This window comes from Miniopterus natalensis, chromosome 4 (assembly GCF_054644295.1).
Source record: "Miniopterus natalensis isolate mMinNat1 chromosome 4, mMinNat1.hap1, whole genome shotgun sequence".
Lineage (NCBI taxonomy): Eukaryota > Metazoa > Chordata > Mammalia > Chiroptera > Miniopteridae > Miniopterus > Miniopterus natalensis.
Window position 1 is genome coordinate 16,571,440 of NC_142084.1, and position 427,666 is coordinate 16,999,105.

Genomic DNA, 427,666 nt, shown 5'->3' on the forward strand with positions numbered 1-427,666 from the left:
TCAGGTTGGGCCAGTTCTTCCAGGCTGCAAAGATGCTCCCTCTCCGCTGGAGCAAGCGCCTGGAAGGCAGGGCCCGTGTCCTTAGGGCCCGGCTCAGCACGTGGCACGCAGGGTCAGCTGCGCCTCCTCGCATCTTCTCCGTGTAGACGGGACTGAGGCTGATTCCTGGGTAGTGCTCTCTGGCAACCTCACAGCAGTAGTGCAGCCTTTGCTGGAGAATGTAATCAGACTTCATTCATTCAGTAGAGGGGAGAGGGACTGGAGCCCAGGCCCAGCCCTCCTGTCCTGAAGGCCTCCTATTCCAACAGAAAGAGAAATCACTGGAACACTCCCAGAGCAAAGTCTGGGACGGGCCTGCAAGTCCTCGATGAAAAGAGTTTGCTTTTCATTTTAGAAATTGATTTTGCCTTCCAATTCCTCCCCTTGCTTGCTATGATCATATGCCTACACCTCTACACTAATTTGAAAAGATATCTGCACCATGTTCTTTGCAGCATTATTTACAGTAGCCAAGATATGGAAACAACCAAATGTCCACTGGTAGATGACTGGATAAAGAAGAAGTGGTGCATATATACAATGGAATGCTACTCTGTGACTTTTCAGTCTCTGCACATAAACCATTCGCTTCAAAATAAAAATTTAACACCCCATAGAGGTCCCAATTTGAGAGCCACTGCTTATCTCATCTCTTCTCCTTTTCCTGAGTTTTATTTATATTTTACTATTCTACACCCTGCACTGCTATGGTGGTTTCATGTAAGTCATCCTTCCCTCTCAGACTATGGGATTTTTAGACCAAAAAGTTATTTATAATTAACTTCTAGTGAGAACCTTTTGGTGCCTGGCAATGGGCAATGTCGGGATGATTGACGCATGGTCCTTGGAGATCATGAGTTTATGGGAAGTGCGTCTCATACCCAAGTACCACCTGTCCTGTTTATTATTTACTTATTAGTTTTATTTAAGTGACACTTTTTTACTTTTATATATTAAAAGAAACTAGTGTATAAAGGGGGTTGGGGAAGACAGTTGTAAACGGCAGAGAAGAATCAGCTCCAGCCAGAAAGAGTTGTACCAATAGGGGAGACGAGTTTGAAAATGTGAGCCTGGGGCCCTGGGGGCAAAGAGGAGTGGTCAGGAAGGAGGTGAGAGCAGGACGGGCAGCTGGACCTGGGGTGTTTGGCAGATCTGAGGAGGGGAATTCCAACTGGATTTCTACTTTATAGTATCATTTGGAGGATTAACTGAGATAATGAATATGAAACTGAGCCTGGTGCTTGGCACATAGAAAGTGCTCCAAACTGTTAGTTTTTTATTAGGAGTAGTTTATTGAGGGCTGGGAAGAAGAGGGTAGATTCAATATGAAAACTGTAGGGGACCCCTGAAGCTCTCCCAAGTGGGAAATGGGATGCAGTATTTTGTGAAGAAGTCTTTGGTAGCAGAATTCAGGCTGGTCAGAAGGGGAAGTAGGGCCATGGCAAAGGGGTGGCCCCAAAGAGTGGAGAAGGGCTGACAACGGGCTAGAAAGAGCCCCTCCTGAAAAGGAGGAAGCCGGCCCCGCTCCTCACGCACGTGCGGAAATCAAAGCCTGGCATGAGGTGGTGCTCAATAACCCTTTCAATGAACATCTCTAATGCTGCACAAGTTGAACACCTTTTTGAAGGTCACAGGCTCAATGATGAACACTAGTGGAGTTCCTCTGAGTCGAGTACAGTGAGTTTTAAAGTACTGGAGAAGCCCACTAATTCCGAGCCTCTGGCTTATTTCAACGTGTTTCCCCACCCTGCCCCCCATGGAAGCAAAAAAAAATTTTTAAAATAAATGAACACATGTCAAAGGAAAGCCAGTGAACGTGGCCATCACATGCACAAAACCCAGAAAAGAATGACCAGGTTCTTTTTTCATGTCAGGGTATCGAAGAAAGGAGAAAACCATTAGACTTCTTCTACTGTTTCTAATTCCATTAGAATATACTGCACTCTAATGGAATTTGAGGTTCATGGGAAGGAGAAAGAGGCAAAGTCATAGGTTTGCTTCTGGCCATGGTTCAAGGTTTGGTTTTTACTTGAGCAATGGCTCTCACAGTTTTGTGCCTCTTTTTCTGGGCTACATTTTCAAATTCCCATTTGCTAGTCAGGAATGTCTCCATTGCTAGTAACTAAAATGCTATTCAAATTGGTTTAAGAAAGAGGAAGAGAGAATTTATTGGTTTGTGAAACCAAAAATCCGGAGGTGAACCTGAACTTCAGGCAAAGCTGGATCCAGGCACTGAGACACTGGCACCAGGCAGCTCCGGGCTTGCTCTCTCTCTCAGCTCTCTTTCCCCTGCATTCCCAGGCGGTCCCTCTGAGGGTATCAGAATTACATTTGCACAGCGAGAAGTCCGAGCAGACAAAAGCTTTCTTTTTCCCAACAGTACTAAGGAAAACTCCAGACTGGAGTCTTAGTGTTTGCATTGGTTTTGGGTAACTTGCTTTTCTCTGAATGTGTGGCTGCAGCCAAGTGATATGACACTTTGGCTAGGGGGGACTCCTCTGGAGCTGGGGTAAGGTTATATCCCCCATATCTCACATTTGAAAGTGTGGAAGGAATGGCTTTCCCATGGAAGTTAAGTTTAGTTACCAGAACTAGGAGGAATGGATGCTGAGCTAACAAAAAACACAGCTGAGCCCTGGCCAGTTTGGCTCAGTGGTGAGGGCATCAACCAGTGAATCAAAGGGTGTCGGTTTGATTTCCATCAAGAGCATGTGTCTCTGTTGCAGGCTGAATCCCTGGCCCCAGTTGGGGTACCTGCGGGAGGCAGCCAATCGATGTGTCTCTCTCACGTCGATGTTTTTTTCTCTCTCTCTCCCACTCTAAACAGCAATGGGAAAATATATTCTTGGGTAAGGATTTAAAAAAAACAAAAAAGCTCAGCTGGTGTGGATCAGTGGTTGAGCACTGACCTATGATCCAGGAGATCACAGTTTGATTCCCGGTCAGAGCACATGCCTGGGTTGCGGGTTCGATCACCAGTACGGGGTGTGCAGGAGGCAGCCAACCAATGACTCTTCATTGATGCTTCTGTCTCTCTCTCTCCCTCTCCCTCTCTCTGAAATCAATAAAAATATGTTAAAAAACCAAAACAAAAACACAGCTGACCCCTACAGGCCACGGATATCAAGACCACAGCCTACGGAAGGTTCCTGTAGGCACATGTAATATATTAGTCCAATAGGCTAACCTTGAATCCACTTAGGAGTCAATTCACCTTCTCCTGTATTTCCAGGACAGTTGCATCCAATGGGGAGCAAACTCCCGGCACTTGGAGGGTGAGCCTTGTGGAGATGGTGGCATAGAATCTGCCATTGGTTTGACCTAAGCACACTCTCTTCTCTTGGAAATATTACTTCTGAGGAATGTGCTCCGGAGAACACGGATGCATTGGATGTGTGAATAGCACCTTGAATTGTAAGAGTCATCACACAAATGCATGTGTTTATAACAGTGACTTTTTGAAGCATCGATTCCTGAAGTGGCCTGGCATTTGGATAATGATCTTAAAAACCCAGCCCTGGAGGAGAATATGTTTTCTCCAAGGCTGTGACTCAACTGAGCAGGGCAATGAAGTTCCCATCAACTCGGAAGAATCTCCCTGCTTTTTAATATTTTGAAAGAATAAAAAAAAAAAATTAACGTGTGAATTAAAAATAATCAGCCTGGAAGTCCATTTGCATTTATATTTATAAAATGAACCAAACATAGTTTAGTACATAACATATGAAGTATAAGAACTCAGGAAAGCATTGAATTCACATATTCATTCAGCGCGGTCACCAAGTGCCCACTGTGCGACAGGGACTGTACCAGGCTCCGAGGATGCATGAATGAGCAAAACAGGTTTTAAAAATCCTTCTTACATGAAGCTCACATTCCAGCAGGAGTGTCTCTCTGTATGCCATCTTTGGGTCTCCTCTGTCGTAGACAGAAATAGTCAGTACATCAATAAACACACAGGGCAGATCCTCAGAGAGCGCGTCCTCTAGGCTCGGCTTTCTGTCAGTGCTCTGCCTCTTCATGCTCCTCTTCCTGGGGATTAAAAACAGGTTTCAGAGAGATGCAGACACCTGTTCAAAGAGCAGCAGGAAATAAGTGGTGAAATCAAGGCTGAAACTCACACCTCCATATCTGCCTTTTAACTTGTACCCTCTCAGGGTGTGGACGGGGGAGTATGGGGAGGGGTGGGGACTGTGGCAAACTAGAGAACAAACTGCAAAAGGAGCCACAATTATTCAGCTCCAGCCACTTGTCAAAGGGAATGTGGCCCAGTGTGTGGCCAAGTTTTCTGATTTTTCAAGAGAAACTAGCAAACAGGATTTTGATGTAAAAAACAATTTTTAAAACTCTGTGAAAGCCCAAAATAATCCAACTGGGCATAATTCCGGCCACAGGTCTGTCCCTCTGTTGGAGGTCACACTGTGCCCAGGAAGGGCCCTGGCAGGTAGGATTCTAGAGAACAACCCTGAAACTAAATATGGGTAAAAAACACACAAATAGAGCCGTGGTCCTTGCACAGAGTATTTACTTCTCAGGTTGATTTTACAAGGCTAAGGTAGAAAAATGGTGCCCTTGTTTACCAAAAAAGCAAAGTCCTTAATGAAAGCTAGCAGCGAGGGAGCAGCTGGAGCGCTCCAGCCCCCTCCTGTGGGGGAGGTCGGCAGAGAACCAGCCCAGGCTGGCTTGACAGGCCATGCTTATCTGAAAGGAAAATTTCACTTCGGGGCGGCCGCTGTGTTACATCTGAGGCCTAATAGCGATCATTAAACTGTCAGTGCACAAGACACGGTTCAAAATAATTCTCCTAAAAGTCACATTCTACTCGCTTCCTGGCCCTTCCTTGCCTCCTCCACCCATGGCCTCCCCCCTCAGTAAGCCTTCCTCTCCCCTCCCCTCCCCCCAATTTGCCAAGGGATGGCAGCCGCAGGACATAGGAAATCTTATCACTGGGAGGTCTTATCACTGGGGTGGTCTGCGATTGAAATGGAGTTGGCCTCCTGGGGGTGGCAGTGCCTCCGCCAGGCCTTTGGAGGGAGGGAGGGAGGGAGGGAGGGAGGGAGGGAGCTCTGAAGAGCTTCATGTTTAAGAAAACATTTGCATCATCGATAGACTGAAACTGTAAGACAATAGCTTTCTTTAAAAAGCGTAAAGGACTTCCCATCCTTCCGATCTTGACAAGATCAGAAAACCTCTGTTTACTACAGGATTATTTCAGAAAGGGAAGTAAAACCAGGCACATGAAAAATCCCATTTCTACCTGCTCTCAAGATAGTAACTTTGCAGCGACATGTCATGTGTGTTTCATCAGAGCAAAACAGTACTGTAGTGCTCTGGGGACAGATTTGCTGCTGCTGCTGCCGCCGTCGCCACCTCCACTGACTCTTTCTGTTGCCTGGATAAAGCTGAGGCACGTGGCCTTGCTGTGAGATTCTTAGAAATGCTCTTACCTGGGACCCTACAACATGAGGCTCTAAAATCCCAGCTCCTCTGGGCCCGGGGAGACTTTTCTGTGGAAAACATACATAGTAAGGGCTTAGATCTGAATAGACATTTTTCCAAAAAAGGTACAACTGGCCAACTGGTACACGAAAAGATGCTCAACATCACTAATCAGCAGGGAAATGCAAATGAAAACCACAACGAGATACCACCTCACACCTGTTAGAATGGTTGTTATCAAAAAGACAAATGACAAATGTTGGCGAGGATGGTGGAGAAAAGGAGACCCTTGTGCACTGTTGGTGGGAATGTAAATTAGTGCAGCCACTATAAAAAACAGTAAAAAGGTTCCTCAAAAAATTAAATCTAGAACTATCACATGACCCAGTAATTTCACTTCTGGGTATTTATCCAAAGAAAACAAAAACACTAAATTGAAAAGATACCTGCAGCTCCATGTTCACTGCAGCATTATTTACAATAGCCAAGACATGGAAACATCTTAAGTGTCCATGGGCAGATGACTGGATAAAGAAGTGGTACATATACTGTATACAATGGAATATTACTCAGCCATAAAAAACAACAAAATTTTATCATTTGCAACAACATGGATGGAACTCGAAGGTATTATGTTAAGTAAAATAAGTCAGAGAAAGACAAATACCGTAGAATCTTACTTATATGTAGAATTTTTAAAAACTAAGCAAACCCAAACTCATTGACACAGTAAACAGATTAGTGGTTGCCAGAGGTGGGGGGGAGGGTAGTGAAATGAGTGAAGGGGAATCAAAAGGTACGAAATTCCAGTTATTGGTAAGTTATGGGATGTAACGCACAGCATGTTGATTATAGTTAATGATACTGTATTGCATATTTGAAAGTTGCTATGAGAGTGAATCTTTAAAGTCCTCATCACCAGGAAAAAAATTTTGTAATTGCACAATGACGAATGTTAACTAGACTTGCTATTGTGGCGATCATTTCACAATATATACAAAGGTCAAACCAGTATATCGTATATCTGAAACTAATATGCTGTTATAAGTCAATTATACCTCAATAAAAAGGGTCATTTATGGCCCTCTGGTACCAGAAACTCTGCAGATCTTTTCCTTAACTGGTTCCTGCTTAATTGGACCACCAGTCCCCAGGGGAGCCAGGCCTTCAAGCCAGAAAAAACCTGCAAATCCCCAGATTCAGGATAGTCCCGACCACCTCTTAGCAGTCAGGCCCTTCTCACTGCCCACCTGCCCCTGTCAGGCCTTCCCCATTATCTCACATCAGAACCAGTGGTCTTGGGCTCCACTTGTCAGTCCGGAGGTCTTGATCTAAAATGTAAAGCTGGCCCTAATACTCCCTGACTTAAAATTCCTTAGGGGTTTGCCCTACCCTGCAGGATCTGTCCCAGGAGGCATTCCAAAGCCTCTCTCCCCGCCTCAGATCTCCTGCTACTTCCCCTCCTACAAGGAAAACTCCAGCTAGACTTATACAGGGTGGGGCAAAAGTAGGTTTACAGTTGTTCATATGGAAAATAAGACAATAATTAATAAATAATAATCCAATAAACTCTGTTTCTTGTCCTCACAACTGTAAACCTTTTGCCACACCCTGTATTACACTCTGCCGAAATGTCACCTCCTCTGGGAAGCCTTCCCAGATGTTCCCAGGTAGTGCTGACTACTCCCTCCTATATCCCGGTACACTTCCCACATATATCGCCCATGACCCCATATTGCCTTTATTTCCTTATGGTGTTTCTGCCCCACTAGTCCAGGAGGGATTTTTATTAATTTTTATTTTATTAATTTCAAATTCCAAAGAGTTATCAGGGCTGATAAGGTCTCGCATGATCTGGCTCCTGCCAGCCTCTCCACCCTGTCACCACACTCTGCCCCACCCGCATCACCCAGTCACGCTGCCCTTCGGACTGTTCCCAAGATCATCAGACTCCTTCCTCATTCTGGGTCTTTGTTCCTGCGGTTACTTTTTCCTGGAATGGTGCCCTCCCCTCGATCTTTCTATGGCTGGTTCCCTCTTGACATTCAGGTCTCTGCTCAAATGTTGAAGTAGTCTTCTCTATCATTCTTTCTTTAATACAATATTTTCTCCCCTTTGCAGCACTTATCACAAGCTATAGCTAATTCCCTTTTAAAAGCAGCCTTACTGAGACATAGTTGCGTACAATAAAAGGCATCCATTTAAGGTATACAGTAAGATGAGTTCTGACAAATACCCATGTATCCACCACTCTACTCAAGATACAGAATATTTTCATATCCTGTTCAATTTTCCTGATTCCTACCTGCCCAATGGCCAGCCCCAGTCAATCACTGCTCTTTCTGTTCTACAACTTTGCTTGTTCTAGAACTTCATTTAAATGTAACTTTACAGTATACACTCTTCTGTCTGGCTTCTTCCACTCAGCATGCTTTGGAGAATCATTCATGTTGTAGCATTTATCAGAATCTGTATCTTTTTTTTTTAATATATCTTTATTGATTTCAGAGAGAGGAAGGGAGAGGGAGAGAGAGAGATAGAAACATCAATGATGAGAGGGTCATTGATCGGCTGCAGCCCGCAACCCGGGCATGTGCCCTGACCGGGAATCGAACCCTGATCGCCTGGATCCTAGGTCGATGTTTAACCACTGAGCCACGCCCGGCCGGGCAGAATCGGTATCTTTTTATTACTGAGTAGTAAGCTGCTGTATGAATATACCACAATTTATCTGTTCCCCTGCTGATGGGCATCTGGGCCATTTCCAGTTTTTTGACTGTTGTGAATAAAGCTGCTTTGGCAATTCAGGTACAAGTCTTTTTGTGGACATACATTTTCATTTCTTTCAGATAAATACCTATAATGGAGCTTGCTGGGCACATGGTATATTTAACTTTATAAGATACTGCCAAACTTTTTTCCAAAGTGATTTTCCATTTCACACTCCTGCCAGCAATGTTGTTGCACAATCTTGCCAACACTTATTACCAGTCTTTTCAATTTTGGCCATTCTAATGGTGTATGGTGTTATCTCATTGTGGTTTTAATTTGCATTCCCCTAATGGCTAATGATGTTGAACAATGTCCTGTGTGCATATAGATAGTTGTATATCTTCTTTTTAAAGTATTTGTTAAAATCTTTTGCCCATATTTTAATTTGGTTGTCTGTCTTCTTATTACTGAGTTAAAATACTTATTTATATGTTGTAGATACAACTTATTTTTCAAAAATGTGTATTGCAAAACTTTCTTCTAGTCTGTCTGACCTTTTGTCTTTTCCCTCTTTTATAACTAGCTCTTTATGTAATCCAAGAAATCTCTGCCTATCTCAAGGTCATATAGATTTTTGCCTATGCTTTCTTTTAGGAGTTTTATAGTTTTCTTTTTTAAAAATTTAGTTCTTCGATCCATATCAAGTATATTGTAAAGTAGGGGCCGAAATTCATTGTTTTCCATGTGGATAATCTATTATTTCAGCACCATTTGTTGAAAAGTCTGTCCCTTCACCTATAGTTACTTAAATTTTGTTTCCTTTTACCTAATTATTATTTGTCTCTCCTACTAGACTACAAGCTCCATACATTTGCTCTCATTTAATCTGGGCTCTTTTCCATCCCAGCTACCTCCTTGCAGGTACAGAAGGGGCTTGCTTGCAAGTTAATTCCAGACACAATCCCAGGGGACAGAAGTAGGGGCTGGGGAGAGTGAAATAGGAAGGGAAGCCAGGACAGTGGTGTGCCATGGAGCTGGTCACCACTGTGAGCAACTAGGGCTTGAGAGGCTGGACCTGCTGAGGAGCAGTGTAGAGTGAACCTCAGAACTGTCCACTGGGGATCAGAGAAGGGCACATATCTAGCAACTCCAGCCCCACTGGCCAGGGGCTGCCCCCGCAGGGTTAACTTCCCCAGACTGCCAGGCCGCAGAGCTTGAGTCCAGACAGGAGCCCTGGGCACAGGCAAGAGCTACCGGTAGCAGGTAAGCCAGGGGGCTTCCACCTGCTCCAAGCTGGTTGCTGTGGCGACGGCTGAGTGACACGTGGGCCAGGAGGATGAGAAGAGGGTCACAAGAGGTTCCCAATACACATTCAATCAACAAATATTTACTGAGTCCTCCTGTGTGCAGATCACGGTGTTAAGCATTGGAGATAGTCACCAATTAGCCAATCCCTGTCCTTAGGGGGGGTGGGGGGGCAGACGGTAAACAGTTCAGTAACTGATACACATTTTATTAAGCAGGGATAAGTGCTACGAAGATAAATAAAACAGGGTAAGAGAACTGTAAAGATGGGTGCAGGGATGGGGCTTATTTTGACCATGAGGAAGGCTTTGAGCAGCTGACATTAGACCCTGGATAAACGAAGTGAGAAATGGAGCCATCTGAATACCCGAGAACATTCCAGGTGGGAGGACCCGCAAGTGAAAATCCTGTGGGGAGGAACAAGTTCAGGACGTTAGAAAAACAACACCGAGGCCACTGTGGCTGGGGCAGAATGAGAGGCAGTCGAAAGGGGTCAGGAGAGGGGCCTGGCAGACTTCGGGAGGGAAGGTGAACTTCGGGAAGCCACCGGGGAGTTTTCAGAAGAGTTACAATTTGGTCTCATCTACGGTTTAAGAGTTAGGTGGGGCTCCATTACCATATGTATTAGGATGGTTAAATTAAAAAAAAAAAAAAAAAATTAATACCCAGTGCTGGCAGGGATGCAGAGTAACTGTAACTCTCATACACAGCTGGTGGGGCGCCAAATGGCACAGCCAGTCTGCAAAAGAGCTTGGCCATTTCATAGAAAGATAAACTGACGCCACACAACTCAGCAATCCCACTCCTAGGTATTTACCCAAGTGAAATGAAGCTTATGTTCACATACAAATCTGTACACAAATGTTCACAGTCACTTTTTTTTACAATCACCCCAAACTGGAAACGATTCAAATATCCTTTGACTGGTACATAGCTAAACTGCAGTACAGCCACATAAGAATACTACTTAGCAGTAAAAAGGAATGAACTATTGATAATGCACACAACGAGCTGGAGGGACCTCAGGAATATTGTGCTTAGTGAAAAAAATTCAATCTCAAAAGGTTATATATTGTATGATTTAATTTACATAACATTCTCAAAATGACTAAACGATAGAGATGGAGTACAGATCAGTGGCTGCCAGTGGCTGGGGACGGAGGGACTGTGATCACTACAGAATAAGGGAAATTCTGGGGGGTGATTGTGGTGGTGGTTATATAACTGTGTTTGTCAAAACTCATAAAGCTGTACATTAAAAAAGGTGAATTTTAATGTAAATTATACCTTTAAAAAAGCAGAGGAAAATATTGGGTGTAGAAGAACCATTAAAAAACCAAGCCACACAAGGACAAAGAGCTTATCTGTCTTAGATTTGTTCGTGTGCTTTTAACACACTTGGCATCTAGTAAGCACCGAATAAATATTAGCTAGTACGTGAGGCCCCCCTGCCCCTCACCCTGCAATAAACCCCTGTGTTCCTGGGACCGTGGGCTGTGCAGTGCCACATAGTGCAGCCTGGGCAGAGCAGCTGCCCTGCTCCATGGCTCTTTGTGGAACGGGTCATTTGGCCTTGTCTTACTCACATGGGTTTGACGTTTTTTCTGCGGCATCATCTGAAACAGTGAGGTCCTTTGGTGTCCCTTATCCTGGTGCTTTAGGCTGGCGGGAGCTCTGAGGGCTGTCTTAGGGACCAGCAACAGCGCCAGGAAGTGGCACATGGCTGCTCCAACAGAGGCCCAGGTAAAGGCATTTACCTTTCTCCTGAGACTTGTAAATCAAAATCAAACTTCTGTCACCATGCTGCAAAGACCAGTTCATTGTAAAAAGAAGGAAAAAGTTAGAAATTCCCTTTGCAAACATAAAAATGCTAAATAGACATGACACTTTGTTTTCTGATGCAAGAATAACTGCTATTCGGCTTTCTCAGTGCCCGATCCCTTTACAGGAGTCCTGATATCCTCACAGCACTTGAATATGGTGGCTCTGGTTAGTTGTCCCACATTGTACAGGTGAGATAGCTGAGGCTCAGAGAGGTGAAGTGACCTGCCTTTGGCCATATCTCGGGGTGCTCTCACAGCTGACCCTGTACTTACCTGCTCTACCACATGACCTTTCACAGAGCCACCCCCCACCCCATTCGGCCACTAGCCCTACCCCACCTGGGGGCAGCGTTTATGTAGAGTTACTGTGGGTACCGCAGCACCATGTGGGCCACGGAAGTCTCTTCCTCTGGCACAGAAGAGATATTCTCTCTGTAGTAGGGTGAGTGGCCCCATTTAGGTCAAATATAGAAAGGAAGGGGAGGGGTGGGGGTGGAAGGAGGAAGGGGAGGGGGAACCTGCAGAAAACACCAGATGCTCTTTCTAGCGTAAGAAAACCACAGGCATCAGGGAAGAGATTTTTATCAGTCTGTTAGGAGGAAGAAGGAGAGGGCGAAGAGCAGGATGGGGAGGAAGAAAACGCTTCTACCCAAGACCTCAGAATTGGATCTAGGGTCCAATGATAAAGACAGAGATGGCGACTAGGACAAGAGTCACAGGCACTGTGCAGCAGGTGCCGAGCTAAGCACTCCATGACTTATCTCAGGCAACTCTCAGTAACTTCTCAGACTTAACTATTATTATTTTCATTCCCATTTTAGATTAGGTAACTGAGGCCCAGAGAGTACATACAAGAAGTCACGTATTTTCATTTGTACAGACTAATATATAAATACCTCGAGTGAGGTCAGGAAGGACACACTTGAAAGTCACAGTAGTGTTTACCTGGGGGCGGGGCGTGATAAAGGCGGGGAGCTTTACCTTTTTATTGCAGTGTAATTTTTTTTTTTTTTACAATGGGAATGGGTAATCACGTGTGTGTACTTGAAGAAATAAAAAAAAAAGTGGGTGGTGCTAAAGACTTTAAGGATCCTGTAACTAATTTGGAGCCGGATCTCAGGCTGCAGCTGCCGGTCCGTAACCACTACGCGGCACTGCCTTTCGAAGAAAGGAGGAAACGACTTCTGAGAGGCGCGGGCCCCTTGGCCCCGGCCTTCCCTGGGCTTCCCCGGGGACTGGGCCAGCCGCGCGTCTCCCCCGGGAGCCGGTCGCGCGGGGGCAGCTCCGGCCCGCCCACCGCCGCCAGCGGACTCCGGGCCAATCAGAGGCGGGGGATGCCGCGCGGGGAGATGAGAGGGGCAGGAAATCAAGGTCAAGGCCCCGGACACAATGGGGCGATTGTCCGTCTCCAGTCAGTTGACTTACAAGCAGCGGCTCCCCGTCCACCCTCGCTCCTTCTCCCCACGCCCGCCCCCTGCCTGGAAGTCACTGAAACCCGCCGCCTGGGCTCCGGCCTCCGCCCGAAGGCGGCGGCGTCCGCGGAGCCCGCGCGACCCTGGCAAGGCTGGGCCGCCGCGTGCGGTCGGCTCCGTCCACCAGGTGGCAGCAGAGGACCGCCCTGCAGCTCGGGAGCGCGGCGGGCGGGCGGCTCCCGCGCCGATCGGGGCGTGCGCGGACCCTGCCCTTTCTGTTTTCTCCCAAACACCCAGTCAGGTTATTCTTTTCCGCACCCTTTACTCTGAGGTCACCGCGATGTGGAATCTCAAGGGCACCTCCCTCAGCAAACGGCAAAATGGCCGTGGACTACGGCACTTTTCCTTGATGGAGAGGAAAACCCAGGGGAACCTCTTTACTCCTCAAATCGCAGCAGGTGGCACCAGATCGCCTCTCTCGTCTGGATTAATAATTTGATTGACTGGTTATGTTAGAATATAAATGCCACCTCTGAAAGCCCCCCACCCCCACCCCGTCTAAATTATGACCTCCCGCTCGCCCTCAGAACCAGCTGCAGCTTTCCTTCTTGGCGTGGATTGCCATTTGTAATTGGACACATTTATTTTCCACTAGAAAATATGCTCCGTGAGAGCAGGGACTGGTCTGTTTTGTTCACCAACGCATCCTTAGTGCCTAGTACGAGATCTGGCACATAGTAGGTGTTTGATAAATACTTGTCAACATAATAAATGACCCAGTGCGCTATTGAGGAGGAACAGGGCTTCAGGTTTCTGACAACTCAGCATGTGTGGATCCAGGTAGAGTCTGGGCCCTCTGGACAGGCTGCACCTGCCCGGGACTATGAGACGGGCATGTGCTGGAGGCAGAAGAGCTTTGAGGCTTCTGGTTCTGGGCTCTGGCCACCTGGCTTCACAATCTTACCTTCAGCCTGCATCTGCTGGGCAACTTTGCATGCATCGCTTTGTTCTTCTGTTTCAGTTATCTCATCTGTGAAATGGGGATTAAAATGACACCTATCCCCCAGGGCCATTTTGAGGGTTCTGAGAGAGAATGGGAGGAAGGTGCTTGGCACAGGGCCAGGGACACAGTAAGCGCTCGGTGAATATTATTATTGCTGTTGCTGTTGTTTCACAGAGGCGGAAGCTTGAGTGCTTAAGGCAGGTGCGAGCTGAGGTGAGGGGTCTGGGGCTGAGACGGCAGTTCCACTGAGGCCTGTCCCTTGTCAGTTCTCCTGGTTTGGTTTCTTCTGTGGACTGTTTCAGGAAGTTGAGGCTGGTGGAGTCCCATCCCTTTCCCTGGGTGGCAGGTCTTATCCTCTGGTCAGGGTCAGACCTGCCTTTGCTGCAATTACCTCTGGGGACATTCTCCCATTGCTTCAGCTTCTCTGGGACACCATGGCCCAGGCAAGACCTTGTTTAATGTGCACGTGTCAGGTGGGTGTCAGGTCCTGGAAGGGTGGACCAGGAGCTGGGGCAGAACTGGGTTCAAGGAGGAAGAGGTATGATGGGCTGCAGGGTGTAGAAGATGCTGCCCTGTAGGCCTTGGGTTTTGGGGTGAGCTGGCATGATGGGGGAAAGGGCAGTGTCAGCTCTGTAGGCTCTGGAGTCAGACAGACCAAGTTTCAGTCCTGACACTGTCACTTATAACTGTGACTTTGGGAAGCCACTTTTCTGAGCCTCAGTTGGTGCATCTGTAAAATGGGGTTAATTAAACTTTCATGAGACTTGTGGGGACTTAAAAAGATAATGAATGAAAAATGCACAAGCACAGTATAGATATCCAGCAAGCCCTCAATACATGATTTCCTCCTCTGTTGCTGTGGCAGACGAGGCCACGGGCAAAACTGCACAGAGTTTGCCCAGCTCCAGAGGGAGGTCAGCCAGGTCACCTGGGGGAAGCTTCCTCCCTGTCTGGTCCTACTGATAATGACACCAGGTCCTTGGGCAGAAGTTCTGAAGGGGAGAGTCACCCTCCCCCAGCTCACCCCCAGCACCCCACACCCACTTACCAGAATGTGGTGTCCCTGCCAGCCTGTGAGATGGGATGGGGACCCCTTAGCCTAAGGCAGCCTGATTTCCCTTCTTTCCTCTCATTGCTTTTCTGTCTTTAACCTTAGCCAACGCCAGAGACTTGCTTCCTTGAGACAAGGAGAGAGAGGAGGAGGAGGAGGGAGCTGGGGGCGAAGCAAGGAGAAAGAGGAGGTTCCCCAATGTTTAAAGAGGAAAGCGGCCATCTCCGTCTTTTAATCTCAAGCTAAAGTTGGTGTCATTAGGTAGTGTATTTAAGACATCTGTCCCCACCCCTTTAGGAAAAGAGCTGCCCCCAAAAGCATGATGCTATTTGCATAATGAAAGAATGGAGGCTTTAACAAAGAAATTAAATTATTAAAGAACATTAGTCTGCAGTCCAGTTGGCCATTCGACACCCCATTTCCAGGGTTGGGGCTGCTGCTTCCATATCCTAGCGTGTGTCTTCCCCTTCTGCTGAGAGCAGGCTGGGGATGGGCCTGGTGGAGGGTGACAGTGAAGGCTTGGGCTCAGGTTGCAGCTGAAATCCTGCACTTCAGCCCTTTCCAGAAACAATCAGCCTGAGCGGGGGTCCTTGAGAACCGGGATCTCTTCGAAGTCAGGTTCTTCAGGCAGGATCTTCCCGCTCCTCCAGCAGGTGGGGCCTCTGGCTCCATTCCCATTCTCCTCCACTCCTCCGTACCCAGTTCCCCCAGAATCTCGAGTTCCCCCTGGGCTTCGTTTTCTGAGGGTCTGGAGAAATCCCTGAGCACCTGGAATCCTCCGTACCCAGTTCCCCCAGAATCTCGAGTTCCCCCTGGGCTTCGTTTTCTGAGGGTCTGGAGAAATCCCTGAGCACCTGGAATCCTCCATACCCAGTTCCCCTAGAATCTCGAGTTCCCCCTGGGCTTCGTTTTCTGAGGGTCTGGAGAAATCCCTGAGCACCTGGAATCCTCCGTACCCAGTTCCCCCAGAATCTCGAGTTCCCCCTGGGCTTCGTTTTCTGAGGGTCTGGAGAAATCCCTGAGCACCTGGAATCCTCCGTACCCAGTTCCCCCAGAATCTCGAGTTCCCCCTGGGCTTCGTTTTCTGAGGGTCTGGAGAAATCCCTGAGCACCTGGAATCCTCCGTACCCAGTTCCCCTAGAATCTCGAGTTCCCCCTGGGCTTCGTTTTCTGAGGGTCTGGAGAAATCCCTGAGCACCTGGAATCCTCCGTACCCAGTTCCCCCAGAATCTCGAGTTCCCCCTGGGCTTCGTTTTCTGAGGGTCTGGAGAAATCCCTGAGCACCTGGAATCCTCCGTACCCAGTTCCCCCAGAATCTCGAGTTCCCCCTGGGCTTCGTTTTCTGAGGGTCTGGAGAAATCCCTGAGCACCTGGAATCCTCCGTACCCAGTTCCCCCAGAATCTCGAGTTCCCCCTGGGCTTCGTTTTCTGAGGGTCTGGAGAAATCCCTGAGCACCTGGAATCCTCCGTACCCAGTTCCCCCAGAATCTCGAGTTCCCCCTGGGCTTCGTTTTCTGAGGGTCTGGAGAAATCCCTGAGCACCTGGAAGCCCCACTCCAGCCTCGCCCAGACAGCAGGCAAGCTCTCGGTGGAGGTCAACCCAGCATGAAGCCTTGGCGCTCCGCTCTGGGACTGAGCTTCGATTACACTGGAATGCTCCCGGTCTGGTTCTTAGTGCGGTCCGCAGGGAGATGGTGTGAGGGTGTCCAGTTGTTCCAGGTTCCTCAGGCTTAGAAACTCACAGACCCTGCCTTTAGGGCCTGTGATTTCTTGCCCACAAAGCCCTCTCCTCCTGCCTCTACCAACCTCACCCCCCTCCATTTCTCAGCAGCCCTCAAAAAGCTTAGGCTTCCTGAACCCTGCTCCTAGGGTCTGCTCTACTCCTACTACCTGTCATCCCTTTTGTCTCTATAATTAACTTCTATTCTTTAGGACACCCTCCCAGGAAGCCAAGCTGACCCCTCCCTGACAGGCTAGGCTGGCTGTCCGTCCATGTCTCTGTCTCTAGAGTACTAAGCTTCTGGGTCCTCTCACCACTGCAACCTCCAGAGGACAAGGACAGTGCCACTGCTGGGCCCTGGTACACACACGGGACCTGCATGTGGAAGGTGCTCAACTGGAATTGATCAATGAGTGGTGCTCAACCTTGTGGCTTTAAGAGTCCAGAGTTTATGGTAAATGTGGGGCATTGGGGATAGGAAGGGGTGACTCCTTTCCTCAAATGCTTTTCCCACACCTGAGGGTGCCTCTCCCTACTCTAGGTCCTGGATTTTAGGCCCCCTTTCACTTCTGCTCATACCCACGCCCCCTGCCCCAACCTGATAAGGGCTGTGAAGGTGGTGTAGCAGAGGAGTTTACACGGGGCCACCTGCCAGCTGAAGGACCTTGACCTGTTTCCTCTTCCATAAAATGAATATTTACAGCACCTTCTTACGGTGGCTCTAAGGAGTAAATGTAATAATCCCCATAGAGAGCCCCTTCCTTCCCCCTGGCTACCTTGGACAAAGAGCCACTTTTTCCTGAAGGTCCGTGATCACCTCTGGAGAGGGCAGCTTTGGGTTCTGGCTTGGCACCCTATTTGCAGTAGTTCTGTACCCCTCATCCCCACCCCATTCCCTCCTTAGGGCCATACATACCTTCCCACAATGCAGAAACCAGGAGGACAGCTCTAGGACAAGTGGCAGTTGTGTCCTGGGAAGCTCCTGGGCACACAGGACAAATGAGTGGCTTCAGTGGCAGGTTCTCTGATCCCATGTTTGCTTGGCTTTTGATTTAGGGGGCACCTCTGGCTTTATGGGCATGCCCTCAATCTTATGACTGACTGTTTGCAAGGTGCCAGAGCCTGGGAAATCACTACATAGGTCCAAGGTGGGGAGCAGGGTCAGCCCAGGCATCTGAGTTGCTTAGCCGTCAGAAACATGGAATCTTTGAGCAGGCCAGCTGCTGCCTCCCTGCCCTGACATCTGGAGGCTTCACTGCCCACCTGCCCCCCCACCCCAAGACCAGAAAAACAATCTATGTGAAGATGGGATAAACTTGGCCAAGGGCCAAGGTAGGCATGGCACTCACCCCTTCTCTGCAGCGCCCCTCCCCCCACCCCACCAGCGCAGCACCTGGGGGTGGTATATAGGAAGCATGGAAGACATGAACCCTGGAGGCAGACAGGTCTGTTTTAATCCTAACTAGCTGTGTGTGACCTTGGGCAAGTGACCTCATTTCTCCAAGCCTCAGTTTCCTAAGCTATAAAATGGGGATAAGCCCAGCAGGTCTCCCTTAGAAAGTTATAAAGATTAAATAATAAAATTCATATAATGCACTGAACTCAAGAGCACACCCATAAAGTGCATAATAACTGGTAGTATTGCTATAATTATTATCTGTCCCTTACTGTGTTCCCAGCACCTACTTTAATGCTGTCCAACCTAACAGTCTGAATGTGTTGAACATTTATAATACCTTAAAGAAGAGCTCAGTTAACTTAAATGAGAGGAGAGAGAAGCCCCCCAGGTTCTAAGGAAGGGGCTGCTATCCTTTCTACCCCCACCCCACACTGGGGTCCCATGTAGTTCTGCTGCCGTTCTTACCTCTTCATGTCCAAAAGCTCAGGGAGGTCTTCCTGCATCTTCCCCATGTGGAAAACTCAGCAGGCGGTAGCCCCACCACCTGAGAACCAAGTACCCTGGCCTAAAGGCCACCAGCCTCTCCAGCTGCTTGAGAGTGGGGTGAGTGCATGCCTGGCCAAAAAAGTGTGACAAGGGTCACACCTTTGCTCAGTGCCATCCTCCTGGCTGTCCAATGAGGATTCTCAAACTTTCCTCTCCATAGAGAGATGACTCATGGGCAATAATACCAGCAGCAGAAGTGGACCCTTTCTCTATGCTGGGGGGTCTCAGGGGCAACCAAATCCAGCTACAAAGCTTTGTAGCCACTGTGAATGTGGACTCACTGGAAGAGGGAGAAGGGAAGAGGCTAAGAGACCCACATCCCCAAAGGCCTGGGCCATGGAGAAAAGCAGGTATGCAAAGCACTCCCCTAGGTCCCAGGTGCTGTTCTCACTATGTGGAGTCATGGAAGGAGTAACCCCCCTCCCTCCCCTCACACACACACACACACACACACACACACACACACACACACACACACACACACAATATCATCTCAGCCACACCTGTAAAGACAAAAGGAAGCAAAATGCAGACTACTGCTGCTGGAGGGGAGGGTCTAGGCTCCTTTATCTACTATAGGCTGCTGCTGGTTAACCTGTGCCAGCAATATGGGCACTTGTGTGTCAGCTGAGGGACTCTGGTATTCCCAGGCAGACCACCCTGGAGTTCTTTCCAGATGAGACCAAGAACAAAGACTGAGGCCAGTTGGTGGCCCTGGCCACACTGTTGGTCCTTAAAGCTGAGGCCTGAGTCAAGCTCTCCAGTGCATAGCACTCTCCCCATGCCAGCCACCAGCAGGTGTTGGCACTGTGGTGAGGAACTGGCCCTGTTGAGGGGCCCTGCACCCCTATTCAGAGGGGGCATAGGGATCCTCGGCTTCCTCTGAGCCATGGGTGTGGGGGGGTAGGCCATGGAGGGGCTGCCTCCTGCCTTGGTACTCGTGTTCCCAGGTGAGGCCCCCTGGCTATCTGGCCAGTACAGGTCTTACCTGGAAGCAGGGCAGCCATCCCACCCAGACCCAGGCCAGAAAGTGGTGTGGGAGAGAAGCCAAAGCCAAGTGAATCCAGGCGTCTGAGGTGGCTGTTGTGTTGGATGAGTCCCAGGCTGGGGGCCTTGCTGTCCCTCTCCTGAGGGATGGGGTTGGTGACTAATCCTGGTCATGTCTGTGTAATGAGAAGCCAGAGAATGAGCGGAGTGTTGGGGGTAAGGGGTGAGGGGTGTGAATGTCACATCTCTCCTAGGGGTTCTTTTATTAAATGGCCCAATCTCAAATTCTCCCATGGAGCTCAGGAGGTTGGGCCAAAGTGGGCCCCACAACCTGAAACCCCATCCTTTGGCTGGCACGGAAACTTCAGTCAGTGACCACGTGGGGTACTTCAAAGTCCTGCCACCAATCTGACAGGCAGCAAGGAAAGGCGCCTGGCATCCTCAGAGAGGGCCATGGGGAGGGGCTGGTGGATTTCTTGGGTGGGGGGTGAGGGATAGGGGAGGGGAATTCTCAAGCTCCAACGTGATGTTTCAGGAGGAAGACAAGTATCTTATCAGGTTCTGCCAGAAATGTGACCCAGTTAGTCCCCCTCTTTCTGCCCCTCCCACTCAGACTGGCTCCTGCTCTCCACACCCTCCCCTAAACATACTCAAAGCATCCTGCGATTATCTTTATTATGGCTTATAATTCTTTAAAAAAAATTTTTTTTTTATTGATTTCAGAGAGAGGAAGGGAGAGGGAGAGAGATAGAAACATTAATGATGAGAGTCATTGATCGGTTGTCTCCTGCACACCCCTTACTGGGGATCGAGCTCGCTATCAGGGCATGTGCCCTGATAGGGAATCAAACTGGTGACCTCTTGGATCATGAGTCGATGCTCAACCACTCAGCCACACTGGCTGGGCTATAATTCTTTACTTGCCAGATAATGCATCTCCCTTACGGGCTGTGAGTCTGCAGGGTGGTACTAGTAGGATGGCAGGGGCTATCCTTACCTTCGTCACTGTCTCCCCAGCACTTGGCACAGGGCCTATCACACAGTGGGTGCTTAATACGCGTTTGGTGAATGAATGAGTTAAAGAAAAAATTCCTCGCGCAGCCGGGCGTGGCTCAGCGGTTGAGCATCGACCTAGGATACAGGCGGTCAGGGTACGATTCCCGGTCAGGGCACATGCCCGGGTTGTGGGCTGCAGCCGATTAATGGTTCTCACCGTTGATGTTTCTATCTCTCTCTCTCCCTCTCCCCTTCCTCTCTCTGAAATCAATAAAGATATATTAAAAAAAAAAAAAAAGAATAAATTCCTCCATCAGATACCATGAGCTCTCCAAGGGCAGGGAGTACTTGTTTATTTTTGTATCCCCCACCCCTGGCATGGTGCCTGGCACAAAGTAGGTACCCACTAAATTGTGTGGGATGGAAGATTCACTGGGTGTAACTGTGGGCGACCAGAAGCCTTGGTAGATGTGTTCAAGAGACTCATGTCTCTATCCCTTCTCACCCCTCACACAGCGAGGACACGGCCTTCTTTAGGTAGCTCTCCTGGGAACAAACGGATCCCCAGCGGGCTGAGAAGGGAGAAGGGTAATGCTGACTCTAGAAGAAGGTGGAAGGTGAGGCCTCTGGTGGGCTGACCTGCGGGTGCTCTGCCGGGCTGCATTCAGGTGAATCGGGAAGCTCTGTGGCAGCGATGCCCGTTAGGCACTCACCTCTGGGGAAGCTCAAACATGCACGGCTGGCAGCCACAGCGCCACGATTTAGACAGAAGGGTTTTGTGGTCACGCGGGGCTCTGCACTTCAGCCCACGACATGCCGTCACAGAGCTAGGAAGTCTCAGAGACACAGAGAACGGAACGACAGAGGGCACGGGTGTGGGATCGCGTGCTGGGCTTGGAGTGGGTCCCCCTGCTGTCAGCGGGCAGAGCGGTAGCTACTGCTGTGTCCTAGCAGGTGAGGCTCCCTCCCGGCCGCAGTCACCCGGGCTCGCCGCGGACCCCAGGATCAATTTCGGGGACCATCTTCGATGCCTAGATGAACTGAGAAGGAGGCACTCTCTCCTGGGACCCAGGTCTGGGTTTGAAGTCTGGAGTTTGCAGCCCAACCCCGTATCTCAGAGCTCGAAAGACACTCAGGCCACTAGTGATGGCCCCTCTCAGCGGACAAACGGGTCTGGCCTTGTTGACTCCCGGTCGGCAGCGGATCGCGCGAATTAAGGAACCTCTCCTCCCGGGGTTTATCTGAGCATCTATCCCAACAGCGTGAATCAGAATAAAGACGGACACAGATATCAGCTCTGGCGCTCCTGCCGTGGAAACTCGGGCGAAACGGCAGGGTTTGAAACCAGAGCCTGAGACCTAACCTTTAGCTCTCGTTTTGAGGATTGCGACATCTCCCGAACCCAGCTCAGCCAAACCAAAACGAAACGCCGGAGACCGCGCGGCGGGCGGACCGTGGCGGGCAATTTCAAAAGGCTCCCCTTGAAACGAAATATTATCTTGATTATTTTGTTTTCGTTGTTTAACCCTCGCCCGAGGATATTTTTCCATCGATTTTTACAGTGGAAGGGAGAGAGGGAAACACGAAACGGGAACATCAGTGTGGGAGAGACGCACCGATCGGCCGCCTCCCGCTCGCGGGATCGGACCCGCCGCCGGGTACCTGCCCTCGATCGCGGATCGGAAATCGAACCCGCTATCCTCGCGTGCGCGGGCAACAAGCAAACCACTGAGCCACCGGCCAGGGCAGACCCCGACTTCTCATTCGATGGCATAAACACTTGCCTTCTCAGCGGTATAGACAGAGCCCCGGCCCGCGCACCGAAGGGCAGCGAGTTCGATTTCCGATCCGCGATCGCGGGCAGGTACCCGGCGGCGGGTCCGATCCCGCGAGCGGGAGGCGGCCGATCGGTGTCTCTCTCCTACATCGATTCCCACAATGGAAACACTGATGTTTCCATTTCATATTTCTCTCTCTCTCCCCCCCACCCCCAACCTTCCTCCCACTCTCTCTAAAAAAAATCAATGGAAAAATATCCTCGGGTGAGCATTAAAAACAACAAAACAAAAAAATAAAGAAAAGAAAGAAAGGTTCATCACTAACCCTGGCAGTTCCCACATGTTTTGAAAAAGGCTGACATGGGTTCCAAAGGGACGTGCTATTTTTCTATGGAAACAGCATCTCATCAAGGAGAAAAATCCCCTGCAGCGCCCAGGGGTGGGGGCGGGGAGATGGTGCGGGAACGGGGCCGCGGAGGGGGAGCCTGAGACTTACGGACAAATGGTCCTCACCAGGAGCTGACCAAAAGAGGAGCCGAGGGGCACAATTATAAACCCGTTTTTATTCGTTGTTTTCCTAACGCCCAATGTGGCTCCTTCAGGAGGGGACTGCAACCCGGGTGGTGCGCAGCGTTCGCGGAGGCCGCGCCGCTCGGCGCAGCAGAGGCCCTCGGATGGGTGCCTCCCTGGCCTCTTGCCGGGGGCTCTCCGCGGGCACCTGACGGAGGGGGGGAGGGGGGAGGGGGGCAGGGGGGGAGGGGCAGGGCGCGGGGACCTGCCCGCGCGCCGCCCGCCGCCAGCGGCTTTCGCGAGCCGGGGAGATGGCGGGAGCTGAGTCGCATCCTCTCTGGCCCTCTCCTTAAATTCCGGCGTCCTCCATTTGCGGCGCCCTGGGGTGCGGCCTACTCAGTCACCAGCCCTAAAATCCCAGCGGCCGTGAGAGCCGAGCTGGGGCTGCCGAGAAGGCTGCAGAGCGGCGGGAGGGGAGAGCGGCGAACCCGCGAGCGGCGCCCGGACGCGCCGAGCGGGTGCCGGAGGCCGCGCTCGCGCCGAGGCCTAGGGCGCCGGAGCCGCGGCCGAGGGGCCTGAGGGCGGGGCTGGAAACAGTGCCAGCGGCTCTGCCGGGGCGTCTTCCCCGGCTCGGGCTCTCCGAAACACGGCGCTGGCCGGCGCGCCGGCGGCCCCGGAGCCGGAGGGCACCCCCCCATTCGCCCCCTGGTGGCGCCGGGGGCCCGCCACTAAATCCACCGCGGCAGAATGAGCTGTCCACAGCAGCACTGGCCACCACCCCAGGTCACGCAAAAATCGGTCCCGGCGCTGCGAGCCTGGAGGCAGGCCGCCCTTGGGAGGAATGGAAGGACGATGGAAAGGGGCAACTGTGAAATTTAGGGGTTCCCCTGGATCCACGCGCCCTCCATATCCCACGTGGGCTTCTCCACCAGCATGATGACTGACACCCAGGGACCTCATCCTAGACTGGTCCTCCCTCCTCACACCTAATCTCCCTGGAAATAAAAGCCGCCTCATTCTCACCCATTCTGGGAAATGTCTCCATACCTTCGTATCTTCCTTCCTTCTGCGGTGACCTAACAATAGTACTCTTGGCTGGCCCAGCCACACCAGGACCTGCCACTCCCCAGACATTGGGAAGAGAGCTCTGAGGCAGTGCTAGGTTATTAGGAGAGGATCAGCATGCAGCAAGTCCTGAGTGCCCACTGGAAGCCTATCAGGGCCCTAGGATTTGTGGGAGGTAAAAGTCCTTGCCCTCTGAGCGCTTCCAATCTCAGAAGACAAGCACACTAAGACTATTGGCGCAGAAAGTGACCTGAAAGCAGGAGCCTCGGGGGAGGGGATGGTGGAGATGGGCTGGAGTGTGAACATTGGAGGCATTAGAACTTGCCAAGCGGACAGGATTTGGAAGTGGGGGTTGAGGGGGAAGGAGGGATGGAGGGGGACGGGGGGAGAGAGAGAGAAAATATTCCTGGTCCAATCTGGAATGGAGTGTAGGGCTGGTGTGGGAGGCTGGGGGGTTGGGGCTGTCAAACTCAGAGGCCCAGTAAAAGTTGGCTCTGCAATGGGAGAGACAGAGGGAGAAGGAAAAGCTGGAGGCTGGAAATCCCTCTGGGAAGCAGCAATAGTCTGCTCTGAGGTGCTGGCTGAAACAGGCAGCCACTTGCACAATTCTGAAGGGCATAGATGCAGGTGGGAAATCTGGGCTTCTTCAAGGGGTTGGGTCACATGCTACCAAAAAAAAAAAAAAGCTCGGGTTAGATTCAAGAGGTTTTTGTCAGGAAGGAGGAAGCCCAGGTTATGGAAGGAAGAGGGAGGCCCAAAGGTAACAGATTAAAAAGAATGTGGTGTGTATGGCGGCGTCATGGTGAGGTAGCTTCTGGGACCAGAGGTAAGGACCAAGCGGCCTCCAGGGCAGGAGGCAGCCAAAGGGCGGGAACCTGTCTGAGATGCCGGCAGGGGGAGTAGGAGCCTTAGAACCTCAGGTTCACCAGAGCTGGCTGTAGTTAACAGTTTGGCTGTGCCAGTTTCTGCCCCATTCCCATTTCATTTTCCTTACCCAAGTCATCTCAGGTAATAGAGAGACCCCTTCCTACCCAGCCTCTGGCTCTGTACAGGTGTAGCAAACCAAGAATGAAACTTCTGGGCTTCAGTGTGCCCTCCTGCCCAAATCTGTCCAGGTCTTAAGGCTGCTGGTATCTTGCCTCCGTCTTTGACTTTAAAAAAGCCATTTTTCCGGCAGCTGAAGACAGACTATTGGGTCCTGTCTCAGTAGCATGTCTTCCCACTTACAGAATGGCCTGTCCATGACTTACAGAATGGCCTGTCCATGCCTGGGGCTGGGCTGGTTCATGGTAACCTCCCAACCTGACTCTGGACAGGCTCTGATGGGGCCATGGGGTCAAGCCTGGCAGACAGAGACTGAAGAGCCCAGACGCCCAGGCATTGGCTATGCTGGCACTGCCATGGGAGTACTGAGGCTGCCCAGATGATGAGCCCAGAGAGTCAGGGGCTGGCTGTCCAGAGCTAACAACAGCCAAGAGAACTTTGGGCAGCGGGACTCTCCTGCAGCCCAGCAGTCATGTCTGACTGCTGTCAGACAGTCTGTGAGATGCTTGCCAAGCATGGCAGCCGCAGAGGGAGAGGGAAAACACTGTCACCAAATCACAGTAATGGCTTCGTCAGGGCACTCCACAGAAGAGGGCCCAAGGAAGCACCATTTAGAAGGGCTGGGTCAAAAGTCTTCTGGTATAAGAGTGGGGTGGGGTTGTACTATGTGTAGGGACAGAGGTGAGAGAAATAGGGGAGGGGTCCTGGCCTAGGAGAGACCACATAGGCCAGTGCTCCTTTGCCCAGGCCAGGTTTCCTTCCCTTTGCAACAAAATAACAACAGGAGAGCCTGCATTTACTCATGGTCTGCTTGAATTCCTCCAGAGTCAACAACTGTCACTTTCTCCCTCTTCTACAAGGGGCCTGATGAAAATTGGGAGAAGCATGCCTCATTTCTTCTGTGAGTGTGCCTGAGGGTCTGTGTCCCCCGCAGCATCTGCTAACCACTACCCTTCTCTCCCTTGAAACATGCTCCAGAGGGAAACACTGACTCCCAGCCACCTTTCCCTGCCACCCCTTTTATTTTTTTGTTAATTCTCACCCAAGGATACTTTTTCCATTGATTTTTAGAGAGCACGGAAGGGAGGGGGGAGAGAGAGAGAGGGAGAGAGAAACAGCCATGTAAGAAAGACACATCCACCAACTGCCCCCCACCCCCACCCCTGGCACTTGCCCCGACAGGGCCAGGGATCAAACCTGCAACCCAGGCATGTGCCTTTGACTGGGAATTGAACCCACAACCCCTCAGTGCGCAGGCTGACTCTCTAACCACACTGGCCAGGGCACAGCTATCAATTTTTAAGTCCCTAATACGTGCCAGGAACTGTGGTAAGCATGTTAGGTGCATGACCTCGTTTGCTCCTCACAGTAGCTCGGAGACCCATCATCCCTACTTTTTGACTGGTTCCAGTTCCCAATCCCAGCCAGGCACAAGGGGTTGAAGTCTGTTTCCTAAGCTGATATAGAGGACACAGTCCACTCTTGGCGTCACTCACTGTGTAGTGGCTCAGTAAATATTAATTAACTCTGAGGACAAGCTGCACTTTGACTCACCTCCGGCTAATTAAATAAACCTGCCATGTAAATCAGCAGAGGGGACAGAGAGACAGTAGGCTGTGCTGAAAAGAAACTGGGCTGAGGGACAATAGGACCACTGACCTTCAAGAAGAAATCTACCCTGACCTGCTCTTAACTCTCTTCGTATTCTTGGAAGCTAGGGCCAGAGTGGTGGGGATGAAGAATAACCCACCTCGCAGATAAAGTCTCACCCCTTGAAGTCTTGGAGAACTGGGAGGAGGGAAGCAGGGTTCTCATGTCAACTGGGTCCTGCACGTTCACAGGGCATGATAATTCTTTAAAGAACCAAGGAAGAACTCCCCTTCCCTCCTACTCCATCGCTATCCCTGAGGCATCATGTCCCAGTGGCCCTGGGTCAGCTGTGGGAGATCTGGGGCCCAGGAAAGGCATAGTGGGAAAGCCCCTTCCAATGGTGCCTAGAAGTTTTGGACTGTTGGGGCTGGCAGGAACCTCACTGGGCATTGCTTTCTTTTACTCCTTCCTGAAGAAAATGAGCCATGGTAATGTCTCAAGCCCCCTGGAGATCTGGCTCCCCCTCTGACCAACTGGGAGACCTGGGGCAAGCCACTTGATCTCACTAGGCCTTGCCCCTACTCTGTCATATAGGGAAATAGCACTGACAGCTTCACAAGGGAGCTGTGCACAAAGCAAGGGCTCAGTAAGTGCTAACTGTTCTATGATGGTGATCCTCACCATCCGGTGATAATAACCATCAAAGTTGGTTGCTGGTGTTCCTAACAACCAACTTTATTCCCCAATACAGTTGTCTTGAGACATAGTTGAAGTAGCTACTATGTTTGATCCCCAAGCTGTCACTTTGAAGGTAGCTATTCTCTATATGGAAAAAGAGAGATCATCATTGCAAAATGTCATTAAGTTAACATATAAGAATAAAATGAGATCAGGGTGAAGGCAAGGGCAGAGTGAGTTGCTGAGAAAGGATGTAACTGTGGCAGGATGCCTGTGCCCCTTCCTCTCCCATGTAAGCCCCACTCTGCAGCTACCTGGGATCCCTCATTCCTCAGGGCCCTCATCCCTTCTTCTCTCCTGGGCTCGTGTCCTGAGCATGGCTCAGAAGGTTCAGGCCAGCTCTTGGGGCCTATAGCTTATAGCAGGTAGTTCTCCACTCTCTCCTTTCCTAGGGGAAGTCACACATGTCACCATAGTGGGCTAAAGGAATCCTGCAGAGTCTCCTAGAGCCTTCAAACAGGCACAAGACAAGCATTTAGATTCAACACATTGGAACAGATCAAATGTGGTTCTCAAAAAGCTTAGACTTGCAAGCTTTGGAGAAGGCCCAGGTTTGGCTCCTTTTAACTCCCAAACAAATTCTTGTGGGATGTTGCAATTACTTGTGACAATTCCTCTCCCTGTCTGGGACTTTGATTTCAGATTTAGACATGCAACACTGGGTGGCTGGCTGAGCCTTGAGCAACTTGGGGTAGGGGTTGGCCGGGGAAAATTCTCTGCAGCATATTGTATTTAGAAGAGAGATCTCGAGGAATCAGACTCTAGCTCTGTTTGTGTTACCAGAACTTTGCAACCACTGTGGCAGATTTCCTGTCCCTGAAATTGGTTCACTATGCTGAAGTGGCTCATTCTGTCCTTTGAAACGCAAATGTCTAGGAATCATTTTCTGTAATAGTCTTATGTTAGAGTAACTTTCCAATCACTGTAATAAATTCCACAGTCCTTACCCTAAAATCTTAAAATCAAAGCAGCAGGTGAAGTTTTGTCAAGGCTACAGGGAATATTTTAGTGGCAACTCAGGCTGACGGGGCCCCAGAGGAGCCTAGAAGCAGGAGGTGAGACAGGGAGAGCCAAGTAGATACAGAAACAGGAGAGGAACATGGCTGGGCAAAGCATGTTTGGGTGGTAGGATTCTGTGGCCTTTCTTAGTACCTGGTGTATATGCAAATGCTCTGGGCAAACTGCTACTCCCTCGAATACCCTGTGAGCCTATGTCTTTGCATTGTTACTGTACCTGGCCTTAAAGCGCATTCAGCTATTCTCCAGATGAGGTGGGGACCTGGACCCAGGGCCATGCTACTGTTTTCCTCTTTTCTGGCTACCACACTGGTCTGAAAGCCCACACAACCCTAGTTCTGGCCCTTATGACTTTCACACTGGCAAAAAACAGGTAGATACTGCTGTTTCTGAAAGAGATTTGAACAGAAGGGCTAGGGCCTTCTTGCTTCACCTCTAGCCCCCCCCTCCCCCCCCAAATATATCTTTATTGATTTCAGAGAGAGGAATGGAGAGGGAGAAACATCAATGATGAGAGAGTCATCAATCGACTGCCTTCTGCACACCCCCTGCTGGGGATCAAGCCCAAAACCTGGGCATGTGCCCTGACCACGAATTGAACCACGATCTCCTGGATCATAGGTCAATGCTCAACAGCTGAACCATGCTGGTCAGGCTCACCTCTAGGTCTTTGACAGCCTTTTGAGAGAAATTAGGGATCAAAAGTGGCTACGAATTCCTAGATTCTCTGTGGAGTTTAGGCTAGTGAGCAGAGTCACAGGATGGTACCTGCTGGCAAATCTGGAATAATAAGCTCATGCCTTTAGTGTGGGCAACTGGCATAGAATCACTAACACTGCTATTCCCTTGAATACCCTGTGAGCTCTCCACTCCTTCCAAGGTATCATCTTGTCTGGATGAAGCTTAGACATTACATGGAACAAAGTAAAAAGAGAGAAGGTTAGAATGAGGGGTTGTGCTTCAAGCCAACCAGTTTCTCAGGGAGGTCCAGACTAAAGAAAACATTAAGCTGTCCTACATTAGATTAGAAATGTTGAAATTCCTGAGGGAGCAAGATGAGAAGGGATATTCTGGGAATGGGATATAAAGGCAGGGGTAAAGAGATGGGACAACCTCCCTGGTGTTTTTCTGGGTCTTGGAAAGATAAAGCTCAGAATTCCTGAGGAAAAGCAAGTGCTCAACTGTTTCATCCACCTCTGAATGGGAAAAGGAAATGATTAAACTAGAATCACAGGACATAGCAATACAAGGATCTGGTGGCTTGGGGCCACCAGATGTTGAGGGACTGCAGGGATCAGGAGAAGAGAGCAGATCTCTCTCAGAGGCCTTTAAATCAAAACATACTCAAAAGCTACAACAATTAAAATGGTGTGTACAAGGAATATAAAAAAGTTCAATGCAACAGAATAGAGAATTCAGAAACAAGTATTTATGGAAATCTGATATGAGAAGAGTAGTATTTCAACTAATTGGGGAGAAGATGGCCTATAGAATAAATAATTCTGGGCAGCATGTTACCCTCTGCAAAAAAAAAACACAAAAAACGATCCCCTAACTCACACCGTATATGAAAATAAATTCCAGATGGATTAAAGAACTAACACAGAAACACAACTATAAAAGAAATACTCCTCCCCCGCAAAAACCCAAGAAAACATGGGAGAATATATTTATTCTGGGGGTAGGGAAATCTTCTTTAAAAACCATAAAATACAAAGCCATAAAAGAGAGGATCTATACATTTGATAAAAATAAAAAGCCTCTGTATAGCCCAAGGAACCTTTGATAAGGTTAAAAGGACCAGTTGGCCTGGACTGAGGGGTGGCTTGTTCTGACTGGGAGCAGAGTGGGAGATCAGATGGCCTTGAAGGCCTGTCTTTTCCTCCACAATTTCTTCATAGAAGTCTGGGTTCAGGAGGAAGCAAATAAGCACCAGAGGGTGACTACTCCCCATTGTTCATCTTCCCCAGAATCCTACAATCAAGAGATAATTCAAGTCATAGTTATTAAGAACCAGCTCAAAACGGTTGGATTAAGTGGAACAGGATGCATGAGAGGAGACTTAAAGCAAGATGGAAGAAGTAAAAAACAGTTTTGCTGGCCCTGGGTGAGGAGTGGGAGGAAGGGTTGCCTCTCTGTCATGGTCTCCAGTCCTTAGGCCCATCTTTCACAGAGTGGATATGGCTCAGGCAGCTTCTCCTAAGACCTCATTTTCCCGATATAGAGAGCTTTTTGGAGGAGCATGCACAGAAATGTCACCTTGTGTGGGCCTTAAGACCCCTCAGCTCTATGTGAATCAGGACAGTCCTGGGATGATGGCAGAACCCCCAGTAGCAGTGTCAATGGATGTGCCTATGTTCTTGGTGGTCTGGGTGGCCTTTTATGGTCTGATGGTTCCAAGTCAGAGGCCTATGTCTTAGAGACTTGACTGATTCATGTCTGGAAAACATTCTGACCCAAGGCCCGCAAAGCAAAGTGAAACTTCTGTCCCATGGCGCCTTTAACCAATTCATCTTATGGGGATCAGGTTCTGCTCTTGGGGGAGCCCAGGGAACCACTGTACTCAGCTATTCTCAGCCCATACTTCCCACTTGTGAGCTGGCTCTGAGCACAGGGCATGTTAGCTTGGTTTAGGCAGGACAGCCATGTCTTAGGGAACCTCTGCAGCATATAATGCGGCATTCCAGTGAGCAGGGTTGAGAACATGGACTTGGGGTTTGAGAGGAGGGGGAAATACTCAGCAGGCAGATCAATGCCATTTTCTGACTTGAACAAGAAGTTGCAACAAGGAGTGATGGGTATTAAGAAAAGCAGGAGACAGTGCCAGGACTGCCCAGAACTGGGGTGTAAGCCTCAACGATAAAATCACATTCCAAGAAGTATCAATCTCACAGGTCCCAGCCAAGTTGGCTTTCAGAGATATTTTTCAGGATTTGTAGGGTGAGGAGTAAGGAATATATAAGCACAACTGGGGATAAGACCAAGGCACCTGACGCCTCATGAAAGGATGCTACAGGGGAAAGGAGAAGCCACTGGCCCCTGGGATATTAAAAAATAGACTGGAACTTAGATTCATGTCTCCAAAAGGAAAAGAAACAAATCTACATCAGTGCATAAACTGTGGCTAAGTACCAACTATGTACCAAGCATTCAAATGAGGGCAACACAGAGAGACCCCTGCGCCTCCACCATTACTACCACCAATACACACCCAATGCTGCTTCCTACCTCTGAGATGACACCAAACCAGTCCTCCATCTGGCACAAAATATGGCAGTTTTCAGAACCTTGTAATATTGCAACCAAATTTCTGGGAAAATAGGAGATATTTAGCTAGCTTAAAAGCCCCAATTTCCCAAATGGGTGTGGCAGGATCCAACCAGCTAACACAGGTCCAACAAGGAGAGTAACTCTTTTTCCTCAAAGCCTAAGTAACTAATAGTCCTGCTGATCAGCCAAGCTGAAGAATGCAGCCCCTTAGAGACCCCCTAGAAGAGGGTTCTATTTCTACTCTCAGATCAGGACCAGTGATTCTGAACCTATTTGGGTTGTGACTTCCCTTGAGAATTTTGAAGAAAACTGTGCATCCTTTCTCAGAAAAATGTACGCTGCACATACAGGTAATCTTGCGTAAAACTAGGAGCTTTATAGACCCCAAAAAGCCCAGGCTTAAGAATTCCTGCCATAGGCAAATCACTTTTCTTCCACAAGAGCTTTTTCCTGTGGCTGATTAACTGCTATCTTAGATGTCCAACAGGTGAATTAATATTCAGCATTGACCTCTAGTCATCCCACACCCTTGGCAGATGGTAGAGTCTATGCTGCTGCCTGTAGCCAGAAGGAAGCAAAGTCCCTAGACTGAGAGACATTTTGTTTTCAAAAGAGCACTCTCTTCCATCACCAGAAAACCTCAGATACCCCAGGCCTGGAACAAAGACACTAAGTGATGAACCAAAAATAAACTTGGTCCAGTATACAACTAGGCCTGTGAAGAGAGCCACAGACTGAATCCTCCTTGGGTTGGCAGGAGAAAGGTATGAGAGTAGGCCAAAAGCTGAATGGGAAGGGGTCAGAATGGGTCCCTCTCCCTTCAGCTAACTGCAGACTAATTAATCTTTCTACAGAGGCATGTGCTGTTTTCATAGTTTCTCCACTGGGAATACAGAGGCTACTGTAGGTAGTGCTCCTATGGACTACTCAGGTTCCACATTTGTCTCCCCTTTTTCCAACAAGAAGGGTAATGATGATGATAGCATATACTGAACATTATTCTGTGCTAAGAACTGCGCTATAAGCTCTTGACAAAAATTATTTCATTTAATATTCCCAACAATCAAATGAGGTAGGCACTCATATCATTTACAGATGAGGAAACTGAGACTAGGAGAGGTTAGGTAGAGATGTTTCAGGCCACAGACCTAGTGAGTGACAGAGCCTGGACTTGCATCTAGGCCTGATTTGAAACTTAATACTTTTATTTAATCTCCACCTCCAAGCTCCTTCCCAAAAAACTAGGATTCAAAGACCTTGGAAATCCTCCAGAGTGATGATCTGATCTCCTGGTTCTCCCTCTGCCCACCATGCAGCAGCCTGGTTCTCATCAAGGACTCAGTTTATGGAGAATTGTTTGGAAACTGTCAAACTCTATCTCCTATCTCTGTATGACCTTTTTATTGGAGTCCATACTCCATAATCCTAAATTTATCCTGGAACCTAAATTTATTTTAAACTCAGCTGAGCTCAGGAGCATCATTTCCTCCTCAGGTTTAGAATCAAGGAAGAAGACTCTTTTTCACTTCCCTGGAAAGTTGTTGCTCGGAGGGCCAAGAACAGAGAGTAGAAGAGCTAGGATGTGGTGAAATGTCACCAGTGATGTTGGTTACTCTATGGAGGCCATACTTCTCTAGACATCTCCTGCCCTTCAGCATTTGGAAATAGGGCATAGTCTCCTCCCTTCCCTCAACTAGTGGATTCCAGGAACAGTGAGTGCCCAGCTTATCAAGGGAAAACCCTAAAAGAACACTGCCCCTCATATGCTTAGTGGCCAAGAGTCCCTTCCCCCCAAGTGTGTGCTGAATGGCTAGAGCTCCAATCAACTGTGCTTTGGGGGGTAGTTGGGGACAGAGTGGGCATTAAGCTATCTTTTGAGTCCAGGGTTATTACTGTTCTTTCTCCAGAGCATCATCTGGAGATGAAATAGCTACAGAAAGGAGATGCTGAGGCCCATACAGAGGTGGGAGATACAGGAAGCCAAGGAGAGTTGGCAGCAGGCAGAGAAAATCATCTCATATTCAGGGTCCCAGTCTTATCCCACCTGTAGACAAGAGGTAAGATAAAACAGAATGACAGTACTTGCATTCAAAGTGGATGAGGAAGCTAGCCCAGAGGCACACCTGGCTCCCAGAAATGGCCTGGACTCACTGGAGTCCAGTCACTTAGCCAACAGATGTTTACTGAGTATCTGCTGTGTGCCAGACTAGCCTGGGCACTGGGGATGTCTTAATAAGTCCACCCTCACAGCATTAGCCCATCAACAGAAAAAGCCAGAAAAGACCATTTTCAACAGTGGTAAGCGCTAGGAAGAAAACAATCAGAGCAGTGAGGGAGCGTGACTGGAGGGGCCACTTTAGTTTGGGTTGTGAGAAGAGGCTTCCTTGAAGCAAGAACATGAAAGCTGAGGCCTGCTTACGTAAAAGGACCAGCCATGCAGGGATCTGGAGGGAAGTATGTTCCAGGCAGAAGAGCAAAGCCAAAGACTCTTGGGTGGCAATGGGCTCTGTGCATTCGACATACAGAAACATGTCCAGTATGGTTTAAGAGAAATGAGTAAGGAGGTGAAAGGAAGGAGAGAATACTGGAGAATTAGGCAGGGGCCAGATCATAAGAGCCTTGTAACTACATTTACAAGCTAGCTGCTGTGTGGAGAATGGATTGCAGGGGACAAGCATGGCAGTAAGGAGACCAGTGAGGAGGCTGTTATGTGAGAAAATGGGTGACCGTATAATTTGTCATCCAAACCAGGATACTTGTGCAAGTGAAAGAGGATGCTACAATTAATCAGGGACAACAGGCATAACTTGGACTTGCCATTGACTAAGCTCTAGCTGCAGCCAACATTCCCTAGCCAGGACTGTCACAGGAAGTTCAGCAGGTTTTAGCAGCTCTGCTCTGACACAGAGCTCCCAGCTCCAGGAGAAGGAATCCCTTTTCTATTTGGTCCTAGGCTCCTGGCCTGGTGCCCCATTCCTGAGCACTTGGTTTTTGTCTCAATGTCATGGGCTACAGTTATAGAACATACAGGGAGCAGCAAGCCTTTTTCTCTGTGCTGCCTGGTGCATGGGCTGCCCACTCTCAGTGACAACCAACAGTACACAGATGAAAAAACAAATGTGGCCACACCTTCTTGAAGTCGTGTTGAGAGGGTGAAAGCCACAGAGGCATGAACAGCTCTTGAGTTCCAGAGCAGGGATTCTTAATTTGGACCTCAGTATGTCTGTGAAGCAGGTGATGAAGCCCCAAGCTTTCATCAGATTCCCAAACCTAAGACTCCAAAGCAGATAAACTTTGCTTTGGAGAGCAGTGGTTCTCACACTTCAATGTGCATCACAAATCACCTGGAGGGCTTGTTACAATGAGGATTGCTGGGCTCTAGCAGGTTCTAATTCAGTTCAGTCTGGAGTGAGGCCCAAGAATTTACATTTCTCATAATTTCTAAGCGGATATTAATGCTCTTGGTCCTGGGGCCACCCTTTGAGACACTGTGTTAGAGGATACAAAAAACATGAGGGATTCCAGTTTAAATTATAATATTCCCTTTTTGGACAAGAGTTCTTATAAATGCCACAGCCCTCTAAACCACCCCTAAGTCCTAAGGAATTTCATATTTTATTTTTGGAAGAAGCCCCTGGAGATTGACAGACTATGGAACTCCTCTTGGAGGTCAGGAAGCATCTGGAAAATAGCATTTTAGAGGACATAAGAAAATGCCTTCAGAAATGTAAAAGCCCAAGCAAAACTCTGAGCTGGAAACTACAGGACTGGTCCTGGCAGATCTGGGCAGACCCAGATCTTCTAAAGACTGCCTCCTGATCCTTTTTGAACCTCTAACTGAAACTAAATGGCTCAAAATAGGAAGTCTGTTGTAAGGAAGGTAGGGTATATGCGGGGGAGGGGGGGTTGTATAATCTGGGAAAAAGAAAGAAATCAACAACTCCACTAGACAGAATTCAAGAGCTTCATTCACAGAGCCCTTTGATCAGGTCATTGTGGGGAGGGAGGGAAGAGGCAGGAATAGTACTCAGGGCCATGCTTACTTTAAGCAAAAGCAGTGGAGAGGCTGGGAGGGCCATTTGCCAGCTTTCTTCAGACCTGCTCTAAGTCATTCCCTCATGAAAGGGAAGGGGAAAAATGAAAATGTAGATTCATTCATGAATCAACCTTCAAAACAGGAATTGTGGCTTTTGAGCTATACAGAGAAATTCTCATTTGCTACAGAGAATACTGGTTTTGCCATTCAGCTAAATACATCCTGAGGTGAGGCAACATCAAAGTCAGAGAAACCTACAAGTTAGGGGAAGAGGAGGCAGAACCTCACAGGGAAGGCAATACACTAGAGTGATGGAGACCAAGGACGCGCTTTGGTATCAGCTTGCCAGAACTGGTAACATGAATTCTGTGTGACCCTGGGCAAGTTAGTCAATTTCTCTGTACCTTAGTTTCCTCTTCTGTATGATGGGGATAATAACAGTGTCTATCTCATAGGGTTGCAGTAAGAATTACAAGAAATAACCTTGACAAAACACTTAGCTTGGCACCTTGCATAACTTAGCACTCAACATTAGTTTAAAAAAATAAAAAGTGAGCTTGGAAAAATTTAGGATAGTGACAGTACAGATTCACCCTGGTGTCACAGCCAGAGATAGACAGAAAGCAAAGCTAGGTTGAAGCTACTGCCAATCTCCCCAGGACAGAGAAACTCTTGCTCCCTGAGGAAGGTCTGAGTTATGAGTTGGGCATACAGGGTTAGTCAGAGTTCTTAGGATGGTGGGGTTAACCCTGTAGGTTATAAGGTGGGGATATCCTGCTCTTTTAAACATTGCAACATTCAGTGAGTGTTTTGTGATGTTTTCTCACTGCCAACCTAAGTGCTAAATGGCCTGATTTGAAAAAATCAAGATGAATGAAAATCAACGTTGGTAGGAAAACTGGAATGACATTATTGGAAATGCTCTGGAGAGTTGCAATATTAAGGTAGAAGCCCCATTTTCAGAGGGAAAAAATGGCTCCTCCTCCTCAAGTTCTAGAAGTGTGGGGGATAATGCTTCGGTGACAGCAGTGGTGACATGTGCTGGCCTTGAGGTTAGGAAGCAGTCAAAGCCTGAAAAAGATCTCTCTTTACTCTGATCCTGAATGAACAGAATAGCATCCAAAACCCAGTTCCCCAAGTCAGAAAGTCCTGTCTGCTTAGAAAGAAGTTGTTACTGGAAGTAGGAACAAATAAATTTCTAAAAACTATACAGAACAGCCAAAGTAAATGACACACCACATGCTTAAATAAAAGTTAACAGCATGAGGTGGAGGTGGGTAAAGATTGTCAATAACATCACTAGAAACGAAAAGAGCTAAATAAAAATGACAAATAGTTCTGTTGAACATGCTGGGTTCCTTACTTAAGGGGTTCCTACAAGCTTCTCTCTATAGTGCAAACCTATTTAAGTCTGGGATGTTCCCCTGTAGCCCTGTATTTGGAGTCTTTTTTAAAAGATTAAAAAAAATAATAATATGGCCACAGGACAGTTAGGAAGGGGCCTGGCTTCTGGCTTTTCACTTTCTATACTTACTGCAAATCATGGCCAGAGTTTCTACTATGAGCTCCTGTACCTGAAAGCCCTCCTCTTGGACAGAGACCCAGGAGTTGGTCTGATTCCTCTTTAGGAGAAAGGGGAACCTAGTCTCCTCTTCAAGAAGTACCCACTTGCCTGGCCAGCGTGGTTCAGTGGTTGAGCACTGACCTATGATCCAGGAGATCATGGTTCAATTTCCAGTCAGGGCACATGCCTGAGTTTCGGGTTCAGTCCCTGGTGGGGGGCCATGCAGGAGGCAGCCAATCAATCTCATCATTGATGTTTCTCATCATTGATGTTTCTATTTCTCTCTCTCTCTTTCTCTCTCCCTGAAACAAAGACGTATTTAAAAAAAAAAGAAAAAGAAGTACCCACTTGTCTTGTGTGCCCCCCCTCAAATCAGAGGCACTGTAAAACATAGGGAAAACTGGAGTTTCTTAACACCTCACCTAGCTTCCCAAGCAGTAAGGTTTTATACAGTAAAGTTTCTGCATTATTTTTAAAAATTTTTTATTGGACTTAGCGGTTGTCAGATGTAGAAGCTAGTCCAACAGCTAGTCTGCTGTTCTCTATAAAGAAGGGACATTTTAGTAGGAAAAACAAAACAAAACAATAACAACAGTTTTTTGGGATTCACCCAGGGAAGCCTGGAACTGTGATACTATAAACTTGAGATACTTCAATGGCCATCCACCAGTTTTTAGAATATAATCACTGTCATACACATTTATTTGTGGGGTTTTCTTATTCTTTTCAATCCTCACCCGAAGATATTTTTTCCATTGCTTTTGAGAGAGAGTGGAATTGGGGGGGGGGGGGAACATGGATGTGAGAGAGAGATATCAACTGGTTGTCTCCTGCATACGCCCAGACTGGGGCTGGGGATCGAGCCTGCAACTGAGGTACATGCCCTTGGCTGGAATCGAACCTGGGACCCTTCAGTCCACAGGCCAATGCTCTAACCACTGAGCAAAACTGGCCAGGGCTGTCATACACATTTAAATAACATTGAATTTTTTTCTGTAGTGTGATTTCTGTAAGACCCCTGTTTCTGCAATTACTTGTTTCAAGACTCCCATATCCAGTCAGAAGGTAACTGAAAGCACCAAAAAAGATAAAATGAGGAGAATGCTACAAATAAAACTTCCAACTCCATTTCTAAAGATGAAGGAATATCACACCCCTGAGGCCTCCACTGATTTTTTGAGTTAGGGGCCAAAACTGGGACGCTCTTCTTGACCAGATAATCTAATCTTCTATGAAAAGGTCCCATTAAAATTATTCTGAAGGATCACTCCTGTGCCACATTTTTATTGGTAACTCCACTCACTAGAAAAGCTGTTTTAAAAGATCTCGTTTTCAAGCACTTCTATTTTCTGCAGAAGATTTTCTTCATCTTTTGTCATATACTCTTTTGTAACCCTTCCACTACCCCAAACCAACTCCAAATTTAAAACAACAGAAAACAAAAACCTTCCATGGGAGAGGCATAATCTATGAGAAAGGTTTTTTTCTTCAACTCTGACAGCTAGGTTAACAGTCATACCATCACAAAATTTTAGAAATTTACTCAAGAAGCAAGATAGGGAAGCCATTCATGTTGTCAACAAAAAACCAAAAAAACAAACCCATACAAAAAGCAACAAAAACAAATTTGTTTTAAAAAATAGTTTTCCAGTGTGAGAGAGTACACTTAATGCTTGTAGCCAATTAATGATAAGGCAAGTGTACCTGCCACTGAGTCCTAAAAATGGTTTCCATCTATCAAATATTTAAAAAAAACCCAAGAGCAACCAGACCCTCCCCAAAGGCACTGAAACAAAAGACTGATCTGTTTATATAGTCACATGAAAAATAAACATCTTTATTTTTTGCCTACTTTATTTCATTTTTTCAAATAAAATTTAAATCTGTACAAAGTATACTGTTACAGTATATATTTTGTAAGAATCAATGCCTAAAAGAATCACAATACTTCAATAAGCAGTACAGCAGACCTCGCTAGTTTCAGCTTTGATATTGAACAAACTCAAGCCAGCTGATGCACAACACATTTGCTTGGTTTCCACATGGTGAGTTCCCAGCACTGAGATGGGAGAACATGACAGCAAGTATGGTTTATATTACAGCCTGACACACTGTGCTTCTTCATATGATAATAACTGCACATATTTAATACAAAATGCTCAAATTTACTTTTTAAATTGCATTTGCTTACTTCTTAGTTGGCAAAATTCAGTATTCTTAATGGGGTCCCCAAACAGTGCAAATTAATGATATTCTACTGTATAATTGGCACATCTCCAATAAGGATTAACTTGTAAACTCAAAGAATATCACAACTTTGTCCTAAATTTTAACTAATATACATCTGGTCCATTTAACCAAAGTCATTTTGGAAAGATATTAAAGAACAATTCTATTTCTGAAAGGATATAATTTTGACCATTCTTTAGAGAAGATAAATTTTTAAATTGTCATTAAAATGTTTTACTATAAAAATTTTACAAACTTGATTAGAAATTTCAAGATGATTCACAGCAGACAAATACAAACTGTTTATATTCCAACAATACCTACTTTTAGCCTTTCGAACAGAGCACAACCATGTCAGCTGTGTTAACTAAAATTCTGAACAATGTACTAAATTTATAAGTGGTGCTGGGTCTAGCAAGTGTAAATACACAGTATATTTTAATGAAAAGAATTGTCTTCTTTATACTTTATTTGTTTTCCCATAAGGAAACATTAATGTTTACATTCTTTAATAAAGTTAATCTTACATCAGAATATAACTTAATACTGTCAGCAACAGGAACCACACACAGTAAATAAGAAGCACATTTAAAATAAGTCTGAATTCACATAGATTAACATTTGTTGGTTAATAAAATATTGACAGTATTACAATCTTACAATATTTACAGTAAGAAAAATCTAGAGTAATATATACCTTTCACAGCAGGATTCCTTTTTTTTTTTTTTTTTTAAATTTCTTCCAGTTTGGGATTGTGATTACACAAAAAGCTCAAATAAAGCAACTCTGTAATATAATCTTAAAATAATGGCTACTGGGGGAAATTCTATCACAACCATTGAAAATAATGGTGACTTTTCACGGAGTCTGTGGCATCTGAGAATCCACTTAATTAACCAAAGTCTTGCTCAAACCAGCCTCAGTTACCCAGATTAAAGCTGCAGAACTCCGGCCTTCCCTGACTACTGAAAACCCAACAGATTTTCTCAAAATGCTATAAGAAAAGAGGGAAAACAGGTTTCAGCTCACACCTTCATGGCTAGAAGCCTCTGGCCAATGTACATTTTCCAACTTACACTAAAAGAGGGCCAATTTCATCCCCAAAGCATTACAAGAGTTTACCCTCCAACTACAGGGCACTCTGACACTGAGCTCACTCAATCCTTAACTCTTGTGCAATTAGGATAAGACATCATCACTTGGCCCATATAATACACACCAGCATCGTAGATAACTTGGGACTGGGGCAAAGAAACAGACTAGGTCGGTTTGCATTGAGACCAACAGGGAAAATGGAAAGCAATGCACATTTCCAATTAGAATGGCAAGAAGACCCACATCCCTAAACTGGAATTTTGACAGGGCATCAGAGTTAGCACCCCCTCTCTGAGTACCACAAGCAATTAGGATGTGTGCTCTGGGCCTCCTCCAAGAGAGAGCAACTACAGTAAGTAACACCATGTGGGACATTATTTCAGTGATGACTCCCAAGAAAGCAGATACAATTCTTGAAATGGGCTGTCCACAGCACTTGATGGCACTCATCTGAGCTGTGGCTTGTCCCAACCCTGCTTACTTTAAAAGATCTGATGGGCATAGAGCACTCAGGGATACAGCTGCTGGCTAGTCTGGACTCTAGATCTTACAGGTAATCAACAGGTATCTGAGATTGAATTAGCAAACTGTACCATAGCTCCTTAAACAGACACTGTCAGGTTTGAAATTATGTGAAGTACAAATCTTCACTGTCAGGTCAGAAATCAAAGTGGGAGCCTTCCCACATCAGCCAAGGTTATTTTGTCAAAACCTTAGAGGAGAGTTGGACAGTTTTCCATGTTGCAAGTGATTAGTTTGTCAGTCAAGCTGGATTGGCAAAGCAGACTGATCTATTTAGTTAGCTTTGTTTTTTGTTTTTTTATTCTTAATGTATGTGTAAACCCAAAGTTGTTGTATTTGGGCTAAATACACTGACAGAGAAAATTCAAACAACAAAAGTTTTCAGCAAACTTCTGTGGCATTTTCATTTTGGAAGTCAATGCAAGATCTAAAGGTATTTCTACCCAACAAAATCTGTTTAAGTGTTTAATGTTATTTCCTTTTTGGTCCTATACAGAATGCTATGACTTCTATATAGGGCTGAATGTTGCTCCATGTAGATTCCTTCTGTATATCTAAAAATATATACTTCTCAGTAGTTCAATACATGGTTAATCTTCCCACAGAGGAAGATTTTTGTAATCACATGTTGCAAAGTAGAAAAACATCTCCTTTCTAAGAAAGGAAATATACTTTCCTATTGTACACTTTTGAATAAGCCCCAAGGCATGCACCAAAAATCATTATTAAAACTAATACATGCACTAAAATGGTGTAGAATTAGACTTAAAGTGCTGCTTCTCAATTTTTAAATTTGGAGAAGACATCTTGTCAGTTGTTGACTCAAAGATCTCCACCCCCCCATCCCATTCCATGGCATCAAGAGAGAAAAGTAAAAAGTATGCATAAAATTTTAAACTATTCTTTACATGGGGGAAAGGACAGATATACCAACTATTCTATTTATAAACTGGATTCCCAGTTTTAAATAAACCCAATATTTACTGGTAAAAATTGTCAAAGCTAATACATCCAAAGAAATGTTACTAGTAAATAATGTTCTACATAGAGAATAATTTACTTTGGTTTTATGCACCTTCTCAAAAATAATACTGGTGTCCCATATATCACCAAACTGATGTGTTCCAGCAAAGTTGTAAGGCAAATCTTTTATTCCCCCTAGTGACATCTTGTTTCCCAATGGACAAAACTAAAATCTTTTGGTGAGGAAGGGGTTAAGATAATGGCTAACCCCTTGGCATCCTGAGCATTGTGGTTTATCAAACTCTACCCTGCTAGAAACTGTCAGGCACCCTGACCCCTGCCTTGAACCAAAAATGGCTCCCATGTCTAGAGATGCCCTGACTCCTTATAAATAGCTCTCAGAACTTTGCTTCTTTTTTCCTTCTGTCTGGATGTTACAATGTCTAACAAAACTGGTTGCAATGTCACATTTTGCTAGTAGGGGCCACCATCTAACAGCAATTTCAATCTGAAATGTTTTAGGCCAATAGTTAGTTCCTAATTTTATCAATTAATTGAATTAAAATTTTCTCTATAGAGTTTACCTAGAGCAGAGATCCTTAACTTGGGTTTCAGAAGATGTGTGATGCCCCTGAGGTTAATTGCAAAATTATCTATGTGCATTTTTTTCTGGGGAGAGGGTCCATCACTTTCATTAGATTATCAAAGGTATCTGTGACCCCAAAAAGGGGTTACAGGTACTTAGAGGGATACCCGTAATTCATTTTATACCAGGATTGGGAAATAGGGGCAGAAAACTAAAAATGGCCTAAAAGGGGGGGGGGGATTGCTGATCTATTCCCATTATTCACATTTGGGAAATAGTGCTTCAAACTAGGAAAAATAATTAAGCTGATTAAACTCCATCAAAAAATAATCAAAGTCACTTTCTAAAATTTTTTTCATTTTCCATATATGATAGATAAATTTAGTCTCCAAGAAAAAGTTTGGAAACTGAATTTTTCTCTATTCCCAAAGGAAATTCATAGATATAATGCTGATCATCACCCACATCTAAAGATTTGACAACATAAAACTTAAGACAACTCTAATGCTGTAAGCCTTTAATTTACGATTTGAGTAAAGGATTATCTGGAATCAGATACACATCTGTCAGCCTTCATTTCCCCAAATTGGTCCATATTTAGACAACTACCGGGCACAATTCCACTACGTAAGCCTAAAATCTGAACAATGAAAATTTAACTTTCGATCCAAATTAAAAACAATGCTACAAGGTTCCAGTCACAAACATTCACACTATGTCATAGAGGAGTTTCTCTTTTCAAATATATTACTGAATTTTCAACACAATTTGCCATCAATAAGATCCAGAACGACTAGCAAAACATGATGAAAAGAGCACGTCAAGAATTAAAACACTACTCCCTGTTCCCCCAATCCAGAAACACACTCAGGCATTCCAAAAATAAATCAGATCTGAAGAGAGGCCTCTTACTTGTTGGTTTTAAGTATGAAATGCCTAAAAGGCTATGGGAAAGGGAATATAAAATGAAATAACTAAATAACTTACAAAAATAATTTTAGCCAAAACACATTTCTGTTCTATTGACAAAACTATGAACTTTTTTTTTTTTTTTTTTCAATTCTGACCTAACTGTTGCACAATTTCACTAAGACAAAAAATATGTTCACAGGTACACTTTTTGTTCTATTCTTTCTAGAGCACATCTTGAGGTTATAAGAATGCCTCTAGTTAAAATAAAGTCTCTTATCCCTTCTACACCCCCCTCGAAAAGTGAGTCAACCTTGAATTCCAAAAGGGAATATTCATTTAATATAATTATTTCAATACCAGTTACATCACACAAACCATGAGAAAACACTGAGCATTATGGAAAACTACATGAAAGAGGGAGCTGCCACTTGCCACCTACTTCACTTCCAGATTTTTAAGCCAATACCCAGTTAGACTCAAATCTTATTGACTTCAGTGAAAACAAATCACTCCAAAACACCAGGCCATCTCAGGCTGGAAGTTGGATCACAAAGACATCACCATATATATACATATATATATATGTATGTATATATATGTATGTATATATATATATATATATATTCTAAGCTTTCACTTTGTCTATTCAAATACCTTAATAAAGCTCACATTTACAAAGGATTTTATTGGCAAATAAAGGCTCATATTAAAAATTTCATCAAAACAATTTTTTTCTACATAGCTAACACTAAGAAATATTTGCTTGGATTTATAAAGCATATTTAATTGCATGTAAGCGTGCTTTGGGTGGGATATTGAAAACATAACTCTAAGATACCAGAAAAGACTAGAAACAAAAGTGAAAGTGACTACTCTTAACTTTCAAAAAATCAAGTGCAAAGGTAAATAGTGCAAATAATGAAAACTAGAAAATTTATAGGCAATTTTACATAGTTTTACCTGCTTTTGCACTTTTACATAGTGACAACTTTATAAACCCTAACAACTATGCAGCATGGAAATGGGCTATCATTTATCTCCATTGACTAGACTCAAGGAAACCTTTCAAAAACATTTAAATCACTGATTCTTGACACAGGTTTGGGAATTCACTTCTTTTAAAACATTCTAAGGGCGGGGGTTATTAAAGAAGGCTCTGGACTGACTTTAACTATTAAATTTCAAATATGACACACAATGAATTGTGAAAATCATACTGATAATTCTACAAAATAAGTTATAAAATCAATTCTGCTGTTGTTAATGAACTTGACAAAAATTACCTTCCAAATACAAAATCAACACCTTTCTTTTAGCTGTCTTTAAAGAGATTTTATCATTAATGTATACAGATTTGGGTAAAAGGAAACTTGAAAGTAATCTGTCAAAATCACTGAGAATAAGTCCATACTAAACTAGAAAACAAGAGTTAATCCAAACACACCTGAATTATGTAACTTTAAAAACAAATATTATAGCAATTCTTTATCTTAAATAATTTAAAACACTTCTGGGATATTGGGAACAGAAATCTAAACATGATCAACTCACTCTGTACAAAGGGCATAAGAACTTCCAAGATGTACTAAATTATATTATTAACATCTTCTACCACTGAACTCTTGTGAATTCTACAATTTTAAAGTAACAGGGACAGTGGGAAAACAAACAGAAACTTGAGTTTGGGGGCGGGGGGGCATATGTTGTCTAATTTCATATATATAGTATTCTGAGGGTCTCATAAGGTTCACAATGTTAAATGGTTGTTAGGATTGCAAATGTAGAAGAAATAGAAAAGATACCTAATATTGCAATTTAGTGTTTTTATCTGGTTTACTACCTTCTTCCAAGAAATTTATGTAGACCAAAGGCTCAAGATTCTATAAAAGCAAGGTATAATATAGATCTCTGTGGACTGCAAAATCAAGTGATTTTGATCTAAGGACCATCTTGAAAAGTAAAGGTAAGTTATATTATAACATGAGCCCAGGAGAACAGAGAGTACATATGATACATATTCCTGATAGTTTAGTAATTATAACTGTGAAAAAGTTCTCAAAATAATAAGTCCCCGTACCAACTTGCCTTGACCAGAAAAGTTGCCATTCCACAATTGTTCTATTTAATTTGTCCAGAAAAGCAAAAATCCTGCATCTGAAGACAGATCTGTATAATGCATCATCATCATAACAACTAGCTACAGACCAACAGTTTTCTCATAACCAACAAGGGACCCATTTTCTCTGGCTTTATTGAAACTTCCTTAGCAAAGATCAACTTCATTGTTCTTAGTAAACAACTCTCATTTAGGACTCCACCTTAGGATCTTTTCCTAACTCCAATAAAAATTTCTCCCACTTTACCTCCAAACCATTCCCTGATATACCTTTTACACTCCCATACATGAACACATTAAACAGCTCTCCCCTTTCTGCTCTCAGATTTTCAAACCAGTAAGTCTCAGCCCCCAGTAACTTACCTAAAATACACATACTTCTTACTCTCTTCAATTCACAAATTTCTTAACACACAATTTTGATGTCCTTCAAACTACCAACTTAAGACTATGGGGAAAACAGCAGTAAGGAAAACTGCCTGATTACCTCATAATACAAAAATCTTTCTGGGGTCAGTTTGCTATATTCTAAGGCAGGAGTCAGCAATTTATTTACTTCCTTCTCAAGGGGGCAAGCTTGAGTGCCACTGGCAGGCCTATGGCAAGAAGAAGAATAAAGGAGGAGAGACAAACAAGGAAAAAGGAAGATAGGTGAAAGAAAATGCCAGATGTATAAGGTAGGGAGGGAGGTCAAATGCCACCAACAACTACCTGCACTGGAAACTGTCAATCCACTTCAGATGAATGGGAGTTTTACTCAATCCCAACATGTGTCTAATAATTCATGAGCTGATGGCCATCATTGTTTGACTCAGTCAAGGTGAATACATAAGTCACCTGTCTCATTAGTTTGACTGCCAGTTTACAATAAGGACATCTTTTCTTAAGTCCTTTTAGGATCCTTCTGCATTAATCCAGTTTAGACCAAAACACATTAACAAGAATATTTCCATGTTTCTCAAGATTCTCGAGCATAAAGGTTTGGTCCTTGAAGTTGGAGGCCTCTTGAATTATTAAAGTGCATCCTAAATCAAGAAAATTAAACTCTTTAGCTTAATATTTTCCCATGAAATGCTACAAAAATTTACTAAGCAAATTACTAATAATCATTGAAACAAAGTATGCATTCACAAAATGCAAAAATCTTGTGATTCCAAAATGAGTGAAATATTTCTGATCTGTAAGAAGTAATTTTATTTTATGTAGAGTATCACCACCATGTTTCCATCTATCAAACAATACAATTTTCCACAAAAGCAAAGCACATCAGGAAAAAGGAAAAAAAATGAATACCAAATGTAATATGGGGACAAAATAAAAATAAATGAGTAGCTACAAAATTCTTTTTAAGAAAAATGTTAACACATGACTTTTGCCACACTCAACTTCCCTAAAGGCATAAATTGCCTAGACCATTCAACATCAAAACTTGGTAGTCAGTTTAGCAGCTGAAAGATGACAAAGATGACAAACTATTGGCTTGAAACCAATCATCTTTCACTTTTCATCTGATTGTTCTTGAATCAAGAAATTCTACCTGACTCATGCTAATGCTAGTTTAGATGATCTTCCTTTAGCCCATAATAATTAAATTTATGTTCAAAAAGAGTCTGTCAAATGGCCTAGGCCTTGAATTTAGGTTTTGTTTTAGGATCAATAATTTTTCAAATATTAAAATCAGCTGTTCTTAAAAATATATATTGTAAATTCCCTATAGTAATTAATGCTGCTGGGTGAAAACAGTAATTTTAATAGCAGTGGTCACTTTAGTTTTATAGTGTACTTCATTATGAATGGCCTATATTCAGTTAAGTTGCAATGAAAAAAAAAACCCAAAATATTAAAATGTCTTATTTAAAAACAAACTTTAACAGAGAACTTTGCGCAAATAATTTCAGTGAATGTATAGACTTAAGCAATTCCAATAAATTTTCTTTCCTATTCTTTCTACTCTCATGGGGAGATATATATATATATATATAGATATTAAATTATTAAGATATTAAAATTTAGGGATAATCAACTATGTTATACTCAGAGTTATCACCAATGTTCCAAACCTAAGTTGCTAAAGATCTCCTTATTTTAGCATCCTTTTACTTAGAAAGGATCTTGTTCTGATATTGAAAAGACTCTGAAAAGGGGAAAAAAGTCATTAGATTTGGTATCTCATGTTTCAGGGGGGAAAATCTTAAAAATATATGTTCACATGTATAATAAAATGAATTGTGGAGCTATGAAAGCCACCAGAGCAACAATTTCGGAAATCCCCATTCTAAAATCATCTGGAGTGTGTGTGTGTGCATGTAAGTAATATTAAAAAATGAGTGCAAGCTGGCTGGTGTGGCTCAGTGGCTGAGCGCCCACCCAGGAACCTGGGGGTCATGGGTTGATTCCAGGTCAGGGCATATGCCTGGGTTGCAGGCTCAATTCCCAGGAGGGGACATGTAGGAGGCAGCTAATCAATGTTTCTCTCTCATCGATGTTCCTATCACTCTCTCTTCCTCTCTTTCTAAAACTCAGTAAAAACATATTTAAAAACATATTTTAAAAAAATGAGTGCAAATATGAAGAGAGGGGGGTCACCATGGTTGGCAGATAATCCAAATGTCATAAATGAAAAATGTGTTCAGAAAGTTTCAACAGTGCACATGCAAAATGTTAAAGCACAGAAACAGTGAATGAAATAACCCCCACAAACATCAATTTCCCATAAAAAAAAAACAGGAACAAAAAACTGACATAGGCATCTTTTTTAACATACCAAATCTTAACTGACTTAAAGATTATGTAAAATGTTTGGGCCAATAGTACCCACCCAGATTCTCATTATCAATGAGCTTATCTTTTCCCCTCCCTTCCACCCAAATTTAGTTCAGTTTTCCTCCAGAAAAGTACAGCATTCCTATATTAATAATAAGAAATGAAAACAGTGAGTACAACTGATATAGATCCATTGACTTTTATTACAAATGTACTTGATCACTTGGCTTCAAAAAGTTTAAAATCAATACCCTATTTTCTGTGTGCCAGTACAAAGCAAACTGTTTTACAAATTAAATACCTAAAAATTTGACAAAAATATTAAAATTTGATGAAAAACAATTATAAAAATCCTTAATCTCTCTCTTCAAAAAAGGAGGCAGTCTTCCCAGTCCTATTTCACAATATTAATAATATTCACCATTTTTAGGTAGCTAAATTATATTTTTCTGTTAGCATACAAAACTCTTTAGACTAATAGATTTTATTTGTATATGCTCCAGTTAAGTTTGTGAATGCCATCTGATTGTGATTTAATCAACTATCTTTAATTGAGACCTAATTTACACTTGTTTAATAATTTGCATAGTTTAAAAGGGATAAAGGTTATTCTATGACTAATTATCATAGGCTATTACAGTGCTATTTTCAAGGCAATACGTATTTGCTCCCAAATGAAATTATCTGTCTTCTTTAGGTAGGGGTTAAAATTACTAGCAGCTTTCTCCATTACCTGAAAAATCAAATTGGAATAGTTATCCATCTCTAGATGTGGAGACCTAAAAATCACATTGATATATTTTCCACTTTGAGTCAAATTTCAACCCCTGCATGGGAAAGCTAGAAAGTGATATTTTCAAGGTTTTTTTTAAATTTTCCCTGTTGGTTTTAGTTTCTACTCTCCATGGCTTTTGAGAAGCTGGAAAAGTCTGTCTTTCCTGATTCGCATTGTTGTTTTTTCCATTTGGCAAATATTCATCTACCTCCAATCTGTATCTAGTGGAGGAAAAGCCGACATGGCTTTTCTTATAAACTTCCTTTGTTGTCAAAGGCATGTATAATGATTTCTACAGTTCTGCTTAGTTAACTTTAGCTCCCTCTGTGGCTGGATGACTGCTGCTTCTAACATCAGCATGACAAATAGGAGGCACAAATAAAAAGTAGCTTAAAAAAGATTTGGTGATTTAAAAGAAAAAAAAAAAAAAAGACACCAAACACACACATATATATGGGCATTTCAAATCTGGTGGCTGATCTCTAGATTAAATTACTTGACAGTGTCTCTCATTTTAAAGAACGTCAATATTGCAATGCATTTCAAGTTTTCTTTTATACTTAGGCAAATAATAGTTTAACCAAGCTCTTGGACCTTAATTGCAAGACAAAGCAGATCATTAAAAATAAGGCATACTTGTCAAGAAGTAAGTTTTGTTTGCTTGTTTTTGGCACATTTGATCATACTGTCTTCTATGAATAACACATATGGTCAAATATACCAACCATTTCCTTTTTTGTTTCAGCACAAACAGGGTGTACCAACTAGTAAAATAAAAACAAGGAAAAACTCCAACATAAAACACTGAGATATAGACCTTGGTAAAGTACCGAGCACCTGGGGGGAAGGGTAGGGGAAAGGATGAAACAGGAGAGAGGAGGAGAAGGGAAGGTTTGGGAGGGTACTTGGGGAGGTAAAATGAGATGCAAAAAAGAGCATCTTTACAGTCACTTAGTCTTTTCTATGATCATCTCTTAAGTCTTACAAGATCTGCAAAAGAATTTCTTTTTAAACCCACGGACCATAAATCAGACAATGTTTCAAAATCTTAGTAAGATTGTGTTTAACTGTTATAGTGTAAAGACAACTGCACAATATGTGTGCTTCTTAATCCGGTAGGATTCCAAGCAGAATCTGAAGTCTATAGTTAAGAAAGGCTTCGCTTTAGGTAACTCTGACCCTAAAGAAAACCTCATGAAAGAACTCGCATCTCAAAGAAAGGACACTTTGCCTAAGTTTGCTGTGTTTTTGTTGACTTGCACTACTTATTGCTGGCTACTATAAAACACTGATCTAGGAGTACTCCAACAACCTGTAGTACAAGGCTTAACTTTAAGAAGCTATAGTAAACAAGAGACAAAATCAAAGCAATTCTCTTTCCTAACTAGTAACAGCACAGAGAATGCAGTCTTTTCCATATCACAGTTAAAGTACAGTGAACAAAACAGCTCAACAAACCGTAAGACAAAAAAGTGCAGGTTATTAATGTTTACATGCAGTTGATAAGCATTCCAAATGTCACATTATGCACTGTAAAAGCTCAACTTTACTATATGGAAATAAGAAAAATGCACCTTGGGGAAAGGGGAAAAGCAATTTAATCATTTCCAGTGATTTTTGTAAGTAAAGAAACTCCTAACTATTGTACGGTCACCTCATATTTAACATTGTATGAATATTAAAAGCAAACAATTTAATGGGAAAATGCACAGTACAATGGAAATAGCTTGTTATTCAACACATACAGTAGATCTCAAAAACAAAGACAACACACTCAACCAGGGAGCTTAAAAATATCAAATCAAACCCAAAGAACCAGCAGAAAAAAAATCCTTCAAAAAGACAACTGTTTCACCTTCCTAGGCCAATGCTTTACAATACGAGAAGCACTGACACCTTCCAGCTCCTACAGGTGATGTCTCCTACATACAGCAGTTAGATCTAAATGTCTGGATTTGCCAAGAAACAATTCCATCCCCAGAACTCTCTCTGTCAAACAGGTCCATTTTACAAAAACCAAAAAACAAAACAGAAACAAAAAAGCTTTCTACAGAACTCCAAACCAAAATGTACTGTTTAAGGCATCTTTTTTTTTTTATAACATTTTCTCTTCACTCAAAGATGATAGTCATGCAGCAGTTTAATGATAAAAATATATTAATATTTTACTATACAGCAGCAAGAAGTTAGTTGTCAATTAAAAGCACACAAACATCTTTAAATGAAAACCTGTAAAAAGACTATCGTTACAAACAATTTCAGTTTGGAGGACACCAAATTAGTAAAGTGCTCTCCTAAGCTTTCCATTTTCATACCCTACACCTCGAATATATGAATTATAGAACATACTTTTGATAGAAGGCTTGTACACTTGGGGAACACAAATACACTTAGCATATAATGTAGCCAGTAATAACTAGCACCACAGCTACATGGAAATCCTTTACATATACCAACTTAACTTGGCTTTCTCTTTTAAAATGAAACTCAGAATCCATGGCTCAGTAGGATAACTGTAATTGTGTTGCTCTGCTTTTTAACAGGTCTACATAAGTTAATAGCACTGGCAAAAACCAAAGGATAGCTTCAGACCTCTTACAAGTTTAGGAGACAGTGCTAGTGACCACAAATAGACTCACTACCTGATGTCCAAGTACAGGTTCACTGGAAATTGCTGCACGTTAGTTTTTAAAATCTTTCTACACATAATAAAAAAAATATATTATGAACGATACAAGTACATCTCATATACACAATAATGACAAAACACCTACTTGGTCAAAGCAAACAGATGCAGAAAAATATTATGGGAGATTTCCTTTTTCTCTCTTTCTCTTTTTCCTTTTGCTATCTGAATAACTTTGGTTCCAACCGTAAAAATCACAACTTAGCAAATTTCATTTAAATGCCTTTTTTAATAATTTCTTCATGTTCACAGAAGTTTCACTGACCATTTTTATATGTTTAAGGTCCAGATGCAATGCATATTGTATAAAAGAGAGCACTTATTGTTTACCTTGCATGAATTAAACCTACGTACCTTTAACTCTACAAACTTCTGCATAACATTTAGACAAAGCTCAGACACACAGCATGCCTAGCCCTCATATATATACACATCTCTAATCACAGGTATATAGGGTGTCAAATATACTATAATAACCTCCATGTAAGGTTTGAAATTTGGTAACAAAATGAGAAAAACTAAAAATATTATTTTACGTGTTCTAAAATATCTCTTTTTTGTGCTAAAGTCAAATGTTAGCTCAACATGAAAAGGACTTTTATATAATTCAGCAATATTATAATCTTGACCATTTTGCAAACACTTTTAATAATAATAGCTTAAACGTGTACAAAAGTTCTTGGTTAATTAGGGAAATAAACACTCAGTTCTTTATATTTTTAATCAAGTAGGAAACACAGTTCATATAATGTTATTACTTTTTGTATTTTTTTTTTTGTTTTAGCAGCTGCTTACTGTTTTATATGGTGGATAAAGTGGACAACATCCAGCGATGGGTGGCAAGTCAAGAAGAGAAACTGTCAGTTGGTGGAGGTTCTGTGGGTGGTGCTCCCTTGGAGTTAAGTTGGTTTTTTTTTTCTTTTTTACTTTTTCTTTTTTCCTCTTTCTTTACAGTATATTTTCTCTGTGTGCGGCTGTGTGTGTGTGTGTGTGTGTGTGTGTGTGTGTGTATGCACGTGTATGGGTTTTTTTTCCATTCAGTTTGATCAATCTTCTTCCCCTTCTTCCTCACCCTGCAGTAGCAGGGTGGCAGCGGCGGTCTCCTCCTGCTGCTGCTGCTGCTGCTGGTGGAGTTGCTCACAGGCAGCTCGCTTCTCCCTCTGCTTCTCTTGAATCTTCTTCATCTCCTCCGAGTATTTGCAGAAGGTGTGTCCGAACTTGGCCCACACCTTGTAGGGCACGGTGATGGAGTTGCGGTAGGTGGGCTTCACCTCGCTCACTCGCATAAACACACCGTACTTGTTGGAGCCCACATCAAAGAAGAAGCGCTTGTTGTCCACAGTCAAGGAGGTGCCCTCGGGCAGCTCTGCCGGCTCCTCCTCCACTCCGTAGTCGTCGATGAGCTTGGCCAGAGCATCACGGAACTCGATGAGCCCTTGTGCGGGCAGCGCAATGGTCTGGCCCTGCGTGGAGCCCAGGCCGGGCCCCCGATTGACCGTCTGGCGGATGCGCAGGAAGCGGCCGCGCTGGTTCTCCTTGAGATCCATGTAGTACTTGCGGTTCTCGCGCACCAGGAACTCACTCTTGAGCGCCCGGCGCGGCTCGTCCAGTGCCTGGGCCAGGTCGGGTGGCTGGCTGGGGCCCAGCTGCGCGTAGTGCTCGATGAAGTCGCCCAGGTAGTCGCGGAACTCCACAGCCACTGACATGGAGAGAGTGAGGCGGCTCTTGTTGCCGCCCGCGCCCACCTCAGCGATCTTCAGGAAGCGGCCCTTGGCGTTCTGCTTCACGTCCAGGTAGAAGCGCTTGTTCTGGATGTCCACCCGCTTGGAGGCCAGCTCCTGCGTCTCGTGCTGTAGCCCCCCCGGGGCCCCGCCGCCGCCACTGCCGCCGCCACTGCCGCCGCCGCCCCCGCCGCCACCACCGCCCCCGCCGGAGCCCGAGCCTGAGCCCGGGTGCCCCAGGGAGCCGCCCGAGCCCAGCGCCGCACCACCCTGCTCGCTGCCGCTGTCTCGGTCCGCCATGATGCTGCGCTCCGCCGCCTGGCCGCCGCCGCCTGCCGCTCCGCCCGCCGCCGCCTCAGTCGCCTCAGCCGCCGCTGCTTTCCCTCCCCGGCTCCGCCTGCTGCCGCCGCAACCCCCACAGCCAGTCAGCCACTCTCGCGAGATCTGCGGGAGAGACGAGACAGACGAGACCCGGTAACAGGGCACTGACTCCCCAGTACAGTAGCAGGGCGCCCTACTGTACGCGCCCACCCGCCCGCGGGGCACGTGACCTGCGCCCCCTCCCCACTGCCGCCCCCCCCCATCCGCCTGCCCGCCAGGCGGCGCCCACCCCTGGCCCTCACCCTACACCCCTGGCTGGGAAGGGGGGGGCAGGACGCGCCGCGTCGCAGCTGCTGCCGCCACCACTGTGGCTGTCGCTGTTGGCCAGACCCTGGGCGGCCTTGGCCCGGGGAGTTGGGGGACTAGGGGTGAGAAGAGGGCTACCATACTAAGCATAGGGTACAGGCCTGAGCTCTGCTTTCCAGTGACCCCAAAGAGATGTGGGAGCAGGGGCCTGCGCAGCGCAGCTGAGCCCGCTGCAGAGAGGTACACCGAGTCACGGCCACCCCATCCCCTGCGGGCCCCAACAAGACCCAAACCCAAACCCAGAACGGCCCACACGCCGCCAGGCTGGGCTGTCTCCTACCGCAGAGCCCTGGCCGCAGAGGCGGGTGAGGAAGAGAGGTGGTGCGGCAGTAACCCTTAGCTGCAGAAGGGGCTGCCGGGGATGAGGTCGGGGCGCCGGCAACAGTGGCGCGGAGCAGCAGACACCTAGCCGGTCCCTCCCCTCGCTCCCGCCGCTCCCCCTCCCAGCGCAGCGGCTCTGGCCTCAGATGATCCCGCTCCCCCCTCCCCCCAACCGCAGCCCCGCACAGTCGGGCGGGCGCACTCACCGACGGGGGGGAGCTGAGCACAGGGCAGCAGCCGCACCAGGGCCGGGGTGCCCGCAACGCCTGTTCCCGTTGGCTCTGCCCTTCTCCCCAATCAACAATCAAAAACAAACCCCACACTCACCCAAAAACCTTCCACCAGCCCCCTTTGGGACCAAGGCTGCCTGCCTGCCTCCCCCTCCTCCTTCCGAGATTTGGGGAAGGGGGGCAACTCTGCTTAGGGCTGAGCCCAGCCTGGGTTGCCGGCCAGCTCTGCGGATGAACCAGGCCCTGAGAGCCTTCAGCCCCTAGCCCACTCTTCTACCTCTCTGAAAGGACCCAGAATGGAGAAGAAAACCAAGCAGGCTTTAGGATATTCACGGGCTAAAAATGCCAGGAATTTCCTGGGAAACGCAGTTTCTTACGGGATTCATTAACACAGGTTCACTCATCAATTTTACCCCTCCCAGAAACTCCTGAGTGTCAAGGAGAGCCCCCACCTCTCAAAAAGTAAAACATTAAATGATCGCTGTTTTTTAGACAGACAGCTAGGTTACCGACCATTAGTTAACCAATGAGTCTTTGGACAGTGACAGCTAAAGGGGTTGTCTCTGGTCTCAGAAATCATTGATTTTTCTCTTCCTAGATTTGAGACATAATCTAGGGCCTATTTTCCTTTTCCCAGATATGTAGCGAATGTTCATAACTACCTCACTGCAGTCTGCAGTCCTAGCGGCTGTGGGGAAGCTAAGGCCTATCTCCAGAGGACCTCCTGTCAATGCCCCTACACTCTACCCATCATCTTCTACAGGGGGCTCAGAAGACACAGACCTCACAGCCCCATTCCTGACTTTCTCAAGCATGGACTGCTGCCTCCATCCTAAGAATATGCTTATCCCATCTGTGGGTTCTATTCCCATTGAACATCCTGCTACCCCAAAGTAAGGAGACTTGCCTCCCTCGCTCTTAGCCCCGGAAACAGCTGAGCACATGGTTGCCCAAGCTTCCTGGGAAAGAGAGAGGTAAAAAGAGGACTAATGATCAAGAAACCCAGACCAGTCCAAGGCATAAGCCTTGTCAATACTTGAGCCTTCAAAGTCCGCTAATACTTCCCTTCACATCCTAGGCAAACCTGCCTGCTAAGTATTCATGGCTTCCTTTTTCTCTTAGCAAGGGCCCCATTCTATCCAGCATTAGTTACTTCAGCTCTGGACTGACGTTTGCTACTCCCGTTTAAGAGAGAAAAACAGGACAAAGCACCCTGGCTACTGGGGGTAGTCCTGTGAGCCAGCTCTAGAATCACCCACCTGTCCAGTGGTCCTCGAAATGACTCCCTAATGGAGAAGCCCACTAAGAGAGAGAAATCTAGGCTTTGGGCACCATAAAGAACTTTCCCTTAGTTTGGGGGGCATCCTTCAGTATTATATAGTCCCCTTTCAGTGCTGATATTTCTGCACTCCCTCTCCTGTCGGGAAGGGGACATAGGAACTGTTAGCGCACTTTGCGCCACACACACAAAACTGTGTGAAGAAGCGGAAGCTCTCACAGTAGCGATCAGGACCCTGGATAGACCCCAGCCCAAAACAGGGATGCAAGGACTAGGTGGCAGGGTCTTTGCACAGAACACTGCAGGGTATTACGGTCCCACTAGTAAGCTGAGGCTAGGATCTGATGAAGTCCGAGCTAGAAGAGTCGCTGTTCTTCCTCAAGGGTTTATCTTGCGCTGTACCAAGCCCTTGCCCCCTCAGGAGAGCTCAAAGCAGCAACAAGGCCAATGGGATTACGATGAGGGGGCACGAGCCCGCCAGTCCCGGCCATTCTTCTGTGCTAATGATCGCTTCCCCCAGGACAGAAAACTAAGGCTTTAAACTGCCAGCCTTCTTCGACCACCTTTGGAGTCTAAATTTCTTGCCCTGTCCCAAACGATTATGTCCAGGGGTTCTGAAGCGGTTTTAGTTTGGGAATGTTCTCACTTTCTAAAAAAGTGTCACCAGGACAGAAGCAACTGATGAAGTTTCTAGACAAAACACAAATTAAATATCATTTGTATCCTTAAACTGAGAATTTTAAGCTCAAATCATCAAGCGACTGAAATCAGGATCTCTCCGCATAAATATGTACTTACTTATTTTCGCTAATTATTACATATGTATACAATTTCTGCTATTATAGACCAGCCTCTCACCTACTTTTTAAATGTATCTAAATAGCAAAAAGCAAACAAGAGCAATAATGCCTTTTTCAAAATAATTAAATGATAAATTGGATATTTAGTACATTTTTTCACTACTCAAACAAGAGTTAATTTCGGGATAAGCCTGTAAATCTGGGCTTTTGGTCAGCCTGGGAGGGGACTGATGAAAGGTAGCTGTCCTTAGGCTATAGAATACAGTAGCCTTAAAAAGGCAGTCTGAGAAGAATGAATATTGACTCAGAGAAAGTCTTAAAACAAAAAGTTTAGAACCTTAAACAGAATTTCAAAGTTAGATTTGCGCCCTAACATTGAAAATCCATTGGAAAATTTGTGGATTTAAAATGACTTCTAAAAAAATAAAGTAAAATGACTTCTAACCATTTGTTATCTACCTAAACAATATACTAAATTGGTAAATGAAAAGCCAGTTTTAGTGTCTAGCTGTTTGAATATGTAATTTTGAAACAAATAGTTGTAAAATTAAATTTACAATTTCAATACAATGTAGGAAAGACAAAGGGAAAACGAAATATATTAATGTGCAACAAAATATCCGTGGTAATGAAAAAATCATAAAAGATTCCCGTTCTCAAAGTTTGCTTACATTTTAAAAAATGATGTCTCTATATTTCCTGTGCTTTTACGAACACTACACACATTTTGAAGAGAAGAGATTGCTTTATTTTTAATCCCATTATCTGTCTTTAACAAACCCTTACCAACAAAAAATTGTTTGCAAGTGAAACAGACATTAGGCAGAACAAGAAGGAAAAAAGCCTCAATTTTCCTCAGCCTGAACTATGGGTGATTCTGAAATAACCTAATTCAGCTTTGGTTTTTAAAAGTAAAAATTAACACACATTTATAAAATAAACTTGGAGAGAAGGAATCTACTTCTGGGTAATAAATCCTTTTGATTATAGTTTCCAACAGAAACAATATGCTGATTAATATTTCACAAAATCACAGATTTCCAAAATAAAAGAGAACAAGAATATTAAAACTTATGTTTTCAAGTACTGCTTAGGTTAAATGCCTGTCTTAAACCAGACAATTATCCTCAATACCCAAATCATTAAAACTAACTGGAATGTTGTACTGCGAGTGTTCAAAGTGGAGGAATTACCCATTTCTCATGGTTATCTACCAGAAAAATTATGGTTAACTCTCAAGTAGATCTTAACATTTAATGACAACAACAAGGACTAATAGTAATAGTATTTCAACAATCATTTTTTAAAATGCATATCCCCTTTCTATAGCTCACCTGAACTTTAAAATTATGCCTCTTCAATGCTATTTTAATGTTTAGGATTAAAGATATGAATTAAACATTTAAAATCTGAAGAGAACAATCCACGTGATAGAATCCTCGCATTTCACAAAAGATTTTCATTTTAAGCATTTACAGAAGAGTTAAATGCACCACACATTCTAATTTCCACAAAAATTTTCAGAAAACCCGACATTTTATGTATCCCAAAGATCCAAACAGAACCAATGCAAATGTCAACAGCTCTCTCTCTTCCGGCTGCTACTTAAATGGTTTTACTAGCACCCAAAGGAATGAAATCGGCAACTCTCTCCACACACTAGCCAACACTCCAATTTTCAAAGCCGCAATTTGAAAACGTCAGTTTGGGAGGGGAACAGTGGGGGATCTTGAAGTAATAAAAAAAAATTCCTTTTCTTCCCTGACAGTCTACCAAAAGATGTCAAACCGAATTCAGCCTATTGCAAAGCACTGGGACCTCCTTCCAGGGACGGGGGACACAAACATAAACACCGCTTCAAAAAGCTGCCCCAAAGCGCCTGGTGCGACAGAAACCTAAGGGGCCCTGATAAGAACGAATTAGAACCTTCAAGAGGGTCCGCAGAGACAGCAAAATGAAGGTAGCATTTACTCAGGGGTAGACAACAACGAACCAAAGAAAGTTGCCCCAGTCGGACTCTTGGGCCTCCCTCTATCCAAGTTCAGGCTCAAGGCAGATACATATTTGTGTGTGTGTGTGTGGGGGGGGTCCCTTCCCTACGTACATCTCAGCAGCCTCTGCAGCCCACTGTCGCTCAAAGGGAAGCCCCTCCGGCTTCACAACCGTTCCTTCCGCCCCGACAAAGGCAGAGGAGGCTGTTGAACTGACCTAGCGGCAGCAAAAATGCCTTGCCTGGGCCACCCATCCTTGGGCCTGGCTTCATCTTCGATGTCAGCATCGATGTATTATTTTTTATTTTTACAACGCATCCTGGGCGAGTATATGTATTGCGCGCGGGGGGTGGGTGGGTGGTTTGAACACGAGAGAGGAGGAGTTGGTAGTGGAACCTAGAACCCTCCTTCCTTTCCCCTCCTGCCAGGGTTGCTGTGCGGGGAGTGTCCGCCACGTTTGGCGCACTGTCCCAGGCCCCCGGCGAAGGCGGCAAGGGAAAATGGGGCTTAGGGACTGCTAAGCAAACCGCACCACTGGTGGTCTCCAGCGCCTGTGGAGGTAGGATTGTTTTCTTTCCTTTAAGGGGCGTGTGATTTTGTTCTTTTTTGGAGGTGTTCGTTCGTGCGCTGGGTGGGTGGGTGGGGGGGTGTTGCTGCACTGCCTGGGTCCCGGGAGGGAGGGTGCGGGGATGTCTACAACCGTACAGTAATTATTCATGGGGTATAAGAGGGCGATTAGAGGGATGGGGTGGGCGGCACCTCGAGTTGTGGCAGTGGCAGCAGGAGAGGTCGCGAGGGGCTTACCCGGGCGGGCGGGCGCTGTCCTGCCGCAGGTGAGGGAGGGTGCGCGCCAGGCAGGCGCAAGCAAGGGGGGAGAGGAGGAGGGCGCGCGCGCGCACACCTGTCCTGGACAGCGGCGCGAGCCGAGCTGCGCCTCACTTGAGCTCTGCTGGCTCCGGAGGGAGGAGGGCGGGCTGGCAGGCGGGGGCGGGACGCCAAAGGGAGGAGGAGGAGGCGACTCGGACTGCTGGCTCGGTCTCGCTCGTTCTCGCTCCCGCGGGCAAGCCCCGCTCACACCCTGCTTCTCCCGCTCACTCACAGCCCCCTTGGCTCTCCCTCCTCCTCCTCCTTCCCCTGCGGGATCCGCTCGCCGCCGCCGCCGCTGCAGACGGCAAGTCGTGGCAGCCAGACGTCGGCGCGTAACCCGGCGCTCCGTGCGTGACTCCCGGCGACGTCAGCGCGCGCCCCGCGCTACTCACCATTTCTCCCCCCCCCCTCCCCCCCGTGGCTCGCGCCCTCCGCCCTCGCGTTCCTCCGTTTCAGTTGCCGCGGCGGCGACCGCGGAGCGCGCTCCCTCCGCCCCCATCTTGCGCGTGCGCGCGCCCTCGCCGCCGTTGGCGCGTCAACAGTCTGCGGCCCAGGCCTTAAGGCGCGTCCGAGGAGGGGGCTGTCTGCGGCCTCTTCGCCCGCACTTCCTCCGTCCGCCGCCAGTAGCGGCCCCTGGAGGACTTATCCCTTCTTGGGCTTTGAAGGCCGAAGCCAGACTCAAGCAGGCTTAGAGCCCTGTAAGGCCTGCGTCAGCTCCAACTTAGGGCCCTCAGCGCCGTAGTTGGTGCTGCTACCACCGCGTCATCTTCCCCCCCTTCCCCCCTCCGGCCCTCGTTCCGCCCTCATTTCTCTGGAGGCAGTGGGCCTTTTATCTCCCCGGAGGGTCTCACCTTGGCCTTCAGACGCCCGCCGGGAGGGGCCAGAAGGGCAGAATTAGCATAGAGGAAAGTGGCTAGACCTGGTTCAGGCTCTAGCCCCAGGAATCCTTGACAGGAAGCGTGGGGCTGCTGCCCAGCCTCCCACGCAGTGTAGGTGAAACTGGGCCCCTTTGAGGGACTGTGACTAAGGACAAAACTCCGATAAATATTATTTATGCGTCCTTGGGCCAAGAGGGAGAAAGTAAAAGGGGCGAGTTAATTTTAATAAATTGCTATGCAGAAATTGAAACGCAGCACTATAAAATGCCCTTTAAGAGCTGTCTTGAAATCTTACCAAGTTTAACAAGATTTTTGGTGCGTGGCAACTTTTCCCCTCGCTTTGTATGCTGTCACATCTCCATTCCGCAACGCTGCGCACACGGAAGGTGGATCAGTAAAAAATTATCGGCTGCAAAATAAATAGAAAACTGCTCTCACCAACTTTATCATGATTTTAATTTCAGAGAAATCAATCTGTGATTTAGGAAAACGTAGTCACTGTGCTAACTTGCTTAACTGGGTGTATTTTATTTGTAAGTTACTTTGCAATACACCGTAAGATACACTTTTCATTAGGCAATAGTTGACTTTTAAACTCACTTATTATAGGACTTTTTCCAAGAAGCTTATCTAGTTAACCAGCGAGACAAGTAGGAGCAAAGTTGAAATTAACCCCATTTTATAGATGAGAAAATTGAGTTACAGAAATATAAGTGTTCACAGCTGCAAGGAGCCTGTCACTGATAGGGGGAAACACCGTAGGTCTATAATCACCAGCCTTATCCACTAAACCGGAAATCCCTCAAATGCTTACTTCCAGGTATCTTTTAATGCCCCCCCTTACCTCCCCTGTGTGGTAGGCTGTGCCTAATGTCTAAAGGAAACAACTTTGGGAGGTATTCCTGGAGACCCCAAATCATAGAGGATTCTAAAAGATTTGAAATTTGAGCTTGAAATCTTCTGCCACAGAAAATTGCAGCTCAGCACTAAGTTATGGTGAAACAGTTCGACTTCCGTAATAACCAAATGTTTATTAATGCCTAGTTAGAGGTGAGAAAATGTTCAAGACAGGTTTAAGAATAATGGGTCATTTCCTCTGAACTGATTCTTTATTCACCTCATCTTTAGGTGGCAGCACTACTATATAAATATCTTTTAAACGGCAGCCTTCTGCAACTTGATATCCTAAAGAGTGTTTTGTCCTCAGTGCTTCCGACTATATTGTCAAGATTAGAAGCCAGTGAAAATAGGAAATCATAGCTGAGAACTGGAATACTAAGAAGGTTCTAGAAGAGGAAAAATAGAAAGGCTTTCAGAGAAATTATTAAAATACATGGAGGTACTCTGGGAAAAGATTAGAAACTTTCCCCCCAAAACCTCCCCCCCTTTTTTTTAGCTATATGAGGAGCAAACATCTTTACTGTGAACCCGATCTCTTATTGAAACATAGTGTGAGCTAACCTTCCAAAGCAAGCCATAGTTTCTCAATACGGCATATTTATCAAACATTTACAGCTTTGAAGTTGCTAGTTGTATAGTTGCCATTTTCTAACTACAATTTTAACATTTAGGTGCAGTTTTCCTCATTAAATTGCATCAAGTTTATGAAGATCCCAAATAGGACCTAATTGTTGAACCTTTTAAAAGAGAAGAACTCCTCTTGGCTTCTTTTCTCACTTCCTAAATTGTTCAGATACAAAATAAATGATCACTCAAATTCAGAAAAATGAGAAAACAAGCTAAACCAAATGTAAAATAATATCAATTTACAGATATTCTATATCTTAATTTTTCTCACATTTTTTAGGGTAATGAGTTGTGCTATATGGGGGTTATTTGGCGCAAATGTTTTCTAAGTAGCTTTGTAATTTAGTAATTTAGTTCTCCCTGTACCCCTTTATCCGAGCAACCAAACAAAATTGAATTTACATGCATTGCAAAATAGACTGCATTAGGTTTATGGCATAAACATAACCATCAAGGAATATAGAGGTATGACCATCACAAGCGAGAAATCAAGTTATTTCTGGATAGAGGTTAAGTCTTAATAAAGTCTTTCTTGACGGCAGTTTTCATCTTTCTCAAGTCAAATTTGGGAAAGGAATCTCAAACAAATTGGTAGAACTCAAACTCAGCAGTATTATGTTAAGATTTTTGAGCTCTCTGGTGCCAGCAGATCATGCAGCCTGGAGGCCTTGGCTCCAAACTTCTGCCAACTCCATTTTGGCAGTAAAGTGTTCTGTTGAACAAAGTTTGCACGTGTTTGGGGTGTGAAGTGGTTCCTCAGGCATTTATCTGGTTTTATTCCAGTTTTGGGACTTGAGGAACTGAGGGTCAAAAACATGAGACTTGTGTGGTTCACATGTGCCCCAACACAGGCTATGCTAGCGATCTTGAATTTTCATTTAAACAAGGGCAGCTTTTTCTTTGTTGGTGTAAGAGTTATTGAAGTGGGCCCTTTGGTTTACATTAGGCACAGCCTACCTTAAGTGCTAGCATGATATTGAACCGGGTCTCGGAAGCAGGTAAGCAGGACCTCCTCTGCTGAGGGTGTAGAGCAGTGGAAATCCACTCCTCATCCTTCTATCCACAATACCACCTAAATGATGAAACTCACTAAATATGTGGCTTGAGAGCAAAGGGGCCAGGAATTAGTAAAACATGATCTCATTGTCAGGTTATAACTATGAGCCTCTGATCTTTTGGCATATGAGCTGTCTGGCTTCATCTCCCTGAAGTCATTGGTTAAGAAACAACACCTGGCCCAGATGTGTGTGCTAACTTGTCTTATTCCAGGAAAGGGAACCTATACAGTCTCAATTTCCTTTTTTTCTTCTTCAAGTAATGCTAATAGCAAATCCTTGCATAATCTGGGGTAACACAGTTTGAAAGCCATTAAGGTGCTATTAGAACATTCTTTTATTTTTGTTTTTGGGGTTGTTTCTTTTTCCTGCTTTAAGAGTTTGGCTCAGTGGTTAGAGCATCAGACCAAGGACTGAAAGGTTGGGGGTTTGATTCCGGCCAAAGGCACGTACCTCGTGGTTGCAGGACTGATCCCCCGGCCCTGTCGGGTCTCACGTGGGAGGCAACCAATCCATGTGTCTCTCTCACATTGATGTTTCTATCTCTTTCTCCCTCTCCCTTGCACTCTCTGAAATCAATAAAAACATATTAAAAAAAAAAAAAGTAATGGAAAGAAAAAAGTGCAAAAGTAAAAGTAACATGTTGAAATGGTATTATCTTACCTTTAACCATGATCAATGGAATGCCAATTTATTGGATACAAGTATGGTAACTTGAAAATGGTAGTTATTTTTTATACTTTTGCCAAGAGTGTGGCCTAAATTCTTATTTGCACCTTTCCCTTCTCTTCTCTTTAAAAGTAATTCCCAAGTCACAACTAATATGTAGATGAGGTTAGAGATGGAGAGGAAAGTTGGACCTTTCCAAGAGTTGCTCTGTCTGGACTGGAAGGCACTGTTGAACATTGTTGCACATTTTATGATGACTCCCAAACTCCTTTGCTTGCTTACTTTAGAATATCAATATGTTGCCATTTTACTACCTGAAGCAAGACTAAATACATATATACATAAGTAGCTTTGTACCTACAACTAGATACCACTGTTCTCTGAAGCTAACTTAGGCCATTTTTACAACTGAATGTAGTAGTACTTTGCAATTAGATGATCATTTGAGTTTCTTTTTATGGTGAGTAAAATGTGTGTGTATGGGGGTAATACAAAGTAAATTTCATAATGTTTTGTGCTATAGTCTTTTTTTCTTTTAAGTATACCTTTTCTTCTTATTTACTTACTCAAAATTAATTATTAAATATAAATGCAGTGTAAATGTAATGATTAGTTTTTACTTCCTAGAGAGTAAATCAATATTTACTTGATAAGTATGTGTATAAAGGAATGTTTTTTAATTACTATTTTGAAATCCCATTAATATACATTTGCATAAACATATTATAGCTGATATTTTGATGACTTTTTTTTTTTGCCTTGAATTTCCTTTTTTTTTTAAAAAGAAATATATCTTTATTGATTTCAGAGAGAGGAAAGGAGAGGGAGAGAGGGATAGAAACATCAACGTCAAGAGAGTCAGTGATCAGCTGCAGCCCGCAACCCGGGCATGTGCCCTGACCGGGAATCAAACCCTGATCACCTGGATCCTAGGTCGATGCTCAACCGCTGAGCCATGCCCGGCTGGGCTTGAATTTCCTTTTTAAAGCAGGTATTACATGCTATATCAGGACTGGTTCTTGGGACCCACTGCTGTTTATGTCAGCCTTATTTTCTTTCTTTTTAAAAAAAATTTTTATTTTTTAATTTTAATCCTCCCCAGAGGTTATTTTTTCCATTACTTTTCAGAGATAGTGGGAGAGAGAGAGAGACGCCAATTGGTTGCTTCTGACACAAGCCCGGACCAAGGACAGGGATCGAGCCTGAAACCCACCTACGTGCCCTTGGCCAGAATCGAACCCAGGAGCCTTCAGTCCATGGGCTGACACTCTAGCCACCAAGCCAAACCGGCCAGCACACCCTTATTTATTGAATAGCATCTGTCAAATGCCCATTTGCCAGACATGGTTCCAAGTGCTTGAATAAAGCAAATTCCTGCTCTCATAGCTTGCCAGTCTAGTAAGACAAACAAACACACATGTAATATAATGCTGGGTAGTGATAAGTTCTAAAAAGAGAAACCCAGAAAGGAAGGGGGGTTTTCTGTGTGACTGCATGGGATTGTGTGTGCGCATGCCTCCCACCTGACCTTTTAAATAGTATGGTCAAGGAAGCCTCTTTGAAGAGGGGTGACATTTGAGCAGACCCAAAGTAGTCAGTCATGGGAATATCTGGGGAGACGCTTCAGGTGTTGTGAACAATTTGTAACACATAAAATCACCAAGTATAATCCAGGTAACATCCCATGTGATAACTACATATACATCTTTTTCCTTTAAGAGAAAAAAGATCTCATTAGATTTTTCTGGGTATTCATTAGATTTTCAGAAAAAAAATTTCATTTAATATCACTGTTGCTATATATTTCCCATGATTATTTCATTATTTAAATACAATAAAATGTATGGCTCTACAGACAAAGCTTCACAATAATGTATCTGAAATTCCAAAATCCAAAAAAATTTTTCTTAATTTGTTTGGTGGCAAAAACTGGAATTGACATGACTCTAAAGTCTTCATTTATTCCATTTGGTGTGACTACTGGTGTCCATTGTGGAAATACGTGTTTGGTTAAGGGCTTCTGCCCAGGATGATACATGTTAAGTAAAATGTAGACAGCATAATGTTAAATTCCTAAAATATTTTTAAAAGATTTAATTTAGAAACTCGTCTGGCCCCAAGGACTTGGGATACAATATTGCAAACCTGTATCAGATTTCTTCTTGATTCTCTAACTAAATATCACCATTGATGTTGATCTTTAGATATCTTTTATTCAAAAATGGAATGTTTATATAATGCTCTTATTATAAACGTGGTACTGTGTAAACACTATATATATTAGCTCATGAAGTCCTCACAGCAACCTTATAAGTAAGTTCTATTTTCCTCATTTTACAGATGAGAAACCTGAAGGCACAGAGAGATTAAGAAAACCTGCCAAAATCACACAGCTACCAAGTGGCAGAGCTAGGAATTGAATCTGGACAGTTTTCTTTCCTAGCTTGCACTTTGCCATTGAACTAACTCTCCCTCCCTCCCATCCCTCCACTTTGGAGAAGTTTAGAATATTAACCCTGTCTAAGAGTGTGGTTTTTACCTCTACTCTGGAATATCAGACATCAAAACTTTACATTTCTTTATAAACAAGTATCTTCCACCAATTTTTAAATCTTTATTATATTTGGTCCTGCTATAATTTGAGTCGTTTCTATTTCCAATTGACATCGGAGACTTACTTACCCTCATTCTTAGTCTGATAAATTTTCATGTTAACCTTGGCTTTCACCGGTGGTCCTTTTCCTTTCCTCTGAATATTCTTGGATAATAATGAGGCACCTCCCTTATTATTTTGGCCCTGTCAGATGTCAGATCACATGAAAGATTTGGGTCTAGTTTAGTGAGCAGTAGCATCTGCTACATAAAGCTCTGCCCCTGCTTTGAGGGCTTCCCTCACTCAATGAATCGCATAGCTTGCCTCAGATCACTTTAGTCCAGGCACATTAAATTAGCGTACTTGAGCTGGGATTGATTTTGTTTTCATGAGTTTGTCCTCAGGTAAGAGTTCTTCCAAAAGCTATTAGGAACTGAAATAATTTCTGCTCCTATTTATTTGTTTATTTATACAAACAAGGCTGACTGAGCATATATCGTGAGGTTGGGCAAAGACTCTATTATGTACAACTGCGTAACATAGGTAAGGTCAGCCTGAGCATGTGTAATATATTGAACTTTCCAAGTATCTATTCTTTTTTTTTTTTAATATATCTTTATTGATTTCAGAGAGAGGAAGGGAGAGGGAGAGAGAGAGAGAGACATCAATGATGAGAGAGTCATTGATTGGCTGCAGCCCGCAGCCCGGGCATGGGCCCTGACCGGGAATCGAACCCCTGATCTCCTGGATCCTAGGTTGATGCTCAAACACTGAGCCACGCCCGGCTAGGCCCAAGTATCTATTCTTGATTGTCCCCGAGATTCACTGTGAGACATTAAACAAATCGCTTCAGTCATTCTCTGTGAAAATTAACGTGTTATCCTTGAATACAAATATGAAGGTTCTGACACACACTTAGTAAAGCATTATTTTTTGTAATGTTGATACACTTGTTTTGAGCTAAACACAATTTCTCTGGGGTCATTCAACAGCTCATGTTTGCTAAGTTTAGGGGTACAGATCATGGTCACCACGCTGAAAATGAATTAAAACCATCAATTTTATATCATTAGCATACCATTGAATCAAATGATCCTAACAAGCCAGTTATTAAGTTGCTGAGGACGAAATTAAAAAGAGACTAAATAAATATGTACATACACTGAGACTGACTATAAAGTTCATCAGTTTATTGTATGAGAAACTGAGGGCTTTGCCAGGGCTTACCTTGAGTAACTTTCTGTCTCCATATCCTAAAGGATCAAAAAGATGAGATTTTCTCCTAAGATCGTGATTCTGGAGACACAGCTTTTCTCCACTAGTTTCTCTGCAGTATTCTACATACTCAGCATCCAGTACAAAACTTTTGAGGCACACCATTAATACTTACCAAGGTGTGCCTTGGCCAGTGTGGCTCAGTTGGTTGAGTATTGTCCCATGAACCGAGAGGTTGCCAGTTCGATCAGGGGTCAGGCTCGGGGATTCAGGCTTGATCCCCAGTAGAGGGCCTGCAGGAGGTGGCCAGAGGGTGTTTCTATTTCCCTCTCCCTTCCTCTCACTCTAAAATCAATAAAAACATACTTAAAAAATAATTACCAAGGTGTAACAAGGTCTGGGGATACAAATTTAATATTTACAATTTACCTCACCTGTATATAAACAGACTTTAATGAATTTATGTGATGAAAAACTTTTCCTAGCTCTTCTGTTTTCCCAACTTTTATTTAAGAAATCCCTCTCATGGGGTAAGTCAAGAACTGAGCTGGGAATTCCAGTCTTCTAAGTTCAAAACCCTGCTTCCAGATGTCTGTGTGACTTCGGGCAAATTACTTAACCTCTATAGGCCCCAGTTTCCTCATTTATCAAATAAGGATAGATAATACCAACTTTCACATAGGTTTACTATGAGGGTTAAATTAGTTAATTCATAAAAAGCATTTAGAAGAGGATCTGGCACGTGGCAAGCCCTCCATAAATGTCAACTCCCACCTGCTGTGGCGCTAACTTTTCCTGCCTTTGGCGCAAGGCCCAAGCCACAGTCTCTTTCTTTCTCTTTTTTCATTCAGATTTCAGGCTCCACAGCTTTGGCCTGAGATTAAAACTGTCCTTTTTCTCACTAGATTCATCAGCTGCATTGTTTTGAAAACCTCCAAGTATTCTTTTCTCAGTGTTGGGCCATTTTACTCTCTGTTGAACACCTTTCTTATTGGTTCTTTATAGTGAGTCTTCCATTTACACATTGAAAGGTTTCTCTGTGATTATTCGAGTATGAGTTCCTTGACGCTTGAGGGCAGGGACTGGGTCTTAATTATCTCTGTTTACTCCCATCCCTTTTCTCCTCCCTGCTGCAAGTCTGTGATAAAGAAAGGTTTGTTTAACAAATGAAATAATTTATTTAACCTTTGTGTCTTTTGCTCATTTTATGCTGGGTTTTCTGTTCTGAACCTCCAGTTTGCCTGAAAATTCTCTTCCCCCTTTTATCTCTGGAAATTTTAGCTTCACCTGGTGATGCTGAGATCTCATCCTGGATCATCACAATTTCTTGGCAGGTAGGAGGTTCAGTTTACTACATACTCCATTCATATGTAAGGAAAAAAAAATCCCATTTCATTCACCTGGGTTTAATTTTACTTATATTCTCTTGATTTAAGATAGACTGATTATTCTCTTTAAAATCTATTGGTAGCTTTGAGAGGGCTTCTATTTTACATAACTCTATTTTGTCTCATTCTTTATTTGAAGATAAAGCCATGCCACCCTCAGTTTCTTTAGATGCAGAATAAAAATCAGCTCTTGCTCACTTGGAGGAAGTGAGGATGAGTTACAGCAATATTTTAAAAGTTTTCTTTTTAACATATACAAAACATAAGTGTAATACATAAGCTTACTCATATAATGAAATGCCCAATTCAAGAGCTAGAACATTTCCCAGTAATTTGTATCTACTTTTGTGTTTCTCCTCTCTCTCTTCCTCCTGCCCTCAGAGGTAACCAGAATTCTACATTTTGTGTTTATCACTCCATTGATGTTTTCTTTTTTAAAATTTAGGTTTATGACAAATGTATATATGCTAAACAATATGTTGTTTAATTTGTGTGTTTTTGAACTTTATAAAAATGCTATTATCCAATATATAGTGTTTTTTATTTATTTACCCTATTAACATTATATTTCCAAGATTCATTTATGTTGTTGTATAGAAGGATTGTTCAGTTTCAATACTATATAACATTCCATTGTGTGAATATACTACAATTTATTCCCCTGTTGACACATCGTTGGGTTGTTTCTAGCCTTATAAAAATTTATAAACATTGCTGCATTAAACTTTTTTATGCCTGCCCCCTGGTCACATACGCAAGTGCTTCTCTTGGTTATATACCTAGGAGTAGGGTTGCTAGTTTGTGGAGTTTGCAAATATTCAGTTTTGTGAGATAATGAATGCCAAATCTTTTCTCACTTTCCCACCGTTTCTAAGAATTCTACTTATTCCTCAATATTTGGTATTTTTACACTTAATTTTTGCGAGTCTAGTGGGGATAAAAGGTATATATCTTTTTATTTTTTTATTTTTATGGGATGAAAGAGTCATCTTTACCTAAAGCCTTTTAAACTTCTTCTTCCTTTCTATATTAAGAGTTTGCAGCCTGATTTGACATTACTGTGCTTGGGATTCCATTGAGAGAAAGCCATTTATTTGTGTGATAGTTTCTGTTAAGGGTATAGAAGTTGAGATGGGGTGGAGGCTGCTAACTGGGTTGTTTAAATGTTGCTTTTAAGTTGATCTTACATAAATACCAAACTATTCACGGTCTAAAATTTCTTGTTAATACTCTACAGAAATGGAAATGTGTTAAATTATATTCTTTGCTATTGGCCCATCACAAATTAATCTGGTCTTGAGTTTATACCTATCTGTAAAATGATTTTAAATAAAGTCTTCTTCAATTTGTTGATCTGGAATATTTCCGCTGAATCAAGTTTAGTAAAGCTATCTTTATATATCTCCTTGTATTTTAATTGTACCAAAGAGATTCAACTTACCCTCTTTCGACATGGTTATGTGATCCGACACAAATTAGTCTTTCAAAGAAATTTCATAACTCCAAATGTTCATCTTACTACTATTATCCACTGAATTGACACGCACATTAACCAGGAAAATAAGCCCAAACAGATGGTACCGCTACATTGTGCCCTAAAATGTGTTTTTTTTTAAAATTAAAAATCCATTTTGTATATAACAGTTTTCGTCAATAACTAAAAACACATGGTGATGGAAAAGAGAATCCAAGATAAATGGCAATATATGTATATTTTAAAGAAAAACTTTAATAGTGCCTTGTGTTTATTGTCTTTAAAAAACAAATACCAGTACATCATTTGTCTATTTCTTCTTGCCTTTGAATGAAAGATTTTTGAAGGAAGGGGCCGGGCATTTGTTTTATGTTTCTTTATTATATTGTTAAATATAGTGTCCTTTCCCAAAGGGAAATTCAGAGAATATGAATTGAGTGCAAAAGTCCCCTCTTTACCATCAATATTTGTCAACTGACAAAATGACCCAGTGAATATTTATGACCAAACCATAAAAAAGCTGCAGTTTACTTGCTTCTATATGGTCTGTAGCTATTATTGGAAATAATCATTCACCAGGGTAAATACATGTATACCAGGTGAGTGTTTTTCAACTTCACTTATATAGCTAAAACTGTGTTGAGTAAGATTGCTATCAGTGTTTGGTTTCTTTCTATGTTTTCTTTTCAAGCCAAGTGCTAACCCTCATTTCCTCATTCCCATAATGCCAGATATTCACCATACTGATCAAGGAGCTGCTGAAGGAAGACTGACTCCTGCCCAGCTCCCTTCAAGTGGGGGCTTTTCCTTTCTCTCATGCAGGGTAAGTGAGCTTTTTGTTTGCTTGCTTTTGTTATTTGTAAGTGGTAATCTATAAAATGGGGCCAAGCCACAGGTTAAGCCTTTACTTCTCACGTGGACTGCAACATGACAACATCTTCACCGTAGTGGGCAGCCTCCAAAAAGGTCCTCAGTGATTCCTGCCTTCTGGTATTCACACCCTTTTATAGTGCTCTCCCATGTCTGGATGACCAACAGAATGTGGCAGAAGTAGTGGTATATCACTTGCAAGATTAGATTATGAAAGACTACAAGGACACAAGGACCACAGGCCAAATTGGAACCTCAACTCTTTCTAAAGGGAACTGTTTCTGAGGTTGGAAAGTGCTAACCCAAATTCCAAGCCAAAAAGGTCCAGATCTATCTTGGATCTAGAAACAGTGAGAGAGAGAAAAACCTAGATATGTAAATAGAAATAAGTAGGAATTTCACTAAAAGGGAAAAAGAGAGCACCTTATAAAAGAAATGAAATACTGATACATGCTATAACATAATTGCCTTAAAAACATGCTAAGTGAACGAAGCCAGTCACAAAAGACAGGTTATTGTATAACTCCATTTATATGTAATGATCATAATTAGCAAATCTATAGAGACAGAAAGTAGCTTGATAGTTGCCTAGGGCTGGAGGGTTGGGGGTGAGTTGGGGGTTTGGGGTATCATGGCTTAGTTCAGGATTTCTTTGGAAGTAATAAACATGTTCTAAAACTGATTGTGGTGATGGTTGCAAAACTCTGAAAATATACTAAAGCCATTGAATTGTATATTTTGAATGGGTGAATTATATGGTTTATAAATTATATCTCAATCAGGCTGTTTAAAAAGAGACTGTGGCTTCCATCTTGGGCTTTCTCTCTCTTCTATCTCTTGTTCTGAAGGAAGTCAGCTGCCATGTATTGAGGACACTCAGACAACCTAACTATGGAAAGACTTACGTGCCGAGGAACTGAGGTTTCCAGCCAAGAGTCAACGACGAGGAACTGAAGCCTGCCAAATAACCTTGTCAGTGTACTTTGCTAATCCTATAGGTGGAAAGCGGTGTCTTATTGAAGTTTAATTTGCACTCTCCTGTTTTGAGTGATAATAGGCATATTTAATAAGTTTAAAGGCCTTTGTAAGAGAACAAGAAATAAAAACACAAATGCTGTATTCAATGATGTGAGGAAACAGACTTTTTTTAAAATCCTCACCTGAGGATATTTTTTCCATTGCTTTCCAGAGAGAGTAGAAGGCAGACAGAGAGAGAGAGAGATAACCATTGATGTGAAAGAGACATATCGATTGGTTGCCTCCTGCATGCGCCCCGACTAGAGCCAGGGATCTAGCCTGCAACCGAGGCACACGCCCTTGGCCAGAATGGAACTGGGAGTGGGCCAACACTGTCACCAACCACTGAGCCAAACCGGCTAGGGCGAGGAAACATCCCAAGGCATCAAATATGAAAGTTAAAAGTGGATGGAGAAATGACAAATGACTTAATTTAGAGAAAGGCAAAAGCTAGGTACTGCAGAGGAGGAAGACACCAGCAACAAGCACATAGACTTGTCCCATGGGACCTCAGGGAGCCAGAGGAATTGGAGGGGTAAAGAATGTGTGCAGGGAGGGAAGAGGCTGTGAAGGGGGTAGATTATTTAAAAGTTTGTATAAGGATCAGGTAGAACCCAGGTCCTCACCCTCCACTGCCACCCCAAGCAGTCAGATGCTTTCTTCTCCTTCACCATACAAGAGGGAGAAGGTATTTTCTCTGGAGAAGTTGAACTACAGAACATTTGGACTTGGTTACATCAGGCTCTGAGGAATGAGTATGAAAACAAATGTGTGGACCCTGGCCGGTGTGGCTCAGTTGGTTGGAGCATCCTCCCGTCCAAAAAGTCATGAGTTCAGGTTCAATTCCCAGTCAGGGCACATACCAGATGGTGGATTTGATCCAAGGTTGGAGCTCATGTGGGAGGCAAGTGATTGATGTTTTACTTTGACATCGATGTTTCTCTTTCTCTCCCTCTCCCTCTCGCCAAAATTAATAAAAGCATGCCTTGCCCGGCCAGGCGTGGCTCAGTGGTTGAGCGTAGACCTAGGATCCAGGCGATCGGGGTTCAATTCCCAGTCAGTGCACACGCCCCGGTTGCGGGCTAGAAAGCTGATCAATGTCTCCCTCATCATTGATGTTTCTATCTCTCTCTCCCCCTCTCTTTCCTCTCTCTGAAATCAATAAAGATATATTTAAAAATAAATAAATAAATAAAATAAATAAAAGCATGCCTTCAGGTGGGGATTAAAAAAATAAAAATCCTTGTGTAACTTTAAAAAAATGAAAGAAAACAAATGTATGGGATAAAAACATGAAAGTCTATATTTTAAACAGGAGACTCTGATCTTTTCCCTACCCAGCTTCAGAAAGCTAGCAACCAGATTGTTGCTATCTTCAGGCAAGAAGTAATTGAGGATCTTTCTTTGGAAAACTGAACTGATACAGAGAAAATATAATTTTCTCTACTTTAATTTTTAAAAAAGAGCCAGCTTCATAGTATAACGGAATTCATAACATATCCAGAATATAACCACCTCTCCATACCTACACTTACCACCATTCTGGTCCTAGCCACCATCATTCCTTGCTTGGACTATTGTAGCATTTTCCTATCTGGTCACCTGGTTTTCTAACCTTTATCCTTGGAGCTAATTCTCAACTTAGCAGTCAGAAGAATTTTTTTATAATGGATGTCAGATCATGTCATTTTTCTACTCGAAACCTTCTAGTGATTATAGGTTTCAATCAGAATAAAAACCAAAGTCCTTACCATAGCCCACATGGGCATACATGGTCTGTCCTCTCTGTCATCTGCCTCTCTAAACTTGTGTTCTTCTAGACTCCACTTTGCTCACTCTACTCCAGCCATATTGGCATTCTTGAAAATGCTAGGCTCTCTGCCACTTCTGGGCCTTTGGATTTGCTGTTCTCTCTACCTGGAACCCTCTTTCCTAGATATTCCCTTGCCTAATGCCCTCACTTTCCTTACATCTTGCTCAAATGTAATCTTAACAGAGAGGCCTTCCCTGGTCATCCTATATTAAATAGCATCATTACAATTATTGTCTCCCTTTTTTTTTTTTAAATATACCTTTATTAATTTCAGAGAGAGGAAAGGAGAGAGAGAGCTAGAAACATCAATGATGAGAGAGTCATTGATTGAGCCCACAAACTGGGCATGTGCCCTGACTGGGAATCGAACCCTGATTGCCTGGATCCTAGGTCGATGCTCAACCGCTGAGCCATGCCCTGTCGGGCTATTGTCTCCCTTTAATTTTTTCATAGCATATAATTCCAGATATTATATATTTATTTGCTTAATTATTATACAGGATGTCCCAAAAATGCATACACATATTTTGAATAATTATAATGGCAATGTCTATTAAAATAGATTACATTTAAATTTAACAGCTATCAGCTGTTAAAGTGTATATACTTTTTTGGGGGGGACACCTTGTATATCAAACTTGACTAAAATGTAAGCTTTCCAGGGCAAAGACTTTTTCCATTTTTGTTGACTGCTATATCCCCAGAACCTAGCAAAGCATAAATTTTTTGGCTGAAGAAATCAATCAATAAATCACTGAAAAGGGATGATCTTATATTTTTTCTCTTTTGATTTTTTAAATGGTTATCGCAATAAACTTTCTGATATTGAACTATCCTTGTATTCCTGATGTGATTCCACTTAGTTTGGTGTTTAATTCTTTCAAGATGCTGTTGAATTTTATTTGCTAGTATTTTAGTTAATGTTTCCTCAGCTTTTCTTTAATTGTGGTACCTTTACTGGATTTTGTTCTTATATCTGCTTTATATTGAAACAGAGAAGCATCTGTTTTTTGCATGTGATTTTTTTTTGTTTTTTCTCCCCCTCACGGCAGCCTAATTTTATCTTGCTTAGCAGAAGAGAGAAGAATCTGATCTAATTTATTTATTATTTATTCATTTATTTGATAATCCTCACCTGAAGATATTTTTCCCATTGATTTTTTTATTTATATGTTTTTACTGATTTCAGAGAGGAAAGGAGAGGGAGAGAGAGATAGAAACATCAATGATGAGAGAAAGTCATTGATTGGCTGCCTCCTGCATGCCCCCTACTGGGGATCCAGCCCAAAACCCAGGCATGTGCCCTGACTGGGAATCGAACCCTGATCTCCTGGTTCATGGGTCAACAGTTGATGCTCAGCCACCAAGCCATGCTGGCTGGGCCTCCATTGACTTTTTCAGAAAGAGTGGAAGGGAGCGGGGAGAGAAGAGAGAGAGAAATATCAATGTGAGAGAAACACATTGATTGGTTGCCTCCTGCACAGGTCCCAACCAGGGCTGGGGATGGAGCCTACAACCTAAGTTACATGCCCTTGACCGGGAATCAAACCCAACAACCTTCAGTCCATGGGCCCACGCCCTAACCACTGAGCAAAACTGGCTAGGGCTTGCTCTGATTTAAAGAATTGGGATTATTTCAGCTCATATTTTTCTCTAATGCCTGAGGCTGAGGTTCCTCTCAACTCAAGTCCCACTTACTGATCAAAGATAGTGAAAAATTCTCTGAAAACATGTTTATCTCCTTCAGAGGATCCTGACCTTCCCACTTGCTTGGTTAGAAACAGTCTTTCTAACCTGGCCAGTATGGCTCAGTTTGTTGGAGCATCATCCTGTACACGGAAAGGTTGCTAGTTGGATTCCTGGTCAGGGCACACACCTAGGTTGTGGGTTCGATCCCTGGTTGGGGCACCTATGGAAGGCAACCAATCAATGTTCTCTCACAGTGATTCATTCTCTCTCTCTCCTTCTCTCTTCCCCTCTGTCTCAAATTAATAAGCATATCCTCAGGCAAGGATTTTAAAAAAAGAAATAGTCTTTCTAGGATCCTTAAGCTTCTCTTTATTATGCCCTTTCTCTGGGATGAAGTTTCTGGGAAAGGGACCTCTGGTCTGAATTTTGACCCTCTCTTAAAGAGAGTGTTGTCCATAATTTAACTTTTAATTGATGACTGAGGATAATTATTAGGAACACCAGCTACATGTACTGTAACAATGATATCCTCACTGGTTGTTCCAGTAGGGGTGTGTGTTTTCCATTACCTTAAAGAGACTTGTGCATTTTGTTATTTTTTCAGCGTTCTCAGTTTTGCTATTCCTTCCTTAACCTTCCTCATAGAAATAAACATTTTTATTTGTTCCCTTTCATTTCCCATGGCTTTAAAAAACAGCAACACACTTGTTAAAATTGTTCCTAAGATAAAAATCAATAGGTCTTGAGCCTGAGAGAATTGCATATGACAAAACGGAAGACATTAAAAACTTTTGACATCTTGTTTGGCTGTTCAGAGTTCTTCTTTTCTGTTTATTATTCTTGTCTAGGTTACCTACCACACTATTAGATAATTAGAGAAGCAGTATAGAACTGCCTAGGTTCAAATCATGGCTAGTTCTGGGCTTTTGGACAAGAATCATAACTTTTCTGTGCCTCAGCAAAATGAGGATAATAATTATATTTACCTCGTAGGGTTGTTGTGAGGCATAAATGGGTTAATACATGTGAAACATTTAGAATGATGCCTAGAACATATTAATGCTATATTCCTAGAGTAGCTTTCCTCGATGTTCTTTTTTGAAGAGTTGGAAACAGAAATATTTATTAGAGGTTTTATGTCTGTGTGTCATGTGTGTGCTTCTCTCTTCTTTTTTTAAATTAAATTTATTGGGGTGATATTGGTTAATAGGATCATATAGGTTTCAAATGTACATTTCTATGATACAAGATTTGTATATTGTACTGTGTGCCCACCACCCAAAGTCAAACCATTTTCTGTCACCATACATTAGGCCCCTTCCGCACACCGCCGACCCACCACACTGTTGTCTGTGTCCATGACTTTCAATTTTATATCCCACATATGAGTGAAATCATATGGTTCTTAGCTTTTTCTGATCGACTTATTTCGCTTATTATATTCTCAAGGTCCATCCATGTTGTCACAAATGGCAGTGTTTCATCCTTTCTTATGGCTGAGTAGTGTTCCACTGTCTACATGTATCACATCTTCTTTATCCAGTCCCCTGTAGAAAGACACTTTGGTTGTCTCCATGTCTTGGCCACTGTGAATAATGCTGTAGTGAACATAAGGGTGCATATATCTTTTTGAATACATGTTTTTGAATTTTTCAGGTAAATAGCCAAGAGAGGGATTGCTGGGTCATATGGTAACTCTATCTTTAATTTTTTGAAAAACTACCAGACTGTTTTCCTTAGCAGTTGTATCAATTTGCATTCCCACCAGCAGTGAATGAGGGTTCCCTTTTCTCCACAACATCTCCAACACTTGTTATTACTTAATGTATATCAAGAATCATATAATATCAATAACTAATCTGTGAGAAAAGTTCCAAAGGGTTGTGTCTTACTCATGGTTTCCTTAACAGTTTTATATGGTTGAGTAAATCACTTTCCTTCTCTGTGACTCAATTTTCCTACTTAAAAGATAGGAAAATGATAAAAATGAACATAAGATACAAGGAGATTTAAATATATCAGAAACATTTCCTGGCACAAAGTACTGACCTTTGAGTAGCTCCAAGCTTACAGCATTCTTACTATTAGTAATTTCAGAATAAAAGACCACGTGGCTCTCTAAGTAAAAGTTTATTGCATCTTATTTTCCATTCCTGAACCATCTCTGAAACTTGTGGAATATGATGATGACTTATCAGGTTTGAGTCACATACTCACTCATGGACTGTGACCAGAGTCAACTCTAGCCAAAGTTCACCTAGTCAGAGAAGAGGGAGAGGGTAGTTTGTAAGAGGAAATTAGGATCTTATTACCATGACAAGGTTAAAAAGATGCAGAGCAGCAAAAACAATTGTCCTCTATAAGATTTCCTAACTTATTTGTTGCTATACTCCCCTCTATTAATCTCTGTTTAGCTAGGCCAACGTCCTTATTTCTCCTAGTATATCGTTTTATTATTTTATTTTTTAATCCTCACCAGAGAATATTTTTTCCATTGATTTTTAGATAGAGTGGAAGGGGGTGGGGAGAGAGAAACACTGATGTGAGAGAGACACAGCCATTGGTTGCCTCCTGCACAAACCCAGACCAGGACTGGGGATTGAGCCTGCAATCCAGGTACATGCCCTTGGCTAGAATCGAACCTGGGACCCTTCAGTCTGCGGGCCAAAGCTCTAACCACCATGAGCCAGCCAGCCAGCTAGGGCTCCTAGTATATCTTGTACATTCTTGTCTTTGCCACATATTTAGTTTATCTCTAAATACTACCATTCTTTGAATTTTTCATGGAGTCTCCCCTAGATACATCAAACTTTCCCTCTTGAGAATTCATTCGCTAAACCACTCAAGTAGTAGATCAGGGTGCAAATAAGTGAGAATGATGCTATCATGATAATAATCTTCAATCCTGTATGTGAAATAAGTGCAAACTCTAATACCTTAACTAGTATGGATACACATTACTGTGGCATGCTATGCAATTGATAATGACATACCGTTGAACTGAGGCACCGTGGTGGAGAATTGCTAATCTAGACTACTCACCTGGTCCTTGCCTTAGGTCAGACCTCTTGTGCTGTTGACTTATACTATATTATTCTTATTCTAATGTATTAACTTTATGAAATTTTCTACATCACAAAATTGGAAAATGTTACTAAAAATGTCACAGCTATATTACTTTTTAGCTTTTTATATGTCATAACTCAATCACAAGCAGATTAGAAATGCCTTTGTCCCTTTGTCTGCATTAGGTAGGCAATTAATAAATATTTGTAAATGAATGAATTAAAAGATAAACTGGTGATGGAGAAATACTGTAAAGTATTTTTAGATAATTATAGTGGCAATTTAACAGATCTATTAAAGAAAAAAAGGAGTCTTTTTATTAAAGTTGCTGCACTGTGGTGTTCTCACAGTGTGTTATTCACACTTTTATTATTGTACTTACAATGTTGGATTATAATTTATCTTTTCAAATAAATGTCTCCTCTTCTAAGCAGTGAGCAATTAGAGCACAGTTTCTGAATCTTATTTCTTCTTATAATACTGGGTCATATAGTAGCTGTCCAGTTAATGTTTGTAGAAAGAATAAATGACATTTGATTTTGAGATCAAAATACTATTTTTACTCCCTGCTAAAAAGGATATATCTCCTTACTCTTTTGATCTTTAATTTATTTTAACTAAATTTTTTTCTAATCCGTCTATAGAAGCTATGGGTATGCTGGCTAATTATTTTAGGTTAAGAGGCACAGATGACTGTGGTTTGGTACAATGACTATGCTCTGTGGTCTAGGAACCAATAATACTTTAGACAGTAGTAACCTGACCCACTCTTGAGAAAGGAAATAACATGATGGTAGTAAAGAAATATTACTCTGTCACTTACAGGCAAGATGATCAGAAAGCTATTGCATTAATCTGAGTACGAGGCATAAGAACCTGATGAAAGGCTAGAGAGGTATAGAGAAGAAAAGAGAAAACACATTGCATATATACATTTTTTATTAATTTGATTCTTTCTGATTTAAAAGTACTATTTGAACCCTGGCTGGTGTGGCTCAGTTGGTTGAAAGTCATCCCATGCACCAAAAGTTCGTCTGTTCAATTCCCGGTACGTTGTAGGAATGTAAGGGGACGCAGCCCACTGTGGAAAACTGTTTAGTGGTTCCTCAAGAAGTTACATACAGAATTACATATGATCTGGTAACTCCACTCCTGGATATACTTCCAAAAGAATTGAAAACAGATGTTTAAACAAAAACTTGTACACAATTTTCATAGCAGCCAAACAATAGAAACAACTCAAATAACCGCCAACAGATGAATGGATAAACAAAATGTGGTACATCTATACAACAGAATGTTATTCAGTCGTAAAAAGAAATGAAGTCCTAGTACATGCTATAACATGGATGAAGCTTGAGGACATTATGCTAAGTAAAAGAAACCAAGCCTAAAAGCCCAAGTGTTGTATGATTCTATTTATATGAAATATCTAGAAAAGGCAAGCTGGATATTGAGTGAAGTCAGTCTCTGCAGCCTGAGTCAGAAAGCAGACTAATGGTTGCCAGGGGGAAGGGGAAGAGGGGCAGGAAATGACTGCTTAATGGGTGCAAGGTTTTTGTTTGGGATGATGAAACACTTCAGAGACTAGATGGTGGTGATGGCCCCACAACACTGTAAAAAGTACTTACCGCCATTGAATTGTACACTTTAAAAGGTTAAAATGGTAAATTACACAGTGGTACCTCGGTTTTCTAATGTAATCCGTTCCAGGAGACCGGGCGAGTTCTGAAACGTTGGAAAACTGAGGGATCCCAGCCGACAGCTGGGCCTCAGGATCTTGCCCTCAGCGGAAGCCTGTGGCCTGTTCCACTTCCGAGGCGGGTTCGAAAACCGAAGCATTGACTTCTGGGTTTACGGCATTGGTGGCCAGAAATGTTCGTCAATGGAGACGTTGGAAAACCGAGGTACCGCTGTATGTTATACAGAGTGGGGAAAAGTAGGTTTACAGTTCATATGGAAAATAATACAATAATTAATAAATAATACAAGAGTAAACTCTGTTTCAAATACTACAACTGTAAAACCTTCGTTTGCCCTACTCTGTATGTATTTTACTACAATAAAAAAAATACCTTATACTTTGACCCAGAAATTTCAATTTTAGGAATTCACCCAGAGGAAATAATGGGATGGGTGCCAAAAAGATGCTCACGGATTGGTTATTTAATAATGCTTTAAAAAATACTTTTATTGATTTTTAGAGAGAGAAGTAGGGAGAGAGAGAGAAGCATCAATGATGAGAGAACCATGGATCAGCTGCCTTCTGCACGCCCCTCCATTGGGGACTGAGCCCCAAACCTGGGCATGTGCCCTGACTGGCAATTGAACCGTGACCTCCAGGTTCATAGGTCAATGCTCAACCACTGAGCCTCACACTGGCCGGACATAATCATCTTTAACAAGAAAATAATCTACTGTAAAAGGACCAGAAGGATATTCACTAAAAGGTTAACAACAATGGTTATCTTTGTATACTGAAGTTATAGGTGAATTTTGATAGTGTTCCTTTAATTTTATGTGTATTTTCTAAGTTTTCTACTTTGACAATGAATTATTTTTGTAACTTGAAAAGAATAAACAATGAGTGCTATTTATAGAAAGAAAAACTATCCCAGGATCATTATAAAATCTAGAAAAATAATTTTTAAAGTAGAAAATAAAAATCATCTAGTATCCCACTACTTCATGAAAAATACCATAATTGTTGGACATATTTTCTTTTACATGAATTAGTGCTTACTCTTTCACTCACTTGGTGTGTGTTTATAATATATGTGAATTAATAAATCCACATAAATATAGAGTATATTAATTACTTTAGTTATTATATACCAATCACTATAATCTTTAATGTAAAAGGGCTACATGACCATTGTAAAAATTTAAATGGCTACAGAAGTACTTTATAAAAGTTTACTGTTCCCCCAATCTTTCCGCAATCCCATTCTAAACAAGTAACTACTAATATTGATATTGTTTCAGAAAATTTTTATCATAAACATCCATAACACCCACACATACTGTATACATATATATATTTAATTTTACCTAAGTTGGATCATACTATTTATACCGTTCTGAAATGTAGGTTATTTTATGATCTTGGAAATATTTGCATATTATTATTTCATAATCTTGGAAATACTTGCATATTTTATTTTTTAATTTTTAAAATTTATCTTTATTGTTGAAAGTATTACAGATATCTCCCTTTTTTTCCCCATTGATCCCCTCCACCCCACATCTACCCCCGCCCCAGGCCTTCACTACACTATTGCCTGTGTCCATGGGATATGCATATATGCATATAAGTTCTTTGATTAATCTCTCCCCACCCACTCCCCCACCCCTGCCTTCCCACTGAGATTCATCAGTCTGTTCTATGCTTCTGTGTCTCTGGATCTATTTTATTCCTCAGTCTATTTTGTTTATTAGATTCCACATATGAGTGAGATCATGTAAAACTGAATCAGGAAGAATCAGAAAACCTGAATAGGCTAATAACAACTAATGAAATCAAAGCTGTAATAAAAAGTAAAAAAACACTGCCAGCAAACAAAAGCCCTAGTCTGGACGGCTTCACAAGGGAGCTTTCAAATTCTTTAAGTTGTAGGGTTAGATAGTTTACTAAAAAATTTTTCTTGCTTTTTGAGATAGGCTTGTGGTGCTATGAACTTCCCTCTGAGGACTGCTTTTGCTATGTCCCATAGATTTTGGGTTGTGTGTTCATTTCTTTTCAGGAAGTTTTTTATTTCTTTCTTGAACTTATTAGTAACCCATTCATAGTTTAATAACATGCTATTTAGTTCCATGTGTTTGAATGTTTTTATTGTAGTTTATTTCTAATTTCATGCCATTGTGATTTGAGCTGCTTGATATGATTTCGATCTTCTTGAACTTGTAGACACTTGTTTTGTGTCCTAACATGTGGTCTGTCTTTGAGCATGACTCATGTGCACTTGAGAGAAATGTATATTCTGCAGCTTTGGGGTGAAATGTTCTGTAACTATCAATTAAATCCATCTGATCTAGCCCAGCTGGGTGTGGCTCAGCGGTTGAGCGTCGACCTGGGATCCAGGCGATCAAGGTTCAATTCCCGGTCAGGGCACATGCGCGGGTTGCAGGCTTGATCAATGACTCTCTCATCATTGATGTTTCTATCTCTCTCTCTCCTTCTCCTTTCCCTTCTCTGAAGTCAATAAAGATATATTAAAAAAAGAAAAAAAGAAAAAAATCCATCTTATCTAGTGTGCCATTTAGAATCACTGTTTCTGTGTTGACTTTTTGTCTGGAAAATCTATCCAGTGAAGTCAGTGGGGTGTTAAAGTCCCCAACTATGACCGTATTGCTGTTGATCTCTCCCTTGAAGTCCTTAAGATTATTATTGATAGGTCCTTATTTATCGCCATTTTAATTCTTTTATATATATATGTCTTTATTGATTTCAGAGAGAGGAAGGGAGAGGGAGAGAGAGAGATAGAAACAACAATGATGAGTGAGTCATTGATCTGCTGCATCCTGCATGGTCCCTACTGGGGATAGAGCCCAAAATCTAGGCATGTGTCCTGACTGAGAATTGAACCTCGATCTCCTGGATCATAGGTCAATGCTCAACTGCCAAGCCATGCCTGGCCAGGCTGCCACTTTAACTCTTTATGCCTATGTTTCTCTCTCTATTTCTTATTATTACAGGAGTTCCTTTAACATTTCTTGCAATGCTTCTATTTCTACTTCTATTTACAGCAGTCCCTTTAACATTTCCTGCAATGCTGATTTAGTGGTGATAAATTTCTTTAACCTTTTTTTTTGTCTGGGAAGCTCTTTATTTCACCATCTATTTTGAATGATAGCCTTGCTGGATAGAGTAGTCTTGGTTTCAGATCCTTGTTTTGCATTACTCTGAATACTTCATGCCATTCCCCTCTGGCCTGTAGACTTTCTGATGAGAAATCAGCTCACAACCTTATGGGAGCTCCTTTGTAGGTAACATTGGTTTTCTCTTGCTGCCTTTAATATTCTTTCTTTGTCTTGAATTTTTGGCATTTTAGTTATGATGTGCCTGGGCATGGGCCTCTTTGGGTTCTTCTTGTTTGGGACTCTCTGTGCCTCCTGAATTTGAGTGACTTTTTCCTTGACCAGGTTAGGGAAGTTTTCTGCCATTATTTTTTCAAACAGGTTCTCTAACCCTTGCTTACTTTCAACCTCCTCTGGCACTCCTATGATGCAAATATTGTTACATTTCACATTGTCTCACAGCTCCCTTAAACTGTTCTGTTTTTTAATTGCTTTTTCTTTTTGGATCTCTGATTGAGTGATTTTTTATGCCCTGTCTTCTAATTCACTGATCCGATCCTCAGCTTCCTCTAATCTGCTGTTTATTCCTTCCAATGTATTCTTTATTTCTGCTATGTTGTACTTCATTCCTGACTGGTCATTTTTCATAGTTTTCATATCTTTTTTCATGCTGTTGAGTATCCTTATAATCAGTATTCTGAACTCTATCTGATAGATTGCTTATCTCCATTTAGCTGTTTTTCTGGAGACTTTTCTTTCATTTGGGGCTTTTTTTTTGTCTCCCCATTTTGGCTGCCTATTTGTGTTTGTTTCTATGTATTAGGTAGGCCTGCTAGGACTCTCAGTCTTTTTGGAAGGTCTCTGGTGCAGGCCAATGTCAGATGCTGTTTGTGACTGGCCTTGAGTACCCTGTGTGGAGCTATCAATAACCCATGGCTTGAAGTCCCCTCTGTTGGGGCTGGGTGCATTTGGACAGGACCAAAATGCACACCAAAGTCTGCTTTTCCAAGGCCCAGGTCCTGAAGCAGATCAGGCAGAGACTCAAAGCACTCTGAGGTCTGCCTCTGCCTCTGCCTCTGCCTGGAGGCTGATTAATCTGATTCTCTTAATGAGCCTCAGGCTGTAGAAACTCCAGGGCTAGGGTAAGAGGTCTTCCAGCAGGGTGGGGCAATTGCTTCCCCCTCAGGCAAAAGCTGCTTGGAAGGTAAATGTCTGTCTGTGAAAGATGCCCTCTGCCCCATCAGGGAATGACTTGGACTAGGAATCCAGAGGAGTGCCCTCCGAGCTCTATCGCCAGAGCCCACAATCCAAGATTCTCCTCACACAGCTCCATTCTACTCTGCCCTCCCCTTGCTGGAGCCCAAGGTGAGTGGCTGCACATGAAACTTTGTGTGTTGGCTCTTTAAGAGGGTGCCTGCATTTCCAGCCATCTCTTCCTGACAGACAGAAACCCCTCTGCTTTTCACAGCCAGACGTTATGTGGGCACTTTTCTCAGTTCTGGTGCTCTGGCTGGGAAGCCCAGCCTGAGGTTTAGGCCCCAGAGTCCTCAGTGGGAACCCCCACAGCTGAGATCACCCTCCGGACCTTCAGCTGCTGCCTGTGGGAGCCCAGCCAGCCCTCTCACACCTCCACACTTCCTGCCAGTCTCTATGCCATCTCCATGTTTCCTCCTTGGTTATGAGGGTGCTCCCCAGCTCGTCTTCAGTTGCAGTTGATTATTCAGGATGGTTTTTCTATATTTTAGTTGTAATTCCAGTTGGTCCCGGGAGAGTGTCAGTATCGCTTCCATTCAATCTGCCGCCATCTTTAATCTCCTCTATCTTATTCTTTTAAAAATATTTTTATTGATTTTAGAGGGGGGGGGAGAAAGAAAGCCATAAATGTGAAGAGAAGCATTAATTGGTTGCCTCCCATATGCACTCCTATTGGGGATTGAACCTGAAACCTGGTCATGTGCCCTGACTGGGAATCGAACCAGTGACCTTCCAGTACATGGGACAACGCTCAACCAACGGAGCCACATGGGCCAGGACTCTTATTCTTTTTAATAGTATTAGAGTTTTACATAGTATGAATTTACCATAATATATTTAACCAGTCTCCTAACGATGAACATTAAGTTACTTCCAAGATTTTTTTGGTGGCTGTTAGAGCAGTGGTAAGGGAGCCCCTCTGTCTATATATCTCTGCATGCTTGTCATAGTATTTCTCTAGATGTGTATGGCATTTTAAAGGAAGAAATTATAAGGCTTGGTGACCAGTTGATCAGAAGCTTGATTTTTATCAGTTCCGTGAAGAGTTGAAATGGGCATCAATTCATACAAAGCTCTGAATTATAAACAAGGATGTCAATTCATTAAATTATAGTTAGTAAGAGGTGTGTGTTCGGGAACAGAAATCCATTTTCCAGAGCACCCCTTTTCTTCGTTACAAATTATCTGACAACCAGAAAGTTGATTCAAGAACAGGGTATTTTTAAATAAGGAGGTTAAATGCACTAAAGGGATTTTTTTCAAGCTGTGAAGGATTGAGTCATCCTTCGCTGAACCATCTACCTGTCACACAGATTGCAAGGCTCACACCCTCTGGTTCTCCTCGTGCTGGAGGCATGTTGACATATTCTTACTTATATGTTCTACTCTTTAAAACAACTCTATAATGAACTTGCCCTTGCTATTTGAGATATCAGTTTCCATTATTTTGGGTTACGTCTCATTTTGGACCAGTAGTCTATTGTCTGCTGTTTGTTTCTTTAGATGAAATTCTGTGCAGTGTTCATACCAGACTAGTCCTTCCCTTCCCTTAGTTCTTTCAGCTCCCAACAGGGCTGAGGGAAGATGAGGAGCTACACTCCTTCCTTTGTTCCCTTTTAATCGGGTCTTCATTCATTTCACCTCAAATGGAGAAATCAGTTAACCAGAACCATCAGACTTCCCACCCTCTAAGTGGTGGCCCAGAGGAGGAAAAGAGGGCCAGCTTCAGCTTTTAGGGGCTCTTGGCTCAAATTTCTATGAGAATGGCAGAGGAAGGGGTGGCTGTTTCAGTCATGAATGATTTTGTTCTCCAAGGCTAAACCTATAAATATTAAATGCCAATTTTTGTGGTGGTAAATGCCACCAAATTGGATTGCCTTTAAAACTACACATAACCCTGGCAAATATAATTTCAGCTCTTTTCTCACACTGCGGTATCCTTTTACTTACGCCATACTTTGACAGAAAAAGAATGGAACAAGCTTCATTTTGATTCATGAATGTTGTTTTTATTCTAAATGCCCCATGTGAGGGGAATGCAAATGGACACAAGATATATGCAAATTCACTTGCATACCCAGAGAAGGCAAATGAGGCTTAGTTCTTAGATTTCTTGATCAGGCTCCCTGGGTGAAAAGGCTAAGGAAAGAGGTGTCTGTAACTGAATTACAGAGAACGTCATGTTTGAGAAGGGAGAGGAGAGATGTTGGCTGCCATACAGCTCCCAGCATTCCAGAACCTGCATATAAAAGTGAGTGCAGCTGCCAAGGCAAGTGAAGGAGCTCAATGAAAGAAGGGCCTTCACTGGCATGAGGGTGCCCAGGGCACAGAATGCATAGAGCAGGATGAAATGGAATCTCCAACTTTTCTGCTTTAAGCCTTGACCCCAAATCCCTGCATGTAAGTCTTTAAGCCACTGACTATCTAGATATTTCCTGCCTCCTCTCCTCTCTTACAGCCCAGGCCAGGACTAGGGTACAGTGAGTGAGGCATAAAACTTAAAGGAAGCCCCAAAACTCAGTAATCAAGATAATGTTTTAACATAATATATATTTTTAAATTCAAATTTAGTTCAAAAATATCCATGATGAAAAAAGTAAAAATTTTAAATAAAGACAGAATTCTGTCCTGTAACTTGTACAACCCTGCCTTAGTCACTGCACCCTAAACCTGACCCTGACTCCAATAAAACTTTATTTGCAAAGCAGGAGGCTGGCTATTATTTTCCAGTTTGAGTTTTTAAAAAACTACTGTATTAAAACATTATTGCCTGGCTGGGCATGGCTCAGCCATTGAGCATCGACCTAGGATCCAGGCAATTGGTATTCGATTCCTGGTCAGGGCACATGCCCGGATTGTGGGCTCCGTCAATGACTCTCTCATCATTGATGTTTCTGTCTCTCTCTCTCCCTCTCCTTTCCTCTCTCTGAAATCAATAAAGATATATTAAAAAAATAATAAAAAATAAAATATTATTAATCTTGATTACTGAGGTGTTTTGATTTTTTTGGCACCTATTAAATTTGGTACCCAAGGGGAGTGTGTTACTCACCTTACCCCAGTTCTGGCCCTGTTTAAATCTTTTTTTTTTTTCCTTTTTTTAACCTTATTATGATTCTGTTTGTGAACAAGCTCTCTCCTGAACTTGGATTAATATAACGAGAACAGGGAATATGCAGGACATACTGGTTTTTGCAGAGAGCTTTCCTCATTCCACCTTCTTTCTTTGACATCTTTCTTTGAAATCAGTTCCCTGGAAGAGCACTCTTAGTTGTCCTTTCCTGTCCTCTTGTTGCTTTTCTTTTCTTTTTCCAAGCAGCATCACCTAAACTTCTTGAGCCCAGCTAGCCAAGATGTGTCATCTGTCATCTCAAAAAGCCCCTCAATCCCTGTACTGACTTTAGACAAGTAGTAGAAAAGAGCAATTTTCTCCACTTGTGAAGGAGGTTCTTATGCCTTAATCATGCCCACTCCTCGGGCAGGGTAAGATGGCTTGCCTAGGAGAATGGACGTGTGTGCACGCCGTGACAGAGACATGTCAAAATATCCCTCAGGTGCCTGTGCCTGTGCTGTGTTTATAAAAGAGCATTTATGGACGGTCTTTACTTTGGGTTGCCTTAAGGTTTCTGTTCTCTTCTAGGTTTGCATTACAGTGTAGTAACATCAGAAGTATTTTTAAACTATATATATTCAACTATACACAATAGTTGGGAGGGAGGGCGGAAGGAGAGGAAGAAAGGAGAGAGGATCTAAACTTTGAAGGTAAAGCTGAGCCATTCCCCAAAATGAAACAGATATTCCAGAGCATGAGAAGTAAGGTATGAATCTGTTGTTTCCTTACAAAGCTATCTCTATAGAACTGTACTTTATGAAAAGTTTTAAGGACTTTTAGAGTAATTTGCCCGTGGTTAGTTTTTTCCTTAAGTGTTGATTTCGGGCCCTCCTGCCCCCAGTCAGTGCTATTCCACTGGATAGTGCTGAATGATTGTTGCTACTGTGTTTTGTAATAGTGTTTTTCTCTTGTTTCCTCAGCCCCAATACTGGGATAATACTAATACCTACCTCATAGGGTTACTAGGAGGATTAAATAAAATAATGTAGGTCACGTGCCTGGTGCTTAGTAGGTATTCAGTCAATATTAGCTATGACCATAATAGGTCTGGGGTTGCATGTGGACCAAAAAGGGGGCCACTTACTAAACATGACAAGCTCAGGGGAGGCCTGTATGATGTCCTTACACACTCAGAGACGGAAAGCAACCGCATGGGACAGTCTGAACATAAAAATGGTGGGTAGGCATGTCCGAGGCCTGTAACTTCCTTGACAAAGGTCAGCCTTTAGTTAACTGAGCCTGTTTATTGCCTTTTTGCATCTAAGATAACATACCTTTGAAATGTCAGATTAATCTTTTTTTCTAAACCCCTCCAGGCACAACCACTGCCCCAGAGCACACACAGAACCCCTCATTGTTATCTTGTTTTCCACATACCATCTCTAAGTGCTGTAAAAGTTCATCATTAACTGTCCTGTACCCATCAGTGTAAAAGACGCGTCTGTTTTACACTTTATCCAGTCCCAGAGATCCCCTTCCCTGTTGCTTCCCCCTCCTCCTTAATCTACCACCAAGGCATTTCATGTGACTCTCCTTACTTCTCCTTTGATGCTAATGTATAAAATAAGCTGCAAAACGGCATTCTTCGGAGCATTTTCTCAATCTGTTGAGGTTTTGCTTCCCAGCAATTGTTGTCAATTTAGCTCAAATAAACTCATAAAAATTCTCTACACGTTTGGACATTTCTTACATTGGCAGACACATGGCTGCATATAAGTCTGCAGTTTGAGGAGTTGCCACTAAAAATATTGACTTCTGACAATAGTGGTAAGATCTAGTCAGGCTTCCTTTTAACAGCACGTTATGAGGTGTGTGTTTTTCCATAACAATATGTTTAGTAAATTTATAGATCTAAACAATTACTAAATTCTAAGGACCATAAAGAAAATGTGATACACTTAGAGCAAAATGTTATGGAATAGACTTAAAATTTGGGTCCCTTTTTAATTTCTACTAATAGTTATCGACTACATTTTAATTCCATGTTTTATTTCCAGATGTTAATGGGAAATGATCTTCCTTCAATTCTTAACAAGCTTGCTTTGCATATTTAAGACATCAGTTTTGTCAGTGGTGCTTAAAGTTTTTAGCAGCTCAGCTGAAAGACTCTAAGAACAATTTTTCTCCTGCTTTTAGTTTTCTCCTTCTCTTATCTGGTTGGTGCTCAGTCCTTATTCTATTAGATTTCTTAGGGGAAAGTCTGTCAGTCTTCCAAATATTTAATTTCTCTTCTCCTCTTAGCAAAAACTTATAGGGAAAGATAAAAGGGTATTTTACACATACTTTTTTCTATTTAGGGATTTCCTTGGTAGTTGGCTTTACATTGTTAAGCTGAGAAATCCCCCAGCTTCTATCACTCCTTTCTAATCACTGCTTAATACCATTAGAATTGGTTTCTCTAGAGGAGAGGTTGGCAAACTATGGCCTACAGGCCTGCTGCCTGTTTTTGTAAATAAAGTTTGTTGGAACACAGCCCTGCCCCTTTGTTGACCTATTGTATATGGCTTCTTTCCTGCTACAACAGTAGAGTTGGGTTGAGACTATATGGTCCAAAAGCCTAAAATATTGACTCTATGGCCCTTTAGGAAAATGTTTTATGGACCCACTGCTCTAGAGCATCCATAGCTTTCAGCTTTATGGTTAGTTGTCTGTTACTGAATAATGAATTACTCCACAATTTAGGAGCTGAAAACAACAGATATTTATTGTTTCACAGTTTCTGCAGGTCAAGAATTCAGGACTGCTCGGCCGGGCGTGGCTCAGCGGTTGAGCATCGACCTAGGGTCCAGGTGATCAGGGTTCGATTCCGGGTCAGGGCACATGCCTGGGTTGCGGGCTCGATCAATGACTCTCTCATCATTGATGTTTCTATCTCTCTCTCTCCCTCTCCTTTTCTCTCTCTGAAATCAATAAAGATATATTTAAAAAAAAAAATTACAGAGGTAAAAAAAAATGTCTTATCCTGGAAGTCCTTGTTAAGACATAAATATATTCAGGAAGCAGTATATTCCCGTATCTCACTGTCATGTCAGTGCATCCTTTGGAAAGTCCCAAGGGATTGGCCTTACATCAGTGCACCAAGAAAGGGGCGACATTTTATTTTATTTTAATTTTTTAAATTTTTAAAATATATCTTTATTGATTTCAGACAGAGGAAAGGTGAGGGAGAGAGAGAGAAACATCAATGATGAGAGAGTCATTGATCAGCTGCCTCCTGCACACCCCCGACTGGGGATCGAGCCTGCAACCCGGGCATGTGCCCTGGCAGGGAATCGAAGCCCGATCTCCTGGATCCTAGGTTGATGCTCAACTGCTGAGCTACGCCCAGCCAGGCAGGGGTGACATTTTAAAGAGTCATTCTCAACAAAGAATTATTTTTGTGGGAAAGGGGAAGAATGGACCAAAATGTATTAAGTACTTACTAAGTGGCAGATTTTTTTCTCATGTTTCCTGTTAAAGTAGATATTATTATCTCTCTTTCACAGATGAGGAAACACGTTCAGAGGGTTTGTTGACTTTCTGGTCAGAAAGCTAGTAAGTGGTGGTCAGAATTGATTTGCATTGAGGTTTTTCTAACTCCAAAGCTGGTTCTACTATATTACGCTGCCTCCCAGTGCTCTCAGAATGCACTGATATCGTCATGATACAGACACAGAAGACTTCAGTTCACTGACCACCCCTAGTCTGGCTACAACATTTCAGGAAAATTGCAGCCATTGTTCTGTGTTGCTCTGTCCAAAAGAAAGAAGCAGGAGCTGTCCACCTGAAAGCAAACTTTCTAGTATGTCAAGAGAAACCAGCAGAAGAGCTAGATGGGATAAGAAGGAATGACCTTGACCTAGAGTTGAGAGAAATGATTTAATTCAGTCATAGTCTCTCATCATTATGCTAGTTAGAGGAAATAAAAAGGGGAAAAGAAAGAAAAGGCAAATAGAGAGGAAAGGGTGGTGGTTAGGGGGAATACCTGAGAAAAATGAAACTATTTGCTATTAATGGTTTCAGTGAGGCAAAATCAAAACTGAAACTTCTTTGCTGTGCCTCTGTGATTTTACTTTAGGGAGAAAAATCTATGGTAGTGTATTTTAGCTTCTCTACCTAAAAAATATCAGAAATAACCTTTGTGATTCTAATAACTACTTTTCTTCCTGGCCTAGGAGATTGTCCATGGATTGTATTTCTTCTTAATATATTATGTAATATGTAAAGACATCTCTTATAATACAATGGAAAAGCTAGAGGAAAATTTTATTCATTTGGACTCTAGTAATTCAGAATTTATAATAAAAACCAGTCATTTTTTGTGCTGCAATTTATGTCATTGGGAATACAGTCATGTGTCAACAACAGAGATGTATTCTGAGAAGTGTGTCATTAGGTGATTTTTGTCATTGTGCAAACATCATAGAGTGTACTTACACAAACCTAAATGGTATAGCCTACTACACACCTAGACTAAGTGGTACAGCCTACTGCTCCCAGGCTACGAGCCTGTACAGAACGTTACTATACTGAATGCTGCAGGCAACTGTAACACTATGGTAAGTATTTGTGTATTTAAACCTATAAAGGGTACAGTAAAAATATGGTATAAAAAATTAAAAATGGTACATCTGTATAGGACACTTACCATAAATGAAGCTTGCAAAGCTGGGTGAGTTGGTGAGTGAGTGGTGAGGGAATGTGAAGGCCTAGGACGTTACTGTACATGATTGTAGACTTTATAAACGCTGTGCACTTAAGCTACAGTACATTTATAAAAAGTATTTTTCTTTCTTCAGCAATAAATGATCTTAGCTGAGTGATTAAGCAACCCCACCCCCACCCCCTGCACACAAACAAAACCTCCTAGACTACAGTATACTGATTACCAGAGGGAAAGAGGGGTTAGGGGAGGTAGAAGAGGTTATAGGGGGGATAAATGGTGATGAAAGGAGACTTGACCGGGGGTGGTGAACACACAATACAATATACAGATGTATTATAGAATCATATACCTGAAACCTATGTAATTTTATTAACCAATGTCACCCCAATAAATTCAATAAAAATAAAATAATTATTATTAAGCTAAAAAACATAAATAATCTTAGCTTACTGTAACCTTTTACTTTATAAACATTTAACTTTTTAAAAATTGATTTGAGACAGAGAGCGAGAGAATTGGTTGGCTCCCACACGTGCCCCAACCGGGGATTGAACCTGCCGCCTTTTGGTGTACGGGATGACTCTCCAACCAACTGAGCCACACCAGCCCGGGCAACTCCTAACTTTAAAAAAAAAAAAAAAGGCCTCCGCCCGGCCAAGCATGGCTCAGCGGTTGAGCATCGACCTGGGATCCAGGTGATCAGGGTTCGATTCCCGGTCAGGGCACATGCCCGGGTTGCGGGCTCGATCAATGACTCTCTCATCATTGATGTTTCTCTCTCTCTTCCTCTCCTTTCCTCTCTGTGAAATCAATAAAGATATATTTTAAAAAATAAATAAATTAATTAAAATTAAAAAAAAAAAGCCTCCTACTTCTTTGTGATAACACTTAGCTTAAAGCATAAGCACATTTACAACTATACGAAAACACCTTCTCTGCATCTTTATTCTGTAAGTTTTTATCAAGGATAATGTAGTGTAGGCTGTGCAAAGACCTTATGTGGCCTTGTCACTAAGCAACAGAAAACTTTCAGCTTCATTGTAATCTTAGGATACTGCTGTTGTATGTGCTGCCCATCACGAGGTAAAACATTGTTATGCAGTGTATGGCTGTATATATGTATTTTAAAAGACAGTGAAGTCATTGAAAAAACAAGTGGTGAAATTCATCTCATTTAAGAGAATCAGTTACCTATAAGTAATTTAACACCTATTTGATGTTTACTGCTTCAGTCTGAATCCAGAACAAAAAAATAGTTGACGTTATTCAGCAGAGAAACTCTTGTTTCCATGACATTAAATAACAATGGAATTAATCCCTAAGGGAATACTCTGCAGCCTTAGATCAGATTTTTGGGAAAATTGAAAGTAAGGGGTTAAAAAATAATTTTTGTAAGGAAGGGTTATGCCAAAAGGGAGTAGAGAATTAAAGTCTAGAAATTATTGGAATTCACACGTAAGAGGTTTTTTGGTGACATCCAGAGGTCAGTTTTGGTAGTGATGTGTGAATGGAAACAAAATTTCAGTTTTAAAGAATGACTAAGTAGTTAAGAAATGGTGGCTTCTAGAGACCATTCATTTCAAGTGTTTGGCAGGAAAATGAAGGAGCAAAAGGATAGTAACAACAGGGGACAGGGCAATAGGTGCAAATGAGGATCTTTGCAAAAAGTGGGAAACTTCTGTGTGATTGAAAGCAGACAGAGAAGCCTGGTTGGTTTGGCTTAGTGGTTAGAGCGACGGCTCCAGGACTGAAGGGTCCTGGGTTCGATTCAGGCCAAGGGCATGTACCTCGGTCCCCGTGCGTGTGGGAGGCAACCAATCAATGTGTCTTCTCACATCAATGTTTCTTTCTCTCTCTCTCCCTCTCAAAAACTATCCTCCAGCAAGGATTAAAAATAAAATAAAAAGAAAGCAGAGAAAGAAGACTATGCTAGAAAAGAATGGGAAGGAATAGGATTAAGAGGCTAGGCAGAAAAGGAAAAAATTAATAAATTAGGCTTTGCAAAATTTCTGCTCTTTGACAGACAGTCTAGGGAAATGAGAAGACAAGCCACACACTGGATTTGCAAAACACGTATCTGATAAAGTATTGGTAACCTGAATATGTAAAAGCCTCTCTAACCTCAATAAAGAAACAAACAATACGAAGAAAACAAATAGTCCAATAAAGAAAAAATGGGCAAAAGATTTGAACACTCTACAAAAGAAGATATATAGGAGGCAAATGAGTACTTGAAAGGATGTTACATGATCAGCCATTAGGAAAGTGCAAATTAAAATGACAATGAGATACCATGCACAACTAGTAGGAATGGCTCAGATGAAAAACAGTAACAACTGATCATGCCAAATGCTGGTGAGAATGCAGAACAACTGGAAATTTCATGCATTGATGGTAGGAACACAGAAGGGCTCAGCCACTTTGGGGAACACTTGGCAGTTCCTATAAAGTTAAACATGCATTTACTATGACGCAACAATCCCATTCTTTGTTTTTTTTGTATCCTTACCTGAAGATATTTTTTCCATTGCTTTTCAGAGAGAGTGGAAGGGGGAGAGAGAGAGAGAGAGAGAGAGAGAGACATCAATATGAGAGAGACACATCGATCGGTTGCCTCCTGCACTAGGCCCTGGGGGCAGAGGCCTGCAACCGAGGTACGTGCCCTTGGCCCAAATCTAACCCGGGACCCTTCAGTCTGTGGGCCGACACTCCAACCACTATGCCAAACTGGACAGGGCAACAATTCCATTCTTATTTAAGAGAAATGAAGACTTATACCCAGACAAAAAACCTCTATGGGAATATGGGAGTATATGAATCAGCTTTGTCTATATTTTTTTAAAAATCGGAAGTATGCCAAATGTCTGTCAACTGGTGAAACAAATCATGGCAGACCTATATAATGGAACACAGTTCCTTAATGCAAAGGAACAAACTACTGATACATGCAATGCCATAAATGACTCAAGAGCATTATGCTCTGTGAAGGAAGCCAGATTCACAAGATAGTGTACTTACTGTATGATTCCATTTACATGATATTTGGAAAAGGGAAAACTATAGGGACAGAAATCCAATCAGCAGCAGTTGGACTGGGAGGTACAAAGAGGTATGAAGGACTTTTTTTTTTTTTTGGTAATAGAAATACTGTGTATCTTGTTTTTTGCAATGGTTAAAACTTTTGCAATGACAAACTGTATAAGTTTGTCAAAATTCATAGAACTTTACACCTTAAGAGGATGAATTTTACTATATGTAACTTATACTTCAATCAACTTTTTAAAAATTCTCAAAGAGTTGGGTAGAGAATATTGCCTTGGTGAAAGTAGGAGTATTTGATCATGCATGCTTTTTGTTGCTTTAAAGAATTTGCATACATGTTTCCTCTACTTAAGGAGTCTTTTTTCTCTCCCCGCCCCCAACTCCTTATTCTCATCTGGGTTTAAGTGAAGCATTACTTTCCCCAGAAACTTTTCCCTGACCCTGTAAACCAGGTTAATTTTTCTTGCTCTGTGCTCTTAATAACACTCTCATTTATTGCAGTTGCTTATTTAATTGTCTTTCTCCCTCTCTGTTCTGTAAGCTTCACGAGGGCAGGGATAGCATCCATCTTAGCTAACTACTGCAAAGATATTTGCATTTAGCACAGAGCCAGGAAGAAAGTTTGTTGAATGAATGGGGAGGAAGCAGAAAGTTTGGAACGGGTGAATGAAAAATTGAATAGGAATTTGATGAGGAATGAAAAATGTGCAAGTTATTTCCACAACTACATCTCTAGTCCTGATCTCTAACCTATGTTTCACCACCATAATTTTGACTTTCTCTGTCATATCTTCACATGGATGTCCCACTGTTACTTTAGCCTTAGTATTTCTCAGCAGAAGTGAATTTTCCTCCTCCTTAATTTTATTCCAATTGAATTATTTTCCCAATTACTCTATTTCTTTTTTTTATAAAATATGTTTTTATTGACGTCAGAGAGAGAGAGAGGGAGAGAAAGAAACATCCATGATGAGATTCATTGATTGGCTGCCTCCTGCACGCCCCCTACTGGGGATCAAGCCTGCAACCTGGGCCTGGGCCCTGACCGGGAATAGAGCTGCGACATCCTGGTTCCTGGGTTGTCATGCAGCCACTGACCAACACTGGCCAGGCTCAGTTATTCTATTTCTGTCAAGTGATATCTCTACACTTACAGGTTTCCAAAGGAGAAACCTTAGAATTACATTTAACTTTTCCTTCTATTTGCTCTCTCATCGAGTTTGATGTAAAAATTTGTAAATCCGTCTTTTAAAATGTTTCTCTTCGCTTTTCCAGTACTGCTGATGTTCTTATAGAGCCAAATCCGGTCAGAGAGGCAGGCACTAAGCAAGGAAACGCATATTCCACTATGTAATTATGACTTGTGATAAGTACATGAAGGAAATAAACAGAGTGCTGGTATAGGTAATCATAGGATGGAGAGGGCCTAATCTACATAGGGCGGCAAGAGAAAACGTCCTTGAGAAGATTGTGTTTAAGCTGAGAAGAATGAGAGAGCTGGCAATAGAAAGAACGGAAGAAGCCCCTACAGAATTGAAGGCAAAGCACGTGGCTAGGATTTGAGGTGGGAAGAAACTGGTGTCCAATCATAGCCTGTTCCAGGAACTGAAAGATGATCGTAGCTGGAGGGCAGTGAGTCACGGGGGAGAGCCACAGGAGAAGAGACTGGAGAAGCAGGCAGGGGCCAGGTCGTGCTAAGTGCTAAATTCTGTGGCAAAGGGTTTAGATGTTACTCTTTCTAAGGTGAAGGTACTGAAGGATTCTAATCAAGGGAATAACATAATGTGAGAAGTTCAAACTAAAATACTAGATAACAATGAGCTAGATAGGAAGGAGGGTGATTGGAGGTAAAGCTTTCTGAGGCCCTGGATCATTCAGGACGAGAATAAGTTAATTTATTTTAGACTTTCTAATGAACATGTTGAAAATGTACAAATAATTATCAAGAGCATAGAAACATAAGCCAATAAATTTTAAGAAAGAGGAATAAATAAAACCAAATCAATCCAATAAAAACTCATGGAAGGAGGGAAAAGAAAAAGAATCAGAGAAACAGTATTATAAATAAAAAGCATAGAGAATTGTAGAAATAGGTCCAAATATGTTAGTCATTTTTAACACACAAATAGATTTAACCTCACATGATCTCACTTATATGTGAAATCTAAGGAACTAGAATAGATTGACAGACAAGATAGGACCACAGACATGGAAGCATGGAACAGACTGACAGCTCTCAGAGGGAAGGCGGGAAGAGATTAACCAAAGAACTTATAAGCTTATATGGACACAGACAATGGACAGGTGGGGGCCTGGGTGGAGTAGGTGATGGGTGGAGGGAAACAAGGGGAGGGAAATGGAGGACATCTGTAATACCCTCAACAATAAAATACATTTAAAAAATAGATTAACTTGCCAGTTAAAATCAGAACAGCACATATTAGATAATAAGAAACAATCTAGCTATATATTGTTTATCATAGACATAGTTAAAACATAAAGGCATTAAAAAGGTTGAAAGGAAATGAATGGAAAACATATGATGGGCAAAAATTACCCAAAAGAATGCTAGTGTAGTAATATTAGTACCAGATAAAATAGACCTTAAGATGAAAAGTATTATCAAGAATAAAGACTTTTAAAAATAATAAAGAGCCCTGCCAGTGTGGCTCAGCGGTCGAGCATCTACCTAGGATCCAGGAGATCCGGCTTCAATTCTGGGTCAGGGCACATGCTTGGGTTGTGGGCCTGATCCCCAGCAGGGGGCGTGCAGGAGGGAGCCGATCAATGACTCTCCTCATTGATGTGTCTGTCTCTCTCTCCCTCTCTCTTCTTCTCTCCCAAATCAATAAAAATATTTTTTAAAAATATAAAAAATAAAAAGATAAAAATAATGAAGAGACCTAGGTGGTTTAGCTCAGTGGTTAGAATGCCGACCCTCAGGGTTCGATTCCAGCCAAGGGCACATACCTCAGTTGCAGGCTCAAACCCCCGCCCCAGTTGGAGGCATGTGGGAGGCAACCAGTCAATGTGTCTCTCTCACATCGATGTTTCTCTCTCCCTTCCACCCTCTCTGAAAAGCAACGGAAAAAATATCCTCAGATGAGGGTTAAAAAAAAGAAAAGAAATAACTTACCAAGGAAATATCGCAATTCTGAATCTACATGTTACTTACAATATATCTTCAATAGACATAAAGCAAAAATGCCATTGACAGAATTGCAATAAATTAACAAATCTTTGATAACAGAGGGAGATTCTTTTTAAGCACATTTCGTACAGAAACAGAAATAGCTGACAAAATATTAATAAGGATATAGAAAATATGAACAACACAGTTAACAAGCTTGATTTCACTGAAAGAGAGCACATGTTCTTCTCAAGCACACATATAAATTTTACTGCAAAGTCAGTCTCAAGAAGTAACAAAAGAATTTATATCATACAGACCACATTCTTTTTTTACGATAATATAAAAAACTAGAAATAAACAAAAAGCCCCACACCGTATAAGAGTGACTTTTAGTTTATGCCTTAAGCAATTAGGTGGATGGTAGCAGTGCCATTTGCTGAGATGGGAAAGTCTAAGGGAGAGGGGGGATTTTATGTGGGGTGGATATGGACTCAGGGGAGAGGAACCAATTCAGAGAGGTCTGGCCAGCTAACACCTAGTAAGACAGACATGTCTCAACTGATACACCCCCCATAGCTTTCAGGGACTTGCTGTGACTACACTTCTTTTCTTTTTTATTGGACTATTTGTTTTCATTTGTATTGAATTTATTGGGGTGACATTGGTTAATAAAATTATATAGGTTTAAGGTGTACAGTCCTATAATACATCATCTTCACCATCCCAAGTCCTATCTCTTTTCATCGCCCTTTCCTCCCCTTTACTCTCTCCTGCCTCCCCACACCCCCTTTTCTCTCTTACATTTCTTTTTAAAGAACCCTATTTCTGGGGTGGAACGGGTCATTGGGGAGAAAAAGGGACATCTGTAATATTTTAAACAAAAATAAAAATTAATAATTAATAATAAAAAAAAAGAATCCTCTTTCTAATTTGGGATTTTGTAAATTTATTTGAAAATCACCTATTTAAATGAATATTGCCAAATAATTGGTTGTGCTGCCACCTGGTGGTATACTTTAGGATAGCAGGATATGTGTTTCGTTTCTTAGATGAATTCCTATACATTTTTTTAAAATTCAAGAAAGCAAGGATTAGAAAACCATTGGTGTCATTGTTCAGAATATTTCCACTCTTATCTCTACATTGTGCATTTTTATTCATATCCGAAGACATCAGTGTTGCTTTATATTAAACTGTTTTTATTACAAAAGGCTAGATCCCCCCAAACAGAAAAAGCTTAATGCACAAAAATTATACAAATAGCTAATACTTGTTGAATGCTCACTCTGTGCTAGGCACCACTGTAAGTTATTTCATGAGCATCTCTTTAATATTCACAACAACCCTATGAATACTATTATGCCTGACTTGAGGAAACTGAGGCATAGAAAGATAAGTAATTTATCCAAAGCTTCACAGCTAGTAACAGGACTGAGACTTGCTTACAGGTAATTTGGTTCTAAGCTCTCAAGCTTAACCATTGTAACACTGTTTAAATTAGAAAAAAAATGAAAATAATATAAATGTTCAACAGTAAGGAATTGGCCCAGTAAATTCTAGTGTCAATTTGATAGAATGTTATGCAGACATTTAAAATGATAGATTCAGCCCTTGCTGGTGTGGCTCAGTTGGTTGGGTGTCATCCTGTGCACTGAAAGTTTGCTTGTTCCATTTCCAGACAGGGCATTTGCTGGGGCTGCAGGCTCCTTCCCTGGTTGGAGTGTGTGTGTGTGTGTGTGTGTGTGTGTGTGCGCACACACAAGAGGCAGCCTATCAATGCTTTGCTTTCCCATTGATGGTTCGCTCTCACTGCAGTGTTTCTCCCTCTCCCTTCCTCTCTTTCTAAAAATCAATAAAAATATTTTAAAATAATGATAAAATCAAAGTTTAGGTGATAACTTGGGAAGCCACTTATAATATGAACAATCCAGCCAATGTCATGCATACAGTATGAGTTATACATCTACATGTGACACTCTAACACGTTTTTATTTTTTAAGTTTTTAAAAACTTACTTGGAAATAATTTCAAATTTATAAGAGGTTGCAAATTTTTTTTTAAAGTACAAGGAATACCCATATACCCTTTACAAATGTCCACCTATTGTTATCACTTTACCCCATTTGCTTTATCATTTATTCTCTTTCTCCCTCTCTGTCTTTACACACATGCACACGCACACACACACACACACACACACGCTTTTTCTGAACCATCACAGTTCTTTATCCCTAAATACTTCAGCATATATTTCTGAAGAACAGGGCATTACTCTATAGTTCTTAACTTCATACATTTACATTGGTGTAATGTTTTCATCTAATTTACTGTCGATAGTCCAAATTTTTTACTTAATGCAATAATGGCCTCTATAGGGTTTCCCCTTCTAGTACAGATTCATTTTTAGGATCAGGTATTGCATTTAGTTATCATGTCTCTTGAGCTGACTTAAATCTGGAACATTTCCCAGCCTTTCTTTGCCTTTTTTCTTTATTTTTATTTTCAGTGTTGACACTATTGCAGACTTCCCCCATCTCCACCCCCCCTTTACCCACCTCCACCTACCCCTGCCTCCCTCTTTTGGCCCTCACCACACTATTGTCCGTGTCCATGGGATATGCATATATGTTCTTTAACTTATCCCTCCAGATTCTTTATCCAGTCACCTCTGCTCCCTTCCCCTCAGGCACCAGCCAGCCTGTTCCATGTATCCATGCTCCTGGTTCCATTCGTTCTTGTTTGTCAGTTTATTTTGTTCATTAGATTCCACATATTAGTGAGATCATGTGGTATTATCTTTCTCTGACTGGTTTATTTCACTTAATACTTAGCATAATATTTAGTATTATACTTATTTAGCACAATACTTTCCAGGTCCATCCATGCTGTCACAAAGGGTGAGGGTTCCTTCTTTTTTATAGCTGTATAGTATTCCAATGTGTAAATGTCCCACAGCTTTTTTATCCACTCATCTGTTGATGGGCACATGGGCTGTTTCCAATCTTGGCTATTGTAAATAATGCTGCTATAAACATAGGGGTGCATATTTTCTTTCTGATTGGTGTTTCAGGATTCTTAGGATATATTTCCAGAGGTGGGATTGCTGGGTCAAAAGGCAGTCCCATTTTTAATTTTTTGAGGAAACTCCATACTGTTTTCCACAGTGGCTACACCAGTCTGCATTCCTACCAGCAGCATACTAGGGTTCCCTTTTCTCCACACCCTCGCCAGCACCTGTTCTTTGTTGATTTATTGATAGTAGCCATTCTGACAGGTATGAGGTGATAGATACCTCATTGCAGTTTATTATTATTATTTTAAATATATCTTTATTGACTTCAGAGAGAGGAAAGGAGAGGGAGAGAGAGAGAGAGAAACATCAATGATGAGAGAGTCATTGATCGGCTGCCTCCTGCACGTCCCCTACTGGGGATCGAGCCCACAACCCGGGCATGTGCCCTGACCGAAAAATCAAACCTCAATTGCCTGGATCCTAGGTCGATGCTCAACCGCTGAGCCACGCCTGGCCGGGCTCATTGCAGCTTTTTAAAAATAGGTTTTTATGCCCGACTGGCATAGCTCAGCGGAGGCAGCCAATCAATGACTCTCTCTCATCATTGATGTTTTTATCTTTCTCCCTCCCTCTCCCTTCCTCTCTCTGAAATCAATAAAGACATTTTTTTTTAAAAAAAAAAAGGTTTTTAGAAGAGGGAGAGAAACATTGATGCCCCAGTCCTGGAATTGGCCATTTCTCGAAGGAGCTGAGGCTCTTTTTAGTGCAGAATGGTATTAGAAACCAAGATCTGGGCATTAGGCATGCTCATTACTATTAGGTTGTATTTGCTTCTTGGACCTTTGAACAGTCAGAACTAAAAAATATAGGCATGTATATAGACATACACATACACATACATGGGCACATACATAAACATGTATATAAACATACATATTCATATTTTAGAAATTATGAATCACAATAGTTTCTCTAATTCCAATCCACCTTTACAGAATATTTTCAGGCTTTCCCCATTCCATATGTACATGTCTCTTCTTCCACAGTGGGAAACTTGGCTCCCAATAATAGCAACACATTTACTCATTTGATTAATCTTAGATTACATCTAAAATAGTTTTGGAATTGCTTTGCCCATATCACAATTAACAACCCTACTAAAAAGACTTAAGGACTTGCTTGCTCTACACCCTCCAAAACTGAGGGTAAACTGTGTCCATACATTTGTTGGAATAGTTCTTTCTTTTTAACTTTTTTCCATTCAGTGTAGTCATGGTATCCATTTGAGATAAAGTATGTTCATTTGTTTCAATTGGCCTTTGGTTTTAGTTTTCCTCCCTCTTCTTATTGATATATTTTTTGAATATGTAAGATATTAACAGACTTTCCAAAGTCAAAACAATGTAAAAATTTACAGTCAGAAAAGGGTCACTCCCCTCTCCCTGTAGAAAGGGTCACTCCTCACTCCTTGTAGGAAACACATTTCATTGTTTTCTGGTTTATCCTTCCAGTGTTTCTTTTTGTAATGATAATGCATATTTTCTTATTCACCCCCAGTTTTTACAAGAAAGGTAGCACATTATATATGCCCTTTTGCACTTTGCTTTTTTATTTAATATATCCAGGAATCATTTCATATCAGTTCATAGAGATCGTCCTCATTCTCCCCGACAGCTGCCTAGTACTCTGTTGTATGGACATGCCATAGTTTATTCGAACAGCGTCCTTCACTTGGATGTTTAGGGAGTTTCCAATATTTTTAAATTACATATAATGTTGTAATGTATAATCTTGCTCATGTGTGTTTCTATGTTATTGGAGGTATAACTTCAGGATAAATTTCTACAAGTGGGCTTGTGTAAAGGATAAATTTGTATGTAGGTATGTAATATTCCCTCCAGCAACGTACAAGAGTATGTTTCTCTACATCTGCACCAACTGAGTGTATTGTCAAGCTCTTGGATGTTTTTTTGCCAAACTAATGAGTATGCTTTACTAATTTACATTTCTCTTATTATGAATAACATTGAACATCATTTAATATGTTTAAAAACTATCTTTATATATCTCTTTGTGAATAGTTTGCTCATGCCTTTTGCCTATTTTTCCATAAGACTTTTGGTCTTTTCCGCACCCCTCTACTTTAAGTTTTTTAAGAAGTAAATTTGAAATATTAACCTTTTATCTGTGACACACGTTGTGAATATTATATTCCAGTTTGTCTTTTGACTTTGGTTATGGTGTTTTGTCATACAAAACACTTATTTTTATGTATTCAAATTTATCAGTCTTTTCTTTTTCTTGCCTCTGTATTTTAAATTACAGTTACAAAGACTTTTTCTACACAGAGGTTTAAGAGGGATTCCCCTGTTTTGTTCTAGAACTTATATAGGTCTTTTTACACTTAAATCTGATTCATTTAGAGTTTATTCTTGTGTATGGTATGAAGAATGAGTCTAATTTTATCTTTTTCCAAAGGGCTCGAATATTTTAAAAAAAGAAAACACCTAGAAGGTAAATTCTCCGAAATGTTAATAATAATTGGTTGGACTATAGGTGATTTAATTTTGCTTCTTTTCTTTTTTCTGTATTTTTTCAAATTTTCCTTAGTGAACTATGTCTTCAACATGGGAGAAAAGATTTTTAAAAAAAGAAAGAGCTTTGTGACAGGATGCGGGCATTCTGGAGTCATGATGCCTATTAATTAATAAGCGCCCCCAGAAGAGAGACAATAAGATGGCGGCGCAGGTCCCCGCGGTCCCCGGGCCGCCCACAACCACATCAAACCTACAACTAAAATACAGAACAACCGTCACGCAGAACCTCCTGAAATCTGGCTGCACAGAAGCCCCACAACCAGGGAACTGAAGAAGCACCGAGACCGGTAGGAGGGGCGGAGACGCGGGCGGATCGGGGCTGAATTGCGAAGACCCGGCCGCGGGCCCACACCCGGTGCCGCGGGGTAAACCCAGGAGGGACATCTTGGCGGTGGAGGTTTCCTGGAGGAGTGAGGGGTCCCAACCCCACAGCAGGCCCCCAGCCCAGGGCCCCAGGGCCGGGAAGAGACGGCCCCACACCTTCGGGCTGTGAAACCAGCGGGACTGTCCCTGAGGGTTGCGGAGACTGCGGGAGCCCCAGCAGCTCCTCTAAAGGGCCCGCGCAGGACTCACTCGGACGCTCCCTCTGAGCCCAGCGCCGGGAGCATCCTGAAAGGACCTGGGACACTCGGGGAGGAACTAACCTGGCTGAAATCCAGGTGAGAGGTAGAGGGGCGGCTTCCTCCCAGGCAGAAGGGCTGGCGGAGGCCATGGCTCCTTTGGAGAGTCCTCCCCGCACACAGCCAGTCGGCAGGCAGGCGCCATGTTTGAATCGCCAGCACCTGACTCCCACCTTTGGCCCCGCCCCTCCCCACCTGCAGCTCATCCAGGCCATTTCCAGGGGCTTTTCTATGCAAGTGACCTCTCTAGCCTCATGCTTCGGACTTTCCTAAATTCTCTCAAACAAGCAGCAGCGGGCCCCATACGGCTTGATAAGTGGCCCCAGGCCTGGCACTAGCAGCAGCCTGCATTGGCTCACAGCTTGGCCTCTCCTGGACACCGCCAAGCCCAGCACAAGTAGCAGCCAACTACCGTTTGCTGTGTAGCTCGTGCTGGGTGACCCTGGGCAAGGGACAGGCAGAGGCTGACTTTACACCCCCTGGGAGGCCCCAGAGACAGTGCACCTGGGGGTCAGACTCCACCACGCTGGATTCCAACCCTACCACATAGACACACGAGTGACACACTCAAGGGGCACACTTGGTGAACACTGAAGCTCCACTGAAGTAAATCCTGCTCCATAAGGGTGTCCCCAGCACAGCAGCTCTTTGATTGTAGTTGCAGCTGGTCCTCACAGCCGATTGGCCTGGGGGTCAGTTCTTCCCAGTGATGCCAACAGCAACCAATGCTCAACTACAACAGGAAAGTGCACACAGCCCACATAAGGGAGCACCTAGAAGGCCCAGCTCAGGTGACTGGGGAGGCTGAGCCCCTGGACCCTACAGGACACCTACTACACAAAGCCACTCTACAAACTCCAGGAGACATAGCAGCTCTACCTAATGCATAGAAACAAACACCTGGAAGCAGCCAAAATGAGGAAGCAAAGAAAAATGTCACGAAGGAAAGGACAGAAGAAATCTCCAGTAAAGGAACTAAATGAAATAGATTCAAGCAAGCTACTAGATACAGAGTTCAGAATAATGGTTATAAGGATGTTCAAGGATCTTAGTAAGACTATTAAGGAAATCAATGAGATCATCGATGACATAATAAAGTACCAATCAGAAATGAAGGCTACGCGAACTGAAATGAAGAATAATTTACAAAAATCAATAGTAGAGTAGAGGATGCTGAGAATTAAATCTAGCAATTTGGAAGAGGAAACAAAAAACACCCAACCTGAAGAGCAAAAAGAAAAAAGAATCCAGAAATATGAAGACAGTGTAAGGAGTCTCTGGGACAACTTCAAGTGGTCCAACTTTTGTATTATTGGGGTGCCAGTTGGAGAAGAAAGAGAGCAAGAAATTGAAAACCTACTTGAAAAAATAATGACAGAAAACTTCCCCTACCTGGTGAAAGAAATAGACTTATAAGTCCAGGAAACACAGAGAGTCCAAAACAAGAGGAACCCAAAGAGGCGCACAGCAAGACACATCACAATTAAAATCCCAAAGGTTCGGTTGGCTCAATTAGTTGGAGTGTCATCCCATACACTGAAGGGTCATGAGCTCCATTCCTGGTCAGGGCACATATCTGGGTTTCAGGTTCCATTCCCGGTTGGGGCTTGTGTGGGAGGCAAATGATCGATGTCTCTCTCTCTCTTCCTTCCCCTCTCTTGAAGATCAATACACACACACACACACACACACACACACATATTCACCTAACATTATGTATAAGGTGTATAAAGGAAGTAAGCTATATAGTCTCTAGATAGTCTTGCCAAAGATACTTTTTTGGTTCTACTGTGGCTTAATAAACTACACCCAAACTTAGTGGCTTACAACAACCATTTATTATTTCTCACCATTCTGTGGATTGCCTGGTTCTTCTGCTTCACATGGTATTGGCTAAGGTGCTGAGAATGGTATAATGTCCAAAATGGCCTCACTCTAATGGTCCTGGCTGCTAGCTGGAAGCTCCAGTGGGCTATCAGCCAGGGGCCTTACCTTTTCTCCATGTGGGTATTTCCACACAGATGCTTGGGCTTCCTTATGGCATGGTGGTCTCAAGGGAGAAGAACTTCTTATATGTGGACAGCTGAGATGTTTGGAGGGGATTGAGTATTAGGGTAGTTTTATCTTTGGGGACCACATTTTACAATATACCCATACTCTAGTTGGGAAACCATACCCATATTTTGTCTTGATAATTAAAATTGTATGACGCCCTGGCCAGTGTGGCTCAGTTGGTTGAGCGTCATCCCATGCACCGAGAGGACGCCAGTTCGATTACCAGTCAGGCACATGCCCAGTTGTGGGTTCGGTCCTGGACTGTATGGAAGGCAACCAATCCATATTTCTCTCTCACATCAATGTTTTTCTCTCTCCTGCCCTCTCTCTTCCTCTCTCTCTAAAATCAATAAAAACATATTTAAAAAAAATAAAAATAAATAAAATGTTCTGCTTCTTAAAGAATTCTGTTTAAAAAAACTGTACGATAAGAATTCTTAACAATAACAGCTGTGATTTTTCCTAGGCCTGGAAAATGAGCAAAGCTTCATTTCTCCTTTGGAGACTTGAATTTCTTTTTCCAGGTAGAAAACTCCACCTGTCACCAAGATTCCTCTTAATTTTTCTGGGCACATGGCAGATTCATCCTGGGTGCAAAAATTTTAAGTCCCATTTCCCCTCCCCCCCATACTAGTTATAGCACTTTTCTGACACACTGTCAAATACAAAAAAAGGGAGCACTGAAAGAATGATTGCACACAGGGGAAATGAAGAGCTCTTGCTTCTGACTCCATGGTTATAAACACAGCCAATGTGAAATGATACTCAAAGTTTTGTGTTCCTGAGAGAATGGAGAAAAGGAAACCTGAAAAATTGGCATGTTTGTGAGTAAAAAACTGGAGTCAGTAAAATATGGAAGATACACATACACATAAAATACTAATAGATAAAAAGAAAATGTAGCTTCTGGGGAAAAACCATGTGGTCCATACTGATACACCTACAGTTTTTCATTTCAAAAAAGTCGAATTGTAAGCATTATAATTCATGTTAAGGGACTTCTGTTTTCCCCTGGACTTGCATCACAAAATTGCAAACTAAGACATATCCAAAACTAAATATAAAGTTCCATTGGAAAATGCTGTTTTAGTGAGGAAGTGGTGGGTAAGGGAGCCAGTCCATGTGATTTTGTAAACACTGTATCATACTTGTACCCTTATGTCTACTAGAAATTACAGTTCCTATTTGGAAAACTTTATATTTGCCATGGCTTCTGTATTTTATAGCACTTTCCCTACTTTTAATCACAACATCCTCTTTCCAGATCATGGGAATTTTCTTCATATTTGAGGCTCCCAATGACTCCCTACAATGATGGAAATCATCCATATTTTCACTGTTTAATGCAGTAGCCTCTAGTCACATATGGTGATTGAGCACTTGAAATGTGGCTAGTGCAAATGAGGAACAGAATTTTAAATTTAATTTAGTTTTAATTGCTTCCAATTAAGATTTAAATAGCCACATATGAGCACTAGACAGGGCAGCTGATGTCTCACTTGTAGCTCACAGACTTCTGCTCACCTCCTTGTCTCTAGAATTTGAAAAAACTGATTTTCTATACTCTAATTCACTAATGGGCATTGCCCTAGCTACAGTTTTTATTTGTAGTAATTTGACTAATGTCTGTCTCCCTCATTGGATCACAAGCTCCTTAGGGGCAAGAGCTGTGTTTGTTTGTTTTCTCACTTTTATATTGTTCCCAGCACCTAGTCTAGTATCTGAAACAATAGATACTCAGTTAATATATGAGTGCATGAATGAATTTTAAATGTATCCATATACTTTTAATATAAAGGGTAGAGAGGAGACCAAGACCAGGTTATAAAAGAGAAATCAAGTTGGCTGTAGAATATTTTGGAATCAGAACATTGGCTTACTAGGACTTCTTAAGCATTTACTACATGCCTGACAGAATCTTAAGTACTTAAAGTATCTTATGTACTCCTCGCAAGATGACCCTATAGAATAAGTGCTATTATTATCACTGTTTTACAGATGGCATGGAGAACAAGAGGAGTAACCTACCCAAGGTTGCACAGCTAGTACCTAGTAGAGCAATCATTTAAATCCACGCAACCCGACTTCAGAGCCTACCTTCTCAACCACAATGCTGCGCTGCTTTTTCGTTTGTGTCCATATGGTGACAGAGGCCTAGTGACCTCAAGTGTCTGCATTAAGCTTTTGTTTAAATTTAAGCTTCAGTAAGCCGTTGCATCCTGGAGGTTTAGGACTCTTTCCAAAGGTACAGGTGCTCTGAACCCGGAGCACTAACCTCTATGGGTTTCATCACCAGGGTTCCCTCGCCCTCTGACTTCCAGTAGGTTCGGCGGGAGCTTGGCACAGGGGTAGAAGGAAGAGCGGGGAGAAAGAGAGGTTGGCGTGTTTCTTCGTTCCCCTTCCTCCCTACTTTGGCGCCAAGCTCTCGCAGTAGCTGCCTGACAGCTCACGTGGCTCCAGCACCCACTGGGATCTATAACACTTTCTTGACCTTGCCCTTCCATGTCTAGGGACCGAAGTTTTGACACTCTTGTTAGTCCCTGGGTGCCTCTACATCCTTGTTGTTTCCTTGAACTCTGCCCACATCTTTGTAAATAGTCACTTCAATAAATTATTTTCAGGAAATTGTTTCCAGTGGCCCTTGCCTGATACATTTCCCCTCTAGCAGTCTTTTAAATTTCTTTAAAGCATGGAAGAGGCCTAGACTTCCAAATAGGTATAAAATTAAATAGGCCTCAGGTAGATTGTCCCACAAATTGGATCGGGAGATTTTATCATTGTGTTTCCAACACCGTTCAGGCGAAAGAGACTCTGAATGTGACAGACCTGTGTCCCTATTATGTGTATCAGGGATAGTTCATCAGGCTTTTTTTACCACTTGAATGAAATGACCTCAAGGTTATTCATTCCCTTTCCCTAAGACTCTGATCATCAAGTAATCTTGTGATTATTAAATTGGTTTCCTAGGTAACTTGATCCAAAGAAAGGGGTACGCTGGGGTTGGACATCAACATTCCAGACCCTGAAAAAGTATAGACTTCTCTTATATTAATCAAATTGGTATTTTTAAAGAAAGAAAAGAAAAAGAAGACAGTTTCCCACCTTCCCCTTTACACATGCATTCTACATTTTCGTTCTTTTTGGCTTGCATTTCTAACACGTACCTTTTTTTGTACTGTTATGGACATTGTTATTTCTTTTTTAGACCTAACGACCCATACACACACACACACACACACACACACACACACACACACACACACATTTCCTCTTAATGGCTTTTTTTTCTTTCCTTCTTATGGCTTCAGTCTTGTGTTAAAATGAAGATTCCTGCCCGGCTGGCCTGGTTCAGCAGCTGAGCATCAACCTATGATCCAGAAGATCGAGGTTGGATCTCTGGTCAGGGCACATGCTCAGTTTTGGGTTCCAGCAGGGGGCATGCAGGACGCAGCTGATCAATGACGCATCATTGATGTTTCTATCTCTCTCCCTCTCCCTTCCTTTCTCTGAAATTAATAAAGATATATTTTTAAAAAATAAAAATAAAATGAAGATTCCTGTTGCCCTATAAGTTAATATGTACCTCTACTATGATGTTGTATCCACTCTCTGCCTTCCTCCCTGTTATAACAGAAGAATTATTTTGCCTGCTAAAAAGCAGCTCCTTTCTCTATGCTACTTGTGCCTGTCCTCTCTTGTTTTTCCCCCCTCAATATATTTTTATTGATTTTCTCGAGAGAGGAAGGGAGATGGAGAGAGAGAGAAACATCAATATGAGAGAAACATCTATCAGTTGCCTCCCTTAAACACCCCAGATGGAGACTGAATCCACAACATGGGCATGTGCCCTGACTGGGAATCAAACCAGTTACCTTTCAGTACATGGGCTAAAGCTCAACAAACTGAGCCACACTGGCCCGGGCCTCTCTTGTCTTTCTAAGGGCTTCCCCCTTCGTTTATCTCCTTTCTCCCACAATACTTTCTTCTTCCTCACTGGAACATCCCCATTAGCATACGAGCAAGTTCTAGCATCTCTGGTTTTGGTAAAAACCCTCCCATGACTCCATATCCACCTCCAACTAGTACTTCATTTCTCTTTTCATCAGCACAGCAGCGCTTTTTGGAAGAGTTGTTTATACTGACTGTCACCACTTCCTCACCTTACACTGACTCCTTTGGAAGCCATCACTCTACTGAAACAGCTTTAGTCAAGATCATCCGTGACCTACATGTCGCTGAATTCTCTTGTTCTTTCTCATCTTACTTGGCCTCTTTAAAACATTGGACACAGTTGACCAGTCTCTTTTTAAAATGCTTTCTTCTCTTGGCTTCATGACACCATTCTCTCCGCCTCCTTTCCTGACTCCTCCTGTATTCAACCTCTAAATGTTGGGTTGCCCCAGGGTTAAGTTCTAGACTTGCACCATGCATGTGGGGCTATTGAGCACTTGAAATGTGATTAGTCTGAAATTAGATATGCTGTAAGCATAAAATACACTCTGAATTTCAAAGACTTAGTATAAAAAAGAATATAAAATATCTCATTAATAATTTTACATGATTAAATATTGAAATAACATTTTGGATATATTGGGTTATTCAAGTCCATTCCACTTGCTTCTTTTTACCTTTTGATATGGGTACTAGAAAATTCGAGATTACATATGTGGCTCACATATGTTTCTATTGGACGGTGCTGTTCTCGATCCCCTTCCTTATCAACTCTCTCTTTTCATCATCTTGTCTAGTTTCATAGCTCTAAATGCCATCCATAGGTTGACTCCCAAACTGAGACCTCTAACTCTGACCTCTCCCTTGAAGCCTGGACTGGCATCTCCAGCTGGTGCTTAAATTTCCATTTGAATATCTAACAGGTATCTCAGTATTAACTTGTCAAAAATGGAATTTCCTGCCTGCTGGGCGTGGCTCAGCGGTTGAGCATCGACCTAGGATCCAGGAGATCACAGTTTGATTCCTGGTCAGGGCTCATGCCCGGGTTGAGGGCTTGATCCCCAGTTGGGGGCGTGCAGGAGGCAGTCGACCAATGACGACTCTCTCATCATTGATGTTTCTATCTCTATCTCTCTCCCTCTCCCTTCCTCTCTGAAATCAGTAAAGATACATTTAAAAAAAAATAGAATTTCCTACTTTCCCTGGTGTCCTTAAGTTGCTAAGTTTTCCATCTCAGTCAATGGTGTCATCATTTGTCCAGTTGCTCAAGTAAAAAATTGAGGTTTTTTAAAAAATATATCTTTATTGATTTCAAAGAGAGGAAGGGAGAGGGAGAGAGAGATAGCGACATCAAAGATGAGAGAGTCATTGATCGGCTGCCTCCTGCACGCCCCCTGCTGGGGATCGAGCCTGCAATCTGGGCATGTGCCCTGACCGGAATCCAACTGCCATCTCCTGGATCATTGGTTGATGCTCCCACCTGCTGGGCAAATTGAGTCATTCTTGGTCACTACTTCCCTTACCCAGTTCATCCAATCTTAGTTGGTTGATTCCACTTTCAAATTATACTTTGAATTCCACCCATGTTTCCTCCTCTCCAGTGCCATTACCTCAGTCTAAGCCACTGTCACTTCCTACCCAGACTAGTGTAGCAGCTTCCTAACCGCTCTCTTTGCTTCCACTCTTGCACCATTACAGTCTCTGCTTCATATCGCAGAGTGATCTCTTTTAAATATAAACCAGATCACATAATTCTTCTACTTAAACCCTTCAGTGACTTCCCATTGTACTTGGAACACAATCCAAACCTACCACAGCTTGCAAGGCTCAGCATAAATCTGATCTTTACTTATCTCGCTAACCCCATTCCAGGCCAAATCTTTCCCCTTGTTACAACAATCTCCAACCTCACTGCCCTTTTTTCCACACTTTGATGTCAAGTTTGTCATTGCCTCAGGCCCTCGGTATGGAATTCTTTTCTTGGCCTCAAATGCTCTGCTCCCAGTTTTGTGTGGCTGACTCCTCTCTGACCTCGGCAAATATTGCCCCCTTAGAGAGCCCATCCTTGCAAGTGGCATCCTGCCCTAGCCACTTTCGGTCTAATCACATACATTCTTCCTTCCTCTTTTCTCTCTCTTACTGAAATGCCTTATGTATTCATTTCTTTTCTGTGCCTATGTCCTTTTAAGAGTGTCAGCTCTTCAAGAGTGGGACCCCGTGTGTCGTATCCGCACTTGCATTCTCAGCATCTGGTATAAAAAACTTGGTCCAGAGGAGGCACTAAAAATAGTTTTGAGTGATAAACTGCAAGATAAATATTAGTCAAATGGGTTTTTTTTTTTTTTTAAAGAATGAATAAAACTATTTTTTAAACAAATAATTTCATTTTGGAATGAATAACATGGAATGTCTTCGAAACTAAGGCATTGAGGACCTAGTATTTGCAGAGCACATGTTCTCTGACCTCCTAGCTGGGAGAGCTGAGAGGAGAGTGAGGCACTGAGTCTGAGAGGCAAATGGGAGAGGTGACATTAAGGGGAAAAGTGCTGGGGGTGAGTGGGAGGTCCAGGGCAGGCACTAGCTCAATCGGTAATAGCTCTTGACTCTTCTATTTTGCCTAGATTTTAGCTCTAGAAGGAACCATGGCTATTATTTCTTTAGCATCTGGGTCAATCTGCATTGTAGGTTTTCAAGAAATGCTTTTCGGTGGTATGAGCAAGTAAATGTATGAATTGTACAAACAAACTCAAGAAAAGGAAAGCCTTAAAATTTCTGACCATGGCTGATATTGGAAGTGTCTCGGAAGCAAATGAAAAAAAATGCACATAAATTGGAAATTATAAGATAGAGACAAGGTTGAATTGGACATTCAAAGAGAGAGAAGGGAGAGGAGACAGTGAGGAGAGAGGGGAAGAAGAGAGAGGAGCGACGGGACTTAGGAATAAGAGAATTATTTCTTTTTCTCCTGCTGCTCCACGCCCCCAGAGTTGAATCAACCTCACAGTTCCTGTTGACCTCAGGAGAGGATTCCAAATACACAAATCAGGAAAACAGAGGGAGGAAAACCTTTGAATGTTAAACAGCAGAAAATCCAGCTTGAGGAAGCCTTATTTTTTCTCAATCCAAATCAGATATGCTATGACATGTAAAAGAAAACTGATGATGGTGTGAAGCGTGAGTGTATTATCCGATTGTGATACTATAGGACAGATCCGTCTCTGTCCAGATCATACTTCTGCTGTGGCCTATTTTAGGGAGCTTCTGGATTTGTATCTAAAAGCGATATCTGGAAAAGAGATAACAATTTGTGCTCACATAGCACTTTTCATCCAAAGGTCTCAAGGCACTTTACAAAGAAATAAATATTATTATCCCAGATGGAACAACTCAGACAGAGGGACTGCTACCCTTTTCAGCAAATTGGGGAGTGGAAGTTCTTGGACTCCTGACATAGCCCTAGGCTATAAATTATTGAATCAGGTCCTCTCTTGATTGGGAGCTGGGCCTACCAGTGATGTGACTTTTTTTTTTTTTTTAAATATAAAGTGGGACATCAGGTTTACCCTTAAGAATTTTAGCATGTGTTCAAAACATATGAAAATGGGTAGTTTTAAAACTGCTGAATTTGGGGTAAAGTATGGCTACTGAAACTAAGAAAAGAGGTTATTCTAGTCATACTAATAACAGCTAAGATGTGCCAAGCATTATTCTTAAAGTGGGCTATGTATATTATTTTATTAAAGACTCGCAACAATGTTAATGAGGTAGGAACTATTATCGCTTCACCCATTTTATTAGGTTGAGGAAACCAAGACACAGAAAGTGAGGTAATTAGGCCAAATGTCAGTTAAGCAAGTGGCAGAACTGGAATTCGGAGGTAGGCAGTTTGCGTCCATTGCCCACACTCTGAGCCAGTTACTCTGTGCCAGGTACTGTGAAGCAGTTGGCATGAATTATCTCACCGAATCCTCACAAAACCCCTAAGAGGTAGAGTTAGTATCCCAATTGTACTTGAGAAGGAAGCTAAGGCTTACAAAGGTGGAGTGACTTGCCCAAGCCCACGTTCCAGTAGGGGTGGAGCCAGGATTTTGAAATGTAGACAAAAGAGCCCTAGTGCTGTTTCTGCACTAATGAGGCTGTGTGACCCTGAGCAAATCCAGTCACCTATATGGCCTCTGTGTCTTCCTCTGTGAAAGGAGGGCATCAGGCCACATTGATGCTAAAGTCCTTCCCAGTGCTAATATTCTCAATATCTGTTTTCTACTTAGTTCCTTGTTTGAAAAATCCTCAGAGGAAAAGAAATTAACCACACAGAACCTGAGAGTGACTCTGGAAGCCAAATTTAGAAAACAGACCTCAAAAGGAGAAAAAATAAGTTTACAAAAAGTCTTTCTTTTGAAAATGAGACTGCCCTGCAAAGTGTTTGGCTTGATCCGTGAGACTCAGTGACCACAGAAAGGCCATATGCGTCTCCCTAACGAGCCAGTTCTCCTGGATGTAGTAAGTCATGTGGCCTGGTTCAATGGCCATTTCTGGCCACTGAATTGGCCGACGCTGGAGGAAGTCCATCTTGTGTGGGAGGGACCTGGGAGAAGACGCTGAGCTTTTCACGTGGGTGTTCTATCTTGAATTCAGAATGTCTATACCATTCTGTCTACTTCTGTTTTTGTTCTCAGTGATTATTCTATAGTGACACAGCCCACTGCTACCATGAACCAGTTTTTTCACAAACTTGTGGGGAGCCATCGTGGGTAGTGAACAGGTCTGGCTTCCATTTCTCTGTGTGGTTCTGCTCAAAAGTGTGAGCTTGATCCAAAGGAAACAAAATCATTATTTCGAAGAGATAGCTATACTCCCACGCTCATCGCAACATTATTCCACAATAGTTAAGGTATGGAAAGAACTTAAGTATCCATCAATGGATGAATGGATAACAATGGATGTGAGACACACACACACACACACACACACACACACACACACACATATATACATATATATGCCAAATGGAGAAAGACAAATACTGCATGGTATCATTATATGTGGAACCTAAAAAAAAAGTTGGACTCACAGAAACAGATAACAGAATGGTGGTTACCAGGATTTGGGGAATGGGGGAAGGGGGAGAGGTTGGTAAAAGGATACAAATTTTCAGTTATAAAATGAATAAGCTCTTAAGATCTAATGTATAACATAGTGACTATAGTTGATAATGACATATTTTATAATTGAGATTTGCAGAGAGTAGAACTTAAATGTTCTCACCAAAAAAAAAAAAAGGTAAATATATGTTAATTAACCCAATTGTAGGAATCTTTTCACAACCTGTATCAAACTACCTACCACCTTGTACACTTTAAATATATTATGTGCTCACTTCAGCAGCACATACCCTAAAATTGGAATGATACAGAGAAGATTAGCACGGCCCCCGTGCAAGGATGACACGCAAATTCATGACGCGTTCACATTTTGTGCAGGGCCCGGGTGGGCATCCTCACACCCTTTGATTAGCTCAGAAAAAATATGAGTCAAAGCACAAGGTGTGGCACTCAATAGCAAAAGCTTGAGTTTTCACTACAAAAATATTTGTGTAAAGCAATCTGTGAAGTGAAAACGAAGCTGAGTTATACCGGGGTTACTTGTGCTAATGTGTTAACTTGCATTTCCTTCATAAACCTTAAATGTTCTGAAATAGACTTATTTAAAAATAAATTAATAAATTACAGTTTTGTCAATTATACCTCAAGAAGACTAGACAAATTTAAATAAATAATAGAGTGAAAAACCCTAAAAGTGTGAGCTTGACTTTGTGATAAATCTTGGCACCATCAGTAGTTTTGTGATCTTGGGAAAGTCATTTAAATTCTCTCAGTGTTTCAAGTTTCCTCATCTTTTTGTAAAATGACACTTACACCACTTGCTCTCTAGTGTTGTAAATTTCAAATAGTCTGACACTGGTGGCAGTAGTTTGGAGACATTAGAGACCTCTCAGATGACAATGAAAGTGAGGCCGAGAGAGGCCACTCACTCAGAGAGACGTGGTGGTGCACAAAGCAAGCCTTTCAACAATGCATAAGCCTAAATGGGAACCCCGATTCTGTCATCTGAGCAAGTTATAAACTTCCATAAGTCTCTTCAGTTTGTAAAATGCAAAGTCATTGAGGCATGGAAATATAGACCCAACAGGCCATTCATATATGGTAGCTATTATTATTTTTATTATCAATTATTGAATTTATGATGGAGAGTGCGCAGGTTTAAAATGCCTAGCTTTATTTTCTAAGACATGCATGTTAATTCACTGTTATCCCCAGGAAAAAGTCAATATAGAATTAGGCTGTCCCAGGAAAACAAATACCTTGCTCTTCTGTATGAAATGCCTGAAGCCCGTCCTCATAGACATCACACCTTGGGGACACTGGACAGGCACCCTTTTAGAAGTCTCTGCCCAAGTCCCCATCTTCTGTGGCTGCAGGAATTCTGGTAGACTTGGGATCTCTAGAAAAAATCTTTGCATGTTAAAGAAGATAAAATTATTGTGAAATAATTCCCAACCCTTTTAAGCATGAGCATCTCATTTTAAGGTAAAAAAAAATTTCAAGGAATCCCATATAACGATAGTCCTACTTTAAGTAGGTTTTTGTTTGTTTGTTTCTTTTAATTAGCTTTTGATTGAGAAAATACATGATAAAAATTAAGCAACACACACAAAATTAAGCGACAGTAAAAATTTAGAGGACCCCTCTTAAAATTTTTTTGAATAGGTAGGATATGAACTTGATACAAATTCACAAGGTACAAGGGGGTACCGTGAAAAGCATCCTTCTTGTACCCCATTTCTCAGTCACGCAGTGCCCTTTCTAGAGCCAACTATTGTTTTAATTACTGCTGTCTTTTCAAAGGTAATCTATGCTCTGCAAATATTTATATATTTATCTTTTTTTAAAAAAGACAAAATGGTAGTGTATCTTGCCACTCCTCTCTGCCTTGGTTCAGTCTTCTCTATACTAGACAGTGTCTTGTTATACTTCAGAATGGCTATGTGAGAAAAAGAGAGACAGAATGCTTTTTGGATTTTGTTAATCCTCCCCAAAGATATTTTTCCCATTGCTTTTTTTAGAGAGCATGGAAGGGAGGGAAGGAGATAGAGAGAGACAGAGAGAAACATTAATGTGAGAGAGACACATTGATTCCCTAGCCTGGAAATCAACCCTTCAGTGCCTGGGCCAGTGCTCTAACCACTGAGCCAAACCTGCCAGGGTGAGAATATGTATTTTTTAAATTCTCCCCTGAAGATATTTTTCCCATCGATTTTTAGAGAGAGTGGAAGGGAGGGGAGAAGAGGGGGAGAAAAAGAGAGAGAGAGAGAAAAACATCGATGTGAGAGAGACACACCCACTGGTTACTTCCCGCTCTCGCTGCAGTTGGGGATCAAACCTGCAACCGAGGTATGTGTCCTTGACCAGGAATTGAACCCGTGACCCTTCCGTGCCCAGGTCAGCACTCTAACCACTGAGCCACACCGGCCAGGGCAAGAATATGTATTTGTATTCCTCCCAGTGGCATCTACTGTTTTTAAAAAGTATATATCGTTATTGATTTCAGAGAGAGGAAGGGAGGGGGGAGAGAGAGAGAAACATCAGTGATGAGACAGTTGTCATTGATCAACTGCCTCCTGCATGTCTCCAATGGGGGATTGAGCCTGCAACCCGGGCATGTGCCCTGACCAGGAATCAAACCCCTATCGCCTGGATCCCAGGTCGATGCTCAACCGCTAAGCCACGCCCGGCTGGGCAGCATCTACTATTGAAAAGTTGCACTGCATTTTCTATACAAAGATTTTTTTAAAAATTGTTTTTCGAGAGAGAGAGGAAGTGGGAGAAGAGGGAGAAAGAGAGAAATCAATTTGTTTCCACTTACTTATGCATTCATCGATTGATTCTTGTATGGGCCCTGACTGAGGATCAAACCCACAGCTTTGGAGTACTGGCTGTCACTCTAACCAACTGATCTACCTGGCTAGGGCTGCACTGCATTTTAAAATATACAGAAAGTCTTAGTGCTCAATAACTACACACCACCTAGAGATTCTCAGCTCTTAGATTGGAAACCACTGGTATAAGTAAAATATCAGTAATATTCAATCTTAAGTTTGGCCCTTGCTCTGCACCAGGCATTGTTCTAAGCACTTCACACTCATCTCACATAATCTACATCAAATCCTTCTAGTCTCAGTTTAAATGTTACCTCCTCAGAGAAACCTCCCCTTATCCGAGTAGATCTACCCTTTCTCCTTTCCACTATTTCCTATCATTTCATCCTGTTTATTACCTTCAGAACGGGTGTCACTCTAAGTAATTTAATTCTATTCTACTTGTTTACTGCTGTCTTCCCAGCCAGAGCATGAGCTTTGAGAGCAGAGACAGTGTCAGTTTGGTTCACTGCAGTCTCCCCAGTGGCCAGGGCCGTGCCTTGGTGCTTGGCACAGAGGAGCCATTCAACTGGATATACACTGACCATTTTTATAATGAGCAAAAAGCCAACTTTAAGTAGCAGACCCTCTTATTACCCCCATTATATGGGCGAGGAAACTAAGGCCTGGAGAGTGACATAGACTCATCTAAAGTTACTAAGCGAAGCCCGGCTGGATGTGGCTCAGCGGTTGAGCGTCGACCTAGGATCCAGGAGATCAAGGTTCGATTCCCGGTCAGGGCACATGCCCGGGTTGAGGGCTCAGTCTCCAATGACTCTCTCATCATTGGTGTTTCTATTTCCCTCTCCTTTCCTCTCTGAAATCAATAAAGATTAAAAAAAAAAATTGCCTTTAAAGTTAGTAAGCGAAAAAACTGGGTTGAAGCCCAGCTCTCTTGACCCCAGAGCACAAACTCCTCCTCACTACTCTGGTCTCAGAAACAGACTGTTGAGAACAGTCTTGACTGCGTGTGATCTTGAGGAAGTCCCCTTTTCTGCCTGGGACTGTTATTTCCACTGAAAAACGAGAGGGTGGAGTAGTGATCTTCTTTATAGCAACGTTCTATGATTTACAAGATCTGTGATCTGTGAAATGAAAAGCGGGACACTGAAGGGGCCAACAAGATGGGCTGTGCCTTTAGGAAAGCGGATCTTCAGTTCACTAAAGATTTGCTGCTCCATATCCTATGCCCCATCGGATAGGAATCCAAGGGCTAATAGGACATAGTCCCACCATTAAGATGCCTGGCCTGATGGGTCTATTGCAGCCCAGTTAACAGTTGCTTAAAGTACAGTATAGGTCAGCGCAGGAATATGTATGAGGCACATGGTAACGCAGAGGAGGAAGGGTTAGTCCCATCATGTAAGTGTGTTGGGACAGAAGGGAGGGGGACACAGTGTGTGCAGAAGCACACCGAGAAACTGCAACGTGCTGAGTGAGGACTGAGAGGGTAGGTGGTAGGCTCCCAGAGTGTGGAGATAGGTAGGTCCAGGGAGCCCACGGAGTCATATGCTGAGGAGCTTGGACTTTACTCCTGAGAGCAGTGGCATTAGCAAATCACAGTTACATTTTATTTTTAGAAAGATCATTTTCGCAGTGGGTGATGGAGGAGGGGTGATGAGGTGAGGTGTAGAGACCGGTTAAGAGGCTTTGCAGTTGTCCAGGTGAGAGACGATGGGCACCTGGACCTACAGTATTCACGGCACAGTTGGGGAGAAGCTAGACAAATCGGAGCTATTTTAAAAATGCAAAGCCAAAGGATTGGGTGGTTGATTAGATGAGGGAATATAAGATGAGACTAAGGGATTTATTGGAATGGATTGAGTTGCCAAGTATAAAACGGTGCCACTAAAAATGACAGGGAATTTGAAGTAGTGTGGGAGACATACTGCCGCTGGCTTTGGGTATGTTAAGCTTGAGGAGTCTCTGAGCCAGGAGGGAAGGTCGAGCTCCTTCCTTCCTTTTCCGAATAGCAGTCCCAGCCTAAGTCAGACATCCTTGGGCCGGACTCCTGCGGGGCCCAGCCAGGGATAAAATCCTCCAAAACCTCACTGGAATTCCTGAGCTCCACATCCTTCAAGCATATAAGCTCCGTACTGAAAACTTCCTGGAGCCTTTTTCATAGGAAGAGAGCGGATCATGGACTTGCTTTTTAAAATCAGATACGGACTCCAGTGGAGCAAATTCTCCTGACTCTTGTAAGCACCTTACTTTTTAAAAAGAAACCATTTCCTGCGGAGCAGCCTCTGGCCTGACAGGCTCTGGCTCCCAGGTTGGCTCCAGGAAGCCCCCATCCCCTTAGGCAGCGGCTTTTTAAACGGTGAGGTTGCAGCCAGGTCCCCCCTGGCGGCTGGAGAGAGCCCAGATCTTGCGGGGGCTGGACCCTCTCCCAACCATCACCCCTGGTCAGGTGTCCTCAATGCCGAGACCAGACCCCATGGAGCCCCAACTCTTTCCCAAACGACAGGGTTCGGATGCTCCTCCGCTCAACTCGAATCTCCAGCGCTCACCTGGCGGTGGCAGGGCCGGGCACGTGGGCTCGGGTACGGGTCCTCCGGCTTTTAGGGTCCTCCCCGGGAAGGGGACAAGCCAGGAGGAGGTAGGCTGGACCGCCACCTCGCCAGCGGCAGCCAGGGGCCAAAGACAGGGGCGCGCCCTGCGTCCCACTCCCACATTCGCAGGACAAGGTCAGACTCCGTCGTCTCTGCTCCGCCCCCTCCTCACGCACCGCCCCGCAGTCACGCCGATAAATTCCAGGAGCAAAGGGCGGCACGATCCTTCCCGCACCCCTGCGGGCCCAAAAGCAGTGCAGTCCCAAGCTTCCCCTGCAGAAGCCGCGCTCCTCGCTCCGTCCGGAGGTAGAGGGGGCGCGAGAGAGCAAGTGGGCGGGCGTCCCATCCTCCGCAGCCTCCTCCAGGTCCCGGCGCGCAGGGTGCGAGCGCTGCGCGGCTCCGCGCTGCGCACCGCGGCCCGCTCGCCGCCTGCCCCCTGCCCCCTGCCCTCGCTGGGCCACGTCCCCGGGTTGCGGGTGGAGGGCTCGGAGGCACTAACGTTACGCTGTTTCCGGTTTTCCAGCAGGCTCTGTTTCCCCTCCCAAGGCGGCGGCGGCGGAGCGGCGGAGCCCCCCAAATGGCCTGGCCAGATGCGGCAGGTTTGCTGCTCAGCGCTGCCGCCGCCGCCACTGGAGAAGGCTCCGTGCAGCAGCTACAGCGACAGCAGCAGCAAGAGGAGCAGCAGCAGCAGCAGCGAGAGCAGCAGCAGCAGCAGGAGCAGCAGCAGCAGCCACAGCAGCATCTCCCGTCCCGCTGCGCCCCCAGAGCCGCGGCCGCCGCAGCAGCCGCAGCCCCGCAGCCCCGCAGCCCGGAGAGCCGCCGCCCGCTCGCGAGCCGCAGCCGCCGGCGGCATGAGGCGCGACCCGGCCCCCGGCTTCTCCATGCTGCTCTTCGGTGTGTCGCTTGCCTGCTACTCGCCTAGCCTCAAGTCAGTGCAGGACCAGGCGTACAAGGCGCCCGTGGTGGTGGAGGGCAAGGTGCAGGGGCTGGCCCCGGCCGGCGGGTCCAGCTCCAACAGCACCCGCGAGCCGCCCGCCTCGGGTCGAGTGGCGCTGGTGAAGGTGCTGGACAAGTGGCCGCTCCGGAGCGGGGGGCTGCAGCGCGAGCAGGTGATCAGCGTGGGCTCCTGCGCGCCGCTCGAAAGGAACCAGCGCTACATCTTTTTCCTGGAGCCCACGGAGCAGCCTTTAGTCTTTAAGACGGCTTTTGCCCCCCTCGACACCAACGGCAAAAACCTCAAGAAAGAGGTGGGCAAGATCCTGTGCACCGACTGCGGTGAGTCGCCCCCTCTCTCGGCCCGAGAAAGGGGGGAGGGGCGAGGTGGTGGAGAATGGGGGTGGGGCGGGGAGGTGCTGCAGGTGCCCGGGCCTGGCAGCGCCCGACCGCTGGGGGTGGGGCCGCCCCTGGGCAGGGCGCCTGGCACGGGTGGGTGAGGGGGTTGAGATTGGGGAGAAAGAGGGTAAGGCTCGAAGTGTGCCAGGCGTGGGGAAGGGCGGGGGGGAGGCGCTGGCCTCTGCCAGCAGGGATCTGCGGCTGATGTATGGCATGTGGGGCTGGAAAGCTGCCATCATAGCCCAGTAGAGGCAGGAAAAACGGAGAGGTCCGGGCGGTGCTGGCCCGAGGCTCAGTGAATCAGGAGCGGCTCTCGGAGGCCTTGCCCGCTCTGCTCCCACGGGCCTGCCTTGGCCGGGCTGGCAGGGTCTGCAGGAGCAGCTGGGCAGGCTCCCAGGCTGCGAAGGCCTCCGCTTGCAAGTTCTCGGGAATGATGGCCCCCGCCCCCTCCTTCCTCTCCCGGGTTCCCGGGTCTGCTCAGCCACACCGCTGGCGCAGGCAGAGTTGGACTTTTTCTGCTCCTGTTTTCTGTTCTCCATGTGGCTCAGGTTGTTTTCTCCATCGTGATTCTCTCAGTCATGATTGCCTTCTCTCAACCTCCAGGACGAGCGAGCAGACACTTCTCTGGGCTGTCTCTGGGATCTCTTACTAGGTCTGTTAATAGTGATGACGATGAAATAGAGTAACTTCTGCCCAGTGCTGTAAGTTCAGCTCTGACATCTTACTGGCAGGATGTGTTGACTGCATCGCTCATCTTCATGATGTTGGGCGCTGCACAGGAATGCAGGTGGTGAGAAACCAAACACGGGAATCTGTACTTCTGTGCAGCTGGGGATGAGGTCTCCCATGTCAAAAGTCAAAGAAATGTCCCTTTAAGAGTTCTTTTCTTCTTGTTTCCTGAATCTAGTACTTACTTCTTCTCAGGAAGATATTTTAAACCAAATTGTCCCCATACTGGAGTATGTGGTGTTAGCTTGTCTTCTGCTTATTGATGTTGGGGTTTCATTTTGCCCCAACTAAGGCTGAATTTGATGCTTGTGGTGTGACCCTGAGCTGTGTAATCACTGAATTGTGGTAGATGCCCTGGACTGTCGTAGCAGTTGGTGTGTTTACCCAGTTTACTGATTCTGGGTAGTGTAACGAGGCTTTGAGTAAGTAGCAAAGAATGTGGAACAGCTCATTGGAAGTTTTGCTGCCTTCGTCTTTCTAGATCAGTGCCTTTGGCTTTTGGAAGCTTCCTTCCTCCTGGCTCCCCCACTATCACCACCACCCCTGTCCTTCAAAAGACAATTTTTAGTTAGTGATGGGAGTATATCTAGGCAGTAATTTCAACTGTGATCACTTTACTTTAATTAGAAAAATCTTGCAGTGTCTTAATAAGAAGGGAAAAACATTTGGTGATAACAGCAGTTTCTCTCTCTGACATTGTTCTGTAGGATATTGTTGACTGATCATTAATGTTGGTTTTATGTTCTAAAATGTTTTATGATGACAAGTTGAGACCAGTTAAGAATTTTTAATTTTTTATTCTGCTAAGTATTTTATCTGAGATCCCCTGGGGAGCTCTGGAACTGTATTATGCAGTGGGAAATAGATAGTAAAAACATTTACTGAACCTTGTCCAAGGACAGCTTCTGTTTTGAATTTTGGTGAGTTGCTCCTGAATATGCACAGGGCACATTGCCAGTCTCTTCCACTGAGACCCGATGGTAATTGTCAGATAACCCCACAGAGTAACTGGCTTCTCTACTTCCAGCACACCCCCAACCCTCAGTTATATCTTGTTTGTTTTAGTGAGCATTTAAGAGTTTAAGAGTTGAATGTGGAGATCATGAAGATTTGGGTGTCAGAAATGTAGTCTGCTTTTAGGTTATGATCATCTGGTATGATTAAAATAGCACGTGTGTAGTACAGCTCTCAAAAAAGATCAATTTAGGACTGCAATCACTGCTAAAGAAAAGGCCCTGACACATCACAAATTATCCAGGACCAGGAATGGCATGCAGGTAACCATTTTAGAATGAATGCAAAAATATTTGCTTTGAATCGATAGTAAATAGATACATGTCAATTTTGGGGGGTTATATAAGGGGAGTAGAAATTAAAGGACATAATTGTGAGAAGAAACTTGTGGAACTGGTGATAATATGACAGAAGAGCATAAACTGAATTTTCTTATTTTCTACTATGTGGTTAAAGAAAACATGCCCTGGTAATGGTATATTAAATAAGGAAACAAAATCATCCTAACTAACCACAACACCTTCCTTGTGCTCAGCAGGAAATAACTAACAAATTCATTTTCTGTTTTCTATCTCCAAAGAAAGCCCTCTGGGCCTCAGGGTCATTGGGAACATTTTCTCCTTGGAGCACATTTGCCCATTGCAAAATAGGGAAACTGGCATTCGGGGACTGTCATCATGGCCGTTATATTGAGCAACTGTGGTTGAATAGTTACTTTGTTTAGCCAGTTTCAGCTCTGAGTGTGTCTGGGTTCTAAAAGGTGTGGTTCCTAGGGAGATCTAGAAAGTTGTTTTGGTGGGCCAGGATTTCAGGATAATGTACTATGTAGAGGGAAATATTATGCTTGAAAGTTGGCACATCCTCAGTAGCATCAACTCGGGGGTCACGCTGGACCCCTTCTAAAAGGTCCTCATAAATGGCTAATTTCACTGCAACTGAAATGTTGACTCGAAGCCTGTGAGGCCCTCCTGGAATAACACTACCTGCCAGAGGGGCATTTTTACAGATCTAATGTGTATCATTCATCCAAAATGACTACCTCTGTTTATAAAGACTTGAGTAAAATCTTTGCATTTCTAAGAAGATTGCGTACATGGAGGAGTTTTCTGAGCCTTCTGTAGAAGAGGAGAGGAAAAATAGAAAGGAGGCTCAGGGATTAGCAACTCTGTACACTGCTATAAAAGTATCCTGTTCCTCAAGTAATCCTCCGTTTTTAGCAATGGTTGCATATATAACTTGTTGCTGTCATATATATATACACATATATACACACACACATATATGTAAATGTGAATTAAAGCTGTTTTCTTATTGAATAGACATAGTAGATAGCATAAAAAAAAAAAAGATCATTCTTCCTTTGGGACTTTCTGATTTGTAGTTTTCTTCCAAAGTATAGTGTACTTTGTTGTTGAAGACAGAAAAGGTATATTCCTGGGGGATGTCACATTCTTTAGGGTCATTTGAAATTAATTGGGTGCTTAGATTCACATAATAGAGAAAGGTGGTCCACAAAATTCAGTATAGCAAAAATGACTGCATATTTTTAAAATGCTGTTTATTTAAAGAATCTTTTCTTCCCCAGCCAGCTGGAAACCCAGCTGTGCTATACAGCCTGAAGATGGGAAAGTGAAACTAGATTAGAAACTGACCAGCCCTAGTGGTGAGGAGTACACGTCTTGGTTATAGATTTAGGGTAGAATTACCACCAGAATGTCATTAATTCTTTCAGTGGCTGCTTTCCTCAGCGGACTGTGATTTTTGGAGGCAGGAACCATATCTTATCTTTGAGTTCTTTTTTATTTATTTTTTAAATGAGTTTTTAGAAAAATTTATTTGAGAGAGAGAGAACCATTGATTTGTTGTTGCACTTACTTTTGCATTCATTGGTTGATTCTTGTCTGTGCCCTGACCAGGGATCAAACCCACAACCTTGGTGTATCGGGGCAGTGCTCTGCCGAGCCACCCGGCCAAGGCTGTGTGGGGTTCCTGTTTCTCCTTGCTCTCCTGCCCTCACAGTGGATGCTGCCCCTGGCTTATCGTAGGACTCTCGTAAGTGTCTTTTGAAAGGATGAAGTCAAGTGAGGTTAAGAAAGCAAGCCTCCGAGAATAATACTAAAACAATCTTAAATTGCAGATCTGTGACACGAAGTACTGTGCTGAAAAGCTGAGTCTGATGATAGCCTTTACCTGTGCAGTGGGAACCTTTCTTCCAAAGGAGTCATTATCAACCAGAGTACTCAACCACAATGTGCTTAATCATTGTGTTGATTAGCGTTAATGGGATTTGAGCAGTGGAGACTAAAGGTCTCGCTGGAGAAGAAAGACCCTCTTTTCTGGAGGGTAGATTACCACTCCCCCAATCCTCTGTTTAGACAATAAAAGGACTATCAGTTTGAATTAACAAATGGCAAACTAGAGAGAGTGGTGATTTAACTAACTGGGTGATTAACTTCTCAGTCCCAATCCTCTTTACCATCTTTTATTATTGAGGACATTTTAAATTCATTTCCTAAGAGCAAACACATCAAGTTAGTTTTTTCTTTATAAAATTGTGTTTATATTTTTGAATATATAACACATTTATATAGCTCAAAATGGTGAAAAGTCTCCCTCCCACTCTGTCCTCAGCTACCCAGCTCTAAGGCAATTGTAAAATAACATATTACTGAAATGTATATTTCTCTAAAAGCAGAATGCTTTCAAAGTAGTCTTCTATCTTTTTTAACAGATGGAGAATGTTAATTTTGCCATTAGCTAATTTTATGATAAATTCTTCCCGTGTAATAAATATTCCTTTTAACCTAATCCAAGATCTCAACCAGTTAAGTACCCTACCTCACAATGATAACCCTCAGGTCAGGAGTGAAAATTCCAACTTACTTCATAGATACTTTACCTTTAAGAAGTTTTCCACGACAGTGACTTTTGTGAGTGAGTCTTAATCGGGATGTTCAAAGGATGAAAACCAAAGGTTTGTTCCTGAGCTTTGGGGCTGCAGCTGTGCCCATACAGCAGTTCCTACTGTTTCACACTCTTGCTAATCTCACAGTAGCATCCACGTGGGAAATCACATGATTCCATATATGGAAAGAGAAAAATCCACGGTGCCTGATTGCTTTGATTTTCATTTAGAAGCCAAAGACCCCAGTTGCTAATGAAGAGCTTGACTTTTGACCATATTGCTGTACAGCTGGTAAGATTCCAGGGGAATTAGCCCCTCAAATACTAGTTTCAAGTAGCGCATTTAAGGTAACTGATTTGAATGTAGTGTTAAAATGTCAGAGGATCAGGGAATTGCCATTTGGATAAAGAGGGAAAGCGCAAATATGCAAATCTAAACAGTGAGAAGTCTTAACCCTCTAAATCCTTCTGGCTCATGGTATGTGGCAATTTTGACCATTAATTTGGAAAAGGAATGATGATGTCAGTATCAGTGAAGTCCCCACCTGTGCCGTCTTCAACTGTCTGTTCCTGGGTTGTCCTTTTCAAGGTCTCAAGTGTTGTTACACCAAAGGTGAAAAATTTCCCCCCAGATTTTGAGATTGGTTGGATATCTGTGAAATGGGGATTTTTGTCTTACTTGTTTCTAGTGAATGAACCCTCCTCCCCCACTTGATTGTTGGAATTTGTACATAGAAATGCATGCAGTTTATGAATTTCAAGAGATGATATAAGGAACTCTTTAGAAAACTGGGGAAAGCAGATGAATTGACTGGTGGAAGTACTAAGTTATGACAAGTTTGACAAAATGATTGCCTTAAGTGAAATGAAAGTCGAGTCCTTTAAAAAGAACAGCACACAGGTAAGTCGTGGTGAGCTAGAGCCCCACGTGGGGCTGTAGGAACTGAGGCAAACCTGGAGGGTCATTAAAAGGCATTCGGATGACATGGAAGAAGACATGCTGGACTCAGGCAAAGGCTGGGGAGCTTTTGCTAATTGGGGGTCAAAAAGACAGGTTTACACGGACTGAGGTCATTTGGTGCTGATCAGCTGTGATTTTTTGGTAATTATAAAATGAGGTTAACTTAAGGGACCTTCTTTCTCTGGCTAGTTGCTGCCTGCAGTGTGGCATACGGGCTTCGTTCTACAGTAACATTCCTTCCCAATTTGTAGATGCAGTGAAATCCAAATAGCCTCTCCGGGGACCTTCTCTGGGACAGAGCCTGTTAGCTCTTCTCTCTGCCTTCGCTCAGGACCTCATTGTGCTGCTTGCCTCCTGGGGTGGGGCTGGAGGTGGCTAACATTCCGTTTACCCTTGCAGACCTCTCCAGAGTGGCCGAGGCACAGGCTTCCCCGCAGGTTTCTGTATTCTACTAGCAACGTCGCCCCCCAAGATGTGATGTTCGGGTTACTTTGTATTTTCTCTTCAGAAACAGAATCCTAAAAGGTCCTCTTTTTCTTTCACAGATTTCCTGCCCTGTGCTGAGGACATTGGCTTCCCCTCCTCTTTTCATTCCTGCTCTGTTTATACAGACTGAGGATTTGTCTTTGTCTTTTAGGCTGGGATGTTTTACTTGGTCTTAGTCTTGATCTTGGTCCAACTAACAGAAGCCAAGCTGAACTAACATTCCTCAGAACTGAATGAATGAAAGGAAGGTCACCACATGACTAAATCCCTGGTCCAGCCCATGGGAAAGTCAGGATATCATTAATTCAACTGTGACAGTGATGTAATTTGGTATCCCAAAGCTTTCTCTCAATTCCATCTTTCACATGTTTGCTTCAACAAATATTTGAATATTTGCTCTTTGTCAAGAACTAGGAGCCTTAGGGAAGTTGCATCAGACACAGTCCTTGTCATCAAGGAGCTTACAATCTAGAAGTACAAAGATAGAACAGTCATTCAATGCAGAATATGATGACTGCCATAGGATATACCGACATAGCGCTTTGGGGAGGAAGGGAAGAGTCACAAAGGGAAGATTATACCTGGTTAGAGGATTAAAGAAAGTTTCTTGGAGAAGTAGTATGAGATAGGATTCTAATAAAGATACATGAGGTGGGGGTGGCTTAGGGACCAAACGAAATTGACTGATTAAATCTATTCCATTTGGAGAGAGCTATTCCATTTGGAGAGAGCAGTGTTCTCAGTAGCAGAGGGATGTGTTTGTAGTTCAGAAAATACCCAGGAGGAAAGAGAAATGGCAGGTATTCCTTATTTTTTCTTATTCTTGGTGTTTTAGTATTTATGGCCTATATTGCTTATATGACACTTATCATTTAATGGCATGCATTAAATTTTAGTTATTTTTTGATAGGTCAATATCTTATCTCCTTCACCTTATTGTAAGATCTTTGGGAGCAGTAACTTAAAATATGGTTAAGTAGCCCAGCCAGCATGGCTCAGTAGTCGAGTGCCAACCTATGAACCTGGAGGTCACAGTTTGATTCCCTGTCGGGGCACATGCCCAGGTTGTGGGCTCGACCCCCAGTGGGGGGTGTGCAGGAGGCAGCCAATCAGTGACTCTCATCATTGATGTTTCTCTCTCTCTTTCCCTCTCCCTTCCTCTCTCTGAAATCAATAAAGACATATTTAAAATATATATTTGGTTAAATAAATGATTGATTAATGACTATTACCAAGAAAGAAGGGAGTGAGCCCTTTTGCTTTCTCTACTGACCACTTATGCCCTAGACAAATTTCAAGGTTCCTCAAATGACAGCCCAGGCTAAGTGACAGACCAACCAGGGAAAGCATCTTGAGACATTTTGATAAAGGACAGAAATTTTGCTTCTTGGTTATGTTTCAGTTCAGTTTTCTTTTCCTTGATAGTCCATAGTATTATTTCCTTGCAAGTAATCCTCTTTTCTCAAGTTTTAGAATTATCTCTAGGCAGTTTTCCTCATACTTTTCAATATTTTGGCCTGTGTTTCCTTTCTGTCTTGGTTAGTTAGCATTCTGCAAATGTCCAGTTTCACTTGCTATGTGAGCTTTTTGGATATTCCCCATTCTGGTCTCTCACTGGAATGACCAATCAGACTCTGTTACTCTGTGCCTCAAGCTGAATAGCTTCAGAGGTAAGAGGTCTGATCAGGTGTCTTCTATGGTAAACAGAGGTGGTTGTATGTTTTTGCCTAGTAGGCAGCTTGGGGGTGTTTGGAGGCCAGTTATGGTTCTTAGATTTATTTTTTTATAAAAGGGTAGGGAGTGGGAACCCAGTGCTTCTTCATGTCTCTCTTTAAGCATATCCACTCTTCTGCCATTTCCTTGAAATGAGGCATTTTCTGCCATGTGTGCTGGGCAGAAGTTTCCCGTGGGGGTTGTCGGGGGTTCTCTAGAGGGAATTCTCTTCTAGCTCAGAGCTCCTAAGGACCGCTAGTCCTCACCTTGCAGAAGGCTATGGCACTCAGCTTCCTCAAGTTAGGGTCCCTTCCACTGGTGCCTGTGGCCATTAGTATCACCCCAGTAAAGTACCCCACCATATTTCTTAAACCAGTAATGGATTTCACAAGCACTGCCCAATTGATGGCTCTGTTCTGGAGTAACTTTGTATGGCTTTAGAGAGGAGAGTTTATTTACTAGTCAGGATGAAACAAGTACGTTCGTTGATGATCTCTCATGTCTGGATTTCTGTCTCTGAATGAGAAAAACCAGCAGGGCTGTATTCTGTGCAACTTGCCCAGCATTGTTATTGGTTGATTGGATTTCAGCGGGGAAACAATAACAAAAAGAAGAGTTCTTTAAAAAGGAAGAAAGGAGTCTCAGATCAGGACATGATCCTATTGTCACAGGGTGAATCCAAGGCCCATTAGTGAAGAGTTTCTTTTAAAGAACACTGGGACTTCCAAAGGCAGCTGTCAGACGGTTTACTCTTAGTTGGTTTCTTTCTTTTCTTTTTTTTTAAAATGTCTTTATTGATTTCAGAGAGAGGAAAGGGGAGGGAGAGAGAGATAGCGACATCAATGATGAGAGTGTCATTGATCGGCTGCCTCCTGCACACCCCCCACTGGGGGTCGAGCCCGCAACCTGCGCGTGTGCCCTGACCTGGAATTGAGCCTCGATCTCCTGGATCCTAGGCAGTTGGTTTCCTATTTAGAGTCTGTTCATATGGGTGGTTTTATTTCTGAGAACCTTTTACCTGGGACTGCACCTTTCCCACTTTATCCCTCCATGCTCCCCACCTTCCTACTTAGGGCTGCTGTCATACTTGCTTTTGTTAAATGTAACAGCCATTCCTCAGCCCCCATTCCCAAGAACCAGAGGAGTTTCCAGAAATTTCTAGTACAAAGTTTCTAACTCTTCCTTGGACTTTAGGTCTGACAAACCTCGTGAGAAGGAAGGAACAAGGCCCGGGATAGGTACCTATGAGGGTGGAACCACATTTGACAGATCCGACTGTTCCTCTCAGGTCCAGTTCTTTTGGACAAAACATGGGGTTTTTCCAAGAAGGCCTCTCCCATACATACTCCCAAGTTTCATTTTCTTTCTTTTGTTGTTGTTGTGTTTTTTAAATTGGTTTTTAGAGAGTGGAAGGGGGAGAGAGAGTGATGTGAGAGAGAAACATCAGTTGGCTGCCCCCACTCCCCCGCATGTGCCCTAACCAGGGATCAAACCCGCAACCTGGGTATGTGTCCTGACCAGGAATTGAACCAGCCACATTTTGGTGCATGGGATGACGCTCTAACCTACTGAGCCGCATTGGCCAGGGCTCCATTCTCATTTTCAAAAGGGAGTGCTTTCTCCAAAAAGGCTAGTAATACTCACTGGTCTCTTACACACTGGTCAAGTACTGACAATAATCCCTTTCAGATGACACCTCCGAGGCTCAGCCCAGATGATTCAGGCCAATACTGAGAAGATCCTAGAATGTGGAGCCAGATGGTATCATACTCTGGGCAGAGCAAGATAGCACCACCTCTGAGAGAAACTCCTTGCTGCTGGGAAAGAATCTAATTTGTAAGCTAAAGGGAGGCACATGGGTGGCCCCAGATTGGGAGGGAGCTCGCTGTCTTTGTTTCTTATGTAAATTATCTGAGTAGGTTTCCACTGTGCGTGGTATGCACTCAGCTAACAGGGCAAATGGGAGCTGAAGCTGAGACTGGTTCCCTTGGGAATACTGTTTTCACTTCTGCTGGTTTTACCCCGGCTTCTACCTTTGCCTACACAGTGTGGGCTCTGTGCTTCTCCTGTGTGGTGTCACAGCCTCAAGACCTCTGATGAATGGTCTGCCTTAGGCCCAGAGCTTGTACAGAGTAAAAGTTAAAGGCATTGGTTCTAGGTTTGTTCTGTGAAAGGGTCACTTGAAACTAGTACAGGGAGCTGTGTCCAAAAGAAAACAAGTTTGGTTTGATGGTCTTCATTGGGCCAGGGTTATGAACCATATCTTTTTAAAGAAAAATACAAGAGTTTGCTTTTCTCATTTCGGAAGCTAAATAACAGCCTAATCATTCTAGGTAGGGATAAGTCTCATCATTGTGAGAGGAGAACAGAAAAGGACAGTTGTGCTGCTCTGTCCACATGACTCAGGGTACTCTAGCAGACATCACCCTTCCTCCTATGGTTCAAAGATCCCTCCCCTTGAAAGAGTTTGTTACTGCCCTAGCCGGTTTGGCTCAGTGGTTAGAGTGTCCACCTGAGGACTGAAGGTCCCAGGTTCGATTCTGGCCACAGACACGTACCTTGGTCCCTGGCCCTGGTCGGGGTGAGTGCAGGAGGCAACACATCGAAGTGTCTCTCTCACATCGATGCTTTTCTCTCTCTCTTCCTTCCACTGTCTCTGAAAAGCAATAGAAAAAATATCCTTGGGTGGGGATTAAAAAAAAAAAAAAAGAGTTTGTTACTGACAGCTGTGAGTTCCAGCGAGGGTGTCTCATGGCTGACTTGCACTTGACCTGGTCACTTCTAAGGACTGGAGCTGGTTTGTGGATCTTTCCACGAGCTCCTCCAGTAATGCTCTCCCCCTCCCCCTCCCCCTCCTTCACAGGTCACGTCGCCACTGGCTCATCTTCTTTTCTTAAATCAGTTTGTCTTTCCACTTATTCATGGCTTCAGCGGTTGATTCTTGCTTGTGCCCGACTGGGGATCGAATGCGCCACCTTGGCCTTGGCCTATCAGGATGACGCTCAGACCCGCTGAGCTACCGGGTCAGGGCCTGGCTCTTCTTGACTGCCTCGTAAAGGCCACAGTTCCTAAGGGATGGTCCTTGGTTCTCAATTTCTGTACGCTGTTTTAAAGCTTCAACTCTACAGAGCATAGTGGTTCAGACTGCATGCTCTGGAGGCAACTTTGAAGGGTGAATCTTGGCTCCATAACCTTGGGCAAGTTAATTAACCTCTTTGTGCCTCAGGTTCCCCAATTGTAAAATGAGGCTAATAATAATACCTACCTCTTAGCATTGTGATAAGGAATCACCGAGCCACTCCCTGTGAAGTGCTTGGAACAATACCTGCCTATAGAAACCATTTAATTCAGACTAGCTGCAGTTACTATTATTGTCATGTCTGCTGGTGGTGGAAAGACAATGGTTTTGGATTCTTTTATTAAAATCCTGACTCTGTTCTTTACTAGCTATGTGAATTTGGGAAAATCCCCTTAATCTTCATGAGTCCCAGTTCCCATTTGCCCATGGCACATCGTTTCAGTTATCTATGGTCTCATAACAAAGCACCCCCAAATGCAGTGGCTTCAGATGGCAACAGTTATTAGTTATTATTTCTCACAGTTCTGGGGATTTACTGAGCCCAGCTAGGAGGTTTAGTGTCTTTTATGTAGTCTTAGTCAGATGGTGGCTGACAGACAGTAGCTGAGACTGGATCATTTCAGTTTCCTTCCTGACACATCTAGCAGTTGATTCTGGTTGGTTTTCCTTTGGGAGCTTAGCTGGGGCTGAGGCCCAGGGACCTTGCCTGGGTTTCCTCATAGCTTGGTGACAAGGTCCCAGAGTGAGCATCCCAGGAGAGGGCCAGGCCAAAGCTGTATTGCCTTTTATGATCCAGCCTCAAGTCACTAGCATCACTTCCACCATGTTCTTTTTGTTAGAAGAGAATGAGTACTGCCTGACCAGGTTCAAGGGGAGCGGAATGAAACTTAACTTCTTGTTGTAAAGATTGTCAAAGAATTAGTGGACGTGTTTTGAAACCATTACAGTTGGCCCTCTGGTCACAAATTATTTATATTCCTCACTGCCTGGGAATAATTCTCTACTGTTCTTTGTCCTACCCCATGGGCTCTTGGTTTTGCCCTCTGAATTATCTTTTCTTTTTCATAAAAGTAGCCTGTGTTTGCAGCTAAGGTTTCTCAGCGTCCTGTGTTCCTTTAGGTGATGGTTAGTCAGATGTGGCCATAAGAGGAGACACAGGGGAGGAACAAATAAACCAAGTTTACTATATTCACAAGGGGTCACTGCATGCCACATATAGTCACAGGGGAAGTACCAGGTTTCGTTCAGGTGTCAGAAGACAGAAAAGGGGGGCATTAAGTTAGTGTCTTTATTGGGGTTTCCTTGGGGAAGGCAAGGAGGGCAGGGTGACAAATTAGGATTGGCTAATTTGAGTAATTTTCTGGTGGCCTCATACTTTGTACTGGGATGATTAAGGGTTAGATTAGAGGAAGTATGGCTCTGGATTGGTTAGTTTGCATATCAAAAGCATGCTTCTGCCTGAGTCTTGCTCTCTTTAAGAATTGGCTAGACCTGAGGAGCAGTCTCTTCCCAGAAAGGATTTTTTAAGATGTCAAAACATCTTAATATATAGAAAATAAAAAGTATGTACAGTACACTCAGCCTGCTTCCTTCTTGTAGAAGTTTGGAGTCCAAAGCTTCTTTTCATTTTGTATTGCTTGTTCCTTTTAGTCCAAGCCGGTAGTGTTCCTGCTAGTACACTTTTAAAAAAATATTTGTGGTTTGCCTATGAATCTTATCGGGGTTTACTACCTTAGACAAAAACCACATTTTCAAATCTTATCAAAATAAACTCTACCCTGAGCTCCCTGGGAGGCTGCTGAGGGACATCCTTCAGATTACTGGAAACGCTTTTCTTTGATGGGAAGGACCTGGGAGGCACCTCCCTTGGATCCTTAGAGGGCCTTTTGTCTGTCTCAAAGATTCTGAGGCTTTGCTTTTGATCTTTCTGAGATCTCAACAAAGGATACAATCCAGAATGTCTCAACCTGAGCTCATTATCTCCTTTCCATATTCCATTCTGTCTAGGCTGACCAACTTAGATAACAACATTGACCTAGCCTTCCAAACCTCAAAGTCATCTTTGGTTCCTTTCTCACCATCATCCTATGTGCAGTGTATTGGCAAGTCATGGCAGTTTTACTACAGCAAAATTTCTTCAATTCACTTCTTTTCACTCATGATGCTGTAGTTGGGAACCTATTTCTTACCTAGACTGCTATAGTAGCTGCTGAATGGAACCTCCTATTTTCAGAGCCTCTGCTCTCTTCCAGCTATAGTGTATTGCTGGAGTTAGCTTTCTAGAGCAAATTAATTATCTCTCCCAGCCCAGAAATCTTCAATAGCTTATTCTTACCTATAGACTAGAGTGAAAACTTTCACATGTCATGCAAGGCCTTTCACAATTTGACCCCTATCTGCCTTTAAGCCTTTAGCCCACTCTGCCACACTTACCCTTTCCTGTAGCAAAAATGTACCGTTTTGAAAATGTCAAACACCTTTTCCATTTTTCTTCTGCGCGTTCTGTTTCCTTGGCTTGGTGTGCGCTCCTTCCCTTCTCGTCAGCGGCTGGCCTCCTGACCCAAGGCTCAGCTCAGACCCCACTTCTCACAGCTCCTTCTGATTCCCTCAGTCCTAATGAGCCAGGACATGCGCTGTTTCTGTGGCCGTTCATAGCTCTTCTGCAGTCGGAATGGTCCATTCGATCACTCCGCATAGTCAGATGGAGAAGGAGGGTGTGTGTGTATGGGCCTCCAGACTGAGCTTTTTGAGTGCAAAATAGAACTGTAGCAAAGGATGTATTTATTTTTGTGTGTGTGCCTTACATAACTTAGATGGCTAACAACTGCTGGGTGACTTGAAAAGAGAATGAATTTTAATTTAGGAATTAAACTGGCAGTTGGAAACAAGCATCTGGTTCATGGGAGGAGACTGGCCTGGGTATTACAATATGTTGGTAGAGATATCAAAGTGGTAAATCGAGGCAGCCACTTTAGATGAAAGTGGGGGCTTGGTTTAGATACAAAGTATGACACTCTTTGCTATCATTGTTCCTGCTGTTTATAATAATCACAACCAAATCTCTGATGTGTGGATTGGAGTGTGTTTTATTAGCCCCTATGGGAAGCACCTTGAAAAGATTATTCAGGAATAGGAGAATTTAACTGTTTTGTATACCACTGTATCCCGGACATGTTCATGGTACTTTGCATGTAATAGGAGCTCAATAAATATTAGTTGAGGAAAACATGAGAGAAATGATTTCTTCTCCTACGTGACCCTAGGACACCTACATGTGCTATACCCAAGGAACGTCGCCAGGAGAGCTTGTTCAAAATCAGCTCGAATTAAGAGAAGGCTTGTCTGTCACAAGTGATTTATCCAGGGTCCTCTTGATTCCCAGACCGTTCTGCTTTCAGAGAGGAGTAGGAGATAATAGGGCCGTAGGATGTAGGCAGGGTGATCGGTGGCACATGAATGGCAAAATTGCAGTCTGAATCAGGCGGTCAGAGTGACAGGAGCTTCTCTTAGGTGGCCAGGAGGAGAGTCTGGGCTGTGTCCTTAGTTAAGGAAGAGGAGACTGTTCGAGCTTTGTCAGGTATTTTGTTGTTGTTTTATTTTTAAATGATGAGAATCCTTCCTGGAAAGCAGCCTCCCCGGGTCCAGTCTCAGCCCACTGCTTTCTGTATGATTTTTTGCGGGCTGTACTTAAACCCTGGGCTTTGTTTTGAGCTAACAAATGGAGGTTTCTTCTTCAGCTGTGAGAACTGGGATGGAGAGAGTGTTTCAAACCAATTAGGTAAGTGGCTTTTCTTTGAAAATTTTAGCAAAATCCTGGGCTGAGGGGCAGTCTGGGTGTGTGGATACTGAATTTCTTTCTTGAAGCGGGACTTCCTTGTATTCCATTCTGAGCATCAAACCCGAGAAGCTCTCCAAGTGTGTGATTGTGATAATTGGATGGGAGGGATTGGGGCAATTTAGGAAGCCGATGCGGGCCTGACCTCTTCCTGCCTTTGAAATCCATAAAGGAGGGAGAATGGGGAAAATGATGAATAGTTGATCAAAAAATGGGGAGTGTCCCTTCTAAATTAGGACAGCTGGCTCAGTAACAAAACTGGTTTACTCTGTTAATGGCCCTCAGAAACAGATGCTATGGAAACAGAAATTAAACTATGACTTTGGGGGAAAGAAAAGGAAAGAAACCACGACTTTGGGCAGCTCTCTCCATCGGTGAGGGCAGTGCAACCTCTTCTCTCTGCGCTTGCCCAGCTGTGCATTCCTCTAGGGAAGTCTCAAGAGTCTGGAGAGAGGGGGCTTGCTGGACCCATGTACCTAGATTCCAGGGAAGGGGTAGATTCAGTTGAGAGGAGTCTCAGGGGATGTGGGTTTTACATCTGCTTGACCTTTGGCTTGTCCTTGGAGACTCTGTGCCTTGCCGGTTTTTGTAGGACTAGCTCAAGGTGACCTCCCTCCATTCCACAGACAGGAGAATTGGCCTGCTTGGTCTCTCCATATCCCTGAGAAACCGATTTTGCTACAGGGTTGGGTGAACCATATGGCAGCCTAGATTACAGTGATTGTTGGCGTTTGTCAACAGAGAGCGCAGGCTTTTTGGCTATAGCTAATCCCCCAGGTAGGGTTGCCACACCATCTGTGAACACAGCATATAGGATCAGCCAGATGGGTATGCAGCCCTGTCCTTACCCACTCCCTGCTTCCCAGAGATGGGGAGAGGCAAGATCGTCATCAAATATTGGCTAATAGGTATGGGGGGTTTTTTTGTTTTATTTTTTTAGCTCCTTTATTGCTCTGTTGCATGAAGAATGTTAGGAGATCTAGGAGTCACGTATCTTGCTCTTGAGAGGTTTATGGTCTAGTTGGGGATATCAGATTAACCTGAATCAGTAGTAAGCAACGGAAAGCAAAAGGTACATAGTAGTTACAAAGAGGGAAAATAGACTATACAATTCAGAGATAGGGAAGAGCAATCAGGGCTGAAATTTTCCAGGACAGAGTTAGGACTGGAAGTCAGTATCGAAGAATGAATAGAGTTTTGTGATTTAGAAGGATAAGGGAAAGGCTTCTGGGCCAAAAGAACAATCTGAGCAGAGTAGAGACAAGGGTGGTGTCTTTACAGGACCAGAAGGAGATTAGTGTGGTTAGGGTAGAGCTATAGGGGAGATAAGATTAGGACCAGATTCAAGGGGGTCTCCAGAGACAGGCAGAGGAGTTTGGACTGGGTTCTGGGGTGATATGGTGCCATTGTAGGAACTGCAGAGATATGATATGAAGAGGAGAATGTTTGCAAATACTTTGCAGACACAATTTGGAGTGGACTGGAGCTGGAGAGAGAGAAATGTTCGAGAGATCAAGGAGGATGTTAGAAAGTCCTTGAAGCCCTGGAATCTAGGGGAAGAGTCAGGTAAATGACATGGGAATAAGTCAGGAAAATGACGTGGTTTCTTACCAGATTCTACAAGACTTGGTGATGAGCTGGGTAGCAGGAGTGAAGGGGAGAAAGGTTTAAGGTTTGATCTTGGAAAACTGGGAAAAATAACCATGCCATTTGCAAAAAATAGGGAACTTGTGAGGAAAAGTAATTTTAAAGGAGAAAATGATGAGTTTGGCAATGATGTTATTTACTTAACACATACTTTTACACTTACACTGTACTTAGCACCGTACTAACTACTTTGTAAATGTTAACTCATTTAGTTCTCATAATAACCATATGAAATAAATGCTGTTATTATCTTCTTTATTACAGTAGGAAAAACACAAGCACAGAGAAATTAAACACACACTGAAGCTATAAATAAATGGCAGAGCCAGGATCCTGAACCCAGGCAGTTTATGCTAGGCTCCCTCTTGGCTGCTGAGAGACCAAGTAGGAGATCAAATATTTTGGGGTGCTTCCTTTTCGCAGAACTCTTTGCAGGAAATGTAACAACGAATACGGCGTGACTATACTATCAAGGAGCTTGTCTAGTTCTAGCGAGGAAATGGTACTAAGTTTTATGCTACAAGCGAGGGTAGCAGGTAAAGAAGGAGAGGAGGGCAAATACTGCCTGGTTAGAGATATCAGAAAGGACTCCAAGGAGGAGATGCGACTATAGACAGGCCTTGAAAGATGAGTAAAGTTGGACTTTGGTAGTTGGTGGGAGAGGAAGGTCATTCCTGGTAGAGATAAAAATTTGAAAAAAGTCATGGAAGAAAGAAAGTTCAAAACATTTTGGGACCAGCACACTGCACAGTGCCTAGCTCAGTAAATGTTTGACCCGAACTGGGGTGAGAGATGGTTTCATTAGGCTGCAGCAGAAAGCATGAGTTGGAGAAGCAGTGAGAGAGAAATCTGGGCAGTTTTTTCAGTGCCTTTTATTGAGGACTGAAGACACTGTCCTTTCTCCATTGTATTTTCTTGGAGTTCTTGTTGAAAATTAATTCACCATATATACCTTCTTACAAATGATTCCTGAAAACAAACTTCTTTTTATAGATTAAAACAGTACCCGTCAATCTAAAAAGAGAGAGAGAGAAGGCTGGGGCTCCCTTGGTAGAGGCCTGGAGCCTAGGTGAGAGGATGAGACTGGAGGTGCAGAATTGCAAGTCCATGGCCTGCCAATGAGGGGGGGACAGCCCATCTGGAAGAGCAGAAGGCTCCTGGAGGGAAGACTGTGGGAAAGGAAGAGCTGAGGGCTGAGGATGATGGAGCCTTTTTTTAAAAATTTTTTTTTAAATATATTTTTACTGATTTCAGAGAGAGGAAGGGAGAGAGAGAGAAACAACAATGATGAGAGAGTTGTCACTGATCGGCTGCCTCCTGCACACCCTTGACTGGGAATCAAGCCTGCAACCCTGGGCATGTGCCCTGACTGGGAATCGAACCTCAATCTCCTGGATCCTGGGTCAATGCTCAACCGCTGAGCCACACTGGCTGGGCAAGCCTTTTGTTTTCATGCATGTAGATATGTAGGCTATTCTTACTTTGGGAGGAGCCCAAACACTTCCTAAAATAAGGCCTGTTGGTTTGCGGGTTGCGGTGGTTCCTCTCCTAGACTGGGAGACCATTTCTGACTCTGACTCTGTTCTCTGGGGATCTCCCAGTCACCTGGGGTAAATGAAGTTTTCCTTGTCCTTGCCCCCTAAGTAGATAAAGACAGGATCCTTAGAACCGTTCTGCCTGGACTCAAGAAGGAATTAGCTAAATATGAGGCCATGCCTGTGTTATAGGTGCAGAGGTGCTATTTCAGGGAGTCATGAGTTCCTTGTGTGATACGAAACTTAAGTGGTTGAGATTACTCTCTCATAGGTCATGGGCAGTGACTTCCAGAGGATAGCAAAGCATGGTCCATTCTAGTAATCTGTACCCCCTTGGGCATTTTAGGATCATCCTTAGGAAAATAGTGTTGAGTAGAGATAGAACTTAAAAATGTAGAGGTCAGGCATTCCTCGTGGACTTCTTCAGTGGACACACTGGAACAGCCCTCACTTCAGACTTCATTTCACAAAATAGAGAGCACAGTCCTAGGAGAGAGATGTTGGTTTAAACTCCAGTTTGCCACTTACTAGCTCTGTGACTTTGGGACAACTGACCTTAGTGAGCTTGTTTTCTTCGCTGAAAAATCAGGGTAGTGATACTTGCTTTTCTTACCAACAGGGATATTGTGAAGCTTAGAGAAAATAACGTCTGTGAAAGTGCTTGGAGATTGCAAAGTGCTGGATCAGAGTGTGCTGTTATTACTATAACTGCTAACCAGTTTGCTCACTCTTAAGTTAATGCTCTGAGAGTGCCTTTTGCATAACTTCTTTACAGTCCCTCTGCCAAGGACTTAAAGGGCAAGGCCACAGAACAGGAGTTTGAGACGCAGCATAAAATATTTCCTCAGGCACATCTATTCTATTTCATTGGCTCAGTGGTGCACTTGCTCCCACCCTGTCCATTAGCATCTCTGAAATTTGGCTGTGCCTTATAATTGATGGTATAGTGGTTTTGATGAAATCAGCTAACTCTTGGAGCCAGGTGGCCACATACACAAACTTTATTTTTTCTACATGAATTGCTAAAATGCATGGGGGCATTTTGCTGCCTCAGTAACTGTAGAATTCACTCTTTTTGGAGCATTTTGCCTTGTGCCTCATTGCACAGATCTCTGGAAGCAGAAGTTTGGCTTGAACATATATGTCCTGATCTTGGGACATAACCTGCCGGTTGATTAAAAAAAACAACAGCACCTCAAATGGCAATTTTATTATTTCCTGCTTCCTCCTAAAAGTGGAAGGCAAGATGCATTTTGGTGAATAGATAGTTTATATTACACTGCATTTGACTGTCTTGAGCCCTGGCGTGCTAGAAGGTGAGGAGCTTCTTCTCCTATCCCTGTCCGCCAACCCCCTAACATAAACCCCTCCAAGTGACAGGCCAACCGATAAAACTCTCCATGATGAATTTTGTTCTTGTTTTCTTTTACCTTTGAAAGCTCTTGGGATTCAACTGCAAATTCTTGATACCAATTCTTGTTTCATCACCTATGGATGATCTGGGTGTAAACTGTCTACCTTTTGAGTTGAATGGCAAGGAGACTTCTGAGCCACTTTTCTCTTGCCCTCTGCTGTCAGTTCGCGAAATGTAGACCAAGAACTTGGGAGTAAACCCTCCGGTAGAGCAGTGGAAGTAAGAAAGAGGCACTAACATTTATTGAGCATGTACTTTTGCAGACATTACTTCATTTGATTCTCACAACAACCTAAAAGGTGGGTCTTCCCTTCCCAGTGTTACGTGTAGGAACTTCAAGGCTCAGAACAATTAGTTGAGTTCCAAGCTGGCCACCCAGTTATAAGGGATGGAGTTCTTTTGAACCCATGCTTTCCAGGCAGAGACAGTCTGAGAACGAGTCTGAAAACAAAGAGAAGTGATAAGGAAATTACTTGCTTTTACCGATTACACAGGCATCACCATCATGGCTAATGTGGAGACTCAAGAGATTGAAGAATTCTGTGTTGTTTCCCCCTCCCCGCAACTCTGGAAGTGATCAAAGCCCCTGGTTGGAGCAGGGCTGTGTTTCTCAGCCTCTGATTGGCCCTCTGGCCCCTGCTTCCAGAGCCTTCTGATTCAGGTCAGGTGCTGCTTGGTGCCCTAGAAATAACCGGGTTTCTAGCCCAGCATGACTCCCTGGAGCCCCTGGGCCTGCTAGGGCAATGCTTGCAGCACCTCTCCCCAAAGGTGTGTTTATTTCTATTATGTCATTTGCTTATTATAGGCAGCCTGCTAAGTTTCAGTTATCATCTTCCTGTGTGGTTCTCTGTCTTTTCCTTCTGTCTTCCCCAATGCTTTGGGGACTCTGGGTGACAAAGACCAACCTAGGAGGCCGCATTATAACTAGGCTCCTTCTACAGTTCTTCATTTGGAATTAAGCTTCTCTGCTGATTCTCCCCCGGGGATGAGCTTTTGTTAAAAGCACTGACACTGTAAATGAGCATCCTATCTGTGGCCCATGGGAGGAGTGCCTCAAAGGGTTGGGAAGAGAGCAAATCGGGGGAGCAGGTCCTGGATTGGGGGGCAGGGGGTGTATTAGTTTGGATCTGCACAAGTCAAGTGCTGACCTGGGATTTGTGTTTTGGCCTCTGTGGTCTGATCTGCTTTCTCTGACCTTGACAAGTACTTGCCCTCTTAAATCTTTGTGCTCTAGTGCTATCTCTGCACATTGGCCTGAGAAATGCTGATTGAATCCTGGTCCTAGAGTTAGTCATGGCTATGAGACAGTGAACTGGAGAAACTCCCCAGATCCCAGTCTTAGGGGAGCTATAGGTTAGGTGCCTGGGCAGTGAGTGATGTGGGAGGCACTTCACTGTGGACTATAGTGTGTCATATCTGCTAGGCAGCCAGGCAGCCTTTGCCCCTTCCCAAGGTTACCATGAGAAGGAGTAGGCCTTTTCCTCTCCTAACACACCCGTCTGATCTCTCATCTGCATGCCAGCACTTGGTGACTTCTCTTCTACATTATTGCTGTTTTCAGTCATTTCCCCAGATTTGACCTGGTCATGCCTGGGCCATCTCCCAGAGGTCCTGTCACATGACCTGTGAACAACTGGGCTTGAAGCAGCTCCCATTTGGCCTTGTTCGGACTCAAGAGCTGGGCAGAGGAGGAAATGTCATTTGTACTATGCATCAAGATGGGGCCCACAGAGGCTATATGCCTCCTGGGGTCTACGTTGCTCACCAAGAACACGCAGGCCCCTAAATCCTGAGGTTTTGTCTGGAAAACAGCAGAGCTGACTTTATGACTGTGTGTGTTTGGAGGGACAAGTATAAGCTGATATTCCTACTCCTCATCCTCTCCTGCTCCCTTCCAAAGCACAGGGGACACCCCCTTGTTGTCCGAGGCCTGTCCTCCAGCTCTGCCCTGTACTCCATCCCTTCCCACCTTCTCAGGAGCCTGATACTCTCGAATTTTCTTTCTCTCAACTGTCCCGTCTCTGTCTCCATCTCTGCTGAATCCTTTCTGTCCATTTTACAACATACTCAAGTCTCTCCCATCTTGAGTGACCGCCAGTCTTCCTGTTCTTTCACAGCCAAACTTCTTGGAAGAACAGTCTAAACACCTTGTCTCTATTTCATGACCTCTCTTCTCACACCCCTTTGACTTCTTCCAGTTCCCACTCCCATCAGAAGTGCTCTACATGAACTCCACATCCCTAATCCTGCTAGACTATAAGCCCCTGGGGAAGAGACTGTGTCATTCACAGCTATCCACCCAGTCCTAGCACAATGCCTGGCACATAGTTGGCACCAGGATTGCTTATTTTTATGAATGAATGACAGCTGAGTTGGGGATGAAGGGGTTATGATGAATTTGCAGGGAGGTATATGTAGACAATGCTATCTTCCCAAACTGTCAAGTGAGAGAAGTCAATAATAGTTTAGTTTCATGAAAATCATATAGTTAGATTATCTAACTATTTAAAAAAATTTTTTGGAATTTTTATAAGAGTTTACTTGAGCCAAACTGATGACATATGGTGGGGAGCAAGATCTGAAATGCTCCTGAAAATTTTAGTTTTAAATGTGAGGAGCTGAAGGCCCAGATAGTGAAATCACTTGCCCAAGGTCATGGAATGAGAGAGTAGCAGAGTTCTAATTCCTCCTGCCTGACTTCCAAGTTGGCACCACCCTTCCTGCCTCTCTTACAGGTGACAGCCTATGTGTTCTCCAGTTGCAAGCAAGGCTCTGGCATCGGGGAGGCTGGCTGCTTCCTTCCTGACTCGAGGGTGTGGCCGCAGCAGCAGCCTGTCCCACGGCTGCAGCATAAGGAGCCATTTCACTCCCTTGCCCCCAGTGTCAGAAATGAATGATGGGCTGCAAAGGTGTCTGAGCCAATGCCAGCCTTGCCTATTGAGATGTGGCGCCCTGAGAGGAGAAGCACAAGGGATGTGTTTGTTGAGGTAACTTGATTTTCCAGTTTGTAGGTTATCAGAATTTGGTGACCCAAAGCCTGACATTGGAGCTAAAGCTCATGGGAGCCTGATTTGCATATATTACTTGGGACTCCTTGTGTGCCCACCTGGAAACCCTACCCATGTAGTCTGGTGGTGAAGCCGTAGCTGAAGCCTACAGGGAAGCCCATCTTTGGTAAGGTGGCCCATCCTCCATCATGTTTACCTGACCATTTCTTTCTTTTTTTTTTTTTTTTTTTTTAATATATCTTTATTGATTTCAGAGAGAGGAAGGGAGAGGGAGAGAGAGAGAGAAACATCAATGATGAGTCATTGATCGAGCCCACAACCCGGGCATATGCCCTGACTGGGAATCGAACCCTGATCGCCTGGATCCTAGGTCGACGCTCAACCGCTGAGCTACGCCCGGCCGGGCTACCTGACCATTTCCATTTCATTCTAGTCTTTGAGAATTACATCGTGAAAGATCCAGAAATGGAAAGCTCCAGGCTGGGAGTGTCCACGGAGGAAATGGGATACTTAGGATAATGAGAGCACCTCACATTTCTAGTCTCATCTCACTCATTTTCAGTTTTTTCCGTTTTGCTTAACCAGCGTTTATTGAATTTTCATTTCTTTATGGGTACAAAGATGAGTAAGACGCATCCCTGCTCCTGGGCAGCTCACAGGTTAGTGAGAGACGGTTCACTTATTCATTCCCTTGCTTACAAAGTACTTGGTGGGCATCTGTTATGCGCTAGGCATTGTGCTGGGCTTACTCTTTCATCTAACAGTATCTGAGTCCTCCTCTGTATCAGGGCTTCCTCCAGGTGCTTGCAATGTTAACTGAAAATCTCTGCTCTTATGGAATTTATTTTCTAGTGAGGAGAGATCAACAATATAGAATATACATAATAAATAAGTAAATTGAAAAGTGTTTAGAATTGGTAAATACTGTAAGAAAAAATAAAGGAGAAAGGGGCAAAGGGAGTATGTGGGGGGGTTGCAATGTTAAATAGGGTGGTTAAATAGACCCAATTTACAAGTGACATTAGAGCAGAGACTTGAAGGAGGCGAGTAAGTTAGAAATATAGATATCTTGGTGAAAGAAATGTCGGGCAGAGGGAAGGTGGAAGCATGCCTGGCAAGTTCGAGGAGCAGCGAAAAGGCCCATATGTCTTGAGTGGCATGAGCTGAGATTAGAGAGGCAACAGGTGCCAGGTCAAGTAGGGCCTTGTAGGCCATTGTGAAGAGTTGGCTTTTTCTTTTAGTGAAAAAAGGATCCACAGGAGGGTTTTGAGTACAGGAGTAATATGATCTGACATATTTGAAAGAGATCACAAAGTCTGCTAAGTTGAGACCAGGCTTTCAGGAGAAACGGTGGAAACAGAAGCCACTGCAGACATCTAGGTGAGAGATGATGGTGGCTCTGTGTATTGTGGTGACAAAGGAGATGAGAAGAGTTTGGGTTCTGGCTATTTTATTATTTTTTATTGATTGATTTTAGAGAGAAGGGGAGAGAGAAAGAGAAGCATCATTTCGTTCCACTTATTCATTGGCTGATTCTTGTATGTGCCCTGATCTGGGATCGAACCCAAAACCTTGGCGTATCGGGATGATGCTCTAATCAACTGAGTGCCCTGACTTGAACCATAATATGAGTTGCATCTTATTGGTCATGTTGCATAATAAGATTGCATCTGATTGGTTAATTCTTGGTACCAGAATTCCTTATATACAAGTATAGGCACCTATTTTTTTTAAAGTCACTTTGGAGCAAAAAGGGTAGGTAATTACTATTATTATTATTATTAAATCAATAAAAATCATAGCTATTTTTTGGTCAGATCAGCAATATATATATATATATAAATTCTAAGGCACACCAATATGTATATATATATTGGTGTGCCTTAGAATTTCAGTAATTAGTTTCTGTGTGCCATGAGATGGAAAAGGTTGAAAATTGCTGTACTAGAGAGATAGAGTATGGTTGTCAGGCATCATTAAAGGCCCTTCTTTGGTTCATGGTCATGAATTTAAAGTGAGACCAGTCTACATGGTTGTGTACTTATCTCCAGCTATATTTAATTGCATGGGTGTAAATGCTGGGTGGGATTTTGCCAGGTGAAGAAAGAGAATTATTATAAAGATTGATCATGAATGTAAGCTTGGAGAGAAGGGAAGAGAGGATGTCATGTCCACCGTGAGGAACAGTGAAAAGATGGCAGTGTTAATGGATCAGAGACCCTATTAGGGTAAAAGAATTGTTAGAGTCCAAATACTAGAGGGAGTGAGCTGGAAAGTCTGGGGTGCTAGTTGGAGAGTGGAGTACATACATTTGAGATCATGGAAGGTTGTAGTTCTTGATGCTGATGCTGATGGGGACTTTGGTGTGTGAATGGGTCAGTAGTGAGAGTAGGTTGGAAGGCAAGGTCACAGGAGGAGAATTCAAGGAGTTGAGAAGCCAAGGTATTGGAAGGACCACTTTTGAGTATAATGAAATTTCTAAACATTAAGTCAGGGCTAGTATACATTCATTTATGAGTGACAGACATGTGCTCTACCCTCAAAGAGCTTACAGTCCAGCCTAGGAGATAAGCAAGTCAAGGGCATTGACCACATAATGTGATAAATGCTCAGATTAGAAAAGTATAGGGAAGGGAAAGGACAAATGGAGGACACATAAACGCAGCCTTGGGAGTTGGAGAGTCTTCTTGCAGGAAAGAGATTTGAGTTGGGACTTCAAAGAACACATGGAAGTTAACTAGGTAAAGAGAGAGAAGTACTCCAGAAAGTGGGAACAGTATGTGCCAAGATAAAGGTGAGACAGGGGCACATTGGACTAACTGAAAGATTGGTTACCCCAAGTGCAAGGTGCAGTTGGTGAAAGATGACATTGGGAAGGTGAGCTGAATTGAATCATCATGTAGGGCCTTAGGGACTATATTAAGGAGTTTGGATTTATCCCATGAGCAATGGGAGAGGTATAGATGGTCTCGGGGATAGAAGAAGGTGTTGGGGAATGCTCAATAGATGAGTGACATTTGAGCTGAGTCCTTGTATCGGCTATCTATGTTTGCATAACAAATTACCCCAAAACTTTGTGGCTTAAAACAACAAACATGTATTTTCTCACAGTTTTTGTGGGTCAAGGATCCAGATGTGACTTGACTGAGTCCTCTCTGGCCTAGGGACTTTCATGTACAGTTTAGGTGTCGGCCAGGGCTGCAGTCATCTCAAGCCTCAACAGGGGTCTTCCAGGCTCACTCATATGGCCACTGGCAGGCTTCACGTCTTTGCAGACATCAGTTCCTTGTCACATGGGTCTCACCATAGGGTAGTTCATGACACAGCAGCTGATTTCCCTCAGAGCAAGCAAGGTAGAAGCCATGGTCTTTTTGTAACTGAACGGCGGGTGTGTCATCTCTTTACTTTTGTAATATTATATTTGTTAGAAGTGAGTCACTAGGTCCAGCCCACACTCACGGGTGAGATGTTGCATAGGGACAGGCATATTAGAAGGTGGATCATTGGGGGCCATTTCAGAGGCTGCCTGCCAGTCCTGAAGGAGGGCTGAAGAGTTTGCCAGAAAGAGGTGAAGAACAACTAGAAGATGGCACAAAAGAATTTTAAGGAAGACAGAATAACATGGGCAATGACATGAAAGCGTGCAATGTACTATGTGTTCAAAGTGATGGGAGATAGTGCTGCTAAGATAGACTGTGGCCTATTGAAAAGGGCCTCGTGTGCTACGCTGAAGAGTTTGGTCTTTACTCTTCCTACACGCAGGCCCACAGGCCCGGCTTGGCATGTGAGAAAGTCCCTTGAAGGCTTTTAGATAAGAAAGTGACCTGATTAGTTTTGGTCTCTGATGGCTGTGTACTGTACAAATGGGATTGGGAGGGACTAGTGACAGAACGCCCCCCTAGTGGATGGCAGTGGGCCTTGTGAATGGGATCCAGATTCAAAGGACATGTAGCAATAATTAACAAGTCTTGGAGAGCCTCCTGGGAGAGTACAGATGTATCAGATGCTTTCAAAGTTCACCTGGATCCCTGAGGGCTGTGGCTGGAATGGAAGGTACCTAAGCCAGCATAAGTAACCGCCCCTTGTGGATGGGAGGGGAAATCAGCCCGGGCATGCCTGGCTTCCCCTGTGACCTTACGGTACACAGTCCTCATTTTATTTGCTGACAGTAAAGAAGTATTTAGTTCAAAGCATTTTAAAAAATATATCTTTATTGATTTCAGAGAGAGGAAGGGAGAGGGAGAGAGAGTTGAAACATCAATGATGAGAGAACCGTCATTGATTGGCTGCCTCCTGCACGCCCAAACTGGGGATCAAGCCCGCAACCCCGGGCATGTGCCCTGACCGGGAATCGAACCATGATCTCCTGGATCCTAGGTCAATGCTCAACCACTGAGCCATGCCTGGCTGGGCAGTTCAAAGCATTTTTTAAGTGCCTCCTGTATGTAGAATCTCATTCAGAGTTATGGGGAATATAGAGGATAAGGCCCTCCTCTTGAAGAAACTTCAGCCTAGTTCCAGGAACAAGAGATCTGGTTTTGGTTTTAGACACTTTGACTCTGAAAACACTTGCATTCTGAGGCAAGGCAGGTGAGAGACTCCATGTGTCCCCATCCTGCAGGAGCAGCAACATTCTGAGAGCTGCTAATTTCTCTGCGGGTCTTTGGTGCGTGGTGAATCCTCCAAGCACAGTAGCACTGCTGAGCTTCTGTTTCTACTGGTTAGACAAGGGTTTTCATCCCCCCCTTACCGTGTTCCAGACCACCCTCCCTTAAGGGGCCCAGACCACCCCAAGATGGTTCTGGGCTCCAAGCTGCAATCTGGCTTGGGCAGGGTTCCTTGTGCCAGAGAGGGTGGAGAAATATGATGGCATTAATTCACAGCACAGTGAATGAGGGAGCCGGGGGAAGTCTGTTGTGTCAATTTGCTAAGATCTTCTGGGAAAGGGTAGGATCAGTTTGGAGAGTGAGCACTAAGTGGTTTCTAAGTGCCAGAAAGAATGGCCACTGAATTGTACTAGTGCTATGTAATCTCTTGGCAAATATTATCTTAATCAGTCCTAAGAGGCTGGCACTATTGCTATTATCGCATTTTTCATATGGGGAACTGAGACTCAGAGAGGTTAATTAATGTGCTCAAGGTCACACAGCTAGTTAGAAGTAGCAGCAGGCCTGTCTGACCTTAGAATCCATGTTCTAACCATATTATCATACCTCCCCTGTCTTCATGCTTTTTTTAAAAAAAATCTACCAGTCTTGTCTCTGCTCATATTATTTGTCAGAAGATTATTTTTCCTCCACTGCTGGGGTAAATAGGCTATTCTTTCCCCTTCTAGATTTTAAGTTGGCATTTTATGCTGACCCTCTATGCACATTTCATTTTATTTTAATTGTGCCCTTTTGATCACAAGCCAAAGTTAGATTCTCCTAAGCTAGCTCGGGTGAAGATGAGCTTCCTGTAGGGAAAGTTAGAGTGGTGGGATCTCAAAGCAATCCATGAATGGGACCCATAACAGGTCAGTCCCAAAGGGCCTGTACCCAGCTTGGTTTCTGACATAATATAGATGCTCAATAAATATCTGTTGAATAGATACAGCAAAGAGTTGTGTGGTCAACTGTCCAATGGAAGGGGCCAGCAGCAACCCCAGTGGACCAGAGCCCTGCTGTTCTGGCTGAATAAAGTTTCCTAGGCTACTTGAAGGAGATGCCAGTGGCAACACCAGGGATTCACACCTGTTGTGGGACACATCTCTGACTCCCCCCCCATCTCCTGCATAGACTCTGAGCTTGTCTTTAGTGGGATACACAGAGGATAGTCTCCCCACTGTGTACATTCCTATGTGGGTCCCCCACACCCTCTCTTATGTGAAATGCCACTAGAGAGCAGTTCCTCTGACAACTTCCTCTGACAGGACTGGTGGCTGCTGTCCTACAGAACCAGACTTTCTGGTGACTGAGATGCTGTTAAGGAATAGACAGATGGAAGATCTGGGTTCAGGTTTGACTCTGTCATAAGTGTGTGACGTGGGCCAGATCCTTAGCTTCTCTAGAACTTGGTTTTCTGATTTGTAAAGGAAGGGGGTTTGGCCAAGTTTCTTTCCAGCTCTTGAGTTCTGTGAGTTACTAAGTTGGGCCCAGGAGCACAGGAAATGCTAAAATCATGTCCGTGTTCCCTTGAAACCAATGGCTAAGTCCAAGCAAGTGGCCCCTTTGATGGAGAAGAGGGTTTCTGAGAGGGAAAGAACCTTTCTCAGGGTTCAGGTGGGGCTCTTTCCTTCTCTCCTTCTCTAAAGATACTTGGAAGGAACTAAGTCTGGAAGTTAAATCACCCAGGACTCTTGAGGTGCCGGAAGTTTAGGTGCCGAGGAAAGACCCGCAAACAGGCCTCCTGTCCAGCTGGCATCACGCTGCCAGTGTGCCGCTCCCCTACCTGTCCCCCTTGGCTCTTCTCCTCTGTGTGAGCTCTTGATCCTTCGCTCTGTTCTGTTTGTGCCTGTTATGGCTCTTGAGTGGAATGAGCAATTGATTTGTCTTCCATCGGAAGAGGAAGGATGCCTAATATAAGTAATAAAGTCCTCGGTGTTCGGCACCCTGGGGCCCTTTAACTGCCAAGTCAGACCCTGTTTGAAGCAGAAGCAGCGTGGACGCGCCTGGTGGGCCTCAGAGCCCCTGAGCTTTCTCAGAGGCCGCTGGTGGAGGAAGAAAGTGGCGCTTCCTTCCCCTGGAGCAGGGCTTCTAGCAGAAGAGCTGCAGTAAGTCCACTTAAAGTCCTGGCTAGGTTTTTGGAAACTGACTTTTTAAAAAAAAATATATCTTTACTGATTTCAGAGAGAGGAAGGGAGAGGGAGAGAGAGAGAGAGATAGAAACATCAGTGATGAGAGAGTCATTGATCAGCTGCCTCCTGCACACCCTGGACAGGGGATCGAGCCCGCAACCCGGGCATGTGCCCTGACCGGGAATCGAACCCCGATCACCTGGGTCCTAGGTCGACGCTCATCCGCTGAGCCACGCCCAGGTGGGCCAAACTGTGACTTTAAGAGAAGCAATGGATAATGAAACCAATTTTCCCACAGGCTAAATGACAGAAGCAAGAGATAAGTTCCTATGGTATATATATATTTTTTTATCACAAAAACATCGCCAAACTTCTAAATAAAGACCCCCAAACACTTCTAATATGAAACATTGAAGTAAATGTGAGCTATACATACATTTAGGAAAGATCAACAAAAACAAGTAAAATCATTATTTTCCACCCCCCTTATTTCAGTTCAGGGTCTCAAGGGGCCGGAGCCTATCCCGGCAGCTCAGGCAGCAAGACGGGAACCCACCCTGGACAGGACACCCTTCTAGCAAAGGAGCCCCCCCACAGCCACACTCACTCAGGCTGGGACAATGCAGACACCACCAGAGTATCCAGAGAAAACGGTCGCACGCGGAGGGAATGTGCAGTCTCACAGAACAGAGGCCCCCTGGGAATCGATCTTTTTTCCTCATTGAAATTACAGTAAAACAACGTTGACCAAAATGATGTTATTCGGGATCCTGCTGTCTTGGCATTTTGAGCCAAATACTTCCCTGTCGTGGATGCTATCTTGTGCAATGTAAGATGTTTAGTAACGTCCTCTCCCCCAGTTCGGACAAACAGAAATGTCCCTAGACATGCCAACTGCCCCCTGAGGAGCGAAGTTGCCCAGTTAAGAGCCACTGCCTCCTAGCTGCCACTGCGCGCGTGCTGGCAGCTTGTGAAATGAGCGAGGCTTTTGAGGACCAGGAACTTTATTTTGGGTTTTATTTCTGACTCACTGAAGAGCCTAGGGCAAGTTAAGGAGGCTCTGAAACTGTTTATTTGCTTATAAAACGGGAGCTATCTATTTTGCTTACTAGAATAGTAATATATGTTTGCTGGAGAAAATTTAGAAAAGTATAAAGAAAATCTAAAAAGACCCGTCAGTACCTCAGCCACGTAGAGATAACTACTGCTGAGGTGTATTATTTTCCCTGCATTTTATTTGTTTATTATTTTTAAATATATCTTTATTGATTTCAGAGAGAGGAAGGGAGAGAGAGAGAAACATCAACGATGAGAGACTCACTGACCCGCTGCCTCCCTCATATCCCCAGCTGGGGATCGAGCCCACAACCCGGGCATGTGCCCTGACTGGGAATCGAACCCTTATCTCCTGGATCCCAGGTCAACGCTCAACCGCTGAGCCATGCCTGGCCTGGCTTTCCCTGCATTTTTAACTCGCATGCCTCTCCTCTCCTCTCCCACACTACATCCACACCAAATCGGGATCATTTTATAATGTATGGCAAACTGCTCTTGGAAAATGCGGTTTTTAATGTACACATAGAAGGCCATCTTATGAATGGCCTATATTTTATTTAATCAGTGGTTGGTTGTGTAACATTTATTGTAGCCAATTTCTTACTATTAGAGTTAATACTGGCATGACAACCTTGTACCTTAATCTTTGAGTGCAACTCTGGTTTCCTTAGGACAACTCCTAGAAGTGGAATTGCTGAGTCAAAGGGTGGGAGCATTTTTGAGGCTTTTGATGCACATTATCAAGTTGCCTTCCAGAATGGTTGTACCATTCCATGCCAGCCATATATGAGAGAGCCAAATTGGGGCAACCTATACATAAAAGCTTTTTTCAACACTGCAGGCTTCTGCTGGAGCGGAACAATCCCCATTTTGTTTGTAATAGTGCACAAGAGCCCTCCAAAGCACAGTGGTGGCCTGCTCTCGTGGGACAGCTGGGCAGAACATGTACTGACCAGGATGAGTGATAGGTGGCACATTTTAGAGTTGTTAACAGAACTGAGACCCAAGACTGGAGGGTCCTCAACAGCTCATGCCATGGAAGAATCCTTTCTTTTTGGCCTGGCCTCAGGAAGGGGGCGAAGGGGCCACTGATTTTCAAAGCCTGAGCCCTAGACATTTTTGGCATGTGGTTTTCCATAGGAATTCAGTGGCCTGTGGGGAAGACTTGGAGAGTCATATCTGAAGTGGAATTGGCTTGGAGTACTGCTAGTGTCAGTGCTTCCCTCCCTGTCCCTCACTGCACCATACCATCTCCCATTCTCCCCCTATCCTGCCACCCTGCTCCTGGATGCAGTCTGGGCTCTCTTGGTGAAAGAACCAGGCTGCAAGTGTAATTCTCATCTTCACACGAGCCTGAGATGTCTGCAGTGCTGGGGATAGACTGGGCAATGGAATGGGCATGTGGTACCTGAGATGTGGGGTCTGCGTGGTTGTGGACATAACCTTGGTGGCCTTTCTGGTCTTGGTGATCCAGAAGCACTCCTTCCATTGGCTGCGTCTGTCCAAGAATGTAGCCACTGTGGGGAATGGAAGATAAACAAGCAGATTGTGATGCAGTCAGAGATTGGTTTTGAGACCAGGAGCATGCTCCTTTCTTATGGGGTCACACGTTTGGGGGGAAGATCAGTGCTGGTATTAGATGTGCTGCTGGGGTGACTGTGTCTGGGGGAGCACCAGCTTCTGGTCCCTGACCACCTTTTTCTGGCCAGTAGAATTGAAGGTGGACTTCTCTGATAAACTGCTAAATGGTGGTCATTAATGGCAATTTCAGATCAATCATCAGGTCGTTTGATGTTCACAGGAGGAGCTCTCACATTCGGGAAGAGAGAGACTTAAAGCTTTGGGGTCTTTCCTTCAAATCCTCACCCTGGCCCTAGGGAGCTCAAGGCCCAATAGACTTTTTGAGGGAGGGAGAGGTGCATGGAGTTGTGGGGTGACGTTTAATCAATGGTAAATCTGGAGGCATAAATCTTTCTTTTTAAATTTTTTATTTTGAACTAATTTTAGACTCACAGAAAAGTTGCAAAAATAGTACAGAGTTCCCGTACACAACTTCACCCAAATTCCTCTAATATTAACATCTTACATAACCAGAGTAAAATGATGAAAACTAGGAAATTAATATTTCTATAATATTTATTAACTAAGCCGTAGGCTTACTTGAATTTCACCTGTTTTCCACTCATGTCCCTTTTCTGTTCCAGGAGCCCACCTGAGAGCCCACATTGCACTTAGCTGTTATTCCTCCATCATCTCCTCTACTCTGCACCAGTTTTTCAGTTTTTCCTTGTTTTTCATGATCTTGACATCTGTGAAGAGCATTGGTCAGTTATTTTGAAGAATGTGCCTCAGTTTTCTCATTATTGAAGTGAGGTTATGCCTTTTTGACAAGATTACCACTGAAATGAGCCTGTGTCCTCAGTGCATCATACTGATGATGACAACCTTGATCACTTGGGCAGGTGGTTTCTGCTGAATTTCTCCAGTATGAAGTTACTATCTTACCCTTTATAGTTAATAAATGTCTTGGAGGACATACTTTGAAATGATGTAAATCCTTTTTGACTACTAATTTTAGCATTCGTTGGTGGATCCTGTTTGCAGCAGTTGGTTGTGGTGTTTGCCTAATGGTAATTTTCTCTTTTCCTCTTGCCTTTTCCATTTATTAATTGTAGAATATGATATTGTATCTGCTGTGAGGCAAAGCTGGAGACATAATCATGATGAGATATTCCTTGATCAAGTCTTTACTCAAGAACAATAGCTCTTTTCGAAATATCTTTATTTCCTTCTACTTTTGTGTATTAGTTTCCTATTGGTACTGAGGAAAACTGGCAAAAATAGTACAGAGAGTTCCTATACACCCTTCATCCAACTTCCCTTAATATTAACATGTTATATAACCAAAGTATAATTGTCAAACGTAGGAAATTACCTAGTTTATTTGAAGGCTATTTAACAACTAGGCAAGAGAAAGTGGTGGCTTGGAGCAAGTGGATAATTGGGGAGGTAATGAGAAGTGGTCAGATTCTTGATATCTTGTATTTTGAAGGTAGAATGTACAGGATTTGTGAAAGGATTGGATGCGGAGTGGGAGAAGAGAGGAGGAGTGCAGGATGGCTCCAATATTTTCGACCTGAAAACTGGTTTTACCACCTTTTGAACTGGGAAAGATTACAGGAGACATCCAGGCAATTTTGCCCATCAATTGACAAATTCCCCTTTACTCGTCACCTCCCCAATTATCCACTCGATCTAAGTCGCAGTTATCTCTTGCCTAGTTGTTTTAATAGCCTTTAAATTGGTCTCTCTGCTTCCACCCTTACCTCTCTTCAGTCTGTTCTGAACACAGCAGGCAGATTGAAAAAAATGAAAACTAAGCCAGCTCCGGAGGTTCTTCTGCTCTAAGCCCGATCTGGTTTTCTTTCTCCATCTGAGTGAGATGACTGAAGGCCCCCTTGCATGTTCCGGTCTGTTACCTCCCTGACCCCCAGCTCCTACCTTCTCCCCTTATTTCCTCCCCATTACCCAGGGTGGCCCTCCTTGTTCTTTCCTGTACCTGCCAGACTTTTCCTGTCTCAGCACCTTAGTGTTTGCTGTTTGCTCTTCTTGGAACATGCTTCCCCTAGAAATCCGCATGGCTCGCTCCCCTAACCTTCGCCTCTTCAGATGCCACCTGTCAGGCTGTCCTACCTAAAAACGCAGGTCCAGGTCACTTCCTGCTCCTCTCTCTGTTTTATTTTTCCCCTTAGCTTGTACCATTATCTAACATTACTATGCATTTAACCAGCTTATCTTAAAATATTGCCTGTCTCCTTCCACTAGGATTGCAGACTCCAAGAGGACAAGGATTTTTGTCTTTTTTGCCCTTTGCCACATCTCTCGTATTTACAGCAGTGCCTGGCAAATAGCACGTGCTCAATAAATATTTGTGGAATGAACGAATGTCTGTTTTTATCATTGGACTTTATATTTATCAATCACTTTCTGAGGTATACAAGGCACTATGCTCTATGTTTAGGCAGATAAAAAGAAATTGAAGACATGGCCTATGTCTTCAAGTTGCTTGTAATTTCATTGGGGTACAAGGAACCCAAGTGTGAAAAGATAACTCATGGTCTCTCATCATAAGCTGTAAGCGTGTATTAAATACTACAAAGCATAGGGCATGGTGGTAAATGCCAGGAACAAACAAATGTGAAGGAGCTGTTTCTTCTTTCAGGCTCTTCTAGGTTAGTTGTGAAACTGCAAAGGAAAACAAGCTCTCCCTGACTGAAGGAGCCGAGTGCCAAGTAAATGGTGTGGGCTCCGGCAGATGGGAGGGGGAGTTCGTCAGCAGGGCCTGCAGCAGCGGCGTGGCCTCACCGCCACACCTTGGGTCTGGAAAGTCCGGGGAACTCGGAGGGGTCTGATGTAGCTGGAATATGGGGTGTGAAGGTGGGGAGGAGACAAAGGACGAGGCTAGCAAATTGGCCCCAGAGAGGAAGCGAAGGACCCTGAGTCCTATGTTAAATCGTTTGGACTTCATTCTGTACATGGGAGGAGCCCCTGAAAAGTTTTTGAAGAGGGGATTGAAGTGATCACAGGTGATGCTGGATCATACCTGGTGATTGACGGTAGAGAGAGCAGTTGAAAGCTGAGATTTCTGTAGTAATCCAGGGGAAGGTGACGTAGGCCCGAGGTACGACCGAAGCTGTAAAAAACAAAGGAGGTAATGCATTGGAGAGAGCCTGAAGGGGAGCCAGTCCTCCGGGGAGGGGTGATGACATGTAGCTCTCAGAGAAAAGAATTTATTGAGGAAAATGCTGAGGTTTCTAACTCGGGTGACTGGATGGTTCATAGAACATAAAAAGAAGAGTAGGGCCGGAGGTCAGTGTGGCAGGAGTGGTGACGGGGAGGTGATGGCAGAGATAAGGGGGTCCATGCTGTCATCCTGGTAGAGCTGCCTTTGGCTTCATTGAGTTCCCTGGTGTCTGCCTATGGAATTCGTATGGTTGCTGGGCCAGGAGGGACTGAGCCTGTCCCCAGGGCTGACTCCTGGAGCTCCAGGTCAGAGTAGCTGCTTTGCCCATGCCTCCAACTTCTTCGAGTAGAACCCAGAGGAAACCAATCCTGGCAGCTGGGAGGAGGAGGTACGGTGCCTGGGGAGCATCTCTGAGGGCTCGGAAGGGAGCCAACGGGGAGCAGGAAGGAGGCTTGCAGTGCCTCGGAGCCAAGTTCAGCTCAGCTCTATTTTGGGTGACAACATTTACAGTGTTCCTTCACCCAGAATCATTCCGCCTGCCTGCCCGCCTTCGGTGTTTCCAGCTGATGGGTTCTCACGCCTACTTAACAACTGGCTCGGTTCAGGGGCTCCCCAGCTCACTGACTGCTGCCCTTCAGTCCTCTCACTGCTCAGCAGGATGCCCAAGTCCCTGGGGTGGACAGATTGCTAAGTTGGTTCCCCCATGGCTTATAGGCAGGGAAGCTGAAAAAGTGGTGCAGAAGCTGGAAGCAAAGTGGGGTGGTGATGGGAAATGTCAGGGTTCAGGCACAGAGGTGTGCAGGCAATTGACTTGTATTTCTGTGCTTCACTTACTCTGAAGACCAAGTTACTGAGGGAGAAAATGCTTGATAATGATAATATTTTGTGTTTCCACATCTCTTTTTTTTAATCTTCACCCAAGGATACCTTTTCCATTGCTTTTCAAAGAGAGTGGAAGGGAGAGAGAGAAACATCGATGTGAGAGAGACACATCAATTGGTTGCCTCCTGCACGAACCCCAACCGGGGCTGCATGGAGCCTGCAACCGAGATACGTGCCCTTGACCAGAATCGAACCCAGGACCCTCCAGTCCTCTGGCCGAAGCTGTAGCTACTGAGCCAAACCGGCTAGGGTGTGTTTCCACATCTCTTGAAGAATCTCCCAGCACAAGATTTAGAGTCTGCTGTTGTCCCAGATTATCCTAATAGCTAAATCTGTGGGGGTTTATAGGTCATCTTTAGGGCTGTACAGATATCATAGTGCAGATATCACAAGTGTCATTCTTTTTCTCTTTTAAAACTTTATTAGCATCTTTAATTCATATGTGGAAAGAGTTGGGAGAAACGCACAATGTCCAGGGAAGAAAGTGACCTTCCCCTGTGGTCTGTGTGCAAATAAATACCCAGTGTTGTCTTAAGTGAGCCCAGCACCCCGAGCTGTGTGGTGGCTCCTGAGAGCCCCTGGCAGTCTGGGTGGGGTTTGTGTCCGGTGACCAGACTGTCCTCTCAGGTGCTCCTTTCTTCCACGGGAAAGCCAGTCCCCAACCCCGTCAGCAGGGAAAGGTGCCCATCGCCTCTCATAGGACACCCACCAAGGGACAGATGAGTTCTAGTCCTTGGTGAGAAAAAAGGAGCACTCGAGTTTACTTAAATAAGGGAGAGGTCTTGGCTCCTCTGAAGTGTTTCTATATAAATGCTGGAAAAAGTTGCACATTCTTCCGGTCCCGCCGTAAAACACCCATCGAACTGAAACTTGGATAATTTAAAACAAGCCGCTCTGAATACCTGTCACCAAAGCTGACTCTGCATGTGACACCCCCAGGCACTGGAGGGCAGAGCCCAGAGTGTGAACCGAAGCCGCCGGGCAGTGCTGGTGGCCTGATAGCCAGCAATCAGCAGAGGCAGGCTCATGCCAGCTGCAGGGTCAGCCACTGCAGGGTCAGTCCCTACGGGGTCAGTTGCAGTGGCAGCGCCAGGTCCCTGCTGGCTCACAGCCCGGGGCAGCGGGAAGCAGGGGCGAGTGGGAGATTCCAGAGCAGCAGGGGCTGCCACCCCGCACACAGGGGGCTCCTGGGCGGAGGGTGGAACTGGGCCCAGGTGGGCCACTGTCCTGACAGTATTTGCTGCAGAAGATCTGCCTCCCCTTACCTAGAGCGTGTCCAGTCACGGAGACCCCGGCCGTGGTGCTGTTCTGTCCGGGGAGCATGTAATTGAAGAGCTGTTTAGTTTACCTGTGACTGCAGCCTGCATGTTGTTCTCCCGGGAGCCATCATCTGACACCCAGGGGTGACTCAGGATTTGCCCCGCAGGACACCAAGCTTCGATGTTGACCTGAAGCATCTGACTGATTAATTCCTTTGAGGAGTCAGTGATGTTATCCCAGTAGCAGGCTGGAAACTTGAGCTTCCCAGCCGAGATCTGGTCAAAGAGACCCTCCTGAAGATTGCTCTCACTGGGAATGGTGGGAATCCGCAGAGAAGTATGTACGTGATCACGCCTGCTGCCTTCAAGCCTTACCCGGTTTCAGCACTGATTTCACGTAATTTGGAGTGCCACAGACTGTACAAGGGGCCTTCCACCACAGTGGCAAGCCCAAAGTCTCCCAGCTTCCAAGACTTGGTTCCATTGGGATATTCACACACCAAGAGTTTCTCCTGCTTCATTTCTCTGCACAGTGCTGAGGCCGTGGAGGTACCTGAGGGTGTTGGCCAGACTGTATACCTTTGCAGTGCCATCTCGCTCAGTGTACTTGGTTGAAGAGGTAATTGCGCCAAAGAGGTCTCCTCCTTTGACCAGTTCCATCACCAGGAAGAGCTCGTTTCCGTCTCCTCCACCAGCATGATGATGTTTGGATGCTTCACTTGGCACAGTATGGACACTTCATTCTTAATCAGGTGTTCCTTTCCACCACATTTGGTTTTGCCTATAATCTTTAGGGAAAACTCCTTTCCAGTGGACCTGTCCATGCATTCTTTGACTACTGCAAAATTGCCATCACCAATAACCTTTCCAATTTTGTATTTCTCGAAAAGAGTTGATGATTCAGAGCACCTGTTTCCATTCATGCCTTCAGGACTGAGGCAACGATCAAGTTCAGGTCCACCATTTATGTTGGAAGAAGATCTGCCATATGCAGAAATCTTTAATCCTCTGAAACTTCCTGGTCTAGTTGGAGAGGAACTGGAGGATTTCATAGACTTAGGAGTGGAGAGCTGGCCGCTGGGAGTTTGATTAACTGAGGCTGGTGATTTGCTGCGACGAGAGAGCCCAAGGCTCTTGGATCCAGAATACTTAGATGCAGAGTGACAGTAAAATGACTTCAAGACACGGCATTCGCTGTGATCCAGGACAGAGTCATCTTGGGCATAACAGAATTTTTCAGGTCCACATGCAATAAAAATGTCGTCATCACCAAAAAAGTCTTGCAGGCAAGTAACCTGCTTTCCGTCCAGTGTGCAGAGCCTCTTGACCACTCCTGAGTCTAGTTTAATGGCTACGGTGATACCTGTTAAGACTTGTTCAAAGGAATGAGCAGTCTTCTTATTAAGAATGATCTGAATGACTTTTCTAGGCTTCACTCTGCTTGGGATCACAGTCACCAATTTGGGTTTGATGAAATCTTTACTTTCCTTTACTTCGCTTTTCACCAAGGAGGGAGCAGCGAAGGCCGACGTGGTCCCGTCCTTAATGTTCACAGACAGGTTCGGATTAATATTTTCGGTGTAATCAACTTTGCAAAATGGTCCACTCAATGTACACACATAACTTTCACCTTCCAACAGCTCGCCCAGGCTGGTGACCTTCCTGCTGCTGTCGATGGTGTAGATGGTGCGGACGCCCTGGGGCAGGTTCATGTTGTCCGACAGGGAGCAGGTGAGCTCCATGAGCCATGCATCAAAGGAGAAGAAGCGGTCACTGGAGGTGGATGACACCAGGCCCTTGAAGTAGGGGGTCCCCATTTTGGTAGAAGCGCATCTTCTTGGCCTTCTTGGAGCTCAGGGCCTGCAGGGTCCGCGTGCAGTAGAAGCTGCAGTGAGCACTGTGTGCTGGGCTGGGGATGAGCCCGTTCCCCTTGGGGCCCTGAGCTACTGCTGCCCCCGGACAAGCTGGGCACCCCTCTCCGCAACCCCTGCCTTGGTCTTTCGTCTAGTTCCTCAAAAGTGCTCCAGCTCAGTGCTCCTGGTGCTGGCAGTTGTGGCCACTCAGAGGGCTCCCTGAAAAAAAAAAATCCCAGCCAAAACCTGCAGGGAGCCCAGTGTCAATGCAAGAACCAGCTCGGGGACGCCAGGCCGTGAAAGGCCTTAGAGCACCAGGATCCCTGGCTCTGGCATGCCACCCTCTCCTCGCAGGTGGAGCCAATGAGCACCAGACCCACCAGTTTTAGAGGGATTTACAAGATTGTGCTATTTTCATCTTGAAAGTGGGCAGTGAGCTGCATTTCATCCTGAGAGCAGCAATCTGGAAGTCCTCGACTCTGGTCTCAGTTTCCTCTTCGCAAGTCATTCAATGCCGGCAAGGCCTCGATTCCACTTGGGGAAAACAGTTTCCAGGTGTGACCTCCAGGAGCAGGTCACTGGCAGTCAAGTCCTCTCAATGACCACCTCCATCATTTTTCCCCAGTGACCGGATATTACAATTTTATAGGCCCTTGTCTTCTTTTATAATTGAAAACTTAAGAGTATTACACATTCATTGTAGAAAGTGAATGCAGCCCTGGCCTGTGTGGCTCAGTTGGTTGGATGTCGTCCTGTGTCCCCAGAGGTTGCTGGTTCAACTCCCGGTGGGGGGCCTTCAGGAGGCAGCCAATAGATGTTTTGCTTTCACAGCTCTGTTTCTCTTTCTCCCTCACCCTCCTCTCTCTCAAAGTCAAAAATATTTTTATTATTTTATTTTATTTTTAAATATATCTTTATTGATTTTAGAGAGCGGAAGGGAGAGAGAGAGAGAGTTAGAAACATCAATGATGAGAGAGTCATTGATCAGCTGCCTCCTGCACACCCCTGACTGGGGTTCGAGCCTGCAACCTGGGCATGTGCCCTGACCGGGAATCCAACCTTGATCTCCTGGATCCTAGGTCGATGCTCATCTGCTGAGCCACCCCCGGCCGGGCATCAAAAATATTTTTTAAAAAGAAAGTAAATGCAAGTATAAAGAAAAGAATAAAAATGACTCAGAGAGGATTATGGCTAATATTTTGATACTGTTTTCCCTTGCTTTTTGTCCTGGGCATGTGTATGTTTGTGTGTGGCACACGTGCATGTCCTCTCTCCCCAGGCTCCCTGTGGGTGTATAGAATAGGGCCCATGCCCTCAGCACTCAAGTGTTCTCACCCCGCATGTATTTCCCATGCAATTTGGGTGAGTTTTCCGCTACGAGCCTCCTTTATAAAAAATGAAATCATGTGCCTTGTAAAAGACAGTTGGTTCTTTCAGGAAGGGGTGATGTTTGGAGGAACTCTTCATGGGATGGTGTGCAGGGCAGAAGATGAAGCTGAGGTTCTATACTAATCTTACTTCCTGAACAGCAGTTGCAAAGAGCCACAGAGCACCAGTAGAGAATTTTCAGTCCCTTCCCTCTTCCCATGAGCCGGATAAGGCAGTGGTGAGCTAAATTTGCTGTCAAATTGAGGAACCAGACCTGGTGGATGAACAGAGAGCTGTGGGCCTTACGGAGAAAGCTTTTCAGAGCAACGTGGCATCCCTTGGAAAAAGATGCCAAGTCACCGTAGAACTGTCCCATCAGCTTGTAGGCACCAGATTCTCTGCTGATGTTTTTGGTTTGATTTCACCTGCCAGGAGAACCTGAGGGGGGCACATGGTTGCAGATAGTGTATTTGAGAGAAAATTTTAGGAAGCAGGAAGGAGGGAGCAGCATGAATGGGAATGAGGCAGAGGAGGAAGGGAAGCCTATATGAGGGTGTGGCATAAAGGGTCCTACTGTGTGCAGTAGGGACTCCATTCTTCCAGGACCTCCTGGCAGCCACAGAGAGTGACTCAGGGAATTGTCTGTCGGCAGGACTCGAGGCCAGGCCATGCGTCCACTAGGTCCCATACGCCGCTGGCTGAGCTTTGTCAGAAAAGATCCCAGGAGGTTTTGTGCTTGAGTTGTGACCCTGCTAGCAGGAGGCAGGTCTGAGTGCATCCAGAACAGCTATGAATAAAGAGGAAGTGGGCCAGGGAGTGTGAGGGGGGCATCAGAGGCCTCTGATATAACTTAGAAATTCTAGAACCCTTCTTGGTTCACTTTGGAACCTGATTTGAGCAGGTTCTTTCCCCTCTCTCACCTCCTGCTCCTATCTTTCTTTATTCCTACAGTCTCTGGTCTTGCCCCATTTTTCAAGTGACAGTTTGTTTCTTTGACTCTGGGTGGTAGGTGGTGTTTGTTTTCAGCCATCTCCCAGGTTCTGAAACCCTCAGCTCATAATTTGGTTCCAGCCTTCCCAGGAGCAAGCATGGACTTCTTGAGACACCCCCCTCAGGTGACTTTGAGTTCTGCACTTCTTGCTGCATCACAGTAGAGGCCAGACTTGGAGAATGACAGAGGTTGAGCAGAGTAGAAGGGGCGGCAGGTTGTCTTGAGCTGCAGTTCGCTGTCTGGGTAGGGCTACCGTTTGGATACGGAGCAGGTACTGTGTGGTTCTGGTCGGGGTTGGTCTGCCAGGAGACCCTAACACAGGCTCACCTGAGTGTTCCTGAGATGGAAGGATGGCTGGCCTCCGTGGCTTTCTTAGCTTTTGGTTTAGTCTAAATATATGTGTTGACCACAATAAAGGCATTTTTGCAGCCCTCTGAAGTTTTTTCAGAACCATGTTCTGACCTGTTAGCTCTTTCGTGGGCAGCATTGAGATTGGTCTCTCATTTTTCTAGTGTAGAAACTAGAAGCCTAAAGAGATTAAATGATTGACCCAAAGCTGTGTCATTTTTCGCTGGTGGCAGAGGGCACTAGAACCAAGGCTTCCCGACTTCCTCCTAGAGTTCTTGACTTTCCCCTCCCCATCTCCACCCAAACCCTGCCCACTAACACAGAAACAGCATTTTTGTTCCTTGTTCTATCTCGAACTTCAGACCTCTAGCCAGATTATAACTTTACAGAGAGGGCCCGTGCTTCATTTCCCACATATCTCGCTGCTCTTAGCCCAGGCCTAGCAGAGCAGGTGTTTAACAAAAGCTTCCTGATCTATGAGGAGGGACAATGATCAGAGCAACTGAGTGCCAGGAAGGAGGGTCAACTAGTTCCTCCCAGGAGGCCCCTGGCCCCTGGCACTCCCTGGGTCCCAGGGCTGTTTAGAGGGAACCCACATCCATGTGTGATGGACCTGTCTGTGGGCAGCAGGCTTGGCAGTTCTGTCTTCTTGATAAGCAGGATTCACCTGCTAGCTTTTCCTGGGAATTTGCTTTATTCCAGGGCCTGCCGCAGGCTACGTGAGGGCACCCTCACTGACTGCTGAGCCCTTGCTCTGGGGGTGACTTCCTTCTATTTCTGCTCTTTGGTAGAGTAGCTCTGCTCTGTCTTTCATCCAGGATTAGGCCGTGGTGCCATCCCTTAACTTTTGGGGAAGGGCTGTTTTGTCGACCTTTGTCTCTCTCCTCCTTCACTAAAGAGGGAAGTGCTGTTTGGAGATAGGGGGTGGCCCACTTTTTAATCTTTAGAGCAGTGTTGTCAGACCACTTGTCAAATGGTCTGTATAAGATCATTTCATTTATCCCAGCTGTTCTTTGAGTTGTCAGAGCTTTGGTTGTTTGGGGCCAAGGAGGTGAGGTGGGTTAGAGGCAGGGTGCTGAGCCCCAGCAGTGCCTTTGGATGGGCAAAGGAAGGGTGGGCTTTTTTTTCTAGTTCCTCAGTCCCCAGATTGGGGCAGCTACTATAGAAAACAGTATGGAACATTTCTCAAAAAATTAAAAATGGAACTGCCTTATGACCCAGTGATTCTACTTTTGGGTATATATCCAAAGAAGCCCAAAACACTAGTCTGAAAGAATACATGCACCCCTATGTTCATTGCAGCATTATTTACAATAGCTAAGATATGGAAGCAATCCAAGTGCCCATCAATAAATGAGTGGATAAAAATGCTGTGGGACATATCCAATGGAATACTACTCGTTCATAAAAAAGAACAAAATCTTACCATTTGCAGCAACATGGATGGACCTAGAGGGTATGATGTTAAGTGAAATATATTAGTCGGAGAAAGACAAATACCACATGATTTCACTTGTATGTGGACTCTAAAGTACAATATAAACAAACAAACAAAACAAACAGACTCATAGATACAGAGAACAGACTGATGGTTGCCAGGGGGAGGGGGTTTGGAGGGTGGGATGTAAAAGGTGAAGGGATTGATAAGCACAGACTGGTGGTCCCAACCTGGTCATGGGGATGGAAAGTACAGCATAGGGAATATAGTCAGTAATACTGTAATCACTATGTATGGTTCCAGGTGGGTACTGGAAATATCAGGGGGAACACTTTGTAATGTGATCGTCTGATCACTGTGCTGTACACCTGAAACTAATACAAAATTACATTGAATGTAAACTGTAATTGAAAAATAAAATTAAAAACGACATAGTTCCTCATTCCCAGTGACCACCCATAAGCCCTAATTAAAATTCAAGGATTACTCTCTCCTCAATTCCCCTCAGGCTTTTTTTAAAAATATTTTGTGGGGTTTTTTATTTTATTTGATCCAGGTGGGGTTTTAGCTGTCACTTTCCCACCCTCTGTATCCCTCAGGCTTTTATATGAAGTAATTTGATAAATGTTCAATGAGTAAAAGTCACATGTGTCATTCTTTTGGGACTACAAAGAAGTACTCAATATGATCTCTGCCTTCAAGCAGCTTCTAGTATAATTGGGGGGACAAGGGACACATGGCAAAGGCCAGACCAGACAGGTTTTAAGTGCTAAAGGAAGAGCATGACTGCCAAGCAGTCAATCGGAGTACTTGGGGGAGAGAGAAAGCCCTTTGGATTGATCTGGTCAAGAGAAGCCTTCCTAGAAGAAATAAGATTTGAGTCAGGTCCCTGAAGGGACATGTGCTCTTCTTACCATAGGTGCTATAGGTATCTCCCTTTGGAGTAGAACTTTATATTACATTTTAAACACATCCACCATCAACAGCATTAGGATTCTGGGGATGAGATTATTTAGTTCCCAGGTGTTCATCTTAGTGCTGTTTATGATAGCCAAAGGTTGGGAACAGCCTAAATGTCCAACAAGGGGACACCGGTTCCCTGGACTGTGGTCTCCCATATTCCCCATTTTGTAGGATGCCATGCAATTATCACACATCATTTTTCGAGAAGTTTACTTATTGACATAAAAAACCAAAACATTTACAATAGATTGCCCTGTGGGGGGAAAATCATGTTCTGAAATAGTCTGTCCAGTATGAGTCCATTTATATTTGTTAACAAAGTAACATGCTAAAATGTGACTTTTGAAAATATTCTTTTTGCTTATCAATTTTCTGATTTTTTTGCTACATATGCATTAACTTGTAAATAAAATAACTTCTAATGTTTTTCCCTTTTTTTCAATAAAAGTTGAACTGTCTCATACAATTGTGGATGGACAAATCCAGTGGAGTCACATGTCCCTTACTCTGAGGGGACTGTTGCCCATGGCTCACTGTAGTCTTCGGTTACCTGGTTGGGGACAGGGGGTGCTGGGGAGCTGGCTGATTTTTGGTCCAGAAAGCACTGCCTGGGAGGAAGCCGCTAAGTGCTCCTTCTTGTGGGAACCTGAGTATTTCCTAGGCACGCAGCTGGGGTTGAGCTGACAGAGCGGCCCTTGTCGGCCTATGTGGGAGCCTGGCTTCCTTCCCACTTTGCATTTTGGTCAGGGAATCACTGCTGCCCACTGTCTAGCTCATTACAGTGCTGGGAAGAAAAAGGTGCTTTTGAGATTCCAAGCCTCTCCGGGAAAAGGTTACGAGACAAGAGCGATGGGATCCATCTTTTCCCAGTAGTGGTAGGGACAGGGTCCCTGAAAAGCTTATTCAGATGACCTATTTGGTCTAGACTCTGTCTGAGCCATAGCTGTCATCTGAATGTCACATTGGAAGATCTCGTGCTTCCTTTTCTGTCCCTTTCAGCAGGTTTGAGATTAAGTGTACTATATTCTAATTTGAATGCTAATTAGTATTTTTAAAATACCCTTTTTGTCCTATCATTTCCCAAATCTAAAACCTTTTGTGTCTCCTCATTGACTGTAGGCTCAGGTCCAGACTGGCACCCAAGGCCTTTCACATTCTGACCCAACCCCCCCTCATACCCTTAGTCCAACTACTGACCTTCTTAAGCCCTGAGTAGTTCCTCAGGGCTGACCCACCCTTTACTCCCTGGCCCCAGTACATTTGCATGCTGGCTCCTAAACGCCCTGACTCGGAACTGGCTTCCTTTCTCCTGGTGGGAGCTGGTGCTCCAGTCCTTCACCCAGACGCCTCGTGTGCAGTGATCTCTCCTGAGCTCAATTCTTTTAGCACTAGGGTCCGTACCACTTTATTTGGCATTTTTAAAAAATGTTGAGAAAAGACACATAACATAAAATTTACCATCTTAACCATTTTAAAGTATACAGTCCAGTAGCATTGTCTGTTTTCATTGTTATGCAGCAGATCTCTCGATCTTTTTCAGCTTGCAAAACTGAAACTCTATCCCCATTAAACACTGACTCCCCATTTCACTTACTTGGCATGTTATCAAGGACCGTGTTTTGTTATCATAAATGCTGAACTGTTTATTTCAACTAGCATCAGTGAGCAGCAATGTTCCAGGTAAGCCCTTGGTAGGCTCTAGGGGACTGCGAAGCTAGATGAGACAGTCGCCACGTGATTGTTCACAGTTGTTACTGAACAGAGTTTTGCTTTGTCATTTGTGTATGTCTCATCTCCCTAAATAGACGATAGGAGAGGGACCTTCCTATGAGCCACAGCAATTTTTTTTTTTTTTTTTTTAGCACAAGGCAGAATATCATAACTAAATAAATGCAGATATTGTCCTTGGCTCCCTATGACACTGGGGAGAGGGTTGGGCATACACTTGCTGTGTGTTGTTTGGTGATAGCATGTGCTGATGTAAATGCATTTTGAGTATTTCAGGGGTCTTTATGTGCTCTCCACTAGGCTGAGTTTTTAATTTATTTTTATTTTTATTCAGAGGGAGTGGGGGGGGAGAGAAAGGGAGGGAGAGAGAAAGAAACATCAATGTGCGAGAGACACATTGATTGGTTGCCTCTTGCACGTGCCCCGACCAGGGACGGGGATTCAGCCTGCAACCGAGGTACATGCCCTTGGTTGGAATCGAACCTGGGACCCGTCAGTCCATGGGCCACTGCTCTAACCACTGGGCAAACTGGCCAGGGCTAGGCTGTGAATTTTTTAAAAGAAACTTGTCTGTTCTTTCATCATAACAAGGTTACTTTTATTATTTTGTCTTATAATAAACACAATATGTGCTTGTTAAAGAAGTAACAAAGCGGGAAATATAGACAAGCAAAAGAACGTAAATGCCAGTAATAGATGGTGTCTCACCCCCCAGCGATGACTGCTGTCAGCTCTGTGCTTCTGTCCTTCCTGACATTTGACCCTCCAGATTCAGACACACATTTGATGAACCTTTTAACAAAACTGAAATCCTGTCATGGACACGTGCTCCTTTTATCAGCTTAATGTGTTTTGAATATCTTTACCCATCAATAGATAAATTCTATTATAATACAATTTTGATGCAATAAATATTTATCGAGGACCTAATTTATTATTTTCTAATTTAGATATTAGGAATAAGGCAATGAACAAAACTTGCTTAAAGCTTCCATTGTGGGTTGGAATGAGGGAGAGAAGATAATAAAATAAATAAATGGACAGAATAATTCCAGATACCGATAAGAGTTATTAAAAACAAGTGATATGAGAGTGATGTGGGAGGTAAGGAATAGTCTGTTACACAAAGCTACCATAATTTATTTAACAGTCTGCTCTTATTATAAATCTAGATGTTTACAATATTTTTGCTCCACAAAAACATCTAAAATCAACATCCTTATAGCTTAATCTTCATAAATCTTGAATTAATTTCTTAAATTCAACTTCCAGAAGTGAAATTATTATAACAAAGGATATGTGCATTTAATAAGTCACTTGGTACATGTTACCAGCTTACCTTCCTGAATGGTTGAGCCCCTTTAGCTCCCACTAGCAGTATGAGGCAATACCCACAGGGAGGCCTGTTCCATCCTTCTGTTCTCCATCCAAAGCTCTGTATCCAGCGACAGCTCATGAAAGGTCTTCTTGGCAGTTGAGGGCATGTGCATCTTCCTAGTAATTTCCCCTAGAATGATTTTTTCATGGTTGCTCAGTCTCCCTGTGGCCAGGATCCTTACCATTCAGAGAGTATGCCCTGCTTCTTCAGTGGGCATCCTTAGAACTCTGGACTCCTGCACTGGGGCCTCTCCTGGAGCGTGCAGTCCAGGATGCCATAGTCTCACTCTCCTTGGGGAAGGCTCCTTCACACATGAATCAAAGAGACCCCTTCCCTTCTTTTTTGCACAAAGTCTTTCACTCAGACTCTGCCCACCCAAAGAGCCTTGGAGATTTCTAATGAACCTGGGAGTTTTCCTGAGTCTGTTGGGTAAAGGTTAAACAGGCATGTACAAGAATTAATCAATGAATTACTCAAGTTCTTGTCCTGTCCAAGTCTCCAGAGCTGTGCTGCCCAATACAGCAGGCAACATCCATGGGGGCAATTTAACTGGGAATTTAAATTAATTAAAAATAAATAAAATTGAGTTCCTCAGTTACACTAGTCACATTTCAAGTGCTCAATAGCTACACGTGGCTAGTGGCTACCATATTGGACAGCACAGATATGGACCATTTTCACCATCTCAGAAAGTTCTGTTGGGCAGCACTGCCGACGTTGGGTTACTCAGGGGTCCTTTTAGGTGTGGGGTTGGGATGGTCAGTGAGGGTAGGTGAGCATTATTGATGTCAATGATATGACTTGCTAGATTTCTCCTTGCTGATCCAGATCAGTTCTCAGTGTATCTAAGGTTTTTGTTTGCTTGTTTACCTTTTCCTCCCTGGCCTTGAGCAGGGGACTCCAGTTCTGTGACAATTAGGTGTTAAGAACTGTGAATATGTGTGCTTTATAAGAGAAGTCTGATTATTAGCTCATGACATTGACTGACCGACCAAGGTCAAAGCCCTTTTCCTCCAGTGCAAGGTCCTGGGAGGGAAACCCCAGGGGCCACGCCTCCTCCTCACGCTCAGATGGACTGAGGTTTTGCTGGTTCGCTGCAGTGGTCCTAGGAGAGTGACAGATGACCAAAAATTCAGAATTCCGCGTCCCTTCCTGTTGCTTCAGTTTCTTCTTGTGCGTTATGAGGATGGAGTTGCTCCTAAGTACTTTAGAGACGGAAGGAAGACGTGCTTAGAGGTAATAAAGCTCCAAATTCTGTCTTCTTTCTACTGTCCTGGAGCTGTGGTCAGCATCTGCCCATGTCCAGACCCTTACCTATGTCCAGACTCTACTGGGAGAAGAAGCTCTTCCCAGTGGCCTAAGTATAGCCCTGCGAGCCCCAAATGCCACATTTCAGTCTTGGTTTGTGTACTGACTCATGATATGACTCTATATAAGTCACTTCCCTTCTCTTCCCAATGGGTCATCAGGGGTGGAGGCAAGATAATGGCCTTGAGTCACTTCCCAGAGAGGAGCTAATTAGAGCTCGTTGAGGCAGAGAGGTGGCAAGCTGAAAGGGCAAGGAAGGAGCAACTCTAGACAGGGCCCTGCAGAGAGACCTGGCTTTCCCACTGCCCGGGCAAGCTGTCTGCTGAGGCCTGGATGCCTGGGATCCTTGGTTAGCTTCAGGTGTGTAACCCTCCATGAATTATGTGTAGGAGTATGTGGTATAAGCCCGCATGCATTTTCTGCTCAGCACTGTGTCTGGCCCTTGAGGTAGAATTGAGATGCTTTTTGACTCACCTACATTTCCCATCCTCTACCCCGAGGTCTGATCCTCCCAGACATTTGGCCCTAAGTGAGGTTGGTAACTGTGTGGGGACACCCCAGAAGACAAGGGTGGAGTACTTGTGCCTGAGTGTGGTGAGCCACGCAGACCTGGGCTGAAAATAAAAGCATGGGTACGTTATAGGAAAACTGCCATCTGGGGAGGCAGAAGGGGTCTTAGGCTGAACCTGAGGATACCTGGGTCCTGATCCTGATGTTGACCTTATGTCACTTTGTGCTAGTTGTCACTTAGTTTTCTCTGTGCTTATTATGCCATCTGTAAAATAGGCTGACTTCTCCTGTCCTAAATTCTGACCATGGTTATGAAAAATAAAAAGGAATTTAACAAAAGTTCACACTTTTTATGTTTCCTTAAAGGTAATAAACGTCCATTGTAGGAAATGTGGAAAACCAAGAAACATATTACAGAAAAAAAAATTATTTACAATTTTACTATGCCAAAATACATCCTTGTTTTCTATTTATTTACTTATCTAGTTATTTTTATTGATGCATAATTGACATATAACATTATTCTCAGGAGCACAATATAATGATTCAATATTTATATCAAAATCATTTTTTCATGCATATAATTTTTTCTCCTTGTTAGATCTTAATGGTCATATAACTGTATATACAGCTTTCCTCACCTGTTATTATGTAGTGACCTTTTACCCAGGCCAGTAATTGTTCTTCAGAAACCTGAATTTTAGTGGCTGATGTTTCATCACTTGAAAGAACCAAACTTTAACAAATTTCTAATTATAGGTCATTTATAAGTTGTTTCTAGATATTCAGAGAGAGGAAGGGAGAGGGCGAGAGAGAGATAGAAACATCAATGATGAGAGAGCCATTGATCCTCTGTCTCCTGCACGCCCCCTGCTGGGGATCGAGCCCGAAACCTGGGCATGTGCCCTGACAGGGAATCGAACCCCGATCGCCTGGATCCTAGGTCGACGCTCAACCGCTGAGCCACGCCCGGCTGGACTATAATAAATTCTTAAAACTGAGGTTACTGGGCCAAAACATAAAGCTGATCCAATTAAATATTTATATGTACACACACACATATACATACATATAGGGTGTCCCCCCAAAAGTGTATACACACTTTAACAGCTGATAGCTCAGTTTTGAAAATGAAATGTATATATTTAATAAACGCTTCATAATTATTCAAAGTGTGTGTACATTTTGGGGGGGCACCCTGTATATAAACATACAAGTGCAAGGCGTTGATGAGAATGATGACAAACACCTGTTCGTTCATTTTGCATATATATCTTATATACCCTTTGCCACCGAGGCATTTCTGTGGCATGCGAGGTGGAGATCTCTGTGATCCTAGGGGGAGGGAAGGGAGTAGGCTTTTGCAGTAGAATTAGAATCTGTTTCTCTCTTTTAGAATTGGCTTGTGCCAGGAAAGTAAATCGCTTATGGTAAAGCTTTCGGTACGAGGGAGCAGGGAGTTTAGGCAAGGCATTATTTAAAAAGAACAAACAAACAAGCTCTCTCCTAAGTGTTTGAAACTCGGGTTCCAGTCTCTGCCCTATATAAGCTGTTAATAACAGGAGCAAGTCGCATTATTTCTCGGGCGTGGGGAGACTAACCCTTAACCTCTCTGACATAAAGGAATGCCGTCAAGGGGTAATGAATTGCATGCATGTGAACTCATTGAAAGTATAGCCGTGTAGTAAAGGTTGTTCTTTTGCCTTCTCTAATGATGAGATCGAGGGCTGATGGGAGTAGAACAACAGAGAAACAGAGGCAAGGAGGGCAAGTGTCTGAGGGACTGAGAGCAAAGTGAGGCTAGGACATCTCAGGAGGAGTGTGGTAGAGGCCTGGTGGGGAAAAGCCCTGAAAGGATCAGCCCCAGGATGCACCAACCCACCGTTCAGGCCGGGCCTTGCACAGGCTCAGCTCTGTCCTGGGGCCCATCCCAGGCTAAGGCCCTGAAGCAGACACTGGGCACCTTGGGATTCAACCCTCTGGAAGGCAGTTTTAGTGGCTTGTCTGGTCCAACTCACTGCCACCTTCTCTTTCAGATCTTCAGATAGGCTGGCTCCTGGGCTGTGGGAATGGGGAGGGTAGAGGAGGGGGCCACTCTGACCCATCTGCTTCCCTCCAGCACAGCAACTGTGAGAATCACAGCAGAATATCTTGTGTGAAAGGGCTTCTCCTTGTTCACAGGAATGTGCAACACTCCTCAGTTCACAGGGGCTGGAGAGAAAGGGTCATAAACAGAGGCTGAGGAACTGAGCAGTGGGGGCAAGCTAATCCCCCAGATGTCAGGGCTCTGCCTGGTAGAGATGGGAGCAGGGCTGATAAAGCCTGGTGAAGGGGAGTGCTGGCGGGGGAGGGGAGGCACTACAGAGATGGTGGTATGCACCCCTGTTAAGGCAGCCTCTGGCTGAGGCAAACTGTAAAAGTTGCTGCTGGGCCAAGCTACTCCTCAGCCAGCTTAGAGTCCCACAAAAAAGGCTGCTCTTCAGAGCCTGACCCCAGTCACTGTCCCTGGTGAAAGCAAGGCCCCTTAAAGAAATCATTGCTGGCATTTACTGAGCCTGCCCTGAGTCAGGAGACACAGAACAAGCCCAACGGGGTCCCCACTCTGCGAACTTAAACCTGGTGACACAGTCCTGATGGGCCCTCTGCTGGTCCTCGTGCAGCTCTTCTGTCCCCGTTGACGACTTGAGGAGAAGCTCCCAATGAGCAATGTGAGATGCTATAAACGGCTCGGGCACGTGGTGCAGGCTCCGCGTGCTGTAGGAGCTCCGAAAAGGCAGAGAGTGGTGTGGGCTGAAGTGATCAGAACAGGCTTCAGAGACCCACCCGGACCAGGACCCAGGGTTTGAAGGCTCCCTGTTGTAAAGAGGGAGGGGGAATGAAAGGAGCGGGGCTAGTGAGGACAGGAATGCACCGGGCCAGGCCGAGATGGGCCAGGCCGCCAGTACCCAGGGTTGTGCAGGGATGCTGGGGACCAGCTGCCGGGTGGAGAAGCAGTGGGAGGGTGGGAGGCGGCCAGGTTGTGGATTGCTTTGAATTCTGGCAGAGGAGTTTAGTCTCGACTCTACAGCAAATAGAGAGTAAAAAGAACCCCTAGTGCTAGGAGGTGTAGGAAACCATGCCTTGCTGATTACTCCCACTGAATTAATTGCTTTCTGCCCTCAGGGAGGCTGCCTGGCCCCCTGAGCCACATAAGGCATCTTCTGAGCACTGAGCTGTACTGCCCCAAGCATGCTCTGTGGCTGGCACAGCCTTGGGGACAGCTGTGAGCCTGCCCATTCTTTTTAATTTTTTTCCACTCCATTCTTTATTCTCCTCTGCACTAATGTCTCCTCTAGGGCGGCAGGCTAGGGCTCGTCAGCCTTGGGGGCCGGGGGGAGGGCAGACTTACGGCCTTGCTCTGGGGTAGGCTCTGTGTTGGGGCACAGACATGTGTCCTTGGGCCTCACAACCTGGTAGCACCAGATTAAGTACCACACTCAGAGCATGACAGGCAGCTCCCTTGGCAGCCTGGAGCCTCCACGCTGACTTGGGTCTTCCTCCCAGCACCCTGGAACTGTGGAGCCCTAGACTGCCTGAGAGTTCTGGGGCCTGTCTTCGATGACGTCCTTGCTCCTGTGGGCCTGGGATAGACATAGAACGTCAGCCTAGCTCTGCGTAGCCACCTGGATTCCCTCTGGATTAGCTCCTCCGGTCAAGAGAAGGGGAAAGGCCACAGAGGCGTAACTGACACTGCCCAGGGTGATGGGGTTAGCTCTGAAGAGTGCCACACGAGGGGCATCCAGAGGAGGGAGGGCAGTGGCTTCTGGGAAGAGTGCCCCCCCTTGGCTATGTCGGGTTGGTGGGCTACATTTTCCTGCCTCTGAACTCCAGCCCTAGGTGTGGGAAGAACGGTCCCAGCCCCTTCTGGGAGAAGGGATGTTGGAGGAGCAGGGACGGCCAGGGGCAGGGCCTAGTCCAAGATGAGCAGCCCTCAGGCTGGTGCTAGGTGTGGGCGGTTGCCATGTGCTCCGCAGCAGCTCTCTGCCAGGCCTCAGCTCCTGTGCAGGGAGCCCGGCCTGAATCCTGCTGGCCCTCTTCTGGGCCCTCATTTCTGGATCAGTCACACCACAGGAAGCCCTTCCTGGGGAGCCACTGTCACTGTTGATGCTTTTGCCAACTCTTCACAGCCACGGCTGCACCCCAGGAGCTCAGGCTTAGTGTCACCAACCCCCTCCTGCCCCCTCAGAGAAGCATCTACAGAAATCTCTTCTCTGCACCACTAGGCTCCTTGTAGGGGGTAATCAAGTCAAGAGATGCAGAGATTTCAGCCATTTGGGAAAGGAAAGTAGGAGGGAGATTCCCCAGGGTAAGGGGCTGCCTGGCCAGTTCAGAAAAGTTTTGGGGGAGGAATTGTCGTGGTAGGAGGAAGGGGCAGGGAAAGAAACTAGGGGCTTGGGGGAGGATTCTGTATTGGAGCCAAATGGTTGTGGAGATTGGTGTTGGCATTAGGTGGAGTCCATGCTGTCTGAACAGGCAGTTCTCTCTCCACAGTGGCCTCATCCTTTTGAGATCATTCTTTCCCCACAGAGCTCAGTGGACTTGGGGATGCTGAACGGCAGTTGGAGGACTTGCTTGGAAGGTGGATGATCTTCCTAGTCCTCAGCTTTCAAGGACATCTGCCTGGGAATAGTGGGCATGGAAGTAGGGTGTCTGTCCTGGAGGGAACACGCTGGCACCGACGTGCGCTGGGAGCAGAGCTTGTTTGCCTGTACATTCCTATGGATCTAAGGGTTGGACTCTTAATTTCAAGAATTTCACGTTATCTTCAGGAAAGCCTTAAAGCTAAGCCTGGTAGATACAGTAATGCAGTGAACATTCTGTAGATTAGAGAGAGCAGTCTCCCCAGAGAGCTGGAGCTGATTCTCCTCGGGACAACTGTTTGGCTTGATCTGAAGTAGGGTTCCTGACTCAAGTCAGGAGAGAGCGAGGCTGCCTCACCTGGGTGCTCCTGGCCTCCGGAATGGCTGCGTTCTTCCCAGTGTGGGGAGAGAATCCCATGGGCTGTCATCACCAGAACCATCTGCCTTCAGACGTCCAGGGAGTGAGAGGAAAGAAGAGAAGTGGTAAGCAGAAATGGCATGGGATGTGACAATGCGGAGGGGTCTTTGTGGCATCTGATGGGCCTTAGGGTTTTGTTTTGTTTTGTTTCTGGCTTTACCAAATTTCTTAGTTTTCAATAAAATATTTTCACAGATTTTCTCTTGAATTAGTTATATAATACTGCAGAAAACATTGCCTCAAAACTTAATGGCTTAAAACAACAAACATTTGTTATCTCACAGCTTCTGTTTCAAGAATCCAGGTGTGACTTAGCTGGGTGCTTCTGGCTCAAGGTCTCTCATGAGGCTGCAGTACAGCTGTCACCTAGGACTGCGTCATCTCAGTATCCAACTGGGGCTGAAGGATCTGCCTCTCGGCTCCTTCATGAGTTGTTGCAGGCTTCAGAAGATCTGCTTCCAAGTTCATGCACAGGAGCCCCTCTGCAGGGCTCCCTTACAACATGGCAGCTAGCTTTCCCCATGACGAGCAATCCAAGAGGGAAGCTACAGTCTTTTTATACCCTAATCTCAGGGTAGAAAATGATGACATCCCAGCATTCACCACTATGTATTTGTTAGAAGCAAGTCAGTAAGTCCAGCCCACACCTGAGGGGAGATTGATTACACAAGGGCATGAATACCAGGAGACGGGGATTTTGGGGGGCCGTCTTAGCAGCTGCCTGCCACGTCTCTCATTTCAGCCTCACAACAACTCTCATGCTTTAGACAGGAAAAAACAGTCAACAAGTAAGGAGGAAAGGGGGCTCTCGAGAGGTGAGGAGCTCTGCCCAGGCTCACAGAGCTACTAAGTGGTAGATTAGAATTAGAACCTCGTGTCGGTGTGACTTCAGATTCAGTAGTCTGTCTCTGATGCCTTGGTGCCTGCCCACCCCATGCCCATTGATCTCTGTGGTTGGGAATTGGAGCTGACTTGAGTTACTGAGCATGAGGGGCTTTGACGCTTACTTCTTTCTGGCTATTTCTGGACATGGTTCATAATCATCCCCTTCTGTAACAAGGACACCTACTGCACTCCTTTTAGTTTTTTAAATAAACCTTAGCTTTAGACATTTTAGATTTACAGAAAAATTGTGAAGATGGTCCAGGGGGTTCCTGTATGTCCCAACCCAGTTTGCTCTATTATTAACATCTTCCACTGGTATGGCACATTGGTTACAACTAATGGACCAATATTGACACATTATTATTAACTAAAGTTCATCCTTATTCCAAATTTCCGTATTACTCCTTTGTAAATGAGCCAAGCACTGGGCTATGCATTATTTTGGTGAATCCTCAGACCAGTCCTGCGAGGTTCGCACTATTATCTCTTTTTTGCAGAAGAGGAAAGCAAGGCACAAAGAGATTAAGTGACCTGATAAGATCACAGAGCTGTGCAGAAGCAAAGCGAGCATTTGAACTGTGGTCTCTCTCACTCCCACGTAGTGCTCTTAGCCATGTATGCTTCTCTTCCTCGCTGTCAGCCTCTGATTCCAGCTTCTAGGGAGGGAATTACTCACATAAGCACTAACATCTGGCCCTACCGCTAGGGCTTAAGTTTATGGGAAAGATAAGAGGATGCCAGGAGACTGACTATTTTAGTGACCATCTCCTTCAGCCTCAGCTTTCTCATCTGTGGACTGATAGGATTAGACTAATGACCCCAGGTCTCTTCTGCCTCTGATTTTCTGCAGCTCTGTTAGTCTATCCCAAAGCCCATGTTCCGGGGATCATGGGGGGAACATTGAGGAGGAAGTGGGTCCTGCTTACCCAGCCACTGAGCTTCATTGGCACCTGGGGAATGAGTCTGACGATGGGTATGATAATTGATCAGTCATTGTATAGGATCCAATCACTAGGCTACCCATGGAAGACCCCAAGGCTGTGGACTCTGTGTTGAGCCTACTGCCCTTAACTGGCTCATGAGCCTTTAGGAATAAGGCCTCTAGAGAAGTCACTCTGAACAATATTTTTTCTGAAACATAAAAGAAACCCATTCTTTCAGCAATAGATCATTTGTTTATTCATAAAAGAGTGACTTGTCGGGATCCCCAGAGGCAGTGTCCTCAAGTGGTGACGAACATGGGCTTGAGAGTCATACAGACCCAGCCTGCTTCTCATAAGCTGATGACCTTGGACAAGTCTCTCAATATCTCTGTATCTCCATTTCAACCCTTATAATATAAGGAAAATATAAGCATAGCTACTTCATGGAGTTGTTCTTTGGATTAAATGTAATAATGTATGTAAAATGCTTAATTAAGCCCATAATAAATGCTTAATAAATAAATGGTAGTTAATTTTAGGATTTGCCTGAGTAATAGGCCAATTTTAATTCCAGCTCTAAAAATTATTCTTTTTTTGATTCTGTGATCTGTTGCCCTACTGGAGTCCCAAGTTGCTAGAAAGCACTGGCTGCTAAGAAGCAGTTCAGTGCTGGGCTACGGAGGGCTTTACTTTCATGTATTGGGATGGGCGTGGGTGGGGGTCCTTCTCTACCAGCTGCGAAGGAAGCCTGTAGCCTTGGCAAAACACGCCCAGCCCAGTCCTGACTGCCCCAGCCAGCCTGCCTAGATGCTGCCTGATATTCCACAGAGGGCCGGTGGGCTCTGGAGGGCTACCTCCCCTGTGTAATGAGGCGAACAGGACTGTCCACAGGGTTCTTCCTGCAGGGCACCTCCCAGTCCTGGCACCTGGCTCAGTGTCAACCTTTCTGGCTCCTGGCAGAGAGGCTCGAGTGCTGCATGTCTGCCTGGTCCTGGACATCACGCTTAGGGAGGGGAGTGAGAGCAGCCCCTTCATCGTGACAGGACCCAGATGAGGGTGGAAGGCCAGGCCTGGCTAGGCCACCCAGCTGGGTTGACTCTGCAAGCAGGAGGTCCCATCTGTGTCTCTCAGGCCCCAGTGGCTAACAGAACAGGGACAGAGGGATCTCACTGTGAGTTCTTGCAGTGCTGGGAAAGGTGTTTAGACCAGGCTCCCCCCCCCCCCCCCCCGCCAAAAAGCAGAGCATTGGAGAGGCTGGACTTGATTTTGATCCCAAGTTCGTTGCTGCCTGGGCTAGAATTGGCTGAGTGATTCCAAGAGATTTAAGGGGGAACATTACTATATTAATGAGGTTAGCCCTGGACATACCCATGCAGTGCACATGACGAATAAACTTTTGTAATACACACATGAGATGCTTGTTATCAGCATTCAGGAAACCTCTTTTTCAGAGGCAGTTTGGCATCCAGCCACATAGGAGGCCCATGACCCACATACAGACCAGGAAATGGGTTTTCCACATCCAAGGAACATTTATCAAATCTAAGGAGTCCTTTGGTAGGTCTGGCCCCCTCTGGGTTTAGGAAGGAAATGACCTGGATCTGTGGTTTGGTAGTGGAGGCCCTCTAAGGGCAGGAGCCCCATTTGGAGAGCTGCTGTCCCCAGGCTTGGTGCTGAGAATGGTTGGCCCTAAGGTTGGGGCTAGGATTAGATCGTTTCTGAGGCCTGTATCCCATGTGGAGGAGCAGTGAGGAATGGTAACAGCTGGGGAAGGGAAGAGGCTGGAGTTTTAAATGTTTATTCTAGGCTCTGACTGGCGGAAAAAACTATTAGTAAATTATCCTACTAAAAATTTTGAATTATGACCCTAGCTGAGTGTGTGATCATCTTGCTTCTGCCTCCAGCCTTCCAGGGAGCCCTGATGTCTATCTGTTACCCCCACCTCTTGCTATTTGATGGTCTAGGTGGCTGCTCCTGATGCTCAGGTTCCTGTGCTGCCAACTCAACCCAGATTCCTTCTTTGCTGGCCCAGGACCTTCTCCCCTTCCAGTGACTCAAAGTGACCCATTGGTTTATGCATTTTAGAGTACCCTGCTGCCTTCCAAGGCCAAGGACACCCCGTTTTACCAGGGACAGACGTACTCCTGTTGGGAATAGGAGATGTGGAAGAGGAAAGGAGGGCAAGCTGGAGTCCTTGTCTTGTTAATGCCTTTTGTGGCAGGTTTTTTTTTGATGAGGAGCAGGAATCTGAGTGAGGAATTGGAATGAAACTGTTTGGAGTGGGGCATATATTTCTAAGCCATGTACAGATCAAATGCTCCTTAATTTAAGTAGCCTTTTTATCTCCCAGACCAAACAGGGCCAGGGAGGACAGGCTATCTAGGAATTGCCTGTGTCTCCTAATTTTTCTTTTCTTTTTAATTCAAATATTATACAGGAAGTGCTTATTATAGAAAAGTTATAAAATATGGATGATAAAAAAAAGAAATCTGCCCTGGCCAGTGTGGCTAAATGGTTAGAGAGTTGGCCTGCACACTGAAGGTTCTCAGGTTTGATTCCCGGTCAAAGGCATGTACCTGAGTTGCAGGTTCCATCTCTGCTCCGGTCAGGGCACGTGCAGGAGGAAACCAATCGATGTCTCTTTCTCACATTGATGTTTCTCTTTCTTCCCCTCCCTCTCTCCCTTCCACCCTCTCTAAAAAAATCAGTGGAAAAAATATCCTCGGTGAGGATTAACAAAAAATAAATATATAAAAATCTTACCACCCAGCCACAAAATGTAAACATTTTGGAGTAAATTCCTCCAGACCTTTTGCTATGTATAAGAAATTATTTTTTAAAATGGAGCAGTCTTATACCTATGGTCTTATAATCTGTCCCCGTTTTCATTTAAAAGTATATCAGAAACATCTTTTTGTGGCAGTAGCTGCATTTCTATACTATCATTTTATTTTTTTAATTTATTTTTAATTACAGTTGACATACAAACTATGCCATCATTTTAAAAGTCCACGTGATATTTTATAAATACAGCTCTAATTTATTTGATCAATTATTTATTATTAGAAATTTAGTTTGTCTTCAATCTTTTGTTATGTTGTGCTTCTAGATAAAGTTTCTTGCATATTCTTACTTCCATAGGATGAATTCCCAGGTGGACTTGTAGGGACTAAAGATATGCACATTTTAAGGCTTTTGATACCTATTGCTAAATTATAATTCAGAAAGATGATGTCAATTTACACTTCACCACACAGTATTCAAGTACCCATTTCTGCACACCCTTGTTCAGCAATGTTCTTTTTCACCTTTGCAAATCTGATACGTAAAATGTTATTTCATTTTAACTTGCTTTGATTACTATTTAAGCTGAATGTTTTAATAGTTATTAGAATTTTGTGTTTCTTTTATGTCATTACCCATTTTTCTGTTGTGGTATTTATCTTTTTCTTTTTGGTTTACCTAGTTTCTTTTTTATATCAAGATTAATAACCTTTATTTTGTTTGATAAATGTTGCATATAGTTTTCCCAGTTTATTGTTTGCCTTTAGTTTTGTGACATTCTTTGATAGAAAAGATTTACATTTTTTAATGTAGTCAGCATATCAATATTTTTGAACTGCCTTTGGATCAAAGCTTAGAAAGACTTTCCCACTCCTATGTTACATAAACATCCACCTAAATAAATGTTCTAGAGTTTATTGAACAGTTAAATATTTGTATTATCCACAATTTATTTCTGTATATTATAAGTATGGCATTTTAAAAATGTAGTTAATTTCTTATTCCAATGCCATTATTGGACAATCCATTCTTTCTCTCTTAATATAAAATTATAAAATGAATATATTTTTAAATATTATTTTTAAAATTATAAAATAAACACAGGCTGTGTGTATTTATACTATTACATTTTATATAAGCACAGGCACCCTTAATGAAAATTTTGTTAGACAATTGCAGTTCAATTGCAGTTGTCTTTTCCCTTTATAATATGTCCGATTGATCAATTTGTTCTGGTGCCTGCCCCACACTTTCTAAGTTACTGTAGCTCTATAGTACATTTGAATACCAACAGTGCAAGCTCCTTTTTTGTTTGTTTATTTTTCTTTATCAATATTTTTCTTGGCTATTCACATACATTTTTTCTTCCAGATGAATGTGAGAATCAACTATGCCCCTGGGCTTTGGATTGGAGTGGTGTTAAATTTAGAGACTAACTCAGGAAGATTTACATTGTAAAGGACTACTGTTTCCTAGCAATTCCTGTCTATTTGTTTGTGTTTGTTTCCTGTAGTAGAGCTAGAGCCTGGTTTTATTGGTAGATCCTGTACATTCCTTACTAACTTTATTCTTACCATTTTATGTTTTTATTGTCATTGTTAATAGAATGGTTTTTTTTGTTGTATTTTCTAATTGTATATTGGTCATATACATGGGAGTTCTTGATTTTTGCATGTTGATTTTCTAACTGGAAGGGAAACATGCTATCTTCTGGGTTTTCCTTTGGTGGGTTTGTGCCAAAGGTGTGTGTGACCGAATTTAAGGCTATTTAATTTCTTTCTGGGTCTGGGCCGTAGCTCTTCTCTGTCATTCCCCGAGGTTGTAGCATGGAGTTGGGGAAAGAATGGCAGGCTCAGCCAGCTCCTTGTCAGTGTCAGATGCCTCTTAAGGATGAACGTGTTGTGGAACAGAAGCCCCCTAGTTCTTTCCCTCCTCCGACCCCAGCCATTTAGACGCCGGGGAAGTAGTGGCCTACCCTCTAGTGAAAAACAGATGCTTGTGTCAAAGCTGAGGCAGGCAGAGAGATCACGGAGGAGGTAGAGTGTTCAGATTAAATTTGGTACCAACACTGGGAGCTCTCAGGAAACCTTAAGGGCCTTTAAAAGCCATACCCATGGCATCTGGAGTGGCTGAAGGCATCTGAGGGGGTCCTTACTGTGGTCCAGAGGCAGGGCTGGAGCAACTTCTTTTCTCCCCATGTCAGAGACACTGGGGTCGGGCAAACGGAATGGACTCCAGGACGGTCGTGTTGCAGCTGCGTGCTCCTTCTAAGAAGGATGGAGATTCAGGAACTTTCAGATCTCAAGGGGGAAAAAGAAAAACTGGTTAAGGAGACTGGCTTCATTGTTAAGCCTCAAGTAAACGTATTTGGAAAGGTTGGGTGGATAGTGCCGGTTAAGGTTGTACACGTTCCGCTTTGGCTGAACGTGCAGATTAGCGCTGCCCCTTCTCTCCCGGCTTTTGCGCTCGGGGTTATTCCCAGGGATGGACAGGCTTCACCCTCCTGCTTCCCCACGGCTCCCTGCCGCAGTCACCCCCTTTCCCCTGCTTTCTGATCTTTCCTACGCAGGTTGCATGTTGGAGCAGAAGGTGGCCCCAGAGGTGCCCTAGAGAAGAGCAGCCCGACAGAGGGACAGAGGGAGATTGTGAGGGAGAGATGGGGAGGGCCATGGGAAGCAGTGGGGCGAGCACGGCCGTGGACGTGACGGGCTGGAGTGGGGGTGGAACTTAGAACCCTGTGGTCAGTCTTTTTCCGGGCACAGCCCAAATAAGCCTTGCCTTCATTTCCTGGTGCCTCGCTCCCTCCCCTGGTGCCCTCCCCATCTCTCCCTAACAATCTCTCCCTCTGTCCCTCTGTTGGGCTGATCTTCTCTAGGGCACCTCTGGGGCCACCTTCTACTCCAACAGTGGAGGTGGGGACATTGCTCTAGTCCTGGTGGTCCTATGAAGGCCACCTCCTTATTGTATAGAGTTTTATCAACCTGGGCTAAAGGTCCGGCCATGTGGTCAGACCCTATCCAGTGCCCAGACTAAGTCATCTCCTATACTCCCTTCTTTTGGCCACTAGAACCCAATGGAAATCTATGTTGTTTTCCAAGTCTCCCAAAGAAGGAAACACAGCAGCCTGGGCTGGTATTTTACTCTGGTCTTCTGGGCCATCTTCTTCCCAGATTGTTACATTTTACAGCTAGTCTGACTTCTTGCAATGTCAAACCATTACCCTGTGGCATGACTTAGAGAATGTGGAGAACAGTCAGACACCTTATTTTTTGTAGAGTCTTTTAGGAACTTAAAAAATTAAGGTTGTCTTTGAACGTTTGCCAGCACAATTAAGTCGAGGCACATCTGTATTAGGCATTGGAGAAATGTTTAACCAAAAAAAAAAGCTCTGGGTTTGTATTTAGCCTCTGACGCTTACCAGCTATGAGACTAGACAAGTCATTTAACTCCTTGGAGCTTGCATGTTTTCATGTGTAAGGTGGGAGTAATAATGCACACTTCTCCCAAGTTTTACAAGATTAAAGGAGATGCTATATGTGAAAGTCTTTGGTAAAGAGGAAAGTCCTAGGGGGGAAAAATCCATACTCAGGTAAAGACAATAGAGCTTAAGCTCCCTGGTGACTGTGATCCAGTCTTGTAACTCTTATTCCCCTTTAAAATATCCACAATACCTTACATATAGTAAGAGCTTCTAAGTACTTGGTTGGATAGATGGTTGGATGCGTGAATGACCTGAATTGAATAATTGAGCATGTACAACTGTATTGTCTAATCTTTCATGTAAATAAGCTCTGTTTCCCCAAAAACAACTGTGAGTCTTTAAGGACCAGGGTCATGTCCTAGAAGGCTACAGCCTTGGTATTCTAGCATCCAGACTGCAGGTTGCCAAGTTCAGGTGCTCAGCTGCTGGGGCTGACTACCTGAGCGCCCAGCTTTCCACCAGGTGGCAGGGCACTACCTGTCTGAGCGCTGTCTGGCGCACCTTCCTCCTCTCTCCACAAGGTGGCGGGGCAGGCTGCGGATCTGCTCCTGCTCTGCCCTCTGGAAGGAGGCCCCCTCCTCCTGGGCTGAGACTACCAGGAAAGCCTAACCGGGGGCTCCCTCCCGGTTTAGGGCCAGCTGGTGCCTCTGCTGCCCCATAGGGGGGATGGAGCGAGACTCTTGGTGGCCCTGCTGTCTGAGTCCCGTGCAGCCTGTTAGAGAATTTACCATGTTGCTCAGCAGAGTGGTGTCTAGAACACAGTCTAATAAGAACACAGGCCCTCGGTGCAGGTTAGTTGAATGGAGACCTCCCAGTGCGGATGGATGGCTGATGCTCCAGCTTGGGACCTACCCCTCCTGCCCTTTCCAGCCTTCCTTCCTCCTCCCAAAACCCACAGGTCTTAGGGGGAAGCTGCTACTGTCTCTCTGGTCCTCCCAACTCAGTGCCTATCTATGAGGTTCCTGCCTTCACACAGCTGGGATAAAGGCAAGTCCTGGGGCTAGCTGGCAGGGTTCTGTGAGCCTCTTCTCTGCAGGGAGGTTGTTCAAGTCCCAGGCTGCACCTGAATTCTTGGGGCTCCCAGCCCCCTTACCCAGGCCCTCTCAGCTCAGGGCCCAGACCCACTGAGTCCCTTTCTTTTTGTATTCTGTATCAACAGTTGCTTCTAACTTCCTTTTAACCCTTTCTCAGACAGTCTGTTAACCATGATTGTTCTGGGCCCAGCCTTGGTACTTTATCCAGGTGGGGAACTACCAGAGAGTGGAAGGAGACCCCCAGTGTCTACTAGGAAAGGAGAAGCTATTCCCATCAGAGGCCTTAGGGGTCAACACGGCCTCCTCCCCACTGGTCCAAAGCACTGGAGGAGGTTGAGTGACGACACAGTCCTGTTCTCCTTTTGTGGGTAAAAAAAAATTGAGGCCCTGGCCTGAAATTTTCCAAAGCTACATGACAAGTTGGTGGTTGATCTCTGACTAGGGTTTAGGCCTCCTACAGCTCTGATGAGGCCTTGCTTCTGAAGGGCCTTAAGTTACCAGCCTCTCCTTGTAAGTGTCTCTGCTGTCTTCACACCCAGTCGCTAACTGTCCTCCAGCGGCAGCATTTGCCTGCTTTTGTACTGACCTGGTGGGAGGGCACGTTTGGTTACCTGTAGGAGGGGAAGGGGACTTGTTCTTCAGAGGGAGACTTTCTTGAGGGGAGAGGGTAACCTGTGTCCTGAGAGTGCCTGAATGGGTTTTCTATCCCTCTGCCCAGGAAGAACACTTCTTGGGCATTTACTTTGTGCCCAGGGCTGAGCAGGATATGAGATGGTCCCTGAAGGTACTTGGGATCTAGAGAGGAAGTTGACTGTAAGTAGCTTCTGTGACTCCCTGGGCCCCAGCATCATCCCTGCCGCCTCTTCCCCTCCAGGCTCTCCCACCCACCTTAACCCTATGGGTGGTGCAGATGGAGGCCCCTCAGGCGCATTTCCCACATGACTGGCATCTCAGGTCTCCTGCCAGTCCCCCAGGGGGTAACCTCTCAAAGCAAGGGGCAAGCAGGCAAGGAGTCATCTACTGGCTGGAGCTGCTGGGGAAGGCTGGGCACCCTGCACCACCCCGTTTCCTCCCAGCCTCTTTATGAGCAGTTCTCATACTCTCCTACCCATCTCTTAGGGATGGAGGATGGGCCACTTGCCCTCTGCCTGAGCAGGTGTGCTGTGAGCTTCCTTTTCTGAGTACTCAGGGAATTTTCTAAGTCACAAGCATAGATTCTCTTACTTTTCTGCTTGCGCCCTTCAGTGGCTCTTCCCTCTGTGTTCCGGGCCCCCCAGGGCCTCATGCCTGCCTTTCTAGCCCTCATGATCACTGGCCACGCTCAACTTCCTTCTCTCCTTGTTGAAGCCACATATTCTCTTACTTACAGGCTCTTGCGTGTACTGATCTCTTTTTATGAAATCCTCTTTCTCTCCCCCTACCTTTGCTGACTGATTCCTACCACTCCTTAGAGCTCATCTTAGATGTCTCTTTCTGGAAAAATTCCAGCTCCCTAAGACTGGCCTAGGTCCTCCGTTCCCACCTCTCTGATGGCACTCGTCAGACTGAATTGTAGTTGTTTGCTCCCTGGTTCGCCTTTCTTACCAAAGTGCTATCTCCTTAAGGGAAAGGGCCAGGTTTGGGGGTTTTTTGTTTTTGTCTTAATATCGTGGAGGTGTCCTCAGCTCCCACTGTCACCTAATAGGCAGGGTAGATTTGTGGAATGCAGCATGAGCTGATGGGTGGATGGTAGCAGGTGGGCCTCCCTGGGGGAACTTTCTGACATTCCTGATCTGGATCCTCTGCGCCTCTCGGGACTTCACTCCTGTGTTTTTGGGCAATGGAGCTCAGAGTGCAGAGGTTCTGTGGGTAGAGACCATTCATTCATACATTTAAAAATATTACTGAGTCCAGCAGATAAGACAGGTATGGTCCCTGAACTCATGGAGCCTACATCCTAGTGGAGAAAACAAGTAACAAGCAAATATGAAAATAACACAAGGGCATATTGTGATAAAGTCCTACAAAGAAAATGCCTGGGCTGACTCAGGTTAATAGGACGGGCCGTGTCCACAGTCCTTTCTCCCCTGTCGCTAGCACACCTCTTCCTCTGCAGGGGCCTTGAGCCCCCACAGTCATACTTCTGCTGGATTTACCTCGGAGTCACATTGTCTGACCTCAGCAAGAGTGGTACTGCTGAGCACTCCTGGGAGCTTTCCCTCTTAGCACTGACTACATCAGGGGTGCTGAGCTCTCCAGAGTGGGAAGGATGCTCCTGGCTTTGCTGGCTGGGAGGCCTTCAGATGAGCCTGGGTTCATGAGCAGAAGTGGAGTCCTTCTGTCCAGGCTCAGGTTGGGTGAATGTTTGGTCCCTGGTTGCATACTAGAGGATCAGCAGAACTGGTGTGGGGTGGCATGAAAGCCATGGCCTCTTGGTGGCACCTGGAGATGCTGCCACTGGCACTGTCCAGGAGAACCGTTTCACTCATCGCTCTTGGGCCTGACCTAGGGCTGGGAATACAGTGTCTCCAGCTGTATTGGCAGCTGTGCTGGTATGGGCTGCTTTCTCTTCTGAACAGCTGTTTGCCTTCTGGGAAAACTCATGGCTTTGGTTTGGGTGAGCTCATGTTGAGAGCGTCGTGGTGTCCCTCCGGGTGCTCTTTCTTCCCTAACCCAAAGTGGAACATAGTGAGCCGTCCAGCTTCCCCCATGTCCTCCAGCTCATTCCCCTGTCTATTACTCATACACACTCTTGGAGGTCTCAGAGGGGAGCATGTGCCAGCCTGTGCCCAGGGCAGGGGGACCTTGTGGGGAGGCTGGAGGGCGAGCCTGACCACGTGGGGTTAACAGGGTGGTGGCAGGGTTCCTGCCCTGGGGCAGTGCTGACGTGTCTCCTGCCACCAACAATTGTGGTGCCCTTGCATCAAGGCACCTTTGTTTCCCCTTCAGCTAGGAAAGTGGATGCCAGCTGCAGGTTAGAAGCTCCCGCTGGCCTGAGGCCAGAAATTCCACTCTCTCCCAGGGAGACACAGTGGCGTCTCCTGACATTTGGACACAAACCATCCTCCTGGTATAAGCTTGACCTCTGTTGGCTCCGGATAGACAGGCTGGGCTTTGGGGTGAGGGTCATAGGAAGAGTTGGGACGCGCCTTTCTCCCTCCCGGTACTGGATGGGACCCAACCATTAACTCCAGAGATTGAGTGGAAGGGGGGCTGAGAAATAGAGGCCCCATGAACTTCGGGGACCCCTCTGATTCAAGGGTCTAGTTCAGCCTCTTTTGTTATCTGGGCCTGTCAGGAAATGCTAGTGTCCAGAGACCTGGTCCCCACTCCCCACACATGCATGTGATGATGTTTGTACCTAAGAGAAGGGGCATGTTTATGGCAGCGCTCGCAGACATGTGACTGACTGTGAGTGCATGTGCTCGTGATTATGTGTCTTGGACTCAGGGGAGTTTGTGTCCCTTGAGGCTCTGAGTGCCTCTGTGAATAAGAACAGGCTGGGATGTGTTCATGACAGTCTGTGATTCTGGTATGGGCACCCGTGTGTGGATGGTGTGTGTGTGTGTGTGTGGATGGTGTGTGTGTGGATGGGTGTGTGTGTGTGGATGGTGTGTGTGTGGATGGGTGTGTGTGTGGATGGTGTGTGTGTGGATGGGTGTGTGTGTGTGGATGGTGTGTGTGTGGATGGGTGTGTGTGTGTGGATGGTGTGTGTGTGGATGGGGGGGTGTGTGGATGGTGTGTTGGTGTGTGTTTGGGGTTTGTGTATGGGGTGTGGGGGGGCTGTGTGTATGGGGTGTGTGTGTATGAGGTGTGTGTGTATGGTGGATGTGTATGGTGTGGGTGTGTATGGTATGTGGGTGTGTATGTATGGTGTGTGTGTATGTGTGTATGGGGTATGTGTGTATGGGGGTGTGTGTATGGGGTGTGTACGGACTCACTGTGCTTCTCTGACTCACCACACATTGTCTCTGGAGCTACTCCTCTAGGCCAGGGAGGGGATACATAGTAGAGCCCCAAGAGAGCAGGGGGTGCACATTGGAGGGCCCAGTTGGGAACTAGAGTTTACCATTTTGCAGTGCTCTTCTTGGTCTGCTTTCCTTCCCTTCTTCCTGTTCTCTCGTCCCAGTCTTAGCCTGGAGGTATATGGGGGAAGAGAAGACCCTAAAAAGGCTTGTGACCAATGGCTCTGCCAAATTTGGGGGCCAGGCACGGCCGGGCTTGTCCAAGAGTCAGAGCAGTGAGAAACCGGGCAGCACGGAGAGATGGTACAGTTCCTGGAACAGAGCTCCTTTTTCTCCCTTGTTCTTTTTTCCTGGCTTGGAAATAATAGGTCTTCAATCTGAGATTAGGAGAAAAGGAAACAACCAGAAAAGGAACCAGTTTGAACAAAGACGAGTTGCTGGATGTGAACAGCACCCACTGTTGCGACCGAGTGTTCTTACTAGAGGTGGCCCTGCGTGCTCGGGTGGGGGGCAGGGAGCACTGGGGACTTCGAGTTCCCTCCCAGACCATGCCTAGGGAGAGGCAGGACAGCACGCCAGGTGAAAGGGTGGCTCTGCAGCCAGGCAGGCCCGGCTCCAAGCCCGCCTTTGTTATTTCCTAGCCAGACTTCACCTCTCTGAGGCTCGGTTTCCTCTGCCGTAACCTATAGGGTGGCTGTGAGGACCAGATGAGAAATAAACATACAGTGCTTAGCGCAGTGCCTGTCACATGGTCATCACAAATGATACCTGTCTAGGGCTCAGCTCCTTCCGTATATCAGGATCGCAGAGGTGAGGATAAGGGGGATTTTCAGGGAGATAGGCCTTAGCTGTCTGCAGAAGTAACCCTCTTTATCAAAAGGCCCCAGCAGGGATGCCAACCTGGTTAAGACCGGATGGGTTTTCCTCCAGGGACTGGCGCCTATGCTTTATTTGTACAGAGTGTGTGTGTGTGTGTGTGTGTGTGTGTGTGTGTGTGTGTGTGTGTGTGGTGTGGGGTTTAGGAGGCAATGAGAAAACATGCTGCCCCTCCCCAGCAAAGGCTCTGAAGATGCAAAAGCACTAAGGTAGATTAGGAGGGAAGATACCCATGTTTTTAAAGTAAGAATGTGGCCCAAGAGTATCTCCAGACTACCCCGGGCAGTGGCTCCACATGTATCATGGCAGGTTGTTAAGAAATTGAGAGGTGCTGGGACTGTGATTGGAGATCTGTTTCATGGAGGTCCAAGTGCTGTGCTTGCCTGGAAGCCGCTGGTTCATTTATTCACCATCCACCATTCATTTGATTGTCATGGGGCACCTACCATGTGTGCCATGCCAGTCACGGCAGGTTTAGGACTACAGAGGAAGAAACTGTTGAGATTGAGCCTGGAGAAGAGAACTCTAAGGGGAAGCTCCAAAATAACCAAGCCTAGAGAGGCTTTTATATGACTCCATCTTGCCTATGAACCAGACAAGTTGTATGTTCAAACCACAGCAGGAAAGACTCAGGCTAGATTTGAATTCAACAAATATTTTGCACCAGTGGTTTAAAAAAAAGCTTCCTGACATGGTTAGGCATAGTCAGAAGCCCCATTTGTTGGGATCCAGCATGCCTGGGGCAAGCAGTGGAGCAGGTAACTTCTTGAGGACCCCTCGACGCCCAGGGAATCTAGAATATTCCACTGGCTTGGTTGCTGACTTACACTAAGACCTTGGGCAGATGACTAAGCACTAATGAGCCTCAGTTTCCCTCTCTATTAAACAGTGATGAGAGTGTTTCCTTTCAGTCCTCCCTGCCTTCCAGGGCTGGAAATGGCAAAGGGCCTACCTCTGTAAGGTTGCTTGGGTTTCTGAAGAAGAGGCTCCAATCTTTTCAACTCCAGGGAATTCCTGTGAAGATAGTCTGAGCTGATTTCCCTGGCTGCATCCACACCCTACCCTGCATCCATGTGCTTCCTTCACTGCCCAGGATGTCAAGAGCACAATCTGGGGTCACTTTCTGTGCCACCCCACCCCAGCCTGTGTGCCCTGTAGGAGCTAATGCTCCTGGGGATGCCAAGTGACTTCCCTCCACCATTCCTTGCTGGCGTTATTACCCCTGCCTGGAATGCTGTCCCCAGTCTTCTCCTAATGTATCCCATTCTGTCCTGACTGTTTCAAGCCCACTGGTTTCTGGCCAGCCTGCTCCCATTGGAGGTTCAGTTTTCTCCCCCTCTCCACCCTCCATAGCTTGCCTCCAGCAAGTGTTCCTCTCTGTGCTTGCTTTGGCTATCCCAGTTCTGGCACCCGGCATCTGCCACATGATCTGCCGTAGGGGCTTCACAGTGTTGGTGGAAGGAAGGACCGTCAGGGCTAGACCTGGGAGTAGAAGGAGCCTAAGTGAGGGTGGAGAGGGGGGAAAGGATGCCAGGAGGTCAAGGACTAATTCTTGGGGAAACAGATTGGAAGAGGCATGCAGGTGACTCTTGCTGCCAGTGCCTCCTGCCATCTGGCCATCCAGCGGCCTGTTGCTCTTTGGGTTGGTCAGAAAAGCCAGAGCTTTGGTGAGAAGGAGACACTTTGGGAGACTGAGGGGCATTTGCTCAGAGCTGCCTCAGCCCCAAGCCATCTTCGGATCCAAGTTGGATGAGTTTTCATGTCCCCAGGCCAGAACTAGGATTAGGACAGAGGCGATTGCAGAGGCTTCCTGCAGCTGGACTGAGCTGCCAAGGAGAAAGCACTTTTTTTGGGGATCTGGGTGACAGCCTGGTTTCAACTGCTCTTCGGCTTCGCCAGCCCTCCTGCTACCTCCAGTTCCCATAGGAGACTGGCAGGGGGGGCAGGGAGGCAACCCCAGTCTAGACGCTGAACTGGTGATCCATAGCAGGAGTGGTCCTGCAGGACCGTCGGGGGTGGGGGGGGCTTATTTATGAAAACCTCCCTTCCCTGGTCAACCTCCCATGAGACATTACCCGGGGAGAGGGAGGGGCTGCAACATCTGACCAGACGTGGAGGTCACACAGGGTGTCCAGCACCATGCCGATGGTCCCCTTCTGGGCCACCGTCCCTGGGCCTGTGGGGGGCTGGGGGCTAGACTTGGGGAATGCTTCCTTCTTCTGGCTGTAGCAGCCTGAGACCATGGCTTCCACATGTTTCTAAACAGGCTTGATTGTCCTCAAGAGTGATGTGTCACACGCAAGGCTGGAGCCAGAGTCCTGGCAGGAGGGGGGGAGGGGGGCAGACGGGTGGGTGAGCGATGCCAGGATTCTCAGGGCGACAGGGCAGAGTAGCTGGACCCAGAGACAGGAACCCAGAGAAAAGAAGCCCTGCAGGAAGCCAGGGCACAGAGATGCATTAACGTAGCAGGGCAAGTGAGGGCACTAGCCTGGGCTCCCCCTTCAGCCTGACTGACCGCAGGCCCACTTAACACCCCCCCCCCCCCCCGCCCCCAACCTGTCACTAGTGAGGCCTAGAACCGTAAACAGCCTGAGTCAGAGCTGGGCAGCCGCTTATGAGCGTGTTGGTTCTGTCATTAGCTGTAATAGCAGCATCTCACCCACTGCTGGTGCCTTTCATCCGAGCCTCTCAAAGAACTTGACAGGACAGCAAAGGGCTCTATTATCCCCGCATTACTAATGGGGAAACCAAAGCCCAGACGAGCCTGGCAACTTTTTCAGAGTTCGCGGAGGAGCTGGCAGGGGGCCGGGAGCAGGCAGGTTCTGTCCAACCTTGGAAGTAGGTTCCGGGTTCTTAGGTGTCCACCTGCTTATTCTTTCTTCCATAAGTTGCCAATATTGAGTGGATAACAACAGTAATAATAGCTACAATATTCACGGCGCTTACTGTGAAGCAGAAGATAGAGGCACTGGTATTATTTCCACTTACAGATGAGGAAACTGAGTCACAGCAAGGTTAAGTAACTTTCGGGTCACACAGCTAGTGAGTGAGTAAGTGGTAGTGTCAGGATTCAAACCCAGGTGCCTGCTGCCAGAGTTTTAACCTCAAAATCGTACCATTCTGGACCATACCTAGGGCAGAGCCCTGTGCCCAAGCTCCCAGGAGAGGAGAGCCCCTGTCCTCTCTCTCTCTCCCTCCTTGGGAAAAATTGGTCTGTGGAATGCCATCCCAGGAGCTTTGGCCTGGATCTTGGTTAGAGGGACATTGCGGAGGACATTCCTGATTTGACATAGTTTCTGGGAAATCAGAGCCTGTGACCCAGGGGAAGGGGTGCAGCATCACCAACCCCTGCTTACTTTCCCCTCATGCCAGCTGTCCAGGAGCTGGGCAGGGCAGTTGTAGAGCTACCTGGGGTGGTGGCCAGCACAGTGAGTGTCTTCCATGAGACCCCCCACCCTTCCCTTCCAAGACAGGGACTAGTCTTTGTCTCTGTCTCCAAGCCCACACCTTCTCCTCTATAAGGCCCCCCCTTATTCTCACTGGTGTGCATGGCCCAAGCTCAGCCACAGATGGCTTCTTTTCCACACCCCCAGTTTTATTCACTTAATGTTTTGTTGTTAATGTTTTCCTATTCATTAGGTATTTGTGTGCATAATTTTTTTATTGAGGTAACATTGGTTAATAACATCACATACATTTCAGGTTCATAACATTATAATTCAATATCTGTATGTCCCATAGCGTGTTCAACACTCAAAGCCTAGTTTCCTTTTGTTACCTTATATTTGATCCCCTTTACCTATTATGCCCGCACCCCCTCCCTAAGGTCTGCCCTGCAATGCTTCTGGGGGTGGGGGGACAGCCAGGTAAAAGCCAGCTTGGGGATCTGGTTCTGCCATAGCTGGCTATGGGGCCTGGGGCAAGTCACTTAAACCCTCTGATGGGTCTGTTTCCTCACTTGTGAAATGAGCATGTTGTTAGTCCAGTGCTGAGGTCTCCCCCAGCACTCAGTTCTGTGCCTGGCTCCTTGGTTCTAGGATGCCTAGAAGGGAAAATCTCTTGAGAGATGCCCGGGCACCTCACTGGCATGAGTGGTGGGCAGGGAGGGCAGGAAATGCATGGAAATTGTGCTGGGCAAGGCCACCGGCCATTTCTGTTACCCACTTCTATTTCAACTATTTGTAACTTTCTGAAAAGTTCGTGGTTTGGGGATTTTTATTTATTTTTTGGTCATTTTTTCCATATTTGGTTATGGCCTAGAGCAATGATTTTTGGAAAGATAGAATAAAACCCCCCTCAGCTGTTCATGAGCATTGCAAATACCCACAAAAAAATATCCTTTTTCCATTTAGAAAAAAACAAAATAGTCATGTTTTCGTTTTCAGCTCATGTAGCTTCCAAACAACTCCAAAGACTTCAAACTTGGCTGGTAATTAATCCTTAATGAAGGGACTGTACAGTATGTGCTGTGAAAAAGAGAGGTTTCAAATTCAGAGAATTATCGATGCTTGGAAAGGCCAGCATTCTTTTCTATTCGTGGGCCCCCGGCACTATCCAGCCGCCCCTCCTAAGAAAGCCAGAGTAGACCCTGAGCCTCGAACTGCAGCTAACGTGGGAGTGATTTGGGGGTGAGGTGGCCACACGTTCTGCTTGAAGATGCTGTTTCCTCTCCCACTCCGGGGTGGTCTTTGCCTGTTTCACAGACTGAGAGACTGAGGCTGGGCAAAGTTAGAGTCAGGCCTTGCACTGCTTTGTAAGATGAAGTGAACTAGTCTTTGAAAAGATTACCTTTGAGGTCCTTGTCCCAGGAAAAATCCGGGAAGTACCTTATAGTTTAGAGCAGTCCCCGGGCCCACCATGGAAGAATCCAGAAGGGCTGGCCCCTGAGGAGTGAGGTGACGATGGCTGAAGGCCCCCAGGAAATGGAGGGCTCTCCCTAGGTGAGAAAGGGCGCCTCCCCCATAAGTCCACATGGCCTGGGCTCCATCCCTCAGAAGCCAGCATTTGGAGCCTCTCTTCTATCATCTACCCTCTTCCCCAAATCCCTCTTGGCTTCTTTCAAGCTCTTCTTAATCCCACGTAATCCAGCCCGGAAGAGGCCGTGCCGTCTTTCAGCTGCTCCCCTTCCCTCTGACGTCTGTATGTCAACACCTACAGCTCTTGACAGTGAGAGCCCTACCCGGGAAACAGGCTCCCTTCACTCCCCGAATCAACACAGAGATCGGAGCTGGGTGTCTTTAGGGGTGGAATGGGTGGGGGAGAGGTGGCAGCGTGGAAAAAGCATTGGAAGCCTGATGCCTGAGATCTAAGTCTACTAGAACCACGTCTTGCTTCCTAGATGCCCCTGGCAGACCTCTCCTCTCCTGGTCTTCCTTGCCTGGATAGCAGGTGGGTGGGGCTGCATCCTCTCCAATGCTCCTTTCAGGGCCAGGGATCTGACTTGGTATGTGAATGTGCATGCATACACATACATATGTACACACACATACACACACAATCAGAGTTTTGAGTAGGGGAATGGTGACCAGCTAGTTCCCATCTCCATGGGACAAGAGAATAAATTAATTCTGGGGTGAACCAAAGTGAGATGTGAGGAGCCACTTGGCCAACCACAAGAGTCCTGTAGCTGGAGACATGAGACCAAGGGAGGCATGCCGGCAGGGACATGGACAGAAAGACCTTGAGAAGACCCTGCCAGCTGGAAGGGTAGAGAATGGACTAGCCAATGCCAGGATGTCATTTTCTCACATCTGGTTTCACATCTGGAACCAGCCAGATGCTTATTCAAAGTGCTGATGAGGCCTGCCTGCCCTGATTGCCTCAGGGAGAAGGCCTTGTGGTGACACTGTCTTCCAGACCCCTGTCAACTTCTCCAGATGGTAGCCCATTTTTCAGCTCTGCTTCTCTGTTCTGGACACACCCACTCTACCATGAAGCTGGGGAGGGGTTGGGGGCAGCTTCCTGGAGTGAAGCCTTGCCTCAGACCCATTGTCAGGCCCTAGAGCCTGCCTACATTTCCATTTCTTTCTGGGCAGCTGTTGGCCTCCCCACCTGCCCCATCGCCTTGCCTCCAGGAACCTCCACATCCTGCCAATTAGGGTTTTGACACTTGCTGTCCAGCCTTTCATCTAGCAGCTACATGAGCACTGCTCTCAGCTTATGGCTCTAGCCTGGTGAAAGCAGAGTAGGTGTATGTCGGAAGAGGCACTCTTCTCCCACTCTCCATCCCTGGGTCCCCACTCTGGCCCATGCAGAACCTCAAATCTTCCTCAGCTTCAAAGAGGAAGGAGCAGGAGCCAGCACCCAACACCTTTAGGAAGCCTGTGCTGGGGACCATGGCGGATGCTGGAGAGGCAACAGCCAGATCCTGCCCTCAAGGATATTAGAGTCTTGAGGATGGGAGGGGCTCTTTGAGGTCTGGATCCCTTAGAGGGAAGTCACAGTCATGTACTTCATGAATGGTGCCGCCTGGAAGTGCAAAAGTCAGGGATGGGAGAGAACACTGTGAGTTGGGGGTGAGTCAGGGAAGGCTTCCTGAAAGAGGTGCTAACTGGTCAGGAGAGGGACAGCCTGGAGCCTCCTAAGCTGACATCTTCGGGCCCCCGATTACTGCAATATCTGTTGGGAAAGGGCAACTGGGCAACTTTCAGGGTTGGTAGTGATTTCCATGAGCTGGAGAGAGAGAAATGGATGGAGAAGGCACTGTGGATGGGGTGGGGGTTGCTGAGAGACACAGATTTGTTTCTTGTTCTTGGTTTGGGGTCCCTTCTTCAGCCTCCAGAGCCAGCTCCTCAGTGGGGTCCAGCCTTCCCGTCTGTCTCGGCATCTGCTTCCTCCTTTGGGGACCTTGGCTTTCACCTGCATTCCCACGTATGGTAGGCAGGTAGACAGGTGGCATGGTCCTCAGTTTACAGAGGCAGAAACTGAGTGAGGGCACTTGAGTGGTTTGTCCCCAGGCTGCCTGTGGCTGGGTGCTGATCCAGGTTTCCCCCCACCTCTTGAGTGCAGAGTGCTCCTCTAACACCACCTGGCTCCACACATGCTCTCGGCTCCTGCTCTGTGCAAAACCCAGTGTAGTCCATGGTCTGCCCTCAAGGAGCATCTGATAGATATCTACCTATTTATATTCTACCTCATTTAAAAAGGCATGTGAGAAGGCACCAGGTTTTATATCTCCTGAGAGACAAGTCTGATAGATGTGAAACAGTTAAAAATAGTTCCAGACACGTATGTTAAGGCCAAAGTGAGCAGCACGGCCCCTCCCATGATTCCCCATTGCCCACAGGACTCAGCCCCAGCATCAGTCCAGCTTACGCAGCCTTTCCAGATCTCACTCCTGCCAAACCTCTCTAGCCTCAGCTTTCACCATCTCTCCTCACAGTTCATTCTTAACCCTACTGAGCTCACTGTAGTTTCCAAATCCATCACCTTCCCCCTCCCCTCATGCTGTTCCTGCTGTTTTCCACCCCTCTTCCTCTCTCCACCCTGCTAACTCCTGTTCAACTTTCAGATGCCCGCTTGTTTATCACTTCCTTCAGGAAGCGTTCCCTGATCCTCAGTGCTGGTCTTACCTCTGTGCTCTCCTGGTGCTCTGTGCATAGAAGCTGAGCTCAGCACTCGCATGCCCTCTCGTAACTGCCTTTTGCTTGTTTGAATCCCCCCAGACTGTAAGCTCTTAGAGGGCAGGACAGTGACTGTCTCAAGTCCCCATTTCCTTCTTGCTGCCTACCGCGGTGACTAGCATTGTTTAGGGCACCTGACACATATTGTTTGAGCAGAAGTGAGTTGAGTTGGTAGATGCGAGAAGCAGGTTGATGACAGTCATGGGTGGGCAGATCAGGGAGCTGATGCTTTATGGAGAAGGTGGAACGTGGGCTCAGATGGGAAGGGGAACGAAGAACAGTAATAACCATACAAATAGCGAACGTTGTTCCGTGCCAGGCTCTGTTCCAAGCACTTTCTAATTTTATCCTTACAAAAACCCTATGAGGTAGGCATTATTACCCTCCCAATGTTACAGATGAGTGGAATGTAAAATAATGAGTTGGTAGAGACGAAAAAGCATTTTATGCTAAGAAAACTGCGAGCAAAGATTCCGAGGGACTTGGCAGGAAATGCGCAGGGACCTTTGCAGAGGAGCTGGAGTGGAGGGCTCGGTTTAGGGAACTGTGGGAGTGAAAACCGATGAGGTTAAGGGGGGCTAAATCACAGAGAATCTTTAAATGTGGGCTCAGAAGTTTGTCTTAATTTAGGCGGTAGGAAGCCATTGCCATTTTCTCAGCAGGAGATTGGTGGGGTTAGATTTAGCCAGGATGTTGATAAACGAATTAGGAGGGAAAAAGCAGGCAAGACTGCCAGAAGGAGGGTATTGACCTAACACAGATTCCTTCCTTTTCTGTTCCTCCAGCCATTTCAATTCCTCCCTTTCATCACTGCCCACTACAGGTGCTGGCCTGGGTGGCCTGGGGACCCCAGGGCTGGACAGCAGCTACAGGTTTCCTGGGGCCCCAGCCTGTTCCTCTCTGGCTTAGCTGAGGTTGGCTGCTCAGGGCTGTGACCGTGACCTGGGCTGGGCTGGATTTCTCTTCCACGGTCACTTTTGCTAATGAGAAGCAGTTGTGTTTGCCTCAAACTTGTAGGAGGTATTGGGAGAGAGCAGCCAGCCCAGCCCCTTGCTGGCTTCTGCGTCTCCCACTCCTCTCTGGGTCCCATTCTTCATCAGCTCCTGACACTACCTCCCTGTCCTTCCTAGAGAACAGTCCACCTGCCCCCGACCTTGGCCCATTATTTCTGGCTCTCTTTGGGCTTCCAGAGCAGAAAAGCTGCCTGGGTTGGGGGGGGGGGGTCCCCAAGTGCCTGTAAGCCCATTGTCGAGGATCCCTCCACGGCTTCCTCCTGTTAAGTATACCTCTTTCTCCCCATTGTCAGATCAAGGGCTTGAGTCTCAGGGGCTCTGAGGTCCTTCTGGTTCCCCTGTGAGTCTTCCTTTGTTTCTCCCTCTCTGCCTCAGCTTCTCAGGGCCGACACTCTCCTGTGCTGTCCTCTTCTCATCATCTGGCCAAATCCCGTATCTTTCGAGACCCCCTATCTTCCAGGAAGCCTGCTGTGACCACCCAACCTTGTCAGTGTTCCTGAAACAGCTGGCTGGAGCCAGGTCCAGGGCCCCCAGGTAGTGGGGCGGCCCAGCCCTGATATCCTGGCTTTGCTTCTGTATGGCTTGTCTGGCTGGTTCTCTTGGGATGGGGCGTAGGGGTGGGAATGGGGACGGTGGAGAGGGGAGAAGTAGACAGACATTCTAGCACTTTCCCTGCTGGAAGCATCCAGAATACCTAGTTTCAAGAAGGCGAGGAAAGGGGCCCAGAGTTGTTTGCTGGCTCACTTCTAATTCTTCCCAGACTCCGGTACCCCTTTCCCCGGATCCACTAACCCTTTAACCTCAGTCGCAAAAGCACTTTTTGGCCATGTCCACGGCTTTGAGCTTTCAGTAGCTCTCTGCAGGGTGGGAGACACCTTTCCCAGCTCAGCCCCCCACTCCTCACAAGCACATGCACTGCTAGGGTCCAGGATTAAGTGCTTGCCAGGCCTCTCCCAGGCTCGCCCCCACCCCAGAAAGTGTGTCAGAGGCCCCCTGGCAACGCTCAGGGCCTTGCTCTTTCCTCTTTATTGAGGGCCTTTTTTTAATGGCAATGCTGTTGATGGTGCACATATTCCAGAGTAATATGTTCAGGCTTAGGCTGCGCAATGAGGTTATGACTCCCCCCTGTGCAGCCCCCACCCAGAGGGGCTTGCCCTACATCTGGCCGGCGCACATCTGGCTGAGGCTCACAGCTGGCCAGATGTTGTATCCCTCTGAACCAGGCCTACAGCCTCCTCTGCGTGCACACACACACATACACACACTGCCCCCCTGGCTATTTAGAGCACGGGATCACTGAGGTCACGGGGCTTTCCAAAGGGAGGTCGGCCTTGGTGTGATTAGTCCTCCTGCACCGGAGTGGGGCAGGCAGGCTGTTGGGACATCTGCAGAGGTATGTAAATATCAGATTCCCTGCTTCTGGCCTGGACGGGACAGTGGGAAGGACCCACTTGACATCAGGCTCTGAATCTGGAGCCTACGTGACCTCCCCTCAAACCCCCCAGGGGCCGGCTGCTTTGAACAAAGCAGTTTCCCCTGCACTTCTTTGGAGGTGCTCAGGGCCCTGAGCCACACAAGCTCTCCTGCCTCGTGCCACGATGCCCTTCTGCTGCCCACCCACCTTCTTCCCACCCCTCTCATTTTCCTCTTTCCCACCTTTTGTAGTCCTCAGCTTGCACAGGTTAAAGGACCAAAGGTATGTCCACTGAGCCCTGGCCTCTCAAATAAGTGAGAGGTGATCTGCCCAATTTGTTTGCCCACTGGTGTTGGCAGAGGCTGGGTAGGGGTCCAGGAAAGGAAAGGAAACCAGCATTTACTAGGTGCCAACTATGTGTCAGGCACTGCACTGGGTGCTTTAAATATATTATCTTGGTTAATCCTTGCTATTACCCTGCAAGGTAAATATTATTGTCTTTGTTTTACACATGAGGAAAGTATGGCTCAGAAAGGTTACATCTCTTGCCCAAGGTCACACGGCCTGGAAAAGGCAGAGCCAGAATTCTAAGCCTAGTCGGTTTGACTATAAATTCCATGCCCTTATGCTGTGCTGTCTCCCTGGCAACTTAGCTGGTGAATGCCTCTACCCATCCAGGGTCCTTCTTCCTGGCCACTGTGCTCTGCAGAGACCCTGAGGCTATGAATTTGGGCCTTCCTGCCAGGCCAGGAAGGACTGCCAGGGCCAGCCAGGGAGATGGTATATAGCAAGGGGCCGCTGGGCCGAGGTCCCAGTGTTGTAACCAGTGGATTTTCTGCCTGGTTGGTCAAGGGCCTGGGGACTGAGGTCTCAGAGACAGAATTAGGAGTTGAGAAAACTGGGTGGTGTAGGATGAAAGGCAGGGCAGAAGGGCCAAGGAGGCATCTGTGGGGAACTTGGGAGCTTTCCATGGCTGTGGGGCAGAAGGAACCTCATTAAAGGGAAAGATGAGAGCCACAGAGCCCAGGCTGCTATTGTTGCCTTATCATTCCATCAGCCCTCCAAAGGGCTCCCAGCAGATGGAACATTCCAAAGGCATTCCCAGTGTCCGTCTTCCTGACCACAGAATATGGCACCCTAGAGGGTCAGCAGGGGGTGGACAGGCGCCCTGCAGCCTGACCATGACTAACTAGGTCCCCATGGCAACTCTAGTTTTTGGCTGCTCTGGGCTTGCAGAGCAGGAAGTGGCCTCACCCCTACCTCACCTCATCCCAGTACATAGCCACAGACGTACCCACAGACACTGCCTCAAACAAAACTGTCATTGTAAAGGTGAAAGTGAAGCACAATGAAGGTAAGTGACTTGTCCAAGGTCACATAGCCAGCAAATTGGTATGTTATCCTTTTCAGTCTGTATCCAGAGCTCAGCCTTCCATAGGGAGGCAGCAGGGGGCAGTGGGAACAGCACAGGCTCAGGATCATCCAGACTAGAAGGAAAGCCCAGCTCCACCTCTTCTCTGCGCCATGACTCAACATTTTGGGGCCACGGTTTCCTCTTCAGTGAACTTATAAGTTCACAGTGAGGATTAGAGACAACATAGCAGATGCCCAATAAATGGGAGCTGTTTGTTGGCAGCAGTGGTCAGGATATTGACTGGGTTAGTAGTTGGGATGCAGCTAAGATGGTGACTGGGACAGGGGCTGGAATGGTGGCAGTGATAAAGTGATGGTAACAATGATTCGTGAAGTGATCGCTGTTTGGGGGACAAGCGGGGTCCATTCAAGTTGGGTCTCACAGGAAGTCTAGAGCTGAACTTGTTTCCCACCACTGGACAGGTTGGTACATGGGGACCCTGAGGTTGGACGTGACCAGACATCAAGTGTAGTGAGATTGTGTAGACCCTGGTTCAACCCTGGCTGTAGAGAGTAGTTGTCCTAGGAATCTGCGTGGGGACATCTAAGACCACCCCCTCAGATCCCTAGGAAAGAGTAGGTCACTGTACAGCTTCGGGACCAGCACCTTCCTAAAGAGGTGGGCATGGGAAGGTGCTCTTATGCTTCAGTGAAAGGAGAGCTTTTGCTCTCTCTCAACATCGAAAATTTTCTGCTTAGAAAGAAGCTAAATGTTCTACAGAAGGCATATCCTTCCCCTGGGTGTGAGGGAAGTGTTGGAACCTCCAGCACTGCATTCCAGCTCCCACGGGATGGGGAAACTCTCCAGCTCTCCCCTGGGGTCAGTCATGAAGGTTCAGCCAGTCAGGGACGGGGCCAGCATTGACCATCTGTGTCCCTGGCATTGGGAGTCTGGTCTCTGTGTGTGGCTCACTCCAACTGACCTTCTAGGGGACATGTTGGACGTGTTGAAACAGCCTGGCTCAGAGGCAGCTCTACCCCGGGGAGCTTTAAATTCTTTTTCTACTAACAATCCTTTGAAATAATCCTTTGAATCAGTTTCCCCTCGGAAGAGTCTGGGACATCATTCTCTTAACAAATTTTCACTTGTCTCTGTCACGAATGCGCCAGTCCTAGCAGCAATTTACTATTTAGACAGAGGCAGGAGCCATGCAAAGAATGTAGTAATTCCAGCTGCCTTTTGGGAGACTTCTCCCCATGACCAGCCCCTGCCCTGGCTTCAAGGTTGTCTGTTACTTTTCTTTTCTATAGTCCCAAACGGAGGTGGGCAGAACTTTTGCAGAGGAAGCTGGTAAATATTAACACCTAGCATGGCCAGACATCCAGCCGGGCCTCCTTTAGAAACAACTATGTATGTGGAAACCTGAGACATATGACTTTTGAGGGCTTGAGAAAGCTCTGCATCAAATAGCAGCCACACTGGGGACATTTTTTATCCTAAGATGCTCTTCTTAAGTAAAATGTAAATTCCCTAGTTATAATAAAATAGAAAAAGAGAAGAAAGAAATAGCATAGGAGTCTGGCAAGAGAAAGACCAACATGCTTATGATTATCTTTAGGTGGTGGAAGTTCTTGTAATTTTTATGTCTTATTTATATTTGTCTGTGAACTACTTTTGAAATAAAATAATTTAATTCAAATCTCCTTTAAAGGAAGATCACATTAAGACATCACTCATTTGTGCTTCAGTAAAAATCAGCCCTGGGTCCCTTCTTAAGATCAGGATTTGCTAGGGGGAAGGAGATCATCTCTAAATCCTTAAACCTAACAGTATATCATACTTGGTACCTAGCAGGACCATCAAATGTCTGTGGAATTGATTGATTGAAGGATTTTTAAGGACTGATAAAAAGGTGAAAATAATAGAAATTTGATAGAAGAAAGATTGGACCTCCTGGAGATCCATTGGTATCCAGAGTAAAGAGTTACTTTTTCTCTTAAAAGGGAATGAAAACTAAAAGACCCTTTCTGTGGTGGTCAGATTAATCCTGTCAGTCTCGTTCCTCACTGAAATACCTACACTGTGAGTCTTTGGGGAATCCTATTGATAGGGACTCGAGGGATCTGGTCTTGGGAGCCTCAGGGTCATCAAGACTCAAAGACCTCCATAGTCAATGGGAGACTGCTGCCCTGGGCTGCTGAACTTGCCCGTGCTGAGGGCATCTTGACTCCAGCCTCTGTCCTATCCCCCATGTCCAGTGTGAAACCAGGCTCTCTAAGTTTCACCTCCTAAGCACGTCTTCAATATTCCCAGTTCCCTTCATCTTCACTCTCACCCCCTTTGTGTCACCTGGAATTACTGAGCAGCCTGCTAACTGGTCTACTCCAGTCTTATATTCATTCTCCATGCTACAGAGTAAATCTCAATACGCAGATAGGACCTTAAGGTTAGACTGCTTAAAACCATTCAGTAGCTCCCTGTAACATTCAGGATAAAGTCCAGGCTCCTTGGTATGCAGGTTGGCAATAGGAGTAGAGACAGCATAGCAGGTGCCCCATAAATGGAAGCTGCTGTTGTCCAGGACATTGGCTGGACCAGTGGTCCGGAGGTGGGCTGGGGTAGGGGCTGAGATGGGCTGGAATGGTGGCCGTGGTGATCAAAGTGATGGTAACAACGATTTGTGAAGAGGGTCTCTGTTTGGGGGACAGAGGGGTCTGTTTAGGTTAGGTCTCTTAGGAAGTCAGGAGCTGAACTTCTTTCCCATTGCTAGAAGGGTTGGTAAGTGGGAGCCCTGAGGTTGGATGTGACCAGATGTCAGGGGCAATAAGATTATGTGGGCCCCAGTCCAATCTTGACTATGGAGAGTATTTGCCCCCAGGAAAGGAGCCTGCTGCCTGTTTTGGTATGTCTCAGCAAGCTTTATTGAGATAAAGTTCACGTATCGTACAATTCATCCTTTCAAGTTTTTATGGTTTTTCATATAGCCACAGAGTTGTGCAACTATCACTACAGTCAATTTTAGAGCATTTTTGTCATTCCAAAAAGAACCCCTGTACTCTTTAGCCTTCTACCCCCTCAGGCCTAGGCAAGCACCTATCTACTTCCTGTCTTTATAGATTTGCCTATTCTGGACATTCCATGTAAATGGAATTATGCCATATGTGGTCTTTTGTGACTGGCTTCTTTCACTTAGCATAATGTTTTCCAAAGTTCATTTGTGTTGTAACATGTATCAGTGCTTCGCTCCTCTTTATCGCCAATGATATTCAGTTGTATGTGTATATGTATATATACACCACATTTTATTTATTTATTCATTAGTCGATGGACATTGGGGTGGTTTATACTTCTAGCTATTATGAAAAATGCTTCTACGAACCTTTGTGTATAAATTTTTATGTGAACGTGTGTTTTCGTTTCCCCTGAATATGCATCTACCTGGCAGTGGGATGGCTGGGCACATGGCACCTCTGGGCCTAACCTTTTGGGGAACTGCCAGACCGGGTTCCGAAGCAGCCGAGCCATTTTGCGTTCCCAGCAGCAGCGTGAGGGTTTCAGCTTCTTCGCCAGCACATGCTAGTACCTGTCCATTGTAGTCTAGCCACCCTAGCAGGTGTGGAGTGGTGTCTCATGATTTCGATTTGCATTTTTTTAATGACTAACGATGTTGAACATCTTTTCGTGTGCCTATTGGCCATTTGTGTGTCTTCCTTGGCAAAATGTCTAGTCATGTTCTTTGCCCATTTTTTAATCAAGTTGTTCTGCTTTTGTTGTTGAGTGTTCCTTTGCCCATTTTTAAATTGAGTAGTTTATCTTTTCATTATTGAGTTGTAAGCATTCTTTATATATTTGTGCAATATTGCCATCTTAACAATGGTGCGTTTTCTGATTTAAGCATAAGATGTTTTTGTTTATTTAGATCTTCTTTAATTTCTTTCAACAAAGTATTTTGTAATTTTGAGAGTTTAAGTCCTGCACTTCATTTGTTAAATTTATTCCCAGATATTTTGTTCTTTTTGATGCTATTATAAATGAAATTGTTTTTTTAATTTCATTTCTTTAATTCTCACCCAAAGAGATTTTTTTCCCATTGCTTTTCAGAGAGAGTGGGCAGGAGAGGGAGAGAGGAAGAGAGAAACATGGATGTGAGAGAGACGTATCGATGGGTTGCCTCCTGCATGTGCCCTGACGGGGCCAGGGATCGAGCCTGCAACTGAGGTACGTGTCCTTGACCAGACTCAAACCCGAGACCCGTCAGTCCTCGGACCGATGCTCTAACCGCTGAGCCAAACCAGCTAGGGCTTAATTTCATGTTTCATTGTTTATTGCAAGTGAATAGAAATAAAATTGATGTATATTCTAACAGATACATATCTATATATATGGATAGATATGTCTTATATCCTGTAGACTTGCTGACCTTGAGTTCTGATAGCGGGTTCCTTAGGATTTTCTATATGCAAGATTATGTCATCTGTAAACAGAGATCATTTTACTTCTTCCTCTTTAACCTGACTGCCTTTTATTTAATTTTCTTGCCTATACATTTTTATGGTTAAAAAAAAAGAACAATATTTTGACATGTGAACATTTTATGCAATTCTAATTTTAGTGCCCATAAAGTTTTTTACAAATGCATAGCCATGCTCATTTGTTTACATGTCGTCTATGGCTTTTTTTGCTCTACAGTAATGAAGTTGAGTAGTTGCGGTAAAGACCATATATGACACTGTCATGACTTTGTGCTTGCTGCACTGCAAATCACAGTGATGCACTTATAACTTCACAGTGTTTCCAGTAACATGGATATCATTGCACTGTGGCATTTTATTTTATTTTTTATTGCCAGTGAACATTTATCATGTCAAAACAAGAAAAGAAAATCGTGGACTTTGAATATCATACTTTTTAAAAGATTTTTTAAAATTGATATTTAGAGAGAGAGGAAGAGAGAGAGAGAAACATCAATGTGAGAGCGAAACATTGATTGGCTGCCTTCTGCATGCCCCCTACTGGGGACCAAACCTGCAACCTGGGCATGTACCCTGACCTGGAATCGAACCACCAACCTTTCTATGCATGGGATGATGCCCAGGCAACTGAGCCATACCGGCCAGGGCTTGAATGTCATACTTTTGAGGCCACCATGGGCTGTGGGTTATTTGTTGTCAAATTAAGTGACAAAGAATTGTTTATTACCCAGCGACACTATAGCTATGCTAAAAGCACGCAATATACGTCAACATTGCCAAACTAAATTGTTTGTCAAAATATTCCCAACTCACAAGAAAGCAATTGTTAGAAAAATTAGAAAATTTAAAATGGAATATCTCATCACAGCAGGATTTCTTCACAATATAAAAAATGAAAATCAGACTGCAACCAAAGTAAGGTTCCGAATGGCTCATTTGTTAGCAAAGCAAGGAAAGCTGTTTACATATGGCGAGTTAATTAAATCATGTTTGATTGTAGCAACGAGAAAATATGGCCAGAGAAAATAAACTCACTTAAGACTATTAGCCTTTCGGCAAGAATAGTTGTTCAAAGAGCTGACGACATTGGAAGCAACATAAATAATAAATTAAAAGACAAGACAAATGATTTCAAGAGGTTTTCCTTGGCTCTTGATGACTTGACAGATGTTAATAATACTGGCAGTTATTATTGTTTATTCGAGGAATGAAAGCCAAGTTTGAAGTGACTGAGAAATTAGCCTCTAAGAATAGTCTGTATAGAGATTTACAGGTGAAGATAGCTGAGAAAACGCTAATTCAATACAACCAGAAGTGGAATCTATTATGATGTGTTACATCTAATGATGGCAAAAGTATGTGTGGAGCAGAAAAAGTCTTAGTTGGGCAAATTTACAAAACTTATGAAAACGTAAAAGGTTATTTAAAGCCTATAGTGATTCATTGTATTATTCATTGGCAGGTACTTTGAGGAAAATATTTTACTCTAATCATGTGTCATTCAACCAGTAGTGTCAAGAGTGAACTTCATAATATATGTATTACAGATATATATATATATATATATATTTCTTTTTTTTTCTTGGAAACTTGACCATTGACAATTATGTGAATTTTTGTCAGAAATAAGAGCTGAATATATTAACTTCTCCTACTGTACAGCATTTTGATGGCTTAATAGTATTAAAGTTTTATTGTGATTATTTTGAGCTCAAGAGCTGAGACAAGAGTTTTTCTGAATTGCCCTCTCCACCACTATTATCAAACCTAAATGGCTTTGGAATCTAGCTTTTGCTGCAGACTTGATATATTTATTAATTAATTAAACCTAAAATTACAAGGCAAAACCATGCATATTGGTGAAATTTGTATTGTGATAAAATAATCTCAACTAGAGCTAGTGTTGTTTAAATCGCAAGTACTGTCAAGCTGCTTCATGTACTTCCCATGCTGTCAGAAGCTGAAATAAGAAGCAGGGTCTCCATTCCCACAGAAATTTGAAGTGAAGTGTTTTCTAGCTCAAACTATGGCCCCAGTGTTTTTTCCCAACACTGATGCAAGTGCAAAGGAAATTTCCATATTTCAAAATTCATTTAACTGTGCGATTGAGGAGCTTCCATCTAACCTTCAATTGGAAGTGATTAATCTCCAATGTAATGACAGATTAAAAGGCAAATGTCAAGAGAAGAATCTAGCAGAATTCTAAAAATGCATTCTAAGTGATGAACATATTCATTTAAAATCATATGCTCATGGATTGGTATCAATATTTGGCAGTACTTATCTGTGTGAAAAAACATTTTCAAAGAGGAAATACACAAAATCTCACTACAGATCAGCATCAACAGGTGAACATTTGCAATCAGTTTTGATGATAGGGAAATGTTATTCCCCTTCCCCCCACAAAAAGTATTCCCTTCTCATTAGTAGACCTCTATTACGAAGTATTAGAGGTCTAATACTTCTCAATTACTATATTTTGAATTTCCTCAATAAAATTGTGGAAATTCATTTTTTCTCTTCTTGTATAAGTATCCGAAATATAGCCTTGATTTTGCCTCTTGGCTCACAAAGTCTAAAATATTTACTATCTGGCTCTTTATTGAAAAAAATGTGCTGACCTCTAGCTTACAGGTTGAAAACCAAGCCCCTGCCTGTCTTCCCAGCCTCAGCTTTGTCCTTAGTATCCCAGCTCTACAGAACTACCCTGCGCTTACCTAATGTCACACTTTTTTATTTTCTTTGCGTGCGCTGTGCCCTCTGCCTCTAATGCTCTCTCTTGTCTTTCCTGCTCCCATCGGCCAACTCCTTATTGTCCGCTGGGGCTGAGCTTGGATATAACTTTTTCAAGGACTTATGTACTGACACTCGCCACCAATGTGAGCCAGATATTCCTCCTACAAACAGCCACGGCATCCTGTACCTCCCCTGCATCAGTGAGCTTTCATTTTAAGCAAGTGTACATGGCAGAAAGTCCAAAAAAGCATGATAGGTAGCAAAGTCTGCCCACTTCAGACTCCAGGCACTGAATTCCTCCTAGCAGCTACCACCAGTACATTTTCTTGGGTGTCTTCTAGAGATATTCTCTGTCTCTGTGGGACACACATATATGTTTTCTTTTCCCCCTCAAATGATAGCATACTCTATACATAGCTCTGCACCTAGGCTTTTTTTCACTTACTGTAAACTTTGAAGTTTGTTCCATATGTACCAAATAGAGCTCCCTCATCTTCTTTTTACTGAGATAAAATTTACATGAAATAAATTTTACTAATTTTAAGGGTACAATTCTGAGTTTTGACAAATGTATACAGTCCTGTAAAACACTACCACTATTATGTTATAGAACATTTTCAACACCCCAAAGTGTTGCCTCTTGCCCTGTGCTGTCACTGACCTGCTTTCTGTCCCTGTAGATTAAATGTGTCTTTCTAGAATTTCATTGAAATGAAACCACAGTTTATGTATTCTTTCATGTCTGATTTCTTTTACTAAGCACACTGTTTCTGAGATTTATCCATGTTGTTGCATGTTTTATGTTTCTCCTGCTTTATTGCTAAGTAATATTCCATTGTATACCACAGGTGTTTGCCCATTCACCTGTTGATGGACATTTTGATTGTTTCTAGTTTGCGGCAATTAAAACTGCTGTAAACATTTGTAAGTACAAGCCTTTGTGTGGACATGTTTTTGCTTTTCTTGGAAAAATACCTAGGAGGGGCATGGCAGGGTGATATGGAGATACATGTTTAATATTTTAAGAAACCACCAAGCTGTATCATTTTATACTTTCCCAGCAGCAGTTCATTAAAATTCCAGTTGTTTCACACCCTCCTTAACCTTTGCTATCATCTTTCTTTCTAATTTTGACTGTTTTGGGGGGCATATAGTGATATCCCATTGTGGTTTTAATTTGCATTTTCCTGATGACTAATGATGTTAAACTCTTTCCATGTGCTTATTTGCCATTGGTATATCTTTTTTAGGGAAGTGTCTGTTTAAATCTTTTGCCCATTTTTTGATTGAGTTGTCTTTATATTACTTAGTTATAAGAGTTCTTTATATATTCTAGACATAGTTCCTTTGTCAGATATGTTTTGCACATTTTTTCCAATCTGTGGTTTGCCTTTTCATTTTCACAGCACTGTTAGAAGAGCAGAAGTTTTTAATTTTGAAGTCCAATTAATTTTTTTTATTTATATTTCATATTTTTGAGTTCTGTTTAAGAAATCTTTGCCAAACCCAAGATTACTAAGAATTTTTCCTATGTTTACTTCTCAGAAGTTTTTTAGTTTTAGCTCCTACATTTAGATCTGTGGTCCATTTTGAGTTAATTTTTGTATATGGTGTGAGGCAAGGGTCAAGATCATTTTTTTTGTATGGCTATCCAATTGTTCTAGCACCATTTGTTGAGATTATCTTTTCCCCCCAAGATTTCCTTGAATTACCTTAGAACCTTTGTTAAAAATCAATTGATCAAAGGGTAATAAACCCTTCTTTTTTAAAGCTGCATAGTATTCCATTGTGTGAATGTCTCACAGTTTTTTTACCCATTCATCTACTGATGAACACTTGGGCTGTTTCCAGATCTCAGCTATGGTAAATAATGCTGCTATGAACTTAGGGGTCCATGGAGGGACCTGGAGATGATTATGCTAAGTGAAATAAGTCAGTCAGAGAAAGACAAATATCACATGACCTCACTTATATGTGGAATCTAATGAAACAATAAACTGATGAATAAAATAGAATCAGAGGCATGGAAACATAGAACAGACTGAGGAATCTCAGAGGGATGGAGGGATTGGGGATGGGAAGAGATTAAGCAAAGAATTTGTATGCATATATGCATTGCCCATGGTCACACACAATAGGGCAGTGAAGGCCTGGGGTAGGGTGGGAACTGGGGGTGGGGGGTGGAGCAAGGAGGAGAAAAAGGGGGACATCTGTAATACTTTCAACAATAAAAATAATTTTAAAAATCAATTGATCATATATATTTGGATCTGTTTCTGGATACTCTATTGTGTTGTATTGATCTACATGTCTATGTTTGTACCACTATTGCATTGTCTTGATTATTATAGCTTTATAATAAGCTTATAAGATATTAGCCTATAAGAAATCAAATGGCAAAAGGTTCCCAACTTTTTTCTTTCTTTTCAGAATTGCTTTGGCTATTCTGGGTCTACTGTATTTCCACATACATTTTATTTATTATTTTTTAAATTTTATTTTTCAACTACAGTTTACATTTAGTATTATTTTGTATTAGTCTCAGATGTACAGCATAGTGGTTAGACAATCATATACTTTACATAGTGTTCCCCCTGATATTTCCAATATCTATCTGGCACCCTCATACCAACTACCCACATAGTTACTACAATATTATTGTGACTATATTCCCTGTGCTATACTTTACATCCCAGGAGTATTTTGTAGCTACAGTTTGTACTTCTTAATCCCTTTACCTTTTTCACCCATTCCCCAACCCCCTTCCCTTTTGACTACCGTTGGCCTGTTCTCTGTATCTATGAGCCTGCTTCAATTTTGTTCATTTGTTTTGTTCTTTAGATTCCACATATAAGTGAAATCATGTTTCCACACATTTTAGAATCAACTTGTCAATTTATACTAAAAAGCCTGCTGGGATTTTGATTAGGATTTCATTGACGCAGTAGATCAATTTAGAGAGAATTTGCAACTTAACAATATTGAGTCTTCTGATCCATGAACACAATATATCTCTCCTTTTAATTAGATCTTAATTTTTCTCAACACTGTTTCATAGTTTTCACTGTGTAGTTTTATATATTGTTTGTCAAAGTTTTCCCTAAGTTTTTCATATTTTTATTCTAATGGTATTGTTTAAATTTCTTCTTTTAGGTATTTTTTCCAACTTTTTATTTTCAGACATTTCAAATTTGAAAACCAGAAAAATTTAAAGAATACACATATACCCTTCACCTAGAGTCACTTATTGATGACTCTTAGCCACACTTGTTTTATATCTCTCTCTAAACACTCACTCACACACACACACTTCGCTAAACTATTTGAAAGTAATGTGCAGGCACCAAAATATTTTACCCCTAAACTCTTTCGTATATATCTCCTATGCAAGGACATTCTCCTACATGATCATAATATCACTATCACACCCAAGAACCTTAACCTAAATACACAATATTATCTAACATTCAGTATACACTAAAATTCCCCCATTTGTCTATGATATTGTTTAAATTTCAATCATGTTATAGAATATTCCCAGGACCCCAACTAGTTTACTTGTGGGTAATCACTGATAGAATAAACATGGAAATATATTTGATTTTTGTATAGCAGTGAGGCACCCTACAATCTTACTAAGTTCACTTACTAGTTTTGGTAGCTTTTTTGGTAGATTCCTTAGAATTTTCTACATACACATGCTGTTATCTGTGAATAAAGACAGTTTTACTCTTCTAATCTGTATACCCTTTTTCTCCAGCTTCTTTGCACTGGCTAGGACCTCCAATTCAATGTTGGATAGAAGTTATAAGAATAGACATCCTTGCTTTATTCTTGATTTTATTCTCAATCTTAAGGAAAAAAGCATTTAATCTTTCACTATTGGGTATGATGTTAGCTGTAGGTTTTTTGTAGATGCCCTTTATCAGATTGAGGAAGTTCCCTTTTGTTCCGGAAAGTTTTTGTCATGAATATATGTTGGATTTTATCAAATGCTGTTTTTACATCTATTGAAATGATCATTTTTCAGTTTGTTAATAGAATGAATTACATTGATTTTCTAATGTTAAAACGGTCTTGTAATTTGGGGATAAACTTCACTTGTATCCTTCAAAATATTGTTTGATTTTAATTTCTAAAAATAATTAACAAAATCTGTGTCTGTGTTCATGAACGATATTGATTTTTAGTTTTCTTTTCCTTAATGTCTTTGATTTTGATATCAGTACAATGCCAGCGTCATAGAATGAGTTGGTAAGTGTTCCCTTGTCTTCTATTTTTTGCAATTTGTGTAGAATTGGTATTATTTTTTCCTTAAATGTTTGTTAGAATTTACCATGAGGCTGTCTGGACCTGGAGTTTTGTCTGTGGGTGAGATTCTAACTACAAATTCTATTGCTGTAATAGATATAGGGCTATTTAGGTTATCTACTTCTTGAGTAAATTTTGATAATTTCTTCCTTTTAAGTAAATTTTCCATTTCATCTAAGTTATTATTAGCATACCATCACTCATGATATTCCCTATTACCCTTTTAGTGTCTGTGAAGTCTGTTGTGATGTCCCCTCTCATTGCTGACATTGCTTTCTTCTGTCTTTTTTCTTCCTGACTTGTCTGATTAGAGGTTTATCAGTTTTATTGATCTTTCAAAGTACCAGCTTTTAGTTGCATAAATCTTCTCCATTATTTGTGTTCTCTTTTTCGTTGATTTCTGTGCTTATCTTTATTATTTCTTTTTCACTGTTTACTTTGGGTTTAGCTTGCTCTACTTTTTATAGTTTCTTAAGGTGGAAATTTAGGTCACTGACTGAGACCTTTATTCTTTCTCACATAAGGGTTTAATTCTATAAATTTCCCTCTAAGTACTACATAAGCTGTATACTACAAATTTTGATCTGTCATATTTTCATTTTTATTTGATTAAAAATATTTCTAATTTCCCTTTTAGATTTCCTTTTTGACCCATGGGTTACTTTGAAATTTATTGTTTAATTTATAAGTATTTGGGGATTTTTCCTATATCTTTCTGTTATTGATTTCCAATTTAATTCTGCTGTGATTAGAGAACATACTTTGTATGATTTGGATCTTTTACAAGTTATTGAGATATGTATTATGGTCCAGAATATGATCTAGTTTGGTAAATGTTCTGTGGGCACTTGAAATTAATATGTTCTGGAGAGAAACAAGATGGCGGCGTAGGGAACAGCTGCACCCGCCGCCTCCCGCAACCACATCAAAATCACAACTAAAATAAAGAACAACCATCACTCAGAGCCTCCTGAAATCTGGCTGAACAGAAGCCCCACAACCAGGGAACTGAAGAAGCACCAAGATTGGTAGGAGGGGCGCAGACGCGGGCGAATCGGGGCTGAATCGCAGAGACGTGGCCATGGGCCCACAGCCGGTGCGGCGGTTGAAACCCGGAAGGGAATCTCAGGGTGGAGTTTTCCCAGAGCGGGGAGGGGTCCCAGCCCCACAGCAGGCCCCCAGCCCAGGGCTCCAGGTCGGGAAGAGACGTCCCCACAACTCCAGGCTGTGAAACCAGCGGGGACTGTCCCTGAGGGTCACGGAGGCTGCGGGAGCCCCAGCAGCTCCTCTCAAAGGGCCCGCGCACAGACTCACTTAGACGCTCCCTCTGAGCCCAGCGCCGGGCAGCAGCCTGAAAGGACCCGGGACACTCGGCGGGGGGCACTAACCTGCCTGGAATCCGGGCGAGAGGTGGAGGGGCGGCTTCCTCCCAGGCAGAAGAGCTGCAGAGGCCATGGCTCCTTTGGCGAGTCCTCCCCGCACACAGCCGGCAGCAGACGCCATATTTGAATCGCCAGCACCTGACTCACACCGCTGGCCCCGCCCCGTGATTCCCAGAGGCCCCACCCCTCCCCACCTGCAGGCTCGTCCGGGCCATTTCCAGTGGCTTTTCTGTGCAAGTGGCCTCTCAAGCCTCATGCTTAGGACTTTCCTAAATCTCTCAAACAAGCAGCAGTGGGCCCCATACAGCTTGATAAGTGGCCCCAGGCCTGGCACTAGTGGCAGCCTGCATTGGCTCATAGCTTGGCTTCTCCTAGACACCTCCAAGCCCAGCACAAGGAGCAGCCAACTACGGTTTGCTGAGTAGCTCAAGCTGGGTGGCCCTGGGCAAGGCACTGGCAGAGGCTGACTTTCCACCTCTCGGGAGGCCCCAGAGACAGTGCACCTGGTGGTCAGACTCGACCACGCTTGATTACAACCCTACCACAGCCACGAGTGACACACTCAAGGGGCGCACTTGGTGAACCAAAGCTCCACTGAAGTAAATCCTGCTCCATAGGGGTGTCTCCAGCACAGCAGCTCTTTGACTGTAGTTGCAGCTGGTCCTCACAGCTGATTGGCCTGGGGGTCAGTTCCTCCCAGTGACGCCAACAGCAACCAAGGCTCAACTACAACAGGACAGTGCACACAGCCCACACAGGGGAGCACTTAGAAGGCCCAGCTCAGGTGACTGGGGAGGCTGAGCCACTGGACCCTATGGGACACCTACTACACAAAGCCACTCTACAAATTCCAGGAGACATAGCAGCTCTATCTAATACATAGAAACAAACACCTGGAAGCAGCCAAAATGCAGAGGCAAAGAAACATGTCACAAAGGAAAGAACAGAAGAAATCTCTAGAAGAGGAACTAAATGAAATAGATCCATGCAAGCTAACAGATAGAGAGTTCAGAATTTTGGTTATAAGGATGTTTAAGCAGATGGTTAGGGAAATAACTGAGAAAATCGATAACATAATAAAGTACCAATTTGAAATGAAGGCTACAGGAACAGAAGTGAAGAATAATTTACAGGGAATCAACAGTAGAGGACACTGAGAATCAAATCAGCAATTTGGAACATGAGGAAACAAAAAACACCCAACCAGAAGAACAAAAAGAAAAAAGAATCCAGAAATATGAAAATAGTATAAGGAGCCTCTGGGACAACTTCAAGAGGCCCAACATTTGTATTATTGGGGTACCAGAAGAGGCAGAAAGAGACCAAGGAATTGAAAACCTATTTGAAAAAATTATTACAGAAAACTTCCCCTACCTGGGGAAAGAAATTGACTTTCAAGTCCAGGAAGCACAGAGGGTCCCAAAGAAGAGGAACCCAAAGAGGCCCACAGCAAGACACATCATAATTAAAATGCCAGAGGTTAAAGGCAAAGAGAGAATCTTAAAAGCAGCAAGAGAAAAGCAGTTAGTTACCTACAAGGGAGCACCCATATGACTATCAGCTGATTTCTCAACAGAAACTTTGCAGGCCAGAAGGGAGCGGCAAGAAATATTCAAAGTGATGAAAAACATGGAACTACAGCCAAGACTGCTCTACCCAGCAAAGCTATCATTTAGAATTGAAGGTCAAATAAAGAGCTTCACAGATAAGAAAAAGCTAAAGGAGTTCATCACCACCAGACCAGCACTACAGGAAATGCTGAAGGGTCTTCTTTAAGAAGAAGCTAATGAACAAAAGAATCTGATGAACTAAATAGATCCAGAGACATTGACACATGCAACAGACGATCATATTTCAGAGGAAAGAGGGAAGGGGTGGAGGGTGGGAAGAGATTAACCAAAGAAGTTATATGCATATATGCATAACCCATGGACACAGTCAATAATGGGGGGAAGGCCTGGGGAGGGGGTGGGAGCGAAGTGGAGGGGGTCAGTTGTGGGGGGAAATGGTATACCTGTAATACTCTCAACAATAAAGATAAATTTAAAAAAAAAAAAAAAAGGAAAGAAATTAATATGTTCTATTGTTGCTCAGCGGAGTGTTCCATGAATGTTAATTAAGATTATTGGGGTGTTGTTTTAGTAGCTAGTTATTTCCAATCTTTTGCTATGAAATTATCAATGAACATCACTAATTTCTATATGTGAAAATTGCTTGATCAAAGGATATCAAAAAAGTTTTTGATAGATATTAACAAACTTCCTTCTCTATAGGTTATACCAATTTACATCATACCAGCAGTGAATGAAAGCTATTATAGCACCTATTACATGGCTTGTTTCACCCACTAGACTCACTGTTCATCATTGTACTCCCAGCACCTAGCACAAGGCCTGCCAGCCTTGTCTCCTTCTTCCTGTTCTTCTTCAAAATTGACTTGGCTATACTTGGCCCTTTGGGCTTCACCCTTTAAACTTGACCCCACCATTTTCTCTGTGGGCCAGAAACAGGGAAAGCGCCTCTTCTCTACTTCTCCCCTTCATACTCCTCTCTCAAGGATTACTCTCCACCCACCTTCTCCAGACTGACTTCCCTGGTGCCTGTGACCATCAGAGATCTTGTTAATCTCTGAACTGCTACCTTTAAAGTTGTACCCCACAATCTATTGCTTGATCATATTCTGTATATTTGCTAATGTTCATGGAACTTGTGTGCCTATCTCAATTATAAACTTCTTCAGGATTGGGATTATTTTTTCCCCTCTAGAATATCAGCAAGTTGAGTTCCTTCTGTGTGACAGGTCTTGTTTTGGGCACTTTATACTATCATTTCATCTCATCTTCACATCAGCCTTGTAAGGCAGGTTCCATTTTCCTTGTGTTACATGTGAAAAAACTGAGGATCAGCAAGGTCAGATGGTGAATCCAAATTTACCAGCTAGTGAGAATGAATGACTAGCCTAGCAATTCAAACTTGGGTCCATTTGACTCAGTGCCCATGTGCCCTTGGCTTTTTACTCTAGCTGGACTTGTAACCTCTTGCTCCTGACTGTCACCATGTGGAACAGACCCAGATAAATTGGTTCTTTGAGTGATGTCCGATGGCCCAGCAGCATTCTCTACAAACACCTTCTGCCTTTTTCCTTAGCCCGGCTACCCTTTCCATCAGGATCCACCCATGGGCTGCCACTCCCTGAGCCCCAGGTGGGTTTTCCCCAGCCATTTTAGCCAAGTGGGGCCCTGAGCGGCCAGCAGCAGATGGTGAGTCACACACTTAATCATTAAAAACTAAAGAGTAAGGAGCAGAAAGGGAACCTATCTCAAGATTGAACTCTGCTCCTTTTCTGTCTCTCGAGACCTGGAGGAGTTTGGTTCTCTTCATTGAATCATTTCCCAAATATGCCCTACATGTGGCTAAAACATAAAACATACACCATCTCTTTGCAGGGGTTCTTTAGGAAACATCTTGTTTTTAGTGCCTTATATACATGACCACCTCTTCGCTGCTTAGTCAAGTTTTCTGGTATACTCCAGCATCAGTAAACAAGAAGAGAAAACCTCTTTGTTAACTCACTTACCTTCCTTTCCCCAGGGAGAGCACAAAATAACACATCTGTAGATGAAAGAGGCCAGTTATGCTTTAGACTGGTTTTTGCTTAGGTCTAAGAGGGAGTAAATCGAGTTCTGACTCAGAGTGAGGGAAATTTCGGAAAGGGGGAAGGTGTATGGGAAAATGCTCTAATCCTGGTTTGTCCTTCACACAATCATGTTAATATGTCAGTACAGAAGCCCTCTCTGAAGCTGAAGGGGTGTCTTTGTTAAGAAGTGCCATCATGTAGTCAAACAAATGAGCAGTGAATGTCCCAGGTGGTGGTTTTCTTCCTTTGGCCCTAAGGTAGAATCAGAATTGACTAGAACATGGAGGTGACTCTTCTCACTGACAGAGGGACCCCACAGCTGATGGGACGGTTGACATGTGAGGGACTTGTGAGATGCCAACCCCCATTGGAGAAAAGAGTCTGAGTGTTGGAGGGGGTCTTAAGAAGTTAGGTATCCAATCTTTTGACAAAGGGGAGAAGCAATCTTATGGTCAAAAACATTTAGAGAAGCCCTGGCCGGTGTGGCTCAGTTGGTTGGGCATCGTCCCCTGTACCAAGAGGTTGCTTGTTCCATTCCTGGTCAGGATGCATGCCCTGGGTGTGGGCTTGATCCCCAGAGGGGCGTGTGAGGGAGGCAGCCAATTGATATTTCACTCACATTGATGTTTTTTTTTTCCTCTCTCTCTCCCTCCCTTCCTCTCTCTCTAAAAATCAATTAAAAATCTTTTTTAAAAAAACATTTAGAATCCTAGCCAGTTTGACTCAGTGGCTAAAGTGTCAGCCTGGGACCTGAAGGGTCCCAGGTTCTATTCTCTCCAAAGACACGGTCCCTCGGTTGCAGGCTTGATCCCTGGCCCTGGTTGGGGTGCATGCAGAGTCCACCAATTGTTTCTCTCATATTGATCTCTCTCTCTCTCCCCCCCCCAACATATCCCCTCCCCCCCTCTCTCTTTCTCCCTTCCACTCTCTCTGAAAAGCAATGCAAAAAATATCCTCAGGTGAGGATTAAAAAAAAAAAATTCACAGAAAAACCTGCAAGTAGCCCCTAGGACTACCATTTCCTTGCTCCTCAAATGGAAGTAGGGCTTCTCTGGTTACATTTCTATACATCTGTGACCGCTCCACACCTTCCTTCTGAGGGAGCACATAGCCCACACGCCGTCGTATTTAATGTCTTGCCTTCCCCAGGAAGCAGGAATTGTGTCTTCATTCACCTGCCAAGCACTATGAGCACCCACTGTGTTAGGTGCTAGGAGCAGAATGGGGAAGGAGGAAAGGTCCCAGTAAGTTAAAAAGATTGTGGCTGAGTCAAGGCAGTGAGGCCACAGGAATCACTCTAGTAGAAACATGATGTGCCTGAGGAAGGCTTCAGTGGAAGCAGGCGACATCTGATCGTGTCCTTTAGGGATGGGTAGGTGCAGAAATCACAGAGACAGTGTAAAGAGTCCAGGGGCCAGAATAAACAATGTTGGGAAGAAAGAGGGTGTGTTTGGGAACCATGTGACCAGAACAATTAGAAAAGCCACAACATGGAGGCCTTGAGTGCCAGGCCACAGGATTTGGGCACTAACTGAGAGCTGGTTGAAAACTCAGACAGGCTTTCGAGCAGAGGAGTAATAAGATAAAAGCATTTTTGGAAAGATTAATCCAGCAACTTTGTGTGGGGGAGGCTGGACTAGAGAGAGAGCCAGGTTGATGTTGGGAGACTCTGGAAGGCTAGGCAGTGGTGGCAGTGACGAGAATGAGTGGAGAGGAAGGGGCAGATGTGTTAGAGGGAACATCTTGTTGGCATAATTAGCCAGACACCGCTGGTGACTGGATAGGATGAAGGTCCAGAGACGACTTCTGATTTTCAGCTACAGTGGCCAAGAAAATGCTGAGGCAGGTAACAGAAGCCATAGAGTTAAGAGCCAGAAGGAGCAGTCTCAGGGGAGTGTTGTGCAGGGCCTTTTGTGGTATCTGAGCTTCACGGTCTGGAGTCGGGCATCCAGCTGGAGTTAAGAACACTGGACCATGATGAACACTTGATCTTCAAGAAAGGCCTAGGTTGAAGACAGACATGGTGGTCATTGCTGCAGGGACTATGGAGGTCCTTGAGTGAGAGTGGGAAGTAAATGGCCAGTGCCCAGCCTGGTAGCCAGCCCTGAGCTGGACTCACGTTTATGGAAGGGAGAAATAAATGATGGCAGGGCAGAGTCCTGAAACACACTTACGTGTATAGAGTGAGAGAGAGGAAAAGTCTGTCAGTGAAAGAGAGAAACAGACTTCAGAAAGCTGGGAGAACCCAGAGAATCGCCCTGGGAGAAGAGAACATGGGAGGGAAAACTTCCAGGACAGAGGTGGCCCACGGTGTTCACTGCTGCAGAAAAGTGGAGATCCTGGGAAGGCCGTCAGGATGGCTGCCTCTGTCGCTATGAACTGAGCAAGGTCCATAGCTTGCCTCAGTGATGGGACTCTGGGCCGCGGCATTCACACTCAGCTTGTTGTCTTTCCTGCTTTGTCATATGGCTGCACCTGTTGTGCGAGTATTTGCCATGAGGGGTGAATGATGGCAAGGGAGCTCCTTTTTGTCTCTTGCTTTTGGCCAGTGGTGAAGGACTGCAGACCATACCATGGAGTGACAGTGTGAGGACTGAGATGGTTCTGTTTTCTAAGCCAAAGAGGCTTTTCCTGGGGCAAGGGGCAGAGTAGGGACATAGGCCCCATCTCTGTAAAGCCTGCACCTTGGCCCCCCAGAGAGAGAGTAGAGAAAGCTGTGAGCTGGTAGCCATCCCACCCGAGGCCGGTGGATTAAGTGTGGGGATGGTTTTCTTTGGACATCAGATAAGAGGCAAGTGGTGCCAGAGAGTATGCAAAAGTTGTGCTGCATGTACCCTTTGCCAGATTTCCTTTTCGTGATTTTCATTTCCCTGTCTGATGTAGTCTTTGAGGACCAGCTTCGAAGCAGGGAACTGGAGGGCTCCAGGTATAGGGTGGGGATTAAAGGCAGAGTGAGAGGAGGGAGGGGCAGAGTAGCTGCTGGGAACTCACTGCAGTAAAGGTTCCAAATAGGATGGGGCAATAGGACAGGGGTGAGGCATCTGGGCCCAGAGCGAGCCAAGAATAACCGCAGGGGGAGAGGGGAGGAGGGGAGGCTGCTACTCCCACGAGCGTGCTCTCCCAGTATGGTCTCCTGGAGAGGCAGCTGTGACCCTTGCCAGGTACCACATCCTTTTATTGGGTTCTTCTTGGCCTCTTAGAACAGGACTGTATGAGAATCTTGAGTCTGTGGAAGAAGCTAAGGCTAGGCTGCGGTCGGGACATCCCAACAGTGAAGTCCTGGTAGTGGGTGGCTGGCACAAGGCCCGAGCTCCGTTCCCTCAAGAGCCTGGCAGTTTTTCTTCCTTCCATGGTCACAGAGGATGCCGTGTCCAACTGCTTGGCTGAAGGTCTAGATGGAATGTTCTTGGAAGGTGAGCTCAGGTGATGGGCTCGTTGCATCTACTTTGGAATGGAAGGGGAGTTGTAGGTAGTGAGATCAGACCTCCCAAAGGAGAGGAAGTGGGGGTTCTGTTCCTGGAGGGGTTTGCTGAGCGTTCACATGTCACCTTTGGGCTAGAGGCAGGCTTGCCTGAGCCTGGAGGCTGGAGGCTGGAGGCTGGAGGCTGAAGGCTGACCACTTCTAGCCCAATGAAGTAGGGAAGCGGAACAGCACCATTAGACTGCTTTCCTGCCCAGTGCTATCACTGCACAGGAGGCCTGTTCATCCCTGCTCGGCAGCACACCTCTGGGCAGACCGTGAAGCCTGGGGCCAGGCTCCTGCCCCGTAAGCACAGCAGCATCACTCGCTGCAGCCAGCCTGGAGTGAGGGAAGCTGGTGAGAGCCAGACTTGTATGATCATATGTGACTGAGTGTGGCCATGCCCGTGCTGTGTGTGCCGCTCCGGCAGAGGGCCCATGCACACCAGTGCTTCCTCCCCGGCTGCCTCTGTAGTGTCATTTTTCCTGGCTGCTGATCTTTACAGACGCAACTGTTACATGCAAGGAAGCAAGATGCCCACATTCATGTGTATTGACCCCGGCAGAGCAGCCAGAGCGTGTGACGTGGCTTATTATTTCCTGAAGAAGTAAATCTGTTGTGGTGGCAAAGGTCTACTCTCTTTTTGTGCCAGAGGAAGTTCCCCGCTCTCCTCACATCCTGCCACCATGTTAGGGGCAATGAGATGACTCAGAGGCTGCAGTGGCCACATTCGATGCACCTGCTGGGTGCATGTGAGGTGGAAGGAAACAAAGGGAAGGTCCTGGGCAGCAAGAATGGGCCCTGCCAGGCAGCAGGAGCAGCCTCCTGGTGCCCGTGGATGGCTGCTTGGAGACCCTGTGGAGTGGGGAGAGTGCTGAGGCCTGCCAGGCTGTGCCAGCCAGGCAGTTGAGGGAAGATGGGCTATAATCATGCCCGGCCGCCCTCCCTGAAGTTCTCGGTTCCTGCAGAGGTCCTCTGACGGACCTCAGGAGCCTGCTGCAGGCACAGTTCTTTCTTAAGCTTGGTTTGGCTAAAGGGCCTGTGCTTTTCCACTTAATCAGTTGATCTAAGGGCCTGAACTACTCTACACTCAGCAGCCTCCCACCTCCAGGGGGGCTAGATTAGCTACAGAATAGAGAGCCCTGGAGAGGCTTCTAGCCCTGTGGAAATAAAGTAAATAGGCACCAGGGGAGAGCAGAAGCCCTTCCTAGCCAAGGCTACAAGGGAAGTTTCCCTTCCCGAGACCATCAGGGTAGGCACAGTCAGCGGGCACCAGCCCTCCGATCTGGGATCACCAGTGTTTGGGGGAGTATCGTCTGTTTCCCACCGGCGTAGAAAACTCTTGCAAGCAGCAGTGGCTCCCCCTACCCAGTGGCGGTAGAAGACCACATATAAGAAAGTGCTGAGTTGTGTGGTGCAGGGCTCACTCAGTAGATTCTTCAGGGAGGCATCATTTTAAACCCAGCCTTTCATTCCATAGGGATTTTGGCACCAGCCTGTACTGAGGATTTAGCTGCCGACCAAGAAAACAATAAAGAAGACAGCCAGACAGTGGAAGTTATTGATGAACTGACAGACTGTGTATCCCTACTTCATCCCAGGACCTTGGTTAATCTTACATCTTCCCTGACCTTGGGCTGTCCTCTTGTCCCAGCCTTCCAGCGCCCTCCCTATGGGTTGCTTCTGGTCCTAACATATACTACTGTCCCAAGATTGGGACAGGCCCTGGGGCAGGGGTCACTGCCTCTGCTCAAGATCCCCCTCCCCATGCCATTTTCACTCTTGTACCTTGAGGTGTTAGCAACTTAGTGCCCTTACCTTCCTTGGAGGGATAGGCTCCAGGTGAGCAACGACCTTTGTCCCAAAAGCAGCAACAGAGACATCAGGGAGGCCCTAGAAAGGGAGGTGGCCGATAGAACCTGTGCCAAGCCCCGTCGGCCCAAGGAAGCCTTACAGAAAGATTCTTTCTGGAGGAAAGAATAGATTAGCTGAGCCTTCCCAAAGAAGAAAAGTAAAAAGAACACAGAACTATTTCCTTTAAAAGGGAGCAAGAGCAGATGGAAGAGGGTTTATATTAATGAAATCTCCGGATATTAAGGATGAAATGAATGCCAGGGAAGGTTATTATCATTTCATTAGAACACAAAGGAAGAAACAAACACGTTATTATGTGAAACCAAGAAGTTATGAACAAGGGAATCCAGCAGGGAAGTTATTAGCTGGGTTAATTAAAACAGAACAAGCCGGTTGAGTAATTCCGTCTGTAGGACACAACAAGGAAGGCATAATTCATCGCCCTTGAGAAAAATATTCAGGCTTTTTCTCTTTTTCTCATTTACCAGAAACTCTGCGCTTTTGATATTGCCTCGCAAACCAAAAAGACTTATTCTTGTCAAAACCTAATTAATTTAGCACCAGGATGTTTTATTAAAGAGAGTTCAGTTCTGATCAGAAAAGATGGAAATCTACCAGAGACCCGTAAGCCCAGACAGCCAGGGCCCTTCCTCTATCCAAGATCATGGGCCCCTTGAAGATCCCTTCAGTGCCTGTCTGCAGGATATGGGAGGTGGCAGCGGAGGGTGGGACAAGGCCTCACTCATCCATCTCAGTGATCCTGGGCAGGGCTGGACTATTTTCTATCTTCTCTTTTGCTCACTATCTTCTCTTCTCTGCTTCCTCTTGCCATCTTGAAGTTGGGAGTCCTTGGCACAGTACATGCTCTCTGGAGCTGTCAGAGTCAGTCCTTTAGCCAGCCCTGATGGCAACCAGCACAAGGGGGAAATGACCAACAGGACTGCTGTTGCAGCACTGAGCCACCTGGTCACAGGGGCCTGGGATTCACTTGTTTGGGGACAGCTCATATATCTGAGCCGCTGCCCCCTCCAGGGAGTTTAGAGGTCCTAAGCATGGCAGTCCCCAGCAGGCCAAATGGATGCTATCAGCCCTCAGGATCTTGCTGGTCTCTTGTTTGTCAGGCCTTATGAATCACAACTGGGGCTTGGGTTTGGCTGAGCCCTTCCAGGTTGATCTCCAAGGGCCTTTTCAAGTTAAGGTACCAAAGAACCAGAGCTCCCAAGTTCTTTAGCACAGATACAGGGCGTGAAAGCGATAAGGGGCCTTGCTGAGAGGATAGCCCGTCTAAACTCTTTGTTGGAGTGGAAGAAACTGGGCCCCAGAGAGAAATGGGAGGAAGAGTCTGAGACCTATCTGAAGCCTCAGAGCTAATTAGTGTCTGAGCAGGACATGAACCAAAATTTCTTAGCAAGTCCTGGTAGCTCACTTCTGCCTTGTGTTCATGCTCTGTCCTTCTAAGTCAGGGCATGTCTACCACAGACATGCCTAAGAGACCTCTAGAGAACACAAGTACATTTTAATGAGAGATCCTGTGGAACAGCACTATTTCATAATTGCCATTTGCTTTCTTTTCACTTAATAAACTTCATTTTTAGATAAGTTTTAGGTTCACAGCAAAATTTAGCAGAAAGTACAGAGATTTCCCATATATCCCTATCTACAAATGCATAGCCTCCCCACTATCAACATGCCCCCCACAACTGTCCATTTGTTACAGTTGGTAAACCTACAGTGATACTCCATTATCACCCAAAATTCATAGTTTACATCAGGGCTTGCTCTTGGTGTTGCACATTTACATTCTATGGGTTTTGACTAATGTGTAATGACACGTGTCCGCCATTACAGTATCATACATATTAGTTTCCCCACCCTGAAAATCCTCTATGCTTTGCCTGTTCATCCCACCCCCTGGCAACCACTGATCTTTTTACTGTCTCCATAGTTTTGCCTTTTCCAAAATGTCATATAGTTGGAATCACACAGTATGTAGCCTTTCAGATTGGCTGCTTTCACTGAGTAATATGCATTTAAATGTCCTCCATGTCTTTTCATGGCTTGATAGCTCATTTCTTTTTAGCACTACTTCACTGTCTGAATATACCAGTTTACCCATTCGCTTACTGAAGCACATCTTGGTTACTTCCAAGTTTTGACAAATATGAATAAAGCTGCTATACACAGGTTCTTGTGTGGACATAAGTTTTCAATTCATTTGAGTAAACACCAAGGAACACAATTGCTGGATTGTATGGTAAGAGAATGTTTAGTTTTGTAGGAAACCACCAAACTGTCTTCCAAAGTGGCTACCCCATTTTTCATTCTCACCAGCAATGATCAGAGTTCCTGTTGCTCCACATCTTTGCCAGCATTTGGTATTGTCAGTGTTCTGGATTTTGGCCATTCTGATAGATGTCTAGTAATATCTCATTGTTTCAATTTGCAATTCTCTAATGACATGTGATGTTGAACCATTTTAATATTCTTACTTACCATCTGTATATATTCTTTGGTGAGGTGTCTGTTCAGGTCTTGCCCATTTTAAAATCAGATCATTTCTTTTCTTACTGTTGAGTTTTAAAAGTTTTTTTTACATGTTGGATAACAGTACTTTATCAGATGTGTTTTTTGCAAATATTTTCTCCCGGTCTATAACTTACATTCTCATTTTCTTAACATTGTCTTTAACAGAGCAGAAGTTTTTGTCCTGTGCTTTTATGTTTGTTTGTTTTGTTGTTGTTGTTGCTGGTTTTTTGCAGTTTGCAAATTCTTTATATTTCCAGCTGTTAAGACAATATTTTTTGAAAACTGAGGTTACCTCTAGCAGCGAAACCAGAGCCAGCTATTAAGCAGCCAGAGTGCTTCAGTCATTGAATACATGACCATTTCTCTTCTAGTGCGTTCTCTGTTCTCTCCTAGAAGTTGTAGACATCGATTTAGTTTGATTAGCTGTCATCTTAATGAAACTGCATCTACATTTTTTAATTGAGATTTAATTCACAAATAATATTGTGTATTTTAAGGTGTTCAAGGTGTTGGTTTGATACATTTATACATTGCAATACAATTACCACCAGAGAATTAGCTAGCACCTCTAACACGTCACATAATTATTTCTTTTTTAGAAGTTTTTAATTTTAATGAAGTACAGCTTATCAAGTATTTCTTTCGTGGACTGTGCCTTTGCTGGTATATCTAGAAAGTCATCACCAAACCTACAGTCATCTAGATTTTCTCCTACTATGTTATCTTTTAGTTTTACATTTTACATTTAGATCTATTATCCATTTTGAGGTAACTGTGAAAGGCGTAAAGTCTATGCCTATATTTTTTCCATGTGGGCGCTCGATTATTCTAACACCATTTGTTGAAACAGCTTTCTTTGCCTTATCGTATTGCCTTTGTCCCTTTGTCAGAGATCAGTTGGTTCTACTTACGTAGGTTCTGTTCCATTGATTCTGTCCACTCTCACCCTCACACTGTCTTGCTTTCTGTGGGAATTGCTGCCCGGGGACACTCCTCAACCTGTAAAATAGGATCCGGATGCTTTAGGTGGGCAGGTAAGCCTTCACGTCAGGATCCCCTTCACGTCAGGATCCCCTTCTACTTTTCCCAGCTGAGCTGGATCCCCCGCTCTGCCTCCTTATAGCCTATTCGCTCCTGGGGACGTTTGCACCTCTGGGCTGCTTGAATTTTGCCTGTGGGGCAGCATCCACCAGCTGCAGCCTCACCCTTCCGTTACCGCTCTGTCCTCCAAAGTTCTGTGGCACTTCTTTTCTAGACCACTTGTTTTTCCTGTGACCCTATGCAAGTTTACAGGAAGAAAACGTATGGAATGCCAAGCAGGTAAACTCTTCCTGCCCACAGTCGCTCTGATTCTGGCTGAGGGCCTTGCACAGCTGTCTCTGGCACGGTCTCTGCCTTCTTCAATGGCTGCATTTCATTTACAATCTTTGTACATCGCTGTAGCCAGTGTATTTGTCATTGAAGTGGTTGCCTCGTATTCCATGGTGTACGTTCACTGCTTCTCTTTTTTGACCACTGTATTGTATATTCTAATTCAATTTTGCATGCGGGTATGTGCAAGAGACCGCATCTCTCGTCTGTTAGTGTGGCAGTTGTGAGCTCCTCAAGACCAGAATTATCTTCAACACCACTCTGTCCCCCACCGTGCTTAGCTGGTGTATACCAGATGCTCAGAGAGCCCTGCTCAATAGAATTAAATTATCACAAAGCCAGGCATTTAGCCATGTAATTCACCCCCCACCTCTACCCTGATACAGACTAAACCCATAAGGGCTGAGATGTGGAACAAGAGAACATCCAGATGCTTGATCACTCTAACATCGCATCTCTCATCCTCTCGCCTCCCACGGCCCCTCCTCTCTCCAGAGTATCACTTAGCTACAGGGATTCAGGGAACCTTGAAGGTCATTTTCTCCAGCAGCTAATGTATACAAGCTAAACATAAGGCAAGTGAGTCTTGCTCTTAATAACACAGGGCCATAAGGGGCCTTAGGGGTCATGGAGAGGGTAAGGTTAGTGACCCGCTACCTGTCATTTCCCTGACTTTGAATGTAAGCTTAATCTACACTCAGACTAAAGAAACCTGGCCTGGCTCCTCTGCCCTTGGGAGGGTAAGCATTTCAGAAGCACATTTTCCTCCCTTCCACAGGCAGGCATAGCAAAACTTTTATGTGCAAATTCTCTTTGAGAGAGGGAAACATATAGAGAGTGATTATTGGCTTTACAATTTAGGAAGGCTTTCCTTCAAGAAACACAGCCCCTTCAAGCAATAAAGTATGATCTAATGGCCAGCTCTTCAGAGAGATGACCTGTGATACTCCTTCCTGGCCCCCTTCCCCTCACATACCTCCTCTACCTTTGGGAAGTTTTCACCCTCCTGGCTAGGAAAATTCTTCTACCTCTTTGCCCATTCGCTCCTTTGATCCTTCCTTGTCTCACCCTCTGATTCTTTTTTCCTGGCCTCTAAATATGGGCCTCTTTCCGTGAGTATCTGCTCGAGCCCTTCTCTTTTCTCTCTGCAGTGTTTTCCTGGCGACGTGCTTACCCCGATGACTTTAATGATGCCCTTCAACAGTGACTCCTCAAACCCTATCTTCAGCCCAGATCTCTTGAGCTGACTCTACCTCTGCATTTTCTGATGTCTGCTAAGCATGTTCTGCTGGCAGCCCAAATCCAACTTGTCGAAACAGCTCAAGCAACTCTTCCCCCTGTTTTCCCAACTTCTATCAGTGTTCTAGTCACTGATGTTCAGAATCTTGGGGCCTGTCCTGTCTGGGTGACTTACTAACCACATCTTGGTCCCTCACTTTCCTCATCTGTTATATGCAGATGGAATGCCCTCTCTATCTCACTAAGATGACTGAATGAGACAAGGTATATGGAAACACGTTTTAAGGTGTAAAGAGTACACAAAGGAAAGGTGTAATCATAGTATTATCAGCTTTAGGTTTTTGTGGGTCACTACAACCACTCCATTTACCTTGCGTTACCATTTCCTTCATCTATATATTTCTCATTCACCCTTTTATCTCAATTCTTGATATGATCGCCATTGCCTAGCCTAGTTCTGTATCCTCTAATTCAGTGGTTCTCAAACTGTAGTCCACATAAGAATCACTGAGAGAGACTGATGAAATCAATTGTAGTCCCTTTAATAGTGGTGCTGGGACAACTGAATATCTACATGCAAAAGGATATCTCACAAAGTATACAAAAATCAACTCAATGTGGGTCAAAGACAAAAATGTAAAACCTAAAAATACAAAAGTTTAGAAGAAAAAATAAACATAAATCTTGCTGACCTTGAATCAGGTAATGGTTTCTATGGTATGACACCAAAAATATAAGAAACCAAAGAAAAAATAGATATATTGGAATTCATCAAAATTAGAAATTTTATGCTTCAAAAAACACCATCAAGAAAGTGAGACAACCACCCTGGCTGGTGTTTCTCAGTGATCAGAGCTCCAACCCATGCACCAAAGGGTCATAGGTTCAATTCCTGTCAAGGGTATGTACCTGGGTTGCAGGTTCAATCCCCACCCCGGTCAGGGCACATGCAGGAGGCAACTAATCAATGTTTCTCTCTCACATCAATGTTTCTCTCTCTCTCTCTTCCCCTCCCTCGCTCCCTTCCACTCTCTCTAAAAATCAATGGAAAAAATATCCTTTGGTAAGGATTAACAAAAAGAAAAAGGAAAAAAGAAAGTGAAAGACAACCATTCACAGATTGGAAGAAACATTTAGCAAATCATATATCTGATCTAAATCTATAACATGTAAAAAAGAACTCTTATAATTCAATTATAAAAAGAGAAATGACCCAATTAAAAATGAGGAAAGGATCTGAATACACATTTCTCCAAAGAAGATATACAAATGACCAATATGCACAAGAAAAGGTGCTCCACATCATTAGTCATCAGGAAAATGCAAATCAAAACCACAATGAAATAATGTAATATTCTGAAAACCATTTAGTTGTATAAATGGGTAAACTGGTGTGTGAATTATATCTCAATAAAGCTGCTTTGAAAACATACACACCCAATGAGATACCACTTTGCACTAAGACAGCTAAAATCAAAAAGATAAGAACAAGTGTTGACAAGGATGTGGAGAAATTGGAACCTTCATAAATGCTGGTGAGAGTATAAAATGATGCAGTTCCTTTGGAAAAAACCTGGTAGTTTCTCAAAAAGGTTAAACAGAATTACTATATAACCCAGAAATCCCAACTTGAGGTAGATATATAGTCAAGAGAAATTAAAACATACATCCACACAAAAACTTGTACACAAATGTTCATAGAAACATTATTCATAATAGCCAGAAAGTAGAAACAACCCAAATGTTCATCAGTTGATGAATATATAAGTAATGTGGTATATCCATACAATTGAATATTATTGAATGAAAGAATGAAGTACTGATACATTCTTTAACATGGATGAACCTTGAAAACATTGTGCTAAGTGAAAGAAGCCAATCACAAAAGATCACATGTATAATTCCATCTATATAAAATATCCCGAATAGGCAAACCTATAGAGACAGAAAGGAGAATAGTGGTTGCCTACAGCTACAGGGGAAGGGGTGCTAAGAGTATAGGGTTTCTTTGGAGGGTGATGAAAGTGTCCTAAAATTGATTGTAATATAGTTGCAGAACTCCGAATATACCAAAAACAGTGAATTGTGCACTTTAAATGGGTCACTTATATGGTATGTGAATTATATCTCAATTAAATTAAAAATACAGTTGTAAGGAAAAAATCAATGGGTTACAGAAAGCTATAAATGCCAAGCTGAGCAGTGGGGGCTGGATTCTCTAGAGCATTTTATTCAAAGTGTGTTTCATATGCCATCTGCATCAAAATACGTAGTTACAAATACCAACTCTGGCCCCATCCCAGAGTCTGTAATCCAGAATGTATTGCATGGTATCTGCACTCCACATTTGTAGCAGGCACTCCAGTGAGGCTGTAGCAGGTGGCTATAGCCCACTGTGGAAAATGTTGCATTGATCAATCTTGCTATCTCCAGACTCCTCCTGCTCTATTCTGCCCTGCACCCCAATCCTGCCAGATGAACCTCCAAGAGGAAAACTTGGGTCGGGTCACCTCCTTGCTCAGAAACCTTCTATGTCCTCTCATTTCCTTGGCATGAGCTCCAAGAGCTCTAAGCCATCTGGTTCCCACCCTCTTTTGCCAGACTTATCTCCCAGGACTCCCCACATGAGTCTTTTATGTCAGTCATTCTCTGAACCCACTTTGTGGGTTCTTACTTGTGTGCCTTTGCCCAGGCTGTCCTATAACCCAGGAAAGCACTTCATATACTCCAAGGTCATCTGTTGCAGTAAAAATGTTATCACGATAATTTCATTTCAACCACACCTTTCATTTAAACTAGATGGTCATCTAGAATTTACCACACAGCCTTTCATAAACTTTTAAGCTATGGAATTTTGCTGCTTGTAAATCAGAGTTATGAGAAATATTCTGAGTTATAAAAAAATACATGTTGATCAGGAGGCACAGCCTGGCACACAATAGGAAGGTAGGAACTGAGCAAGGTAACACGTAGCAGGGCCTTTGGTGCATAGGATATGGGTATGGAAGTGGTAGTGCTGGTGTGCCAGGAGCAAAGTTCAGTGGCTCCTGAGAAGTTCAATGTCCTCCCTGCAATCCAGAGACCAGGGATCTGCATCAGATACCACTGTAATGTGTGCAGGACTGGGGGGCCCTAGCCACCACCAAGCCTCGGCAACTCAGCTGGCACCAGCTCCTGGAAACTGCTGAGCTAAATTTTAATTTCAACTGTTGACCCTGAGTGGAAAGGCTCCCCAGCCCGTTGTCCACCAAATCACCTTGTCTCTGTCTCCACAGCAGGAGAGAAGGCTAGAGAACAGATCACACTGTATTTGGTAATAAGCTCTTAAAAATAAAATGATTGTCAGATAATTATTTTACAATGCAACAAGAGCCCCCTTGCAACCATTTCAGTAATTACATTAAACCATTCTATTTGTAAGAAGCTAATAGAAAACAAACCATTTGTTAGCATTTTGTCTTTTCTCCCACTGCCCCTTCACCCTTGAATTATTGGAGCTACACCCTGGGGCCATAGAGCAGGAGTGCAGGCATAGGGCTGGAAAAAATGATGACATACAAGGGTCAAGGCTCACTGATAGGAAAGAATGAAGAGCAATGGAAAGTATCAGAATTTTTGAGATTCCAGTGTAACCAGCCCCCGGGCCTACCATGACCTAGGGCCCACCTGAGGGGCGGTGGGGGGAGTGTGGTGTGGCTCTGTGTTGCTCCTTTGGACCTGGAGTGGAGCAGCCTGTAGCTGTGAGGCATGCTGAGCCCCATGTGGGCACGTTCCCAGGGGCCTCAGAGCCTGTGGGTGGGGCGGGCACCTGGGCAAACAGAACCAAGAAACGGGCAGGCATGAATCAAGGACAGCTTAAATATGCAGAAATGCAGCTCATACCTCTGGGCACAAATAATCCCAAACAGAGTTATGTAAGGGATGGGAGGGATATACTAGGAGGGTTGAGTCTTCGAGGTGTATACTGGTATGAGTGAATGGGGGGGGGCTCTTGGGGGATTTGGCAGAGGAGCTCGTGAAGCCGTTGTTTTTAGGGTGCATGCACATGTGTATATGTGCATATCAGGGAGGGGGTGTAATTCTTTGTGCAACCCTGGGAAGCAGCTAGAAGAAGGTAGCTCTAAATGAGGCTGAGTTCTGTACCCCGGGCCACTCTAATATGTGGACTCCCTGGTCCTGAGGTGGTAGGGACAAGGAAATGGCTAGAGGGCACAGGTGTGGGGTTTGAGGCACCAGAGGTTCCTTTATAAGTCAGTGCACCTCCCTCTGACCTCCATATCCCATCCCAGCTAATATCTCACCTCCAGCTCTTTCTGCTAATTGCAATCTTCCCCTTCCTCCTGTAGGAAGCCCACCTTGACTGACCACCCTAGGTCACTTCTATCTATCTCCCCAAGGATGTCCAGGGTATTTCATCTGATCCTCTCATAGGAAATTAACCATAAGGTGGTGCAGCCATCTTATGTGTAATTTTTGTTCATCTATGAAAGTGCCGTCCTCCCTCTAGACAGAGCTTTTGCATCCTGCAGTGCCCAGCACTGTGCCTGTCACAGAGCAGGTGCCGAGCGAGCAATGTCTGACTCTAAGGAGAAGGCAAAGGCCAGGCAGAAGAGAGGGTGCAAAGGCTCTGGTGGGGATCTCCTCAGGCAGCTGAGCTCCTGACGCCACTGGCCATTAGGTAAGGCCCAGGTTCTAGGGTGGGTTGGTGGTGGTGGAGCTGCAAGCTGATTTAGGAGGGAAGACTGTGTATAAAATTACATAAAGGAAGCATCTGGCCAGACATCAATCAGAACACAGAACAATGTGGGTAATTAGACAAAGGCTTGTGGTAGGCGCTTCTCCCACAAACCACAGTTTTAGAACCCACTGCTGTAGAGAGGGAGTCAGATTCACCAGACGCCTGGGTGCAACTGGGGCAGGGTGTAGGAAACAGACTTAGGGGTGAGTGTGGCCAAGGGGGTCACCATCATTGTCATCCTCCTCCATTGTCATGATGGGGAGAGGGGAGGGTTGATTTGATGCTGTGGCCTGCAGCCCTAGGAAAACAGCAAGGAGTTCGGGGCAAAGTGCCCAGATACAGGTGCGCAGAGCTCCTGATGCCATATGTGTGCGTGAGCTCCTGAGGCCAGGTGTATGCATGAGCTCCTGAGGCCATATGTGTGTGTGAGCTCCTGAGGCCATATGTGTGTGTGAGCTCCTGAGGCCATATGTGTGTGTGAGCTCCTGAAGCCAGGCGTGTGCATGAGCTCCTGAGGCCAGGCGTGTGTGTGAGCTCCTGAGGCCAGGTGTGTGCATGAGCTCCTGAGGCCATGTGTATGCGTGAGCTCCTGAGGCCAGACGTGTGCGTGCTGGTTCCTGGGGCCATTCCCACACGCATCCACAGACTGGCTTATAGGAGTAGAGGTTCCAGAAACCAGTGGTGGAACCTTCCAAAGATGAAAGGGAGGCTGCTAGGGGGCCAGCTGCATGGGCGGCTGGTGATGGCAAGGGACGAAGTTCCTGGAGTTGAGAACATATTTGGAGACTCAGAACTTTTCTGAGTTTTATTTCTGTCTGAAGTTTTACCAGAATGGACCTTAGAGAGGATTTTGGTTTCCCTTGGTTCATAGGTAAGTAGGCCCAAAGGGAAAATATACCCCAGGAACCACCAGAAAAAAAGTGGCCAAGCTGAAAGGAGAAAGGTGTCCTAACCCTGTCTTGATATTTTATCTACTTGGAATTTGTATCTCTTGCTTCTGGGTGAATTGTGGTATCCATAACCCCAGGGGCTCCAAGATCCAACAGCCTCAACATTCTGGTGATTCTTGCTTTGTAGTTAGTGCTGGAAATTTCATAACCTGTGAGCAGGAGTTCTGAGCAGAAGGAACGGGGTGATTTGGGGTAATGAGAAAGAAGGCAGAGCCAGAGTTGGGTTTTCAGGGTCCTTCAGGCCTGCCACAGCCACTGGGAAGTTAGTATCTGTGCAGATGTTCATTAGGTCCCAAGAGGCCTAAATCTGGTATGAGTACCAGCACCCAGACCAGGCCAAGGACGCTGGGCTGTGGTCCCAGGAGCAGTCAAGGCTAAGGTGGCAGGGCTGGGCTGGGTAGGGCTAGGTTGGGCAGGGCTGAGAGAGAGGAGAGAATTTTTTGGCTCCAGGCTCATAAATGCCTATATTGGGCAAGGCCTCTTGTTTCCTTGGGTGGTGACCAGGAGTCTCTCCAAATTTGCCAGCCTGGCTTAAATTACATCCTTCTGCCTAGAAAGGGACTGTAGCCTTCTAGAGAAGCCCCTCAGTCCTCGAGGCCCTAGCCCCTCTGGCCTGACCTCCTAAGGTGGATGGAGAGTTATAAACAAATTCCATGTAGTAGGCTGGCCCCTCAGTACCCCTGCTACACTAGGACAGGACCTGTAGGGCAGGGGACAACTACTCTTCCCTTGGGTTGCTGATCTACATAGTCACTGTGTCCCCAGGATGGTGTAGACAGTAGCTAAACCCTTGTGCATGGTCCCCACAGCCCCCAGGCCAGCAAACAAGTCATTATGTCATTACATAAATAAATTATGTACTTAACACTGGACTTGGTGTGTAAGTGCCAGTTAGCATTATTACTGTGTAATTAGGCAGTTAGCTTGAAGAGCGAGGCAGGCAGAAAGACTGAATCACCCCAACCCTTGGAGAGGTGGACAGGCTCCCACCTCTCACCCAGGGAAAACAGTGGCTCTGGGTCACATAAGAAAGTGCTGGAGTCTCCTAGGTGTCTCCATGCAGATGGGGCAATTTACCCCAAGGCTAGGCCCTTGAAGAGCATCCAGGTTTACTCACCTGATACACATGCACACCTCAGGCTTTCTGCCAGGCTCTGAGATTACCTTCTTGCAGCCTAACAGAGGGGCTCACAACAAGAACTCAGGGCTTCTGGCAGGCCAAGAGGCCACAGAAGGAAAGGGCTGAGGGAGAATGCGGGGCTGGGAGGAAGGCTTATGGACCAATAACATCTAGTCCCCACCTGTGGGACCGGGGACCACTCACCTCTCGAAGCTCTCTCCCCTCTTGCTGGCCAGCTTTGAGGGCTGCAGTTCCTCAGATGGTTGGACCTATTAAGATCATCTGGTTCAACCTCTCATTTTCCAGATGGGGAGGCAGGCCAGAGAGGGAAAGGAACTTGCCCAAGGGCACCCAGCAGGTCCCCAGGGACACTGAAAGCAGCTTCTGGCCTCCCTCCCTCCCTCCTTTGTCATCTCACTCTCCCACTGCCCCTCCCTCATCACAGGCTGCTCCAGTTTCTCACTTCCTCTCCTCATCCTGCCTCCAGCTCTGCCTGGGCCTGCCTGTAGCCTCACCTCTCCCCTCATTTGCTCTCCCATTGCTACCTCTGCTTTCTTCTCCCGGCCCCTGGAGCCAGGGGAGGCTCCCCACCCTCTCTTTGGCCAATACTTTCTCTCTTGGTCCCTCCCAGCTTGTCTTGGAGCTCTTCCTTGGATGGACTGCCCCTTCCCTTCCACTGTCTTCTTGTTCCCAAGGGGGTCAGAAATGAAGGAAAGAGACTAAACTCCTGAGCAGGGAGCATGAATTCTCTTCTGGGTTTGGGACTGGGTGGGAGTGGAGACAGAGGTGCCCACCTATGGCAGCCCCCATAGCCAGGGCCCAGCTCAGGCTCTGAGACAGCTGACCTGTATCCCATGGGAGCAAAGTGAAAGGAGTTGGGGTGAAAAGGGCATGGCAAAGGAGGCGTGGTCCAGCACCATAGCAATGTCCTCAGTTCTGGAAGATCAGAAATGAATGAAGACTGCTTTGGAGCTTGGGTGGGCTGACTGATCTCAATCTCTCAGTGCCAGGGCTCAGGGAAGTTCACGCACTATGCTGTGAGTGTCTGTGCTGAGCAGGTAGGCACAATTCCGAGAGGCACAGCCAGGGTTTACATGTCTGTGTGTGGCTCCAGAGGCATTCTCACCTGGCAAGTAAATGCTTTTCCACCATGATCGCAAGTCCCTTACTCCTTCAACCACCATGATTCTTGTGGCCTTCCTGGGCTGGTGAGCACAGGGATCAGGGGGCCCGATTTATAGCCTGAGTTCCTAGTGTGGAAAGTGATCTGCTCAGATTAACCTAATCTCAGGGGCAAAACTGGGTCCAAGCCCAGGTGTCGTAGCATCTAATCGAGTCCTTCTGGTCCACACCATGCAGCCCCCTGTTTTTTGGCTGCCCAATTCTCTGCAGGCTGTCTGAAGGAGGTGGCCGTATGAGTGAACTTGGGTGAGAGAGAACTCTGGAGTGGTTCACAGGGATGCTCAAGCTGCAACCAGGGTGCAGCTTCAGGGAGAGGCACTCTCTGGGCCTGGTGACTTGGGACTGGCCCCTATGTGCTCCTCTCCCCTATGGCTCCACCTGGGATCCAGTGCATCCTTGAGTCACAGGGGTAATGGAGCTTCCTAGGCCTTGCATAATCCTCCAGGGTGATGGGGAATTTCTCTGGTCCCGCAGGGAGTGGCATCTTGGTCTGTTTCCTCCTCTGGCAGCCTCCCTGGGTGGAGAGTAAGGTAGGAGATCCTTGTGACTTGGAGCTGCTAAAATGGGCGTGGCTGAGGGTAAGGGTAGCCTCATCTTCTCCAAGGACCTCTAACCCTGGTCCAGGGCTGGTTCAGGGGTTCCCTTCCCTGATGCTGGGGTGGTACTGAGGAACTGCTATAGGCTCTCCCTGGCTTGAGGTCATTGGTACTCTCCTTGAGGATTCCCACCAGGAACTGAGTCCAAGGGCAAGGGACTTGGTCCCTAAGACCCTTTTTCAGGAGAATTCTATGGGCAATCCTCTTGGAGCCCCAAAGTCTCAGGTGGGGGGAGGGGTAGTACGGAGTAGTTTTTTCCCCTTTTCACTCAAAGGCATTTTTGCACATGACTCAAACAAGTCTAAACTTTCCTAAACTTCAAAGTTTGCCCATGGCACAGCCTCAAAGTAGAGGGGGAAATGTTAAAAAGGAAAAAAGTTTGTTAGCCAGTTAAACATTGTGTTTTTGCTCCATAAAGGAATTGAATTAGCTTGTTATGTTACTATTAGCGTCCCATTGTGAAACCAGGGTTGGGGAGAGGCTTCTCCTCTGGGCGATGTGGTCTCTGGGCCCATCCCCAGGTTGGGCTCTTCACCCGCATGAGATTGTACAGGGCATTACACAACCTGTGGTAAGAGGAAGGAGTCCCCATGGCAATAGGCTTGGCTCCCAGGGTCATTTTCAGGCTCCTGGCAGGAGCCCTGGTCTGGGTTGGGGGTGCTCCAAGTGCCTGCTGTCCTCCCCCCAGAAGCCTTTGCTGCAGGTGCTGGGAGGCCAGGGTAGTGGGAACCCTGCCTGCATGCCTTGTGATGCCGTGTGGCTCTCTCCACCTGCCCGTGACCTAGGCACTGAGCATTGGGCACAGAGTTGTAGGTACTGTGTAGGTCATGAGGCCAGTGGTTGGCCTGGAAGAGGCCCTTTCTCTGCTCTCTATCCCTTTTCCACATCTTCTTGAGCAACACCATGGAGCTGTACTTAAGAGTCTGGCTTTGGGTCCCCAACTACAGAGGTTCCCAACCCTGCTCTGCCACTTACTAGTTGTTTGACTTGGACAAATAAAAATAACTTTGCCTCTGTGTCTGAGTTCCCTCACCCACAAAATGAGGATAATAGTACACTTACTTCTTAGTGTTTTGAAGAATTGTATATTAAGAACATAATGTTAGCTATTCTTACTGCCATTTTCGCTGCCTTTACTCTCTGGTTCAGGCCCTCTTTACCTGGCCCACACAATGGTCAGGTCCTGGCACATAGTAGACTGTAAAGAAATAGTTAAGGGTTGACCTGCTTAAATGGTTCCCTTGCCTCCACTCCCTGCTTTTTCCGTCCATTCTGCACATGCCAGTCAAATTAATTTTTCTAATGCACATGTCACTCCCTCAAAAAATTATCAACGAATTCCCCTTATTTACTAAATAAAGTCCCAAAGCCTCAGCCTGGCAGTTCAAGTGTACCTCTGGCCTCGCACAAGCAGTGTAGCGTTATGGCGAAGAGCACGGCGCTAGTAAAAGGCGGCTGCGATGTGAGCCCTCACTTTGTACCTTCCCAGCTACCTGATTTTGAATGAGTGATCCCTTCATTCCTGGTCCTGTTCCCTTTTCTCTAACATTGAGATAATGATTGAACCTAGCTACAGGGGTGTTGTGGGGATGACAAAAGATAACACATATAAGGTTCTTATTAGCACTGTTAGCTCTACTAAGTGCCCAGTAGGTGTTTGCTGTATTAATTACTAGTAGCTCCCCGAGTTTCCTACCATAAAACCTGGTCTGCTCAGTGTCTTCTGAGTGAGCACCCAGACAATGCTTTCCCTAGGTCTGTGCCACATACCACCCATCAGAACCCCTCACCTACACCCCAGTGAAATCCTCTCTATCCTTAAAGACCTTCAAGCCCCACCTTCCTCAACACTGTCTGGGTCCCCCAGCCCACGGAGCATGCTCATGTCCCCCGTTAGTGCCCTTAGTGTTTTCACTCGTATCATGCATTGATACGAGCCCTAAGCGGCCTTGGACTCCAGGAGAGCTCCACCTAGGAGAAGTTATGTTCAGCTAGCTGCAGGCTCCCGCTTGGAGCCATTAGGTTTTACTGCTGCCCTGGGCCATTCTCCACTAGCAGGGCGGGGTCACTCACTCATCTGTCCCACAGGGAGGTACCGGACACCTACCACTGCCAGATGCCAGGCTGCCAGCCCTAGAGGGGCGACTCTAAAACTAAAAACGATACCAAGTAATGTGTGCTTATAGAGATACATAAAAAGTACTAAAGCAGCAGAAGATGTAATCTTTGCTCTCTACCACCCCTCACTACTTAAAAGCTTTTAGTAGAAGACCATTGCTCTTAGGATAAACCCCAATGTCTATACTGGGCCTACAGCGTTCTGTTCAAACTGACCACTGCTTGCCTCCCCTCTAGGATCCTTTAACACATGTGTGCTACCCCACACTCCCACATATATCCCATGTACATACACATATGCATTACATACAGACACGCATACACTCACACACACACACACACAAACACCCCACTTACACCCCTCAGCACACTGACCATCTTTTGGTTTTGCAGAGCTCCTTCCTGCCCCACAGCTGTTGAATGTGCTGTTGCTTCTGCCAGGAATGCTCTTCCCCAGCTCCCCTTAGTCCAGCCAACTTCTCCTCATTTCTTGAATCCCAGTTTAAGTGTTTTCTAGGGAAAGCCTTCCCTCACTACAGTCTGTTTACTCTCTCAACCTGTGTGTCAACATATAGAAATGTTTATTGAATGAATATGTCTCTTTAATATTGAACACAAAGCTTAATTAATTTATTGTTTGTGTAATTAGTTGTTTGTCCATTCCCACCAAGACTGTAACCTTCATGTAAATAGGCCCATGTCCATCTTGCTCAAGGCCAATCCCCAGCACGTAGCACTGTGCCTGAAGCACAGTAAGCCTTACTACATATTTGCTAAATGAATGAACAGAGAGGCAGACCAGGTCAAGAAGGGGGAAAGGCCATTTTGGGCAGAGAGAGTATGTGCAAACATATGGAGAGGAGACAGTACAGAGCGTGTGGCGTATAAGTAAATAGGGCTGAGGCATAGGATTGGGAGCTAGAAGGCTGTGAGCTGGGGTCCAATGGAATAGGGCTTTGGACTCAGTCTGGAGCTTAGGTTTAACCCAGGGTAATAGTGAGTGAAGTTATCTGGTTCAAGTTTTAGGAATGCTCACTCTGATGACCTTGAGGAAGTCAGAATCTATGGGACAGGAGGAAGAAGTGAACTGAGGCAAGGATTCGATGGTTGGGAAGGAGTGGATGTGAATATAATTTTGGAAGCTGAATGAGCATGGGGTTACAGGAGTAAGACCTGGGCTCTGGCTCTGGCTCTGGCTCTGGCTCTGGCTCTGGCTCTGGCTCTACCCGGTACCCCTCATTGCCCACCTCACAGAGAGTGACACCACATGAGTGGAGGTAAGTGTTCACTACATCTCAGTTGGATGTGGGAGAGGAAGCATACCTCTGACACTTCGTCTCCCCAGAGCTGCCCCCTTGTGGGACAGGCTTTAGGCCCCAAGAGTACCAGAGATCAATCTCTGGATGGACATTGCCTCCATCTTCTCTCTTTCTGTGTCCACTCCCCAGTTTGGCCTCAAGGTCTGGTCAGGCCCCCAGGTAGCCCTGGAGCCCCAGAGTCCTTGGCCTAGACCCAGAGTTCTAGCCTGCTGCAGGCTTTTCTAACAAGGACACTGTCCAGAGAAGCCTTGGGACCCTCTCCTGAGGAGGCAGAGGACTGGCTGAGATGATCTTTGACTGGGATTCCAGTTGGGATGGCTGTAAGGGGACACCTCAGGCAGAGAGAGGCAGGCAAACCGCAGGCTCAGGCTTTCTGGGAGCCAGAAGAGGGAGAGCATTTGCTATGTAACCCTTTCAGCACCACACCCAAGCAGAAGGCAGGACACTGTCCTTTTTGGCAGCCCTTGTGCAGTAGCTTGTGGAGAAGTGTTGTTGGGGGATTTGGGGGGAGGCCATGTCAGTATCTGAATTCACCTCCACAGGCCTTGAAGAGAGGAGCCAGCTGTTGGCAGCCTGGGCTGTTGGAGTGTGTGTGGGAGGGGGCTACAAGCCACCTGGGGCACCCAGGCTTCCCTCAGGCTGCAGCCCTCCCTGGCTAGGAGGGGCTCATGGGCCACAGACCCCTGCAGCCAAGCACAAATTGTAGCTGCATAAAAGGTATTCCCTCAGATGGTGGCATCCCATGGGGTTGAGGTCAGACTGTCAAGGTTGAGGAGGCACAGGCAAGCTGCCTGTAAAATTAGGGGGGTAGGAGCGCACCAGACGGTGGAGACAGACTGCAAAGAGCAAGGGCGCTTCCTACCCCACTGGGCTGTCCAGTGGGCTTCATTTTGGTCCCTTTTTGGGCCCTCCTCTGGCTGTCTCCCCACCCCCGTGCTGTCCTTAGCCTGGCCCTCGCTGCGGGATCTCTACTCTCCCCCCCTTTCTCCCCCCACCCCACCCCGGATCATGGCTCAGATGCCTCAGGCCCCCAGCCCAGCTCGAGCCCCCTCTCCGGCGAGGAGGTCTGTGGCACTCTACTGGGACGCCAGTCCTGCCTCGCTGGCTCCCTCGCTCGGTGGGCCCAGGGAGGGAGTCCAGGGCTCGGAGCTGCCCGCAGCCCACCCCCCTCCGCAGTTTGAGCGGGTGGGGGGGTGGGGGTGAGGGCTGCAGGAGCCCGGTGGGAGGGGAAGAGTTAAGGCTCGCAGCTCCCCTCCCCCGGAGGGTGTGACCGCCTATAAGACAGGCGCGCACTCGGGCACTGGGGCTGCAGGCGGCGGGGGGCGCAGCTGGGCGGCCGAGAGCGGAGGCCAGCCCTGCCTTCGGCACCTCGCGTCTCTCCCACCGCCCCAGAGCCCCCGCAGAATGTCGGAGCCCAGGAAGAGGGGCCAAGGCCGTGGCAAGAAGCACCGAGAGGGGAGGAAGCGGGAGCGGGAGCCGGAGCTGGAGCCCGACCCCGGGGAGAAAGGTAGGGTACCTCTGCTTGCCCAGAAACCCCGTTTTGCTGGGAGAAACCTGCCGCCCCGCTCACCTGCCCCCCCGCCCCCGCGCTGCGTTGCGCGGGTGAGCCTGGGGCTACGCGAGCCACAGCAGAGGCAGGGGTGACAGGCGCCTACGGAGGGGCGTGCGTGCCTGTGGCCGGTCAGTTGCCGTGGCCGGGTAGGCTCGGGACTGCGCGCCGGAGCCCGGAGCCGGCGGGGGCTGTGCCGCCGGCCCGCCGCTGCCTCCCCGAGGAGGGGCGGGAAAGAGGCGCTGCCCGCGGGCACCGGCCTGCAGGTGAGGAGCGCCGAGCGGGCGGCAGCGTGGAGCCTGGGCACAGTCGGGAAGACAGCGGAGGAGCGGGCGCGGGGCCTGACCTGGGGCAGAGCGCTGGGAGCTGTCACTGCCTTCCCTTCCTGGAGCGTTCTCTGGGCTCACTCCCACCCATGTGCCACACCTCCGTGAGTTCTGCTCAGCCATTGGAGCAGGGCAGCCGCCTGCCACCTCTGGAGACCCGGAGGGGATGCCCAGTACAGCGGGCGAGCCCCAGGGAGTAGGGAGCCATTGCCTGTGTGACAGATATTTCCCTGGGGATATTTCCGTCAGACAGTTGTCCCCCTTAAGTCTTCAGGAGTGACTCCCTTGGACCTTTGTCCCCAAGGAGGATGATCAGAGCCTGTGCTGAGACCCACTTTGGTACCCTCCTCGGGTAGCTGTAGGATGGAGGAGGACGGGGCCCCACTTAGTACTCTGGTCTTGGGCTTCTCAAGGATGGGCCTAGGGCATGCAGGTCCACCCCTGCAGAAACAGGCTTGTACAGTTGCCTTCTTACTTCTTTTTCCTTTGGTAATTTGTTAATGCCTATTTTGTACTAGTCAGCAGGCTAAGCATATTCAAATACTTCATCTCCATTTAATCCACGTAACAACCTTGGGGCAGGCATTCCTAGCCCCATTTTACAGAGGGAGGAACTGAGGCTGACTGAGGTTAAAGTCACAAAGTAAGTTCCAGAGACAGGTCTTGGGAACTTCAAATCTCTGCACGATGATGCCCGTTTTGCTGGATCTCTGTCCCACCGCCAGAGTTCCTGCCAGAACTACAACATAAAAATGTCTTCAAAAGAGCACTGGACTGGGAGTTGGGAGGCTTTAGCTGTGATTGAGAATTTGGCCAAATGACTTTCCTTTTCTGAATTTCTGTATAATGAGGGCCGGGTAGCAAGGTTGCCTCTGAGGTCTCTTGACTGGAAGAACCTAGGAGTCAACAATACCTTCAGTCCAGTAGAGAAAAGTGCCTAAGGGAATTTAAAGGCCAGTGCTGTGTTCTCTTCCATATAAAGAAAGCCTCCTTGCCCATTTCTGCTGGGTAAGTGTGTCTAGGAGCCTTCCCTAATGAAAGGGACACTGAGTAGTATGTGGGTCAGCTTATGCTGGCCTCATGTGGTGTGAGATGAGCTCCTAATCTGAGACCTGAAGGAATTCATGATGCCTATTTTCAGGATCAAAATTCATGGGTTGGGCTCAGTGAGCCACCACTCTTCTCCCCGCCTCCCCACATGCACATCCTACTGTGGGCACTTTGGAGGGCTGGCTAGGTAAGGGCACCCTCCCAATGTGAAGGTTGCAGGAGCTGAGCTGGTAGCAAGCCACTTGGTAGGCTTCATCAGGTGGGAGTAATAGTGCCAGGGAAATTAGCAGCTTGCTACTAAGGGTAGAGTATGCATTGGGGCAAAGCACCTTCTACCCAGGTGAGAAAGTCCTTCTTCGTGTCTAATTATAATCTTCCCTGCTGTCTTTTCTTCTCTGCTTTCTCTTGTTCCCTGCTTCCAAGTGGACAGCCAACTCTTCCGAATGTCTTCTTTTCAAGGAGTTGGCTGGTGAGCAGATACCAAACAAACCCAAGGCCTACACTAGAGGGATTTTGGAGACTTGAGACATTCTAGAATAGGGAAGGTATAGGGAAGGGCCATACTCTGAAACAATATATTAGGAGAAAGTATCATGTGCATGAGAAGCAACGGTCTTCAATCCCTAATATGTGACTTGGGGGGTAGGATGGATGCGTAAGCCAACAGTGACCTGCAGAGATGGAGGCCTCCCTCGCAGCGCACCTCCAGCCCACCCGAGGCTGCAGGGTCCTCTTACTGCACACTCAAAGTGCAGTTGGAGAGGGGTCTTAGCCAGGGAAGGGCCACATTTGCTAGAAAGATTGGGAGGTGCAGACATGGGGAGTGTGAGCAAGTTTCCGTTAAAATCTTCAGCTTAAATGGGGGAGAGAATCTGGAAAGTGGGAGGGAGAAAGGAAGGAGAGAGAAGGGAACATTAATGAATTGGCTCCCCCAGCCATGACCACACATCCAACAGCCCCCCCCCCCCCCCCAATCTCCTCCCTGCCGCACACACTCAGACCAGTGTCGGGAAATGGGCTTTTCCCTGAGCCTCAGCACAGGAGTGCTGGGTGGGGCTGAACTGCAGGTGTGAGCTCTGCTCCATGACTCACAGAGTTCGTGGGGCTGATGCCTGGTATCCCTACCTGGGGCTGGGTTCCCCCACCCCCTACCTCCCCTTATCCCAGAGGATTTGGATGGAGTGGCTGGCATAGCCTTGCCAGCCTTAGCGTAGTGTTGGGGGGTGGGTCATTAGCCCATTCATGTACCTGGGTCCATCCTGCTCTGCCTCTGTGTGACCTTGGAACTGCCCTCCCTCTTTGGGCCTCTGGAAATGCTCTCTGCTCTCAACTCTCACCTTCTCCATGGCAAGCTCAGAGCCCCAGCCCTCAGGCCCTGTGTCTCTGAGAATTCTGAGAGGAGGAGAGTTGTGAGATTGGGGAGCAGGAATGGGGGGGGTGCTTTCCCAAAGAAAGTGATAAGCTCTGGAGATGCCATGCTATTTTGAAGAATAACTTGAGAATTGGGTTCTAGGTTACTGGTTTTTTCTGTATGCCCCCTGAAAAACCAGTCAGGCTTTGACAGGAAGGTGCCCTCTGTTGAAGCATCCTTGTGAATTGGGAAGCTGTGTCTGCCACAGGAGGGCAGGGTGGTCTTCACTCGGGTGTCCTGGAATATAAAGGCAGATTACCATCACTAGTTGAGAATTCTGAATACATGTCATTTGAATGGGTGCAATGAATCCCTGCAAGGTCTTTCTCTCCCATCTTTCCCATCTCCTGCTTCTGGTAAAAATAGTGCCCTGACTTCTAGGACAAACTCCAGTCTTTAGGCTGTCCTGGTAAGAGGCACATCTGCATGTGGCTGAGCCACATCTGGCAGCTGGTTTGGCAGCCTCCACCTCTGGCCTTGGCCCCTGGCTGACCCTGCTGAGCCAGGCACCTGGAGTAATCCTCCTGCCATTCTGGGGCTCAGCCTGTGCCTCACACTCTGCTCCGGCTCCCTGGCACCTCAGGGTTCATTAGGAACAAAAACAACAAGCAGAGAGTGACTTTGTACTTCCCAGCAGTCTTTCATCCTGTGAGCTCAAAGCACTTTACAGACCAGGACTCATCGGTCCTCAGCCCAGGTCCCAGGCATTCAGTGGAGGGGACAAGGGGACAGAGAGCTCTAGTTTTCCAGATTGGCACAGCAGTGGGGCTGGAGTCGGGCAGTGAGTCACCTGGGGTGGGGGAATCAGGTGGCCAGTAAGTGTGGGATAGAAGTAAAACTGGACTAAGGACTTCAGGCTGCAGACAGAGGGAATATTCTCCCTTAGAAGTATATAAGCTGGGCCCTTCCTCCCACCAGACCCTCTGGCCTCTGTGGGCTCTGTGAGCTGCTAGAGGAAGAAGCAGCAGCTTCATGGGAAACAGAGACCCTTTGATTCAGATATTGTCAGGAATCCCCAAGTGATCCCTGTTACTGCCCTCTGCCTTTGATGTCAAAAAGTTCATGGCCAAGTCAGAACAGCCCTGACCTTAGGGTAGTGCCAGAGTGGGAGTGTATGGAGGAAAAGATGCTGGTCCAACATGGGTGGCCCTAGTCGTGGCCTCAGTGGGCTTCCTAGAGCGGCTGCCCATGCCTGGTCACCCCCACTCACCCTTCTAGGCCTCCCCTGCTCCCTAGCCCACAAGGCTGGCCTGCCGGACAGTTGGCATACAGAAGAGAAGAGTTGGGCTTTTTAAACACTGGCAAAGCATTGCCAAAGTTTGAGATGTGGGGCCCATCAGAATCATGATCCCATTGTGTTTTCCAACCATTTCTTTTTTTAAAATTTTTTAATTTTTATATTTTTTCATTTTTTTAATTGATTTCAGAGAGAAAAAGGAAGAGGGAGAGAGAGAGAGAGAGAGAGAGAGAGAGAGAGAGAGAGAGAAAGAAACATCAATGATGAGAGAGCCATTGATAGGCTGCCTCCTGCAAGCCCCCGGCTGGGAATTGAGCCTGCAACCCAGGCACGTGCCCTGATGAGGAATCGAACCTCAATCTCCTGGTTCATAGGTCAATGCTCAACCACTGAGCCACATCGGCTGGGCTTTCTCACCATTTCTGAGACTGTAGTCACCATACATAACTTAGCAGAGACGAGTGGAGCAAATCCTCCTTGTCATTTTTCAGCCCAGCCCTGGTCTAACCATCCATTTAGCAAGACTTCCAGGTCCTGGTCACATGGTAACTATACAGATTGCATGTGCTTTTGCTCACTTTTGTGTACTCAGTTCTGCAAGCATTCACTGACTCCTGCTATGTAAAGAAACAGCCACTGCCCTCAGGATCGAACACAGATACTCACACGAATAACTGTGACAAGAACCAAGTGTAAGGCCAGAGGTGTGTGCAGTGTATGGTGAGGAGAGGAATGATTTGTTCTGGGAAGGTGTAGGGAGAGCTTCACAGAGGAGTTAACATTTGAGCTGAGCCTTGATGGTGAATAGGAATTCACCAGGGCAAGGAAGGGCCTTCCAAGAAGTAGGAACATGACCATGCCTGGCGAGGGGGTCAGGGAGGAAGGAAGTTATCATTTTCTGAGCACTTACTACATGTCAGTACTGGTTTTATGAAGTATAGGTATTATTTCATTGTTTCCACTTTACAGATGAGAAAAATGAGGCAGCCTATGCCTTGCCTGTGGTCTAGCTGTGAATTAGCAGCAGGGTAGAACCTTAAGCTCAGGTCTGCCCCTGCCCTGCCTCACCATGCACAGTTCATCTGGCTCTGGGCTCTTCCACAGTCTGCCTCTCAAGAAAAACCAGCCAGATGCAGAGGATGCTCTGTTTGTCCACTTATTGCAGCCGGTCCTCCCATCACTTCTACTGGTCAATTATTTCCTTGCTGGGCTCTTGAAGGGGTTACAAAGATGAGCAATGAGTCCCTGCCCTCACAAGGAGCTTGCAGTGTGACTATGGCAAACAGGAACCATGCAGCACTGACACAGGAGGGCAGCCCCAAGGTCCTGAGCCTGCACCAACAGGTAGGAGTTCCTGGGAAGAGGTTATTATGGTCAAGGCAGAAGCCAAGCTGGGTGTCCAGAGAGTTCAGCTAGATCTAGCACCAGTCTGGGTAGTATTCTGGTCCTATGGACCCCCTTGTGTAAAAGATGAATGTTTAAATCAGTGAGAACCTGATTTAAAGCATAAGTTGGGAACTTGACAGAAATGCAAAGCCTTGGGCCTCACCCCTGACCTATTGAATCAGAAACTGTGGGAATGGGGCCAGTATGCATGTTTTAGAAAGCCACCTGGTTGACTGTGATATGTGCTGAAGTGTGAGAAGCTGGTTGAGCTGGGTGGCCCAGCCTCCCAGAACAAAGTCCTATAGGGAGCCTGTCAGTCGCCAGTGTCTTAGTGCCAGGAACGATGCTTAGGGGCTGCAGGCCGTCATTGGGGAATGGGCTCGCCACCTTGTGGGACAACAGAGATGTGTGGACAGACCTAATTGCAGTTGCCAGGCTGACCCTGGCAAGGACTGATCCAGAATGGATAGGAGAGACTCAGCCCCATCCACGGAATCTGGGAGGCTTTCTGGAGAACATGGGCTGAGATGGACCTAGAGAATGGAAGGAGATCTGAAAGGGCTGGGCATTCAGGCTGAGGAAGCCACTTGAGCAGAAGTGAATAGGACATTTGGGAAATGAAGGTACACTGCCCATGGTGTGTAGGAGGGAGAGACCAACGGGGCCAAGCAGTGGGTTTTCTGAATGTCAGGCGGGTGAGTTTGGACTTACCTTCGACAGACTTCTCTGTGACTTCCGGTGCAGTCGGGTGTGGCTGGATCTGAGCTCATGGTCCAATTCCTTCACTGTAGAGATGGGGAAACTGAGGCCCAGAGAGAGCAGTCCATACGCAAGGCAAAGGGTTTGACAGCTACCGGGCAAGAATGAGAGCAACAACTTCCAGAGGAATTGCCGCCTCACCCGACCCCTGCAGCCTCATGTCTCCCACCGCCCACATGGCCCCCCAGTCAGATGGAATTTCTCTCAGTTTCTTGAGTGCCCTGTGATCTCCTGCCACGGTCCTCTGAACCTGTGGTCCCCTTTGCCTGCAGCACTGTCTTTCTTTTCTTGGCCAACTCCTGTCATCCTTCAGGCTCAGCATAGTCTCTGCTCCCTCTGAGGTGAGGAGGGAGGGTGAGTTGCATCCTCTGTGCTCCCCCCAGCGCCTCCCATCCTACTGTATGGGCAGCACCCCACTCAGCAAGAACCTCCACCAGGGCTGAGGCCGTGTCAGCTTGACCCTCAGCACTTGATGTGTGCCAAGTACCTAAAGCACACTTGAACGTACAAATAAAGGACAGCCCAGCCGGCGTGGCTCAGTGGTTAAGCATTGACCTAGGATCCAGGAGACCCCGGTTCAATTCCTGGTCAGGGCACATGCCCGGGTTTCGGGCTCGATCCCCAGTAGGGGGCGTGCAGGAGGCAGCCGATCAATGACTCTCATCATTGATGTTTCTCTCGCTCTCCCTCTCCCTTCCTCTCTCTGAAATCAATAAAGACATATTTTAAAATAATAAATAAATGAATAAATAAATATGAAGGAGGACATTCTCAAGCTCTCACCTCTATACAGAGACCTTGCTGGCCTCTCACCTGTTTGCGGAGGGGGAGTCTCATGGGAAGAGGCTTTCCTGGGCAAGCTTCCCTGCCTGTGGCCAGGGGCCCCTCAGTGGCTGGGAGACTGATAGACTGAGCAAGGGTATTCCTTCAGTGAGGCCCCCAACTTTACCATCTGCTCTGGTGTCCTGGGAAGATGCCTGCTTGGGCCGAGGGGGAGGGAAAGGACTGAGTTTGGAAGAGTATTGGGTGGGAAAGGGCTCTGGGATTAGCTATCAAGGGTCCCCACCCTCCCCTGAGTGCTAGTGGCAGTCTTGATCTGGGCCACTCCGAGGCACCCGGCAGTCACAGTCCAGCCTTATATCATGAATCCGTTTGTTCTGCCAGCGATCAGTGAGCACCTACTCAGCGCCAGACACTGGGAACATAACGCTCCGGCACAACCCTCCTTGAGGCCTCCATAGTCTAGCAAGTTATGAAATTAGTTTGCTCCAAAGTAGGAAGCCCCAGATAGGGCAGGAGAAATGCTCAGGAAGTCTGTGTGAGACAGATTGCTTCTGGCCAGGTGAGTTAGAGGAGGCGGTGGCATCTAAGGAGATTTAGATTAATAAGAGCTGCCAGCTATTGAGCTCTCTCTGCTCCAGGTACTGTGTGCTAAGTTCTTACATCCAGTACCACCATTAATTCTCACCACAGATGTAGGAGGTGGGTGAGATTGTCCCTGTTTTACAGATAAGGAAATAAAGGCTCAGAAAGGTTAAGAAATTTGTCTAGTTATACAGGACAACAAGCAGAGCCAGAGTGCAAGCAACCAAGACCAGTCTGAGCTCCCCCAGCCTGCATGTCTGCCCTCTTGACTGTGCTCCTGTGTGGGGAATGGCATAGGTAAGGGAACATGAGGCAGGCAGAATACAGAACAGGAATGTCTGGGAGTAGCCAGTGATTTTGGTCTGCCTGGAATATAGAATTCCTGAAGGGAAATGGCAGGGGGAAGCAGAGAGGTATGTAGGGGAAAGGGGCTGGTTTACTGACCCAGTAAGCTTCCCCGGGGGGCCGTAGCCATCAGCCAACGAAGGCAGGTGGCACTGAGGAAGGTTTCTGAGTGGCCAGAAGCATATAGAGGTGACTCTGCCCCATGTCCATTGCTAGTGGGGTGGTACTGGGGGTGGGGGTGGAAGCAGTACAGCTGAACGAGTGCCTGGCAGATGATGAAGGGCTATGAGGGTAAGGTAGAAGGTGGATGTTCTTGACCTTTGGGGAGAGTCAAGAGAGACAGTTGTCAGAAATGACAAGTGACTGAAAGAAAGAACCCAGGAGCAAGAGTGGTCTTGGGAGAGGAGATAGGGAAACTGGTTTCCCACATGTTCTATTTAAGCCAGTGATTGAATGTCCAGGCAGTCATTCGTTTGGGGTGAGTTCTTTCCAGCCACCTTTCACTCACTGGCCAGGGCACAAGGACCACATCTCAGCCCTTCCAGACCCCAGGCCCAGAGCGCCCAGGCCAGGGCTCTCTGTGCTTGTGGATGGACTTACAGGGAAGGAAGCCAGGCCTCTAGCAGCCTGGCCCCCCTGCACTTCTAGGGTATCTATATTTGATGAGCACATGAGTCTTATCTTTACCTCTATCAGGCCTGGTAAAACCTTTCCCCTGAAATCCATCATTTCTGAATTCTTGTATTTTATTTTATTTTATTTTATCTTAAAAACCCACGTGACCTTGACATTGTACTCCATCATACGTGTGTTCACTTTAATACAAAGGTGCTGCTTTTTCTTACTAAAGAGCTTGGCAGACCCTTCAGAAAGAGGCCATGAGAACATCCTGTGGCTTTGCCTGTATCCCACTTTGAGAAGCACGTCTTGTCTGGTGTACAAGGTGCCTCCCTTTCCCTTGTCCCCACTACATTTCCCATGACCCAGAGTTTCAGAGACAACTTTCTCCAGCCAGGCTGGGGAGGTAGGAAGTGCAAGCCCATCCTAACAGGAATAGGGGCTCTAGGATCCTCTCAGGTTCCTCGAGCAAGGGGCTGCCTACTCCATCAGCAGCAGGCCCTCTCCACAGTGTTTTCTGGGCCAGGGCCCGGCCTCTCCCAGTGGGAAGATTAAACAGAGTTTGGGCAAATGGTAATGGCCTTCCAGGTCTGTCACCTCTGCTTTGTCCCTATATTCACTCCCAGCGGCTGAAGACATAATGGTTAGAAACTTCCATCTCTCCATTGAGAGCTTTCTCTTGCCTTTCTCTTATCCTCTAAAATAGGCTTAGCATGGTTTATAGATGAGTCATCTGAGGCCCAGAGAGGCTAAACTACTTACCTAAAGGCAGACAGCTGGAAAATCAGGAGACCTGGATAAAGACCTAAACTGCTGCGTCCTCAGCTGCCATGCTTCCCTCCATTAAGCACTGCCTCCCCTGGGCCTCATCTGTGCCATCTTTAGGTGTCTCTGACCTGTGCTCCTGGTAAGAATCCAGGGAAACTATGTGTGCGGAGTACCTGGGTGCTATCCCAGCAACTGGCACCTCTGCTTGTGAGCCTATGCAATCTCCCTCAATGTAGGTGACAGCCCCCAACTCCCCCATCTCTGCTGCCCCATCACGTGACTGTGTCTCAGCTCTGAGCCTAGGCAAGGAGCTTCAGCATGCACCTGCCTGACTCCTGGGGCTGGCATCTCTGCCTTGGCAGGGCCCTGAGGAGGCCAACACTTTGGTGAGGATGCCTGGCTCCTGTGAGAGGAGGCTGAGGGTGGCCATAGCGTTGACCCTGGTGGTCAAGCCAGGCCTGTTTATACCCTTCGCTCACGCTATATGTTGGGTGTCAGTGGGTGGGTGTTTGGGGATGGGCAGGCAAGAAGCTTCAAGGCAGGAGCCATTTCTGTTGGTCTTGGAGTCGCCAAGTTTTGTCTGTTCCTCCCTCCTTTCTGGTCTTTCTCCATCTGTCCTCCTGAAACAGCATCAGCCTCCCTCCTCTAGCTCCATCCCCATCCAGCCCTGGACCCCCTTCTCTGCCTTCTAGCTGAGGAGCCAGGCACCTGGTCTGCTGAGCTGAAAGCCCATCAGATCGGGACTGGCTTTCACTGGGCAGGGAAAGTGGCCTGTGGATTTCTCACCGGCCAGTGCCAGCGTGGCCCTAAGCAGGAGGCAGAGCCCCACCCGAGCACAGGAGCCAGGCTGTCTTGTTCAGCATCATATCCCTGACGGCTGGTAGGTACCCAGGGTATCATAGGCCTGTAGGAGGTGGGGATTCATTGGATGGGTGTGAGAAGAGGGCAAGGCAAGCCCAGGCACCAGGCCGGGCCTGGTTGGCTAAGAAGATGTGGCTCAGGGGCCACTCCCTTTGGGAGCCTGCCTGTGAGTATCAAATGGCTCTTCTGCCGGCCACGGGAGAATACGTGACTGCCTTTCACAGAGCAGGCCCTCTGTGCCCACGTAAATCTGCTGTGTTTTTAGTTGTTGTTTTTTTTCTTCCTCATTTGAACTTGGAGTCTGTAATTAACCTCCTATAGGTCACTTTGTGGGTAGGAGAGGGGTGGGGAGGGGCCAACCCGCAGCCGGCCAGCAGCAGGGCAGTGGGAGACTTTGATGACAGGCGGGCTGGCCGCATTGTCTCCAGGTGTTGTGCTGCAAAGGGGACTGCTCAGCCTTAGTCATGAGATGAGGATCATTAACCCTTTTAAGAGTCCGCTGCCCCTGCTCCCTGGTTGCCAGGAGGGAGGCCAGGCCAGGTCCTCCCTGGCTGGGCTGCCTGGCCATGTCCTGGGCGTCTGTCTTGCTCTCAGATCTCTGCAGGCTCCGCACCCACCGCCCACTGCCGAGAGGAATGAGGTCAAACTGCTGGCAGCAGCGGTATCTTCTGGCCTCAGGGCTGGGATGTGGGAAAGGAGCAGCCCTGGCTGTTCTTGCTGTTGTTATCTTCAATGAGGTGCCTTCCGAGGATTCCCCATCAAACACATACAGGCCAGATGCCCTGGCTTGGCATGAGGTTACGAGGAAGCAGAAGCCACCAGGTATCCCACTTGAGATGTGTCTTAAGGTTTTAGGGGACTCATCCTCGAGAGAAATCTTTTTATGGAGACCTGGATCATCCTTGAGAGACCTTCCTCTTGTTGTTATGAAACTGCCAAAGAGATCTCCCCACACCCCATACTCTGGAACCCCCACACCCACACTCAGGAGAGGCCTAGTCCTATTGCTTAGATGGACTCTCTTCCAGGATGAAGGGAGCTGGACAAAGTGACCTCATGAAATGTGACAGCTCAGCAGAGAGGGCTTGGTCTGAGGGGGAGACTTTAAGGGAGGTGACAGGAGAGCTGCTCAACACCAAAGGGACCAATTATGCCATCACCTTGCCACCTACAACTCCACATGTGGGGAAGGAGCAGCCACAAGGAAGCAGGGTATTAGTGACAGTCGTGGGAGCGAGTGTGGGAACTTTCACCCTCTTCTCCTTCATGCTTCTACCTGATGCCTCTCATCTGCTGCTCCCCTGGGTGCTGGGCCTTTGAGAGGCCCCCCTACATGGGGAAGTGCGCATGGACCCTGAGGACTATGACTCTTCCCTTTGGCTGCAAAGCTGAATTTATAGAGAAGACTACTGCAGTCTCGTTAATGTTAGCAGAACGTTGGAGACAACCTAACAAATTCATCTGAACAATGGAATATTATGCAGCCATTAAGATGATTTAGATCTGTATTTCTAGATTTGGGGAAATGTTGTTACAATATGTTGACTAAAAAATGTAGAATGTAAAACATTTTAGAGAGAATAGTCTTGAAGGAGATATTTGAAAATGTTGCTAGTGGTTTTCTCTCTAGTGGTAATTGAATGGATTTAAATGTGTTTTTCTTTTTCCTTACTTGTATTATGTAATTTTTCTACAACAACAAAAAAATGTATTTCTTATGTAACAAAACAATAACAGAGGGGAACAAGCTAAACTGCTTGTGGGACAGGATTGGCTACCCCGTGTATGGCTAGTCATTTTTGTCTGGGACAAAGCACAGAACCTGGCACCAGTAAAGCACTCAGTACACACACGTCAACTGACCGGGGGGTGAGTGCTTGCCCAGTGGGCTGCTTCAGCTGTTGTCCTGACAGATCCCAGTCATCGCAGGAAACCTGTTCCTCTGCTTGGTTCAGCTTTGGCTACAAGACACTCTGGGGACACAATACAGTGGTTTCCATACTAGCATTGCATTCTGGGTCCTGGTCCGTCATAGAGACCCAAACAATACTGGACCCAGATCAGAGAGGGGGCCCAGGCAGGGGCTAGAGCAGGCCCAGGCAGGGACTAGGGCGGGCCTACTTGTATCTGAGGCCCTGTAAACTCTCTCTCCAGGTCCTCAAAGGTCTACTGTGTGACTAACCCCTTAGCCTTGTCCCAAGTGTCCCCAGGGACTAGTATTGGATACAGTGGCTGGAGGCCACAGTGGGACAAGCATGATGCTCAGAATAAGAATGAGCTTAAAATACAAACAGTAAGATCAAGTCATTTCCTGACTTGTAAGCCTCTGATATGTTCCCATCACATCTGCAAAACAAATCCAGGGCTGTCTTGGGGAGGCTGTTCATGCTCCTCACCATCGAAAGCTCTGGGCCAGGAGTGAGGTTGCAGAGGTCCTCTGGGCATTGTTCAGGGTGCCACCTGGTGGGTGTTCTTCTCTTTCCTGCCACTTGAGCTGCGGCCCCTCCCCACAGGGAACTTGCTTGAAGCAAAAAATCAAAAAAATGAGCAAACAAAAAACACATTGGCTGTCTTCAGGTCCTGTTCCCTTTCAAAATGTACATTTTTCGCTTTCAAAGAACTGTGAACTAAGATTTCTGTGAGCAGGGGCCAGGACTAGACATTGCTAGAGTGGGAGACATGGTTTTTAGTACAGTGGTCCCCCCTTATCCTTGGGGGATAAGTTCCAAGACCTCCAGCAAATGCGTGAAGCCCCAGATAGTATTGAACTCTATTCAGGGCATCCCAAAAAATGTATACACACTTTGAATGATTATAAAATCAGTGTTTATTAACATACAGTTCATTTTCAAAATTTAAAACAAACTACAGAAATGAATAATTTTTTTGGTCAATGCCTGTTTTCAAACTGCTGACCATTTGGGTCCAGGCCCTGCTGATAATGCGAAGCAATGGAATTGCAAACATCAAGAATCATTTCGTTCGGTATTTGTGCGCCCTCAGTTTGTCAACTGTTGCAGGTTTTGCACCAGAAGCTTTATCTTTTATGTAACCCCATAAAAAGAGCCTAGTGGCACTTTAGGATAAATTTTCTTTGTTCAAAGCTTAGTCTGGCTTCATCCATTATTTCAAGTCAGTTAAACCTGAAAAGGAGTGAAAATTAAGTGAGTTACCAGCTATTAAAGTGTGTATACAGCCCTGGCTGGTTTGGCTCAGTGGTTAGAGCGTCGGCCCTCAGACCGAAGGGTCTCAGGTTCAATTCTGGTCAAAGGGCACATACATCGGTTGCAGGCTCGATCCCCGGCCCGGGCATGTACAGGAGGCGACTGATGTGTCTTTCTCATATCACATTGATGTTTCTCTCCCTCCCTCCCTTTCACTCTTTCCGAAACACAATGGAAAAAAATATCCTCAGGTGAGAATTAAAAAAAAAGTGTGTATACATTTTTAGGGGACACCCTATAGATACTGTTTTTTCCTATGCATATATACCTATGATAAAGTTTAATTTATACATTAGGCACAGTAAGAGAGTAACAACAATAATAATGAAATAGAACAATTATAATAATATACTGTAATAGGAGTTATGTGAATGGCTTTGAGGCCATTATGAAGTAAAATAAGGGCTACTGGAACACTAGCAGTGCAGTACCAGCCAGTCCACCTGATAGCCAAGGCAGCTACCAAGTCACTGACAGTCGGGGAGCATCCATAATGTAGCCGCGCCGGACAGAGCCCGACAGCCTGAGATTTTATCATGCTACTCAGAGCAGCACGCTATTTAAAACCTAAGAATTGTTTGTTTCTGGAATTCCCTACTTAATATATTTGGTCTGCAGGTAACTGAAACTTCGGAAAGCGAAAACACGGATAAGGGGTGATTACTGTGTCTCAGCTGATTCTTGTGAGGAACTGTTAAGCGAGATAAAAGAGGACTCTTTGTAAAGAACACAACATGATTCACATATGTGGCTGTTTTCATTTTGTCACCCTGTAGACCAGTGCTATGCAGGAGGAATATACTGTGCTCTGCATAGATAGTTTTACAGTTTCTAGTAGGCACACACAAAGTTACCCCAAAAGGGAGGAGTGGGACAAATCCAGACTTCTTGTCTTGACTCACGTAGCCACGTGTCAGTCACCTGGGCCTACCTCTCCAGGCTCCCCTCACACCACCCCTTCCTTCCAGAATCTTCTGGCCACATGGGCCTCTTATATCTAGCTGCTTATCACTGTCTCATAGTTCCTGGTGATTATTTGCAATTATGAATCCTCCTCACTAAAGCTCAGGCTCTGTGAAAGCAGGAACCTTATCTGTCTTATCCACTACTATAGTCTCAGGGCCCAGAACAGTGTCTGGCATGTAGTAGATTGAATGAATGAACGAGTGAATGAATGAATGAATGAACGAATGGGGAACAAGGGAACTAGATGGGATTGTTCTGAAGTGAGTAGACTATCCAGAAGTGGCTATTGGGTCACACGAGGTTCTTACTGGATGGGATGGGCTCCTTGTGATTTGAAATGTGGTCTTGGGGTCTCCATTGGTGGCAGGGAATGACGTTGGAGCCCCCCGTTCTTGGGCCCTCTGAATTGGGGTCATGCCTGTTGCTTCTGGGGTCAGTGTCTATGTGACTGTGCCCCCTGGCTGCATCACCACCACCCTTAAGCAGTGGCTACAGCCTCAGTGCACAGTGTTGCACCAGGACTCATGTCAGAAAACAAGGTAGTAGAGCAGCCACCACTTCCTCCTACCAGGTATGACTCTCACCCTGGCCTGTTGGGAGGGAGGTGGCCCGTGGAGGGGGTGGTTAGAGTGCCCCCGTCCCAGAACTGCAATGAAGGTCAACATTCTCCAATCTGAGAAAAGCTCTCTGTTTCCCCAGTTTACGAGAAGAGGGAGGAGACTAGTTGGAGATCACCAGTTGACCAAAAAGTTGGATCACTGGATATCAACCCAAATGTAGAGCAAAGCCTCGTGTGAAATGGGTTCAGTTAGTAACCAGTCATGAGCTATACACTAACAATATGTGCACTTCCCTATATGTATGTTATATTTCTATTATTTATTTTTAAACCCACATACCTGGACCTACTCTCACAGGTTCTGCTTCATTATATCCAGGATATGTCCTAGGCACTTACATAATTTTTAAAGCATTCTATATGATTCTTATTAGCATGTAAGGTTAAGAACTATTGATAAGCAGTGACTGGGGACCCCAGAGCAAGCAGATGAAGGAGGGTGGGGGTGTAGGTAAGGGGGAAGGATTGCTGAGGTGGGATTTCAATCCCATTTAGAATAATGAAGTTCCAGAAAGCCCAACAGATTGATAGGTTGATATACATAAAAACCTCTGGATGTCCAAAAAATCCCATAACATCATAAAATATAAGAAGCAGGTAATTGGGGGGAGATATAGCAAAAGCTTCACAGCCTTAATATGTATACAGAACTCTTACAGATCAATACGATGAGCACTCAATAGAAAAACGGAGTACAGACAAGAACAGACAATTCACAAAGAAGAAATACAATGGGCTAATACACTTAGGAAAAGTGGTCAGCCTCAGCAGGAATCAAATAAATGCAAATTAAAACAACAGAGATGTTATCTTTTGCCTAGCTAATTGGTGAAGATTAAATACATGATAATACCTCATGTTGGTGAGGGTGTGGAAAAAACAGGCACAGCCATTCACTGGTGGGAGTACAGATTGATGCAACCTTTCCAGAGGGTAATTTGGCAACCATGAAGCTGAGGAAGATTGCAAACCTCTGTGACGCAGCGATTCCACTTTTAGGAAGAGTGCCTTAGGAAATGATTGTGGATAATAATAACAATAATAGCTAACCTTTATTAAACGCTCTGTGCATGCCAGGCTCCACACGCATTATCTCATATAATCCTCACAGCCATCATCCCACGAGGTAAGCTGTTATCACCTGTATTTTACAGACAAGGAAACTGAGATGCAAAAGGATTAATTAAGTCAATGACCAGAGGACACAAAGCTAACATAGCAAAGCCTGAATTTGAACCCAGACAGTCTGAGTCAAGAGCCACACTACCTGTACAGCAGTGTACACTGGATGTGTGCAAAGGATAAGCACTGTGTGCACTGGGTGTGTGCATTGGACGTATGATGTATACAGTAGATGCAGCTGCAAGGATGTTCCTCTGGGCTTGTTTGTAATGCGGAGGGGAAGGAGGGGAGAAAACATGCTGGATGCTCCGTGATAGAAATTGGTCACAGGCTGTGATATGCTTGTACAGGAATATTATGCAACCATGAAAAATGATGCTATAGAAAAAAAGTGTATGTGAATACTAGGGTTTTTTGTATATATATGTTACTGACAATTCCATTTTGGTTAAAAGTGTGTGTGTGTGTGTGTGTGTGTGTGTGTGTGTTGAATATGCATTAAAGATATCTGAAAGGATATAAAAGGAACCGACAAAATTGGTTGCCTTCTAGAAAGGCAACTGTGTGGCTGTGGTCAAAACTTAGAGAGACTTGTTTTTTTAAACCTTTTTCACTTCTTGAGTTTTGAATCATGTGAATATATTATCTATTAAAATGGGTTTGTATCTATAAATATGATTCTCCCAAGCCATAGTGCTGACTCAGCCTGGCCTCCTCCCTCCCTTCTCCTAGCCTCAGCCCTCAGTGCTTAGCTAAGTTGGCTTCTCCCTCAGTCTGAGTTGGGGTAGCTCCTCTGGGCTTCAGCACCCTCATGCCTCCATGAACCATGCTGTGATGTCAATGCCAGGTGACATCTCCCCTGAGAGGAGGAGCTGAGCCTGTCATTTTGGTCTACCTGTGTCTCCTGGGCCCAGCATAAGCCTGGGACAGAAGTTAGATCACCAACACTGAAGTCAAGGAGACCTGGGTTTAAATCCCATTCCATCACCTTGACGAAGTGACTTCATCATCCTGTGCCTCAGTTTCCCCATCTATAAATGAGTTTAATCATTGCAGTGAACTAATGGTGTTATTTTCATAAGATAATGTATGTGAAGCTCCCAGTACCATTCCAGGCATAAGGGAGACTCCACAGGTGTAGCCACAGTGGCGTCATGCAGACCCTCTGTGAATGCTTTTTGGATTGAACTAGGAAATGATGCCTGGAGGGGTGGCTCCCCAGGCCCAGCTGAAGGACAGTGGCTCTTCTTCCACTGCTCATGCTTGGCATTGCCCCATCACCACCATGCTCACCTCGCTACCTTGTACTCCCACAGCCACCCGGCCCAAGCTGAAGAAGATGAAGAGTCAGACGGGACAGGTGGGGGAGAAACAATCGCTGAAGTGCGAGGCAGTGGCCGGTAACCCCCTGCCCTCCTACCGCTGGTTCAAGGATGGCAAGGAGCTCAACCGCAGCCGCGACATTCGCATCAAGTACGGCAATGGCAGGTGAGCAGCAGCCATCCCTCCCTCCTGGCATCTTCCCTCCCGAGAAGGAGGGGCCTCAGCTGGAAGAACTCAGGGCTGTGCCCCCAGATCCACCTGTGGATCAAATTCCGGTCCCCCTTCCTTGCCACGCCCAATTTCTCCTTGCAACTCTGGGCTCCTTTGGTTACGTTGGCTCAGTGTCTTCAGACCGGAGATGCTTTAATTAATGTCTCTGGATGGTTGAAGGCAATTTGATTGTCAGAGTCAGCTTTACCTGTGGAAGTCTACTCTTGCCCTAAAAGTTCTCAAAGGGCCTGCCACGGTGTATGAAAGCCCAGCTCTTGGCAGTCTTTGGGGAAAGACTCTGGGTAAGGAATGCACCTGGGAGGTCATATGTGTTGACCACTGGTTTCTCAACTCAGCAGCTGTCCTGGGCAGACAGCTGGATAAGGGGAAAGGGCACGTGGCTTTGAGTAGTGTTGGGGGAGTCTGTGTCTCAGACAGTTTCCCCCTGTGGCATGAGGATTGTCTTTAATCATGGAGCCGATGCTCCTGGGCAGTGACTCAGAAGCTCTGGAGCCTCCAGCTCTGGAAGATGGCTTCTCTTCCATCTTGGGTTGGTCAAGCGGGGGCTTTTGGCACCAGAGAAGCCAGAAGTCCAAGGGCAGCCCCTAAGGGGCTATTAGAAGGCAGGACAAGCAAGAGGGTAGGCCCCCATCTGCCTGCTAAGCAGAAGTTCTGCCTGACCCCTGTGGACTTACCTCTCTGGCTGAGGAACACCCTAGTCTTTCCTGCCCCTCCAGAGGCGCTTACAATCTCCCTCTCCCCGGCTATCATTTTCCTTCTCACTGCCCCCAAAATGCAAACAAGGGTGATTTTAGAGGACCCCAGCCTGCCCCACAACAGGAAGTGGTGGAAAGCCTGGGCTTCAGCTGCGCCTGGGCGCTGTGTGCACCTAGATGTGCACATTCTGCCCCGAGGCCTTAGTCTTCAAATCTGTGAAAGGGGGCTGGGGGGAAAGCATCTGAGAGGTGCTTCCAGCTTTCTGACTGTCCTTTCAAGAGCCGGCAACCGAGGCAAGACTGGTCACCTGGAAAGTGGTCCAAGCAGAAAATAGTAATTTATAAGGAGTTTGGTTTGGATCAAAGGTGTGAGGCTGAAAGAATGCAGCTTCCTAAGGGAATTGGGGAGAGGGGATCTTGTGTGTCCCCAGTCTACAGATTTAGCAAGAAAGCCAGGTTTCCCACCAAGCTCACCTCCCCACTGCCCTGCCAAGACTGGCTCCAAGCTGGAGAAAAGAACGGGCAGGCTTCTGCAGTTGTTGGGGCGCCTGTCCTCTCTTTCTGCGAGGAAAAGGGAGAACCGTCTCCCCCCGACCTCTGTGTTCTCAGTGAAGTAGGGGAAAGGTCACCTTCCAGAAGGACAACAGAAGTCAGGAGAGAGTGTTCTTCCCTGCCTCCTCCTCACTCAGACACGTCCACAACTTGGCCATCCTCACGCCCCCATTCCTGATCCCCACGTCACAGTCACACTCACCCACACACCCTCTCGTATCTGATGACCCCAAACCATCTCTGGTTTGATGGCTTCTTATAAAACCTGAGTTCTAGACCCATGCTGCCAGCTAAACACTGGATACAACCCCTGAGATACCCCGCAGGCGTCTCTGACCCAGAGTACCCCAGTCTGGCCTCCCCCTCTTGCCCACCCTGGCCGCGCCCCCCCTCCCATGCTGCCCCTCAGCTGTGGCAGAGCCAGCCACCGCCCCCACGCCGTCCCTCCAGCTGGATCCTGCTTCTCCAGAAGGCGGTGCCCTTCTCCCTGCCCCCGCAAGCTTCTTATCTGGCCTCCCAGCTTTTAGCCTCTTTTCCTCCTCTGTCCCACTCTTGGCTCCCTACGTTTTCTGGGCCATAGGCCCCTTTGTGAATTCATTTCTGTATCTAACATAGCATCAACTGTGAGCCAGGCGTTCTGCCAGAGGCTGGAGGTACACCAGAGAATGCAACTGACATGGTCCCAACCCTCACAGAGTTTCTAGTCTAGATCCTAGTATGGACTCTAGGTAAAGGCCTCCACCCTTTCTTCAGAAAAAATGTCACCAACTCCCATGACTCTGACAGGGGATGGTGATCTTTCTAACATGGGCACGTATCCGATCTTCCATTCATTTGCTTGACAGATCTTGAGAGCCTGCTATATGCCAGGTACAGCCCAGGCCTTGGGGCCCTTCCGGCTCTGCTCTTCCTGGCCTATAAGTCACGGCCCCGCTGTTCCCCAGTACCTCAGTGCTCCTGATCCCTGCTGTTCCCTTTCAAGACCCTGGACATGGGCCCAGGCTGTTTCTTGTGCTGGCAGCAGCCCCCCATACACACACACACCATCCCTGGAAAAATTCTCCAAGGCCCAGCTTAAATGTCATATCCTCTGGGACACCTTCCTAAGCCCTCCAGGCAGCTCTCATCATCTCCTGTCATGACAAAGTTCCACTGCATTGTTGGGAGGGCTGCCTCTCTTTCTAGCATGAGAGGGCCCCCCACACATACCCTCTCCCCTGTATGGCCTGGTGTTGAATTAATGAGAACATTGCAGGACTAGCTCTCCTCTCTTGGGTACAGGGGGACACTAGGACTGGACAGGTCACCCTTTGGGTTAACCAGCCTTTGAGCACTTCAGCGTCCTGGTCAAGCCTCCATTTCATCTGACAAATAAGTCAGCCAGTCAAGAAACGGCCTAGTCAGGCCTTCTCCTGGGTATTGGGGAACTCTGAGAGCCTGAAGTGAGCCCCTGTCCCCTTCCTGTCAGGCCCCCTCTTATCTACTGCCTTTCTGAAACTTCCTTGCTCCACCCACCCCGCCCCTGGGCTCCCAGCATGAGTGGATGGGGTGGAGGAGTGGGCCATGGTAGAGAACTTCTGATTCCCACGTTGTGACTCAGAAAGCTGCCACCTCCGCACATGCTCCACTTGGCGTGGGGGCAGGGGTCTCCTGTCTGGCAGCATCCTCTTTCCTTTTGCCCACCCTGAAGCTTGCTCTGGCCTCCTCTGCCCAGGCCTCACTCTGTCTTGACATTGCTCTTGGCCTTGCAAAGACCCCTCCCTAGCAGGTGCTGTCTGTCTCAGGAGCCACCGGACAAGGTGTCTCACCCAGGCCTTCCTGCGCCAGGAGGAAACTGGACCCCAAGCCCTGGGCATGGGGCCCTCCCCTGCAGAACCGCACATTCCCTTATTTATGAGGGGCAGGCTGGAACAGGCCCCTCAGGCAGGCAGAGGGAGGCAGGCGCCGAGGAAAATGTGCGGGTAGAGGACGTGGCCGCCCAAATCCTGTCCCCGCCAACACAAAACTGGCTGAGAAAGGAAGGGAGGGGTGTCCATCACAGGGGCAGGCTTGAGGCAGGGTGGCGAGGGGGCACCAGGTCTGCCCAGAGGTGGGAGAGAGCCCCTGGTCCTTGTGGCTAGGCGGGAAGAAAAGAGAATGTAGTGTGTGGTGTCCCCATCCCCTCGGCTCCTTCAGGGCCAGGGAGACCCACAGAGCCCCGCCCTGCAGCCCTGACCCCAGGACCTCTTATGCAAGTCTGGGGCCCACCTCCCTGGAACTGGCAATATCATCACACAGCTGGTACGTGTAGGAGTCATTGTTTCTGTCCCCTTGCCTCTTTCTGGCTTCTCAAAGGGGAGGGGCTCTCCCTGAGCCCTGGGCCTCCTTTCCACAGGTCTCACACTTCCATGTGGAGTCCTTCTTTCCAGTTCTAGCTTTTATCCCTCCAGATATCTGTGAGCCTAGCTCTGCCTTGTCCTGCTCCATAGGATGTCCTGTAAGGAAGGTACTTTGAGTTCAACTATGGGTGGCAAGGAGGTTCTGGCTTTGGGTCCACTCTTCCTTGAGGCTGTGACCCTCAGGTGATCCCCCATTCTGCTTGTCTAGTGTCAAGGAAGATCTGGTGGCCAGGAAGCAAGAGAAGCCTGGTCCTTAGGCAGCTGGGCCTTGTGGTATCTAATTGGCTGAAGCCAAGAAGGAGATGCTGTCTTAGCCAGAAGGGCCTCCAAGGCTCTGTTTAATGAAGGGAACAAACTTGAATTGACGGAAGAGGGTTGTAGGCAGACACCAGGCCAAGGAGACACAGATCAGCTTAAGATGGGAAGAATTGGGGGGGTGGGGGGGGTGGAGGTGGTCAGGCAGCTGTCACTGTAACATCAGTAAGGATATTGCCATAGCGACAGGACCTACCAACAAGACAACCTCATGGACCCTTGTTTGGGAGATCTTGGAGTGAGGAGGTCTGGGAAGAGGTGGAGCCCAAGGAGACAGGTGCCCACAGCACAGCCAGGGTAGAGATTTGGGTCAGTTTGCCGTTTCCTCCCGCCAGCCCAACCTCTTATTTACCTCCCCTGTCCTTCCCTGATCGCCTTTCTAGCTTTTTTCTACATCCCAGGGCTCCACCACCCCTCCAACCCACTACACATATTCTGGGAATCTGGTGTTTTAATTCAGGACTAAAAAGAGGAGGAGATTACATCATAGAAAGAAATTTTCATGCTACTTCTTGTTTTCTCTTGGGGGCCAGGCTGGGGTCCCGGGCTTTATCTGGAGCTCTGACCAGTCCCTGGAGAACACTGGGGCAGAGCGAGCAGTGGGAGGTGTGACCAGACCCTGAGAGCCCAGACCCCCTGGGACAGGTGCAGAGAGACTCTGGGAAGGAAGGAGAGGTTTGGCAGGGTCTTCAGAAAAGAGGAGAACCAGGGCCAGGTGCCCTGGACAAGTCTAGAAGCACTGTCAGGGACACAGCACTGGATTCCCTGCCCAGGCCTGGCCCCATATCTCTTGGCGTGCAGGGACTGAGTGCAGAGTCCTCCACAGAGGGCTCTAGCCCCAGTGTCAGGCTCTGGGAGACAGTCCGTGTCCTCACCAACTCCAGTTCCTTGTCCACCTCTGCCTTTGCCTTGCCAGGTGCCTTTGGACAAGTCTAGAAGCCCCTCTGCACTCAGTTTTTCCATCTGTGCTGTCCTGTCTGCTTGCAGATTAGCCTTGAGGATTAAGTCAGGCCATGAGGATAGGATCTCTTTATTCCCTAAGCTACCCAAGCTCCTTGCACTCAGAAGGTCCTTATTAAACACTGAATGAATGAATGAATGAATGAATGAATGAATGAATGAATGAATGGAGTGAAAGCCCCTTGAGAGGCCACAGAGTGCCTTTAGTTGCAGGGTTAATGTGAAGTTAGGGGAGAGCCATAGGTTGGAACCGGGAGGCTGGGCACAGTTGTCATGGGAACCTGTTAAAACAACCCCCACCCCCAGGTACCTGGGAATAGGCTTTGCATATAGAGTGACAGGCTGCCCCTTCTAAGGGAAGGCTGAAGTAGCTGGTGAGCCAGTGGCTGACCTGTTTGGGTTGGGGAGAAAACACTGGGGCTGGGGGAGGGGCATTGAAAGAAAGAAGGGAGGAGGCCATGTGACTTCCTAAGGGACCCCACATTCCTCCCTCAGAAAAATACCTACAAATAAGGTCCAGCCCTGGAAATGTGAATGTGGAGATTCATAGATTTAGAACATGTGTGTAGCCACTAGCCCTGCCCTGTGTTCTCCTGAGTTCCCAGGTTTTCTTCTAGCTTGAGGGCCTTAGTGTTCCACCCAGAGCCCAGACTCTACTTCGCATCCATGCTGTGCAGCCACTATGGCTCTGCAGGGCAAGGTGACCTCTGGGCGACCGCTGGGGAGTCAGAGCCAACCTGGGCCCTGGCTCACGCCTCTCCCCCCCTTATTATCTTCCTAACCAGAAAGAACTCACGACTACAGTTCAACAAAGTGAAGGTGGAAGACGCAGGGGAGTATGTCTGCGAAGCTGAGAACATCCTGGGGAAGGACACAGTCAGAGGCCGGCTCTACGTCAACAGCGGTAAGTAGTCCCCAAACAAAGGGAGGGGTTCTATAGGGGTTTGGTGGGGCAGGCCAGTTGCCCCCAGCTCTGGGGAGGCGGGCACATGATCCATCTTGCACTTGACTCCCCTCCCTCCTGCTGCTGCCATATCAAGCCCTGAGATCTGGGCCGATTCAGAGAAATGCAGTCGAAGCATAAATGTTTAGCTTTGTTATCTGGGCCTGGAAGAGCCGCCAGCTCTCATTTTAAATACCCTAAAAACTAAATATTTTGAAATCAAGAGGTGGGGGTGGGGGAAGGATATTTTTAGAAGGCAATTATGGGAGGCCGGGCTGCCAGAACCGGGCTCCAGGGAGAGGCAGGCCCAGGGTGTGTGCACAAACTGACTGCCTGTTGCCTGTTGCTTTGCTGGGCACCTGAGTGCAGGCAGCCGTCTCCACAGGGCCATAGTGGGAGGCTCGGGTGCCTTTAGCCCCAGGGACAGCCTCTGTTCAGGGATGGCAGGCCCCTGCTCCACAGGTCATCCTCTCCCCTGAAGACTTGTGAGGTCAGGAACTCGAGGCTCCCTTAGCGTCCCCTCTGCAGCTTGAGTGTGGAGGCCGCCTCCTGCTGGGCCGTCCTCTGTGGCCCTTTCCCTTGACTGGGGGTGTCACCAGAACTGCCTGTCCTCAGGCCGCACTCCTCTACTGTAGCACACCCCGCAGCACTCTTCCCTCCTCCTGACACCCACAGACCTAGCATACCACTTGGCTCTCTGGTTATTTGGGTTCACTTCCCATTTCTGCCCCTGTCACAGAGTCTATTCCTGTATCTATCCTCGCCCACCTGTATTTCCTCCTTAGAGCCTTCCAGGACTCTAAACCCAGCATGGTCTAAAGAGAGCTTGGAACATTGCCCCCCTGGACCCTGCCTCAGAGGAAAACCTGGCGCAGGCCCTGTCTGTCCTGTCTTGTGAGGGACCCCTGTTCTCCCAGCTTCTCGGAGAAAAGCCACTGTATCTAATAGACCCTGGTCAGGCCTCTTTCTGAATCTTTCTCACACCTGTTCCTTCCATCCCAACCCCACCTCAGGAACAACCTTGGCCCAGGTTTTATCCCCAGTCACCTGAACTAGAGCAAAAGCCTCTCATGACACTTTCATTCTACCCTGCACCCACCCTGGAGCGACAGAACAGAGACTTTGTCCCACAGCCCAGCTCTCAAGGGATGGCCCAAATGATCTTTCCACCCTAACTGCAGCCTGTACCTTGCGTCCCATCATTATTTCCCCTCCCTTGTCATCTCTCCTAGGCAGCCTTCCCCCCTGACCACTCCCAGCCCTTGTCCCACTCCTGGGCCATTTCTTGGCCAACCATGGTCTTGTGTAGCTCTTGAATTCTAGCCTTCAGTGGTTCTTCAGTTCTCATATTGTTGCTGAGCTTTCTCTGGGGGTGTGACCGCCCCAGTGGAGTTGAGCCGGGAGTAGGGAGCGTTTCATTAGTAGCTGCAATTACTGAGAGCATGCTCTGCGCCAGCCTCCCCATTGTCTCTTGAGCCCTTCCTCAAGGCCATGGAATATTTTATAAATTATAAGACTGAAACTCAAAGAGGTTAAATATTCTTCCCAAAGTCAAACAGCTGGTTAATACTAGAGCTTTGCAATGTAAGAGTAGTTGGCAAACACAAGACCGTGTGCTCCAGGGGACTGTGTGGGGCCTGTTTACTACTCTGGCCTCTGGGCCTCACTCAGTGCCTGGACCTGGGAAATGTATAAAAGGACTTAGAACCTGCTTCAAGGCCTTTAACTCCCACATGCCCCAGCCTGGACATGGTTGTTTTGGGGGTACCTGGGCCGCTGCTCCTCCCAACCTGTCCCCAGCCTGGGAAAATGGGCCCATTGGGGGTCCAGCACCTGCTACCTCAGCCAGAGTGGGCAGACATTCTCAGGTCCACCTGTTTAGTGCAACAGGTGTCCAGTTTCACTATCCAAGCCTTTCTTGGGTAGAGCTGACAAGAACTCAACTTAAAACTACCTAAAGGAATTTATTGGTTTGTAAAACTGCGATGCCCAGAGGTAGAGTTGGCCCCAGACACGATAAGAACTCGAAGCAGGGGTCAGAATGTGCTCTCCCACTGTGTTGGTCTCATTTTATTCTACTGGAAAATGGGTTCCTCCGTGTTTGGGGAATGGATTGGGAAGAGGAAGCCGTGGCCTCAGACAGCTCCAACTTTACAGTATCCGAGCTTGTCACCCAGGGAAAAGGGATAGTTTTTCTCTGTCCATTCATACAATCACAAGGGTGGATTCCGACTGCTCCTGCTCAGGTGATGTGCCCCGTTTGGCCCAGTCACCATGCTCAGGGGGATGCGGTGTCATCCTTGGCAGGCCTGTGACTGGGCAGAGGGAGTATTGAGAGGCAGAGCACTATGAGTGTGGCCCTGCCAGATCTACGGGGGTTGGGGGGGGACTTCCTTAGAGGTGTGCTCTTAGCAGAGGAGGAGAGAAGGGCTGCGGTGCAGAAAACCACAGGAGTGCCCTCTCTCCTGCACAAGGCTTGGGGCCTAAGGCTGGGGACTATTGTGAGACCCGTCAGGTAAGCTGCAACTTACCCACACACAGGCTCCTGTCAGCCCTCAGTGGCCGTGTTTGATCGTTAGGGAGCCTGACAGTGGAGCTTTAGGCTAGGCCCTGAGAACTTCCCACATAGCTCCTTGCCTCTCATCCCTGCAGCCTGGCCAGAGAGCAGCAGGGCAGAGGGGTGGAAAGAATCCAGAACTTTGGTCTCATCCCAGCTCTGAGGTGCAACCCAGGACGAGTTACTCCACCTCCCTAGGCTCAGGTCTTTCCATCTGAGGCTCAGCTAGATGATCTCTAAGCCCCTGCCCCCCTGCTCATGGAGAAACCTCTGGGATTCTGAATTCTTTGTTGAGACTGACATCCTGTGCAAACTGCCACCACACACACACACACACACACACACACACACACACACACACACACCACACCTCTTCTGTTGTTCTTTTCAGTCCATGGCAAGTAAGATCCTACTCTGATGTGGAGAAGAGAACAGGGCCACTGAAGGGAACCAGAGGCCCCTCAGGGGATATTTTTCCAGGCAGAGATGCCCAGGCTCCCTGTTTTCCTGTGGAACCCAGAAGCAACCACACCCTGGGGAGGGCGGGTAGCGGGCATCTGTGCCTGTGCCCCTCTGACTCATCCCTAGGTGGGTTGACTTGGCCCGCCCAGGCCCCAGGGAAGCCAGGGTTACTGGGGTGGGGAGGCCAGAAGAGGGCATGGGAGGGCTGGCAAGGAGCAGTGGCTGCTCACGGGGCATCACGGTGGCTCTTTGCCTACTGTAGCTCTGTCCCATTGGACGGCGATGCTCCTTCCACAAATCACAGAGCACCCTTCTTATAGCCACAGCTCTGCCAGCTCACAAGAGGCACGATCCTGAGTTGGCTGGGAATGAGGAGGAGCAGACAAGAAGTTTGTGGTGGTTTTAGCAAAACAACCCACTTGGTCCAACCCACTTCTGAGCTAGAGAAACCAGCTGCCTCATCCCCAGGTGAAAGAGAACTTGGGAATGTCCCAGGTGTCTGTACTAGTCCCAGAAGTCAGGCTAGCCCTGGTTTTACCCAGAGGGCAGGCAGGTTTGACCTGGGGTGTCACAGGCCCATGGAAGCTCTAGAGAGGCTTCTGGGCCTGTCCCTTACCCGAGGGCTTTAAAAGGCTAGCTGTTTAATCGTATACACATGCATGCACACACACGCATGTGCTCTCACTCACACATTCAGCAAGGCCTTACTCAGCAAGACCCTGTTCTGAGCTCTGGGGAGTCACAGTCTGGGCTCCTGACAAAAGTTCCTTGAATGGCAGGAAGCTAAAACCTGAACTCAAAGTGTCTGTTATAACACACTGAAGAGGAAGGACAGGTAACTTTACCAATGGAAAGGGGGCATTCTGGGCAAGTGGGAGGGGAGCCTTAATGGATGAAGGGACCCTTGAAAGATCATCAGAGGTTTCTCCATGTGAGGGAGAAGCAGCTGCCGCAGCTGAGGGTATGCACAGCATCCGCTCCCTTCTGGCCCATTCTCTCTTCTGGGACCCAGTAAACTCACACCAAGAGACTGATGGCTGATAGAGGCTTCCTGGGTTTACCCTGCCCAGACTTTTTTCTAAGCCAAAAATTTTAGGTCTAATTGACATACTATAAAATTCACCCTTTCTAAAGCATACAGTTCAGTGGTTTTTAGTATATTCACAAAATTGTGTAACCATCACCACTAATTCCAAAACATTTTCTTCACCTCACAGAGAAACCTCCTACTCATCAGCAGTCACTCCCCATTTATCCCCCCCTTAGTCCCTGGCGGCCACTAATCTGCTTTCTGCCTCTACAGATTTACCTATTCTGGATATTTTCTATAAATAGAATCATACAATATGTGGCCTTTCCTAACTAGTTTCTTCCACTTGATATAATATTTTTAAGGTTCCCCACACTGTACCATTTATCGGTACTTTTACATTTTACCGCTGAATAATGTTCCATGATATGGATACAGCACATTCCATTTATCCGTTCGTCAGTGAGCTGTTGAGTCATTCAAGTGTGTTTTCACATTTGGGTTATTATGAATGCTGCTGCTATATCATTTGTGTACAAGTCTTTGGGAGGATATCTGTTTTCAGTTCTCTTGGGTGTATACCTAGGAGTGGGATGACTGGGCCACATGATAACTCTATGTTTAGTTTTTTTGAGGAATTGTGTTCCAAAGTGGCAGCACCATTTTACATTCCCACCAGCAATGCTCGATGGTGCCAATGCTCTCCGTCTTCACACCACTTGTCATTGCCCGTCTCTTTCATTATAGCCATCCAAGTGGGCGTGAGGTGGTAGCTCACTGTGGTTTGATTTTCATTTCCCTAATGACCTCCTAGGAATATTTGCATTTAATAGGAAAAAATACTTTAATCTACAGAAAAGCTATATCCTCATCAGCCAGGGTTCAGTGGTAAACGAGACAGACAGGGCCCCTGCCCGAATGGATTTTATATTCTAGTGGAGGGGCTAAGCTTTAAAGAGCTAGTAATTGCACAATTAGTCACTTAATTATGTTAGAATAAGTACTATAAGTACACGTATACAAAGCTAAGAGAAGGTAAGCAGGAGCCTGAGCAGCCTCTCTGAGATACTGTTTGGTGTGTGTTTTTTTTAGTGACTTCAAACAGCATTTATTATCTCTCAGTTTTTGTGGTTCAGACATAGCTTAGCTGATTCCCGCAACTCAGGGCCCCTCACAAAACTTCATTCACAGCATCTGGGCTCAACCTGGGTGTTTGGGGTGGGGATCAGGGGGTTAGGATCCACCTATATAAACTCACTCATATGGCTATTGGCAAACCTCAGGTCCTCACACTCAGTGGACCAGAGATGAGATACTAATATTTTGAAAGTGCTGGGCAGGGAGGCACCTGGCTTGTTAGAGGAGTGGGACTAGGCCAGTGTAGTCCAAATATACTGCAAGAGAGGGACAGGACATGAAGTGGGACAGGTGGGGAGGCCCAGATTAGACATGGGAAAAGTTGGGGGACTCTATTCTGAGTGCACATGGAAGCCATTGGTGGGTTTTGATCATGGAAGTGGTTTATCAATATTTTAAAAACCACTTTGGCAGCTCCGAAGCAAAAAGGTTAGAGATGAAGGCAAGAGTGAAGACAGAAAGACCAGTGAGGAGGCCATTGTGGTTGCGCACGAAAAGGACCATGGCGACCAGGGCTGGGGAGGCAGGAGCGAGACGTGGACGGAGCCTCATGAGGAGGTAGAAAGGCAGCCCTTGATGACAGACAACTGGGGAAAACAAAGGAGGAAGAGAATCAGAGATCCCCTCCAGGGCTTGGTTTGTGCCCTGCAGTCACTGGCTGGGCAGATGATTGGCAGCTGAGTTTGGGGCTGCGAGGAGCCATCCCAGTGGAGGTGTAAAGGGAGTAGCCAGATTCTGCAACTTGGAGTCCATATGTCATTATCACTTCTGCAAACACCAGAGAACACAGTGATGAGAGAGTATGGATGTGCTGCCTTGAGAGCCCACATGTGCCGGGACAGCATGAATACACATCTTCGGTGTGGAAATCTCTCTGGCACGAGCCTTCACCACCAGCAGAGTTCCCTGCAATGACTTGGGAAGGCCCTGCTGTCACAGAGGGGTGCCTGAAGGTACTTCTTTCTGAGACAGAAAGGCCTATGTCACTTCCCCCACACCCTCTGTGACTGGCTCCCCCATTGGCCTCCCCTTTTGCCTTGCTGGGGCCCCAGACTAGTCCCCGTGACAACACTGTTCTGGCATCTCAGGCCAGTGCATCCCAGCTGGGAACCTGTCTTCCTTCAGGAGTTGTCCCCTGCCTCCCAAGGCCTCGATGAGCGCAGACATGTATGTGGACAGACCCAAGTATGCAATTTGGTCCCAGCCACCATCCTTGCTGATGTCTGCTGCTCACTCAGAGCAACAATGGGCAGGCTTTGCTGCCCAGGGCTGTAGTGGAAGCCAAGCTGGGCTGGCACGTTCAGGACAAGATTTCTCTGGCTTAGCCAAGACTCACAGAGGACCCAGGCCTGTGGTCCACATCAGGTTTGCATTCATCTGCTTATGTCAAACCTCAGTGCTGAAGTGCTCTTCCACAAGGGACTGCGTGGCTGGCAAGAATGCTCAGCCAGGCGTCAGTTCTGCAGCCTTGTCACAGCACAACTGTGACGCTGGACAGGCACTTCCCTGCTCTCTTTCCTCACTCTCCCTTGGCAATGTAACCAAAGGACAGGACAACCTCCAAGGTCATTCCAGCAATGGGATTTTATAACTCACAGGCGTGGCCACCTCAGCTGTTTCTCTTCTCTGTCCCTTTCTCAGTTCCCTGGGTCTCACTGACCCAGAAGTGAGGCAGAGACCAGCAGGAGGCCTCCTCTCCCAGCCAGCATGTGGGTCCCAGCTGGGCCTGGAGTTGAGCGTAGGCAGGAGCCCTGGGCAGGAGCCCTGGGCAGGGGTGGGGCTCAGGATGCCAGACCAGCAGCAGGCACGATGTGGAGGGGAAGGTGGGAGCTGGCCCTGCCCGCTGGGTTTTATCAGCGAGCTCCTCAGACATATACAGAGGCCAAGCTGTGTATACACTCCCAGTCCCCGCGCTCCATCTGTCTCCCTACATGTCTAAACACTGAGGGCGCCTGCCGAGTGCCTGCCCTCCTCCGCCTCCCACCCCCCATTACTGCGGGAGGTGGTAGACACTCAATACCCCTGAGGAGGCAGGACGAGCCAAGGTAGGTAGGTTCACCTCAGGCAGGGCTTCTCTGCTGGGTGAGAGTGAGAGGCCCTCAGAGCCCTGGAGGCTGAGGGGGAGCAGGAACCCATTTCTGGCTGCCCAATCTGGATACACAGCATTAGGGCAATAGCTTACAGATGAAAACTGACATTTAGGGCAAGAATTTTCACTTGAAATCAGTTTTCTGGATGCCATCCCATGGGGAAGCAGAACTTTAGTTATTTTCATGTATCAAATGAAGCTGATGAGTCCGATGTGAAGTCTGGGCCAGTAGCCTTAAAGCCCAGTCTTGTTCTCACCTAGTGTCCACATCCCGGCTGTACCCCAGCCCTCTCCCCAGCCTGTCTCCTCTCCAGCAACTTGAAGCCCAGGCTTTTTAGCCTGGGCTGTCCAAGGCCCAGAGGATCTTCTGGAGGCAACAGCTAACTAAGTGGGGAAGAAGGGGGCTATCTGGTGAGGGAAGATGCGAAGACCCTGAATGCTTATGGAGATGGGCACAGTGGCCTTTATAACACTCCTGGGAGGCTTATCCCCTCCCTACACACACACAAAAGGGGAAGAAATGAAAGTTAGGGTTCTCCCCATATCTCCATCGATCTTAGAAAATGACAGTGTCCAAAAGATACTGTTCCCTTCAAAGCATAGCTTCCCTTTAGCCTCTCTGGGAGCCCAGGCAGTGAGATGGCTATGGATGTTCCCTCCCTGTGACTTTGTTTCCCACAGAACACGTGATGTCTCATCTGCCTGCTGTGGAGCCCCTAGGAATGCAGGCAGGGGGAGGGCAGAGGTGGGCCTTTTTCCAGTTTTTGCCGGCTTCTCACCACCTCCAAAATCGGAAAACCTTCCTGGCCTTTGGAAGTTTGCCCAGAGCAGGAGTGCAGGGTGGTTCTGGGCAGATGGTCAACCTTTGCTTTGTTGGTGACTGAGAGGGACCACCAGACCTTCCCTGCCCAGCCATCCCTGCAGTCCCTGAGCTTTGTGCTTTGAGATGGGCCATGAAGGGCCATGAAGGAGGTGGTTCCTGGGGCCCAGAGGTCGTCTCAGTGGGTCACGGGCACATGTCTCTCATACCTCCAGTGAGCACCACTCTGTCATCCTGGTCGGGGCACGCCCGGAAGTGCAACGAGACAGCCAAGTCCTATTGTGTCAATGGAGGCGTCTGCTACTACATCGAGGGCATCAACCAGCTCTCCTGCAAGTAAGTGACCAGTGGGAGCAGGTGTGGGGGCAGAAGCAGGGTGAGAGAGGCCGGGGAAGAGGTGGAGGGCTCTAGGAAAAGTGGGCCTCAAGCCACTAACAAGGGGCCTCCAGTGGGTATAGACAGGGAGGTATTTCCCCCTTCCTGGAATCCAGGGAGATACAGGCTCCAATGGGCTCAGGGCTTCTGCAGTCCCAGTTTTCCAGGCCCCTACCCACCCTGTTTCCCGATGTCTGCCCTTTCACCAGCACCGTTCAGGGAGATGGGGAGCCCAGCCTATGACCTGGGCATTGTGTTTGTTCTCTCTCTCTCTTCCCCTCCCCATCTCTCAGCAACTCTCCAGGTGTGCCTTCCCCAGCAGTGAGGAGCCTGGCAGGTCAGGTAGAGCACAAGTCCCAGAGCCCTTGGTAGCTGAGGTCTGCTCTTTGAGCCTTGAGGGGAGACGAGGGCTCTGCCCCGGTGCTTGACTCAGGACCCAGCTGCTCTCCCTGCCCAGCAGGACCCTAGTGTCCAGATATGCCCTGGGGGCTGCCTGTACTACTTCAGTCCTTAGACCCTCTCTATGGGGTGAAGGGACCCCAGCAGGGACACCACTGTGGGTATGACCCAATGGGGGAGGTCAGGGTTGAAAAGCTCAAGTTGGGGTGCCTCCCCAAGGGTCAGATCCTACTTTCCAGCCAGGCAGGGCTGCCCCAGCAGGACCTCCTAGGAGCTTATCACCACCTGCTCCACTTACAGGCAGGGCAGGCGGGAGCATGGTATTCAGAGAGGGCTTGTTCAGGCCCAGCCTGACCTTCTGAGCAGCTGGGCCCACAGCACCCCCTTGATGGGTTCTCTGGTAGGCGAAGGAGGAGGAGTGGGGCGTCGTGAGGGTAGCACAGGTTCTGGCTGGATCCCGAGGAGTGAGAGGGAGGGCTCCTTAACAGCTTTGGGTTTTCAAAGCAGCCTAGGATCTGGCAAGGTGCCAAAGCTGCCCCATTCCCATGGCATCTGGGCAAAGGCCACCAGAGTATTGATGGAGATTCAGAGAGAGGTGTTTGCCCTCCCCACAGATAAGGTCAGATTCAGCACTCCTCGGCTCTCTGCTCCCCTCCTGACTACAGCCTTAGCCCAGGACTTTTAAAGACCCCCCCAACACACAAGGCGGTAAAGAGGGGCTCTGCCTCCTTCACACTCTCCCACAGAACTGTCCTAGCTGGGCCTGGGCTGCCAGGCAGGTCTGTGCCTCTCGCCCCAGCTGGCCTCCTTTGCTGGCTTCCTCCCTGGTCCCACCCTTCACCTTGCTGCCATCTCCTTCCCACCTCCCCCATCCTGAATCTCAGGGGATAGTCCCAACAGCAGGTCCCCCAGGGAAGTTCCCAGCCCAGACTCAGCCCTTCATCCTTTTCCTCCTCTGCCTCTAGGAGGCTGCCACATTAGTGCTCCAGACCCTGGGAACATTCTGGCCTTGATAATTCTCTTAGCTCTTGGGAATAGACCTACAGAAATTCAAAGAGTTCTGGAATACCTCACAGAGATGGTCCAGCTTGTGCCCTCCCTGATTGCCCCCCTCCCCAACACACACACACACACACATACACACACACACACACATCAGGCTCCCTTAGCCCCTTGGGCCCTAGAACCTTGAAGGGGCCCAGCAATGGCACTGAAGTCAGCCTTGGCTTCCGGCAGGGAAGGTTTCAGCCACCCAGGACAGGTGCCAGGGTTTAGGATGGCCTTGGGGCCCAGGACTCCAGTGCTAGAGAGTTTAGTGTGGGAAAGAGAAGGATGAGCTAATGGGTTCCCAGAGGGTCCCGCCATCAAGGCTGTACCGTTAGGACCCTCTGGGTCCCACCCAGCTCCATCTGAGAGGAATAGAGGGCAAGAGCCTGAGCCATTGTGAAAATAGTGTTCTATTTCCCCTCCCCACCAGGGCAACTGGGTCACTGGGTCACTGCTTAGCATTTGAACTTGGTACCCAGAACCACCACCTCCTCATCTCAGCCTGCCCTGGAACCCACTTCCCTGACTTCCTGAGCCCTCAGGGGAGAGGGGCATCCCTGGCGGGGATTTTGGCCAGGAAAGCAGGTCCTCGGAGCTGTGCTGGAGAAGAACAGGGGGGAGGGGGGCTGGGCAGAGCCCAGAGGCCATTCTGGGGGTGGGTGAGCTGGGAGGGAAGGGGGGCAGGCCTCTTGGGGTTCCTGATGACACCTGAATGGAATAAAAAGGAGAGAACTCAGGAAACGGGACTCACGTCTTACCATTTGTGCTGTTCGTTTACTTTTTATTTTGATTTTTTTGCATTTCCGCTTAGCTTGGATAATGAAACTAGACTGGTCAGTTTCATTCCAGTTTCTATAAAAATCAGTTTTCCTTCCTGGTTTTCTGACACTTGTTGTTGTGTATTGGTTCAGAGCCCTGCAGGGAGTGTTGGAAAGCAGGCGCACTCCACCCCTCCTGTTTTTCTGGAATTCAGAGCCAAAAGAAACAGTGTCACTGATGCTGAATTTTGTTCTTAAAAAGAAAACTTAGGGGGATTTGAAAACGGGGGTCCAAATCAAGGGGACTGTCTCCCGTCCGGGCCGGCAGGGCCTCCGCACTTCCTCTCGCTGCTTTCTCCTCTTCTCTCCGTGTTTTTGTAGAGCACGGTTGGTGCGTGACTCTTGGGGACTGGTTCAGGGGATGATGACAGAACAAGACTCTCTTTCCAGCCCTGTGCACATACCAGCGGCATGCCTCCCCTTCCCATCAGCTCATCCCCCCATTCCTTCTGCTCCCCCCACCCCATTTCCAGGTGACCCCCCCATCCCGTACCCATGTGCCTGCTCATCCTCTCCACATCACCACCCCACCCCTCATGAGGCCCGAGGCCCTCCCCTCCCCCAGTGCCCGGGGCACACCCTCATCCTCCCCCTCCCTCTCCCCTTCCCCCGGGTGAGGGCCACACACATGGCATTATCCCCAGGCTACCAAAAGGAGAAACTGAGGCCTGGGAGGTGGGGTGGGAACGCAGGGAGGCAGAGTCCCAACCTCTCTGTCACCCCAGATGCAGCCCACGGGCTCTCCTCTCTGCCCCTCTCTCACCCCTGCTCTTCTCCAGCCCTGGGCACAGACCTTCCCATAGTCATAGCTGATGACTTGGGGGGAAGGGCTGGGAAGGCTGTTCCCTGCCCCTCCTAATCTGTCCCCTGTGCTCCTGTGCCAGGTCAGACCCTATTGGAGTGGCAACTACCAGCTAGCCACTCACACTGAGTTCAGAGCCCCTCCTGGGTGATAGGCTGCAGTAGCCTGGACCCTGCTACCTGGTCCTGGGTGCAGGTTAGAAAGGCTGTAGGCCCAGCCCCAGAACCTTCTCTAGGGAAACCCCCGCCTCCTAGATGTGGTTCCCCCTCAACAAGCAAGGCTAAGGAGAGAACAGGAGTGTCCAGGAGCAAGGAGCCAGTGCCCAAAGAGTAGCATGGGTGCCAGTCCTCCCCACCCCCCCAATGCCGTGCCCCTCCCCTGCTGCCTTTTCTTTTGTTCAGCCAGAGGGGAACACACTTTCCCAGGGCAGGAAGGTTAGGACCATATCGCACAACTCCAGGGGCACGTTCGTGTTGTAGACCATGTCCACGGCACCACCTAGAGTCGTGCAACTCAGTGGCCACAAAAGATAAGAGGATACAGCTGGGTTAGTCCAGGCTGGGCGTGGGATCAGGGACACAGGGATGCGCTTAGTTATCACTGGTCTCCAAGAGCCACAGGACAGCATCCCTGACTGTCAGCATTGGGAATAAATTTCCCCTTTGTTTCCTCCTGCCCCAGCACTCCCCTCTTGTCACACACACACACACACACACACACACACACACACACACACACACGCGCACACACAAGCGCACACACAAGCGCGCGCGCTTTCCCTGCCTCCAGGAGCTGGGCTAATCTGACACTAGGCACAGTCAAATGTCTCTCTTTCTTGTTCCTTTGTGGATTCCAAGAGTCATTTTGGCAAGTTCCTGGGTCTTTACCCTCCCCCCCCCCAAAGGTGCTGCTGCTTGGAAAATCACTTCTCCCCCATCGGTCCCCATCCCAAGTGGACATCTGTTTCTGAGAGCTGGGGAAGAAGAGCTGAGCCTGACTGGAGCTGGTTGGGAAGCCTTAGCCTTGGCCTTAGCCTTGGCCTTAGCCTTAGCCTTAGCCTTAGCCTAAGCCTTAGCCAAGGCCTCCGTTTTCCTGGGCTGGGATGGTTGAGGAGAAGGGACAGGGATCAGAAAGGATGTATTGACAAGGTGGGAGCCTGCTCCTCTGAGCCACCCTGTTCAACAGGATGAGCGTTCACCAGTTTCACTCGTAGCCCCCCTCCCACTTTCTCCAGACACATTTCTCAGCCGCCCACCACCGCCCATTGGCCAGGCATCCCTGCACACACACTGCCACCACTGCGGGGACCAGCCTCACGCCTCTCCTGAGGGAGATGATGTCAAGGCCCAGAGAAACTCTGCTACCTGCTCACTATCACTCCCAATCCTCCAGGCTAGATTGGGGGCACAGGGTTTCCATGAGTGTCTATCACAGCCAGTGGCCACCACCTCCTATAAGCTTAAGAGGCTACTGATGGTTTGTATACACTAGAATGCTAAGAGGTAGAGCACGCTCACCTCTTGATTAATGTTGAACAGTGACCTATTATTGAGAGGGCACTGTGATGGGCTGACCTAATTTCTTAAGGAAGAAAAGGCAGAGGCAGCATAGACCATCTCTGAGTAGGGGTTGGGGTTAGCCTGGCCCTGTCTGGAAGCTTCCCTGAGGTATCTGGCCTTGCTGGGGTTCAGGAGAGAGTACAGGGCTGGGCCTGTCTCCCAGAAATCTGCAAAACAGGACTCACTTGAGGAGAGAGTGGCAGCCAGAGAGCAGAAGGAAGTATACCTGGGGGGAAGGACAAGGTCAGGGAGATGGGAGTGGGTTGTGCTTTGCAGCTATAGAGGAGTCAACATGGGAGAATGAGCCCCTGCCAGAACCAAGTAGGGATAGAAGAGCAAAACGTAGGGCGGAGGCAGGTGTGCCAGGCAGCCAGGAGGCTACTGATGTGGAACAGGCTTCAGGGTCCCCAGGGCGCCTACTGCAGCTCCCATCATAGTTCTTGCCATCTGAGGCCAGGTGCCCTGCCCTGCCCCGGCAGGCCAGCTCTGAGATGCTGGTAATTCCAGCTCTTCTCTAGCCTCACCTGTTCCCCATTAAGCTTTCCCATGTGTATTGCTCTAGGGCAGCCTTCCCCAAACAGTGTTACCCAGGTTCCTTAGAAAAAGACTTCCATGGTCAAATAAATTTGGGACATACTGGAAAGTTCAGCTCTTTCCTCCTACAAAACTTTTCATAGCTTTTCATATGCCAGCGTGCACTGCAGCTCTACAAGGAAGCCTGGGAATGGGTTTCCTAAGCTTATTTGGCCATAGAACTCTCTTCAAGAGAACAGATGAGGTATCTCCAAGGCCCCTTTTGTCATGAGTACACAGTCTGGGAACAGCATTCTGGAGCTCTCCTCTGAGCTTTCTGGGGACTGTTTCATGGATGTGAAAACCTGCCCAGAGCCCTGGAGAGAACCGTTTTCGTAGGGCCTAGAAGGAATGGGTCCCCAGAACTTGGTATTCTGGAAGACCCCAGCACCCTGCCTGCTGACTGCCTGGCACCAAGGGGCTATGGTTCTGGTTTCCTGGGGCCCAGGCAGGTCAGAAGGGAAGTCTCGAGGACCGTTAGGACAATTAGACAGTAAGTTCCCAGTTTCCCCACCCTGCTTCCCTGTATCATTCCCTGCCCCACCCCCTCCCCACCACCTATGAAGCCACATCTATTAGAGAGATTTTGAAGGAGCCCTCCGAGCCCACCCCCCCAGCCCTGACTCCAGCCCCTTCTGCGATGAGTGTGCCCCAGCGCCCGACTTGGTTTTCTCATTCATCACTGTGCACTTTGATTTCTAACCTGAGCCTCGCGGATGATGCCAGTTTGTTCTGTGATTTTTCCCCTTTTCCTTCTCCAGATGTCCAAACGGATTCTTCGGACAGAGATGTTTGGAGAAACTGCCTTTGCGATTGTACATGCCAGATCCTAAGCAAAGTATGTTTGAAGATACAAACACGAGTCCCTGCTCCTTAGAAAGCTTCCGGGTGCAGTCCCCCCAATGTAGGGCGCAGGGCCAGGGGTGTTGGTCGTTTTGATCTTTGGCTGTTTGTTTTGTTTCTCTTTTCTGTATTTTGGTTTGTTAGTTCTTTTTGTTTTGTTTTGTTTAGCTTTGTTTTTCATTTTTGGCCTAATCCTCGGGTTTAAAGTTCAGGGCTGCAGGTAAGGGGCATAGTGGCAAGGCCGGTACAAATGGTAACGTTGGCAAGGAACCCAGCTGGCATGGGCAGGAGCCTGTGCCAGGTGCTGCAATGCCTGTGTCTTGCTATCCTGGCTCTCTCTTTCTGGTTTTCTTTCTTTTGGTAGGTGTCCTGTGGGATACACCGGGGACAGGTGTCAGCAGTTCGCAATGGTCAACTTCTCCAGTATGTCTCTTTCTTCTATTTCTTTTCTTCCCTGGTGACTGACAGTCTCCCCCTTTGGGAGGGATGGGGCCTTGCTTAGCAAGGCTAGGGGAGGACATGGGTGTCCTGGGCTCCTCTCAGTCCTCAGTGCTGACCAGAAGCCTGTGCGGAGGAGACCCATACGCCCCTGCCACCCCCACCTCCTGCATCGCTGTACTGCTTGGGCGCAGTAACGCCAGATTCTCCCTGCAGCCGGCCAGAGCCCCGCTCAGGCCTCCTCACTGCTTCTGGGGTCAGGCAGCCTGGCCAGCATAGGAAGAAGCATTTGCAGAGCCCTCACCTCTGAAGGCCTGTTTGGGGGTGTCAGGCTGCCTATGGGGCTGTGCAGTGAGTGTGTGCACGTGTGTGCTGGTGTGCTTGAGAGAAACGCGTTCTCGGAAAGCCTGTCTTCCGGTCAGGCCAAAGTTGGTTTGGTTTGGTTTTCAGTGATGGGGGTGTGGAGAAGGGAGGTTGAGGGAGAGCAAGTCCCACAGCAATGGTTTCCATGTTAGCCAGAGGCTGGAGACATTTATGTGGCTACAGGATGGGGTGGGGGTTGCTGCAGATGCAAAAAGATAGAGGGGCTGAGGAATCGAAAGAGAATTGGTGACCCCCTCCAGGCCCCATCTGGTCTGAGTCCCCACCCAGGTGTTCATGCCCTTCCACTCTTCCACTTCTGAGGCTGGAGCTTTCTGGTGTGCGCACACAGTTTGCTGAAAAAAATGTGAGCCCTGTAGCCAAAGGATGAGGCGGTAACTGGTTGCATTTGGAGCCGGGAGCAGTTCCCCTCAAGTACCACCAGGTGGAGGTGGCGCAGAGCAAAAAGCCACAGGCAAGCCATGGACTCTGTTTGGGGCCCAGCGGTCTGTTTGCCTGAAAGGCAGGACATCCTCCTACCATACTAGGCCCCTGCTTGCCCCCTCCCCACCGCCTCCAATCCAGGGAGGACAGCTGGGTCCCATGAGGACTTTGGAACCACAGTGATGGGGCCTGGGCATAGACAGCTAAAGCTTCAGAAGAGGCTGAGGGCAGGACCCTGGAGGCTATTGAGGTAGCCCTTGGAAAAGAGGGATTTGGGTGTTTGGGTCCTCAGGCCACAGCACAAAAGCCTAGAAAATGCTACCCTCTCCCTCCCCTTCTAGGCGCCTGGAAGCCAAGACTTGGAGAGAAAAGTAAAGGCTCTGGGGAGGTAAGGGCTTGTCGGCCCAGATGGTCAACTATCTTAATAAAGTGTGGGAGGCAGTATTCTCCCCAAACTCCTCCAGTTGGAGGTCAGAGAGGAAGGCCTTGGAGAGAAGAGCAGAGCCTGCGGGCAGAGCACGTGGCCCAACAGAATTCTCCAGAGCCCAAGCTCCAGGAAGAATTGCAGAGTCAGATCCAGCCCATTGGAGGACCATAGGTCAGGGGGGCCTCGGGATGGGGCAGAGCAGCCCAGCAGAGGCTGAGGACCATGGGAGAGAGGCAGTGAGAGCCTATTCTTTTTCACCTTTAGGTCCAGAGCCTCCCTGGCTTATGGGACTGTTCTGGACAGGGAGTCCCAGCCCATATTGAATCAGAGCAGCAGAGCCTCCGGAACTCGGCCACTGGCCAAGATTCTCTGCCAGCTGGGCTGCTTCAGCTTTCAGCTTAGATCTGCTGGGAGGGTCAGCAGGGCCCCAGGAGCTCAGAAAAGAGCCTGGAAATGCAGCCCTAGGCCTTCCTGCCTAGTGTTATCAGGATCGCTGCTGTTACCTTGTTAGCTTTGGGTAAAGGATTTATGCTCAACAAGCACTTTTCCAGAGCACTTGACACAGTGCTCTGTCAGAGCATTATTAAAACGGCAGTAGAAGATGCTAGCTTAAGTGTTCAGGCTTTGGCTTCAGAGAGACCTGAATCAAAATGCCAGCTGTTGAGCTTCCTAGATCTGGGGCCTCACTCAACCTCTCTGCATTTGTTTTCGCATCTGTAAAATGGGGATAGTAACAATTCTGTGGGGGTTGCTGTGAGGATGAAAGGAAGTGATGCATATGAGGGGCTTAGCCGAGAGCCTGTGGCTGTTGGAGTGCAGTTTAGGCAGGGGGGCCAGCATTAGTCCCTGGAAGCTGATCTCCAGCACAGCCTGAGCAGTGTCTGTCTCATCTTCCCTCTCTGCACAGACAGCCTCTAGGCTAGGTTACTTCTCACAGAGGCCACAGAATCAGAGCCTGTGGCCACAACAGCACTTTGAAGCTTCTCCTTCTTCCATGGACAGCCCCCCACTTCCCAAGAGGCAAAATTTGTGCATCTATTTAAACTACCGCCATGTAAAAGAGCACTCACTTGCAGACATATGAACAAACACACAAGCAAACATTCACACAAGTGCAAACACACAGACATGTACACACACATGCACAAACACATGAGCTATGCTCTGGAGCCCACATCATAGCCTCCTTGCCCAGGCCCCTGTGACTGTATCATAGGACATGCCCAGGATGAGCATTTTGCATATTGTCTGTTAAGCCTGGCCCTGTTGGAAGTCCAGCACCGGGTTGCCATGGTTACTGGTCAGTATGAAATTTCTTCTCAATAGGACCTGTCTGTGACTCAGTGGAGCCACACTTCCTGGCTGAGTGGCCGCCAATGAACATGATAAGTGGAAGACAGTTTTCTTTGCCGGGGGCTAGGCTGTGTAGCCGAGGCTCCTTAGAATTCATCCCCAGTGAGAGGGAAGCAGGGCTTCCTTCCTAGTGACTGGTCAACCCCTCAATGACATCATCAGTCCTGTCAGCCACCAATGGTCCATCCTAAACAGTACTGGCCTTTGACTCAAATGGGAGGACAGTCAGGAGGCCCAGAAGCTGCTGTTATAGCTACTACTTGGTTCCTAGAGGAGTGATGCAGAAGAAAACTCCAAAATGGCTTTGGGAACCCTGCTCACTTCCCCAGATGGCATAGATCTAAGATTAGCCAGTCAGGCCTGACGGGAGACCCAATGGACAGGAATAGCCATGGTTTAGCCCCAGGAGACCAGAGACCTGGCCTCCAGTCTCCCTCTGCCTCCTAGTTTGCTATGTGGCCTTAGGAAAGTATTCTAGCACCACTGGGCCCCAGCTGCCTCATCTAATGCAACAATAATAAAGAATGTGGCCCAGGCCAGCTCTATGAACCACAGTCTTTTTAGTCTCCCACATGCTGTGGGCAAGCTAGGCTGTTCTCTCTTAGGAACCATGTCTGGATATCCAAACAGTGTCAGCTCTCTCAAGCTACCTGGAGGGTCCCTGGGGCCACAGGTTTAACTACTCAGGGAAAGTTGTCCCTGAGGACTCTGAGTTTGTCAAGGTTGCACTGTCTACTTAACACAGGGAGAGGAGTGGACTTACTGTGCTTACGGTGACTCCTACTTCAAGCAGCAAGAAAAAGACTGCAAAGAAACCACATTCAAGGTCACTCCCAACCTCACATTTAACGGGGGTGCACAGAAGGGCTTGTGTTTGGAAGGGCTTGTGTCATGCTTCAAGGGTATGGTCTCTGTATGGAACTGGGGGTCAGGGCCCAGGATCCTTGAGCCTCTTTCAGTCAGAGCCATCTTGGTCCCTGGCTCAAAGCCACCCTGCTCTCCTGCCCTTTTCCAATTGCAGAACCCTCTGGAATCCCTATGAGGAAGCAGAAAGAGATCCGGGGGTAGACAAAGCACAGGACTTTCTACTGATGTCCCAGTGCTCTCCTTCCTCTACAGGAAATGAGAACATCAAGACACAAGTTCGTCTGCTCCCTGATCTAGCCAAGCTAACTGTGTGCATGTGGGGAGGCCATATACGGGCCCTGCACCTGCGCTGAGGCTCACGTTTCGTGGCCTGCTCACATCTCACCCCTTGCTGTGTGCAGGCACTTCTGGCAGATGAGCAAAGATTATGATTTGCCCACATCCACACAGCAAATTAGGGGTAAAACTGAGCCTCAAGGCCTACAGACAGGAGCTGGCCACTGCATGAGAATGGTAGGTAAGCTTTACAAAAACACTATTGAGATTTCATTGGTTAGGTTGATCCTGAAGCACAGCCAGGTTGCAAACTACACAGAGATGCCATGGTCAGGCCTAACCCCATTTAACAGCTAAAACACTGAGAGCTGATAGACTGGGTATGCTTGTGGTCACTCCCTTAGGCAAGGCCCTCTTACCTAACCCTTGGATGGCATGGGCGTCTACCTCGCAGGGCCTTGAAATCACACATTTGCAAGATGATCCCACTTTAAAGAGTGCAGCTGGCCCACCACTTAAGGGGTACAGGTGTTCCACCTCAGAGTTGCAGTTTGCTTTGCTAAGTTGTGAGGTCAGGCTTGGACCCCGAGGCCCAGCCCCTGTAGGCTTCTAGGGTGTTGGGGATATCAAGTGAAGAAGTGACCTGCAGCCTGGAGCTTCCTCTCCCTACTCCTGATCCCCACAAACCCTCAGTCTACATGCCCAGGTTCCTAGTAGATGGGTAGGCCAGCTGGGCCTGTGGGGGCAGGACAGGGACAAGGGGCCAGTCTGGGAGCCTTACCCTTATTCTGAACAGAAAAGCGAGCTCCATGAATGAGCTCGGGGCTAAGCAAGCTGTTTCCAGGAGGGGCTTGAGAGTGCTGAAGGCCTGGTGTTGGAGCTGGGAAGAATGGGGACTCTTCGGACCCCTGCCCCCACTCACCTTTCCTCCTTGGGGACATATGCCAACTGACTCTTGCACCTCTGCCTCCCACCAGGTACTAACCCCACAGCTCATCTTTAAAGAACCTGCCCTGCCTGCCGATCCTAACATTTCCTCTCTCCACCCCTCTCAGGGGCTCTTGGGGATGGGGTGCCAGGGAAAGGGCTCAGGAAGCTGGGAGGGGACACCACTAACCTGCTTTCACCTCACAGGCTGGCTGCTGGTGTCTGAAGAGTCCTGACCAACGTTTCTCTCTCTCTCTCTCCCGCCCTCCCCCTCCCCCATCTCTCTCTGTATCTCTCCCTCCAACCCTTCCCCTCTCTGACCCTCCTCTCTTCTGCACTGCCAGAGCACCTTGGATTTGAACTAAAGGGTACGGAGCCTTCATTTATCACTAAGTGCTGTCCACAAGCTCCTCTCCACAGCCTCTGACACCATGTGCATAGATGTTTGGCTTCCTTTCCGAAACATGGAAAAAGGATGATTCCAAAATTCTCTCCTGACCCCCTCAAGATATCTAATCATAAACTATTTTGATTTGGGGGAGACAAGAGAAGCTCATGAAGAGCAGGGCACCCTGGGAGTCACAGTTATATGGTAGCTCCCCCTTGCAGGGGGCTGATCACTAGGAGGCCTCCAAGGGGAGGGCCCTCCCGGGCTGCTTGCAGCCCAGTAAGTAGGTTGGACCCTCGGAGAACCCAAGTCCGGAAGCCAGGGCATCTTGGTTTGGAGAGCTGTGCAGAGAGGCAGCACTTTCCCACTTAACTTGAATCCCCCTTCCTTCTTCCATTTCCATCCCCATTGCTTTCCATCCTGCACCAGGCCAGTGGCTGAGAGCACCGTTTGTCTCTGCCCCTGCTCTGGGTCCACCAGGCTTTGCCATCTGCTTGAGGCTGTCACTCCCTCCATGACCTGTCCCCACGATGGCACGCATTTCCTCTAAGCAAGGGTCTAGGGTGGGCCAGCCTCTGGAGCCTGCCCTCCTGCCCCCTTAGTGGAGAATCTCACCTCCCTCCCACTCTTGTTTTCTGGCTCCTGGAAGATACCTCGGATGGGAAGAGACTTTGAGGGGTCGGTCTGTCCAGCTCTCTGGCTTGTGCTGGGAGGCTCCACCCTGCCTCAGGTGTCCAGATGTTTTACAGCAGGAGAGATGGAGGGGCTCAGAAGGGCCAAGGCTTCTGTGGTATCAGACTTCAGATGCGGTGTGGAGCCTACAGCCATGAAAAGGCTGTTCTCGTTGCAGGTTTGAGGAGGCCCCAGTGTCCCCACCACCCAGCCCCTATCAGCTGTCCTCAGTAGAAGCTAGAGCTAAAAGTTTGTGTGTGGGAACATGTCTGTCTGTTGACGGTGACAGGGTGGGGAGGAGCGAGGCTGAATCTGGGCAGTGTCTGTGTGGTGGTGGCAGGGTGCACGGGTGCATGTGTGTTGTGGAGGATGCAAGTGTTTATACCTGTTAGGCCTCTCAGTGCAGGGTGTGAGTACCCGGAGGGGGCAGTGGAATACCTTTGTGTTAAAGGTTGAGCACTGGGCAGTTGGCACTGTGAGGGTGCAGAAGTGATTATGAGCCTATGGAAATGTGTGTCTGGGTCTGTACGTTCCTTCACTCACCAACTCAACGAGCACCTGCTGAGCCCCAGAATTTGCCAGGGTCTGGAGACCTGGCAGAGTCTCTGCCTTCTGGTGCTCAGATTCACAGGGTGAGACAGACAGTAAAACGAACTAGAAAGCTGTCAGGTGGTGGTAAATGCTATCCAGAAAATAAAAGAAGGTAATGGTATAGCGCCTAGCTGGGGTGGGGGCTACTTTAGCTAAGTGGTCAGAGACGGCTTGTCCAATGAGGTGACATTTCGTGACATGAAAAGTAGCCAGCCCTGCAAACAGCTGGGGGAGAGTGTTTGAGGCAGGGCCACAGCAGGCCAGGAGGAGTGGGCTTGTCTCGTTCAGTAGCCAGAAAGACTGCCAGTGACTGGAGCACAGCGGACAGGAGGAAGGGGGCCACAGGTGAGACCCAAGGGGAAGGGTGGAGCCGGGTAATCTGGAGCCTCACAGGCCATGATAAGGCTTTGAGTTGCATTCAAGGTGCAGTGGAAGCCACTGTGAGTTTTTAAGCGGGAAGTAAAATGATCTGCCTTATGGTTGTAAGTCAATATGGCTTTTGGCTGGAGAACAGGCTGGGTAGGGGGCAGGTGGGGAGGAGTCAAAGCGGAGAAGCCAGTCAGCTGTCCAAGTGAGAGATGGCATCATCGTGGACCGAGCTGGAAGCAGTGGAAATGGTGAGAAGTGGTCAGATCCAGGATCTACTTGGGAGGCAGAGTGGAGAGGCCTTGCTGATGGATCGAGTACCAGGGTAGGCAGGAAGGAAGGGAGTAACCAGGAATGACTTGGGGCCTGAGCACCAGGAAGAGTGGAGCTGCCACTGGAGAGCTGGGAGGAGCAGAGAGCAGGTTTGGAAAGAGGGTGGGGGTCAGCGTTTCTGTTGGTGCATGGCCCTTGGATGTAGGCGGCTGGAGCTCAGGAAGAAGTCAGAGCAGGAGATAGAAATTTGAGAGTCAGCTGCATACAGATGGCATTTAAAGTCTAAGTCTGGGTGAGATCTTGAAGGGAGAGAGGGCAGGTGAAGAAAAGAAAGAAGCCTGAGGGCTCTGGGCCCTTCTGCACCGCAGCCCACATAGAGAGGAGGAAGCAGCAACTGTGACAGAGACGTCAGCCAGAGAAGGGGGAGGCAACCAGGAGAGAGCAGGAGGGGGCCCAGCAGCGGGGTCAGCGAGGGGTTGTCAGTGACCATGACCAGAGTGGTCCCAGAGGAATGACAGAGACAGATATCTGACTGGAGAAGGCTGAGGATGGATGGGGTTGAGAACTGGAGGCAGGAGACAGACCACAGAGCCTGAAATAGGGGTCTGTGACGGAGGGCTGTTTGTTCAAGAGTCCACATGACTGTGTAGGTGGACAAGATTGCACGTGCACATGTGTGTGCGTGTGCACATGTGCTTCTCTGGCTGTGTGTGAGAATGTATCTTTACGGAGAGGGTCTGTCTGTGTATCAGATAGGCACAGTCCTACAGCTTTGTTCCCCCAGGTATTTGCTGACGGGCATACCGTTTCCACAGGAGATGCAGCAAGTCTAAGAGCTTAGGGACATTTCCCAGGGCTCCACCAAGGCACAGGGGTCCAGCCTTCACTTATCCCTGTGCTGGCAGGAGAAGGCCAGCCAGCACGTGTGGGGTCGGGTGGGTGGAGTGTCTAGGCTGTATGCCTTGACTATGGCGGGTACTGTCACCTTTTTCCTTTCCTTCCTACTGCTTTCTCTGTTCTAGAAGGGTAGAGGCCACTCCACCAAGAAGTGGGTGGTGGAGGGGCTAGTTGGGTCTTCTTGAGGGCTTTGAGGCCTACCCTAGCCCGCTCCTCAGAAACGGTGGGCTGTACCTGGAGCACAAGGACTGTCCTGGAGCACAGGGCTGGGTTGCCACTGGTAGGCCTCTCACAGCCAGAGATGGGGAGGGCTGGCATGGGCCAGGGCGACAAGCTGACTGGGCTGCAGGGATAAATGAAGGCCTTTCCCCACGGGCCTTGTCTACTCTGTCCAGCCTCTGCGTAGGATGTCCTGTCACCAGCCCAGAACAAGCCACTCCACCTTCTTAGAGAAGCTGCAGCCACAAGCCAGGCCTCGGCCTGGGGTTGCCACATTCACCACCATTAAAATCAGCTCTCCCAGCCCATCAAGGTCCTTTGCAGCCACCAGGCCATAGTGGGACAGGGCAGGGGTGCTGGCCAAGCTGGGTTGCCTTCCTCTATGGCCTTGGGAACTTCACCTCCATCCCCCCATCCCCCTGCATTTTCCACTCACATGCCCCGGGCAGGGCATGGGGTTTGGGAAGATGAACATGGGCATAGTCATCTGTGCCCAGATCTGTGAGTGGGTGGAGTTTGGGGGAGCAAAAGGCAATCCAGGAGTGGGCAGGAGGGAGGAGACTGCTGGGGAGGGAAGGAGGGAAAGGAGCTGGGCAGGACCTGAGCTGGAGAGAGCCCAAGGCTTTGGGAGCAGGGGGTGTCTCTGCGCCACTCAGGTCCACCTCCTGCCCAGCTCCCTCACATCCCCTGCCTCTGCAGAAGCCGAGGAGCTGTACCAGAAGAGGGTCCTGACTATCACTGGCATCTGCGTGGCTCTGCTTGTTGTGGGCATCGTCTGCGTGGTCGCCTACTGCAAGACCAAGTGAGTGTCAGGCACTCAGGCTGGGGCAGGCCAAGCCAGGGATGGGCCTCACAAAGTCTGCTTTGTGAGGACAGGCTCTCCTCCCCTACCACCCATGGTGCCTGGCCTACCCCGCATACACACACTTCATTTACCCCAGCTGCCCTCTGCAGTTCTTGTGGGGCCAAAGGGCTAGGCGGAGAGGCAGGAACAGAGGATGGGAAAGACGGGCCTCAGAGAACGGAATAGGAATGGTCATGAGCAAGGCACCGCCTGGTCCCACCTGGGAGCAATCCAGGCAAGAACACAAAGAGGGTGGGGTTGGGCACCCCTGAGCAGAGGAAAGGTGGGGACAGAACCTCAGGGCAGGGGGAAGAAAAGGGCAGAAAGGGGTCTGGGCAGTTCCAGTAGAATAGTGTAATCTATAACCTTTTTTTTTCTTTTTTCTTTTTCTTTTTAAATATCTTTATTGATTTCAGAGAGAATAGTGTAATCTAAAAGACAAATGCAGGAGAGGGTCAACTATGTTCCTGGAGCATAAGCAGGCACTAGCACCCAGCAACCAGACCAGCTAGCGCAAAGGACTGGGGTCAAGATAAAACGGCTGGAACCCAGATGGCACCAAAGGGCCCTGAATGCCAAGCTAGGGAGGCTGGGTTTATCCCGCAGGTAATGGGGAGCCAACAAAGGTTGTAGAGTGATATAGTGCAGAAAAATCATTCTTATCTGGAAAGTAAGAGTCTAGGCATAGTCACCATTTGGGGGACTGAGCCCCTAGGTCTTGAATCCTGCTACCCCTACATGGGATCTAAGGCCCTGTCAGCCTTGTGCTGCACTTACTCATTTTCACAAGAAACTTTCATTCAGTGCTTGCTGGACACCAGGCCCTGCACCAGGAACACAGCCAGTGCCCTAAGCATGAGGTCCAGTGTCATGGGATACATTTCAGGAGTACTTAAACTCTACTGGAGGGCTCCGGTTTCCCCAAGGAGGGGCATTTAGGCTGGGCCTAAGAGATGAGCAGGAGTTAGCGGGTGGAGAGGCAGGGAATGTGTTCCTGTTGGATATAATACTGTGTGCAAAGGCCCAGAGGCCAGAGAGCAGGCACAGCGGAGGATCAGAAACAAGCCCTCCAAGGCTGCAGCAAGCTGGGGTGGAAGTGGCCAGTGAGAGGCGGGGCTGGGGAGGGAAAGGGGAACCGAGGGCCAAGGAAGGGTTTTAAACAGGGAGTGACGTGATTAGACCCACTGATTACAAAACAAATGCAATGAGCACTTACTATATACTGAAGTGAAGTCACCCCACAGGCCTCAGCTCCCTGACCACAGCACTGTTTCATTTTCTTCATGACACTTTGCTGAAAGTATCTTATTCATGTTTTTGTTTGTATGTTTATTATCAGCCTCTCCTACTGACCTGCAGGCTCCATGAGGGCAGGGACCATGTCTGTCTCCTTCTCTGCTCCAAAATAGCATCTGGCACATAGTAAAAAGCCCATAAATACCAAATGAATGAATGTGTGAATGAGTGGGCCAGCACTGTGCTTGAATATTTTATCTATTCTTAATCCTCAGAGCTATTTGGGATAAACGATCACCCCATTTTACAGATGAGGAAAGTGAAACATGGAGAGTTTAACTTGCCCAGGATTACACAGCTAGAAAGTAGTGGAGTTCTACTCTCTCAGCAGAGCCAAAGCTCAATACCACTATGCTCAGGTCCTGCTGAATTCAGGCTGGTGGTAATGGTATAGGGGACAGCTTGGAGGGATGCCTGCTGAGGGCAGCCTGAGCAGAGCAAGAGCAGGAGACTGCCACAGGAGTCCAGGCAGAGAGTAGTTTCCCTGGAGGGGCAGCTAGGGAGTTATGTGTTGTGTGGGGCGGTGTGCCAGGCTAACCCACCCTTCCCCTACGCAGAAAACAGCGGAAGCAGATGCACAACCACCTCCGGCAGAACATGTGTCCAGCCCATCAGAACCGGAGCCTGGCCAATGGGCCCAGCCACCCCCGGCTGGACCCTGAGGAGATCCAAATGGCAGATGTGAGTGGTATTCCCAGGTCCCCCTCTGGGCCTTGCTGCAGCAGCCAGCCCCTCCCATGCTCAGCCTCGCTTGTTAGCCTAGTCTTGCCTCACCAGGATGACTGCCCTCGCTTGGCCCAATTCTTTGAGGAAAGGTGTGAGGGGTTGATTTTCAGGGACCATTGCTGACCCAACACTGAGTCACTGATCCAGTGGACCAGCCCCCCACCCCAAATGTGGAGCTCAGTGCCTCACTTCCCCATTCCCACCAGAAAAGAGGGCTGCCTCGGTCACCTGTCACTAACTCCTGCGCAATCCTCTGTTCCAGTATATCTCCAAGAATGTGCCAGCCACAGACCACGTCATCCGAAGGGAAACCGAGACTACCTTCTCCGGGAGCCACTCCTGTTCTCCATCTCACCATTGCTCCACAGCCACACCCACATCCAGCCACAGGTGGGCACCACCAAGGTCCCTATATGGATGCACAGACTCCTGTACCTGCACCCACAGAGAGTAGGGACACATGCATCACACACCTGCCTGGGCACACACAGAAATCCCCAGCCAGGCTCTGTATTGAGGGTCCCTCTGAGTGGGAGGATGGGGCTGGGGGCTCCGAATCAGAGCCCGCTGCCAAATGTTCATCCAGATGTTAGGGGGACCAGATTCCCTTTTCCCTAAATCAGCCCAAAGGAACCCTGGCACCGCTGCGCTCCCACCTAACGTTTAGTTTGGTTTGGACCTCATTAGCACCACTTTCTCTGGCATAAAGAAGCAACTCACTCAACTCCCAGAGCTATTTAATGCCCTCTCTTGGGTTTGCCCACAAGCCCAGGAAAGGGCATTAAACCCACCTTAGCCTCCTTAATCCACCCTAGCCTCCTTCTGTCCAGAGGTGGGGAGGCCTGTCCACATAAGCACAAAGGCTACACAGCTCAGAAACAACATGATTGGTCCCTTGTACCAGCATGGCATAGGAAGGCTCCCTTGTACTGGCCACTTGGGCTGCGCTCCTGAGATACGTGGCTAAGGATCATGCGAGGGGAAGAGCTGAGGCTGGGGGGTGGAGGTGGGAGGAATGCAGGGCAGAAAGGAAGAGGCCCATGCATGCTGCAGCTCATCCATCCACAGGGCCCAGCCCTCCTCCCTATGTTGGGGTGGGGCATTTGTGATACTACACATCACCCCCAAGTGGAGAAGAGCAGTGAGCTGAGGGAGCCTGAGATGGAATGAAGAACCAGGGAGGGGGTGGGCCTAGGACTATATCTGCTGTGCTGCCCTGACCCTTCCTGACCCCAGCCTCACCCTCTCCTGGCTTCTTCAGGCATGAGAGTCACACATGGAGCCTGGAACGTTCTGAGAGCCTGACCTCCGACTCCCAGTCGGGCATCATGCTGTCATCTGTGGGCACCAGCAAGTGCAACAGCCCAGCGTGTGTGGAGGCACGAGCACGGCGGGCAGCAGCCTACAGCCTGGAAGAGCAGCGCAGGGCCACAGTGCCACCTTACCATGACTCCATAGACTCCCTGAGGGACTCCCCACACAGCGAGAGGTCAGTTCCTACCCTGTGACCCACCTTGGCCAGAGCTGGCACCACTGACCCAGGACTGACCCTTAGGGCACCTCAGAGACATTCCCAAGAGCCTCATCCCCATTTTTCAGATGCCCAAACAAGATCTCTAAAAGATTCAGTGATCTGCTGAGGGTCATCACCATGCTAATGACAGACTGGGTTACAGCTGGGCCTGTAAACCCTGGTGTGCAGTCAGCATCTATAGTTTTTGTTTTTTGTAGGGTTTTTTTTTTATTCCTCACCCGAGGATATTTTTTCATTGCTTTTCAGAGAGTGGAAAGAAGGGAGGTAGGGGGAGAGAGACAGAGGAGAGAGAGAAACATTGATGAGAGAGACACATCAATTGGTTGCCTCCCACATGTGCCCCAACCGGGGCCAGGGACAGTGCCCCTTGACTGAGAATCGAGCCCGTGACCCTTCAGTGCACTGATTGACACTAATCTCTGAACTACACTGGCCAGGGCTATGACCATGTAATTTAATTGTCCTACTAGGATACTTTTCAGAGTAGAAGAGGATGTTATTAATAATTCCACTGGAACATCAGGAACAAACGGGCTGTTCCAAACAAACCAGAACATATGGTTGCCTTACCCTGGAGTTACCCAGCGGCCCCCGTGTCCCAGCAGGAACAGAAAGACCCTGAGATTGAGCAGATTGGAAGGTAGGAGGGAGGGTGTCTGTGAGGAGACTGACCAGTTCAGAATGGGCATGAACCAAGAATGACTGCAGGCCCCAGAAGTATCAACAAGGCCCCGTGGATCAAGACACCACTGGGTTCCCAAGCAGTGGATGCAGTGAGAACCAGGAAACTCCCCTTTTTCCCTGAAAAAGCCAGAAGTCACAGGGGCCAGCCCCCTTCCTTGCTCAGCCCTCAAATGGCCCTTGGCAAGTTGGGTTTGTGGCAGGAAAGCAATGGAAGGTACAAAGTACCAGGAACTCTAGGCTGGAGTGGAGGGAGAGGAGCAGATGTTCTCCTACTCTCAACTCAGCCTACTCCATGCTGCCCCTGTGCTGGGCAGGCCTGCCTGGGGATCCACCTGGTTCTTGCTCCCAAGAAGCTCCAAGCCATGGACACAAACCACTGAAGCTCACAGCTGCCTATGGAAAGTGCTAAGCACAGGACACCCAACCAGGGCAGAGAAACCCAGTGTTCACTATAGGCTCTGGGAAGCAGCCAGATTTTCCAAGACCAACCTTTCCGAACCCAGTTCCACCACCTGTGTGATTTAGGGCGGGTTGATCACCTCTGTGCCTTTTTTTCTCAGCTGTGGAACATGGAGAACACCATCATGGTTCTGTGACAGCCACTAGTTATCCCATGCACAAAGCTCTTTGCCTCCTACCTGGCATGGAGCTGGTGCTCCCTAGGTGTAGCTGTTATCAATGGCAATAGGACTCCTTAATGGTTGGGAGGGAGAGAGATGGGGAAAGCATTCCAGGCAAGAGGAACATCTTGAGCTGTTCTAGCAGAGGCACTTCAGAGCATGGCTGGTGAGTGAGATGCCTGGGGCAGAGTGAGCTGTGGAGAGAGGAGCTGGGCCTGAATAAGCAGGCTATGGCCAGATGGACAGCTGATGGCCCTGGGCTTCTGCTTAGGGTGTGGGCTTTAGGTGGGTATGCAGAGCTTTGATTTTAAAAGATTGCTGTGGGGACTGCATAGAGTTAAGGAGAAAAGACCCCAGGGTGGGAGGATGACCAGAATGAACAACTAGGCCCAGTATAGGGTGAAGCAGGGCGGAGGGTGGCTCCAGGAGAGGGGGAAAGAGTACAACTTGGTGGTTAATTGGATGTGCATGTGGGAGAGGGAAGAGAGGGGAGTCAGGTGATTCAGAAAGAGAGCACAGTGGTACCTCAGTTTTCGAACACCTCTGGTGACGAACATTTCGGTTCACAAACGCTGTAAACCCAGAAGTAAATGCTTCAGTTTTCAAACGCGCCTTGGAAGTTGAACGTGCCAAATGGCTTCCGCTGAGGGCAAGATCCTGAGGCCCAACTGTTGGCTGTTGATCCCGCGGTTTTTGAGCGTTTTAGAACTCGAACAGTCTCCCAGAACGGATTACATTCGAAAACCGAGGTACCACTGTAACAGGGACTCCAGAGAGCAGTGAGGTGCCAGCTCTACAGTTTGGAAGAGAGGCATGGAGGTAGGTGGTCCCTGTACTGAGGTGGACAAATGTTGGGCAAGAAGCTGATGGACTTCAGCAAGGGGAGTGTGGAGGAAAAAAAGGGACAAATGTCTGGGACCCAGACTGGAGATATTAGCAAGGGCCAACTTTTGGAGGAACTGGTGTTCGTTAGCCCCAAGCAGAGACACTCCGGTGGGGTCTTGGGTAGTCAGCCCTGGGCTGAGGATCCTATCTGAGGTATGAGCAGTCACTTCCCTGAGGCAGCTTTTAGCTTCAATATAAGAAAAAATAATTCCCCTACTGAGCCATTAGCCATGGGATGAATTGTTCCTGCAGGGACAGTGAGTCCAAGTGACAAGGGTGACTGAATGGGGACTAGTGGCTTCTGGAATTGGGCAGTGTGAGTCCTGGTTCCTGCCCAGCCTCTGTTCAGATCCCAGCTCCACCACTTCCTGGCTGTTGCACCTTGAGTGACTTAAATGTTCTGGGTCTCAGTTTCCTCTCATGTCATGTGGGACTAACATGAGGGTCTTGTAGAATTACTGTGCTATAGGGGATCGTATGTCTCAAATACTCTAGCCTCAGCCTGAGCCAAAGTAACCATTCAGGAATAAAACTGACTAAGCGTCCTCCCAGCAAAGGACCGTTCACAGAGGCTTATCAAGGGTGAGACAGGCACCGGACTGTAGCACCCCACTGATACATTTATGGACTCGTGGTTATCCCCGGTTAACAGGCAAGGAAACTGAGGCTCGGAAAGGTTACGCAAATTGCTTACGGTCACTGAGGATTACCACCATAGTTCTTGCAGGTGTGGGTGATTTTCCGAAAGACCTTTGCTTTCCGTAGGCTTCCACCCCACCCCCAGGCCCCCGGGCCCACGCCTCTTGCTCTCCTCGCAGGTACGTGTCGGCGCTGACCACGCCCGCGCGCCTCTCGCCCGTGGACTTCCACTACTCGCTGGCCACGCAGGTGCCCACTTTCGAGATCACGTCCCCCAACTCGGCGCATGCCGTGTCGCTGCCGCCTGCCGCGCCCATCAGCTACCGCCTGGCGGAGCAGCAGCCGCTCCTGCGGCACCCGGCGCCCGCCGGCCCCGAGCCCGGGTCCGGCGCCGACATGCAGCGCAGCTACGACAGCTACTACTACCCCTCGGTGGGACCGGGGCCGCGGCGCGGCGCCTGCGCGCTGGGCGGCAGCCTGGGCAGCCTGCCCGCCAGCCCCTTCCGCATCCCGGAGGACGATGAGTACGAGACCACGCAGGAGTGCGCGCCCCCGCCGCCGCCGCCGCGCACTCGCGGCGCGTCCCGCAGGACGTCGGCGGGGCCCCGGCGCTGGCGCCGCTCTCGCCTTAACGGGCTGGCGGCGCAGCGCGCACGCGCGGCGCGGGACTCGCTGTCGCTGAGCAGCGGCTCGGGAGGCGGCTCGGCCTCAGCCTCGGACGACGACCCGGACGACGCGGACGGGGCGCTGGCGGCCGAGAGCACGCCTTTCCTCGGCCTACGCGCGGCGCACGAGGCGCTGCGCTCGGACTCGCCGCCGCTGTGCGGGGCGGCGGACAGCAGGACTTACTACTCCCTGGAGAGCCACAGCACTCAGGCCAGCAGCAGACACAGCCGCGGGCCGCCCGCGCGGGCCAAGCAGGACTCGGCGCCCCTCTAGGGCCCGCCTTCCCCCCTCCCTCGTCTTTAAGGAGAAGGGCGACCACCGACTGGAGTGAGGAGGAAAAAAAGAAATAAAAATATTTTTATTTTCTATAAAAGGAAAAAGGTATAACAAAATGTTTTATTTTCATTTTAGCAAAAATTGTCTTATAATACTAGCTAACGGCAAAGACGTTTTTATAGGGAAACTATTTATATGTAACATCCTGATTTACAGCTTCGGAAAAAAAAAGAAACAACAAAAAAAAAGAGAGATGGGCCAATTTTTTGACTCTTTAATAGAAACCTATTTGTGGTGCCTTTTGCTGTACGCTAATCTGGAGCTCCTGGAGAAAAGTCTGGGTTTCGGGCGGGGGTGGGGGGAGTGTAGGACCCTGAGCTGATGGGGGTGAGAGAAAGTGGGCAGAGAAGAGGCTGCGGGATTGGGAGGTGGGGTAGGGGGGCTGCGGTGCGGGGCATTGATGGATTGGCCCTTTGCCTCTTTGCAAGATCTCCAGTCCGGGATCCCCTGAGGAAAGGCCAGGGATCCTAGGCTTGGAGCTAAAATTGGGGTCAGGTCACGCCCAGAGGGAGACTAAGGCCCAGCGACAGCAACCTGAATGGGGAGGGGGCCTCCCCGCTCCTCACAGCTGCTAAGGGAGGAGGCACTGAGAACCAGGTCTTCCCAACAGTCCCCGCTCCAGGGAGGGGGCAGCTCTGCCAGGGCCCCAACGTTGGAGGCTCCTCCTCCCCCATGGCCTCCAGGACGCCCCTTGTCCTCTGCAGCACCTTCGTTTACAGGTCGTCTTTTCTATTTTATGCCTGCATGTCCTTTGCATTTCAGATTCTTTAGATTGGATGCATGGTCACGCTGGGACCTAGAAGAGCCACTTGACAGTGTATTTGATTCCCCTTTTAGCAATAAAGTAACACCGTTTCCTTCTCAGCCCAATTCCCAGCCTCCAACTCACCTATGACTTCCACTCCCTCTCCAGCCCTGTCCTCCCAACCCCCACAAAACTGGGTCCACTGCTAATTTGTCAAAAAGGTAATTGTTTAAAAAACATCCCAAACAAATGGGAACCCTGCCCTGAAATGTCCAAACACCTGACTGTTGACACTTGAACATTTTTATATTATAAATAAAATCAGAAATAACTCATGTTTGACTGTGTGTGCCTAGCCCCCAGGTGAGGAGGGCAGACAGAGGATGAAGACCTGGGGTGGAGATGGATGGATGTTGGTGCAGAAGTTAGAGAGGGCCAGGGTAATCCCTGGGAGGAAGAGACACTCCCTCCAATCTCCCTGGCTCCAGTTCCCAGGACAGGCTCCAACCCTTCTCCCTCTTCCGAGAACTCTCACAAGGTATCCCCCCTGGCTGCTGGGGAACCTGGCCAAGGGGCTGATGCAAATTACTCTGCTTCAAGCTCTGCCTCAGAACCCTGGCCCAGTTCCTGCCCTGGAGCTACAGGGGCCAGACTGAGGCAACAGTTTCCGGACCCAGGTGGGTGAGGAGGGAAGGATTGTGGGGTTGGCACTGGGACAGCTGAGGCAAGATGACCCTTGGGGCCTCAAGCATGTCACAGGCAAAGTCTGGACATGCAAGGTGGATAATGGGTACCCTCAGCTGCCAGGAGGACCACAGCTGCTGCAGTTTGTAAGCCCACAGGGTGTTACACTTTTCCCAACTTTAGGCCCCTCAGAGCTAGGGCTTGTCTAAACCTGCAGTCCCTGATGAAGAGTACATGATTTCAGGCATGGAGAAGGCAGAGAGAGGTCCAGGGTTAAAAAGCCTTTGCCCTTGATTAATTTCTTAAACCAGTGCCCAGCTCCAGGAACCTTTATGTTCCAGCTCAACCTGAGGAAGCCTTCTATCCTAACTGCTCAGAATTTGACTTGTGTGCGAATGCATGTGAATGCCCCCAGGATGTGTCTGGTTAGTTTGGATACCTACAGATGGAGGGGGCAGAGAGGTTTAGGATTGAGAGGACATAGGTATCAACAGGGCCTGAGTTCAAATTCCACCTCCACCACTCACTAGCTTTATGATTTCTCTAGACTGAAGTTTCCTTGACTGAAATGGTGATGCCAACATCTCCCTCAAAGGATTGTTGTGGAGGTTTATATATACAGCACCCAGTAGCTTCTGGCACTTGACACAGGCATACCTTGAAGATATGGAGGGTTTGGTTCCAGACCACCACAGTAAAGCAAGTCTTGCAATAAAGCAAGTCATAATCTTTTTTTGCTGCTGCAGGGTCTTGCCTTCAATTTACAAAACAGGTAACAACTGTGAAGCACAATAAAGCAAAGCGCAATAAAATGAGGTATGCCTGTAGGTGCCTGTTAATAGCTAATTTAACGTTGGTAATGAGGATACCCTGTGTCTTGCATTCTTGAATCACACAGAGTGGCAAAACCTGGATGAAAGGGAGGTTATGGAGAAAAAGAACTCAGGTCATTGTATTCATATTGGGGGCACTGAAACAAAAAAACACTTTACAAAGAAACAAATGAAAACAATGAACTAAATTCTGCATAAACCTGCAAATCACTGACTTCTCCTAGCCTCCATCTGATACTATCACCCAGATCTCTCTACTGGCTCTGAGTTTGCTGTTGGCTTTAAACTTTTCTGAAAGCCAGTAATTCCTCTGTGTGACCCCCAAGTAATTAGGAATGACCTCTTGGTGAACCCATTGACCTTTTCATGACCCCAAGTTATTAGGAATGAACTCTTGGTGAACCCATTGACCTCTTCGTGACCCAGCTTAGTGTCCTCATTTGACCCTTCCGAGAGTGAGTTGCTGTTACCTTCTAAACTTTTGGTCAGAAACCACCTCCATGACTCCAGTGACCTCTATATGACCCCAAGTAATTAGGAATGAACTCTTCGTGAACCCGTTGACCTTTTCATGACCCCAAGTAATTAGAAATGAACTCTTGGTGAACCCATCGACCCAACTTAGTGCCCTCATTGGACACTTCTGAGGGTTCAGTTGTTACCTTCTAAACTTTGTCAGAAACCACCTCCATGACTCCAGTGAACCCACCAACCTCTGTGTGACCCCAAGTAATTCTGAATAACCACCTGGTAAACTTATTGGCCTTCACACAATCCCATTTGGTGCCTTCATTATCTGCTCTGGATTCTAAGATACCTGCTGAGAGTCTAAGGCCAGAGCCTAATCTAGTTCTTCTTTTCTCACCGTTGCAGCCACTCATTCACTTCACAGGTGTGAAAGGAACCTGGAAGCAGGTGTGGTCAGAGGCCCCTTCTCCTCTCTGCCTTTCAGATTTCTGCCTTGGGGCATCTTCTGCATGGCCTAAGAGGTGTAGCACAAATAAGCGACTTCCCTACTACCACCCTGTCTCCAGGAGCACTTGGGACATTCGGGGGGCTTTCTCCAATTCTTCTCTCTGCCAGGTCATTTTTGGCTTGTCTCCCCAGCCCAGAGTCCCAAATGGTGATGGTGACTGTCTGTCCCCCTCCCCTCTAGACTGTGAGCCCCATGTGGACAGGTAGCTGGTCAATCCTTTTCTCCCCACAGTATCCCCAGAACCCAGCACAATGTGCAGCACTGTAGACTTTCATTGAGTAAGAGGATAAATGCTCAAGAGGTGCTGTAGTCAAGAGTCAGGCCCCAGGAGTCCCTGAGCTGCAGCCACTTCCCAGGACCACTAGGTGGTGCAACCACTTACAACATCTCACCTGCGGCCCTCCAGCCCCTGGATTTGGACAGTCCTGGAAAATGGGCATTATTTTGTGGGGTGAACATAATGGTCCATTAGAATGCAGGAAAAATTATTAGAACTTTGATTTCGATTTATTTTCATCTCATTTTTTTAAAATTTCTATTTTTGTGTATGTTTTATAATGTACATAATATTTTAGTACAGTAGTACATGTATATCATTTACAATAAATAATTATACAATTAAGAAAGTGAACTAAAAATGTTTTTTACTGATGGGAGGCACAACTAGTGCTCAGGGAAGCACATCTGTCTGCAACAGACAGGGATTGCTCCTCTGTTTTCACTCACCTGCCCTTAGGAGGTGGACAATGGGAAGCTGACCCCAAAAATCAAAGGACCTTTGAGATAGCCTGGAGAAGGTACAGAGAGCTCTTTATGTTGCCACACTGCTCTTTCAATTTCACTTAAATGAACATTTCATTCCCCTCAGCAAAATGAAGGGGCCAGATGGTTTGATTATAAAATGCACTTCAACTGATCCAAATTAATCAATCTGGATTTAAATCACTACATCTCTTCACAGACTCACATGTTCTCTGCATCAAATGTGAGTGGGCTTGTAAATGTTGGCTACTTAGCTGCAAGAATGACTTAGTAACTAAGTATGTTACCACTGAGGTCAAATTGCTGGCCAAACTACAGTAATCTATTTTAAAAATAGAAAGGATTTACTCATCATAGCTGCGTTGAGGGTGCCATCACCCCCACCGCTTGTCAGTCTGAGGAACACACGGTTTAAAGGATGCTAGTCTGTGATCGTCATGTGGTAAATTTCTCTTTCTTCCCAAACATGTCCTTAGCTAGCATTTCTGAGTCACTAGAAGAGTGAAAGAAATATCAACCTAAAAAACAATCAGCAACTTGTCATTCCACCTTTCCCCAAGACCAAGGATTAATGGCTTCCATAACCTTCCCCCATCAAACATCTTTGGGCTTCTTGACAAGTGGCTATTTGCAAGGCAGAATGTCTTTTATTCCTGTAACAGTAGATCTGAACAAGAGGCCACCTCTGGAGCTCAGAGACCTGGCAGCACCAACGTAAAGACCAAAAAATAAACAGAGCCACCGTCCCATCCCACTCACACACCGTGATGCCTGTGGGACAGATGGGGTGGCACACACACGCACTATTTATTCCAAAACATCAACTGTAAGAGCAATGTAAGTCCCAGGTCAGCTGGAAGAGGGAAGAAACGGAGTGAGAGGAGGTCAGCACTATCCCCACCTTCCCTCCCAGTGTCAGGGCCATCAGGGGCCAGAAGCAGCCCTGAAATAGGCTTTCCTTCATCTTAGTTCATCCTCTAAATGATATCAGTTCCGAAGCCATCTTTAAAGGGGGTCCTTATATGGATATATAATTCCTATATATATACATTACGTCCATATAAAAGAAAACAGTAGTGGCCTCAGTGGGTGGAAGGTGAGGTGGGCACACACATGAGTGGAGACAGCTTGGCACGGAGGCAACAGGCCTGGGTCCCGGATTATTGCAGTGTGAGGCAGGGACAATGGGGTGCGATTCCAGAGGCTGCTGGGTAGAGGGAGGGAGGATAGTGCTGGTGGTTTGCAGACCTGCTGCTGGTCAACTTGGAGCAAGGAGGGGGAGAAATGGTGTGTGTCCAGCTGAGACCTGGAGTCAAGATCTGCCCTCAGAGATAAGGGAAATGAGGAAAGAATGTGTGAGAAGACCAGGGCCTGGGAAGTCCACTGCCCTTCCTGCTTCACCAGTGAGATGGTATCTAGAGCATGCACAAAACCGCCCTATAAAATGAGGCTCCCTGGTGGAGAGGGATGTGAAGGCTGGGGAGAGGGTCTGAGGCCCAGAGAAGCCCCAGGGTACAAAATCAATGCCATGAATAGCATCTCCATCTCCTTGGCCCATGGGGCTCTCCACACCCCTCTGGCTGCCCAACATCTGTCTGGAGCTGGCCTGAGTGGCTCTTGGCTGGAATTGTGCTCTCTGACCCCTCTGGGGGCATTTGCCCCTCTCTGGGGCCTGCCCATCCATGCCAACTAAGTATCAGGTCCAGTGGTATCCTTTGTGGCTTTGCTGCCAGTCACAGTTCCATGGCCCTGGCTGAGGGCAGGGCTTGAGTGTGTCTTTCGGAGGGAAGGGTCGTCCCCTTCCAGGGTGGCCAGCCGGGCCTCAATCCGCTCCAGGTCATCTGAGCCCACTTTGATTTTCACAGCCAGGAGGTGGATATAGGTCTCATAACGGCTTTTCTAGGGAAAGAGCAGAGAAAGGTCAAAAACAAAGTTAAAAGGCAACAAAATGTGAAATACTATTTGTATCTTAGGTGACAAAAGACTAATTTCCTTAATATTCAGAGAACTTTCACAAATCAGTAAAAAGAAGATAAACAGTCCAATTTTTTAAAAAATAGGCAAGTACAGGCAACAAAAGTAAAAATAAAATGGAATTACATCAAAATGTCTGTGTATGAAGGACACAATAGAGTAAAAAGGCAATCTAAAGAATGGGAGAAAATATTTGCAAATCATATACCTGCTAAAGGTCTAGTATCCAGAATGTATTTTTTTAAAAAAAACACACACACTCCTACAAAGAAACAATCAACAAATGGACAAGGGGCTTGAATAGACATTTCTCCAAAGAAAATGTACAATTGGTCAAGAAGCACATGAAAAGATGCTCAGCGTCACTAATCATTAGGGAAATGCAGATCAAAACTACAATGAGATACTATTACACATCCATTAGGATGGCTACTATAAAAATAAAAACACCAGAAAATACCAAGTGTTGGCAAGGATGTGGAGAAATTGGAACCCTTATGCACTGCTGATGGGAATGTAAAATGGGATGGCCGCTGTTGACAACAGTATGGCTATTCCTCAAAAAGTAGAAAATACCATATGTTCCCTCACTACCACTTCTGAGTATATATCCAAAAGAACTGAAAGCAGGGTTCCAAAGAAATATTTGCACACCCGTGTTCATAGCAGCTGTTATTCACAATGGCCAAAAGGGGGCAGCAACCTAAATGTCTACCAGTGGAGGAACAGGTAAATACAATTGGCATATCCATACAATGGAACATTATTCAGCCTTAGAAAGGAAGGAAATTCTCACATATGCTACAACATAGACAAACCTTGAGGACATTATGCTAAGTGATGTAAGCCAGTCACAAAAACTCAAGTTCTGTATGATTCCACTTATGAGAAGTACCTAGAGTAGTCGAATTCATAGAGAGAGAAAGTAGAATTTTGGTTGCCAGGGGCTGGGGATGGGGATGGGGTGGGCTGAGGAGTTGTTTAATGGGTATAGAATTTCAGTTTGGGAAGATGAAAAAGTTCTGGAACTTGGTTGCACAATAATGTGAATACTAGGCTTAATACTACTGAACCACACACTTTAAAATGATTAAGATGGTAAATTTTATGCTATGTGTATTTTATCAAAATTTAAAAATTGTAATCCAAATTAAAATAGCAATAAGACACCACTTGTTAAACGTATCAGATTGGTGAAGATTAAAACATTCACTAATGTCCAGTGTTGGTGAGGGCATGGAAAGAGAGGTGAGTTCACAAGCTATTAAATGGGTTGTCAATTGGTAAACATTTGGGAGGGAGATTTGACAGCACCTGAGAGCCTTGATACTGAGCTTCATTCAGGCTCTCACCACAGTCAGGGGAGGCTGGGGTCATGGAAGAAGCAGGGAGTAAGGGTCAGGAGACTCTATTCTTGCCCAGCTCAGGCACATGAACAGAAAGACCCTTCATCCTGGTCAACGTGGCTCAGTGGCTGAGCATCGACCTATGAACCAGGAGGTCATGGTTTGATTCCCTGTCGGGGCACATGTCAGGGGTTGCGGGCTCCATCCCCAGTAGGGGGCGTGCAGGAGGCAGCCGATCAATGACTCTCATCATTGATGTTTCTATCTCTCTCTCCCTCTCCCTTCCTCACTCTGAAATCAATAAAAACATATTTTTAAAAAGAAAAGAAAGACCCTTCATTGCTGGGCTTCACCTCCCCTTCTCCACCCCCTCCTCCCACCCCCCAGTTAAACCAGGTGGGGTGAGAAAGACCAGGGCACTGGAGCTACAATCTATCACCTGGGTTAGGATCCTGGCTCCTGCACTTAACTGTGTCACTTCAGGCAAGTGATCTGACCTCTCCAGGCCTCAATTTCCCTGTCTGTAAAATGGGGATAATAGCAGAGCCAATTTCACAGAGTCTATATGAGGATTAAATCAGTCAATACAAGGTAAGTGACATAATCACACGTGACAATTCACAAGAGATCAGTCCACTGTAGCTTTTGCCATCATCATTTTTACGTTGCCAAGAGTGTAGATCTGAGAAGACTTCCATAAGCTACAAAGCTTTATGTTTTTCAAAAGGTCAAGATCTATTCTGGGAACTCTCCTCTCTTTCCCACACCTCAATAGAAAATCAGTGCAGAAATGTAGAGACTGAGGTTGGTGACTTCCTGCCCTTCCTACTCTGGGGGCTTCTCAGCTCAGTCTCAACCTCTCTGTCTGTCTGTCCACTCCCACATGCAGGGTAGTCCCAAGGCCAGTCCAAAATGGACAAGTGGTTCCTGCCTTCCTCCCCTAAGCCAACCCCCGATCCTCACCCAAAGAAGGTGATATTCTGTCAGGCCCATTTGCAAAGCATCGTGAGGCAGAATCAGGGTAGTGGGCAGAGAGAGACGAGATGGAAAGAAGGGAGAGGTTAGGAGAGATTAAGTTGCTCTGCTTGAGAATGAGACAAAAAGGGGGAAAGTCATGCGGATAGGGCTTGAGAGTTCTGTAGCTTGGTGGGAAACACTCCCTGAGAAGCTGGGCCTGCGGGAAAGTGGAGGCGAGGAGGGGCTTGGAGAAAAGTAAGAAGGTGGTGGGCAGGGAGGGGGGGTTCTGGTGGAGCCCATCTGGTGCTCTTTGAGAGACACAATCGATAGCTGGACTGTGCAAACTGGCCCACAGGAGGCCGTGCATGGTTCATGATGCCTCAGGGGAGCCCCCAAAGTGGAGAACCCTCAAACTAGGAGCCACTGGCTATGGAATGATGTTGGTGGCGAGAGGTGGAAGATGGCAACTGGCCTCCTCTGGCCCCAGCCCAGTCCTGCACCATCTGTCCCACAGAGGGCCCACCTCAAATGTGAGATAGTGCTCCTTCAGTCGGCTCTCCTCCGCCTCCTTGGATTTGTGGCCCCTCTCCACTGGGTGACACCTGTGCTCAGCCAGCTCTGCAGTCACCTGCCTCAACTTATTCTCATGAGAACGCAGCTGCTCCTCCTGCAAAGACAAGTCCGGTGCTGTGAGGTCCCACTCTCAGGATGTCACAGGGATGCATCTAATCCTGTCCTGCCAGGATCTGCTTCACTACAGGGAAATTGGCCCACCTGGCCAGGGTCATCAATACGTGGAGTAGAGCCAGGCTTGGGACCTACGGGAGCGCTCCACCTTCTTCCTTGCTCCCTGCTCCCACTGGCATCAGCTCTCCTAGATACCTGCCCTTCCTAGCAGGCTTGGGAGATGAGAAACCCTCAAGCTTGTATGTGCACATAGATACTCCCTGACATAGACACACAATCACCCAGAGGCACCCCCTGGCTCATGTGGACTCTCACACGCACACACAAACACCCTGGACGAAGGGCAGCCTGGCCTTAGCTACCCCGGGCTCCATACAATGCACACATTCTCTTACATGCATGCCAGACACATGATGGTCACATACCCAGGATCACAACGAAAGACAGGCAGAGACACTGTCACACAGACAGGAGCACAAACATTCCACCCACCACAGTATAGTCACATTGCCTTTTGCTATGTGGGCAATGGGCTGCGTGCATGTGTGTGCATGTGTGTGAACACATGTACGGAGGGGGGGGTGTGTACTGAGTAAGTGTGCATATGGGATCTGGGCATAAGTAGCAGCCCCAAGAGCTCAGTGGAGAGACCCAGGACAAGGGCCCAGCAGGAAAAGGGCCAGCAGCTGGCAAAGACAGGGAGTAAGGAGCTTCCCCTGCCCTCTGCCTCTCAAGTTGTGGTCCTCCATTTGTCCTTTCCTCTCAAAAAAAAAAAAATACTGAAAAACGAGTATGGATGAATTGGAGTTTTGGGGGTTACAAATACATTTAAGCATAGATGACTGGAAGAAGGGACAGTCAAGCCTTCCTATTCCTAGCTGCTTATGACACACACATTTTCTCACATTCATGCCAAATGCACATGATGTCCACAGACCTACAATCACATCCACAGGATACACCGCCATTGGCATAGATGCACATCCATGCCGCTCACCACAGCATAGCCAGGCCAGTGTTGTGCATGGCCTCAGTCTTCCCATCTGTAAATGGGGGCAGGGGTGGGGGGATAGGAGAGGATATCTGTCCCCTCGCATTGTCTCTGAGCCCCGAACACTGTGCAGGAGCTGAGGTGAGCGCTGTTGAATGACGGGGCCTGGCATGGGGGAGGCAGCCTGGGGAGGCGGTGCTGTGACCCCGGGAGCTTGTACCTGGCAGAGGCGAGTGGTGCAGGAGGGCAGCAGGGGCCGACAGAACTTCTTCATGGAGCTGACAGCAGCTGGGAAGGCTGGGGCTGAGAAGATGGCGGCCACCAGGTTGATCCTAAGGATCCAGGACAGCATTTCTTCTTTGCTCCTGGGGCAGGATGGGAGGGGAAAGGGCACCAGTTTCTCACAATAGGGCTCCCTCTTCCCGACCCAGCGCCCGGTACCCAGCACTAGCCTGGCAGAGCGAGCACACAAACACCTCCATGTAGGTGGGCGAAGGCATGAGGGAGGAAGGTAGGGTGGCGCTGGATGGGCCTGGCCATGTCTGTGTAGGGAGCTCCCTTCTGTCCCAGCTCCCAGGGAAGACCTGGATTTTTATGTGAAAACAAAGCTGCCAGGTCCAGAGCTAAAGGCCATGGAGTGAACGGGTTCTAGAGCCAGCTGGCCCGGGGATCACTGGAGGCAGCTGGTCATCCCCACTACCTTCCCGGGCATTCCCCCCCCTTCCTGAGAGCTCGCCTACTAGCCTCTCTCTTATGAAACATGAGACCCCAATCTGAAGTCACAGAAGGGTGGGGTTCAGGGGAGTGGACGGGAGGCCTTACAGAGAACCTGCAGGATGAGTCTCCCACCCATCCCCCCACCCCAAGGTGAGGGATGCTGGTTCATAGGCTCCACCTGCCGCGTATGTAGGGCGTTCATGGTGCATCAGCATCACCTGGAGGGCTTGTTAAACCCAACTGCCGCCCCCCCCCAGAGTTTCTGATTCAGCAGGTCTAAGGTGGGGCCAGAGAAACTGCATTTCTAACAAGTTTCCAGGAGACACTGAGGGGACCACGCTTGGAGAATCATGGCTACAGGGGACACTGCTGTTGGTCTGTGCTGAGCGGTACACGCATGCAAGGGGAGCTCAGGGCGCCCCCTAAAGCGGATGAGGAGAGGGGTGTAGTGCAGGCTCCATGCTGCAGGCCCTGAGTCCAGAGTGAGCAAAGGGGCGCCCACTGCTACTTACGGTGCCTGGAACAGGAAGACCCTCCAGTCAGCCGTCTTCAGCTTGAGCACGTTGGACTTCTTGCTGTAGTCAGAGGCCCTGGTGGCCAGCGCATGGTGCACGCGAATGGCATTCTTCAGGTCGCCCTCAGACAGAGCTTTGTCAGGCCTGTACTCATCCTGGACAGGTAGGACGGGGGGGGGGGGGGGCAAGCCTCTGTCATGGCCAGGCTCTGGCTTACTAACCCACATTTCCTCCACTCTCACCAGCTCTTCCTCTCACTCACCCTCCTTCTGTTGCTGTATCTCCCTCCATTTTCAACTCCTGCTGCTGTGATGCCATGCCAACCCCAACCCCAACAAGAATCACTCCAGGCACTCCTCCCCGCACCCCAGTTTACCCCAGAGGCCTGAAGAGGCCTCACATTGCCTATCCTCTGAGCCCCTGGGCACTTAAAAACCCCTCCCTGAACCCACCAAAGCTCTGGGCAAGCCCAAGTCAGGTCCCTGATGGGAGAGGACCCGGCATTTACCTGCCTAAGCCCCAGGTCTTGCCCAGGACCCTCTGGGCACCACAAAGCAATAGCTGGATGGAGGAATGAGCTGGCCCTTCTTGGGTAAGGACACTGAGGCGATTGCTCACCTTCTGCAGGTACAGGATGGTCCCTTTGAGCACCGCATAGAATTTCTTCCAGCCACGCCTCCCACGGGGTGCTAGAGACAGGACACGGGTGGCCACAACCACCCACCCCAATATGTCCTCCTCTGCCTCCCCCACCCATCTACCTGCATGTGCACCCCCAGAGGAGTGGCAAAGAGGGATGGGCCCCATCTGGACTAGCATCCCTCCCCATGCCCCTTCCCCCGCCTGACACCCACTCCTCTTGCCATCCATGTCGGCGTGAGTCTTCCGGGTCAGCACACCATGCTTGTAGGTGGTAGCGCTGAGAGCCTGTGGGACATCCAGGAAGGGGTTGCCACCATCCAGGATCCGTGTCACCTTCTTTGTGCCAGTCCCAAACTTGTCATCCACCAGCTCAGACAGTGATTTCCTCAGCTCATCCTCATCACTGGGAAAGTAGTAGGCCTAAGCACCACCTCCAGGGAGGCCTCAGCCCCACATCAACATGCCCTCTTCCCACCAACCACTCCTCTGGGAGCCAGTCAAAGCAGAGAAGAGGAGATTCCAACTCCAGATCACAGATCCAGATCTTTGACTCCTCCCCTTGAGTCTTCAATTCTGACCCCTCAGCTCTGCTCTTTGACTTTTTGGCCTCTAAGCTCCAATCCTCACCCTTGATCACAAAGTTGGAGACCTTATTATCTCCAGACCTTCTTCCTGGTCTTCCTTCTCCTCTCTTCAACCCTGAAGGCCCAGCTCCAGTGAGCAGTAACTCATGGCCACACTGAAGCTGCTGTCCAAGCCCCACAGACATGCTGAGGGAGGGAAACCAGGATGAGGGCCCCCATTGAGCCTTGGTAGAAGAATACCAGCTCTTCCCTGTGGGATTGAGACTCCTAACAATCCCTGCCTGGGACCTCCACACAGATCCAAAGACCCAGGATGCCCTGGGGAGCACAGCAAGGCAGGGCAGCCACTTTCTCCAGAACCTCTCAGTCTCCCCAACTAGCAAGGTCATCACACCTCTTTCCAAATGGCTGGGCACCTCCAAGACTCACTGCCTTCACAGGGGTAGAAGTTAGGAGACAGTCACCCCTCCCTACTACCAAGAACAATTGCCACCTAAACATGGTCATATTCTTGTGGTTAAAGGGGGACCCATGCCTCCTGCTTACCTACCTCCCAAAGGGGAAAGAGTTATCATCATTTGGGAATAGTGGTGGTATTCCCAGTACAGAAAACCAGTGTGGATATTGTGGAACTAAAGTCACAGTTCTATCTATTCCATAGCAGTGTGAACACTGTACACTTTTTATCACAACAGAAAATGAACCTAAAGGGGAACTCAACACCGGGTATGGTCAGGTGGACAGGGGCTACAAAGGCCCTGGTGTGGGAGAAATCAGCACCATGGAGAGTGGCAGGAGTGACTTCCTTACACACCCCCAGCCACTCCCATCTCCCTCCCAGTGATTCAGTGTCCTGTACCTGGGCCCATGGGCACTACTCACATGGCCCATTCCAGCTTTTCATTCTTGATGGAGTTGTAAAGGGTCTAGGAGAGGAGTAGAGAGAGAGAGAGAGGAGCTCTAATGAAAAATCAAAGAAATCTCCATCTACCTCTAGCAATGTGGATGCAGTGAGGGAGCACTTTTAAGCCAGCGGGGCAACTTGGTGTTTGATTCATACTTGTTTGTTGAATGGGTGAGTAAATGGGGGATGGGGGTGCATGATTGGGTATATGACTGGGTGGGCAAATTTGAGTATGAGCAGGTAGGGTTGGTAGGTAGGTGGATGGCTGGGGAAATGGGTGAACGATGGGTAGATGACTGATGTGGAGTATGTGGGGTGTGTTTAGGGGTGTACAGGATATCTGTGTAGGTGACAGGTAAATGATTGAGTTGGTGGGTGAGTGGATGCGTGGGAGGCTGAGTAGGTGAGTGAATGAGTAGATGAGAAGTATGTAGGTGGGTGGTGGGACTGGAATTATTTGATCTCACAAATACATTCTTAACAAGTGCTTCTTGATGGTGATGAAAATAATTATTATGAGAGTGATAGAGACAATCTTCTATTTTTTAACTTCCAGTCTCACTATCCAACTGCCCCACTGATATCACCAGGTCCTTCAAACCCACTATCTAAAACTGAACTCATCTTATACCTCCAAAAAACATGCTTTTCTTCCTCCAAAGCCAAGGACTGACCAGGATGGAGAGGCCAGAGTTCTACCCTGGGCTTCAGCCTCAAAAGAAAACTAGATTCCCTTAATTCCTGGTGATGTTGAAGGAATGAATGGGCTTTTCTCTATGGTGAAGTTGATGGCAGTGGTGGTGGTGATGGCTGTGAGAGCTGTGACAATTGTTGGCAGTGTTGATGATTACCATAACAAAATGATAATGTTGCCCTAAGAACAAATCTCACAAAGCCAACCCCTCTGCCTAACTCGAAGAACACATGACAGTAAAATGTTGAGCTGGATGGTCTCTAACTCTCTCCCAAAGTCATGGTGGCCCTGACCCAGTGTTAAGAATCTGTAATATCAGATTCTCCTCTCCACCCACCCTGGTCCAGCCTGGGTCACGGGGAGCCTTAGTGGGTTATACCTTCAGCAGGTCTTTGGCAAAGTCTTGGCCATCATTCAGCTGGTCCAAGTTGGCAATGAACTGCTGGCAGGACATCTTCTTGCCAATGTTCTGCAGTGGAGAAATGGTTCTGCCTGAGAGTAGGGGCAGAGGCTGGTGTGGACCCCACACCTGCCCTGCCCAGCCGGATGGGATGAGGCAGCATCAAGGTCAGGACTTCCCTCTGTCTCCAAGAGTTTACAAAACTTTTTCACATTCAAGATCCTATTTGATCCTCAAGCATCATGAGAGGTTGGGGTTCTTCTCAAACCCAGTTGAAGGAGTCAGACTGCATAAAATATTACAATAGTTGACATTTGCCAGATGCCTACTATGTTCCAGGTATTGAACTTGACATACATTAGCTTGTCTGTTTCTTACAACAAGGAGAAGGTGAGGTGATTGTTACATTATACCCATTTGACAGGTCAGGAAACTGAGGTGCAGAAAGGTGATTTGCCCATGATCACACAACAAGGAAGTGGAAGGGCTGAGTGTATCCGACACCAAAGCCTATGCTCTCACCCGCTACTCCATGGTTAACTCTCCCAAGGTCACACAGCCACCAGAACTTGAACCCAGATCTCTTGGCTCCTGAGCAGAATCTCTGTGTATTCCGTCACAACTGTCTCACCCTCTCACCTGTACAGAGGGGCAGCAAGACCTCCAAGAGGTGGGTGAAGTGAGGGAGACTTTGGTCTTTTGAGAATCAGAAATCAATTCCCACCAGTACATATGAGTGCCCCATGCTGAGCTGGGCTGGGGCCAAAGGAACCCAAGCAGATGGTTTTACACCAGGAGGTACAAACAGACAAAAAGCTGGGAATAAGTGTACCCCCAAGTTCTGCCTTCTTTTTCTACCCACTAAGTAGCAAAGGGGCTCCAGCCCTCCAAACCCAACACCTGACATTTTCAGACTCTCCTTGTAGTATCCACATTTGAGGAAACACTGGATGACACTTCACCTTTATGAAGACGAAGACCCTTGAACACCAGCTACTTATTGGCATAGGATTTTGTGGGTTTAGGTTTGCTATAAGGCAGTGTCTCCCAAGTTTTACCTACTAATGGAATAGATCTCCCCCCCAAAAGGGAAATCATAATCAAATAAGTTTATTTACATGTTTCAGAGTCTATAACATGCTTAAGTGTGTTGGATGTCTCCAAGGAGATGATTCCATGGACAATTTCCCAAATTTATTGACCTCGGCAAAGAGAATCTGTTAACATCATGTGGGACAGTCAGACACCACAGAAAATAATTCAGAAAGCATGATATAAGGCTTTCTAAGTAGCTGACAAGCGAGAATTTTCTACACCTTTTCCAAAGGTTTAAGGAGAAAAGATCCTATGTGTGCCTCGATACAATGTGTTTTGTATGTTTATGTGTATATTTTACATGTGCATGTTGGTATGGATATATGTGCATATATAGCTATTTATGTGTGCATTCATAATAGAGGAGTATGAAGACAATATTGATAATATTGATAATATTGTCTGAGTTCCACACACACTGGACATTCCCCAGCCGTCAGTCAGGACTGCAAAATCAAAACAAACCAGGCAAGCTTTCCAGTCCTCATAACAACAGGTTCTCTTGTTGCAGATGAACCCTCTCAGAAGAAACAGCTGCTGGTCAAAATACTAATAAAGCATCTGGGTAAAGGCATTGGGAGAAATATAAAGGTAGTGAGGACTTCAAGGGTAAAGATCCTGCAAAGAAGGGAACCCTGGAGAAATGAGCCCACCAAGGAGCAGCTTTCCCCCTTGAAGCACCTGCTAATTCACATGAGCCCTGGCCAAAAGGTTGAGCAACTGGGTGATCTATGGGACTAGAGAACAAAAATTGGAGTTCAGGACCCATAGAGGACAAGGGGCCCTGGGAAAAAACGCCCCAGTCATACTTCAAAAAAATTGAAAGTAAGAAAGGAAATACTAAAGGGAGTTCTTCAGGCAGAAGGAAAAGTATCCCAGACGGAAGCATGAGGAGCAGAGAGAAAAGAACAGCAAAAAGGGTGGACAAATCTAAATGACTATTGATATGGAAAGCACTATTAATAAAGTTTTCTTGGGAATAAAATAGAGATATAATAGTTAAAACCATGATACCAGCCAACAAGAAAAATAAAGGGGTAAAAAGCATAATACCAGTAGTATATAAGTTGAGAGGGCAATAAATGGAGTTAAAGCGCTTTAAGATTAGTTTGTTGCCCAGGAATTGGTAAGAGTACTTCAGTAAGTCAAGAGTGCATATTGTGCCCTGGCTAGTGTGGCTCAGTTGGTTGAGTGTCATACCATGCACCAAAAGGTCGCTGGTTCGATTTCCGGTCAGGGTACATTCCCAGGTTGTGGGTTCAGTCCCCGGTTGGGGTGCACATGGGAGGCAACCAATCGATGTTTCTCTCTCTCTCTCAACCCCCCCTCCTTCCCACTCTCTTTAAAAATCTATGGGGGAAAAATATCCTCAGATGAGAATTTCTAAAAAAAAGAATAAAATACTTAATAAATTTAACCACCCTGGCTGGTGTGGCTCAGTTGGTTGGAACATCCTCCCGTAAACCGGAAGGTCGAGGGTTTGATTCCCAGTCAGGGCACATACCTAGGTTGCAAGTATGGGAGGCAACTGGTCAATGTTTCTCTCTCACATCGATGTTTCTCTCTCTCTCTCTCTCTCTCTCTCTCCCCCGTCCTCTCTCTCTCAAGTCAATACTCAAGTCAATAAACATATCCTCAGGTGAGAATTTTAAAAAATTTTTTTGAGAACAAATTTAACCAAGGAGGTGAAAGACTTGCACAATGAAAACTACAAATGTTTGCTGAAAGAAATTATAGATCTAAATACATAGAAAGACATCTTGTGATCATGGATTGGAAGACTTCATATAGTTAAAACACTAAAACTCTTCAAACTGACCTATAGATTTAATGCAATCTATCAAAATTCCAATGGCCTTTTTTGCAGAAATATAAAAGCTTGTCCTCAAATTCATATGGAATTGCAAGGGATCCCAAAATAATCTTGAGAAAGAACAAAGTTGGAAGACTAGCACCTCTTGATCTTAAAACTTACTACAAGGGCCCGGCCGGGCCTGGCTCAGCGGTTGAGCGTCGACCTAAGATCCAGGCGATCAGGGTTCGATTCCTGGTCAGGGCACATGCCTGGGCTGCAGGCCAGTCAATGACTCTCATCATTGATGTTTCTATCTCTCTCTCCCTCTCCTTTCCTCTCTCCGAAATCAATAAAGATATATTAAATAAATAAATAAATAAATAAATAAATAAATAAATAAATAAAACTTACTACAAGGCTAGCATAATCAAAACATTGAGGAAATGGCATAACAATAGACAGATAGATGGATAGAATAGAATTAAGAGTCCAGGAATAAACCCATTCATCTTTGGTAAATTCATTTTTTTAAGTATGTTTTCATTGATTTTAGAGAGAGAGGAAGGGATAGGGAGGGAGAAGAAAAAAAATGTTGATGTGAGAGAGACACATCAATTGGTTGCCTCCTGCATGTGCCCTGACTAGGGCCAGGGATTGAACCTGCAACCCAGGTATGTGCCCTTGACCAGGAATCAAACCTACAACCCTTCAGTTCGAGGGCTGATGCTCTAACCACTGCCACACTGGCCAGTGCGGTAAACTGATTTCTGACAAGTATGCCAAGACCTTCCAATGGGGAAAGAATAGCCTCTTCAACAAATGGTGCTGGGACAATTGGATATCCACAAGCAAAAGAATAAAGCTGGACACTTATCTCACACTATAAACAAAAATTAACTCAAAATGGGGCAAAGATCAAAACATAAGAGCTAAACCTATAACATAGGGGTACATCTTCATGACCCTGTATTTGGCAATGATTACTTAAACAGGACACCAAAGCAGGCAACAGAGGAAAAATTAGATAAATTGGACTTCATAAAAATTTAAAGCTTGCCTGGCTGGGCCTGGCTCAGCGGTTGGGCACCGACCTAGGATCCAGGAGATGGTGGTTCGATTCCCGGTCAGGGCACATGCCCGGGTTGCGGGCTGGATCCCCAGTTGGGGGCGTGCAGGAGGCAGCCGATCAATGGCTCTCTCATCATGGATGTTTCTCTCTCTCTCCCTCTCCCTTCCTCTCTCTGAAATCAATAGATATATTTTTTAAAAATGTAAAGCTTTTGTGCATCAAAAGACACTATCAAGAGAGTAAAAAAACAACCTACAGAACGGGGGAAATTCCAAACCATATATCTGATAAGGGTCTAGTATCCAGAACATATAAAGAACCCTTACAGCTCAACAACAAAAAACAACCCAATTAAAAATGGGCAAAAGACTTGAATAGACATTTGTCCAAAGAAGATACATTAATGGTCAACAAGCACATGAAAAGATGTTCACCATCACTAATCATTAGGGAAACACAGATCAAAACACAATGAGATGTCACTTCGCACCCATTAGGATGGCTACTATCAAAATAAAGAAAATAGGAAGTTAGTGAGGATGTGGAAAAACTGGGACCCTTGTGCATTGCTGGTGGGAATGTAAAATACTGCAATCTCTGGAAGACAGAATGGCTGTTTCTCAAAAAGTTAAAAATAACATTACCATACGATCCAGCAATACCACTTCTAGGTGTATATAAAAACTGAAAGCAGAGTCTTGAAAAAATATTTGCACACCAATGCTCATACTGACATTGTGCACAGTAGCCAAAAGGTAGAAGCAAGCCAGTATCCACCAGCAGATGAGCATATAAACAAAATGAGGTATTTACATACAACAGAATATTATTCAGCCGTAAAAAGGAAGGAAATTCTGACACATGCTTCAACATGGATAAACCTTGAGGACATTATGCCAAGTGACATAGCCAGTCACAAAAACACAAATTCTGTATGATTTCGCTTACAAGAGGTATCTAGAGTAGTCAAATTCACAGAGACAGAAAGTTGAGTGGTGGCTGCCAGGAGCTGGGAGGAGGTGGAAATGAGTTTAATGGGTATAGAGTTTCAGTTTGGGAAAATAAAAGAGTTCTGGAGATGGTTTGCACAACAACATAAAAAGCCTTAACACTACTGAACTATATGCATAAAAATGGGTAAAATGGTAAATTTTGTGTTATGGATATTTTTACCACAATTTTTAAAATAACATTTTAAAAATTTAAAAAAATAGACAAGGCTATGAATAGACATTGCTCCAAAGAAGATATACAAATTGCCAACTAGCACATAAAAGGTACTCAACATCAGCATCATTAATCACTGGGGAAATGCAAATCAAAACCCAAACCTACCCACTAGGACAGCAATGATTTTTTAAAAGTGTGTGTGTTGTGGGGGAGGGAGAAGCGTTGGTGAAGATATGGAGAATTTGAAACTCTCATACATTCCTGGTGGGAATTTAAAATGGTTCACCCACTATGGAAAACAGTTTCACCATTCATCAAAAAGTTAAACATAGACCAGTCGCATAAAATGCTTCTCTAGGATTAAAAACAAAAGTTAAACATAGACTTGCCCTTTGTCCCAGCTAGTTTACTCCGAGGAATTGAAAACAGGTGTTCAAACAAAAACTTGTACATAAATGTTCGTAACACTATTCACAACAACCAAACGGTGGAAACAACCCAAATACCCAGCAAGGGATGAATGAATAAACAAAATGTGGCACATCCTTGCAATGGAATATTATTCAGCCATAAGGAGGAATGAACTGCCAATACACTCTACAACAAAATGTATAGAGCATAGAAAAATACCCATAACAGAAAATTTACCATTTTAACTATTTTTAAGTGTACAGTTCAGTAGTATTAAAGCTATTTACATTGCTGTGCAAGTAATCTCTAGAACTTTCTCATATAACCTTGAAAACACTATGCTAACTACAGAAGTCAGGCCCAACAGGCTGCATATCGTATGATTCCGCTTACATGACATATCCAGAAGAGGCAGATCTGTAGAGACAGGAAGCAGGTTAGTGGTTGCCAGGGGCTGGGAGAGGAGAGAATGGGGAGTGACTGCTGATAGGTACAGGGTTTCCTTTTGGGGTGACGAAGAAAAAGTTCTAGGACCAGAGTAGTGATGGTTGCACGTCACGTGAATGTGCTTAATGCCACTGAATCCTATACTTTAAAATGGTAAACTTTATGTTATGTATATTTTGCCATGATAAAAAAATCACTGAAGAGATACAAGATTTTCACAACACAGTGAAAAGATTTGACCTTAACGATACATATAGGACATTACAACCAACAACTGCAGAATACACTTTCTTTTCAAGCCCACATGAAACAGCTACTAAAACTGATCTCTCTCTGGACAGTGAAGCAAGACAACAAATTACAAAGAAGGAAAATCATACCAGGAAAGTTATCTGATTTAAAATATAACAACAACAACCAGGCAAAAAGATATGTAGGCAGAAAAGAAAAAGGAAAAAAAAGACAAGTATCCAGATCATTCCAAAGTTGAGGGGAGGGGAATGAGTTGAGACCTCCAAGTTCCCAGCTCCGCTCTCCCCACCTCACCCCATTTGGATCAACAGGGCCTCCCAGGCTGTCCTTGACCCTCAGACCCTCCCACAAGCCTCTGTCTCCCAGCAGAAGAGTGATGGCCCGCCTGGCCACAGACCCATCCTTCACTGCCACTCATCAGGGCCACTCCTCCCTTGAGGCATGGCAGTGAGGCCGGGGAGAGAGGGAGAAGGCACACAGCAGGGGACACTGCTTCCATGGGGGTCCTTTGGACAGCTCACAGTAACTGCAACAACCAGGCCCTGGGCAAACGGGACTTTACAATGGGGGAACTGAGGTTTAGCGAGTTAAGTAATCTGCCCCAGGCCACACAGCTATTGTGTGGAGACACTGGCAACCCTCACTCCTGACCCCTGATCATTTAGCAATATTGCCTCTAGAGAGAAATCCTCAAGGTCTTTGGCTGCTAATATGGACAACCTGCCCCACCCACCTCTGATCCATGAAGGTGTTGATGTTTCTCTTCAGTTACAGGCATTAATGTGGCGCCATGGGCAGCTGAGCCCACCGAGCTCAGGGGTTTCACTGAGTAGCGGCTGCTGCCCTCCTTAGCAGCTCTTGGCCATGGAGAGGGGCATCCAGGGCTTGGCACAGCAATGGCTGGGTCCTGAGGTTGCTCTCAGGCCTGGCCAAAGGTAGGTGGGGTGTGTTTAATGTTCCTTTAAGGTGTGCTAGCAACACTTGCTCTCCATGAAAAAGTGAGCTGGTCTTGGGAGAATATTAGCTGGCTAATAGGTGTTAGCTCTGGTGACATTCCCATGTTACACATCTTCCCTCCTGTCCACACTCAGGCCATGGGCCCAGGTGGACATAACCAAAGTTGTCACATGACTACTCTTCCTCCCAAGGTCACCGAGGCTCTCACCTCCCCATGCCAGGTGCCCCAGCGTGCCCTTGCCCACTCAGGCTGCTATAAGACTGCAGCCTTTGCATTCATGACTGTGCAGGGATCTGTAGGCTGGGCCTTCAGGTTCTGCATCACTTAAATGTTAACAGTAATAATGAATATTATTGTTATTCTCACATACTAACATTACCCGTAACTAAATCCTTACTAGGTGCCAGACCTTGGCACTTGGTGTTGTGTATATTACCTCTCAGCCCTCCCAGAATGATGTGGGGAAATCATTACTCCCACCTCTCACAGATGCAGCCCCTGAGGCTCAGAGAGGGCCAGTGTCCTGTCCAAGGTCCCAGAGCTACGACGTGGAGGCAAGAGTAAGATCTGAAGTCAGGTCTGTCCCCGTTCTTTCTTCCACCCTATGTGCCCTGGGCTTCTGGGTTAACTCTGGAGCCAGAGATGCTGGCCTGTTGTCCCCATGAGTCACTAAAACATCCCCATCCCAACAGGGGGCTCTGAGCTCGGTGAGCAATGACGGGGCAGTGATTGGTGGGGTCAGACACAGTGATGGGGGACATGGAAGGGGACATGGAGATGAGGGTCTAGGCTCACAGGGCATGCACACCAGAGGCTACACTTACCACCTGAGAGAGGGCAAGAGAGCCCAGAGGGGGTCCCCGGAGCAGATGGAGGAAAAAGGAGTTGTTGAGTGAGAGCAGCATTGAGAAAGCCCAGGGCCCGGACAGACACAGCCCCACAGCCCACCTGGGCACCCATCTGTTACTTTACTGTTTGCCTGGTAGGGGCAGGGTGACGAGAATGCCTCTTGAGGGAAACTGCCATTGGACTGGTAGGGGCTGCCGGGGGGGTGGCATTTCAAGGGGGCCACATTTGGGCTTGCAGGACGAGGGGTAGGAAGAGCATATGATCTTTTAGCAACGTCTGGCCTGGGCACAGCTAGGGTCCCGCATCTTACTTTGCACATCGGAATTCCTGCGAGCCTCAGCTGTCACTGCCCTGCTTGGGCGGGCACCAAAGCACCTCTCAGGTGGATAAACTAGGGCAGGGCCATGTCTAGAGGCCACACTGCCCAGCCCTCAGGTCTGCTAAAGAAACAGGGCCACTAAGCAGTAGGTCTCAGGAAGGGGGCTGGAGAAAGGGCTCTTCCCTAGACAACCTGGGTGAGTCAGTGAGATGACACTACACTCCCTCCCTCCCCAACTCACATGTCCGTGCAGGTCCGTGTTGAGCAGCATCAGGGCACAGGTGAGCGTGTGGATGCCATCTAAATCAGAGACGGTGGCACCCTCAGTGTGAGGACCCACTCATTCCCACCCCAGGCACCCCCTTGTCTCATGACAGAGCCAGCCGGAAGGTCTTGGAGACTGGAAGAGGCCAGTCACCTGCTAAATGCATCACAGGGCCCAGGGCCTACAGGATGCTCCCTGCCCTACCCCTACTGCAGGACTGCAGTCACTTGCCTGCACAAGGTCAGAGCCAACCCCTCCCTCAGAGGAGACTCGGCCACCCTGGGCCCGCTCTAGTCCAAACTCCTGTCTCCTGTGGCCAAACTCACCTTGAACCTCAGACCCAGGAATGGCTCTGGTTTCCAGGCCATGTATCTACCATGGCCTGTGTCTCTTCCAGTAACTGGCCTAGTCCTCCAGTTTCTGGAGCTCAGGTCCATCCTTAAAGGAGGTCAGGCCCCTAAGAGGGCCCTAGCCCAGACCCCACATCAGAACTCCCCCCACACAGAATCAGCCTTGCAACAGGGGCCCAGGGAGAATGCAGACCCAGATCCGGCACCTCAAGGATGGAGGGTTTCAGGCCTGGGGGATGACAATGGGCAAGACATTTGGAGGTCTCCTGCCCAGCAGGCAGTGCCCATTCCATGTGCTATCGTTTAGTCACTCGATATTTATTGACCAGGACAGAAGTGGCAGGTGGACAGGGGCAGGAGGAAGCCAAGGCCTGGCGGGGAGCGGCAGGGTGGGTCAGGCAGAAGGGGGCAGGTGGCCGTACCTTCCGAGGTGCTGTCATCAGGGTTGCACTGGCAATACCGGCGGGAGAAGTGAGTAAGGACCCGCTCCCGCTCCTGCGTCTCTCCCATCAGCGGGAAGGCCTTCAGGAAGGTTCTGGGGGGGGGGGGGTCAAAGATGACAAGGGCCTCCCAGAGCCTCAGTCAGTCGGGGCCTCACTCAGCGTAGGAACCCCCACCCCACCACACACACACACACACACACACACACACTCACGCCAGCCCGGGGGCAACGCTCTAATTCCCCAGCACCAGACCCGAGGGAGGCCCCTGGCCCCCAGGACAGCTTCTGGAGTTTCAGTCCTCATTGCCCTCCAGGGACCTTTTGGAAGTAGGCAGCGGACAGAGTTCGAGGAACAAAGACAGAGGAACATCTGGGTGTTGGCATCAGCTCTTCTTGGGATAAATGCCCACTCCTTCCTCTCTCCTCTATGCCTGGGCCCAGACTGACCCCACCTGCCCCTCTGACTGCTCTACCTCAGTCATACTCACTCTATGTGCCACCAGCTGAGCCCTGAGCACAACCCTGTCCTCCCTCCCTGTCCTCCCACCCCAAGTCTGAGCTGTCACCGGCCTCCTCCGGCCTCCTCATGTGCCCAGGACACCTGCAGCAGCCCCCAGACAGGTGTACCCCTGCACCGCCCAACACATCCCCCTGCAGACACCAGTGGTCTTTCTAAACACACATGCAGTCAAGACTCGCCCCTGCTTAAAACTTGTCACCGGCTCCCCAGAGCCTTCAGAATAACGTCCAAGCTCCAAATCCCTCCCAAGGCCCAATTCAAAGGTCACCAGCTTTCAGGAGCCCCGGCAGCTGATCCCCAAATCAGAGGGGCTGGAAGATGGGGCCGGGTCCTTCACCTGGGGGAAATTGCAAGCTGACCGTTTGTGTCTCTGTCATCCTGGGCTCATGAAGCTAATTGGCTCCTAGTTTTGCAATGGTCCCTTTGGTTTCTGTAATGCCCACTTCGCTTCCTCCTCCCTCACGCTGCTTCTAAGGCACCCTGGGACCTGTGAGCCCCACTTGGCCAGTCCTTACCCTCTGAGGCTTCCCGAGGCAGATAAAACCGCTGACCACAGTTCCATCCCAATCAATCAACTGCTATACAAACACTCCATCTGCTGTCCAGTTTTCCTCCTCTCCCTGTTCTCTTACCTCAGCTGGCCCCCAGCTCTGTCTGTCCCCTCTCCCTTCTCACACTCCACCGGAACTTTCTGAAAACGCATCCCCCATCCCAGCCTTAGCCTGTCCTACCGATGAGCCATCCATCCCAGCTCCTACTCCCTCTCTTAAGCACCCCTTCCCTGGGGATCATCACCAAGCCCCAGCACAGCACAGCTGCCACCAAACTCAGGCCTTGTCTCCTCCCACCCGGCCCTCTTCAGAAGCCTGACGCCTCTGGATCAATAGCTGCCAGCATGCTGCTATCAGCAGCGCCTCCCAAATCCTGCTTTATACCCAGCACCTGCTGTGGCTCCCCAGTGCCTGTGCAGGATAGCCTCAATCTATTGGGCTGATACACAAGGTCCTGCAGCCCAGCCTCTGATCATGAGCTGACCCACCAAACACCTTCTCCAACCAGTCCTCCTCATGCCAATGCAAACTGCAGCCTAAGCTCAGGCTACAGCAGCTTGCGGCCAACTGACACGTCCACTGAGAACACTGGGAAAAGCCAGGCAGAATACATCTCGCCTACACTATCAGAACACCACTAACACGACAAACACCAGAAGGGCCAAGACTCTGGAGAGAGAGGCGGGCCAGTCTGCAGCTGCTTGTTCCCTGGGTGCTGATGATTATGGGCCCAGGCAGGAGGCAGGACTTGTGGTGGCCTCACAGAGCTGAAGAGACAAACCCAGAGACTCGAGGGGCTGTAGACACCAGGCCAGTTTTCCTTTGAGAGATTTGCCAAATTCTGACATGTGTGGGGCAGGACTTAAAAAGCTAAGCAGAAAGCCTCAGTCAAGAAGAGGGATTTGGTTTTTTTTACAGTCTTGCCACATCGAGGAGACAAAATTAAGATTCATGATCCACCAAAAGGAGAGGCCCCATGGACACACCAGGCTCCCTGGGGCAAGCCTGACAGGACCTGCCCCTGGGATGGGGTGAGCCCTAAACCTCTCCTCAACCCAGCCCTGGCTGGATTAGGACGGTCCCCTCTGCCTCCCTCTAACTGCATAGCAAAGGACACGGCAGACCCTCTCTAAATGTACATAGAATGATCTAGAGCAGCCATAATTCTATACAAAATGTACAGCATCTAATTAAAACATCACTAAGCATACAGACAGGCCCCCTTTGATGGGATCAGAAGGAAAAAATAGACAATAGAAACAGAAACAGATGATTCAGGTATTGGGGCGAGCAGACAAGGACTTTGAAAGAACTATGGCTAATATGTCAAGAAAACAGAGGGGGAAATGAAGAGAACAAATGAAAAGGTGGGGAATTCCCCCAGAGCATTAGAATCTGTAAGAAATATTTTTAACAAAATGAAAATTCTAGAACTGAAAAGTATAATAATAGAAAGTAAAAACTCAATAAATATAAAAAGAGAGAGAATGAAAATAGCCCAACTGAGCAGAGACAAAAGAATGGAAAATACATGTTTTTAAAAAGTATAAGAGACACATGGGACACAAGGAGAAGGTCTAATATGCAAGGACCACCCAGCCATTAGCTCAGACTGTGTGGTCCCTCCCCCGAGGACTCTGGCCTGGTGCCACCCTGCTGGCTCAGTCTCAAGGCCTGCTAGACACTGGGCCGCACCGTCCTGCTCTGGGCCCTCCTGAGAGCTACTCCCTGGGTCCAAGCACCAATGGGACCTGAGATCAAATCTCCCTCAACAACTGTGGGAAAGTCGGAAGGGGGTAGAGGTGTCGCTTTCTTTGCTCTCCTAGAGTCAGGACACAATCTTACCTTCACAGGCCTCAGCACCCACCACGAAGAGGGCACTCGCTGAGTCGCTGGAAGGCTGCTGCCCTGAGGGCCCCTTCCCTAGCCTCCCCAGAGGGGTCAAGTTTATGATGGAGCTGGCAGGAGAATCCAGATGTGCAGCCTGTACCTCCGTGGGCACTGCACCGCCCCAGCCCCACTGACCTGAGCGCTCTGTCCAGAGTCAAGCCCGAGAAGTCGAAGAAGCTGAGGTACTCCCCCGCCACCAGCCTGCTGAACTCGTTGCTGCCAGGAGAGCATGGGGTGTCCATGAGAAGCAGGGCACAGCAAACAATGAGGGCTATATGGGCAGTGGTACCCGGGTACCCTGACCCACCCACCCAGACCTGCTCACCCCAGGCTGCCTTCCCTGCTGGCCAGCCAGGCTCCAACAGTTCAAACTGGGCTGGGGGGTCAGGAAGGCTTCCTAGGGGAGGTGATGTCTTAGGCATCTATAGGAAGTAGCAGCCAGTGAAGGGAGTAGGGGGTGGGATGATGCAGAGTGTCCCCAATAGAGGAAACTGCACCACATGTCCAAGAAGCTACCAGCAAGGCCATGTGGCCAGAGCCAGAGAGCAGGAACAGGGCAGGAAGAGAGGAGGCAGGGAACAGGGCCTGAGGGCCAGGGGAAGGCTCCAGACTTGATTGTGAGGGTTGACGCAGGGAGGAGGGTGAGTGAAACGGTCAGATGTGTATTTGGAACACTCTCCCTGCAAGTGGAGGCCCACTGCAGGCCGCAGGAGCCACCCAGCGAGAGCAGGGAGGAGAGGGGAAGGAGAGAGATTTCGGAGGCAGAATCCACAGGATATGGGGACGAAACAGGTGTGGGGCATGACAGAGTAGGTGGCCCCTGGAGGAGATACCCAGCGTTCAGGACAACAGGTGGGGAAGGATGTACCCACGTGAGCCTTCGGCCCATAGCTGGTAAATGGCTCCCTTTCTTCAACAAATATGTGGCATTAAAAAAAGAAGGGGGACTGTCTGATTATTGTCAACTAAAAGAGACTTAAGAGACATAGTGGCCAAGTGGGACCTTGTTTGCGTCCTGAGTTGAACAAAATTTTTGAGACAATCAGAGAAAATTAAACATAGACCGAATGTTAGAGATAATTAAGGAACTTTTGTTCATTTTCTTATAAATTATAAAAGGAATTATGCTTTGGTAAATTAAAAAATCCTTATCAGTTAGAGACATATACCAAAGTATTTAAGGAAAAAGTGGCGAAGTGCCTAAAATAAGCTTTAAAATAGTCCAGCAAATGGTGGGGGCACTGAGGGAGCAGTAGAGGAAACAAGGATAAATAAATGTTAATAACTTTGAAGCTGAGTAAATAGGTACATGGAGGTTTAATACATGTTCTCTGCTTTTCTGTATGTTTGAAAGTTCCATAATAAAGAGCTTAATTAGAGAAAAAGAAAAGAGTGGCCAGTGTGTCAACACTGTTGAAGGCGAGGTCTGGCAGTGGCCGCCGGGTTCAATACACAGGCTGCTACTGACCTGGCAGGAGGGGCTTCTGAAGGGAGAGGGTGGGGAAGAGGAGGGGACAGGCACCCAGGGCACAAAATCCTGAGAATTTTAGCTATAAAGGAGCAAGGGGAGGAAGATCAGTTGAGGAAGGGTTTTTGTTTTCAGTTGGGAAAGACTTAAGAACAATTACACACTTATGGGAAGCTCTTCTAGAGAGAGGGGTTGAAAAGACCAGAGAAGATGGGGATCAGCCATAACGAAGGCTTCTGAAGGGTGTCATTTGGTTGGGAGGGTCACAGTCCAGCAGCAGTGGGGCTAGTAGTCATGATTTCTCACTGGGGCTAGAAGCACAAGGGCAGGAGCCATGTGGAGGCTGTGGAAGGTAGAGGAAGCTGGACTGAGGGAGAAGAGAGGGATCCAGGAGCAGAGCCAGCCTTAGGGCCTCCCTGTGGCCTAAGCCCCCAGTAGCTCACACTTGGGGGCCTAGGGTCTGAACTGTCCCCATTAGCCTTGTGAGCTAGGCCTGCTCTGCACATCTCAGAGCCTTAATGTGGGTGCTAGGCACTCCGTGGGAAGGGGAAAGGCAGGTAGACATGCTGATGGTCAGACATGCTCAGGATGTGCAGGCAATTTCCTCAGCCTCACAGTCCCCACCTACCCCCCAACCCCTTCCGGATTCCCATCTGCCTAGTTCCTTTCCCCCCCAGTTCAAAGGCCAGGGCTATGCTTTGGTGGCTTTGGCCCCTTTAGCCAGTTCCAACAGACAATGAGTGGGGCTTCATGAGGACCAGGAACCCCTTCCCCAGCTCCTGGGTCCCAGGCATTCCCAGATCCTCCTCTCCCTGCCCCCGGGTAGGCCACTAGCCTCCAGGCGGCTGCTCTGTCCTCACTGCCATCCATCATGGCCCCATAACCACATGCCACATCCCACTCCCCAGCCCCAAGGGGACGCTCTGTCACCACCTCCCCTCCCTGAGAGTGTGGGCCCTCACCCAGGCAGCCCAGAAAGGAAACAGATTTAGGGCAAGTCCTGGAATGAGGACAATGGCAGGAGGAGGAGCTCTTAGGGACTGTTGGGAGCCCCCAAGCACCAGACACCCCTATAGAAGTCACCTACTGGGTTGGGGAAGACACTGGGTTTGCCTGGGGTGGGGGGGGTGGAGACAAAACTCACTTCTTGCCCAGCTGCCGGGCAACATCACAGCGCTGGAAGCCCTCGAGGTGGTAGAGGCGGCGAGCCAGCCGGCGAGCAGCTTCACTGACCCCCTGGCACCCGTTGGCCAGAGCATCTGTGCTGCCAGGTTCCAGCCCCTCTGAGCTGCTCAGCTCTGAGTCCGAGTCAGACAGGCCATCCTTTAGGCTGGGGTCGCTGCAGAGGGACAGTGGGGCGGAGAGGAGAGGCTCAGAGGCGCTGGGACAGAGGCATGGGGAAGGGGCTGGGAGGTCTCCCCAGGCCACTGAAAATCCACACAGAGGCCAGAGCAGGGAAAGAAGCTCCAGGGCGCCCGGCCAACATGGCTCAGCAGCTGAGCATCGACCTATGACCCAGGAGATGGGAGATCCGATTCCCAGTCAGGGCACATGCCTGTGCTGTGGGCTTGATCCCCAGCGGGGAAGGAGGGGGGTTGCAGGAGGCAGCCAGTCAATGACTCTCTCTCATCATTGATGTTTCTATCTCTCTCTCCCTCTCCCTTCTTCTCTCTGAAATCAATAAAAATATATTTTATATATAAAAAAAAAAAGCTCCAGTGCTCCAGGAGGGAATCAATTCAGACTTCTGGGAGAGGCCCTCAGTGAGGTCATTAGATGCTCCACAAGCCAGCAGCATAGGTCCTTGTCCCCACCAGGCTAGACAGGCCTGGAACAGCAGAATAGACCCTCAGGACTAGGGTGGGAAGTCTGGGTGCAGAGGAAGGACAAGATGACCTTGGAGGGCTGTTAGCTCTGGGCACTGGGTGCCCTCACTTGCTTTGCCCCCTCCCCGGGGTCTGTCTTCCCATCTGCCCCCAGCCTGGCCCTGCCTCACCTGGCTGAGTTCAGCAGCTTGTCCGTGTCTTCCTCCTCCTCCTCCTCGCCACCTGGGCCCTGGGGTCCATCTTCATGGAAGCCATTGGGCATGGCCGTGAGAGACAGGCAGCTCAGGACGTTCTCTGAGCGGCTGCTGGAGATGGAACGCCGCAGGGGGCTGCCCAGCTCCCCATCACCGCCAGCTGCTCCCATGTCCCCCTCGGGCCCCATGTCCCCAATGCCCAAGGAAGTCCCTGGCTCAGGACTGTCACGGGCCCGCTGCTGGATGAGGGGTGTGAGGGGGGCCTCGAAGCTGACACAGCTGTCACTCTCGTCCGTGAGGCTCAGCACGTCTAGGGAGTCGAGGCTGCTGTACTGGGTGCCCCACAGCAGCTCCGACTCCACAATCTTCTCAAATGTTGCACTGAAGCCATCCCGTACATCGGGCTCTCCAGGGCCACCCAGCCTGCAGGATACAACGACCAGTCAGCATCCTGCCAGGGTGCCCCCGTTACAGGGCACCCCATCTGTGCCTGGGAGCTCCCTGAGGGTAGGGAATGGGCATGGGTTGTATCCTGTTTATTTTTTCAGCCAGTACTGTCAGACACTGGCTGGTTACTGGGGTACAGCAGTGAAAAGGACAGGCATGGCCCACCCCCCAGTGCCCACCCCCTGCCTGGCTCATAGCACTCATCGGTAAATGAATGTGAGCCCTCCTGCAGCCTGGCCTACAGGGCTCTCCCCGGCACAGCCAGAGTCCCAGTGGGTGACAGCTTTGCTGTCCTTATAGCCTGGGAGGGTCTTAGCTTGGCCGACCACATTCCAGCCCTCAGGCTTTGCCCTAATGCCACCTCCTTGGAGAGGCTGAGGGGCAGATCCAGGCCACCCCCACACCAGCCCCCCTCATTATTCTCCATCCGCAGGGTGGCGCTTCCTGTCCTCCCAGCCCTACCAGGATGGAGTATTCTGCCTGTTCCCCTGTGTACCATCCGTTCCTCAGCTCCACCCGACTCCCCACACCCAAGGCCAGAAGCACCAAGCACACAGTAGGTACTCAGCAAACCTTGCCGCGTGGTGCAGTGGGTGAAGGAGCAGATGTTTGCAGCGCCCGGCTCAGCCTGCTGCCTGAGCCCTTGCAGGGCCCTGCGCTGCCCCTGCCCCAGAAGAGGCCTCTGTGCTCGCTGTTCCCTCTTCCCAGAGTGCTCTTCCCTCGGGCCAAAGCCTCTTTCCTTGTCCCTTTCTCAACGAGGTCTGCCCTGACCCCCAATTTATTACTGAGACCTGCCCCCAAACACCCCAGCCCCCTTTTCCCACTTCATTTTTACCAAAGCACTTACCCCTTCTAACATACTTAAATACAATCATTTATTACTTTATGATTTAGTAGCTGTCTCCCCCCTAGAAATAAGCTCCATGAGAGTAGGAATTTTTGTGTGTTCTGCTCACTGATGTATCCCTAGCACCTGTGCTTTGTGAGAACAAAGCATCACACACAGATTGAACCGAGGCATCCTGGAGAGATGCCCAGGTGAGCAGGGAGGTCAGGGAAGGAAGAGGAGAGAGACTGAAGGAGAGAGAGACCCAGAGAGAGAAACAAGAGACAAAAATAGAGACAAGGAGAGGGAGGTAAGAGAGACAAAAAAGCCCCAAAAGATACAGAGAGCATAAGAAACAGAGACAGGGAGACAGAGAATAGGAGAGACAGAGTAACAGAGTTGAAGAGAGACAAAGATAGAAACAGAGACAGCAAGAAGGAAAGAAACAAAAAAAGAAGCATGCTGAGCCCTGCCCATTTCTCACAAATTCAGCCCATCATCTGCAACGAAGAGCACCTCTCTCTCCCCATGAGGATCTGGCTGGGCCCAGCTTCTGCCCCAGCACTGCTGTCTAACAGAGACTGAGCTGTATTTGGAGGACTGGGAAGTGCCCCTTCCCCTCAAACACCTCTTCGGACTTCCCAGTGTCTAAGATCTGGTCCCAGTGTATTTCCTGGAGAAACATACTGACCTGAGGGGGGAAAAGCTGGCTTTCAACCCAGTCCCAACAGGAGCTGAAATTGCAGCCTCATTAGGGGCCAGATAAAGAAGTGGGGAAGTGGGGAGAAATCTAAAAGGTGGCAGGATGCCTGGCGGGGACCTCCAGTAGGAGGGGAGGGAAGAGATGGGTCACAGAGCAGACACTAAATCTGCCCAGCAAAGGCACCTCTGTCAAGCCTGCGCTGGGTCCTGGAGACATCTGAGCAACAACACAGAGCCTGCCCTTGGTGGTCTCTCACCTTATTGTCACAGCCACAAATGGTCCTTACCCCCACCATCTCCCACCCTCTCATGCACCGGCACAGAACTGAGTGGTGGTTCTGGCAGGGCTTGAAGATCATCAGTCCAACTTCCAAATCTCCATGTGCCCCCATCTTCAGGCACCCTAAATAAATATGCTGCCTAAATGCAAAAAGTGTGTTCCCAGAAGCCCCAGCCCCCTGCCATACCCCACTGCCAGCCAGCTGGCACCCTAGTACCTGCCTAGATGGCCACAGCATACCCAGTACACACAAGCACTGGACCCCGCATACCACATTCCTACTCACGGAGTCGTTGGCACACTCGGCCCTACACACCCACATGCAGTCCCAAGTGTGCACCCACACATGCACAGGCCAAGCACACACAAACACCCTCCACCCACAACCATGCAGAGTCATAGGCACCAGCATGCTCACACAGCCCTGTGCACACACCAATGCACAAGCCAGGCACACACATGCATGCTCCCTGTGCACACACCCACACACCTCCTGCACACTGAGACTTCTATACTTTCTATTCTCAGCCTACCCTGGGGTCTTCTAGACATTCCCCTGGCCCATCCCCACCCTCTTTGTCCAACTGGCACCTCCAAGACACCAGGTCTCTGCACCTCCTGCTAAGGATAGTAGAATGGGGCTGTAACTCCAATAAGAAGGATTGAAGTAAGATTCCCGGTAGAGCTTCCAGATGGTGCTTAGGTCAGGAGTAGCTGACAGAGATTAACCCACAAAGCCTACTCTCTTGATGTCAGTCGCAGAATTAGGAGATCCTCGTCTCCAGGAAGTGGAGAGAGGGACCAGATGACCTTCCACATCAAGGCATTTTGGAACTCTAATGTCCAGCCTGCGATGGAGGGAGTATGGCCCTCCAGTTCCACATAGAAATAGTCCATGATGGTTTGGGAGACTGAGGGTGGGGGGCACAACAGGCCTGTTCACCTTTGAAATCTCGTGGCTTTATTCCCCCAAAAATACCCAGAAGCTGGGCAAAATAGGGACAAGAAATTCCCATTTTATGGATGAGAAAAACAAGAACTAGAGAGGCTAAGTGGCTAGGCCCAGGCCACATAGCATGGAGCAGCCAAATGTGGTGAGCCCCTATCCTGAGACACTGACTTACCCTAGCTGAGGGTCCTCAGTGTCTGGACAAAGGCTCCTGGAGGCATCTTCTCCTCCTGCTAGCCCACCAGCCCTCCAGGGCCTGGATTCTGTAGAATCTTCAAGAATGTTCGAGTCTGGCCCCAGGGCTAGACCATTGGTGAGAGAGAGACCAAGGCTAAGGCCATGGAGGGCCATGGAGGGGCCCTTTGTGGGGTCCTCAGTGTCCACCAGGGTGCCCCTTATCTCATGTCCTAGGCTGTTGTGGCTACTGTTCAGGTCCTCACTCTCTGCCATTCCATTCTGGACCCTGGGCTCCTCCTCAGGCTGCAGGCTAGAGTTCCAGGTGGCGCCGTCTGCCCCAGGCAGTACCGATGGGAGCCGATCTTCGTCCATGGCAGGCTCTGCTTCTACCCTGCACTGGCTGGGACTCTGCTACACCTGGTGGCAGATGGAGAGATGAAGGGGTGAGTCAGACAAGGCAGGTGCTGGGGGGTCTAAAGCCCAGTGGAACCAACACCAGGTAGCCTGCCTGGGGACAGAAGGATGGCCTAGATGACCTTCTACAGGGCCTCCTGGCGCGTGTCTGGGCTCAGGCTGTGGTATCCTCAATGCCCTGCTCAAACCAGCCCAATCTCCTCTCCCCCAATCCCCTACCATTCTATGTGCCCCATTTCTGCCTTCCTCGTTACCTCTTACATGTCTCTGTTGTACCCCCTAGAATTCACCGAAGCCCTTTGAGGAAGACAGGTTGAGAGGGCCCAGGGAAGGGTCCAGGACTCCTCCAAGCCCCCTTCCTCTCCCGCTGGTGAGTGACGGAGTCAAAACCCCAGGCTGACAGCAGCCAGGTTCCTTGCCTCTTTGTATGTTCTCTCACCCTGGCTCCGGAGCCAGACAACAGTGAATCTGTGGTGAATGGAGGGAGCTGGGCTGGGGGCTGCCTTTAGAGGGGAAGTTAAGAGAGGGGGCAAGGAAGTCAACAGAAGTGCAGCTCTATCAGAGCAGAGTCCACCTCAGAGAAGCCAAAGTGAGCCACCCGGAGCCCCGCTAGAGGCGCTGTCCAGGGTGCTGGGCGGGTGCAGCGCCACCCCGGAGCCGTGCTGGGAGCGTCGCTGCCTCTGCTGCCCAGTGCCCAAAGCTCTGGCTGTGGGAAGAATGAGGGGGCCTGGGGTACCCCTACACCCAGGCCTGCAGAACTCACCCAGCCCTGAGGAGGAACTCGTGAGGAGGCTGCCACGGGGAACTCTGGGGGGAGCCCTGCAAGAGGAAAGCCTTGCTCTGCCCAACTCACTATGCGACTTATGGGTCCAGGTCAGGACTCCTCCCTGCCCCACCCAGGCCAGACCCTCTGCCCTGCTCTGGACCTGATTCTCCTCTATAAAATGAGAAGATCCATTTTACCTGCCCTTTCCACCTGCCCCCTTTAAAAATGGATTGGAACCAGCCCACATTTCCCAGAGGCTCCCTGCCTAGATGTGCTGGGCTGTGTCTGGCTCTCCCTTCATCCCTGTCTGCCAGGGTCTCACCCAGTCTAGGCTATTTTCACCATCCCCTTGCACCCACACCCCACCCCATGAGCACTGCCACCAGGAACACAAACCAGCCTATCCAAACAACTTCCTGCCTCTTCTTTTCAGGCCTCAGCTTCCCCAGCACCCCCTACTCCCCTCTGGAGAAGGGGTTCTAGGGGCTCAGGAGAAGCTGAAGGAGGAGAGGGGCTCGCCAGCCTCCTGGGCTGCAGCAGAACAAGCTGCAGGTAAGTCACAGGGATTTAAGTGGGACCCATACTGCCTGCCCTTGCCTGAGCATAAGTGTCACCTGAAGGACTTAAATCACAGATGATGAAGCCCTCCCCCCAGACCTCCTGAGCCAGAATGGGTTTAGGGCCTCAGCCCACCCACTCTGAGTGTCATCTCCTAGAGTTTTGAAGACTGTGTGAGCATAGATTTTACTTTAAAAAAAAACACAAAAAACTTTCATATATTAAAGACTGAAGAGCCAGGCTCTAGAATATCTGGACCCTGATCCTAGGACCCCAGAACCCTGAGGGGTTTGGCCCTGAGTGAGGGATTCTTGCTGGTGTGCCCTAAATTCCTGCTGCTTCGGTTGCTATTTCACTCTGGTCCCGTGGGCTGTGTGCTTGGAGGAGGGAGAGAACAGGTCATCTTCTCAGGCAGACTCCTTGGGGGTGGAGGAGCATTGAGAAAGGAAAGAGGAGGGAGAGTGGGGCCTCCTGGCCTGCTGCCTGAGTTCTAGTCCTCCAGCCTCCTTTCTAGCTCAAGGGCCTGGATAAGCATTGGATCTGGGGCACAGGGCTTCACTCCATTCCATCGGGGTGCCTCAGGCTCCCACACCCACGCATGGAGGCTGAGCCTGGCAGGACGGGTGCCTCCTCTTTGGTCAGGGCTCTCCCTGAGCTCCCAGGGAAGCCTGGGATCTGGAAGTAAAAGCAGCGTCACCTGATGCTCAGTCTACACCAGCCCCAAAGCCAGGGTTATGGACCTTAAGGACCTCTTGGGAGGCCCCTACATCACCCCCCAACTTCCAGCAGCCACCTCGGGCTGGTTTCAGCCTTACCTGCCCTGCCATGTCCTGCTGCAGCTGGGAGCAGGATGGAGGTTCTGCCAACACTGGGCATTGGGCCGTATCCTCAGCTTCTGGGGGTGGGCAGACAAGGGGCAGCATTGAGCTCCACTCTGGGCGGGGGGCCCAGAATCCCTGCCTGGGCTGAGGGCCAGCTGAGCCCAGAAAGAGCTGAGCCAGGACCCTCCTCTCTTAATGAGCTCAGGAGAGGGGCACAGAAAGGAGGCCTTCAGGGCAGAGGTGTGAAACAATGCCCCAAGTCCTCACGCTGAGCCACTGTGTGCCGTGGGACTCGTTCCTTGTGGTGGTCTGCTCTGCACAATGGGGGCATCACCTCTGCTCTCGTTCCCCAGGGTTGGTGGGAGAACTTAAGGTCATGAATGCTGGAGAGCTGAGATCCAAGGGAAAAAAACACACTACAGAGGTCAAGGAGAAAGGCAGCTATGGCTCACTCTTTCCACCACCACATTTGACTAATGGGGAGACTAAGGTACAGGACAGGACAGGCTTTGCCTGAGGTCACACAGCACGTAGCTGCTTCTGGAACTCAGAGTAGCCGCCCTCTGCACCTGGATGGGCTGGAGGGGCAGGACGAGCCTCCAGTTTCCCAGGCCTATTTTCCATTCCCACAAGATCAAGGGCTCAAATCTCCAACCAGAAGAGTCCACCCAAAGCAGTAACTCTGCCCAACTCCAGCCTTGCTGGAAAGAGTGGGGAGGTGGGCACAGCTGGGTCACAGGTCATGCATTCCAAGGAGATGCCTACAAATGACAGGCAGTAGCTAGATCACCTGCATCCTCTCAGCCTGAGTCAAGCCCTGCTCCAAGCAGGGGCTCCTGCTAACCACTGCTTTGGGGATGACCTTGGGTTCAGCAGCCTCTTTTCAGCCCCAACCAAGTTGGGGCCCATGATGACAGTGGGTCTCTGGCTAGGCCAGGGATAAATGCCAAGCCAGCCACTTTCTGGGTCTCAGCTGCTCTTGATACCACTGTGTCCCCCTCCCCATTCTCCCTATGGAAGCGGGCGTGAGTTGTAAAAACAAATATATCACATCACTCCCTCACTCACAACCCTCCAACAGCACCCTCTGCCCTTCAATTAGAATCTGGTCTCCTCAGCATGGCCTAAAAAGGCCCTGTCTGAACTGGTTCACTGCCCTCTCCCCGCCCCGTCCCGTCAGCCATGTGGCCTTCTTTCTGCTCCCTGAGCTCATTCCCACCTCAGGGCCTTTGCACCAGCTGTACCCTTGGCCTAGAATGCTCTTTCCCTAGATCTCTAAATGACTGCCTCTTCTGTCGTTCAGGGCTCAGCTCCAACACTGACTCCTCAGAGAGGCTCTGTGACCACCGGCACTCTCTCACGCCTCCATGGAGCATCACTTAGCAGAACTGAAACCCCCTTTTCAGTGAGGATGGGGACTATGTCACATTCAAGGTTGTCTCCCCCAGAGCCCAGCACAGTGCCTGACAAGCAGTGGGCAGTATCTAAATATTTGGAGATGACAATCATCCCTGTTGTAGGCAGAGGCTGAGAGAGGTTGAGGAACATGTTCAGGGTCACAAAGCCAGAAAATGGCAAGGCTGGCATTCTGCTTGGAAAACACTAGACTGTCACAGGGATAACCTCATACAGTGCCTTCCATTCTGGGACCAAAGCCAGGGACTGTGAGGAGCCCAAGGAAAGGCTGGAAGAGGGGCCAGGCAGGGAGGGCTCCAAGGCCCAACATGCTCTATAAGACAGAGCGGGGAGGGCATGGGTGCAGGTGCCTATAAGCAGGTCTGTGAGGGAGCACACAGTACAGGCATTTGGGAGCACATACACACACGCACACACACAAACACACATGGAGGGTGCTGGGTAGCTACTCAGGAAGCAGTCCTCCGAGGAATGAGGTGAAGATAAGGAGCCCAGGGGCAAGGTTCAGGGCAGCTAGACCTACATCATTGGGCAACTGGGATCGAAACGATTCTGCTTTGGGAGAAGCCAGGGGCAAGGAAGGGACAACCCAGTGCTTCACGCTAGGATGGGGGTGGGGAAGACAGACTCCCACATTGACCACAGCCATACCCAGTGGCATCAGGTGGCTGGGTGGGTTTGGGAGGAGATGGGGGAGTACAGGCCCACTTGGTGGAAATGGGGACTCAGGAGGCAGAGCTAGGATAAGGGACCCAGGACAGGCAAAATCTAAGAGCCTGTGTGGGATGCTCATGGGTGCTTAGAGCCCAGGCAGGGTATGTCAAGGAGGCTGGGATCAGAAGAAATCATTTTGGAATGTCAGTGTAGAGGCAAAGCTGAGATACAGTTGTCCCAGGGAGCAGAACTGAGAGCCAAGACACTCTGGTTTTGCCTCCAGTATGTGAGGGAAGCTTGGGCGAATGAAACCCCTCATTTCCCGAGTTCATCAGAGATCTCTAACAATTTCCAAGTCTTGGACCTCTTTGAGCATCTGATGAAGCTGTGGATCCCACTCCAGACAATCACATATGTGCACAATATTCTGAGTATCTTTTGAGAGGCTCATGGACTAAAGCCTATCCATAGGCTCTGGGCATGAACCCTAACCTGGAAAATCCCCAAGGACCTTCTGCTTCTGATACTGAACACTCAGAGAAAGTTCTACGAGGGCTACTTAGCGGGGGGGGGGGGGGGGGGCTGAAAACCTTTCACTCTTAGGCCTATTCTATGCCCAGTGGGAATGCACTCAAACATCCCCACTGTCCCACTGCCCTTCCCCAAAATTCCTACTATACTGACTCCCTAGCTCACCCAGATTTTAGCACATGGGCTGGGATCTTCACACACACACGAACACACAAGTATACACACGGGCAGTTAAATAAGATAATCAGCGAAGAGGGCTGGCGTGCAGTAGGTGCTCAGAACAGACCTACACCATTCATGGGCACTCCAGGACTCCACAGGAACATGCTGGGCACTGGCAGCATGGGCAGCAGGGAGTTGATCGGAAGACACCTCAGGGGCAGGATCATGCTTCCCAGTCCTACCCTCCACCAGCTAAGGAGTCTGGAAGTCAGGACCTTCGTCATCCCAGAGCTCTAAGCACCCTCCCTAGACAAAGATCCACCTGCGCATGTACCTTCTCAATATCCCAACTGCCCAGGGCAGGGAGGAGCCCAGGATAATACAGAGGGGCTGTCTACCCAGGAGCTTAGGGAACTTTCCTGCCTCCATTACCCAAAGTGGCCCCAATCCCTCCTAACCCACTTGGTCTTCCCAGCTTGAATGGAGTGTGTGCAATGCTCAGCTCAGAGCTGGCTACGAGTGCTCTGGGAAGGGTAAGAGCTATTGCTTGCCAGAATCCTGTCTCAGGTCTGTAGGGGAATGGGCTGGCTGCCCACACGGGGCGAGGAATGCACAGGAGAGTAACAGGCAGCACAGGACATTCAGTGGGCCCCAACAGACATTTGTTCTTGGCAGCCTGCCAGAGCAGGTTTTAAGGCAGAGACTTCAGAGCAGCCTGAGGGTGGAGACAGGAAAAGCTCTGGGAGGACCAGGAGGGTGGGCCAGAGAGAGCGCCCCACATTTTCCTGAGGCAGGTGAGGACCCTACAGTCCTGGTGCCATCAATGTTGCCACCCGGGCGAGGCACCCTCTTAGATTTCCATCTCAAGGCACAAAAGCCACACCAGGGGCAAGGGCCATGTGCCTGGGCATCCCTTAAAAGGCATCCATGCCCTTTAGGTGGTGTCAATCTGGGGTCACTAAGGAGCCTAGCACCACCCCAATTTCATCTTCTTTTTTTTTATTTTATTTTTTTTTTTTATTTTTTTAATTTCAGAGAGAGAAGGGAGAGGGAGATAGAGGGAGATAGAAACATCAATGATGAGTCATTGATCGGCTGCCTCTTGCACGCCCCCTACTGGGGATTGAGCCCTCAATCAGACATGTGCCCTGATTGGGAATTGAACTGTGACCTCCTGGCTCATAGGTCAACACTCAACCAATAAGGGTCACTGGCCAGGCTCACTCTCTCATTCTGGCCCCTGAGGAACCAGCTTGCCTTGGGTTGTAGGGATCTGGAAGGCTTCCTCTTTCTCATGATCAGGCGGGAGAGGTCCCTGAGCCCTGGGTGACATCTGCATCTTATCTGCATGTGCCCTGCAGCCTGCTGTCTCTTTCAGGGGCCCCTGGGCCCAGCTCTGCAAAGGTCATCCCTTGACATCTCCCTGCTTGCTTCTTTCCCCACCCCCAAGTCACTTAGCACCCTCATTTGCTTATCATTTGCATACATCTGCATGCTGGTTTGGAGAGCCCTCAACACTGCTGAAATTCACAATGTCTGCTGTCAAATCCCAAATCATGTTCATAACTGGCAACTCTACCCCCAGCTGACTTCCCTACAGGGTGAGCCCTCAGTTATTTGGGACCACAAAGGACTAGGCTGTTCAGGTGAAGTGACTGGCTGCTGCTCTGTCTTCCTGGAGCTCGAGGGGACACCTGAGACTCACTCTACTTCTTGAGCCACATTTGACCCATGAGACTGTGGACTGAGAGTTGAACCCCAAGAGCTCTATAATGAGCCCGGCCAGGCGTGGCTCAGCAGTTGAGCGTTGACCTGGGGTCCAGGAGATCGGGGTTCGATTCCCGGTCAGGGCACATGCCCTGGTTGCGGGCTCGATCAGTGACTCTCTCATCACTGATGTTTCTGTCTCTCTCTCTCTCTCTCTCTCCTTTCCTCTCTCTGAAATTAATAGAGATATATTTAAAAAAAAAAAAAAAAAGAGCTCTATAATGAACTGACCAAGTGCAAGTCCTCCCAACCAACCCTGCTCAGCTAAAACACCCACAGGGGGGCAGACTCAAGAGGCTCAGTCTCTGAGCAGCCCCCTGCCCCAGTCTGGTTCAATAACCGGAAGAGATGAACTAAGAAATGTCATCTTCCCTTCTCTTTGCCCAATTTTCACCTACCCTGCACTCTCTAGATCCTCACACTTTCTGTCCACACTTTCCCAAGAAAACCCCTCTCCCTCCCTGCCTCATGCCCTGTGACCTTCCTCCCTACCCCATCCCCAACCTCTTGATTATACAGCCCCACTCAACCCCTCCCTTGCTGAGTCCCCCTTCCCCTCCTCCCTTCCTCTTCCCCTATCTTCTCCTCTCTACTTTAAGACTTCAGCACAGGCTCTGGCAAAGGTTGTGGTCTCCTTGGGGCTGGTTGAGGGCCAGCAGCATGTGGTACAAAGCAAGCAGGTGTGAAAAGTGAGTACTGGGCCATCCCACTATTGCCTCCCTGTCCCTGTTCCCATCTCTGAAACTGTGCCTCCTATTCAGCCACAGCCCATTGCTGGTAAAAGCCTCACCCTGTGATGGACAGTACATGGGGTAGGAGAGAAAGAGTCAGGAATGACACCAACATTTGGGCCCTGAGCACCTACAGGGATTGAGCTGCCTTTCCTTCGATAGGGAAGACTGGGTAGAGCAGGTTTGGGAGGAAGACTTGGAGTTCAGTTTTTGACAAGCTAAGTTTGAGGTGTCCAGCAGACATGACTGTTGAGATGCTGAGTAGGCTAGTAGAGCTCAGAAAAGAGATCAAAGCTTGGGATACAAATTTGGAAACTGGGAGCATGTAGGTGGTGCTTAAAGCCACGGGACTGGGTGAGATGGGCACAGGAGCGAATATAAATGAGGAAGAGAAGCCAGGCAAGGGCGGGGGTCCTGGGGCACTCCAAAATTAAGGGGGGTGGGGGAAAGGGGACTGAGAGGAGCAACTCATGAGGTCGCAGGAAAACAGGTGAATGGATATCCTGGAGGTCAAGGAATTTTTCGAGGACAAGGGAGAGACTGAGTGTGTCAAATGCCACAGATGAGGACTGAGAGGTGGCCATCAGGTATGGCAACATGAAGGACACTGGTGACCTTGAGAAAAGCAGTCAGTGAAGTGGAAGGGAATGAAAGGTCAATTGGAGTGAAGTCAAGAGAGAGTGGGAGGAGAGGACATGAAGACCATGAGTCTAGACACCTGTTCTGGGGAGTTTTGCTGTAAATGGGGAACAGAGAGATGCAGCAGTAGCTGGCTGGAAAAGACAAGAGAGCCATCTTTTAAGATAGGAGAAACAACAGCAAGATATCTGCTGGTCCAATGACCTGGGAGAGGGGGAACCCATAATGTAGGAGGGAGCCATGCTAGAGCAATGTCCTCAAGTAGGTGCAAGGGGACAGGATCTAGTGCACACGTAGAGGAGTGGCCTTAACCAGGAGCAGGAACATTTCAACCACAGTGACAGGAGGAAGGCAGAGCAGTGGGTAGATGCTGGCAGATGGGTGAATGTAGCACTGGGAGTCTGAGAAAGTTCTGATTGTTTCTATTTTCTCAAAGATGTAGGAAGCACTGTGAGCAGCCGTGAGGGAGGACGGGGAAGAGGGGCTTGGGCTGAGGGCAGAAGAGAAAGTGTAACGTAGTCATCAGGTAGGGGGAGGGGGAGGACTCAGGACCCACGGGTGGACAGAACTGAGGACCCACCTGAAGTTCATGCTTTTCACCTTAAAGTGAGACCATTGAGGGTAGAGGTTTTTCTCAGCCCCACTCAGCTGCACGGGTCAGAAGTGGAACAGCCTGGGCGATGGATCTGACCAGGGTTGGGGTTTTTCCAAGCAAGCATAAAGAAGCAAAATGAGGTAAGGGAGTTGGGGGGCTTCGAGGGAGAGAGCATCCTGATTTATAGGGACAGCTGCCCTGAGCCAGCCTCTGACCCCTCCTCAAAGTCCCTCCCCTGCCGGTGCCTGAAAGCCCACCATCCATTCCCTGTGGTGGGTTAGGAGTAACCATCCCTCTGCCCTCATCCCAAAGTGAGCTTCTAAGAGAGTGGCCACAGGTAAGCACCAAGACCTGGGGAAATGAGCTTCCCACACACTGTTCCTTCAACCTGGAGAATACCTCAGACCTCACAGGCTTAAAACCACATTGTCTATCACCCTTCCCAAGCCATCAGGCAACAGCTTTCCCCACCTCCAGTCGGACCCCAGTGCCTTTCCATTCTGCCTCTTAAACTCTCTTTACTCCACCCCACTTGCCATACCCCAGTCCCGCAGGGCCACCACACCACCAACTCCATTCCCTCTGTACGCCATACACAGCGGCCCTGAACCCAGTGTCCGGCGTCTTATGCTGGATCTCCTCCTGACCTCCTGGCTGGGCTCTTTCCCAGCATGCTGGCCTAGCCAACCCCACTCCACCCTCCTCAGAGCGCCTTTCCCAGCACTCAGTCTGCCCATCACCCCCCTCTTCAAAACCCTTTCGTGGTTCTGGGTGGCCAGCTACACCCCCTTTCCAGTCCCACTCCCTTTCTTCCTGTCTTGCCCCCCTCCCTCTTATCTTCCCTCCTTGCACGCCTCGTACTTTCTCTGGGCCTCTCCCCCACTCTGAAGGCACCTCCCCCAAGTTGTGGCTCACCCCATCCACACCCCTGGGGCTGTGAACTCCTTATAGTCCCCTCGATGTCAGCTTAATTGCCTTTCTCCGGGGTGTGATCTGATGTAGGCGTTTGGTCAGTTTTGCTGGCCAGGTGCGTGGATGACCAGGTGGATGAAGCTTCTGGAGGTAGAGAAAAGGGAACAATGGGATTGAAACAAAGGGACTCCTCAGCCAAGTGACCTAACTTAGCACCACCTATTATAGGACAAGCTAATGACAAGTGCCTCCTGATGGGATGCACCGAAGACACATCACCTATGGGATATTCTTGCAAAAAAACGATTAACCTGAATCTACTCGTGAGGAAGCAATAACACAAATCCAGAGTGTAAAACGATCTACAAGAGGACTGTGCAGAACTCTTTAAAATTGACAGTGTCATACAAGACTTAAAAAAAGGCAGGGGGATTGTTCCAGATTAAAGGAGACTAAAAAAGACATAACTAAATGTAACGTGTGATGCTTGGTAAAAAAAAAAATGTTTTAACAGCTATAAAGAACATTACAGGGACAACGAAAGAGATTTGATTATGGATTATATATTAGGTTAAATTGTGTCATTAATTTCTTGGATATGTTAATAATACAGTCATTATATAGAAAAATGTCATTGTCTCAGGAAATTCATGCTTAAGTATTTAGAGGTAAAGTGTTATAATGTCTGCAACTTACTTTTAAAAGGTTCAAAGAGAGAAAAAACTGTGGGCAAAATGTCAACAACTGGCAAACCTAGTTCTCAAGGTGAAGGGTATATAGATGGGCGTTCATTGTACTATCAGGTTTCACAAGACAAAAAGTTAGGGGGGAAGGAAGGGAGTGAAGGGAGAAACTCCAAAAAGTGGAGCTCAGGGCCTGGCTTGATGGGGTAGGAGTGGGAAGAGAGGACAGTCCTTCCCTCCAGCAGCCCACCAGCCAGGCCAGACCTGGCCTAAGCTGAGCTGGACTCTGGAGTCACCAAGGGCCAGGCAGACACAGCCCTGGAGTGGCTCACCACCTAATGAGGGTCGAGACCTCAAGGAAGCAGACTTAGCTGTGAACAAACCCACTTAGGGGGACAAGGGCTCTGCAGGAAACAGCCAGGTCCCAGGGAGACCAGTAGGGCAGCCCTCAGTTGGGGCAGGGCTAGCAGGAACGTGGGCCCTGCCCCACCTCTGCCTGAGCTGTGGCAAGGCATCAGGGCTGCCCAAGCCCACCCCTCCCCCAAACACCCCTCAAGGGGTGACAGCCTGAGTGTATCCTCCCATGTGAGAAGCCAGGCTAAATATGGAGTCTCAGACATAAGATGCCACTCAAAACAGATTTCCCTGGAAAAGACCATCTGGCAAAGGATGTCTAGAGCATCGTCTGTCGAGAGAAGTAGTGTCATTCTCCTGCAAGCCGATGTCTGGAATGGGAATGTCTTCATCCCTTCTCTAAAAGACCCAGCTTAGTGCCTCAGTTTCCCCCAAGGTCACCCCCTTGCCCCAGGTGGAAAGGCACTCTGTCAGGTTTCACAAGAAACCTCCTTACTTACAGTGAAGGAGAGAATGAGACTTGGGACATAGGTCCAAGCTTCAGACAGGTCTGCTCATGTGCAAATCCTGATTCTGCCACTTGCTACCTAGGTGACTTTGAACAAGCAACTAATCCCTGAGCCTCAGTATCTCCTCCCACAGTGTGGAAATAATGGGAGCACCTCCCTTTACAAGCTGCTGTGAGTATGAGAGCATTTGCTCCATGGTTATAATCGGTATCTGGAAGCTGGACGAGGTACTACCCTCTGATCCCTCTTCCTCAGCCCTGTCAAGAGCAGGAAGTCCTTCTTTCCAGCTAGCTTTGCTCCCTCCCCTCAGGAAGCACTGCGGGCCAGATGAGCTTGAGGAACCATGCCTCATGGCTGTCACAGCAGGACAAGTAGCAGGAGGGAAACCTCTCAGTCTGGCACGCACTGGGGCTACAAGGTACAAGTCACCAAAGCATTGAGGCTTCAGCCCCTGAAAGAGGCATCAGCAGGGAGGCCTTCCAAGGACATTGCAGTCATTCTTCTACCCTTAGCTGGGCCACCACCCACCTACTCACCCCAATGTGTGGGAACCCTCTGGCTCAGGCCACAACCTGGGGACCTGCCATGTTTCCACCAGGACCAAACTTTGCAATAGCCCATTCAAAAGCCACTGCCTCTCACCATACACAGGGGAATGGGGAGCTCTTGGGAAGGGTGGTCCCTCCTCCAGAGATCTGGGGTGGGGAAGAGAGGGTACCTGGTCCATTTTACTGATTCAGAGATCACAGGTCACAGAACGTGTAGCTTCCCTAGGGGGTAGGGTTCCTAACGTCCCAAGGGAGGGGGTAGAAGAATAACTATATCTGCCCAGTGCCGGGATTTGGCCTTGGAAAGGGTCCCAATGTCCCTTGCCCACTCTCCCTCAAGCTGCCTGAGTACCCCTCCCATTAAGCAGCTTTTGTTTCCAGAGTCTGGAAGAAAGAGCTGAGGAACCCAGAACATTCCATATGCCTCTCCTCAGACCCAGGCTGCCCATCTGCCCTGGCCGAACCGGGAGCCCTCTCCAAACCGTGAGCCCTCTCCCTGCTCCCAGTTCACCCACCCATCAAGCTCAGCCTGGCTCATTCTGAGCCTGCCAAAGATCTCAGACCCACTTCCATTTTGGCTGAGGCCTCAGCCCCCAGTTCTTCTAAGGCCTCCCATGTTGGCCCCAAGATGAAAGGGTAGACTGAGGCAGTGGCCCCCTGGGCCTGAGCAGAGACAATACCCCCAGTTCTGACTCAGGCAGCTCCCAGATCCTCCAGGGACAGCAAAAGTCAGAATACTTCTTCCTGGGGGGAAGGGGGGGCAGATGGACAGGGGGTTCCCACATGTGGACTCCCCACCCCAGCCCTGCAGTGGGCTCCAAAGACCCCTCCCTCCCTGCAGCTGCCACGGCCATTATGTGCCTTCTGGGCCTTGCCCACTGCCTGCCACGCCCCCATGCAAGCCCCTGATCTAGCGGCAGAGCTCAGAGCCTGTGAGGCCTGGCCGCCAAGCCAGGCTGTCAAAGTTGGGAAACTGGAAACAGAAATAAATCCTCAAAGCTGCTCCGCGGTAAAGGTGGCTGCTGGCAGGCCCAGCACCCAAAAGTCCAGGTCCCTGGCCACCAAGCTCCCACTGACACCCCATCAACGCACATATAAACACTTAGATTATACAAAAGGGGGGACCGGAGGCAGAGCCCAGGAGACAATTGGGCCAGCCAGCCTTCACCCTCCCTGCAGGCTGGCCTGGGGCTCTCTAGCGGTGCCCCCACTCCCTGGCCCAGACCTGTCCATCCCCGAGCTTCCTCTTTCGGCCCCATCTCCATGACAACCGTATCCTTCCGATGCTCCAGCCGCCGCGGAATTGATCTGGAAACGTAGCTTTGTTAGCAGACCCTGGCTGGCACCGAGGGTGGAGGGCGGCGCCCCACCAACCGGCCTGCGTACCCCCCAGCACTCCCTCCCGGCCCCCAGCCCGGCTTCGGGGAGGGGCGGGGTCCCGGAGCACCCGGGCCCCGCGGACAAGGTGGCCCCGCGGCCCCACTCACCTCTCGTGGCCCCGGCCACTGGGTCCAGCCTCTCACGGCGGGGCCATGCGGAGGCCGCCGCTGGACCGCCCGCCCCGCTCCTCCCCGCTGCCTGTCGGGGCTCCCCGCCGCTTCGGTCCCTTCAGGTGTCGGAGCCGCGCTGTGGAGAAGCTGAGCAGAGATGGGGGGACTGACGGCGGGAGGGAGGGAGGGAGGGACGGAAGGAGGGAAGGAGGGAGGGAGGAGCGGGAAGGGCGGGAAGGGCGGGGGCACTGCAGGCAGCAGCGGGGAAGTGGAGCGGAGAGGCCACCCTGGCCACCCTGGCCACCCTGGCCAGCTGGCCCGCCACGCCTCCTCGCCCAGGGCCGCGCAGCCCCGCACGCCCACCGGCCCTTTAAGGGAGTGGGGGAGGGGAGCGCGAGAGGTCCCGCCCCCCACCCAGCCCCGCCGCCCCAGCTGTCCTCTAATCCGGCCCCTCGGGTCCCAGACCCCGAGCCCTCAGGATCTGCTCCAGGTGAAGGCAGGAGCGGTCCCCGCCCTCCTGCGGCCAGATGCGTCTGGCTCCCTGCCCTCCACACCTCTGCCCACCCCGGGGGAGCGGGACCCTGGCAGGGAACAGCGCGGAGGGCAGGGGGCGAGCGAGGAGAACGACCCCAGAGAGAGCCCTCCCCACCTACCTGCAAAGGAGACAGAGGGACAGACAGACCTGGGATATGGGGTGAGAAGGAGGTCTAGAGACAGAGCTGGAAGGGGGAAGGGGAAAAGGGAAGAGACCCCCAAGGGGGCAGATGAGCAGAGGGTCCAATCAAGGATTCAGAGTCCCAGCACCAGGTCAGGGTATGACCATCCTAGGCAGGGAGATATAGGGTGCTCTGGGCTGTGGAAACCCCCTCCCAAGTAACCTGGCCCACAGACCGTCCCCCCACCCAGCACCCTAGCTCTGAAGAGTAAGGTTGGCAGTATTGCACCTGGGCTGGACACCAAGAACTTCCTGGCTGGGAGGCTCCTGTAGGGCAAGCTTCTACCTCTCAGGGAGGTAATAAAGGGCCCCCACCCTAATGGGTCTAGGGAGGCCAGGAACTGGGGGAAACAGGGGAGGGTGAGCAGGCCCAGTCTCACAGAGAAGGGAGCCCTGGTCAGAGACAGGCCCTACCTCAGGAAGCCACTTTCCGCCTCTCTCCTTCCACTCCAGCCCCAAAGGGCTGTTCACTACACCCAGCTCCTTCCCACCTTCGGACCTTTGCGGGTATTGCACCCTCTGCCTGCTCAGCCCTTTGATCCTGCTGTGCTCAATGAACTACAACTCAATCCTCAAATCCCTTGTTAAATGCCCCTTCCTCTCCCTGGCCTTCTTCCCACCCATACACACACAGACAGCTAGGGACCCTCTTCTTAGGGATCAGGGTAGGAGGAGAGAGGATAGGCTGACCTATGACGGGTGTCTAAGCGATGCAGGGTGGCAGTAATTGGAGGTGCAAGGTCTGAGCAGTGATTAGTCTCCTCCCTCTTCAAGCTACAGCTGAGGTTTCAGCATTGAGACACTTCTGCTATAACTGTGCATCTACCATGTACCAGAATCCACACTAAGCGCTTTCCGTGTGTAAAAGTTAATCCGCCAAACCATTTGAGAGTCCAAAAGCATAAGATACTTGCTTAAGGTCTCAGGAGGTCTGACCCTGTGGACACAACTGGGCAATTGAGAGGGTACTCTGGCCACACTCTTTCACTGCCCATCAATCGCTAAGACATTCCCACAAAGCCCAGATATAAAGGGCCACTCTATTGCAGGCACCCAGGATTTTATTGAAGGGCACAAAGGGAGCATGGCTTCCCTGCTGTCCTGCTCTCTGCTACCTGTAGGCAGGGGTGGGTGGCAACAGGCAAAGAGTAGGGGCGGTGGGAGAAGTGGAGGTAACAATGCTTTGCTTCCACATTCCCCATCCTTAGGACCCATAACCTCAAGTACCACTGGACCATCTTTCTTAGCTTTTTACTACCTCATCTACCCACTGAGGTGCTCACCTGCCCCTTTCTTGTGGAGCTGGGGTGGCGATGAAAGGAGCTGCTGTGCTCAGTGCCCACCCACCCAAGACCTGGCCACAGATGCACTAACAGGCCATGGCTATCACAGTTGTAATGAGTGGCTTACTCATGAAATGGATTATTTCATCTCTGTCCACCGAGGTGAACTGGGAGCCCCCTGAAGGCAAGGTCTGCCTTGTTCACAATGTATCCTCAGCACCTAACACACAGTAGGGCTCAATAAGTATATGTAGAGAGGAAAAAAGAAAGGAGGGAGAAGGGAGGACGATACAGCCATCCCTCTACTTAATCTGGGCTCACTGGTGCTCAGAACCTAGTCCCTGGCCCAGATCTGCTGGCAGTTCTGGGAGCCTGTCGTGGTAGGCATGAGCAGCCCGACACCTGGGTTCTAGTCTGGCCTCTGCTGCTTCCTGGCTGTGTGGCCATGGACAGATATATCCCCTCCCTGAACCTCACTTTCCCATGTCAGGTGGAACTAACTCAAAGAACTGTCACAGGCCGCAGGTGGGCTGTGTGAGAGACTGCTTTGCAGGCCATGGACAAGGAGAGAGAGTTATTGTTACTATTCCTCGCAGCTGCTTTTGCCTCTTGAAAGAAAACAGGATCAGTGGCCCCCACCCAGCAGCCAAATGCACTATATTCCTCAGCATCCTTCCAGGAAAAGAATAATCTACATCTTCTCCCCCTTCCTCCAGTGACTTCCCTTTCCTCCTCCCCACCTCCCCATGCCCGTCTGAGCTTGAGTCTCAGGAAGGCAGGTGCTGGAGGCTGGACAGGGGTGGGGGCACAGCTCCCGGACCACTACTCATCCCAACTAAAAATGACCTCCTCTTCCTCATCGCAGTAAATGTCACCACCATCCTCCCCTCAGCGCAGGCCAAAAACCTGGGAGTCATCCTGGCCTCTCTCTCACATCCCACATCCCTCGACAAATGCTATGGGGTTTACTTTAAAAGTATGTTCCAAACTGGCCACTTCTCATCAGCTCCACTGCCACCATCACCTCTCACCTGGAATATTACTATAGCCTCCTAACCAGTCCTGCTGCTTCCACCCAGTCCCACTACCCACATTCCCAACACAGCAGCCAAAGGGATCCTGTTACATGTAAGTTATATCATGTCACTCTGCTCCAAGTCCTCCAATGGCTCGCATATCACTAAGAGTTAAACCAAGTGTTTGCCATGCTACAAGGTCCTCCATGACCTGGCCCCCACCACATCTCTGACCTCCTTTCCAGCCACACTGGCCTCCCCATTGTTCCTCTAACATACCAGGAGTGCTCCTGCCTCAGGGCCTTTGCACTTGCTATTCCTAGTCTCTCTACCTAATACACTCCTCGCCCAGGTAGCTGCATGAATCACCTCCTTATCTTTCTACTCAAATGTCACTTTCCTTGACCACCCTACCTAAAATACTACCCCTCCCTCACCCACATCCCCTTTGCCTGCTTTCCCTTCCTCCATAATACCTATGTATACCACATGTTTACTTGCTTATTCTGGTTATGGTCTGTCCCCCTACCATCACTTTCATCACCATAAACTCCAGGAAGGCAGGAAATGTGTTCTTTCACTTCTGTGTCCTCAGGGCCTAGCACACTGCCTGGCATATACTAGGCACTCAGCAAAGCATTCAGATAGAGACCACACTAACAGATAACCTGCAGATACTAGAAAGTGCTTTGAAACCCAAAAGAGAGGATGTGACAGCACCTCGTTGGAAGGATGGGGACTACTTCAGCAAGGTGGTCAGAAAAGGCATCTCTGAGGAGGTGCCCCCAGGCTAGGCATGCCCCCTCCAGGTCCACACAGCACACACCGCACTGTGCCATTACTGTCTGGACTGCGTGCTCCATGAGGGCAAGGACCCTCCTCAGTCCTCTTTGGGTCCCAGCCCTCCTGAGCCTAGGGTCAGCATACAGTCCAAAAGGTAATAACACCAAAGAATGGATGAATGAGAGGTCATGGGAGAATCCCCTCATGGGTCGTGGCATTCTGACAGCGCCTGAGGTAGGGAAGCTGAGCAGTAAGGAGCTAGGCAGGCCTGGTGGGGGAGGGGGGTTCTTGGAACCTCAGGGTCTGATCTGCACAATCCCCACCATTACCTAGGACTCCTGGGTTAGCTGGAAGAGTGGAGAGGAAAGGACATTTTCACTGGACAGCCCCTCTTGTGCCCCTTTGCCAGGCCCTGGGAGGGGTGGGGGCAGGGCCCAGACAAAGTCCCTCCCTCCACAGCTCAGGGGCAAGTATTCCTGTGGGCAGAGCTTCCTGGAAAAACAACTGATTTGCTCACCCCATTTATCACAAGATAATCAAATTTTAGGTGTGGGTTTTACTAGTCTCCTGCCTACTGCATCCCTAGAATGTGAACTCCAAGAAGGGCAGGAACTGTGTATCTTGTTATTGCCAGATCCCCAGCATCTAGCAAGGGCCTGGAGCATAGTAGGAGCTCAATAAGTATTTGTTTAATGAATGGATAAATGAATAAATGAGTGGTAGAATATGAGCGAGTCCCCGAAGGAGGCAAGGATTTGGACTTGTAGCCAAGAGAAGACAAGCGGGAAAAGGGCACCCCTTGAGCAAGCATCAGGTAGGGGGAAGGTCACCTGGAAGGGAGCAGGGCCATGGGCAGAAGGGAAGAGAGACTGCTCAAGCTCTGAGAGCTGCCTGTCCCACCCCCTCCCCTACAAATGTGGCCTGGGCAACACTGGTCCAAGGCTGGTGGACAAAGCCCCACAGGGAGTGCCAGGGACTTGCAGTGCCTAGAGCCAGCCAGCTGCAGGCCCAGGGCCCAGGCAAAGCCTGGCCCAGAACTTTGTCTGAGGGCCTTTGTGGGGCTCCGGGAGCCTGTCCAGGGGAATGCCAGGAACTGGCCAGGGTGCTATGGGGTGAGCATCCCCCTGCTTACAGGGTTCCGGAGGTCCAGCTGGCTATCCAGGCCTGGGTTAACGGCGGGTTAGGGACAGGATCCTTACCCTTGGGGAGATAACACCGCCCCATGCCAGGAAGTCCAAGCTGCTAGGATTACAGTGGCCAGCAGATCCCATCCAGGTTACTGAGGCCCAGGAGAGGTGGGGCTCTCCTGGGGGATGCAGAGTTAGGGTTGAAGCTAAGCCTTCCCTCACCCCACACGTTGCCCCCAAGAAACCTAGTAGGAGGGAGTAGGGCAAGTCTTTTTCAAAGCGAAGGGACACCGGACAAGTCGACTCCTGCCCAGGGATCACTGCCAGGCGAGGATGGTTGGCGGGAGGGCGAGCTCCAGGCTGCCGGGGCCGTGCAAGGCCCAGGCGGCTCTCTGTCTCCTCCTGCTGGCCGGAGCCACAATTACCAGAGCTTCCCGAGTCACGGGCCAAGCAGAGTCCTGGGTCCCTCTGTGCCAGGCAGTCCCGCTGTCTCTCTCTCACATCCAGAAAGGAAATAAATAGAGGTCATATGGGTCATCCCCCTGCCTCAGCACCAGGCCCAGCCGCGTTCCCAGGTCCAGCCACAGGCCCTCTGCGCTGGGACGCTCGCTTGTTCTGGAAGTCTTTTACCTGACCCAACCTGAGCATTTCTTCAACCAGGCTGTCTTGGAAGGCCATGCTCTTCCGCGATACGGATAGAAAACTGAGGCTCCCCTGACTATCACCTGGCGACCAGGCCCCCTCTTCCTTGGAAGTGAGGGGAATGCAGGTACCTCTATCCACTGCAGAGGGGAAAGGGAGGGGGCAGCGGAGAAGCCGCCCGGCCCAGACCCTTCCGGAGCCCTTCCCAAAGCAGTGGGTCAGGAATGGGTTCTTTTGGGATCTTGGCGCCATCTCCTGGTGTCTACAAGAACTGCACCAGCCTCACCAGGCGCAGACATTGGCTAGGAGAGACCACTGAAAACAATAATCATAGCTTCTGCCTTTTATTGCTAAATTCTTGGCAGTATCTTATTTCACACGTTATCTCGTTTCATCCTTACAACCCTATGAGGTGGATATCATTCATCCCATTTTACCTGAAACTAGGAAAGTTAAGTGACCTGCCCCAGAACACTTCTAGTAAGTGGCAAAGCCCAAACTTCCCTCCCTGATGTCTTTACCTGAGCTCTTCCGCCTGTACTGGACCAGGTCTGGGGAGTGGCAGCTCAGGAATGAGCTCTATGGAGGAGAGCTCCTCCTTCCTACTTCCCTCCCCAACCTTGGGCACAATCCTCCTTAGCTTAGCTTACAGCTGGTATAGCAGAAACTGCCCCATTAGTGTCCTTGTACTTCTCCCCTGACAGCTTGAGAGCTCCTCTAGGGCAGGGCCACGGAAAATGTTCCCATGTCCCCTCCATTCAACACTAGCCACTGAAGGCCCTCTGTATGCTCAGGCCCTCTCACTTGGGACTGTCACACCCTGCAGGGCCCTACCAATTCAGGAGCTCAGGCAGGTACAGGGTAAGTGGGTACAGGGTAAGTGGCTGCAAGGGACAGAAACTGGCTTTGGTGCAAAGGAGCTCATGTAAATGAAAAGTCCAGGAGTAGATCGAGCCGCAGGCAATAGCGAATTAAGGCTCCCAAATGGGGTCTTTCTCCCCATCGGTAGCCAGCAGTCAGTCCACCGTGTTGGCTTCATTTCCAAGCAAGCTCTCCCAACAAAGTGTCAAAACGGCTAAGGCAGCTCTGAGTTTATGTCTGGCTTTAAGGGTAGAAGGTTTCCTACCTTTCCCACGCCAAGAATATAAGCAAAATTCTCAGGATTCAGTCTCATTGGCTTAGCCAGTGACATAGAGTATGGCCAGCCATGTCACCCAAAGCGTCACTGCCCCCTTTGCAGTGAGCAGTGGAGTCAGCTCCAAGCAATTCATATAGACTGATGGTGGAAGGCGATGCGTCCCAAAGGAAAACCGGGGGAGAGTGACCAGGAGGGGAATGGCTGCTGCATGGCAAACAGCACTAATGTCCACAACAGCCAGAAGCCCATCTGTTCTTGGCTCCAATTTACACTGCAGACCCCTTCCCAAATTATTATATTTTTTTCCTCCCATCATTGATTCATTCAACAAACCTTTACTGAGGCCCTCCCTGTACCAAGCATTATTCTAGATGAATCGTATCAGTAAACAAAAGAGATGAAAATCCTTGCCCCCCTGAATCATTTCCAGTGACAGTGGGAGGAAAAAAGAAACAAACGTAAGAAGGAAGTAAAATGTATAATAGTATAGACAGTGATAAATACTACAGGGGGAAATAGGGCAGCATAAAGGGAGTCAGGGGGGTGAACAGCGTGAGGGGTATTGCAACTTTAAATAGTGATACCAGGAGACCCTTTGAGAAGGTGAATTGAGCAAAAACAAGAAAGAGGTAAGGGAATTTGTCATGTAGATATCTGGAAGAGGAGATTCCCAAGGAACAAGAACAGCCAGTGCAAAGGCCCTGAGGTGAGAGTGTGCCTGGCATGGTCTTGGGACAGCAAGCAGCAAAGGGCACAAGAGGAAGGTGCAGGAGATGAGACAGAGCTAGGGGGCCAGATGACATAGGGCCTACAGGCCATTATAAGGACCTGGGCTTTGACTCAGTGACGTGAGGAGTCACTGAAGTTTGGGACAGAGAACTGACTTGATTTGACTTATATTTTTAAAGGCTCCCTCTGGCTGCTGTGCTGGGGTTAGACTGAAGGGGTCGGGGCTGAACCTGGAAACCAGTTAGGAGGCTACTACAGAATTCCAGGGGAGAGCTGATGGGGACTCGGACCAGGGTGGGAGCAGGTAAGAAGTGGCTAGTTCTGGATGTATTTTGAAGGTAAAGCCAGTAAGATGAATTGAAGGATTGAGTATGGGGTGTAAGAGAAAGAGAGGAGTCAAGAATGAAGCAAAATCTGAGGACCTGAACAACAGGAAGAATGGAGCTGCCTGAAACTAAGGTGGGAGAGTGGGGAAGAAAGTGTTGGAGTGTCAGGAACCAGCCTGAAAGACGAACAAACCTGAGTTCCAGCGGTGGGAACTGGAGACAAACACAGTTATGGGATCAGGAGGGCTGCCCTCCGATGAGGTGCAGCCTCAAATGGCTTCAACGCCTTTACTATATAGTGAGTAACAAACAACTGGTAAGAAAGTGAGGGTGATACAAAGTAGTTCTTCCCAGGCTGCACAAACACACTTTCAGCGTAAACACCCTGCCTCCTGCATGAGCTCAGACCTTTGTAACTATCTTAATGTCGGCTCCCCACAGGAACCTGCGGGGAGGGTGGAGTCCTTGGCTCCAGGCCCTCAGGCTACATGGACCCTGTCCAGACACCTAGCGGGCTCTCAATATCAAGGGTCATTGTGGGGAGGGTCAAGTCCCTGACTCCAGACCCTCAGGTGCCGTGGACCATGTCCAGACACGTCACCGGCTCCCAACATTGGAGAAGGAAAAGCTTGCTCACTTTTGGACAGGTGGAGGCCGAGATGTCAACCGGTTGCCCAAGTGGAGATGTCAGATAGGCAGATGGGCTGGGCTAGAGATGTACATTCGGGAGGAGTGATGAGGCCGCCCAGGAGTGGGGGCAGGGTGTGTCAGAGGACCAAGAATGGAGCCCTGTGGGCCACCAGCAAGAAGTGGGGGAGGAGCCCGACCCGAGCAGCTCGGTGGTTGAGCATAGACCCTTGAACCTGGGGGTCACAGTTCAATTCCCAGTCAGGGCACATGCCTGGGTAGCGGGCTGGATCCCAGTAAAGGGCATGCACGAAGCAGCCGATCAATGACTCTCTCATCATTGATGTTTTTATCTCCCTCTCCCTCTCCCTTCCTATTGCTCTGAAATCAATAAAAACATATTTTTTAAAAAAGAGGTAGGGCTCAGCCAGCGTGGCTGAGTCAACCTATGATCCAGGAGGTCACAGTTCAATTCCCAGTCAGAGCACATGCCTCAATCCCCAGGAGGGGGCGTGCAGGAGGCAGCTGATCAATGACTCTCTCATCATTGATGTTTCTCTCTCTCTCTCTCTCTTCCTCTCTCTAAAATCAATAAACACTTTTTTTTTTAAAGAGGTGGGGGAGGAGGAAGGGGAGAAAAGAAGGGGGACTGAGAAGGAGTGTCCAGAGAAATAGAGGAAAGGCAGGAAAATACAGGATCCTGTAACAAATGAAAAGACAATGTCAAGGAGGAAAGAGATGGATGGAGTCAGATGCTGCTGATGGATCAAGCGAGTTGAGGACTGAAAATTTACCACTGGATTCAGTGACATGGTGGTCACTGGAGATCTAGACAAAAGCCATCTTAGTGGAAAGGGTTGGAGAGAACCTGACTAGAAATTATGAAATAGCAATTAACAAGCTTCATAGCATTATTCACAATCATCAAAAGGTGGAAACAGCCTAGGTGTTCATCGACAGATAAATGGATAAACAAAATGTGGCATACACACACAATGGAATACATTCGGCTTCTAAAAGGAATGGAATTCTGACACGTGCTACAACAGGGATGAACCTTGAAAACATAAGCTAAGTGACATAAACTAGACACCAATGAGCAGTCACTGTATGTTTCCACTTACAAGAAATATCTAAATAGGTAAATTCATAGAAACAGAAAACAGAATCGAGGTTACAAGGGGTTGAGGGAAGGGGAATGGAGAGTTATTGTTTAATGGGTACAGAGTTTTTGTTTGGAATGACGACAAAGCTCTAGAAATAGGCTGTAGTAATGGTTACACAACACTTTTAATGTACCTAATGCCAGTGAATCGTACACTTAAAAATTGGTAAAATGGTAACTTTTATGTTATGTATATTTTAGCGCAGTAAAAAGAATTAAGTGGCCTTCAAAAAATAATTAACAAGCATTTGTTGAGCACCTACTACATGCTAGACACTGGGCTAAGATCCAGGGGCTATGAAGGGCCACTAGGTGCTCTCATGGCCTCAAACAAGGGCTACCCTATCCCCGCTCTGTTCCCTTTGTTCCTGGGCAGGTAAATCTGGGGACTGACATGAGATGCTGGATGTGTGGGCATTGCAGAGGCATGTTTGATGAATGCTGTCCTGAGACCATGATGGAGAGCCACCGCTTGGTCCATGGCTGTGCAGCTAGTGAAGAAATCACCATCTCAGATTACTGACAAATAGAGTAAGGCCAGCGCAAAAGGAGCCCTTTAGAGGTAGGCTACCAAGCTGTCCTCGACCCTAGACTTAGCTGATCCATAGGCTTTTTGTTTTTGTTTTTTAAGCAATAATTTAAATGAAAGCCTAGAGGCATGTACACTATGTTTACAGAAATTGGAAGATGGAGGGAGATGACATCAAAAGCCAAAAAGGCAACAGAGAGAGTGGTTAAGACCATGATGTCTGGATCCAAATTACTTGGATTCCAATCCCAGCTCTGTCATTCATTTATGACTGGGTCTACTTGGGCAAGTTACTTAATATTCCTGTGCCTCAGTTTCCTCACCTCTAAAGTGGGGATAACAGTAGCTCCCTCGTAGGGTGGTTCTGGAGTCTGAATGGGTTAGCTCAGTGTCTGGCACACGGGGAGTGTGTGTGAGTTTGCTACTGTCATCATCATCAGGACCAACTGGAGGGTCAGTCAAAACCAAGAAGATGAAATTTAATAAAGACTAATGGAAAAGGAGACATTCAGGTTCCAAAAAACAATTGTATAAGTTCAGGGCAGGGAGACCTGGCTGGACATCCATCCATCCACTTGTCTACCCATGAGAAACAGTCTAAAGTATCCATCAAGAGACAAATGGAGAGGGCTGGAGGGGGGGCTCAGTTGGTTAGAGCATCGTCAAGGCTGTGAGTGTGATCCTTGATCAAGGCACATACAAGGATAAACCAATGAATGCATAAATAAGTGGAACAACAAATATACCACCCCCTTCCATTCTCTCTAAAAGAAACTTAAAAATTTTTTTTTCTTAAAAAGAGGCAAATGGCCAGGCCGGGTGTGGCTCAGCGGTTGAGCATCGACCTAGGATCCACGGTTTGATTCTGGGTCAGGGCACATGCCCGGGTTGCGGCTCCATCCCCGGTCAGGGACATGAAGGAGGCCCCCGATCAATGACTCTCATCATTGATGTTTCTATCTCTCTCTCTCCCTCTCCCTTCCTCTCTCTGAAATCAATAAAGACTTATTTTAAAAAAAAGAGAGGCAAATTAATTAACAAAGTCTTACACATCCATAAAATGGAATTCTCGGCAATAAAAAGGAACAAACTACTAATGAATCTCCAAAACATCATGGCGAATGAAATAAGCCAGACACAAAAAGAGCAGGTCATGTAGGATTCCATTTTATGAAGTTCTAGGATGGGCCACTGTGGAAAGAAATCAGTGGGGAAACTTTCTGTAGTGGTGGAGATATTCTATGGTTTGATGGGGGATGGCGTGTACAAGTATATACACTTGTCAAGACTCAACCAAGGGTATACTTAAGATTTGTGCATTTCATTATATATATATTTTGCCTCAAAAAAGCAAAGAACGGTACACAAATATTGAACTCTAGTTAGCGATATATATGCTGAAGTGTTTGGGGGTGAAGTGTACTGTTATCTGCAACTTACTTTGAAACACATCTAAAAAAATGAAATGATGGATGAAGGAGGAAGGCACAGATAATGACAAAGCAAATATAATATTAACATAAGTTGTAAATTCTGAGTGGTGGCTATATGAGTGTTCACTGTAAAATTTGAGAGAAAAATAATCACTACAGAAGGGGCTGTTCCCACCCAGAGTATTATACCCAGTGGAGAACTGCTCGGGAGAGGAAGGGCTGGAAAGATTATTTATGGGGACCTGGGGCCATTTAAACTGGAGAGAAGGCTGGTGAGGGAGTGGGAGGGTACAGCCCTCTCTACCACCCACAGGAGCCCGCATGCGCAGACAAAGGCATTGTTCTGCGCTCCACAGGATGAGCTAGTTCCAACAGTTGTATAGCGTGGAAAGGCCAGTTTGGTTTCCCTAGAAGAAGCTGTCCCACAATGGAACAGGCTGCCTTTTAAAGTAGTGAGCTCCCCATTACATGAGGTGTGCAAGCAAGATGGGCAGCTGTCAGAAAGGTTAGAGAGGGGATTTCTAGACTGACAAAGAGAATGAACTGAAGGTTTTTGAGGTCCCCTAAAGCAACTCAAGAGTGAATTTTTAGCTTCGCTAACCAGACAAAATGTCAAGGGAACTCTGAGACCATTTTTGACACTGGTGGCAGCGGGGGTAGGTCAGGGAGAACTTTCTGGAGAAGGAGGCCAGATCATTGTCCTTTAGGCCTCTCAGTCCCCAGTGGTATATATCTTACTGACTCCCTTGTCTGGGGTCCTCTAGTTCTTTCTGGATAGAGATAAACAGGGCCTTTCTGCAGGATGCTGGATAGCTCCTTATTTCTCTCTGGGCCTTAGTCTGCCCCTCTGTTCAATGCTCTCAGCTGAAACTATTCATGTTTTTTTTTTCCTCCAGGGATAAACAAACTGCTAGTCACACACTTATATGGGGGGGGGGGGGGGCTCGGCAGTGGGTTTTTTGAGGGGGACCCTGGGTGTATCCCAGCTTACACTCTTTTGGACTTGGCCTGATGCTCAGAGGAGATTCAGCAGAGGTGGCAGTGGCCCCAGAGGTAAGCCAGGAGCTCGGCCAGGTTCCCTAAATAACAGTCCCCAACCTGCAGCCTCAAGGGAAAGTCAGAGAGAAAGCCAGATGCTATGGGGTGTTGTTACCATGGTGATGAGAGCATACATCTGAGCTTACCCCAAGGCCTGGAACCCTTCTTCCCCAAGGGCTCAAGTCCAAGCCTCCCTCCCCAGGCCCTGCCCAAGGTGCCAGGGTGCTCTGAGGAGGCAGGGAGTAGTGGGGGCGAGGTCAGGCCAGGAAACTGGTGACCAAATCAGCACTGTCCTGCAGACGAATTCATTCAGGGTGGGCCAGTGGTTAGAGCACAGGGGAGGTCAGGCAGGACTGGAATGAATCCCAGTGACCTTGGTGAATGACCTTGGGCAAGTGGCTCCACTTTCTGAGCTTGTGAGAGGATGATGCTTTGAGGATGAAATGAGATGCCACTGGGACGGAGAGGAGCTCATGACTTCATTTTATCGTCATACACACGGCCACTTGGACGCGAAAACAAACCGCAGAGCCCCGCAGACGTGCTCCCCTGGACCTGCCCGCCCTGGTGCACCCCAGCCTTCCTCTCCCACTCCCAACTCTAGCCTACTCGCCAGGGTTCGGCGACCACGGCTGCCCCCGTGCGGCCCGCCTTGGTACTGCAGTAGCCGGCCCTACTCACCTCAGCCGGTGGCCAAGACATCCCGGCGGCTTTGCAAAGTTGGAGCGTGGAGTCGTCTCCTGGTCTCAGAAAGGCAAACACTTGTTTCCAAACCTTCAAAGATTGGTCGTCATTCTCAGAGACCAGCCTGAACCCCTAGGTATGGCTCCGGATTCTTCTTGCTGGCTCCAGACCTGTGGTTGGAACCCAGGAAGCAGCACTGCACCCTCCCGGCCTGGGCGGCTATTGTGGGCAGGAGTGAAGTAGGTACAGCACATTCTTGAGAGAGATCACATAATGATCCGAGACTTATGTGTCTGGACGCATAATGTCCAGATACACACACACATAAGCACCCACACACCCCAGGCCTCCATGTGCGCACATGCACAGACCCAAATGCACCACTTGCCTGTAAGGGCACACTGTCCCTCGCCCAATCAGCCCCTGTTTTCCTGTGCATCCATCCCTCTGGCCCCATGTCTGCCTTCTGCCCCCCTCATCCTTACAAATACATACTCCTTTCTGTGGCCTAAAGCCCTGGATTACCCAGCCCCACCTACCCTTCAGGCCACATCACCCACTACCAGCCCCTTGCCCATTGCTAACCATTTCTCCAGCAAAAATATGCAGCACTCACTCACACTTCAGGTCCCCTGCACTTACTGTTCTCTCTCCCTGAAATGTACTTCCTCCAGATCCTCCACTGGCTGCCTCCTTCCCTTCTTTTAGGCCTCAATTTAAATACCATCTCCTTACAGACCACCAGGGCTTCCAGACTGTTGGAGCTAAGAGGCTCTCTATCCTCCAATCTCTCTAAACATGTTTCCTTCAAAATGTGTATCCTAATAATTAGAGAAATGCAAATCAAAGCCTCGATGAGATACCACCTCATGCCATTAAGATGACTACTATAAAACCAAAGCCAAACAGTAAATAACAAGTGTTGGTGAGGATGTGGAGAAACTGGAACACTTGTGCGCTACTGGTGGGAACATAAAAGGTTGCAGCCACTGTAGAAAACAGTAGGGTGGTTCGTCAAAAAAAGAGAATTACTATAGGATCCAATAATTCTACTCCTGGGTATACACACAAAATAACTGAAAGCAGGGTCTCAAAGAGATACTTGTGCACCCATGTTCACAGACGCACAATTCACTACAGCCAAGAGGTGGAAGCAGCCCAGTGTCCATAAGCAGAGGAAAAGATAAACAAAATGTGACATATACATACAATGAAATATTCTTTAGCCTTAAGAAGGAAGGAAATTCTGACACGTGCTACTACATAAAACCTTGAGGGCATTATGCTAAGTGAAAAAAGCCAAAAAAGACAAATACCGTATGATTCCACTTATATGAGCTATACAGAGTAGTCAAATTCATAGAGACAAAAAGTGAAATGGTGGTTGCCTGGGGCTGGAGATGGAGGGAAACGGGGAGTTGCTGTCTAATGGGTACAGCTGCAGTTCGGGATGATGGCAAAGTTCTAGAGATGAATTTTGGGGATGGTTGCACAACAGTATGATGTACTTAATGCCACCGAGCTGTACACTTAAAATGGTTAAGATAGTAATTTTTATATTACATGTATCTTATTGCAATTAAAAATACTGATTTAAAAATATGTATCAAAACATTTGTTTGCCTGTTCAACCCTGCCTCACTTATTAAAGTGTGAGCTCCATAAAAGCAGGGCTCTGTGTGGTGCACCTACTATGTGCTGCCAGTCAATGAGGACACAGAGAACAACACAGACAAGGCACTCACCTGCCTGAGGCTCAAGGCCTGGGGGAGGGAAGAAAAATGGAACAAACAGGTAAATAAAATTATCATCTATCGAGTGCTGTGTGGAAAATGAGAACAGTGAACAGTAATAGTGGCTTCATCAGGGCAGCTAGGGTAGTCAGGCACACCATCCCAGAGGAGGTGACATTTAGGTTAAGACCCAGGAAACAACAGTCAGTCATCAAGCATCTGGGAGACCAGAACTGCAGAAAAAGGGAACAGAAAGTGCAAAGGCCCTGAGGTGAGCATGACCCTAATATGCTAGAGTAGCAGCAGAGAGAGGAAGTGGGGGAAGCAGGGTAGAGAGGAAAGGAGAAGGACCCAGGAAAGGGAGAGGGGATGGAGAGCAGTCCTGGTGGCAGAGGAGGGAGGCCCCAGTGAGTCACCAACCTCTTTTTCCACAATAGGCGAGCTTCCTGAATGGCAGTCTCTAGGTGCCCAGCTCTGCACTAAATGTTTTTTGTGAATTAGCTCAGAGAAGGCTCACAGCAGTCCTTGGGGCAGGTAGTGTCATTATCCTGTGGTATAAAGGAGGAAGCAGGGTCAGAGAGCTTGGTCGGGTTAGTGGGTGGGACTAACGTCAAAGACAAACAGTGGGGGAGGGAGTTTTACCCACTCAAGCTGCCTGCTCCTCTATGGGACCAGTCTGAGGAGGCTCTTTTCCTCTCACCAGCTGCACTGCCACCCCCACTCCCTCCACCTCAAGTGTGAGGGCCTCCTCCAGGTTGCCAGGTTGCTGGCTGATCGCTGCCAAGGGCGTTCTGTTTCTCCTTTTATTGTTTCCCCAAAGAAGCCAAGGAAAGAGAACCCTCACCTATAGGGACAGGTTCTGGGAGAGGAGAGAAAGAAGCCCATCTCTGGCTCCACAATAGCCTGTTTCTGAGGCCCCTCTGCAGGCCTCGCCCTTGGGGAGCCCCACCTTCAGGGGAGGGCCCCAGGAAATTCAGGAAGCTCATCAGGCTGGATGGCAGCCTAGTAGTCAATGAAGGTGCCCCCAGAGGCCAGGGGCAGCAGCATCTTCAGCCTGAGGGGGCTGCCTTCCCAGATGCCCTGCAGTGCCCCATACCCTGAACTGTGGCAACCTCGAGAGAGCAAGACCCCAGCGAGGGCTGAAGCCTCCCACCAGCTGGGAGGCATATCACAGAAGAGGCAGCTCCGCCCTCAGGGCTCCCTGCCCTAAAACAGAGACGGGAGGGCCTTCCACCCAGGGCCCTTATACTGCCGAACCCCCTGCAAAATGAAAATGCAGAACCTGGTGTTCAACAGCCAGGGGAAAGGACCCAATGTGAAAGGCACAAAATATAAAAGTGAATGTACATAAAGCTTTGCTATGTAGTCGACCTCTTGATGTTTCATAATGTTTTTTATTTGCCGTTTAATGTCATTCTAAGTAAAGAAAAATTAACAATTTAAATGAGCAGCATGAATTGTACCATTCATTTTATATGTGTGATGTGGGTTTTAAATGCAAATATAGGGGCATTTCCCACCTATTCAGAATCACCAAAATTTCACAACCTGTGTTTTGTAGCTTGTGAACATGGATTTCATGTGCACACGAAACCATGTGCACATGAAAACTGCACAAACTAACTCAACTGTTTTTATTTCACTTCTGGATTCTCATACTTTCTAACAGCACCCTCTATGATCATCTGAAGGGAAAAGGACTGTGGGTGGTTCTGTCTTTCCCTGTGCTGTGTCTTCATGGTCAGCCTAACAGGCTGCTTATCCAGGTAAATAATATCCAGGCAGGAGAGTGGCAAGGAGAGGGGTGGGAGAACCTAAGGAGTTACTAGGGGGCGTGATGCTCCAGCCTGGCTGCTCCATGAAGGAGCCATGAGAGAGGAGGGCATGTCAGTGGCAGGTCACACCATGGAGGCCCTGAGTACCCACCATCCCTGCCTATAACCTTCTGTGGCTCCCCAGTGCCCTCAGAATAAAACCCACAGACCTATCCCTGAGCCCCAAAGCCCAGCCTCCCCTCCCACCACCACTCATTGCCACACATTCTGCTGTAGCCATAGCTCTGCTCTCCCTGAACCCGAGCTTGGGAACTGCCCTTCCCACTACCTAGAATCCTCTTCCCCACCAGGCCCCCTTCTTCTGTCTAATGCATACTCATCCTTTGGGTCCTGACAGGAATATCACTTCTTCCAAGAAGCCTTCCCTCCTTTCCCTGCTGGGTCAGGCACCTCCTCTGAACTGTCACAGACCCCATGCACCCCCATCACTGCTTGGTGACTCACCCTCGTTCCTCACTACAGACACGCTCTGTGGGGCAGGGACGGCTCCTGTTCAGGTTAACAGCCCCAGGCCCCAACACATGATAGGTGCTCAATAATGGCTATTGAATGGATGCAGGAGTTCACAGTCTGTGTGAGCTGTCTATTGTCTCACAGATCAGGCAGCCAGGCCAGGGAGGAAGGACTAACAGGCCTGACGCGCCTACTGTGTTTCAGGCCCGGATGGCACTTCACACTCCTGACCTCATTTTTACTCCCATCCAGCCCAGGAAGGAGGTGTTCTTGTACGTGTTACACAGATGAGAAGGCAGAACATGGGACCTGTCCTTTTCCTTGACACCCCACCACCGCCACACCCCCGCACAAATCCGAGCTCCAGCCAGGGTGACCAGTCCAGTGACCTCTCAGCCAGGCCAGGCCAGGCCAGATGTCCTTTTTTCTTGGTCAGTCCCAGAGAGAACTCACTCCCAGCTGGGGCCTGTCCCACCCCTTCTCCCTCCCCCCTCTTCCTCCCCCTCCCCACTTCCTTCCTTTCTGCTCTTGGATATTCCTTTTGCAGGAAAGGCCCCAGGTTCCGGGGCAAGGCCCCCAGGTCCAGCTGCCCAGGCCGGACACATGCTTCCTCTATCATCTAGCCCCCTCTGCCCTCCTGGGGGGGCCGGAAATCTGATCCAGGCCTCGGGAACATGGGAGCACTGCATAGGGGACAGCCCAAGGTCATTTTGTCCCTTGATACGCCTCCAGCCCTAGCACAGGCAGAGGCACTCTGGAGCTCATCCTGGAGGCCTGCAGTGGGGCACCGGGTCTGGCAGGGGCTTTGTCACTCTGTCTGCGAGTTGGTCGATCCTGAGAGCCTCTTCAGGAAGGCCCTGGGCAAGGTGTTTTACCTGTCAACCTCCTATAACAACCTTTAGATGTTATGTGCTGAGTCACTTTGCAGAGCGCGCCTGACACAAAGTGAGTGCTCAGCTAAGAGACTATGATCATTTTATTCTCCCTACATCATCATCATCAGAATTAATCCTCACAACTGTCCTGGAAAGTGGACAGAGTTTTTATCCTCAATCTATAAATGAGGAAACTGAGGTTTAGAAAGAAGGAAGTGACTTGCTCGAGCTTCTGTAGCAAGTATCAGAACTGAGCACAAACCCAGACGAGGCCAGTGCTCTTCATAACCTCATGGTTCTGCCACCCACCCATCCCCTCCTGGTGATCCTGGAATAACTCTTTACCTGCTAGGTGCCTCCGTTTCTCCATCCACACAATGAGGAGTGTGGAGGAGGCATCTCTAAGTTTATTCCTATAAGTTTAAAGGAACTCACTAATTCGCTGAGCAGATGCTTGCTGAGTACTGTCCTGATGCCAGACCAGAGATGGGCACAAGATCACCGGTCTGACCCTGGGTAGTCCTATAGGCCAAGGTACCCAAATCCAGAAGTCTAACCTGGATTTCTCCTACTGTAGCTCCATTCATTTCCCCAATTCACAGAGAGAAACCTCACACTGTGGGAGGGAGAGAGGATGCCTGAACTCCTCCAGGACTGCTGAAGATTGGGGAAAAGGCCCAGGCAGGTGGGGGAGAACTGGGGTGCTGGCATGTGGGCAGAGGCAGTAATGGAGTCATTGAGGGACAGGTGGATCTGGATCTATGGGGATGCCATTGCTAAGGGCTTAGGGCCAGGCAGGAGCTGCCTTGCCTGGAATGGAGAAGCCTCATCTTACCACCACCATCTTCCCCCCACCCTCATTCTGCAGGCAGTATACCCAGATAAAAGCCCAAACTGCTGAATCCTTAAGTAGAGATTCATTTCTTGGTGGACTCAGGTCTCCCCAGCCAACCATCACCACTGTTCCCACAGTCCTTCCCCAAGAGCTCTCAGTCCCAAGCTCCCTAACCAATGATCTCCCTTCATCCCAGTTTCCAGTCCTTCTGCCAAGCCCCCAGAGAGGGGCCTGGATTGCCAACAACCCCAACGCCCCAAACACCTCCCCTCTGCACTCCGGAAAGAACGCACCACAGTCCCGGCGCAGCAGCCCAGGGAGCGGCGCTGTTCCGTGGCCACCAGAGGGCGCGCGCCCCTTCCCAGAGCCCAAGCCGCGACGGCGCTGGTGGCTGCTGGACCGGAGGGGCTAGCGGAGGATGTGGGGTGGGGATGCGGTCATTCCCGGCCGTAATCAACCGAAATGCAGCCCCACCCTGGACGCTGTCTCCGGCTCCGTGTGACGAGGGCCTCCAATACAGCCCCTCGACCTCCACCCCCGCCGCGCCCCGCGCTTGGGTCTTCGGCTAACCGTTTGCGCGCCCCCTCCTGGCCTTCGAGAGCACTGCTGTCTGGCGGAGCTCGCTCGGGGAGGCTGGGAGCTTAGCGAGGTTGAAGGGGTTAGCACAGGGTGAACAGAGTACTGGGAAGGTACTGGGGGCCACACTGGATGTGCAGACACTGGTGGAAAATAGGAGGGCACTAGAGGCCACCAGGCAGGTACTAGGGGCAGTGGGTTGTCCCTGGGGCACCAAGCCTCTACTGGAAGTAGGGGACCTGATGCTTACTAGGCAGTAACTGGGAAGTCTGAGTGGATATATGAAAGTACTGAGCAGGCATAGGGGGATCCTGGATAACAACTGGAGACACCAAGTGGGTACCTCGAAGTACTGGGAGGCACTGGGAAGATATTGGGTGAGTACCAGAGGCACTGGGTGGGGACTGGGGCATGGAGTGGGGGTGCCATTGAGCCCAGAGTGAGAAGCACTGAGTGGGTTTGGGGAAATGGCATGACTGAGAGTAAAGGGGTATTGGGACAGTTCTCGGCAGGTACTGGGGACATGGGAGTTATCGGTGAGAAGTGGAGACACTGGCGGATATTGAGTGGGTACCAGAAGTCATTAGGCTTGCACTGATATCCTGAAGCAGGATGGCATTCCCCTGGAAGTGCCTCAGTGGCCCGGCCCGCCCCCCCCCCCCCCCCCGCCCCAGTCTGCCCCCACAAGCCTGGATCATTGTGCCATTTTCACAGCCAGGACTTAGATCAGAGATGTCCCTTGGCCAGTCAGGGTCTCCTGCCCTGACCAGGACCTGTTCCTGTTTTCTGGCCAGAAATGGAGGGGAGCGCTGCACGTGGGCAGAGGACAGAACCCTCATATTGTCTACCTCCCCCAGGTGGAGAAGGAAGTGAAGGCCAGGCAGCTCCTCAGCTCTAGAAAAATAAGGAGCCCCCTCCTCAGTCCCTCCCACCCGGCTTCGGCCTCATGGCCCAGCTTGCTGGCTGCTGGGCCGGGAGGGGCTGCCAGCCTCGGCCTCCTGCCCACTGCGGGGCGCCGGGGGAGGGCGGCTCGCGGCTCGAGATGCCGCGTTGCCATGGAGACGCTGCCGCATCCTGACTGCTCCTGGCAACGGGGTCCCGCAGCCAGGCAGGCGCTCCGCGGGGACCCCAGGGAGCTGGCGCGCCAGGCTGCCCACGGCGCTGCCAGACCCCCGGGACACAGATACGGCTCCCCCACCCACAGATACCCCTCGCTCATGCTCCCACGGCACACGCATGTACACAGGCGCCCCAGCTGCAGCCGCCCAGGCGGAACTGCAGCCCAAGCCTGCCCTGCAGCCCCCACTCATTAATTCAGCAAACATTTGCCAACCGTCTCAGTGCCAGGCTCAAGCTGGCCACTGCGGCTGCAGGGACGAGTCACACAGGGACGCAGAACGGCCGCCACCCCCACCCCACCCCCAATCTCACAACCCACCTAGAAGGCAGACACAGAAACAGTGCAATCAATGTTCTGACCCCAACAGCCCTGACTGTGGGCTGTGCCCTTCTCATGCAGGGTCTCACCCAAACCATACCACCCTTGAGAACACTGCGAGAACCCCTTTTTACAGGTGAGAAAACTGAGGCACAAGAGAGCTCATTTACTCACCTGAAGCCACATAGTAAGAGACAGAGTTAGCCTTCTAACTTGGATCTTAACCATTTCCCCACACTAAACCTGCTGCAACTGTTTCCAGAACATAGATGAGGAGGACCCTACTGAGCTGGAGACTTGGCAGGGAGAATTTCAAACTCCAGTTTGGGGCCTGGGAGAAATGCAAGTCTGCCAGGCAGAGCAAGGGGAGGTATCCTCAGCTCAAAGGACAGCCGGTGCAAAGACCTGGAGAATTTAGAGTGTCAGGCTAGGCGTGAGGGAGAGCAAAGGCAGATGGGGCTAGAAAGCTGCTTGGAGGCTTGGTATACAGGCCAAGGGGCCTAGACTCCATGCCTAGAGGAATAGGGAAGGTGTGAGCAGGAAGGCATGCACTGATTGTTGCTCTGGCAACCATGGGGAGGGAGGAAGGCCCAGAAGGGAGTGAAGCTGGGACTGGGAGACTGGAAAGCAGGCCATGGTCACCATCCCAGTGAAGGACAGTGGATCCAGCCCAGCAGTGGGGTGCTGAGAAGAAGCGGGACACATCCTTCTTGCTTTCCAAGCAAAGATTCTTCTGCCTGTACCAGGAACCTAGAGAACAGATCTAGATACATGATAAGGTGGGGGCCTCAGGGAGAGTGAGGGCTTTAGGAGGGCAGCAAATGGGAACATGCTTCAGAGTGACGTGAAGAAAGACCAAGGCTAGACTCTTTGAAGGACTTCTGAGAGGAATGGGTTTGAATGTCTGAGAGAGGCCAAGGAATCTTTGAGAAGAAAAGAGCCTGTCACACATTTCACACATCTGGGCATCAGGGAGACAAGCTGTCCCCCTTCCAGACCCCTCCTTCCCCAGTGATTTCTCCCTAGCCCCATCCAGCAGATCCCATCCAGGGCACCCCTCTGAAGAGGCATAGTATCCAGCCCCTAACCACCACCACCCCTCAAGGATAGCCTAATTTTTTCCCTTCCATGGATTTAGGTCATTGCTCCTTGTCCTCTCTCCAAGGCAACGCGGAATGTGACTAATTCCCTCCCTTCATTTATGGGTCCTGTTACCTGGGAGGTATTTATAGCGTGACAGCCTCCCTCCCTCCCCAGCGACTCAGCTGCTCTCCCCCAGGCCATCTCTCTCCTAGTCAGGCCAATCTCTGCTTCCTCTCTCTTCTGCCACAGCTCCACTGCCTTCCTGCCAGCCACCCCCCTTGCCATTCCCTCATTCCCTGGCAGAACTGGCAGTGGGCTCTGGCTGGGAGGGGGCTGACCCAGTGCCTTGCTGAGTAGAATGCTATCTACCGAAGGGATGCCCCTCCCCTCTTGATCACCCCAAAAAGGCTAGGTCAAGGGACAGAGATAATTGGCTGACCCCTCTGTGATCTGACAATGCCTGATATTTATACTAACAGTAGGTAACAACTATTTAGTGATTACTGTGTGCCAGGTATTATTATTACCTCTGGTTTGCAGAGAAGGAAACTGAGGCTCAGAAAGGCCAAATGGCCCCCCTCAGGTCTTTATAGCTGGGGTGTGGCACTCCTGCACAGCCACCCTTCAGAGCTTTGCTTGGTGTGTGGGAATACTGGCCCCAAAGGCAGGCCGGGAGGGGTAAAGCTGAGTGATAGTCAGGGGGTACCTGATCAAAATACATCTCATGCCCTGGCCGGGTAGCTCAGTTGGTTAGAGCATCATCCCAATACACCAAGGTTGCAGATTCAATCCCCAGTCAGGGCACATACAAGAATTAACCAATGAATGCATAAAGTTAAACAACGAATCGATGTCTCTCTCTCTCTCTCTCAAATCAATACATTTTAAAAATATCTGCTTAAAAAATACATCTCACAAAGCCAGCAGGTTCCTCCATCGGTCATAAGCCATGGCTGATCTTCCCAGGGGTTGTCAAGGAATGGAATCAGATAGAGGCCGCTGGGCTACATGACACTGCCTTTTCCATACATATCCTATCCTCCAAGCAGGGGTCACTGAGGAGCTGGGGTGGGAGGGCATATATCTGGCCAAAGAAAGAGAAGAAGGAAGCCCTGTGTCCACAGAGGATGAGGGAAGAAAGGGAAGTCAGCTCCATGCCGGAAGGCTGAGGCAAGGACCAGCTGCCTTTTCACATCCCCAGTCTCACAACTGCCCCAGGCCCCTTTTCACAGCTGAGAAGACTAAGACCCTGAGAGGTGAAGAGACTGGCTCAGCTTCTCCCAGATCCTCTGACCAGAAATTCTACAATACTGATGATGCAGCTTTGTCAAGATTTCTGGGAGACAGGAAAGACTAGAGGAAGAGATTGAATCAAACCCCAACCTTGTACTCACAAACTTGATGGCATAGAGCAAGTGACTTTACCTCTCTGAGACTCAGATTCCCCACCTGTAAAATGGGCTGATGTCAGACCTCACACATACTTGGTCATGAGGACTCAGAAATGTGAGGTAGGCAGAATACTAAGAGCCAGGCCTGGCGCAGAGCGGGATCTCCGTAAATGCTGGTAGGTGATACTGAGGCTTGACGTTTGTGCTTTCCTCTCTCTCAGATCTGAGCAAAGGGGCCACATCTCTTCCCTGTGACTGAGGCTTCCTGAGGATAAGGACTGTGTTGCCACCATCAGCCCTACCATCAGCTGTCCTTGGGACCAGGAGATGGCTGGGCAGGCTGCCGTCAGGAATGAACACTCACCGCTATTAACATGATTTTCATTATCATCACTATATCATTCTCTATGGCCGTAGCCCCATCAACACACACCCAGCTAGGCTTTTGGCGCTTGTTTGGGGAAGCCATTCCCCCTTACATCACCACAAAGGCATACCACAGGTCCCACAAGAGCCCCATCTGGGAGGCCATGCTGGGTCCAATTGCCCCCACTGTACCCCCCTCACAGTGGGGTGCCAGGAGCCAGCCTGGAAGAAGAAAGACACTGAGTCATTCTAATTCCCGATTCAGGGAGCCAGAGCTGCGGGCAGCCCAGCCAGCCCAGCCGGCCCCTCCAAGGGGGAAGTCAGGGGCAGAGCTAGGTCCCTGGGACTCTCCTGGCAGCCCAGCCCAAGGGCTGAACATGGTGACACCAGGAGCCAGATTTGGGAGGAGAGTGTGGAGGTAGGAAATGCAGGACTCTAGTGGCTGGGCCCTGAAAGAAAAGGAAGGGGCAGCAGGAGGCATCTGTGAGCACCCTTGAGGATCTAGCACTAGGCCAGGTCTCCACTACCCTGGATGAAAAGAACCCCTACCCAATTTATAGGCAAAGGCTACAGATTCAGAGAGGTCCAGTCAGCTGCCAGCAATCACACAGCACCTGGTGGGTGGAGCCAGGCAACATCTGCTCAAATGCCTACAGGCCCTAATTCTCATCCTGAGTGGCCAGGCTGAGGATTTGGGTAGGGGGAGTGAAAGCACCCAGCAACCCTGTCCATGCTGGCAGATGGAGGGTAGAACCAGGCATCACAGGAGATTGGGGACAGAGATCAGGAGCAGCGCAGTGGAAGTGAGGCACTCAGGGCCAGTTCTTCAGCAGGGTGATGCAGTGGGGTGCAGCCTAGGACTGAACATCAGAGAGAGGCCTGAGTCTTTAGCCTAGCTCACCCCAAGCCTGGGCATGGCCACTCAGTTTCCCTAGTTACGCTATCACAATTTGATTTCTAATGTTCTCCCTAGCGGTTTGGGTCAGGCCTCCCTGGGCACACCAGCACGGCAAGAAACTGAGGGGCCCAAGAGGGGTCTGTGCCCAGGCTGTGGTCCCTCCCCACCCATGGGTACACAGGGTCCTCGTTGAGAAAACACGGTGTATACAAATAATTAAACGGAAGAATTGGAGTGATTAGGGCAGATGATTATTGTCAAATTATGATTTATCTTGTAGTGGAATTAGTATTCCCCCAAAGGGCCCGGCGTGGCGCGGCGCCCGCCACGGCCCCGTGATTAATCGCCGTCTCCAGAAGGTCACCTCCAGCCACTGCAGATTAACTCAGTGGGGAAACTTCTTTCCGTAATTCAAGCTGTTGTTCCCACAACCTGTCATCCGCCTCGGAAAAGGACGATTTCGTCAGGGAGCCCAGGGCGGGGGCCGTCTGCTCCCCCAGCCCCTCCCCGCTGCGGACATGATATATGGTGCGTCCCGACACGGGTGACCGAGGAGGGGGGCCGCGTCCGCCGTGGGGTGGGCAGCGGGAAGCAGGAGTCCGGGAGCGTGGGGGAAACGAGGCGCCGCCAAGCAGAAGTAGGCTGTGAGGGGAGAGAGAGCGCGGGCGGTGGCAATTAGGAAGAAAATTGGATTTTTCAGCGTCCAGAGGCAGCTGGGATCTACAGTGTGAGGTGCAGCCGCCACCCCTTTCCCCAACACACACAGGCACCCAGCTCCAGCCAGGCAGGGACTCCCCAGGAGGGATGGAGGATGGGGGTGATAAACAGACCTCCTTCCGGAAGGCAGGAGGTAAATCAACAGACAGTAAAAGAACCTGGTCAGGCCTGAGGCAGGCCCTGCAGAGCCCCCCAGTGGAGAGCAGCTTTCCTGGCCTGGAGAGACAGGACCCAGATCCTATTTCCCCAGTGGGAGACGTGGCCAAAGCCACATGCCAAAATCCCCGGGGATTGCTAATCATGGCCACCTCCTTCTGGCAGCCCAGACCAGGTCTGGAAGTGGGCTCAGGATCCCTGGTCTGTCTCCCTGTGCATGGAGACAGTTGGGACTGAGATCCCCATTCCTGCCTCCTCACCCCAGCCTTTGCCCATCCCTTAGGTCCCTGAGTGGGAGGGGCATATGAAGGCACAAATGCTTCCCCTTCCTCTCTCTTTTACCTTCCATCCAACCCTGCAAGGGGTGGAGGGAGTCTGGTACCAACAGTACAGATGAGGAGGCTGAGGTAGGTGACTTTCTGCTCTGAAGCTGCCCTGGGTACAAGCTCTTTCAGGCTCTGCCCTTTCAGGGTCCCACAGCCTTTCCCAGTCCAAGCCCCCCTGCTCCGCCTCCCCACCTCCAGAAACACTCACTGTGCACTATTCTTTCAGGCCTCCAGGCTTTGCACATTCCTGAAATGTGCTTCCTGTCCCCTGCCCTCATCAGGTAAACTTCTATTCATTCTTCTCAGTCCAACTCACTTGTCCCTCCAGGAAGACAGTGTGCCCCCAGGCCCACTGGAGTCCTGCCCAGTGAGCTCTCACTGACTTCCTCCACCAGAATGGGTGCTCTCTGGGGGCCTCATTCAGCCATCTCTCCACTGCCAGCCCAAACCCAGCTTAGCATGTACTGGGGAAACCATCTGGAAGACAGCAAGGGCTCAGAGGCTGCCACTCCCCACCCCACCCCCAACCCAGGCTTACCAAAGCCTAGATTTGAGGGTTGGGGGGTAGAGGACAGAGGTGGGGCCCCTTGCTGCTGGTGCCTTCGAGGTCCAGAGGCCTGTTTTTAGTTGAGAACAGAAGCATGTATTATGTATACCACGGTTTGCTCAGAACATTCTCGGGTCTGAGATACTTAGAGTTGTGAAGACCCAGCACTATTTGGGAGAGAAAATCTATTTCTCTCTCTCTCTCAGGATTGGGGGGCAGGGGAACTTCTATCTCCAAAACCATTGGGACTAATCACAGGCATTTTCCTTGGGAGAGAAGGGGGCTTTCCATCCTCTGCCGGGACAGTTTGGCAGACACCACCCCTACCCCAGTCTTTGGGTAATGGTGATAGTAAAAATTCCAACTTACTGTATCTTACTTTCAGAATGCCCACTACTGCATTCACTCACTAGACTCTTCAGGGACAAGGCAAAGAAATTTGTTAACCCCATTTTCCAGACAAAGAAACAGACTGGGGGAGGTGGCAAGTGACTTGGCCAGCTGTAAACAATGGAGGTTGCTGCGGGTCTGGGGAGGATGATTCTGGTCCCACACCCCACCCAGCCCACTCCACGGAACCATCACCTCCCCACACAGGCAGCTCCAAAATCTTTCCTTCCATCATTCCCCAAGGCCCAGGTGGGGTGGGAGTAGGGCAGATAGCTGTGGAAGGACCCTCTTCCTGTAAACTCTGGGTCTATAACCCTGGTTCAAATCCCAACCATGCCCCTCATCAGCTGTGGGATCTTGAGAGGTCACTTTACCTCTCTATACCTCTGCTCACCTGAAAAATGACTTCCGACCTCGCAGGGCTGTTGCGAGGATGAAACAAGGCCTGGGCTGGGCCTAGCAGAAAGTAAGTGTTCAATAAATATGAGTTGTATGTGTTTGTTTTTCCTTGTTTTATCATGTTCACCATGTCACTAATCTCTCCTGGAGGAAGTGAGGGGAGCTGAGAACGTTCCCATTTCCCAGAGGAAGAAATCGAGTCTTAAGGGCTTCCAGCAAGCAGAGGACATCATCAGGTAAATTGTCCTAAAGTCCCTCAGGTTCTGTCCCTCCTCTCCCAAGAACCGTCCATTGCCCCGTGCCCATGGAAGACAGCACACACGCCCAGCCAGAAGAACCTGCCAGATTCTTCTCTGTTCCTAAGACACTGCGGGTTCCTGCCTTCCACCCTTGGCCCAAGCTGGACCCTCTGCCTAGATGCCATTTCTCGGCCAGCTCCACATTAGTTACCAAAATCTTTCAAGGCTCTGCGTAAAGGCCACGCCCTCCAGGAAACCACCTCCAACCTCCAGCCCTTGAGGGGCCACCGTGGCGCCGGGACTGCGCGGTTCCCGCCACCCGCCAGCTCGTCACCCCCACGCAGTTCTCTGAACCCCTTCAGGGGTGAGGGTGGGCGGGGCCTTCCCAGTCTGACCCTGGGAGCTTGGGCTGGACACACAGAGGGTGCCCCGACCCTGGGGGAACACAGCCAGCTCGCCCCACCCGACTCCCTCCAGCGCCGCGGCCCGGTCTTTGATCCGGCTGCCTCTGCGCCCCAAACCTGATTGGCATCGAATTACGCCGCTCAGCGGAGGGAGATAATGGCGGGAGGCGCGGCAGACATGAAAGGGGGGGCGCAGCGGCAGTCCGGGCCGTTGTTAATGACCCAATAAAAAGGAAGAGGGGGGAGAAATACCCCCCCCTTCCATCCCCGCCCCCAAGACAGCGGCCGGTGCACACAAAGCCGCAGCCGACTCGGAAATTATCGCGGCTCAGCCCAGCGCAGCGTGACTGGAGGGGGCGGGCTCACCTGGCAGGGCGCGGGAGGGAGGTGCACAATTACAGCCACACTCGGTGGCGAAGACAGGCATGTACACAGATCCTGGCTTTAATATGCTCGTACCTTTTTCACCATGGATTTTTTTGCATTAATTGTGATTTTTAAAAAATATTACACTAAAATAATTTTCCTGATTACTGATATATTTTCCCCACCCTTGTCCCAGCTCTGAAATCGTCACACAGCACCGTTCAATGACACGCACACACTGTCTCACATATACACAGATATAGTTAAAATAGTCTCTCACACACAGTCACACACACAGAGAGACACCATAGACAGACACCCCATCACACACACACTGTCACAACTAAAGTCACTTGAAGAAACAGATATGGAGCCACATGGACACACACATCCAGCACATCGAGACCCTGCAGAGAGGCTCACATAGGGACACACCCAGAAGCTGGGACAGAGACAGACATACAGATACACGCATACATACTGAGTGAGACAAATGAGGTGGAAGCTCACAGAGACATCACACAGGCCATGTGGAGAGAGACAGACTGGTTGATACACACTGAGATCTAGACAAACACAAACATGTAGCTACACAAAGACCAGCACAAATCCATACAGTGTCCCAAAGACACCCACACATAAATGTGCCTGGGTCACAGAAGCATACCCAGTGACACACATCCAAGCACAAATCACCTCCCCACTTCCTGTGAGTTCTGGGACACACCCTCAAGGCCACCCATTTCACACTCTCATTGGTGATCAAGTGTGTTCAAGTAAATTGGGAAGGTCCAAGGGCTGGATTGAACCACAGCAGAGATGAAGTGGGGCACTGGGCAACAGAAGCCAGAGAACATGGCAATAGGGAAAGGAGTAGGGTCCACTGCCTTGAACCCATGAGGCTGGGGCACATGGTTTAAACAGTCAGAATATCAGTTTTATTCACCTCTAAAATGGGGCTCAATTCCTCTCCCATTGGATTGTGTGAGTCACTAGGCAATAGCCAAGTACTAAATGTTGGCTGCCATTACCATGTGGACTCCCTTAGGGGCAGCCCAGAATCTCCATGCATATCTCCCCAACACACACACACACACACACACTTCTCTTGGCTCCCAATTTCTTTACTGCCAGGGAGAGCCCTCTTAAATCTAATCTGAGTCCCTCATGCTGTAAACTAACCCCAATTCTGAGAATGGCTAGCCCCTCCAAGTAGTTTCTCCTGCTCCAAAAAACAGCACCCTGAGCACCAGGGATCCTAGGTGCCAGATGGGGCTTCATCATGGGGTCAGGCCTTGGGTCAGGCATGTTTTGCTTTGCTGTCTGATTTTATTTTATTTATTTTATTTTTTAAAATATATCTTTACTGATTACAGAGAGAGGAAAGGAGAGGGAGAGAGAGAGAAACATCAATGATGAGAGAGTCACTGATCAGCCGCCTCCTGTACACCCCTGACTGGGGATGGAGCCCGCAACCCGGGCATGTGCCCTGAACAGGAATCAAACCCCGATCGCCTGGATCCTAGGTGGATGCTCAACTGCTGAGCCACTCCCTGCCGGGCTGCGGTCTGATTTTAAATCCCAGTTCCACCATGAACCAAGTGTATAACTTAGGCAAGGACTTGGCCTCTTTGAGCCTTGGTTGCCTTCACTGTCAGACGGGTTAACAGCATCAGCATCCAACACAGGAGGCTGCTGGGAAGATGAAATAGCTATCAGGCTGAGCTCATGGACCATGGCTGGAGCTACTAGCCCATGTTGGGGTCATAGGTGAAAGGTCAGGGTACATACTCTCCCCCACACATCAGGACAAAGGCCCTCCCAGCAGCTCCTTCTTAAGTGGACAAGGGGACTTTATGAGCCAAACCTCAGGGCCTAATTAATGCGATTAATCACAGACCCAGCCACACAGGCCATGGGGACAGCTGGGAGGGAGGGTCACAGTCAGCTCAGTTACCCAAAAGGATGGAGGGGCAGGAAACAAGATTCTCAGTGGCCTCTCCTTCTCCTATCACCCTGAACCTAGGCTCTTCCAGCCCCTGCTCACTGGGGAAGTCTCTTCTCAAATCTAAATCCAGTTACTGCTGCTAGAGCTCAGGAAGCACATGGGATCTGCAGTCAAGGTTCTGGCTGTCCCTAGCTAGATAGGAAGGCCGTGATTGGTCTCCCAGTGTCTGGGCTGTGTAATGCTGAGTTTGGTGGTGGTGTGAGTGGATTGAGGCAAAACCTCTCAAGAGTCCAGTGTCTGGCCTGGAAGAAAGGCAAAAATAAAGAAAGGAGCTGGTGGCAAGGAGGGAAAGGCCCCTTTCTCCCTCTAAGGGAACCGTGTATGTGAGGAGGATGTGGGGGGTGGCCAAAGGCCCTGGCCAGGGCTGCAGCAGGAGGGGGCAGCCCACTCTGGCAGGGGCGATGCCGTGTTATAAATCACCCTCGACTCAATTAGAGCCTGTGAAAGGTTGTGCACACCCAGCAGAAAGCACGGTGCTTGGCGGGCAGCCAGCTCCCCACGGGGGGTGAGGGCAAGAGAGCTGGTGTGTGCTAATGTGCATGTACATGCATGTGTGCCTTACTGTGCACATGTGTTTGTGTCCTTGTGTGTGCATGTACCTGTTTGTGCCTGTCTGTTCTAGTATGCATGTGTGTGGGGAGCACATGTGCCTGTGGATTCTTGTATCAATATGTTTGCATATCCCTGTGTTTGTCCCTGAGTGTGTACGCACCTGTTTGTACCTATTTGTGCTGTGTGTGCACCTATGTGTGTGTGGATGCTGATGTAGATGTCCTCATGCCTCTGTGCACCCTAGTGTGTGCACATTGTTGTGTCTCTCCACCACTTTGCCTCTGTGAGTCTCCTTGCCCCTGTGTACCGAGTGAGTGGGTGTGTTTGTGACTGTTGTGTGCATGTGCCTGATGAATTGAGTTGAATGTTGGGTAGGGGTGGGGTATATTCTTGTGGGGGAGAGAGCTCTATGTATTTGGGGAGAGGTGTGAATGAATGGAATTATGGGCAGGCAGCGAGAAAGTGCCAGTCAGCCCAGGTCAGTTGGAAGAGGCCGTGACAGGGAGGTAACCAAACTTTCAGGAGTGCAGGGATCTATGCAATTCAGAGGACCTGCCAAGACCCACCACCTCCAACTCTGACTACAAAGGCTAGACACCAGCCATGCTGTGAAGGGGCTGCCCTAGTGTGGACAAGGAGCACCCTAGAGTTCCTTCTTCCCTCTCTAGTAATTAATGGTGATGAACAGTCACCATGGGTTGGGCTCAGCTAAATCCTACATCTGGAATATCTCACTGAACCTTCAAAGATGCACTGTGAAATGTGTACTATTAGAATTCCCACTTTACAGATATGGAAACTGAGCCTCATTGATTTGCTCATAGCTAATAACTAATGGAGTCAGAGTCTGAACCCGGGTTTGTCTGATTCCAAAGGTTTTACCACAGTCATTACTGCCTCCCCTGTGGTTCCCAGTGGTCATACTCTGCAGGGGGCGGGGGGGGTGTCTATGTGAGTATGTGTGGGTAGGTGAGTATGCCTCCCCATCTGCCTGAGAACTCTCTGAACCCCAGGCTTCTGTGCCCCCAGTGCCAACACATAGTAAATATCAAAGAAATGTCTATTTATTGGAGGGAGTAGAAAGCCAAGATAGCCTGTTCTGCTCTGATGCTAAGAAAAGCTGACAGAGGTGTTGGGGCAGGGGGATGCCCATGAACTACTCCATGAATCCTGGCCATCTCTGCTTACCTCCCAGGGAGGAGGTACTGCCCTGAGCCCCAAAGAGGGTAGGAGAGTAGGGAGGGCTTTCCAAATCCAGGCTGGTCCCTGCCTCATCTTTACCCACACCCAGAGGTTGGACTACTTGGATGTGTCTTTATACCAACACTATGTCTCACCCATCCCTTTTCTACCCAAGACAAAGACTTTCAGGAAAATTTGGGGCCCTGAATCATGACCTCCATGGGACAGGTCTGCACAGGCACCATTTGCCAAGAGCCAATTTGGGATCCCTGACTCAGTTTCCCCCATTTACAATGGTATTTCTCTGAGAAAGAGTGTGGAGAATCTAAACTACTCAGTTCTGGGCCTCCTTGCCCAGCCTGGAGAACCCAGCCATGGATTTGGCGCCCAGAGCCCTGGTTCAGCAGCCTGCCCCTCACAGAGGGTAGAATGCAAACCCACAATGGGTTCAGCTTCTGCCAGACACCCAGGCTCCAAAAGGGATCCTCCTTTCCCAGCCCTCTGGGAGACCCCCCACCCTGAACCATGTTCTGCTCCCATTTACTGACCAGGTGCCAGGAATGGGAGGTGGATAGATCTCCCTCAGGGCAGCCTCCAGGAGGAAATCTAACCATGTGCCAAACCATCACCCTGTGTCTTCTGCAGGCCTCTGCAGGCCCCACATCTGGAACCATTTCAGGAAGGAGAAGCACAGGACTGAGCTGTTCCTCCTTTGATGATGGGGCTGTGAGGAAGGGTCATGCCCTTTGGGGAGGCTGAGGGGGGGTGTCACAATACATGGATGGCACCCCTCCTGAGAATAGAAAAACAGAGGTGGGGGAGGTGGGGAGAGCAGAAATGGGCAGGATGAGGTTGAGGTATTTATGTCATGGTGCTGGGACCTGTAGGATAGGGGGACTTCAGAAAGGATCTGGAAGATGATCAGCATTTTAATCCTGGAGGAAAAGGCAGGGCCAAGCCTCACTGTCATTAAGCCTCAGTTTTCCCATTGGTAAAATGGGAATATTACTTCCCAGACAAGATTCTGGGGGAGATCTACAGTGAGACGATGTTTTAAGCATGGGGCCAGTACATCAGTAATGCTCAGGACAGAGTAGTAGCTGCTATTGTTGTTATTATCATTATTTTGTTTAAAACAGCTGCTTCTCACCAAAGTTCTCAATCCAGCTGAGGAAACCAGGTAAACATTCCCAAATCATTCAGGCTCTGTAGAATCAGACTCTGGATTGTTGGGAGAGCTGGGCAGTCAGGAAGAACCTCCCAGAGGAAGTAGCCTGAGAATAAACTTCAAATGGAAGAGCTAGGCAAGCTAGAGTGGAAGGGAGAAAGCATCCCAGGGTGCAGATGGACTAGAGCCAAGCCCTGAAGACAGGAGGGAGCTCTATAGGGCAGGTGGGCCTGACTGTATGAGCAGGGAGAGGCCTGCTGGGGAAATAGCCTGACTTATCCTGAGCAGATGAAGGGAAGAGACCGGATCCTAGCTGCCACCTCTATGGAAGAACTCTGCCCTGAGGCCCACCCCACCCCCACCTGCACTGCATCCTAAGAAAATCCTTAGAATCTGCAGGGGACCACTGACACCAACCCTGATGTATTCCCTCCACCCAGGGCTCTGAGAAATCAGGTGGCTGCTCTCTCCTGTTTATTTATTCCCCTGTTTTTTCCCCTTTTCAGGAGACGGTAATTATTCAGATCATCGCGGTGATTTACTCGGCAATCAGAGCCGCTCGATGCGGTGGCCCCGAAGCTGAGGCAGCCGAGCATCGCCAAGGAGGATGCTTGGGGGGGGCTCAGCCCCCCTCCCTCCCACCAGCCTGGCCGGCCTTTGTTCTCTTTGAGGTCTGCACCCGCGCTGCCGGGAGTTCAGTGGAGGCGCCCACCTGCGCCGACACATCAGCAAGCTCGGAGTCTTTGGAGCGAGTGTGCACATGTGTGCGTCCCCGGGAGGGGGATGCTGGACTGAAAATGGTGAAACTCCTGTGCCCATATTTTGGTGGCGGGGAGTGGGGTGGGGGATCGTTGGTGGTGGTTGAGAGTGTACCAATGCATGAACATAGGGGTCAGGTATGTAATCGGAATGTATGCACCTGTGTGATTGCCTGAGGCCTGGGGTACATCTGTCTCTGCAGGTGTTCAGAAGGGCAGTGGGCAGGTGCCCAAACGTTTGTATTTAGGTACATAGCTGGGAGAAACGAGGACTGGGGTTCCTGTGCTGAAGCTGTCTAAAGTGATCGTGGGTGGGACAGAGGCTAGGTTGTACCTTGGTCTCCCTGATCCCGCTGGGGGTGGAAGGTGGGGAAACAGACAGTGATAAGCTCATATCCAAATGCCGAGTTCTCCAGAGTCAGTGCTGGGACTCCGGGGGGTCATGTGGGTACAGGTACAGCAGTGTTCACAGGCGTGCGCGCGCACGTGTACCCGCAGGCCTTCACCCCCTCCTGCCCGAGGCCTGGCGCGGTGACGGTGACCTCATTACCGCCTCCGCAAAGGCCCCTTGAAATCCCTGCGCCGTCGCATTTGGCTGCTCTAAGTGATGGGAACGGCCTGCGCTTCCTGATCAATCGCTTAAAATTCAGGGTCGGCTCGCTTGCCGGAGAGGGCTGCCTGCCAGCCCCACGCACCGCGCTCTGCCGCCTCCCCCACACACCGCCTCTTTGCTTTGGAGTGGGGTGGGGGTGGGGGGCTGCGATACTGCCGTATTGGAAAACATCCCCGCGCTGGCTGGGGGGCCCGGTGGGGCCAGCGCTGGAAGCCGTTCCACTCGAGCAGATGGCTGTGAAACTTTGGCGGCGAGATAAATTGGGTCTGACGGCGTGAGGCCGGCTCACAGATGGGCGGGATTCTCACGCCGGCCCCCACGTCCGGCTAGGCCGCGGGCAGGGCCGGCGCCGCTCCTAGCCCCCTTTGGGCACCCGCCCGGCCAGCAAAAGCCTTCAGGAGGCCACTAATCCGCCAATAGCCTCGCTCTGCCGGAGGCGCCCTCCGTCGCACTCCTTCCGGCCCCAGATCTCCCCAGAGATAAGTCCAGAGGGAGGGGCAACCCACAGCCCCCGCCTGGTCACCTCCGCCAAGCTGGCAGCTGGGCTTTCCCCCTCCTCTGCGGTCCGCAGAGGCCTGAAGCGTGAAGGTTAACAGCTGGGGGGGGTAGGCTGCGTCTCCCTCCTTCACCTCTCTCTGCTGCAGCCCCGCCCACCTGCCAGCCCTGGGGATGTCGTAAACAGGACTGTGAGGTGTGTGTTGGGGATGGGGGATGGCTGAAGGGAGAGAGAAGAGAGCCAGACAAAGAGAGAAAGCAAAAATGAGCAAGAGGCAGGAGGGACCTAAGCAGAGACAGAGGGACAGAGACTGCAAGAGACAGAGACAGGCAGGGAAAGAAATGGAGACGGAGATGTAGAGATAGACACAAAAACACCCACAGGAGAGGAGGGAGGGACCTCTGAGCCAGAAAGGAGACTCACAGAGAGTGGGAGGAAGGCAAAGGAGAAGACGAGGGGACAAGATACAGGCAGTGACAGCCTCGAGCTGCGGGTGATCATGGGGAGGTGGAGAACGAGGGGAGGCTGGGCAGCAGTGCGCAGCCCTGGGCTATCTTCGCCCGCACCATGAAGGCCACGGCCCAGAACGAGGGAGTCTCTCTGCCTAAGGCCGAGCCCGCGATCCCAATACTAGTTTCCCCGCCTCGGTTTCCCCCGTAGTGCCAGTGAAGGGGATGAGGGCGGGGGTGGTGCGGGGGGCTGCAGGGCCATCACTCTGCCGCAAAGCCCGCCTGGTCGAGCAGACTCCCTGGCGCATCAGTACAGCGGGCAGATATCGATCCGGCCCAGCCAAGCTCGATACCCGCGCCCTGCAGCCCGCTCTGCAGCCGTCCTACAAAGGAGAGGAGGGGGCTCACTCCTCGATCCGCCCCCGCGGGGATTCTATGCTAAAATAAATCCCCTAGAGCCCGGACCGAAGCGAGCCACGTCACCCACGCTTGTCCCTATGCGGCCCGACTAGGCGGGCCAGGCCGCCCGCGGCAGCGGGATGGCCCCAGTGACCCCCCAGCCCCGCCTCCTGCCAGTCGCGGGAGGCTAGAGGGGAAAATCTTTGCTGTGTTGATGAAGTTGAAGTTTCATAAAGGGCGTGAAGGAAACAGCCAATCAGCGAGCCCTTATTTACATGGGCTCTCTGATTGGCTCTCGCCGTGCCTCTTTAGAATGTTACTTTAAAATCTTAAGAAGGTGAAAAGTCCCACTGATGAGAGAGAGGGGGAACCCTAATTGGACCTCTCAGTTTCATGTAGGGCCCCCAAGGCCAAGCTCCGAGGGAGGTGGGGAGCTTACACATGGTCTCTCCCAATCCTCACAACACAGATGATTAACTTGAAGCGGGAGGGTCAGAGAGGGGGAGCTTGGCCTGGACAAGGTGCTAGGTTCTGCCCAGCACCCTTTCCTGTGCCCACTTCCAGACATCCAAATGTATGGTCAGTGGTCATTTTGGACTGAAGGACGGGAGGAACGAGGGCCTGACCCCGCTTGGGGATAGGGAGTCTGTGGTGCACAGTCTTGTCTGTGACAGGAACAGTGTGGGTGGTGTCACCAAGTTCTGCAAGCTTGCAAATAATATAGCTTCAAAGGTAGGCCCAACTGGTTCCCCAGCTGGCCCTTAGGCCAACATGACCTTGAGTCCTAGACAGGCACACAAGAACACAAGGGAATCCAGTGACAGGTTGACGCCTCAGCGGCCTAGAGGAGTGGGTCTGCTTTGTGCAGAGTGAGACCAGGCCACCCTAGCAGCCTTGCACTGTCCCTAGTCCCCACTCCTGGGTCCAGCAGGCCTGAGTCACTCTTGGGGAGGGAGGAGAGGTCTGGACATTGGCAGCTTTGAGTGAAGAACCAGTTTCTGTCCTGGGGCCTCCACCCTGTTCTCCCTCTTCCGCCCATGCTGGAAAAAGGGTCCCCTGAGGTTCCATTTACAAATCCAGCCCAGCTTCCCGGCCTACAGATGAGTCAGGCCTGGCCAGAGAAGAGGGTATCTAAGGGAAGACGGGGGGTAGGTGCTGAGTCTGTGGCTAACGCTGAAGAGAAAGCCCTTCCAATCATCTGCATATGACGAATTGGGGGACAGGTGGGATAATTCACTCTAGTGAGGCTCCAACTCCACCCCAATTTTTTCCCAGTGACATAGCCTGGAGACCCAGCTCTGTTGCTCAACTCCAAATAGCCTTCTTCCAGAACCTGAAATATACGTGGAGATGCTGAGCCTGAGTTCTTATGTGCATGCAGCTGTCCTGTGACAGGTTATGCACATAGCCCTGTGGGACCTGGGGCAGCAGCATCAAGTGCTGGGGCAAATAAATGTTGTTTGCAAAAGACTCAGGGACCCTACAGCCAGAGCCCAGACACCTGAGAGACTCTGCCACCTGCAAAGCCCCAGAATTTAGCCAGCTGACATACCAAATTTGCTGTGTGACTTTGGATGCAGCTCACACATCTCTGAGCCTCAGGCTTCCCTCTAAGTCCATGCTCCAGAGGAGGCAGCTGCAGAGAAACCCTAGAAGCAGGGGCAGAGTCCAAAAGAGGCCTAGAAGGGCCTTCTCAGAGGTCCAGCTGGTTCAGCCTGTGGTCCAAGAGTCGAGTTAGACAGGGACATGATTGCCAAGTCCCACGGTTCTCACCAATTCTCAGAATCTCATCTCTCCTCCCACCTCCCTGCCTACCTCATGAATAGCAGGTTGAGCTGGGTCTGGGGCAGGAGTGGGGAGCTGCGTGTGCATGTGTTTGTGTGTGTGTATGTATACATACATAGGGAGGGTGTGAGAGCCTCCCCCACCCCCACCCCCATCACTGCCACCATTGCACTCTGAGAAGCTGAGATAATCCCTCACCATCTGTCTTGTGTTGCTAACCCACTCAACCGGACAGCTGCCCAGGCCACAGCTCTGCTGGGGAGCGGGTGCAGGGCGCTTAGGGAGCTAGCCAGCTCTGAGGACCTGGCAGCAGGACTCCCACCCCAGTACACCCCACCTTCCCATCTCTACAGAGGGAGGAAGTGAGGCCAGAGAGGGAACAGGAAAGACTTGCTCCATTCCTGCTTCTGACCATGGGAGTAGAGGAAACACTCCCTGGGGGCTGGGGGCTAACCCTCCCAGAATAAAGGGGGATGGACAGAATGACCTCCTGACTTATGCTCCCATGAGCACTCCACATATTCACACATATTCCTCTGATTGTAGGGATGCAGTAAGGACAAGTCAGGCCTCTGGGCCTGGTAAGGGAGGAAGAGCCATTTCCCCTGCCTCTGGCAGGCAAGTGTCCAGGCCCCCAGAGCCAGGAAAAGAAGACAGGCTCATAAGATGTATGGTGGGTAATACTCAGTGTGCAGGCCCTGCACCCCAAAGTGTCATGGCCTTGTTCTGAAGAGGAAACTGAAGTTGAGAGAGGGGAGTGAATTGCCCAGTTCACTCCAGCGGGTGGAAGAGCTGGGACTTGGACCCCCACTCCAGCAGCCCTCGCTCTGTATCCAGTTCTTTCTGTCCCTCACAACAATCAGGTCTGTCACCCTGTCTCACTTCCCCTACTTGTAGCTCTCTTCCCATGGGCTGTGAGGTTCTGCCAGCCAAAACCAGGCAACTGTACTCCAAGCAGCATGGTCCCAGCACAGTCAGACAGGCTGTCAGGCCATGCCAAGCAAGGCCTGAAGGATGAGGCCCTGGGGCTGAGTGTAGCCCCCCACCAGCCCCTCTCCTGTCAATCACTTCTAATGCCCCCCTTCACAAACAGCATGCTTTCACACACACACTCTAACATATAGATCGTACACACTCATCTGGTCATAGTAACAGGGACTCACACACATACTTGCAGATAAACACAAAGACAGTCTCACATACATTGCTGGAACACATACAAACTCACAGATACAAATGTAAACTCAGATAGTCACCTGCATTCTCACACCAACACACAGATCTCACCACTCATACCAAAGCTCACTCACAATCACCCCCAACCTCCACACACTGCAGGCCCCCAGTCCTGAATCCCACCTACCTCCCAGCTACCCATTTTTCCACACACCAGACAGTGACCCTCCAAGCAGATCCAGCATGTGAGGAGTGAGGAGGTCCTGGTTAGCAACACAGGAAGGGGTTGCACAAGGGCCTAGAGGGCCAAGCAAGCAGAGGTCTGCTCTGTCCTTCCTGACTGTGGGCGAGGGCCCTCCATCAAGAGTGTCAGTGGACTCCCACCTCCTTCTCAAGACCTTGGGGGGTTTCCACCTGGTCACAAAGCCAAGAGAACAGTCCCCAATTCTCACCCACAGGGCTCTCAGTTCTCCCAGTCTCAGGAGGAGCAAAGGGAACAGTGAGCAGACACTGCCTCTCCTCTGAGGGTCTCGATGCACAAGGAAATGAGACACACCAGGAATAGTCTGGCAGTGGTTTAAGCCCCCACAGGGTGGTGGACTTCAGGGCCTGCCCATGATCAACCCACTACATACGCTTCATCCCAACATCTGCCTCCCTCCCCTGCACCCCACCCTAAGGTGAGCTGACCCTCTCCCTCTCCAGGCTGGAATCTGACTCCCAGAATACTGTGTACTCTTGAGCCAGAGGGACCCCCCTCTCTGAGCCTGGCTTCCCCAAACCTAAGGAGGGCCCAGGCTCTACATATACTTCCATCCTCACTCACACACAGTATATCACACTCACACATATGCTCTTGCTCACACAAACTCATACACGTTAATACACACTATCACCCTCACACATTCACACACTCACATAGCCACAGTTCACACACTCAGTTACACTTGTACATTCATAAACTTACACATGGTCACACACAGTCACACTCATGCTCTCACACTCTGTCCCTCTCTCACACTCAGTCATACATACACACTCTCATCACATTCACGGCCCCGCCTGAACAGGCTGAAGTTCTGGGGCCTTGAGATCAGCAGAGCCCCGGCAGAGGCTGGTATTGACAGCCTGGTGTACAGGGGAAGAGGAGGGGCTGCCACAGAGGCCTGGAGTGTCCTGAATAATTCAGGATGATAGCTGCTGTGGTGACGGGGGCCTGTCAGCTGCAGGGAAAGCTTGGTGGCTGAATTGTTCTGGGAAGATCACTCCCAATGTTTTGAGGAGAATCAGCCCAGATTGGGGGCTCATTGAACTCACAAAGGACTTCTCACACAGGCTATCATTTTTAATCCTCACCAGAAGCCTGCACAGCAGGTACTGTAGCCCCATTTTGTAGATGAGAAAACTGAGGCTCAGAGGAGAAGGAGATTTGCTCAAGGTTGTAAAGCAGGAGTCTCCAGGCTCCCATTTGCATCCCCCTCCCCCATATACACACCCTGGAGAGACGTTCCTTTGGTCACTGTGCCCAGATGGAGATGAGAGACCCCAGCCCATCTGAGGACACTCTGGAGTGTGCTGCTGGGGTCCAAATCCAGAAGCACCCTGGCTCAAGGTCTGCTGCCTGCTGAAGAAGGGCATTCATTGTGCAAGAGTGGCAAGTAGTAACCCAAGGCCATGCCTCTACCCCTTATACAAGTTACTAAGCAGCTCTAAGCCTCAGTTTCCTCACCTGTAAGATAGGTAGATGGGTGTTAAATGTCCAGAGCTCATGGGATGCTACTAAGGATTGACTGGGAAAACACAAAGCAGTTAGCATGGTGTCTGGCCTACAGGAAGGACTCCACATTGAAGCTAATATGGCGATGCAGATACCCTTGCTACAAACAGCCAGCCACAGAGTGGTGGGCTGTGCACATGCAGTTCCCTCTGCCTTGGGCATCCTCCCCAGGCTCCTTTGCTGTCCCCACATGTCTCCTCTGCAAGGCTGAATGCATCTTCCATCTCCTCTAGGAAAACAGCCATGGTCTCCTGCAATATCCTGCACTCCTCATTGACCTCCCTATACCTTCCCTAGTAGCCAGGTGGCTGGACACGTATGCTGAGAGTGGGCCCAGCCTGCCCCAGCTCAGGGCCTGCACACAGTAGGTATTCAAGTGCTGCCTGCTGAACTGACAGCCCTTTACCGTGTCAGCACACAGCAACCAGCAGTTATGGTGCTTCTGCAATTAAACTGCTGAGGTCATGGGTCTGTTCTCTCTGCAAAAATAAAAATACCCAACAGCTCGTGCCTGGTGAAACCCACAGCAAAAGACCAGACGTGACTGCTTCACCTCCCAGAGGCCAAACGACAGGCTCCCAGCCAGGTCCCAATCGGAAGGGGAACCTGCCCAGGCCCAGGGGTGCCAACACTTAGAGGCAATTGACACGTGACTACTGTCTCCAGTGGGAAAGGCAGACACTCCATCCCCAGAGCCCTGAGCTCCGAGGAGATGATGGTGCACCCTCCATATTCGATTCAAAATAAAAACCACAGTAAACCATAGACCCAAAACCTATACATCGGCTGAAATTAAAATAGCTTCTTGCTACGTTTTCTGGTTCCTATATTCGGATCAGCTCATGGAAGCTGAATCAGGCAATTTATCCCTCTTGTTTCTCTTGTTGCCCCTTCTTTCCTGGGATCTCAGCACCTGCTTGGTCTCCCCTCTGGAGCAGACCCCAGCCTGGTCTGGGGGGTCCCCGGGCCCTGCACTCAGGAGGCTGAGCCCCCACAAGCCTCCCAGCAGCCTCAGCCCCTCCTTCTTGTGGGGAACCTTGCGGCTGGGCCCATGCCTGCGGCGAGTCTCACCCCGGTATTATTTTAGTCGCAGACAGACACGAGGCAGATGGTGACAACATCCCTTCCCCGCTCCCCACTGACGAGCTGTTGCCGCCCCGAAGCCTCAGGGTTCTTCTCCCTCAGGAATATTTCAGTCCTGACTCCGTGGCTAAATGCGGCTGCTCTTGTGAGACACGGGCACATCTGCTCCTCCTCTTCCCTCCCCCCCACCCATTTCCCAGGGATGAACAGAGGGCCCTGGGGAGGCCTAGCCAACTTCCAGCTTTGCCCCATCCCCCAGCTGCCCTACTCTGTGCCAGGCACCAGGCCATGAGCATTGTACCACTGGGAAGGGGCAATTTTTGTACCCACTTTACAGATGAGGAAGCTGAGGTTCAGAATAAAGCAGGGGCCCATCCCAGGTCACACAGCCAGGGTCCCTACACACCCTGGAGACATAAAGTACACCCTCCACTCCCTCCCCACTCCTAAATCTCCACCTCCATGCACAGCCTTTGGAGATCACTCCAGGAAACCGACCTTCCGCGCAGAGCAAATAGGAGCTTACTATTTAGTTGCTGTACCCACTCTCCTGCATCAGCCAATAGCCTGGGGCACCAGGCTAGCCAAGCACTGTCTGTCCACCCCCTTGCCCTGTTGGTCCTAGCTCAGTGGTCATGTAGGCTGTAACTGTGAGCATCAAGGGCAGGGGGAGGGAGGCTCTGGCATGAGACAGGCCTGGTTTCGAATCTGAGCTTGGCTGTGACTCTGAACAAATCACTTAACTTTTTAGGATATGTTTCTTCATCTGTGAAATGCACAGCAGCAGTACCCCCTCTCCTCCCCCCTAATTTAGTGAAGTGACTGCTACTTCCCAGCATCTAAAGCCGCCTGAAACAGAGCACATGCTCAATAAATATTTGTTGAATGACTGACACATGTAATGAACTTAACATCCGGCTCAATGGGGCTGGTCCTGCCAGCAGCCCCAGCCCCAGCTCTGCCTCTGTAGCCCACTATGAGCAGAAGTTAGCCACAAGAGCCAAACTGAGCCATGTCTTTGGCCCCTGTCCAACTCCCACCACACAAAGTGCTTGGAGCCCTAGAAGGACAGGTCCAGGGCACTGGGCCACCACCACCAGGCTCAAGTGCCAGCAAGGTGTGGGAGGTGGGCAGAGGTTGTTTTGGTTCCCTCATGCCCCCGTTCCAGCCACCCACCCTGACTGGCCAGAGGTGGTGAAGCTAGACAGGGGCTCTTTGAGGACTTGTAAAGCTCTCTGGGCAGGTGAGGACATGTCCGTTCCCAGTCAGACCTCCTAGTTGTGTGCTTTCTGTCCGGCCCAGTCCCCACCCCCCATACCTCAGGGAGCCTTCTTCTGGGGCTCAGCCAAGAAATACACTGACAAACCGTCACACAAAAACACATACCCACCACAGAGACGCTCACACTGCTAAAAAGTATATATAAAAGCATATACACATAGTGAACACCCAACTTAATGCACAATTATAAACATGCACACGACTCAAAGTGAACAGCAGGGTATACAAGTTTACAGGCATCTGCATTGCAGACCACATCATGTGCCACAGTCACAAACGTACATGGCCCAGAATGTAACCACACACAGCACAGCCATGAACACGTGTGTGGCATACCCACACAGGCGTGGTACCCAGCACGGGAGCACAGATGTGCACAGAATAAGAGGCCTGTCTTGCACAAAAACTGAGGCCTGTCTTCCCATATCTTACCTGGCCAGGAGCTGAGCCCCAGCAGCTCGGGGAGGACAAGTTGGGGCAGGGACACAAGGCCAGGTGAGGCCGGGAGTAGGGGTAGGTGGCGGTCCCTGCTCAGTGTCAGCTCTGTAGCCTCACTTTCACAGACCTCAGGCCCAGGCCGTCACACACTGACATGCCACTCTCTCCCCTCAGCTGTCATCTCTGCCCAGATCACCTTCATATTCATGCATGGCAGAAGAAACTGGGTGAGGCTAGTCACTTAGTCACTGTCACCACAAAAGCCAATATAAAGAAAAAGAGAAACTGATTGTCAGTGTAGTAACCTGTGAAGACACTTTTAGCAGGGAGTTCTAGACAGCAGACCACGCTCTGCCAGCCATGGTCACAAAGGGTGGTCATGTCATGGTCATGTCAACACCACCCTAAGGATACAGCCCTAAGATCGGCCAGATTGGGGAGATCTCCTGGTGAAGGACCAGGGCCCTCTTCTCTGGTCCTCTCTGGCCCCAGGCATATCTCATCCATTACTTTCCCTGTCAACACCGTTCTGTGGTGCTCATTGCTAGGGGCTGGCACTCAAGGCCTAGTTAACTGGCCTCATCCAGTGTTCTTTTCTCTTGGCCTTTACCAGTGCTCCACAAAGAATGCACTCGTAGGCCCCATCCCCACATTTTGACATTCTGCCCATCCATCAAATCAATGCCACCTCCCCTGAGAAGCCTCCCCAATCCCTGAAAGGAAAAAAATTCTCACTTCAGTGCCGGAATGAGAGATGAGGACCCATGTGGGGATCCACTGGGCCTCAGTGTCCTAATCAGTGAAATATGTAAGACACGGCCTGTCACCACTGAGGACAAAATGAGGCAGAAAAACCTAGCTAAGGGGTTCTCAAAGCAGGGTCCACACTCCCCTGGGAGTCTCCAGTACCTCCTCAGGGGTAGAGAGGTTAAAATTATTTTATTAATAATACTAAGACATTATTTGACATTTGTACTGTGTTGAAATTTGTATTGATGGTGCAAAAGCAACAGTAAGTAAAACTGTTGGTACCAACACAACTCAAGGCAAACTGTACTAGGATTCTTTGTATTGGCCACTTTCAAAAGCTTCCGTTTAAAAAAAAAAAAGCTAGTTTCACTTAAGGATGGCCTGTTGAAGTGCACTAGTGAAATTATTAATTTTATTAAATCAATTGAACATTGTGTGTAATGATATAGGAAATTCACATAATGTACTTCTGTAACGTGCCAAAGTATGATTGCTGCCACAGGGAAAAGCAATTGTGTGCAGTTTGAGTTAAGGGCTGAACCAGCTGCTTTTTTAACAGAACACCATTTTCACTTGACCAGAAAGAGTGACAGATAAACCTTTTTTTTTTAATTGACCGATTTTAGAGAGAGAGGAAGGGAAAGAGAAGGAGAGAAACAGCGATTTGTTTTTCCACTTATTTATGCATTCATTGGTTGACTCTTATATGTGCCCTCACCTTGGTGTATTGGGAAGACACTCTAACCAACGGAGCGACCCAGCCACCCAGGGCTGACAGACAAACTTTAGACTTGACTATTTGGCAGAGACATTCTCAAAATAATCAAGTCAAAAAATAAAAAACTAGTGAGCCTGTCACTTCAAAGAAAAGAACTAGCATTTATTGGCCATGATAAAATTATATTTTTTAAGTGAAAATTCCAATTTTGGAATATTTGTATAGGTCACCATAAGCTTGACAGCTTCCTAGTATATTTCTGATGAAATTGGTGGGGATAGTGATGGATTTGATTATATCATATTCTATAATGAAATATGTTAACATTTGAAAGATCTGCATAACTCAGTGAACTAATGTTTTCTAAATGACCGATGCATGTATCTTATAAAATCAGGCATGGGCAAAAGATCCATTCAAAGTGCAAGATAGACAAATGGACTTTAATGTTAACATAATATGATAGGGTTTCAGATTCTACATGGCAACCGACCTTTAAGAAACTATCACTTGTCAAGTTTTGGTGTAGTATCAAATTATCTGAAAAGGCTATGAAAATACTCCTCACTTTTCCCAGCAGAAATTTGTACGAAGCCAGATTTTCTTCATATACTTCAACAACAACAAACAAAACCAAACATATCACAGCAGATTGAAAACCAAAGCAGATCTGAGACTCCAACCCCAAGGGGGCTGTTTGCTCCATTAAACCAGAGAGTAATAAGATTTAAAAATGTCAAAACAATGTCACTCTTTTTGCTAATTTTGTTTTGTTCCAGAAAATAGTTATTTTTCAAAAAGTATATTATCTATGTTAACATGCAATTGAATTATTAGTTATTTTTAATTGAATGAATAAATACGTTTTTAAATTTTCTCAGTTTTAATTTCTAATATGGTAAATCTTTTTTTTTTTTTTTTAATATATCTTTGATTTCAGAGAGAGGAAAGGAGAGGGAGGGAGAGAGAGAGAAACATCAATGATGAGAGAGTCATTGATCAGCTGCCTTCTGCACGCCCCCTGCTGGAGACAGAGCCCGCAACCGGGGCCCGTACCCTGACCAGGAATCAAACCCCGATCTCCTGGATCCCAGGTCAACGCTCAACGGCTGAGCCACCCCCAGCCAGGCTAATATGGTAAATCTCGATGGATGTAATGTATATAAACAAAAGCTCAGGTGGCTCAGTTGGTTAGAGTGTCATCCAATACGCCAAGGTTGTGGGTTCGATTCCCAGTCAGGGCACAATTTAATGAATGCATTAAAGAATCAATTTAATGAATGCAAGAATCAATTTCATGAATGCATAAACAAGCGGGGCAACAAATTGGTGTTTCTCTCTCTCTCTCTCTCTCAAATCAATCAATTAAAAAAAAAACCCAACTTTTTTTAAAAGTTACATTTCTAAAAAAAGAAAGCTCTTTGAGGTCCTCAATAATTATTAAGCCTGAAATGGAGTCCTGAGGAAAAAAAGGTTGACAACTGCTGGTCTGGTAGTTCCACAGCAGGAAAGACTAAGGGTAGACATAACCATCTGCATCAGCACAGAGAGGCAGTGACCAAAAGGGGCTACCAGGGCTGGTTCCATTGAGGAGGTCCCAGCCCCAGGCATTGAAATCTGGGTGTGGTTTAGGAGGAGGGGCCTTGGAGCAGGGTGGGGCCACGTGACTTCAGGGTGAGGGTTCTGGCAGAGGCTTCTGGGGGTCCCCAACTTCCCTCTGCTGCCCCTGTAGGGGTTGTGTGTAGGGAAAGGCCCCAAACACACCACAGACCTCCAGGCACATAGGACTGAAACCCAGCCCAGGAGTTCTGGTCCTCCCCAGATGGCCTCCACCCTCCCCCTCACCACCCACGAAAAGGATTTGAGCCTTAAAATTATCGTCACCACTGCGCAGCAGACAATACAGAGGGGACATTATGTGCTGAGAGAGAGGCCTCCTTGTTGGCACTGCAGAGAGAGACAGCAGCGCTCTGTTCTAAGCAGGCCGGGGGCTACTCATGTGCTCCAGCCCAGACCCTCACACCCCAAAGTATATCCTCACCCCAATGCAGACTCACCCTGGGGGACCCCTCAGGCACATGCTACAGCACACAGGAGCCTTCAAGTTCGCTGGCTCCCCCCCACACCTCTGTGCACACCTCCACCCACCCACTACCTGCTCTGGGTCCTCACCAGCAGCCCCACACATCCCCATATCCACACCTACCCCTGGCACAGGCATCCTCACCTGGGGAGCCCTGACGGGGTGCAGGGGACACAAGGCAGCCACTCTGGGGACCCTGAGGACGCCATGCCTGCCTTGCCCGCCCTTCCCTGCACCGCCTGGCCGGGATCACAGGGTACTGAAACCAGCAGCCGCCTAGGCTGGGCCAGACGTGCCTAGACCCACAGGACGACACAAAGGCTGCCTTGTTGCTCTGCCAAACCCTCCCAGCTCTGAAGTGGGAGGAGGGACCAGGGCAACTGGCCTCTACCCCCAGTTCCTGGGCTGGCCCTGGAGCAGGACTGGACTTTAACCTCTTAGGCCATCGCCCCTGCTGGGGCAAGAGGGCAAGGTGAGGACAATCCAAACCTCCTGATAAAACTGACCAAAGAGGCCCCCAGGACCCGAGCTTAAACTCCACCAAAGATCTGTTTGTTTCTGAGTCGGATCCTTTCCCTCCCAACATTTGCACAGGTTGTTCCCTCTGCTTGTAGCTCCCTCCCCTTCCCTTGTCTGGGGACACTTTCCTTTTCCTTTGGGACATTGTTGAGAGAGCACCTCTGCCAAGAACCCCTCCTGACCCCTGGGCTTCCCCATCTAATTTCCCCACGGAGCTCCAGATACCCAAAGGAGAATGTCCAGCGCCACCCAGCCTGGGGCCTGGCTCGCAGGCAATGGCAGTCCTGGCAGAGGAATAGGTAAGTGGGTACAGCCGGGCCTGTGGACTCAGTCACAACTCAGGCCCCAAGACCACACTGTGGCAGGGGTGGACAGGGGGTAGCGGTACCAGCCCAAATCATACACCAAGACAGCCACCAGTCTCAGTGACACAGAAGGGAGTTCCTTGGAGGAGCCGACTTTCTCACATCCAGGCCCTTGTTCTCTTTCCCTAGGACGCTCTTGCCCATCCATCTGCTTGCCAAGTCCTACTCATCCAAGTGAAAGCTGTTTTATTTTCTATTTAACATGTAGAGAGTACTTACCGTGAAGCAGGCACTGTTCTAAGGGATATTTCCATGTATTAACTGATTATCCTCGAAACTACCCTTTGAAGTAAGTGCTGTTATTATCCCACTTTAAAGATAAGGAAAGGAAAGCACAGCAAGGTTAAGCAACCCTTCCAAGGTCACACAGCTCTAAGTGGTTAAGCTATAATCAATCATTCGATGCTTAACCACAGAGACAGTTCTGAGAAATGCACTCTTAGGTGATTTTGCCATTAGGCAATTTCGTCGTTGTGCAAACACCACGGCGCACTTACACAAACCTAGATGGTAAAACCTACCACTGCAAATGCACGTGCTATACCTTTATACAGCTGACAGCACCGTAGGCTTGTTTGTACCAGCATCACCACAAACGCGTGAGTAACGTGCTGCACTGCCAAGTTATGACCGTGACATCATTAGGTGATAGAAAATTTCCAGCTCCATTATAATTTTATGGGACCACCACGGTATGTGAAATGTCATTATGTGGCACATGACTGTCATTGGAACCCAGGAAGTCACTTCCAGGCAGCCTTCCCTGGCCTCTCAGACCAGATTAGGGGTCTTTGCTGTGAGCATCCCCAACCTCAGACCTGAGATGTTACCATCTGTCTCCACTGGTTTGGCTCCCCTCTCTTGATGGTGAGCCCCTTGAGGGCTCCCATGGGAATACATTGGGGTGATCCCCAGGGACCCAGCCCCTAGCACAAACCTGGGCCACAGGGACTCTTAAGAAACACTGTTGACTAAATACCTTAAAGCACAATAAGGATGGCTGGACTCCCAATATCAAAGAGGGAAGGAGGTAGGGGCTTCCCAGAAAGGCTCAAGGAGTTCTCTCCCAAATCCACACACCATCTGCTTTGTCATTCACTGAAAGGCCTCTGCTTTCCCTGGGCACATGGAACTATGGCAAACTGGGGAGGGAAGAAGGGGCTCCCAGGCTCCACAGGGACACTTGGAGGTCCAGCTGCTCCCAGGTCTCCATGTCCCCCAGGCAATGTGTCTTAAAATCTTCAGGTACCAAAAAGTTAGAGCCTTCTTAGGGTTTACTGCCCCATTTCTCTCTTCTTACTCCAATTTTCCAAATTTTTGGACAGTTTCTCCAGTTCTTGTCCAATGTTTTCAAACTGATGCTCAGACCCCAACCAGTGGGACACCTGGACACTCAGGAAACCAGCCAGACTGCAGGGACCTCACACTTAAGGGTTGCCCTTTGGACAGAGCTTCTTCCTTTGCGAAGCTCCATTTCCATGGGCTGTGGCCCAAATAGGAGACACAACCAAGCCCCACCCTCCCATCAGTCCTCTCTGTACTTCCAAAGTAGGATCCATCCCACTCCCCCAAATAGTCTCTAGATGGGGGCCACCGGAACTTCAGTCCATCTCCCCAGCTCTGAAATTGGGTGAAAATGGTTGCAGGTCTTTGGGGACAGAGGCCTTCTGAGGACAGCCCCTCCCCTACCTCAGAGTCCAGTTCTCTGCCTGCCCCTTCAGCCCATCTTTCTGCTAATGCTGTTTAGACCTGGTCTCCCCTATGAAGGTGACTGAAATTGACAATGCCTTCCTCTATGAGAGGAGCTAGGGTCTTCCTCTATCCCACCCTACCCCCGGCCACTAAAGGGCAGTTACTAGAGAATTTGCTTCATAACCAAGGGAGGGTGGGGTTGGGGTGGCTGGACAGACGGAGCAAATTTCTCTGCAGGGCCCGGCCGGGCATGGCTCAGAGGTTGAGCATCAACCTAGGATCCAGGAGATCACCAGTCAGGGCACATGTGGAGGGTTTCCAGGCTTGATCCCCAGCAGGGGGGAGCCGATAAATGGCTCTCATCATTAATGTTTCTATCTCTCTCTCTCCCTCTCCCTTCCTCTCTCTGAAATCAATAAAGATTAAAAAAAAAATTCTCTTCAGGACTTCAGGCAGCAAGCAGTCTGTTTGTAAAGCAGCTGAGGGCTTTGCTTAAAGCTGCATGTGCAACCTCTATTTTTACTTAAATAATAGGTTACAAATCAATAAAAACAGTTTTCCAAAAGTGCTTTACATGGAGTGAAGAAAATGCCAGTTGCCCATATCAAAAAGTTAACTATTGGTACGATGTCATATGATGATGATGATGGAGATTTTGTGGACACCAGTCATGTTCTCCTCTCCCATCAGGCTGAGTGCGAGGCCTGCCTGGACTGACTGAGTCCATATCCCATGGAAATGTAACTCTACCTCAACTTCAACTGAAAAAATATGCTCCAAGCCATGAAGCCCTGGAGACATGTGTTATAAACCCCTAGATCTGCCCTGGTTGGGCACTGACTATGTGCAGGCACTTTGGATGCCCTTTGCCATTTTTCATGCCCACCCTACAGGAAGAATTGAATTACTGTATTCCCCCCATTTTACAGATGAAGAAACTGAGGCTGGGAGAGGCTATATAACAACAGTTGCTATTTACACAATGCTAACTAAACTCTATGCTGAGTGTTCCTAATTCGTCGTCTATCTGCTCCTCACTATCAGACCATCTTACTAATGAAAAAACTGGACAAAGGTTGTTGCCCTCCCTAGATCACAGAGCTAATAAGTGACAGAAATGAAACTTGAACCTACATCCTGGTCTGACACACTCCAAACTCTGGGCACACAAAATATGCATGATAAGGGCCCAAAAAGTAGCCCAAATAGAACTGTGGGGCTTGAGAGATAAAGGGTGGCCCCCTGTTTGTGGGAATAAGCACAGGACTTCATGGAAGAAGAAGAAACTCAATGAAACCATGAAGAACAGTCAGAGTTTTGACAAACAGAGATGGGGAGGCAGGGGACTCCAGGTGGAGGTAACAGCACGTGGAAAGGTTCTGAGGTGGGAACCTGTGCAGCATGTTTGGGTAGCAGCAAAGGGACAGTTTGCTCAGTCTGTGGAGCACAGGATAATGCGAAAGTGGGTAGAGAGCAGGTAAGGGTGAGGATGTGGCTACGGGAGAGGCAGTGGCAATGAATAGCTCAGGCTGTGAGTTTGAATCCTAGTTTTGCCACTGATCAGCTAGCTGTAAGATCTTGGAAAATTCTCTTCCCCTCCCAAAGCCTTGGTTTCCTTACCTATAAAATGGAAATAATAGTTCCACCAAACAGTGTTGTTCTGAGAATTCAGACAGACACTATGCCCAGCCTAAGGTAATTATTCAAGAACTGAGCGCTGTCATTCTTGTTACTGGGCCGTGGGGAGCCACAGAGGACTCCTGACAGAGAGGGGCTCAAGTAAGGCTGGCCTGGGAAAGGACTGACCCAGCTGCTGATGCCTCATCACAGAGGAGCCCCCAGGCTCAAGAAGAGTGAAAGCAGATCTTTGGATCAGGGCCACCCGAGTTTCTTTAACATCTCCTGTTTTATCTTTAAAGAGTCTTGTAGATTCCCCTATAAGCAATCCATGCTTGTTTCTAATAAAAAATAGCGTATTAAATTACTGAACTCTCTCCCTAGTAAGAGAAACATTCCAGGAAGCAGAGCCATTTATGCAGTGTCCCCAGCCCACACTCTCAGGCCCCAGGCTGAGCCACACAGGTGGATGCAGTCACAAGGAATTGCTTGGCTGTGAGTTCCCTGCGTTTAAGTGCCCCGGTTCTTTCCCCTGAAATGCACTCTCCTCCTACCCCAGCCCTAACCCCAGCCCCAACAGAGCTAGATTTTCAGAAATTTTTCCTTCACAACTGAAGGGTTATCTTCATCTCAAAACAAGTGTCAGGAGATTAACCAAAGAATTTATATGCATAAATGCATAACCCATGGACTCAGGTGAAGGCCTGAGTGGGTGTTGAGCGCTGGGTGGAAGGGGTCAATGGGGGAAAAAAGGGGACACCTGTAATTCTTTCAACAATAAAGATAAATTAAAAAACCAACAGTAAGTGTCTGCTTACCCGTCTCGAGAGACATCTTTCCTGACCACATCACCCTTTTTTTTTTTCTTATTTATTTTTTTGTTTGTTTGTTTCACATCACCCTATCTTAATGCTCGCCTAGCACTCCTCCTTGTCTGGTATTTTCTTTTTTATCTATTGCCAGCCTATCTTACCCAACCAGAATGTACGCTCCATAAAAGCAGGTCTTTGTCTTGTGCATCATTGTGACCCCTCCATAGAACAGTGCCTGGCACACAGCAGGTGCTCAATAAATACTTGAAGAAACAGGGGAGGAAGAGAGGGAGGAGAGAAAGAATTAATGAAGAACAAAATCTGGGTTTTTGTCCCCAAGACTAAGAGGCTCCTTTGAAGCCTCAGTCACTTCCTCTGTAGAATGGACAGGGCCTCTAGCCCAGGGACAGCCATGGCCACACTGTAGGGTCCTGTCCCCTCCCTGCAGTGCTGTCACAGGCCTGCCTCTGGAGCTGCCCTTCCCCACACCTCATCGCAGAGACAGAAATTAATTTCCCTTTGGCATGAACTGATTTTGATGAGCCCAGTCCCCGGCGATTCATCACAGACCTCTCGGGGAGCACTGCAGGGAAGGGCGGGCAGCGGCATGACTTATGGGCCTTGCAGCCCCAGACGCCCAGCTGCTTCTGATGGCTCCGGACACCTCCAGCCCCCCTAAATCAGCTGTGATGGAGCAACCTGGAGAGCTGCCCAGCCAGCCCTTTGGCTCAGTTGGTGCCCCTGGCAGGCGCCTCCCAGGTCAGGGGGCACAGGCTGTGCGGAAGCGGGTGACTTCATTCAGGCTGACTCACCCCAGCCAGCCACTAGGGATGGACTGCAACACGGAGGCGGTGGCAGTTCTCTTCAGCTTTGAGCTTTAGAGAAGGGAAATCCTCACCCTCCCTCAACCTCCTCAGGGCTTCCCCAAACCAGACTGTGCCCCCACCCCACACCATCAGCCTAGAATCCACACTATGTCCTACAAATAATCTGAAGAGGTCTGGGGCACAGCCCCAATGCCCACTTACCAGCCAGACAGAATAGACTAACCCTGTAACTTCTGAGACTCAGTTTTTCATCTGTAAAATGGGCATGGTGACCCCTGCTCCACCTACTGCTCAGTGGTATTGGGTGAGTCTGACTGATGTGAGGGTTTTGAAAATAGGGCAGTACCACGTGGAATAGGGGACAGGAGGCTGGATCAGTGGGCCCCCATGCCACAGGGTCAAGACAGGCCTCTTATCTAGGGCTGCAGTGCCTTGAATCAATGCCCTGCCCTTCCCTCTCCCCCATCACACCCACCCTCCACCACATTTAGCATCCTTAAGTTCTTCAGATAGGCTATTCTCCCACCTTCAGGCCTCTGTGGCTCTAAACTGTTCTCCCAGCCTAGGACTTTTTTTCTTTGCCTGGCTAAATCATATTGAACTCTCAGCCCTGAGCTTAAATATTACTTCCTCTGGGAAACCTCTCCTAGCCCCTCAGTTAGACACTTAGATGCTAGGGGCCCCAGGCCTGTGTCTCCACAGTCTAGTTGTTCCCCTAAGTCATCACAATCATCTCATGTCTGCCCCTAGATGTTGTCCGTGTCTTCCCCTGCATCCCCCCATCCCAGCCCAGTCAGAAAAGCTAGAACTTTTCAACCTAAAAAATCCCTTAAGATAGAGGCCACGCCTTCCAAGTCTGGGCTCCCAGAAGACTGAAACTGTGCCTGCCTCATAGTAGGTACTCACTAATATTGACTTACTTGAACTGAATTCCTCTGCCTACTCATGTTGCCTGGCAGTGGCTGGCTGAGGCACTGTGTTGAGAAGGATTCTGAGACTGCACAAACACACAAAAGCACCATATCTACCACAAATTGAGGGTTCAGTGCATGTCCACTGTTAACATTGGTGTTGCTATTAAGAGTTTGTTCCTGGGAATTTGTACCCTTGCCCTCCCTGCACCTACCCTATCACAATTCCATCAGCCCAGGAGTAGGGATGAGGGAGGCAGAGAGGGTTTCCTCTGAAATAACCTTACCTGCCTCTAGCAGAAAGAATATCCACATGAGTCAGGAGACTTGAATTCAAGACCTGCATCACCTTCTGACTTGTGTAGGAGACTGACTCCAATGCTCTGGGTCTCAGCATCTTCATCTGCAAAACAGGAATAATTTCCACACTGCTGACCTCACAAGGCAGCTTCGAGGACCAAATTCAGGTGTGGAGGCAGGTGCTGGGTTCACCTTCAAGAAGGATACACATCATCATCACCATGGACATGCCTCAGTCACTGCCATCAAGGCCAGGGTAGGGTCCAGAGGGTGGGGGCCCCAGAGCCAGAGCCATTCCCAGCCATGGTAGTCTCACCCCTACGCTCCCACCTTGAGACTTCCATCCTCATACAGTTGCAGAGCCTGCTGTGAAACCTTCAGAGCAGGGTCAGACCCCTACTCCCTCACTCTCTGGCTATGTGATTTTGGGCAAGACCACCTCACTGAACATCATTTCTTCATTTATAAAATGGCAATGATGACGGTAGCTGCCTCCCAGACTTTGTAGAAAGATTGAGGTAATTGGGTAAAGAATGCACTCAGCATTCAGCCTGAGGCCCAGTAAGTGCTCAGTAAATATTATCCATTATCATCACCATCACCATCATCATTATCCCCCTAAATGCTGTAGCTCTGCATGGGGTAAGATGCCCATGTTAATTCTGGTCCTTCTCTACCCTACTAACTCTTGGAAGCTTTACAGCAAACTAGACTGTCATCCCCACTTCCTGGATGGGCAAAGTGAGGCTCAGAAAAGCTGGGACTTTTCAGACTGAAAAACTCCCTGAAGGCAGAGGCCATGCCTCTCAAGTCTGGGCTCCCCAAGGATTGAGACTATGCCTTCCCCATCAGACTGAGGGTTTTGTCTCCCTCACTGGCCCAGGAAATAGGTCTCTTTTTAGCTCCTGCCTCCCACCCCAGCCAAGCTCAGAGGAGCAGAAGGGAGTGAGGTCCAGCCTCCCTACCTCCTTGCAGCACAAGGAGAGGTTCAGGCTGTGAACATAGGTTGGCACTGGCCTGCCTTGTCCTAGCTGCCCAGGCTGATGCGAGAGGCCTCGTGACTGCTCCCTGCCCCCACACTGGCTCCAGCTTCCCGCCTGACTGGGCTGAGCACTTCAAAGCCTCTGAAAGGAGGCGGCAGCATCCAAGATGGCAGCTGGTAGGGGGAGTCAGGCAGCCCCCTGGCCCCCTGTGTGTATCTCCAGGCACTCCTGTCAATGTTGACTTGTAGGGCAGCAGGGGTCACCAAGGTCCTGGAGGATGGCTTTAGGTGCCCATAACATGGCCGAAGGAACAGTAAAGCTATCAGCATGCCAGTGAGCCTAGGCTGCAAAGGGCCAACTCCTTCATGCGAGCAGGCACTAGATGCCCACGTGCTGGTGGGAGATGGGGAGTCACAGAGAGTTAGCTCTCTCTCTCTCTCTCTCTCTCTCTGCACCATATAATAGGATTTTAAGGTGATACTATGGGCTGTGGCTTCTAGACCTAGGATCAAATCCTGCTTACCTTACTTCCTAGATGTGTGACCTTGGGTAGTGTTATGGGTTGAATTGTATCCCCTCCCAAACTCATATGTTAACATCCTTAACACCCAGTATCAGAATATGATTTTTTTTTTGAGATAGCACCTTTACAGAGATAATCAATCAATTGGATTGGGGTCTACCCTAATGACCTTGTTATTAGGGTGGACCCCAACCCAATACTACTGGTGTCCTTACAAGAAGGGGAAATTTGGAAACAGACACGCATAGAGGAAGGACAATTTGTGAAGAGACAGAGAAGATGGCTATTTACAAGTCAAGGAGAGAGGACTGGAACAATTCCTTCTCTCAGCCCTCAAAAGGAGGCTGCCAATACCTCGATTTTGTACTTCTAGTCTCCAGAACTGAGATAACAAATTTCTGTTGTTTAAGTCACCCAGTCTGTGGTACTCTGTTAGGGCAGCCCTAGGAAACTAATACAGATAGTGGCTGTTTCCCGGAGCCTCGGTTCCCATAGGCCTAAGTGGGAATTATAATGGTACTTGCCTCACAGGTTGCTATGAGGCTTAGATGAGATGGTACCTATAATGACTTACCACAAGATTAGTCACCCACAGATACTCAATAAATAGCAGCTGCTTTTACTATTATGGTTACTGTACACTCATATATTTACTGTATACACTTACACATTTACTCATCTATTCCAGGTAATACTGAACTGTATACCTTCCAAGCATCAGGCATGTGGGCCCTGAGGTTGAACAAATCTCTGTTCTCCAGGGTACTTGGCAATGAACAAAGATAGCCCTATCTTCATGGGACACATACAATCCACATACACACAAATTAGCTGATGGGTGTGAAAATGCCTAGGGGTTTGCCAACATGTGCACGTGTGTGTGTACTTAGGTGTTAATGTGTGCCTTGGTGCATCAGTATACCCATGTGCACATGTATGTTAGGATCTGCATCTAGGTGCCCAAGTGCATAACTGTTATGTTTGTGCATAGTGTGTTATACATGTGGTGTTTTAGCATGTGTGTGTACAAATGTTCATGGGTACATGAATGTGCCTGTGAGAGCATCAGAACAGATGGGCCAGTGTGAGTCTGGATGAGTGTGGCTGAGAAAGGGTGGATATGTGGGCCAGAGCGTGTAAGAACAGGGCCCAAAGCTGGTGCCCTCGGCTACCTACAACCTAAGCAGAAGCTCTGAGGTCATCTCAGCCATCCACCAGCCTCAAGTAGACACATACCCCTTTCCCAAGTCAGACTTGAATGCTCTTGTGCCCAGAATCCACCCCAGGACCCTCCCCAGTGCATAGCCCCAGTTTTCAGGAAGTTCTTCCAACATTCCAACCACAATTCCTGTTTAGATCTATGGGAACTGAACCACACTTCAGAAACCAGTAGTTCCAAAAGCCCCTGAATGAAAGACATCAGCCCTATGTTCCAGGAACATGTTGATTCTACATCTCATTCATCTCCTCCCAACCTACCCCTCCATAGGTGAGAGGGGGGGATCCCACATTCCCAAAGGCTCTCCAACTTGGTGTCCTGTTCCCACCCTATTCCTGTCCCTAGAATGCCCAACATCAACACTCCCTGTCCCACCATCATCCCCTTGGGGAGGAGGTGTGACTAAGTTACTTGGCCTCTTTCCCAGCATCACAGGATCTGATGCTTGACTAAAGTGTGGCTGGACATGGGTCCGGGAGGGGCAAGCCCTCAGGCACTAATCGGGCCAGTGCCCAGTGGGCATCTGTAACTGTTGGAGCTGTGAGGGGGTGATATTTTCCGAGGATGAAAAAGTCCCAAAGCACTAGGGCTTGAGGTGGAGATCCACACATGAGACCACCTCCAGGGAACTGACTCCTACCCCACTCCCACCATTCCCTGGCAGAGCCCCTAAAGGACCAGATCTGGGGGAACAGAGACAGTTGGGCCAGACTCTCTACTCCCCAAAGTAGTGTCTGGACCACAGAGCTCCAGTTCTGGTGCTAACAGTAATAACAATGTTATGAGGTTCACATTTGTCATGAAGTTACTAAGTACCTGAACTTGCACTCAGCACTCTCCATGCATTGAAGCCACACAGTTTCGTTGAGGTTAGGGACTACCAGTGTTATCCCCATTTTACAGTTAAGGAAACCGAGGTACAGGTAGTTTAGTTCATCTGCCTTCCAGCAGGTAACAGAGCCAGGAGAGCCCACTTCTCTTAACCATGGAGATCTGGCCTTACAGAATGACCCTAAACAGTCCCTTCTCCTCTCTAATTCTCCAGTCTGTGCAGTGAGGATGCTAATCACCATGACCTCCCATCTCTGTGGGACTCCCAGCTCTGACTCCTGAGTAAGGGGGCCATGCCATAGAGTGAGAGCTAGGGCCTCCTCCCCTGGGATCTTGGGAAGCATGCAGATGATAGGACCACCCCAGGCCCACTGAATCAGACTCTCCACATACTGTTCCCCCCTCCCTCCCCCATCTGCAAGCTCACAGGCCAAGTGGGCTGCAGTGCACCAAGGTTTGAGAATTCCCGGGGGTGGTGGGAGCCCCTGGTAGAAAGGAAAGTAGGGGAAGTGGAAAGCACCCCCTCAAGTCTTGCAGGGGGAACTTCAGGTCACAAGGCGGGATACTCTGAGGTTTGGCTACCACTCTCCTCATTCGATGAGCAATTCCCCATCTAATGGGGAGAAGATTCCTGAATCCCAGAGGTGCTCCCCATTATGAGCGTGAGGAGGAGGAAGTGAGTTCTGTCCCCCAGTCATCTCCCCTTGCCATCCTTGAGCCAGAAAGCACAAGAGTCTGAACCCTCTAAAAAAAACTTGAGTGGGGTGGAAGCAACCGGCACAGCTGAGGGAGGGGGCGCCTGGGGGGCTGAGGGACGGCTAGAGAGGCAGGAAGGTGGAAACCGGCACAGACAAAGGCTGACCCCAGTTAGGCCAACTGGCCAGTCCTTTTTCCCCACCCCCCCTGCTGCAGGCAGCTTGGCAGGGCTGAGCGCCAGCTCCTAGATCCAAACTGAGTTCCCACCGAGCGTGCTTAATGCAGCGGCGGTGACATTTCTGCCGTCAGAGGCAAAAACAGGAACCCGGCCATTTTGATGAAGGACGCCCACAATGCGGCGGGAGACGAAGGTGGGTGGGGTTCGGGTCCTGCCCCGCTGCCCTAACCGCCCACTCTCGCCTCACTACCCAAGCTAGACGGTCACAAAACTAGGGTCGCTGGACAGTAACGCCCTCCCCCCACACACTGTCTTGTATTGGTGGGGAAACTGAGGCCATAACGCTGACACTACCAGACCTGGAGAAGGTAAAACGAGGGACCGACGAAAGCCCTGGGGGAGAATGCCTTGAAGAATGTTCTAGTGGGAGTGCCTGTCTGGGAAACCAGAGAGCTGAACCGGCCGGACCGCAATGACCGGTCTCAAAAGAGAGTACACACCTGGCCCCCAACGCGGGCGCGCCCTTAGGAGGACGCTCTCTGTGCCTCTACCTCTCCAAGCAGCGAGAGGGTTAAGCTTCCTCGCGGTACTTGCCGCAGTAAGTGGAAAGGAAAGAAGTGTCAACTCTGTTCTCACCACAGCGGGGCTGTCGGATGGCACCTCCCCCAGCCCGGCGCACCCCGCCCGGCCTGCTCCCCCGCCCTCCCCTCGGAGCGCGCGCACACACACCTCCCACAGCTTTGCCCAAATTATTTTCGATCCCGGGAGACTCCGGATGCCAGACGCGCTCCGCAGCGGCGACAGCGGCCGCGCCTGATTCATTGCGCCAAAGCTGCAGATGCGACCTCCCGCCTGCGCCCTGTGCCCTGGCCTGCGCCGGGCTGCGTGCGCGCCTGGAGAGATGGGGGGGAGGTGGCAATTTGTAGGCGCTCCCCCCACCCAAGAGGCGGGCCCCGGCCCCCCGGGGCCAGGCCCCCAGTCCCCAGCTTCCTGGGCTGCTCTAATTAGCTTCCTCGGGGGGCGCCACGCGGCGTGAGGGGCGGCAATTTCCCGGCTGGGCTGCGGGGGAAGCGCTCCCACCGCCTGGGAAGGTGAAATGGGAAACTCAATTCAAAGAGAGCTTTCCTCCCCCCTCCCGCCAAGCGCCGTAGAAAACGGGTTTGAAATTCCTCCTTTTTTTTTTTTTTTTTATTTATAGTGCACCGTCTCCATGGAAACCGCGGAGGAGGTCACGGTAGCTGGGCCCCCGCGCGTCACCCCGCGCCTCGTCGGCTGCAGACGCCAGGATTGCGGCCTCCCAGGCGCCGCGGCCCGCGTGGACTCTACGCCCAGTTCCCCGCCCCCGCTCCACTCCGCCCCCGGCTCCGGCCATGCGACTTTGTCGGGTCCCAACTAGAAAGGCGCACCTCGGCACCGGTGCGCTAGGCTATGCCCCTGTCCCAGGGCACTGGCACGGGAGACTGCGCCAAGAAACACGTGCGCAGCTCCAAAAACGAGGATACGTGCGATTAGATGCCGCGGAGGGGCTCACTGCACTAGTGAGTGCTGTGGCGGATCGACCTATATCCGTGCACAACTCCAGAGCTCTGGCTAAAATGAGACCCCTGGTGATTAAGCACACCGGCTCGGGAATCAGCCAAGTCCCGCCTAAGTAACTTACTAGCTATGTGACTTCGGGCAAGTCACAACCTCTCTGCGTCTCAGCTTGCTGGTCAGCAAAATGGACTTGTGAGATTTGAGGCAAAGTATATTAAACGCTTAACACGACCTTAGTCACGTGGTTCCGAAAAATGGTAGTTGTGGTTAGGGTTGGTTTTTTTTTTCTAGGCTGGGAAAGCCGAGGCCCAAAAGGTGTTGCTAAAGGGCGCGGTCAGCCTGAGGGCTGGGAGTTAGGCCTTGGGAGCGCCCCAGCATCTCAGCCTAGACTCAGGTGGGAAGAGGGGGACGGGTGCCCGCTGCGCCGGGCCACATCAGCACCCTGAACCCTGGAAACTGGGCTGCTCGCGGCGCCCCCCTCCTCCTCCCTAGCACCATTAGCAACAGGCCCGCCAGCCCTCCCTCCCTGGGCTGAGGCCGCACCTGCCCCACCGGATGGCCGCCCAGGGACCAGGCCTTGCCCCCCACCGCGCACACTTCCTCCCGGACCCCGGAGCCCGGTCGGGCGCGTAGGGGGGAGGGGACCCGGCCGCCCCCGCCCCGCCAGCTTCCCACAGCCTGAGCTGCCCGGAGCCGGGGAGGCAGGAAGTCTCAGAGCCGGGGCGTGGAGGCGGGGTAGGGGCAGGAAGTTGGGGGTGACTCTCCCAGAGACCCCAGACGGGGCCCCGGCGTGGGAGCGGGGTAGACGGGCGCGTAGGGATTAAGGGTGCCCCTCCTGTAGCTGTAGGCCGTGTGACCCGGGCCGGAGCGCCCGGCTGGGTGAGGGCGAAGGCCGCTACCTCTGTCGACCCCCAGCAGCGTGCACGGGGAGGGAGGGGTTGCCTTTGTCTACTTTGCCGCAAAGGCAGCCCCCCACAACCCCTCCCCCCCGCGCCCCGCCGGGCCCTGCACAGCCCGGGTTTTCCATCCGGCCCGGCTCGGCTCGGCAGCTGTCAGGGGACCGAGCTGACCTTCGCGAGCAGGGAGTTTCAATTAGCCGCAGATCAGATAAGCGGGCGGGCCCGTCTCTCCGGGCACCGCGGGGGCGCAGCCCCGCCCCCGCCACGCCGCGCCAAACGCGCTCCAGATGGGAACAAAGATGAGGACGCAGCTCCACCTGCCTCCCTGGGGAGGGGGAAGAGGAGGCCCCGCAGGGAGGAGCTTCCCACCGGAGGAAGGGGTTGCTCGCCCTCCCCCGCCCGTCTAGGATCTTATGCCGGGACAGGGGTCTAGTTAAGACGATCTTTGCCGATCTGTTTTCCTCCTGCACTGCGGAGTGGTGTCTGACGCGCTGACCTCATCCCCAGGCGGGCATCCTGTCCTCTCCCCCGGAGGACGCTTTTTGCCATCTCTGATCTCATCCAGAACGCTCCCTGAGAAGCTGAGAAAAGGAGGCAAAGCCCAACAGAAAAAGGAAACTGAGGCAGAGATCTCTCGGGCTAGTTCACACCAACCACATTCTTTCAGATGTTTATTGAGTACCTAATGCGTGCCAGGCACTGTTTAGACTATGGAGACACTAGAAAACAAAAATAGTCTACTCCCCAGCCTCAGAGGACTTACAGGGAGACAGACTATAATAAAGTAAACAAATAGTTGAACAAGAGCATTTCAGAGTCTGAAGAGCCATGAAGATATTAAAATAGGTCATGTGAGACTGACTTCAGGGAGGGGACTATATTAGCTATGGTAGTCCGGGAGGGCCTCTCTGAGGCGGTGACATCGGAACTGAGGCACAAAAGGCCAAGAGGAGCCAGCCAAGTAAAAGAGAGGGTGTGGAGCATGCCACTGTGGACATGGCCCAAAGTGGAAGCAGATACAGCAGGGCTTTGCAAAGCAGGGGAGTTGTCTGGGTTTATGCAAAGTGGGTTCTAAGCTGGGAGTGACATGGTCTGACTTAAATTTTTAAAAGATCCCTCTGGCTACTATATAGATCAGAGTAAGGCAAAGGTGCAAGCAAGGAGACCAGAGAAGAGGGGGAGAGGGTGGGCTGGAGGGGAGAAAGCAGCGGAGGAGAGGTAGCAGTGATATATTTTGGTGGATGAAGTGGATGTAGCGGTGAGGTAGAACAACAGAAGCTTGGTGAGAGAGGCAGGATTTGAACCCAGGTTTGCCTTTGGAAGCATGAAGGAGCAGCTTAGAGGTGAAGGGCAAATCTATGGAGCAAGAATGCCAGGCACAGTTCAAATCCTGGTACTGATTAGCTGAATGACCTTGGGCAAGCATCTCTATCAATTTCCTCAAGCATTTAAAAAGAAAAGGAGGATTGTCATTGTAAGGTTTGAATATGATATAGCGTGATGAATTTTTATCACAGAGCCTGGTAAAGAGTAGTGCTCAGTAAATTTTGGCAGTTATTGTGGATGTTGTTGCTATCCCATCCATGCTCCTCACACGCAACTACCACTTCCTACCAGCAGCATCCCCTAGCTTTACAAGGCCACCCTTTCTGGCCTTGTTTTCAGTTGCTGAGGGCAGAAACACCTCCTCCCATCTACCCCCAACACCTTTGTTTGGAGGGCAATAAACTGACTGCTGGGATCCCTCCTCATCCCAGGACACCTGCTCACCACCCTGGAGTAACCCTCCCAGCCCCTCAGTGGTCTCAAGATCAGCCTGCCCTCCCTGCCTGCCAGAGCAGTAGCCAGCATTCAGTATCATTCATTGAATCAGTTGAGTGACCCTCCAGGAACTGGCTATGGTGGGGACAGAGAAAAACATACCCAGGCCCTGCCCTCAGGCAGATGCTTGGACAACACAATTGCTGTTGGTTCTCTTAAGAGCTCAGAGCTAATAAATGAAGCTTTCAGAGGTGAAGTGCCTTGCCCAAGATCGCACATCGATTAAGTGGTGAATCTGGGAATGAAACCCAGGTCTGGCTGAGGCCAGAACCATAGAATTGAACCATTCTGCTATCCGGCCTTACAATGCTGTTAAATGCAAAGGTGTCTCCAAAAGGCCTTTACCCAAAGTTCTGTGCAAATGGATTTTGCCCTTACTTCCCTCTGTGCCTGAAGCTTCAACTGAATCCTTAGGAGCCCAGCTTGGTGTGAGGTATACAGTAGATGCTCAAGTACTGCTTGAACAAGGTAGCATCCTCTTGGCAAGCAGGATGAGACCTACTCTCACCTCCACATCTCCCCTTGGGCTGATGTAGCCCATTTCAGAGCCTGTCAGAGTTGTTGAATAGAAAAGGAAAAGTTCTGGTTTGCATAATATTTGTATCTGCTTTGTATGCTGTTCACATAACATCAAAATGCACAGCCCAGCCAGGCGTGGCTCAGCGGTTGAGCGTTGGTCTAGGATCCAGGCAATCAGGGTTCGATTCCTGGTCAGGGTACATGCTGGCCTCGATCCCCAGTCGGGGGTGTGCAGAAGGCAGCCAATCAATGACTCTCTCATCATTGATGTTTCTATCTCTCTCTCCCTCTTCCTCTCTCTGAAATCAGTAAAGATATATTTTTTTTAAATAAGTGTGCAGAGGCCAAGCCCTGGTACCCTACTCCCTCTCTTGGTATCCCCCCCTACCTGATGACCCAAAACAGGGGGTGAGGGTTTGGGGGAGTATCCATTTAGGGTCCTCCTAAGCCTACTTCCAATGTGTGGGGACAGAAATAGGAAGTTTCCTTCCTACCCTTGTTCCTCCCTCCCCTTACTGGGAGAAGTGTGGTGGGTCAAGGCAGGGAAGCCCGTAGCAGGCCATGTGCTCATGTATGTGCAGGTACACACACATATTCACACACAGCAGTACAGCAGGAAACATCTGGGGCCTGGGTTGCCTGCCACCCCATGATAGAGGTTGAGCAGAAGGGAAAGGAGGAGGCGATGCTGTAGTGCTGCTGCTAGTGATGATGGCTGATGGCTGGGCTGCCCCCAGTCACATCCTCATACCCCAGCCTCTCCTCACACCAGGCCAGTCTGCCTCCCCCACAACCAGCCACACACCTACACACCCTTCTGATATGGCTGCTTGGGCTGGAGGGAGGGAAGGAAAAGGGCAGGAAGAAATAGAGATGTCAGTAATGAGATGGTAACGAGAACTGGAAAGAAGGAAACTGCGGCTTTGTAATCCTGGAAGAAGAGGGGGAGAGTCTGTGCACAGCCTGGACTCAGCCCGGACCTTTAACCAGGCCTGGGGCCTCCTAGAGACCCTGACATGGGGACACAGGAGGAGGGAGCTGCTGTAATTGGCTGATGAGGTGCGACCCACATAAGTTAACAAAGGCCAATAACCTATCCTGAGTGGACCAAGTGTCGGGATCTAATTGGCCTATCCTGAGTGGACCAAGTGTCTTGGGATCTGATTGGCCATGGTGTCTGGGGACAGCACGGGATAGGAGAAAGGAAAGTTTAGGAGGTGAATTGTGCCAGGCCTTGAATGCCAAGCCTAGGAGCCAGCACTTTGACAGGCAGGAATAGGTGTGGAAGGTAGATGTAGGCTGAAAGAAGAGACTTTGAGACTCTGGCCTGCCACCCTTGCTCACAGCTCAAACTTACTCCTGCCCTGCAACAGGGAAAGTGTCAGGCCTGTGTGTAGGCCCCCAGTACACCATCAACTCCATGTGCCCACTACCCTGTACAGTATGTTGGGTTCTGCCTCTGCAATGGACTGAATGTACCTCCCAAAATTTGTATGTTGAAACCTAACCCCTAATGTGATGGTGTTAAGAGGTGGGGACTTTGGGATATATTTAGGTCAGGAGGGTGGAGCCTTCATGAATGGGATTAGTGCCCTTATGACAGTGACCCCAGAAAGCTCCCTCATCTCCTTCACCATGTGAGGACACAGTGAGAAGACAACCACCTGTGAAGGAAGAAACAGGTCTTCACAAACATGAAATGTGCTAGCATCTTGATCTTGGACTTGCCAGTCTCCAGTACTGTGAGAAATAGATGTTTGTTGTTTAAGCCTCCCAGTCTATGGCATTTTTGTTATAGCAGCTCGAATGGACTAAGCACTCACACCCAGGAGAGGCTCTCAGCTGAGCTCCCAGAGCAACCTTCTACCCTGGTCTAACCACTTCTGGCCCCTAGCCTCTTCTCTGTGTGTATGCCTCCTCACCAGCCAAGCTCGGCTGAGCAGTCAGGCTGGCAGAGACCTTCACAATTATCTTCTCAGCCCTTAACCTCTAGGGCCACAGAGTCCTGAGGGAATTCCAGTTACCATAACTTACAGTCACAGAATCTCCTGAGCCTCAGTCTCCTCACCTCAGATGCAGGTAACACCAACTTTCTAAGATTCTTGTGAGAATTAAGATGGATGAAGTCCTTAACAGAATGTCTGAATTTCATTTATTTAATCTCTATTTATTGAGTGCCTTCCATGTGCCAGGTATTGTTTCAGGCACTGGGATTTCATCAGTAAATCACAGGGGCAAGGTCCCCTGTTCCCACGGGTTTCCATTCTAGAGAGGGAGAATGAATATAAGCCACAAATATGTAAATGAGGGAATTTTACGTAATGACAATGCTATGAAAATATAAATAAGGTAATGTAATAAGTTGACATACAGCATAACTGGAGGTAAGGAATGGAGGTTTTGGATAAGGTGGTCCGGGACCTTGTCTCTGAGGTGTCATTTGAGCTGAAATCTGAATAATGAAGAGGAGTCATCATAGTAAAAGGCAGAGGAAGGGTGTTCTAAGGAGCAGAAACAGCAAGTGCAAAGGCCCTGAGGCAGGAAGAGCTTGCCCTGTGTGGAGGGAGGTTTGGTTAGAGCAGGGGGAACAGGGAGGGCAGAGACGTGGGTACTGGGGGTCTTTAAGGACCTTGGAAGGAGTCCAGTTTTAATGGTTTTAATTCATAGGACCATAGAAAACCATTGGAGGTTTTCAGCAGGCCTGCTGGGAACTGATTTACACAGTAATTGTTCAATAAAGACTTGCTGTAGTCATTATGAATAATAATAATAATATGAAGCCCAGAGAGGAATAGCAATACGCCCAAGGTCACAGAGTCCCCATCCCACAGTCCCTTCCTCCTTTGATTGGTCTTCCCCCTCCCCTAAGGAGCCCCGTGGATCAGCCCCAAGGCTGGCGGGAAGGAGGTGAGGGCAGCCTCCCTTCCCTCATTCCCGCTCCTTCCCTCCGGCCATTTCCCGTGCTCCTGGCGCCTGCGTCCCAATTAGCCAGCGAGGCTGACGGCCTGGGCTCCGAATGACAGACACCTCCTGTCACCCCCTGACGGGCGAGGAGATTAACTCTGAGCAGCACTGGCTCCAAGAGACTACAGGAAGAGAAGGGGAAGGGGGAGGGGATGACCAGGCCTCCCCCCACCAAGGGCCCCAGTGCCTTGGAAGAAAGGGGGCAGGAGGGAGCCCCTATTCTCAGAGAGAAGCACTACCGGTCTGGGGAAGACTGCCCCCAGTCTCCTGATTGGCCGCTCTAGCTGGGGCCACTGCCCCAATCTCCACCTTCAGCAGCTCTGAAGGCACGGACTGTCGTGCCTGTGGGTGCTTCACAGCAGACCCCTCAGTCCCGGGTGTTACAATGGTATCATGGGCACAGAGTGGAGTGCCCAGTAAACATTTGTGGACTACTATGCTAAGTACTTTTTTCGTGCAGACTCTTTCAATCCTCACAACAACCCCATTTTAAAGAACAGGAAACTAAGGCACAGAAACAGAGGGACTGGTTCAGAGGTCACATAGATGGGCTAGAATCTGAACTGAGGCTGCCTGATGCCAAAGCCAGGTGTCTAACCACTTCTCTCCCTAGGAGGGGACTCAGCTCATGGCTTTTAGATATTTTCAATCCACTTTGGAGCAATGAGACAAAAGCCTTAGAAAAGGAAATTAACATAGCAATTCTGGGCATAGATACTGAGCACCAGTCTGGGGGGCAGAAGTTCCAGGTAACACTCCCAGGTGAGTGGATCCAGGAGGGATGGGGGACAGAATGGAAGTGAGTTTCCCAGAGAAGAGGTGACTTGGACCTCTAAACACAGGTATGACTGGTCTGGAGAGGGCAAGAGGAGGGTGATCCAGGCAGAGAATTGCGTGGGCAAAGGCTTGAGGGCAAAAATGAGCACGGCAGGACTTCAGGTTGCAAGTGAAAGAAACCCAACACACTGGCTTCAGCAAAACTGGATCATATTGGTTCATTGTGAGGCTCAAAGGGAAGAGTGTTTGGCTTCAAGTACAAGGGTCAATTTCCTTTTGCTGACTTCATTCAAGGATAGTTCTCCTCAAGTGCTGGTGGCTTCAAGTTTCCACCCACTACCACATCAGACAACCACTCAAAGCCCTGAGATTCAGCCTGATTGGCCAGGACCAGGTAACATGTCCCCCTCTGAACTAATCACTGTGCTCAGGAAGGAAGAGTCTGCTGGTTGGCCAGGTCCCTCAACACCAACAGTAGGTAAAATCCCTCTAGAGCCCTAAGGGTGGTGGGGGAGGGGAAAGGGGGCAGGGGGGTCAACATCAAGGCTCCTCAGTTCCATTGCTGGATGGTAGGCCCTGGATGACTCATCCATGGGCAGCCTGAGGACCCCTACTGCCCCAAAATCCAGAGTTCCCACCTGTGTAGATGGCATCCACCAGACCAGCTCTGGCCAGGTGAGAAGGGACTGTAGGAGGGCTCCTGACCCAGGACAGGAGGGCCCTGAGGGTTCCCCCTGCCCTAGCTTGCTCCATATGCCTACCTGATCTCTACTCAGCCTTCACCCTTAGGCCAGCTATAAGCTTCTCCTAGGGTTTGTTTCATTATCAGGTCCTTAATTGCCTTTTACAAAGTCACCAGCTCTGACTGCTAAGAAGGGTAGTCTTGCAATAGAAAAGACTGTGGCCGGGTGCCAGGAAGGACTTCTACAAGGAGAGTGTTCCACCCTGTAGCTAGGGATGGGCATGGCTGCCAGTGTTAGGAAGCAAGAGATCACCAGGCCAGCCCCCAGGTAAGGGTGAAGCTGCTGCAGTAGCTCCTCCTAGAGCTAATGACTTTGGAGGTAATGAGCTCACTTCACTAGGAGGAGGAAGGAAACTGTACTTTTGGCTGTCATGCTGAGTTTGGAGCATGGACTTGGAAGTCACACTGACAGAGATTTGAATTTAGGGTCAGCTGAGTGAACTTGGGCTTGCCCTCTCCAGCCTTGGTTTTCTCATCTGTAAAATGGGGATAATACAAGGCCTGACCTCAAGGTATAGCAAAGTTCAAATGAGATATTGCACCCACTCCTGGCTCAGTGGCTCTTCCATAAAGGGGTAGCTCTTACTACTAATATTCTTCTAGCTCTGTCCAAGACTCACCCTTAGCCTGGAGCTCCCCAAAGCTCTTTCTGGACCTACCTCAGTTTCTCCATTTGTACTTCCAGCACTCTCTCTAGGGTGAGTGACTTGGATGATCTCACTGAAGGGAGGACCCCTCCCATATCAGTCAATCCGTGGGGGGTAGCAAAGGCAGCAGGCAATGCCCAACCAATGTTTTCACCAGGCTGGGCAGGCAGCGCCAGGCAGGCGGGAGCTGGTCAGGTTTTTAATTGAACGCGATGCAAATGAAATGTAAATACCATGCAAATAAGCTCCTGCCAGGAGGCGTTGGGCTAGGAGCAGAGGGAGCAGGGAGGGGACTGCTGAGCAGGGGCCCTCCCCTGTCCCCTTTTCTCTCTCTCCTGTGGCTGCCCACGCCCACCCCCTGGTGCTGCTCACCCAGCCAGTCCGTTACATTCTGGGCACTGTGGGCACTGCATCTCCCCACAGCTCCCTTCCACAACTTCCCTAACCCTGTGGCTCCTGGTGGTGGTGGTGGTGGTGGTGGTGATAGAGTGCTCAAGGAGGAGCCAGGGATCCTGTGGATGAGGCTAGTGACACAAACACTCACAGTCACACAGAAAGACTCACTCAGAGACATAGAGGAGATACACAGATATACACATGCAGAGACCCCACATTTCCTCTCAAGCCCCCTGCAACACTGAGACCCACAGAGACAGCCCATCACACAAACATACACACCTGCACATTCAGTCACACGCCAGGGAAAACTGACCTAGTCATAGAAACACACACATGTATACACACACACAGTCTGCCCTGCCATGAGGACTGCAGACTGAAGTCCCTGTGCTGGCCTGAGGTCAGGGCTAGGGGGTAGAAGGAACAGGCACCCTGTGTGGTCAGAGCCTGGTGGTCTGAGCGAGGCCAGATGGGCGGTCGGGGGTGAGGGGATCCTTCCCGGTGGCCTGGGCTCTTTGCCCACCCCACCCCCATCCCAAGACACATCACCCTACCCCAGGACATACAGCCACTAGACAATGACAGGTGTTAGTCCGTCCCCCAAGTCCTGGGGTGCTGGGTCCCATCCTGGGATCTAAAATCCCCCTGTGGTTCCATACTCCTCCACTCCCAGGCAGCCAGACATTTGAGGTAGGTTGGCCCAGGTGACAGGGTCTGATGTTCTAGGTCAGGAATCCATGCCCCACTCTGCAAAGACATAGGGGATGAAGCACAGGGGAGTAGGGGAAGGCTGAGCAGTTTGGACAAACCTCCATTCCACCCAGGATCCACATCTGGGGGTGGTTCCAGCCCCTACTCTGAGGTGACTCACGCCCCACATTTAACTCTCATTAGCGCCTCTGAGCCCAGCTGGGAGGGACAACCGCCAACTTCCCCCAGCAGACAGGGAGCTCTGGGTGGGCCGCCCTCACAGCCTCAGTTTCCCCCCAGGGGACTGGCCCGGCGACAGGGGCTGCGTGGGAGAGCAGTGGCTCATAGTCCCCTCGTCTGAGCTAGGGTTGTCCTCCGCCCCACGGAATGAGGGACTGGGTGTGGCCTCTTCCAGGAACCCCCGCCCCAGTCCCCCACCGGATGTCCCGCAGCCTCAGATAGTCCCCCACCCCAACCAGTGCCCAAGGGTCAGGAAGGAGGGGCAGGGGCAGATGGCGCTGGATCTGAGCCTCCCGAAATTGCGAATGACCCGCCACCAATCCGGCCGCGGGTCCTCCAACCACACTGCCCCCTCGGCCTTACACAGGGCGGGGGCGGGTGAATGGGGGCCAGCGGAGCAGGGACGTAGCCAAGGATCCATGGCCCTTCTGGCCTCCTTCCTTCCCTCGCTCCACGGGCTGACCCTGCTCTTATTTTCACTAAAACTGCCCTGTTCCAAGTCTCTCACGGTGCGCAGGGCGCCCTAGGCGCAGGCCCCCGCCGCGCCCCAGGAGAGGCCGGTTCCGCAGCCTCCGCCACACTCCCTCCCCCTTTCCCCTCTCTGTGGGAAGGAGGCAGCTGGGGCGGGGGTGGCCGCGGGAGCGTCTTGCCCGTGTGATCGTGCCGAGCCGGGAATTCGGGGCCATGTGGGAAAGACATTAGTGCCGGCCGCCCTGCCAGCCAGGAATGCGCCCCCCGCTCCGCAGCCGCCGCCTGCCTGGCCCAGAAACGGTGACTCACCCGCTCCGTGTTCCCACCCCCTCATCTTGCACCCTCCACAGCCCACCACAGGCCTGGCCACTGGCTTTCCAGGCCCCCCCCCCCCCCCCCCCCCCCCCCCCCGTCCCCGCCGCCTCTCCTCGCCTTTGCTCCGGCTGGTCCTGCTACCTGCCTTGCCCTTCCTCCAGTCTCTACCAATCTCGTTTAATACTGAACTAGATCGCACCTCCTGGGGAGTCCTGAGAGGCCCCTCCCAGGCCTGTCTATTCTCTGGTCTCTCGCTCTGGTTAGAACACTGCTTTGGGATTAAGCCCCTCCGGCTGTCTCCCTCACTCCAGAATGACTCACTCCTGGGCCCCCACACCCAGCACCAGGGCCTGGAGCACAGGGCAGGTGCAGAAAAAAGAAAGGAGTCATTGCAACCTGTTCTGTTTGGGAAGCTGTGGAGGGCTGCTTCTCTGTGACCTTGGAAGAATAAACAATGTCACCTACTTCATAGGATGGGTGACCTTGGTGTTAGATGGGCCAAGTACAGAGACTCACCAGGGCAGAAAGTCCAGGATGCCTAGCAAGGGGCAAAACCGGGATAACAAGAACCTGCCCAGGGTATCCTATCCTTCCCCAGCATATCGCTGGCCATGCGGTTTAGCCCCCCTGAGCGTTTCCTCCCTAAAGATAACATCGAGGCCTCAGTTATATTTCAGCTCCAGGCCCAGAAAAGCAGCAAAAGCAGACAAGTGGCACTGTGGTTGCCTCAGGACCAGCTACACTGACTAATGACCCTCTGCCCTGGCACCGACAAATCAGTGGACGCCTCGACCCTGAAAGAACACATCTGGAAAGCTGATGAATAGTATTTTTTTTTTTTAATATATCTTTATTAATTTTCAGAGAGAAGAAGGGAGAGGGAGAGAGAGAGATAGAAACATCAGTGATGAGAGAGTCGTCACTGATCAGCTGCCTCCTGCATGCCGCCAACTGGGGATCAAGCCCTCAACCCGGGCATGTGCCCTGACTGGGAATCAAACAGCAGTCTCCTGGATCCTAGGTGGATGCTCAACCGCTGAGCCGCTCCTGGCCAGGCAAGCTGATGAATATTCTTATTGAGACCCTCCCCTGAGACCTCCCCTAAGATTTCCACCTGCAAGGAAGAAATAAATACACTCAGGACAAAGGACCCAGCTTGCACTCCCCACCAGGGGAGCACGCCAGCGTCACCTCCTTCCCCCTTCTTCCTTCCAAGGGGACCCCACGAGACTTGCAACCAGGGGAGCAATGGACAGAGGTAAATGGTCCTGGCTTACCCCTTGGACCTGCCTCCGGGGCCCCTTCTCTCTCTGACTTCCCAGTGAGCCGGAGCAGCCCAGCCTAGGTTCTGCTGTTGCCTCTTCTACGCTCCTCCTTGGTTCACTGTCCCACATATACTTTTGCTGCCATCATGGGCCTAGTACCCATTGACTCAGTGCTGTGTAGCCCTTCCCTTTGGATATTCCCCACCCTGCCACTCACTTTCCTTAAATAAATTCAGGGTTTTTTTATCCACCATCTGAGATGCTATTTAGCCTGCCCGTGCACCACTGACCTTAACCTTTTGCTTGGATCCCTTATCCCCCTTGTCTGAGCCTTGCTTTCCTCATCTGACACAGGGGGAATAGCAGTACCCATCCCGTGTGCTGACGGGTGGCTCATGCAGGAAACTTTTGTCTGTAAAATACTCAGCTCAGGCAGGGCCTGCTGCTGAGAGGGAGTCAATCACAACAATGGTGGTGATGCTATTACTAGTAATCACAACTATTTAATGAACATCTACTATGTGCAAGGCCTTAGGCTGGCTACTTTCTAGACATCATCTCATATCATTCTTGTCTCAGTCCTATGAAGTAAGTTCTGTTACTATTCTTTTACAGATGAGGAGACATTGAGGTTTGGTGAGGGGAAATCACTGACCTAGGGACCCACAAGTGGCAAAACCTCAGCCCACACCCGGGGCTCTGGTCCCAGCACCCAGAGCACTCCAGAGTCCATGCAGGAACATCCTCTTCAACTGACTCTTCCAAAGACCAAACTAGGCCCTGGCTGGGTAGCTCCGTTGGTTGGAGCATGATCCCTATGCACCAAGGTTGCCGGTTTGATCCCCAGTGAGAGCACATACAAGAGTCAACCAATGAATGCATAAATAGATGGAACAACAAATCGATGTTTCTCTCTCTCTTCTTTCCTCTCTCTCTAAATCAATAAGTAATTTTTTTTTAAAAAAGACCAAACTGGGCTCCGGCAGGTGATCTCTTACAACCCCCACCTTCATTGGAACCCCACTGCCAGCCTCCCACCTCACCCAGGTCCACCTCTCATAACTTTTAATAAGAGGTAATAGCACCAAGCAGCGGGCATCAGCTTCATTTTTAATTATCTAATTTACATTTAATTTTCCCCACCAACGTGATACAGTTTATTAATGTTTTACCTAAGAGCGTCCATTTATGGGCTGAAAATATGTTCACAAAACTAATGGGCAATGCTTCTCTTTTAGAGGCTTCTGGTTCAGAGTGGGGGACCCCAGCTGGGGCTTCAGGCTCTGAGACCCGGCAGCCCACATAGTTCAGGACACTGAAATAATTAGTGAACAACTGTCCCAAAACCCTTTCAGAGCATGCTCTTTTCCTGCCAGCCTCCATAAAGAATAATTATTAAGTGCTTGCTTGGCCAGACACTCTATGGGAGCATCTCATTTAATTCTTGCACCAATCCTTATAGGCAGGCACTATTAAATACCTGTTCTGCAGATGTACAAACAGAACTAGAAATATAAAGCGTTTGCCCACTGTCACATAATAAATGAATGGAAGAGCTGGCATTGCAAACTTAAGGTGCATGACTCAAAGCCTACTCTATGCACTACAGGATTGGGGCCCCCTCAGAAAATCTGTTCCCTGGTCCTGCAGACACCAGTTCTAAACTTTGAGACCTTGGATCAGTGGGGAAGTGTGTGCCCGGTGGTTCTGAGGATGTCAGCTGAATTGGGTGACAGGGCTAGTGGAGAGGAATGGAACTCAATGAATGGAGTCTCACAGCATGTGACCCCCTAAGGATCCCTGAGATCTGGGTCTGGTTTTCCAGGCCTCTCAGTGCCCAATGGCTGTGATTTCCATAGTGGATTCCATGGGCCCCAGGAGGGTCATGGAAATAGCAGGGCACCCATCTTTCCTTCCCCCATTAGTCCCCAGATAGATTGGGCCTCTCCTAAAGCAGAGCAAATGAGCAAACATTTTGGTTTCCAGGAGGGGAGCCGAAACAAAGTCTGAGCTCAGAGCTACTACAAAGAAGGCACAGGCCCAGGGCAAATGGCCAGTGTGGATACTCGGCCTCAGCTTCTTATGGGCAGTGTGGACCCTCAACTCAGCCTCAGCCAGGACTGGGCAGACGGGCCACCTCAGCCTTGGTGAGGCTCAAGAGGAGGAGCGGTACGGACAGTGACTCCACACCTCAGCCAGTTCTTGGGCAGACGGACAATGTGGACATCCACCTGACTTCAAACCATACCCTGGGTGGGCAGGATGGGCCCTCACATCAAGTCTCAGCCAGACGTCAGGTGGAGGCAGTGTGGACTGCTCCCCAGTCCCTGTCGTGCTCTCAGAACCGGGAACTCCTTTGAGATTTGAGGGTGCTAACCCCTGCCCTACTATAGGGGCACAGACTTATTTTTCAACAAATGCCTGGGGTTTCCAGAAACCCAGCTTGCTATTGCAAGACAAGAGAGGGCCACCCTGGAACCAAAGGCCTGATTAGCCCTCCTCAAGCCATCCTTACCTCTCCAGCCTCAGTGCGCTCATTTAGAAAAGGGGGTTATGACCCAGCACATTCTTCAGGGTGCTGCCAGGTCTGCGGTGGCAATTCAGCGAGATGGGGTGACCAGGGCTTGTCCGTCTTCTCCATTCCTGAGCCTCTCCTCTTCCTTGTAGCTCCCTCAATACACAAGAAGGGAGACCAAGGCCCAGAGAAGACAAAGGACTATCCACGATAACACAGCAAATTGGGGTCAGAGGTGGAAGTGGCACCTAGATCTGGGTTTTACACAGGGGTGGGTCTTCGGGAGACTTCACGGACCATAACGCTGTGTGGAATAAGCTGCACCTCAGCGCCTGGCCCAGGCTGGTTGTGTGTGTGTGTGTGTGTGTGTTGCTGGGGGGGGCGGTGGACAGGGTGTCAGGGGAGCTGCTGTTGCCGCCTCCCTGGTATTTTTAGCCTTGAGAATGAGCTGAGCTCAGGGCTCTGAGCAACCATCGGCAGCGAGGGAAATGGGAAGGTCCCCGCCACCCCTCCTTACCACCGCCAGCCTGCAGCCTGGAGCTGGTTTTGGGTGGTGGCGGGGGGGGGGGGGGGGGGCCCAGTCTGGAAAAGGGTAGAGACCTCAGGGGCTGGGAGCAGTCAGGCCCTGACACCCTGCACCTCAGCCTACCCCCATCTGGGTCGTCTTTCCAATGCCCCCTTCCGTGGGGTGCATCAGCACTGAGCCAAGCAGGCAGGGACAAGCACCCCCATCTCACCCTCCTGCTACCCTCGGCCTCCCCTGCTAGAAGCTCCAGGCCAGCTCTCTCTTGCACCACCAGGTCAGAGCTGTGAGGTTCCCATGACAACGGATGACAGCAGCAGAGGCTGCTGGCCACAGGGTCAGGGGTGAGGGGGGTGTGGGTGGTGAAGCAAGAGAGGGGAGGGGGCTCAGCACAAGTGTGGTGGAGGGGCCTGGAGTGAAGGACCCCAAAATTACAGCTCCCTCCTGAGGCCTGAATGCCCAGGAAAGGCCTGGAACTTTGGCTGATTGATGCTGGAAGGGACTTCATTACAATGATTGGGAAAGCTAGGCTAGGAAGGGCTGGCTATGCCTTTGGTCATGTGATTATGAAGCCAGCTAGGGTGTAGGGCTTGGATGGAAATCCTAGACCCTTGCTTCCCAGCCCAGGACTTTGCAGCTTCTAGGTTAGGGTGTTGAGGGGTAAGAGGTGGGCCCCAGATGTCCCCTTATCCCCATTTCTAGGAAGTGAATGGATCCAGAAGCACTTCAACCAGCCTGGATTTATTGTAACTTGGATTCCCCATTCCGCAATGAGTGATCAAGGCCCCCAAAAGGACAGGTCACTTCTTATCAAGCCTAGGCCCCCACTTGCTAACACAGAATATGTTGTGGTTCCTCTGGAAGGGGACATGGCAGGGATCAAGGCCTCCTGCTGACTCCCCACCCCAGTCCCAGGGGCCCAGAGTGAGCTTGAGAATTTGTTGCACATACCCAGGTTGACTGAAGGCTTGACTCCAGATTTGAATGCCTCCAAGAGCTTCCCAGGTTCCAGAACCATTACTGTTTCCCACTGTTCCCGAGACAAAATATATCACTTATCCTGGAGCTTGTGGTTGACTCCACAGTCCTCTGAGCTCCCTCTGGTATGCTATCCAGAAGTGCCAGTCTTCAGGTCTCCTAGGTAAGCAGCATAGTCCTTTGAGGCTTAGCTCCACTCACATCTCCTTTAAGAAGCCTTCCAGGCTCTCCCATCCACTCAGATCTCTTGCTCACCAAAGAGTACAAGGTTTTGAGAGTTCACAAGGACCTTTCCCATTGGGCTTCCCATTCTACCTTCATAGTATCTCTGGGAAGTGATGTTAGTTGCTGGTGAGTAAACCAAGGCCCAGAGAGGGAAGCCTCTTGTAGAAAGTCACACAGGCTGTGAGTGTCAACTTGGTAACCAGCTGCAGGCCCCCTTCTCTCTTGGGGCCCCCTCTTGGCAGTTGGGATCCTCAAGCTCATACCCAACAGTTTCTTTCTCTACCTCCTTATACATAGAGGATCAACCCGTGTCCCCTACCTTTAATTCATCCATTTATCTAACATATTGAGTACCTAACGTACCAGGTAGACAATCCCCTTCTCCTTGGAGCTCACCTAGCTGGGAAGACCAGCAAGTGGACAGGAGAATTCATCCAGTATGATCCCAGTAGTATGATCCCCTGTAATGGGGCACCTGAGGTAGTGGGTGCCCAGGAGAGGGTTCTCTAACCAGACCTGCAGAGTCAAGGCTGATTGCAACCACAGCTCAGCCTCCCTTAGGTTCTGCCTCCCTGGGGAATTTTACTCCCATATCTAACCTCAATCCCACTAGCTGCAACCCCCGAAAGACTTTGTAAGTAGGTGACTGGCTGAGAAAGGCCAATACACAGAACCTTGACCCCAGTGCTTTATCAACCAACAGCTTTACTCTTTATCTACCCAGGATCTCCTCTCTCCACCAGCTCCACAGACCCACCAAGATGATTAGAGGGGGCTGGCCGGACAGCACGCCCAGCAGGCCTAGAGCCAACAGATCCACTGCGCTTCTCTTTGAGGCCCCCAACCCCCAGCTCTGCTTTGGGGCACTGGCAGAACAGTGGGGCCAGTGGTAGGCAGGCAAGGTTAAGAGCCTTGCCCCTCCAGAGGTGCTGAGCTAACCTGGGAATAGGGTTCCTGAGAGCCCAGGAACAAGAGAGAAAAGGAGAAGGTAACTCAGTCTCAATTCCCCAAATCCTCCCACCACTTGGACCAGGGGCCATGGGGGCTGCAGGAGGCAAGGCAGGCTGCTGACATGGGACCCAGCACTCCTCCTGCGGGTGGGGGGATGGCGGTACTGGGCACCCTCGTGATGAGGCTGGCTGCAGGGTGATTAATCTTGTGAGGCCTGAGCGTCAGGCCCCCCACTCCTCAGCCTCCCATGGTCAGCCCCGCCCGCACTGCCCCTGGAGTTAATCTCTGCTCGGGGACTTCTCACAGCCGCTGTCACGGCTGCATTAATTCTGAGGCAGAGGGAGGCAGGAAGGAGGAAGCCGTTGGGGAGGAGGGTAGCCTCCCTGGGAAGGTTTGGTGTTCAGCAGTTGGAGAGGAGGGGTCCTAAAGGATAGGGTCTGGGTCCCCTTCAAGGCCCAGCCCTAGATGAAGGGTCGGGGGTGGTCCATAGTGTCCCCCTCAAGCCATCAGAGCCTTTGCACCCCTGGCCTCAGGCCCTCACTGACAGCTGAGCCCCAAATGCAGTTTGCAGTTTTGACAGCAGATGTCTCTGCTATTATGATTTATCAAAATGCTTAAGGTAAATAATGTACACATATTTATACCAAAGGAGGGGGTGGTAGAAGGTGGAAGGGACTGAATGGGGTCAGGGAGCTTTGGACTCAGGGCACTCTCTGTCCTCACCCCTCGCTTCTCAGACCCAAGGCTTGACCCTAGCCTGGCCCTGGGGAAAGTGAGCTGGGGTGACATCAAGCCTGCCCAGCCGCCTGCCCAAGCCTGGCAGGAGGTCAGGGAGTGGGTGGACCTGTCTTGCTGGGCCCCCGCCATGCCTGGGAGGCAGCCACCTGGGGGAAGCAGCTGAGCCAGCCTCACACCTTGGCTGCGTTTCCATGGCTTCACTGCGTCCTGGCTCCCAAAGGCTCTGTTGCCTTATCAACAATGGGCAGTGCCCTTCCCCACTCCCAAGTCCACTCCACTGGACTCCAGCAGCTGCCTGTGGATCCCACCGTGGCAGAGCCAAAACTGACACAGGGGGTGTGCACTCCTGGGCAGGCCAGAGCTGGGTGAGGGGCTGGGAACGTGGTAGGAAGACCCCAGGGAGGTAGAGAAGAGGCGGCCTTTGTAGTCAGACTGCACACAGTTTGGGTCCCCCAAATACCCAAACCCTGTCATTTCACATGCACATACCTGCCCTTCATATAGTCCTCTGTTTCCAAACCTTTCTGGGCTTAAGACCGTTTGCTTAACTAATTTTATTGGGTTTTCTGATTTGTAAAGCAATATATGTTTACCGCAAAAAATAAATTTAAAAACAGAAAGTCAGAAACTGCAGAAAAGTTTAAGGAAGTCATGCTTGACCCTAATCCCCTGCCTGGGCAGGATCACAGGCGGCATGTGGGGTGGGGGTGGGGGTTTCTTTCAGTCAAAGCCTGAAGCATAAGCAGGTTTTAAAGGCTGGCTTCTGAAAGCAGAGGAACCCGGCTGTGTGACCTCGTGTATGTCTATTTCTACCTTTCTGAACCTCAACTTTGTCATCTGTAAAATGGGATAACTGATCAATGCCCTCTTCATGGTATTGTGAGGATTAAGTGAGCTGGTCTGTGCACTGGACTGGCCAATGCCTGGCACACCGGCCCTACGCCTTGTGAGGCAGGGGGATATTGTTAGCACCTTTAACCAAGGGCAGAGATGTAGAGTATGGACATTTCAGGGGCTGAGGAAAGAGGCTCTTTCTATTAAGTTTCCCTTCACCAGTGCAGCACTCCAATTAAAGCTGGAAATGCATGGGGGAAATGCCCAGAAAGAGGAGATAAGGTGTTTATTCTGCCCACAGAGGTTTCCTGGTGCCAGTGCTGAAGGCAGGTGATGTCACCCAGAGTGATCAGAGTAGTGATGAGGGTGGCACAGGGACACTAGACCTGGCCTGCAGGGGTTAAGGAGGCTCCTGAAGAGGTAGCACCTGAAGGAGAAGGAAGGCATCAGTCAGAAGGCAACAGGAAACAGATCCCACCTGACCAGGGTAGCCCTCTACTGGACCCCACAGACCAAGTTCCCTGCCCCCAGCCAAGGAGCTCAGCACCCAGGCCTGGAACCTGGAGGGCCCAGCTCTCCTCCCCTGGGCCCGCCCCATCTTCACGCCCTACTGCCTGGAATCTGAGGCAGCCCTTGTTCTCTGGCAGGAGGGGAATTTAATGCCGCTGAGGGATGGCAGGTCGACAGGCGAAGAGATGAAAGTGTCCGCTCTGGCAGCTGGGTCGGTGGCCTCAGGGGACCCTCCCGCACCTCCTCCACCCTCCCCAGCCATCTCCACTCAGTGGCAGGAAGAGCCTTCAAGGGGCCCTCAGGGGGCTGCGGACCTCTGGGACAGGACTCCCTGGACTGGAGGGCTGTGTGACCTTGGGGGGGGCAGCTGGACCTCTCTGTGCCATTAGCTGCCTGCAGGGTGCCTGGGCCAAGGTCTGTATTATTAACATGCTGGTGCCTGCCCGTGTCCCTCCCCCCCTTGGCTGTCCTCCCCCACCTTGGCTGTTGTCAGCAGTGCCTGTCGGCAAAGGGCTGCGGTGGGCAGTGGGGGGCTGGGGCGGGCTGCACAGTGACCTCCATCCATCCATCCATCTCTGGCACCTGGGAGGGAGTGGGAGCTGATGCTGCAATCAGGTCGGACTGAAGCAGCCTTGACTACAGCAGAGTCGTGCGGCCATTACCACCTCCTTTGTGACAGCAGAGCTAGGCTTAGCCTGGGAATAGAGGCTGGGGCCCCAAGCCAGAATCTGCCCCACTGGGCCACCAACTCCATGTTCCTATTGGAGATACTGCGTCTTGACACTGTGAGGTGACCTTGTTGTTCTGTAACGCGCCCTGCCAAGTGCCCCACTCCACAACCTCTGGTTATGCTGCCCTTCTTTCTTGGGAACAGAGAGGCAAGGGCATTTGGTCAAGGTCATCCAGCAAGGGCATGGGAACGCGTGTGCACGCACGCCCCTGCACACACACACACACACACACACACACACACACACACACACACAGAGTGATTTTGACACATGGTGATCAAGAAGCGAAGAGGGCCAATGTGTCCAGACTCCCAGACCCCTTTTCCTTCCATTGACTGAGGACGCTGATTCTTCCAAAGCAGCCTAGTGCAGGGTTCTGGTGAGCTAAGTTGTAATCAGGACCCTGCTACCATCTTGCTCTGTGACCTGGGCATGTCACATACTCTCTCTGGGCTTCAGTTTCTCACCTGTAAAATAGGTAATAATCCCTATCCTGATGACTTTTTGGAGCCAACGAAGCAAATTTACTTGACAAATGAAACCATCCCAGACTGAAGACAATCTCCAGCTAGCCTTGGGCCAAGGACAACTACCCATACAGAGAGCTTAGTTCCTGACCCGCAAGCACCCAGTACACTACAGGAGCTTTCCTGCTTCCTGCTTCCTGCACAACAGACCGACCACAGCAAGCTCATAGCAGAGGGTTAAAGGCCCAGTCTGGAGGGTTGAGTCAAGCTCAGGGCAGGAGACAGGGGCCCCAGTCCAGGAGGGGGGATAAGGGCAGCAAGGGACTAGGTCAGGCCAAGGCCTGCTGCTGTGGGGAGGAGAGGGCGCCTGGCAAGCACTGGGCAGGGGGTGGGGGGGGGGGCCTTTGGCGGCCACAGAGAACAAAGAGGTTGGGGTTGCCAGGATATTCTGTGGAGCTGAAGCCCTGTGGTGGGGCTGGGAGAGGGGCCGTGGTGGCCATGGGAACCATGCCTGCTGCCCCCACGCCAGCTCTCCCACCCAGACTGGGCCTCAGAGCCAGGCTGGGGGTAACAGGGGCTGCCAGGGCCCCCACTCTGTCCTCAGAGTTGCATGGCTGTAGGGAAGAGTGCCAGGAAATGCTGTAGACAAAGACACACAAGGCACATAGTGTCACTATCACTAAGGGTCACAGGTGCACACCGGCACACAAATGTCATGAGCACACACCCAGGGCAGTCTCACAGGGTCACAAGCCAGCGTCACACAATCACACAGAATCTCTGATGTCAGCCCCAGGGCCACACCCATGATGGTCTCCCAGACACAATGTCACAAACCATATAGAATCATCCAGTGTCTGTCACAGGGTCATGCAGGCCATATATTATCAATGTTGCATATCCAATGACACAGAGAATCACTCAGTGCCACACATTCTAACTGTACAACCTGGTATCATACTGGGTCTGTTACAGAATTGTACAATGTCACAGGATTACACATGCAATGTCACAGAATATCCCAAGTGTGGCTGCTGACATCATATACTAACCCACAGCCACAAGAGGTCTCACATCATAGTCTACCACACGACCCATTTTCAGTGTCATACTCAGTGTCACACATAGCCACATTGCTGCACAAGGCCTCACATGGTTGTCAGGACCTTGAAGCATCTCTCTCTCTCTCTCTCTCTCTTGGCTGCACGGAGGCTGGGTTTGTCTCTAGTCCCATGTGCACCTCCAACCTATCATACCACTCCCCACCACCCAAGTGACGGTTCCTGGGTCCCTAGGAGGTCTGGCTCCCAACTGTAGCAGAGTGGAGCTGAGCGCACCTCCCAGGGAGGGGAACTGGGCACAGGGGGGCTGCTTCTAAGGACTTCTCTGTCAGACAGGAGAGAAGCAGGGATGAGCCTGCAACAGACAGACAGAGAGGTAAAAGATACAGAGATGTAGAGACATGAGAGATATGGAGACTCAGAGACACAGAAGAGTCAGAGACCAACAGACACCATCAGGAGGAAGCTTCAGAGACAGTGAGCCATAGAAGCAGGCAGAGAGAGACAGGGCCGGGGCTTGCGCGGGGGAAGGGGTGGCAAGTGGGAGGTGGGATGGCTAGGTTTTTAGGGAAGCCACACATCCTGAGTGGAAGGTAGGGGCCATCTTGGTGAGATTTAGGTGACTAGTTTTAAAATAGCAACACCAGCCCTGGCCAGTGTGGCTCAGTTGAATGTTGTCCCGGTTACCTTAAGGTTACCAGTTTGATTCCCAGTCAGGGCACCTGCCCAGGTTTCAGGTTCAGTCCTTGGTCGGGGTACATACAAGAGGGAATGGATAGCTGTTTCTCTCTCACATTAATGTTTCTCTCTCCCTCTCCCTCTCTAAAGTCAATAAAAACATATTTAAAAATAAACAAATAAAAATAAAATAGCAATACCAGCTGCCATTGACCAAGTGCTTAAGATGAGCCAGGCCCTTCCCTAAAGTGATCTCATTTCATCCGAAGGCAACTTTACGGGAGAGACCATTATTGTCCCCGTTTCCCAGGTGAAATAACTGAGGTTTCATCACGTGTTCAGCCTCACAGCTATTCCCACCCCTGCCTGGGCCTCCTCCAGGGGGGTCGACTTACCATTTCCACAAGGCAGAGTGCAAGAGGCTGAAGTTGGAAGAGGTGAGGGCCTTCAAGTTTAAGGCTTCTCTGTATGGGGGGGGGGGGGGTGCTAGGCTGTAAGTTGGCACACTACAAGGTACAGACTGGCTGAGTCATGGCACACCCCCCCCCTTGGGGCTGGCACTGGAGCCAGTCCACCCCACACCTAAGGGCTGGCCGAGGCCATCTGCAGCTTTTGTGTTGCCAGCAGCCAGGTGGGGGCAGGCAGGGGACTCCTGCCTGGGTGCCCCCTGCTGGCATGCTTCCCCCCCCCCAAGAGGATCCTCTCCACCCCGTTGAGGTTCTGAGGTGCTGCAGTTTGCCTTGTGCAGGGGGTGAGGGTGCCCCGCTGCAACACCTCCCCCAACTCCCCGCTGGACGCCCCCTTCGGCAGAGCCGCCTGGAGAGATCACAGGCAGCCACATGAAAGGGAATTTTTCCCAGGCAGAGATGGAGTTGAAAGCTGCCTCCCACCTCCTCCCCCTGCCCCTGCTGTGCCAGGCCAGGCTGCTGAGCTCCTGGTGCTGGAAAGGAGCTTGTGACACGCGGGAAGGGGTTGAGGGTCAGAACCCCCACCCAACATGGCAGCTTTTTACCCTCCCAGAAACAATGACAGAGAAGTC

The 427,666-nt window shown here is 48.1% G+C and overlaps 4 protein-coding genes, 1 non-coding gene and 1 pseudogene across 9 annotated transcripts; 2 read left to right on the top strand and 4 right to left on the bottom strand.

Moving 5' to 3' along the window:
• Positions 1 to 38,484: 38,484 nt before the first annotated feature.
• Positions 38,485 to 43,919, bottom strand: IGIP (IgA inducing protein). Its single transcript, XM_016214126.2, is given in 2 exon segments — positions 38,485 to 39,135; positions 39,137 to 43,919. Coding segments are annotated over 2 exon segments (162 nt in total). The 5' UTR covers positions 39,188 to 43,919; the 3' UTR covers positions 38,485 to 39,024.
• A 6,754-nt stretch (positions 43,920 to 50,673) lies between these two features.
• On the bottom strand, positions 50,674 to 53,713 carry PURA (purine rich element binding protein A). Its single transcript, XM_087816338.1, has one exon. The coding sequence runs from the start codon at positions 53,711 to 53,713 to the stop codon at positions 52,739 to 52,741; it is 975 nt and encodes a 324-aa protein (XP_087672464.1). The 3' UTR covers positions 50,674 to 52,738.
• A 62,717-nt stretch (positions 53,714 to 116,430) lies between these two features.
• LOC148093202 (U6 spliceosomal RNA) lies at positions 116,431 to 116,537 on the top strand. The gene has a single exon (XR_015714497.1). It is a non-coding gene; the product is annotated as a U6 spliceosomal RNA (small nuclear RNA).
• A 5,641-nt stretch (positions 116,538 to 122,178) lies between these two features.
• Positions 122,179 to 297,404, top strand: NRG2 (neuregulin 2). Of its 5 annotated transcripts, none has more exons than XM_087815924.1 (11): positions 122,179 to 122,863; positions 260,148 to 260,319; positions 266,071 to 266,189; positions 274,539 to 274,659; positions 280,658 to 280,734; positions 286,176 to 286,199; positions 289,937 to 290,039; positions 291,935 to 292,058; positions 292,366 to 292,493; positions 293,365 to 293,592; positions 296,645 to 297,404. In XM_087815924.1, the coding sequence occupies exons 1-11, from the start codon at positions 122,179 to 122,181 to the stop codon at positions 297,402 to 297,404; spliced, it is 2,541 nt and encodes an 846-aa protein (XP_087672050.1). The 5 variants fall into 5 exon arrangements, with proteins under 5 accessions (XP_087672050.1, XP_087672052.1, XP_087672051.1 ...); XM_087815926.1 differs by lacking the exon at positions 280,658 to 280,734 and adding an exon at positions 281,104 to 281,162; XM_087815925.1 differs by lacking the exon at positions 286,176 to 286,199.
• LOC107537988 (serine/threonine-protein kinase DCLK2 pseudogene) lies at positions 159,774 to 193,054 on the bottom strand (annotated as a pseudogene).
• A 5,526-nt stretch (positions 297,405 to 302,930) lies between the features above and the next one.
• PSD2 (pleckstrin and Sec7 domain containing 2) lies at positions 302,931 to 398,781 on the bottom strand. Its single transcript, XM_016214163.2, has 15 exons — positions 398,689 to 398,781; positions 331,129 to 331,547; positions 327,726 to 328,172; positions 326,874 to 327,068; positions 324,397 to 324,477; positions 321,281 to 321,393; positions 320,485 to 320,543; positions 311,858 to 311,947; positions 310,763 to 310,806; positions 309,509 to 309,699; positions 309,273 to 309,343; positions 308,652 to 308,809; positions 307,643 to 307,787; positions 306,268 to 306,411; positions 302,931 to 303,366 (listed from the first exon to the last, which is right to left on the bottom strand). Exons 2-15 carry the CDS (start codon positions 331,500 to 331,502, stop codon positions 303,157 to 303,159), a joined length of 2,322 nt encoding a protein of 773 aa, XP_016069649.2. The 5' UTR covers positions 331,503 to 331,547; positions 398,689 to 398,781; the 3' UTR covers positions 302,931 to 303,156.
• Positions 398,782 to 427,666: the final 28,885 nt, after the last annotated feature.

Coding starts and splice junctions, on each gene's coding strand:
- PSD2 (XM_016214163.2), bottom strand. CDS start 331,502: ATGGACGAAGATCGGCTCCCATCGGTACTGCCTGGGGCAGACGGCGCC. Junction 328,173..331,128: donor ACTGAGGACCCTCAGCTAGG/GTAAGTCAGTGT, acceptor TGTATCCTGCAG/GCTGGGTGGCCCTGGAGAGC. Junction 306,412..307,642: donor GCACCACTCGCCTCTGCCAG/GTACAAGCTCCC, acceptor TTGTCTTTGCAG/GAGGAGCAGCTGCGTTCTCA.
- PURA (XM_087816338.1), bottom strand. CDS start 53,713: ATGGCGGACCGAGACAGCGGCAGCGAGCAGGGTGGTGCGGCGCTGGGC.
- NRG2 (XM_087815924.1), top strand. CDS start 122,179: ATGCGGCAGGTTTGCTGCTCAGCGCTGCCGCCGCCGCCACTGGAGAAG. Junction 266,190..274,538: donor CCGGCTCTACGTCAACAGCG/GTAAGTAGTCCC, acceptor TCATACCTCCAG/TGAGCACCACTCTGTCATCC. Junction 292,059..292,365: donor AGGAGATCCAAATGGCAGAT/GTGAGTGGTATT, acceptor CCTCTGTTCCAG/TATATCTCCAAGAATGTGCC.